At 40.7% G+C, this 576,716-nt stretch overlaps 4 protein-coding genes across 16 annotated transcripts in view; 3 read left to right on the plus strand and 1 right to left on the minus strand.

The window, feature by feature from the left end:
- Positions 1-11,013, plus strand: part of acvr2aa (activin A receptor type 2Aa) — a 179,927-nt gene extending 168,914 nt beyond the window's left edge. For both annotated transcript variants that reach the window (XM_072579748.1, XM_072579749.1), the window contains 4 exons: positions 1-45; positions 2,077-2,215; positions 5,931-6,061; positions 7,747-11,013. The exon at positions 1-45 is cut by the window's left edge and continues 70 nt beyond it. In XM_072579748.1, the coding sequence (XP_072435849.1) occupies positions 1-45; positions 2,077-2,215; positions 5,931-6,061; positions 7,747-7,941 (510 nt within the window). In that variant the 3' untranslated portion in view covers positions 7,942-11,013. The remainder of the gene's footprint in view (positions 46-2,076; positions 2,216-5,930; positions 6,062-7,746) is intronic.
- An 11,341-nt stretch (positions 11,014-22,354) lies between these two features.
- Positions 22,355-92,785, minus strand: orc4 (origin recognition complex, subunit 4). 3 transcript variants are annotated; one of them, XM_072579751.1, is made up of 15 exons: positions 92,703-92,785; positions 91,807-91,951; positions 85,483-85,555; positions 68,881-68,954; positions 62,682-62,772; positions 51,719-51,794; positions 49,096-49,181; positions 47,272-47,320; positions 40,293-40,444; positions 34,990-35,163; positions 33,710-33,790; positions 31,375-31,483; positions 29,456-29,551; positions 28,032-28,099; positions 22,355-24,865 (listed from the first exon to the last, which is right to left on the minus strand). In XM_072579751.1, exons 3-15 carry the CDS (start codon positions 85,537-85,539, stop codon positions 24,683-24,685), a joined length of 1,296 nt encoding a protein of 431 aa, XP_072435852.1. In that variant the 5' UTR covers positions 85,540-85,555; positions 91,807-91,951; positions 92,703-92,785; the 3' UTR covers positions 22,355-24,682. The 3 variants fall into 3 exon arrangements, with proteins under 3 accessions (XP_072435852.1, XP_072435851.1, XP_072435853.1); XM_072579750.1 differs by having other exon boundaries at positions 22,357-24,865; positions 33,704-33,790; XM_072579752.1 differs by lacking the exons at positions 91,807-91,951; positions 92,703-92,785 and adding an exon at positions 64,306-64,382 and having other exon boundaries at positions 22,357-24,865; positions 33,704-33,790; positions 62,682-62,771; positions 85,483-85,514.
- A 102-nt stretch (positions 92,786-92,887) lies between these two features.
- mbd5 (methyl-CpG binding domain protein 5) lies at positions 92,888-326,545 on the plus strand. Of its 7 annotated transcripts, none has more exons than XR_011961715.1 (11): positions 92,888-93,241; positions 221,303-221,996; positions 243,058-243,160; positions 244,283-244,463; positions 245,658-247,757; positions 249,051-249,122; positions 265,992-266,978; positions 282,500-282,711; positions 289,546-290,769; positions 322,399-322,687; positions 325,357-326,545. XR_011961715.1 is itself a non-coding variant. In XM_072579754.1 (11 exons), exons 3-11 carry the CDS (start codon positions 221,887-221,889, stop codon positions 325,426-325,428), a joined length of 5,061 nt encoding a protein of 1,686 aa, XP_072435855.1. In that variant the 5' UTR covers positions 92,888-93,241; positions 93,410-93,671; positions 221,303-221,886; the 3' UTR covers positions 325,429-326,545. The 7 variants fall into 7 exon arrangements, 6 of the variants coding, with proteins under 6 accessions (XP_072435855.1, XP_072435854.1, XP_072435856.1 ...); XM_072579754.1 differs by lacking the exon at positions 322,399-322,687 and adding an exon at positions 93,410-93,671; XM_072579753.1 differs by lacking the exon at positions 322,399-322,687.
- Positions 326,546-385,172: 58,627 nt separating this feature from the next.
- epc2 (enhancer of polycomb homolog 2 (Drosophila)) lies at positions 385,173-457,649 on the plus strand. 4 transcript variants are annotated; one of them, XM_072579761.1, is made up of 15 exons: positions 385,261-385,404; positions 415,833-415,955; positions 417,615-417,774; positions 418,445-418,590; positions 419,574-419,780; positions 420,719-420,867; positions 424,257-424,392; positions 427,357-427,557; positions 435,995-436,084; positions 438,933-439,081; positions 445,465-445,805; positions 446,394-446,527; positions 449,233-449,392; positions 455,161-455,494; positions 456,722-457,649. In XM_072579761.1, exons 3-15 carry the CDS (start codon positions 417,675-417,677, stop codon positions 456,789-456,791), a joined length of 2,217 nt encoding a protein of 738 aa, XP_072435862.1. In that variant the 5' UTR covers positions 385,261-385,404; positions 415,833-415,955; positions 417,615-417,674; the 3' UTR covers positions 456,792-457,649. The 4 variants fall into 4 exon arrangements, with proteins under 4 accessions (XP_072435860.1, XP_072435863.1, XP_072435862.1 ...); XM_072579759.1 differs by lacking the exon at positions 415,833-415,955 and having other exon boundaries at positions 385,173-385,404; positions 427,360-427,557; XM_072579762.1 differs by lacking the exon at positions 415,833-415,955 and having other exon boundaries at positions 385,176-385,404.
- The last annotated feature ends 119,067 nt before the right edge of the window (positions 457,650-576,716 follow it).

Raw genomic sequence — 576,716 nt, forward strand, 5'->3', positions numbered from 1 at the left:
TTGCGATTTGAAGCTGGGAAGTCAGCAGGTGATACCCATGGCCAGGTATGAATTATCAAAATACATTTTAATTGAGAATTTTTAAATGAAATTTGTTAAAACACGTGACTGTTTGACCTTCCATATGTTTCAAAGCGTTTTATTTAAGAATATAGTCACAAATGCCATGTTGTGCCTCAAGTGTGAAATGATTAAAAGCCACAGCACATTTGAGTTGCTTTTCTAAACAGACTGAGGAAGATTAGTGATGCAGTAGAGAAATTTTATTCTCTAGATATCTCAGCAGGTTACTTGGTAGGATTCCATTCCTAAAACCTTCATAAACAAAAGTTTATTTTGCAAGGACACTCTCAAGTATCAAAGTATATTACTTTGTATAGAAGTATAGAAATCTGTTAATTTTGGGTCTCCATTCCCCCTCAACCACCCTAACAACATCAGAAAAATGAAGACTCTGTGATTCTTAATTTCAGTGGGGACTGCAACCTTAATGTAGAAGCGTAATATTGGGAGCAGCTTCTGAGTTCAACCAAGAAATTGCAGCCGTTAATATATTTTCCAACACCTTTTGGGATTCTAGCATTCATATATTTGATCGGAGCTAGACTAATTTCGCTGTCTCTTTGATATGATATGGTTGTATTTTCTCAGATTGCGTATAACTGTGCCAGTATATTTTGGAATCAGCAGTGATGTAATGGTGCTCGCCAGTGACCTTGAAAGTTTTGATTAGATTAGATTACTCACAGTGTGGAAACAGGCCCTTCGGCCCAACAAGTCCACATCGACCCTCAGAAGAGCAACCCCCCAGACCCATTCCCCTACATTTACCCCTTCACCTAACACTAGGGGCAATTTAGCATGGCCAGTTCACCTGACCTGCACATTTTTGGGCTGTGGGAGGAAACCGGAGCACCAGAGGAAACCCACGCAGACACGGGGGGGGAATGTGAAAACTCCACACAGTCACCCGAGGCTGGAATCGAACCTGGGACCCTGGTGCTGTGAGGCTGCAGTGCTAACCACTGAGCCACCTTGCCGCCGCTGTTGCCCACAATAATCTAGCCATTTCTCTGAAATGGGCTTCTTTTCCTGATGGCAGCTTAAATTGGGTGCCAACTCAAATTTCAAAGCATCCAGCAACAGTGATGTTAGCAAGAGAGATAAAACAGCTAGGCACTTTGAAATAATTTCATAGGCAGAAAACTAAGTGGCAAAATCATGCTATCTTTCACTTATTGAAATTGTCCAATTGCAAAGTAAATGAGTGGATTTAGAAACTGAACTGTTGATGCACACTAACATTTTAAAAAAAAGGAAATTTTTTATCATTATGAAAACTTGACATTCCACAAGATTAGCTTTCTAGAGCCAGTGGTGTTATCAGTAAGTATGCCGTTTAAAAACCTCATTCAATTTGTGGTTTTTTTTTTCAATGATATTTACAAAATATTATTTGTGTGCAAAAATGGAAGCTCTCATCAATTTAATGATTTTAACAGTTGACCCCAGAGAAGATTTAAAAGCATTACTTATTCCTGCACTTTATCTGCATTTGTGCAAGATGTGCAGATATACAAAATCTCTGCTTGTGCAAATTCCCAAAGTTGCTGTTGACTTTAGTGGATGATAACAGGGATCACTGACAGTTTCACCATCATGACTCCCACAAGAACAGAGCCATGTTCTTTTTCATTCCTTTCCAGTCAGTTTTTCATGTTACCAAAAGTACCCAAAACCTAAATGTAGTTTGATGCGACTTAGCATTACACATTATTGAGAATCTTCACTATTCAGTTGTCTGCATTGAAGTACTGTTAGATTCAGGAAAGTTGTGTCAATGTTTTTATTTGATGGCAGTATATTCTCCAACCAGCGCTGCTTAAAAATAGATGTATATGTGATTGCTGTGTGAGGGAACATGATGTGAGCACAATGACTGCACAATTTGCATACATAATAATGACTGCCATTCTGATGTGATTGTATAGCTGTATACACTGGGTCTAATAGAGACTTTTCTTTTAATATGGGCTTTTTAGAAATTTTTAAAGTATATTTTCCTCTTCATCCAAGGTTGGCACCAGAAGGTACATGGCTCCAGAAGTGTTGGAAGGTGCCATAAATTTCCAGCGTGATGCATTCCTCAGGATAGATATGTACTCAATGGGTCTTGTGCTGTGGGAATTGGCATCACGGTGTACAGCTGCAGATGGTTAGTCTTTTTTTATTATAACCTTAATTATAAAAGTTAACCTAGTTGCTTCTGAGTTCAAATGTGCAGAAGAAGCTTAACATAAAGCTTTATATTTTGCCGCCTCCTATGGAATTTTTCCTCATACTTCATACATACCCATTCAAAAAGGTTTAAATACATTGAAATCACTACAGAAGTGGTTTGTTTAGCCCAAATGGGCCCATATCAGTGTATATGCTTTTTTTTTCTTAAGTCCGAGCAGCAGACATCTATGTAAACTCCAGCAAAGTTTTCAACAAGGTTCTGCATATTAGACTGGTTAGTAAAGTTAGATCACATTGGATCCAGGGGGAACTGGCCAATTGAATACAAAATTAGTTTGAAGGTAGGAGACAGAGTGGTGATGGAGATTTGCTTTTCAGATTGGAAGCTTGTGACCCTTGGTCTGATACACGGATTGATGGTGAGTCCACTGTTTCTCGTCACTCATATAAATGATTTGGATGCAAATATAAGAGGTATGATTAGTAAGTTTAGGTGTGTAGTGGATAGTAAAAAAGATTATCTTACATACAACGGGACCTTGATCAAATGGGTTGAGAAGTGGCATATGGAGTTTAATTTAGATAAGTGCGAGATGTCATATTTTGGAAGGGCAAACTAGAGCAGGACTTGCACATTTAATGGACGGCCCTGAGACGCTTTGCTGAACAGAGAGACTTAAGGGTGCAGGTGCATAGTTCCTTGAAAGTGGAGTGACAGGTAAACAGTGTAGTGAAGAAGCTTTTGGCACACTTGCCTTTGGTCAGAAAATTGAGTGCAGGAGTTGGGATGTCCTCGTGCAGTTGGTACAGGACATTTGTGGTGCCACTCTTAGAATATTGTGTGCAATTCTGGTTGACATTCTATAAGAAGGACGTTGTTAAACTTGAGAGGGTGCTGAAAAGATTTGCAAGGATGTCACTGATTTTTATTTTTCCCCTGTGGAGCATCAGAGGCTAAGGGCTGACCTTATAAAGGTTTATAAAATCATGAGGGGCATGGATCGGGTGAACACTGGCAGAAGCATCCAGTAAATGTATTTGTTTATGAATTGTTTGAATCTCTCAAGACCAGTTTTGGTCTTTGGTCTGCTCATCCCAACACCCCACACTTTCCTTTTTTTAAAAACTGGCAAAAACAGCTGACATTTTATCTTGTTTTCTAACTTGGAATCTGAATGCTAATTACCCTCTGATCTAATCCTCCATGGTTCTGTCACCAAACAATTAAATTTTTATTTACTTGAAAACATATTTCTGTTTTTAAAGTTACACAAGTTCACAAATTGCACAACTTTTCATAAGTTGGGGTAGTCCAAAACTAGAGGGTCTAGGTTTAAGGTGGGAGGCGAAAGATCTAAAAAGGACCTGAGGAATAACTTTTCACGGTGGTGCATGTATGGAATGGCCTACCAAAGGAACTGGTTGAGGCAGGTACAATAGCAACATTTTAAAAGGCATCTGGATGGATATCTGAATAGGAATGGTTTAGAGGGATATGGGCCAAATGCTGGCAAATGAGACGAGGTCACATTGGGATGTCTGGTCGGCATGGATGAGGTAGACTGAAGGGTCTGTTTCTGTAATGGTAACTCTGACTCTTTAGTCACAGGAGAGGTCCCAGAAGAGTGGAGAATAGGCAGCGTCCTTCCTTTGTTTAAGAAGGGCGACGGGAATAAACTGGGAAATTACAGGCTGGCGAGTCTTGCATCAGCAATAGGGAACTTATTGTGGGCGATTCTTGGGTACAGGATTTATTCATATTTGGGAAAAATATGGACTTTATTAATAGGCAGCATGACTTTGTGCAGGGGAGGTTCCTCAAATTTGAGATTTTTGAGGAAGTGACAAAGGTGATTGATGTCTACATGGACTTGGGCAAGGCCTTTCTCTTGACAGGCTGATACGCAAGAAATCACATGGGATCTCGGGGAACTTGTAAGATGGATACAGAACTGGTTTGGTCATAGAAACCAGAGTAGCTGTGGAAGGGTATTTTTCTGACTGGACATCTGTGACCAGTGGTATTCTGCAGGCATTAGTCCTGGTACCCTTGTTGTTTGTAACACATATAAATGATTGGACAAGAATATAGTTAGTCCAATTCGTAACTTTGTGGATGACACAAAGACTTAGGGAGCTGCGGATCGTGTGGAGGATTACAAGAGGATACAGCAGAATATAAATAGGCTGGAGATTTGGGCGAAGAAATGGCAGATGGAATTTAATCCAGACAAATGGGAGCTGATGCATTTTGGAAGGTCTAATGCAAAGAGGAAGAATTAACATAGAGAGATCTTGACATGTGGCAGGTGGTTCGTGGTGAGGAAGAATGTCTTAGGTTACAGGAAGATGTGAACGCGTTCGTCAATTGGGCAGATCAGTGGCAGATAGAATTTAATCCTGATCGTGTGAGCTGATGCAGTTTGGAGAAGAAACAAGACAAGAAAGTACTCAATGAATGGCAGGACACTTCAAACTTCAGAGGAACCGAGGTATATTGGGATTATTGTCCACAGATTGCTGAAGGCAGTAGGATAGTTTAATAGAGTAGTTAAGTAGGCATGCAGGACACTTGCCTTTATTAGTTAAAGAACAAAGAAAGTACAGCCCAGGAACAGGCCTTTCGGCCCATCACATCTATGCCAACATATAACTATTCTAAAAATGCCAGCTTCATTTGCTAAAATCATAAACCCATTTACTTGTACTTTTGCATCCAACTTACAGAATAATATTATAAAACTTCAAACCATGTTGGCTTAAGACATCAGACTTAGCAATTCTAAACTGAGAATTGTAAAATTGTAAAACTGTAGTAATAAAAAAAATTGATTACATAAACAAGAGTTATATTGAAGGTAAAACATTTAATTTGTATTTCTGTTTAAATCATCCCAAATGGTGGAGCTTTTCATAGAAAATTCCTTTTGTTTAGTTTATTTGCTGACAAAACCAGGCAGTATATTTTGGAACAGGTGGAGAGCAATGCAGCTTTGCTTTGGTGAAGACTGCTTCTCACTGGATTGGGAGAGGCAGCAGGAGATGATATTTAGTTGGGCCTCCATTTCAACCAAAAGAATATTAACTTCATTGGTCATTTTGTAGAAAGTGAGTTAATGACTCTAATTCAGTTAGTGGAATTCAATGGTCCCAATGTAACCTTGAGGCAGAAAGCAGTCAGCAAAGTTAGCTTAAGGAGTTGTGTAAGGCAGGTAGGTGGCTGCGTCCCAGTCACTGAATCATGAGTTCAGTAAAGAAAACATTGAGAGTCGTGTATTTAAAAGCTAAATCCATAGAATCTTGTGTTTGAAGAATAATTGTGATATTAAGATTTATATTTGTGAGTGTAGTCTTTTGGCTGGTATTGAGGAAAATGAATTTACCTTTAAAATTTCATGAAATAAGGAAACTTCAGGGATGGGAGGTGTGATATAGGTGAGATAAAAGAGAACTAATAGTGTTTATTTAATATATGTAATGAAGTGACTTTAAGAAATGAAATCTTGAGGCATAGTTTGTTAATTCTAGCTGTTGGATTTGTTTAAATGTTAATGATCCTGAACACTAAATTATTTCAAGTTTTTGTTTTACTATTTATCAGCATTAAACCAAAGTAAATTTCAAGGACAATCTCTGCTGCTACTTTGTCTTAACAATTAATAACTTTTTGCATCTGTTTAACATTGTAGGTCCAGTGGATGAATACATGTTACCATTTGAAGAGGAAGTAGGACAGCATCCATCCCTTGAAGATATGCAAGAAGTGGTTGTGCATAAGAAGATGAGACCTATTTTTAGAGAACACTGGCAGAAGCATCCAGTAAGTGTATTTGTTTATGAATTGTTTGAACCTCAAGACCAGTTTTGATCTTTGGTTTGCTCATCACAACACCCCACACTTTTTTAAAAAAACTTGACAAAACTAGCTGACATTTTATCTTATTTTCTAACCAGGAATCTGAATGCTAATTATCCTCTGATCTAATCTTGCACAGTTCTGTCACCAAACAATTAATTCTTTATCTATTTGAAAAAAGGTTTTTGTTTTTAAAGTTACACAAGTTCATTTATGCATAAAGTATTCTGTTATATGGGAGAACGTGCCAGTACTTTGCTATCTGTATGTCTAGATAGGTGGTTGTGGTATTAAGATTACTTCCAAATCACAGTCTTTGAGTCTTACTTTAATGTTGGTACTTTATAACAACAGAATTGTATATCAGCATTTATTTTATCATACTGGAGCTGTGGTCTTCTGGTTAGTGAGTCATGCAAATCTGCCTCTCAATTCTTTTTGACCAGTCTGTTACTGAAAATATAGACACTATTTGGCGTATTGAAAATCTTCAGCTGGGACTTACACTAACATTTAAAACTCAGAGATCTGCACCTGACTCTTGGATCTACTCCATTTCCTGCCAGGGCCCCATTCCTGCTGAAATTTGAGTTTCTTTTAGGTTCAGTCCCACATTTAATAAATATTTTGGCCATGATTAATCTCTGTTTCTAGCTGAAACCGTTTGTTTAAAACTTTGGTTCAGTTACACTCTGGGTTGTGCACCACTCTTTTCTAGCTATGTTCTCAACTATGTCCCACTCACATCCTGTTCACTCTAGTTGCTTTAGCTCCACTCCCATCTCCGTCAACGTACTGGTTATACCTGGCTTTATTTCCACTTATTTCAAAATCTTAGTTCCCTAATGAACCAAATGTGCAGGTATGACTTTGTGATCACTGGGTTGATCTAATCAAGATCATCTAATAACCCTTTAATCTGATCCCTGGACTTTGATATTTCTTTATTATATGTCTGCCAGTCCACTTAGGGTTGATTTTGTAACTCTTTTCCTTTCCCCTCAGTAATTGTGTTATGCTGTGTGCTGCCCTTACCTAACCCAATTGATAGCTGATCAATGCATGTTGCATTAATAGCATAAGCCCTATAAATTGATATTGAACCTTTCTGGTAAGGATGCAAGTTTTTTAAAATATGTAGAACACAGCTCTTAGTTCAGAAATGTTATGACACCACTCTGGAGTGGGTGGGATTTGAACCCAGTCCTTCTAGCCCAAAGAAAGGGACACCATCACTGCACCGCTGGAGCCCTAAAGCCTACTTGCACCTGGCATGGCTAGGATGTCTTCCATCTGACAATTATTAACTAAGTCTGCTTTGAGATCTAACAGGATCGGGTGTTTTGAGACGAGTATGGCCATAGGCTAAATAATTGGGGGAGTTTATAATATTTTAATCAATTGGTCTAAACACACCTCCGGAGCAGGTGTGACTTCAACCTAGACCTTCTGGGCCAGAGGTAGGGATGCTACCGCTGTACACAAGACCCCTTCCTAGCAATATGTTGGTATCTGTATTTTATTAATCTGAATTGTCTTTTCAGGCTGAAATATTATTTCCCCAGTATTTCTAGCACATATTTTTTGTTTGATCTTTCAGTTTTTCTGTTTGTGCTACTGAATTTAAAATTCTTTTTGCCCTCTCTTAGGGAATGGCTGTGTTGTGTGAAACTATAGAAGAATGTTGGGATCATGATGCAGAGGCAAGGCTATCTGCTGGTTGTGTTGCAGAACGCATCACTCAAATGCAAAGACTAATGAGCACGATTACTACAGACAACATTGTAACAGTAGTCACCATGGTAACAAATGTTGACTTTCCTCCCAAAGAATCTAGCCTATGATGGCTATAATGGTCACAAATCAGACCAAGGGACTCTACACCAGAGCTGCTATCTGCTGAATTTATTTGACTGGTTACGACAAACAATTCAGTGTCTTGTCCTTACACACTTAACAGAACTGGTAGCTAATGGAATGGCAAGCGGGCAATGGAAGCAACGGGTACCACAGTCAGTCAGAAATCGTGTAGAAGATAACATGGTTGTAGCATGGATCATTTGATACTTCAGTAACCTTATTTGAGATACTGGAAGGTAACTGTTTTCTTCCAGCAAAGGAAGCTAAGTCAGTATCAGATGAATCTTTGAGAATATGTCATCGAAGAGTGCGACTCTCAAATTTGACAACATGAGCGTGGCTAAAAATCAGAGTGCACCAGATAATTGGTTTCTTGTGAGGATGTCACTGTTCCTCAGATGAACTACTGTTAATTTTTAATAACAGTACCTTTCATTTCAGAAAGAAGGGCAGTTCATTTTTATTGCATTTGCTATTTGCGTTCACAGAAGAACTGTTGTAATGCCGATATGACATAGCTTGTGAATGTTCATTGTGCTGCTGTTATATGTATAAACAAATCAAGGTTTTTTGGGACATAGCAAAGAAGCTTCAAGCATTACATTATAACCATAAACCTCCCTCAACAAGGTATACCTCAGTTTCCATATTTGATAAACTATATTGGTACTTTTAAGTTTGATAACACTAACAGATTTGAATTGACAGTTGACCTTAATGTAATTTTATGTATTTTATCACTGCATTTTAAAACAAATGTAAACTATACCTTTCTATGCCAATGGGAGAAGGCCATTCAAAAAGTGTTTCTGCCTTTTTTTTACTTGTGCAAGCTCCATGTAATAATTTTTAATCATGCAGATGTCTGCTTTTAATAGCTCCTTTGCTACGTGAAGTTTTGGAAATATCTTTTTGCCCCAAAATTGGCTTTCAAAGCACTTCCTTATTTTAGATTTGCTGGGTCTGTAGAGAATTCAGATGTAAGCATGCTTTTCTGTTTTTAAACTTGCAAGATATAATTAACACTGGAGGTGTTTTAAAATTGAATGCTTTTATTTTGTAAAGTAATATATCCTTTGTCTTCCTTTCATTACACATGTAAAGTAATTTTGCAGACCTGTTAAAAGTGCAGTCATTAGTCTACTGTGTCACTGTACCAACATAACCTCAGGAATTTGTTACCCTAAACCCTCTCTGTTTTGAGTTGTGGTGACAGTTCTACACTAATTTCGGTGCCATTTCAGTAAGTTTAAAAAGAACTTGCAGGGCAACAGAGGAACTTTTTAAAAAATATATATTAATATATGCAATAGATACACACACAAGTCATACTTGGTACTGACTTCTGTTCCTAAACAATTACTATAGTTTTATACAATATAGCAAAACAGACAAAAGTCAAAACTAACCACTGCAACTGCTGCTCAATTTACTTTTCAGGGCCTGGGATCGGTTGTCTTTAACTAAGTGTTAACCATGCATTGCTTTGTTGCAGTATAGCTAAATGCTTCAGTACAAAAGCGCTCAATGTGGCGTATCACAAATAACATAAAACTACATTGATTGTGTGAGTAGTGATTAGGTGCCAAATGTTTTAGATATATGACACTAAAGTGTTTACTGCATTTCTGCAGTTTTATACTTTGCAATAGGATTACTGATAAGACTGATCTGACAATATGATAAACTGTATAGTTACAGTTGGTTTTGATTTCAGCAATCATCTATTGTATACAGCTGACAAAGTATTAGTTAAAGCTGCATTATATCACCAAAACAACTTAAAGTCTCTATAATTTCTTAAAATCCTCAAAACCCATTAAAAGCTATTGTTAAGCACAAACTTGTATCTTGGGCTAAACATTCCTGACATTTTAAATTTTAGGGGAGATTCTTTAACCTCATCAGTTCCTGAATTTTCAGTGCCAGTGTCCTCTCCTGAAAGTTTGTTTCAGTTGTTGGACCATGAGCAGTTAACACTGTGTAAACAATAATGAACTTCGCGTACCTCAGATGATAAAACATATGCTAAGGCTATGCAAATTTAGAAAATCATCATTTTAATATTATTGTTCACAGGTTTTCAATCTAATCAATTCTGTCAACAAAATATTGATGAGAAATCAGTTGGAAAATGTTATTTCTGTCAGGTAACTGCAATATTATTTATACGACATTTCCTTCCCCTTATAAAGTTATACTGAATTTTGTTTCCAAGAATATATTGCAGCTTTAAAAAAAAAGTTTTCAAATCAGGAACTCACTGTGAATTAATGATTTATGCCTATATGAAGTGCTTACTATTAAAAACGTGGATTGCAGAGGCTCAGAACAAGAAAATTCTGATGTCAAAATAGAAAAAGTCTGTCCCCATACTCCAAGCAGAGAGGGAAAAAAGGGCAAATGCAATGGTGTATATATTCTACATGCCCACTTGTACAAGTTTGGATTAGATTGTCAGCTGGTGTCTGTCTCAAAAACACTAGTTGTTTTTTGCTAGGAGGAATCTTCTTAACTAGGTACTTGTGCTATAGAATGTGGTTTGTATCATTCATCCATAGAAAGACTTCTTAATCGTTTTACAAAACAATGATTTTCTTAACATCAACTCTACCTTGCAATCAGTACTTCACAGGGAGATGTAACAGCCTTGAAATAGGGTAAGGTTCTTAATTATGCAATATTAATATTTCTATTAAGTTTAAAGATCATCAAACAATTCAATTGTATTTTGGGCAGAATGATACACATGACATTCTATATTGTGTTGCTTACCTCAGAACTTGTCAACAGAGTTCTTAAAGCAGTTTGTGATACACATACCTCTAAACAATTATGTTTGCTTAAGTCTGTATCAATGTTCTGTGCATCTGTGGGCACAAATTACTGTAATATTTGATACGTACTTAGGATGCTTTTGCAAATACTTTGCAACTGGAAAGCCAGGAAAACACCTGGTTGAGAGATGGAAGAGATTGTTAAGTATTGTACAGAAACATTTGCTGTTCCCCTAAGAATAAACTGTATAGTGACTGCTGTATGACCTACATTCTAAATAGGAAATGTGCTGGTGTATTATTTGAGTTATTTCCTTCTACTGTGTTCTATACTAAGTATATGTGTTTATTGAAAAAAGGTGAGTATTTTGAGGTTGTGCAGTGTTGCATTTATGTTCACATGCATGGTGCCATCTACTTTGATTGATGTAAATAGTAATGCTGCAAGTCTGTGCAGAACAAGACGCAGAAGAAAATCTGAGGTTATTGTTAAGAATGCTATCATTTCAACTTCAGAAATTCAGTGTCAGGTGAATTGTTATGTCCCAGTTGTAAATAGGACTCATAAGACTGTTACCATTTAAGAAGAGGTTTCGCTATTTTAAACATTATGCTCATAGTAAGTTTTTCATAAACTGCTTTTTAACACATTTTTACCAATCAGAACCTGTTTGCTATTCTTCATTAGGAATTTTCTATTGATGATCCCTGGTAAGGACAGATTGTCTAATGAGCGAATGCTAAACAGGTTGGGCTTCATTGAAACAGAAAGGATTACTAAGGGGCTTGACAGTGTAAATACTGAGAGGACATTTCTCCTTATAGGAGTATGTCAGAGCAGAAGGCATAGCCTCAGAATAAAGTGCCAGTTTAAGACTGAGGTAGGAGGAATTTCTTCTCCAGAGAATTGACAGTCTTTGGAATTCCTATTAAGGCTGAGATAGATAGACTTCTGATTACAGGGTTACAAGGTAAAGTAAAGTGGACATGAGTGTGTCAGATCAGCCATGATCATATTCGATAGCAGAGCAGGCTCAAAGAGCCAGATGGCCTATTTCTATTTCTTACAGTATTATGATGTTGTTTATTTTATAACATGTAGTTACACGCATTTCTTAGCACAGATTGCCTGTAATGAGATGCAAGTTTTGATTAGTGAACGGTGTCCACTGTCTATCCACAAGATAATGGCAAGAATTTCATGAAACCCATGCATTTGCTGTAACTTTTTTTATGGTCATTTGTGGGATCTGGGCCGTCTGGGCTTGGGCAGCATTTATCATTCCTCACTGTCCAGGGAGCAATTGAGAGTCAACCACACTGCTGGGGTGTGGAATCACATATACATCAGTCCATGTATATGTGGGGGTTCCTTCCCCCATTAAAAGACATTAATGAACCGGGTTTTCCAACAATCAGCAAAGGTTGCATAGTCATCATTAAACTGTGAATTCCACATTATTTTGTTGAATTCAAATTGCATCATCTGTCATGCTTAAGTTTTTGAACTCCGGCCTCCAGAATATTATTTCGCTCTCAAGATTAATAAACTGCTGATAATTCCACTTGAACTGATATTCTTATACCAATGATTGCGAACAAATGTTAGAAAGTTTAAAAAGAAGTCATATGAAAAGATTTGAGTCCATAAACTCCTAGCAACAGGTAAAATGAATTCTAACGTGGGTAGATATAGTTTGATAGACACTAGTAGGGAAATTTTTTAAATGGGTTAGAAAAGGTAGCTGTGGAGTGAGTGTTTCATGCATAAACACAGCTCAAATCCTCCAATCCTGGCAACATCTGTTCAGAAAAAATTTGCAAGGATGTTGCCAGGGTTGGAGGATTTGAGCTATAGGGAGAGGCTGAGTGAGCTGGGGCTGTTTTCCTTGGAGCGTTGGAGGCTGAGGGTTGACCTTCCAGAGGGTTTTAAAGTCATGAAGGGCAAGAATAGGGTAAATAGACAAGGTCTTTTCCTTGGGATGGGCGAGTCCAGAGCTAGAGGGCATAAGTTTTAAGTTGAGAGTGGAAAAATTTAAAAGGGGCCTAAGGGGCAATGTTTTCATGCAGAGGGTGTGTGTTGGAATGAGCTGCCAGCGGGAGTGGTGGAGGTTGGTGCAATTACAGCATTTAAAAGGCATCTGAATCAGTATATGGATAGGAAGAGTTTAGAGGGATATGGGCCGGGTACTGGAAAATGGGACTAGATGAGGTTAGGATATCTTGTCAGCATGGATGAGTTGGATCGAAGGGTTTGTTTCCGTGCTGTATGTCTGTGACTCTGACTAAGAAGTCACATATCTTTGGAACATTATTCTACAGAGAACAGTGGAGGTAGGGTGATTCAATATTTTAAGACATAAGGAAATTGACTCCCTTGTGAAACAAGAATTTAAAGTGTCATGGGTAGGTAGGAATGTGGAGTTGAGACCTTTAATCAGATCAACCATGGATATTATGGATCCTCATCTCCAGCTTAAATTGGAGACTACTTATTTTTAACTACCACAAGGAGAAGCATCCTTTCAGCAGCTACCCTGTCAAGTCCCCTCAGGATTTTGTGTTTCAATATGGTGCTACCTCATTCTTGCAAACTTTATGGATACAGGCCCAACATCTCCTTGTATGAATCCCCTCCATCCAAAAACAAGACTCAGTCACGTGAAGAAGCTCTGAGCTGCTTCCAACTTTCCTTAAAATGGAAAGCAAATTGTACACCATACTCCAGATATGGCCTCATCAACACCCTACAACTGTAGGAAAACATCCTTATCTTAGTTCCGTTCCCCTTGCAATAAACAACAGAATTCCATTTTCCTTGCTAATCATTTGCTATATTCTGCCTGCCAGGTTGAAAATGCCTGATTTATGTTTCCAATATGTATTTGTGGTATGTTGAATGTGGTACCCGAAATGCCTTTGGAAATTAAATTCAATATATTCATCTGTGCCCATTTATCAACTGTATTACTTCTAATGGCCGATCTGATTACTCCATGTACTCACTTATTTCCAATAATATTTTGCCCCTTGCTTATCCAAAGTCTATCTACCTCCTGCATCCACTGCCTTTGAGGAAGAGAGTTCCAAAGGAATAATTTCTCAGGAATAGTTTCTCTTTACTTAATTAGGTCACCCCTTATTTTTAAACCATCATCCTGTGTACTAGAATCTTCTGCAAGAGGAAATATTCTTTCCAGCCAGTGATGCCCTGTTAGGATCAATCACTTGCTCTTCTAAACACACAAATGGATACAAGCCTAGTTGGTCAAATCTTTCCTCATAAGCCAATCTGTCCATTTCAGTTATTAGTACTGCTTCTGATCCATTTACATCCTCCTTAAACAAGGAGATCAATATTCTACATAGTATTGCAACACTGCCCTGTCTAGCTGCATTCAATTCCCTTTCAGGTCCTCATCTATTCACTATATTTTTCTTATTCTATTGGCGAATCCAAAACTCAGTGATTAATAGTGAAATAAAAACCTGAATTCCCATGAGCAGAAACTGTGATCTTTGGTCCTGTCATATGTTCTCCTGATGACACTGCTGTCTATTTTTACCACTTTCCTGAGTGACTGTTCCACAAAGGATCCTGAGGTGTAGAAGATTTGACCATTGGATATTTAAACTTCTTTAAATTCCCATGTAGGTCCAGGTGTCAGGATTTCTGTAGGTTTGTGCTGTTCACCTTTGCATTCTTTAACCTAAGGTAGTATTTCTTTATTGTTAGAAAACAGTGTGATATCAAAATAATTTTAAGGCATTTAATTGGATACCTTCAGAAGAAAACTAGAGTACATGAGAGAGAAACTGTGTACAGAAAGCTATGCTAAAGGCTTAAGTGGTGGATGAGATAGGGGGAGATGCATGTGGTGAATTCCAAAATGCATTTTCAACCAGCGGTGGCTTCAGATTTTAAATATTCATTATAAATAACGTCTGAGGATTTGAAAAGAAGAACTTAAAATACATCCTGTATCAAGCTGATTGAACTACAAACTCTAGTGCTGATTTCGATATTTTATTCTCTCCTTCATGAAAATGTGTGATGAGCAGAGTCCAGGTCTTGTTCGCTGAGAAACAATAAAGGTTGCCATCATTGAGCACAAAATTTCGTGGCTTGTTTTCTTCTTCCTCTGACTAATCCACTTACACTTGTTACTCCCTCAATTCTTTCATTGTAGTATATCACCTGTGCCAGATAAAACGTATTAGAGTATTCTACAACATCAGCCAGTGGTGGTTCAGCTTGTCTGTGAACATAGTTTTGCCTCCGGTTTGAATTTTCTGTTTCTTTTTGTTATTCGGTCTGTCATTGTTGATTAAATGAAAAGGAAAGTAGAATTTGCAAGATGGAAAGGAGCTGTTAGGATCAGAAAATTGTTTTAAGTCTGGTTCTGAGAATATTGGAAAAGCCTAATCTTTGTTTTGATCTGTCTTCATAGGCCAAGCTATTTTAGCCTTGGTTCTGCCATGCATTTTAAGACAACTGGCAAATTAGGTTCACAGGCCTTGTAATTATCCCATTTGCTGTTTTAAATCTAGTTTTAGCAATCTGTTTAACAATGTTTTTACACACCCCTGGAGCATTTATAACCATTTTTAGGTTATAAATTGGATGAAGAATGTACAATTCTTCACATTATTTGGTTGGGTTGTCCATCACTTTGATAATTCCATAACATTCTATAATGATCCAAAGTGCCTGGGTGCTTTTATGCCACCAGGTTGTGGCATTCACACTATTACAGCATTACCAAACTGAGCTTTTACAACTGATAAAGGAAAGTGGAGGCCAGAACCATAGAGTCATAGAGATGTACAGCATGGAAACAGACCCTTCAGTCCAACCCGAGCATGTCAACCAGATATCCCAACCCAATCTAGTCCCACATGCCAGCACCCTTCCCACTAATATACCCATACAATTGCACCATTTAAGAGGCATTTGGATCAGCCTCCTCCACATCCTCTGGCAGCTTATTCCATACATGTACAACCCTCTGCATGAAAAAGTTGCCCCTTAGGTCTCTTTTAAATCTTTCTCCTCTCACCCTAAACCTATGCCTTCTAGTTCTGGACTCCCTGACCCCAGGGAAAAGACCTTGTCTATTTATCCTATCCATGCCCCTCATAATTTTGTCAACCTCAGCCTCCGATACTCCAGGGAAAACAGCCCCAGCCTGTTCAGCCTCTCCCTGTAGCTCAAATCCTCCAACCCTGGCAACATCCTTGCAAGTCTTTTCTGAACCCTTTCAAATTTCGCAACATCTTTCCAATAGGAAGGAAACCAGAATTGCACACAATATTCCAACAATGCCCTGTACAGCCGCAACATGACCTCCCAACTCCTGTACTATGACTAATACAGGAAAGCATACCAAACACCTCCTTCACTATCCTATCTACCTACGACTCCACTTTCAAGGAACTATGAACCTGCACTCCAAGGTCTCTTTGATCAGCAACACTCCCTAGGACCTTACCATTAAGTGTAGAAGTCCTAAGATTTGCTTTCCCAAAATGCAGCACCTCGCATTTATCTGAATTAAACTCCATCTGCCACCTCTCAGCCCATTGGTCCATCTGGTCCAGATCCTGTTGTAATCTGAGATAACCCTCTTCGCTGTCCACTGCGTCTCCAATTTTGGTGTAATCTGCAAACTTACTAATTGTACCTCTTATGCTCGCATCCAAATCATTTATTGTGGCACTGCACTGGTCACAGGCCTCCAGCCTGAAAAACAACCCTCCACCACTACCTTCTACCTTTGAGCCAGTTCTGTATCCAAATGGCTAGTTCTCTCTTATTCCATTAGATCTAACATGTACACCCTGTCCCTCAGGATTCCCTCCAACTTGCCCACCACCAAGGTCAGTCTCACCAGTCTATAGTTCCCTGGCTTGTCTTTAACACCTTTCCTAAACAGTGTCACCACATTTGCCAACCTCCAGTCTTCCGGCACCTCACCTATGACTATCGATGATACAAATATCTCTTCTCTAGCTTCCCACAGAGTTCTCGGGTACACCTGATCAGGAACTGGGGATTTATCCACTTTTAACCGTTTCAAGACATCCAGCACTTCCTCCTCTGTAATCTGGACATTTTGCAAGATGTCACCATCTATTTCCCTCCAGTCTATATCTTCCATATACTTTTCCACAGTAAATACTGATGCAAAATATTCACTTAGTATCTCCCCCATTTTCTGTGGCACCACACAAAGGCCACCTTGCTGATTTTTGAGGGGCCCTATTCTCTCCCTAGTTACCCTTTTGTCCTTAATATATTTGTAAAACCCCTTTGGATTCTCCTTAATTCTATTTGCCAAAGCTATCTCATGTCCCCATTTTGCCCTCCTGATTTCCCTCTTAAGTATACTCATACTTTCTTTATACTCTAAGGATTCACTCGATCTATCTTGTCTATACCGGACATATGCTTCCTTCTTTTTCTTAACCAAACTTTCAATTTCTTTAATCATCCAGCATTCCCTATACCTACCAGCCTTCCCTTTCACCCTGACAGGAATATACTTTCTCTGGATTCTTGTTATCTCATTTCTGAAGGCTTCCCATTTTCCAGCCATCCCTTTACCTGCGAACATCTGCCTCCAATCAGCTTTTGAAAGTTCTTGCCTAATACCATCAAAATTGGCCTTTCTCCAATTTAGAACTTCAACTTTTAGAAGTTTCCATCACTATTCTAAAATGAATAGAATTATGGTCACTGGCCCCAAAGTGCTCCCCCACTGACTACTCAGTTACCTACCCTGCCTTATTTCCCAAGAGTAGGTCAAGTTTTGCACCTTCTCTGGTAGGTACATCCACATACTGAATCAGAAAATTGTCTTGTACACACTGAGCAAATTCCTCTCCATCTAAACCTTTAACACTATGGCAGTCCCAGTCGATGTTTGGAAAGTTAAAAGCCCCTACCATAACTATCCTATTATTCTTACAGATAGCTGAGATCTCCTTACAAGTTTGTTTCTCAAAATCCCCTCTGACTATTGGGGGGGGTCTACAACACAATCCCAACAAGATGATCATCCCTTTCTTATTTCACTGTTCCACCAAATAACTTCCCTGGATGTATTTCCGGGAATATCCTCCCTCAGCACAGCTGTAATGCTATCCCTTATCAAAAATGCCACTCTCCCCCTCCTCTCTTGCCTCCCTTTCTATCCTTCCTGTAGCATTTGTATCCTGGAACATTAAGCTGCCAGTCCTGCCCATCCCTGAGCCATGTTTCTGTAATTGCTATGATATCCCAGTTCCATGTTCCTAACCATGCCCTGAGTTCATCTGCCTTCCCTGTTAGGCCCCTTGCATTGAAATAAATGCAGTTTAATTTATTAGTTCTACCTTATCCCTGTCTGCCCTGTTTTACTCACTTCTGTTCTCAGCTGTACCCATCTCAGATCAACCTCTTTCCTCACTATCTCCCTAGGTTCCACCCCCCACCCCCCCACTAGTTTAATTCCTCCCAAGCAGTTCGAGCAAGTTTCCCTGCCAGTATTAGTCCCCTTCCAATTTAGGTGCAATCCGTCACTCTTGTACAGGTCACTTCTACCCCAAAAGAGATTCCAATGATCCAAAAATGAGAATCCTTCTCCCATACACCAGCTCCTCAGCCATTCATTCATCTGCCCTATTCTCCTATTCCTGTCCTCACTAGTTCATAGCACTGGGAGTCATCCAGATATTACTACCCTTGAGGACCTTTTTAAATTTCTGCCTAACTCTCTATAATCTCCCTTCGGAGTCTCAATCTTTTCCCTTCCAATGTCGTTGGTTCCAATGTGAACAGTGACCTCCTGCTGGCCCCTCTCCCCCTTGAGAACATTCTGCACCCTCTCCTTGATCCTGGCACCAGGGAAACAACACACCATTCTGCTTTTTCTCTGCTAGCCACAGAAACTTCTGTCTGTACCTCTGACTACAGAATCCCCTAACACAATTGATCTCTTGGAAGCGGACTTACTCCTCGTTGCATTAGAGCCAGTCTCAATACCAGAAACTTGGCTGTTCGGGCTACATTCCCCTGAGAATCCATCACCCCCGACATTTTCCAAAACAGCATATCTGTTTGCAATGGGTATATCCACAAAAGACTCCTGCCCTAGATGCCGATCTCTCACCCTTCCTAGAGTTAACCCATCTATGGGACTGTATGAGACTCTCCCCCTTCCTATAACTGCCATCTATCACATACTGTTGTTGTTACAAATTCCTCATCACTTCTATCTGTCTCTCCAACCGATCCACTTGGATTCGCATCTAATCTGCAGTAACCCTTTAACTCTTTAAACTCCCACATCTAACAAGAAGTACATATCACTGCAAAGGCCATTTTTTGCTCCTTCACAATCTTCAGACCCAGAAAATATCACCATCTTATTCCTCTATAAACACTGCCCCAGGTTAAGTTAATAGCTATGGCTTATATTTTAAGTTTAAGCAAGAGACTTATCTCCAAAAACATATAATACAGATATAGCTCTGTATAAAAGATTTGTACCAACAAAAGGACAGTTTAGTCAAGATGCCTCAAGGCTACTTGGACTAGAAAGTAGTCTAAAGATGGTTCCAAAACTCCGAGTGACTAAGCAGGTTTGTTTAAAAAAAATCAAGGCTTTCTTGGGAGTGTAATGAGGTTAATTAGGTAGCCAATGTCTCTGGTGTGGAGGCTGCCTAGGTATTTCCTGTGCGCGCACACATCAGGAGAAAGCCAATCATCAGTAAAGTGTGGAAGGTGTTAGCTTTCAAGCAGTACCTGCTCAGTGACACTTGGTGTAGTCAAAACAAAGGCCACTCAGCTTCTGATCTCATTGTAGCCTTGGTTGAAACATGGACAAAACAGCTGAATTCCAGAAGTGAGTGATAGCTTGAGATCAAAGTCACATGTGAGAGTGTATGGAATTGACTGGAATCAATCGGGATCATGGGCAAACACTTGCTAATTGAACTCATCTGGCACATAGGAAGATGGTTGTGATTGATGAAGGTCAGTCTGCAGAGGACATTTCTGCAGAGTTCCTCAGGGTAGTCTTATTGACATGCTTATTTACAGGATTTTGAACCAGTGATAGAAAGAACAGGAATATTTTCAAGTTAGGTTGGAGTATGGCTATAGGGCAACTTGCAGGTGGTATTTCCACATATTTACTGCCCTTGTCCTTCTAGAAGGTTGTGGTTGTGGGTTTGAAGGGATAGCTCTTTAGATCTTCTGTAAATTTCTGCCAAATAATGTTGTAGGTAGTACATACTGCTTGTGTGGATTAACTGCATGTTTGTGAATGTGACGCCAATCAAGCAGGGATTTGTCTGACAGTGTCAAGATCAAATGGGGGGCATTCCCTCCCAATCCTGATTTGGGCCTTGTTTATAGGGAGCCATTAAGTGAGTTAAGAGGTATTCCTCATCTTGGATTTGCTTTCATAGGCACAAGTCCAGTTCTGTTTCTAGTCAATGGATGTTGATAGTGATGGCAAGGCTGTTGCATAAGCAAGGGACATAGTCCCTCTTACTAGAGATGGTCATTTGCTGGCACTGGTGTGGCATGAATGTTACTTGCTACTTTTCAACCCAGTTTGGATATTGTTCATGTCGTGCTGCATTTGGATATGGATTGCTTCAAATTTGAGTCACTGCAAACAGTGAAGAAAATTCACAAACATCCATAATTCTGACCTTTCAATGAAGGAGGGATTATTGATGCTGCTTAAAATGACTGCTGATAGTAATTCCTTAGCTATAGGAATTTTGTAGTCTAGAAGCTGAGATGATTGTGGTTGTTAATCATCATTGTGTGCATCAGCAGCCATTCTAACATTACCATTAAGCCAAGAGATCAACCTTGTTTCAGTGATGACTATAGGTTGGCACACCAGGAGCACCAGGCATCCTGATAAGAGGTGTCAAATTGGTGAAATGCAATCAAAGACAACTAACATGCCACTCTCTGCATAGAAGTTAAATGATCCCACAATGAACAGATCAGATTAAATATTGTACTCATCCAATCACAGAGTGGGACTTTTTTTTAAAAAGCACAATTACGAAAGAAGATGGTTTCAAAAAATATCCCTATTGTACTAGGTCCCCATTATTAGTATCAGTGTAATAGGCAAGGCTGAAGCATATAAAAACATCTCCAATTTGATTCATTCCATGCAATATCAAGAAATGATTGAGGGTTCTGGATACTACAGGATATGGGTCCTAACAACATTCTGGCAATAGTACTGTGCTTCAATTACTTAACTGCTCATTGGTACTTAATTTGGGTTCTGCCTGAGCCACTCAGCTCACTTCATTATAGCCTTGTCCAAACATGGAGGTGAATTCCAGGAAAGTGAGGATGGTTCATCTTTACATTTTACCAGGATAGTATCACAGATCCCTGACAAAAGTGCTGGCAATGGAAATCAGATGAAAACCCTTAACAACAAAAAAAACCCTGCAATGTTAACTTTGCATTGTCTCCATAATTGCTACCAGACCTGAGTTTTTCCAGCCATTTTTATTATTGGAGGAGAAGGACTCTGCTGGTTGGAGTCAGGTACATCACAAAGGAAAATGGTTATGGTTGTTGGAGGTTAGTCATCTCATGCACATCACATGACTGCAGGAGTACCTCAGGGTAGTGTACTCAGCTTAACATTTTCTAGCTGTTTCAATGATCTTCTGATTAGCAGATGGGGATATTTGAGGATTGTGAATGGTGTGGAATAATATTCACTTTCCCAGATTGTGAAGAAATTCATGTCCAAATGCAGCAAGATGGCTGATAAATGCCAAGTAACAATCACATGACAAATACCAAGCATTGATCAGCTCAAACAAACCAGCCATTCCCCCTTGGTATTCAATGGCAATACCATCACTGTATTCTGAACACTAATATCATGAGGTTACTGCTGATCAAAAACAAAACTGTACCATCCATATAAAGAATGGTCACTACAAAATCAAGTTAGAGGCTAGAAATTCTGCACCAATAAACTCACCTGACTCCTCAAAACCTGACCGTCAACAGTGAGCGAATACTGCCAATTTGTCTCAATAAGTGCAACACCAATACTCAAGGAATTCAGTACAACCCAAGACACAGCAGCCTGCATGACTGGTATAACATCTAACATGTTCAACATGCACTCCCTCCACTGATGCAGTAGAAGCAGTGTAAACCGTTCATAATATTCACAGGAACAACTCAATGTTCTCAGACATCACCTTCCTTACCTGTGATGTCATCCAGAAGGAAAAGTCCAGCAAGTTACACTATCCTGACTTAGAATTATTACTGTTCCTTCAGTGTCACTGGGTCAAAATTCTGAAACTCCTTCTGTAACTGCCGTGTAGGTGGCCCTACACCTATTGACTGGAGCAACTCAAGAGGGCAGTTCATCACAGTCTTCATGCTTGGACAAGGCTGTAATGAGATTGGGAGCGGAGTGGCTTAGCCAGACTGCAAATTAAGGGATTGGCAATAAATGTTCGCAAAGCTAATGACACCAACATCCTGTGAATTATTTTTAAATAACTATTTCAGAATATTAAAGAATAGTACATACAATAATATATCCCTATTGAGTAGGTAAGAACATAAGTAGAAGTAGGCCATTCATCCTATCGAGTCTCCTCTGCCTTCAGTGAGATAATCGTTTTTCTGATAATCCTTGACTCCACTTTCCACGTGATATACAATACTGCTGCACTTAACTCAGATGAACTAATGCTTTCTATCCTGCATAATTCAGTTGTGAAATTCTGTGCCCCAGTATGGCAGCTTTTAATAATCAAAGTCTGGGAAAATTCCTACTTTGCCACATTTACAGCAGTGTACTAGGATTCCAATAACTGAGGCTCTTGCATCATTACATATTCTATATATTTCATAATAAGTCAATGACTCAGCCACTGAAAACCATGCAATCAACAAATTACATCAGTTTGTACTCATAACCTTGAATACTAACACTAATGTATCCAACTTAATAAAGTTTGCTGCAATGAATGTTTAAAGTGGAATGTTTCAGACCATGTCACTCATGCCCCTTGATCATGAAATTTCTTCTAATTCATTTACAAGGAATTAAATATTTAGCATTTATTGTTTCAATTTAAAACCTACTGCTCTAATTCTGGCTGTGTCCAACAGTTTAATATATTACAGGAAAGAAAAGCATACTCTATTTTTATTTGCATCAAACATCTATTATCAGAAAAGATATGGTGGGTAGAAACTGAGCTGCCTATGAAAACCATCCAGCCTTTCTTTCTGAGAACAGCATATTACTTGAAAACTTAAACATTTTGTTACAAGTAATGTCCCTCTTCACAGATTCAATGTGTATTTCCAGCTTTTAAAAAATTTAGAATAGGAGTTGGAAGCAGAAAGCCAGTGGTGCAATGGAAATGCAATGTTAGGCTATGCAGAAGCTATTCATCTACACCAATGTGTGGATAGAGAGCATTTGTCTTTATACAGGGAATCCGTATTTGGCTTTTCCAACCCTTTAACCAAATACCTTTGTTCACAATGTACCATCTGTTCTTCAGACAGTTGGTAAATAGCTTTAATGAGGCATTGGATATATAGACAGCATTATGTGCAATAAGTCTTTTTTTAAAAATAAAACTTATAAACTTAGCCTAATATTGCTGAAATCTACAGGTCACTGAATCTGCAATTCAATACAGGACTACCAAAAGTAGATATGAAATGGACTACAGAATCCCACCTTCTATCAAGACAAACTCATCCAGAACTTTTGCCCATTCCTTACTTCGTATCACCCTAATTCACCTGACCTCAAATTATATATCTACATTTCAGCATGTCCATTTAAAAACTCTCTAATACTCCACTTTTCAGTTGACTTCAAACCTCCCCATTCATTCCATGGCACTCACACGATGGCATATGCCTCTTTCTTAACTTTCAAAATCTTACGTGGCAAACCTAGTGTAACTGAGCAACAGAAGAATTAAACAAAATCAAATCTGTGTAAAAGACTATACTTGATTTTCTGATACAACCCTTACCATAAATGAATCTGGAACCAAAGCTTCCTGGAACCTCTTCAACTGTTCAGCACAAAAATGTAATCAAACAGCAGCATTAACTTAAACAAAATGGCAGTTACTATCAGAAACTTTGTCGACTGAAGATAATTTTCCAAAAAGGTACTGCCCCTTACAAAAACGAACAAACAAACTTGCCATCTTAAAAAGTTCATAATATCTTTAAATACAACTGGCAAATTGTTCTCTCGATAGTGAACATAGTAAAGCCAACAATCTAATTTTGCTATTACTATAAATTTTAAGTTTTTTTTAATGAAAAAGTGAAAGACAAACTCATTTCTAATTATTTAAAACTAACAATGTTAACAATCCATTCTTGTGATACTTGCATGTCATGTTAGTGGCAAAAGATGAACTATTCTTCCTCCTGAAAAACTTCAAAATAGATTTCATTCACTGAATGATGTTGATGGCTATTCCAGCAATTAATGCCCTTCCTTAATTACAGTTAAGAGTCAACCACATTGCTGTGGGTCAGGAGTCATAAGTAAGCCAGACCAGATCAGAATGGCAGATTGATTCACTAATATCCTTTAGAGACAATTGATTTTTTTAAAATAGTTACGTAGTTACAGATTTTACAGAACTATTTTTAAACAAACAAAAAAAAATCCTGACATGGTAGTATTGAAATCCACATCCCCAGAACTTTGGAAAGGTGAGTTTTGAAACAAGGAAATGTTGCCTCTCAGAGCTCAAACTCTGGGTTTCATTTGAATTTCCTGCTTTCCAGCAACAGAAATTTTCCATGCAATTTTCAACTAGTTGATGTAGAAAAATGACACTTTCTCCAAAATAGCAAATTCTCTCAGTGCATTAATGAGTTCTGGCTTCAAGTGGTTTACTCTAGAGATGATGCTGCCCAAAGATGGACATCTGTAGGGCACTGTGGATATTTTTGAAGTGCATCCATTATCTGACTTTTGTCCAACAGTAGTTTCACCAGTTGATATTCTTTCTGTGTTCGGACAGATGCTCCATCCATTGGCTTAACTAATTCCAGTTGTTGCAGATGCTCAAATGCCTGGAGGGAGAAAGGGAAACATCTGGATTATCAGCAAGCAAGTTACTAATAGAATTAACAGTGAGGTAAATACTGCTGAAAATAAATAAATTGTTGAAGCTTTTCATGGTACACTTATCAGGTCAGTTTACTAATTCCAGGAGAAAAATCAACATTTCTACTGCACAAGAGGGGTGCTTATGGGTTGGCAAGTGAACTGCGGTTGAATCATGCTATCGAAGATTGTGATGCAAACTACTGGATTTACATTAACATTTAAAAGTAGTATTTATGGCAGGTTTAGGTTTCTGATTACTTTAAAACTTTTGAATGAAGTAGTCCTATGAAGTCCTTGGAACAGCGTGGGATATAGAATCATGCTACTTAGAAGGGAAGGATATCAAATGTTATCTTACAGTGAAGAGAGTTAGTGAGAAGCTTATTAGCAAAAGAAGTGAAGATAAAAATTGAAACACCAAACCATCTATTTATAAGACAAAATCAAAGGCTTAGCATACAGTAAATGTATAAATTCCATTAATTCCAAAACACTCTTTCATAAATTGAAGACGCATAGAACTTCTGTATAGTACCTAAAATACCACTTGAACTTCCTCACACCAGAATCTAACACCTTGGCAGATTTAAGTCACTTAGGTTTTCAAATTTTAGTCTGGAGCCATCATACATGTGATCCTCATCAATTCTTCACTGTAAGATAATCTAATTCAAGACATAGACTCTTGCTACTTAGAAGGAAAGGATATGTCCCATTCTGTTTCTAAGGACTACATAAGACTGCTCCACTCAAAAGTTTAAGAAAAAGACAAACCCAAATACCTCCCTCTAAAAGGTGTTTCACTTGGCTTAAACAAAAAAAAATTCCAGAAGTCTCTAACATCTTCATGACCCATTATTTACTGTGCTGTGTCAGCAAAATAACAAGTCTATTGGTGAATTAGAGGATAAAGATTTCATACCAGGCTCCAGCATTAGCCTGCATTTTGCCCACATCCCTTTAAACCTTTTCTATTCAGATACGCATCCAGTTCATTCATCATACTAGCAACCTTGTACTAAGAAGTTGCCCCCCCGGCCCCTTTTAAATCTTTCTCCTTTTACCTTAAAAACATGCCCTCTAGTTTTGAACTCCCCTACCTAGGGAAAAGACCTTTGCTATTCACCCAATTTATGATCTCTAAGGTCACCCCTCAAACTACTACACTCTACTGACAAAAGTCCTAGCCTATCCAGCCTCTCCATGTTACTTAAGCCCGTGAAGTTTTTTTGAGTAAATGTCAAAGATGATTGAACATAGAGCAGTAGTTGTGATCTGTGGACTTTGGCAAGGCCTTTGACAAGATCCCTCATACAGAAACTGAAGTCACATGGGATCCAGGGTGAACTGGTAAGATAGATACAGAACTGGCTTGGTCAGAGCAGATAAAGGAGCAGTGCAAGAGTGTGTTTTTCTGACTGGGGATCTGTGACCAGTGACGTTCTGCAGGGATCAATGCTGGCACTCTTGTTGTATAACAAGCATTTTGGAAGATCAATGCAAGAGGGAAGTATACTGTAAATGGCAGAACCCTTAGTAACAACATACAGCAGGATCTAGGTGTTCAGGGCTACAGTTCCCTGTAAGTGGCAACACAAGTGGATAAGGTGGTCAAGAAGTGGCACAATACCCTTCATCAGTTGGGCATTGAGTTGGCAAGACATGCTGCATTAAGCTGTATAGAACTTTAGTTGGCCACATTTTGAATATTACATACAGTTCTGGTCTCCATTCCCCCAGAAGAACGTTCAGTCTTCGGAGTGGGTACACGATAGATTTACCAAGATATCTGGTTTGGGAAGGGTATTAATTATGAGAAGCAGTTGGGCAAATGTGATTTGTTTTCACATGAATTTCAAAAAAGATAAAGGGTGACTTGACAAATTTACAAAATTATAAAAGGCATGGATAGTTGGAACCTTTTCCCCCCGGGTAGAAATGTCGAGGGCACATAGGTTTCAGGTAAAAGAGGTAATTTAAAAGGCGATGTGAGAAGCAAGTTAACCCCCCTCCCCACACGGAGGGTGATAAGTGCTTGGAATACACTGTCAGTGGAGTATGATACAATCAGAGCATTTAAGAGGTATCTTAACAGATATATGAATAAGCAGGAACACAAACCACATAAAAGGCAAAAGATTTGTAGTTTGGAAAGGCATAATGTGGCGATGGGCCAAAGGGCCAGTAAACGTAAACCTCTTACAGAATTAGGCTGTGGAAATAAACAAATTGAAGGGAAGTTGAATCAATATTGTGCATCAATCTCCATGGTCAAAGAAACTAATAGCTTCCCAAAATGCTAAATAATCAAAAGGCAAATAGAGGAGAGGAAATAAACACAATAACTATCAATTTTCTGATGGGGATTGAAGACTGATAAGTTCCCAGGATGTGATGGATTGCAACCTTGGATAGTAAAAGCAATAATGATAGAGACATTGGATGCCTGATCATAATCTTCCAAGTATCCTTAAAGATTCTGCAAAGGTCTTAAGGGATTGGAAAACTGTTCATATATAGTGCTCTTATTCAAAGAGGAAGATGAAAAAGAAGAGATAACTACGTATCAATTAGCTTAAACCAGGTCATTGGGAAACACTAGAGTCTATTAGTAAGGATGTAATAGCAGACCATTTAGGAATATATGGTATAATTAAGCAGAATCAACATGGCTTCAGGAAGAGGAAACCATGTGTGAGAATTTTGTTAGGTTTCTAAAGCATTGCATACTCTGCTCGTTAAAGGGGAATCAGTAGATGCATTATATTTGGATTTCCAAAAGACATTCAGTAAGACAACACATTGATATTACCAATAAAGCATGGAAGATTATCAACTACAAAAATCCTAAAGGAAATAAAGGATCAGAAGTCACCATTTACCCCCTAAAGCCTGCTTTACCATTCTCGGTCAGAGCTGATTATCCAGCTCAATACAATTTGCTCACATTATCCTCATATCATCAGTACCAAGAAATCTATTCAACTGTCATGAATTTTACTCAACTCCCATCTTTAGGAAAGATCTGAAAGAGTAAAAAGGGAGGAAATCAGAGCAGAAAAAAGTAGAGAGATTACTAAATTTTATGTCCATATAAATGAAATGTTTACTGGTTGAAACAGTCCTTACCTTCAAAACTACCGATTTTTTGAATTTATGCATTGAATGACTCGTCCTTTGAATGAAATTCTGGAATTCTGCAATGCAACAACACATTCTAAATTACTGGGGGATTTACCTACACTAGCCTTCCTCATTATTTATTTTTAATAGGAGCCAGACAATGATTGAAAAATTGTAATGCTTCATTCTGACTTCCTCTCACACACATCATTCTATCCTCTTCCTCATTATGAAAACATAAATCATGAATTTATACCTTTCAGCAAGGGCATAAAAAAAATTAACTGGCATGATGTTCTGGAGAACGGACAGTTGGAATGGGGAATACAGCTGCTAGAAAATTCAGCCCCATATTTGTTGTTTATTTTAATACTCAAACTGCAATATAATACCATCTTCATACTGTTACGAAGTCAAAAGCATGTATGTTCGCTTTAAAATAGAGGGTGTTTTCTGAATATTTAAGTAAACTTCAAGTACAGGCTCAGCTGCCCAAATGGAAAGGCTGGGAGATGGGCTGTTCCAAAATAGATACATTTAACAATTAGCTATTAAATAGATACCAGAGTTTTGGTTGCTGTTTTGACAACAATTCAAATTTAACCAATTAGTTTAAATTATGCCCAGGATACTGAAACACAATAGAGATTGAATTTATTGTTTTGACAACAATTGGACCAATGACATGGAACAATGTTGGGGGTTATAAAATGAGGGCATTTTGAAACTTTGGTCAGAAAGCAACTGTCACCGAACAGCAGAGCAACGGCCATTGAGCTAACTGCTCATCTAATATCTCGCTCTCAAACATAATTAGAAAACATTCATCAAAAAAGGTATCTTTTCCTAAAAAACATACCCGCAGTAAATAAAAAAGGAAAATGTCCTAGTGAGATCATCAGATGGAAGACTGAGACAGCGGAGAAGACAGACTGCGTGGACTTGAGACTAACTTACTGTGATGTCTAATAATTGTGTTACTGGAACAGCACGTTAAAAGGATTGTGTTCTGTTAGGGGAGTGTTCAGTTTGTTAAAAGTTTTGTTTGGTATTTTATTAGGAAAATAATTTGTTATTTTTTTTAAATAGTAGAAATTAAGAGTTCTCGGGCACTCACTCACTTTAACAGACTACAAAGCATGGCAAGCTTTTCTGGGTGTTTGGTTTTAATTAAGAGTGGTTTAACCTCCCTGTTGTAACAACACTAAACTCCACAAATTTAACCTCATTTATATTAAAAATTCAAAGCTAGATTGCAAGAATAGATCTCAACAGCACACTAATCTTGCACTTGTAGTAAAACCCGCTTATTTGAATTTTTGTAAGGAAATAGAAAAGCCTTTGGCTACCAAATGTGCTCCTATCCATTTTACAAATTAGATTTAGGAACCAAGATAACTTATTAAGCTTAAAAATTAAGAAACGCTTACCATTGTAAACCATTTCAAAGTTAAAAGGCTCTCCTTCATATATTGAATTTAAGTGTTTCATGGCAATAATCAGGCAGAATTCCAGCACAGACAGACCTGCATGAGAAAACAGGATTGGGTATGAAAGTTGAAATAGTCTTAGCGGTTCATTTTAAGAGAAAACATTGAAACAAAATCCAAAAGTGATGAGCAATTTCACTGAGACAAGTCTTGCATGTTGTGTATGACGACTTTCCAACATACTACACAATGCAATCTGCTTTACATTGGCGAGACAAAACAGAAACTGAGTCAACACTTTGCAGAATACCTCCACCTTCCAGTTGCTTGCTATTTCAATAAACTACTTTGCTCCTATACAAATATTTGGGCCTGCTAGTTTTCCAATGAGAAACAATACTAGCTGGAGGAACAGCACCTCATTTTCCACTTGTTCTGTCATAGCCTCAAGGACTCAAGAAAAATGGAGGACAGAAGTGTTAGTATTATATTCTCCCCACCCGGGCTTGTAGCCGTACCTTATTTTAAAATATCTTGTTGACTTTGCTCTCAACACCCAGACTCATCTTCTCCTTTTCACACCTTCATTTATAAGCAACTTAAAATTGGTCTCTCTCACCATTAAGCAATCTTTTGCTCTGGGCTCCCTCAATCTATACCAGTTGTCTTCCTGCAACTCATAGTGCAAATACATCTTCCAATCCCTTTCAGAACTGAAGGCTAGCCTTTAATCCGAATATGTTGACTGTTTCTGTCTCCACTGCCCCAGACCTACTTAGTATATTTGATACACAGTCTGCTGGAGACACTATTTAAAAACAAAAAAGCCTCAGAATATTCCATAGTTTCAATCTACTCTTAGATAATACGAGTCCTAGATCTTGGTGATTAAAGAGATGAAAACAGGAGGAATCTAGAAGTGCAGTCACAGCTCATTTGCATACAGCAAGGTTCCATAAATAGATATGTGGGATGTTTTTCAAAAAGAAACATCCATCTGCAGGGTAATATCTCAACAGTACAGCAGTCCCTCAGTACCACACAATTATTCATCCAGACAATGCTTGCAACTTTCTCAAGGGAGGCTTCAACATATATCCCCCTCTTTTAAAAGCAAAGAGTGCAACAACTGAGCCAAATCTAACATCCAAATGTATGGAAGCTAAACTCAAAATGATTGCAAGTTGGTTATATAGTGCCCTTAAAACAAAAAAAGATACAGGCATAGGACTTCAAAGACTTCTTGGAACTAGAGTGAATGATGGAATCTACTAATTGATTGTTTTTATAATAATGTGAGAATTATAGGATAGCCATCCTCCACTGCATTTATTCAGAATTTGTAGAATGATCCAAGAGTTAACACAGCAGAAAGATAACTTCTAGGGATTTCCTAATTCTCTAAAAAGACAGGACATGTAGATTTTCATGGTCATATATATTAGCTACTTTTTTATGTCTTGCTAAAGCTTATGTTATTAAATTTAAAGCACCAGAATGATGCAAAGCAAAACAAAACACAACACAGGCAGTAGTGTCAGTTTTAAAATTCTGAGCTTCACAATCAAAGAATATTGACTAGAAGTTAGCTCACAAATAAGCATAATATTAATGTTTCCAAATATGGATGGCTCAGTTAAAGAGTTTCGTTTTGAAGCTTTCCTGAAGGCAGCTGATAGTATAACAAGCGTTAATGAGACCCCTTCTGGAAAGCTGGAAACTCTTCCTTAATAAGTTAGAAGAGGCAGCCAGCCATAATATTTTCTATGTTGAACTCAAAATGGTTCCATCATTTTTTTTCTGCTTGCACAGAAAATAGGCTTATGCAAAGTTTATGTTGCATTTGCAAAGGCTGCAATGGATAATATTATCCCTTCATATCTCTAGTACCTAGATTAAATAAATTTAGCTTTCCTTACCATGCAGTAAATTTGCTTTCGAATCCATCATGTACTGTTTGCTGGCTGCTAGAAGGTCTGTTGGCTGAATATTTGGGTTGGAGACAGTCACATGACTAAGTGTGAGCATCTGAAAAGAAAATGTAGAAGTAACATAATCAGCTTGAACTAAATAACTTATTTAGTTATGAATTGAATTTTACCAGGGAATGGAACAATATTTATATTCTTTATGGCAAATGGTTTTTCACATTGTTAATAGAATTTCACATTTGTGTGGAACTTAATTAATCGTTACCTCATTGGACAAAAGCTCCAATGGAATGACAAAATCAGAAGGATTACCGGAATGCGACAAAATACAAATGGTGTATAATTTAAATGATTAATTTGCTTTGAAAGTTAGTCAGATCAAATGTGCACAACAAGGTCAGGGACATAGGACAACAAGGAACCAATTTGCCAGAGGGGATGCTTGCATTCAGATCTGCTATTGAGAGAACAAATATTGTCCAAGAGGAGGAGTGATGGCCAACTTCTGGCTGCTCTGATTGCCAGACAGCTTATGCACTTTGCCAAGCATGAATTAAGTTCAGTCCAACTTGGATGGATCTTTCTTTTTTTTAAAAAAATGTTAACTTTACAATCAGAATGTCTGGTTAAAACATTATAAATGTTGCAGAAGGGACTCTGGTGACAATTATGTTTTCTTCAAATGAAACTTTCACTGCATCCAACTTCACTCTAACCTCTAGCACCTGGTGTCTTTACAGGCATGGAAGAGAATAATGGGGTTTAAAACGTATTTTCACTCCTACTTGGTCCTTGAAGAATTTCACAGGTACAATGCCAAGGGCATATTCAGTCATCTCTCAGTCCATCAAAATGTCCATTCTCCTACCAGCCACTCAAGTTGTGCCTATTTTGGTAAAGTTGACTCCGGCACCAGTGTGTTCTAGTCAGCAACAAGATCCTGTAGGCAGGTGCTGTGTAGCCAGAAGTCATTTTAAGAGCTTTCAGTGGATGTTCAGTAGCATTTCATTGCCAAAGCGTAACAAGGCAAGCACTGCATAGCAGCACCAGAATAGACAAAATGAGAATAAAAGAATCATAATGTATTTCCAGAAGGAGAATTGAGAGTTTAAGTTGTTCATTTAACAAATGAAAAGAGATGAACCACTTCCTCCTGTGCATAGATTCTTCACATTGGCAATGACCTCAACATCTTAGAGGAGAAAGTGAGGACTGCAGATGCTGGAGATCAGAGCTGAAAATGTGTTGCTGGAAAAGTGCAGCAGGTCAGGCAGCATCCAAGGAGCAGGCGAATCGACGTTTCGGGCATGAGCCCTTCTTCAGGAATGAGGAAAGTGTGTCCAGCAGGCTAAGATAAAAGGTAGGGAGGAGGGACTTGGGGGAGGGGTGTTGGAAATGCGATAGGTGGAAGGAGGTTAAGGTGAGGGTGATAGGCCGAAGTGGAGGTGGGGGCGGAGAGGTCAGGAAGAAGATTGCAGGTTAGGAAGGCGGTGCTGAGTTCGAGGGATTTGACTGAGACAAGGTGTGGGGAGGGGAAATGAGGAAACTGGAGAAATCGGAGTTCATCACTTGTGGTTGGAGGGTTCCTAGGCGGAAGATGAGACGATTGGAGGAAGAGCGATAGCAACACGACAGTTAGAGGAAGAGCGCCTCATCTTCTGCCTAGGAACCCTCCAACCACAAGGGATGAACTCAGATTTCTCCAGTTTCTCCTCATTTCCCCTCCCCCCACCTTGTCTCGGTCAAATCCCTCGAACTCAGCACCGTCTTCCTAACCTGCAATCTTCTTCCTGACCTCTCCGCCCCCACCCCACTCCGGCCTATCACCCTCACCTTAACCTCCTTCCACCTATCGCATTTCCAACGCCATTCCCCCAAGTCCCTCCTCCCTACCTTTTATCTTAGCCTGCTGGGCACACTTTCCTCATTCCTGAAGAAGGGCTTATGCCCGAAACGTCGATTCTCCTGTTCCTTGGATGCTGCCTGACCTGCTGCGCTTTTCCAGCAACACGTTTTCTGCAATGACCTCAACATGTCGACTGTGGTCAGTCTCATTGTAAACAGAATATACAGTGAAGGTCTGTGTGGGAGTGAAAAACATAACCAACTTAAACCACTGGTTAACTCAAAAGTGCTGGGTTGCACAATCAGACCAAGTAGAACATTTTTCACATTCCACCCATGCTTGCTATACATGTTAACCATAAAATACCCTACTGAAAACAAGTTCAATTGTGCAATGCTAGTAATTACAGAAAAGTGGTCAATTGCTAGGTTATACAGTTATAAAATTACTTGAGCATTAATAAGCTCTTACCAGTACCATATGCAGAGAGCGGAAATCTTTACTGGAATTGAAGTGCTTCTGTAAAATATCTTCCACCATCTTTTCTTTGCACAGAGACTAGTAGGGAACAACATTTCAGATGGGTATTAAACAGCAGCTAGTACAGGGAACTACCAAAGCAGACAAATTAAGCAACAGGATAGGATTTAATTCGGTAGACCTCCGATTACCACTCAAGTCTCTCCTGATAATGCTGAATGTAATGCCAACACTCATCCAAATACTAAAAATAATCGGAGTGGCGACCTGGTGACAAATGGAATTTTTCAAGCTAATATTTGCTGATTCTATAGAATTATAAAAGACAATAACTTGTGCATATGTACACAAGGAGATTGTTAAGAGCCAAGGTTGGAACTATTTAAAGATTTTTTAAAAAATTAAAGTCATGAATCCAATTGTCACAAGATTAATCCTCCCAAATAATCATTGCTCTCAAGATGGTGATGGAGACTCACCACCTGGAATCACTGTTCTCTACAAAGTAAGCTACTCTCACAGCCATTTAAGGAGCAAGATATTTGATCATCCAATGATGGAGGAGCAGCAATATATTTTGCAGTCACTTGGAAGGGGTACTGGAAGTTGGCAGTATTCTTATTTCTGTGCCATGTTATTCTGCATGACAGAGGTCAAGGGTTGGAAGATCAATTACATTTACTGATCTGACAACTATGTGTGGACCACTGAACTGTTTTTAGCAGTTCACTTTGTATAAGAGGGAAAAGCTTTGCAGTTACTCACTACAGGATTCCTACCTACTGACCTTCTCTAGTCGCTACAGTATTTATATGGCTAGTCCAGTTGGTTTCTATACAGGCATGGAGACTGGAGGATTCGACAATGGTAATGCCATAAAATGTCAAAGTGTAATGGTTAGATTCTTTGGTCATTGCCTGGTAAGAAATTTAGCACATCTGCATTTTGATTAAATAAAAAGGACCTTAAGGACTAATCATAATGCGACAAAAACAACATGGATGGGTTGGACCGAAGGGTCTGTTTCCATGCTGTACATCTCTATGACTCTATGACCTGACAGGAAACAATTTTCATTACAATCACCAAAGACACATAAAAGTTAATCTTTCCAGCATGAGAATTGCTATTATTGAAGTCTATATCTTCTATAGCATTTCACATATAGATGATGTGCTTCTAATGTTCATAAGGAATCTAGTCACAGTACTTTCATCAACTGCCTAGAAAGATTCATATCTAGAGTACTGGCTATAAGTGATCTCAAGAAAAGGTACCTGGATATTTCGATTCCATTCCTGTGCAAATCTCTCATCAGGAAATTCTTTTGGTAAGGCAAGTTGCTGCTGGAACATCTCCACATATTGTTGGAAGCCGAATGTGTTTAGCAAATGAATCTGCCTGTGCGAAAACCTGGACTTCACACGCTTTTCTAGAAGTTCCAAAACATCCTGAAGTTTCAGCAGAAATGTTATGAAGTGAAAAACATGATGAATTTTGTGGTATTTATCAACTGGAGAATTATATTTCATCAAAAGTACCTGAAGACTGAATTTTTGTGTAACCACAATTGCTGACAACCGGTGTCCTATGCATAATCAGGCTGAGAGATCTGCTGATTGTGAAATCGGAGTTTGGATCAATATTTGTAACATCTCATACTTAACAGTTAACGTATGACCACTAACTCTTTTGCTTCTGAAACAGATTATAAACTGTAACTGAAGCTCACTGGTCACTAATGCACTAAGTAATATCTTGTTCTGGCAAATTAAAAGAAACGTGCTTAACAAAAGCAGAAATCCTTCAAAGTTGTGCTTGAAATGGGTCAAGACCATGTGCTGCATCAGAGTCTCATAAGACTAAAAATGTTATTATAGAGGTAATGGATGATCAGAAAAGACAACAGTGCTCACAAGAGCATTTGGGTACTTATTAATAACCATTTCCAAGCAAGGACACAGATTCATAGGACAAAAGAAGAGACAAAGGAAGGGCAACAATTTACATTAATATGTAAATCTCAAAACCTTTTAAAATTACCTCAAGAATGTGCATTAAAGGTTTTATTAAAAAAAGTAACATCTCACCTCAGACAATGCATTAAATGTGTGCGGTTAGAGTTTATCTGTATCTTAATCTCGAGTCAGACTGCTTCTATTTCCAAAGTGGAATTTATAAAATATTACATGGCTTGACAGCCTGCAGAATGTATCTGCAAATATTGTTCTGCAAATGCAAATTCACCCCATAGACGGGGTGTGTGTGTGTGTGTGTGTGTGTGTGTGTGTGTGTGTGTGTGTATAGTATAAGCATGAGAGAGTGTGGAGGGTGTGTGTATGTATGTATGAGAAAAGGACAGCATGTCAGCATGCATGTGCACAGTGTAGTGGGGTCACCTGTCATGTGACATGAACCCAAGGTCCCAGTTGAGGCCATCCTCATGGGTACCAAACTTGGTTAATCAGCCTCTGCTTGGTCACTTTGTGTTGAAGTCTGCCTTTGAGGATGGTCATCTGAAGGTCTGAGGCAGAATGTCCCTGACTGCTGAAGTGTTCTCCGCTTGGGAGAGAACACTCCTGTCTGGTGATTGCTGCACGGTGTCCATTCATCCATTGTCAAAGTGTCTACTTGCCTTCCGAAGATACACAAAGCCAACACACCTGGATATTACATCATATCAGACAGACAATGGGACAGTGAGAGAGAACCTCTCTGGCTATGTCAAAGTCATCTTAAAAAGCATTGTATAGGGGACCCCCCCCCCACTTCTGCCACAACACTAGATTTCTTACAGAAACTCAGCACCCATGGACAAGTTGAACTGGGAACATTCCTTTTTACAATGGACATTTTAGCTCTCTACACCAGCATTTCCTCCCCAAGATGACAGCATCACTGCAACAGCCTCAGTACTCAATACCAACAACTACCAATCTCAGAGCACTATCCTCCAACTCATCCACTTTATCCTCAATCACAACATCTTCACCTTTGACAACCAGTTCTTCATCCAGCCACAAAGAACATCCAAAGGGGCCAAATTTGCACCCCAATATGCCAACATCTTCATGCACAAGTTCGAACAAGACTTTTTTGTTGCACAGGACCTCTACACTGTTCACCAGACATATGGACGACATTTTATTTCTCTGGACCCATGGTGAGCAGTTACTTAAACAACTACACACAGTGATATCAACAAGCTTCATCCCACCATCAAACTCACCATGGACTACTCTTCAGCATCGGTCTCATTCTTCGACACATGCATCTCCATCAAGGAAGGGCTCCTCAGTATCTCACTGTACTGCACACTCATGGATAACCTCACAATGCTACACTTCTCCAGCTTCCACCCAACACATTAAAACAGCCATCCCCTACAGACAAGCCCTACACATACACAGGATCTGTTCAGATGAGGAGGAACGTGATGGGCACCTGAAGGTGTTCAAAAGGATGCCCTCATAAGAACAGGATATGATGCTCAACTCATCGATCACTAGTTCCCATGTGCCACAGCTAGAAATCGTAATGACCTCCTCAGGAGACAGACATGGGATACAACCGACAGGGTACCCTTCGTTGTCCAGTTCTTCCCAGGAGTGGAAAAACTTCTTCACAGCCAGCAACACATTATCAATGAGGATGAGCACCTTGCCAAGATCTTTGCTGTACATCCACTTCTCACCTTTAAAACAACAAAATCTTAAACAGATCATTGCTTGCAGCAAACTGCGCAGCCTTCAGGACAACATTGACCACACTGTACAACCCTGTCATGGCAACCACTGCAAGACATGTCACAGTGTCGCCACAGGTACCACCATTACACGTGGGGATATGACCTACCACATACGTGGCAGGTATTGTGACTCGGCCAAAATAGTCTTATCTCATTCGCTGCAGACAAGGATGCTCCGAGGTATGGTATATTGATGAGACTGAGCTACGACAGTGGATGAACGGACACTGTGCAACAATAGTCAGACAGGGGTGGTTCCTCCCAGTCTGGGGAACATTTCAGCGGTCAGGAACATTCAGCATTGGATCTTCGGGTGACCATCCTCCGAGGGAGACTTCGGGATACACAACAACAAAGTGGCTGTGCTACCGGTGACCCCACCACACTTTACACACTCCTACACATGCACACTTACATACTCACACACTCACGCAGAGCCCCTCTCATACACATACACCCCCCCCCAACATACTCACCCTCTCTCACAGGCTGATATGCCATCTCTCACACACTTTAACAAGCATGCACACACACATATGGGATTAATTTGAATTTGCAGTATTATATTTGCTAATACATTCTATTTTGGTCAAAAAGCGCTTAATCTGCAGCGCTCAATCCATGTAATATTTCAAATTCCACTTTGGAAATAGAACCAGTCTGACTCAAGACTGGGATATAGACAAGACTTTGACCTCACACCTTTAATACATTGTCTGAGCTGAGACATCACTTTCTTGATAAAACCTTAAGTGATCTTGAGAAGGTGATGGAAAAGTAGTTCTGGGATCTACATATTAATGAATCAAAACCTGCAATCCTTTCTAAAACATGAAAGACTTAACAGCAATCTAGTTTTTTTACCGAGAAAGGTTCTTTGGAAAGAAAGGTACTTTGCTCAATATATCATTTCAGTTGCATGACACCGTAAACCTTTGCTATAAAAGTCTGTCTTGGGATCTTATTCTCCACAACCACCTGATGAAGGAGCAGCACTCCGAAAGCTAGTGCTTTTAATGAAACCTGTTGGACTATAACGTGGTGTTGTGATTTTTAAACGTTGTCCATCTCAGTCCAACACTGACTCTCCTCCACACTTTAAACAGTGAAATAGGCATGAGGGACTAGGAAGGTCTATTCAAAAGAAACTGAACTGACATCTCTCAAAGAGTTTCATAACAGGGAACAAATAGAAGGGCTATAATTTCCGGGTGATCCAAGTCTGAAATCATAGGCACATAATTTGTCTTTACATTGCGTATTGAAGGGAAACTGGGGAACATAAGGGGAATGAACAAGCCCCTAAAATATAGAAAGGAAAAATGAACAAATTGCATTGAAGTTCTCCCATTTAGCACTCAGTAGGGATAGCTTTATCATCCACACACACATGGTGAATCTAAGAATTCACAAGCTCTGTCAGGCAATAGAAAGATGCGAGAAAATCTTTAAAAATAGAAATTTATCGTTGACAAAGTTGTTTGCAAAAATAAATGAACACAGTTGAAATTTATGCTTGTTATCAACAAAGTATTTGGATTAATAGACATAACAAAGGCTCAGATCACATATAGAAGGATAAAAGAAGGGGATTAAAGCAAACATCAAAAAGACACACTTAAGAAAATGAGAACACTGCTAAAAAAACCTTTCAATTTAAGCCCTCACTACAAGGAGACATACTTTTCCATCCATTATTCACATGGTCAACACAATTATGCAAAAAATAAAAGTAATAATTCTTTTTATATTTGATCCAACTTTTCTTTTTTCAAACAGATTCTTCTGTATACTTTTATTGGAACCAATGCTTTGTGAGCAAAAATCATACAGATTATTGAACATTAATAATTATGTGAGTTGCAATGCCAATAGCGTGGATAAATACCCACACTGGCTGAGGTCACCATGAATGACACATTCTTAACCTCTTCTCGAAACCAAGGCACAGTGATCCTCATGTCAAACTACCATCAGGTGTCTCTCTCTCTCTCTCTCTCTCTGAGGGCAGTCCTATGGCCCAGTAGGACGATGGCTACTTTGCTTTTGTAGTAACTGACCTCAGGTGAGGCAAGAAAATATGCATGTCTTAAAATGCATGTAAATTAAATCAAGTGTTAAATCAATAGGAATTAGAAGATCCTGTGACATGGTTGTCAATTGATCTTACTTAGTTTGAAAACACCAATTCAGCAGATAGTATGCATAAAGTTCAATCTGTTAGAGTTAAGCAAGACTGGGATATTCAAAATACCACCATGTCCCAATTATACAGTCCAGTATACTCTAGTTCCCAATGTCACATTTGTCTTGTTACCTTTAGATGCTAAGAAGTACATTCTCTTCAGATAGCAACTAACATTGAATGTTTGCCAAGAGTAGCCCAAGGTTTGTTACACTTTACTCAGCTTTGTTTAATTAGATATTCTAAAATTTAATTTGGATTTGAAGTTCAATGGCACAGGTTCATTTTCTGTTGAGAATCATCTCAGTCAACTGAATGTTGCCACAGTTGGCCAAAGGAATGGCTAGCAACATTCATTTAGTGCTGAGCTTGAAATGCAGATTACAAGTTAATTTATCTACAATTTTAAAAGCTGCATCCCAGCACTCTCCCCTTACTTCCAGTCATGAAAAGTCCAAATGATATTGGTTCTTGTTTGGGTCTTCAGCAGAATGAGAAAGACAAAAATGACGAGGGTGAAGAAAGCAAGCAAGAATAATTTTGGAAAACAGTATTTTCAACCTTAGATGAAGAACTGAAAATGCTTTTAAAAAAAAATATATATATATATGTATGTTAAAGACATTTTTGTCTTTAAAGGCACTTACCAATCGACAAGTCAGGCCCACTACAGCTACAGGTGTCTGGGCAGACTGAGCAACATCAAGGAGGTTATAAAGTAAGGTTTGATTCTTGTGATGTGCAAAGAGGTCAAATTCATCCAAGATAAAAAGCACTGGCCTGCTGTTGCTTCGGTTTCCTAGAAATAAAATATCAGTTCCACTAAAACAAAGTTGAAGATTTCTATTCTCCAAGCATATATATATATAAAACAAATCAGTTTTCCTTTTCTTGTCCCATCCCCATTTATTTTCAGGCTTTGTAGCGTTCAGATGCAGACTGAGTAATTGTAAGATGTGTTGAACATTATGCAATCAGAAAACACCTTGAATTCTGACCTTATGATGGAGGAACTAGAGATCGTTAGGTAAAGGACCACACTAACTCTTGCAGAGATGTTCTTGAGACTAGGTGACTCATGAACTACCACAACTACTTCTTTGTGCCTGGTAATGACTCCAACCAATGGAGATTTCTCCCTACCCTCGCAATTCCCGTTGATTTCAGTTTTGTGTGACTCAATATCCCAGAACATCGAAGAACACTTGGAGAATCAGGAAGGCCACATTCTATTGACCAACTTTCACTAGATTTATTCCTAAAGGCACAAAAGACACATGCAAGTTTCACTATATCAAGTAGGCAGGTTTGATTTAAATTATTTATGAATGAACAAGTGGATGAGGTTCTAAGTGCTGCTGGGCAAGCTTCTCAGGCGACTGACTGTGTGGAGTTTGCACGTTCTCCCCGTGTCTGCGTGGGTTTCCTCCGGGTGCTCCGGTTTCCTCCCACAGTCCAAAGATGTGCAGGTCAGGTGAATTGGCCATGCTAAATTGCCCATAGTGTTAGGTAAGGGGTAAATGTAGGGGTATGGGTGGGTTGCGCTTCGGCAGGGCAGTGTGGACTTGTTGGGCCGAAGGGCCTGTTTCCACACTGTAAGTAATCTAATCTTATCACATTCTCATTATGGTCTTACGCATGTCCATTTTTGCCACCACCAGAACTCTGATGCCCTAACCTACTACACCTGCTCCAGTTAGCACCACAAAATCTAGCTCCTAGAGCACTTGTTTGAAATGGAATTGCTTCATTATTTTAAAAAGATACAAGAGAGATGTTCCCTTTTCCTTCACATAATAGAAACCCTTAGGATTGTAAAATCAACTAACATTAGAAGAACAAGCAGATATAAGCAGCTAGATAGTTGTGCAAATCCTTTCTGGCAAGAAACTAATGACAACTGTTATTACTTCCAAAAAAAAACACAATGGGATGAGAGACCCTGCCATTTTCAATTGCTTCACCCATGACTCTCAAAGTTCCATTTGCAACACAAATAGTGAAACAGTCCGTACTTTTATGTAGAAAGGCTTCAACATCATTCAAGCTTAGGCTGATATACAGCATTCATGGCTTGGAGATGCCGGTGTTGGACCAGGGTGTACAAAGTTAAAAAACCACAACACCAGGTTATAGTCCAACAGGGTTAATTGGAAGCACTAGCTTTCGGAGCGCTGCTCCTTCATCAGGTGTTTGTGGAATACACAATTGGAAGACAATTGTACTCCACAACCACCTGAAGAAGCAGCGCTCCAAAAGCTAGTGCTTCCAATTAAACCTGTTGGACTATAACCTGGTGTTGAGTGATTTTCAACATTCATGCCATACAAGTGGAAGATAATAAACATCTCCACAACAAGGAAGAATGTTATGAGGAAACAAGGAGGAATGCTAGAATGACTAGATGAATTAACTATTGCTCTAAAAATAATGGAGTACAACCCAAACAAGCAGACTGGGCTGCAGCTTGAAGTCTCATTCGAAGAAGGGAGCCTCCAACTGATCATAAATTCCCACAATAAATAGGGGTACATCAATCCTATATTTTGTGCTCGTGTCCATAACTAGGAAAGGTAAAGTCCTCTAACTTGCAAGGCAAGACTGTTACCAACTAAGCTACATAGTAAAGTAATTAGAAAGAGTTGCTTTCTTGAACTGTTGGAATCTATTTAATGCAGTACATGCATAGCATTATTAGTTTAAAAGAAAAGTACCAGTTTTTTGTACACAACTGTAATAAAAAGAATTATATTTTTCCAAGTGAACAAAGATTGTGAATAGGAGTCTAACTTGCGGATGGATACAGAAGTGCAAGGAAACTAACTTGCAATAAACACAAATGATTGTCAGCCAATATGGAAGTTTAATCAAAAATAATTATCCCATGCTTCCCTTCAAGCAAGCATATACAATCTAATAAGAGATTGAGAATCCGAAATAGGTCAAAACTGTAGCTAAGCACCAGCCTTATTTTTAATCAACTAATTTGGCCTGCCAATGCCTGAAAAGAATAAATCACTTTGGTTGCACTAAGTCACCGTAGAAATTATGGCCAAGAGTTGGTATTTGAACAGCGAAGCAGTCAGCATTTTGATCACTATCTACTACTCTCTGGTATTCTTTCCTCAAAAGACATTGGCAGAAAGCAGCTTTACATTTTTGCTGTAAGAGGAGTCACCTACATGCAACAGAAACAAGATACGTAAAACAGTTTTATTGGTTATATAAAGTCTGTGATTTTACAAAGACAACATCATTTCAATATACAAGCCAAATTAATAAAAGGTGACAGGAAATAGTTAATTTTGAAGAGGATTTAAATTTGAGACCTCTCTTTTGTACTTTCCAAGTATTGTTTTTACTACTTGCCTCTTCCATTTAGAGTAATTTCAATTCCTTTTTAAAGTTTGTTTTCTCTGCCTACAATATCTAAAGGTTAGAATTCTTTGAAAAGTGTTCTTATTTTTAACGTTCTCTCTTACTCAATCTTTCATCAATTACTGAAATACATCACAAACCGCAATCATCTCCAATTTACATAAGGATCCCTGTATATTCCAATATTAACATGGCAGGAACTTCCATTTGGATTTCCCAGAAGTTAAACCAGTCTTCACAAACATTTCATTGCAGGATCCAGGAAAGACTTCATTCAGGGCTCAATCATATAGACCTGCTTCGTCAAAAAAGACTTCTAATACAAAAAGGCACTGGAGGTCCTAAAATAGACAATCCCAATAATATTAACAGTGCCTGCACCTTCACACAGGACATGCGACAACCGTAATTGTGAATATGTTAACAGATTGCTTGCTTTTGTAAAGACAGATTTAAAGCATCTGACTGTATTTGCAACAATTGCAAGCAAAAAGGGAGAGTTGTTCTTCCAACCATTAGATTATAAATTTTACCAAGTATTTTGTTCACTTTGGTTTATCCAACACATCTGGAACATTTGTTAGCATGGTGCTCACAATTCTGGTTTCCATAATACAAAAGGAATATAACAGGGCACGTGAGAGGGTGACCAGGTGTGCCACAAGGATCGCTGCTTGTCACAAGGATCTCCACTTTTCGTCATTTATCGAATTGATTTGGATGCAAACACAACAAGTATGGTTAGTAAGTTTGCAGATGACACCAAAATTGGAAAATGTAGTGGACAGTGAAGAAGATTACCTCAGAGTACAACAGGATCTTGATCTGACAGGCCAATAGGCCAAGGAGTGACAGACAGAATTTAATTTAGATAAGTGGGAAGTGCTGTATTTTGGAAAGGCAAATCAGGGCAGGACTTATATACTTAATGGTAAGGTCCTGGGGAGCGTTGCTGAACAAAGATCTTGGAGTGCTGGTTCATAGTTCCTTGAAAGTAGAGTCGCAGTTGTTAAGATAGTGAAGGCAACATTTGGTATGCTTGCCTTTATTGGTTAGAGCATGGAGTATAGGAGTTGGGAGGTCATGTTGCAGCTGTCCAGGACATTGTCAAGATAGGTTAGGCTACTTTTGGAATATTACGTGCAATTCTGGTCTCCCTCCTATTGGAAGGATGTTGCGAAACTTGAACGGGTTCAGAAAATATTTACAAGGATGTTGCCAGGGTTGGAGGATTTGAGCTTTTGGGAGAGGCTGAATAAACTGGGTCTATTTTCTCAGGAGCATCAGAGGCTGCCTTTATAAACCCTTAGAGGTTTATAAAATTGGAGGAGCACAGGTAGGGTAAATTGACAGGGTGTTTTCCCAGTGGAGTGCAAACCTAGAAGGCATAAGGTTTAAGGTGAGAGGGGAAGATTTAAAAGGGATCTAAGGGGCAACATTTTCACACAGAGGGTGGTGCGTGTATGGAATGAGCTGCCAGAGGAAGTGGTGGAAGCTGGTACAATTACAAGATTTAAAAAGGCATCTGGATGGGTATATGAATAGGAGTGGGTTGGAGGGATATAGGCCGAATGCTGGCAAATGGGACTAGATTTATTAGGATAGCTGGTCGGCATGGATGAGTTGGACCGAAGCATCTATTTCCATGCTGTATATCTTAAGGATGAATGCACTGTCTTTCTCCCAGGATTGGGGAGAGGGCATCAGTTTAAGGTTAAAGTGGAAAGAATAAAAGGGGACCAGAGAGGCAACTTTTTGTTTTACACACAGAGGATGGTACACATATGTAATGAGCTGCCAGAGGTTGTTGAGGCGAGTACATTAACAACATTTAAAAATGCATTTGGACAAATACGGCAGGGAAAGGTTTAGAAAGATATAGGCCAAGTGCAGGGAAATGGTGTTAGCGAAGGTGGACATGTTGGTCAGCATGGACCAGTTTAGACCTGTAGGACAATGACTCCAAAAGATCTAAAAAGAATGATATCACAACAGCAAGAGTACGAGTGCATATTAATAACTGTGAGGAAAGATTCCACACTTCGCAGCATTTTCCTCCCCACTAGAAAGGAAAAGTTGAGTGTTGAACTGAAAATCTTTAAAACCATGAATGGGTTTGAGAAGGATAACGGTCAAGAAAAAATGGTTCCACTTTCAAAACTAGGGGCCACAGTCAAGACACTAATTAAATGAATCTCATGAAGAATTCAGGGTAAACTTTTTCCTTCACTGGGGTACAGTGTCAGGGATGACTGAAAAGGAAAGCTAGATGATAAAAAAAAGGAATAGAAGAATAAGTGAAGAATTTAGAGTGGGAGGAAGTTCACACAGAGGATAAATATCAGCACAGTTCAGCTTGGGTTAATGATCTGTTAGTGTCCTGTAAATTCCATGTGACGAAACCACAAATCCATAAGAGTCTGAATCATGGAAAAAAAAAGATTTGCACAATACTGAAAGGCTTTGATGCAGGTCAAAAGAGTATGAAACAGATGGTGAGTTAAATAAAAATAACCAAATGGTGGATAGAAAGGGGTATTGCGACCTGTTGGAGCAGGAAATTGGGAATACATCCCACATCAGCAGTTATACCCCTTACCCCTTGAAAGGTGAGATGGGAGGGAGAGACAGAGACAGACAGAGAGACACAGACAGAGAGAGAGACACAGACAGAGAGAGAGACACAGACAGAGAGAGAGACACAGACAGAGAGAGAGACACAGACAGAGAGAGAGACACAGACAGAGAGAGAGACACAGACAGAATAATTTTTACAGAGGCTATTCACTCCTCATGCTGTTTTTAAGAGTGCTGTGCACCAAACATTCAGAAAAGGGATGATTCATTGGTTTGTTTGCGTGGATTATTAGAGTTAACATGAGATTTTGGATGTAACTCATGAAATTCAAATACTTTTGCTCTCAGACGTTCCAAACCTGAACTGTGCAGAGCTGAATCAGCTGAGAAAAAGCAGAAACCAGACTTAGATTCCTATCTAATGGAGACCATCTCAACACTGTCCAAAGTTGAACACAATGCTTATTCTGAAGGTTTCTTTAAGCCTTATCTGAGTTATTCTTAAGTTTCCTTTCTTATATAGAGAACCGTGGAATCTTGAAAGGGAACAATGCAGCACTCTGTAACAGCCACTTCAAACTGGGAATTTCGAATTGGTCTGTGTGCTTGTGAATAACTGGCAAATACAAGTCTGATGTCAAAGACAGCAGTTCAGGAGGAGGGATGGAAAGGACGAATATTCTTGTTCCAATGGCAAAGTACAGACAGCAAGTAAAACGGAAGAATGACATGGATGCTGGGTGTAAAGTGGAATTGTGGAGACCAAGTAATTAGGGGGGAGTCATTTTCTGCTGAAAGATCACTCTCACATTTTACCTGTGTTAACCATGCAAACTCAAAATGTAAAGAATGGTCATTAAGAGTTACCTAGAAATAGATCAGCTGCAGAACCACAATACAAGCAGTCACTCTTAAGAGTTGAAAGCAGAAAGCTAAGGTAAAGGACAAGCAGAGTGTAAGCAAACAACATAAAGAAAAAGATTGATCAGCATCATTATGTGATTCAGTTATTATTTTAACCAAGCATTTCACTCCTCAGACCCTTTGGCATCCTGGTAGCCCACAAACCTACCAACACCCTAAAACAGCAGCTAATGAACTTGAAAGACCCCATACAGACAACGAGCAAACTAGTGTCATTTACAAAATACCTTGCAAGAACTGTAGCAAACACTACATTGAAAAAACAGGCAGAAAACTAGCCAACAGGAGACATGAACACAAACTAGCCACAAAAAGATATGACCCACTCTCACTTGTATCCTTAAATACAGTTGAGGAAGGACACCACGTAGACTGGGAAAACACATCCATCCTAGGACGAGCCAAATACAGATATGCATGAGAATTTCTAGAAGCAGTGCATTCCAACCAGAACTCTCAAACATACACACACCGACTTGGACCCCATTTACCACCCTCTGAGAAAAAGAACAGGAAGAGACATCACCAACACAAGGAAACCTAAACACAGAGAGTAGGTCACTAACACCAGTGCTTCCCCGGGAGGTGCACTGATGTTACCAGGGATGGTGACGAAACATCTGAAAACAAACCTTTCAGCTCAGCTTGCAAACTTAAATCCAGAACCTCAACCTGAGCTACGAATCTTCAAAATTCACTAAACATTTTCAAACTAAAAAGTCTTAAGTAAAATTATATAAAAAGTACCTTTTTTCAAAGCTTCAAGAAGAAAAGCAAGATTTTCGGCAAAACTCCCCTGTAATTATAACATTTCACTTGGTGAGTGGACATACATGTGCATATAGACAAATAGTCAAAAATCAAAATAATCTGCTTAAGCCTCACCCTATAGTACAAAATAAAGATTATCTTTTGGGAATTTGGATTTTTAGTATTAGAGGTAGATAGATTTTGATTTCTCTTTGAAAAGTCTTTTTTCTTAAAAAGACATTTGGAAACATGACCTTAACACATCATTTCCAAGAAAGCATCTAAGTGTCTAGCCAGATATCTGTAATGTTAATTGATGAGATGTTTGCACTGCAGAGTTTGAGAGATACAGAAAAACAAATGATTGGGGCCATGGAAGGCTTCGCTTGAGCTCAGTTCAGAAGAATCAGCTTTCAGTTTCACTCCAGTAGAAGCATAACATTGTCAGCTGAGAAGAGCAGTGAGGACCCTGAGATAGGTAGTTAGTATCATCTACAGAAGTGGACAATGCAGGACCCTGGCAGTCAGCACCACTTAGAGAATCATGCAAGGCTAGGGCCCAGAGACTTGCCATCAGCATCAAATAGAAAGGGGAGCAGTTTGAGGGACTAAAAATAGCATAAAAGTGGAATCTGCACTGGGAGCTGCTTCTTGTAGTTGGCTTTTCTTTCGATACAGCAACTTCAAAAACAGCAGGATAAGCTGTTTGATAATTTATGGTAAGTTTTGCTGCTTTTCTCTAATTTTTAAAAAGTTACGACATGGTAAATCTACATGGACAAGCAGCATGTATATCCTGCAATGTGGATGAAGTCACAGATGCACCATGTGTGCCGCACAAAGGCAGGCAGGATGTGTGACAGGCTGCACAAAGGAGTATTCTTGATTTAGAAACTGGATGGTGGCTCGAGTGGGAAACAGCATAACTTGAGATCATCAAAACAAAATAATCACCTAAATCCAATAGGACGTTAAGGTTAAAACAAAAAAGGTCTTGATGTGAACAGCGGTAAGAATGGAACTCGCAAAGCACAGAGAGTGGTTGAAGCAACTATGTATTTAAGGTGGAGCTAAGACAAACATGGGTGGGAGAAGATTATCATCTTAGACTTAGAACAGAAGAGTTCAAGTGGATCATAAAGTACAAACATGGACCTTTAGGGCAGAATGTGTTATGCCTTTTATGATCCCATGACTGTTAACAGCTCTGGCAAGATTTGTACTGAGAAGTAGCTTGAACAATTACAACTACAGAGGAACCTCGATTACCAAAGGACATGGACAGGGAGTATTTTGTTCCATTAATTGAATGCCAGATAGTTAGCCAAACATCGTGACCTCGCAATCATGTTTAGATAATCTGAAATTCGGTTAATTGACTTCCAGATAATCGAGGTTCCTATTTGTGGTTCCAGGATACAGAGTGCTACATGCAACATAGTTGGCATAAATATAAAATGGAGTATTCTCATTATTACATATATCCAGATTCTGTGCAGTGTCATTTAATTTTCAGTGGAATGGGAGAAAGAATCTGGTGCACATTGGTATGCTTGCTTTTATTATAAAGTTAGATGACTATAAGATTGATCACAGTAGCTACATGGTTGTGAATTAGACCTTTGCTTTTCTTGATACATCAAGTCATTAAATTTAAAATATGAATTACTCATTGTAAAAGATAAAGCGGGCCTGTAGATGTTTAAACTGTGAACTTACTGATTGTTAAAACAAGCTCATGTTTACTGAACAAAAAAAATTGAATGGATTATTACAACATGTCACAACTGAAAAATATTCATGTGGTATACAATTACTCACAAAAACTTTATCTCCAACAACATTCTCAAGCTGGAGCTGTCGTGTGATTTCTTTCAGTGCAATCTTGTCATCTGTTTGCAATAAACCTAAAACATAAGCAAATAAAATGTTCAGTGTGGTCTTATTTATTCACCATTTGTAAAACAAAAATTCTTTCCTGTTTGTAATATTCTTGATTGATAAGTAACAAAGGGGTAAAGTAGAAAGGTCCTCCCCAACTCAAGAAAACATTCATCATACAAATTCGAAATTTTAAGTGTGCCAAAACTGAAAAGGGAGGGAAGGAACAGCACACAATGCAGAATGCCAAAAGAAAATTCGAACATTTGACAATCAAGAGACCACAAACAACCTAAACCTCCCCACCCCCCGTATGGTTTTAAACAAGACGAGAAACAGAAAATGGTAAAACAAAAATTGCTCACTTCTTGGAGAAATATACAAATATACAGGGCAACACTTAACAATACTATTTAAGAATAAAAGCTATGCTGTCTACATACTTTGGACAGTGACTTTATTGGAACAGCTGAGCTATGGAAGTTGAAGCCAACAGAAGTTAAAAACTAATAAAGCAACAAAAAGATGGAATCAATAAGCAGAGAAAAAAAAAATATGAAAGACAACTTTTTTTCAGAAATGGTAAATTGCACGGGACCAACCACAGATTTTCATTTTAAGAGACAGTAACACTCAAATTGTGTTTTGTGATTGATTGATTAAAAACATATACTAGAGAGGTCTTGCTTCTGGTGTGCATGATTACCTTGGAATTAAGTTAGTGCTATCCCTAATCAAAACCATCATCTCTCCCTCCTCTCTTGCCCCCACCTACCCCCCTTTTCTGTAATATTTATGTCCCAGGGTATAGATGTTATTAGAAGGATACAAAGCGGGGGGGCAAGAGAGGAGGAAGAGTCATGATTTTTAATTAGGGACAACATTACGGTTGTCCTGAGGGAGGATATTCCTGGGAGTATGTCCAGGGAAATTTGGGTGGAGGAGAAAGTTGTTTCTTAATAAAAAGACACAGCCGTATTATATTTGTATTTATTATTATTATAGTCATGATTTGTTAGTTTGTTATTTATTTTGGGAATTAGTGGGTTTCTTTATACTGTTTTGAGTGGTTTTTTGTTTATTGTAATAAAACTCATTTATGTATATATTTTAATTGAAAAAAAAAGACATATGGGGCAACTTTTCTTCCTCCACAGACTGGTTTGTGTGTGGCATGAACTTCCAGAGGAAGTTTTAGATGGAGGTGCAGTTACATTTGAAAAACATTTGGAAGTGTACATGAATAAAAAATGTTTGGAGGGACATGGGCCAAGCACAGGCAGGTGAGGCTTGGTTGAGGATTATGGCCAGTATGGACCAGTTGGACAAAGAGGCTGTTTCTATGCTGTAGAACTATGACTCTATGACACCAAAATTGGTGGTATAGCAAATAAAAGTACAACAGGATTTTGATCAGATGTGCCGATGGGCTGAGGAGTGGCAGATGGAGTTAAATTTAGATAAACGTGGAGGTGCTGCATTTTGGCAAGGCAAATCAAGGCAGGGCCATGGGGAGTACTGCCCAAAGACATCTTGGGGGTGTGGTTCATAGTTCCTTGAAGGTGAAATTTCAGGTAAACAGGGTAGTGAAGACGATGTTTGGTATATTTGCCTTTAATGGTCAGTGCAAAGACTACAGGAGTTGTGAGATATTGAAATTGTACAGGACATTGTTTAGGCCATTTTTGGAATACTGCATTCAATTCTGTTCTCCCTGCTACAGGAAAGAGGTTGTTAAACTCAAAAGGGTTCAGAAAAGATTTACAAGGATGTTGCTGGATTTGAACTACAGGGAGAGGCTTAATAGACTTGGGTTATTTTCCCTAGAGAGAAGGTTGAGGGGTAACCTTATAGAGGTTTATAAAATCATGAGGGGGACCAGCCAACGACATTTCCCCAGGGTAGGGGAGTCCAAAACTAGGAGGGCATAGGTGTAAGGTGAGAGGGGAAAGGGACCCAAGGAGACAATTTCTCAAAGTGGCACGTGTCTGGGATGAGCTCTCAGCGGTGGTGATGGAGGTTGGTACAACATTTCAAAGACATCCGGATGGGTACATGAATAGAAACGGCTTAGAAAGATATAGACCAAATGCTGACAAATAGGACTAATTATTTTACGATATCTGGTTGGCATGGATGAGTTTTCTACCTCCATAATGTACATCGGTAAAGTTTGCATATCTCAGTATAAGTTTATTCTATATGACGTGATTTGGAAGCATATGGTAAGGCACAGCCTGAACATCAATCAATTCTTTTTCAATAGATCCAGGATAATCTTTAGTATTCAAAGGGAGTGTATAGCTGGTAGTGTTGATTGGGTACCCATTCTAGAAACCATTCAGTCAATTCGTTTTTCATCAGATACCAAAAGGGAAGAAAGTGGTTTCGTATCTAGCATAGGCATCTAGCCAATAACATCATTTTCTGTGCGATACGAACATGCTGAAAATTACACCCCATCATCTCATCAAATCTGCAGTCACTGCAATGCAAATCATGACAGTTTCAGTATTTACACAAATTTATCTTATAAAGATAGCACATTGAAAAAGTGACTCACCATTTAAGTGTACTTGTAGAAGATTCTCCTTAATGTATTTCATTTCCATAAGTTCACTCAACACACTCTTCAACAGCTGAAACAAAAACATCAAAATTTAAGCATCAACTTTTACCACCAGCAGTTTGTTTTGTGTTTTTAAACCTCTGAAAAATGAAGCAAAAGCAAGGATCTTCAAACATAACATTCACAAATTCCTGCCAGGTCCCAACTAATATTATTTTAGCACCGATATAAATAACACTTTACTTCTGCACCACAAGAGATCTAGTGTCCCTTCCCCTGAACTAGGAGGCATGGGTTCAAGACCCACCTGTTCCAGAAGTGTGCAGTAATATCTCTGAATAGATTGATTTCAAAATATCCACAATTACTATTTTGGGTGGCTATTTTTAATCTAATTGAGGTAGGTTTTTGTCTTTTTCTGGCAGAAGCAGACAATAAATGATATCTGTAAATTGGAAGAAGTGAGAAACAGACAGACAGCGAGACAGACTGAGGAAGTATTTGTAAGAGCAAGAAAGAGATGTCACTTAAATCTCTTCACATAAACCTCTGCAGTTCTTCCACACAGGGATTCGAGAGAATACTACACAATTGTCATTTCTGGGTACAATACAATGTGTGTTTTTCTTGCTGTACAAAAGCTGTTGATTTTTGCTTCAGTTTATCAACAGGTGTTTTGGGATTAATGTGATACTTATGCATGCTTAAAAATCTTCAAATTCAAATATTTGAACTAGAGATGGTTTGGTTTATTCTATTTCATCTTAACTTCTTTGATTGTTAAACATCTGCAATGTTGCATTCTTGTTTGTGATAGACCATATACTAATGATCAAAACAAAATATGATGCATCATGCAACCATGTCCATGTCAACACACAAAGAAAACCAGATGCCCTTTCTAATCCCAGCTTCCTGCACCTTACAACACTTAAGGTGCAGATCCAGGTACTTTTTAAAAAGGTTTAGGGTTTCTGCCTTCACTACCAACTAAGGCAGTGAATTCCAGTCATCCACCACACTCTGTGTTAAAAGGGTATTTTCTCCAGTTTAATCCTTCTGCCACTGAGCTTGAATCTATGACCTCTGGTTTTTGAACTCTGCCAAGGGATCAGGCTCCTTCTGTCTAATCTCACTCTCTCTCCCCCCCTCAATTTTGTATACCTCAATCATGTCAGCCCTCAGCTTTCTGTGCTCCAAGGGAAACAACCCCAAAACGCTTCAATCTTTCCTCAAAGCTGCAATTTCCCAGCCTTGGCAACATTCTTGTAAATCTTTTCTGCACTCTCTCCAGAACAATTACATCTAGCTTACAATGTGGTGATCAGAACTGCAAACAATACTCCAGCTGTCGTCTTACTGGACTTACAGTTAGAGTCAAAAGAGATGTATAGCACGAAAACAAGACCCTTCAGTCCAACTCGAGCATGCCAATACCCTAACCTAATTAGTCCCTTTTGCCAGCATTTGGCCCATCCTATTCCTAAACCCTTCCTATTCATATACCCACCCAGATGCCTTTTAAATGTTGTAATTGTACCAGCCTCCACCACTTCCTCTGGCAGCTCATTCCATACATGTAGCACCGTCTGCATGAAAAAGATGCTCCTTAGGTCCCTTTTATATCTTTCCTCGCTCACATATCTATGCCCTCGAGTTTGGGCACCCTCATCCCAAGAGGGCCTTGTCTATCTGTGCACCTCATGATTTTATAAACCTCTAAGGTCAACCCTCAGCCTCCAACGGTCCAGGGAAAATAGCCCCAGCCTATTCAGCCTCTCCTTAGAGTTCAATCTTCCAACCCCAGCAACGTTATGTTAAATCTTTTCTGAACCCTTTCAAGTGTCAACATCCTTCCTATAGCAGGGATATCAGAATTGAATGCAGTATTCTGAAAGTGGCCTATCTAATGTCCTGTACAGCTGCAACGTGACCTCCTAACTCCTATATTCAATACACTGACCAATGGAGGCAAGCATACTAAACTATCCTATCAACCTCCACTTTCAAGGAACTACAAACCTGCACTCCACAGTCTCTCTGTTCAGCCACACTCCCCAGGACCCTATCATTAAGTGTATAAGTCCTCCCTTGATCTGCCTTTCCAAAATGCAGCACCTCATTTATCTAAATTAAACTCCATCTGCCACTCCTCAGCCCATTGGTCCTTCTGATTAAGATCCTGTTGTACTCTGAGGTAGTCTTCTTAGCTGTTCACGACACCTATTTTGATGTCATCTGCAAACTTATAACTATACCGATGTTCACATCCAAATCATTTGTATAAATGATGCAAAGCAGTGGACCCAGAATCAATTCTGTGTGTCACACTTCTGGCTACAGGCCTCCAGTCTGAAAACAAACCCTCCAGCACCACCCTCTGTCTTCTACCTTTGAGCCAATTCTGTACCCAAATAGCTGGTTCTTCCTGTATTCCATGTGATCTAACTTTGCTAACCAGTGCCATGAGGAACCGGTCAAATGCTTTACTGAAGTCCATATAGACTTGTCCAGTAATATCAGTTGGGATAACAACAATGGGTTAATATCAACAGCAACATCTCTGCTCCTGACTTTAGTGTAAATGGTAGCCTTTAAACTCCAGCCAATTAAAACAGTTTGAAAAACACAAAAGACTGGAGTTAAATTTTGTCAAGTATATTCTATTAGGAAAATAGAGGTTAAACACCCCTGCAGCAATTAAAATAAAGTAAAACACTATTTACTGACATATGACTAATCAATTCCGATGAACCTTCCACCAATCCTGGGACAGAATACTCTCCCTTCAAGAGGTTATTTTTCTAAGATGATTACATAACTTCAGATGTTAATCTGAATAGTATATTAATTCAAATTAATCCATACAGCAATAGATGTTTAATTATTTTTTTAAAAATCACCTCAAAAATGATCAAAAGGAACAAAACAGCCCTTCGACGATAAAAAGGATGTAACAAAAACTTAAGGAAAGTCACATCCTTTAACTAGTGGTCTAACTGTACACCATTATGGATTAGTGGTGCTGGAAGAGCACAGCAGTTCAGGCAGCATCCAAGCTACTAATCCAGAATCTGGTTTCCAGCATCTGCAGTCATTGTTTTTACCTCGTGAAACACCATTATGGTCTTCCCACACAAATGGAGAACAAAAAAAAAAGGATCATTCCACACACTGAATTTGAAAACTACTTCAAATTACAGTAACCACATTTTGAATGTCCTGCATGTTTCTGTCACTGCCAGACTGAGATTCTTTCCAAATCACTACAGTAAGGCTATCCATTCAAAGACAGCAGACAAAAAGCTCTTGCTTCTACATTTAATATCCAGCAGAAATGTTTTTTTAAAATGTAATTGATTTCAGTGTTGTCAGTAGGCAGGTGGACTAGTATTGTCAGGTTGACTGAAAATCAAGGAAAGGAGATTATGGAATGTCTATGAATTGGATTTTTGGAGCAGCTTGTGGCAGACCCCACAAGGGAACAGGCAATTCTGGATTTAGTGATGGGTAATGATACAGACTTGATTAGGGAGCTTAAGGAGAAGGAACTCCTTGAGGGAAATGACCATTGTATGATAGCATTCACCCTGTAATTGGAACAGAAGAAGAAGCTGGAATTGAATGTTAGTATCACAATTAAGTATAAGGTATCTACAAAGGCATGAGGGAGAAGCTGACCAGAGCTGATTGGAAGGGGAGCCCAGCAGGGAAGATGGTGGAACAGTAATAGCAGGAGTTTGTGGATAATCTAGGAGGTACAGCAGAAATTCATCCCAAGGAAGAAGCAGCCTAAGGGGAGGATGAGGCAACCATGGCTGATAAGGGAAGTCAGGGACAGCATAAAAGGCAAAAAAAAATTAGTAGGAAACCGTAGATTTGGGAATCCTTTAAAATTCAGAAGAACGGAAAAGAAAAGTGGAGGGGAAGCAGGAAGGAAGGAAGGAAGGAAGGAAGGAATGATCCAATATTAGGTTAAGCCAGAAGATTGCAATACATTTTTTAGATATCTAAAAAAGCTCAAGGACAAGCAAGAGTGGACACTGGAAAAATAAAAAGTTTGGAGAACTAGTAATGGGGAACAAAAATGGCAGAGGAAACAAAATAGGTTCCTCTGCCAATTTTCACAGTGGAAGACACCAGCAGCATACCACAACTTCAAGAGAGCCTGGGGTCAAAGATGAGTATAGTGGCCAACACTAAAGGATAAGGTACTGGGGAAATCGGAGAGGTCTGCAGGTAATAAAATCATTTGGACCAGATGGATTACACCCCAGATTTCTGAAGGAAATAGCAGAACTGTTTGTAGAGACATTGTTGAAAGGATAGCAGGAAAGACAGTGAAACAGCAATGGCATTTCTTGGAGCAATTCATCCAAGGAAAAAAAAGCATTGTACAGGGAGGATGATGCAACCGTGACTGACTCGGGAAATCAGGGACTGCATCAAAGTAAAAGAGAAAGCATATACAGGGGAACCTCGATTATCCGAATACCAATTATCCGAAAATTGGATTATCCAAAGGAGATCTCAAGGTCCCGATAGAAACATTATATCAAAGACGTGTTTCCAACAGTGAATCGAGTTTTTTGTTTACAGTGATTAAACAGACACCATGTCTCCAAATGACTGACCTCCCGCCCTCTCTCCCTCCCCACATTTTCCCTGCAGTTCTACAGAGGGGTGTCTCATAACCCCTCCTCCCCCCCCATTCCCCACTTCCCAGGAATAATTTCTCCAACATTGTCTTGTGCAAGGCAAACGTGGAACCGGCCCAAAAAGTTGCAGTAAAAAGTTGTGTGGCTGAGTGTGACTGCAGCTGCGTGCACGCGCTGTTTTGAGACTTACCCCACAAAGGCGGCAGCAGCAGCCTTGTTGTTGGTGTGCAGTCCAGGTGCCCCGGAGGGTGTGGCATGACAGGGGACTGTGTTGAGGGCAGGGGCCTGTATGCTTTGTGCCCGGGGGGGGGGCAGGATTGGACCAGTTTGGAGGTGGGGGGGGGCTGAACTGGTTTGAGGGTGGGGCTCGCGCATTTTGTGCTTGGGGGGGGGGACCGGTTTTGGGGTGGGGGCGCTGTTGGACAGGGTTAAGGGGGTAGGGTTGGGGACAGCGTCTTGCTCACTGGGCGCTGCTGCAGTCTCCTGAACGGACAGCAGACTTTAAAACTCCGAGCACCAGAAGAAAGGCATTTAAAATTGATTTTCCGAATTTAAAAAAAAATCGATTATCCAAACAAGATTGTGCCCGCCCATTGGGAAGTTTACAAAGATGAACAGATGGCAACACAAAAAAAGAGGGAGAAGATTAAATAAAAAAAAGTGTAAACTTGCCAGTAATATACAGGGAGACTGTCAGAGTTCCTTTAGACAGAAGGGCAAAAGTGGTCTGCGGGGAACAAGGAAATGACTCCGGATTTGAATAATTACTTCATATCAGTCTTCACAGTGGAAGACGCGAGTAATATCCCAAAAATTTGAGTGGGGGTGGGGTGGGGAGAAAGGTGCAGAGCTGTGTATAGTAGCCATCACCAAGGAGAAGGTGCTAGAAAAACTGAATTACCTGAAGGTGGAGAAGTCACCTGGACCAGATGGACTACACCCCAGAAGAGAGATAGCTGAAGAGCTAGCAAAGACATTAGTGATGATCTTTCAGGAATCACTAGAATCAGGAGGGTCCCAGAGGACTGGAAAATCACTAACATTACGCCCCTGTTTATAAAGAGAGTACGACAAAAGACAAATTTACATACCAATTAGCCTAACTTTGGTCATGGGTAAGATCTTGGAATCCATTGAGAAAGATGAGATTTCTGAACATTTGGAAATGTATGGTAACATATGGCAAAGTCAGCACGGTTTCATCAAGGGGAGGTCATGCTTGACAAATCTGCGAGAATTCTTTGAGAAAGTAATGAGAAGCTGAAACCAAGGAAAGCCAATGGATGTTATCTGAAATTTGACTGGATTAGATTCCATACACAGTATGGAAACAGGCCCTTCGGCCCAACAAGTCTACACCGACCCTCTGAAGAGTAACCCACCCACATTCCGCTACCCTGTATTTACCCTTGACTAATGCACTTAACACGATGGACAATTTAGTATGGCCAATTCACCTAACCTGCACATCTTTTGGACTGTGGGAGGAAATCCACGCAGACACGGGGATGACGGGCAAACTCCACAGACAGTTACCAGAGGCAGGAATTGAACCCGGGTTCCTGGTGCTGTGAGCCACCGTGCTGCCCCAGTGCCTGGACTTCAAGAAGGTCTTTGACAAGGTGCAGCACAGAAGGCTGCTGAGCAAGATAAGGGCCCGTGGTGTCAGAAAACAAGGTGCTAGCATGGATAGAAGCTTGGCTGTCTCGCAGAAAGCAGAGAGTGGGGATAAAAGGATCCTTCTCAGGATGGCAGCTGGTGACAAATGGTGTTCTGCAAGGCTCAGTGTTGGGACCACAACTTTTCACTTTATACATTAACAATCTAAATGGAACTCAGGTCATTCTGGCTAAGTTTGCAGACGACAAAGATAGGGAGAGAGACAGGTATCGTTGAGGAGGCAGGGAAGCTGCAAAAGGATTTGGACAGGTTAGGAGAGTGGGCAACGAAGTGGCAGTTGGAGTACAATGTGAGGACGTGTGAGGTCAAGTACTCTGGTCGAAATAATAGACATGGACTATTTTTAAAATGGGTGGAAAATTCAGAAGTCTGAAATGCAAAGAGACTTGGGAGTTCTAGTCCAGGATTCTCTCAATGTTAACTTGCAGGTCGAGTCGGTAGTTAGGAAGACATGTGCAATGATAGGATTTATTTTGAGCGGACTTGAATATTAAAAAAAGGTTGCACTTCTGAGGCTCTGTAAGGGTCTGGCAAGACCACATTTGGAATATTGTGCACAGTTCTGCACCCCACATCTCAGGAAGGATGTAGTGGCCCTGAAGCATGCTCAGACAAGGTTCACAAGAATGATCCCAAGAATGAAAAACTTAAAATATGAGCAATGTTGGATGACTCTGGGTCTATACTCAATGGAGTTCAGAAGGATGCTGGGGAACGAAGGGGGGAATAAATCTAACTGAAACCCACAGAATACTGAATGTCTTGGACAGAGAAGATGCCTCCATTGGTAGGAGAGACTAGGACCCGATAGCATAGCCTTAGTGTAAAGGAAAGACCTTTTTTTAAGAATGGAGAGAAGGAGAAACTCTCTTTAGCCAGAGAGTGGTGAATCTACAGAATTCATTGCCACAGACAGCTGTGGAAGCCAGATCATTGAGTATATTTAAGACTGAGATAGATAGGTTCTTGACAATCAACGGGAATCGAGCGTTACAGGGAGAAAGCAGGAGAATGGGGTGGAGAAACTTTTCAGCTATGATTGAAACGCAGAGCAGACTCGATGGGCTGAACAGCCTAATTTCTACTCCTATATCTTATGGTCTTACGATAGAAAAAGAAATGAAGTAGCTTTGTTCATAAAAGGAAGAGATCATTTCTACAGTAAGAAGTGATTTTTGCTTGGGAGATTAAGATGTAAATCAGTCTAGGTAGAAATAGCATGGGAAAGAAGTCTCTGGAGGGAGTAATCTTCAGATTGCCCAATGGTAGTTCCACAGCAACACATAGTTCAAATCAAGAAATACCAGGGGCATGCAAGATAGGACAATATCATGGATGATTTTAATATGCATATAGATTGGATTAATGAAATTGGCAAGGGTAGCCTCTGGGGAAGAGTTCATGAAATGCATTAGAGATTGTTTTTTGAAACGATATGTTGGTGAACCAGCCAGGGAGGAGGCTGTTTTGGTTTCAGTGTCGTGTAATGAGATGGGATTAATGAATGATCTCTTGGCAAAGGATTCTCTTGGGAAAAGTGAACACAGCATACCGGACAGGAAGACTAAAAAGGTAGCACAGTTGATGAACAGTGACAGACATTTGAGATATGCAGTTCTTCCCAACTGAAATATATTTCAGAAAGATAGATTACGAAGCAGATTAAAAAAAAAATCCATGGCTGTAAGTTGAAGACAACAAAAGATGAAAATTAAGACAAACCATATTGCAAAGGTCAGTGGCAGACTGGAAGATAAGGATTACTAAAACTTACTTTAGTTGATTTTTAAAAAGTGGGAAAAAAAAAGCAAAAAGATCCAGAAAAAAAACGAGTGCAAAATATAAAGCAAAGGACAGGAGAAGCTTCCTAGAGAATATAAATAACAATAGTTGCATGTTAGTCCTTTAAAAAGAGCAAGACTAGGAAGTGAAGGATGGGAAACACAGAAATAAATGGCAGAGACATTAAATCAATGCTGAACCCATTTTTACAGATGAGAACTGAAACCACCTCAAATCACAACAGGTCATGCAGAGATTGTAGAAAATGAGGAACTTAAAGCAACTCCCATTAGGGAAAATGTACTCATGAAGACATTGTGATTAAAGTCAGTTAAGTGCCTAGGCCTACATCTTAGGATCTTAAAGGAAGTGGGAGCAGAGGTAGTGGACACACTGGTTGTAAAATTCCAAACTTGCTGGATTCTGGAAAGATTCCAGTAGATTGAAGAAAGGCTAATGTAACGTCTTTATTCAAAAAGGGAGGGTAGCTGAGTAGGAAACTATAGACCACTAGTTTCAGTCTGTCACTGGAAAATTGTTGGAATCTATTATTAAAGAAGTAGTAACAGGACATTTAGAAAGTCAAAAAACTAATCCAGAGTCAGTATGGTTTAAGAAGAGTAAACTGTTTTTGACTAAGTTGCTCTATTTTCTTCAAAGTTGTAACAATGTACATATTGGGGTCCTGTGGTTTTAGTATATTTGGACTTCAAGAGGTATTTGATAAGATGCTGCACAAAAGCTTAATACACAAGAACATCTGGGGTTAGTCTGGATGGAGGGTTGGCTAAACAACAGAAACCACAGTCAGCAAGAGTGTTTTCAGCAGGGTGCCACCTGATTCAGTCATCAGGCCCCAACTATTTGCAATCTGTATTAATGACTCAGATGCATGGCTAGAAAGTACTATAGCCAAATTTGCAAATGACACTAAATTAGCAGCAAGCTAAGGTGAAATGAAGAAATAAGGAACTTAAAAATGACATGGATGAGTTAGGTGAATTAGCCAAAATTTGAGAGATGGAACTTACCATGGATAAGAGTGGGGTTATCCATTTTGGTCACAAGAATAAAAAGGCAAATTATCATTTAAGTGCAGAGAAACCTCAGACAGCTTTGGTGCAGAGGGATTGGAGTGTCCTCTTCCATGAAACATAGACAGCTAATATACAGGTAATTTGGGGGGGGCGGCGGGCAAATGGAATTTTAATTGATAAAGGAATGGAGTAGAAAAGTAGGCAAGCTTTGTTTTAGCTGTACAAGGCACTGCTGAGACCACATCTGAAGTACTGTGTACAGTTTTGCTTTTCTTTTCTTACAGAGCCAGCTCTCAGAATTAACAGAACCTCTGACACTGCTGATTATTTTCTTTTTTAACTCCCTTTTTATTATTACCCCCACACTACCGCCTAATTGCAGTCGTGCTTATTTTTTATTCCCCCAGCACCCATGGTGTGTGCGCGCGCAGGTGTGAGACACAGCGAAAGACACAAGGTGCACGAATCTTTATTCAGTTTCCACCACCAGGAAGAAAGGAAACACCCGAGTGGCCAGTGACAAGCAGTGCCCTTCACATCAAAGAGCAATGTTGCGTGATCAAACAGTGAAGGGGAGGGCAGGGGTTAAATCAAAATAGAATTGGACGGGGAAATAATACACTCCACTCCCCGCGGCACCCACTTCTCCCTGAACAACCAGGGTGTTGATAGACACCGCGTGCTCCTTTTACACAGTTTTGCTTTCCTTATTCAAGGATGTAATTACATTGGATGCATTTCAGAGAAGGCTCATTAGCTTAATTCCAGAAATGAAAGGCTTGCTTATCAGGTCACACTGAATAGTTTAGGCTGATACTTGCTAGAGTTTAGAAGAATGAGAGATCTGAGATATACAAATTGAGATATACTGGAATTGACAAAGTAGATGGAGAACCGATGTTTCCCCTTGTGGGACAATCTAGAAAGAAAAGTCATAGTTTTAGGTGAGAGGGAGGAGGAATCTTTTCTCTTAATGGGTTGTGAATCTGCAATTCACTACCCTAGAGTTCACATGGGCAGATTTTTAATTAGTAATGCGTTAAAGGGTTATGGAAAGGAGTTAAAATAAAACAGGAATAAGGCAGAGAAGAGATTCAGTCAAGATTGCATTACATAGTAGAGCAGGCTCAAGCAGCTGAATTGTTGACTCTTGCTCCTAGCTCTTTGGTAATAACAACCTTAAATTCCCCCAAGCGAAGCCCACTACCTTGGGTCCTCACCATTTAAATTTCTATGAAATCAATGTCAATTCCATCCTAACCCCTGTCCATCTTCTGCTAAAATACTGATCCTAAAAATGATCTGCAGACTGCTACTACAAATCTTTCCTTGCAGAATCACATCTTACACTCCATGTGAATTTAAGCTCATTTGAGATTCTACCTCCCATACCCTATTATGTAGGAATTCCAACTATTCCATCTTCCCTGTTGTCAGCACGATCTATTTCTGCTATTTTCCCCAGCCCGATCTATTAGTTTTATTCAAGTTTCTAAACTTAATACTGCTCAAATATTTCTTCTTCACGCAGAGAAGAGAATATATTGTTTTCCACCCATGGCTTTGCATTGGTCCATCTTGCAGTTACAATTACATTTGAACATCACTGAAGGCTGTACGGTTTTCTTACTTCAACCAGCCATCACATATCATTGTGAACGCAAACCTTCTGGGAACTTGACATTCCCTCGAGAATTAGGCAGAGAGCGCGGGAGCGAAAGAGAAAGAGAAAGAGAGAAAGAGAGGAGTAAAAAGAGAAAAAGAGCGAGAGAGAGAAAAAGTTACAGAAACCATACATACCATTGTCTTTCCTACTCCTCGGGGACCAACAATGAGGACAGAGTTGCTCTCTCCCTGAACAGCTGTTTGTTTTAGAAGATCCATCAAATTCCTGGAAAACAACAAAGCAACACAAGCTTACAACTATATTCTGAGAAAGGCGATTGCACCTTCAACATTAATTGTACAGTGAACTCATTTTCATGGACAATTCTATCTTCATATATTCTACTAAAAAGATAGAAGCAATTATTTGTCTACTTCAAGAAAACATGAAATTAATTATTAAAGGTAGAAATTTTCAAGGACTGTTGCTATTTATGATTGCAAATGAATTGGGGACATTTACTAAAATCTGTTATATCCAAATGAACTGCTGAATTTATTGATGCGGTCACTTGTGAGATACTTATGCATACACATAGATTGAAAATAAAAATAAGTTAAAAAATACACAGGTCAGGTAGTATCTCTTGACTGAGAAACAGGTAATACAAGCTTGGTGAACATTTTCTAAAGATGTTGGCCACCTGATCTTCCAGGAGGCAATTGGTAAGACTACACAAAGCGGATTACTAGGTAACTGGGTAATATGGGTGAATAATTGGTTAGAGTAGGGACAAAAATGACAGACAAAATGACATGTTGCAAGTACATGTACTAGGAATACTACAAAAACTTAGTGGACCATTCAACCTCTCAAACCTGCTTGGTCATTTAAGACGACCATGGCAGGCTTCATAGTTTCATAATAATAGAAGCAAGGTAGGCCATTTGGCCCATCGAACCTGCTCCGCCATTCATTAAGATCATAGCTAATCCATTCATCATCTCAGCTCCTTCTACCACCATTTTTTGCGCTTAGACTTGTCCATGTCCAATAACTCCAGATTCCATAACCTAAAAAGAATTCTTTCACCACGGTCTTAAAAATATTCAAATCACCTTATCACAACCAACGTGAGACAGAGGGATACAAAGCCACAACCTCAGAAAAAGAAATTAACTTTAAATTTTAAACCATGTCTTCATGTTCTGGCCTGAAGCACAAGAGTCCTTTCCATATTCATTTTGTCAAATCTATTTAGGATTTTGTATACTTAATCAAGTTACCCTCACTCTTCTAAACTCCACTGAAAGACAATCTTTTCTCATAAAGACAACCTGCTCATTCCAGGAGTCAAATCGAGTAAATCATTTCTAAAACTACATTCAATACATTTGCTTTTTCAAAGAAAGGAGATCAAAACTGCATCTAGTATTTTGAAATGTGGTCTTACCAATGCCCCAAGTTTAGCAGAACATCATTAAATTTTCTGTTCAGTTTGTTTGATATTGAAGGTTAGCGTCTGAGCCTTCTTGATTGTGTACTGTACCTGCATTACTAACATGGAGACTCATGCAGCAGAATATCTGAATCCCTCTACACCTTGAAATTCTGTAGTTGCCCTCAGTTTAAAAAATAAACCCGTTTCATGTTCTTCCTGCCAAAGTGAACAACTTGACATTTCCCAGATTGTACTCCATCTGCCAGACATATGCTCACTCTTTCAACCGATTTATACCCATCTGCAATGTACTGCACATTGTACTTCCATATCTATTTTGGTGTCGCCTGTGAATTTAATTAACATGCCTTTACTCCCCTTATTCAAGTCTTCGATGAAAACTGCAAAATGTTGAGTCCAGCACAGACATCTGCAGGACTCCTATCAAATCTCTCTGTAAAGCCAAGCATAGAACAGATAAAGGAGAGCCTGTAGACATAGTACATGTTAATCATTCAAAATTTAAATGATAAATTGATTAAACAATTTCTAAACATGACAAAACAATGATGACTCTTCTCAATTTGCCAAAATTTTTGTAAATAGTCAGCTATAATCTTTTTAATGATCAATTCTAACACCTTCCCACAATAGACCATAACCAAGTCGGCTGTTTCCTGTTTTGTGCCTCCCTCTTTCCTTGAATATATTAGGGATTATTTGCTACTTTCTCGTCGAGTGGAATCTTACCCAAATCCAGAAAATTTTGAAAAATGAATGCCAACACATTACAACACGTTTAGGAATCCAAAACCAGAGGATGAAATTCATCCAGACCTGGACTGCATATCCATCTCCAATTTACTGTGTACACTTGCCTCAAGATCGTTAATTTTGCCAAGCTCATCTTCCTTCCACTCCAGATTTACAGCTAACACTAAAATGTTTTTGTATCTGCTTTGTGAAGACAGAAGCAAAATTTGTTCACTTCACCTGTAATTTCTTTATTATCGCCTATTCAATCCCCACTCCCTTTAATTTTTTTCCCCTTTTTCAGTATCTGTAGAAACTCTGGTTTCAGTTTGTATATTAAGCTTGTTTCTTCTCATACTCTTACCTTCTTTCTCTTAAGGTTTTAGTCATTTTCTGTGATTGGTCAGAATATAAACAAACACAGACATTCCACTTACTTTTAAAAAGTCTAATATAATGTGGTCCCTGCAACCCCACCCAAATCTATTCTACATCCTGATCTCCTGAAAAGTTCATCTCTAAACATTGTGTGACGACATGAGATAAACCCTTCTGCTAATTCAGACCAGGCACAGAAAAGCTCACGAGGTGGCGGGGGGGGGGTTGGATTCCTGATAAATGGCTTTTGCCCAAAATGTCGATTTTCCTGCTCCGCTGATGCTGCCTGACCTGTTGTACTTTTCCAGCACCACTCTAATCTAGACTCCAATTTCTAGCATCTGCAAGTCCTTGTTTTTACCCACAGAAAAGCTCACCTCAATCTGTAAAAGGATGAGTGACAAAGAACTGCCCAAGTCTCACTAATTAAAAACAAACAACTTATTCTTTAAATCCAAGAAAAGAAAATTAAAAATTATCAGCATTGTAAGTCTCTTTTGTCTGATCAATCTACCTATCTCGACTCTGCAACACTATACTGATCTGATAAACCATCCCAGATTATGTTTTATAAATATTTAAATTTCAAAACCAGCCAACTATTTATCTTCCTCTGTAGATTTTTCTGGATCTTTTCTTCAGTCTTCTGCTGCACAGATTTCATATGAACAGGTATCTTTCAGAGTGATTCTGTGGGCAGTCTGTGTTTGCTGGTGTTCTTTGCTGCTCTGGCTAACCGTTCAAAATGCCCAAATTATACTTCAAAACATTGGATAGTTGTCATCGTCAAAACAGTAAAATTGAAATTAGATTGGATTTTGGTATCTTAGGGCATAATTTAAACCGCTTGGCCAAATTAAACTTTGTTGCGTATCATAGCAACAACTCAGCTATTTGTTTCACAACCAAATGTTACATTTTTAATTTTCTCAGCACACTGTGTTTGTTAAGTCCTTGCCAGCTGTCACACTCTTATTAGGTACAGTACACCTACAATTTCATAGCATCGTACAAATTCCATTCTTGATTAACAAGACTAACATACACATTTAGATAGCTTCCCATTATACTTGAATGGCATATTCCCTAAATATTCAGGATGCACTCAATACCCTGAAATCATAATCTCTATAATGGGCATCAAAAATAATATTGGCGATCAGTTTGTTTGTTTCATAATGGGTTCTATATACATTCAAATAAAGACTCCAGTTTTGTCTTTTGTTATCTTTATGACATCTAAATCTTGATTGGTGCTGCCTTTAAAAATCTCAGCCCATATATGTGTCATTCTCTGGTCACATCATTCCCCATATTACTATTTTCCTTTCTTACTTTGTCCATACATTCCAATGTACTGTATTTTGCACATTTAATCCCCTGCTCCTAACTATTTAATGTAAAACTCTCTACTTTCCTTCCTACACGGTTCACATGGACTCTGCCCCCAGCACAGGTGGGGACTGCTGCAGCTCGAGATATACATTAAAAAAGTCACTTGTTAGCAGAGAAATTGAATAGTTCTGAAGAAGAGATATTTGCTAAAGCTTCACCCCTTCCACTCATCAGGTAAAAGACAAGAGTAACCAAACTTCAAAACATCACAACAGTTTATATTACAGGAGATAGGACGCTAATGGCTGACAAAATAATTCTGCATAACTGAGGCATTATCACTGACAAAACAAAGGGGAATTATATGCTCCAAGTTTAAAGCTACCTCAAAGTTGGAAGTTTGTTCATATTTCCTTTGTTTGCAGGGAATTGATCTTGGAGTTAAGAAGGTGTTGCCTCTCAAGAGTGAGTGAACAGTTAACATTGCAGGTCAATGGCATCATGAAGAAATGCTAACATTTTCTGTGCACACACTCTCTCTAAACAATGGAGGCATTTCTTTGCATTTTGCGAACCTGAGCCGTGCAACACGGTGGCGGGTGGCACAGTGGTTAGCACTGCTCACTCACAGCACCAGGGTCCCAGGTTCGATTCCAACCTCGGTCAACTGTATGTGTGGAGTTTGCACATTCTCGCAGTGTCTGTGTGGGTTTCCTCCCACAATCCAAAGACGTACAAGTCAGGTGAATTGGCCATCTTAAATTGCCCATAGCATTAGGCGCATTAGTGAGAGGGAAATGGGTCTGGGTGGGTTACTCTGAGGGTCAGTGTGGACTGGTTGGGCTGAAGGGCCTGTTTCCACACTCCACGGAATCTAATCTAATCATATACAATCTGTACTTGGGCTATTATCTACAATCAAATGAGCATACTGCCAGATTAGATCAGCCATTTTTTAAATGACATATGGCCTATGTAATGGGCATCACACTGGCACTGAGATTCATGTAAAACTTTGCTCAATTGTGCAGTTGTCAGAACATATTTCTAGGCTAATGGCAACATGGTTCTTCAGTTGTTCATAATAGGCAAGGGAAGTATATGTCCACAGATCCCTGAACGCAGCAGAGCAGATAGAGAAGTTGGTGGTTAAAAAGGTAAAGTTAGATACTTTCCTTTATTAGCTGAGGAATACAAATCTAACCAGGACGCTTTCACTGGAACTGTAAAAGTACTACTTTGGCCACAGATTGTTAAGCATACATAATATTCTGTTACCATTATACAAGAAAGGATAAATTGCACTAAACAGGTTACACTGGAAATTTACAAGGATGCTGTCAGCTTTTTTTTGTTCCTATGAGCAAAGGGAGGCAGAAGCCAAATCTAATTGAAATGTACAAATTTGTCAATGGCAGGGATAGAACAGATGGGATGATATATTTCAGATCGCAGAGAAGCCAATTTCTTAAATTTATGTCTGTGGGGTAGAAATGATCGGTCTTGGGTTTTGTGAAGAAGGGCAGAGAAATGTTTCCTTCATCCTCCACATTAATTTCTCCATTGCCAATACACCATTGTGTTAGATGCACTAAAGCATCTAACAAAACAAAAGGAAGAGTCAGAAAGCATGGAACCCTTCAGTCTAATCAGTTCACATCAAAAAATAATCCCTAACTAAACTACCCCTCCTGCCTGGTCCATACCCATCCAAACCTTTCCTATTCCTGTAATTATCCAAATGTCTTTTGAACATTGTAATTGTACCACATCCACTTTCTCATTCAATAAATGATCCACTGTAAAAAAAATTGCCTCTCATATCTTTAAATCTCTTTCCCCTCACCTTAAAAAATGTGCCCCCTAGTCTTGAAATCCCCACCCTAGGAAAAGACAACTACAATTAACATTAGTTATCCATACCTATCATTGTTTTATAAACTACAAGATTGCCGCTCAACCTCCAGTGAAAAAATATCCCAGCTTTTTCTTTATAACTCAAGTCTTTCTTTGCCAGCAACATCCTGGTAAATCTCCTCTGAATGCTCTTCAGCATAATAATATCCTACCTACAATTGGGTGACCAGAACTGAACACAATACTCCTGAAGAGGCCTTACCAATGTCCTGTACAACCTCAACGTCCCAAATTCTATACTCAAAGGATTCTGCAAATGACAGCAAATGTGCTAAACGTTTTTTTTAAAAAAAAACATACCACCCTATCTATAGGTGACACAAACGTATATATTGCAATTCCTTTAAGATCATAACAGGAAACTGGAACTACCTAACAGCATTACAGATATACCTATGCCACATGTTACAAATGTGGTTTAAGGTCATGACTCAACTACCTTCATAAGGGCAAGGAGGATGGGTAGTAAATATGACCAGTGATGCCCACATGCATGAACATATTTTTTGGTTTAAAAAAATGTAGCAAGACACCATGCAATGCTGATAATTCAAAGGAGTATCACTTACTTATACTGAGCTTCTAGTCCAAATGGTTTCCCAGGAAAGTGGTGGCAGAACCGTGCTCTCAATATCATGTGAGCCTGTTAACCCAATGAGAAATAAGATTATACTGTTGATACCAAAACCTTATATGAATTTCATCTTTCCTGAAAAGCAAAAATCTTTTCTTTTAGTTAAATAATTCCATTGCAAAAAAATGACACTGACATTCATTGGAAAATATAAAGTTTTAAACTCACATCCCCTCTTTGTTACACTGACTGACATAGAGTTACTTCCTCTGGTCCCACATACAGTCTTGCTGCCCACTAACCTTAAACTTCATCACAATTTATTTTGTTGTCACTGAGATGGCGACCTGTGCTTGCAGGTCCTTAAATCAATCTTCTGCAGTACTTCCTTACCTGCGAGGCTGTCTTTCAAAGGTGATATCCAGGATCTTACATAAGCAACAGCAATAAAAGATGTCAAACTTACATGTCACCATCGCTTTTCTCTTTCACATTGTCATGTGATGGTTGGTAAGATTATAAATATGTAGAGACCAGCTTCAGGAATGTGATCATTGTATTGGATGCCCAGACTGTGCAGAGCTGACTGATGCTACTTTGCGGATTCCTGTGTGAATGTTAAATTCTACATTTCTCTTCCCAGAATGTAGTTTCCTCAAGAGGAGAAATGGTCAACATCCTTGATGTGCTAAATGGTAATGAGAGGACTTTGTTACTATCTAGATCTGCTTTCTTAGGTTTTGGCACAGTTACTCTTAAGGCTCTTTAAAAATTTATTGATGGGATGTGGGCATTACTGGTTGGGCAAACTTTTATTGCCCATCACTAGTGAGCTACCTTTTTCAACCACTGCACTCCATTTCATGTCGGTAGACACACAATAACTTTCTGGAGGGTGTTCCAGAATTTGACCCAGCAAAACCTAAGGAACAGCAATACACTACCAAGTTGGGATGCTGCATGGCTTAAACAGGACTTTACAGATAGTGGTATTTGCATTTATTGCCCTTGAACTTCTAGATGCTACCTTTGAAACCCATGACCATCTAATCGATCATTTCTGCTGTGGCAGAAATCTTGTACATGGCACATACTTCTCCCTACTTCCTCATTCCCACTGACTCCAGTTTTGCTAGAAATGCTTGATGGCATAGTCTGTCAAATGCAACCTTGAAGTCAGTCTTATCTCCTGTCTGGAATACAGCTCTTTTGTCCATATTTGAATTAAGACTTTAAAAAAAAAGAAGTGGAGGAGCAGAGCAGCTTTGGCAAAATACAAAGCAAGTTTCAGTGAGTAGTCAATGCTAAGCAAAAGCTACTTCATAGCACTTCTGATGATACCTTCCATCATCCACAATCAATTTCCACATAACGAAATCCGTAAACAACAGGAAAATACATACTTGTTAACATCAAGTAATGGGGGAGCAAGAATTCTGGGAGTTTAAAGATTCTGGCTAAAAGGCACTGTTGACTGAAAAAGAACTGGGAGAAAATTGGAGGCCAGGATACAAGAATAGAAACAAAATTCCAAAAACAAAAAAAAAGTGCTGGGAATTTCTCAATTTAAAAGAAATTTTGCCATACATTTTCCTTCAGGTTCAGTTACCATTTAATAATGTTCAACTTCAATGCAACTAATCCTGTAATTCATAAATGATTTATTGCAAATATCTCAGCATTTATTTACAAGGTTAGCTATACCAAATTAAAAAAGGTAGAGAAAACAGCATGAAGAAAAATCAGAACAGGCCTAAAACTAAGCTAAGACAAGCAGAAAAGCACAGAATTGAATGGCAACTGATGCAAGAGTTGAGCATTAACAGGTCAGAGTTTCAACATGTAAACAAGACAACACCTAGCCCCAAACCTTTGTTCCTGAGCTGGGTAATTTCCTAGCTCACCCCAATGTGCTGGAAGAAACTTCCCCAAATGGCAGGATAGTCATTCCTGGGAGTCAGATGCAGATCAAAAAGGAAGTGCAAAAGTCCTGTGTCAGCCTTCTGGGACATTGTACCAATTGTTTTCTCATAATTTAGCCTCATTCCTTAGAACATTTCCCATCCATGCTAACCTTGTACCCTATGCAACCTAATGCCAATTCATTTAGACATTTCATCCTCTATGCCAATTCAACCAGTGTTCACAATAGATAGACAACAGTAGCCATGTTGAAATAGAATGCAACGTTATGTACATAAAAATCTGCTTAGTCGTGAAAAAAAGTCAAAACATTTACACATTACGTATCTAATGCCTAATGAAAAGACCAGTTGCATTCATAAGCCCACACAACCCTGGCTAATTCTTTTTTCAGCTTTCCACCAAACTGTGAACATAGAATTCACTTGTATAATTCGAGATTGTGGAAGGCAGCCATGTATTACTAAGAATATAACTGTTATTGTCGTTTTAACTATTGCAAATATTGAATCTGATGTTTAAAGACTCAATAAAAGAGCTGGGAATTTATGTAACTTGAGTTTCTTTTTAAACCTCACGAACACATGCAGCTACATTCACTTTTCTTTGAAAAAAAAGGGTTGGGGTTTAAGTTCAGAGGTCAGTACAACTATCCAGATACATTTCCAAAGTATTTCTAGCTATTATAAAAATATTTGTAACTTCTATACTCCAGGAAAAGGACTTGTTGCAGTGAAAATGGGGTCTAACTGAACTCAGAGTTCAAATGATCATTCTAAACTTAGGCTTCCCTCCCAGGAGTCAAGCCTCACCACTCACCTCCCCTCCCCACTCACCTCCCCTCCCCCCCTCCCCTCCACCCTGACCCCTTATACTCTCCTGGGAGAGAAATAATTTTGGAAATGGGGGCTGGACTTCTAGTGCCTGCCTGCCACTTTAGAGACTTTACAGATTTGCCACAACTGCAAGAAAATCCAGGCCTCTCTCACTTATTACAGATATCAATAGCAAGCCCACATGCATAATTATGAGTCCTATTTTCAAAATTAGTTCAAAATTAATTTTGATTTTAAAAATAAGTCAGAAACATTAGTGTACTTTGTAGAATTCAATGGTAAAAGAAAATGTTTTGCTAGGTATTTTAACATAATCAGTAATTGTACAAGGTCTGGAAGAATGGCCTTTCAGTTTTTATTAGGAGAAAATGAGGACAGCAGATGCTGGAAAAGCACAGCCAGTCAGGCAGCATCTGAGGAGCATGAGACTCGATGTTTCAAGCATATGCTCTTCATCAGGCCCAAGGGGATTGAGAGATAAATGGGAGGGAGTGGGGCAGCAAGGAATGAGATAGGTGGATGAAAGTGTGTGGCAATGTAGACAGGTAAGAAAGTTCAAGAGTTGGATGGCTGGATCTGGGATAAGCTGGGGGAGGGGTAACAAAGAAACTGGGTGAAATTGACATTGGGGCTCTCCAACCACATGGAAGCAATGTGGCAGATGGGGTGTTCCTCCTCCAGTCATCGGGTGGCTGTGATTTGACAGTGGAGGCGGCCCAGGACTTGCATGTTCTTGGCGGAGTGGGAGGGGGGAGGTTGAAGTGATCAGTTACAGGGCAGTGGGGTTGTTTAGTGCATGTGCCTGAGATGTTCACTGAAACGTTCTGCAAGTTGACAGTCTCCCCAATGTCAAGGACACCACAGGTGAGGTGTTTGGAGGTGCAGGAAAACCTCTGCTGGATATAAAAAGGATCCTTTGGGGCCTCTGATGGAGGGGATGAGATGTGGGCACAGGTTTTACACCTTGGTGGTTAGGAAGGTGCTGGAAGTGGAGGGTGGGTTGGTGGGGGGCATGGACCTAATGCGGGAGTCAGAGGGAATGGTCTTTGTGGAAAGCAGAAAAAAAAAGGGGTGTGGAAGGAAACATATCCCTGGTGATGGGGTCTGACTATAGGTGGCTGAAATGGCGAGGTTGATCCGTTGTATCCAGAGATTGGTGGGGTGGAAGGGGAGGACCAGGGGTTTCTAATCTCATTGTGGTTGGAGGGGTGGGGTTCAAGGGCAGAGATGCAGGAAGGGGAGGAGATGCACTGGAGGGCACTGTTGACCACGTTGGAGGGGAAATTACATCCCAGGGGGCTATCTAGGATGTTCTGGAGTGGAATTGGTCCTGGGAGCAGATGCGGCAGAGGCAGAGGAATTGGGAGTAAGGGATAGTGTTTTTACAGGAGGGGGAGTGGGAGCTGGTGTAGTCCAGGTAGTGAGAGATTCGGTGGTTTTGAAGTAGATATCAGTGTTGAGTTGGTAGCAGGAAATGGAGATGGAGGGGTTCAGGAAGGGGAGGGAGGTGTTCGAGATGTTCCAGGTGAACTTAAGGTCAGGGTGGAACATGTTCATGAAGTTGATGAACTGTTCAACCTCATGGGAGCACGAGGTGGCACCGATACTATCGTCCATGTAGCCGATGAAAAAGTGCAGACTGGTGCCGGTGTAGCTGCAGAAGATGGACTACTCCATGTACCCAAAGAAGCAGACATAGCTGAGGCCCATGCGGTACCCATGACTACCCCTTTGGTAGGAAGTGGGAGGATTTGAAGGAGAAATTGAGGGTGAGGACCAACTCAGCTAATCAAATGAAAGTCAGTGGAAGTGTACTGATTGGGTCGGCAGGAGAGGAAGAAACGGAAGACTTGGAGGCCTTTATCATGGTGGATGGATGTGTATAGGGACTGGATGTCAAGGTAAAGATGAGTTTTTATTTCTCAATATTTAATGTTTCTTTTTAAAGGTTGGAGACCTGGAATACAAGTGTATAGGTATAACATAAAAAGCCCGATTAGACCTCATCTGAAATGTTGAGACTAGTTGTGGTCATCATATCTTAGAGGAGATTTACTAGCTTTGTAAAGAGAGCGTGGCAAAGATTTGCCAGCAGATTACAAAGGCTCCAACAATTAAAAATTAAGAGGAGACATTACGTAAACTTAGAGGCAGCCGATTCTGTGGTCCCGGATGGTATGTTGCCTCCTGGGTGCAAGAGGGAGGGTGAGCAGCCAGAAGTCCTGGTACACATCGGTACCAATGACAGCTAGGAAAACGGATGAGGATTTGAAAAGGAAATATGGGAGTTAGCTTAGAACTAAAAAAGCAGAGTAATAATCTTAGGATTGCAACAAGTGCCATGGGCTAGTGAAGCTAGGAACAGAGAGCGAGTGCAGATGAACACATGGCTGCAGGGCTGGTGCAGGAGGTAGGGTTTCAGATAAGTGGATCATCGGGATACCTTCTGGGGAAGGTGGGACCTGTACAAGGACAGGTTGTGCCTGAACTTGAGTGGTATCAATATCCTGGACGGGAGGTTTTAAACTAGTTTGGCAGAGGGGTGGGAACTGGAGCTGCACATCAGAGGATGGAGTAGTTAGTGTACAGCCAGATACAGCACACAGACAGTTTGAGATCAGGGATAGGCAGCTGATCGGACAAATTTGCAGTCAGTCTGACAGGTTGAACGGTGTCTATTTTAATGCAAGTAGTATCAGGAATAAGGGTGATGAACTAAAGAGCATGGATCAGTACTTGGAATTATGATGTTATGGCCATTACAGAGACAGATAGCACAGGGGCAGGAATGTTTGTTGGATGTTCCAGGGTTTAGATGGTTCCAGAGGAATGGTGGATGGGGTAAGACGTGGGGGAGTAGCATTGCTAATCAGGGATAGTATCACAGCTACAAAAAGGGAGGACGTCAAGGAGGGCTTGTTTACTGAGTCAGTATCGGTAGAAGTCAGAAACAAGAAAGGAGCAGTCACTTTAAATCGGGAGTTTTCCACAGCTCCCTCCCCAGTAGCAACAGAGACACCAAGAGCAAATTGGGGAGCAGATTTTGAAAAGGTGCAAATGTATCAGGATTGTCATCATGGGTGACTTCAGCTTCCCTAAAACTGACTGGATCCTCCTAGGTGTAAAGAGTTTGGATGAAGCAGTTTTGTCAAGTATATCCATAAAGGATTCTTGACTCAATATGTAGCTAGGCCAACTGGAGGGGAGGCCATACCTAATTTGGTGCTTGGCAATGAACCAGGCCAGTTGTCAGATCTCTCTGTGGGAGAACATTTCCACGATAGTGATCACAACTCACTGACTTTTACTATACTTGTGGAGAGGGATAGCAGCACACAGTCTGGCAAAGTATTTAATTTGGGGAGTGAATTATAATAGTATTAAGCAGGAACTGGGCACCTAATTTGGGAACAGATGTTCTCAGGAAAATGCATGGCAGAAGTGTGGAGGTTATTTCAGGAAAACTTTCTAATAAGGGACATGTTTGGCCCAGAGGCAAGGAACGGATAGAAGGGTGAAGGATCCTTGGGTGACAAAGGATCTAGAACTTATAGTCAAAAGGAAGAAAGATTAGTCAAGGCTGAGGAGGCAAGAATCAGACGGGGTTATAAAGGTGACCAGGAAGGAATTGAAGAATGGACTTGGGAGAGCTGGAAGGGGCATGAAAAAGCTTTAGCAGGTAGTATTAAGAAAAACCCCAAGACATTCTACACTTAGGTGATGAACAAGAGGATGGCTAAAGTGAGGGTAGGGCCGATCAGAGATGGTGCAGGGAATTTGTGCCTGACTGGAGTAGGAGGTGGTAGGGGAGGTCCTTAATGAATACTTTGCTTCAGTATTCACTACTGAGAGGGACCTTCTCACTTGTAAGGATAGCGTGAAAAAGGAAAGTATGCTTGAACAGGTTGACATTTAGGAAGAGGGTGTGCTGAGAATTTTGAAAAACATAATGATAGATAAGTTCCCTGGGCCAAATAGGATATACCCAAGGTTAGTATGGGAAGCAAGGGAAGCGATTGCTGTGTCTTTGGCAATAATTTTTGCTTCATCTCTGTCCACTGGATAGTGCCAGATGATTGGAGGCAAATGTTATTCCACTTTTCAGAAAGTGAATAGGGATAATTCCGGGAATTACAGGTCAGTCTTATGTCAGTGGTGGGCAAATTATTGGAGAGGATGCTGAGACGCAGGATTTATGATTACTTGGAAAAGCATAGTTTGATTAGAGACAGTCAGCAGGGCTTTGTGTGGGGCAGGTCATGCCTTGCAAACCTTATTGAATTCTTTCATGAAAGCTGAGCAGTGGATGTGGTGTACATGGATTTCAGCAAGGCTTTTGAAAAGGGTCCCCGTGGTAGGCTCATTCAGAAAGTTAGGAGGAAGGAGCTACAGGCAAATCTGGCTGTCTGGATACAGATTTGGCTGGCCCATAGAAAACAGAAGTTGATAGCAGATAGACTAGAGCTTGTTGACCAGTGGTGTTCCGCAGGGATCTGTTGTGGGACCTCTGTTGTTTGTGATTTTTTTTAATTAATGACTTGGATGAGCAAGTGGAGGATGGGTCAATATGTTTGCTGATTTTGTTGGAGTAGTGGATAGTGTGGAGGGCTTTTGTGGGTTGCAACAGGACATTGACAGGATGCAGAACTGTGCTGATAAGTGGCAGATGGAGCTCAACCTGGAAAAGTGGGAAGTGATTCACTTTGAAAGGTCAAATTTGAATATAGAACACAGGGTTAAAGGCAGGATTCTTGGCAGTGTGGATGAACACAGGATTTTAGGTTTCATGTCTTTCGACTCCTCAACATTGCCACCCAAGTTGATCGGGTTGTCAAGAAGGCATATGGTGTGTTGGCTTTCATTAGCAGGGAGACTAAGTTTTAGAGCTGAGAGGTTAGGCTGCAGTTCTATAGAGCCCTGGTTAGATCACGCTTGGAATAATGTGTCAGTTCTGCTCACCTCATTATAGGAAAGATGTGGAAGCTTTCGAGAGGACACAGAGGAGATTTACCAGGATGCCTCCCGGACTGGAGGGCATGTCTTATGAAAAAAGGTTGAGGGAGTTACGGCTTTTCTCATTGGAGTGAGGAAGGATGACAGGTGATTTGATAGAGGTGTACAAGATGATGAGAGCACAGATAAAGTGAAGAGTCAGAGACATTTTCCCAGAGCAGAAACAACTATCAGGAGGGGGCATAATTTTAAAAGGTGATTGGAGAAAGGTTCAGGGGAGAGGTCAGTTATTTACACAGAGTGGCGGGTTCGTGGAATGCACTGTCAGTGTTAGCAGAGTCAGATACATTAGATACATTTAAGCTGCTCTTGGATCAGCACATGGATGATAGTACATCAAAAGGGTAAATAAGTTAGTTTGGTGTGAGAGTAAGATAAAAGGTCAGCACAACATTAAGGGCCAAAGGGCCTGTACTGTTTTATATTTTGTAAACTTGCATTCAATAAGTTAAGAGGTTATTTGATTAAAGGTTTACTGGATTTTGAAAGGAATTGTTAGGGTAGATGGAGAGAAACTTTCCCTCTGTCGAGACCAATAGGATATAAACTTGAAAATCAAAAGACAGGCTACTCAGGACTGTCAGGAAACAGAAACCAAAATTGCTGTCAAAACTCAGCAGGACTGGCAGCATCGCGGGTTAACATTTTGGTTCAAGTGACCCTTCCTCAGAACTCCTGCTGTCAGGAAACCCTTCTGTGCACAAAATATGGTAGGTATTTGGCATTCTCTCCCACACAAAAGGAATCGACAAAGTGCCGAGACCAACATATTTTTGCTAGCTACAGTTATTGATTAATATGGAACCAAAACAGATAGTGTGGCTAGGGGTCAGCCATATTCCTACTGAGTACAAGAACAGACTCAAGGAGTCGAATGGCCTACACCAGTCCCCACATTTCCACTAGCTTGAAGGTTGATCCAGGAATTATTTCAGGCAGTCTAACTCATTTCACAATGTGCTTTCAGTTCCTGACACTTCAACACGCCATCTTGTTCCCTGGCCAATATCTATCCCAGGATTGCTGCAGTGCTCCAAAGCTCAGCATGAACTGGGAGAACAGCAGCCAGTTTTCTGCTTGGGAAATCTACAGACTTCTGGAATAAATATAAAAAGTTCAACAATTTTCAGGCTTGAGGGACTTTCTCCCATGCCCATACCCCAGACCTTATTATCGCATGGTCTGCTATTACACACAACCTGTTGTTAGCCACTAACAGTTCCCATTAATAACTACTCACCCTTCTAGCCAGATCGCTATCTGCTCTTGTCTGTCAGGCTGTTCTTTTCTCTTTGGATTCTACTACCACTTAACACTTACTCCTTACTGCAGATCCCTCCTTCCCCCCCACCCCAACCCTATCTTCTGTATAAAAACTGACATTTTCCTAGTTACCGTCGGTTCTGAAGGGTCACAGGTCCCGAAAATGTTAATGGATTTCTCTCCACAGATGCTGCCAGATCTGCTGACCATTTTCAGCAATTTCTGGTTTAGTTTGATGTTGACTATCCACAGTTTCTTTGCTTCTTTCCTCTCTTCTCTATCCTCCTCTCCCAGAAAGGATCTGGATTCACAACTCAGAAAACAGTAAATCTGACTGTCTGGCACTGACACGTTAAAAGAAAAACAGACATAAGACATTGTTAGGGCAGGACACTGTTTCATTAGAATTATAATATCTAACTTAAGAGTGCTTGGTAAAGATTTTTCTGGAACAATGGTATTGTTGCATTTTTAAGCAATGCCATACCTTTCCTCAATGGGAGAAAGTGAGGACTGCAGATGCTGGAGACCAGAGTTGAAAAGTGTGGTGCTGGAAAAGCACAGCAGGCCAGGCAGCATCAGAGGAGCAGGAGAATCGATGTTTCGGGCATGAGCCCTTCTTCAGGAATGAAAATTCCTGAAGGGCTCATGCCAGAAACGTTGATTCTCCTGCTCTTTGAATACTGCCTGACCTGCTGCGCTTTTCCAGCACCACACTTTTCAACTTTCCTCAATGGGTCAACATTCACCAAAACAAAATCAGGGACATTCCAGTGATAAATGCCAGTAACTAACGTAATAAATGGCTCACCACAAAACTCTTCAAGAAAGGAAAACACCAGGTTTCCGAACATCTTCGGAACAATGTTGCAATTGCAGGTCTTGGCAGCGTATTAAGGCATTTTAACTGGCAGTTTCCCAAAAGCGGATTAAAAATTCTAATTAGACAATAGGATAGATTGAGAGGAAGATTCTTAGTCATACAGCATGGAAACAGATCCTTCGGTCCAGCTGATCCACACTGACCAAACATCCCAATCGGCCCTAGTACCATTTGCCAGCATTTAGCACTTACTCTACTAAACCCTTTCTATTCATATATCCGAGCAGATGCCTTTTTAAATATATTTGTACCCACCTCCAGCACTTCTATTGACAACTCGTTCCAAAAAGAAAGCACTACCTGGTGTAGGAAAAAGTTACGCCCCCAGAATACTTTTAAAAATCTCCCCCCACCTGAAATCCATGCTCTAGTTTTGGACTCCGCCACCTGAGGAAGACAACCTTGATAAGTTACCCTATCACTACCCCATATATTTTGAAAGCCTCTATAAAAAAAGTCACCCCTCAGCCTCCGATACTCCAGGGGGGGAAAAAAAACTCTAAGTAATAGACAATTGCCACACATGTTGATAGGATTGTTAAGGTGGCGTATGGTATGTTCGTTTTCATTAGCAGGATACGGAGTTTAAGAGCCATGAGGTTACACTGCAGCACTATCGAGCCCTGATTAGACCACATTTGGAATAGTGTTCAGTTCTGGTCGCCTCATTATAGGAAGGATGTGGAAGCTTTAGAGAAGGTGCAGAGGAGATTTACCAGGATGCTGCCTGGACTGGAGTGAATGTCTTGTGAAGAAAGTTGGAGTTGAGAATGCGTATAGGGTATAAGCAGGTAGGGAAAGAGTTAAGGTCTGAGGTTTGTGAAACAAGAGGCTCAGCTGAGCATGACTCTTATCTGATCAGATAAGAACTTACAGTTAACAATGTGATGCTGAAGACAAGGGTAAAGGGTTAACATGGTTGAAAAGCAGTCATTATGTCAAGCCATTTAACAAGATGAAGTAGCATTCAGCATGTAACATCAGTTAACAAGATGAAAAGTATTCATTATGAGAAGCCAGTTATTCATTGTAAAACAGCAGATTGCTGAAAAACCTTACTACTGACACTTGCTGATTGTAACTGTCACCCAATCAACATATGTGTTGCCTTATCTGGATGCTCCTCCTTCCCTGTAAAATGACTATATAATTCATTGAGAAACTGCTGTTCCAGAGAAGTCAGATAACTCATCTCTGTGCACATGGGCGATTGTTCTCTCTCCTTCCAGGGCCCAGAATAAAGATAAAAACTATAGGGTCTGAGCGTTTTGCTTCAACTGAGGAGGAGAAAAAATGGACAATAGAGTGAGCTAAGGCTTTTCTCATTGGAGTGAAGGATAGGAGCTGACTTGATAGAACTGTACAAGATGATGAGAGGCATAGAGAGGGCAGGTAGCCACAGACATTCTCAGGGTGGAAACGGCTGTCAGGAGGGGGCATAACTTTAAAAGGTGACTGGAGAAAGGTTTAGGTGGGATACCAGAGGTCAGTTCTTTATACAGTATTGGGTGTGTGGAATGCACTGCTAGCAGTGATAGTAGAGTCAGAAACAGTAGAGACATAGTTGTACTTTCTTCCAAGGGTGTGTAAGTTAGTCTGATCTTCGTAGGATAAAAGGTCGGCACAACACCGTGGGCAAAAAAAGGGTGTGTACTGTGCTGTATTGTTCTATGTTCTAATTGAGCAGAGTAGCAGGTAGATGGCAGATGCAATTCACTGCCAAGTATTATGAACTGATGTAGACTTTGTACAAGCAATAGCATAAATATAAACATTTCAATGGTAAAGCAAAGAGATCTTTAAGAATGCAAATTCACAATCATGATGTCTTCCAACAAAATGGAGGGATGTTGAAAAGTAAACACTAAGATTCTGACAGACAAATATTGCTCCAAATGAAGCACTGAATCAGGGTAATGACGATAAAAATGAGAGAGAGGAAGGAATATTCATACAGGATGATTAAAATATGGAATGCCAATATCACAGATGAGGAAGATAAGCAGCTAAGAGGGAGTTGCAAAAAAGCTAACAGCTTCAGTTGAAGAACAGATATCAATTTGCAAGGGGGAGGCATAGACCATTGCTATTAACCAAACAAATTTCACTTGACCAATTATATCCCAACTGCACCAACCATTTGGTATAGAAATCTAACATTTTGTGCTGCTATGTCTGCAAAGTTTTGATAATTCATTGCTTGTGGTCCCAACCTATGATATTACTGGTAGATTTTTCTTTAAAATATTAGCTAGTACCTCCCATGGTCATTCATTGAAATGAAGGTTCTGTAACAGAACAAAAAAAAATTGTCAAATAAAAATAAAAGTGAAAATCAAAAAATGTTATTAGATATAGAAAACCGTTGCCAAAAGTGGTGTCTGATCTGATCAGCTCTCCTCCAAATTAATCAAAAACTTGAAATCTCTGGCTTTAAGTTAAAAATCAACCCTGGGTTATCCTGAACCAAATACAAGCTTATGGCCTTCAATGTAAACCAGCACCACATGAACCTACCGACCAAACACACAACCCACACAACCAACTAACCTTCCACTGGCTCTCCAGGTATTCCCTGCACTCTGGCACAGAGTGTTCTGGAAATAATGTCTGACCCAGTTACTTCAAAAAAAAACCCTCAGGATAAGTAAATACTCTCATATGCCAATATTACAAAAATCATAACTTTCCCGGACGGCAACCTGTAACTGGTGCAGAGCCACAGGGATCAGTACAGGAGTCACAATTTGTAATACATATTAATTGCTCAGAAGCAAGTATACTATTGCCAAGTTCGTGGACAACAAAAATAGATCCCAAGTCAAGTAGCGAGGATGAGGCAAAGAGTCTACAAATGGTTATAGATAAGAGAAACATGGCAATTATTTGGTACACAGAAAATAATATGTGAAAATGTGAGGTTATGCATTTTGGCAAGCAAAGGAGCTGAATATTTTTGAAATACAGACAGCTACCACACAGAGGGATTTGGAGATCCTATTCAATTATGAGTACTCAGAGCAAATGGTGTAAGGGGACACCCAGTTAGGACAGAAGTGAGGTGGAATTTCCTGAGGGTAATTTACTAGAGACGTTTAAGACTGGATTAAGTGTATTCAAGACAGGTATAGACATATTTCCAATCAGTAGAAGGGATCAAGGTTATGGGGATAATGCAGAAAAGTGGAATGTCACATCAGCAGTGATCTCATTAAAATGGTGATGCATTTGATGGGCCAAATGGCTTCCTTCTGCTCCTGCGTCTTCTGGTTTATCGTCTAAGCATTCTGCCACTCATTTTAAAAAAATGAAGCCTTTTATTCTATATTGTAATGGCTTACGTAGTCAGTAAACTAAAGGTATAACAGGCAGTGGTGCAACTTTTATATTTTGTAGCTATTTACAAATGTAGCTTACATTTGCCACAAACTCAAATAATGGTGTCCTGGTCACAGCGAATGCCATATTTAAAAGTGGTACTATATATACCTCATGCAGCTATCAAAGTTGCAGAGTGATCAGCAGTCTGTCAATGAACTGATAGTCTGGAACATGTTTTTCCCATGTCTAATGTATCTGCTGGTGACTTGACAAATGTGATGCAGGAACTGTTCCTTCCATGCACTGATTACAGCACAGCCAGAGCAGGGTAAACCCTGTTCCTGTTGGTATTGAAGTTAATTAGAATCAGAGAACTTGGAGTCTATGCTGGCTGTTCAAGAAACTGTCCAAATTCACCGCATTCTTCAGCTTTTCGGCAAGCTTGTTGTCTTCAAGTTCACGTCCAATCACCTTTAGAAACATTCCAAGCAAAATCAATTTCTACTCCCCTTTGGGTCTTCCATACCAGATCTCAGCTATACACTGAAGAAAATTCACTCCTGATTTCTTTAACTGAAGTTCTTTTGTCAATTTTAAAATCTATTATCTCTGATTGCTGTCGCTTAGACAATTTAGCATCCACATTACAATTGTCTCTTTTATTCCATAGACTAAACCTGTTCTCACATGTATGTTATAGTGGCACTGTGGAAGTCCATAGACACCGTGTCAACAGCATTACTATCATCAACTATTTGTCAGTTCTTCAGAAAACTCCAAACACAATTTGCCCTTCAGAAATACAATTTAATGGGAGCCACTAACAAAAGGTCAGAGCAGACCCAAGTCACCTAGCCTGTGCGAGTTATTGGAACGGCACGAGGTTAGGTCAGATTTGAGGTAGTTGGATGGGGAAGGAAGGCTGTTTAGCTGAATTGTGGCAGTAGGGGAAAGGGCAACAAAAAGGTTTTTCGAGTAGTGGGAGAGAGGGGAATTGCTGAGTGCAGTGCTTGACACGAAATAGCATGATTAAAACTTAATTCTATGCTGACAATCATGCTTGTTCCAAAAAAATATTCACAATGCTGCTTTGACCGTTGCTTCCAGATCGTACCTTAATCTGGAATCATTTTGTTTCAGTAATTTGGAGGCAGGATGAGAAGAGGGGAGCTCTTTGAACTAAAAGTCAGCCACTCTGACATAATTGCGCCTAATGTGATTTTGGTTTTGATGGATACCCCTTAAACTTTAATTAATACACTATTTGGTTTTAACAATCCAATTTAAGAGCAAACTATACATTAAATGGAAAAGTCCTGGGAAAATTGACGTACAGAGAAATCTGGGTGTTCAGATCCATTGTTCCCTGAAAGTGGCAATGCAGGTCAGTAAAGTGGTCAAGGAGGCAAATGGCATGCTTTCCTTCATTGGATGGGGTGTTGAGGACAAGAGTTTGCAAGTCATGTTTCAGCTGTATAGGAATTTGGTTTGGCAGCGTTTGGAATACTACTTACAGTTCTGGTCACCTCATTACCAAAAGGATGTGGATGCTTTAGAGAGGGGACAGAGGATGTTCACCAGGATGTTGCCTGGTATGGAGGGCGCTAGCCAAGAAGAGAGGTTGAATAGATTAGGATTATTTTCATCAGAAAGATGGAGGACCTGATTGAGGTCTACAAAGTCATGAGGTACAGACAGGGTGGATAGCAAGAAGCTCTCCCCCCACAAAGAGTGCGGAACTCAATTACAAGGGGTCACGAGTTCAAAGTGAGAGGGGAAAGGTTTAGAGGAGATATGCGTGTAAAGTTCTTTACGCAGAGGGTGGTAGGGGCCTGGCACGCGTTGCCAGCAGAGATGGTAATGATAACATCATTTACAATATATCTAGACAGATACATAAATGGGCAGGGAGCAAAAGTGATACAGGTCTTTAGAAATAGGTGGTAGGTTTAGGTAGAGGATCTAGATCAGTGCAGGTTTGGGAGGACTGAAGGGTCTGTTCCTGTGCAGTAAATTTTCTTTGTTCATTGTAACCATTTGCAAGCTTAAAAGTTCATGCATTGAACATATACGACTCGTCTCTAATCACATTGTATGTAAAGATGATAAATGCAAACTTGAAGTCAGAAAAATCTTTCATATTCCTTTTGGAATGGAACTTCAAATCTGCTCTGTTATAATTGCAGTCAATGTTATTACAAACAAGTCAGATCGCAGACTGAGATCTGGTTTGATACTTTATTCTGTTTCTCACTGAAACACAAGGAATGCTGTGTTGCAGACTTGGTGTAAAAAATTTCTCTTGCTTGATAAACTTTAAGATAAAATAGAACAGACCAAACTATTTACACACAATACAAAAATATTGAAACACATATTAGAAGTATAATCCCATTGATCTAAAACATTCCTTTACAGATTCCAAAAACACCCTTAATACAATAATCTGCTTTTGTTGGAGTACTTCCAAGCTTCCAGGTTCAAAATATTCTCACAGTTTCAAGTAACTTCTTCAGCCTTTTATCCGAAATGCATTCTGCCTATTACATATACAACAACTATTCTCTACATTCACGGTAGAAAATTATCTTGCACATCCCTCTCTATAGCACCACCAACCCATGATGCCAAATCATACCAACACAAATGACACTCATTCTGATGAACGGTTACTGCCCTTTATCATTGACTGGCTCTCTCCACAGATACGGTATGACCTGAATTTTTTTTCTTACTTCTGTCCTTGTGATTTTATCTTGCCATTTCCTGTTTAGCATCGGTTGTTGAAAGCTGTTTGGCTACAGGAAGAAAGTGCCAATCATCCATTGCTCAAGATGAAGAAAATACATCCCGCATAAACATTTTGGACTTCAAACTGGGAAACAACCATCGTTGGATTTTAACCTTTTTTCCTAGGCACTGCAGTAATGAGATGGTTACCTGGATTAGTTTCCTTCAAAACAATCAAAGAAAACAATGCAAAAAACAAATTCTGGAAGTGCTGCATAAATACCATCTATGTGACTAAAAGCCACATGAATCTCCAAGAGTCTTGGTCAATATTTATCCACCAACCAAAACAACCCATATTCTGAGAACTGGCTGCCACATTTGCCTCGAAACAATTACCACAAAGCACATGAAAGATGGAATCTAAATGAAAATTCTTTTTTCCAACGTTCTCTTGCAGTGCAATTTATCATTACATAATATAATAGGTTTCCAATGAACTTGTTACAAGGATTTCTGAGGAATAATGTTTAAATGACTTAATAAAACAAGGGCATAAAAAACCCTGCAATTTTGAAGACAGACATAAATACAAAATTAGCGATCATTTAAAAACGTAAATACAAACCTTGGCAATACATTCACCCAGAGAGAGGCTATTGCTTTTACATTTTCTTTTATTCATGTTGATTATTCATAAACTGTAATGAAAAGAACTTAGAATATTAAGCATGTTCTTTTTCCAAATGTCACTACATAGTGAAGACATTTATCTGATTATAATTAATTTTTAAATCAACAAGTTTACTTTATGAAAATGAATTTTTGTTGACATTGGAGTTAAACACTTCAAACCAAAAAATTAAAATTTATACATATTTTCAAACCATTTTTATAACTGAAATGTATTTTTCTGGCTGAAAGCTACAAAGATATAATGAGTGTTTGGTTAGTTAAGAAAGTTTGCTTCCTGACATCTTTTTTTAAAAAACATGGTGTGATATGGCAAGCTGGTTGCCAGACAGCATTCACATTGTCAAGACAATGAAACTCAATATTGAAGAAGATATGACATTCAATGTTCACCTGCTTTCACACTGCTCAGTCAACTTTACGAAAGTATAAAATCATCCAGAGAGAAAATGGATTGTTCTTATAATTTCCATGGAGACTGATACCTTTTCAACAGAATTGAATTTCAAGTGACCAATTGCACCACAAGATTTCATACCTTATGTAAATGTCCTGTACAGGGATGAAGATATTATAAAAATTTGAAAACTATACTTAAAACAAAATGGACAGAAGCTTTGAGAGATGGCTGGGAGCCTATCACGTGACTTGGTCAACATTAGGTCCACACAACCAAAAACCACAAGTCAATATCTAATTCAATACAGATGATCAAAGTAGTGAAATTCACATATCCTTTTGTATTGCCAAAACACTAGTCTAGAACGCTCCAGCAACTGGTCTGTTTAACCATCGGCAGAGACATTCAAATTCTATGGATATTCGGACAATATGAAATGGATCTCGAAGACCTATCATTGGGGTCAGGAGCCAACATAATCCAAACACCTTGACTGCAACAAACACTTAGTATGAGAAGCCAAAATATAAAATGCATATTCGCCTAAAAATAAGACCTTTTTTGAAAACAACAGTGGATTTACAACAAATCACATGGGTAAGGCAGCCATGTATGTTGCCAGTTTAAATAAAAACAGAAGCTTTCTGGAGATTTAAAAAAAAGATAAGATCTGAAACATCATCTGAAAAGCTGCCCAACCAACCTCAAGACAACTAAGTAGGCAAGATAAGATACAGCTATCCTTTAAAAGGTGAAGAATGTTTTCCCCCTCCACTTGTTTCAACGGCAGGTTCACTGGAGAGCTGACCTCCTGGTAATTCAATTATATGAAACCTCAAAGATCACTGAAAATTCTTTGCTGTTTCAAGACTCTATTCAGCCCAGCAATTTCAAGTCTCACTCTGAAATAATGTTAGATTGGATAAAGATAATAAAAATGCTACAGTGTGTGTTGGTAAGAGATGTTGCACTTCAGACTTGAGGCAATTGGGGTCCCACCTGACCATGGAGACTAGATATCGTGGCTCGACCAGACTCAAGAACAAGACCCTCTGGAGCACCTGTGGCTGCAACCAGTGTCCAGGAACCCACCATACACCAGTCTATCCAAACCAACTCCCAGGCCTGGCCATGAGCAGCCACTTATCCTGGAAACATGGGAAACACGCTGGCCTATGTGTAAGACTAAAACAACGTACTTTCAAGCTCCTCCATGCCTAACATACCCCTTTAAAATGTCCAAGCCATTGAAATCAAGCTGGATGAACTTAAAGCTAGATTCATATAACAAAGAATTGAGAGATTCCTGGATGCTCTGTTTCATAGAGACATGGTTTAGTTCTGCATCACATGACTGTGCTTTACAACCAGAGGGTTTCTGAATTTATCAGATGGACCATTCGATGCCCTTGGGCAAGGCAAGGGATGGAGAGATCAGATTGGTGATCAACACCTGTGCCCCGACATGATGACCTTCGTGAGTTACTGCTCCCCAGACCTAGAACGTCTAGCAGTAAAGGGCCATCCATCTTACCTGCGTTCAAGTTCACTTTGGCATGGGGTGCAATGTAACCTGCTGTCAGGATAGCAGAAGTAATGAAATACACACCGTTACAAATAGCCTTGAGGCAGAATACTCACAGACCTTGTTCATCGCAACGTGACATCTACCATGCCAACTTAAAAAAAAGAGCATGCTACGACGATACCAACACGTCTCCTGTTCCAGAGGCCCAAATAATTTCGACCATTGCTACACAACCAAAGTTGCCGACAGCTCTACCCCCTGCCCACATTTTGGGAAATTAGAACTAAGGTCTCCTTCTCCTGGCTGAATAGCAGTAACTGAAACAGGAGGAGCTAGTATAGAAAGTTGTACGTTGCTGGTCTTGCAATGTTACAAGATTAAATGGGAATCTCTCTCTGGACATTAATGTAATACTGAAGGGTGAAACTGCACGAACTGAACATCCTGGAAGTAGGTGGGAACAACATTCATGCAGGAATGCGGATAACTCCCACTTCATTTAGATAGGCATTTGTTACTGCTCCCCTACCATTATCAAATTAAACCATCATTCAGTCCCTACAATTCAGAAATGCTTTCATAACCATCCCCCGAAGGTAGGTATGTCACATCTGATTGTGTTAGGGACTCAGAGTCAGGAAATAGTCTGCATAATGATTCCCCAGGATTAGGCATTTACATTCCCTCCAGGGATGACTTCATCGTACCACTGTATCTAGGGTAACATGCAACTGTGAAGGAGTGGTTGGGGATTGTCTTGAGTGGCATGTGGCTGTGAGGGAGTGGCAAGAGTATCTGTGAGCATTACCAACTGACCTGTATAAAGGGGATGTGTTTTCTTTGTTTGGGTCTTCTTTGACTCTACTTCGTACACCTGCAAAGAGGGCCAAAGGGGTCACCTAGCTTGTACAAGCTTTAATAAACTTTAACTGTTGCAGAAGAAGTTGGTGTGTGCGAATTGCATCTCACATATAAAACCTTGGGAAAAGAGCCTAATAGTCTGAGGTAATGGACAAGCTCCTCTGAACACTTGAAGTTGGTGGACTGGTCCACATTCAAGAACTCAGCAGGAAACCTAAATGAGCATCCCATACCATCACAGACTTCAGCAAATTCGAAAAAGGACTCTGTGCCATTGAGGTGACCCTGACGGATACAGGAAATCTAGCTACGACCTTTGCATAGGCAAAGGCTCCAAGAGACAACACCAGACTAACCACACAACACACACTGTTTGTGGCAAGGCTTACATGATATAAGCAGGCTACAAAGTGAAGAAGAGTACAGTTGCTGATAATGCATCCTGCACCGTTGAATTTGATGCATTCTACTTTTGAACAGAGGGTCAGTGAAACAATTTCACCTTCCCCAAAGCCTCGGGTGCACCTTTACCCACAGTCATTACTGTAGACGGCAGTTCGGCCTTCTGAGAGGGAACCCACAGAAAGAGACTGGCCCAAATGAAATCCCCAGCCATACACTCCGATCCTGTGTGGTCCAGCAGGTGGGAGTATTTGCAGACATATTTAATCTCTCCTTCTTCTGACCAGAGGTTCCCAACTGCTTCATGAAGACCACAATCATCCCACTGCCGAAAGAGAAAAAAAAATTAAGCAACGTGCCTTCATAACTACCACCCAGTGGCTCTGACATCCATTGTGAAGTGCCTCAAGAGACTATGGATGGTGCATATCAACTCCAATCTCCCAAATTGCCTTGATCCACTACAATTCACCTAACGTTGTAACATCTCCTGGATCTTACACACATCCCTGGAACATCTGGACAATAAAGGATACCTATTCCAGACTCCTATTTGTTAATTTTAGCTCTCCCTTCAACATCATTCCAGCCAAACACATCTCCATACAGTGACCGAGAACTCTGCTTACCATCTCTGCAACCAGTTTCTCGACTTCCTGACCCACAGATTGCAAACTGTAAAGGATAGATAACACTTTCTCCACAATAAACCATGACACCAGTGTCCTGTAAGGCTGTGCACCCAGCCCCTTACTGTACTCTTTGTACACTCATAACTATGTGGCCAATTCAGCTCTAACTGCATTTGAAAATTTTCTGATGACACTACTGTAGTGGGTCGAATTTGAAAACAATGGTGAGATAGAGGATCAGAAGATGATAGAGCGCTCAGTAGCATTGTATAAAGACAACAATGCTGTTTTCAGTGTCAGCAAAAATGAAGGAGCTAGTCCTCAAACATCAGGAAGTGGAATGGAAGAAACACCCATGTCTGCATCAATGGTGCGGAGTAGGAGATTGCTTTCAGAGCTTCAAGTTCTCAGGAGTAAATATCACCAACAATCTATCCTGGCCCATCCATGTTGATGCTCCAGTCAACAAAGCACACCGACACTTCTACTTTCTCAAAAGGCGAAGGAAAATTCCACATGTCCACAACGACTCTTACTTTTTTTTTTAAATGGATGCACTATGGGAAGCCTCCTATCCAAATGCATCACAGCTTGGCATGGCAACTACTCTACCCAAGACTGCAGATGTGTATATGTAACCCTTTCCACCACAAACCAGCCTTCCTTCCATTGCCTCAGGAAAGCGACCATCATAATCAAAGACCCTTTCCACCCCTTATACTCTCTTCCATTGAGCAGAAGATACAAGTGTTTGAAAAAACATACCAGATTCAAGAACAGCTTCCAAACTGCTGTTAGACTTTTGAATGGACCCCATTAAAAGTTATCCCTTCTTTGCAGCTATAACATTACGTTGTGCTATTACCCTGACGTACTTATGCTAGGTATGATTTGTCTGGATAGTACACAAAACAATACTTTTCACTGAATCGCAGCACGTGACAAAATCAATTATGCAATAATAAATAACTTTCAAGTTAAAAATTCACAAATATAGCCGAATATATTCAAATGAGAGAGAAAAATCACTTAAGGCACCAATTTAATAAAAATACTGATCACAGACAACAATGAAATCAATTCCATGACAACAGTAACATAAAATAAAAGCAATTAAATAATAAACAACAGTCTAAACTGCAGGAAAAAACAACCTAACATGACAAGGGTTGGCATGATGGCTCAGTGGTTAGCATTGCTGCCTTACAGCACCAGGGACCTGGGTTCAATTCCCACCTCGGGCAACTGTCTGTGTAGAGTTTGCACATTCTCCCCATGTCTGCGTGGGTTTCCTCCGGGTGCTTCAGTCCAAAGATGTGCAGGTTAGGTGAATTGGCCATGTTAAATTGCCCATTAGTCAGGGGTAAATGTAGGGGAATGCGTCTGGGTGGGTTGCTCTTCAGAGGTCGGTGTGGACTTGCTGGGCAGAGGGCCTGTTTCCATATTGTAGGGAAGCTAATCTAATCTAAAATGCCAAGCCATTGTTATATTTCATTACCTCCATTCTGCAGTTTTTACAGGAACCAGTTCAACATAACACATTTTCCATTCAGTCCACTTCTCTCCATTTCACCAATGTGTACATGGAATAACTATCAGATGATGCTTCTCAGTTTCCAAAGAAACCCAGAACAGAAAACCAGCAGCATGACTCAGGCCAGCAGTTTTTGGTCTGTGCCAGGATGAATCCTCTAGATTCCTAATATTGCGACAGGATGTGCCTCATTGATCAGAGGCTACCTTCTGTCTGGTAGTCAATAGAAACACCGACTCCTCTCCTAACCACACTGGCTGCAATCCTTCTAGCGTGCATGAAACCCTTCTATCTGAAATCTGACAGACAAAGCCTGCCCAGAGCTGAAAGTGTTGCTGGAAAAGCACAGCAGGTCAGGCAGCATCCAAGGAGCAGGAGAATCAACGTTTCAGGCATGAGCCCTTCTTCAGGAATGATCAGCTCTGATCTCCAGTCCTCACTTTCTCCTAAAGTCTGCTCAGAATCAACCCCAGCTTATCTGGGTTTCAGGTATGAAAATTTTCTACCGTAGTCTTAAATCTCGACTTGGATGACTCCCATCTCACTCCTGACAAAGGGAGTACGCCCGACAGGTCGACTCTCCTTCTCGGTTGCTGCCTGGCCTGCTGTACTTTTCCAGCACCACACTCTCGACTCCAATCTATATGCGGCGCGTTACTGAACTGAACAGATTACAATACCTCCACGAATAGATTATACCTTGAGACGATTTGGAAATTAAACCGTTTTATACCACATCATTCATCACGTAGCTTGCTTTGTGTAGACTTCACTCGGGGGTCGGATTGGAACTCGACGACCGAATTACAAGAGAACACTTCAATTCTGTTGCACACTTCAAAACGGCATTTGATTTAAAGTCGAGAAAATAAAAAGGGCCTTATTTACAATGATGGATTTACCTTGCAGATTCGGCAAGCAGAATCGTCCCTGCCACGAGCTACCCTCAGTAATATCAGTCTTCGGAATTCAGCAAAAATCGGCGATACCTTCGCCGAAAAGAGCCCAAATGAGGCAAGCTCGCTGACGAAAATCCGCCCAGGAAACCTGCAACGTCGAATACAAGGCACTTGATCCACCGCCACAAATCGCGAGCCCGACAGTAACAAACCGTGCGATCAGAAAACGAAACCTTAAAGCGCGAATACTTCGCATCAGACATAACCTCTACCTGGTGGAACAAATGCCAGCGTTAATTCTGACACACGCACGCCCACAACACAAAGTGATGGAGTCGTTCAGCGAGCCCCCGTAAAGAAAGGGGCAGAATTACATTGTCTAAGCTTCAAGCCCGGCTCCTTGATCAGCCTTCTCCCACCACCACTGCTTCTTCCCAGCCCTGCTGCCTAAACTGCTGCGCTCTTCCAGCGCCACTAATCCAAAACCTCCACCATCACCCCCGACTAAAATAAAACCAAAACCAAACCCAAACCCGAACCCGGAACGTGAACAGAAAATTGAACATGTCTCGGTCGAGGAGGGGGGGGGGGGGGGGGGATGTTGTAATAATTGTAGAAAGCCTTGCGATGGAACAAATTGCTATCTCCCGGCTTCTTAAACAAAAAAAAACTGAATAAGATCACAGACGTTTTGAGAGAAAAATGTATTTCTTTTCGGAAAAAAAAAGGTTAAGAACACACAGCAGGCGACTGATGATGGAGGCTCGAAAACAGCAGGTGACTCAAAGATATGGACTAAGAGCTCGGAACTGAGCGGGATATATAAAAAATATAAATAACTTTGCATATGAAATAGTAAACGGTCCACGTTTAAAGGCCAGCACGGTGACAACACTTACCTGAGCAGGACCCACTCGCTCCAACAATTACTCAGGTAACCGCGACGCGCCTTTTATATAGTCCCACCCACCACCCTCTGCTCTCTGACCTTTCATGACCTCCCACCTCATACGTCACTCGACCGGCTCCGCCCCATTCCCCCGCCCGGAGCATCCTGGGTAATCTCAGTCTTGGGACATGCGCAGTGTGCCGGGTATTTTCAGCTGCAGGTTTTTTTTTCCTCTCGTTCTCTCTTGCCCCTCTCCCTCTCTGTCTCTCTCTCCGTGGCTTTCTCTCTCTCCTACCTTCTGTGTTTCCGAGTAAAGCCTCCGCAAAGTCTCCAGAAATAAACCGGCCGTTTCTCTTTTTTGTTATTATGAGTCTACATTCCCAACCGGATACATCCCGAGCGTCTGAAAAACTTCCTGGATACCTCCCTTAACAACCAGCCGACCTCCCGGGCCTGGCCAGCAGCCTTTTAAGTGCCATTTCAGCCCTTTATTACCCTTTGTTTTTGAGTTTTTCTGAAGCGAAAGCTTTGGAGTGGAGAGTGTTGAAGGTAAGTGATTGCAAAGCAATTGTGGCCTCCTTTTTTATTTTAAAAATCTTATTTTATTAAAATGAAGTGCAAATTTTGGACTATTATATAAATATGTCGTTGTGTTGATAATGAAATCTTATTGAAGTTGGGAGTTTAGCATGTAATTTTTTGGTGTGTATATTGCAGAAGAGGGACGTTGCTGGCTCTTGAAAATGGGGTTTAATCTGGTTTAAAGGCTTCTATTTATCCGCCCCCTCTTTGCTGCTGCTGCTGATGATGATGCTACGTTGCAGGCCACGGCCATGCGTGACTGCTGTTTACAACAGTCCAACTTCAGCTCTTGTGGGTATCAACCCCGCAGTCATAAGAAAGGTTGTTCCATCTTGTTGCAATAATGTGTTCGTATTTGGAATCTCTGGAAAGTGTTTGAAGTAGTATCTTCAATATGGTACAAAATTTTCCTCACTATTGAAAATGAGAATCGCCTGTTAGTTAAGATACCGTCATGTTTGTGATTTTTCATATTTTGAATATTTATAGGCCCAGTAGGATGTGCATTACAATACGTAGCGTTTTAGCACTGAAGACACGTTTGGAGTTGAAGGATTGCAGTAGTTTGGTCATCCTGCACTCCACTATTACATTTTTATAACATAATTGTGTTTAATTAATGTTTTAACAACAATACACTGATGGCTAAAGCTAAAGGGCACAGTAACTCAATGTGTGGATAAGTTTTTTTTAATGTAATTGTTCAAATGATGCCTTAATGTGGATATGCTTTACCTTGAAAAAGTGATATTGTATTTTTTAAACAAATAAACTTTTAAAGCATTTTTAGATGCATGTGAGGAGAGATGTATATTGAATTTATATGTTAAGTATATAGCATCAAGTAATTTAACAGTTTAAAGTTTCATGTGTTGTTTGCTTTGAAATAAGAACTTCACAATACATTTTTTGCAAGTTGCGAAAATGTTATTTTTAGTGTTTTGTTAGTTCTATTAATACAAAGTTCTCAGATTCCTTTGTACATCTAAATTAAATTATAATATTATTAAACCTTTTATATATTTAATTTTTACATTTCTTATTCTCCTGGAGTTTGCTTTACGTGACTCGAGTAGATTAGATTTTTCTTCTTCTGGCGGGATATAATGGATGTATTTGGCAGGTATGATCTCTCTGGGCTTCAACATGGTGTAGTAAGGGAAATTTGAAATCAAATGGACCTTGTGTTTTCAGTTTGGTGATCTGTTACTTGAATCCGTTGGATATGCATTACCCCAGGATACTGTTAATTTGACCAGCCAACTTAGTTTATTTATGGCTTCCAAAAGATTGAACTTGTTATTGGCCCCTATGTTTCTTGCTGTTTGGCTGCAAATAACTGTGTCATTAGCTCAAGAAGTTGGTCCTTGTTCAATGAGCATTTGTCATGAGTCACAACTTTTTAGCCTCTGCATGTACTTTGGAGTCCCTCAGCCTTAGTTTTGTCCATCTGGACTGAACCTCATTGGTGTTGAGTAAATGGGATGTGCATCTGAAGTGACCACTGGTTACCCAGAAGCCTTGCAGGTTTGTCTATATTTCTCAACAGCTTGATTTGAAGACTGTTCTAATTGCTGCTTAATGTTAGGAGTATTGATTGAAAAATTGATAATTTTATTATTTGTTAAAATTTCCAACTGTACGTCTGGAAAATAGGCTTACCTGGTTTTAATTGAGAATTCTTCCAAGTACTTTAATTTGGTTTCTTACTTGCTTTTGGTTGTACTTTCGCTCAAACCTTTACATCATTTCTACGTATTTCAAATGGCTGTTATTTTTAATCCATGCTAGTCACGGTAAATAAATTAAACAATTATTGATACATCTTGTAAAACAGTTTGTTACTTTTTCCAAGTTTCTTAAGCACATGTTGTGTTTTCATTTTTCAGAATTAGGAAATATTTAAGTAGAAGTTTGGAAATTTGTGAAGCTTTCAAAACTGTTTTGAAATTAAATAACTTGCCTTGGAAGAATAGATATATTCTTCAAAGTATGTTATTCCCGTTTTCATTCTTCCGAATGCCCTGATCATCTTTTAACACACCACCTCCTGTATGTGTTCTGATTAATATATGCTATCCTTTGTTAAAATGAATATACTTGATAAGCGATGCTGCAATCCTTAATGGAGTACATGCTAAGAAATGATTCCCTTAACTGGGAAATTTAATAAATGGGATCACAGCTGTAGAATAAGGAGTTGGTCACGTTGGACTAAGGTAAACAACCGTTTCTTAAGACACTCGGCCTTTAGAAATCTCCTACTCGAGAGCTGCAGATCTGTCATTAGGTATATTGTCAAAGGTCAATCAATTCTTGAGGTACTAAGGAAATGAGTGGATAGTGTGGGATGACCGTGTTGAAGTAGATCTTGATGGATGACAGGTCAAGTTTAAAGAGCTACATTGCCTTTTCCTATTTTCATACATTCTTACATAGATATCAACCTGACTTGGATTACGTTGTATACTTGCGAATGTAACATTTGCTCACTTGAGTAAGACAGTGTTAATTGCACAATTTGGTTTTGTTGTTGTTGCATTGCCACAGCAATATCGTATCTAGAGAATTTCATAAACTCTCCCCAACACTTTATGGTTTATGCTAGGCAATTTTTTTTTTAGGTAAAGACAGAAAAGACAGACAGCATCTTAAGAGAAGTAGTTAAGGTTTCAGATTGACCCTTTTGTCAAAACTGAAAAAGTTAAATGCATAAAAATTTAAGGAAACTCAGTGACAGAGAAATAGGAAATGATAACAAAAGGGGTGATGGTGCAAGGGTAAGGATAAAACATTAAAATGTAGTCTAGAGGTGGTGAAAATGGGAGTAGCAGAGTCATCAATTATTTTTGTGGAACCAAAACTTATGATTTGACATTGTTGAATGTTTGGGTCTGGTTGGCTATGATATAATTAATCAGGAGATAAGGGATTGTACATTGAGCATGGGGGATCAAGTGGAGAAATAAAATGAAAAGAGCCACAAACGTTGGCTCATTCATATGGCAGAACTGTGGTGTTCAACAAGGGAGTCACCCAGTCTGCAATTAGTCTCTCCAACATATTGTACCAGCAGATACAATGTAGTGAATTGAAAAGTTTTGAAAGAAATTGTGCTTGGACAAAGCATTTTGGCCCCTGGAAGATGGCAATGGTAGAGATAAAACAGCATAATTTACATCTTGTGTTTGATGGGAAGGTTTTGTAATGAGAAAAAAGTTGCTCCATCTCTGTTTCACCCCTTTTGGTTTTCTTGCCAGAACTGAGACGCTTTTGTTCTTACCACATATTCAATGGGCTTTCATATGTTGCAGTGTTACTGCCAACTCCTCCATGATGTCACTTCCAAACATATCTTTCCCTTCTCTTTTAGCATTTCAAAGAGACAGTTCTACCTGGGTCCATTGTTCATTTGTATCTGACATCCCTTCCCCTCACATGAAAAATCTGTTTCTGGTTTACATAGGTACAAATCCCACTAAGCAACTCACTCAACAGAGAGATGTTTTCTACAGTCACAGTGAGAGAGTCAAAAGGTTCATAAAACCTTTGCTGGACATCATATTTTGGTGATGACACTCAACCAACTGAAAATTAATTCTAATAAATCAGAATTCTTTCCACCTGTGGAAGCACAGAATGTTGGTAATCTTTCACATGAAGAAAATTATTAAACTGTAAAGTACTAAAACTGGTGCCTTGAATTTGTGAACCATTATGAATTACATGCTTCTGTAGTGGACATGAAGCATACCAGTTCCTGTGCAACATATCGATTTTGTCAAGGAACTGAAGGAATTTTTTAAAATAGAGGCTTTGTATTTGAAGTAAGAATATTTTCATTTAATAAGTGACAGTACGTAAATGATTAATAGTTTTTTTAGGAATGCTCATTAAAAGGTGGAAATGAAGTTACTTTTTATACTTAATGGTCTAGAATTAATTTAAATCCATTCCTATTTTGTATGCAGTGAAATACTACAGTACCCTGAAACCACTGGATAAAATCTTGGGTGTTTAACAATATTTCAGTTTATCGATATGGATTAGGCTGCAATTTTAAATTTATTTTTGTTTATTCTTGGAATATTCTGGGAAGCTAGTCGTAGATTGGAAAGTGTGTGTATATTAACCTTTGAAAGGGACTAATAAGGAAGTTAATTTTCGACCCTTGCCTCACTGTGTTTAGACGTCAGTGTGATAGAAAGGTAAGAAATCTGAAGCAGCATTTCACTTGACATTCCTATTTAAGTATGTTTTCAGATATAGCCAGAATAAAGGAATTCTAAGTCATTATCATTAGATTCTAAAATTAATTTCAAATACAGAATGTTTAATAGTCAACTTTTTCATTATTATAGTTTGGTTATTACTGTACTTCCTGTTGTACAAACAATATTATCCGGTAGAAGCTGCTGACTTCATCACAGGTGTGGCCTACAGTTTTAGCTACATGCAGTAATATTAGTAGGAAACACTTTGCATATTCTCCTAATATAGATCAATATAATTTAAAAGTGACGTATGCAGCAACTGTCTAGCACAAGGCTCAAGTTAGAAGGCAAACAGTCACAATGATCAAAACACACATTAATACTGTTGTTTTACCACTGTACTAACAAAAACACATGCATATGTAGAGGTAATGCATATTAAGATCTCATGCTCAACAACTATTGTGCATTTTTCAGTTTATTTACCTGAAATGCCATAAAGGTATTTGAATTCACAGTTAGCCAGGTGTATCTAATGGTTAACATATTAAACAGTGGTATGATCACCTATTCCCATAAATTCAGAGCCAATCTGCAAGTTTTGAATGATTCTGAATTAGATCAGAATTTGCACTTAGTATGAGTGTAATTGACTGGTACTATTTTGTACAATTGTTTACTTGTCTGAGCCAACCTCCTCCTACCTAATTTATTTCCCAGAACTTTTGATGGAAAGGACAACATTGTTACTCATCTTGAGATCCAACCAGTCAATATTTGTGTCCATTGTCCATATCTTCACCTTGAGTATATACCCTATTGTTATTTGCCTCTTACCCTGTTCTCATACATCTTGTATCTACTCTTCTCATTCTTGACTTCTAAAATTTCTTCATTTCTATGCTAATCCATCTTTCATAATTTTAATCCATCTGTCAAATTGCATCATAATCTACTCTGTTCCAACATTAGTGACCACTTTATTTCCAAGTCTGTCGTCATATGTCTTTTTTATAAACCTCATGGAGATTCTGGACCATTTTCTATTGCGTCATCTGTTCTATAGCACAGAGTCCAAATTTGAGACTGTACTCCAGTTATTGTCTTACTGAGGTTTTGTGCTGATTGATTTGAATTGTTGCTGTTATGTCTTGTGAATCTGGAACTCTTAAATCTTTCTGTTCTTGTATTTCATCTAAATTTGTCCCTTTCAGTTGCTCTTTTCAACTAAAATGTGGCAACATTAAATTTCATCTCTTTTTGCTCATTACAACATCTTATCAGTACTCCCTTGCAGGTTACTTTGTTCTTTAGAATTATTTACAGTATCTCATGCTTTAATATTTTCTGTAAAGTTGATCTATGCTGCGGGCAAACTATAAAAGTCCTTGAAAATATCCCAGCAGCATCTTCAAACATTGAGAATCTGTCTTTAACTTCAGCTTTCCATTTTCTTCATTTTAGGCAATCTTTAATCAAAGTTGCTATCATTCACAAAATTACACACTTGATAATCTGATAGGTCTTGTGTGTGATATCTTGTAAAAGACTTCATGAAAGTACATGGACAGCAGACTAACTGTGGGTCTCTATCCTTCTTTTCCAGATGTATCTTTTAAGAATGTCAAGAAGCATAAAATTTTCTTTCCAAAATTTATGTTGACTGCTCTTTTTTTTTTCCCATCCTCTGGATGCTTAGTAACTTTATCATTTAATTAAAGACTATTAAAATCTTCCCAACCACAGATGTTAGTAACTACAGACAAGTTGGTTTTGTGATTTTGTTGCACTTTTTAAAAATGGCTTGTAGAATGCCAAAAATTGTAGAATTTATCTGTTCTCAAACTTACTAGAACTTGAAAGTATAATTTCTGCCATTTCTTCCCCAGAATTATACAGAGGGTCTCTTCAGATCCAAGTTTTTTTTTAACTTATACAATCTAACTGATTTTTCCACATGCTTTCTCTTAATCAAAAAAAATTCTCAGCAATTTTCAGCTTTTGAAGATCTATTGGTTAACTCCCCTCCAATATTCTTGACACTGGAGATGCTTCAACAAAATACCATTTGCTAATTTACAATTAATCTTAAACTCATTATTTGAACTTTCAGGATTTTAACTATAAATTGAGTTCTTTTCGACATATTTATGTAATACAGTTTTATATGATTTTCTGGAAAATCTCTGTCTCATTTATTTATGTGTAATCTAATTTTCTTGATATTTGTCAGTGCCTTAAATTCCCCTATTCAACTTTAGCCTGTTTCTGCCCTCTTTCTCCCTGAGAAACATGAAATAGCCTCCTTTTCCACTGATCCAAAAAATTGGAGGTAACCTTTTCAGAAATGAAATCAGACAACGCTTTCACAAACTCTTCCTCAGAATGCTTTGGTTTCTGGAATAAGTGATATTTTCAGAACTGAGTTGTTTGATTGTTGATGCATCAAAGTAAACTGAAAAACTGAATCAAAATGTGGGTGAGCCTTTTTGCTTGAGCAAGAATGATTATGTTTTCAATTGAGCATTAGCTGAGCAAGTAGCTTGGGTACAATCTAGAACATTTTTAACAAGGATTATTTATGAATCTGTATCCGCACACTGTAGTCCCATACAGAGTTTTGTATATTTCAATCAGCCATATTGAATAGTATGGCAAGGCAGGCCGAATGGCCTGCTCTTGTTTCGATTTGTTCTCCTTCCTGGTTGTCCCTGTCAGTTAGCTACTGGTCTCTTAATTGTTGGATCCTGTTCAAATTCCATTCAGACTGTTGGAATTAAAATTTTTGATGCAGTACCGCACAACAGGCTTGCAAGCAAAATTACAGTTCATGAAACAAAAAGGGCAGCAGCAACATGGACACCGGAAATAGAATAATGGGTGTTATTTGGGCTGAGGGAAGGTTTGCAGTGGAGGTCCCCAAGAGTCATTGCTCAAATGCTTGTTTTTTTTTTACAGATTTAAACGATAATCTACATATTAATGAACAGGACATTGACATGTTTACAAATGATAAAAACTGAAGTAATCTGTGAAGGATAGTGTAGAACTTCTGCAACAGATCAACTACAGGAGATAAACATGGAGTGAGTGGATACGTGGATGAAGTTTGTTGTGAAGTGCTACTATAAGAGGATGTAACTCTAAAATGGGAACAAGAGCATAGTTCTTTGACAGTTACATCGCAGGTAGACAGGGTGGTCAGCAAGGTGTTTGGCAAGCTTGCCTTAATTGCTCAGACCATTGAGTTATAGGAGTTGGAATGTCATGTTGTGGTTGTGAGGCCACTTTTGAGTGAGTGGTTCAATTTGGCAGACATTGTTGGGGGTGCCTTCAGGGTATTCCTTTGTCCTTAAATCCGCTTTCACTGAGCCCAGAAGCTGTTAACTGAACTGTGAATTTTGTCTCAATTTTACTTTTTTAATATTACTAATATAGGTGCCGTGGTAGGGCAACTTACAAAACGTTTCCTTGTACTTCTGTGTAAAAGTACAATTGACAACAAATTTCTATTCTATTCCAGATGGAATAGAAGGACATGCTAGCCAGTAACATAAAAGGAGATTCGAGAGTTTATTTTTCGATACTTTGGACCACTAGAAAATGAATCTGGCGCAATAGTAATTGGGAATAAAGAAATTGCAGAGCTACTGAATAGGTACTTTGCATCAGTGTTCACAGTGGAAGACACCAGCAGCATACCAAACTTTTTTGGGGCTGAGGTGAGTGTGGTGGCTATCAGTAAGGAGAAAGTGCTGAGGAAGCTGAAAGATCAGAAAGTGGATAAATCGCCTGGACCAATTGGACTACATCCTGGTTACTGTTGGAGACAATTGAGGAGATTTTGGAGACATTGCTGATCTTTCAGGAATCACTGGAGTCACAGAGGGGACTGGAAAATTCCTAACATAACATCCTTGTTTAAAAAGGAAGGAAGGCTAGCTCACCTGACCTCAGTTGTCAGTAAGTAGGAGAAAGTGAGGACTGCAGATGCTGGAAAAGTCAGAGTCAATAAAGTGTGGTGCTGGAAAAAGTACAGCAGGTCAGACTGCATCCAAGGAGCATGAGAGTTGACATTTCAGGCATAAGCCTTTCATCAGGAATGTAGAGGGGGAAAGCGGGACTGAGAAATGTGGGGGTGGGGCTGGGGGGAAGGTAGGTGGTATGGTGATAGACCAATGCAGGTGGAAGGTGATTGTGCAGAGGAAATAACTTTGGGAGGTGCAATGGAGAAGAGACTGACTGAGATCCTTGTGGAGGGAGGAGGTGAACTTCTTCAAGGTGGGCATCCTTGGAAGGTGCTTTGCAGTATGGTTTTCAGCAACTAGGAGAAAGTGAGGACTGCAGATGCTGGAGTGTCAGTCGAAAAGTGTTACATAATTTAGAGTCTATTATAAAGGATGAGACTGTGGAATACTTGGAAATGCAGGATAAAATAGGGCTAGTCAGCACAGCTTTGTCAAGGGGAGGTCAAGCCTGACAAATCTGTTAGAATTAATGGGCGGCACGGTGAAACAGTGGTTAGCACTGCTGCCTCACAGCGCCAGAGACCCGGGTTCAATTCCTGCCTCAGGCGACTGACTGCACATTCTCCCCATGTCTGCGTGGGTTTCCTCCGGGTGCTCTGGTTTCCTCCCACAGTCCAAAGATGTGCGGGTCAGGTGAATTGGCCATGCTAAATTGCCCGTAGTATTAGGTGAAGGGGTATGGGTGGGTTGTGCTTCGGCGGGTCGGTGTGGACTTGTTGGGCCGAAGGGCCTGTTTCCACACTAAGTAATCTAATCTAATTCTTTGAAGGGGTAATGAGCAAGTTCGAAAAAGGAGAACTAGTGGGCATGACCTATTTGGATTTCAAAAAGCCTTGGACAAGGGCCACAAAAGAGGCTGCTAAATAAGGTAAGGACCATGGTGTTAGGGACAAAGTACTGGCATGAACAGAAGATTGGTAGACTGGCAGAAAGCAGAGAGTAGGGATAAAAGGTCTTTTTCATGCTGGCAACTGGTGACCAGTGGAATTCCACACGTCATTTGCAACTACTTCAAATAGCCGCAACTATTCTTGCTGTATATTAAGTCTGGATGGAGGAACTAGGGACATTGTTTCTAAGTTTGCAGATAACACAGATATTTGGAGGGTGGAGCAGTGTTGAGGAAATGGGGAGGCTGCAGAAGAACTTAGACAGTCTAGGAGAGTCGACGAAGAAATGGTATTTGGAATACAATATGGGAAAGTGTGTGGTCATGCACTTTGGGAGGATGAATACTGGTGTAGCCCATTTTCAAAATGGGGAAAGGCTTCGGAAATCTGAAGCAGAAAGGGACTTGGGAGTCCTAGTTCAGGGTTCTCTTCAGATTAATTTGCAAGTTTAGTCAGTAGTTAGAAAGGCAAATACAATCTTAGCAATTGTTTTGAGGGGTCTAAAAGAGTAGGGATGTATTGCTGAGGCTGTAATTAGGCTTTGGTCAGACCTCATTGGGAATATTGTGAGCCAATATTTAGTTTGGACCCAGAATCTAAGGATGCATATGCTGGCGTTGGAGGGAGTCCAGAGGACGTTTACATGAACAACCTGGGGATAAAGGGCTTGTTATATGAGGAGCGGTTGAGGGGGATCTCATTGAAACTTACAGAACACTGAGGGGTCGAGATGGAGTGGACATGGAAAAAATGTTTCCACTAATACGAGAGACTAGGACCCAAGGGCACAACCATAGAATGAATGGACGACAGTTCAGGACTGTGAGAAATTTCATTAGCCAGAAGGTAGTGAATTTGTGGAGCTCTTAGCCTCAGAAGGCTGTGGAAGCCAAGTCATTGACTGTACTTAAGACTGAGATTGGTAAATTCTTGTTTACTAAGGAGATCAAGGTTTATGGGGTTTAGAAGAGAATAGAAATATATCCGCTATGATCAAACAGCAGAGCAGATATGATCTGTGGAATGGCCTAATTCTGCTTCTATATTTTATGGTCTTATGGTACTTCACTAAAAAGCAAAACAGACATGTAACAGATGGCTATGATCTGGGATACAATGCCAGAGTATGTGATGAACCCAGGTTGGATCAAAGCATTTTAAAGTGAATAAGATGGTTATTTGAAAAGGAAAAATGTGCATGGTATGGGTAGGATAAAGGTAATCAATTACTGCACATAACGATATGTACATTTGGTGAACTGACATAGATAAGATGCACTGAATGGCATACTCATATGCGGAATTCTGGTGATTTTATGATCCAGGTGAATAAGGACTGTTTGTTTCAATTTAAATGAGTTCAGTTTGAGTATAGGCCAATCTCAGGCATAAAAATTACTGTTGAAGGACATGGAAATATCATATTGTGCACAGCATTGCATATCAGGGTTTTGGGCATGAAACATATTATGAATGAAGAATGGATGAGATCTTATTCTGAATCTGACTGTAATATACCTATGACTTATGATGGATCTGTGAAATTGATGGGTTTTTAGATTTGGGACATTGAGTGGTACCCGGATTGAATAGTTGAGGTTGAAGGTCAACCTTGATTATGTTGAGAGCAGATCAGGTTGTATAATTGACACCCACTTCCAACATTTCCTACAATCTGTACAGCCATGCCAGCAAACTGCAAGTCCCATGCATGCTGGCTGTGTAGAAGTCATCCCCTTTGCAGTTGCACAAAAAAATTAAAAGGGAGTTTCACACTTTTACACACAAAAGGAAGGTATTAGCCCCATTTCAAGAATTATGTTCAAACCTGCTCAATGCTGGCAATAACATTTCTGATGTTAATCAGCTCAAATTTTTTTTAACAAACTATTAACAAGGAGCATACTATTGTAATTGTATTGGTTGCTAAAAATCAAATGTGGAAAGTTTTCAAAATACCTTGTATAGATGTTTCTGAACGCTGTAAATTTGTGTTTCAAACTCACATTTTGTTGTAGGATTTTTCTTTGCTCAATGCTGTTTTTCTGACAAATTTACAAAGATAATTTGTTACATGACTGAAGTATTTTGAAATTTTCATTGAGTCACACATCGGGTCTGTTGTTAGTCAAGCTTGGACTATAGTTTTAATGCAGTATTAATGTTTGTTTCTGAAATTAATTTTCTTGTCAGCTGGTGGCAGTTTAATGCAAAATATATCCTAACCAGTAAACTACATTGTGCAGTTTTGTGGGTATATTATGCTGGGCTTGTAAACTAAACTAGATTTGTTGTGCAGCTCCAAATATGAACCAAACCACAACCGAAGTGCTGCAGATTTTTACTACTGCCACTTGATGATAGTGAGTAAAATCTATTTCTAATCCTGTAAGTGTATCGAGGTGCAGTAGAAGAAATAAGGCTCTTTCCTTTATGTAAAGTAAAACAAAGAACTGTGGTTATGGAAAATGTGAAACAAAAACAGAAATCGCAGGAGTCTAGTCTGGTAGCAGCAGTGGAGAGAAAACAGTTAACGTTTTGGGTCCAGTAACCCTTCTGCAGAACTGAGGGTAGCTCAGAAAAGTTGGCATTTTGTACTGAGGGGTTGGGGGTGGGGATGGGTGGTGAAGATTTGAGCAGATGGGTCGAGACTGAGCCCAGAAAGAAAGAGAAAGTTAGGCAGACAAAGGGGTAGTAGGCCAGAAGTAAAGCTGATAATGGACACAGTGAGCAGGTGAAAATGGGTAGGCGGTGCTGAAAGCGGCCCATGTTGTGACAGTGCCTGGGATGTGGATAAAGGATGTGGAAGAAGATGTTCGAGTTCTAATATTATTGAATTTGATGTTGAGTCCTAAAGATTGCAGAGTCCTGAAGCAGAAGAGATACAGTTCTTCCAGCTTGTACTGAGCCTGGCTGGTGGTTGTTTTGGGCCTGCTACAGTGCCCCAGCAACGCATCTCTTCAAGGAAAAGCATCTTAACTGTTCACTGCCTGCACTGCCTTTATCACTGAAATCCCTCAAATCATTATAATGAATCTTTTCTGCTATTCTTCAATGCCTTCGCATCCTTCCTGAAGTGCACCTTCCAGAACTGAATGCATTTCTGCAACTGAGGCCAAGCTAGTGACTCTTGCGTGTTTGGCATCACCTCCCTGCTGTTACACCTTAATTCAAAAACAAAACCTAGTTTACTGTATGCATTACTAACTGCTCTCTGTACCTGTCCTGCTATCATTAATGACATGCAACATTAATTTATACACCTAGGCCGCTCTGTTCTTGCACCCCTTTTAGTTTTAATTTTTAACTTTTTTTTTCATGTTCTTCTGACCAATGTGAATACATTGATACAAGGGCCCCTCCTTTTCTTTTTTTTTATTCCTGTTCCTTTATTGAAGTCATTTAAAGGGTGTTGCTCAAACCCTGATTTCCAGATACCAATTTTTAAATTACACTAACAAAAATCCTTTAAGGTTAAATCAAAAGTTAGGGGCTTATTAATAAAACACTCAAGAGTATGGTGAAATTGTTTTGGTACTCCATGTGCACACAAGCTCTCAGGAAAATAAGGAATACAGGACAAGAGGGGAGATGTAGATAAATTCCAAATGTTGGTAATTGTTGTGAATTCCCAGGTCAGTGTCCAATAATAGTTGCTTTGATGAGGTGGACCCAGACATTTTCCTCCTTGCAGGCAAAGTGTAGATGACTTTCTGGCTAGCAACTTGAAAGCACGAGGGAGAGCATCTAATACACACTGCCAACTAAGTCAGGAGTTCTGCTTTCTTTCTGTAGGTCAAACAGCAACTGATTTAGAATCCCAGAATTGGATTCTTAAGCAATTCAATCAGTTCCAACTTTGGCCATATTTCAAGGCCAGAGGTGCCGAAGGTCATGTTGAGGGGCGAATTAGAAAATCATTAAATAAATAGCTTGGCTTTACTTCCCTGTCAGAGTTTCCATCACTAAAATCATTTGCATTTATTTTGGCATAATAGGTCTTGATATTTTCCTTTGTCCAGTGCTGTCTGGAAGCCGACCTCTTCTCGACAGTTCCTTAGTACCAGCTTTAGCCATGTCCACACAATGCAGGAGGATCAGAAGCTTCTAAAATACAATAAGCTGATCAGTCTTGGCCATTTTGAGAGTCCAGCAAAGTGGTCCATTTCTTTTTTTCAAAAAATTTAAACTCAACTATAGAATTACAATTAGGTTTTGTTGTCAAGTGCAGGGATGTAGGAGTGCAATGAAAAGTTTACATTCATGGCACTATCTTAGGTGCAAGATAACTTTGGATAAGATCTTAGGTAAAAAAAAATTAGAAAAATATGTTCCAAGCTCAACGTTAGTTCTTCTCAGCATAAAGTAGTAAATAAGAAATAAAGTTGAAGTTCCAAATTGCAGTCCTTTTTTTAGCCATGGGCTTGCAGTCACTGCGCTCTGAGCTTTCCCCACGAGGCCTCGATCTGTTGAACCTGTGCTGCCATCTTGCTGCTGACTGCCATCCAGGCTCACCAGCTGCCTCACCAGGCTTTCAGGGTGCCACTGTGGGCTCCCAGCTGCTTCCACTATGCCACCAACCTCGTTGCTGACCGCTAAAGTCCCTGTTTTGTGCCCCCAGCCACTGCCATCATTGTAGCTACCTCCATGACCCAGCTCCCTCTAGAAGGTGGAAAGAAAAGAAAGAAAAGCTGTCAGTGTGATGAACTCTGGCTCAGGAGCCCACCTCTGCCACCATCTTGGATCAGAAAAGTATTGAGAAGAGTACGGATTTCTTCAGGTATTCTCTTTATACCAATGCCCACAACATAAACTCAGATAGGTTAAGTGTAATTCATAACACTTCAGCACTTGCTGATTAATCCAATTGTAATCACATTGAGCATTGGACATTCATTCTGAGTTTTTGCATGCATTAGCTGGTGAAGTGAGATCAGTACTGTCTCCACAGTGAACAGTAAAAGTGAAGTGTTATTTGATATGATTGAGGATTTATACAGGATATATAGCTCAGGTACCTGATGTGGCACCAGCACTAATTAATGTGCCGCAATATTAATCTGTTTTAGGCAGAGCATCCCTTTGACTTAACGACAACATTATGTTGTTAGAAAACGTCAAGCATTGCTGCAACAAAAGCACTCAAAATGCCACTCTGCCATATCAAACATTTAATAATATGGATGTGAATGCCAGTTCTCCTCACAAATATTTGTGATAGCAGCTGGTTTCTGACAAAATCATAGCCTCAGAATCTCTCAATTTAGCCATCTTTACAGACTCTTCCATCACTGTCTTGTGCATGTCCTAACTCACCAGGAACAACAGGTTGACACCTCAGTGGAACGCAGTGGGACATTCTTAATGTCAACTCCGGGTCCTGAGAAGTCTTCCATCGTTAAGTCAGATAACTGCCTTGCCTTATTGGAATCAGTGCCCCTCCATCACTTAAAAAATGCATTTTGGGCAGCAGGCACACCTAATTTGAGTCTTCATGTTCCATCACCAGTAGGACCATTATTGACTGCACTAGTTCAGTTCTGAAAAACACAGTATTTGCGACAAGACCAATATGACAGCTAAGAGAACATGAACTAAACAGATTCAGACTATTCCTAGATGATCACAAATCTGTTGTTAGTTACTAGTGGAATACAGATTCTGAAATAGACTGACAATAGACATGAAGTTGTATCCCTAGGCTTGTAAATCTAGAAACGCAAAGACACAGTCTTTGTCCTAAAGTTTTGGCCCTTTATCCAGAGATGAGAAGCACATTCTTTTGAGAGTTGTGACTCTTGAGAATTCTGTTCCTCAGAGGGTTGTGGATGCTGCATCACTGGATGTCTTTTCAAAGAGCAATGTCTTGGAATTGCAATGTGTGGGGCATGTATAGGAAAGTAGGCTTACCGCAATTTTATTGAATGATCATGAGTAGTATGGTTAACTTGTCCTATTTCTTATGTTCTACTATTTTAATATGTGATAAAATTGTGGTACTTGTCAGTTTACCTCACTGCAATATCACACCAAATGTGGGAATGATGCCACAGTGCTATTCTTGATTGATCAGTCACCCAGAGAATTCTGGTAATGCTCTGCACTGTAGCAGATTATAGAATATTAATTCATACAAATCTGGAATTCCAAGTCAATTTGTGACCATGAATTCCCCTTCAGTTGTATTAAGAAGAAAATGTCCAGTTTTTAGATTGGAACTCTCTTCTCACATACATGTGTGACTTCAGACCCACAACAATATGTTTGATTCTTAACTGATATGACCTCACAAGCTGTTGATGTCCCACAATATTCATGTGTGTTTTAGGTAGAACATCTCTTTGGCTTGATGGCAACTATATCAAATTCCTAAAAACCCTCAAAGAATTGAAATCAGACAGGTCACTTGGGACCAAAGTTGGCATTAGAAATGGCAGTGGTAAATTCGGCCAGTGTCCCCTGCAAAGTTCTCCATCTTAAACATCTGGGGGCTCGTGCCAGAATTGGAAAAGCTGTCTTACAGACGAGTCAAGCTACAGCCTGCTATAGTGATAGTTGCTGATTTTATATCTTACAGACCATGGCCCTGATAACATCATTCCTGGATATGACATGTCCCACGTCAGATAGCAATCCTGAAAATTGTCCAGACCTGTCCTGGCCTCTCAGCAAGATGAATTGACCTGACCAGTTATCACTCCATCAGTCTGCTTTTAAAGCTTAGCGAAGTGGATCATCAACAGTGCTATTAAGCAGCACTTAATTAGCAACCACCTCCTCAGTAATGCTTAATTTCAGTTCCAGCAGGACCATTCGGCTCCTGGCCTCGTTACAGCCTTAGTTCAAGCGTGGACAGAAGTGACTAACTTCAGAGGGTAGATGAGAATTAACAGCTTTTGACAGCAAGGCAGTATTCGATTGAGCATGGTCTCATTCCTGATGAAGGGCCTGGGCCCGAAAAATCAATTCTCCTGCTCCTCAAATGCTGCCTGACCTGTACTTTTCCAGCACAACACTCTCGACCATGGTGTCAGAGAGCCCATGTGAAACATCTGTCATTGGCAATTGACAGGAAATCTCTGGCTTGAGCTCTACTTCTCAAAGGGACATGGTTGTAGTTGTTAAAGGTCAGTTGTCTTAGCCCAAGAACAGGAGTTTGTTTTAGGGCAGTATCCTTGACTCCGTCATCTTCAATTCCTTCATCAGTAACCTTCTATTCATCGCAAAGTCAGAAGTCTGGATGTTTGTGCAATATTCAGCACCGTTTGCAGCTCCTCAAACTGAAACAGCCCATGTTCAAATGCAGCAAGAACTGGACGATATCCAGACGTGGGCCGACAAGTGTAAAGTAGCAATATTTGTCACTGAAGTGAAAAGCAATGCCATCTCTAACAAGTAAAACAATCTAATCATCAATGGCATTATATTGCTGAATTGCACACCTCATATGGGTTACCATTGACAAGAAAATCAACTGGATTTAGCATAGAAATACTAAATCATGTTAGAGTCTGTCCTGTCCACCATCCATAACGCACAAGGCAGGAGTGTAATGGAAGATTTCCCACTTTGCTGGATGAGTGCATCTCCAACAAAATTCAAGAAGCTTGACACCATCCAGGACAAAGCAGTTCATTTGATTGGCACCACATCAGCAAACATTCACTTTCTTCGCAACTTAGGTGCAGTAACAGCAATGTGTACCATTGGCAAGATGCACTGTTGAAATTCACCAAGGCTGCTTCATCAGCATCTTCCAACCTCATAACCTCGACATCTAGAAAGCAAAAGAGAATATGTAGATGGGATCACCAAGTGCAAGTTCATGTCCCACCCACTCATCATTCTGACATGGAATTATTTTGTGGTTGCTTCAATGTTGTTTGGTTAAGATCCTGGATTTCCCTCCCTAATAGCATTGAGTGTACATACACAAAATGGACTGCAGCAGTTTGTGTAGCTCACCACTGCTTTTTTTTTAACAGCAGCTGCAGATGATCAATGAATGCTGACCCAAACATTGAAACCTGCAATTAATGGCTGATTTTTTTTTAATAGAACAATTCCCCTCGAGAAAGCTGCCCACAAGCATGTGTAAGCTATTTGACCTACGTCGTCATCAATTTAAAACCAAAATCATTCCAACCTCCTGTATTGAGTTGCAGTATTCAGGTGGCACTTTATGGACTGATTCTGAAATTGAGCTCCAGGTCATCATTGACTCCTTGTCAAAGCATAGGAAAAAAATGGGTATTTCATTAAAAAACCTGGAAAACCCAAAACTGAGCAAATTTTGGAGAAACACAAGTCTGGGGATTTGAGTGTATTCATTTTGTGTTTATTTTGAATTTGCAGCTTCAGTTATCTTTTATTTTCAACCTGGAAAACTCAGGTTAACTACCATCCAGCTCCCATAATACAACACTAAATCAGCATGAGATCCTGGAAAATGCAGACTATTTTCCATATAGTCATAGAGATGTACAGCCCCTTCAGTCCAACTTTTCCATGCTGACCAGATATTCCAACCAGTCAGAGTATTGAGTGCAGGAGTTGGGAGGTCATGTTGCAGCTGTAAGGACATTGGTTAGACCATTGTTGGAATATTGCGTGCAATTCTGGTCTCCTTCCTATTGGAAAGATGTGAAACTTGAAAGGGATCAGAAAAGATAGGGTTGGAGGATTTGAGCTATAGGAAGAGGTTGAATAGGCGAGGGATGTTTTCCCTGGAGCATTGGAGGCTGAGGGGTGACCTTATAGAGGTTTTATAAAACATGGGGGGCATGGATAGGATAAATAGACATGGTCTTTTCCCTTGTGTTGGGGAGTCCAGAACTAGAGGACATAGGTTTAGGGTGAGAGGGGAAAGATATAAAAGAGACCGAAGGGGCAACATTTTCGCACAGTACATGTATGGAATGAACTGCCAGAGGAAGTGGTGGAGGCTAGTACAAATGCAACATTTAAAAGGCATCTGGATTGGTATATAGAGTCATAGAGATGTACTTCATGGAAACAGACCCTTCGTCCAACCCGTCCATGTCAACCAGATATCCCAACCCAATCTAGTCCCACCTGCCAGCACCTGGCCCATATCCTTCCAAACCCTTCCTATTCATATACCCATCCAAATGCCTCTTAAATGTTGCAATTGTACCAGCCTCCACCACATCCTCTGGCAACTCAATCCATACACCTACCACCCTCTGCGTGAAAACGTTGCCCCTTAGGTCTCTTTTATATCTTTCCCCTCTCACCCACAACCTATGCCCTCTAGTTCTGGACTCCCCAACCCCAGGGAAAAGACTTTTGTCTATTTATCCTATCCATGCCCCTCATAATTTTGTAAACCTCTAAGGTCATCCCTCAGCCTCTGACGCCCCAGGGAAAACAGCCCCAGCCTGTTCAGCCTCTGTCTGTAGCTCAGATCCTCCAACCCTGGCAACGTCCTTGTAAACCTTTTCCGAACCCTTTCAAATTTCACAACATCTTTCCGATAGGAAGGAGACCAGAATTGCACACAATATTCCAACAGTGGCCTAACCAATGTCCTGAACAGCCACAACATGACCTCCCAACTCCTGTACTCAACACTCTGACCAATAAAGGAAAGCATACCAAACGCCGCCTTCACTATCCTATCTACCTGTGACTCCACTTTCAAGGAGCTGTGAACCTGCACTCCAAGGTCTCTTTGTTCAGCAACACTCCCTAGGACTTTACCATGAAGTGTATAAGTCCTGCTAAGATTTGCTTTCCCAAAATGCAGCACCTCACATTTATCCAATGATTAGGTATCTTGGGAGACTTTATTTGTCTAAGGCTGACATAGACAATCGAATTGATTATAGCCTCCAATGAGTTAGCTTAGTCTTCGGCTAACTGAGGAAAAGCATACTTTGCCATGGTTTACTGTGTCATGATCCCTGCGCTCCCTTGTGCATTGGATGCTTGGACAAGCAATGGTAAGCAGAGCACTAAAGAAATACAAGAAGCAGTGTCTTTGCAGGTCCATCAATCTAATGATAGCAATGATGGTCCAACAGGAGCTTTGACTCCCAAGCCACATGCCCAGCATCAAGGCATTAATCACTTAAAACTGGGTCGACTGGTTGCGATGTATTTTTCTGATGTCTGATACCAGATTCCAAACCAGTGGTTCTCCTATGTACCTGGGTCATGGTAGAGTACTGAAAATGTGTTGCTGGAAAAGCGCAGCAAGTCAGGCAGCATCCAAGGAACAGGAGAATCGATGTTTCGGGCATCAGCCCTTCTTCCTGAAGAAGTAAGGCGATGGAATAGTATTGTAATTAGTTTAATCTCTCAAAGCCCAGTTTAACGCCACTGGTACTTACTTTGCTTAGATATTTCATAGTATGCCAAAATCCCATCTCGCATACGTAGATGCTCATTGTTTTATTTGAATTCAAATGTTTGTGAATCTCATTCAAATCAAGTGTTTGGCTCAATGACACACAGATGAAGGTCAATTTTAAATGGATGAAAAATACAAAGGAAAGCTGCACAGTTTGCAACTTTTATCTTTCCTCGTTTCCCAAACCTTAGGTTTTTTTTCTGTTTTATCTTGGTGGCGTGTGATACAGGGACTAATGTTGGTTTTGTGTTTGAGTACCTGCCCTTATGGGAGAAATGTAATTTTAACATGGAAAGTAATTTTGCATGCTAAATTTGGAGTACCTATGAATGGATTATCCGCATTGTCGCATGAGTACAATGAGAAGTATGCACGTTGCCACTTATAGCGTCATCTTAGGTGAAAGGTACCTAGGTACAGATTCTAGGGTACAGTTTCTTAGGGGAAATAGAAAAGTAAAGAAATAAAAAGTCCAGCATTACAAAGCTTCAAAAATATAAAATTACAGCAATAAATTAGCAAATAAAGAAATAAGCTATTAAGTCCTTCCACAATAGTATAATTAAAAAACAAATTTAAAGAAGAGAGAAATTTGTGCATTTCATGGTTCTGTACTCAAAGGCCACGCCCCCCCCCCATGATGCCAAAGAAAAGTCACATGGAGTTACTGCCGCCAAAACAGCCTAATTGAAGGGCACAGCCACAAGAAACAGCGAAATCCACACCACATTCTGTACTGCAGCAGCCTCCCAGAGCATTCCTCTTTTCCCAAAGCCTCCAAAGGAAGTTAAGATAAGCTTCATGTTTTAAAAAAAAATTTCATTTTTAGAAAAGAAAGGATGTGGTCGGCCTGCCGATGGATGCGAATGGGCCAGAAGCCCAAATGTTTCCTACAGTGCCACCTTGAGCTTGTTTGATAGAATTTCAGCGTAGTATATCCTTGGTATCTCAAGCATGAAAGGTATATGGACTAAATTCTGCGTCAGATGATCTGAACAAAGCTAGCCTGCACCAAGTTGACAATACACTTATAGCCAGCAATAAAAGAAATTATGAGCAACTCTTTTATGGAGCTCAAGTTTTAATGGTAAAAGTATCTGCACTCAACAAAATAAAAGTTGGTACATCAGTCATGTCTGCATATATCCTTATAGAAGATCACTATTACAATATAACCATTCCATTACTACCACTACATTATTAATATACGTCACGACAAGGAGCAAAATGAATTATGCCATAGAGTTTTAAGATCTTGGATAAGCAGCATTTGAACTGTCTATGCTATTGCTCCAAGAAAATTCAGAATTTCAAAAAAGCAAAAAGTGTTATATTTTTGATTTGGACATGCCATTGGAAAACTGAACAGAATTGATTTTTCTTGGTACTTCCCAAAGGTCTGGAGAGAATTAAAAATAGGCAGTGCTCTTTAGCGTTTGAATAAGGTCTTTGCAGTAGAAGAAGGTAATTTGACCCATTATGTCCATGTCTATGAAAGAGCAATTTTCTGCTTTCTCCCCTGTGCATTATTTTCACAAAATAGTCCAATTCTAAGTTTGAACCTGCTTCAACCAGACTCTCAGACAATGCCTTCAATATAATAACCACTCACTACATGACTAAGTTATTCTTGTCAGCCTCCTCGGGTCCTTAATCTTTCCACTTACTGAAATAGTTTCTCAGCATTGGCTCTGTCCAAACCCTAGTAATTTTGAGTACCTATATCTAATCTTCCCTCATTTTTTTTCTCTTCAAGGCAAACAGTCCAACTGTCTTCAGTCTATGTATGGTTTGGATATGTGAAAAATCAATTATATTTTCATGAATCTTCTTGCACTCTCATCTTCCCTAAAGTGTGGCATGCAGAATTAGACATGACACTTCAGTTGGGTCTGAAGCATTTATTGCAAGTGTAACAATTTCCTTCTGCCTCTGCCTCCGTTAATGAAGCTTAGTATGCTCTGTGCTTTATTGACCACTCCCCCTGTCCTGTCACCTTCAAAGTCCCTATGCACCTGCACCTGCACCTTTAGAATTGTATGGTTTGGCCATAGCGTTCTACAGCACTTTTGATGTCATTCAACTGGTTTCATCCATGTTGCTACTGTCCTTTTTTTTTATTTCAATAAGTTTGACCTTCCTTGCATGTCTGCTTTGTGACACTTCAGGAAATTAGTTTTGGAGCTCCATGTATAGCACGTAAACAACTTTGCCCTAATCAACTTTATGGTATCTCAGTTAAAAATTAGAGCATGGCCATTTGAATATAATTTGTTCATAACAAAGACTGTTTTGTTGTCTAAAAGATATTTGCCCAATTGACAATTAATTTTGTCCTGAATTATTGTTTCTAGTTGAAGTGCATATTACTTAAAAATGGTGCGAACATGTTTTGTTTTGTCATAGGACAGATGCTTTTGCTTTTCTGTCTTTACATGTTGACATCCTTCCTTAGTTAAGGTGCCTAGAACTGAGCACAATATTCAAAATGTGGTCTGACCACTGATTTTTAGAGCTGTAGCTTTTATTCTCTATCTCTGTATTTATAAATTCAAGGATAGTATAAGCTGCCTTAACAACTGTTTCAAGTTATTTGACCACCTTCAGAGATTAATGCATATAAACCCCTTCTGCTCCTGTACACCCTCAAAGTTGTACCATTGAGCCTGTATTGTGTCTCTGTATTTCTTTACCTCACAGCAACAATGTACAGGAATAGTGAATGACAATTGGATACCATAACTGTTACTTGATTTTGTTTTGCTCTACTTCAAGCACTAATGTTTAACTACATTTCAGTGAGGATAAAATTAATAGTTTTCCTGAGGAGGGGGAATTTCAAGAATGGGTGAACATTTTTAAGGTGACAGAAGGGAGATTTTAAAGACATGAGGGGCAAAGTTTTTATAGAGGGTAGTTTGCATTTTGATCGAACTTCCTGAGGAAGTGATGGATGTGAGTTCAATTACAACATTTTAAAAGATGTTTAGATAAGTACATGAATAGGAAAGGTTTGGAGGAATATGGATGTGGACTTGGGCGGTTGGGGAAGTTTAGTTTTAGATTATGTTCGGCGTGAACTGGTCGGGCCAAAGGTTCGGTTTCCGTGCTGTATGACTGACTGTATGAAATATTTTAGGATTCGGTTTGCCAGATTTAAAATAAACAACTCAGAAGATATTTCCAAACCCGTAATCTCTACCTCATAGACAGCAGGCACATGGGAAAGTCCAAAACCTGTAAGCTTGCCTCCAAGTATCACACCATCCTGATTTGGAACTATGTTGCCACTTCTTCATTGTGTCAGAATTCTGGAACACTATCATTCCACAATGGAAAAGTCTTTTTATCATTTAAATTGCCATGGTTTAAGAAGATGGCTTGCCAGCACCTTCTCAATGACCATTAAGATTAGGAATAAGAATCCTTACTATTTTTGCCACCGACACTCATCCCAAATCACACTCCATATTGTGTTTAATTGGGCAAGTGGGAAGACTTGCATTGAATCTCGAGTCCAAATGTATTCAAAGATTAATTTTGCTGAATTGTATAAAAGCAACTTACTTGCCTACGGATCCCTTTAAAGCTTGCACTATCTGCTGGATCATCTGATGCATGGATAAGATTAACTTTTGAGGAATATTGATTATTTATGGCTTGTTTCAAATAAGTTATATACTTAAAGTTATTCCAAGTTATTTATTGTCATATATGTCTAGAAAGATATAGTGCAAAGTGTTTTGTCACCACAATCCGGTGCCATTTTGAGTCAGAAAATGAATAAAAAGCAATTATGTAAATTGAGTTTATCTTCTGTGCAAGGAGTCTTCAAACACAGCTCTAGAGCTTCTGTGGAGTGTCCCATGCCTGCACTTCAGGCCTACTGAATTAGATTAGATTCCCTACAGTGTGGAAACAGGCCCTTCGGCCCAACAAGTCCACACCGACCCTCCGAAGAGCAACCCACCCAGACTTATTCCCCTATATTTACCCCTTCACCTAACACTGCGGGCAATTTAGCGTGGCCAATTCACCTGACCTGCACATCTTTGGACTGTGGGAGGAAACCGGAGCACCCAGAGGAAACCCACGTAGACACAGGGAGAATGTGCAAACTCCACACAGACAGTTGCCTGAGGCAGGAATTGAACCCAGGTCTCTGGTGCTGTGAGGCAGCAGTGCTAACCACTGTGCCACCAATCTGGGCACCACAACTGCTGCAGAAGAAAACCCACAGAGTCCATGAGTTCAGCCTATCGCAGCCAAGAGTCCTTGTACCAGGCAGTGCTACTGCTGCAGCCAGAGATGTTGAGTCCATGGTCTGGGTCTCCCACTGCCAGGACTCCTTGCACTGGGCATTGCTACCACCACAGCCAGTGATCCATTGAACACTGCTCTGGCTTCCCCATGATGTCAGAAGACGAAAAGAATAAAAGAGAGAAAACTATGAGAAAGGAGAGAAAGAGAAGGGTGCAGCTATCGCCCATGCCATCATCTTGGAGTAATGGGAATGAGACGTGAGCGAAAATTTCAAAAATTTAAAGGTAGGTAATCTGATGTAACTGCCGAGCAGAAGAGAAAATATCAGGGCATCATTTTATTTAGCTGCACAATGTCATGAAATTGAAGATTGATAATGTAATTCAAATATGCTTAATTCAAATATGGTTAACACACTCTTGCTCCATCTGACTGGCAACTTAGCCCACCCAACCCACCCCAATTTAACCATTCTTTGTCAGCATCACATAGTGTTCTCTGGATACATTGGTTGTGAGACTGAGCAATAATGCTGCTGCAAAGTAATGTATTGTAATTTTAGTTAAATATACCAGACAATATTACTTAATTCAGGGAGCAAACACCAGGGTGAAAAATATTGATGGTTGTAGGTTTGCTGCTGATATGGTATATATGGTATATTTTGGAAGAGGCATATTGCTCAACGTGAAAGCCTGCCTACTTGTGGTATATTGACTATATTTGGTGAAATTGCTAATGAAATTTTTATCTACTTTTGTGCAACTGTCCATGCAAATTGGATTTCTCATGTGGTAAATCATATATTTTCACAACTAAGGCTTTGTTGTACGATGTTCTTTGGTGTGATCCATATGGAAAAATAGAGGGAAATAATCTGAAATTTGGGTAGGTGAAGTGAACATGTGAAAACTTCTCTGTAGCAATGTGGCTGTTGACTATTAAGACCATAAGACCATAAGACATAGGAGTGGAAGTAAGGCCATTCGGCCCATCGAGTCCACTCCGCCATTCAATCATGGCTGATGCGCATTTCAGCTCCACTTACCAGCATTCTCCCCGTAGCCCTTAATTCCTCTAGACAACAAGAACCTATCAATCTCGGCCTTGAAGACATTTAGCGTCCCGGCTTCCACTGCACTCCGTGGCAATGAATTCCACAGGCCCACCACTCTCTGGCTGAAGAAATGTCTCCGCATTTCTGTTCTGAAATGACCCCCTCTAATTCTAAGGCTGTGTCCACGGGTCCTAGTCTCCTCGCCTAACAGAAACAATTTCCTAGCATCCACCTTTTCCAAGCCATGTATTATTTTGTACGTCTCTATTAGATCTCCCCTTAATCTTCTAAACTCCAACGAATACAATCCCAGTATCCTCAGCCGTTCCTCATATGCTAGACCTGTCATTCCAGGGATCATCCGTGTGAATCTCCGCTGGACACGTTCCAGTGCCAGTATGTCCTTCCTGAGGTGTGGGGACCAAAACTGGACACAGTACTCCAAATGGGGCCTAACCAGAGCTTTATAAAGTTTTAGTAGTGCATCTCTGCTTTTATATTCCAACCCTCTTGAGATAAGAGACAACATTGCATTCGCTTTCTTAATCATGGACTCAACCTGCATGTTTACCTTTAGAGAATCCTCGACTAGCACTCCCAGATCCCTTTGTGCTTTGGCTTTATTAATTTTCTCACCATTTAGAAAGTAGTCCATGCTTTTATTCTTTTTGCCAAAGTGCAAGACCTCGCACTTGCACACGTTAAATTCCATCAGCCATTTCCTGGACCACTCTCCCAACCTGTCTAGATCCTTCTGTAGCCTCCCCACTTCCTCAGTACTACCTGCCTGTCCACCTAACTTCGTATCATCGGCAGACTTCGCTAGAATGCCCCCGGTTCCCTCATCCAAATCATTAATATATAATGCGAACAGCTGTGGCCCCAGCACCGAACCCTGCGGGACACCGCTCGTCACCGGCTGCCATTCTGAAAAAGAACCTTTTATCCCAACTCTCTGCCTTCTGTTAGACAGCCAATCCTCAATCCATCCCAGCAGCTCACCGCGAACACCATGGGCCCTCACCTTGCTCAGCAGCCTGCCGTGTGGCACCTTATCAAAGGCCTTTTGAAAGTCTAGATAGACCACATCCACTGGGTTTCCCTGGTCTAACCTACTTGTTACCTCTTCAAAAAATTCCAACAGGTTTGTCAGGCATGACCTCCCTTTACTAAATCCATGTTGACTTGTTCTAATCAGACTCTGCTCTTCCAAGAATTTAGAAACCTCATCCTTAATGATGGATTCTAGAACTTTACCAACAACCGAGGTTAAGCTGATTGGCCTATAATTTTCCATCTTTTGCCTTGATCCTTTCTTGAACAAGGGGGTTACTACAGCCATCTTCCAATCGTCCGGGACCTTTCCTGACTCCAGTGACTCTTGAAAGATCTCAACCAATGCCTCTGCTATTTCCTCAGCAACCTCTCTCAGAACTCTAGGGTGTATCCCATCGGGGCCAGGAGATTTATCAATTTTAAGACTTTTTAACTTTTCTAGCACTATCTCTTTCGTAATGGCAGCCATACTCAACTCAGCCCCGTGACACCCTTTAATTTTTGGGATATTACTCATGTCTTCCACTGTGAAAACTGACGCAAAGTACTTGTTAAGTTCTCCTGCTATTTCCTTATCTCCCATCACTAGGCTCCCTGCAACAACATGCTATCAGATATCAGTTTTCTAGTTTTCTGTTTCCATTGTGCAGAAGCAGAGATTTTTGACCATTACCACGTGCTGGAATAAATTAACTGTGTTGTATTAAAGAGTAGCAGTCTGCCATGTCCTAGGCTGCACCAAGGTTTGATTTCAAAACATTTTCGAATAGCTAAATTAACAAGGACATTTATTAGTAGCACAGACAAAAATCTTTAATCTGCCTTCAAAATACAGCCACTATGCTTTTTTGAATGTACTTGGTAGCACGTAAACTTACCTTTTTACAGTTAATTATTCATATTGGGATTGATTTGTTGGAAATTTAGACATTGCCTTTTGTTTTGATGGTTCGATTTGTAGCTATTAGGAACTGTGCAGTCTTGGAAAGGGCCTGAATTTATATGGTACTTTTCATTACTTCTGGTCATTGGAACTACAAGCCAACAAGAGATGAGTGAGAGGCAAGAATATCATGTGTATACTTCTCACTAAAATAAAATGAGAACAAGGAAAAACAGCAGCCCATGTTGGGCTTTTAATGCAACATAAATTTGAGCTAAGGCTGATTTCTAAGATAAGTGCATATCAAAACATAGTTCAGTGAACTTCATAGTTGTGCAATGATATTGTAAGTTGGTTGTTATGAAGTTAATGATTATCATAATACAATTGACGCTCAACAGGATTCATTCACATGCATCTTAATTTTGCTTCTTGTTGCCCATGGTAAAACAGAGGGGCCAGTTGGAATATGATAATACTGTTGATTATTTATCCTTGAATTAAGAGACATATGAATTCTTTGGCTGTGAATGTTCATAGTTAATTAGGTATTCACTTGAAACTCAGATGGTTTACAGCAGCCGTTTTAATAGCCTATTTTGTCTACATTTCTAAATCCGTGAAAGTTCAAAATATCTGAGAACGTGAGACTTCCTTTGGCTAATGTTACTCGTCAAATCCATGTAAAGAATACGATACTAGCTGGGCAAAGTAAACCATGTACACTAGGCACCAGACATCTCTGAAACTTGCCATATGGTGTTGGTGTTGTAATAAATTAGTGCTTAACTGCAAGTTTTTAATTTTGCCTATGACTACAAGAAGCAAGTGTTAATGCAAGTTGTTGGTTCCCTTCATCCAAATTAGGCTGGATGAACCTCCAACTGATAAACAACAGTATTGACAATTGAACAAACACGTTATCCTTCGATTGTGAAAATGACTTGTACCTGTGGAAGTCACAATGATTAAATCATTTTGGTTATTTGTTCTTTAAAATCAACCAAAACACACACCCACTGAAATTCATCGAGGCAGCCAAGGGAATAAATGGTAAAATTTTGAACATTTGGACTGGAGTCCCAAACCTGAGGCGTGGTTTTCCGATGCACAGCAGGAAGTTTTAGGGGAATTTGAGGAAAAGATTTTTTCACCTAGTAGGTGTTAGATATCTGGAACTCTGCCTAAAAGAGTAGTGAAAGCAGGAGAAACTCTCGAGGCATATTTTGTTGAGCATTTCAAGCATGACATTATACAAGGTTTTGGGCCAAGTGCTGGAAAATAGGATTAGATTAGGTAAGTGCTTGGTGACTCACATGGATATGATGAACTGAAGGGCCTTTTTCCATTTTGTGAAATCTTGATGACACTGATTCTCAGATGAACTCAATTGGAACAATATCTGGAAATTTCTAAGAAATTTCACAGCATATTGAGATTGCTTCAATTTACCAGAGTTTTAATTTACCATTTTAAAGTGTCACTTTTTATGTGAGAGAATGTGAGATAATAAAAGAAGTCCTATTTATATTAGAACTGTCATAAAGCCTGCTGCCTAATCTTTGAATTTGGATACTCAATCCAAGGGTAAGAAACCATGTCCCATTCGCATCTTGAGTAGAAGAAAGAGCACACCTGTCCTTGACAGGAAGTTTGGGTTGTGGTTTTCCCACTGGTAATGTGCTTCATTTACAGTTAAGGTTTCAGCAAAGTGTGGTAATGTGTCAGAAATATTCCTGTTCTGCTTATTGAAACACTCAACTGCAGTAAAGACAGCTATATCCTTGAACCTGCAAGCTTGAGTTAGGCTTGAATATTCCATTTCTTGAGCACATGCAGGACTCTACAGCATATACCGTAATTTGAAACAGTTCCTGTTTATATATTACCCCTGTTTTCCCAGCATTGGCTTTTAAATTCTCATGGGATAAAAACAATGACTGCAGATGCTGGAAACCAGATTCTGAATTAGTGGTGCTGGAAGAGCACAGCAGTTCAGGCAGCATCAAAGAAGCTTCGAAATCGACGTTTCGGGCAAAAGCCCTTCATCAGGAAAGAAGGGCTTATGCCCGAAACGTCAATTCTCCTGCTGATTGGATGCTGCCTGACCTGCTGCGCTTTTCCAGCAACACATTTTTCAGCTCTGATCTCCAGCATCTGCAGTCTTCACTTTCTCCTGGTTAAAATAGTAAGAAGGTTTGATATTCTTAGCTGACATGACCACACATTTTAAATTCTCATGGTTGTTTTCAAATTCTTCCATGTCTCACCTATCTCAAACTTCTTCTATCTGTATAATCTGCCTCAAATATCTGTGCTTTTGTCCTGAGTTTTCATTGCTACACCATTGGTGACAGTACTTTGAGCTGTTTGGTTTATCTCTCCTTTTAAGACATTCCCCAAGCCTACCTTTTTTTGGCTAAGCTTTTGGTCATGTGATCAAATATCATTATGCCTTGCTGTCACATTTTGCTCAAGTGTTTCTGTTAAACATGCTGGGATGTTTTCTAAATCTGTGGACACCATGGTCAGAAGTCACATGACACCAGGTTATGGTCCAGTTTATTTTAAATCACCAAGCTTTGAGTGTTGCTCCTTTGCCAGGTGAAGTGTACATATACACAATTTAGATGCAGATTTTATTGATGATGCGTTTGTATTACAATTTATAATGAAGTTCATTTTTTTCAAGCAGATTTGTGACTTAATTGGCAGAAGGAGCAGTTTGAGGTGACAATTTGAGAGGATTATACATAGTGTTCAGTATAATTTGAAATTTGTAGGTTTCGATGACAAATGATCATTTGTATGTGCAATTCCCAGCTCAAAAGTCTAGGACTGAAGCAAGATGTTGAAAATGTGTGGTAGTGTCAGCTAAGAATATCAAACCTTCTTACTGTTTTAACCAGGAGAAAGTGAGGACTGCACAAGCTGGAGATCAGAGCTAAAAAATGTGTTGCTGGAAAAGCGCAGCAGGTCAGGCAGCATCCAAGGAGCAGGAGAATCGACGCTTTGGGCATAAGCCCTTCTTTCCTGAAGAAGGGCTTATGCCCGAAACGTCGATTCTCCTGCTCCTTGGATGCTGCCTGACCTGTTGTGCTTTTCCAGCAACACGTTTTTCAGCTACTATTTTAACCAACCTGCTTGCATATCAGTGCCACCAAAGGCAGTGATTTAATAATCTATCTGCCTGTCGGTTTTTGCCAGTGCAGCATAGTTGACATACAACACCTTTATTTTTTGGAGTACAGTGTTATGAAGCACTTCATAATTATTTAGTAATATGATAAAGATGCTATGTAAATCACCCCTTAAGCTTTAAAATTCTACAGAAAACAGGCCTAATTTATATTATCTCTCCTTAGAACTTAAGCCCTGAAGTCCAGGTATCATTCTTGTAAACCTATCTTATATTTCCTCTCGTGCTCTCATTCTCTCTCTTTGCTACATATATGTTTAATCAGTTTGTTCATGTGTTACAGTACACATCTGAAGCAGATGGAATTGGTTACCTTCTGGCTTAGAGGTAGGGACACTGCTACTGTGCTACAGGAGCTGCTTTCCTTTCCTGGCATCTTTGATACCAATGTATGTCGTGTGACAAACATGCATTTGGATTTCCTGCAAAACCTCAATTTGCAGTGATACCATTGCAAGGCTTTTGTAATTGTCATGGCCAAGAAAAACGAATGTAAAATTATTCCTGTGACCTGTTGATTCGTTCATGGGCTGTGACAAGATATGTATATTTTTGTAGATCACTCACTATTTTTGACGCAATGGTGATCTGCCTTCTTGGACTGCGACAGTACGTGTGTATTCCCAACAGCACTGTTGAAGGTGTTCCAGTATTTTGGCCCAATGATTATGATGGTTCCAAGTCAGGGTGATCAATGACTTTGGGGGCATTTTGGAGGTAATGGTGTCTGTTCTCCTTTGTATGCTGGAAGAGGTTGCACTTTTGGAAGATGATGTCAAAGGCGTTCTGTTGATGTGATTGTTGCCCTTGTGCAAAAGTTGTTTTGATTGAAATTCGTTCCACCATTGATGCAAAGTTGCAGCAGTATGTTCTATCAACACTATATGCTCTGCAGCAATTGTCCAAGGCAGTATCAATACAACCTTCCAAACTCGAGACCCCTTCATGGGAACGCAGGTGTATTGGAAAGGTGGGGGGCCATTCAGCCCCACGGGCCTGTTCCATAATTCAATAAAATCATGGCTGGTCTGTGGCCCATGTCATTTTAATACCTTTGGTCAACAAAAATATGTATCTCTCAGATTTAAAATTAATAATAACTGATCCAGATTCCACTGCTCTTTGTAGAAGAGAGTTCCAAGCACCTGCCATCCTCTGTATAGAAGTGCTTCCTAACATATCTCCCGAATAGACTAGCCCTCATTTTTGGTGTGCCCCTAGTTCTAGGATCTCCAAATAGTGTTAATAGATTCATTATCTGCCATGTCTTCAAGATTAACTGTGAAAAGATTTACACCAGATCACCCCTTAAGCTTTAAAATTCTACAGAAAACAGGCCTAATTTATATTATCTCTCCTTAGAACTTAAGCCCTGAAGTCCAGGTATCATTCTTGTAAACCTATGTTATACTCCCTCCAAGGCCAATACACTTGCCCCATTTGAAAATGTATCAGATCCAAGTGGGATGTAACTAGTCTTTCATGTAGATGCAGCATGATTTCTACATCTTAGTACTTCAGTCTTCTCGATCTAAAGACCATTAGCCGCCTTGATCATTTTCTGCACATATTCATGGCATTTTAAAGTCCTGAATCCGCACAACTCTTTGGGCATCCACTGTGTTTAATTTATGCCATTTGGAAAGTACCGTCATCAATCCTTTTCCAGTCCAAAATAACCCCTCACTTTCTTACATTGAAGTGCATCCACCACAGTTTTGCCCTTTCACCTAATCTGTCAATATCCCTTTATACTTTTATTCAATTATCTGCAGTGCTGCCCTACTTGTGTCATCAGCAAATTTGGATATCTGACTTTCTGTACCATTATACATGTCATTAATAAATAACGTAAATAATTGAGGCTTCAGCGCAAAAGTTTTGTGGGGCACCACTGGTCACATTCAATTAGAGTACCTACCCATTATCCCTATTTTGTCACCTGTCACTCAGCTAATTTCCCTCCTTTCAGTAATTTGCCCTCAATTGCAGGGGCTTCTACCTTAGTTAACAGTCTGTTCTGTGGTATTTTATCAGATGGCTTCTGGAAGTCCATACAAACAGCATCCATAGACAATCCCCTGTCTGCTACCTGAATCACCTCTTCAAAAAAAAATCATTGAGGTTTGTCAGACATGACATACCTGTCATGAATCCTTCTTGGTTGTCCCTGAATAGCTGAATACTTTCAAAGTGTTCAATTAGCCTTTTTTTATTATCAATTTCAAGAATTGACCCACTACTGATGTTCGGCTAACTGGGCTGTAATTCCAGTATTTTCCTCTTTCGTCCTCCTCAAATAGCAGAGTGCTATCCAATTCATTAATCAAGAGGGACAACTCCTGAATCTAGGGAACTCCTGAAAGACTACAGTTCGGGCATCTACCTTCTCGAAGAATAATGCCAACAAATGATAGAAACACCATTTTGAAGTTCCTGTCTAAGTCCCACACCATGCTGTCCTGGAGCCAGAATGCTGTTCGTTCCTTGTCATTGATTTAAAACCTAAAATGAGACTGAGAGTGAGCCTGCTCACAACAACCACCCCCCGCTCCCCCAAAAATGGACTAAAATAGCCCATGACCATCTCTATCAAGGATGGATAATAAATCAATGCCTAGATCCTTTGACTCATTTAAAGGAGTTTAACTATTCCCTCGACTATGATTGCTGAACCTGTCTTTGACTATGCACAAATAATTTATACCAGTGCAATTATGTAGTTATTCTGTCCAATCTGAAGATGCAGGCTGGTTGAAATCTACCTCATTTAACTTAGTGGAGCAAGTGATTGAATGAATCTTGGATCTACTAAGATTCAGTCTTGAATGATGAGCTGTTAGACCTCAGACCTCAGCTAGAATATTGTGTGTCGTCGTGAGTGTCAAGTTTTGGGAAGAATGTGAATACATTGGAGAGATTGCAGAAGCAATTTACAAGAACGATTCCAGGAAGGAGTAACTTCAGTTTGGAGGATCGATTGAAGAAATTTGGGTTGTTCTCCTTAGTGAGAAGTAGGCTAAGAGGACATAATGGTAGAGGTTTTCAAAATCATTAAGTGGGCAGGATGGACTCGACTGGAAGGAACCGTTCCTGCTCATAAAAGAAACAAGAAACAAGGGCATAGGATTAAAGTCATGAGCAAAAGAAGTAATAGTGAAATGAGGAAAAACATTTTCGCTGTGCAGTGATTCCCCAAAGCCTGCTCATCATCTTCAAGGCACAAGTCGGGATTGCGATGGAATGTTCTCCACTTGCCTGGATGAGTGTAGCTGTGCCAATACTGAAGAACCTTCTTGGCAACATTTAGGACAAAGCAGCCAGCTTCAATAGCAGCACATTCAGTCCCTCCACCACAGACACACTGTAACAGCAGTGTGTAACCATCAAGTGTGCTGCAAAGATTCACCATGCCAACTTACAAGGCAACTTCAAAGTCCATGATGACTACCATGTCGAAAGACAAAGGCATTAGATTCATGGGATCCAACCACCTGCAACTTCTCCTTCAAGCTACTCATGATCCTGAATTGGTAATGCATTGCTGTTCCTTCAATGTCACTAGGCCCGGTCTTAAACAGTTAATGGTAGGACCCTGGGGAGTGTTGTCAAGCAGAGAGATCGAGGAGTGCAGATACATATATCCTTGAAAGTGACATCACAAGTGGACAGAATGGTGAAGAAGGTGTTTGGCATGCTTTCCTTGTCGGTCAGAGCATTGAGTACAGGAGTTGGGCCTCATATATTATGGCCATTCAAGAAATTTAGTAAGATTACATTTGGAGCACTGCAGACAATTCTGGTTGCCCTGCTATAGGAAGGATGTTATTAACCTGGAAAGGGTGCAGAAAAGATTTACAAGAATATTATTGAGATTGGAGGGCTTGAGTTGTAAGGAGAGTTTGGAGAGATTGGGGCTACTTTTTGTTTCTGGAATTTAGGAGTTTGAGAGGTCATTTTATAGAGATTTATAAAGTTGAGGGGCACAGATCAAGTGAATAGCCAAGGTTTTTTTTCCCCCCCCAGTGTAGGGGAGTCCAAAACTAGAGGGTATAGGTTTAAGGTGTGAGGGGAAAGATTTAAAAAAGACCTGAGGGGTAGCCTTTTTACGCAGAGTAGGGCATGTATGGGATGAGCTGCCAGAGGAAATGGTAGAGGAAGGTACAATTACAATGTTTAAAAGACATTTTGACAAGTACATAGCAAAGATTTAGAGGGATATGGGCTAAATGCAGGCAAATGGGACTAGTTCAGTTTAGGAAACCTGGTTGGCATCAATGAGTTGAGCTGAAGGGGCTATTTCTATACTGTGTGACTCTGTGACTCTATGACTCTAACAGTTAGGAAAGGAATGCACTGCCTGGAGGTCTAGTGGAAACTAGTTCAATGAGATGTTCAAGAGGGCGTCAGATTATGATTTAGATAAAATTAATGTGCAAGGGAATGAGGATGAAGAAGGAGACTGCCACTAGGTAATGCTGTTCAGTAAATTGACCAGTTCAGGCATGGTAAGCCAAATGGCCTTTTGCATCATAGAACTTTCATGATTCTGAAGTGAAGGGCTTGTGCCCGAAACATCTATTCTCCTGCACCTCAGATGCTGCCTGACCTGCTGTATTTTTCTGGGACTGCCATAGTGTTAAGGGTTCAGATGGAGAGGAGTTTAAATGTATATAAGAAAACTTCCTGATTCAGTATGTGGATGTATCAACTAGAGGAGGTGCAAACCTCCATCTAGTATTGGGAAATAAGGCACAGCAGGTGACTTAGGTGTCAGTGGGGGAGCACTTTGGGGCTAGCAACCATAATTCTATTAGTTTTAAAATCATGATGGAAAAGGATAGACCGGATCGAAAAGTTGAAGTTCAAAATTGGAGGAAGGCTAATTTTGCTAGTATGAGGCAAGAACTTTCAAAAGCTGATTGGGAATAAATGTTCCCATGTAAAAGGATGGCTGGAAAATGGAAATCCTTCAAAAATGAAATCGTGAGAGTCCAGAGATAGTATATTCCTGTTAGGGTGAAAGGAAAGGCTGGTAGGTGTAGGGAAAGATGGATGACTACAGAAATTGAGGTTTTGGTTAAGAAAAAGAAGGAAGCATATGTCAGGTACAGACAGCAGAGATCGAATGAATCCTTAAGTATGCTCCTCCTGCCTTTATGCTCTAAGAGGGAAATCAGGAAGGCAGAAAGGGACATGAGTTGGCTTTGGCAAACAGGGTTAAGGAAAATTCAAAGGGTTTTTACAAATACAATAAGGACAAAAGGGTAACCAGGGAGAGAATAGGGCCCCTCAAAAATCAGCAAGGCAGCCTATGTGTGGAGCCACAGGAGATGGGAGAGATACGAAACAAGTATTTTGCATCAGTTTTTACCGTGGAGAAGGACATGGAATATACAGAATGTGGAGAAAGAGATGGTGACATCTTGAACAATGTCCATATTGCAGCGGAGGTCGTGTTGGATATCTTGAAATGCATAACAATAGACAAATCCCCAGGACTTGACCGTGTGTAGACTAGAACTCTGTGGGATACTAGGAAAGTGATTGTTGGGCCCCTTGCTAACGTGGTGCTACTATTTGAGAAAGGTTGTAAAGAAAAAACCAGAGAACTGTGGACAGGTGGATGAGTCTGACATCAGTGATAGGCAAGTTGTTGGAGGGACAGGATTTTCATATGTTTGGAAAGGCAAGCACTGATTCGGGGCATTTCGTACGTGGGAAATCATATCTCAGGAACTTGATTGAGTTTTTGGAAGAAGTAACAAAGAGGATTGAAGTCAAAGCGGTGGACATGATCTATATGGACTTCACTAAGGCGTTCGACAAGGCTTCTGTTGAGAGACAGGTTAGATCTCATGGAATAGAGAGACAATTAACCATTTGGATACAGAACTGCCTCGAAGGTAGAGACAGAGGATGGAGGTGGAGGGTTGCTTTTCAGACTGGAGGCCTGTAACCAGTGGTGTGCCACAAGAATCTTTACTGGGTCCACTACTTTTCGTCATTTATATAAAAGTTTTGGATGTGAACGAAGGAGGTATAGTTAGTAGGTTTGCAGATGACACCAAAATTGGTAGTGAAGTGGACAGCAAAGAAGGTTACCTCCAATTACAACGTGGTCTTGATCAGATCGGCCAAAGGGCTGCAGAGTAGCAGATGTAGTTTAATTTAAATAAATGTGAGGTCCTGCATTTTGGAAAAGCAAATCAGAGCAGGACTTGTACATGTAATGGTAAGGTCCTGGGGAGTGATGGTGAGCCAAGAGACCTTGAAGTGCAGGTTCATAGCTCTTTGAAAGTAGAGTCGTAGATAGGATAATGAAGAGGGCGTTTGGTACGCTTTCCTTTATTGGTCAGAGTATTAAGTACAGGAGTTGGGAAGTCCTGTTGTGGCAATACAGGATGTTGGTTAGGCCACTGTTGGAATATTGCATGCACTTCTGGTCTCCTTCCTATTGGAAGGATGTTGTGACATTTGAAAGGGTTCAGAAAAGATTTATAAGGATGTTGCCAGGGTTGGAGGATTTGAGCTATAAGGAGAGGCTGAATAGGCTGGGGCTGTTTTTTTTTCCCTGGAATGTCGGAGGCTGAGGGGTGACCAGAGTTAGTCATAGAGATGTACGGCACAGAAATAGAACCTTCAGTTCAACTCGTCCATGCCAACCAGATATCCCAACCTAATCTAGTGCCATGCCAGCACCTGGCCCACATCCGTCCAAACTCCCTCTATTCGTGTACCTTCCCGATGCCTTTTAAATGTTGCATCCATACTCACCTTTACCACTTTCTCTGGCAGCTCATTCTATACACCTATCACCTTCTGTGTTACAATGTTACCCCTTAGATCTCTTTTATATCTTTCCCCTCTCACCCTAAACCTATGCCCTCTAGTTCTGGACTCCCCCACCCCAGGGAAAATACTTTGTCTATTTATCCTATCCATGTTTCTCATGATTTTATAAACCTCTATAAGGTCATCCCTCAGCTTCCGATGCTCCAGGGAAAACAGCCCTAGCCTATTCAATCTCTCCTAGGTCTAATCCTCCAACCCTGGCAACAGCCTAATAAACCTTTTCTGAGCCCTGTCTAATTTCACAATATCCTTCCGATCGGAAGGAGACCAGAAGTGCATGCAAACTCCCAACAGTGGCCTAACCAATGTCCTGTACAGCCACAACATGACCTCCCAACTCCTGTACTCAATACTCTGACCAAGAAAGAAAAGCGTACCAAACGCCGCCTTCACTATCTTATCTACCTGCGACTCCACTTTCAAGGAACTATGAACCTGCACTCCAAGGTCTCTTTGTTCAGCAACACTCCCTCGGACCTGATAGAGATTTATAAAATCATGAGGGGCATTGATAGAATAAATAGACAAGGTCTTTTCCCTGGCATTCGGGAGTGCAGAACTAGAGGGCATAGGTTTAGGGTGAGAGGGTAATGATATAAAAGGGACCTAAGGGGCAACTTTTTCACACAGGTTGGTGCCTGTATAGAATGAGCTGCCAGAGGAAGTGGTGAAGGCTGGTACACTTAGAGCATTTAAAAGGCATTTGGGTGGGTATATGAATAGGAAAAGTTGAGAGGGATGTGGGCCAAGTGCTAGCAAATGGAACTAGATTAGGATAGGATATCTGGTCGGCATGGACAAGTTGGACCGAAGGATCTGTTTCCGTGCTGTACATCTCTCTGCGTTTTTGACTCTGATCTCCAGCATCTGCAGTCCTCACTTTGGCCTGATTGAAATCTGTAAGCTCACAAGTCTGTAAGTAGTACATAGGACCATTTGAACCAGGAAAGAACTTCTATTAAATTAAAATTTCTTTGCGTTTGAAAATAATAAGGAAACAGATGTAACTTGAAAATTGTTACACAGTGTATCCATACTTTATGCCACAATGGGCCTTTGAGATCAATGAACATGAATGAAAAGTTGTCATTAATTTACTATGAAATTTCTTATCCTCAAAGCGTGGGTTCATATAGACTTCCTCTAAATTATGCTTTAAAACCTCTGTGTGTTAATCCACACCCATGACCACCACCACCACCACAAAGGGCTAAAGCAGATGTATGGGATCGCAATCACCTACAAGTTTTCTCCAAGCCAAACATATCCAGTTTCAGAACCAGATTACCATTCCTTTACTGTCACTTGGTTAACAATCCTAGAACTGCATCCCCAACAACTGTGTGGATTTACTAACATCCGAAGGATTCAAGAGACAGCTCCACACCAATTAGGTAGAGGCAATAAATACTTAATTTAGCCAGGAACACCAACATTCCATTTATCAACAGTAATTTAAAGAAAACCTTGACGTTAATGAACTTTGTTAGTTAAATATTTTCACATGTTTGTGTTTCTTGGTTATTCCATACACTGGAAATGTAGCTTCTGTATTGTGTATGATTTAGAAATACCAGTTCGATTACAGTTTTTATTTTACTTCCTCAATCTCAGTGGATTACAGTCTAAACATTTCAATTCGCTTTAAGGTTTTGAGACCATTAACTACTTGAGAAGGAAATTCAAGCTCCCAGTTTTTAACTGGAAGAATAGTGCCACAAGGTTTCATGCTTTCAACAAAGAGTTGTACTGCACAGAGTTAAGCAAAGGATTTATTTCTTAAAATTTCATTACTTTGCAGGATCTTGAGACTTCCTTTCCTGCTTGTCCTGAGTTAACACTGTTATGCCAAAGGACTTAACAAATCACTTTAAATCTTCTCCATTTCCTAACCTGACAGTTAGAATTCTAGACTTCTCTTTCTCTGCAACAGTTTAATTGCTGAACTCTTCCACTAATTGTGCCAGGTAAATCTGCAATTTCCAGTCCTCCAGTCTGCAAGTTAGCATTCTGAATATGGACTCCATTGGCAATTCCTCCTCAGTGACTTGCACGCTGACTCCTAATGTCTTTTATCCTGTTTCAGATGCGAAAGAGAATTTTTTTGTAGTATTCAAAATTAAACCGTTTTTAGGGTTATACAACACAATCTTTGGCTCAATTTTTCCATGCCAACCAGGTTTCCTAAACTGAACTAGTCCCATTTGGCCCATATCCCCCTCAACCTTTCCTTTCCATGTGCCTTTTCAAACATTTATAAATGGTGTAATTTCTGTGGAGGAAAAAAAACAGCTCTCAGATTGTGGGGATCCTGTCTTTTTGAAACTTGTCTCCCTAGCAGTGTGATATACTTCGGATGTCATGTGAGTTCCAAACTAATAATCACTCATTCCCAGATCTGAAAAGTATATGAATACATTAAGATCTCTTGTGTACTATTCGCTTTCAAAACCTCATTTAATCTGCCCTCATAAGGAGACATGTAGTTTCACAATCAGTACCAAATCTCCAAAACAGTTGTTCAAATGCTTTTTGTCTATCAACTACTTAGTCTGGCTTAAGTGAATAAATACAGGTCCCACCATTGGATTTCAAGTGATTGAAATTCAATTTGTCATTTTTCTAAACCCAGTGTCTCCTCTTCCCTTACTTTTAAGAATTCAATTTGCAATATTGAGTTTTCTTAATAATGAATTTAGACATTTTTGTGACACCAATTTATAGAGTCACAGAGATGTACAGCATGGAAACAGACCCTTCGGTCCAACTCATCCATGCCAACCAGGTATTCCAACCTAATCTAGTCCCATTTGCCAGCACTTGGCCCATAACCCTCCCAACCCTTCATATACCCATCCAGATGCCTTTTAAATATTGCAATTGTACCAGTCTCCACCACTTCCTCTGGCAGCTCATTCGGTGCATGTACCACTGTGTGGAAAAAGTCCATACATCAGAATAAAATTGGTCCTTTTCTTACAAATAGTTATCTTTAGTGACTTCAGTTTGTTCCTGCTTTGTGTTGTACTGGAAAGTTCACTACTTTCATTGTCTATGTTGAAAGTTTAAATTAACATGCTGGTAGTAATGGAGTAAATATGATTGGTTGTGTAGTTAAGCTAATGAGTGCTAGAGAATTGTCCTCCACTGTCCTCCTTGTTGTTCACAACCTGCAATTCAAATTGAAGCTGTATGTTAAGATTTTACTAGCTGATGTTTGTAGTGACTCTGTTTAAGTGTGGTGTTTTCAAGAATTCAAGGGCTGATGGTGCTTGTGGAACTTACCCTACATGACTGACTGTATTTCTTTTTGGTAGGGAGCCGGGGAAAAAAGGAAGCTACATTGTTTGTCTCTTTCTTTTTCTGCAGAACAAATACTAAATTACCACCTTTCCAAAACCTCATCTGGGCAAGAGAATATTTCTATTAGCAGAACACGTTGTGAAAAATGCTTAATGTATTATGGAAAAATGCAATTTGCTAAATTACAGCCCACACCTGTTTTTGTTGGCCTTCAATAGCTGCCTGATAGACCAGTGTAGAAGATGGCTTAAGAACAGTAACAGTTGAATATAATCAAATACATGTATCAAACTTTTACTTGAGAACATGAGAAATAAGAGCAGGTGTGTACCAATAAGCCCCTCAAGCATGCATTGTCATTCGGTAAAGATAATGGCTGACCTCATTGTGACCTTAACTCCATTTTCCACCTGTTCTCTTAGTCTCTAGGCAAGGAAAAACAATCTGTCATTTAGCCTTGAGTATGGTAATTGACCTTGCTCCTCCACTGCTAACTGAAGAAGTGAATGTTAAGCACAAGCGACTCTGAAGACCGATCAGGAATTTCTTCTCAATGGTAGACCTCTAATTTTTAATGTACCCCATGTTCAAGATTTCCAGTGGGAGAAAATATTCTCTCAGCATGAACTCCATTAGATCCCCTCAGAATCTTATTCGTTTTAATAAAGGTTATCCTTCTAAAGTCTTATGAATATGAGCCCACCCTGCTACATTTTACCAAAAAGATTGCCCCTTCATCCCAGTAGTCAGCCAAGTGGACCTTTGCTGAACTGCTCCTAATGTGCGTGCTCATTCTTAAGTAAAGTGATCAAGTAGCACATAGTATTTGGCGTTATTTCACCAAAATTCCTCTGTTTGTCGCAAGACTTTCCGACTTGAATTTTCCATCGTCCTTTACATAAAGACAAACATTGTCTTTTCCTTCCTCATTATTGCAGCATCTAGCTGATGACATGCGATTCATCGAGGACACCTGAGTACCTCTTGTGCAGCATTTTACGTTCTTCCAAAATTTAAATCATTTCCTTTTCTAAGCCTGCTGGCAAAGTGCACTATTTCACATAATATCTTGCATTATATTCTAGCTGCCAAAGTTTTAACGTACAGTTAACCTTAGAATAAGTGACATATAAAAGACAAACCTTAAGGCTTTTTGCCTTAATGCTTGGAGCATTTACAATAATGTAGAAGAATTAATGTCACATATAGATGAAAACAAGTATAATATAGTCAGGATTATGGAGACATGAAGACAGGGTGACCAGAGATGGGAACTAAATGTCTAGGTGTCTTTAAAATTTAGGAATGACAGACAAAAAGGAAAAGGTGGTGATGTTGCATTGCTGGTTAAAGAGTAAGGAATATTGAGGAAGGATATTGGCTCCAATTGTGTGTGAAATCTGTAGAGATGAGCTGAGAAACATCAAGGAGCAACAAACATTGGTAGGACTTGCATATAGACCCACAAAGTGTTGTAGTGATGTGGGAGTGGCATTGAAACAGGAAATGACATCCATGATTACAGATATTCCTTTATTGAATGAGTCTGTCTTTAATCTGCAAATAGAGTGGGAAAATCGACTTAGTAATAAAACCATAATGGAAAAAATTCCAGGAATATATACAGGATGGTTTTCTGGAACAATATGTTGAAGAACCCACAAGAGAACAGGCTATCCTAGATTGGGTATTATGTGATGAGAATGGCATAATTGGCAATCCAGTCGCGTGAAATCCCTTGGGGATGAGTGACCATAACATAGTTTCCATCCTAAAATAGAATTCTAACATAGTTGATTCTGAGACTGGGGTCCAAAATCCAAATAGAGGAGGAGAAACCTGTGGATGTGGTTTATTTGTACTTTCAGAAGGTTTTTGGCACAGTCCCACATAGGAGATTAATGTGTAACCTTGTGGGTAGTATATAAACTATATAGAAGATTGGTTGGCAGAAAGGAAACAGTTGAAATGAATGGCCTTTTTTGCAAAAGGCAGATAGTGACTTGTGGGGTAGAGCAGCATCCTTGCTAGAGCTGCAGCTATTCACAATATATATTGATGATTTAGGTCAGGGATCGAAATGTAACATCTCCAAATGAGCAAGTAACATGAAGGTGGGCTTGACAAGTTGCTGCCCCCTCCCCAAAAAAATTTAATATACATCTGAGAGGCAGCTTTTTCACGCAGAGGGTAATGCCTGTACGGAATGTTGCCAGTGGAAGTGGTGGAGACTGGTACAATTGCAACATTTAAAAGGTATCTGGATGTGTACGTGAATGGGAAGGGTTTAGAAGGAGATGGGGCAAATGGGGCAAAATTAATTTGGGACATCTGGTTGGTACGGATGAGTTGGACCAAAGGGTCTGCTTCTGTGCTGTATATCTATGACTCTAGAAGTACTTCACCCAAGTAGATGTAATGTTTAGTGAGGAGATTAGCAAGATTCCAATGAATAACAATAACCTATTAACTAGTTAGTGTTCAGGCACTGATTATTTTTCTTATCTTTCCACTAAGGCCAGGGAAATTGAGGGCAATTCTATAAAATCCAATGAAGAAACTAACAAAGACTTGGATTCTGCCACCCCACAACCCGAATCTGGAAGTTGCCTCCATGGCAGTATTTCTCAACGGCTGAACAGCAACTGGATATTCTGATAGGGTTTTGGACTCTGTCTTTTATGGTTGTTTATGTAAGTTCTAAGTCAGGTCTTGTTCTTTTTTTTCTTTATCTGCATCTGTCTAACTCTGGTTGCAGCTAAATTTTCCCACTATCTTGATCCTAACAAAACATGACAGCCTTTTGTAAAGGAGATAGTGGGCATTCGTGTTCCTTTCAAATGCTGCATTAAACTGCGGTATGCTGTCTCAGTCACAGCATGTCTAAGTTTGCAAGATTTAGTTCACGGGAGTTTCTGTTTATGAAAAGTGCTGTCCTACAGTGATTGTCTATTATATGTTGGTAAAAAGCCCAGATTGTAACATATGATAAATGAACACTTAGAATGCATTTTGGAATTGTTAAGTTTAAGAATAAAACTGAGTGGATATTGTATTCTGAAATAAAAACCATGTTTGCACAGTGTCCTATGAAGAAGTTTTCTGGCTATTAACAAATGAAAAATTACTTGTTCTCAGAAGTTTAAATTGTCTTGAAATTATTTCTCAACAAAACACAGAAAATAGTTCTTTTTACCTGTGAAGTTGATGACATTGTAATCAAAGTAATGAGGGTATGCTGAAGCCATTTATAGTTAATTCAGTTGTGAAAACGCAGTATGCTGAAACTGGAATAATTGTATGTAGATATGTTTAACTTTTTTTGTTAACAAGGTTTTAGTGGATTCGTTAGTTTTGAAATTAAGCAGACTTCATCGCCAGTTAGTGAATGTTCCTGAAAACTGAACTAACAACAAAATAGTCACTTGCACTTAACTCCAAAGAAAGGAGAATGTCATAATGTACATGGGTATTGTTATCAGTCCAGTCTTTGATCATCCACTCACTGTAACATTGTTGTCGGTAAAGATCTGTTTGATCAATCACCTCTGCACAATCTCCATTAAAATCATGACTATCTCTCAGCTTTGCCATTTTCTAGTTTAGCCTCTTCTCCATTTCCTTGAGTGTCTCAGATGCATGGATATAACATCAGTGATGGAGCAAATAAAATTGAGGATACTGAAGTGGCCAGAATTTAAGGTCTGCAAATTGAGTTACAGGACCAGAGAGTATGGAGATGGAATGGGAAGTGGCCATGGAAAGACTTGAAAGTCAGATTGAGAATTTTGAAACATTAATGTGGTTGCTTAATTGGGAGCCAATGTAGGTCAGCAAGAATGGATAATGGGTTAATGTGTTAATGTAACTCAGTGACAAGGCAGGGTTAGTGGAGTTTTAGATGATGTCATGTTTATGGAGTGTGGGAAGCTGGCCAGGTTTGGAAGAGTCAAGTCTAAGGCAAACAAAGACATGGATGGGGATTTCAGCTTTTGGGCCAAAGCAAGGATGCAGTTGGAACCCGTGACAAAGACAGAAATCTACTACTTGACCAAGGCTTTAGTCTTCTGATCTAACCTCATCATATGTGGCTTTGCGCCAAAGTTACTTTAACTATGGTCCTGTACAGCATCTTGCACATTTATAAGGCACGCTTTGCAGAATATATCTTGTTGGAATCAAAGATGATTGAAATCTACAAAAGTTGGTGCCACCAAAAAGAGGAGGAAAGGTGATGTTTTGTTGGGTTGCAGCCATGTGATTCAGACAAACCTGTTTTTGGAAGAAACAATAATTTGCACGTTTAATCATTGATGGATTAGGGTTTTGATGTCTCTTGGGAGACTGTAGCATGGTAGTTATGTTGTTGGACTAAACATTCAAAGGCACAGGCTCATTTGGAGACTTGCGTTCAATTCCCACAAGGCAGTTGATGAAAGGTGAATTGAATAAAACCTGGAATCAAAAATGAGTCTGGTGATCGGATATCTTTTGTGGATTATTGTTAAACCCAAAGGTCTGTTTCTATGCTGTACATCTCTATGACTTTATGTTCTTTTGCGCAGGAAATTCACTCTGACCTGGTCTTACCTACTTGCAACTCCAGACCCACAGTGACTATTTACTGCCCTCTGAAATGATCTGGAGAGCTGATCTGTTCAAAGTAATTAGATCTAGATAACACATCCTGTACAAGAATCTAAAACTATACTTTGAGAACATTCTTTAAGAAGTCTTTCTAGTTTACATTGATACTTTTATATCTGTACTTGCAATTAAATAGCTTATTAACATTATTTGGCATTGCTATTTTTGTGAGCTTGGTCTACATTTTTAATTTTCAGTCAGGCTTCTAACATTTCGCATATAGAACTGAATTAATAAATGTACTGTTCTGGCAATATAAGTAATCTTCATGCCAGGGTAACCTGTCAAAAGTGTTGAAACATATTAATCTCACATATTTAAGACATTTGAGCCTCCTGATTTGTAAATGACATATGCAAAATTATTTTTAAATTGAGAAGTGAGAGACATTTGAGTAGATTCAGCTGGCATTCAAGGCTGTTCAAAGGTTGACAATAATCTGAAGCTAGTTTCATGCTTGGAACTTCATTAAATATGTTTTAGAATTCTTCATAGAATATTATCATCGAATCCCTACAGTGTTGAAGCAGGCCACTCATCTCATCAAATCCACATCGACTCTCTGAAAGCCATCCCACCCAGACCCACCCCACTCTGCTGTATCCCTATAAACCTGCATTTCCCATGACTCTTCTACCCAGTCTACACATTCCTGGACATTATGAGCAACTTAGCATGGCCAATCCACTTAACCTGTACATCTTTAGACTGGGAGAAAACTGGAGCACATGGAGGAAACATGCACAGACCAGGGCAAACCTAGGTTGCTGGTGTTATGAGGTAGCAGTGCTAACCACTAGACCACTTTACTACCCAATTATCTTTGAGCTGAATGTTTGTGGCAAATCAAAATCTGGCCTGTGATACTTTTCTCATGTTTTGATTACTTCTCAGAAAACATTTAAGTCACAACAATTTATATTAGCACTATCCAGCTCATTGTTTTGTAGTAATCCAGTTAGGTCAATTTTCAGATCCCCTTTCAAGGATGAGAAGTCCAGAACTTGGTAACCTTTCCTCTCTACTTGACTTTTTTATTTTGCTGCATCAGTGTTCCCATGTTTCCTTGCGTTCAGTCAGAACTCAGTACAGAGTTCAAGGTATCCTGACCGGATGGCAATACCATTTCAACATGAATATATCAAATAGACATCAAACTGATTTTGCTTTGTCCAAGATAGCGTTGACTGTCTTTCTGAGCTGTTTCCATACAATTTTATTAAGAATGTTCTCCATCTATTCTTCCAACGTGCAAGTCTTATTGAGACTGAATTTGATTCATAATGATTCTTAGCATATGCCAATGTTACATAACGCTTTCTGTAATTTTGCTTAATCACACTGCTGTAAACGTGATCAACTTGTACTGTTTGTGTATTCAGCTCTTAAAAATCTTGGCTTATTTCCAGCGGAGTGTGATGTATGCAGTTTTTTGTCAGCACTTTATAGGTTTTAAGTTAGCCAGACTATTCTTTGCTGTATGGGAGCTGCCCCAGATAATTATTTTTTAACCATTTTACCCCAATCTAGAACTTGTATGTAAGGACTATGCACCACGTTCAGAAATACCGTCCGTTTTAACTTCTGGGCTGCACTGAGTATATTAGGTCAGTAATGAGATGTTGCAATTATTCACTTGAGACTACCTCCCATTCTGTGGGATCCTGCAGAAAAGAAGGGAAATAAACAAAACAAAAGCACGTTTTAAATATTGTAACCCCCTTGTTAGCATCAGTTTTGTTAGCCCAGTGAATTTTATGCCTTTATCTAATTGATTTTTTGATCATAAATATTTCTCCCATTTAAACTTTGCAGATATTTCATATGGTGCATGATCAGATCTTTGGTCCATTATGTCTTGATTACATCTTTTGTATTATTGTTTTTTTTATTTTTCCAGCTATATCAAAAAAACTGGATCCACGTAAGGTTGGGTAGCTGGGTGGCATTCATATCATTCAAGCTCCAAGATTCAACATTTATCTGACCAGAATAAATGCGAAATAATGTTGATGCTGGAAATCTAAAACACACACTGAGTGATGGCGAAACTCAAGTTTTACAGAATCTGAGGAGAGAGAGTTTAATGCTGTCAAACCTGAGTTTCTCCAGTATGTTAGTTTCATGTGACCAGATTTTAAGGATCTGAATTAGTATATGAATGCATTGTATTAATGGTGTTTCTGGACTTCCTTGTTGTTTTAATGGAATGTGGACGTTACTGGTTAGGCCAGCATTTATTATCCATCCCTAACTGGCCAGAGGGTGGTTAAGAGGTAAAAACAATGACTGCAGATGCTGGAAACCAGATTCTGGATCAGTGATGCTAGAAGAGCACAGCAGTTCAGGCAGCATCCGAGGAGCAGTAAAATCGACGTTTCGGGCAAAAGCCCTTCATCAGGAATAAAGGCAGAGAGCCTGAAGCGTGGAGAGATAAGCTTAGAGGAGGGTGGGGGTGGGGAGAGAGTAGCATAGAGTACAATAGGTGAGTGGGGGAGGGGATGAAGGTGATAGGTCGGGGGAGGGGGGAGTGGATAGGTGGAAAAGAAAATAGGCAGGTAGGACAAGTCATGGGGACAGTGCTGAGCTCGAAGTTTGGAACTAGGGTGAGGTGGGGGAAGGGGAAATGAGGAAACTGTTGAAGTCCATATTGATGCCCTGGGGTTGAAGTGTTCCAAGGTGGAAGATGAGGCGTTCTTCCTCCAGGCATCTGGTGGTGAGGAAGCGGCGGTGAAGGTGGCCCAGGACCCCCGGTAGAGTGGGAGGGGGAGTTGAAATGTTGTGGTATGCTACTTTCTCCCCACCCCCACCCTCCTCGAGCTTATCTCTCCACTCTTCAGGCTCTCTGCCTTTATTCCTGATGAAGGGCTTTTGCCCGAAACGTCAATTTTACTGCTCCTCGGATGCTGCCTGAACTGCTGTGCTCTTCCAGCACCACTAATCCAGAGGGTAGTTAAGAGTCAGTCATATTTAGGGTCTAGAGTCACATGTAAACCAGACCAGGTAAGGGTGATAGATTTACTTCCCTAGGGAACATTAGTGAACCAAATGTCAACAAACAGCTATGATTTCATCGTAAATATTAGACTCTGAATTCCGGAATTTTTATTGAATTCCAGTTCTGCCATCTGCCCTGGCAGGATTTGAAACTTGTCTCTATCAACCTCTGGGTTGATAGTCTAGTGATAATCAGACTGAAACATGACCTCCCTTATGCAATATCTGTTGAATATCTGTGTCTCCCAAATCTACAACAGATGAGAGCAGTTCTGCATTTTATAAACTTTAGTTTGGTCTTCAATTATTATCAGATGATCAAGCTCATATTATTGACACTTGCACTTTGTAATGGATGAGCTCATTGCTCAAGAATATATTGCCCAAACCCAAATTGCAGACGATGGAAATTACAGGTGACGTATGAAACATTCCACATCAAAAACAAGCCTAACTTATATGGTAGCATTGGTTTTACATTTGAATGTTGGTTGACAGATGTTCTCTGACATGAATTATGGGGGCAACTACGTGAGTGAGTGAGTGACTGACATGTTGAAAACACTACCAAGGTTCCAAAATTCTCCGATAATTGGAAACATAGCCCACAATATATTGAAGGATGTAATCTTAAAAAAAATCTTATAAAAATGCACCATAGATAATGAGAATAATATCATAGAATGGCCTAGTTGAGTAGTCAAAATGCATGTCTGCATTGATTATTACAAAGGCCTGTACTTCAGATTTACTATAGTTCCTCATAGCTAGATCCTAAATACTAAGGAATATGTTCAGTAATTTGCAGATGTGAGACTTTTGTCAGATGCTGATTTTTGAAGACCTTTTCAAATCACAGGGTAATTAAAATCTCTACCAATTTTCAGAATCAATCACTAAAAAATGCTAGATGTTTTGCATGATGGTTTTAATTGTGGAATTGTACATTCTTGACTATTGATGTAAGGAAATTACATCCGGACATGAGGCCACATCGATCCATGCTAATGCCTGTTGCCATTTTACTTAGCTGAAAAGTGGCAATGCTGTCATCTTTGTCTGGATGTAGATTTGCTCACTGAGCTGGCAGGTTCATTTTCAGATGGTTCATCACCATACTAGGTAACATCTTCAGTGAGCCTCCAGATGAGGCACTGCTTGTATTTCCTGCTTTCTGTTTGTGTTTGAGTTTCCTTGAGGTGGTGGTGTCAGTTCCCGTGGTGGTGTCAGTTCCTGTTCTTAGGGGGTCATAAATGGGGTCTAAGTCAGTGTTTGTTGATAAAGTTCCAGTTGGAATGCCATGCTTCTAGGAATTCTGGTGCACGTGTCTGTTTGGCTTGTCCTAGGATGGATTTGTTGTCCCAGTCAAAGTGGTGTCCTTCCTGATCTGTATGGAAGGATACTAGTGAGAGAGGATCATGTCATTTTGTGGCTAGTTGATGTTCATGTATCCTGGTAGCTATTTTTCTGCCTGTTTGTCCAATGTAGTGTTTGTTACAATTCTTGCACAGTATTTTGTTAGTGATGTTAGTTTTGCTTGTTGTCCATATGTGGTCTTTCAAGTTAATTAGCTGCTGTTTTAGTGTGTTGGGTTTGTGGGCTACCATGATGCCAAGAGGTCTGAGTAGTTTGGCAGTCATTTCAGAGATGTCTTTGATGTTTACCATCCCCTGAGAAAAAGAACTGGAAATGACATCACCATAGGAAATTATGTCACCACAGGAAATGGCATGACCAACCCAAGGAAACCCAAACACTTAAATCGAAAGCAGGGAACACCAGCAGTGCTTCGTCTGGAGGCTCACTGAAGATGTTACCTAGTACGGTGACAAAATGTCTGAAAATGAACCTTGCAGCTCAACAAGCAAACCTACGTCCAACCTCAACCTGAGCTACAAATCTTCTCCAAGCTTGTTATTTTTATGTCTGTACCACATAAAAGAAATACAGCTAATTGTCTATGGTTTGCAGACTTCAACAAGATGAACTCTATCAAGTACTTTGGCTCAGCATATTTTGAATCAATATATACCATTGACAAATTTTGAACCTCAATGCAAAATCTGTACAATTCCCTATGTTGATCTGCATTTGAAAATGTAACAATTCTGTTTATTTCTGTTCTGGATTTGACTGCCATTTTAAAACTCTTGAGGATCAACTTGTTGTTTTCATACTTTTCCTGAAATGAAAGCATGCGTTCAAAAATTATTTCTGCCTCTTGAGAATTTGCGTACTTTCTTTGTAGCTTGTATGGGGGAAAAGACATGCTGGCTGCTGTGTCCACTGAAATGTTTTTTTTAAAAAATCTTCATTCATACATATTCACTGATTTTTGAAGCAGTGATGCATATCACTAGGAGAGAGGCCATTTTGGATTTGGTGCTTGGCAACGAGCCAGGACAGGTGTCAGATCTCGCGGTGGGAGAGCACTTTGATGAAAGTGATCACAACTGCCTCACATTTAGCATAGCCTTGGACAGTGAAAGGAGCAGTTACGGAGGGAAGATATTTAATTGGAGAAAAGGAAATTATGACGCTATCAGACAGGAGTTGGGAAGTACAGACTGGGAGCAATTGTTCCACAGGGCACAGCAGACATGTGGAGACTATTTAAGGAGCAGTTGTTGCGAGTGATGCACAAATTTGTTCCTCTGAAACCGGTAAGAAGGTAAGATTAAGGAACTTTTGACAAGAACAGAGGAGCTTCTCGTCAAAAGGAAGAAGGCAGCTTACGTAGGATGGAGGAAGCAAGGATCTAGCACAGCTTTTGAGGGTTACAGGCTTGCTAGAAAGGAACTCAGAAATGGACTAAGGAGACCCAGGATGGGGCACGAAAAAGGCTTGGCAAGATGGATTAGGGAGAACCCAAAGGTGTTTTGCTCATACGTGAGGAATAAGAGAATGATCAGGGAGAAGGAAGGGCGGAGGGAACTTATGCGTGGAGTTTGAGTAGATAGAGGAATCCTTCAATGAGTTTTTTGCTTCAGTTTTCACCAAGGAAAGGGAACTTGTTGTAAATTAAGACTTTGAGGAGCTGGGATACAGTCTTGACCAGATCAAGATTGATGAAGTTGATGTGCTGGAAATTTTGGAAAACATTTAAGATTGATAAGTCCCCAGGGCCGCACCAGATTTACCCTAGGCTGCTCCAGGGCGCAAGGAGGAGGTTGCTAAGCCGCTGGCGAGGATATTTGCCTCTTCACACTCCATTGGAGTCGTACCGGAGGATTGGAAGGAGGTGACTGTTGTTCCACTTTTCAAGAAGGGTAATAGGGAAATCCCTGGCAATGAGAGATCAGCCAGTCTTACGTCTGTGGTCAGCAAAGTTGTGGAAAGAATTCTGAAGGATAGGATTTATGACTATTTGGCAAAGCATAGCGTGATTAAAGGCAGTCAGTGTGGAGGAACAGAGGGATCTGGGTGTGCAAGTATATAGATCCCTCAAAGTTGCCACCCAAGTGGATAGGGTTGTTAAGAAAACATATGGTGTTTTGGCTTTCGTTAACAGGGGGATCAAGTATAAGAGCTGTGAGGTTTTGCTGCAGCTCTACAAGTCCCTGGTGAGACCACACTTGGAATATTGTGTCCAGTTCTGGTCGCCCTACTGTAGGAAAGATAGAGGCTTTGGAGAGGGTGCAAAGAAGTTTTACCAGGATGCTGCCTGGACTGGGGGCTTGCCGTATGAAGAAAGGTTGAAAAAGCTCGGACTTTTCTCTCTGGAGAGAAGGAGGAAGAGAGGAGATCTGATCAAGGTGTACAAAATAATGAGACGAATAAATAGAGTCAATAGCCAGAGACTTTCCCCAGGGCAGGATTGACTGGTACGAGAAGTCATAGTTTGAAGATATTAGGAGGAAGGTATAAAGGAAACGTCAGAGGTAGGTTCCTTCTGCAGAGAGTTGTAAATGCAGTTGAGGTGGTGGAAGCGAAGTCACTGGGGGCATTTCAGTGACTGCTGGACATGCACATGGATAACAGTGAGTTGAGGGGTGCGTAGGCCAAGTTACTATATTTTACATTAGGATTAAGTCTCTGCACAACATCGTGAGCCTAAGGGCCTGTTCTGTGCTGTACTTTTCTATGTTCTATAACACTTGACTGTGGAGAGGGTTTGTAATCCAAATGCAGCTGTTTTTCAAGTGACTTTCCCCTCTCCCTTTTAAGGGTCAATTGACTTGTACTGTACATTGTCATCTTTTGACTTATGTATTTAGAAAGCTGACCTTTAGTTGTGTTTTCAACCATGGTATTTCACTCTTAGTACAGAAATGAAACACTATGGAAAAATATTACACTTCCAGTATCAGGATGTTTCATTTTCCTCATTGATAAGATGCTTTGGTTTGTACATAATATTTAAATATAACTTAATTGCATTCTGTGATAATTCTCTTTCAGAAAAAAGTTCATTTCAACCATTACGACCATTGAAGTGCTGTCTTTAGAGCTAACTTTATTATTGAACAAAGTGTTACATTAATTTAAAAAGTACTTATATTATTGAACATTAAGCATGGCAATAGGCAGTTTTGTTGCCAAGCTCTCTTTGGAGATGATGTTGCAAGTAATTAAGTGTGCTTATGTATACAAGTAATGTATTTTTTTGTGAGAAAATTAGCAATTTGACTTCAGTGATGTCCAGACCATTAATTATGTCCATGTTTTAAGCTGTATTTTTGACATTAAGATGAGGAATCTTATACTTGCATTTTCTTTCGAATAAATTGCAACAACATTATGTTCAAATCAAAAAATGTAGCATCAAGAAAACTTTTTAGACCTGTTTTTCAAAATTAAGTCTAGTCCAATGAGCCAGTTTACATTTTTAGTGTTAAACTTAATCATCATGTTCTTCATTTTTAGAAGGTTAATCATTTGAGTCAACTCATAAATATATTGCCAGATCTCTGATTGTTCCATAACTCCTCCGTGTACTCTAGTTGTGCATACCTTTATTCATGGATCTCCCACATCTAAAACGGCAGATGGATAGAAATGCTGTATGAGGCAAAATTTTGCTTGTATTACAATTCAAAACTTTGTAACGCTGCACTAAATACTTCCTTTGTTAGTTTCCTTAGCATCTCAAAGTGAAAAACTTTAGTTAAGAATGATTAATTGGGGTGAGAAGTTAACTGCTGTTTTTTAAAGAATATTGTCAGATGCCACTGATTTTCTTTAAACCATGAACTATAATCGCAAGTGGTTTATTTAGTTTCTGTTCATTATGAAATAATTTAAATATTTGTATATTTCAAACCCTTCTTGCTAATCTGTCCTTTAAAATGAAGTAAGGTCATTTTGCTCATTCATTGGAATTATTGTTGTAGATATTATTTGACACTTTGACTTGGCCACAATATGATGTGAATCAGTTTGGTTGATATAAGCAGATCATTTGCCAAGATGTAGTTTAGGAGCCATTGAATCATTGAACTAAGCTGAGTGAGCACTGAATCTGACCTTAATGAACTTTTGAAAGGTGATTGAGGGACAGTAGATAAAGAAAAATTGCATTTCTAGACTTGAAGCATGCAGGAATGGACATGAAGCTGGAATATAGTGTGGATGGTGCAAGATCATGAAAATTTTGAAACTAAAAATTTGAGAACAGTATATTATTGAGGGTAAGAATGATGGGCAAATGCTATGTACGTGTTTTATGAATAATTGTAAACTGACCACAGCAAAGAAAGAATAACCTTGAATTTCATGTCAGGCTGGATTTTTGGTCAATATTCAAAAACGTGTTACAGTTGAAAGGTATATAATTTGCATGGAGTCGAGAGTGTCGTGCTGGAAAAGCGCAGCGGGTCATGCAGCATCCGAGGGGCAGGGGAATTGACATTTTGGGCATGAGCCCTTCATCCGGAATGAGGCTCATGGGTCAGGGCTGAGAGATAAATGGGAGGGGAGTGGGATTGGGGGGAAGGTAGCTGAGAAAGTGTTAGGTGGATGAAGGCGAGGGAGAAGGTGATAGGTCAGAGGGGGGAGTGATGGATGGGTCAGGAGGACAGTGCCAAATTGGAGGCTTGGGACTGGGATGATGTGGGAAGAGCGAAAATGAGGAAGCTGTTGAAATCCACATTTATCCCCTGTGGTTGCAGGGTCCCACGGCAGAATATGAGGTGTTCTTCCTCCAGGCACCTGGTGGTAACGGTTTGGCGGTGGAAGAGGCCCAGGACGTGCAAGTCCTTGATGAAGTGGGAGGGGGAGTTAGTGTTCAGCCACGGGGCGGTGGGATTGGTGGGTGCAGGTGTCCTCTGAAACAATCCGCAAGAAGGCATCCTGTCACTCCGATGTAGAGGAGACCACGCTGGGTGCAACTGATGCAGTAGATGACATTGGTAGAGGTACAGGTAAATTTTTGACGGATGTGAAAGGTTCCCTTGGGGCCTTGGGTGGCAATTCATGCCCTTGATCTTTGTGGTTAATAAAAGCAAAGTGCTTGAGAACTCAGCAAGTCTAGCATCTGTGGAGAACAAAACAGAATTAACATTTCAACTTTCAATGACCTTTCTCTTGGAGGAGTTGGAACATTTCTGAAGGAGAATCATTAGGATGCGAAATGTTAACTGTTTCTCTTATTGCCCAGAGGGCAGTTAAGAGACAATCATATTGCTATGGCTTTGGAGGCACATGTAGGCCTGACCAGGTAAGGATGTCTGCTTCCTTCCCTGAACAGCATTAGTGAATCTCAGATGGGTTTTTCTGGCAATCAACAATGGATTCATGGTCACCATTAAATTCTTGGAGTTTTTTTTAACTGAATTCAAATTCCACCATCTGCTGTGATCGGCGTCAACCCCAGATCCCTGGAACATTACCTGTGTGTCTGGATTAACAGTCCAGCCACAATACCACTATGCTGTCATCTCCCTGAAGTACGAAGTAAATGCTGAGAGGATGTTTCCCCTTGTGGGCAAGTCTGTGACTAGAGGGGATAGCTTTGCAATAAAGGGGTGCCAATTTTAGATTGAGATGAGGAATTTCTTCTCAGTGTTTGGAACTCGTTGTCACCGAGAACTGTGGGGAGTCCAGTCCTTGTGTTTATTTATAGCTGAGATAAATTCTCGATCAGTAGGGAAATCGAGGGTTATAGAAAAGATGTTGGAAAGTGGATCCAAGGAATGTTGGATCAGCCACAATCTTATCAAATGGCAGAGCAGGTTTGAAGGGCCAAATGGTCAACTCATGATCCTATTTCTTGTAGTCTAACCTTTGACCATTTGGGCAGTGAGTTTTGCTAAATGTATTTCTTTAGTGTTTTGTTTTTGTTTCTTTTTGTAGAAACAAAACATTTACCAAGGTGGTTCACACATAATGACAAATTATTGTAAAGTCACGTCTAATGAGTTGAATTTAATTGTAACCCTGATTAGTTTCCCCTTTAAAACAAATTTTACTTTGGTAGTTTTGAAAATGGTGTATGTAGCAAAAGGCAGGAACATGAAATGTTCAAGTTTTAATGTGAAACATGTTGGAGTTGTACTGTGCCTAGCTGCATTGTCACTGAATATCCCCCATAGCAGTTTGTGAAATTTTAATTCCAGTGTTATTAACTGAATTGTTCGCTTGTGTCAATAATAGTAACTATCATCAATAGTCATTTTTTCAAAAAAAAGTCTGGTTCATTAACAGAGAAGAAAAGTTTCCATCCTTTCTTAGTCTTGCCTATATCTGACCGCAGATCCACACCAATGTGATTGAATCTCAGTTGCTTTCTGAGTTCAAGCAACAATGAAAGATGAGCAAGAAATTATGCCTTTGCCATATTCCATGAAAGAATAAATCAAAACAATCAGAAACAAACAAGTATTTAGTGAATCACCTGTGTTTTTTTTATTTCAAAAATATACTTTATTCGTAAAATATTTTGATCTGTACAATTGGTGATGCCATTTATAGGCGTACCTTTCATTTTTTTACATAGATCGGAATTGATCATTCGTATATACAGGTCTGTGTATATTTAGCTGAGGCTTCAGTGGAGCCCACTTCCTGAGTGGGCCCCCTGTTCTTCTTTGGCAGGCAGACGTTCCACAGTGGTTTTTCCCCACCGTGCCTTGGCGGCAGCTTCCCCAAGCTTCAGCGCGTCCCTCAACACTTAGTCCTGGACCTTGGAATGTGCCAGTCAGCAACATTCAGTCAAGGTCAGCTCCTTCAGCTGGAAGATCAACAGGTTTCGGACAGACTGAAGAGTGTCTTTGACAGAGTTGATGATCCTCCAGGCACAGTTGATGTTCGTCTCTGTGTGTGTCCCGGGGAACAGACTGTAGAGCACGGAGCCCTGCGTCACAGAGCTGCTCGGGTCGAACCTCAGCAAACACCACTGCATTCTTCTCCAGACTTCCTTTCTGTGGGCACATTCCAGAAGGAGGTGCGTGACAGTCTCGTCTCCTCCACAGCTGCTTCGGGGTCAGCGTGCGGTGCGGCAGCGAATCCAGGTGTGCATAAAGGATCTCACAGGCAGAGGCCTTCTCACCACCAGCCAAGCCATATCTTGGTGCTTTTTAGAAAGTTCTGGCAATGAGGCATTCTGCCAAATGACTTTGACAGTCTGCCCAGGGAGCCGCTCGACAGGATCTGCCCTCCTTTTCCCGAAGGGTCTCGAGGGCACTGTGCTGACCACTTCCTGATGAACTTGTAATCGAAGGTGTTTTTCTTCATAAATTTCTCCACGAAGGACAGGCGATACGGAATGGTCCAACGACTTGGAGCGTTCCGTGGCAGCGAGGGCAGGCCCATCGTTCGTAACATCGGAGACAGGTAGAACCTCAGTACGTAGTGACACTTGGTGTTTGCATACCGGGGATCCACGCACAGCTTGATGCAGCCACACACAAAGGTGGCCATCAGGGTGAGGGTGGCATTGAGTGTTTTTTTTTTCCCCTGTCGTCCAGATCTTTATACATCGAGTCCCTTCGGAACCGGTCCATCTTCCATCTCCATGTAAAATGGAAGATGGTCCAGGTGACTGCAGCGGCACAGGTTCTGGGAATAGGCCAGACCTGTGCCACATATAACAACACTGACAGTGCCTCACACCTGATGACCAGGTTTTTTCCCCACGATGGAGAGCGACTGTAGCTTCTATCTGCCCAGTTTCTGCCTCACTTTCCTGATCCACTCCTCCCAAGACTTCGTGCATGTCCCAGCCCCTCCGAACCAAATACCCAGCACCTTCAGGTGGTCAGTCCTGACGGGTGAAGGGGATAGAGGATTGGTCGGCCCAGTTCCAAAAGAGCATAGCCTCGCTCTTGCCCCGATTTAACTTGGTCCCCGAGGCCTGTTCGAACTGGTCACATATGCACATGTCTGTGCATGGACAGAGGATCTGAGCAGAAAACGACTGTCATCCATGTACAGGGAGGCCTTTAACCTGTCGGCCTCCACTGCCAGGAATCGTCACCCCTCTCAGGCTCGCATCCTTCCTGGTGGACTCGGCAAATAGCTCTATGCAGCATACAAGCAAGGTAGGAGAGAGGGGGCAGCCCTGCCTGACTCCAGATCTGACTGGGAAGCTATCTGATTCCCACCCATTGATTGAGACTGCACTGACAATATTGGTGTCCAGCAGTCTGATCCAATTGCAGATTCCCTCTCCAAAGCCCATTTTGGAGAGAACATCTCTCCTATACGTATGTGATATCCTGTCAAAGGCTTTCTCCTGGTCCAGGCTGATGAGACAGGTGTCAACCCCCTGTCCTGCACGCAGGCGATCATATCCCTGAGGGGTGAGAGACTCTCAGCGATCTTCCTGCCCGGTACAGCATAGGTTTGGTCAGGGTGAATCACCGATCCCAGGACAGACCTGACCCGGTTGGTGATGACCTTTGACAACTGACTGTTGTTCATTACTGACCCATTATCAAATATCTGTTGGGTTTTTTTTCAACCCTTGTCTTTCCCTCTTAGTTCATTTTTTTTATGCATTGTCAAGTTTATATTTTTCAATTATTTGTTGGTAGCTTTATTGCTGTTACATGTCAAGGCTGCTTTCTGAGGGTGAACTAGGTCAAACTGGTATGCATATAAGGTATGGAACTTTGCTCGATAGTAGATCAAAAGTTGCAAGTCATTAAAAATTGGTACAGTTTGCTGTCAATATTTTAAAATAAACTCAAGTTTTGTATATCACTGGTGAAATTCATCAAATTTGTCCATTAAGTTTCGTATTACTCAGCAAGAAATTCTGTTTGTTAACTTAGACTTTTACTGCATGGAAACAGACCGTTCGGTCTAACTCATCAGTGCTGACCAGATATCCTAAATTAATAAGAGTTCCATTTGCAAGCTTTTGGTTCACATCCTTCTAAACGCTTCCAATTCAGATACCCATCCATGTTGGAATTGTACCAGCCTCCAACTCTTCCTCTGGCAGCTTATTCTATACACACACCACCCTCTGCGTTGAAAAAGTTGCCCCTTAGGTCCACTTTAAATCTTTTCCATCTGACCTCAAACCTCTGTCCTCTAGTTTTAGGCTCCCCCACCCTGATGAAAAGACCTTGTCTATTTACCCTATCCATGCCCTCAAGACTTTATAAACCTCTAAGGTCACCTCTCAGCCTCCGATGCTCCAGGGAAAATAAGCCCAACCTATTCAGCCCCTAGTTATAACTCAAAACCCTCCAACCCTGGAAACATCCTTTAAATCTTTTCTAAACCCGTTCAAGTTTCACAATGTCTTTGTTATAGCAGGGAGACCAGAGTTGCATGCTGTATTGCAAAAGTGGCCTTACCAATGTCCTGTACAGTCGCAACATGACCTCCCAACTCGCATATTCAGTGCACTGACTAATAAAAGCAAACATACCAAACACTGCCTTCACTATGCTATCTACTTGCAACTCCACTTTCAAGGAACTATGAACTTGCACTCCAAGATCTTTTTCGACAGCAACACTCTCCAAGACCTTACTGTGAAGTGTATAAAGCCTGCCCTGGTATGCCTTTCAAAAATGCAGCACCTCTCATTTATCTAAATTAAACTCCATCTGCCACCTCTCAGCCTATTGGCCCGTCTAATCAAGATCCCATTGTACTCTGAGGTAACCTCTTTTGCTGTCCACTGCCCCTCCAATTTTGGTGTTATCTGCGAACTTATCATACCTGCTATTCAGATCATTTATATAAATGATGAAAGGCAGTGAACCCAGCACCAGTCCTTGTGGCGTACTATTGGTCACAGGTCTCCAGTCTGAAAAGCAACCCTTCACTACCACCCTCTGTCTTCTACCTCCAAGCCAATTCCAAATCCAAATGGCTAGTTCTCTTTATATTTCATGTGATCTAACCTTCTTAAACAGTCTATAGGTGCACAGTCCTTTATCTGAAATGCTCTGGACCAGCTGGTTTTCGGAATTCAGAATTTTTCGAATTTCAGAATAAGTGGCAGCTTGATGGTGAACTTTTAAAAATTCTTACTGGAGGAGCAAACTGAGTGTAGCCCGGGGCCCTGAAACAAAATTGAGACCTGCCAGTGCTGGGCAACACGCCCACACATCACATCTGAGTGACATGCATCGAGCAGGTGTGGAGTTGGGTTAACTGTTTGCATGCCAAACAACCTTGTTAATGAGGGGAAAAACTTCACAAAACAAATCTTCAGACTTCGGAGCTTTTCGGATTTCGGATAAAGGATTGTATACCTGTACCGTGATATGTTTGGGATGTATTTATTATATCCAGGAGATTTGATGCTGGAGGGGAGTGGAGAAATTTTATTACGGTTGTCGAATCTCTTTTAGGCAAAGAGAGACCCTTTTTGGCCCATGGTGTCTACACCAGTCATAAAACACCTATCCTCATCCCATTTTCCAGTATGTGGTTCATAACCTTGTATACAATGGTATTTCAAGTGCTCATACAAGTGTCAATGGAGGAGGAAAATTAAGTGTTTGTTGCAGCTGAATAAATATAGTCTGTGTGGATAAGTATTTCTAATGTTTGCAGACCTTGTACATGTGTTTTGATACATTTTATCTGAGGCAATATTTCTGCTTTAGCAGCCTAGAACTATGTTTTATATTTTCTACTTGTGGAATAGGTTTTTCAGTTTTGACAACTGACAATTTGGATAATATGTCTTCCAGTATCAAGGTATGGAGATCTTGTTTAACAGCTTCAGCATATAGAACATCTGTCAATTTCAGTCTTTGCATAATGAACTAAGAGGTGCAAGTTATACGTTCTCTTTTTTTTTGCCCACAAAGTTATTAAAGTAGGAACAAAACAAAAGTAAAATATACAGTCACCATTATAAGGTGAATTTGGTTTGACTTTGAGAATTTCCATATCTCAAATTTTTCACAATTTTCTAGTTTTATGTTTTGTCACTAATCCCAGACCTCCCCTCCCCTCCCCATCTTATTGTTGGCATAACAAGGAAATATTTGTTTAGTTAGCTATGTTCCCATGATGCATTGGAGCTAAATTGTAGAAATAAATTTCAAACCAAGTCCAACTGATTTTTTTTTTCCTTTTTTTAACTTGCTTGTGCATGAATTGAAGTTACATTTGTTTCAAGGAAAACACAGCTGAAGCTGTACACAGACTCTGCACTACTTGTTTCAGATCTTTGTCCTATTCTATTGAAACACTTTCTTTGTGGGTATTCTAAATTGCAATTGTAATCTGCTTTTATTTACTTGAGAGGTGGGCATTGCAGTCTGGCCAGCATTGATTACCCATCCCTAGTTGCCCTTGAGAAGGCAGTAGTGAATAGCTGCCTTGAACTGCTGTCCACTTACTGTAGGTTGACCTACATGCCCTTGAGGGGTTTTGACCCATAGACTGTAATTGAGTGGTGATATATTTCCAAGTCAGAATGGTGAGTATCTTGTAGGGGAACTTGAAGATGGTGGTTTCCTATGTACTTGCTGCCCCTCCTCCGAGATGGCGATGGTTGTAGGTTTGGAAGTCATTTCTAAGGATCTTTGAATTTTTGCAGTGCATCTTGCTGATTGTTTGTACATGCTGCTCCTGAGCATTAGTGGTGGAAGGGGTGGGTGCTTGTGGATATGGTGCCAATTAAGCAGGCTGCTTTGTCCTGGTTGGTGACCAGCTTCATAAGTGTTGTTCTGTCACACTTCTGACTTGCACCTTGTGGATATTGGGCAGACTTTGGGGAGTGAGCAGGTGAATTACTCACCACCATACAAAACAACCTTGTTTATCCGAACCAGACAGGTGGGGCGTATTTCATTCAGATAACTGATAACATTTTATGGGACCTTGAGATCTTGTTCGATAATCTGGAATTTGGATAGTTGACGTTGTTCTCTATATTTCTAGCCTCTGCCCTGCAAATATGGTGTGTCCAGTGAGTTTTGGGTCAATGGTATCACCAGGTATGTTGATAGTGGGGCATTCAATAATGGTAACACCATTATATGTCATGGGCTGGTGGTTAGATGGTCTGTAATTGGAGATGGTCATTGACTGGTATTTGTGCAGTGCAAACGTTGTTGACTACCTGTCAGCCCAAATTTGAATATTGCCCAGAAACTTGGTGCAATTGAATGTCACTGCTTCAGTGTCTGAGTTGTGAATGGGACTGAACATTCTGCAGTCATCAGTGGAACATCCCACTTCTTCTGACCTTATGGGAGAGGGAAGTTTATTCATGAAGCAGCTGAAGGCCTGGAATTGAGATGACTGACTTTCAGCAACCACAACCATCTTCCTATGTGCAAGATATGACTTCAACCGTTAAGAGTTCTCCCTGGATAGCCGTTGATTCCAGATTTGCTAGGGCTCCTTGATGCCACAGAGTCAAATGCAGTGTTCATGTCAAACATTTTTGCTCTCATCTCATCTGAATTTGCAGCAATGGTGCGCATGTGCAATTTCTTAACTTGTGTTCATATGTGAACATCAAATCACTGCTGTATTTAGCTGGCAGGCTTGTGATTAGGTAAGTATTGGTTATAACTAATGTCCCAAAAGGAGTAAATAATATAACTATATGGTATTGAAGGCTGTCAAAGGAAGGAGAGCAGTGGACAGAACTTGTTTTGTCAACCAGATCCTGTTGGAAACATATGGATTTGAAGCTCCAGATGCTACTATTTGCAGTACTTCCCCAGTGCTGGATACTTCACTGTAGCTTTCAAGAATATCCAGCCATTATGAAATTCTTAAAGGCCCTCATGAAAAAAAACACCTGCCACAGCTGAAAATCCACAACACCAGCCATTCTTTGTCCTGCTGTACTGGTGTGACTGGATGATGACAATCTCTCTGACCCCTATGTTCTTGTCTAGGATGTGCTTGCTTTCCCAACCAGATACATTAACAAGGTTGGGAACTAAATTGAAGTTAAGGATGCCTTTGGGATCTGGACCAGCAAAACATGTCATGGTAATTCTGAAGGTGGATGATAAGAGAAGGATCCACCACTTTAAATATCTGGGTGTATTCACTATAGCAAGACCTATACCAATCAGTCCATTTGCCAACTAATCAGCACATTTTCTTCTCATATGTTATAAATGTTGCTTTCCCTTTTACATGGATATTTCTTTTGAATGACCTGATGAGTGCAAGAGGAAGCGCTTTCTTGTCCTGTCTTTTGCAAAATTCCAGTTCTATATTACCAAAAAGCTGGTAGGATTTTAACACTATGCTCAGAGAACTAGAGAAATCCACCAACTTGAACAGTTGCCATTAGAATTGCATGGAATTTGAAGTAACAATGCATCAAAGTTTTGTGAGCTGCAATCAAAACAGATTGAGAACAATTCTGCAACTAAGACCAAGGTCTCCCCCTCCGGTAGGGGAGTCAGAACTAGAGGGCATAGGTTTAAAGTGAGAGGGGAAAAGTATAAAAAGGACCTAAAGGGGCAACCTTTTCACACAGGGTGTTGTGCGTGTGGATGACCTACTGGAGGAAGTGGTGGAGGCTGGTACAATTGCAACATTTAGAAGGCATCTGGATAGGTATATGAATAGGAAGGCATCAAAGCGGTATGGGCCAAATGCTGGCAAATAGAACAAGATTACTTCAGGATATCTCGTCGGCATAGACGAGTTGGACCAAAGGGTCTATTTCTATGCTGTGCAGCTCTGATGCTTTGACGTTATAACTATTTGAACTGAAGATTATCTTTGGTTCACAGGATGCCTAATCAGAGATAAAAGATGAAACTGAGTCAAGAAGCAAAGACAAGTTACTGGTCAAAGGCAACTTTTGGAGAAGTGTTTTAGGAAAAAAAGCAAACAACTCACCCCTTCCTCCAACCTCTCTCTGCTGGATCCACACATCTAACACAGGTGGGATGCTTAAAATAGTTGGTACCATGCTTCTCCCGTTTGGGCAGTCAAGATCAAGAGATTCTCCAGTTGTGAGGATTTTACCTTTCTCTTTCCTCGGAAAGTTTGAGGATATCCTTAATGTTTTCTGCCTTGGTAACGTGACGAACCTTACAATAGAGAAGTTACTATAGAAGCATTGTTTTATCTCTCCTGGCAAAAATTTGCAGTATTTTGAATTGAAAGATTTATTGTCACCTGCATTTTACCACGAATAATATATAGTAAAGTACAGTGAAAATCTTCAACTATCGCCACAATCCAGTGCCATTTTGAATAGTTTAAGAATAAAAAGATATAACTGAAAGAGTCTATATTCATTCAACTGCTTTTGCCGTGTGTCCTGTGCAGGCTCGCCAATGACACCTGTGTCTCCACCCCTTCTCCACTGCCTCACCTCCACCAGCATAGGAGTTGCCACCCTTTCAGCACCATCTCTTCGCTGCTGGGCCCACCTTGTCAACGTCAGGTCCTGTGCTGACCCCACCCTCACCCTGCAACCAGGAGTCCCTGCTCCAAGCCTGCTGCAATAGCAACAAGGAGTCCCTGGCCTGCTGCGCTTTGATGCCAGGGGTCTCCACTCCTGGCATACCCTGTCATCACCTTACCAATGCCAGGGGTCCCCATTTTGGGCTTACTGCAGCCAGTAGTCCCTGGCTGCGCTGCCAGGCTGCCACCGCCGCACCAAGAGTCCAGCTCCAACTGCCCTCTGATATGTCACTTCTCCAGCACCATTTCCTATTTGCTGGAGGAGCTTTGCCACCACCACCAAACCTGAATGCTAGGAGTAACCTCCTTGCTGCCACCTCCAGTTGCCGGAAGGAACCACATCTACCGTTGTTACTTCTGTCCGCCAGTAGGCTGCTGCCCTTCTCTTCTGTACTGATGCTGCCAATTAACCTGCCACAAAAGGCTTGAAAGAAACTGGATAAGAAAAATATGAGAAATTAAAAGAAAACTAAAGTAGACTGGAGCAGATGAGCCCTGGGCTACTCTGCTGCCATCTCAAACATGTTGAGCATTGCTTGTGATTCTGCTCTTGGGATTTGAGATCCCTGCTATGCTTTGTCCACAGATCTGGTGCAATATTGAAGGGCAGAAAGCACCACTGTGAGCCATAAGCTTGGTGCCAGCCATAAGGTCTTCGTCATCAAAAAACTCCTATTTCTAAAATGGCCAAGTGCAGTGCAAACCCACTGGAGGCGATGTTAACTTTCACTTATCTGGCCTTGCTGAAATGAGGGTCTCAATGTACAAAGTTAGATTCGTGATTCATGTTGCCTCACTGTGAATCTTAATAATTGGGTGAGGCAGCAGCAATGTTGTGGACAGGAGGTGGCTTGTAGAGAACTTGAGCCTTCCCAATGCCTTGCTGAAGGTCCACTCTCTGCTACACATCTGTTGAATACATTGATTGTTTGAAAGGGGAGCATGAGCATTGTCTGCGCAATCACTAACAGATTTGGGGTGATCTGGGATATGGACTGAAGGCTCTGCAGGTTGTAAAGTTTCCTGTTTAATCTGTAGGGACGTTCAATTCCAATGGGAAGTTCCATGAATCTGTAACTTATGTTGTGCTGAGGAAAATAGAAAAGAATGATCGCAGCTTTTCTTGACCACAGTTTAACATGTGGTTTGAGGTTGTGGTGGTTCCACTGATGAGGATCATACCTTGCATCTTGTCATTCAGCTGGCAGAAACTGGAATCAAATTTCTCCGGGCAACCACTACATTTGAGTACAATCCAAAATCTCATCCAGTTGACACTTTAAAGGCCTTCAACTTATCAACTGTGTGAAGTTATGGACCATAGCAGTCCAGTATCTAAAATATGTACTCAAATAGATAAAGCTTGCTGCAGTTATCTGCACTTCGCTTGGACTATGACAGTCATGTCCACTATGCCTCTTGACTGCCACTAGAAAATTCTTAATTAAGGAGACATCCTGCAATGAACTTCCCTGTGATGGACAGCAAGGTGTTAGCATAATTAGAGCTTGGGGTCTAGCTAACTGAAGGCATGACACTGAATCGTGTGAAGAAAGTGGGGGCGACAAGTGAGGGGTAAGAGATGGGGAATGTAGAGTTACAGGAGGTTATGTTGAATTTTAGTAATAAAAAGAAACCAAGGTAGTAGTCAAGGATTGGTAGCTATTTTTAAATTCCATTTTAATTCAGTCCATTTGAATTGTGCAGCTGGTGATTTTTGTTTTTACTTGGCTGATTATATTCTCAGCCTGTTGAGCTGATTTATTGCTGTTTCACCACATTGTTACTCTGGTCTCCCCCTCGACCTTTAATTGGCATCAGTGTATGATGATGTCATATTAATAAAACAGGGCAGCAGTGAGGACTGCAGATGCTGGAAACCAGAGTCTAGATTAGAGTGGTGCTGGAAAAGCACAGCAGGTCAGGCAGCATCTGAAGAGCAGGAAAATCGACGTTTCAGGCAAAAGCCCTTCATCAGGAATACAAATGAGGAGCCAGGTTCAATGTCGCAAGCTCAGAGTGAAGTGAAGTAGAGGCAATGAGAAGATCCTGGCAACCAATATAAAAGGGACTCCAAAGATCATAATCATGAGTAGCTGTTGGCAAGCCTGCTCCAACATTGACACAATCATGGCTGATCTCATCTTTGCGTAAAATCCACTTTCCTGTCTACTCTCCATAACTCTTCAACTCTTTGCTAATTTAAAATCTGTCATAGTCCAAAAGGTCTCAGGATCTCAGAATGGTTATAGCACAGATAGTAATGACTTATCATGGCTCACTGGCTCCCAAAGCCACTCTGTCACCGTTCAGAGCTGTGCAGGTTAGATGGCTTAACCATGCTAAAATCTGTCCTATAGTGTTCAGGGATGTACAGGTTAGGTGGGTGAGTCATGGTTAAAAACCCTCTGCGGGGATCCAGGGATGGGTGGGGGCGTGGCTCTGGGTGACTTGCTGTTCAGAGGCTCTGTGCAGACTCGTTGGGCTGATTGGCCTCTTTCCCCACTATCTTTCTGCATCAGCTCCCTGAAAGAACATTTCATTTTGTGCTGTTTTCCTATTTTCTTCCTGTAATTCTGCATTGTCATATTGTTCCTCTTCAGGTTACAGTCTAATTCCCTTTTGACTAGCTTGATTGAATTTGCCTCCACTACATACACAGGAAGTATATTCCAAAACTTAAACATTTCCTTTGTGTAACAGTTTGTCATCTATCATTTTTGCGTATTTAATTGAAGTGCATTGTCTCTGGAACTGTAATTGTGAATTGTTTTGCATGCTGTCCAATGCCTTCACAACCTTGCGAAATTGTGGTGCTGGAACTGGATACAATGCATCAATTGAAGCCATACTAGCATCATAAATAACCTTTATTTTTCTTGTACTTTGTCCCTGTTAATAAAGCACTGGATACTGTAATTTTGATTAACCACTTTGCCACCAATAATGTGTGTGTACACATCATCCAGGTCTCCCTGCATCGCCTTGAGAGTTGTACCCTTTATATTATGTATTGAAGTTATTCCCACCAAAATGAATCCCTTCACATTTCTGAGCATTGAACTTATCCACCACCTCGCCCTCTCTTCAACCAAACTTTTTATGCTTTTGGAGTCCTACATAATCTTCCTTACAGTTTGCAACAACCCCAAGTTTTGTATTATCTGCACACTTATACCAATGTCTAGGTTATAAGCAGATCTGGAAAACCAAGAGCCCAATATGACCCCTGGAGAATTTCATGGCCATCCTTCCTCCAGTCTTTAAAAAATAAAGTTTATAAATTGTAAAAGGAGGTGTGCATCTTTTAGGAACCAACAAAGAGATTTGCACATAGAGGCAGAAAGTCTGGCAATGATATTTAAATTAGTATTTTGGTAGTATCCTTCTCCTTCGTAAAAGTTTCAGTTTATCAAGATGTTGATAAAGAAGTGGTTTCATGATGGCTGGCTGTAGTCCAAGTTAATTCGTCACCAGACATAAGTTGGGGGAGTCCAGCACTAGAGGGCATAGGTTTAGGGTGAGAAGGGAAGGATATAAAAGAGACCTAAGGGGCAATTTTTTTCACACACAGTGGTGCATATATGGAATGAACTGCCAGAGGAAGTGGTGGCAGTTGGTGCAAATACAACATTTTTAAAGGCATCTGGATGAGTATACGAAGACGAAGGGTTTCGAGGGATATGGGCCAAGTGCGAGCAAATGGGGCTCAATTAATTTAGGATAGCTGGTCGACATGAACGAGTCAGACCAAAGGGTCTGTTTCCATGCTGTACATCTCTTTGACTCTATCTGGAAATACGAAGGGAATTAAGGGTGGAAATTGCAGAGGCAATGGCCATTATTTTCTCATTCCCCTGCAGGGATGGTGTCAAATGACCAGAGAATGGAAAATGTTACACTGTTTTTAACAAAAAGCTGAAAGGATGCACTTAGCAATTACATAAAAAACTTTGTCTGAAACTTTCTCAAAACTATAATTTGAAATGGGCAGGCACCAGGTAAGATACAATAGGGATCAAAGAGATGGTTGACCAATTAAATTCTGCCTTCACAAAGGAGGACCCCAATTACATGTCAAAAATGTTAAGGGAACACAGAGCCTTATGAAAGGGAAGAACTGAAGGAAATCAGAAATGGAACAAGAAAGGTGTTAGGAAGGCATCTACATCCCAACTGTCTGATAATCTGCATCCCAGATTATTTCTAGGGCCACTTCAAGAATGGATGCATTGGTCATCTTTCAAGATTCTATGAACTGTCAAACAGTTCCCATGGATTGGACGATAATGACTGTCACCCCTCTGTTTAAAACAGAAGGCAGAGAAAATATAGTGAATTACAGACCCATTTGCTAGACATTGGTAGTAGGGAAAATACTCGATAGATACTATGATAAAAAAAATTTAATAGCAGATCACTTGAACATAAATGACAGAATTGGACCGAATCCACATGGATTTATCAAAGGGAAATTACCCTTGACAATTCTTTTTGACTTTTTTTCAGAATAGATGAGGAGGAGCCAATAGATGTGGTTTAGTTGGAATTTCAAAAGGTTTTTGATGAGGGATTAAGCAAAATAAGCACACTTGGGATTGGAAGTAGTACACTAACATGGATAGAGAACTGGTTGGCAGACAGGAATTTTTTTTTTTAGTTTGCACATCCCTAGTTGCCCTTGAAGGTGGTGAGCTTGCGCCTTGACCTTGCTGTGGGTTGACCCAAAATGCCATTAGGGAGGAAATTCCAGAAATTTGACCCAATGACAGTGAAGCAACAGCGATATATTTCCAGATCAGGATGGTGAGTGGTTTAGAGGGGAACTACAAGGTGGCGGTGTTCCCATGTATCTGCTCCCCTTCTGGATGAAGTGGTTGCGGATTTGGAAGGTACTGTCTGAGGATCTTTTAAATTTCTGCAGTGCATCTTGTAGATCGTGTACTCTATTGCTCCTGAGGAAGTGGACGCAGTGTCAGTCAAGTGGGCTGCTTTATCCTGGATGGTGTCAAGCTTCTGAAGTGTTGTTGGGGCTGCACTGATCCAGGCAAGTGGAGAGTACTCCATCACACTCCTGCCTTGGAGCTTGTAGATAGTGGGCAGGCTTTTGGGAGTCTTGCTGCAGTATTCCTAGTCTCTATCTGCTCTTGTAGCCATGGTGTTTATGTGGTGAGTCGAGCTGAATTTCTGATCAGTGATAACTTCGAGGATAATACTGAGAGATTCAGTGATGGTAACACCATTGAATGTCAAAGGACAGTGGTTGGATTGTCTCTTGTTGGTGATGTCCATAGCCTGGCATTTGTGTGGCACGAATGTTACTTGCCACTTGTCAGCCCAAGCCTGGATTTTGTCGAGATCTTGTTGTTTTTGGACACAGATTGGTTTAGCGTCTGAAGAGTCACAAATGGTGCTAGACAGTGGGAATAAACATGTTTTTTTTGAGTGAAATCAGTGACTGGTAGGGTATGGCAGGGATCAGTGCTTGGTACCCCGATTTCACATGATATATTGATGATTTAGCTGAGGGAGCTAAATGTAATATCTCCACATTTGCAGATAGCACAAAGCTGAGTGGGAGGGTCAACTGAAGGAAGGTGCAGAGACGCTTCTGCTTGATGTAGACAAGCAGAGTGAGTGCCCAGTGCATGGCAGATGCACTGTAATGAGAGTAAATGTGGGAATTTTTTAATTTGGTAGCAAATACAGGAAAGCAGAGTATTATCTGAATGGTGATGGACTTTGCCCATTAGTCGCTAAAAATAAGCATGTGAATGCAGCAGGCAAAGATGGCAAATAATATGTTGGTTTTCATAGTAAGTGGATTTGAGCAGAAGGATGTCTCACTACAACTGTACAGAGCCTTGATTGAGACCATGCCTCAAGTATTCTCTGTGCCTTGGGTCTCCCTTCATGAGCAAGGATGATCTGGCTATGGAGGGAATGCCACAAATCTTTACATGATCTTTTCCTGGGATGGCAGGACTGATATATGAAGCGCGACTGAATTAATTAGGAGGATATTAACTGGAGTGGATCAAAACGAAGATTATAAAATTATAATAGGATCAGACGGTGAGTTTTGCAAAGATTTATAGCTCCAGTTGAGGTTCTGGATGTAGGTTTGCTTGCTGAGCTGGAAGGTTCATTTCCAGACATTTTGTCACCCAAATAGGTAACATTTTCAGTGGGCCTCCAGGCAAAGCAGTGTTGATAATTCCTGCTTTCAATTTATATGTTTGGGTTTCTTTGGGTTGGTGATATCATTTCCTGTTCTTTTTCTCAGGTGGTAGATGGGGTCTAACTCTGTTGATAGAGTTCCAGTTGGAATGCCATACCTCCAGGAATTCTCATGCATGTCTCTGTTTGACTTGTCCTGGGATGGATGTGTTGTCCCAGTTGAAGTGGTGTCCTTCCTCATCTGTAAGTAAGGATACTCATGAGAGAGGGTCATGTTGTTTTGCAACCAGGATACATCAACTAGCCACAAAACGGCATAACCCTCTCTCACTATTATCCTTACATAGAGATGAGGAAGGACATGCTTTGACTGGGACAACACATCTATTCTAGGACAAGCCAAACAGAGACAAGCACAAGAATTCCTAGAAGCATGGCATTCCAACCGGAATTCTATTAACAATCACATTGACTTGGATCCCATTTACCAACCCTTGAGAAAAAGAACAGGAAATTACATCACCAACACAAAGAAACCCAAACATATAAATAGAAAGCAGGACTTATCAGTAGTGCTTCATCCGGAGGCCCACTGAAGATGTTACCTAGTAAGGTGACGAAACATCTGGAAACAAACTTTCCAGCTCAGCGAGCAAACTGACATCCAGAACCAGACAGGTTAAATGGTAGAAAGATTTTCTCAATGACCAGGAGTCCAGAGCCAGGATCACAGTTTAACGAATCGTGGAAGGTCATTTAGGACCTAGGTGAGGAACAGCATCTTGACCCAGTGAGTGGTAAGCCTGTGGAATTCTGTCACAAAGTGTTTGAGGCCAAAACATTTCATGTTTTCAAGCAGGAGTTAGATATAGTTCATGGCACTGAAGTGATCAAAGGATAAGGGTAGAAAGCAAGCACAGGATACTGAATTGGATGATCAAACATGATCATGTTAAATGGTGTGGCATATGTTTGAAGGACTGAATGTGCTCCTGTATTCTGTAATTAGAATATAGCCACTTGTGGATCAATTAAGAAAAGCCAGCTGGATTTGTTAAGGACAAATAATTTGACTTAAGTTAATCAGTGTGATAATGGAAGATTAATAAGGATGATGTGCTGTGTACATTGTGTCCAAAAGGCAGTTGACAATGTTGCACATGACAGGATTGTCAGGGGAGTTGATGTCTGGAGAACAAAGGGGCAGTACTAGCAGGAATGGAAAATTGGCTGAGCAACCGGGAACAGACCAGTGATGAAGACCTGGTTTTTTTAAATTGGAGAGGGCATATAGTGTGGTGCCCCAGTGGTCACTCTTCAGACATTGCTTTCCTTGATTAATATTAATGTCATAGATTTTTTAATTGTGCCAAAGTTTTGTACCATAAGAAGGATAGTGGTAGATTTGAATAGGGCATAGCCTAGTGGAATGGGAGGATGTGGGGCAGGTGAAATTTCTTTGAGAAAATTGTGGTGTTGCAATTTGGTTTAAAAAAAACAAAGAAGGGAAATATAAAATAAAGCACAGTCTTTGCAACAGGGTTTCAGAAGCAAAGAAACCTCAGTACATGAGAGTAAATTGTTGAAGGTGGCAGAGCAGGTTGAGAAAGTGTTTAATAAGGTATAAAGGAACTGGGTCTGGGTAAATAAGAATTGTAAAGTACACACAAGGGAATTATGCTTCATCTTTATGAACACTGGTATGGTCTCAACACTTTCTTTAATCATTTATTCATTTGCAGGATGTCGACATTTTGGTTGAACCAATGTTTATTGACCTTTTCCCAGTTGCCCTTGAGAAGGTAGTCGTGCGTTGCCGTATTGAACTCTTGCAGTCCATTTGGTGTAGGTAGGCCCACAATACTATTAAGGAGGGAGTTCCAGAATTCTGACCCAGCAACACTGGAGGAATGACACAACATTTCTAAATCAAGGTGGTGAGTGGCTTGGAGGAGAACTTGCAATTGCTGATGTTGCAATGTACTTGGTGCCTTTGACCTCCGAGATGGTCATAGATTTGAAAAGTGTATCAAGGGAGCTTTGAACTTCTGCAGTGCAGCTTGTAGGTGCTGTTGCTGCTACTGTGCATGAAAGGAGTGCATGTTTGTAGATATTATACCAATCCCACAGGCTGCTTTGTGTGGGATGGAGCTTGAGTATTGTTAGAGCTATATTCATCCAGGCATAGAGGAATATTCCATTGTTGTCTGACTTTAAACCTGCAGATAGTGAACACATTTTGGGGAGATGAGGGATAAGCTATCTGGTGTTGAATTCCCAGTATCTGACCTGCTCTTGTCATGACCATGTTGATATGACTAGTCCAATTCAGTTTTTGATCAATGATAAACCCCCATAGCCCACAGGATGCTGATGGATTCAGCAATGTGGCACCATACCATTGAAAGTTAAGGGATGATTGTCTCTTTTTGGAGATGGACATTGCCTTGCACTCTTATGGCACATTTCATATTGCTACCTTTCATATTGTCCATGTGTTGAGGTATTTGGACATGCACTGCCTCAGTATCATGATTGATACTGAACATAGTGCAATCATAAGCAAGTACCCCCCCTTCTGACCTTATGATAGAGGTAAGTTCATGAATTGGGCAGCTGAGGATGGTTGGACCAAAGATGCTGTTCTGTGGAGTTCCTGCACAGATTAAGGTGACTGACCTCCAACAACTGGAACCATATTTGTTTCTGCCATGTATTCCTCCTTATTTTCTTAAGCTCTGGTTTTGCAAGGGCCTTCTTTATGCCATTCCAGCATAAGTCTGTGAATATTACCTTTTAATCTGGAAACCACACATTCAAATGATGTGGCAAGATAGAAAGGTGTACAAAGAATGGAGTTCTAGGGATGAAATGAAACAGTCATTGGACAGATTGAAGACACTCTGGCTTTAGACAAGGGAGTTTTGAGAAGGGAGTTGATAAAGGTGTTCACAAATTTTAAAATCTGGACAAGTCAATTGGAAAAACCACTTTCGCCGAGAGGTCAGGAAGTAGGAGACGGTGATTTAAGGTTGTTGCCTTTTGTTATCAGAGAAATAAATTTTCCAAAATACGGCATATTTCAGGTTGGGAATACGTTGGCTGATAGTTTGGTAAGTTGTTTCCAAAATGGACTTCGACAATTATGAAGAGAAAAAATAGGGGTGATTGTGGAAGAGTGGAGCATGGGACTCTAGGCTGGCATGAATTGATGAGGCTAATGGTTTCCTTCTGTCCTGGAACAAATTGTGGTTTGAACGATGTGAAGTGTGGAGCAAAATTTGTATTTATCCTTTAGTCCTCCCATTTTAACATGAGATCGACACTAGAAACCAATTAAAAACGGATGTTACTGAAAAGAAAAACACCAATGAACTTATTTTGTTTATATTCTTTGAGCTCTCATCAATCAATAATTAGAAATCTGGTTTTCATATATTGTAGTAATACTTCCTTGAATTTTGAAAGATTATCCATTGAAGTTCACAGAATTAAAATAAGCTCCTGTCGATGGTTCGATGAAGGTCAAAACTTTCTGATTTCCAAGATCGCCAATTATGAAAATCAACAGTCTTAATGTTTTAAATGCAGTCTTTATCTTCCCTTATCCTGTAATGGATTTGTCTATGTTTTCCCTGAGATATTTTATGAAAGATAATCCCATTTGTTAAAACTGAGATGGGAAGGCTTCACAGTCTCCCTCTAGTTTCACCATTGCACCGGTCACAACATCACTGGGTAAAGCATTTTTATTTTACCAAAATAGTCAATTATACTTCATTACTTTATCCATATGATGTTTAATATCCATCAACCAGTTGTCTTTAAGAAACAGGATTCTTAACTTATTGTGAAAATGAGTTTTATTTAGCAAAAAGATAAAGCTAATGCACACACAATTTGAACTATCAAAGTATAAATATCTACCCTTTCTAAGTACCCTCATGCACGTGCATGTGCGCACACAGCAAAGGAAATGAGAAAACTGATTTTTTTTGCAGCAGTTCACGTTGGAAAAAAAAGGCCAATGATTGGTAGTCCTTTTAAGGATAAATGGTCAAGGTGTGGAGTGTTCTGACAGCTGGCACTCTGGTACATGTGGGCAAGTCATTAGACACAAGCAGTTTTCTTTGGGTTCCTTGCAGATGCAGCAATTCAAGAAGTACTGAGACAAACTACTTCAAAGACTTTTCTTGAGAGCAGCATCATTAGTGTTCTAAGTACCACATTGGATACATGACAGTTTTTTGGAAACTGAGGAGCTAAGTTGGAAAGCTCATTTGACTGGGCACCAACTTCCACTGCATCCGAGGTACCTATCAACCTTGTGTAAAAAAGGCTTCCACGTTCAAATTGACCATTTTAAAAATAGCTAGGCCTCCACCAGTTTTGGAATAAGCCAATTTTTCCATAAAATATATTAAATATGAAGCAAATATTGCACTTGTTGGAAGTCTGAAAGAAGTCCCAAAAATGCTGGAAATAGTTGGGTGAAGCAGAATCTGTGGAGACACCAAGACCATGACTGGCTGTCAAAAAATATCATGCTTCAGTTTTGAAACAAATAGAAATTGCCAGAGAGCCTTAACATTGTCTGGCAGCACCTGTGAAGAGTGGAACTAAGTTAACAAGTCCAATGACTCTTCTTCAAACTGAACCTTTCTGACTGAAAATGTTAACTCCATTTAACTTTGCACAACTGCTGCCAGAACAGAGTTTCTCGAGCAATTTCTGTTTATGTTTTAGATCTCCAGCACTACCTGTTCTTTATTTCAGTTATGCCCTTTAATTTTGATCTGGTTATTTGGACTAGACTGATTTAAAATATCTGGTCAGCATAATTGAGTTGGATCGAAGGGTCTATTTCTGTGCTGTACATCGGTAACTATGACTAATTGAAAAAGAACCATTTCCAAATTTCCTTGCCTGAGCAATGCTGAGAAGTTGTTACCTGTATTAAAATAAAACGGCACTAAATGTAAACATGGTAATGCTATTTATATGTGTACGTGACATCCGTAAGGCATTTGGTACAATGCCACATGAATAGGGGCGGCACAGTGGCTCAGAGGATAGCACTGCTGCCTCACAGCGCCAGGGACCCGGGTTCGATTCCTGCCTCGAGCAGACTGTGCAAACTCTACGCAGACATTCTCCCCACGTCTGCGTGGGTTTCCTCTGGGTGCTCCGGTTTCATCCCACAATCCAAAGATGTGCGGGTCAGGTGAATTGGCCGTGCTAAATTGCCATGCTAAATTGTTAGATACATTAGTCAAGGGTAAATATAGGATAGGGGTGGGTTACTCTTCGGAGGGTTGGTGTTGACTTGTTGAGCTGAAGGGCCTGTTTCCATACTGTAGGGAATCGAAACCAATCTAATAACCTTGTTAGGAATGTTGTAATGAACCAAATAACTAGCATTGCAGAGAACTCTTTAAAACCTGATGGAGAAGGAAACTTTGTAAGCAAAGTATATAGAATTCTCAAGCATGGAAACCGACCATTGGTCCAACTAGTACACACTGACCATGTTCTCAAACTAAACTAGTCCCACCTGCCTGCATTTGGCTCATATCCCTCCAAACCATTCCTATTCATGTACTTCTCCAAATGTCTTTCAAATGTTGTAACTGTACCTGCATCCACCACTTTCTCTGGCAGTTGATGCCACGTACCAGCCTCTCTGTTTAAAAAAAAATTACCCCTCATGTCCTTTTTTCAATCTTTCTCTTCTCAGCTTAAAAATATGCCCCTTTAGTTTTAAACTCCCCCATCTTAAAAAAAAATCTTATTTATTGACCTTATCTTTGCCCCTCGTGATTTTATAAACCTCAACAAGGTGATTTCTCAACTTCCTATGTTCCAGTGAAAAAAGTCCCTGCCTGGGTTTATAATTCAAACCTCCCATTCCAGAGAGCTTGATTGTAAATCTCTGCAGCATCCTCTCTAGCTTAATAATATCCTTCCTATAACAGGGCAATCAAGACTGCACACAGTACTCCAGAACATGCCTCTCAAATATCCTGTACAATCTCAGCATGACTTCCCAATCCCTAAACTCTCACTTGCCTTCAGTGCTCAGACCTTTGAGTTTATTAAATGATTAGATTAGATTAGATTAGGTTGGATATCATTATCTAAATAGATAAGCTACAGAGTGGGACAGAAAGTGTACAGATATTTTTAAAAAGCAGATCAAGTCGAACTGTTTAAAAGGCAAAAATAATAGTTATTTACTTAAATGCATGTTATATTCAGAAAAAAAAGTAGTGGCACAAATAAGGTTAATGGGTATTATGATTACATAGTTGCAAGGAGATGAAAGCTGGTATGAAATATTCAGGGGTATGTGACTTTTGAAAAGACAGGTGAGAAGGAAGGGTGGTTGGATGGTTTTGCTAGTATGAGGTGGAACAAGTAAAGCAAGAAATTATCTTGGATCGGAATTTGTGAGTGGAAGTTTAAAATAATAAGCAGAAGGGGGTCTAGAGGGCCCCCTACATTTGCTAAACTGTCAGACAGATAAACTCTGGAGATACTGAGGGCATGTAAGAAAGATGACAGTTTTGTCACAGGTGATGTACATCTTCAGTAGATTCAGAAAGTTGAATTTGACAAATGGTAGCCAAGAGTTATGAATTCATAGTCTGTTTGGGACGGTTACCTAGAAAATTTGGTCTGAATCCAAATAAGGATCAAGTTACTGTGGATCTGATGTGTAATGAGGCAGCTTTAGTAAAGACTTACACAGCAAAAGATTCACTAGGAAACAATGATCATAGCAAAATTAGCATTCAGCTTGATGGTGAGAAACTGGAGTTGGAAACAACTATGCTAAACCTAAATGAGAGTAATTGCAGAGGACAGAGTTGTTTGGGGTGGACTGGGACTGGGGTTTAGCAGAAGAGGAGATTGATGGACAAGAGCTGGTGTTTGAGAATGGTTTATGACACAACAAAGATATACCCCAGTGAGGAAGACAGATTATGGTAAGGGGGCGGTGGCACAGTGGTTAGCACTGCTGCCTCACAACACCAGGGACCCAGGTTCAATTCCCGCCTCGGGCGACTGACTGTGGAGTTTGCACATTCTCCCCGTGTCTGTGTGGGTTTCCTCCGGGTGCTCCGGTTTCCTCCCACAGTCCAAAGATGTGCAGGTCAGGTGAATTGGCCATAGTGTTAGGTAAGGGGTAAATGTAGGGTTATGGGTGGGTTGTGCTACGGCGGGTCGGTGTGGACTTGTTGGGCCGAAGGGCCTGTTTCCCACTGTAAGTAATCTAATCTAATCTAAGAATCATCTGAAATTGAAAGAAAATCATGCAATATTTTTCAAAATTAGCACGAAGATTAGTGGTAAGCCAGAAGATTGGGCAAGTTTTAACATTGAAGAAGTATTTAGGTGTGCACTTTGCAATCATGTGCTAGAAAATGTACTTAGAGTTAGATGGCTGCTTTTGACTAGCACTGACGTGGTGGGCTGAAGGGCATTTTCCTGTGCTGTAGATCTCTATGACTGTCTGACTTTAAAACAATAGATGATGACCAAAGCAGTAATTAAGTGGGAGAAAATAATTGAACTTGCAAGTAATATATCAACAAACATGAGCTTCTTTTAAATAGAAAGTGAGAAATCGAAGTGAATATAGGTCCTTTAATGAAAATATAGCGAACCAGGGAATGGCAGGGACATTCAATAAACACTCAGTTCTCAGTAGTAAATACAAATTACATTGCAAAACCACTAAATTATCAACAGGCAAAAAGTGGGAGAGGGAATAAACACCATTATTACTAAGAAGAAATGTACTAGGGAAATTAATGGAACTAATTGGCTCAGTGGTTAGCACTACTGCCTCACAGCACCAGGGTCCCAGGTTCAATTCCCGCCTCAGGCAACTGTGTGAAGAAACTTCTGTGTGAAGTTTGCACATTCTCCCTGTATCTGTGTGGGTTTCCTCCGGGTGCTCAGGTTTCCTCCCACAATCCAAAGATGTGCAGGTCAGGTGAATTGGCCATAGTGTTAGGTGCATTAGCCAGAGGGAAATGGCACTGGGTGGGTTTCTCTTTGGAGGGTCAGTGTGGACTTGTTGGACTGAAGGGCCTGTTTCCACACTGTAGGAAGTATAATATAATCTAATCAAAAATGTTGTTTTACATGCTATGCAGACAGTCGTACCATACAAAGTGCATCAGGATAGCAGAATAGAATGCAGAATACACTGTTACAGCCACATAGAGGTGCGCGCACACACACACACCGCGCGAGAGAGAGGGAGGAGCATTAACTTTTGAGGGGACTGATAAAAGCAGGGAAGTTGTTCTTGAATCAGTTCAAACTTGTTTCTCTTCTGCCTGACAGAAGAGAGTAGAAGGGAATGTAATTAGGGTGGAAGGGGTCTTTACTCATGTTGGTTGCTTTTGGTAGTAGTCTTCCAACACATACTTTTTCTGCAAAAGTTCTGGACAATTGGAAAACTGACTTAAATAATAATGTAAGAGAAATACTTCATATCAGTCACTATGGCTTCATGAAGGGAAAAACTTGACAAATGTTTTACAGTTCTTAGAGCATGTAGCAAGCAAGGTAGTTAAAATGAAACCTGTAAATATTATTTATTTGGATCTCCAAAAGGTGTCCAATGAGGTACTGACATAAGGCTACTTAACAGCCCATGTGTTGGGGATGGTTTATTGGTATGGATAGAGGATTGGCTAACTAACAGAACACAGGCTGCTATGATCATGCTGGCATTTTCAGGATGATACTGAATTGAATGAGGAAGGTCAATGTTCAGTCGCCAAGTTTATGGATGAGACAAAGCAGATGGGAAGGCAGGTGATGAGGATGAAATAGTCAGAGAGAATTACATTTTCTTATTAAAATGTGACCGGACAAGTAGTGTGGGAAACTATGAAGCTACACATTTTGGCAGGAAGAATAGAAGACCTGAATGGGGGGAAAAAATTGTAGAAAACTGGCAGAATAGAGAAATGTAGGGTCCTCATGTATATGTCACAAAAAATACCCCTCATTCAAGTTCGGGTGAAAGGAAAGGCAAATGTAACATTGACCTTCATTTCAAAGGGAATGAAATATGATAAATTGGGAGTTTTTTAAAACTAGATCCATAAGAGTAAGGACATCACATTTAGAGGTATACAAGACTTGTGGTTGGTATTGCTGCCTCACAATGCGAGGGACCTGGGTTTGAATCCAGCCTGGGGTGACTGTCTGTGTGGGGTTTATACATTCTCCCGTGTCTACATGACTTTCATCTAGATACTCCAGTTTCCTCCCAGAAGTCTAAAGATGCGCAGGCTAGGTGGATTAGCCATGCTAAATTGCCCATAGCATCCCGGGATGTGCAGAATAGGTGGATTAGTCGTGGTAATTGCAGGGTTATAGGGATGGGCTGGGTCTGGATAGGATGCTGTTCAGCGGGTCATTATAGACTTGATGGGTTGAATGGCCTGCTTCTACACGATAAGGATTCTATGAGCAGCTGGAGTATTGGATGAAACTCTGGTCACTGCACTATTGGAAGAATATGATTTCAAGAGAAGGCATGCAGAGGAGGTTCGCTAATATGCAGTAATATAAGCTAGGTTGTTTCTTTACAGCACCTTGAACTTGTGACCCCTAGTAACTGAGTCTCCCATTCTGGGGGGAAAAGCTTCTTGTTATCCACCCTGTCTATACCCCTCATGATTTTGTAGACCTCAATCAGATACCCCTCAAACTCCGTCTTTCTAATGAAAATAATCCTTATCTACTCAACTTGTCTTAATTGCTAGCACCCTCAATACCAGGCAACATCCTGGTGAACCTCCTCTGCACCCTCTTCCAAAACAACCACATCCTTTTGGTAATGTAGCAACCAGAATTGTATGCAGTATTCCAAATGTGGCTGAACCAAACTCCTGTACAACTGTAACATGACTTGCTAACCTGTCCAATGAAGGAAAGTACGCTGTATGCTGCCTTGACCACTCTATTGTTGCCAACTTCAGGGTACAATGGACCTGAACACCCAGATCTCTCTGTACATCAATTTTCCCCAGGGCTTTTCCATTTACTGTATAGTTTGTTCTAGAAAGTGGATCTTCCAAGATGCATTACCTCGCAGTTTCCCGGATTGAGCTCCATCAGCCATTTCTCTGCCCAGCTCTTCAATCTATCCTTATTCTGCAGCATTTTCTGACAGTCCCCTTCACTATCTGGATTGTGGGAGGAAACTCGAGCACCCGGAAGAAACCCATGTAGACATGGAGAATGTTCCAATTCCACACAGTCACCTGAAGCTGGAATGAAATCCAGGTCCGTGGTGCTGTGAGGCAGCAGTGCTAATCGTTGAGCCACCGTGCCGCCCTTTCTCCATCGTCATACCAAAACTTGCAATATGCTCATCACTATTTCCTACATGTTGCCCAATGACAAATGGTTGACTTGCCCCGTCTCATTTCAAAGAAATTGGTCCAACAGTGCATTCTTTCTCATTAGTCTGGATATATACTGCTGTTGGAAGTTCTCCTGAGCAAAGTATAAAAAAAATGCCTGCTTTTCGCTGCCCTTAAACTGTTTGTGTGCCAATCAATATTTGGGTAATTTTAATATAACTGTAATATACTGGTATCACTTTGTAATTTTGTTGCAAATTTGTTCTTCTACATTCTTCACACGAGTTGGTGGTTTATAGACTACACTTGGTAACGTAATGAACACATTTTGTTCCTTGGCTTTAGTCAATTTGGTACTATCCTTGTCTGACAGAGTTCCAGTGTTTAGATTAGAGTGGTGCTGGAAAAGCACAGCAGTTCAGGCAGCATCCGAGGAGCAGTAAAATTGACGTTTCAGGCAAAAGCCCTTCATCAGGAATACAGGCAGAGTTCCTAAAGGGTGGAAAGATAAAATGAGGAGGGTGGGGGTGGGGAGAAAGTAGCATAGAGTACAATAGGTGAGTGGTGGAGGGGAATGAAGGTGATAGGTCAGGGAGGAGGGTGGAGTGGATAGGAAGATAGGCAGGTAGGCAAGTCATGGGGACAATGCTGAGCTGGAAGTTTGGAGCTGGGGTGAGGTGGGGGAAGGGGAAATGAGGAAGCTGTTGAAGTCCACATTGATGTCCTGGGGTTGAAGTGTTCAGAGGCTGAAGATGAGGCGCTCTTCCTCCAGGCGTCGGGTGGTGAGGGAGCGGTGGTGAAGGAGGCCCAGGCCCAGAGTGGGAGGGGGAGTTGAAATGTTGGGCCACAGGGCGGTGTGGTTGATTGGTGCGGGTGTCCCAGAGATGTTCCCTAAAGCGCTCTGCTAGGAGGCGCCCAGTCTCCCCAATGTAGAGGAGACCACATCGGGAGCAACGGATACAATAAATGATATTAGTGGATGTGCAGGTGAAACTTTGGATGTGGAAGGCTCCTTTAAGGGCCTTGGATAGAGGTGAGGGAGGTGGTGTGGGCGCAGGTTTTGCAATTCCTGCGGTGGCAGGGGAAGGTGCCAGGATGGGAGGGTGGGTTGTTGGGGGGGCGTGTACCGGACCAGGTAGTCACGGAGGGAACGGTCTTTGCGGAAGGTGGAAAGGGGTGGGGAGGGAAATATATCCCTGGTGGTGGGGTCCATTTGGAGTTGGCGGAAATGTCGGTGGATAATTTGGTTTATGCGAAGGTTGGTAGGGTGGAATGTGAGCACCAGGGGGTTTCTGTCCTTGTTACGGTTGGAGGGGTGGGGTCTGAGGGCGGAGGTGCGGGATGTGGACATTGGAGGGCATCTTTAACCACGTGGGAAGGGAAATTGCGGTCTCTAAAGAAGGAGGCCATCTGGTGTGTTCTGCGGTGGAACTCAGTTCTCAGCAAAGGACTCACCTTCATCCCCCTCCACCCACTTATCAATGAATTTAATACACGCCGTGACGTCGAACACTTCTTCCGCCGCCTCCGAGCTTACTTTTACAATCAGGACTCCACCCACATTCCGAGGACCCCCTTCGCGCACCTCCAACACACTGCATCCACCTGGACACCCCATGCTGGCCTATTACCCACCCTTGAACTCTTCATTTCCAACTGCTGCCGGGACATTAACCGCCTCACCCCCCCCCCCCCCCCCCCCAACTCCAAACTCTCACCCTCTCAACGCGCAGCCCTCCAATCCCAACCTCACCATCAAGCCTGCAGATAAAGGGAGCACAGTGGTAGTCTGGCACACTGACCTCTACACCGCTGAAGCCAGATGCCAACTCAAGGACACCTCTTCCTACCGCCCCCTCAACCATGACCCCACCCCCCCATCACCAACCCATCATCTCCCAGACCATACAGAACCTCAGGAGATCTCCCACCCACAGCTTCCAACCTCATAGTCTGGGAACCCCGCACAGCCTGCTTCTACCTCTTCCCAAGATCCACAAGCCTGATCACCCTGGCCGACCCTTTGTCTCAGCATGCTCCTGCCCCACTGGACTCATTTCTGCCTGCCTCAACACTGTCCTATCCCCCCTAGTCCAGGAACTCCCCACATAGGTTCAAGACACCACCCATGCCCTCCACCTCCTCCAAGACATCCATTTCCCTGGCCCCCAACGCCTCATCTTCACCATGGATATCTAGTCCCTCTCCACCTCCATCCGCCATGACCAGGGCCTCCAAGCCCTCCGTTTCTTCCTCTCCCGACGTCCCAACAGTACCCTTCCAACGACACACATTCATTTGGCCGAACTGGTCCTCGCCCTTAACAATTTCTCCTTCGAATCCTCGCACTTCCTCCAGACCAAAGGGGTAGCTATGGGTCCCAGCTTTGCCTATCTCTTTGTTGGCTATGTAAAACAGTCCATCTTCCGTAATTACACCGGCACCACTCCCCACCTCTTCCTCTGCTACATTGATGACTGCATTGGCGCCACCTCGTGCTCCCGTGAGGAGGTTGAGCAATTCATCAACTTCACCAATACATTCCACCCTGACCTTAAATTTACCTGGACCATCTCTGACACCTCCCTCCCCTTCCTGGACCTCTCAATCTACATTAACGACGACTGACTTGACACCGACATTTTTTACAAACCCACCGACTCCCACAGCAACCTGCATTACACCTCTTCCCACCCTACCTCCTGCAAATATGCCATCCCCTATTCCCAGTGCCTCCGCCGTATCTGCTCCCAGGAGGACCAGTTCGACCACAGAACACACCAGATGGCCTCCTCCTTTCGAGACCGCAATTTCCCTTCCTGCGTGGTTAAAGATGCCATCCACAGTCTGCACCTCCGCCCTCAGACCCCACCCCTCCAACCGTAACAAGGACAGAAACTCCCTGGTGCTCACCTTCCACCCGACCAACCTTCGCATCAACCAAATTATCTGCCGACATTTTCGCCACCTCCAAATGGACCTCACCACCAGGGATATATTTCCCTCTCCACCCCTTTCTGCCTTCCGCAAAGACCGTTCCCTTCGTGCCTACCTGGTCAGGTTCACACCCCCCACCAACCCACCCTCCTGTCCTGGCACCTTCCCCTGCCACTGCAGGAATTGCAAAACCTGCGCCCACACCACCTCCCTCACCTCCATCCAAGGCCCCAAAGGAGCCTTGCACATCCATCAAAGTTTTACCTGCACATCCACCAATATCATTTATTGTATCTGTTGCTCCCGATGCAGTCCCCTCTACATTGGGGAGACTGGACGCCTCCTAGCAGAGCGCTTTAGGGACCATCTCTGGGACACCCACACCAATCAATCACACCGCCCTGTGGCCCAACATTTCAACTCCCCCTCCCAATCTGCAGAGGATATGGAGGTCCTGGGCCTCCTTCACCGCCACTCCCTCACCAGCTGACGCCTGGAGGAAGAACGCCTCATCTTCCGCCTCTGAACACTTCAACCCCAGGGCATCTATGTGGACTTCAACCGTTTCCTCGTTTCCCCTTGCCCACCTCACCCCAGCACCAAACTTCCAGCTCAGCACTGTCCCCATGACTTGTCTTACCTGCCTATCTTCCTTTCCACCTATCCACTCCACCCTCCTCTCTGACCTATCATCTTCATCCCCTCCCCCACTCACCTGTTGTACTCTATGCTACTTTCTCCCCAACCCCACCTTCCTCTCATTTATCTTTCCACCCTTCTGCCTGTATTCCTGATGAAGGGCTTTTGCCCAAAATGTCGATTTACTGCTCGGATGCTGCCTGAATTGATATGCTTTTCCAGCACCACTCTAATCTAAACTCTGGATTCCAGCATCTCCAGTCATTGTTTTTACCTAGTGTTCCAGTTATTTGATTCAGTGCTGAAACCTTGATTTAACATTGTCTGAAGCATCTGAGTAATGTTTAATTCTGCAAAACAGCGACGTTTCTTTCAGAATGTTGTCTTGTGACACGATATTTAATAAATGCTTCAGTTTATACAGGACCTTATTTTTCTGCCCAGGTAACTCAGTTTAACATGCAATTGTTTTTGCTTAGACATTGCCATTATCTAGCAGTTCACTTTATGTGCAAGATCTCAAACAAATGAGATGAACAGCCAGTTGATTTGTATTTGGGTTCTTTGTTGATTGGTGACCAGAAGTACTCCTTCTGTTTCAATAATATGTGGTATTTAAGAGCCAACCAAACAAGGTCATGGGAGGTAATATGGTTTTTTTGACTTTTGAAATGAAGTTAGACTATGTATTTGTCCCAAGAATTTATTCTGAACCCATGACTTCATGAGCTGAGCTGTGGTGAGAGTGCCATCATCTGAGTGGAACTGCATAATGCAGCATCAGTTATAAAAAACATTGGATTGAATCTTCCACTTCCCGTTAAACCATATCACTTGCATTCCTTCCAAGGATAAGTTGAATGTAGTTTTCTCCATTTTCACCATGTACATTGTCACCATTTTCATAGTGTTTTTCTCCTCTTAATTGAGAGAGTCACAGTTTTGACAATGAACTGGTGATTATTTTGTATAAATACTGAGTTTGATATTTATGGCTGTTTGAAGGATTTTGATCCATGCTATTTGTTCATGCAGGAAAGCAGTAAGTTTTGTTTTAAATGCTGAATTGTTTACAAACTCAGTGGAACAGTCTTTCTCCATCTGTTATGCACAGAGGATGAAGCACACATTGATGCTTCATATTCAATACAGCCAGTGTTGTTTGTTTCCATTACACCTGTTTCTTCAATAGGTAGTTCTCACATAGGCTTAATTGTGGAATTTTCTTTTGAGTTTGCAGTGTTGTTCACCAATTTACTGATTCCAGATATCTTTAGATCCTGTTCAGTTTCCTCAATAGTATGTTTTAGCTGTGTGCCATCATAGTGACTTGCTGCTTTTATGATATTATTAATCATAGAAAATGCTTCAACATAAATTACTGCTGAATGCTCCAATCTGACAACCATAACTTTTATTGCTGACTCCATACACTTTTCTTAGCAAACAAGGCAGAACATTAGACATGAATTCACTTGCGAGATACATTTTTAACATTACCAAAGTGCTTCATAAGACGGTTGACTCTTAACTGGCAGAGTTTTGTAAAAAAAAAAGAAGTGAAGCTCAAGTTAATTATAATTTGCTTCCACCAGTGACACACAATCATTTGAACAATGTGTCTATCTTATTTTTCCCCCCTCCCATCCTAGCTCCTGTTCCCCGCCAAATTAATTTAAACACACTCACTAGCAACTACCCACAAGAATTCTGGCCCTGGAGAAATGCAAACCATCTGGCCTGTGCAGGTTCCACCTTCCCTGTGAATATGTCTCATTGTACAAATAATTTATGCCCTTTCTCCAGCTCCCCCTCTCCATCTGTTCTATCCTCTTAGTTACTCGCAGTAGGTACAGAACTAACTGTTGAGGTTCTGCTTGATAGTCGTCATTTTAACTTCCTGAAATGTGCCTGAAAGACCTCACCTTTGTTTCCTTTTAAAGCCATTTGTACTGATATTAATCATGACCACTGACTCTTCACTTTTCCCATTCTTGTACCACATCCCCACTGTTCTTCAGCAGCTGAATGAAATTGCTCAGCATCTGGCTGAGGTTAAAATTCTGAAGTAATATCAGTTCATTGTAGTTATTTCTGAGTCATACTCTAATTTTTAAGCTGCCACACCATCAACTTTTATTTATCAAATAAAGCAGTCTATCACAACATAGTTGTTTCCAAACTTCTTGCAACCTGTTTGGTAAAATCCTAAAAATCCTAGGATATCTTAAGTAGTATAATATTTAATGTAATATAATGCTGCCTTTGTCAATATCTATTGTCTTCATATTTGTTTAGTTTTATCACCATTCTATTCTTATATTAATTTTTAATATAACTACACGAATACACCATTTTGCCAAGTGCCAAACTCAGTAGTTGAGTTAGTTTTTGTCGAAAGGGCTTTCTTATATCTGATCCAATTCTTAGACCATTGGTTGCATTGCGGTTTAATTTCCTTCTCCCCACCCCCCACCCCCCCAAAAAACAAAACTAAAGTTTGTTTTCACAATTACTGTTTACAATTTCAATGTACTTCACATTCTGGGAACCTGATATAAGTATGGTAAGTGCTGGTGTCATCCCGTTCTCCAACCCCACCGCCAGTTGAAGCAAAACGCTTAGAGACAGAGTATAGTTTTACTTCCTTCACATTTACTCCAGGCCCTGGAGGGAGAGAGAGCAATCGCCCATGTGCACAGAGACATGAGTTCATGGTCTTCTCTCGAATAGCGGTTTCTTGCTGAATTAGCAACTAGATAAGGCACCATACATATTGATTGGGTGACCATCACAATCAGTGAGAGTAATCGTCAAGATTAAGCCATCTGCTGTTTCCTAATGAATAATTGGCTTCATATAATGAATACTTTTCACCTTGTTGAACTGACTTCACATACTGCATGCTTCCAATATTGTTAAATGCCTCCACATAATGACTGCTTTTCCACCTTGTTAACTCATTAGCCTTGCTTTCAGCACCCCAATGTTAACTGTAAGTTCTGATCTGATCTGAGTCATGCTCAGCTGAACCCCTTGTTTCACAAAACTCCGGCCTTAACTCTTTCCCTGTCTGCTTACACCCTGTATACATTCTTACTGGAACAGTAACTGGCTTTATACTGTACAAATATTCTGTGACCTTTTTTTGCATTCTTTCATGAGACATAATTACTGGCAAGGCCAGCACTTGTTGCTAGTCCCAAATTGCTTTTGAACTGTGCAGCTTGCTTAGCCGTTTCAGAGGTCAGCTCAGAACCAACCACATTGCTCTGACTGTGGAGTTACATGTAGGCCAGACCAAGTAAGGATGGCCAATTTCCTTCTCTGAAGGACATGAATCAGCCATATTTCTTATTATTGCAGCAATCAATGGTAGCTTCATGGCACCAGTGGAACCTCAGAGCATTAGTCTTAGCCTCTGAGTTACTAGGCCAGTGGCACCTGTGATCTCTAATCTTGTTCACCTTATAACGTTCCCTTCTGTTCCACTTGCTCTTCCCATCTTACTTTACACTGTATAAAGCCAATCACTTTCAATCTCCCGTCACTTCCAAAGAGTCATATTGGACTTGAAATTTTAACTCTGTTTCTCTCTGTACGGATGCTGCAAGACCTCTTTGGTTTCTCCAGTACTTTCAGTTTATATTTCAAATTCCATTTGTTGTTTTCAGATATTGGTATCTGCCCAACAGCTGGCTTAGGCAAGGTATTCTGTTTTGATGGTAGTCATCAACACAGACGGTTGGAAAGGATTATTGATAGCAGGCACATCCAGCTCTAAGCCAACTCAGTAAGTCCCAAGATAAAGATGGCTGATATAAAAGTTGACAAACCAACATTGTGCTGATGAAAAATGTCCCTATTACAGAGGTCAAGGTGCTGGATGTTTTGAAAAGAAGAAAAGTGGATAAATCCCCAGGACATGATCAGGTGTTCCTTAGAACTCTGGGAAGCTAGGGAAGTGATTGCTGGGTCCCTTGTTAAGCTGTTTGTATCATCAACAGTCACAGGTCAGGTGCTGGAAGACCGGAGCTTAGCTAACATGGTGCCACTATTTCAGAAACGTGGTAAGGAAAAACCAGGGAACTACAGACCAGTGAGCCTTATGTCAGTGGTAGGCAAGTTGTTGGAGGGAATCCCAGTGGACAGGATTTACATGTGGTTGGAAAGGCAAGGACTGATTAGGGATAGGCAGCATGGCTCTGTGCATGGGAAACCATGTCTCACTAACTTGATTGAGTTTTTTGAAGAAGTAACAAAGAGGATTGATGAGGGCAGAGCGGTGAACGTGATACATATTGACTTCAGTAAGGTGTTTGACAAGGTTCCTCATGGGAAACTGATTAGCAGGGTTAGATGTCATGGAATACAGCCATTTGGGTACAGAATAGGCTTAAAGGTAGAAGACACAGGATGGTGTTAGAGGATTGTTTTTCAGACTGGAGGCCTGTAACCAGTGGTGTGCCACATGATCGGTGCTGGGTCCACTACTTTTCGTCACTTATATAAATGATTTGGATGTGAACATAGGTACAGTTTGTAGGTTAGCAGAATGACACCAAAATTGGAAGTGTAGTGGACAGCAAAGAAGGTTACCTCAGAGTACAACAGGATCTTGATCAGATGGGTCCATGGGCTGAGAAGTGGCAGATGGAGTTTAATTTAGACAAATGCGAGGTGCTGCATTTTGGGAAAGCAGATCTTAACAGGACTTATACACTTAATGGTAAGGTCCTAGGGATTAAAGACCTTGGAGTGCAGGTTCATAGCTCTTTGAAAGTAGAGTCGCAGGTAGGTATGATAGTGAAGAAGGAGTTTAGTATGCTTTCCTTTTCTTGGTCAGAGTATTGAGTACGGGAGTTGGGAGGTCATGCTGCGGCTGTACAGGACTCTAGTTAGGCCACTTTTGCAATGTTTCATGCAGTTATTGTCTCCTTTCTCTTGGAAGGATGTTGTGAAACTTGAAAGGGTTTCGAAAAGATTTACAAGGATGTTGCCAGGGTAGGAGGATTTGAGTTATTGGGAGAGGCTAAGTAGGCTGGGGCTCTTTTGAAATCTAGTCCAATAACACAATTATTAAACATTAAATTAACTTAATCCAAGTCCATACAGTAGCTTATGCTGTCTTTCTTTCGTCCTTCTGAATCTGCTGTTTCCTCTGTCCTTTCGATTCTGCTGTCTTCTCCCTGGACTGTCTTCTACGATTTTTGTTACTGTGAGTATCTTTTGTATAAAATTTCTTGGTGCCTTGTGAGAGATTTCTTTGGGAGTGTTACAACATGGACGTGAACCCTTCTGTTAATTAAACTAAGCACTTAGAAAAGCTCACCTTGCCTTGTAATCTGTTAAAATATGAGTTATAGAGAACTCTCAAATTCCACTTTTAAAGAAAATACCATCAATTTACTACTAAAACTCTAAAAGTCAAGATTAAACAACTGTTTACAATTCTAAGACCCCCCCCCCTTTCTTTTAAATGCTTATTATCTGCCTCCAACTCTATAACAATATGCTGTTCCAGCAGACACTTTTTAAAATTACACCAACTTAATTTCAAAACCACACAGCTGCTGTTGACTTCTGTCTTCCCTCTTCCAGCTGAGGGTCTCTCTGGGTCATTTTCTTTCTCTTTATTGTGAGTATGTTTCATATGAAAAGATACCTTTTTTGATAATGTGTTTCTTAATTTCTTGGAAAGCAAGATGTTAGGTCTCCATGTATTTCTGTCTAGATGGCAGTTGCTCTCTTTCCAATTTTCAAAATGTCTTCATTTTTATACTCCCAACGTCAGATTGACTCATTGGTTCGATGTTGACAAAACAATAAATTCAGACTCAATTGGTTTTCAGTATCCTGGGGCATAATTTAAACTGGTTAAATTTGAAGTTTTGTCAAATCAGTAATTAAAACTCAGATATCCCTTTCACAGCTAAATGTTACTACTTTTCAGATTTTCCAGTACACACTGGGACTGTCATCTTGTCATATACACAGGTGCTTGTAATCTCTCAGTTCAGAGCAGCATTCTCTCTTTCTCAAAGGTGTAGTACACGCTTTCAACTTTGTAACATGTGCATTGAGAGCCCTTTCAGATATCATGTGCTCTTATGTTCGATGGGCAGTTAGCTCTGACTAATTTTAAAAATGCCATTGCTTTTTTCACCCCAAGACTCATACCCTCTCATTGTATTGACTACACTGGACCAATCAAATTCAATTTCAATTGGTTTTTGGTATCCTGGGCAAAATTTAAATTAATTGGTTAAATTTAAATCTGGTTGTCTTAACATCAAAACATAACCCTAAACCGATGGTTACATATTATCAATTCTCAGCACTCTCATCACAGACACAGAAGCTGTCAAAATCTCTCAGCTCAGAAATGCACCCTCTCTTTCAAGTGACCATACACGTTTTCGACTTTGTAACACAAGACTTACTTTTGTAAGGGATGGCTGTATAAGAAGTTTGCGGCAAGCATACTTAGGTTGGTGAGGTGAAAAATGTTCCAATTTGTTTTGTTTTTTGCTCAAAAAACCAGGATTCGATGGACATTTGTTATGTAGCAACTTTCCAAAGTGCAGGGTTTTGTTTATGCTAAAAAATAAAGTGAATCATATGCAGTGTACTTTCAAAGATAAATTTGAAGAAGTTATGTGATAAAGCTCTGAAGTCAATTTGAAATTGACTTTCATTAGTTAAAAATCTTACTGGGACCTGAATTGCTAATTTATGATATGATTTCTGTTGTAGAGTTCTGTAAAAATGAAAATAAAGTGGATTAGAGAGTCAGAGAGTCATAGAGTCATACAACACAGAAGCAGACCCTTTGGTCCAATTCGTCTATATACCAACCTGGCATCACAATCTAGCATAGTCCCATTTGCCTGCATTTGGCTCTTATCCCTCTCAACCTCTCCTGTTAACATATCCGTCCAGATCCTTTTCAATGGTGTAATTGCACCTGCCCCACCACCTCTGGCAGCTAGTCCATAAGTGCACAACTCTTTTGCATGAAAAAGTTACCTTTCAGGTCCTTAAATCTTGCCCCTCTCACTGTAAAAGCCTCTCGTGTGTCCCCCCCACCGTGGAAGCAAAGACCTTGGATATTCATCCTATCCATGCCCCTCATGATTTTATAGACTTCTTTAAGGTCACCCATTTGCCTCGCACACTCTTGGCAAAAATGCCCCAGCTTGTTCAGCCTTTCCTCATAACCCTCACCTTCCACTCCCTGAAACATCCTTGTTAATTGTTTTTTGCATCCTCTCAAGTTTAACAAAATCCTTCCTTGAGAAAGGTGACCAGAATTCTATGCAGAATCCTAACAGTGGTCTCGCCAATATCCTGAACAGCTGCAACTCCTATAGTCAATATTCTGACCAAAGAAAGCAAGTGTGCCAAGTACCACCATTCACCACCCTGTCGATCTGTGACTCCGCTTCCAATATGCACCTGCACCCTTAGTTCTCTCTTTTTGGTAATACACTCCATTAAGTACAGAGATTGTGTCCTGGTTTGCCTTTCCAAAAAGGCCTGGTTTGCCTTACCTTTATCTAAATTAAACTCCATCTGCCCCTTCTTGGCCCATTGGCCCATCTGATCAAGATTCTATTGTACTCTTCGATAATCTTCTTTGTCCACTGTGCTACCTATTTTGGTGTCATCTGCAAACTTCCAATACTTCCTCTATTCACATTTGGTAGATTCAAGCTTCTGTTAGTCTTCAGTTCTGGTTTTTTAGTCCAGTGACTTTACCACTGTGATACAACCTCTCCCTAATTAATGAGTTATAGAAATTGGGTGTAACGACCTATTAAAATGAATATTATACATTACCAACGCAATTGAGATGTGATTGTGTGTGCTTTAAAACATAAACATCCTGTTCCCAGACTGGCAAAAATTAAGTTCTTGCCCTCCATAATATTAATTTATGTATCTCTTGCACTGTTGTAGGAATATTTGAGGCCAGATATTTCCCTTACTGCGGAAAGAAAAAATTTTTTGATTTTTTGTGTAGTGAAGAGCAGAATCTTTGCTCCTTTTCAACTGTTGGCAGGCCACAAGCAGCGTATGAGGAGACGCTAGGATTTCACAACAATTTAAAAATTAAAAGCTTGCTTCCTCGATGCAACTATCATTTGCAAAAGAAAAAAGAAAACCATGGAACCTGTCACATATGGAATAAATCTTTTCAACATCAGTTTCTGAAGCAAGGTATCAATTTAGCTGCTTCTCTTGACATCTTCTCAACTGCAGAGAAGGAGTTTATGCAAATTCTACAAGTACTGAGGGACTAAGGGTAAAGAACAGAGTTCAGAATTGCAAGCTTTTATATTGACTCTATTTCTAACTGTAAATTATTAAACATTCCCCAATTAATATCTTTCCGCATAGATTTCTGTTCTGCGGTCTATTCAATGTTTAATGTTTTTTATGCTTTTCTTCAAAGCCCTAAATAGGAGAATGTGGTGGTATTGCATCTTCTTGGTCAGCTTGAAGAGCATGAACAGCAGACGATATCTTTGTATTCACCCATATAATTCAGAACTGGTTCTTGTTTTAAATTCAGTATCTTAATATTTTTGAGACACCATTTATTTTTATGCAAATGAAATTAGAGTTTTCCTTCACCTTATGATTATCTGTCTCCTTTTCTGAAGGTGGTAACTGGAGTTGAGGTATGGCTTGCCGAATGCAATAAGTACCTTCCCCTTATCTATTCCACAAGTCGAAATCTGGTCAATAAGCTTTGAGAGGCTGTTAGTGTCTCAGATGATTGTAATCAAGCTTGATTTTACTCCTCTTGCACTGCTAAAATGAGGAATATTCATTACATAAAGTGGAAAAATTCCCCTCCCACCTTCACATGGTCCATTTTCCTACAGTGGGTGTTGGCATTTAACTTCCGTTTTCTGGTATGTTCAACTTAATACCACAACATGTCTCACGTTTACTTGTGAGGACTGAGTATAATTTCTAAAGTTAACAGGAAATAACTAAGTTGCAGCAGCAAATTAAGTTCAGCGAATCTGGGAAATATTTTCTAAATGAATCAGAAATTGAGCATTTTTTTCCATTTTTAGCATCAAGTGACAGCATCAAGAGTTACCAGTTTATCTGTGACATTGTCACAATGCATTTTCTTGTAGCCCATATTCTTTTAGTAATTCCAAACCACGAAAGCTTTACATTTTCCATATCACTACTCCCTGGCATTAAGTTTATATCAACTGCTTCCAAAATCAGACTGTTTGTGCCATGAATCATTTGCCTCTTGAAAGTCAGATTGGTGTTGCCAAGGCTTCTGTCATGAAGTGCGATGAATTTGGTCTTTTTCTGAATCCTGCTTCCAATGATATAAGGCTTGTGATATATATCCTGCTGTTATCCAGTCTCTGTCTCCTCCTTTGGAAGTCACTTTAAGATGCTGTGGAAACCTCAAATATTGCCCATATTAGGACCAAGAGAAGATATATATTGAAATTCATGTCATGTACACCCAGATTGAAGTAAGGCATTGCATTTTGTTTTAAAGTTGCTGATGTCATGTGCCATTTTGTAGTTATTCTGTCTCTTGAAACTTGGTGATGACTAGCATAGGCCATGCTGAGGTGCAGTTCAGGTATGGATTGTGGGAAAATGCATTTAGAAAGATGAACAAAGCAGGACTCAGGTGGAGTGTAGAATTTAATATTGAATCAAGAGACATGGGGATTGTGATTTTCCTTCCAAAAATTATCAAATTTTTTTGTAACTGTTGAAGATGCCATGCTCTGAGCTCAATTTTGGTAATTTGCACTCTAGTTGCTTTCCAGTATTTTTCAAAACTGCCCTGAGGAGGAAACTGCTGATTAACCATGACTTTTCAATTGTCTGGATGCTATCTGCTAGCTAATTTTACTTCAATAGCTGACTTTATCTTTTTAATAGCACCATCAAGAAAAGTAGTCCACCCTTTACACAAACCTCATTTTGGATTTATCTATTTATACTTAATCAAAAAAGCTTGGACGTGTTATGTCAGGAGAGCATTCAACCAAAGATATCACAACTCCCTCTTCTTAATAATCCCTTTCCATTTTGAGCAGTTGCTACTAACTCAGCACTAGTCATACATGTGTATTTTGGAGTTTTCGTCAGCTCCTTGATTGCTTCGGCATGCAAAGAAGTAAGAAGAAGCAGTTCCACGTATGCACAGAATTCAAAGGAGAAGACAGGCTGATCAAAAAGGCATTGTGGACAATTCAAAAATGAAAATCCTATGAATAAATGTGATAACGTAGTGAAAGTTAATTGCTTCTGTAATCTTAGGTGTGTTATTTTCAGATCTTGGTCTTCTATAATAGTTGAATTAGTATTCCTTAGTTAACAGTTTTTTTCAAATTGCATGTTGCAAATTAAGCAAATTGCTCTAACGCAGACAAATAAGTGTTTCTAGCACTTTCTGTGCATGTTTGTGCACAGGTGAATTGTTCCAATGTTATCTATGTTGCATGTATTTTCAGAAGTAGGATGGGCAATCAGCTTATGCATTGAAGGCTATCCATTTAAAATTCTCAGCTAATTTTAGAGTGACAATCACCTGCTGAACTGTAGGAAGCAAGCAATAAATGTCAAGTGCAGATATTTCAGTACATAGGAGACTTCTCGGTAATTTTCTTTGGCTGATAATAGGAATAGTCTCAATGCTTAATGGTTTATAAATATTTTAATACAGCACAGAGGTGGAATGACTGGAGAGTATCAAGCTCCTGGGAGTGGTCATCCACAACAAGTTTCTTGGACTCTTCATGTGGGTGCACTGTTTACAAAGGCCCAACAACGTCTCCTCTTCCTCAGACAGCTGAGGAAATTTGGTATGACGGCGAATACCCTTGCCAACTTTTTATACGTGTGCAATTGAGAGCATTCTGTCTGGAGGTATCACGACCTGGTATGGCAACGGTACATTTCAAGATCGGAGACAGTTACAAAGAGTGGTGAACTCTGCCCGGGCAGTTACAAAGGCCAACGTCCCATCTATGGAATCAATCTACCAGGCCTGCTGTCAAGGAAAGACTACCAGCATTTTCAAAGATCCATCCCACCCTGGCAATGTTTTTCTACAATCTCTAACATCGGGGAGAAGGTACAGAAGCCTACACCCGCACACCCACACACCACACACCACGTTTCGAAACAGTTTCTACCCTCCTGTTGTTAGAATACTGAATGGGCTCTCAAACTCTGAACATGCGCCTGCACCTGTGTTTTTGCTGCTGTTTACCTATTATTTGCTTTGCTGTGGTACTTAAGTATTTGATCTGCCTGTATTGCTCGCAAGACAAAGCTTTTCATTGTGCCTCGGTACACGTGACAATAAATTCAATTGAATTCAATTGAATTCAATTACCAATTTGAGAAAGCCGACAAGCTACTTTATTTTCCATGTTAAATTGCTGTTTTTGAGTCCATGGTAAAGAATAAAAGGATGAGTCCAATTGAGATGTTGATGGCAGAATGAATTATTGTGGTTTCCCCATTTCCTCTGTTATTACTGTGGAGATAATTTAGGTTATTTCTTCTCAGACCATTGTATTTACAAATGAAAATATTTCATTTTATAAAATCCATAAAATGAAATTTATTCCAGATTAATATCAGGGCCTTGATACATTGCGTTTTAGGGAATTTGTAATATTTCATTTCACATTTGAAGTATGATCATTTAAATGCATCAAACATTCTGAAGGACCCAACACTGAAGTAGCTGGAAAAACTCAACAGGACTGTGACACCATTTGTGGAGAAGAAGCAGAGTTAATCAATTGGTTCCAGAGACAACTCTTCCCTCCCCCACCAAAAAAAACAAACTGGAAGTGAACTTCAAACATCCTGGAGATCCTTGTGCTTAAAGTATATAAAACACATGTACATTCTCATCTTGCCATAAATATCTAATGTGTTACTTGATTCCTTGTCTACCTTTGTCATTTACTATTCTGGATTCGAACAGTACAATGCATACCTACACCTTTAGTGCTGTGTAGCCTAAAGTCAATAATTCTAATGTTTAAGCATACATAGAAGCAGTCACCAATTTTATATATGTAGTTATTGTGATGTAATTGATATTTATTTGGCTAGATTGGCTTGATAAATTACTCACTCTTGGTTACCATGCAAATATTTTTTATTGTTGGAAGTTTGAATTTGAACAAAGGCTCAAAGGATGTCAGAATGAGGTTCAATGGAAAGTAAAAGTGGCTTCCTAAAATGGCTAAATTTGAGGCATTTTAATCACTTGCAGTATATTTCATTGTGTGCAAAAATCAGGCAATATCAATCTGACTTAATAGTACCACAGACTACTGGAGATCTAGACATTATTTGTGCATATATAAAGATAGAGCATATATATTCATTGTTTAGTCTAATTTGGTTCCTTGACCCTTCTCAGCTATTTGACAAGATAATGGCTATTATGTGATCTGAACTGCATTTCCCTGTCTACTCGCATACGCTTTGACTTTCTTGTTAGACAACGATCTGTTAACTTTGCCTTAAAAATACTGAATGACCCTGCTCTCTCGGGCTGAGAATTCCACAAATTAATGACGCTCAGAAAGAAGAAAACTTCAGTATCTTTACCTTAAATCAGTGATTTTGTTCAAATTGTAGCACCGATTCTATTTTCTTACACAAGGTAAAACATCAGTTTGGCACCTACCCACTGAAGTCCCATCCTGATCTTAGATATTTGAAAAATATTTGATATTTGACCTTTCATCTAAATTCCAAAGCATGCTGCCCCAACCTGTTCAGCAAACTCATAAACCCAGGAATAGTGAAGTAAATTTTCTCCGAAAAGCTTAAAATACAAGTATATTCTTTATTAAATGTTGTGACCAAATCTATGAAGTTTACTAGATATTGCACTCCAATGCAGTGTCCCACTGGAACAATTTCTCCTACATTCGTTTTTCCATACCCTTGCAATTTAAAACAGTCTATTTGCTTTGCTAACCGGTTGCTGTACCTATATGCTAACTTCTTTTGGAATAACTGTACCAGGAAGCCATATGCTTCTGCAGAGTTCTGCATTGTCTTTCTATTTCTATTTTTCTATTCTCCCTGTCAGAGTGGGCACATTTACATGTTCCTCACACCAGAGTGCACCAAATGTTTGCCCACTCAACCTGTCTCTGCCCCTTTTGCAGACTCCTTATGCCTAAATCACAACTGATTTTCCAGCCAAGCTTCATGCGATCAACAATTTTAGCAACTGTACATTCGGTCCCTTTATCCACGCCATTGATCTAGATGGTAAATAGTTGAGACCCCCAGCACTGATCATTCTACTCCATACGTATTTAACCAACCTGAAAATATTGTTTCCTTTTATCTAACCAAAACTTGATCCATGTTAATAGGTTACCCCTGACAGTTTATTTTATGCAGTAATCTTTAATGTGGCACATGGTCAGATGTCTTCTGGGAGAATGAATACTCCACACCTGCAGATTCTCCTTTATTCCTTTTAGTGGATGTGATATGACACTGGTAATATTACTGAATCAGTAATCAAGAGACCCATACTACTGTTCTGAGAAATAAATTTCACTTCCACCACGGCAGATTATGAAATTTGCTTTTAACAAAGTCCTTGTGGAGGTGAAGTCACCTTCACGCTGAGATTGCCTTCCCTGGTGTTTGGTGGCTCTATTACTGCACTAAATGGACTTTGAACAAATCTGACAAGAAGACTGGGCATCCATGAGGTGCTGTGGGCCATCAGGTGCAGAATCATATTCAAACACAATCTGCAACTTCATGGTCTGGCATATCCTCCACTTGACCATTGCCATCAAGCCAGGGAATCAATCCTGGTTTGATGGAGAGTGCAGGAGGTAATGCCAGGAGCAGCAACAGATGTATCTAAAGATGAGTCAACACAGTGAAACTACAAAACGGGACCTTTGTGTACCAAACAGCATAAGCAATAAGTGATGGACCATGCTCAGCGATCCTGCATCCCACAGATCAAATGTCTGCAATCTTGCTGCATCCTGTGGACAGTTTTATATAACTTGCAAAAATCCCCATTTTCAATGATAGAAAAGTTCAGCAAATCACTGCAAAAGATAAGGCTGAAGCAGTCACAACATTGACTTAGCCAGAAGTGCTAAGTGGATGATCCATCTCGGCCGCCTCCAGTTGTCCTCAGCGGCACAGATGTTAGTTTTCTGCTGATTTGATTGATGACATATGATATCAATAAATGATTGGAAGCACTGATTACTGCCAACGCTATGGGCCCTGACACAATTCTGGCAAAAGTACGGAAGACTTGTGCTCCAGAGCTTACTGTACCCTCACCAAACTGTTCCAATATACCTACAACACTGGCATCGACCCGATCATTGATATCAAAGCCCCTTTCAATCAAGTGTGACATCAAGGAATCTGAGCAAAACTGGAATTAAGGGGACAACAGAAGTTGCTGGAAAAGTTCAACAGGTCTGGCAGCACCTGTGAAGAGAAATCCAAGTTAACATTTCGGGTCTGGTGACCCTTGGGACTGATGGTAGCTAGGAAAGCGTTCAGTTGGAATCGAGGAGAGTCAGGTAACTTCTCTGCTGGTTGGAGTCTTACCTGACACGTGGGAATGTGATGATTGTTGAAGGTCAGCCATCTCCACTTGAAGACATTTCTTAAGGGTAGTGTCTCAAGCCCAGTCATCTTCGAGCGACCTTCCCTCCATCATAAGGTCAGAGTGCGGGTGTTTGCAATGTTCAGCACCATTCACAACTCCTCAGATGCTGAAGCAGTCCATGTTCAAATGCACGAAGACCTGGACAATATCCAGGCTTGGGCAAGTGATATTCATGCCACGTAAATGCCAGGCAATGACCATTTCCAATAAGAGATAATCTAAACACTGCCCCCTAATATTCCGTTACCATCACTGAATCCCTCACTTTCAGCAGCCTGGGGATTATCATTGACCAGAATCTCAATTGGAGTAGCTATTTCAATACAGCGGCTACAGGGGTTAGGAATATAACAAAGAGTAACTGACTTTATGACTCCCCAAAGCCTGTCCATCATCTATAAAACACATCCAGAATGTAATGGAATCATTCCAACTTCCCTGGGTGAGTTCAGTTCCAACAGACTCTGCAATCTTGACACGATCCAGGGCACCACATCCACAAACATCCTTCCTGTCACTGATACTCATTCATAGTAATGTGTACTACCCACAGGGTCACTGTAGAAATTCATCTAAGACCCTTAGCACCTTTCAAATCATGATCACTTCCATCTAGAAGGACCAGGACAAAAAAGAGATAGGAACACAATGCAAGCTCCCCTCTAAGCCACTTGTGTCGCTGTTCCTTCTCTGTCACTCCATCAAACACTTGGAATTCCCTTCCTCACAGCATTGTCGGTCTACCTGCAGCATGTGGACTGCAGCAGTTCAAGAAGACAGCTAATTGCCACCTTTGCAATGGCAACCAGGTGCATGCAAGACATGCTGGCCAGACTGCAATGTCCACATCCCATCAGCGAATGAAAAAAAATTTAGTGGAAGAATGATTCCAAGGACGTGATACTTCAGTTCTGCAAAAAGATTAGAGACGTTGGGACAAAGAGGTTGGAGAGAAAACGGCTAAGAGATTGAAAAGAAGTTTTCAAAGTCACAGTGAAGTCAAAAGTGTGATAGACACAGTTTATTTGAGACATTCAAGAAGATATTGGACGACTATTTCTATTTAAATAATGTGTAATGTTACAGGAGGTGGGGGTAGATAGGAAATTTGAAATACATTTTAATGCACAAAGAGCCTGGATGGGCCAATTGAACTCCTTCAGTTCAGTGGCATGTCTGAATCAGCACACTTCCATGTTGAATGCCACTTGAAAGAAGCATCAAGGTTGGAAAGGGCTAAATGTCGTCAAGAGAGGGGACTCTAATGTTGATAACCAAATATGGCTCAATAGCTGGGTGAGTTAGCAGAATCCTAAAGGTCATAACTGCTGGGTCGTGACAGAACCACAAAGTTGATTGGTTTTGTTCTCAACAAGTTACCTGTGGCATACATATGTCCATGTCAGAGTCGGTAGGCATGATCTCTGCACAGTTGTGGTGGCACCCCTTCTGCACATTAAGGATTCGGCCCATTTTGTGTCTCAACCTCCTGATAAATAGGACAGGCTGAGAGCAAAACTAGCAACTGGGCATCCATGAGGTGTTGTGGCCACCAATAACAGAACTGTATTCAGCTACAATCTTTAACTTCTTGGTCTGTCATTATCATGAAGTCAGGAGAACAACCATGGTTCAGTCAAAAGTAGTGGAGACGATGACGCCAGGAGCAGCATGAATAGTACTGAAAAATGAAAGGTTTGCGTAATAAAGCTACAGTTCAGGATTAACTGCAAATCAAATAGCATACAAGAGATGGAGCCAAACAATTCTGCAACCAACAAACAGGCTGAAGCCCTGCGGTCCAGGCACGTCAATTTTGAATGGTGGTCCCCCAAGTCAAATTGTTTCTGTGCAGATGCAACATTTTACTGTTTGCCACTTTGTCAGGTAGATGGCAATGAGACATCTACCAGTGGGTGGAAGGTACAGAAATATTCCATCCCCTCGGATAGGGGAATTCAGCACAACAGTTAAGAAAACTAAGCTGAAATATTTGAATCCTTTTTTCAACCAGAAGTGTCAAGTAGCTCATCTGCCCTCCGCTTTCTCTTGAAGTCCTTGAATCTCAGGTGCTTGTCTTCGACTAATTCATTTCACGCCTATGGTATAAAGGAACTGTTGAAGGCTGTGAATACTGCAAATGCTATGGGCCCTGACAACATTTATGGTAATAATACCTAAGATTGATGCTTAACTAGCCTGATTGTAGCCAAGCTGTTCCAGTGCAGCTATAACGTTAACATCTCCCCAACAATGTGAAAAGCTGCCCAGGTATGCTCTGTACTAAAAGCAAGACAAATCTAACCTAGCCAGTTGACACCCCTTCAGTTGACACTCAGTCATCAGCGGATTGATGGTTGTGCTGTCAGGCAGCACCTGTGCAGCCGTATCCTGCTTGTTGACGTTGAGTTCTGCTAGCATCACTTCACTCTTGATTTCATTATAATGGTGATCAAAACATTAACAAAAAAGATCATTTTCTGAGTTGCAGATGGCAGTGTCTACCATCAACATGGTCAGCATTTGACCAAGTCTAACATTTAAGTCTTGTTTCTGGTAATTGGGGAAAACTTTATATTTGGGATCACACCTGGCACGAAGTAAGGTGGTGTTGGTGAAAGTCAACTCTGACATTGTGACACTGTTCACTGCACCATGCTCAATCCAAATTGTGATTCCTCCAGAATAAAAAAAAGGTGGATGCTGGAATACTGAAACAAAAGCAGAAGTTGCTGGAGAACGCCAGCAGTCTGGCAGCATCTGTGGAGTGAAAGCAGAGTTAACATTTTGAGTTTAATGACCCTTCAGAACTAATCGTAGCTGGGAAAGGTGGTCCTTTGTTTGCTTTGTTTGATCCTTGTAGAGTAAAATTTGAAATTTGTTTCAACCATAGAATCTTGTAGTTTCATACTTCCAGTTGTTAGGTTATTTTGCCAAGGTTTCACCATAAACAGTTAAAGTTTATTTAAGCCTGTACAAGCTAGGTCACCCCCCCCCCCCACCGCCTTTGACAATCTTTGTCGGCATGAAAAGTAGAGGCAAAAGAGGCCCCAAACAAAGAAAACACATTCCCTTTATACAGGTCAGTTGGTAATGATTACAGGTACTCTGGCCACTTCAACCTTTCCCCCCCGCCCCAAACTCTCCGAACCACATGTTACCCCAGATACAATGGTAGGATGAGGTCATCCTCGCCATTAATGTAAATGCCCTCATCCTGGGGAATCATAACGCAAACAATTTCCTGACTCAGTGATTCCCCAAGACAGTGTATGTGTTGAGATATGTCCTAGCTTCAGGGGCAGAACTGCAAACGAGTTCTACTTTCACTACTACCCCAGACAATGTGGGAGTGATAGGCTTCAATATCGGGGGATGATCAATCAAGCCAATTTGATTGGTTGGGGGATGGCTATGAAAGCACTTCTGAATTTAACAGACTGAATGAGAGTTTAACTAGGAGAAAGTGAGGACTGCAGATTGCTGGAGTACCAGAGTTGAAAGGCTTATGCCCGAAACATCAATTCTCCTGCTCCTCTGATGCTGCCTGGCCTGCTATGTTTTACCAGCACCACATTTTTCAACTGAGAGTTTGATTTGATAATAGCAGTAGAATAGTAATAAATGGCTGCCCAAATGAAGTGTGAGCCATCCACATTACTACATGAATGTCGTGCTCACCCAGTTCCAGAATGTTTAGCTTCTGGAGAAAGGCAGTCCAGTTTAACCCTTTAACATGGCATTAATGTCCAGAGAGAGTGCAGTTTAATCTTTTAACATTACACAATAAATAACTCAGATTTTGGATCTTTGCTCTTTTAAAAGTTTATCATAAAACCAAAACATAAATAGCTGTCTACAGCTGGAGTAGAAATTAAGTACTGCACATGCTGGAGATCTGAAATAAAAACAAAAAGTACTGGAGAATCTCAGCAGATCTGGCAGCCTCTGTGGTTGATGTTTAATGATCAAAATATTAATGTTTGGAACTAAAGGGGGCTGGAAAGATAATGGCTTTTATCCCTTAACAGAAGTGAGAGAGGAAGGCCAAGGGAGTGCGAGTGGTTGTGGAGAAAGCATAAGTGTAAATAGTCAAAAATAGGTCAGTGCACTCTTCACTGATATTTGTTTTAAGTTACCATTAACGCTCTCATTGCCTCTTGCTCTGGGGCACCCTTACTGTCTGTTCCATTTCTCTTCCCCACGTTTTTAAGCATAAAACCATTGTTTTTTTCCCAGCCTCCTTATATTGAAAGCTGGAAGTCAAGTATGTTCAGATTGTGTCATTCCTTGGGGCAGGTCACCAGATAACCCTCCTAAGACTACCTCTATGAACTTTAGTAACAAATATCCATTGCTGTTATCCCTCATCTATTCTTGAAACCCTCAGTATGCCTTTATCTCTTCTCAGCTTAAGTATCGAGTGTTTGCTTGTAATATCTGACATAAACTTCAGTGTGTTTGGAATTTTGCAATCCATTTCCTTTCTTGCAAAATCATCACCCCCCCCCCCGGCACGCCTGAAGAATGCCTGTTCTTGTTGTGCTATATTGGCTTCCAGTCCAGTAATTTCAAATCAAATTCCTTGTATTTAACTCCCAGTCTCTACATCCTCCACCAGTACTATATCCCCTCTTCCCGTCTTAACAGTTCAAAAGAATAAAGAACAAAAGACAAATACAGCACAGGACAGGCCCTTGAACCTCCAAATCTGTACCAATCATCATGGCCTAACTAGACTAAAAAAAAATCTTCTGACTTTGTTCAGTCCATACCCCTCTATGCCTCTCTATTCATGTAATCATCCAGATGCCTCTTAAATGTCACTAACATGTCTGCTTCCACCATCTCTTCTGGCAGTGCGCTCCAGGCTCCCACCCGACTGTGTAAAAAAAACTTCCCTCGCACATCTCCCTTAAACTTTCCCCCTCTGATCTTGAACCTGTACCCCCTTATAATTCAGACTTTATCCCTGGAAAATAAAACCTCTGAATGTCCACCCTATCTCTGCCCCTCAATTTTGTCGAACTCTATTCGGTCTCCTCTCAGCCGTTTTCTTTCCAGAGAAAACAGTCCTAGTCTTTTTAAATTTTCCTCATAGCTAATGTCCTCGAGACCAGGCAACATTCTAGTTTCTCTGCAATTCCATGTCTGCAATTGGCAACCAAAACTGCACACAATACTCCCAAGTGCAGCCTAACAAGGTTTAATTAGCTGCAACATGGTTTGCTGACTCCTGTACTCTATGCCCTGGCCGATGAAAGCAAGTATGCCACATGCCTTCTAAATCATCTTGGCCACCTGTGTTGCCACTTTTAGGAAACTGTGGACTTGCATGCCCAGATCCGTCATTATGTTAATGTTCCTCAGGGTGCTGCTATTTCCAGTATAATTCGCACCTAAATTTGATTCTGCAAAATGCATCACCTTGCCTTTGTCTGGAATAAACTCTTTTCTGCCATTTCTGTGGCCAAGTTGCCAATCTGTCTATATTCTGTTGTCTCCATTCACAATTGTTGGCACTATTAGCAACTCCATCAATCATCTTGTTACCTGCCAAATTAGTAATCAGACCAGATCATTTATCGAAACTACAAACAACAGAGGACCTAAGACTAATCCCTATGGACCACCAGTCTCCATTCTCAAAAAACACCCTTCCACTGCTACCCTTTGTCTTCTCTGACCATGTGACTCTAACCTTTTGTGCAACCCTTCGTTTTAGCTCCAGTTCAAAATTCACAAGCCTTTTGGTTATCCCTTGCTAATCTCTCCTTTGACTCAAAATTGTCTTTTGTACCAAATGTCTCCAAAGTTCCTTGTGGCATTTCGTGCTTCAAAGTTGTCACATAATTTTGGAATAGTTCTTCAAGTTCAAACTTGCTTTGTTATTTATTGACCACTGTATTTGGCAAAAGGTTTTTAGGGAATTTGGTTGTTAGCAAATCTCTTGGATAAAACTGTTGCTTCTGAGAAATCACAGAAAAACCTTAACCCAGTTGAAATCCTTGTGGTATTTTATGTACTTGAATGTGGATGCCTAAATGCACATCTTGTTGTGATCAAACTGGTTGTTTCTCTGAAGTCTGTAGTATCTATACTAAACCAAGTGATCAGAATAATACTCTTCTAGTAATTAAGCACGGATGGTGTCATTCAGAAAACTAACAGGACAGATCATTCTTTTTTGGAATGTTGAATGAAGTTGCGTAATATTGTGGTCTGAGATGTTCTTTATGTTAGGTTTACCTTAGATTTTAATTTCTCAAACTATCCTCTTCTCTCCTCCATGATACAATTCATCTCAGAATAGCTCAGAAAAGGAAAGATGAAGTTGTATGGGTGAAACTAATGGTTGCTTATTTGTATTAAGCCTCCCATTTTATTTCCTACAACCTTGGGAGTTTTTCTTCCGGAAAAAGTTCTAAATTGTAGCTCAGTTGTAAGGTGTCATGTGGTGTCTTTAACATCATAAAACGGTCCAAGGTGCTTTACAGCACAGTCAATCAATATTGGGATATAAGCAATTGCTATGAAACACTTGGGCTAAGAGTGAGGTTGTAAGAAACACCTTCAAAGGCTGAAAGACTGAGAGAATTAGAGGTTAGGGCCTTGACACTGAGGATAGGCCACAAAAGCTGGAAAGTTGAAATTCGCGATATCACAAATTGAGAATGTTTTTAAGTTGAGAGGTGAAATTTTTTTTTTAAACGAGGCATTTGTTTTTACACAAGCAGTGATAGCTGTGGGTACAGTTATCATGTTTTAAAAGACATTTGGATAAGTACATGAATAAGAAATGTTTGGAGGGATATGGGCCAAGCACAGGCAGGCTGTTGTAGTTTGGGATTATGGTTGGACTGATGGGTCTATTCCCATGCTGTATGACTCTGACTCTACAACTTTGCAAAATTACAAAAAAAAGTAATAAATCTGAGAAATCGAAACAACATTTGAGAAACCAGCAAATTCAGCCAGAAAGCTAGTCTGAGGATTTTACGTTAAAGCAAAAGAAAGAGTGAGAGTAAATCAGCCAGAGTTCTAAAAACAGGTTCTGAGCGCTTTTGTAAGTGTTACAAAAGGAAGAGAATAACTTAAGTTTTCATTCGTGCCTTAAGAGCAGGAGAGATTATCATGGGGAATGTGCAAATAAGAAGCATGGAAAAAATATTTTCAGAGTAGAAGGCACAAGTATCATATCAGAAATGGACAGTAACTGAGGGGCTAAAGACCGTGGGAAGTAAAGGAAATTAATAGTGTTCGAGACTGGAAAATATAGGAGCAGAAGTAAGCCATATGGCCCTTGGAATTTACTCTGCCAGTCAATGAAATAATGGCTGTTTTGATAATCCTGAATTCCAATTTTATGCCTTCGCCCTGTAATCCTTGTTCCCTAACTGATTATTAACCTGTGTCTCAGACTTGAATGCAACCCAGCTTCATCAGTAACAAAAAAAGTGGATCGGTTCTTAAACAATGACGAGGCCGAGTATTGGATGGAGATAAACAGCTTACTGGCATGGTTTCTCCCTCCATGTCAGTAAAATGAATGAACTGGTCATTGACTTCAGGAAGTGGAGTAGAGGACATGCCCTTGCCTGTATCAATGGTGTTGAGGTGGAGATGGTGGAGAGCATGAAGTTCCTCGGAATAAATATCACCAAAAATCTGTCCTAGTCCATCCACATCGATGCTACAATCAAGAAAGCACACCAATGCCTCGACCTCCTCCAAAAAAGGCTAATGAAATTTGGCGTGTCCACAATGATCCTTGCGAATTTTTATAGATCCACCATAGGAAGCATCCTATCTGAATGCAGCACAGCTTTGTATAGCAGCTTCTGGGACTGAAATAAATTAGCGTTGCAAATACAGTGCAGTCCATCATGCAAACCAGCTTTCCATCCATTGACTAAACTTTCCGCTGCCTTGGGAAAGATCCCTCTAACCCCAATTATGCACTCTTTGACCCTCTTGCAGGCAAAAGATGCAAATGTTTGAAACTGTACACATTCAGAGTGAAATTGTACACTGACCCTCCGAAAAGCATCTCACCTAGACCCACCCCCATCACCCTGCATTTCCCATGACTAACCCACCGAGCCTGCACGTCCCTGGACGCAATGGGCAATTCAATATGGCCAGTCGAACTAACCTGCACATCTTTAGACTGTTGGAGGAAACTGGAACACCTAGAGGAAAGCCACGCAGACTATGCAGAATGTGCAAACTCCACACAGTCACACAGGTCCCTGGCGCTGTGAGGCAGCAGTGCTAACCACTGAGCCACTAAGCTCCTTACCTGCTGTTATCAGACTTTAGAACAGACCTCTATTATATTAAATTTGATCTTGCTCTGCACCTTTTCTGTGGCTGTTGCACTATATTCTACGTTCTGTTCTGTCAGGTTTGATTAGCCTGGATAACCTGCACAACAATACTTATCGCTGTATCTTGGTACATGTGACAATAATAAAGGAGAAAGTGAGGACTGCAGATGCTGGAGATCAGAGCTGAAAATGTGTTGCTGGAAAAGCACAGCAGGTCAGGCAGCATCCAAGGAGCAGGAGAATCGATGTTTCGGGCATGAGCCCTTCTTCAGACAATAATAAACCAAATCAAATTAAAAGGTAAGTAAGTTAAATTGGCCAATGACTGGAATCTGTGATGCTGGGGACCTCGGGTGGAGACTGAGATGGATGATCCGCTGAACAGTTCTCACTGGAAATTGCTGCCAATACTTCAGCCTTACCTATTGCTCAAATTTGGGCTCCCTCAATAAGGGTGGGAATATTTGTGGAGCAGACACCTTGAGGCAGTTGTTTAATTACCCAACACCATTCATGACTGGATGGTGACAGGACCTGTGAATGAAATTCAAGTAATTCTGTTTTGTAGTTTCAACATGACATCTTATTTTTATATACTAATGCTGCTCCTGGCAAACCATCCTGCACTTTTCATCTCCATGGTAAAGGTAGGTTTTTTTTGAGGGGGCGGCAGGGGAGGGACATTATGCCAGATCACAGCATTGCAAATTGTGTTTGAAACCAAATCTGCAATGCTGATGGCCCACAGCATGTCATGGATGGCCAGTTTTGAATTACTAGATCTGTTCAAAATGGTTATTTAACACTATGCTGCATAATGTGATATATGTATCCTCACTGTGAAAAACAGGACTTCTGCTCCACAAGAACATGCAGTGGTCACTCTCACCAGCATTGGCGTGGGCAGATTGGTGAGGATGAGAACAAGTGCAATTTTCAATTTTATTGGCTCACTCATCACCTGCTACAGATTAGTTGTGTCATTTTACATTGGATCAACTTGATCAGTTGTGGCACTGCCAAGCCACATTCAGTGATGAAAATTGGAGTCCATTTAGTGAACCTGCAGTATATACTACGCACTTTCAAACCTCTGTGCTTCTTCCAAATGGCGTTCAACATGGAAGACTGATTCATCAGCTGAGAGTGTTTGTGTACATGTGTGTAGGGAAGGTTGACTTTCAGTCAGTGAATATTATATCAATTACTGCATTTCCCATAACCTTTCATGCCAACTTTTGGCCTTCCTGTACTTTGACCTGAGCAGTACAATCACCTTGCCGCATTTGATAAATTACTTCATATATCTCCTCTTATCATCAATGTATCATGATGGATAGCTATTTCAGCTTCCTGATGCTTTCAGATTTAGCGATTCGCAAACTTACTTGATAAATTATATTTCTAATAATTAGCCCTGGCTAAATTGTTTCAGCTGTATTATCCTACGTCTTAATGTGATAGTTTGATCTTGCCCCAACTTTAAAACTTGTCTCCTTTTGATCAGTTAACCCACTTCCATCTTTGGCATTTTTCATTTGTTAAACCCCTCTTCAGGTCAATATTGATATCTGTAATTCCTGTAATTCTGGAGTTCAGTCTAAAACTAATTCTCATCCTCCCCCATTAGCTTAAAATAAAATACATTCTATTCCCTCGCTCTCCCGCTCTCTCTCCATGTGATCTCTGCCACCCACCACCTTAACGTTGCTATCTGTAGCTGTAATCTTTGATTGCTTCATTGGCTGCTTTTCCACAGACAACCTTTAATTCTCATCGTGTAGCATTATGGATACAATGGTGTGCATTGGAAGGTTTGTATCACAGTCAGGTACACGGCCAGAAATCATGGGCCCCCATACTGCTGCTTGCCTGGAATCTCAGCTCCCTGCCCCAAAAACAGTAGGACACAGATATCGGGTCATCTCTGGTTCCTGATTACAGTGCCTTCATTTCTCTGGAACCGAATCTCTTCAAATATACGCTGAACATGTCTTTATTTTTTGTTCAATAATTGGTTATATTTAAAGCACATCTGTAGCAGTATACATACAATAAATTTTCTACTGGTGTTATGTAGAGTCATAGAGATGTACAACACAAAAACAGACAACTACATGTCAACCAGGCATCCCAACCTAACTTAGTCCCATTTGCCAGCACTTGGCCCATATCCCTTTTTAAACCTTTCCTATTCATATACCCATCCAAATGCTTTTTTACTGTTGCAATCGTACCAACCGCCACCACTTACTCTGACAGCTCATTCCATACATGCACCACCCTTTGTGTGAAAAGGTTGCCCCTGAGGTTCCTTTTGTATCTTTTCCCCCCTCACCTTAAACCTATGTCTTCTAGTTCTGGAGTCTCCCAGCCCAAGGAAAAGGCCTTTGTATATTTACTCTATCCATGCCCCTCATGATTTGTAAACCTCCTATAAGGTCACCCCTTAGCCTTCAATGCTCCAGGAAAAACAGCCCCAGCCTATTCAGCCACTCTGTGCAGTTCAAATCCTCCAGCCCTGGCAACATCCTTATAAACCTTTTCTGAACCCTTTCACGTTTCATAACATCCTTTTGAAAGGAAGGAGACCCGAATTGCATGCAGTATTTCAAAAGTGGCCTAACCAATATTCTGTACGGCCACAACATAACCTCCCAACTCCTGTATTTAATACTCAGACAAATAAAGGAAAGCATAGCAAACGCCGCCTTCACTATCCTATTTACCTACGACTCGACTTTTAAGGAGCTATGAACCTGCACTCTAAGGTCTCTTTGTTCAGCAACCCTCCCTAGGACCTTAAACATTAAGTGTATAAGTCCTGCTAAGATTTGTTTTCCCAAAATGCAGCACCTTGCATGAATCGAAGCTAAACTCCATCTGCCATTTCTGAGTCCATTGGCCCATCTGATCAAGATGTAATCTGAGGTAACCTCCTTCTCTGTCCCCTACATCTCAGATTTTGGTGTCATCTGCAAACTTACTTACTGTACCTCCTATGTTCACATCCAAATCATTTTTATAAATAACGGAAAGTAGAGGGCCCAACACCGATTCTTATGGCACGCCACTGGTCACGGGCCTCCAGTCTGAAAAGCAACCTTCCACCACCACCCTCTGTCTTCTACCTTTGAGCCAGTTCTGTATCCAAATGGCTAATTCTCCCTGTATTTCATGAGATGTAACCTTGCTAGCCAGTCTCCCATGGGGGAACCTTGTCGAAAACCTTACTGAAGTCCACATAGATCACGTCTACTGCTCTGCCTTCATCAATCTTCTTTGTTACTTCTTCAAAAAACTCAATCAAGTTTGTGAGACATGATTTCCCATGCACAAAGCCATGTTGACGATCCCTAATCAGTCCTTGCCTTTCCAAATACATGTGCATCCTATCCCTCAGGATTCCCTCCAATAATTTGCCCACCACTGACGCCAGGCTCACTGGTCTATAGTTCCCTGGTTTTTGCTTCCCACCTTTCCTAAATAGTGGCATAGATTAGGCAACCTCCAGTCTTGCGGCACCTCACCTGTGACTATCGATGATACAGATATCTCAGCAAGGGCCCCAGTAATCACTTCCCTAGCTTGGCCTTTGTTCCAATTTTATTATAAATCAAATGAACAACAATATCTTTCATAAAATAATTCCTAAAAGGGTGTATTGGGAACTTCATAACATCAAAGGGATCATTTTTCAAATTGTCAATGTTTATCACCAAGAATGGCATTATAACTCTTCAGTTTGTGATATAATGAAATACTTGGTCCATTTCCTTAGTTCTCATTGGATTACTACCATTGTGTCAGCCTGTTGTGATCCTGTTGATAGCGACAGCATAAAGGTCATACATATCTTCCTGCAGTGTAGTTTAATATCTCTCACTATTGTGTCATTTTCACAGACTGTAGCGTTAAAATGAAGATAAAATTTTGAAAAACCTATGCTCAAATATTGCAGGAACTCATGATTTGGAGGCACTTATATAATGTTGGCACGATAATGTAAAGAGTATTTGTATACCAAAGTGATTTCTTTTTTCAAATTACTATTGCTACACAACTAATTTTCATTTTCTTATCTTAGCCACTTCTGCGTTGTTGCGTTAACTGGATGGATAACGAGAGTTGTGAATCTGTGGAATTCTTTATCACAGAGGATTTTTATGGCTGATTAGTTTAGTATATTCAAGATTTGAGAGAGAGATTTTTAATCTGTAAGGGAATTAAACCGGAAAGTGGGATTGACAAATATCAGGTCAGCCATGGTCTTATCAAATGGCAAAGCAGGCTCAATGGGCTGAATCGCCGACTTCTTCTGCCTTGTGGCTGAAGACAACTAGAATGTAGTGTTGAATTGTCAAAACCACTGCAAGTGTCAAGTTTTTGTGTGTAAAGATGTCTGTCAATGAAGTGCTTCAAATTTCTCAACAATTCCAATTTTTTTAAAAAGTCTTTTGCTTTTGTGTCATCGCAATTTGGCTTTATTGTTGGCTGCATTTCAAGACTCAATGCCAACATATAAAATGAAACTGCTGAAAATGCTCAGCCAGTCTGGCAGGGTTGGTGGAAAGAAAATCTGAGTTGATGTTGCAGGTAGATGACCTGTTGTCATAGAACTGTTGACAATGCCAACGCTCATTCTGATGTTCTGTTGCGTGCAATCAAATTGTCCCAATTGGTGAAACTAAAACTGAAGTCAGGTTTTCTGAAATTTGAAGCTTGCGATAATCCCCAAAATGTTAATGTAATTGTTATGGTCCCAGCTGATATTACTACTGAACAAGTTAGATCCCAGAATTAAATCTAGCTTGACAAATTGCCTAAGACAAACTAACATTGTGATCTTTATCCTGAAGTATAAGCACACCAGGATACAAGATACAATGAAACAGAGACTGAGGTTTCAAACACCTGCCAAAATAATATTATTTTACTGAGTAACACTATATCAGTTTTTGTCAAAATCCAAATAAATGATCTTCCCCTGGTAAATCTGCAGATTGACTGAACTGCTTTCTAGCTCCAGACCTGTGAGCCGTGAAGCCGCCTCCTTCCTTTCATGAACCTAAGGTCTTAGATTTTGTGAACTTCAAATTTCCAGACCAAATTATGAGCCATATTATAACATTTCTGATCAAACTGGGAACCTGAATTGCTGAAATTAGTTCTTCTGATAGCTACACTGAACAAGCTCCTTTTTAGAGAAGGAACATGTGACTCTAGTTGGTCTCTTTCGAACTGGGGTCAAAGGCCTTTTAGTAAACTTTTTTTAAAAAATGATCATCTTAATGTGACTGCTTTTTTTTCACTGTAGTAAATCCCACAAAATAAAAAGATTTCATTATCCCTTTAGGAGGCCTTCAGTCATCTGCCCTCTGACACACACTGGTTTAAAATCTTTATTGCAAAAAGACTGATTTAGTTAATTATTAAACACCATCACGCAAGTCGACCATGATGTGGAGGTGCTGATGTTGGAGTGAGGTGGCAAAATACCTGGTGTTGTGTAACAAATAGACCAAACCTGTGCGCCACTCTTTTGAAATTCAAACTGCTTAAAATTGAATATAATTTAACTCAGTTCATCATAACAATGAAATATAGTCCATAATTTGTTTTTGATGTTTATAATTAAATTGTAAAACCTATTGCTGTTAGGGAAGTTGCAAAATAAAGTTGCTTGCCGATTGGAAGTTGCTCAGCAGTGTGGGTTGAGTAGTTTAGAGATCCAAAAGTGATGTTGATTAAGGGAGAAGTAATGGATCAGTATATGAGGAAAAATCCCTCTATTTGTTCAAAACATCAAATCTTGAGCATCCACATGAAAGGGTATGTAAGCAGGTAACAACATTTCATCCAAAAGGTAGAAACTCTTGATCAATCTGTGGAGCAGGACTGTGAATTCACTACCTTCTGACTTAGGCTTGAGTGCTACCACTGAGCAACAGCTATCAATAATTTTGAATGAGTTCCTATGCAAATCGTGAAAGACTTGTTTGACTTGTTCCTTGACTTCTACAGGGATCCCCACTCGTTTACTGAAAATAAAATATAATCTGACTTGGTATTTTAATATTTCCAATAATATCCTGAGGACAAAATAGCAATGAATTGGCCATGCTAAATTGCCCGTAGTGTAAGGTGAAGGGGTAAATGTAGGGGAATGGGTCTGGGTGGGTGGCGCTTTGGCGGTTTGGTGTGGACTTGTTGGGACAAAGGGCCTGTTTCCACACTAAGTAATCTAATCTAATCTTTAAAAAAATGAGATAACATGAATCCAGAGAAAGTATATTCTTGTCAGGGTCAAAGGGAAGGCTGGTAGGTATAGGGAATGCTGGATGACTAAAGAAATTGAGGGTTTGGTTAAGAAAAAGAAGGAAGCATATGTCAGGTACAGACAGGATAGATAGAGTGAATCTTTAGAAAAGTATTAAGGCAGTAGGAGTATACTTAAGAGGGAAATCAGGAGGGCAAAACGGGGGCACGCAATAGCTTTGGCAAATAGAATTAAGGAGAATCCAAAGGGTTTTTACAAATCTATTAAGGACAACAGGGTAATTAGGGAGAGAATAGGGCCCCTCAAAGATCAGCAAGGCAGCCTTTATGTGGAGCCACAGAAAATGGGGGAGATACTAAATGAATATTTTGCATCAGTATTTACTGTGGAAAAGGATATGGAAAATATAGGCTGTAGGAAAATAGATGGTGACATCTTGCAAAATGTCCAGATTTTCGAGGGGGAAGTGCTGGATGTCTTGAAACGGTTAAAGGTGGATAAATCCCCAGTACCTGATCAGGTGTACCCGAAAACTCTGTGGGAAGGTGGAGAAATGATTGCTGGGCCTCTTGCTGAGATATTTGTATCATAGTCACAGGTGAGGTGCTGGAAGACTGGAGGTTGGCAAACGTGGTGCCACTGTTGAAGAAGGGTGGTAAGGACAAGCCAGGGAACTACAGACCGGTGAGCCTGACCTCGGTGGTGGGCAAGTTGTTGGAGGGAATCCTGCGGGACAGGATGTACATGTATTTGGAAAGACAGGGATTGATTCGGGATAGTCAGCATGGCTTTGTGCGTGGGAAATAATGTCTCACAAACTTGATTGAGTTTTTTGAAGAAGTAACAAAGAGGATTGATGAGGGCAGAGCAGCAGATGTGATCTATATGGACTTCAGTAAGGCGGTCGACAAGGTTCCCCATGGGACACTGATTAACACGGTTAGACCTCATGGAATACAGGGAGAACTAGCCATTTGGATACAGAACTGGCTCGAAGGTATAAGACAGAGGGTGGTGGTGGAGGGTTGTTTTTCATACTGGAGGCCTGTGACCAGTGGAGTGCCACAAGGATTGGTGCTGGGTCCTCTACTTTTTGTCATTTACATCATTGATTTGGATGCGAGCATAAGAGGTACAGTTAGTAAGTTTGCAGATGACACCAAAATTGGAGGTGTAGTGGACAGCAAAGAGGGTTACCTCAGATTACGACAGGATCTGGACCAGCCAATGGGCTGAGAAGTGGCAGATGGAGTTTAATTCAGATAAATACGAGGTGCTGCGTTTTGGGAAAGCAAATCTTAGCAGGACTTCTACACTTAATGGTAACGTTCTAGGGAGTGTTGCTGAACAAAGAGACCTTGGAGTGCAGGTTCATAGCTCGCTGAAAATGGAGTCGCAGGTAGATAGGATAATGAAGAAGGCATTTGGTATGCTTTCCTTTATTGGTCAGAGTATTGAGTATATGAGTCGGGAGGTCATGTTACGGCTGTACAGGACATTGGTTAGGCTACTGTTGGAATATTGTGTGCAAGTCTGGTCTCCTTCCTTTCGGAAAGATGTTGTGAAACTTGAAAGGGTTCAGAAAAGATTTACAAGGATGTTGCCAGGGTTGGAGGATCTGAGCTACAGGGAGAGGCTGAACAGGCTGGTGCTGTTTTCCCTGGAGCGTCGGAGGCTGAGGAGTGACCTTCTAGAGGTTTACAAAATTGAGGGGCATGGATAGGATAAATAGACAAAGCCTTTTCCCTGAGGTGGGGGAGTCCAGAACTAGAGGGCATAGGTTTAGGGTGAGAGGGGAAAGATATAAAAGAGACCTGAGGGGCAACATTTTCACGCAGAGGGTGGTACTTGTATGGAATGAGCTGCCAGAGCAAGTGGTGGAGGCTGGTACAATTGCAACATTTAAGAGGCATTTGGATGGGTAAATGAATAGGAAGGATTTGGAGGCATATATGCCAGGTGCTGGCAGGTGGGACTAGATTGGGTTGGGATATCTGGTCAGCATGAACGGGTTGGGCCGAAGGGTCTGTTTCCATACTGTATATCTTTGTGACTGTGTACACTGAATTTGGTCTCTTGGTCTCTTGTACCTGTGCTTCAGTCAATCAATCCATTTCAACCCTTCCTCAGCTCCTTGCTTTTCCCTTGTTTTTCTTCAGTTCCTTTTTAAAAGTTATTGGATCTGCTTTCACCATCATTTCAGGCAGTGGACTCCAGATGACATAACTTGTTTCATTTTTTAAAAAATGTTTCATCAAGTGACTTTGGTTCTTTTGCCAGTCTTCTTTAACTGACTGTCATCTCATTACGGACCCTTTTGTCACTGGCAAGAGTTTCTTTTTATCTTAAGAAAATACATGGTTTTGAACATATATAAGGTTTCTTCAATTATCTCTGCTCTAACGAGGACAATAGCAGCTTCTCCACTCTATATCACTCAAGTCCCTGCTCTCTGGAGTTCTTTTGAAAGTTTGGTGCCCAGAATTAAATGTAATACTCCATCTGAGGCCTAATCATTATTTTTTGAAGTTTTAGCCTAACTTCCTTTAATAATTTATGCCTGTATTAATAAATTACAGGATTCCATGTATTTTTTGTAAACTGCCTTCTCAACTTGTCTTTCAGTAGTTTATTTATACATGCCAGTCTTCCTGTTCCAGTGCTGCTTTTAAAATTGCATATTTTTACTTTTATCTTTGCTAACTTTTCCGACCAAAATATTTTACTTTACACTTTGCTGTATTTAATTTTACCTGCTATTTGTCTCCACATTTCCTCAATCTTTTTTTTTCCCTGAATACTACATTGCTGAGCTTTGCTGATGACTCAAAGTATAAACTTAATAGCCAAGTACAGGCCATTAGTATATATCAAAAGCGCAGCAATTTAAATGAAGCAAAGAAATCAGCAAAAACTACATTTGTCTCCACCCCTCGGGTTTTGTCTGTCAGACAAATGAACCTGGTTTATTCTGAAAATTTTAAGCATCTATTTTAAAACAGTCTTGACGAAACCTTGAAACAGCAATTTGTCTGTATTTTCTGCGCATCCTGTGTGAGTAATCTGCCCAAAGTACACCTAAATTGCTACCTCTGTCTAAGTAGCTTTTGTTTCTGGTCCTGATGGACCACTGAAATCCTTGATTAATAACCAGATGATGTTTTAGCGTTTCACTAAACTGACTTGTGCTGAAGGCTGTTTGCCTGATCCAATATTATCTCAACTGTTCATGTGTTTAACTTCAGTTTTACTGTTTTATTTCATTGTCGAGTCTTTTTGTTTACACCTTTGCTTCCTATCCTGAAGAACACAGGCATTTACGTGCATGTGTACACACATTACACCCAATAACCATGAGTAAATGTGTGAGGGGACTATGCTGTGACCAAACCAATTCAACGATTGTGAATTTGCCCTCTACTAATCTGCCACTCTTCAGATTGCCATTGCACCGTGAAATTAATTATTTTCATCATAGACTCATAGAATTCCAGCAGTGTGGCAACAGGCCCTTTGGCCCAACAAGTCCACCCAAACCCACTCCCATACCCTATTTCTCCACATTTACCCTTGACTAAGACATCTAGCTTAAACATCCCTGAACACTATGGGTAATTTAGCATGGCCACTTCGCCTAATCTGCACATCTTTGGCTTGTGGGAGAAAAACTGAGCACCCGGAGGAAACCCACACAGACACAGGAGAATGTGCAAACTCCACACAGGCAATCACCCGAAGCTGGAATCAAAGTGGGTCCCTGGCGCTATGAGGTAGCAGTACTAAACACTGAGCCACCATGCCACCCCATGGTGCTTCAGTGGTTATAGACTAGTGGTTTAATATAGACTGATATCCTTTCTGAGTTGCAATTTCATCCTTTCAAAATGTCTCCTTTTGCAACTCTTTTTTTTAATCTTTAACTTGTATCTTTTAAGCTGAAGCAAGAAACAGATTTTTATCTTGAGCATGTTGGTACCTTTATTTACAGAAGTTATTGGCATACATGTGGATTAGTTTCAGAATTGCATCTTCAGAACCAGCAATTCAAGGAATGATACAAATCAATGTTCAAGTTGTTTGTACTGAATTGGTACCTTTTTTCGCAATACAATAAAATGTTTCAAAATAGTGCCAAAAGTCTGTCTTTTGATTAGATTAGATTAGATTCCCTACAGGATAGAGACAGGCCCTTCGGCCCAACAAGTCAACACCGACCCTTCAAAGAGTAACCCACCCAGACCCATTCCCCTATCCAATATTTTCCCCTGAGCTAATGCATCTAACCTATGAACAATTTAGCATGGCCAATTCACCTGACCAGCACATCTTTGGATTGTGGGAGGAAACCAGAGCTCCCGGAGGAAACCCACGCAGACCCAGGGGGAATATGTAAACCCCCCACAGACAGTCACCCAATGTGGGAATTGAACCCGGGTCGCTGCTGCTGTGAGGCAGCTGTGCTAACCACTGAGCCACCATGCAGCCCCTTGAGCAAAGTGTTCTGTGCTCCTTGAAATCTTTGTACATGATTGAATCTGAATATCCTTTTGTAATTATAGCAATACACTGCTGCATTACCTTGGATAGGCCAGTGTAATTTCAATTTTATAATGAACAGTGAAGAAGTTTATCTAACATTACAGAGAGACCTTGATAAATTTAGTCAATTGGCTGAAGAGTGGCAGATGGACTTTAATTTGGCTAAAAGTGAGAAATTGCATGTTCGAAGGGTCAGTGTGGACGAGTTGGGTCGAAGGGCCCGTTTCCAAACTGTAGGGAATCTAATCTAATTTCCTGATTTATATGCTGCCCTACTGTGTAACTACTCTTTAGGGACCTATAGATTACTCCTACCAAGTACTTCTCTTTGCTATTTCTTATTTTTCCCCAGACTAATTTCAAATCTTGATCTTCTGTGCTTATGTCATTTGTCATTACAGCACTGATCCCATACTTTACCAGCAAAGCTACTCCACCTCCGTTTCCTTGCAGTCTATCTTTCCGATATGCTGAGCACCCTTGGATATTCAATTTCCAGCCCTGATCTCTTTGCAACTTTTCACTACCAAATCGTATTCTTTTGTTTCAATTTGCACCATTAACTCATTAATTTTGTTTTGAGTGCTTCGTGTGTTTAGATACAAAGCTTTTAAATTTACTTTACTGGTAAATTTCCCAACACTTTTATAATTCCTTGGTGCATAAAGTGACACATCTGTTCTGTCCCTCCCCTTTATTGTCTAGTAACCATCCGCCGCATTGCTTATCTGCACTCTCGATTTGGGTTTTCTAATTTCCCCCTACAAATGAACTCCCACTGTCCACCTATTTAGGTTAAAGCTCTGTCTACAACAGTAGTTATAAGATTGGCTAGGACTTTGGTCCATTGATACGAGTCCCTTCTTTCCCAGTATTGGTGCCAATCTCATGAATTCTCCCACACCAATCTTTAAGCCACGCACTTACCTGTTTAATCCAATTGACCCTGTGCCAATTAGCTCGTGGCTCAGATAGTAATCCAGAGATTATTACCTTTTTGGTTCTGCTTTTTAACTTGGCTCCTAGTTGTTCATACTGTTTGTATGAATTTGTATCATCGATAGTCACAGGTGAGCTACCAGAAGACTGGAGGTTGGCTAATGTGGTGCCACTGTTGAAGAAGGGCAGTAAGGACAAACGAGGGAACTATAGACCAGTGAGCCTGACCTCCGTGGTGGGCAAGTTGTTGGAAGGAATCCTGAGGGACAGGATGTACATGTATTTGGAAAGGCAAGGACTGATCAAGGATAGTCAACATGGTTTTATGCATAGGAAATCATGTCTCTCAAACTTGATTGTATTTTTTTTGAAGAAGTTACAGAGGATTGATGAGGGCAGAGTGGTAGATGTGATCTATATTGACTTCAATAAGGCATTCGACAAGGTTCCCCATAGGAGACTGATTAACAAAGTTAGATCTCATGGAATACAGGGAAAACAAGCCATTTGGATACAGACCTGGCTCAAAGGTAGAAGACAGAGGGTGGTCGTGGTGGAGGGTTGTTTTTCAGACTGGAGGCCTGTGACCAGTGGAGTGCCACAAGGATCGGTGCTGGGTCCTCTACTTCGTCATTTACATAAAATGATTTGGATATGAGTATAAGAGGTACAGTTAGTAAGTTTGCAAATGACACCAAAATTGGAGGTGTAGTGGACAGCGAAGAGGGTTACCTCCGATTACAACAGGATCTTGGTCAGATGGGCCAATGGGCTGAGAAGTGGCAGATGGAGTTTAATTCAGATAAATGCGAGGTGCTGCATTTTGGGAAAGCAAATCTTAGCAGGACGTACACACTTAATGGTAAGGTCCTAGAGAGTGTTGCTGAACAAAGAGACCTTGGAGTGCAGGTTCATAGCTCCTTGAAAGTGTAGTTGCAGGTAGATAAGATAGTGAAGAAGGCGTATTGTGTGCTTTCCTTTCTTGGTTAGAGTATTGAGTGTAGGAGTTGGGAGGTCATGTTGCAGCTGTACAGGACATTGGTTAGGCCACTGTTGGAATATTGCGTGCAATTCTGGTCCCCTTCCTCTTGGAAAGATGTTGTGAAACTTGAAAGGGTTCAGAAAAGGTTTACTAGGATGTTGCCAGGGTTGGAGGATTTGAGCTATAGGGAGAGGCTGAACAGGCTGGGCTGTTTTCCCTGGAGCGTCGGGAGGCTGAGAGGTGACCTTATAGAGGTTTACAAAATTATGAGGGGCATGGATAGGGTAAATAGGCAAAATCTTTTTCGTGGGGTCGGGGAGTCCAGAAGGAGAGACCATAGGTTTAGGGTGAGAGGGGAACGATCTAAAAGACCTAAGGGGCAATTGTTTTACACAGTGGGTAGTATGGGTATGGAATGAGCTGCCAGAGCAAGTGGTGGAGGCCAGTACAGTTGCACCATTTAAGAGGCATTTGGATGGGTATATGAATAGGAAGGGTTTGGAAGGATCTGGGCTGGGTGTTGGCAGTTGGGACTAGATTGGGTTGGGATAACTGGTTGGCATGGACAGGTTGGACCAAGGGGTCTGTTTCCATGCTGTACCTCTGTGACTCTGACTGTAAATATTTTAGAAACTGAAGAACCTTATTATTAAACACGAACTGGCTGTTTTCTTTTCATTTGTAAGATATTAATAGGTCAATCCCTTTATGATTTTTTTCGTCAGACAATATCAGTTCTAGTCAATGTGAGAATGGACAAGACAGGAGGAAAATATTGGGGTTTGATAGCAATTGCTGGTTACTCCACTGCCATACTAGCTTTTTATTCCTGCTTTGTTTTTATTAACAGAATTTAAACTCCATAGCTGATATAATAGAGTTTGAACTTGTGTCTCGGTTAACAGAATTCTGAAATACAGTGTAGATACTGTCTTTTGAAATAGACTGAGGACGATGTTGGATACATCATGTAAATTGACGTCCTATTGTAAGGTAACTACTGGCCAAAAGTTGGCTTCAGTGAATATAGCATACCTAAAAGGGATTGATTCTTCAAAAAGCATGGTCTTTCCTTTTCCTGAAATATTGTTTCATGTCACCTTTCTGAATTCTTTAAAATTGAACTGTTTGTACTGAGCTTTTACTTTTATTTTTCTGTTTCAAGCTGATTTCTATCATCAGTCTGACATTCCTCACCCTTATAATCTCAAGTTAATGATGAGAATACAGTGATTTCATATCCTTCTTCCAGAGCGTGCTAACTCTTAGAAATGGAAAAGTTGATAGAATAGCTGTATTCTCCACTTTGTTTTCATGGACCAGATAATTTTTTTTCTGATTTTAGTTAGTTTTGGATATTTCTGTGCCTCTTTTATATTAAGCATGAATGCACCATATTATTCTTCTGATTTGTGGAATACACCCCTAATCTCTTTGGCTTTCCCTGAAATTAAAAGACATATAATAATTAATTAAATTGCCTTTAGTCTGTCATCTTCCCCATTCTCTCAACTCTGTTAGTTTTACCTTCTGTTCAGCTTTTTTTTCCCCCTCAATGCTATACATCCTCTTCCTGTGAAGAGCACAACTTTTTATCTTTTCTGGAGCATTTGTGTAACTTGTTCCCAATATTTAGAGGTTCAGAGAACTAAATGTAGCTTTTTATGGCTGATCTGATTGTGATCCAAAATTCATTTACATGCCTATCATTGATATCTTTTTGGCTTCATTGTTTATCAAATATCTTACCAATGCAAAATCAAAGCTGTGTCTATCAGTGCAAAAAAATAGATGAAAGCATTTGCGAGCATCTTCCATGAGAAGTCTGAATGGGCGATCTATGTTTGCCTCCTCTTGAGGTCCCCAACATCAGAGATGCCACTCCTCAATTCATTTGATTAAGCAAAAACTGAAAGCACTGGACAAAGCAAAAGTTATGAGCATTGGTAACATCACAGCAGTAGTATTGAAGACTTGTATTTCCAGTCAGGCTGTTGCAATGTAGTTACAACCCTGGCATTAACTCAGTCATGTGGAACATTGCCCCAAGTAAGTTGCAGCCTCAAAAAACGAGACATAAATCCAGACAATTAGTACTTAATCAGGGTATTCTCAATTATCAAAATGATTGATGGGAAAATCAAAATACTGCCGGTGCTAGAAATTTGAATTAAGTATTAAAACGTGTTGGAGAAATCCTGGAGCAACTTTGGAACAGACTCCAAATGTTAACTTTGTTTTTTTTCTCCAGGATGCAGCCAGACCTGTTGAGTGCTCCAACACTTTCTACTTTTAGTAAAGCAATTGAAGTTGTTAGCAACAATGCGATCAAGAGCAGTTAGTCAGCAGGAACCTGCTAATGGTACTCAGTTTGTGTTCTGTCAGGGGTACGCTGCTCCTGACCTCATTAAACCCTGGTCCTGTTATAGATAACACAGTTGAACCCAAGATGGAGTGAGTGTGATAGTCCATGACTTCAAGGTAGTATTTGACTGAGTTGCATTCAAGAACCTCAGCAAAATTGTAAATGAATGGGAATTGAGGAAGAACTCTCCATTCACTTTAATTATAGCCACCACACTGATTTCCAATAACAACATCATTCCAATTGTCTCAATCATTTCTCCAGAAGTTCTTCAGACAAGGTTCCTTGGTCCAGCCATCATCACCTGCTTCGTGGCTTATCATAAGACATAGGAGCAGAAATTAGGCCATTTGGCCCATTGAGGCTGCTCTGCCATTCAATCATAGATGATAAGTTTCTCAATCTCATTCTCCTGCGTTCTCCCTGTAATCCTTGATCCCCTTGGCAGTCAAGAACTATCTATCTCTGCCTTAAAAATACGTAATGATCAGGCCTTCACAGCCTTCTGTGGCAATGAATTCAATAAATTCACCACACTCTGGCTGAAGAAATTTTTCCTTATCTCCATTCTAAAGGTCCCCTCTCTACTCTTGGACTATGCCCTCCGGTCCTAGTCTCTCCTGCCAATGGTAACATCTTTCCAGCATACAGGCCATTCAGTATTCTGTAAATTTCAATTAGATCACCCCTCATCCTTCTGACATCCAATGAGTATAGGCCCAGAGACCTTGAGTGTTCCTTATATGTTAAGCTTTTCATTCCTGGGAATATTCTTGTGAATCTCCTCCTGTACACCCTTCCTGAGATATGGGCCCCAAAATTGCTCACAATACTCCAAATATGGTCTGACCAAGTTTTACAAAGCCTCAGAAGTACATCCCTGCGTTTATATTCCAGTCCTCTTAAATTAAATGCTAACATTGTATTTTATTCCTAACCATCGACTCAACCTGCAAGTTTACCTTAAGAGAATCCTGGGCAAGAACTCCCAAGTTCCATTGTACTTCAGATTTCTGATTTTTTTATCCCCCATTAAGAAAATAGTCCATGCCTCCATTCTTCTTACCAAATTGTAAGACCTTGCACTTTCCCACATTGTATTCCATCTGCCAATTCTTGCCCACTCTGCTAACCTGTCTGACCCATCCAAAGGTTAGAACTGGGATATTCATTGATGATGAATGTTTGAGTAACATTCCAGACTCAAGAAAAAGCAGTCCATATCAATGTGTAGTGTGATATGAACAATGTTTGGTTGTGGGCTGATAAGCAGCAAACAAAATCAGACTGCAGGTACTGCAGTGATCATCTCCAAGAGAGAATTTAATCATTTTCCAGACTCGGCAGCATTTCTGTTGTTTCATCATCCAATATCAACAACCTTTGGATTATCGTTGATGAGGAACTGAACTGGATCAGCCACATAAGTGAAAAGCTACAGGAGTAGATCAGAGGCTGCAAGTAATTCTCACCACCTGATTCTCCAGAGCCTGTGCACCAGGCACGAGTCAGGATTGCGGTGGTATCCATTCCACGCAAGAAGAGGAGTGCAGCTCCCAACAGCACTTGAAGCTCAATACCGTCCAAGATTATCAGCAAGTACATGGGAATAGCACTACCTTCAAGTTCCTTTCCATGCCACTTACCATCCTGACCCAGAACTATCTTGCTGTTCCTTCACTGTAACTGGATCCAAATCCTGTAACTTTCTTTCAAATATTACTGTGGATACACCATATCTACACAAGATGAACTGCAATGGTTCCCTACAGCTCCCTACAACCTTTTTGGATCATTAGGGATTGGCAATAGGTATTGCCCTTCTTAGCAGCATTAAGAGAATATGGAGTCCATAGCAATTCCAGTCCAATTTTGCAATAGATGTACATTCTAGCTTGCAGCAGTCATCCTGTAACAAGATAAGATTGTGATACTGCATATTTGTGAAGTGCTAAGAGTTCAATAATTATATTTACAATTACAGGGTTTCAGATTTGGCAACTGTTGCTTTGCTATCCTAAAGAAATTGCTTTGGAAGATCCTATGAATTTTTAAAAAACTTTTGCTTCATTTTTCTATCACCTTCATTGGTATCACCAGCCTTTAAAATCATAGGGAGGAAAAGACCTTGTGCTTTGACAAGGTGATTAGTGTTTAGTTTTTAACTGAACAAATTCTACTAATTTACAACTATGCCTGTTAGAATGGTTTGTTTACTTTTTATTTGTTGTAAATAAGTTTTCTTTTTGTTTGGCTTGCATGGACTCTTGCTCCCATGTGTTTGCTCTGCTCCTCGGGAATATTTTCTTTGATGTGCAGTCTCTAGTCATGTATGTAGGCCAACATAACAGCTAATTTGTGTGCAATAAAATCTGAGCAATTTTCTTGAGGAAGGTGCATTGGCCAGTCTCTGGCAACGAGCAGTGCTTTGCAGTTTTTTTTTAATCTACCTGAATGGCTACACACAAGATTTAACATATACATACACACCATCCTGTATTGTAATTGTATCCCCTTGTGTTGCATTGAAATATCAATTCAGATTATGTCCTCATATTCAGAACTAAGGCTTGAACGAACAACTTCCTGCAACAAGTGCTTCCACTGTGCTTGAAAGGGAATATGCTATGGATACTACATTTTGTTTAAGTAGATCAGTAAGTAACATAGAAACATGGAAAATAAGAGCAGGATTAGGCCACTATTCCCTTTTGAGCCTGCTCAGCCATTCATTATGATAACACCTGATCATCCAACTCAGTTCTGCTATCCATATCCTTGGATCACTTCAACCTATATTACTCCATCCATTACCACCTTGAATTTGTACATTGCTTTTGGCCTTGGGTGAATTCTGTAGTCGTCATCCCATCCGCTAAACACTGAGTGAAGACATTTCTGCTATCTCAGCCCAGGTGGTCTACCCAATATTCTTAATCTCTGACCCCTTGTTCTCGACTTAACCATCATCACGAAAATGCTTCCTGATCTGCCCTGTCTCATGCGATAAAACTTTATAGGGTTCTAAAAGTTTTTTTCTCACTCTCCATCTCCCTCTCCCTGTCTAATTCTCTCACCACCACATCCCCCCCCCCCCCCCAACGGAATTCCAGCAAATATCTTCCTAACCAATTGAACATTTGCTCATACAGCAGTCCTGCCACCTCAGGAATCTGTCTGGTAAAGCTTGGTTGCACTTCATAGCTGGAACATCTTTCCTCAGCTAAGGAGACAAAAAGTGCACATACTAATCCAGCTATGGTTTCACCAAGGCCCTGCATAATTGCAGTGAGATATCTTTACCACTGTACTCAAATTCTATTGCCAAAATGACCAAAATACGGTTAGCTACCTTGATAGCGCGCGTATGCAGCAGGCATACCTTTAATGACTGGTATATAAGAATGCACGCTCTCAATTTATAACCATTAAGATAATCCGTCTTCCTGTTTTTGCTGCCAAAGTGGGTAATCTCACATTTACCCAGATTAAACTGCATCTCCCATGCATTTGCCACTGACTCAATTTGCAAATTTGGAATTTTTACTTTTTAATTACAGTAATATAATCATAGACATGTACAGCGCGGTAACAGACCCTTCAGTCCAACTCGTCTATGCCAACCAAATATCCTAAACTAATCTAGTTCCAGATGCCTTTTAAATTGTAAATGTACCAGCCTCCATCACTTCCTCTGACAGCTCATTTCCATACATGCATCCGAATCATTAATATGTATTGGGAATAGCTGGGGCCGTAACACTGATTCTTGAGGTACAGCCCTTGTCACTGCCTACTATCCAGGAAAATACCTATTTATCACTACTCTTTGTTTCTTGTCTCCCAACCAATTTTCCATCCATCTCAATGCACTGCCCACAAATCCCTTGCACTGTAATTTTTCATGCTAATCTCTCAGGTGGAATGTTGTTGAAAGCCTGCTGAATATCCAAATAAACCCCATCCACTGGCTCCTGCTCACCAATTCCATAAGTTGCATCCTCAAATGATTTGTCAAGCGTGATTTCCATTTCATAAATCCCTGCTAACTGTGCCTGATCATCCTCGTGTTTTCCAGATGCTCAGCTTTTACAATGGACTCTAGCATTTTCCAAATTGCCGACATCAGGCTGACTGGTTTTTAATGCCTTGTTTTCTCTCTGCCTTCCTTTAACAATCAAGAGGTAACATTAGCTACATTACAATCTCTAGGCAATGGTATGGAATCTATAGAATCCTGGACACTGACCACTAGCTCATCCACTATTTCCAGGACCACTTCCTTCAGTACTCTGGTATGTAGATTATCAGACCCTGGAGATTTATCTGCCTTTAATGCATAAATTTCCCTGACACTGTTTCCCTTTTCATACTGATTTTCTTCAGTTCCTCCATATCATTCCACCCTGTATTTGCTGACATTTCTCATATGCCTTTTTACAAATACAGCCATTTATACGTGATGACCTTTTTCATGAGAACCTCTGTCTCAACTGCACAGTTTTATAAGATGTTCTGAGGTTTGGAAATAAAACGTTGAGATTGCTTTGATCAATCAGTGAAATTGTCATAGAGTCAGAGATGTACAGCATGGAAACAGACCCTTCGGTTCAACCCGTCCATGTCGACCAGATATCCCAACCCAATCTAGTCCCACTTACCAGCACCCGGCCCATATCCCTCCAAACCCTTCCTATTCATATACCCATCCAAATGCCTGTTTAAATGTTGCAATTGTACCAGCCTCCTCTACTTCCTCTGACAGCTCATTCCATACACGTACCAGCCTCTGTGTGAAAAAGTTGCCCCTTAGGTCTCTTTTATATCTTTCCCCTCTCAACCTAAACCTATGCCCTCTAGCTCTGCACTCCCCCACCCCAGGGAAAATAATTTTTATATTTATTCTATCCATGTCCCTCATGATTTTGTAAACCTCTATGAGGTCACCCCTCAGCCTCTGACGCTCCAAGGAAAACAGCCCCAGCCTGTTCAGCCTCTCCCTATAGCTCAAATTCACCAACCCTGGCAACATCCTTGTAAATCTTTTCTGAACCCTTTCAAGTTTCACATCTTTCCAATCGGATGGAGACCAGAATTGTATGCAATATTCCACCAGTGGCCTAACCAATGTCCTGTACGGTGGCACAGTGGTTAGCACTGCTGCCTCTCGGCGCCAGAGACCCGGGTTCAATTCCTGCCGCAGGCAACTGTCTGTATGGAGTTTGCACATTCTCCCCGTGTCTGTGTGGGTTTCCTCCGGGTGCTCCGGTTTCCTCCCACAGTCCAAAAATGTGCAGGTTAGGTGAATTGGCCATGCTACATTGCCTGTAGTGTTAAGTGAAGGGGTAACTGTAGGGGAATGGGTCTGGGTGGGTTGCTTTTCGGAGGGTCAGTGTGGACTTGTTGGGCCGAAGGGCCTGTTTCCACACTGTAAGTAATCTAATCGAAGTAATCTAATCTAGTCTAAACATGACCTCCCAACTCATTACTCTGATCAATAAAGGAAAGCATACCAAATGCTGCCTTCACTATCCTATCTACCTGTGACTCCACTTTCAAGGAGCTTTGAACCTGCACTCCAAGGTCTCTTTGTTCAGCAACACTCCCTAGGACCTTACCATTAAGTGTATAAGTCCTGCTAAGATTTACTTTGCCTTAGCTGATGATATAATGTCTTATCGAAATATAAAGGATTAAGTAAGAAACACAGCTCTGAATGACTTGAAGTTCTTGCAATTAAAACAATCAAAACATGCCAAGCCAAGTCTATACTGGCTTCTGGTGCTATTGTATATGGAGTAATGGGGCTTAGAATATGAAAATGGAATTTAAAGATTAAACACTGATTCAAGTTATTTATACATATGTATTTGTTAAATGAAGAAATCTCTCTCCTTTTCATGTTTACTTAAAACATAAGCAAACCTGCTCAGGATGGCTCAGATGATTTTCACATGGCTAAAGTTTGTATTTTAGATAATATATTCAGACAGTGCAGTGTTCCTCAGAATTCATGACCAGGTATCAGTGCACTGTGCAGTATATGCAAATATCTTACAGCACACCTCTATAATCATTTTCTTGATGATAAACTAATTATTAATTTTGCATAAAGTATTGATAGTCGGTTAACTAAACTAAATTCTTGTCTATTTACAGGGCGTTATATAAAGGCTGGTATAAAAGCTATGGAAGCAGTGAGAAGCAACGTCAGGAGGCTGCTTTGCCAAATGTGAGAACCATCTGTATTTCGACGTGCTGGGAAATAAACGTTAAAGAGAAGGATGTGTTCTACTGTGGCTTCAGTTGTAGAGAGATTACCCTGACCCTAAAAAGTCAAGACTAGTCTGCGGGAATCAGTAAAGTTGAATTAAACTGCTGTATGTCAGAACATATATTATCCTCTTAAAGCTCAGAACCTAATAAAGGCATTTGTAAATCATGTGCATTCTGATTAGAAGGCAGCCGGCTCTCTCCATGTAGCTTTACTCTCCAGTTGAAAACGCTCTGATTCATCCCACAACACTAAATGAATGTGGATTATTATGAAGCAGTGACTTTATATAAAATGGTGGCTTTTGAAGAGATGATTCCTCATTGACCTGGAACATCTCCCTGAATACTTTGTACAGTGGACAAACACTGTACCATATGGTCATGTTTCAGAGGCCATGATGACATGAAATCCAGAGATATCATCTGACTATTGATATCTTTGAGGTGTCACAAGCAGAAACATAAAAATGAATGGAGGAAATGAGAATGATGGTGAAAAGGATGGCGGGGGGCCAGCAGTCCAAGTTCCGATAGGATGGCAGCGGCAAGTTGACCAGAATGGAGTGCTGTACATGAGGTATGTGTTCCATTTCTTTTAAGGTTGTCAATGTGGCGAATGGGAAGAAGGTTTGAGTAAAGAGAAAGCAAATTTAAGAAATGCCTCTGGAGCCAAATACAGGGTACATAGAAATTGTGATCAAAAAACTGTTTCCTATTAATATTTTTGTGCTGGTAATTATTTTTACTTGACCTTTTTTATGGTGTTTTGCATAGTTGGAAATGCCCTCCAGCTCCATGACGTAATTACTCGCCTTGCAGTTTACTCACTGTAATCTGTTTACTCAGCAAAGTTATGGGTTATTTAATTTAAACTTTTCCAATAGGACTGACTATTTCAAGTGTTGACTTCTTTTAAAGTGAACATTTTGAAAGTTCAGTGGCAGATGAGTGCTGTAATTTAATAGTTACACCATTTTAAGGACTTACTTGCTTTCATCAGTAGTTTTTTGTGTCATGGAGCAAGTTAGTAAGCACTAATGACTATTACAATGACCTTGTACTTGAATTAGAAAGAGAAAAGCAGTAACCTTCTAGATTGTTCTTGAATAACTGTTAAAATTGTGGATGTGGATGCTAGTTAGACTGGGGATTTGCTCTTATTTTGCATTAGCATATGGCCTTTGCATCTGTACCGATTCATAAGCAGTAAGATAGTGGTTAAATTACACAATTTGCAACTTTCTGAACTGTACCACAGCTCTTGCCAGGAATAGTTTTAAAGAGTGATAAATGTTAAAGTAAGAGTAAGTAAATTTCAATATTTTCCTGATGCTTAACTCAAAGGTATATGGTATTGACCTTTTTTTAAATATTAGATAAGAATGGTATCTCAAAACGCTTCTACGTCTTTCAAATCATGACCAGAAACTTCTGAAGCCTGTCCTCTGGCCTTCACTGCTCTGTGTAAATGTTCAGTTTCCATGTTGTGGTGTAATTTGAGGAAACGGAATTATGGTGAAAAATATTCCAAATGGTTTTTGTTGAATAGCTTTATTTTCTCTGTCATTAAGTTGACTAGCTTTTGTTTCTCATTTCATGTTTTCCTCACATTATCTGTATGAAAATCCTGCAACATGTTTACTTATAAACTCTGTGTTATCAATCCAATCTTTTCCAGTTTATTACAGAGATGGGATGGGGCTTCTTGAAGATTTTAATTTGAGTTTTTAACTCACTGATGGTAGCTGATTACATGCACTGACTTGGCCTCCTTCAACAGAATTTTATAATGTATATTACTACTTTTATGTAATACCTTTTCATACAGAAAACTCCCCATAGTGATCTGCGAGGACAGGATGAAATGTATGGTTTGGAGGTCGGTAGGCATGCCAAGCTGGAGAACATGGCAAAGTAAAAGCTGGGTCGGTAGTGGAAGGATTTGTGAACTATAATTAAGATTTTAAATTTGACCATTGATGGGCATGAAGTCTGCCCCACAATACCAGGGACCCGGGTTTGATTCCAACCTTAGGCGACTGTGGAGTTTGCACATTCTCCTTGCGTCTGCGTTTGTTTCCACCAGGTCCTGCCCCCAGTCCAAAGATATAATTTGGCGATGCTAAATTGCCCATTGTGTCCTCAGATGTGCACGCTAGGTGGATTAGCCATGGGAAACGCAGGGCGACAGGACAGGGTAGATGGTAAAAGTCCTCACAGGGTTGGTGTGCACTTGATAGACTGAATTGTGTAGCAAGTAACTTGATTGACTTGATTTATTTGTTGTCACATACATTTGGATACAAAATACAGTGTATATGATTCCCACTCTATGGTGTCATCTTAAAACACAAAAATAAACCAGAGCATAGAAAATCGGGAAGAAAAATAAAGACATCAAGTCCATCTTGACAGTCCCCCTTGTTAAGTGCTGAACTGTGGGCTTGGAGCAGCCAGCCATGACTCCCTTCTCCGGCATCATCTCACCTCCACTGACTCTCACGACCATCTACAAGGAAAAAGTCAGGTGTGTTGGGATACCCTCTAAGTGCCTGGCTGGGTACAGCTCCTCCAGTACTCAAGAAGCTTAAAACTATCCAGGAAAAAACATTCTGCATTATTGGTACCTGATCTGCTGCCTCCACCACTCACAGCAGCATGTATGCCATCCACCGTATGGACTCTTAACAGCTAACCTCTGACATCACTTTCCAAAGGAATGACCACTACCACCTAGGAGGACAAGACAGCAGACGTATGGAACCACTGACATGCAGGTTCCCCTCCAAGCCATGCATCTTCAGAATGGAATTATATCACCATTCTTTTATTATTGGAGGATCAAAATTTTGGGAATTTAAGCAGTATCATGAGTGTACTATTGCATGAGCTGCAGTGTTTCATGAAAGCATTCACCATCGTTTCAATGACATCTAAGATTGGGTAATAAATGCTGGGTATAGCCAGCAACGATCACTCTTGGGGAAGAATAAAAAGCAGAGAATTTCTTCTCAATATTTATTAACTTAATGCCCCTAAAACTTTACTCTTAAGACATAATCAAACTTGAAAGAAAGATTAAGAAAACCTACTCTCCCTGTTCCTATGGAAACAAAAACTGAAACTGAGATCAGAAACCAAAGCTGCTGTGTAGAGTAAAATTGGTTGAGGCTATTTAAAGAAACAGAGCCATTCATGTTCAGTAATAGAACTTGATGCTAAAAATGCAAGCTATAGATTACAAAGGCTAGCTCCAACAGCTGAGATTAAGCAAAGACAGAGTTTCTGCTTTTGGGTTTGATGGCTTGTGCAGTTGAGATCGTGAATAGATTTTGCAGGTATCTTCCGTTTTTGAAGACCTTGCCCATGAAACTAGGCTTAGTTGTGCACTGCTGTTGTCTCAGGATTGAACCAATTTCTAGAAGAGGAGTGGCTTTTCAAGTGAAGCAGAGTTTTGAAGGATTTTGTTACTGAGTTTGCCTTAGATATTTTCTCAATATCATCAATGCTCTAACCAATAAAGGAAAGCATACCAAATGTCGTCTTCACTATCCTATCTACCTGCGACTCCACTTTCAATGAACCTGCACTCCAAGGTCTTTGTTCAGCACCTTACCATTAAGTGTATAAGTCCTGCTAAGATTTGCTTTCCCAAAATGCAGCACCTCACATTTATCTAAATTAAACTCCCATCTGCCACTTCTCAGGCCATTGGCCCATCTGATCAAGATCCCGTTATAATCTGAAGTAACCACCTCCTTTGGACACTACACCTCCAATTTTGGTGTAATCTGCAAGCTTACCAACTAAACCTCATATGCTCACATCCAAATCATTTATATAAATGATGAAAAATAGTGGACCCAGCACCGATTCTTGTGACACACCACTGGTCTCAGGCCTCCAATCTGAAAACAACCCTCCATCACCAGTCTCTGTCTTCTACTTTCAAGCCAATTCTGTATCTGAATGGCAAGTTCTCTCTGTATTCCATGAGATATAACCTTGCTAACCAGTCTCCCAAAGGTTACCTCAGATTACAACGGGATCTCGATCAGATGAGCCAATGGGCTGAGAAGTGGCAGATGGAGTTTAATTCAGGTAAATACGAGGTGCAGCATTTTGGGAAAGCAAATCTTAGCAGGACTTATACACTTAACAGTAAGGTCCGAGGGAGTGTTGTTGAACAAAGAAATCAGGGGTGCAGGTTCATAGCTCCTTGAAAGTGAAGTTGCAGGTAGATAGGATAGTGAAGAAGGCGTTTGGTATGCTTTCCTTTACTGGTCAGAGTATTGAGTGCAGGAGTTGGGAAGTCATGTTGCGACTGTACAAGACGTTGGCTAGGCCACTATTGAAATATTGCATGCAATTCTCCTTCCTATGGGAAAGATGTTGTGAATCTTGCAAGGGTTCAGAAAAGATTTTACAAGGATGTTGCCAGGGTTGGAGCACTTGAGCTGTGGGAGATTTTGAATAGGCTGTAGCTGTTTTCCCTGCAGCATTGGAGGCTGAGAGGTGACCTTGTAGAGGTTTATAAAATCGTGAGGGGCATGGATAGGATAAATAGACAAAGTCTTTTCCCTGGGATGGGGCAGTCCAGAACTAGAGGGCATAAATTTAGGGTGAGAGGGGAAAGCTATAAAAGAGACCTAAGGGGCAACTTTCTCACACAGAGGTTGTTAAGTGTATGGAATGAGCTGCCAGAGGAAGTGGTGGAGGCCAGTACAATTGCAACATTTAAAAGGCATTTGGATGGGTATATGAATAGGAAGGTTTGGAGGGGTATGGGCTAGGTACTCGCAAATTCAACTAGATTGAGTTGGGATTTCTGGTTGGCATGAGCAAGTTGGGCCGAAGGGTCTTTTTCCATGCTGTACATCTATATGACTCTGTAACATGTTACAAAATATTGTTGCACACCTCTGGAGCAGGTGAGACTTGAACCCATACTCAGCGACAGCGGTACTGCCTTTGTACCGCAAGTGCCTACTAGAGTTTGCTTATTTGCTGAATACACTGCTCAACCAATTTAGGAGCATCCGCTTTACTCATTAAATGGCAAATACAAGTAATTTATAGCTTATAATGGACTGCAACTTGCTTGTTAGTTCATACTTAACTAGTATTAACGAGTATTAACTTGGCAGACAGATGATTAAGTATTAAAAGTTAGTTTTGTTTGATTTCGAGTCAGTCTCATTTTACATTAAAATTTCTTTTAAATCATGGAAGTTTATTTCATTTTTTTGTGAATAATTTTGATTCAGATTTCTTCTACTGTTAACAAAAGTTACTGGTTTTGCCTGAGATAGTGAAACAGAAGCCTCAAAATTCATTAACCGATGTTCAGCTCCGATCACATTGACCCTTTCCTGATCAATTCCTGTTCTGTAAAAGACCAGAACAGCACCACTTCCCACCTTTTACCTGTTTCCTCACTCAACACATCCTGATTACTCTCCCAATTTTTCTTTTATCATTTGATTAAGACTGAGAGTAATTGTAATTTAATGCTCAGGCAAAGTTCAATGCTAAATGCAAACTTGAAAAGATTCTGTAAAGACGTTAGTACTTAAAATTCTCTCTCTCACCAAATTTCCCGAGTTAAGCAAGTACTCTGCCTTGGAGTACTGAGTTAGCCTTCCATTTACAAAGCTCTTAATGACTGGGTTAGATACACGATTTTTAAAAAAAGAACAAATTCACTGTTCTAGAAATAATTCTTCAGAATACTTGGTGAGTTTGCAAATTATTGCTAAAATTGCCAAATGTTGTTCTTAAATGTGTTAGGTTGCAGTTATTTCCAAATTGTAAGTTTGTTTCTTACTTGATGCATTTCTACGCTGAAGCATGGAATCCTTAGGTGATGGATGATTTTACTTCTGTATATATGTATGGATGTTCACGGTGAAACTTGGAAATAAAGAACTTATCTTGATCTAGGATTGTTAGCTTGATTACAATCAATGCAGCCCCTTGTTGTTGGAGCCATGGATGGAAGTCCCATCAGGAGTGAAGTTGACTTCGCAATCATCTTTGCAATGGAACTATTTGGCAAAACTCTTTCTAGGCTCATATATGAAAAATAACTTGAACATCATTATAAAATCTTGCCAGAGCCCAATTCTAATACATACTTGGGAGCGGCAGAATTAATGCATCCAATTTGGAACCTATGTTTTATAGTTTTAGAAATCTAGAGAGAACCATTCTTGGTTCTGTTTCACTGCTTATATGAAGTTTTTAGAACATGCTATAAGTTTGACAAGTCTGGCTATTTCCATACGTAATGCAACGAATATGTTGCTGTCCCTGTTATCAGCGATAGCTGCAACTGAACTAGCTGGCGTCTAATGAACCCTGATGCAATGAAGAATGTTGCTATAAAAGCGTAGCAGGAGAGGATCCCAGCCTGAAGTTTAAAACCAGTTGGAAACTCAGCATCAGAATATTGTGGTTTCAAGTTTAACCCGAGCACGAAGTCCAAGCTAATAGATCGGTCTCATCATGAGAGTGCTCCTCTGTCAGAGTTGCTGTTTTTCAAAAACTCTTTCCGCTGGTTGTAAAGGATTCCCTGGAACTACTCTATCAACTCTTAACAAATGCCAGAATCTTCTGTTCAAATTTCATCCCTCAACCAGCACCTTGAAAAAGCATACTATGTATTATAACAACGTTGATTGTGAGATTAAGCTGTCCACAAATTGACATTTCAATGGAGACTACAGTTCAAGAATACCTAATTGGTTCTAAAGCATTCAGATATCCTGAAATCATAAAAGATGGGATAAAAATCCATGTCTGTCTGTTTCTCTTTTACTGTTTCAAAGAATTCTTAGCAATAATTTGGATTGCTGACCATGTGTCAAATGAGATGTTTGGTTCCAGTTCGCAATGACAGTGTTGTTTATGGTAGCAACAGGCAAACCATCATCTAAAATTCTTGTGTATCAAATAGAAATGGTTAATGGAAGAATTCTTTCAGAGTAGCATGGTATCAACTTTAAAAATATTGAACCAAAGCAGCAAAATAAACAATGAATTAAGATTAGTTCATAAATATAATATGAGAGAAAGTGAGGACTGCAGATGCTGGAGAGTCGGAGTCGAAACATCTGCCGCTGGAAAAGCACAACAGGTCAGGCAGCATCCGAGGAGCAGGAGTGTCTGTTTCGTGCGTAACCTCTTTATCAGGAATATAGGACAAGGAAGGGGGCTGAGAGATAAGAAGGTGGAGGTGGACTGTGGGGAAGGTAGCTGGGGAGGCAATGGGTGGATGCAGGTGAGGGTTGGTATGATCGGTCGATGGGGAGGGTGGACAGGATAGGTGAGAAGAAAGATGGACAGGGCAAGAGGGCGGTGCCAAGTTTGACAGTTTGATCTGGGATGAAGTGGGGTTGTTTGGAGGGGAGTGGAGGCTTGGAAATCGATGTCGATGCTGTGTGGTTGAGAAGTCCCATGGCAGAAGTCATTGGGTGACTTGGATTTGGCAATGGAGGAGGCCAAGGCCTTGCGTGTCCTTGGTGGAGTGGAAAGGGAAGTTCAAGTGTTCAGCCACAAGGCAATGGGGTTGTTTGGTGTGTCTGTTTCAGATATGTTCCCTGAAATACTCCGCTAGTTGTCGTTCCGTCTCCTCAGTGTACAAGCAAATACGTTGAGAGCAACGGACACAGTAGATGAAGGTGGGTGGATATGTAGGAATATCTTTCCCAAATGTGAAAAGATCATTTGGAGCCTTGGAGGGAATTGAGGGGAGAGATGTGGGCGCAGGTTTTACACTTCTTGCAGCGGCAAGGAAAGATGCCAAATGTAGAGGGTAGATTAGTGGGGCGTGGACCTAACGAGGGAGTCACTGGGGAATAGTCTCTGTGCAGCTAGGGATCAGGAAGGAAATCTCTCGGGTGGTGGGGTCTGATTGTAGGTGGTGGAAACAGTGGAAGATAATGCACTGTATCTGGATATTAGTGGGGTGGAAGCTGTGGAACAATGGGGGTGTGGGGTTGAATTGTAGTTAAAGTTTATATTTATGTTAAGTCTTATTTATAGAACTACAGAATGATTACAAATCACAAGGAGGCCTTTCAACTAGCATTTTGCAAAAGTTATCCAACTTGTGTGACTCCCCCTGCTGTTTCTTCATAGCCCGATGTATGTTTTTCAAGTACTTTGTTCATTCTTGTTTGGATGTCACAATTGTATTTCCCTTTGCCACTATTTGACTGTTTGCATTCCAGTTCAGACTACGAGCTGGGTAAAATGTTTTGCTACATGTAATTTTGGTGCTTTAGCCCATCATTTTAACTCTGTCCTCTGGCTTTGGGCCCACCTGCCAATGGGAAAAGTTTGTCTATTCTATTCTATTGACGCCCTTGATTTTGAACAAGGTTTTGCCATCTTCTACACTTTGTAAACATGTACCCACAGGTCTCACCTGTTTTTGCATCTTGGTTCCACCAGCTTGCCGATACTATCTTAGAACGAGAGTGTGGGGCTGGAAAAGCTCACAGGTCAGGCAACATCCAAGGAGCAGGAGAATCGCTGTTTCGGGCCTTCATCGGAGAGTACCACACTCTTGACTCTGATCTCCAGCATCTGCAGTCCTCACTTTCTTGTAGTTGATATTATCTTGGAGCTTGTCACTGACTTAGTGTTCACTACACATGACAAAGGAGGTTAATTTGCTGATGGAGATTAGATTTTAACACATTATAGAACATGTTTTAATCAAAATGGTGAAGTGCTACTGTTTAATAAATTCACAGTTTCCTTTAGAGGATTTCAAGGTTATCGAGAGGCAGGTTTGGGGCAGCATATTAGTTAACTCTGCTGCCTCACAATGCCTCAGTTCAGTTCCAGCCTTGGGTCTCACTGCGTCTGCATGGTTTTCTGCTGGGTGCTCCAGTTTCCTCCGCCAGTCAAAAGGTGTGCAGGTTAGGTGGATTGGCTATGCTAAATTGCCAGGTAATGTCCAGGGATGAGCAGGCTGGGATTAGTCATGATTAATGTGTTGCAGAATTATACAGGGTAGGGTGGCATACTTTTCATAGGGCTGGTGCAGATTTAATGGGCCAAATGGCCTCTATCTGCACTGTAGGAATTCTATTATAATTACAACGAGCAGTTTTTCAGAACCATAGATCAATAGCTTTAGATATTTGTCGATAAAAAGTGTTTATAAAGTTTGCACATATTAATGCATGCAGAATACATTTCAGCAGAATTCCTCAAATTGTAGAACCAACCAGTTTCAGACCTAAGCGATGTCTTATGATCCAAGATTGGTTCATAACCTCCTCGTAAAGGATATCTTGGGAAGAGTGGCCATGACTTGAGCATTGAGGCAATAGAATTTTGTGTACAGCTTGTCTAACAAACTTGGGTTGGAACTATTGCCTTAAACTAAAAAAGCAACTTTTTTACTGAGGAGAGTGTTGATTGGGATGCGAGCAAGCTGATTGATCAGAGGTTTTGCCCTGGAGAATGTACCAGATATTGAGGATAGGCAGCTGACATTAGAAGTGGTGATGGTGCAGTGGTATTACCACTAGACTGTTAATTCAGAGATGCAGATAATAATCTGGGGGCCTGAATTCAAAACCCATCTGGTTCATTAATGCCTGTCAGGGAAGGAAACCCAGCATGTACTAACTCAATGGAAAAAGGTCTGTAACTTGAGTACTTTAAAGACACTTTTTATTCTCATTCTGGACTAATTAAACTCTGTATTCCCATGCTAGTCCTTTTTCAAACAATTTCAATTTTGCAACACCACTTCAACTATCTGTACCTTTGTCCCCGGTACTGAAGGTGGCGCTGGGAGGCGACATTACAAACTTTTCATTGCACTCATTCGCTGCCATCTGAGCAATTTGGGATGGGAATAAATACTTCCTTTGCCAGCAATATCACGTCCTATGAATGGAAAAATAAACTACCTAGTTTTGTTTAAAATTTCAGCAAGGCATGTTAACTCTGGTCAAGCCATTGTCCTGAAAAATGAGTCAAAGCATAAGACATAGCAGAGGCCAACTATTCGGGCCCATTAAGTCTGCACCATCATTCAATGTAATCATGCTTAATCTGGCAATCTTCAATTCCCTTTTTTGTATAACTGTTGATTCCCTTAGTAATTAAAAATCTACCTCAGCCTTGAATATACTTAAGGACCGAGCCTTGCAGCCAGAATGGTTGATACCAATTTTGTTGCTTTTAAGCATGTGCAGTGTGTGTACACATTCTTTACCTGTAAAGAATAGGAATTGTGCTTCAATACACATGGAATCTACTCCTATTGTTACTACATGACTGCAGCTGAGGAACCGGAGTCCATGCTTGAGAGTCAGGAGTTAGTGTTCATTTTTTTTTGCTTTAATGTTCTTTCAATCTAATATCATCTATGATTAACAGTAACTAGAACACATTGTGCAAGTAAACTAGATTTAAGCTAGCTCTGAATAAGAATCAATTCAGCTCGAAATGTTGGTTTGCTCTCTCCTCATGGATGCTGCCTGACCTGCTGTGATTTCCAGCATTTTTTGTTTTCAGTAAGTTTATTTCTTCCTTGCAATTTAAAAGGGGTGTAAACACTCTGCTGTGAAATCTGAGTATTTAGTTAGGTAATTGGTTAAATCTGGTTTCGCCAGCCCTGGTTTACTTCAGTATAAAGAGTTTTTTTCCTAGTGCAGCCAAGGCAAACAAATGCAGCTAAGAAAATTGAGTGAATTAATGAAGTGGGAGGGGGAAATGTTTCTTCATTTGCTTTCACTTTTTCATTCTTCTTGCCCTGATGGAATTGGTTCTAGCTGTTCTATGATAAAATTTGTTGAGTTCTGATAAGCAGTCAAGGTTTATTCTATTCATAATGTTTAATGGAATTTCCAACGTGGTAGTGAAATTAATGAAATATAGAGAAAACAATGAACAATATTGTTAAGTAAGCGATTAATCAAAACTCATTCAGATGGTAGGACAGAAACTGTCTCAAAACTGCAGCACGTGGGATCTCTTGGTTAGCAGCGTAATCCAGGGCAACCATGCCTGCAATAAATGTTTGAGGCTGGAGCAACTTTGCCTTCGTTTTTAACCCCTTCCCTGGTGACTTTTTTTTGGAGAAAACATTTCATTTTCAGACTTTTTTTATTGCTTTTTTTTAAAATAGTATTTTTGATGCTGATTATGGAAATAACGTTTTTGTTTTTATCTATTTCCAATATTTTACTTGAAATTTTATTTTGAATATACCATTTTCGGCAAAAAAAATTGGTCTTTCAAGTAGTTCATCTTTCGACCACTTCATTTCTTGATCTGGCATTTTCACAATACCCCCAAGCATTTTCAAGGCGAAAAACACACAAATTTCTGTCTTTGTTACAGAGCGCCACATACAATCTCTTTCTCCAGTTTATTCAGCAAAGCAATTAGTTTCATCCACAACTTGATCAATAATTCTGTTGTCACATAAAAGACTCAAAAAATCTAAAGGAGTCATGTCAGCTGTGTCTTGATCAATTGATATTCCAGGATTTCCAGTGAATGGGAAGCGTGGTGGTGGAGGAAGCATGCATTCTTCCAACACCACATGTGGACACCAAATTCGTCCATCCTCCTCCTCACTTGAGAGAGAATAGCCATTATCAGATGAGCTTGCACTCTCATCTGATGTATCCAAGCTTCTAATAGAAGGTTCATACTCATTGTCATCTTCTGAGCTTGACATCTGGGCGTAATTTGTTTTAAAAAAAACAGAAAAAAACGAATGACAGTGTGTGCCCAAAAGTGGTGCGTCGATGCTTCTTGCAATGCCTGAGGCGGAAGAGACAGAGCTACCAAACGTATGAGTCACCGAGTATACCCGTTTCTAGCTGAGAAGAGCCCAGAAATGTCGCGAATTGGCGTATAAACTTGTCTGTGGTTGTTTTTGAAATTACATGTTTTGGACGAGTTTACTCGTCGCACTCTGAAAAAGACAAATTGGGTGAAGACAAGTTAACTCATCTTTGCCGGGTAAGGGGTTAAGCTTGATACTGAGCACAAGCATCGTGACATATCACAAAGGGGTCAAGTCAGCTGGCTGTTTCATACCAGGTGGGTAGTCACACCATTTAGAATGTGTTTTCTGACTTAGTCAGGGATTGGGAAGTGTGACTGCAAGCAAGACAGGTAAGCAGAGCCAGACAATAGGAGTATCTTTGAAACTGTCCAAGGAGTCAAACGTCTGTGGCATTATTTGGATGAAATTGGGAGCTAGAGGGTGGATGAGCAAACTAATGAATGCACTGTAGTTAAGGAAGCCATTCAAGTGGATGGATAAAAAGCAAAAGTAATTGAAGTCGTGGATAGTACATTGAGGGATTTTACATCGCTCTCTGCAATGAAAAATGAGAGTCAAGATGCTGTGTTGCCTACTGGTACAAAGTTTCAAAACATCTTCTCAGGGTTGGAGAGGAACTTGCAATGAAAAAGGGAAGATCCACTCATTTGTCCATATTGGTACCAGCAACGTGCCGAACCTCAAAAGTTACCCTATGGATTGTTACCTAAACTGCAGGCAAATTGCCATAAGGGTACATACAATTGGAGTAATAAATTGTGATAAAGGTTGGCATAGGAGAAGTGGATTCTGGTTCGACAGAAGTCGAGAAAGTGGAGACTATTCTATTGGGTCAGTCTACACCTTGATTGTGCCAGTACCAGTGTTCTGGTAAACAATACGAGAGAGGTAGAGAGGGCTTTAAATGAAATAGTAGAGGCAAGCGATCAAATATGGAAGATAGATATCTAAGAGTGAGAGCAAGAGTGAGAAAAGAAAAGTGAAATGGACAATGGAGGTCACAGTGGTTGGAAGAGACAAAGAGAAAAAAATACATCAATAATCCAGACTAGATGTTACAAAGATAATAAAAGGACAAAACTAAATGTTCTATAACTAAATACATACGTAATTCTTTACAAAGCAAATTAAATGAAGCACAGGCAAATAAATTTAGGCAAGTCTAGTTCTAGAGTGAATTATACAATGAATGGAAGAGCCTTGGGAAAGGTTGATGGGTAGAGAGATCTGGGAGTGCAGGTCCATTGTACCCTGAAGGTTGCTGTACAGGTGGATACATTAGTCAAGAAGGCATTTAGTATGCTTGCCTTCATTGGACAGGGTATTGAATATAAGAGCTGGCATGTCATGTTAAAATTGTACAAGATATTTGTTTGGCCACATTTCGGATATTGTGTACGGTTTGGTCACCACATTACCAAAAGGATGTGGACACTTTGGAGCGGGTGCAGAGAAGGTTTACATGGATCTTGCCTGGTATGGAAGGTGCTAGCTATGAAGAGACGTTGAGTAGGTTAGGTTTATTTTCACTAGAAAAAAGGAGATTGAGGGGGGACCTGATTGAGGTTTACAAAATCATGATGGGTACAGACAGGGTGGATAGAAACAAGCTTTTTCCCATGGTGAAGGATTCAATAATGAGAGGTCATGCTTTCAAGGTGAGAGGTGGAAAGTTTAAGGGGGATAGATGCGGCAAGTACTTCACACAGAGGGTGGTGGGCGTTTGGAACACATTGCCGGTAGAGGCAGGCACAGTAGATTCATTTAAGATATGTCTGGACAGATGCAGGAGTAGGTGGGGAACAGAGGTTTACAAATGCTTAGGAATTGATTGACAGGTTTAGACAGTACATTTGGATCAGCTCAGGCTTGGAGGGTCGAAGGGCCTGTTCCTGGGCTGTAAATTTTCTTTGCTCTTTGTTCTAAATATGATCTGATAATTACTTCAGAGACATGGCTGCACATTGGCAAGAATTGGGTCCTGAATTTTGAGGTGTCTATGACATTCGAGAAAAATGGGAACCCTGAAGCACTGCTCAGCAAGGATGCCATTTGTGCAGTAATTAGTGATGAGCATCATTCAGAAGATTAAGGTGGAGAATTGGTTTGAGATTAGACGAGAAATAATAGGGGATAGAAGAAATTAATGTGTCAACTACAAGCCCCCTAACAGTAACTACAATGTAGCACAAAGCAAAAATATTGGGTGCTGGTGGTAATGGCACAGCTATAATCATATGTGAATTTAATCCATACAGAAACCAGAAAAATCAGATTGACAGCAGTAGTCTGGGTAAAGAGCTCACAGAATGAGCTGCTTTGTGTCGCATATTCTGCAAGTGACCACTCAGGTCATATTAGGCTTGTTTTTGCATAGTATGACAGGATGAATTAATGACCTTGGAATAAAGGCACCCAAGATGATGACAACTGCAGTATATTGAATTTTGCACTCAGTTTTTAAAAGGCAAGAGTTTCGGCTGTAACTAGTGTTCCTAATTTAGGAAAAGGGCAACTATGTAGGCATGAAAGTAAAGCTAGCTGGAGTGAACTGGCATATATTAAGCTATAGGATTGATTGTTGCAACATTTAAGGATTGCAGAATATTCAGAATAATAATTTTCCTGCTAAAAAGATAAGTTCTAAAGAATAATCTATCAGCTGTGGTTAACTGAGAAAACAGGAAAAAACATATAACTGTACAAGAATGAGTGGCAGATGAGACTGGTCAGAATGTAAGGAATTGAGAAGGGTGAAAAGAATGGTCAGGAAAAACAAATTAGAGTATGAGGAAGTTAGTTAGAATGTAATAGAGTCTCTAAAGGTATTGGGAAAAGGAGAAAAATGAGTGAACGTTGGTCCTCTGGAGAGTGCGAATGGAGAGCCAATACAAAATGATGGATAATACAAGGCAATGATAGATAAAATATCCAAATATTTTGGTTCAGATTTCACTATAGAAAATACAAAAGCATACTCATAATAGTTCAAAATCAGTAGGTGGAACGGCGATAGAACCTACAGTAAAATTAGTGACAATTCTTCAGATTCAGATCTTCAACCTAAGATCTTAAGAAGTGGCAAATGAGGTTGTAGATGCATGAGTGTTAACTTTACAAAATTCACTAGGCCTGGAAAAGTTCCATCAGACTGGAAAGTAGCAAATATAACCCCTTTATTTAAAAAAGAGAGTCCATAAGTAGGAAACTATATGCCAATTAGCTCATTATCAGTCATTGAGAAGGTGTTGGAATTGATCACTAAAGAGATTATCTTTGGGCATTTTGTGAAACTTGATGGAATCAAGAATGAGCGCAGTTTTGTGAAAGAAAAATCATGTTTAACCAATTTGTTTACTAGTTTGAAGACATAAAGTGATGTGGATGAAGGGGAGCCTGATAATGTATTGTATTTGGATTTCCAGAAGACATTTGATGAGCTGCCATATCAGTGTGGATAGAACATTTGCTGACACAAAAAAAGAGTATGCATCAACAGGGGTTTTTTATCTCATCGGCAGGATATGCCAAATGGAGTCCCACAGGAGCCTGTGCTGTGGCTTCAACTTGATTGAAATTTACATGAATGATTTAGATGAGGGTAAAAAAGAAAGTCATGGTAGCTGAATTTAAAATGACACCAAAATATGGAGGAGCATATGTTGTGAAGGAGTCATGAGCTCGCAGTTAGGTTGAGTGAGTCGTCAAAATCCAGCAAATGGTGTGTAAAATGACAAAATATGAATTTGGCAGTAAAAGTGAAAAAGAGATGTATGCTTTTAATGGAGATGTCTGTGTAAAGGTGTCCTGGCGCTTGAGTCACACAAAAATTGTATACAGGTACAGTGCAAAATCAAGACAACCCATGGAATGCTGTGCTTTGGTTATGCAGGGTATTCGTGAGATCACATCTCAACTACTATGTGCAGTTTTAATCATCTTTAAGTAAAGATGCAAATACATTGGAGGCATTTCAGCAGTGGTTTATGAAATTAAATGTGTAATGAGTGGGTTGTCTTAAAGATAGTTTGAACAGGGTGGATTTGTTTCCATTGGCATGAAGAGTGAGTATATATCTTTCAGAATTCTAAATTCATTTGCTGGAAGTTAGTTCCATAGGTTTTCTGTTCCAGCTTCCAGAAACTCTTCTGTTCACTTAAACCCCTGCTATCCCTTACTACAAGAGGAATTGAACATAAAGGTAAGCGTGTTATACTTCAATTATACAGGGGCATTTTTTTTACCTTAAGAAAGATTGGGCTTGATTTGGAAGACTGGACTCTCCAGAGTTTAGAAGAATCAACAATGATTTGATTGAAATTTCTTTGAAGACATGACTCGTCTTGGCAAGGTAGATGTTAAAATGATGTTTACTTTTGTAAAAGGACCGAGAGCTAGAGGACAATGTTATGAAAACAGGAGGCACCCTTTTAGAATAGACAAAGAATCAACTACTTTCGGAAGGTTGTATGAGTTTGGAACGCTCTGCCTCAAGTGACAGTTGAGGCAGTGTTATTAAATATTTTGAAAGCAGAAATATATTTTTGTAAGGAAAAGAAATCAAAGTTTACTGGGGTTGATGGAAATGTGCAACTCAGAATGCAAACTTATCAGCAACTATTTCTTCAAATAGCTGAGCAAGCTTGAAGAAGTGAAATATTTTCTATTGCTCCAAATATATATTTTTGTATGGCCTAAGTTCTCAATTGTTCTAAAGTTGCAGTTCGGCCACTTTTGGAATATTGTGTGCAATTCTGGTCTCCGTCCTATAGGAAGAATGTTGTGAAACTTGAAAGGGTTCAGAAAAGATTTACAAGCATGTTGCCGGGTTGGAGGGTTTGAGTGAGAGGGAGAGGCTGAATAGCATGGGGTTCTTTTCCCTGGAGTGTCGGAGGCAGAGGGGTGACCTTGTAGAGGCTTACACAATCATGAGGGGCATGGATAGGATAAATGGACAAAGTCTTTTCCCTGGGGTGGGGGGAGTCAGAATCAGAGGGCATGCATTTAGGGTGAGAGCGAAAAGATTTAAAAGGGATCTAAGGAGCAGCCTTTGCATGAAAAGGGTGGTACGTGTATGGAATGAGCTGCCAGAGGAAATGCTGGAGGCTGGTACAATTACAACATTTAAAAAGCATCTGCATAAGTATCTGAATAGGAACGGTTTAGAGGGATATGGGCCAAATGCTGGCAAATGGGACTGCATTAATTTAAGATACCTGGTCAGCAGGGACGAGTTGGATCAAAGGGTCTGTTTCCATGCTAAACATCTCTGACTCTTAAGTCAGCTCAGGATATGACTCCAACACCTAGAGAAATGTTCAGCCTCTGTGTTATGAATGTTCATGCCTCTGCACATCAAGGTTCAATCCCACACCCAGATTTCCTTATGGGATAGCTGGCCAGCATGTATTGCCGTGGTTGCCCTTGAGAAGGTGGTGATGAGCTGCCTTCTTGAAGTCTATGAGTTGTAGGTAGATCACAGTGACTTTCGGGGGGGGGGGAATTCTCGTGACAGTGAAAGATCAGTGATATATTTCCAAATCAAGACGGCAAATGGCTTGGAAAAGAACTTGCAGGAGGTGGTGCACCTCTGTATCTGCTGTCCTTGTCCTGCTAATGGTAGTTGGGTTGGATAGTGTTTGCTGAGGGTCTGGCAAATTTCTGCAGTGCATTTTGTACGTAGTACATTTTGCTGCTACTGAACGTCGTTGATGGAAGGAGTAGTTGCTTTTGGATATGGTGCCAATCAAGCAGACTGTTTTGTCCTGTACCATAGTTGGTGATCACCCCCTTTTCCAACCCCTGACAGTGCTAATCCCTTCTTTCATCTGGCGCCTCAGTTCACTTTGTTTGGCCTCATTCCAGTGGATGTCAGAAAAGTTGGCATTTTTGTGCCTGGTAGATGTGTTTGAGCATTCTTATTGTTGAACATTATTGAACCTTCTCAAAATCTTATGTTTCATGTTTTTGTATTATTTTAAACCTGTATGTCTTTCACTTTTTCAAAATCCTTGAATTCCCTCCCTAATGGTATTCTGGGTCAACCCACAACAGGTGGACTGCAGCGGTCAAGGCAGCTCACCACCACATTCTCAAGGGCAACTAGGGACGGGCAATAAATGATGTCAAATGAGTTTTTAAAAATGCTAGAGAGCTCTAGTTGTTCTTTTGTTATGCCATGCAACTGTATCAGCAGTCTGAATTGAAACATAGGAAAACTTTGAATCCTTACCTTGAATCTACCAATTGTGATTGGTTGTGTGGTGGCATGTTCTGTAAGTGTGTTCTTGCAGGAAATGAACTTCCAAAGCATAAGATTAGAAACAGAACTCAACATTGTTTTCGCAATGAAATATGTGTAAAAACAGGAAACAGAAACATGGAATTTCAAGAAAATAAAAATTATGCACACTGAGAACTTGCATGATGTCAGGTTGTTTTTGTTCATGAGAGAGAATTTTATAACTCTTAGTTCTGGGTTATAAAATCTATTTTGGAAATTTTTAAGTTTGTTCCTAACTGCATACTTTTTTTTAAGAGACTAACGTACTGCTTATGTAATTCTTGACTGAAGACTGCCCGAAATCACAGGAGACTGGAGTGTTAATTTTAGCAAGGGTTTGAGTGAGAAAAGTTTAAATAAACCATCAATATGACCTCTGAACTATTAACGTCAGAAAAAGGTTGAGCAAGCTGCAGTGCAAGAGTATATTTTTTTCTTGAAAGGCTAAAACATTGACTCTTTCTCCTCACAGATGTTGGATGATCTTCTGAGTTTTACCAGAATTTTAATTCTTATTATTTTAAAATTGATCACTGCTAACCCGATCTCGTTAGCAACCTGAGAATGTATCTTAATGCTCTCTCATTTCTTGCAAGATTATGAATTGTTGTGCAGTGGATGCCTTAAGATGTGTTTTTAAAAGGATGCTGACATTGGTGGAATTCTTGAACCTGTATGCAGGACTGATTTCGGATGCAAGATACTGAGGTAGACTCCATTGAAGTTATTGGATCAGTACTGATTTTATATACTCAACTAACATTTTATACTATCAAAATGTCCAAGCAACTGCAGTTGAAAATGAAACAAATGGGTTAGAAAGTAACAATCATGATGAAATGTGATTCCTTTTGACTCTAAATTGAGTTATTCTGTTTGCCTGAAGGTTTTTTTAAAAAACAAATTCTCCTCTTGCACCAAATTCTTCCACTGTTATAAAGGACTTCAGTAAACTTTAAAATGTCTTTGTTCAAAATGCTTAAAAATTAATAAACTACTTTTAGAAGTGCATATAATATTCTGAATGCAATAACAGCAGTTATTTTTTGTACAGCAGAGGCGGCCACATACTGAGGGAATGAATAGTTTTTTTTAGATGGGCAGGAGAAAAGAAATTTCTTACTTTTGGTACAACAGAACTTGAGCATTGCTGCGAAGAACACATTTTGCCCAAATATTCTTTTGTACTCATCAGTGTGCAAGAACACCAATTTAAGGGGAAAGCAAACTGTACGAAAGATAATTGCTGATTAATTGGCAAGTGGACGATGATTGTGGATTCATTTGCAATAGAGAATGCACCAGTTAATAAAGAATTACAGTTAGCTGCTAGACTTTGTTTAAATGATAAACCAGGCATGTTAACTCTGAATCTGACAAGTGAACAAATAAAATGCTGTTAGCTATTTGGTTGAGTCAAAACTGGCGCAATGCAAGTAAATACTTACAGCCCAGGAACAGGCCCTTCGGCCCTCCAAGCCTGAGCCGATCCAAATGTACTGTCTAAACTGTCAGTCAATTCCTAAGCATCTGTACCCCTCTGCTCCCCACCTACTCATGCATCTGTCCAGACGCATCTTAACTGAATCTACCATGCCTGCCTTTACCACCTCTGCTGGCAGCGCGTTCCAAACGCCCACAACCCTCTGTGTGAAGTACTTGCCGCGTGTATCCCCCTAAACTTCCCACCTCTCACCTTGAAAGCATGACCTCTCGTTATTGAATCCTTCACCCTGGGAAAAAGCTTGTTTCTATTCACCCTGTCTATACCCTTGATTTTGTAAACCTCTATCAGGTCCCCCTCAATCTCCTTTTTTCTAGTGAAAATAAACCTCACCTACTCAACGTCTCTTCATATCTAGCACCTTCCATACCAGGCAACATCCTCGTAAACCTTCTCTGCACCCTCTCCAAAGCATCCACATCCTTTTAGTAATGTGGCGCCCAGAACTGTACATAGTATTCTAAATGCAGCGGAACCAATATCTTGTACAATTTTAACATGACATGCCAGCTCTTATACTCAATACCCTGTCCGATGAAGACAAGCATACTATATGCCGCCTTGACCACTCTATCCACCTGTGCAGCAACCTTTAGGGTACAATGGGCCTGCACTCCCAGATCTATCTGCTTATCAATTTTTCCCAAGGCTCTTCCATTCATTGTATAATTGTATATTCTTCCTGTCTCCAAAGAACAGGCCCAGTATATTCAAGTACATAGCTTCTAATACCCACCACATTGCGAGTTTGACTGACAATCCTAAATTGATTATCAGTGTAATTATTGGAAAACATCCATATTATCCCACAGATGCTGTCAAATTCCTGAAGTTGATCAAATATTGGACACTGTTGAAAGATTTGCAAATGTGGGCTGACTGAATATGGTCAGTACTTTGCTTGTTGTGAACAGCCAAAGAGATACACTGTTCAATATGGTCCACCAGTCTGTGATGTATGCCCTACATTTATGGCATCACACCAACACTGAAATTCATGCTCCACAATACTCATTTGTGTGAGAGGGATCCTGCATCATCTTGTTTCTGTTAATGTAGTAAAAGTACATTTGTGTGTGTGTGTGTAGAAAACTACATGTATTAACACACAAGGTTCTGTTCTTTGTAGTCTGAAAGAACATGTAATTACAATATTTAAAAGGCATATGGATTGGTATATGAATTGGCTGGATTTAGAATCCCTTTGGCCCAGCAGGTCCACATTGACCCTTTTGAAGTGTGACCTACCCAGACCCATTCCCCTACTACTCAGTATTTACCCCTGACTAATGCACCTTACCAGCACATCCCTGAACACTGGGCAATTTCACCTGGCCAGTTCACCTAATCTGCACATCTTTGGACTGCGGGAGGAAACTGGAGTATCCACAGGGAACCCACCCAGACATGGAGAGAATGTGCAAATTCCACACAGATAGTCACCCAGGGCTGGAATCGAACCCATGTCCCTTGCGCTGTGAGGCAGCAGTGCTATCCACTGAGCCACTGTGCCACCCCTTTAGGGAGAACCAAATGCTGACAAATGGGACTGGATTAATTTAGGGTATCTGGTCAGCATGGATGAATTGGTGTGAAGGGTGTGTTTCTGTGCTGTACATCTCTATATACATGCATTGCTTTTCTTTCAGTGCAATAAAGTAGCTGGCAACCATTTGTTGATTCATTTTTCAGGGCAATAACTTGATAAGTCAGTGTCACCTTGATGGTTAAATATTTATATAAACCCTGGCTGTTAACTGACCATCATCATGACTGGTGCATTCTTTATGACAATGCCTTTACCAATCCGAGTCCATTTGTCAACCAACTAGCACTCCCTTATTATCCACTTTCAATGTTATTTCCCCTTAAATTGACTTGCTTATGAATTCTCTTGATGTGCAAAACAGAAGGCTTTGTCAAAATATGCCTTTTTTAAAGCAACATCCAAGTCCCCTATTTTTCTTCAGATAGCTCTGTGGTATCTTTTACAATTTTTTTGTTTTTCTTTTTATCTTTAGCCCTAGTGGCTCAGTGTTGGCCTGCATTGAGCAAGTCAAAACATATCTTCTCACCGATGGAACATGCAAGTGTGGCTTGGAGTGTCCTCTCATTCTTTCAAAGGTAATAAAAATATTAGAAATATTTTGCACCTTTGACAGCTAATTAGGTATATTTATGATGTAATAACTCTACCAGAAAAGCAAGAACATTGAGATATCCCTTAAAATTGGAAATACTATATGTGTTGTATGCCAAAACTTTATCCAGTAGGTGGATTGAACAGCATATTTTCATTGTTACGTAATGTGGTAAATTCAGTTATTTTATGGTAAACCTGCGTGGTTCTTGCTACACTTTATTACAAATGCATTATTCATATTGTCTCAATAATAATTTGTAAGACTACTTAGCTGAATTTCAGTTACAGCCCAAACTCAAGATTTGGTAGGAAGGAATAATTGAGAAGGTAGGTCCTCTCTCTCATTATCACATCATTTGGATGATAAACATGATCCAACCTTGATTTTTGCCTATGAAGGTCAGTTAGATAATCGACTCTTGCAGTCAGCAAGAAATGTAAAAATTTCATTCTTTTAATCATGTTTATATTTATTGCAGAAAATGCAGAGCTCACAGCAATATGAGCATTGCATGTTTACAACTATTCATCCAATATACTCAAGGATTGCAGCAGTTCAAGGGAACAGCTCACCACTACCTTCTCAAGGGCATTTAGGGATGGGAAATAAATGTTGAGTTAATGACAGATATCCACATTCCCCAAATGAATAAACAAACACATGTGAAAAGGACCCGCTGTCAGCTAATTAATGTAGAAAAGATGAGAGAGGCATGATCAATTTAAGAACTAGATATTTTTTCATTATTTGGTTAAAACCCTTGTTAATTCCAGACTACCTTTACTATTATTGATGGCGGTTGATCTTGCACACAGTGTAAACAAACAAATTATATGTATAATTGTTTTTCATGTTTTAGTATTTTCTATTCCCTCAACCAATAATCACTATATATCCTCTCCATTAGTATGAGCCTTCAGGTATTTTTAAAAAAGGCATGTTTTACACAAAAGTGCATCGGCGTTGGAGAGAAGGAATATTGCTCAAATGCTTGTACAGGATTATATAAAGTGATAGTGCTCTGACGTTACTTTTGCCCTCAGCAAGCCACAAATTTAACACCAAATTTGGAACTTTTAATGAGATGCTGTACTGTCTTTAGGTGTTTACTTTTGATCCTGGAGCAACTGTAAAGCAAAGAACAGCAGAAGATGTCAAAGCTGATGAAGATTTGACAAAACTTTGTATTCATAAACGGAAGATAATTGCAGTAGCTACACTACATAAAAGTATTGAGACACCACATCCTTCCCTGCTTCTAACCAGCCCAGGGGGTGGAACAAGTAAGTTTTTGAAAGCTATTCTCTAGCTTCTTTTATTAGAGTGTGAAGATTATGAATAGAATATATGAAGATAGTGCCGATAGACTACTTGTTGATTTTAAAACTGAGGTAGCTAGGTTTTCTTTTCTAATTGAAATGTAATTGGGATAATGGGCTATATTCCGTTTGGACCTCATTGAATGAAGGGATATGCTTGGGATTAATTGACTACCTTATTATTCAACAAGAAGCAGCAGAAGTGGCTATCCAGTTCCTCAATCAAGTGACCTTGTTTAATTGTTTCCTGTGTAATAAATTTCAATGGACTATCCAAGTACTAGTGAGAATTCTGAGCTGGTAATACATCTTCCTCTTTCCTAACAGCAAGCTCGCCATCTGTAAGATGCAAGCCAGGGGCATAATGGAGTATTCTTGATGGGCTGAGAGATTAACCCTCCCAACCGCCACCTCACACTGCCATTCTCTCCATTGTAGGCAGTGACATCAGTTTATGCAATCTACAAATTGCACTGCAACAACTAACCAAGCCACTTTCAACAGCACTGCCCAAATCTCTACCCCACAAATACAAAGGCATGGAAGTGCTGCCAGTTGTTGAGTCCAAGGACCAAATGGCTATTCCTGTTTCTGTCTGATGAAAAACCTTGAACTCCCTCCTAATTTTCCTACCCTTCCACCACCACCTCACCGCCACCTTCTCAAAACTAGTGGAAACGAACAACAAAAGCTGGTCTAAGCAGCAGTGCTCGTGTCCTCTGAATGAACATTAAAAAAAATGTTATCACCGCCAGATCCAATCCTGTCCTGAGCTGGTATCTGTGCACCAAACTTCAAATCAGAATTGTTGTCCAACAATCCTGAGTGAAAATCCTAGCTGGTTTTCTTTATTCCTAAAACCCCCTGAAGTAAACCTCATTCACTGCAGTTAATTGTATCACTTCTCCTGCATCCACTTTGCTGTAGTATATTCCTAGAATGGGTAATTTATTCAAGAGCCAAATAATTTTTCTTGAAAGGGAGTTGGCTCATTAGGATTATAAAAATACAATTGCTTTTCAGGACAATAAGCATTATGTTATCCTAAGTAAGGATTACAATGTGGTGAAGGTGGACTGCAATTCTTGGTTGAATTTTCTTCCTGTGAAAATTATGTTCTTCTATGCAATTCACCAACCTTTCTTATTTTTTAAAAAGGTGGAACTCTGATGGTACAGTCACGGGCGACAACACCAAGAGCAATGAGGAATAAATCACAAGAAGCAATGGTAAATTCTACAGTGCCAGACTACAAGAATACGTTTCTGCCTAAATTGATGACAGGAGGTCCAAATGCTGTGACACGACTCTATCAACAGGAATTATGTGGAAGTCCCCAGCAGGAGCTTCATGGTTATTCCAGGCAGAGACTGGGTAGCAATGATCAAGGGCAGAAGTCTCCATACCGTGGAAGCCATGGTGGTCTATCCAGCCCAGCATCTTCAGGATCACAAATCTACGGTGATGGTTCTATATCTCCTAGGACTGATACAGTGGGAAGTCCTGATGTGTTTACGAGAAATAATCCAGGATTTCATGCTGGGCCAAACTCCAGTCCTGTTCACATCAATAGAATACCCCATTCCCCACCAACGGTTCTGATGCAAAATTCTTCATCCCACTCATCCTGTGCTATGGCCGGTAGGACTTCTATACCTCTTTCACCAACAATGACTACAAAAAGTCCTGTCATGAAAACGCCCTCTTGCAATTATTCATCAAATGTTGATATGCCAAGAATTATGTTTCACAAACCTCCCCAAGGAGCCTCAACATCATGTGCTCTCCAGAAAAAGCCATTACCCTCTGAAAAGGATCCATTAGGCATCCTTGACCCCATACCAAGTAAACCTAACCCAGTACTTATGAGCACATCTAACTTCCCAACAACCATGCACTCTCAGGTACCTATGATGAATGTAAACATGCCTCCTGCTGTTGTCCCTTTGCCAAGCAACCTACCATTGCCAACAGTCAAACCTGGCCCTGTAAACCATGGAACCCATGTCCCACGGGTCCAACATTCAACATCCACATCTGTATCTCCTGCACCTGTCGCCTCACCTGTACACATGATGGGACCTGTAATGGGAAGAATTGAAGCATCACCACAGAGGTCGAGGTCTTCTTCTACATCATCTGACCATGGAAGTTTAATGATGCCACCTGCAGGTCCTCAGTCAAGCTGCAGTGGAATAAAGGTTCCTCCAAGGTCTCCAAGGTCATCTATGGGTTCTCCACGACCATCCATGCCATCCAGTCCATCCACCAAGCCTGAAGGGCTTTTTCATCAATATAAAGATATTCCTAATCCATTATTGGTTGGAATGAACAATGTTCTGAATCCTCAAAGTAATCCTTTGTTTCCATCTGTATCTGTTGGAAATGTACCACAGCAGAAGGGTCAGCCAGGTTTGCTTGGAATGCCCTTAAATCAAATTTTGAACCAGCATAATGCTGCCTCATTTCCAGCAAGTAGTTTACTTTCAGCAGCAGCCAAAGCACAGCTAGCGAATCAAAACAAACTGTCTGGTAATAACAGTGGTGGTGGAGTTGGCAGTGGTGGCAATAGTGAAGGACATAGCACTTTAAATACCATGTTTCCTCCAACTGCCAACATGCTTCTTCCCATTAATGAAGGTCAGAGTGGACGTGCGGCTCTGAGAGACAAGCTCATGGCACAGCAAAAGGATCCTTTAAGGAAGCGGAAACAAGGAACTCCTACAGTATTGAGTATGTTAAAACAGTCTCAGATGGGCAGCTCTGGAGTCCCAAAGTCTGTGATTGACTCTGTAAGGAAACAAGGGCAAAATTCATCCTTAACCATGAATAATACCATGTCTCAATTACTTCAATCGATGAGTTCGCAAAGTTCTCAAATAAGTGGCAATAGCAGCACTAGTTGTGGTAGTTCCACTACAGGTATTTCTGGTTCCTCCAACCAACATAGCTTCTCAAATACCAGTCTGAACTCAGGTTCCATTCATAACCTATCAGCTCAAAATTTAACAAGAGGGGAAGGTATTTCTTGCCAAAATACAAGTACTAATTTAATCCACAATTGTCAGGGCCCAAACAATCAATTTGTTGGGTTAGTTGGACAGCTCCATGGTAATGGAAATTGTGGGCTGCTTCATCAGTCTGCAATGACTTTGGGAAATAATTTGCATTCTAACCACCATTCAAGAATTGCAGCCTCTTCAGCAGCAATGGTACCAAACAGCAGTGGCATTTGTAGCCAAACCAGTGCTGACACAGGTATGGTTTTACAGTGATGAACTTTTCGCTAATACATTGTCTTGCGATTTACTTTCAAACTTCAATTTTAGGTACTTGTAAAATTTTTAATAAGTATTTTGCAATTTTATCACGAGGATTATGGTGCATATTATAAGATTCCATTGAGTACAGTTCTATAAATTACAAAATGTAGCAGGTATATTCATAAAGCAGGTTTTATTCTTGTATGTTATCAGTTCAAAGATTTCTCTTTCAATGAAAAATGCAAGTAACCAAATACTTAGGTTAGTTCCAGCATAATTTATGTATAATTTAAGTGGTTATTTCAAGATTAACATTAATATTCCGTCCTCTTGGTGCTTAAGTGACTGTGGCATTTCTCCTCATTTTGTTACGATATATCTTGGCCACCTCCTGACAGAAATGAGTTCGAAGCTTTTTTTTTGTAATCCTATCTAAAATGGTATGTGAAACATTAGGCAGATTACCTTCCTCCCCTTAGTATGATTTTTGAGGAGGAAAATAAATCAGAAATGTGGACATACTTCAGTTTGTTGATCAGAAATATTCTCGTTTTCATTGAAGAATTGAGTTCACCTTTTCTAGACTTGAAAATCATTTGGAGTTGGAAACCTGTTTGACAAAGTGTCTTCCACAAATGCATAGTACAAAAATTGTTCTCATACTGGCCTTGATCTTCACATAATAATTTGTGCATTGAAAAGAAATGTAAAATTTAAATGTCAATTCTATCCTTTTTTTTTAAAAATGAAAATGCAAATGACTTGTGCACAAACTGAATATTCTGCCAAGCATTGTGAAGCATATGTTGTTTTGTTGGCAGATTCAGCTTACTGTATTCTGGGAAGCATGACTACATTCTGACGAGTTTGCTCGGTAGCTGCATGATTTCTTTATTTGCAGCATTCTTGCTCAAATAGGCCAGATTGTTATGGGAATTTGTTTCGGATAGTTTGCAAGTTGACTGGATTACATTAAAGAAAGATTATGTACAATGTGGTGAAATAACAGGCATCTGCATGTCCCAGGTTTCTAGCTTCAGGCAGCTGTAGAAGAAAAGCTGCGCTAAAACTGGCAAAGTTGAGAAACAGAACGTCTACTTCATTTACCAACAGTGATTACTTGCTTAAATTACAACTGCATGACAGGAGATGTAATAATTCCACTAAATAAAAGGAAATGTTTTTCCTTTGTTATGGAATTAATCACTATTTCATGTTTAAGTATAGTTTGTTTTGTAACACCTTTTTCCTCCATTTTCTTGCCCTCGTCAACGCTATCCTTTGTCAGGAGGGCAGGATGGTCCATCCCATGGACATCTCCACAGACGGCAACGTTGTTCTTTGGTCAACCTGTCAGGAGGTATGGTTGAGTATTGTAGGCACAGGATCCACTTTCCTTGCCTCTCATTCCAGTTAAATAAATAATTTTAACCAAAGCAAAAATCTGAAAAAAACCATATAATCTTTATGCAATACACAAGAAGGGAGACTGTGTTCAACGTGAAATGTTGCTGAAACAAACTTGTATCATTGTTAGATGGTTCAATACCTCTCAAGAATCTTGTTTTTTTACGTTCGTTTCATCGTTTTCTACTTTTGTTAGATCTTATACATAGTCCATAAACATTGTGGTGTATTATCCTTTCACCTCCAAAGCAGGGACTAAATCTAAATTATGGATTTGTAAATGGATGATGTTAAAATTCTCTGTTCATCTATGGAAGCTAGAAGGAAAATTTCTTTCTGTCTAGTAATGTCTTCTGTAGCATGCCCGTTTAACAAAAAAGAATGTGTCAGTGCTGACCAGAGGTAATCAAAGAATCTAAACTGAAGGAGTTATTGTAACCTTAGTACTAGGCTTTAGACGGAAATAATAATTCCTGAAATATCCTGGATTATTTATCTATGGATACATATTTGGTTTAAGTAAGATCAAAATAATGCAGTTTGTTCATTATGTCAACTATTCATTCCTCCTATATGCATTCTGTTTCTGTAGTATATAACACAAATCCTGTTTCATAAGTGTGAAGATTTAAAACACACAAACACTATTTACTTCATCAGATTTAGGATTCAGTTGAAAGACATGATATTAATTAAAATGTCATGGTGCTGTCTATATCTATAGATGGTGTATTGTAACAGAAATTGTAAAGCTTAACGAATGAGTTTATTCAGTAAGTTTTATAAGTCTGCCATAATGGGTTTTTCACTTGAGGTTAACATAAGTGATGTTTACTTGAATCTAACAAAATAAAGATTGTTGAAGATTGTGAAAAATCAGTTTTTTTTTGTTCTGCATGTGTTAATGTTATTAATGACATCAGAAGTTTCTGGTGGAGCTGATTGTGATCTCAACCAATTCTAAAATTAAATTATTCTCAACATTTTAATAATCAGTGCAGATGATTTGTTTGCACTCACTGTTAACTCAAGCTGGTATTTTCACTGCCTTGTGGACTTCATGTGCAGATTCGCAGAACATGGCAGAAAGGTTGAGAACAATGGACACCAACTTATGATTGGCAAAGGAAGTCAAGATAGCAGAAAAGTTTTTTTTCATTATTGCAGCAAATGTTTCCTGTCAGGAATGCACAGCCTAGAAGTTTAAATATTTGTATGTTCATTTGTGACTTTCAAAAGAAAATTGAATAATTAAAGGGAAAGAACTACAGGCTTATGGGTGAAAATGTTAGGAGGCATGGAACATTCAATGTTAGCTTTTCTTGGAAGTTGCTGGCAGGGACACCGGGCCAAATGGCTTGAATGTGTGCATGTTTGTATATGTTTTTGTAGTCATGGAGTCAAACAGCCTGAAAACAGATCCTTTGGTCCAACCTGTCCATGCCAATCGTGTTCCCAAGCTAAACTAGTCCCACCTCCCTGCTCTGCCCACCTTCCTCCACACCTTTCCTATTCATGAACTTAGCTAAACGTCTTTTCAACTTTGTAACTGTAACTGTACCTGCACCCACCACTTTCTCTGTTTAAAAAAAAATGCTCCTCTTGTCCTATTAAATCTTTCTCTTCTCATCTTAAAATTATGACCCCTTCTTTTGGGGTCCCCACCCCCCTCACTAGCAGAAAGGATCCTTGCCATTCACCTTGTCTATGGCCCTCGTGATTTTATAAAGTTCAGTAAGGTCACCCCCTCAATCTCTTCCGCTCCCAGCCATTCCAGTCTATTTTTGTTTCTCAAACCTTCCATTTTTGGCAATGCCTTGGTAAGATTTTTCTGAACCCTCTCCAATTTAATAATACCCTTCCTAAAACATGGTATGGAGAAAAAATGATTTCCTAAGTTAAGCTACCCTGCAACCCTTTATTTCAGGCATATCTTCTACCTTCGTTGTAAACATTTGTCTTTTTGATTTTGATGCATAATCTACTAGTGATGATAGCTGATGTGTACATATCATTGTCACAGCAATGCTTAACAAAGTAACCCTTTCAAAGGTGTTACGTGCTGGGTAGCTCTTGACTCTTTTTTTTAGCTTAATACGTATCCCACCACACAACTGGCAAATGCATTCAAACACTCTCTCAAATTCTTGGATAATACAAGTTGTTGACCAAAAAATAATACAACCCCAGTGACGTATGTTTGGAAAAATTTGAGGCAGACTGCTTATTCGATTTTTGCATAAGTAACGAATGGAACTTATGGAAGGAAACATTAATTGTTGCCAATGAGGCAAGTATTGTCAGAGGCTCAGTTAGAGCACTGTGCCGATAGGCTTTTGGAAATGTCACATTGAAATTAGTACACTGTAATGGTGTTTGGTATGCCAGTGCTGCGATATTCATTTGGAATCGGTGTGACATTCAATGTTAGAGCCTAAAAAACTATGCCACATCAAAATGTTGTTTTAGGCTTAATAAAATCCAAGGACAAAACATATTCGAGAGCAAACAATTATTTCTTTGTGAGGAAAATCTTTGTTATATGAGCACCATTTAACTTGATTTTAAAACATTGACATGCTGACTGCAAAAGTCATATAGAATGAATCCAGTTTCACCAAGATCAGAGATATGGGAAAGGTTTAGGAGCAGAATTTCAAAAGACCTAATTTGATAAAAACACAGCTGCTGGTGGTGGAGCAATTAAAATTGAGGATACAAGTTTGGAGATCCACAGATATCTTGACAACTTTTAATGCTGATAATAGTCATAGAAAATGGAGGATGAGATAAAAAAGCAATTTGAAAACAAGGATGAAAATTTTAATATTAAAATATTATAGGACCACGAACCAGTCAGTCAACGATTAAGAATGATAGGTGAATGTGATTTGGTGTAAGTTAAGATATGAGTGACAGTTTTAGGTGAGTGCAAATTTATTTAAGGTTGAAGGCCAACCAAGACAACATTGGTATAGTCCACCATTTTCTGCTTGCTTGCTTTTATTTGAGATCAACATCTGGAGTGCTTATTTTTATTTATTATAATTGAATAGTTAAGTTTCGAGTTGAGATTTTTCATGAGTGTTTTTAAAAAGCAGATTAGCTAAGGCTGGAGTCAGATCATGTGAAAGGGATAGTCTTTAATTTTGTGATTTCTAAATTTAGTCCAAGTTTCATTGATTTTGTTAAGGGATCACCATGTTCATTCATGTAACTTGAGCAATTTTTTAATCTCCATGCTATTTGTAGAGAATAACTAAATTATAAGTAAATAGCTTCCTCCCCAATTTCTTCAGAAATACATCAAAATGAACAAGAGTGTGTACAGAAATTATTTTTTTCTGGATCATTGCAAATATAATTGAAAGTACTTTTAATGTGTAGGATATTTTAGTAATTTACATCAAATGCCCTGGTTTAGAAATATTAGAATATACTGCAGAATGCAATTTTCAAGACATGTGATAGAAGCTGAAGGTACATTTTTGCAAATGGCCATTCTCGGAACATGTTTATCTTTCATATTGTTTAGTTATTTTGTTTCTGAAATGACATAAGATCATTTAAAAGAATATTTACTATTTGTGGACTTTTTCAGTCAAATTCCCCAAACATTTCACCAAGAGATATGCATTCAGTTGGAATTGGTCACAATCTGTGAGGTCTGTGTGCTGAGACTAATTATCCCAATTCCCATTCAAATAAGTGTAATCTTGACCTGACTCCTCATAAGCATTCAAACTGTCCTGAATACTAATCTGCTCTTGTGAAAGTGATTTGAATTATATAGAGGGCTTGTATATAGTCATGGAGATGTACAGCATGGAAACTGACCCTTCGGTCCAACTCATCCATGCCAACCAGCGATCCCTACCCAATCTAGACCCACCTGCCAACACCCAGCTCATATCCCTCCAAACCCTTCCTATTCATATACCCATCCAGATACCAGACTCTGCCACCTCCTCTGGCAGCTCATTTGCGTGAAAAAGTTGCCCCTTAGGTCTCTTTTATATCTTTCCCCTCTCACCCTAAACCTATGCCCTCTAATTCTGGACTCCCCACTTCAAAAATCAATTTTGTGAAACATATGACCTTGTTACAGCTGTCTTTAGCTGTATTGTCATGTGATCATGTAATTGAAAGCAATTCAAGGGGAAGCTTTCAGATCAGATTCAGATAAGTTGAAACCCAAACTCTGATAAGGCTGATGTTGTTCCTATTGCAAGTCCCAAATGATTTTATACTGCATCTAATTTACATAAAAACTGCATTGGTATAAAAATAAAATGCATTTGTTTAACTAGATTTTAGAAACAAATCATCATTGTCGCAACAATTATTGAAATGCTCATTTATGCATTTTTCATAATTCACCATTAAAGACTTAAATAACAGATTGAACACTAATTTTAAATTGTGCAATAGCCAAGAACAGCACGTGAATCATGTAAGCACTCAGACAAATGGGCTCAACCTGTGTGTATATAAATAGGAGAGTTTTAGAGTGATATGGGTCTGGTGCTGGCAGGTGGGATATCTGGTCGGCATGGGCGTGTTGGACCAAAGGGTCTGTTTCCGTGATGTACACCTTTATAACTCCATGACTATCACTGGTAAATGGTTGTTTTCAGGACAATTACAGTAATTTGCAGTGATATGAAATTCACTAGCTTCACAAGGAAAGATTGAATATTTTATTTTTTACGGATCAATATTTTTAAAAAATAGTAAAACTGAAAATGTGATTATTACATTCTAGTTTACATCGTCTTTCACAATGGTAATGACATAAGTATCAATGTCATTCAGCGTAAAACTAAAGACTAAAGGCAAATAGTTAATTATTCGGGCTGTTCGGGTGTTTTCAAAGCCCTTTAGTTTCACGTATAATTTTAAAGTAAAAGCTGTCACAGGCATACAATTTAGTTGGTAAGTTCTGTTGTGGCTGCACATACCCAAAGCAATGGAGGTCTGTGCCATGCAAATATACTATAGAAAAGGCTTTTCATTGATTCAGAGTAATCTTCATTAAGGAACTTTAAGTTACGCTTATTTATTAGTTACTTTGATATCATTTTAAACCCAATTTATTAATTCAAGGTCGTTATAAATATTAATGAAATCTATTTTCAGCTTAAAGGTATTGTATAAATATTAATGCTAAAAAGTCAAAACCAAATGCTGTGGGACTGATCTGTTACATTTTGATTAATCAGTTTAATTGTATTCTAGTTACATAAATAACATTAAGATATTATTTGCTAAGTGAATCAAATTGTTTTAAGCAATAGCTGTGTATATTACGCTTGTAGCCTTTAAAAGCTTGCTGCAGTTGAATTGATTAATCAGTTTGATGCTGTATCTTGGCACTGATCTGGTAGCACGGCCAAAATATGTAGTGTTGCAAGTAGTTATATAGTCGCATTTAATATTTTTAAACCACCATAATCATTTTCTCTTTGTAAGAAAAGTTTTTGTGATTTTTCACAAAGCTATCAAACAGCAGCACTTAATAAATAATTCTTAACAAATGCATTCCACAACCTGCTCGAACAGTTTTGCTGTGAAATGAGACATATTGCTAAAGTTGTTTGTCTTGCACTGATCAGGGTGAATGCAAGATGCAAATTTCAAACAGTTTATAACATGAAAGGGGTGGTGATGAGTTGACTCTTAATTGGATGAAGCATTGCTGTGATATAAGGTATTGCAAACTTCAAACTTCCCATGTTGGGCAAGGCTTGGATATATGCAGGACCCATTGTTTGCAAAATCAAGGAATGTGAATGAATGTTCTTTTGAGCAAGCATAAATGAGCAAAATGATCAGCTTTACTGATAAATTTATTTTTAACATAGCTGTTAGATCACTTAGGACTGTTCAGGAGGTGCTAGCAAATCTCAAATGTTTCCATGCTGTACATCTCTATGACTCTCCAACATTTTTGCTCTACATTCTGTGCTATAGACAACCAGAGAAACGCATTTTTTCTTTATTAGCCCGTCACTGGGGCTTGTATCTTTGTATCTGTCATCACATTGGCAGAGAAATGAAATTGCTAGACATCGAGGCCAAATCAACCATTTAGTATTTGTATCTGGTAAAGGCATTAGCGGAGTCATGCTAACCAAATGCAATTATGTTGGCATAAGTCACTGTGTTCTTATGAATGATCCCAAATTCACATCTGTTTGATCTGCCATCAAGAGTGATTGCACAGCTTAGTTTGAAGCAGGCTTCAGAAATATTTGATTTGTGCATCAGTACCAAACTATTTTGCAACATTTATGATTGGATTCATCCCAATGGAAAGGGATCCCTTTGCCTATGCTCAAACTATATGCAACCTACAGCAACAACAGTGCCTTGTCTGTGTGCTCATTGAATGTGCTCATTGAATATGCTCATTGAATACAGCAGGACTGTTGGCAACCACACCACTCAAGAAAGTGAACAAGAGTTGCATTTCTCCCTTTCACAGAAACCTAACGGGGCCACCATTTTCTGAATCTGTGGTTGTTGAAATTATGAACTTAACTACTAATACAGATAATTTCAATGATGTTACATTATGTCCAGTAAATGGAGTAGCCATAGGATATTCTCTAAGTCCGACATTGTCTCACTTTTGTTCGTTTCCTGTGAAACATCTTTTTGATTGAATTAGGCACGTGGCAGGAGGATGGGACTATTTCCAATGTACAATGCAGGTTATTGTTTGGATATTTCCTTGCTGCTGCTTAAAGTGCTCCAACCCATGCTCAAATTAGCAAATTCCACAGGCCTGCCACTCTGCGTTAAGAAATTTCTCCTCTTAGTCCGAAATGGTTTACCTTGTATCCTTCGACTGTGACATCCAATTCTGGACTCTGCTGTCATTGGGAGATTCTTCCTTTGTGTGCTCCTGCTAGAATTAAGCATAAAACAAGCACAGGCACTTCAGCCCTCAATGTTGTGCCAATCTTTTATCCTACTCTCAGATTAAACTAACCTACATACCCTTCATTTTACTATCATCCATGTGCCTATTCAAGAGTTGCTTAAATGTTCCTAATGTATTTGACTCTACTACCACTACTGGTAGTGCATTCCATGCACCTGCCACTCTGTGTAAGGAACCTACCTCTGACATCTCCCATAAACCTACCTTCAATCACCTTAAAATTATGCCCCTTTGTGATAGCTATTTCCACCCTGAAAAATAGTCTCTGGTTTTTCACTCTATCTCTGCCTCTCATCATTTTGAACCCTCTATCAAGTCACCTCTCATCCTCCTTCAGTCCAATGAGAAAAGCCCTGCCTCCCTCAACCTTTCTTCATAAGACATGCCCTCCAATCCAGACAGCACCTAGTAAATCTCCTCTGCATCCTCTCTCTCTCATGCTTCCATGTCATTCCTATCATGAGGCAATCAGAACTGAACGCAATATTCCAAGTGTGTTCGAAGGGCTATATAGAGCTGCAACATAACCTCGTAGCACTTAAACTAAATCCCCCTAATGAAAGCCAACACTCCATATCCTTCTTTAACAAACCTGTCAACTTGGGTGGCAACTTTCAGTGATCTATGATGTGGATCACAAGATCCCTCTGTTCCTCCACACTACCAAGAACCTTGCCTTTAAGCCTGTATTCTGCATTCAAATTCGACCTTCCAAAATGAATCGCTTCACGCTTTTCCAGGTTGAACTCCATCTGCCACTTATTAGCCCAATTCTACATCCTATCAATGTCCCGTTGCAACCTACAACAGCCATCCACACTATATGCACCACTCCACCAACCTTCATGTCATCGGCAAACTTACTAACCCACCCTTTCACTTTCTCATCCAAGTAATTTATAAAAATCACAAAAACTGGAGGTCCTAGAACAGATCCTTGCAGAGCACCGCTGGTCACTGAGTTCCAGGCTGGATACTGTCCATCCACTACCACCCTCTGTCTTCTATGGGCCAGCCAATTCTGTATCCAGGCAGCCAAATTTCCCTGTAACCCATGCCTCCTTACTTTCTGAATGAACCTACCATGGGGAACCTTCGCAAACACCTCGCTAAAATCCATAAACATCAGATAAAATTCATATGCTCTACCTTCAATGTGTTTTGTCACTTCCTCAAAGAATTCAGTAAGGCTTGTGAGGCATGACATGCCCCTCACAAAGCCATGCTGACGATCTCTAATCAAGCTATGCTTTTCCAAATAATCATAAACCCCGTCTCTTTGAATCCTGTCCAATAATTTGCACACCACTGACATAAAACTGACTGGTCTATAATTCCCAGGATTATCCCTATTCCTTTTCTTGAACAAGGGAAGAAAGTTTGCCACCCTCCAATCATCTGGTGCTACTCCAGTGGGCATTGAGGACGCAAAGATTGTGGGCAAAGATGCAGCAGTCTCTTCCCTCGCTGCCTGTAGTAACCTTGAGCATATCCCGTCTGACCCAGGCGACTTGCCTATCTTCAAGTTTTTCAAAATCTCCACATCCTTCTCCTCAACATCAATCTGTTCAAGCCTATCAGCCTGTTTCATGCTATCATCTCAAACGACAAGGTCACACTCAGGATACTGAAGCAAAGTATTCTTTAAAGTCTTCCACTACCTCCTCTGAATCCAGGCACAAGTTCCCTTCACAATCCCTGAACGGCCCTACCCACACTCTGGCCATCATCTTGTTCCCCGCATAAGTGTAGAGTGCCTTGGGATTTTTTCTGAATCCTACCTGTTAAGGCCTTTTCATGCTCCCTTCTATAGGTTTTGACAGTCCTTCTTCATTCTTCTGAAAACGAAAATAATCCTAACTAATTCAACCTCTCCTCATATATCAGTCCTACCATCATTCTGGGGAAGCTTTGTTGCACTTTTGTATAAAAGTGTAGCAAGGATAACCTTCTGATAAGGAGGTCAAAACTGCAATTTTCTGGAGAGACCTGTTTGCTGCAGTCAGTCAGACTATATCCAAGACTTGCACATTTTTTCAATTACCTTAATGCATGGGGAGCCTATCTTTTTTTTTTCCTCCATGTCTTCTAGTCGCTTATAAGGCCAACTAGAATTGACTTACAAGCCAATTATTAGCCCTTACTTTTGTATTGTAAAATCTTTTTGTTGTGTCTCTGGACATCAGATTGTGTCTAAGAAAAGTTAACAAACAGCGTAATTCACTGCTGACCTTAGAGGAACCTGTGTGGGAGCGCTCTCAGCAGGGGAGCAGCTAAGTGAATAGTTTATAAATGTAACCTTACTGTTCGTTCTTTGTAAATCTACAATAGTGAGTTGAGTGGATTCTTTTTTAATTCAATGTTGTATTGAGATCTGTGTCTCAATTAAAATTTTAAAATATAAAACCGAAGTAGTAAGTTAGCCTGGAGCACTTTTTACAGCAGTAAGACTGCTATTTTCTGTGTGCGCAGATTAAGTTGCAAAGGTGGCATTTTGTAGTGTGATATGCTCTCCCTGTCACTTGTGGGCGATTAGGGAGAGTTCCCGTGTTACTGATGATTATGTTTTCAGGAAGTGTATTTGGAGACGAATCCTATCAGATCACATGGTTCAGTTGGAGTGGCAGTGAGGAATTTACAGAAGCAAGGAGGTGTGATGGATGGCAGGATGATTAGATCACATGGAATCCAGGACAAGCTGGCAAACTGGATGCAAAATTGGATTGATGGTAGGAAGCAGAGGGTGCTAGTTGATTGCTTTTAGGAGCCACGAGGACATGTTGCAGCTGAATAAAACTCTGGTACAGCCACACTTGGAATATTGCACACAGTTCTGGTCACCACATTATCGGAAGGATGTGGAGATGTTGGAAAGGGTTCAGAGGTGGTTTTTATTAGGATGTTGCCTGGTATGGAGGGAAGGTCTTATGTGGAAAGGCTGAGGAACTTGAGGCTGTTTTCATTAGAGAAAAGAAAGTTGAGAGGTGACTTAATTGAGACATGTGCGATAATAGGGTTAGACAAGGTGAACATAGAGCCTTTTTCCTCGTATACTAATGGCTCGCACAAGGGGACACAGCTTTAAATTGAGGGGTGATAGATAAAGGGCAGATGTCAGAGGTGGTTTCTTTACTCAGAGTAGGAAGGACGTGGAACGCCCTGCCTGCAACAGTTGTAGACTCACCAACTTTAAGGGATTTAAATGATCATTGGATAATCATATGGATGAAAACGGAATAGTGTAGGATAGATAGGCTTCAGACTGGTTCCACAAGTCGGTGCAACATCGAGGGCTCAAGGGCTGCTATGTTCTATGTTCCCCGGGACCTGATCAGATGTACCCTAGAACTTTGTGGGAGGCTGAGCAAGTGATTGCTAGGCCCTTACTGAGATATTTGTATCATCGATGGCCACAGGTGAGGTGCTAGAAGACTGGAGGTTGGCTAACATGGTGCCAATGTTTAAGAAAGGTGATAAGGTCAAGTCAGGAAACTATCGACTGGTGGGTCTGACATCAGTGATGGGCATTTTGTTGTAGGGAATTCTGAGGGACAGGATTGACATGTATTTGGAACGACAAAAACTGATCGGCAGAGTCAGCATAGCTTTCTGCTTGGGAAATCATGTCTCACTAACTTGATTGAGTTTTTTGAAGAATTAACAAAGAATTGATGAGGGCAGAGTGGCGGACGTGATCCATGTGAATAAGGTTTGTGTAAAGATTTGGGTGCCAGTTGTCATGGTTTTGGGTATGATTGCTGAGCTGGGAAGTTGATTTGCAGACGTTTCATCCCCTGTCCAGGTAACATCTTCAGTGCTTTGGATCCTCTTGTGAAGCGCTGCTGTATTGTCTTCTGGAATTTATTTGGTTCAGTTTCTGCTGCTTCCATTTGCCAGTTCCGGTTGTTCATTGTACTGGCCAGTATATTGTTTCCAGATCAAAGTGCTTGTTGATGGAGTCTGTGGGTGAGTGGCATGCTTCTCTGAATTCTCTGGCTGCCCTCTGTTTAGCTTGTCCCATGATCGTTGTATTGTCCCAGTTGAATTTGGAGTCCCTTTCATCTGTGTGCATTGCTACTAGGAACAGCTGGTCGTGCCGTGTAGCGACTAGTTGGTGTTCATGGATGCGGATTGTTAGTTGTCTGCCTGTTTGCCCTATATGGTGTTGCATGGAATCTTGTAAATTACGTTCGTCTTGCACATGGTGGGTATCGGGACTTTTGTCCTGGTGAGTAGTTGTCTGACGTGGCTGTCTGTTTATGGGCAATCATGGATCCTAGTGGCTGGAGAAGTCTGGCTGTCAGTTCCAAGATGTTTTTTATGTAAGTTAGCGTGGCTCGTGAGTTAGGTTATGGCATGTCCTTGTTACATTGTTTGTTAGGCATCTGCGGATGAAGTTGCGGGGATATCAGTTTTTGGTGAAGTTCCTTTAGAGGTATTCTTCCCTTCATAGGTCAGGAGTGCTGCAGTGTGTTGTAACCCTCTTGAACAGGGCTCTAATGTAACTTGTGCACGTTTGGGTGATTGCTGTTATAATTCAGGTGTGAGCGATCATGGTGTGTGGCTTTCCTGTACACTTTTTGTGGTGAATTCACCATTCTGTGTTCTTTGTACCATCACATCCAGGAATGGGAGTTGGTAGTTGGTTTCCTCCTCTCTTGTAAATATGATCCCTTTAAGTGTGATGTTAATGATCCAGTGTGTTTTCTCGATTTCTATTCGCTTAATGATTACAAAAGTGTCATCTACATATCTGATCCAGAGTTTGGGTTGGACTTGTGGTTGGACTGTTTGTTCTAATCAATGCATCACTGCTTCTGCTATGAGCCCAGAGATGGGTGAGCCCATAGGTGTTCCATTGATGTGTTCATATATTTGGTTGTTGAATGTGTAGTGTGTCATCAAGGTTGAGTAGTTTGAGTGTGCAGTCTTTGTTGATAGGTTCCCTGTTGTGTTGTCTGTTCTGCCTGTCCAGGAGGTTGGCTATTATTTCTCGGGCGAGAGTTTTGTCAGTTGAAGTGAACAGTGCTATTACATCAAATGGGACCATTGCTTCATCCTTGTCTATGTTTATGTTCTTGATGTTGTCCAGGAATTTCTGTAATGATTGTATGCAGTGGTTGGATCCGCTGATAAAATGTTTTAGTTTTTCTTGGAGTTCTTTTGCCAGTTTTTGCAATGGCATTCACGGTTGTGCCACAATGGGTCTGAGTGGTGTGTCTGGTTTGTGTTCTTTGGGTAATCCGTAAAATCTTGGAATGTTGCTTTCTGATTTCATCATTGTAGATCAAGGCTGGTTATTAGTCCGTTTTTTAAGGTTCCGTAATGTGTTGTTTATTCTATTGGTTAGCCGTGGTGTGGAGTTGAACACTCTCTGTACCAAGATGTCAGTATCTGAAGTAGTTGCTCTGCTTTCTGAATATATTCGGTCTTGTCCATGATGACCATCACTCTGCCCTTGTCTGCTGGTACTATGATTGTTCTTGTCATTTTTGAGTGTTTTTAGGGCTTCTTTCTCTTTGGTGTTGAGGTTGTTTGTTTGCCTTTCCTTAATAAAGGTACACTTCTGTGTCTGACTGCTTGCTGTGTCTCTTCAGTTAGTCCGTTAGTTTTGAGCTTACGTTCTAGTGCAGCTGGGAAGTCTGTTCTTTTTGTATCCTTGTGTTGTACTTGAGTCCCTTGGCTAGTATGGCTTTTTCTGTGTTTATAAACTGCCTATTGGAGAGGTTTCTAACCATAGGTGTCTGTCATGTTGCCTACTCTGCTGCTGGTTAGCCTAGTCATTTTGTCTTGTTGTGCCGTTCGCTTCATGTGTATGGTTCTGTTCAGTATTATGATGATGGCCTGTTCAATTGGCGCGATCCACTTCTGATTGGTTGTTTTGAAATTAACAATTTTTGGCATGCAATTTCTTGTCTGTACCTATGTAGTCTGCTGTGTGCATCTGTAATCATAACCTGGATCATCCTGAGACTGTTTCGTCTGACTGTTTCCCTGGGTTGTTGATTGGTGGTCTGTATCTGGCACTGTGATAGTATTTGATTTCTTCAGCATTCATGCAGGAGTCAGAGTTGTTCATAGGTAGCATTGAGGCAATTGACACCAGTATTCCCATTTCCTTGCTTGTCTTAGCGTCTCTCACCCATAGGTGTTAAAGGTTTGTGTAAAGATTTGTAGCTCGGGTGCCAGCTGTCGTGGTTTTGGGTACATTTGCTGAACTAGGAAGTTGATTTGCAGATGTTTCCTCCCCTGTCTATGTGACATCTTCAGTGCTTTGGTGCCTCCTGTGAAGTGCTGCTGCACTGTTCTTCTGGAATTTATTTGGTTCCATTTTGGCTGCTTCCGATTGTTGGAATCTATGTGAACTTCAGTAAGGCATTCAAGAAGGTTCCTCCTGATAGACTAGTCAGCAAGGTTAGATCACATGGAATCCAGGGAGAACTAGCCATTTGGATACAGAGCCTACTCAAAGATAGAAGACAGAGGGTGGTGGTGGTGGAGAGTTGCTTTTCAGACTGGAGACCTGTGACCAGTGGTGTGCCACAAGGATTGGTACTGAGTCTGTTGCTTTTTGTCATTTGTTGTAAATAATTTGGGTGTGAGGTATGGTTAATAAGTTTGCAGATGACACCAAAATTGGAGGTATAATGGACAGCGAAGAAGGTTACCTAAGATTACAACAGGATCTTGATCAGATGAGCCAATGTGTCGAGGAGTGGTGGGTGGAGTTTAATTGGATAAATGTGAGGTGTTGCATTTTGGAAAGGCAAACCAGCGAAGGACTTGTAGATTTAATGATAAGGTCCTGGGGAGTGTTGCTGAATATGAATTATAGGAATTGGGAGGTCATGTTGTAACTGTAGGTCATTCGTGGAATACTGTGTGCAATTCTGGTTTCCCTGATATAGGAAAGATGTTGTGAAACTTGGAAGGGTTCAGAAAAGATTTTTATAAGGATGTTGCCAGAGTTGGCGGATTTGAGCTCTGGGGAGTGTCTGAATAGGCTGGGTCTATTTTACCTGGAGCATCAGAGGCTAAGGGGTGACATTATGGAAGTTTATAAAATCATGACAGGCATAAATAGGGCAAATAGACATAGTCTTTTCCCTGGGGTCGGGGGGCAGGTCCAAATCTCAAGGGCATAGGTTTAAGTGGGCGGGGAGAGATTTAAAAGACCTATGGGGCAATATTTTCACACAGAGGGTAGTGCTGTCAGCGGAAGTGATGGAGGCTGATACTATAACAACATTTGAAAGGCACATGGATGGATATATGAATAGGGAAAGATCAGAGAGATAAGGGCTAAATGCTGGCAAATGGGATTAATTTAGAATATCTGGTCGGGCATGAGCGAATTGTACCTAAGGGTCTGACTCAGTGCTGTGCATCTATCACTCTGTGACCCTATGTTTAACGCTTGGCATTTGACAGTTACTTGGATGAATAGACCCAAAGTACAGTTGCTAAATTTGCTGATGACAGATAGTTAAGTCTGAAACTAGTGTGTGAAGAGGGAGTAAGTAGGCCATGAAAGGATATGGTAGGTTAACTAAATGAATAAGGATCTAGCAACTCGAAGTATATTATAAGAAAATGTGAAATTGTCCCTTTTGGCAAGAGGAATAAAAAGGAAGCATGTCTGGGGATGCGGGATTGTAGAGCTTTAAGGTGCAGAGAGATCTAGGTGTTCGAATGCATGAAATGTAAAACATGAGTTTGCAGCAAGTAATTAGTAAAACGAATAGAATGTTATCATTTGGCAGCACCTGTAGAGAGAACACTCTTTAGAAGAAGGGTCACTGGACCCAAAATGTTGGTTCTGATGTCTCTCCACAGATGTTGCTAGACCTGCTGAGCTTTTTCAACAATTTGTTTTTTTTTTGGTTTTTGCTTCTGATTCCAGCATCCACAGTTGTTTTGGGGTTGTTATTTTGTAGAATGTTATAATTTATTTTGAACGGATTTGAATTCAAAAGTAAGAAGATTAAGCTTCAGTTATTCAGTGCATTGGTGCAAGAATATTTGGAGTGCTGTCCGTAGTATTGAAAAATGTAAATCCTTTGGACGCGGATCAGAAAAGATTTATAAACGGACACCAGAATTGGCCAGGTTTTCACATGAAGAAAGGTTGGACAGACTTGGTACGTGTCCACTGGAGTTTAAAAGTGTACAAGTCACTGTAATTCAAACATACAGGATCCTGAAGCATCTTTGTGGGAAAAATGTGCCCACTTCTCGAAGAATCTAGGATTCTGTGTCATTGTTTGTAAGTAATGTGTCACCCATTTAACACAGAGATAAGAAGTCCTGTGATGATCAAGAGTCTTTGGAACTCTACTTCCACCTTTTGAGGAAGAAAGTCCTTGAATATTTTTAAGGCAAGTTAAATTAAATAGATTCTTGAGAAACGAGAATGAAGGGTGATAGTTGAGAATCTGGAGTAATCAGATCAACCATGCTCCTCTTGTTGGTGTTAGTATCGGTGTTTTCAGCAACATTCAAGTTTTGCTCTGCCAAACTACTGTTTATTTGAAAAAGATTAATCGTGCCATAAACTAAGTGAAGCATATGCATGAATATTGGACACAGTTTATTATCATATACTGCTTTGATACTATGCCTAAAAGTTAGTGAAATATTTATTTTAAATTAATCCAAAACCTTTAAAGATGAGCTTTTAGTCTGGCAGATGCATATTTATTTGAAATTCCCAAGTTCTGTGCCAACTAAACAAAGATTGCCATAGTATGTCAATAGTACGTTCTTTGTTCCAGATTTCAAATAATTATGACCAGTTACATTGAATTCTTTGTCTTTAAACTTTTATAAAAATTTTATGCCTGGCATTTTTGAGTCTCTCCTTGGTCATCAATCTGAGATTATAAATTAGTTATTGCTTTCTATTGAATAATCCGTTTTTGTCCAGGATCTAAAACTACTTATTCATGGCTGTATGCCCAGTTGTAAGTGGGGCAGATAAAGAGTAGAAGGAAGTGCTCTTCTATTTCTCATCCGACCTTCATGATAAATGACAAATGGTAACACTGATGTGCAGAAATATTCTACCTAAAAAGGCCTACTTCTCATTGCAATGAAAAAGCAGTAAATGTAAGGACATGAAAGGAGAGACAAAGGTAGATTGGGAGCTATAACTAAAATTAAAAAAAAAAGATAATTGCCTGGGATTAAACAAAGGAAATGGACAAGTTGAAGCCAGTAAACAGCCTACAAAATAAAATTTTCAAATTACTATGATCTTAGTATAGTATAAAGCTTTTACAGAAAAGTTCTAATTTGTTGAGAAATTTGCTTTTAACTTCTGTAATTACAAATGGAATGCTAAGTTTTCAGTTTTTAACTAAAATTTTGATTTGAATGAAATGTCTATTCCTGTGACTTTTTTTTCCTTTAAGATTTGGCGAAAAACCTTTTCACTCAGAATAAACTGTCCATTACTACAAGGGGAAACAAGGAGAATAATGTGCCTTTCTGCCCCATGCAATTGTTAGAACAACCTTCAATGTAAATTCTTGTTTTCTAATATAATATTGCTAGCAATTTAATTAAATTTGGAGATTTTCTTTTTTATTTGAAATATTTTGATTTTGATTCATGTACCCAACTGATGATTGAATTGAAGACCTAACCATTTTCAAACCTTTTTTTGTTGTATTTTGGGCATCTGGATTATATCTCAAATGGTTAATTAAATTGGCTTTTGAAGCCTTCTAGTAGTTAGTCTCCTTTGTGTTATTAGTTTTTGTGCTGGATTGTTAATATAAAGATAGATATATGACCTACATTCACTGTGAATGCTAACATCGAGAGTTGAGAATATTTTACTTATCTTTAACCTGTCTGTGTGGGTTTCAGGTAGTTCTGGCCAGCCAGCATCCATGGCCATTGCTGGTACCAACCAACTTGCCATTACCAAGACAACATCCGTTCTGCAAGATGGAGTTATAGTTACAACAGCAACTGGAAATGCAATGCATAGTCAGATTCCTGTGGGGAGCACTCTTCCATTCATTGGTCAGGACCAAGCCTTTCAATTTGGACAGGCTGTTCCTACAAGTAGTAATCTAACCCACCCTTTGAACCCAAATCTGCTTGGCTCTCTGTCCATCCCCTTAGCAATGAGCCAACAACAGCTCCTGAACCAAAATATGCTGAACATGTTACCTACATCTGGAGATGGCAAGGGAGAAGTCTCTGTTAACCCTTTGGGAATTCTGAACCCAACCTTAAATTCAGCTTTGACTTTGCTCCCTGGGGATATGGCTGGACAGACACTGCAACCTGTTCAACTTTTGGCTACCTTATTTCAAAATCAGGCACAAGCTACCATGCTCCCACTGACATCTTTTAATTTAACTCTGCCAGATTTATTACAGCAGCAAAACCACCCTTCACCTTCAGTGACACAGATCCAGCCCCTGCCAGATCATTTGCATAGCAATCAATTAGTGAGTAACAGGACAGAAACTCTTTTGACAAACCCTCTAACAAGCCCTCCAAACAATGACACTACTTCAAACCCCCTCCTCCTTCCAGCTGTCACAGCAGCCCCAGGACTGATGGCCCTGAATCCCCATCTGTTGAGAAGTGTTTTGCACTCTCCTTCAGACCGTGCTGCCAACCATTCTGAGGTTTCCATAGCAACCTCAACCCAGGCAACTACTACCACTACCACATCATCATCCGTAGCAGCACTTGCCGTCTCAACTCTTGGTGGGACAGCAGTTATGTCAATGGCAGAATCGCTGCTGCCCATCTCAGCTGCTGGGCATTCAACAGGACCTACAAAATTGAACAACTCTTTGCTACCACACCTCCCTTTGCTGGGAGCTAGCCTTCTTGGTAAGTTTTGAATTTTGCAAATGATTGGTACTTGTAATAATATACTACTTTAAAAAATGCAGCAAACATTTGTGTACTGTAAGTTTTATCCCATTCATAAGTTAAGTAATTGTAGAAATGCACATATCAATGTGCAAGTATATAAGAAATGTTTTGGTTAGGAAAATTGCTCTTCTAACATGGTGCGTTTTTAAATGCATGTAAAGTATTTACATTAAGTGACTCCATTTATTAAGATTTTGACTGCTGTACTTTCCACAAATATATCTCAATTTATATTCCGATATCTGGGTAATTCTATTTGGGGGGGGGGGGGGGGGAAGGTAACAGAACTATGTGAATATCAAGTATTTTTGTTTTCAAGAAAAGCATGTCTGCATTTTATAGACTGCCTTAGTTGATATGAGGTCTTGTGCAACATAATCCATGTCATGTTTGCTGTTTAGTCTTTATTTTGAACCTTAAAAAATTCTAATTTGAAAGTATAAATGTCTTTAGTGTTCTGTAGGAGTCATTCCAATGACATTTGTCATGATTAGATGTTGAATTGTCCATTTAATCTTAAGGTACTTTTTGCTGTAAATTGCTGAAATTGTGAGCTAATACCGTTTCTGCAGAGGAAATGGAATATATGGGACCTAAATGAACTGGATGAATAACTGTGTACCCGCTTAACTATTCAGACTGAAGGATTATGAAATAAAGAGAAGAATGTCTAACAAAGGAAGTGCAAGTAGAATGATTGAAATCAATGTCAAATAGAGCACAAAAATAATAGTGGAGAGAACAAAGTGAAAAGCAATGAGACAGAAAGGGAAAGTTTTAAAAAAGAAAATCAAAATACCCAACTGCAGTTCACGTGAAGGAATGAAACTTCAAGTTTAAAATAAGAAATATTCTGTGCCAGACAGGCTCATTGATGGTAATTATTAATTAAGACGTGATTAAAAGAATCTAACAGCTAATCCAGGGAGATTTTGTGGTGCAGTGGCAGTGTCTTTACCTTTGGGCCTAAGACCTGGGTTTGAATTGTACCCATCTTGGAGGTGTTATAATATGGCCTAAAGGTTTTTAGTTTGGAAACAAACGCTTTTTAGATTAGCAGCAAACTTGACTATAATAAAACACACAAACGCACATCAAATGGATTCCAAATGGATACTTGGCATTAGTTGAGACTAACTGTAACTCTCTCTATGGTAGATTTAATCCATAACTGCCATGAAAGTGTTGCACTTCATACCACTCGTGCATTTCAGTTATGAACTAAATAGCGCGAATATGCTTTCAGGAGGAATGAAGGAATAGCAACTTCTGGACTTCTATGTTTTATCGTACATCTGTTCTTCATGAGTTTATTTACACACCAATGCTGCAGCAACATCAAGCTCCATAAGCTTCTGTTATTTTGACAGAAATGTATGACTAATATAGAAGATAATGCTTTCAAGATTTTCCACTTATTTCTAGTCTGAATGCGAAAAAGCACTTTTTAAAATAAATAACCATTTATCATAAATTGAGTCTTCAACTATTTAGTCCTTTTGTTGTTTCTTTAAGTAAATTTTTTGTTCAAAGTTTGAGCGAAAGTAGTTGTTACAAGCAGGTTTCTTTGAACTTTTCTGTTCAAACCAAAGCGAAATAAGATTGTATTATGAAAATAACTCTGAAATGTTATTGAAGTCTAAAGAATTACTGAAAACTGCCAATTTATGTTTGTTTTTTTTTTGTAAGCAGTATTGAAATAGTTACATATTTTAAGGTCCAAAAATATTTTTGGTATATCGGTGTACTTCCCGAATAGTTTAAAATTAAATTAATCAGACCAGTAGAAGGAGACAAAACAGAATTTTGTGAAGAAATTCAGCAGGTCTGGCAGCATCGATAGGAAGAAAGCAGTTAACATTTCGAGCAGTGACTCATCAGGACAGTAGAGGTTGGGGGCATTTCTGTTACTGTCTTTAATGGCACTAAATACGTTTAACAATGCTTGAAATATACCAGTGTGTACAGTTGGATATTCATTTGCTGTCTAACTTACATTATGGTTGTTAATTTTGTCTGTTGTATACAACTACTTCCTTGTATGTCCCATGCTGCGTTTGGAAGTCGTGGGTCCTTGGCTAAGGAAGTTGTTTGCAATGTTTCACCCAGAATAAAATACCTTAAGTTGTGAACCTGGTGAATGCACAGGACTTTTCCGGTGCCAGAGCCATGTTTTGCAAACTGCATAAAATTATGTTGTCTTATACTCCAGCCAACCTAATCAGTTTTAATTCCACCAAATAAGGTTTCTTCTATCACAAATATGACTTGCAGGAGCCTGCACCTGCAGGTTGAGTGCCTTTTAATCGTATGTCTGTAAACCAAAAAGATCTAAAAACCAAAGGTCTTTTCAAAAGTGGATTCAGACTGACCTATAGATATGCACTGACTTTGGGCCCTTTTATTAAAAAGAAAAGAAATTTCATTTGGCCCAAATGGACCAAAAAGTATCTGCAAGTTCATTCACTTCAAGCAAAGTACTTTTCCTCCCTCCAAAGGGCCTGAATGAACCGACATGGTAAGTGTATCTGAAAACCGAAAATGCTAGTAATCTGAGAAACAGTTGGTTTCAAGATTTTCAGATAAAGGATTCCTTACCTGTATAAAATATTGTCAGACCAAATGATTTGCATCTAATTCAAGCAACAAAGCTTCCACACCATTCTTCTCCTTCCTCTCAAACATGCTGCCATAAGGCTGCAACTTTGCTCTTTATAGATGACAGGTCCTGTGAAGAGCAAATAATCACTTCTGAACTGAAATTGTTGCAGTTTGAATTAAGTTATGGAGAGTCATGCCTGCCTTATTTGTATCCAGATTGATTTTTATCCCATACTTACTGTTCCATCATAGAGTGTACAGCATGAAAACCGACCCTTTGGTCTAAGCAAGTCCATGCCGACCATAATCCGAAACTAAAGTAGTCCCACTTGCCTCCACTTGGCCCATATCCCTCCAAACATTTCTTATTCGTGTACTTATCCAAACATCTTTTAAATGTTGTAACTGCACCCACATCCATCACTCCCTCTGGAAGTTCATTCCACGCACAAACCACTCCATGTATGAAACAAAATTGCCCACTATGTCTTTTCAAAATCTTTCTCCTTTCGTCCTAAAAATATGCTCCTAATCTTGAAATCCCCCACCCTAGGGAAAAGACACCTGCCATTCACCTTATCTCTGCCCCTCATGATTTGATAAATCTCTATCAGATGCTTTTCAGCCTCCTACGCACAGTGACAAAAATCCCAGTCTATCTAGCCTCTCCTGCTAACTCAAACTTTCCATTCCTAGTATGGCTAAACCTTACACAGTATGTTTTGAATCCCATCATTTTAGTCATTTAAAGCCATTTAATGGCCTAATTCTGACCGCTGTCTTATGGTCTTAATGATGGAGGTGCCAGTGTTGGACTGAGGTAGACAAAGTTAGAAGCCACATGACACCAGGTTATAGTCGCTGCTCTGAAAGCTTGTGATTTCACATTAAACCTGTTGGACTATAACCTGGTGTTGTGTGACTTCTGACTTATTGTCATAAATTATTTGCATTTCGCAGAAAAAAATTAACTGACAAAGCATTTAAGTATTTTTCATATCCAACACTTTATCTTCAGATCTTTAATACAACTTTGTAACTTGGTTGTGCATCAAAGGAACAAGCAACTTTGTGCATTACAATATTATCAGACTAGCTAAGTAATTTCATTTTCCTTAGTCATGTTAGAGACTGTTTTTCATGTTCTGTAATTCCATTTTTCTTATGAGGTGAACAGATTGAAGATAGTGCAGAAGAGATTTATGAAAAATGTTTTCAGGGATGAGAAACTTCAATTCTGAAAATTGATTGAGATTGTTCTCCTTGGGGAGAAGGTTAAGGGGAGGTCTGATAAAAGTTTATAAAATCGTAAGGGGGCTTAATGGAGTTTTCAAAAGATTTTACTGTTATGTATACTCCAGTATAGAAGTATAAGAAATCAGTGAAAAATGTATAATGTTACCACACATGGTGCCATCTTAGCTTCCTAGATACAAAAGAAAGCTTAAGTACAAAGTAGTAACAGGATATGAAAAAATAGGGAATAGGTAATGGTTTCCATTAAAGTCTTTCATAGTTTAAACTAGGAAAATAAAGGAATAAGTTAAAAGTTCAGCAGGATTTCGTAAGTCCTCTGCTTATCTTGCTCTTCTGTCAGTTCTCAATGGCGCTGCTGCAGATACTGTCGCTGCTGCTAAAACTGTCGATCTCTTCGATCTCTCCCGGTGGCTCGGGACCATGCTTGGGCACGATCCACTTGCACACCGAGCCGAGACACCGCCATGAGCTCCAAAGAGACGTGCCAACGTAATGCTAGGAGACTAGCCTGGGACCTGCCACAAGCCACCAGGAGAATAGGCCGGAACCTATCACACTTCTGAGAGACCAGGCCGGGAACAACCACAAGCCACCAAGAGACCAGAGGGGGAGAAAGAAGAATGAAAAAGGAAGGAAGCAGAGGAACTCCAGTTGGAGCATCCTAGTCTGCCGCCATCTTGACTGGATACCACAGTAAATAGGGAGAAATTGTATCCAGCCCTAAAAGGATCAAGAACCAGAGGATACAGATTTAAAGTGATTTGCAAACTGAGCAAATGTGATTTGAGAAAAACCTTTTCACATAATAAGTGATTGAAGTCTGGAATGCATTGCCTGGAAGTGTGATGAAGGTGGAACCAAGAGAATGTTGGATGATTATTTAAATTAAACATGGTCAAATCTGCAGGTGAATATATCAAATTCATATTGCTCGTCTAGGCACAGACTAGATGGGGACTGAATAGACTTCTTCTGTACTGTAACAATTCTGTGATACTGTGATCAAATTTTTCATCATCCCTTCAAATATCCTTCTGATCTGGCTTGGTATCCATGTCCTAATTTTTTTTAACACAATTCAGCAAAGGCACTGTGCACTTAGTCTGTATGAGAGTTTCCAGATTGATTTGATTTGATTTTTCTTATTTGATTTATCTATTGTAGTCACATTTACCTAAGTCCAGGGAAAAGCTTTGTTTGCAAGCCGTTCGGGTAGATCTTAGCAACCAAGGGTATAGAGGTCAAAGGGTGCTGAGGCAGAGCAAGGCATACAGCTTACGGTACACAGGAGGTGCAAAGCAAGATCAACATTATTTGAAGTTATCCAATCATCAGTCTAATAGTAATTTTTACAGACTTAGAATTTAGGTTTAAAAGTGTGGAACGGTTGTAAGAAATGTTAGAATAAGATCTGCTGTTGGGAGCTCGCAAAGAGTTGCCTGGTGTCAGCACCATCTTGCAACCTAGAGGAAATGTTAAAAAACCAAATGACTGTAGATTCTGTAAATCAGAAACAAAAACAGAAATTGCTGGAAAAGCTCTGCAGGTCTGGCAGCATCTGTGGAGAGAAATCGCAATTTATGTTTTCGGTTGAGTGTTCTGAGTAAGGGTCACTTGACTGAAATGTTAACTCTGATTTCTCTCCATAGATGCTGCCAGATCTGCAGAGCTTTTCCAGCAATTTCTGGTCCTTGTTTATAGAGGAAACATTGCTTGGCATCCATTCTTTTACACCTTGTAAAGCACCATGAGGCATTTCTTCAGCATTAAAGGCAGAATGTGAATGCAAGTTATTGTATTGTTTTTCCGCTGGTGTTCTACAAATTTTCTGCTGAATCCTTTGCAAAGATTGGGTCGTTCACCCAAGATTTACAGTTTAACGCAGCTGAATCCATTTTGTCAAAAGTGCAGATTACTTCAGCCAAACCAATACTTTCATGTCAGACCATTGTGTATCAGCTGAGATAATGGAGATCAAAATAATGTTTTGCCTTTCTGCTTTAATCTACTTCAGTCTCAAATTTGAAGACCTGTTTTTATGTCTGAGAAGCCTGGGTGAAGGGTGGGTTGTGAAGAGAAATAAGAAAAGGACACTGGAACAAGAGGGCATAGAAGCTGCAGGTTCATAGTTCCTTGAAGATGGAATCACAGGTAGACAGAGTGTGAAGAAAGCGTTTGGTACACTTTATGAATCAGTGCATCGTGTACAGGAGTTGGGACATCATGTTACAGCTGTATACGATGTTGGTGAGGCCACTTTCAAAATACCTCATTCACTTCTGAAATTCCTGTTGTAGGAAAGATGTTGTTAAACATCAAAGGATGCAGAAAACATTTACAAGAATGTTGCCAGGATTGGAGGATTTGAGTTATAGGGTGAGGCTGTTTTCTCTAGTGAACTTTATAGAGGTTTATAAAGTCATGATGGGCATGGATAGTGTGATGATACTGCTCCTTTAACAAGGTTATGTTGTCCTTGGCTTTTTTATTTCCCCAGACAAGTTGTAAAAGCAACGATTCTGAATGTAAAGGGCATAGGTTTAAGGTGAGAGGGGAAAGATCTAAACGGGACCTAAGGGACCTTTTCACACAGAGGGCGGTGACCATCTGTAATGTGCTGCCAGAGGGAGTGGCAAAGACTATAGAGTTACAATATTTAAAAGGCATCTAGATGGGTATATGAGTCGGAAAGGTTTAGAAGGATATGCACCAAATGCTGGCAGATGAGACTAGATTAGTTTGAGATGTCTGGTCAGCATTTATGGGTTGGACCAAAGGCTGTGTTTCTGTGCTGTACCACTCTATGGCTCTGTAAGTTCTATGTTCATTTAGTTTAACTTAGACACAAATGAAATGCTAATGTTTTGTACAGCAGTTGCAGTTTCATTGGAATTATTAGCATATCTACCTTTCAGCAATGAAACCTTTGTTGAGGGCAGGATATTGGTCTCTCTCTGAACATAATGGCATACCTAAATGGAGTTTGGTTTGCTTCAACCTCATGTATCAATTTGCAAAAATTAGCAAGATTTGCAGCTTGAATTTGGGCAATAAGAATGACTGGTATAGGAAGTGTTTTTTAAAAATCTCACACATTGAATGTTCTGTGATTAAGGCTAAGGATAAAAGGCAAAGCAAGTCATAGAAGAAATTTATAGACAAATTGTTGATGGTGGGTTTTAATAGCAAAATATAGGTCAGCTCTGCTGAGAGCAAACACATGCAAAAAGACATAATCAAAAAAAGGCGGTATTCATTGATTTTGTTGGCGCTCAGTGTTGAGTCCTGAAGGCTGCAGACAACTGTGCCTGAATGGAAAATTGGTTGCTGTCCCTTCATCTTGTGTTGTGCTTCACTGGAACACTGCAACAAACTCAGGACAGAAATGTTAGTATGAAAGTAAACTACCAGACCTGCTGAGTTTCTGAAGAACTTTGTTTCTTTTTCAGATCTCCAGCATGCTTAATACTTGGCCTTTATTTTTCTTTAAAAGTGTGGATTATTTTCTTCAGTAACCAGCATAGTTATAAAATAAAACAGCAGAAATGAAGTAATAAATCAAGACTTAAATTTGTCAGATAAAAATTTTGTATTTTAAGTAGCTGGTGTATTCGCCTTTTGTTTTAATTTGTCTTCAGGTCAGCCTTACTTTCGTCCTGAGCTTTCAAGATGGCTGTCTTCTACTACCATTTTTAGACATGCGACTGTTCAGAAGTTTCATTAATTTTGGTAATTGAATGATGAAATTTTGCCACCTTTAAATTCTTGCTGGTTTCATAGATAGGACAGTGCAAATTTATTCCTGCCATGTATAGTGTATTCAAAGGGAACAAGATCAGATTAACTTTATCTGCAAGTAGATAATGACGTGGGGAGGAGTAAATCATCCCTGATTTCCAGTAACTCAATGTGATTTGTAATATTTCCTGAGGATGAGAGTAGGACACATTGGGTAATATTAAAAAGTGGAGAATTCTGACCTTCAAGATTATACTCTGATGCATTTAATTTCAGTTGCAGAGCAAGTATTAGAAAATAGTGCACAATTTATGTAGATAGCGAACTGATTCCGTAACCAACAGACCAGACCTGGTCTTCCGGTCACGTCCAATCAGCAGTGGTATTGGACATTTAAACAAGGAATGGGAAAAATAGGCTCACTGAGCAATTAATTGAATAATTAAGGAACTCAGCATGACAATGCCACAGGTGAAGCTAGGGTGTTTGCGCCATCTTCAACCAGAAGGTCTATGTAGACAACCTAACTTGGCCTCCTTCTGAGATCGCCATTGTCATAGTTGCCAATCTTCAATCATCCTGTTCACACAGGATATCAAAAAGATGGAGTGTGCTGGATACAATAAAGCAAAGGGAATTGACACCATCCCACACTGAAGATGTGCTTCAGAATTAGCTGTGCAACGAACCATGTTTTTTCTTAATTTGTTCATGGGACATGGACCTCATAAACTAGGCCAGCAATTATTGCCCATCCCTAATTGCCCAGAAGGTAATTACTGTGCGTTTAGAATTGCATGTAGGCCAGACCAGGTAAAGCTGGAAAATTTCATTCCCTAAAGGGTGCTAATAAACCAGATAGGTTTCTACAACAATTGACAATGGCTGTGTGGTTTCCATTAGATTAGCTTTATATTTCAGATTTTTATTGAATTCAGATCGACCATCTGCCATTGTGTGATTTAATCCCTTACCCAGCCTGGAGTTTTGAATGACTCGTCCATTGACGTTATTGCTATGCCACCACATCCCCCTAGTTCTAGCAATTACAACTCTGGCATTTACCAAACAAGTTGAACATTTTCCCAGCTGCATGCTGCTGTCAAAAAGCGAGAGATATGCAAGCTGACTGCATACAATCCACGAGTCTCCTCTCCATCAGCTAAGTAATAAAATATGTTCTTTGCAGTGCAGTCAGACTGAGTAGCCAATAAACCTCACTGATCTTCAGTTTGCATTTTGCCAGAATCAAGCTGCTTCCACCCTCATTCCAGCCTTGGTCTAAGCATGAACCATAGAACTGAATTCCAAAGGTGACATGAGTGACTGCCCTTGGAGTCAAGGCAACATTATGCCAAGCAAAAGTAGGAAACGAGAATAAGATGAAAAATGATCTGCTTGTTGGAGTCTTGCCTATCACAAAGCAATTTGTTTGTTATTGGAGGCCACTTGTCTCCAAGGCTGTGTCCCAAACCCAACAGTCTTCAATAGATTCATCTGTGGCCTTCCTTCCTCCGCTATGTCAGAAGTGGGATACTCGTTGATCATTGCACAGGGTTCAGTTCCATTTCTAGCTCTTCAGATACTGAAGCAGTATAGTGAATGATTTAATAAGTAGCAAAACTTGAACAATAATTCAGGAGTGGACATTTCAGTGACAGGTGAAATGAAAGCCCCTGGCAAAGACTATATCCAGCAGGATAGAGCCTAATTATTCAATGGTTTTACAATTGCTTTACTGAATCTCCCAAAGCTCAACCTGCTGAAGATGACCATAGATCAAACTCTTTACTGGATAAAGCAGTCCTGATGAAAGGTTCTAACTTGAAATGTCAACTCCCCTTCTCCTCTCATGCTGCTGGACCTGCTGTGCTTTTTCCAGCTCCACTCAATCCATAAATGCCAGTATTGTAGAATAGCCTGCCTCTGAGCACAGCCAAGCCAAGCTGTTCCAGTTATGTTAAAGGTGTGATAAAAAGGCAACCTGATGAGGTACCTTGAGAAGTTATTTCTATGTTAAAGATACTACATCAGTGTAAGTTTTTGATTTAAATTGGATCCTCAAAGAGAGGTTATGACAAAGAATTTACATGGAGTTTGGGAACCAATACATATTACTAATTTAGTTCAATGGTTTTTATTCTTCCAAAAGTCTACTAAGTTAAGGAAATGATAAGAAACCATGAAGGGAGTTCAGGGAAGATTCAGTAGGTTGATTCTTGGTGTGATTAAATATGGTGAAGACTTGAGGATAATACGAGCAGATAGGCACAACCATTAGAATTTAGCCAGGACTTCCCAAAGTGTGGGTCAGGGCAGCAATGGCTACTAAGGAGCTCTAACCAAGTTCTAATATGTTCCCCAACTCAAACAGGCAACTCAGATTCTGTCCCCGGACACCTACCACCCCACCCCCAACCCTGACTGTCACTGTCATGAGGGGTCATGACACTTCTCACATACTGAAATGGGATCACTGTGAGGAAAAAGTGTTTGAAGCAGTGGTTTAGAAGAATATGACATGACCTTATTAAAACAAACAAGATTCTGAGGGCATTGATGCTATGGTGAACTTTAGATGATAGAATGTTTCCAGAAATAGCAATAATGAGATGAGCGAGATGCCACCTGATTTAAAATAACAACTGAGTTGGCTTATAAGTTGCTATCCAATGTGACCAGCTTCAGAAGTACATACAGAAGATAATTCAAGGAGTTTTAGGAGCTGTTCCTTTATACATGTTATACCCATTGATTATCGAACATGGAGAACCTGTTGACGTTTTAAGGTCATTTGATGTTTGTATGTGAATGACTACTGAATGTAATGCAAGAGGAAAGGGTAGTACTTTGCAGAGAAGGCCAAGTAGATTTTTGTAAGATTCTTGTAAACCTTGCTAGATCAATTAAATAGGAAGATATGAACTTATGTAAGGCTTTGGTGCAATCTCACTGAATATTGTGTTAAGTTTTGTACCTTAAACTTGGTGATGGGTGTCACATCTGAAAATGTGTTGCTGGAAAAGCGCAGCAGGTCAGGCAACATCCAAGGAGCAGGAGAATCGACGTTTCGGGCATGTTCCCTTCTTCAGGAAATGCCAGGTTATAGCCCAACAGGTTTATTTGGAATCGCTAGCTTTCGGTGGTTGTGGAGTATAAGATTGTAAGACACAGAATTTACAGCAAAAGTTTACAGTGTGGTTTCCTGAAGAAGGGCTCATGCCTGAAATGTTGATTCTCCTGCTTCTTGGATACTGCCTGACCTGCTGCGCTTTTCCAGCAACACATTTTCAGCTCTGATCTCCAGCATTTGCAGTCCTCACTTTCTCCTAGATGGGTGTCAAATCACCAAGCATGCAAATGATTGTGATATTTAGATACTTTCATTATTGACGATATTATTAGAGTTTGTTATTCATTATGAATAAACACAGACCTCTGAGGGGAAATATTATTTTTGGGTATTTATCGTTTAAGGATGTGATGTTGAAGGCGCAAGATTTGTACGTAACAGCAAGAGTTTAATGATGAGCAAGTGACTTGCTGAGGATTAATGTTCTCTAAAAGTTAAGTGTATGTGATGTGTCTTAATGTTCTATAATTTTTCAAGATAAACTAAATGTTAATTTATAAAAATGTTAGACTTAAGGATGTATTGGAACGGTGTGGTGTTTGATTTTAACTGACTTATTAAGTTAACCTGGACTCTTGAAGCTTTTTTGATTTGAGTGAAAAACATTTTAACCACATGTTTGTGCTCTCTGCTTTATTTTCCTCCAACTTCTTGCTGTAATTTGATTGTTAATTGCAAACATATTAAATGTGCGAATTCAGGAGGTATATACTTGCAATGGAAGCAACTCAAATAATTTTTGTTGAGCTGTTTCCAAGGATGCAGGGAGTACCTTACGAGGAAGTATTAAGCATTCATTGCAGTTTAGAAAAATGAGAGGTGACGTTACTGAAATATACAAGATTCCAAGGGAACGAATACTGTGTGTGCCAACGATCAGAAAAAAGACTCATCTGGTCTCTTGGCATCTGTGGAGACGGAGCGTGTATTGATATTTTCAGTTCAAGATTAAGATTCTGAGGGGCTTGACAGGGTCCTTGTTTGGAAGATATCCCCTTTCAGAGAAATCTAGAATTAGGGTTCACAATTTCAGAGCAAAGCGTTTCCCATTTACAATGAGGATGAGGATTTTTATTTTCTGACTGTTTTTTCATCTTTTGGTTTCTCTCCTTCAGAGAACACTGTAGACTGGCCATGAAATATGTTTGAGGCTGTCAGACAGAGTTGAGGGTTATGAAGAGTTAGGAAAGTGGAGGTGAAGCTACAGTGGTCAACCATAATTTTAATTGAAATATAGAGCAGGCTAAAAGACACTGAATAGCCTCATCCTGTTCCTATATCTTATATTCCTATTTGTTATATTCTGTACATTTATATGCAGTAATTCATGTGAGGATTCATGATTTGATTTGAAGGCTGATTGATTTGACTGGAAGTAAAATATTGATGAAAACCTCTGAAATATCTTAAAGTACTTTACTATTAAATGATTTGGAGATGCCAGTGTTGGACTGGGGTGTACAAAGTTAAAAATCACGACGCCAGGTTATAGCCCAACAGGTTTATTTGGAATCGCTAGCTTTCGGAGCGCTGCTCTATCATTCAGTGGTTGTGGAGTATAAGATTGTAAGACACAGAACTTACAGCAAAAGTTTACAGTGTGATTGTAACTGAAATTATATATTGAAAAAGACCTGAATTGTTTAAGTCTCCCACCTGTTAGAATGAATATGTTGGTTTCAGTTCTTTGATATGTAAATTGCAAAACGTTTTTTTTAAAAGTTACATTCTCAACGGAACTTCAACAGTTGGTGTCATGTCAGCTCAGATAATGTATTGAAGGTGTGAGCTTCCCTCTGTGAGGCTGTCTTTGCCTCAATGGTCAGACTGATTCTAATCTAAAATCCATCCTAAAAAATGGATTTACAGAATCTTACATGGATTCATGCGGTTTTTGAGCAAAGTAAAATGTAATTCTGCAAGTACAAATTCACCCCACAAACTTGTATGTTAGTGTGTGTGGGGTTATGAGTGTCTGTGAGGATGTGTGGGAGTGTATGTTAGTGTGTGTGGGGTTATGAGTGTCTGTGAGGATGTGTGGGAGTGTATGTGTGACCATTTGAGAGGGGGTCTGTAGGAGAGCGTATGGTCTGTCGGAGAGTCTCTGTCTGTCTGTGTATGTAGTGCAATGGGAGTCATCTGTAGTGTGACATGAATCCAAGGTCCCGGTTGAGGCCATCCCAATGGGTACCGAACTTGGCTATCAGCCTCTGCTTGGCCATTTTTCGTTGTTGCCTGTCTGAGGTCAAATGTCCTGGACTGCTGAAGTGTTCTCTGACTGGGAGGGAACACTCTTGTCTGTTGATTGTTGTGTGGTGTCCATGGCCTCTGCTTGGTCTCGCCAATGATCTGTCATCTGACCAACCCTTCTAAAGCTTGGTCTAACCTATGACACTCTTAGTCTCTATTAACCAAGCGTACTTATCATTACTTCGTACTTCCCCTCCCCACATTCTCAGCAACAATGTTTATGTATATATGTTTTTAATTGGCAAAATAACACAAGATCAGACTCAGCGAATCTTCATGCGGCATGTTATGTTGATGCAAAGTACCCTGCTTGAAAGGATGGTAGAAGCAGATTCAACACTTTGTGTGTTTTGCATCATAAATGGAAAGAAATGCTGATTCATACGAAATGTGCAGGAGAATAGAAATAAATGAATAGCCCTTCGAAAGAGCCAACATTTGTATTATAGGCTGAATTGCCCCCTCCCGATATTATTATATCACTTGGAGCGTAAGATGAAGGAACAGTTGCAGGCTATTGAGCCCATCAAGTTGGCTCCACCATTCTGAGTTGATGGCTGATCTCCTGTTCCTCAACTCCACTTTTCTGTTTTTTCCTCATAACTGATTTCTTTACTGATTTTAAAAAAATCTCTCGACCTTGAATTTTCTTAACAACCCAGCCTCTGTAGCCTTCCATGGTTTAAAAAGCATCTCCACAAATTCACTCCCTTCTGAGGGAAGAAATTCCTCCTCATCTCTGTTTTAAAAGGGTAACCCCTCAGTCGAAGATTATAGCTTCTGGTCCCAGACTTTTCCAAAGGGGAAACCAACTTGCTGCATCTAACCTCTCAAGTCCCCTAAAAACCTTGTATATTTCAGTATGATAACCTGATCTGAGCAGTGTTGCAATATTGTATTGTTAGAGATAGCGTCCTTTAGTTGAAGATGGTAAATTTCTGAGGATTCCTCGCTCCCATTTTTTTTGTGCAACAAAATGTCTCTCTTTCTGACAGGAGACACTAAGCAGAGCTCATTCAGAAATGCAGATTTGTACTTCCAGTCTGATAGGTCCATCAATGCATAGAACAGAAGTGAAAAGCAAATACTGCTCCCAGTTTCACAGGAGGCAGTTGCCATATTCTGGCATTTTAAGTTCATGCATCTCAGTCACTTTTACAGCTGCTGTGTGACATGTTCAGTACACAAGATAAGTGTGAGGTTTAGGTGCCAGATGGGTAAGGGACAGGGTGCCAAGTGGATCAGGTGGATGAGAGTGCTTAGGATCGATTAGCGGGTGAGGGAGAAATCAGACCCGGAGAGGGCAGTATCTTATCTATCTACTTCAGTGGTACAAGTAAATGTTAATGATCTTGGGAAGAAACTGTGAAAAAAGACACGTGTTTATATCATGTCTTTCTTGCCCAACAGATATCTCAAACGTTTATAGAATCAGAGAATTCCTTCAGTGTGGAAGCAGGCCATTCAGCCTATCAAATCCATACCAACCCTCCAAAGAGCATCCCACCTAGACCCATCCCCCTACCCGAAAAGATAGTGGTCTTCCTACTGACCCCTGGAGGACATCACTGTGGTCTCTGGAATCCTCATCCTTATGCCTGAGAAATATTAGTTCTGCCAACTGTTTTGGCATGCAATAAATTAATTTCGGAGTTCACTTCTCTCCCACAGGACCGTTTCCATGTTTGACAGTTATCATGTATAATCAACAAAGTTTGGTATTTCACACTCTGGTTGCACGTCTGTGCCAACCACTCTGATTTTTAAATGAATTATGATTTTAAAACTGTAAGTATGTTAAATGAAGCCTTATTCTCAATTTCTGTAATCTATTTAGCCAATATAGTGAATAATCTTCCTTTATTAAAATCAAGAATATTATGATCTGTCTTTGACTTCCACAGGATGAGCATAGTTGAAGAAATAATGTTCAATGTCTTTATGATGATGCTTCCAATGGCACAAAATCATTAGTGTCCAATATTGAAATACTTGTTTCGGGTCCAAAGACAATATTACCAACAAATAAGCCAAATGACAGAAAATGAAACTGGAAGGATTTAATAAATCACTTGAAAAGCTAAAATCGATCCTGTTAAATTCCTTGTGTCAATGTTTACGAATATGAAACAAGAAAAAATAAGTTAGACATAGCCTCTTGATTGCCACATAATACCATATTTCATGATTACTGCCAAATGTATTATTATAGTTAGGTTTCTTTACGTTGCCAATAGCATATAACCAGACTGTGTGCAATTTCATTATCAGTGTAAGATGCAAAAGATCACTTAGTTGATCTCTAGTGATGATTTAGTATGTTTGCTATCTTTTAGAGTTGCAACATACTGTTCAGGGTTAGTGATTTTAATGTATAAATCTACTATTAAAGTCTTCATTCCTTTTTTCCCTCAAAACAGTCACTGAAATATGCAGCAGGTACATCATGAGTATGTATATTCCATCACTGATCAACTTTCTATCACACTTTGTTCAGGTGATGTACCTTCATTCAACAACAATTTGAACAATCCGCAATTAAGTCGGCTCCAGACCTTAATGAATAGCAATCAGATGTTTCCTCAGAATCATCAACTTTTACAAGGTCTGCAAGGGACTCGGGGCCTTCAGGGGTTTCAAGGTCCTCCTTCATTTTCTGGACCCAGCAACCCACAGAACCCCATGGCATGCGTTTTTCAAAACTTTCAGGTAAGCACATACATATCCTGTTTTAAGTTTGCATCTGCCAATGACTGAGTTGCTGCATTTTTGAACTACCACATAAGATATGTTCTTCAACAGAAGTGAATAGGGAGCATTTTATTATTGCATTAAATTATTTTATCTCCCTGCTGACATTTACCTTTTAAGAGAGTTGGGAAGCAAGTTAAAAAATAGGACCTTTAAAGGTAGTGATCCCAGGATTGCTACCAGTGCTGTGTTCTATTTAATAAGAATAGCAGGATACATTAGATGACTATGTGGCTATAGGGATGTTGTAAAGAGGGAAAGTTTCAGATTTCTGGGACATTGGGATTAGTTCTGGAGGAAGTATGACCAGTGCAAGCTGAATTGGTTCCACCTATGCAGGACCAGAACTGGTGTCTTGGCGGAGGAAAATGTATTTGCTGGTGCGGTTCAGGAGGGTTTAAACTAAAATGGCAGGGGATTGGAAACCTGCACAAGTAGACAGAAGGAAAAAAGACAAGGACAAGGACCAAGCAAAAACAATGGGGAATGAGAAAAATGATGGACAGAGAATTGAAGTGCAAGAAATCAAACTGGGCACAGTTCCAAATAGTACAAATGGGACCAAGAATGTTAAAAAAAAACGAGCATGGATGGAGCACTCGCAATAAAGTGTATGAGTTAGTTGCTCAAATAGATATAAACAGGTATGAAATAGTTTGGATGAAGAATACGTTGCAGCATGAACAAGGAGGGGAACTGAACATTCGGGGGAATTCAGTTTTTAGGAAGGCCAGTCTAAAAGGAAAAAGTAATAAAGTTGTGTTGCTGGCTTGCTATCAACAGAACAGTGAGGAAGGATATTAGCTCGAACAAAGTGGCATCTTTATGGGTAGAATTTACACAAGACCATAGTTGTGATTGGATATAGATCCTAAACTGTAGTGGTAATGCTGGGGAAGGAATTAAACTGGAAACTAGAGATGCAAGAAATGGAGGTGCGTGTGTTATTATGAGTGACTTTAATTGCAGACAGACTGGGCAAATCAAATCAGTAACAGTACTGTAGGGGAGGAGTTGCTGAGAGAATTTTCTAGTTATCCTCAATACGTTGAACCTTTTTGGAACTGGTATTGAGCAAGGAATAATTAGCAGGCTAGCTGTGTGAGGTGTCCTGGGAAGAATGATTGTAATATGATAGAATTCTTCATTAAGATAGAGAGTGACGTAGTTGATTCTGAGATTAGGGTCTTGAATCTAAATAAAATAAACTGTTGGGGTGAGGCATGATAAATTTAGGGAGCATTACTTAAGGGGCTGATGGGGTAAAGGCAACGGCAAACATTTAAAGAGTGCTTGGAGGAACTGTAATAATTGTTCATTCCTGTCTGGAACAAAAATAGATTTGGGAAAGGTGGCCTGACTGTGGCTATTGAGGGAAATTATGCATGTCAGTAGATCCAATGAAGGGCTATGTGAATTGGCAGAGAGTAGCTGAAATAACTCCACAATTTTAAAAAAAAGGAGGTAAAGAGTAAACAGGGAATTATACAACAGTTGTAGGCAAGTTGCTAGAATCCATTATAAAAGATTTAATAAAAGTGACGACTACAGAGTCAGTGCAGATTCGCAAAAGAAAAGTCATGTTTGACAAATCTGGAATCTTTTGAGCACGTTAACTCAGAGAGCTGCTGCAGGATCCAGTGAATGTGCTTTACTCCGCTTTTGAGGAGGACCCACATGAGAAATTCACATGTCAAGTTCAAGCACATGGGATTGTGGGGAGCGTGCTAACATGAACACAGAACTGGTTGGCAGACAGGAAATGAGAATTAGGAATAAGCAGGTCTTTTTCAGATTGACAGCCAGTGACTTGTGGGGTACTGCAAGGATTGGTGCTTGAACCTGAGCTATTCATGATACATTAATGATTTAAATGAGGAAACTAAATGTGGTATCTTCAAGTTTGCAGGTGACTCTTGAGTGGCTGGGTGAATCTCTGAGGAGGAGACAGAGTTCCTTCAGTCTAATTTTGACAGGTTGAGTGAGTTAGCAAATGCATGGTAGATTCAGTCCAATTTGGATAAATGTGATTTTCGACTTTGGCAGCAAAAACAGGAAGGCCAATTGTTATTTAAGTGCCAATAAATTGGGAAATAGGGAGGTGCCTTGAGATTAAGGTGTCCTTGTATATGAAAGTAATCTGTTGAAGAAGGCAAGCAGTTGACCTTCATAGCGAAAGGATTAATGTACAGGAGTGGGGATGTGTTGGTGCAGGTGAGACTATACTTCGACTGTTGTGTGTGGTTCTGGTCTCCTTAATTGAGGAAGAATGTTTGGCTGTGGAGAGAATAGAGCAAAGGTTTGACCAACTGATTCCTGGGATAGTAGGATTGCCATATGAAGAGAAGCTGGATCAATTCGGACTATATTCACAAGTGTTTGGAAGAATGAGGAGTATCTCATAGAAACCTATAAACTCCTAACAGTACAAATGCAGGAAGGATGTTCTCGATGATCAGGAAGTGCAGAACAAGGGGTTGCAATTCAAGTAGATAGGATAGCCATTTCGGACTGAGTTGAGAAATTTCTTCACCTAGAGTGGTGAGCATTTAGAATTCTGCCAGAGTAGTTGAGGCCAAAATATTGAATGTTTTTAGGAAGGAGTTAGATATTTTTGTTGGGACTAAAAGGATCATAGGTATTTGGAGAAATTAGGAACAGTGTACTGACTTGAATGATCAGACATGATCATATTGAATGACCGAACATGCTTGAAGGGCAGGTTGGCACACTAGTTTTTGTCTCACATCTTCCATCATTGATAGTGGGGCATCAGGCATTCTGTCTAACAGAAGCATGCAAAAACACATGTAAGTCATTTGTATCTCCTTAGTTGAAAACAAGTTCATCACATTTGTTCCTGTACTGCTGTCTTGAATACTATAATGTGAACTAAATGCGTTTAGATACGAAATGAAATCGAAACAACCAAAAATAGAGATAAAGCAAATTACTTAGGTCTTGTTGATATCTTTTAATCAAATTGTTTCAACACAATCTCCACTGGTGAATATTTGAAGAAACACAAATTCCTGATTCTATTTGCAAAGGGTTCTTTTGTTAAAAGTTTTATACTTTAATGGGGCAATCAAGCTGCTTCTGATTGAATGTCTGTTAATGATTGAATTGATATATGTACATCACTGTATCCAAGTGTTAGTTTGTATTGATTAATTTAATTTAATTTATTGATTTCAGTATTTTTACTCCAGGGCAGTGCCTTTTCTGTGGTGCCCCTCTGTATGGCTTATTCTACATCCAGTGGTCACTTGGAGCGTTATGAAATCTCCTTCTCCCCTCTAAGAACTGGGTTCAAAAGTTTTTCAAAGCTATAGAATTTTTTTAAAAATTCCTCTGAGATAAATTTTAGCGAACTAAATGAGTCTGGTTTACATTTTTATTTGTTCATTGTATCTGGGGCATCGCAGGCTAGGCCAACATTTGTTGCCCATCACTAAGTGCCTAGATCTTGAGGACATTTTAGAAATCAATTTGTCCAAGTTCTGTAAATGCTATGTTTTAAACCTGCAGAGGGATATGAAGGTGAGTAATTTCTTTGGTTCAAAAGTAAAAGAGAGAGGCAGACAACGTAAATAAAAAATACTTCATTTAAATAAAAAACAGGAGCAGGAGTAGTCCATTTGGATCACTCAAGTCTGCAACTCCATTCTATATGATCGTAATTGGTGGTTATAAATTCTTCATAATGTAAATATTTTAAGCTGTGAATTTGATATATTGACTTTAGGTACTTGGGATAATTATTCTCTTGTACACAAATTAGTTACTAAAATTAAGCAGGCACCAATATCTTGGTTTGAATGCTTATAGAATCATGGAATTTAACAATCAAAAGAAGGGTTCTCAACACAGTGTGCTGAATTACACCAAGACTCCACTAAGTGTCAATTTCAGGGCATTTCATGAAGGGTTTCTGTCCATACTCTAGTGAGTTAGCATGCAGTTTTCTGCAGCTTGCTTTATTATGCACAATGCTTTTATATTGTGCGCTCACCCATGGTAGAAGCACCCGCCACTTCTGGGAGCTCCTAGGATTCCTGGTGCCAGCACCATGTGTAAAGTCCAACCAAACACCAGGTCAAGAGCTGCCAGCCAGGAATAGCCTTTCAAAGATAAATTGAGCCTTCTGAGGGCACATAAGTGGCACGAGTGATACTTGTTGCAAACACAAACGAACATAAATGTATTACTATTTAAGGAACAAGCAATGCTGTTTACTCATCTTTCGTATCATACGATCCTTGAACCCTGACTAAGGGATGACTATTGTTTCCCCAATGTCCACTGCAGCTTAACAACCTCTCATTCAATGTAGACCATCATGGACAGGAAAGGCATCAGTTGAAAGCCTTCAATTTTATTCAGTGAGCAAGTGCATAACCTGATAAAAACGGCATTTGCTGCTGGGAACAGATGGGGACTACTTGCCTTAAGAGAAGCAACAAATTTACAGTTCGTGTATGATCACTGCACCCGGCTCATATCTATTGAACTCCATGTCAATTAAGTTGTGTGTGGTTTATTGCACGTAATGCTGCAGCATGCTGTCTTATAGAAGCTGCTATTTCTCCTGCTCTATGTCCTCACATTCCTTCTCCGATGTGTTGCCATTCTCTGAGCTCTTCAGAGTCCATTGCATATCCTCATTGCCTGCTCCACTTGTACACAGCACAGCATGTTTTCATTAGTATCTTCATTTGCCAACATTACCCCCTCAACCACAAGCTGACAAAGAAGCTGTACCAATCATCATGCTGCATTGTCCTTCCCTGCTCCATCTAAATAAGAATATTTATGATCATCAACAGCCTCCTCCCTTCCACAGTAACCTATCTTCTCCAATGCACGATGGTCTCCCACCATTGCATATTAATTTCTCCCACTACACAATTATGTGTACTCTCTGTAACCCAGCACCCTGCCTGCAAACAAACAAAATTGATTTCCCCAGCTTCCTTACCACAGTAATGGTTCCTGATAAAGCACATTGAGCAGACCCCAGGACTGACCATGGCATGTCCCCACTGACCTATTTGGGTGGACTGATGAAAGATCAGGTTCCTAAGTAACCTTTCTACAGCTCTGGACTGGCTGACTACAAATTCCTGTAACTGATTGAACAGGACCTGTCAAGCTGACTGTGGGCCGATCCCCAGACTGTCATGATACGGAATCCCTGAGCCCAACCATACAGGGGAGCGAACTGACTGTGTCCTTGTCTGAGATAGAGCTCTGACCTTAACTACAGCAGCAGTCCCTTGTGACCTGAGCAAAGACTACTCCCCTTGAACATAGAGATGCAATCCATTTATTTGAAGTGTATTTTCTGTGTTTGCTGTTAGCAGATGCTCCAGGCATGGTACCATACAGCACCTTCTTGTCCACTTTCTTGACTGATCACTGATGCCAACCATGACAAGCTGCTCAGCTTGTGCTAAACAGTAAGGCAATGCTAGGTACTCTGAGCCTTTCAAGCACTGAAAATGGTGGCAAAGTACAAAAAAGGCTAGATAGGCTGTGAGCATCCAAGCAGGTATGGTGAACAAACTAAGAGCCCTGACATTCACCAGGTCCAATCGCTCAGGTCGCTGTTTGTCCCTGTGTGCAAAGTATATTGGCAGCTGCAGTACATTAAAGGAGATGGTGCGCTACAAAGTGCAGCATATAAGTGGAGAGTTGTATTATAACTGAGTCAGAGATGTGCCATGATGTGGTGAGGCTAGTACTTGCCCACGGCTAACGTCTGTAGGTGAGGGTTTCATTAAGTCACAGCCTGTGGAGTGTGCCCTGACATGTCAGGGACTGCTGTTCAGGATGGAGACCCAGAGGAGCAAATGACGAGCAGGAGGCACCAGGTTCTCTTTCTGACTTTCATGTCAGGAATTGTTGCTGTCTATTTTTTCTCTGATGCATGGGAGACAGCATATAAATGAGGCAAGATTATGTACTAATGACATAAATGCTAGCAATTAGATGTCTTGTCATTCCAAGCTTTTGTGCAGAATCAGGCTTCTTTCCCTCAACGTTGAGGACCTTATTTCTCTCAACATTTTCCCAATTGATTTCCCATTGCCCACGTCATTCAGGTGCTGAAAAAGTTCAACCCATTGTGTCCAGGCTGGGTGTCTGCAAGAGCAGCTCAGCTGGTGCCAGTCCGCGCATTTTCCCTGTAACCCAGTCCTTTGTTTCATTTCTTGTGTCAATCCAATTCCTTTCAAAAGCAATGATTGAATCTGTCTTCCCTGCATTCACAATTAGTACGTTCCAGGATAATCATATGCATTACATAAGAGTTCATTCTTGTGTTATGGTTAGTTTTATTGCCAATTATCTTGAATCAGTGTACTCTGATTCTTGAATATTTTAATTCTGATAGTGGTATTTACAGAAGAAACTTAAGGGAGGAAAATTAATATCTGTGGCATAGGTGAACTCTGGAAATGTCTTATTTCAAAAACTTCAGTGATGAAAATGTGTTTTAGTTCTTAATGGTGTCAGAAATTGAATTGTCTCTCCCTGTTGGCAAAAAAAGTAAATCTTCAGAGTTTTGTAGCTTCTAAGACCAATGCAATCATAGTAAAACATTGAGAAAAAAGACAATGATTAAATAGTATTTTATCCAGATTTTTTTTTACATTAATTTTTTTGCTAAAATGACTGTTCAGAAGATTTTTTTTTGCTTTCTTTTTGCATTAGTTGGTTTAATGTAAATTGTACTGACAAATCACAGAAGAGAAAAATAATGTGTCTGTTGATTCAAATTTCTTCCAGCAGGTGAGTCCAGCCCAAGATGTCTCTCTTTCAAATGCTCCAGTAAACTCCCATCCAGGAACAATATTGCTGTCTGAGGGATCTCAAACTGCCCTTCCCCCTTTCCATGATCTGTCTGGTGACCAACATCAAATGGGACAGGTTCAAGGTCAGCAAGGCAGAGAAGAAGCCCGCACTGTGGGTCCCCATGACCCTTCTGTTGATGCTATATATAAAGCTGTGGTGGATGCTGCGAGCAAAGGAATGCAAGTTGTGATCACTACAGCAATGAGTAGTACTTCTCAAATGAGCCCAATCCCAGCCCTGAGTGCCATGAGTGCCTTTACTGCCTCCATTGCAAATCCTGTGAATCTTTCCAATGCAGTCAATGCAGTGATTCACGGGAAAAGACTTTCCAGCATGGAGATTGACAACCGGCTCCACAGTCAAAACATTCTCGCAAGTAGACATGCCAGAGGTGTAAAGTTGAGAAAAAGTACTGAACAAGCAAAAATTACTCCTGAGGGGGAAGGATTTGAGTACTTCAAATCACCAGGTCACAACACGCCTAAAAAACAGTGGGAAACTGAGCAACTTGCAGCTGGCGATACAACAGTGTGGAAATGTGAGAAGTTTCTCGAACACTCTGGGCAGGTAAATCATAGTCCCTCTGTGGACAGGATACCTTCTTTTCATGGAGAGCAGACTGATGGAGTGTTACAGCAGAAAAACTGTCACTTGGACAAAAGATTTGTTGAGGATGGTTTTAAATTTAATAGTCAAAAAAGACACATTGTTAACATTAAAGAAAGACTAGAGAATACTTTGGAAAGATGCACACACATCAATGGAAACCGGTCTCAACAGAACAGGAACTTTAGTGAGTTGCTAACAGCACCTAAGCAAGAACTTGCCATAGAGGAGCAATCTCCAAGCTCCTCGGCTAGTTTGGAGGGAATGCCAGGTTCTTTGGCACATGACTATATTCAGTACAACGGAGATTACAGTTCGGAAAACATTAATGGTTGTGCTCCAAGTCCTTCAGACACTAAAAGTATCAGCAGCGATGAGGATTTGAAGATTCCAGATTCTCCATCTAACGAATTAATACACTATAGACCAAGGACGTTTAATGTTGGTGACTTGGTCTGGAGTCAAATAAAAGGATTTCCTTCATGGCCAGGAAAGTTGGTGAGAGAAGATGAAGTCCACAATTCCTGTCAGCAAAACTCTGAAGAGGGAAAGGTAAATAATACAGTAAGAAAAAAATTGCACATGTCAGTTTTCACTGTGGTATATAATTGACAGTTTTCTGCAGTAGCCATTTTTTATTACTTTTCTATAATTAAATTAACAATTGACTTTTAAGTAGGAATAGATTTACCAACTTCAATTGATTTTTTAAAAATTTTGGAGCCAAGTTAACTGATGTTTCTGTTGCTGAATTTCTTTCCAAAGGAAATGATAGACTCACTTTAGGGCATTAAAGGTTTTTCAACTATCACTTATCAATATAAGCAAACATTACCACTTACTGACTGCAAATAAGTCCAATTTAAATTTAATACTAGCATCTGTTCTTTAACAAATATCAACTACTATTATTAAATATATCTATTTACTCTTATGTTCCAAAAAATGGGAGAAGAATAACATTGATATTCTATGTGAACACTTGAATTATATGTGAACCTTTCAACATATTAAATGTCTTAAGAAGTTGACAGAAGAGAAATGGAATGTACAGAGCAAAATATTCAAAAGTGATTGAAAGCTTATAGCAAAAATGTTTTGATGAGGGGAGAGTGTATCTTTAAGGCCATCCTGAAAAGGACCAAGTCTGATGAAGACTGTGCCAGCAGTGGGACAGTGGAGGAGAGTACATTGATCAAGGGGTATTTGACTGAGTAGCACAGATTATAATTTAGGCCTAGGTGGTGAATGGATGCATAAACGAGAATTTTGAATTCATTGCGTCAAAAATGAGTTATGAAGACAAAAGTGAAAGAATAGTAAAAATGAACGTTGAGTACGGCAGTGGCATTGAAGTTTTGGTCAGGCTACAAAGGGGAGCGCATATGAACAGCTTCGTCTGGAAATAACTAAAGTGCAATTAAGACTTTTAGTAGTAATGAAAGTAGTGGGTGATGCTGTAGAAGTGGGTGAAAGAAGTTTTGTTTGTCCAAAAATTATGCACTATCGATTTTAATCTGAGCAAGGGAGGGAATTAAAATGAACTAAGTGTGGAGATTGTGGATGAATGGCCATCACAATTTGTGGAAGTTCCAACTGATTCATGGTTTAATGGTGGATAATCTAAAAATCAAAGAGTGGCACTGACACTGGTAGTTGGAAGATTTTGTTGGTTGCATCTAACCTATGTGACCCTTCCCTTTGAATAGTTTCATTGACAGAGAACTCAGAATACAAGTTCACAATATACCAGAAGTAACTATGCAGGAATGCTTGGAGAAGCTGCTGCTGAGTGACCTGCATTTCATCCTATAACGTAGTAATGATCTGCCTTCTTAGATCACTACAATCTGTAATTATGATTAGGAGGGAGTTCAGGATTGCAATAAAACAATAGTGTGAAACATTCTATGGAGGACACCATGAAACAAAGGCCACAGAAGAGAATAGGTGAGAAACCTTATCAAATGTCATAGAAAGTGCAAGTCAGCAAAACTACACTATGGGTAATTTCACCCAACATAGTCTAATGGACATGAATGGGCCTGAGAGTAATGAAAAGAATTCAAATGGGTAATTATGGGACAGACAACTGTGTGTTTAAGACTTGGAAAGAGAAACAAAGAACAGGTATGGACCATCGGGTCGAAAAGCTGAGAGTTCAAACTTAGCATTTTGAAAATAATTAATCTTGACAATTTTCGAGAAAGAAAGAGTATTTCCAAAGGCAATTTCAGTAAGCCTTCAGAAAAGAGGCAGGAGTGTGCAGCTTAGAGTTGGTCATGGAAGGGATTGGAGGAATAGGAAGTATATAATTAGACTTTTTCATTGTCGAATTGGTTACACTGATAATGGGATTTCAATAAATGTGGTGCATATTGCAAGCGGGCATCAGAGCCGCCCCGCATTTGCCACGGGACTATGCCTACATTGGTAAAACTATAGGAATTCATTTTGTGTTTTAAACGGCAGCCGCAGCTTAAACCCACAGAACTCAGCAGCTGCCGGTCCACCCATGTGACCGGGAGATGGGAGCCAGAGGACAGATCAAATCCACACTAGGCCAGACACTAACCATGACTCATAGACCGAAACTCCGGAGCTAATTAATATGGAGACCCATCTCCTAATCAAATCAAGAGACTGACTGAAACACACCCATATTCATCAATACAGAACCATCCTGACACAAAGGACAGGCTTCCACCTGACAGGAACAAACAGACTCATACACACCAGCACCCCAAGGGAACAAAGGGGGGGTGCTAGCCTCCAGCCCTCAGAGAGAGAGAGAGACAAGCAATTAGTACCTGGACCCGTTTACATAATACAATTAGCACCCTATTGTGTGTACACTGTAACTCTCCTGGGACGGCAGGAAACCTACCATTTGCACCTACTCCAGCGATGATGGGGAACTATCATCCCATTCATACTCAAAATCCTCACATCCTGACAAAGAAAGGTATATAATGTGCAGCAGCGCGCAGGAACAGCAGAACAGCCGAGATTCGGACCTCGGTTGGTCTCCTCCGGTGTTACTGTATCAATAAACGTTACCGATTGTTGAACTGCACTCTGGGCTCAGAGTGATATCACTTCATCCGCGCTAACAATTGGGGGCTTCGTCCTGGTTAATGACGGCTGCTGGATCCCTGCGACAGCACTGGGTGAGTATCTTTACTCTTTTACTTCTCGCGTAAAAGTCTCCCAGTGCCCCGCGACGGACTTCACTGCCGACCGTTATCTGAACCTGTGAACAGAGTGAGTCCAGCAGTCGTGTAACGGTAGAGTACTCTTTAAAAGTGTGTGTGAGTGATCCTTCACGGGTGGGCGATTGGGGTCACGGAACACTAGTAAATGTGTGCGTGATTATTATTATTGTCGTTTATTGCTAATGTGCTACTGTGACTGACTGTCTATCCTTGGTCCGACGACTTTAGGTGCAAGACCCTGAAAGATTGACCCCCCCCCCACCGTTTAAAAACCGACCAAACAAGCCTTCCTGGTTGACCTCTGCAGTGGGAGATAGGGGACCCCATTGTACGTTGAGCTCGGTTTTAGCACCTTCCTTGCGTAAGCGGTAGAGGTTGGGAGGTCTGTGCGCGCGCTACAAGAAGGGAAGTCCTCCAAACCAGCCTGAGACGCGGAGCCTCTGGGCCAAGCGACGGTTACGCACTCTGCCCATTAACTTCGCGGTCCCAAGGTGTTGGCCTCTGCAGGATCAGGTGCGGTTAGGTCTGCGTTCACGCCCAGTGTTCGCGGGGTATACACGGCCGCTGAACGTCAGGCGGTGACAGAAAGACTCACGGAAACCCGGGGTCGCGCGCTCAGGAATCGACACGCGCCCCGTCTGTAACTATTCCCACACCTGCCCAGGTTGACCCGCGGGGCTAAGGTTCGACTAACAGGGAGTGGGCTCCCCGACTGGGAGATTAATAAGCTAGTGCCAGCGACATCCCGTAGCACGCCTGCTAGCTTTACTGTAGTTTAGCTTCTGTCAAGTTACACCCGCTGCGCCCCTACCATGGGTGCAAGCGTGGCTGAAGACCTAGATTGGGGGCCGGAGGGTTCCCTTACCCGTTTTATAGCCGACGAGAATAAAAAAGTTATTAAGGCTATGCTTCGCTCAGGCTGGCGACCCGCTGGATGTACAGCGCGAGTGGTGGGCCCGCCAGAAGAAAGATAGGTACGAGAAAGCTTGCGTCCTGCTGCTACAGGCACACGTTAGGCTTGCTGGCAAGGTTCAGCTTTATGTCCAAGACATGAAAAAGCAGGCCACAGAGCACCCAGAAGCCCAGCCACTTGCTGCCCATACGGTTTTACTGACCTTATCCAATGCGCCCAGCGCCCCGCCGTCCCCCACCTGGGACTGGGAGGGGCTCACGGACAATCCGGACACCCGGGAATCGCGCACGGGCTATGCCCGTGCAGCCCGGTGAAAGTTAAATATATCCCCGGGGGAGGGGAGAGGGGACGAACCGCGACCCTTGCCTATTACCCCCCCCCCCCCCCCCCCCCTGCTTAAGGTGACCTACATCTCCCTGGCCCGGGCGACACCATGAAACTTCTGGACAGGCTCCCCGCCCTTAAGCCTCGGCACAATAACGCTGAATTTTGGACGAGCCCCCAATTGTTAGCGTGGATGAAATGATATCAGTCCGAGCCCAGAGTGCAGTTCAACAATCGGTAACGTTTATTGATACAGTAACACCAGCGGAGACCAACCGAGGTCCGAATCTCGGCTGTTCTGCTGTTCCCGCGCACTGCTACACATTATATACCTTTCTTTGTCAGGATGTGAGGATTTTGAGTATGAATGGGATGATAGTTCCCCATCATCGCTGGAGTAGGTGCAAATGGTAGGTTTCCTGCCGTCCCAGGAGGGTTGCAGTGTGTACACAATAGGGTGCTAATTGTATTATGTAAACGGATCCAGGTACTAATTGCTTGTCTCTCTCTCTCTCTCTGAGGGCTGGAGGCTAGCACCCCCCCTTTGTTCCCTTGGGGTGCTGGTGTGTATGAGTCTGTTCGTTCCTGTCTGGTGGAAGCCTGTCCTTTGTGTCAGGATGGTTCTGTATTGATGAATATGGGTGTGTTTCAGTCAGTCTCTTGATTTGATTAGGAGATGGGTCTCCATATTAATTAGCTCCGGAGTTTCGGTCTATGAGTCATGGTTAGTGTCTGGCCTAGTGTGGATTTGATCTGTCCTCTGGCTGCCATCTCCCGGTCACATGGGTGGACCGGCAGCTGCTGAGTTCTGTGGGTTTAAGCTGCGGCTGCAGTTTAAAACACAAAATGAATTCCTATAGTTTTACCAATGTAGGCATAGTCCCGTGGCAAATGCGGGGCGGCTCTGATGCCCGCTTGCAATATGCATTCTCAGAAGGCATTCAATAATGTGCCTTACACAAAGTTTGTAAGAAAAATTCAGTTGTAGAAATGTAGAAAATGTAGACGGGCTAAATGACTGCTGATAAAATTGAGTGAGAGTTCTAATTAGTTTAACATCCAATTTTAGTCTCCATATATATACACGTGTGTGTGTCGATTATATCTCAATGACTTATATATCTAGATTTGGATGCCAACAGAGTGGGCAAGCTCAAAGGATGAATTAGTTGTTACAAAACTTTTATGGGACTGTGTATTTATTGTAATTTGTGCAGTTCTGGCTACTAATAAATCTCAACTCCAAAGACTCCAAATTTGAGGATGCAGCAGTGAGAATTATACCAGTGACATGATGAAAGTGAGAGATGGTGATTAGATTTTTGAAGATGAAAGCACGAAAAGCAGAGCAAAGAATCACAGTATGTTGGTAAAGGTAACAAAGTTGTGACTGGTGGCTGGCCAGAGTGGAGGAAAATGACTGTTGGTGAGAGAAGTATAGAATTCATTTTTAGGTGAAATTGTAATGGAAGATGTAGACGGAGATTTGAGTGAGTTGAGATTTCGATAGCCTTGTTAATTAATGATCAATACCTTGAAGAATGATAGATATCATATGACAGTTAAGCCAAGGGAATGACTAGGCATGTTAGGAGAATTATGCATAGAATGAAGGCAGTAGAGCAATTAGTTAAAGTAGCAGTAGGTGGCAAAGCAAGAGTTAAGTGTATTTGAATTTTTTTTCGAGCGTATGAAGGAAAAATAATCAAGCCATTTATTATATTTTAGAACAGAAAAGACTTTCTGCAGTTATAAACCCGCCTGTTCTTTTCTGCAGTGTTCTATTAATTTTCAATCCAATAGCCCTGCAGTTAATTTCCTTCAAATACCTGTCCAGTTTTATTTTGAGGTCTTTGATTGTCCATGAAAGTGGTGAAATGGAAGCAGTGTGTTGATGTTATTATCATGTATTACATTAAGTCATTCTTCCTTTCAGTCCCCCTGCATTTCCTGTCCAAAATCGTAAATCTGTGTCTGTTGGTCCTTGTACCATCAGCTCAGGGAAAATTCTTGTCTACCGTATTTAAGCCTGTCATAATAATGTACAGCTAACTTTTAAAATATTTCTGTATTCCACCAAAATATATTTTTTGTGGACTTGAGCAGATGCAATCATCTCATTTGGCTTTTCATGTACTTTTAAAATAATTTATGTAGTATTTTTAATAAGACTTTTAATATGCTGTTAAGTTGCAGAATGTGAAATTCAAATTGTCTTTTGAATGTGTAGCTTTCAGATTACATTTAACTTGTGCAATTGAAATTTGATGTGCTGCATTTCAACTCATACAGTTAATTTTACATTAAACATATAAACTTCATTTTACAGCTTTATAGCAAAAATGTTAACAGTTCAAACATTAAACTAGAAATTGTCAACATTGCTCATTGGTAGTATATACGGTATTTACCTTTTGTTCTTCACATGTTTAAGAATGTAATTAAGATCACAATGGCCAAGAATTATGAATAAAATTGCACTAATTTTATAACTTTGTTTACGCAGGTATCTATGCAATATATTTTGCATATTGTAAATGTAAAATCTTCCATGAACCAATGGATTTAGGCACCTTTATAGAACGTACTTTTGTTCAAAAAAAAAGTTTTGCTTCAGAAAAATATTTCCTCGTACAGAACAGTCTCGGTTATCCGAATCTCAGTTATCCGTATGTCAGGTTATTCAAACAAGATCTCAAGGTCCTGTAAAAACGCTATCCATTATCCAAACAATCCGTTATCCGAATGAAGTACTCCCCACTTGTCTCGTTCAGATAATCAAGCTTGTTCTGCATTTCACATTATCTATTTCAGCCGATGCTACATAACTGTCTCCATGCCTGGTTTGCTGCTCAAATCTTTTCTTGTGCCTTTAGTACCTACACACTTGACATTTTAAACTCTCACCTGGCTGGTTTTCCATGCTATATCTAAACTTGAGCTCATCCTGCCTAATTTTCACCAAATCTGATTCACCCCTAAACCCTATGCTTACTGATCTACATTGGATCTCTCTTAAGTAATTCCCCAATTTCAAAACTGGCATCATTTTTTTCAAAATCTATAACCTCATGCCCTCCTAATCTCTGGAATCTTCTCAGCCCAACATACTTCTGAAGTATCTTCTTTCCATTACTTTGAACCTCTGAGGATCACTGATATAAATTGCTCCATCATTTAGAAATATAGAAGTATAGAAAATCAGTGCAGGAGTAGGTCATTTGATATGATTATGGCTGATCATGTAATCTCAGTATCCCAGTCCTGCCTTCTCCCCGTACCCCTTGATCCTTTTAGCCATAAGGGCCATGTCCAACGCCTCCTTGAACATACCTAATGAACTGGCCCCAACAGCTTCCGGTGGTAGAGAATTCCACAGGTTCACAACTCTGAGTAAAGAAATTCTTCCTCAGTCCTGAATGGTTTACCTCTTATTCTTGTTTGGATTTCCCCAACATCAGGAACATTCTTCCCAAATTGAGCCCGTTCAGACCCATCAGGATTTTATATGTTTTCTATGACATCATCATGCCCTCCATATGTCAGTCCTGCCATTCTAGGAATTATTTTAGTAAACCATCACTGGACTTGCTCAATAGCAACAATGTCCTTCTTCAGACGTGGAAACCAAAACTGCACGCCGTACTCAAGGTGTGGTTCATCAAGGCCCTATATAACTGCAGTGAGACATTCTTACTCATATTCAAATCTTCTTGCTATGAAGGAGAGCATGCCCATTAGCATTCCTCACTGCCAACTGCACCTGCATGTCACCCTTCAGTGATTGTTCCACTATGATGCCCAGGTCTTGTTGCACCTCCCCTCTTCCTAAACTGCCACCATTCAGATAATCTGCTTTCCTGTTTTTGTGACCAAAGTGGTTAACCTCACATTTAAGCACATTAAATTGCATTTGTCCAAGTCACCCTGCAGTCTTTTAGCATCCTTCACACAGTGCAGAACGCTACCCAGCTTAGTGTCATCTGTAAATTTGGAGATACAGCATTCATTTCCTTCATCCAAATCATTTACTTTATATTGTGAACAGCTGAGATCCCAGCACTGAGCCTTGCTACACCCCACTTATCACTGCCTGCCATATTGAAAATTGGAAACAATAGCTTCAGTTAATAAGGCCCAAAGTTCTGGAATTCCCTCCTTAAACGGACTTCTTTGACCAAGTTGTTTTTGTTATGTTTCCTGATACTTCCTTATGTGGCTTCATGTCAAACTGTGATAACTTTCCCATAATGTTTTGGGGCATTTAGTGAAGCTAAAGGGGCTTTATATTATGAGTTGATATTGTGCTTGAGTGGGAACACAGTGCAATTACTCTATCCCACAACTGGTGAGTAACACTTAAATAACTGAAAATGACTTGAAAAATTTTTTTTTTGTTCCATTGCTGTGCAGTAATTGGTTTCATAGTGTTGATTTTAAAACATGCCCTTGTGTATCCTTTCACTTTGTTTTCCAATCAAAAACTTGATATTGAAAGCCTCCTCACAAAAGTAACAAACATATGCAACTAACAGAAACTACAGTGATGATATATTTAATTTGTGGATTGGACTGGCAATGACTGGCGAGAATGATGATTTTAAACTAGCTAAAATAATGGAAACTATGTTTGCACTGCATTAAGAATAATAATGCACAAATGTGAAATGAAATACAGAAAAAATTGGAAAGAAATAACATATCACCCAGCATTTGTAAAGAAAAGCAACAGGTTTGAAGGGCCACACAAATGAAAAGCTAATCTGCATCATCTGGAATCAGGACTACTTCCTGTATTTTTTTCAAAATGTAATGCATCATGCTTGGATTTTATTGAACCAGTCATCAATCTTCAAGAGTTAAAATTGTGGCTTTATTAAAAGAAAAAGCACTTTGTTCAGAATTTCAACATTTAAGCACAACAACAAACCTAGTCGGTAAATGCTGGAACGCCTTTAAACTTAATCAGAACGGACTCGGTAACAGTACATTTCTAAACAAAAAAAAATCTGCTTTCTGGATGATTTATTTCACCTGATTCAATATAAAAATTCCAAAACTCTGGTTTCAATTTTTGAAAGGTCTTGATCCAAGCATAGAACTTCTTGCCAGACTGGTTCATGTATTTATCAGGATTCAACTATATTGGTCTTCAAATATTGTTGTACAAACCTTCTGTTTCCTCAAATGATAGTTGGCAATGATTAACTATTGATTTTTGACAGGTTAAGTGCAATTATGCAGACATTAACCTGGCTTTTCGTAATTATTATAAACTGTATGATTGTGTGCTCTTTGGAGAGAATATTTTGGCCATAAACACAGAATTTTCCTCTTTAAGGCATGCCTTTTGAGCAAAATATTAAGCTGTGTCCTAATTACAGTGAATATTGACAGAGTATATTTCTGCTGCAGGACGGAGTCAATATGCTGTCCTGACTCGCAAATACCCCTCAATAGCAGATTGGTTTAGTGGGTTGCAATTATTTTGTGTCTTCTCACACTGACCTTGAAACCAGTTCATGTTGTGGAAGGAATTGTAAATTGGCTAACAGACTGATAGACTAAGGCATGAACTTTTATCTGTGGCAATTAACCATCTTTATGCTGACTGATTTTGGACCTTGGCTACATCAGAGATTTTGGGTTGTCAACTTCTCCCCTGCCTGAAGCACAATGACCTTCCAGTTAAACCACCACCAGTCATCTCTCTTGAATGAGAGAGCAGTACTATAGTCTGGTAGGACTACAGTGACTTTACCTTTTACCATGTAATAAGGAAGATACTAAGCATAGTCTGAACCATTTTTGAAATTGAACAGTTTTCTGTTAAATTCAGAAACTGATCTTTGTCAAAACAGATTTTAAATATCATTTTCAAAATCATTTCCATGGATACATTATGCATCTGCCTTTGTAGTCAGGTCTGGTTGCGGTATTTCCATAAAGGTGTTGCTTCCAAAAACTGAGTCAGCGCAAACTTGCCCCAGTGGCCTTTCTCTTGATCTCTTGCATTGCCTAATTCACCTTCACTTCAGATATAAAATTTCTTTACCGAGATTATGGGCCATTCACATGGCAGTTAGCTTTGTTCCACGAAAACAGCTTGCACTATCCTACCTCTTTAGTTTCTTCTGTGTTTTCCGCATGCTCCTCTCCATAAAACCAGCACCATTTTCCTTGATCACTTCTGGCTCATCTCCAGATCATCCAACTACTACTTGATTCCACATGCACTAACATTAGACAAACGTTCAATGTTTTATAAATTTCTTTCAAAAGAACTGTCATGACTTTGTTTTCAAAAGAAAACTTCAATAGTTTTATTGTAGCCTGGTTTCCAATCTCATTAATATTTCAAATACTTGAATGCATTGTTACATCTAAATATACATTCACCCTTAATATGGTTCCAGTCTGTGGCACTGAAATATTCCTCGATTCAAATTGTTCCAGTACAACTACAACACTGGCATCTGCCAAAATACCAAATGTCTCCTATTCAGCTCATAAAGGGTAGAACTACTTCAATCCAGCCAAATATAGTTAAGGTGGGAGCGATTGCCCCTGACATTAGGGTAAGATTTACAGTTTTATTAGGCCCGAGCAAAATTGAAGTTGATGGGAGTCAGGGTGGATTCTCCATTGGCTAAAGTAATACCTAGCGCAAAGAAGCACAGTATGACGATGGAAGCCAGTTTTTTCATCTTTGAGATATTACTGTCAGAAGTTCCTTTGCACCTCACAATGACCGTTGTTTGCAGTGTTCAGTTACATTCCCAATTCTTGAGATAACAAAGCAATCCGTGACTGCTTGGACTATTAAGTGGCAAGTAGCATTTGTACCACACAATTGCCTTGCAATTAGTATCTATAGCAAGCATCTAGCCCTCCTCCCTATGAAACTGAATGATGTTTTCATTATTGAATCCTTCACTGTCAATGTTCTAGGAGGGTTATCGTTGACCAAAAAACTAATTGAACTACCACATGAATACTCTTGAATTCATTTATGTGATGAGAGCATCAGTGTCTGGGCCAGAATTTACTACCCCTCCCTGATGCCCACCAGAGAACAGTTCAGAGTCAACCACACTGCTGTGATCTAGATTCACTTTTAGACAAGACTGGGTAAAGATGGCACTTTCTTTCAAGGACTTCATTGAATCAGATGGGTGTTTACAACAATCAACACTGGATTCATGGTTGTCGTTACACTTTTTAAATTCCAGGTTCTTAATTCAAATTCCACTATCTACCATGACAGGATTCAAACTCAGGTCCCCAGAAAATCACCTGGGTCTCTGCATTAATAGTCCAGCAATAATAGCACTAGGCCATAGCCTCTCCCTTGTTATTGTAATCAGGAGAAGCAGTGTATAACTCAATTGACCCTAAACATTTCCACCAACTGCAAGGGCACAAGTCTGAAATATGATTAATTGCTTGTGGCCTGCTTAGATGAGTGCAGCTTCACAAACAGAGTTCTGCACCATCCAGCCTAAAGTAGCCTGCTTGATAAAGACTCAAAAGATGCCACCTTAATCATTCTGTGGAACATAACTGCAGTATAAAAGTTGAACTATAACAATACGCCAAAACTTCATTGCCAATGCATCCCAATTCCATGTAACCTACCATGGTAATAGAGTAAGATTACTGAAAACGAACCTTCTAGCTCAGTGAGCAAACCTACATTCAGAATGTGAACCTGAGCTACACATCTTCTCAAAACTTGCTAAGGTTGAATAGGTTGATTAAAAATCGGATGAGTTTTGAAGGGGTAAATACCAGAAGTTATGATTAAATCTATGGTTTATGCAGAAGATTGATAGGATCGATAGTTAATGCAAGGTTTACTGGTAAAGAATCAAATACTTAGGAGTCAGTTTTAAAAAACTGAGTCGAAATATATTTCAGCAGTGTCAAAACTTTACAAGTTTCTTAAACATAATGGTTGATTCCTTTTATGTCTGCTTCTGCCATATGTTTGGCAGTGAATTTCAGAACTTTTGACCCAGCAACAATATAGAAATCATAATATATTGGCAACAAACACATTGACTTGATCCCATTTACCATCCCCTGAGAAAAAGAACAGGAAATGACATCACCACAGAAAATGACATCACCAGCCCAAGGAAAGTCAAACACTTAAATAGAAAGTGGGCTGCACCACGAGTGCTTCATCCGGAGGCTCAGTGAAGATGTTACCTAGTGTGGTGACGAAATGTCTGAAAATGAATCTTCCAGCTCAGTGAGCAAACCTACATCCCCTATTCAGATATGTTATAACAAATCTAGGTTATCTGGTCCAGTTGTCAGGAGACTACCACTGTGCCATAAGAGCCCTTATTCCCCCTTCAAAACTGTGCTGCACAGTGCATCTTCTCAATTAATTTACATGTGACTTTTAGGAACATTCCCCCAGCATTACTTTGCTTTCATTTGTAATACCTTTGATTTTGTAAATTTCCAAAAAGCAAAAAATGATATTTCTGTGGAAAACTAATTTATAAAATGAGGTTATTTTTTCATTTTAATATTGAACCTGATGCCAACTTGCAAGACTTGCAACAAATTGTCAGAACCCTCCCCATTGCATTTGTAGTGTCTGTTGACAATTTGATTAAGAAAAGGTGGGAATGCTTGCGTGACTACTTACCGTTGTGCATTTATGTTTGCCAGTTTTGTCCATTTGTGGAGTTAGAAATTTAGCTGCACGTCCGTGTTAGTGTCAGAGGCCTGCTGGAGGTGCACCATCGTCAAAACAATTGAAGTTTGTTTTAAGAAAAAAAAAGACCAAATTTTATTTTGTTTTAAGAGGTGAGAAAAAGTGACACACATGATTAAGGGAAGTGCTTGAGGATGCCGGCATTGAGGTAAAAGGAGATAAATGCAGCATGCTACTCTGTTTTTTTTTCCAGACTAAACTCTTAATCCTGTCCTACTTTATAATCTCCCTGGAAGCAAGTTACTCCTTGAGAAATGAATAATGCTAAAGATCACTTGAAAGAAAATAACAAGTAATATTTTCAAGTTTCTTTTTTTCTGTATGTTCTGTTTTTAAGATTTTGTGCTTAACTATCTTTCTATGTGACTTTCTATTTCTGGTATATTTTTCTGGCAGTGAGCACAACAGGTCTTGTAACATCATTCACAATTACTATTATTTATGGTAGTCATTGTCCAAAGATGGACCAGCTGACTGTTTTACATGCTCTAAATCTTTTTCATCCCATCTGAATTCCATACCAACAGTTACCAAGTACCTGAATACAAAATTTTGCACATGTTCCAGTCACACTTCGAATCTAATCTCTTTCTCTATATATTGTAGTAAACTAATCAGTTTCTTTAAGGGAAGAAATCAAAGCCTATTCCTGATTATTTTCTACAGGTAGTGTTTATTTTGGTCCTTCTGTCCTGCATGGGCTAGAATTCATGTTAAAATCAAAGGCTGCAGAAGGAGATGCAAAATATGACCAGTAGTTGGTAATACTGGTTTTGCAGCAAGCTAAATACAATATAAATCAAAATGAATGGTGCAGTTGACTTTGTCTCTGGAGTATTTATTTTTGGGATTGTGATGGCTTTATGCTGTGTGTAGCTCGTAAATTTGCTGCTGAAGCCACAAAATGGTACTTGACATTATGAAATGCTTTATTGAAAATGACTATGATCACTTCACAGAGGAGGTGAGCATGAAGGGAAATGTGTAGATGTAGGCAACAATATTTATTGTTCTTCCTGCCTCAGTTCGATCATCAATATAACCAAATCAGGAAATTCCTGATCAGATTGTACAACAATGCAGATCATTTAACAATGAGAATTTTTGTTTGTCGAATGTCAAAATAGGCTATGCTGGAACAAATACTTCAAACTCTAGTCTTAGTTAAAGCTGATACGCCACACTCAGACATGGCAACATCCATCCTTGAATAGCTGACACCAAAGGCAGTGTGTTTTCTCCATATCCATTGATGAAAGTAAAGGCCATGTAAGTCCGCTATTGTGCAAGGTATTGAGCAGCTCAGTATAACTGAGGATTCACTGCTGGGATGTTCATTGTTTTGCAAGAGAATTGAATATTATAGTTAAACTAAGTGGAAAAAGCTAACCAGCATAGTCAGTTTGTGTACAAAGTATGAGGAAAAAAGATCAGGAGCAGGAAGATTAATGAATACCATCACTCCAGGATGAGAGACAAAAAAAAACTGCAGATGGTTTCCATTGTGACCATTCTTGGCTGCCTCCATTGTCAAAATGAATCACAGCGCAAACTGGAAGATCAATACCTCATCTTCCACCTGGGCAGCCTACAGCCCAGAGGACTCAACATTGAATTCTCCAATTTCAAATAACTTCCCTCCCCATCCCCAGACCCCATTCACAGCCCAACCCTTCTGTCCACTGCTCCCTGCCACCAGCTAGATCCATTCCGCCCCCTGACCAACCAAGTCATACTGTTACAACAATGGGTAAACTCACCTGCTTAATTTAAAAACCAGCAACACAGAAAAGGTTTATCCCATGCAGTAATCTGTGAAAATTCGATAAGCAAAGAACTATTTAAAGTAAAAATTAACAACTTCATTTCTTAAAGTATAACAGGAAATAATGAACTTAACAATACTTACAATTTCTTTCTCTAACCTATCTTTTACCTTCCCCTTTATAATACTAGCTTGATAAAATTCCCAATTAAGGTTTACAAAACAACACTTCTGATCTCAGAACCAGGCAGCTTTCAGTTTTCATTGAATTCCTGTTTCCTTTTCTTCTTGGGGAGTCTGCTTCCCAGGTTACTGATCGACTAAAGGTACCTTTTTAAGAGAGTTATTGTCTGGGTAGTGTGCAGATGTCATTGGCTTGGCACTTCTCCTCTCAACTGTTCAATTTTCCATGGTTCTATACCCTTAGGGATCGGATTGTGTCATTGGCTTTTAAGATTGTCAAACTGGATTGGAATTTGGTATTTTTTCGAGGTATAATTTAAACTGATTGGCCTAATTCGAATCTGTTTTGTCATTTCCAGGCAACGAGCTAATCTAGTTGTTTGACGAAATGATGCTTTTTTTTCCAGAATACTTGGTTCTGTCAAGTAGTTTTTTACTAGCTTTTAACACTCTTAAATGTACAGTGCACCCACATCTTCAATACAGTACCCTCTACCTGACTTCATCTATTCTCAATTCACCACCCTTTCCCATGACTCCCTTTATCTGCAGCTCACCCCACACCCATCCCCAGCCCTGAAGAAGGGTTACACTCAAAAACATAGACTTCTCCACCGCCTGGCTTGCTGTGTTCTTCCAGTCTCCTGTCTATCTGTCGCTCCAGGATTAGCAGGCAACAATAAAATGGTCATTACATTATATCTTGCAACAAGAAAGAAAGTGCAGTTTTGTACAGGCTGTAATGTCTTGTTTGTTTCAAATTTACATATGAACTAAATCAGCTTAACTTATTTTCTTTGAACAACTGAAAAAAGGTAAATTTTGAAATTACATTTTGAACAATGTGTGCAGGTACTTGGATTTCTGTAAATATATAGTGTGAATAGAATCCACAGTTCTATCTTTATTCTTGACTTCCTTGTTTCATTTCAGAAATATCCTTACACTGAATTTCAACTTTCAGAAAATGTTCCGGTTTATAAAACAAAATTATAACTGATGTGGGTGGTGGTATTTGGAGGTGGAGCAGGTTCATGCTTTTCCATAGTTTGCAAATGACTTAATTGTTTGTCCAAACTGGTATACAACAAGTGTTAATGAAACTGAGTTATTGGCAAATTTCAGGTAAAAGATTGGTTAATAGGTAGCAAACAACAGGCATAAATGGGACATTTTTAAATTGGCAGTCGATAAATAGTGAAGTGCTACCATAATCAGTGCTTCCTCAGTTTTTTGCACTCTACTCTGCTTCTTCATCTAAGTATGTATATTTGTTATTATACAAAACCAATTGTAAGTGTTTGCTTTGAGGAATATATAGGCTGTAAAAAGAGAGCAAGGTAAAAACAATGACTGCAGATGCTGAAAACCAAATACTGGATTAGTGGTGCTGGAAGAGCACAGCAGTTCAGGCAGCATCCAACGAGCAGCGAAATCGACGTTTCGGGCAAAAGCCCTTCATCAGGAATAAAGGCAGAGAGCCTGAAGCGTGGAGAGATAAGCTAGAGGAGGGTGGTGGTGGGGAGAGAGTAGCATAGAGTACAATGGGTGAGTGGGGGAGGAGATGAAGGTGATAGGTCAGGGAGGAGAGGGTGGAGTGGATAGGTGGAAAAGAAGATAGGCAGGTCGGACAAGTCCGGACAAGTTAAGGAGACAGTTACTGAGCTGGAAGTTTGAAACTAGGATGAGGTGGGGGAAGGTGAAATGAGGAAACTGTTGAAGTCCACATTAATGCCCTGGGGTTGAAGTGTTCCGAGGCAGAAGATGAGGCGTTCTTCCTCCAGGCGTCTGGTGGTGAGGGAGCGGCGGTGAAGGAGGCCCAGGACCTCCATGTCCTCGGCAGAGTGGGAGGGGGAGTTGAAATGTTGGGCCACGGGGCGGTTTGATTGATTGGTGCGGGTGTCTCGGAGATGTTCCCTAAAGCGCTCTGCTAGGAGGCGCCCAGTCTCCCCAATGTAGAGGAGACCACAACGGGAGCAACGGATACAATAAATGATATTAGTGGATGTGCAGGTGAAACTTTGATGGATGTGGAAGGCTCCTTTAGGGCCTTGGATAGAGGTGAGGGAGGAGGTGTGGGCACAGGTTTTACAGTTCCTGCGGTGGCAGGGGAAAGTGCCAGAATGGGAGGGTGGGTCGTAGGGGGGTGTGGACCTGACCAGGTAGTCACGGAGGGAACGGTCTTTGCGGAAGGCAGAAAGGGGTGGGGAGGGAAATATATCCCTAGTGGTGGGGTCTTTTTGGAGGTGGCGGAAATGTCGGTGGATGATTTGGTTGATGTGAAGGTTTGTAGGGTGGAAGGTGAGCACCAGGGGCGTTCTGTCCTTGTTACGGTTGGAGGGGTGGGGTCTGAGGGCGGAGGTGCGGGATGTGGACGAGATGCGTTGGAGGGCATCTTTAACCACGTGGGAAGGGAAATTGCGGTCTCTAAAGAAGGAGGCCATCTGGTGTGTTCTGTGGTGGAACTGGTCCTCCTGGGAGCAGATACGGCGGAGGCGGAGAAATTGGGAATACAGGATGGCATTTTTGCAAGAGATAGGGTGGGAAGAGGTGTAATCCAGGTAGCTATGGGAGTCGGTGGGTTTGTAAAAAAAAAAAGTCAGTGTCAAGTTGGTCGTCAGTAATGGAGATGGAGAGGTCCAGGAAGGGGAGTGAGGTGTCAGAGATAGTCCAGGTAAATTTAAGGTCAGGGTGGAATGTGTTGGTGAAGTTGATGAAAAGAGCGACAGGCTAAATTACTCCATATATATTCACGACTGTAGGCCAAGTTCAGCTCTAACTCAGTTTATGAATTTGCTGATGATAACCTCGGTCGTGGGACGGATCTCAAATAGTGATGAGACAGAATACAGAAAAGGAATAGACAGCTTCGTGGCACTGTAAAGACAACAATCTCTCCCTCAATGTCAGAAAAACAAAGGAACTGGTCATCGACTTCAGGAAGTGGAGTGGAGGACGCACTCCTGTCTGTATCAATAGTGGTGAGATGGAGGTGGTCGAGAGCTTCAGGTTCCCAGGAGTAAATATCACCACCAACCTACCCTGGCCCATCCATATTGAAGCCACAGTCAAGAAAACGCACCATTGCATCTACTTCCTGGAAAGGCTAAGGAAATTCACCATCTCCACAATGATTCTTAGAAACTTTTATAGATGCACCATAGAAACCTTTCTATTCAGATGAATCACAGTGTGGTATGGCAACTGCTCTGTCCAAGACTCTCTGAATTTAGAGTTGTAAACGCAGCCCAGTCCAACACAAAAGCCAGCCTTCCTTCCATCGTCTACATTTACACTTCCCGCTGCCACAGGAAAGCAGCCAACACAAACAAACACCCCTTTCATCCCAGTTATACTCTCTTCCACCTAACACAAGATGCGAAAGTTTGAAAACATACCAACAGAGTTAAGAACAGCTTCTTATGAGACTTATGAAGGGACTTTTCATGTATTAAGAACACAAGAACTAGGAGCAGAAGTAGGCCATCTGGCCCTTCAAGCCTGCTCTGCCATTCAATAAGATCATGCTGATCTCTTTGTGGCTTTAGCTCCTCTTACTGGCGCTCTCACCTTAATTCCTTTTCTGTTCAAAGTATATTAGAGTTGATCTTTCTCTACACCTTCCCTGTGGTTGTAACACTCTTCTGCTACCCTGGTGTACTTATGTAGGATATGATTTGTCTGGTTAGCATGCAAAACAATTTTTTTCATTGTATCTTGGTACATGTAGCAATAATAAATCAAATCAAAAGTGAGTGGGCAACCAGAGGACAAATTAAGTGTAATATAAAAAAGTATGAGTTTATTCACTTTGGTCTTAAAAGAAAAACAGAATGGTTTTGAAAAATTATAAAACCTGTAAATGTTGATATACATAAGGACTTGTTAGAATTATATGAGATGCACAAAATAAGCAAGACAAGGAGCTCAGAAGGCAATTGTATGTTGGTGGTTTTTTTTGCAAGAGGAATGGAGTACGTGGATAAGGAAACAGATGTACAAGTTTTTGATGTGACCACAACTGGAATACTTTGTGCAGCTTTGGCCTCCACATTTAAGGAATCTCTATTGGAAGTAGAGGAGATTCGCTAAGTTGAACTAGATCGCAATGCAGTGAGAATTGTCATGTGCTGAGAGGCTGAGTAAATTCGCCTATACTGTCTGGAGTTGATAACAGATGAGGTGACCTTTATTGAAGCATCCAAGATTCTTTAAGGACTTCACACAGTGCACGCTGAAAGGTTGTTTCCCCAATCGAAACACTTGGGCACAGCTTCAGAACAACAAGCCAATCATTTGGGACTTTAAGGTCAGGAAAAAATATCTTCACTCAAAAGGTTGTGAATTTTCTCATTTTCTACACTAGTGCATTATGGATGTTCCATTATTGAGTCTAAGGGATGAGGTTATCAGATCTTTGCCTTGGGGAGCAGGAATGTAAGGAAAGCCCTAGATCAGTCACGAATTGTGAAACAAACTCAATAGGCTGTATGCTATGTCGTCTTCCATTACATTTTCATGTATTATTGGGTTGCCATTCCCACCATGATTCTGAACACTGAAAAGTTGACGGAAGATAGCACCCATTTTGTATTAGTCAATAAAGCACTGTTTAATCTAATTAATCTGCATTAATGATAACTCATGAAAGTAGCAGACTACTTTAGTAAGTGCCAAAAGTAGTCTTGTCTTAAATAAAATCTTTCTTGAATGTTTTATTCTGTACGTTAGGTTTTCTTAAATATATAAAAAGTCACTGTTTAGCACAGTTTAGATTTATGTAGCTCCTCTACGTAGAATGCTTCTGAGAAGTTTCATAATTGGAAAACTTTTCAAAGTACAGTCCAAATTTGAGGTAATGTTATTTTCAGGATGCTTGGAGATGCTGTCATAAATAATGATTCAGTTCAGTACAAAAAAAATCATATCTGTTGCTGTGGTTTGAGGATTGATCATTAAGTTGAACCCGTTGCAAGTGTGAAGTTGACTAGAATGCACACTGATGTATGTCACTCGGTCAGCCCAACTTTTGTAGTAGAGGCAGCACTGATAATATTGTCAAGATGTAGGCTTCTAAAGATCCATGAAGAACAGCGTGCAGTACTAAAAATCACCTATTTCCAGAGGTTGATCTTTAAAAGGTGCCAAATCATTTGGATGCAAATCATAGTAAGATGCAACCTTCTCCCTACTTCTGCATGTAACTTCCTGAAGATGTAATAATTGTCAGTTACTTTGAGATTGAATATGAAGATGAAAATATTTTGTAAGTCTTTTGTAATTTTGTTCAAGTTGTATGCATAGAAATTTTATTTTGAATGTAACTTTTAACAGTAAATTAAATTTATAATTTGCCATTTACGTATATTTTGTTCAACCCTGTATACATCAAATGGTATATACATGTGGAGTTATTTCTCACCCCCATTATTTCTCTAAATTGTTTCAAAACTATACATTGTGTCAGTGAAGCTTTCATCAATCTTGGAAAAGTAAACTACCAATTTTGATAATTAATGATGTTTTATTACTGTGAAAGATGCATTTCAAATCTAGTTCTCTCCATACAAAATGTTATGATACATGTTTTTTTGAGAGAGATTCCTTTAGCTGACAATTTTTGTTTAACAACCAGATTTCAAGTTCTGAACTTACACTGTCCTGAAACCATTATGGACAGCCCAAGACCAAAGAATACCTCTCTGAAAGTCACTTAAATTCCTAGAAGTTGAATGAATCTTATTGAGTTTAGCCTGTTAAATAATTGTAGCTGAAGTAAAATGTTCTTCAGTCTGTCAAATGTATAATTAAATATGAGCAGTTTACAGTCCCAAAATAAGTTGATTCTGCAAAACCTTTGAAATGTGGGACTAACTAAAATTGCTGACAGGATATGGGGACAAATGGAATTTATGTCACAGTAAGATTGTGCTCATATGATATTTGGATGTTCACTCCTGGGAAGTTGCTAACGAGATCGGATGTGCCATTGGCACCTGCTTTCCCGGGCCATGAACACGTTACTAAGCAATCAAAACTTTCAGTGATTTGCAGAAAAATATTATGATTAACCTGATCACTTACATCATTTAAGAGCAATGCATGTGAGTTTCAGTTGTCATTATACTGAGTTTATGTTGGAAGCTATGCCATTCTCGGTTTTAGGAGTGCTTGACTGTGTATGTGATCAGTGTTTTTTCTGACTTGGGAGAGTACTCATTACAAGCACTAAAATAGGACGCCTCTTCTTTAATTAGCTTTCAGCACAGATTTGTTGAATGAATTAAAAAACAGATCTCTGAGCAGCAGGTAGCTAAGCAAAAGGGTATGTTTTGGCGTATCAATCCAGAAATTAATCTATTACAGAAACTAAGTAAAATTATTCCAAGAGTTTTGATTCCAGTATTCTGCCTAAAAATCCATTGTGTGAATTGTTTCAAGGAAATATTCCTGACAGTACTTTAATGTGTTTCTTCCAAGTATACAGCTCCTTAATTTGTCCTATTAATGCCAATTTGAAGAAGTCAGGTAACCTATCCTGAACCACTTAGACTCCCAGTGGTTGTTTTACTTCAAGTGAAAAGTCACTTCTCCAGTTATTTACCATACAACATTTAGTACCCTGATGCTAGAGATTTTTTTGACTTGTTATATGCTTACCTTTTCAAATTTAATTGTATTTTGTTGGTTAGAAGTGGGCAATCCGTGCTCTGGCAGCGCTATATAGTTGAACTTGACTTCTTTCAACTTGGTCTATATTTCAAATGTAACTCAACATTCTCTTTGCTTTGATTGCTACTTAACCCAATATACTTAGCATCAAATCCGTTAATACTCTGTTCCTAAATGTGTTTTGCTGTTTGTTTAACACTGTGTAGCTAGAGGACAAATGATACCCAGTTTTTTTTTGTCCAATAATATTTGCACTTATCTGTATGGTTTCAAGTATTACTTCTGCACACCATTTCATCAGCTCCTTGCATTCTTCAAGAATATTGTCAGTATTGACACACATTCAGTATTTTAAATGCAGAATATGTAATCACAAGTAATCGTGATTTCAAACTCAGTGCTTAAGGGATTATAATAACACTGCCATAAACTTTCTAAAATGAAGCTAGAGACATTTTCTAGCCCATTTTTTAAAAGAATAACAATAAAATCGATAAATCAAAACTGCCCTCAATGGCCAGTTAGATGTTTTGGAAAATCAAGGCTGTGATATTCCTTTTTTAAAAATCTGTTCTGAAGACTTCATTTGGAAGTGAAAGGTTGGTCAGAAGCCTGTTTGTATCATCTATCATTGTAAGCAGATCACCCGATGGTTCAGTGGGCAAGATGACAGTGTTGAAACTCTACCAAGCTGTGTGGATTACAATGGCATAAGCTTGATTTACAATGAGGTTTACTCTGTATAGGAGTTCATGGCTACTCTGCATGGGACAGGAATCAGCTCGGGTCATTGGATCCCTGCTGGAGTTCAGTGGGTATCTTTTGAGCAACATGGACTATGGTGCGATTTGTAGTTGAATCAGACAGAACATCTGACAAGCCCATTTTTAACATTGAGAGTATCTAGCTCCCTTTTTTATAGAAACTTTCTAATCAATATGTTCAGATGTTATCGTGTGCCTCTGGTGGACCTGATCCCAGGTCTCCTAGCTCAGAAGTAGGGACATTACCCATGCACCTTAACAGCCCAAGAATTCACTGTCTGAGATTATTGGAATTAGGTTGAGCTGTTATAGACTTCTCATCAGATAACTTGTCACTTGCAATTTAGGCTCACTTTATAGGCGGTAGGCTTTGAATGAAACAGATCTGAAACGAACACAGGAGGGAGGAAGCCAATTAAAATGAATTCCAAATAGTTTATTTCCATAGCTCTTCTCATTATTTTCTTGAAAAATCTGCAATTCTGGATTTCATCAGATCACTAGCCTGTATACTAAATATCCATCTTTCACTTTTTTGGGGGTGAGTCCATGAGACGGTTTTCTCATTAAGATTAGATTGGATTCTCTACAGTGTGGAAACAGGCCCTTCAGCCCAACAAGTCCACACCGCCCCTCTGAAGAGAAACCCACCCGAACCCATTTCCCTACCCTATGTTTACCTCTGACTAATGTATCTAACACTGGGCAATTTAGTATGCCAATTCACCTAACCTGCACATCTTTGAATTGTGGGAGGAAACCCACGCAGAGGCAGGGAGAATGTGCAAACTCCACACAGGCGGGAATCGAACCCAGGACCCTGATGCTGTGAGGCAGCAGTGCTAACCACTGAGCCAGCCGTCGCCCACATTAAGCACAGGCTTTTAAAGGAACATGTTAATTTAACATGTTAATTTCTTGAGTAAAATGTGCAAATAAATGTATCATTTTTTCTAATTTTATTTCTTGTCCTACCCAGTTATCAATTTTCACAGTTGACAAATCTAATAAAGGGAAGTTTACATAACTGCACTTTTTTATCTTTAATTGTCTGACCTTATGCAAACAACAAGATCATTTTTTTTAAAAAAGGGCCTCATTGTAACAAATCTAATACTAAGTTCTATAAATAAGGTAAATAATAATATTGCTTTGAGACCCAAGTCAGTAGAGGAAGAGGATGCAAGTTTGAATTAGTAAATTGGGAGTTGTAGTCTTTACTCAAATAGTTAGAAGAATAGATTAAGTATGATAAATTAAGGTCATGGAATCTGGCAGAAGTTCAAAGTGTGGTCAGTGTTGAGCTGGGTGAGTTTCAGTTAAGTTCAATATATGGAATTGATGACCTTGACTTATACACTAGACATTCTGGTCGTTAATGTCAATTCAAGCTTTTCTTACTATAGAATTTAATATTCTAAAACGTTTCACAAATACATGGGCTTATCCTTTTGATGTCTTCTCAAGACTCCTTGCACTCACCTCACAGATTGTGTTTTCAACTAGCGTTGTCTCAGCATCAAATTTGATGTTGGTCTGGGTCATGTGATATCTCAGTATGTAGTGTACCTCCAGAGACAATCTAATGATATCATCACTGCATGTGAGCAGGGGAGTCAAGGTCTTGGACTCTGTCTTAACTGATATCTTTGAAGCGTTGAGACACTGATGAAAGTATGGTACCGTTTATAACCAGATGCTTAATGTCAGCCCCAGTCACAAAAGTATCTTCAATAATGTGTCACTAGGAGCTGTCATAAACATCTGCAGAATCTTTTAGGAGCACATTATCCACGTCTTGTTCTTAAGTTTACAGGAGCTAAGATAAGCATTTTCACATCAGCTACAAATATCCTGCTTCGAGGCAAAGCCCACACCTTGGTGGGAGTTCATCATCATCAGCACTGATCATTTATAAAAGCTTATTCTTACTGGTAGACTTGGCAACTTCATCAACTGGCAATCTTGGATATTAAATCATTTGGAGAACTGGCACTCTTTACATGTAAGGATCTATAAATTGATCAACCAGAATGCTTAAAATCGAAGTCCTGTCTAGCTACAAAACCTTTTTCTGAAAAAAAACTTACAGACTGCTTTCCAATGTAACATTTTAAAGAGATCAATCAGAGCATTCTTACAGCATGGATATGTAGCTCTCCTCAATGAAATACAGCTTTTAAAATATGGCAAAACAGTTTTTTGAAGTAACCAGGCTTACCTGTGAACAGACACCATTCTGTGCCTTCAGATAGGGAGACAATGCAAAAGGAAGTCCCCGTGATGCTATTATTTCTACTTTGTGGTCTCATTATCTAGTGATACAAACCTGTAGTAGCAGGTTTCTATTCTTAAAGGCATTATTCCTAAAGCCCAGTATGAGCAGCAAAAATAAAAATAATGGAACAGCAGAAACAAAGCAAAGAAAAGCTAATCAAGTAAAAGAAAGAAATAAATGCTACTTAAAATGAAAATCAAAGATCTTCAAAAGAAAACGGAAGATGAGCACTTAATTATGGGTTGGGCAGTATATTATACCTTTGCTGAATCACCGACATTCAAGCAACAACTGCACCTTTATTTTACAGATCAAGTGTTCAATGAACCTAAATAAAAAACTTTTAAAGTCTTGCCATTGGCAAGGAAGTGCTTCGCATAATTAATACATTTGGTCTTTCTGATGATCCAAAAATAGTTTTGGAGGGAACTTAAAGACCAACTCAAAATAAGAATTAGCTTCAGGATTTTAAGAGTCCAACTCTTGTCCTGCAGATAGAAGCCTTAAGAGTCAGGCAAAGTGCGTGAGTGTGTTTTCTCAGGAGAAGAGCTCTCTGGGAAGTTCATCAAATTTGTAATTGCCTCTACATTGATTAAAGTCTTCACAAAAGATCATCTGGGAAAGGGTCTTACCATTGACACATTACTTGAAGATAGATGCAAGCACGAAACTGTTGTGGCAGACTAACAACAGTTGCTCTGACCAACAACATGCACCGATCTAAACTAACAAGATATATAATAGATGCGGCTTGTACTACTGAACCAAAAACTTTGCAGCTTCTCATGCATAAGCATGTGATTCCAAGTGACATTAGGCATGCATGTGCAAGAAATTTGTTTCCAAAGCCCAAGCCAGACTCCAGAACAAAATACTGGCTGACCAACAAAATTGGACAACGCAACAACACAACGAACATCACAAGAATGATGTTTTACATTGTAAACAATTAATTATGTAGTGCACCAAGCAAAAATCAATTTTGAAGATGACCAAGCCTTACATGCTGTTGACACCTCACACTATATGTTGTAAATTCTTGATCAACTATTGACATCCTATGTTCTGAAAAGGCACATTTAATGTATCACACGATCCATGCATTGGCAGAATCATGCTGCAGTCCTATCCAAACTTAGCATGGCTTCTCAAAATCATCTACCTGGTAGGTACCATCAATCTGGCAGTGACGGACGTTCAATTAGACACAGATCTCAGTGTAATCTTAATTGATATGATTCAAACACACCTACTATGTAGAACAGAGTCCATGTGATGCAGTCAACCCAGTTGGACGTTGAAGATATTGCCAACGTTGTTATGTTACAGTTTGACCTGAGCTGGTCTGTACAGTCCCAATCAGCAATTACAGGAGTTGCAAAAGTCTATTATCCACAAATAGCCCAACAGCATTTCAAAAATAGCTGAGAACATTTATTTGTTTGGGCATGACATATCCTAAAACCAAAAGTATTCTGTGAGCATATTGTCACAATTTTAAGTTGGGGAGATGTGTATGGAGCACAAAAGAAGACTATTACATGAATCCATGTACTGGCCAGGGATGAAACAAGTTTTCAATGACTCAAAAATGCATGTCAAATATTCCAACCCCAGCAGAAGAAGGAGCCTGTACATCCGCATGATGTCCACACCTTGTACAAAAACAGCAACAGATGTGTTCAAACAGCATGGGCAAGTTGACTTCCTTGATGTAATGACCTATTATTTCTCCAAATTTCTCATTGATTTATAGCATCGCAATGATGTGGAGGTGCCAGTGTTGGACTGGGGTGGACAATGTCAGAAGTCACACGGCACCAGGTTACAGTCCAACAGGTTTATTTGAAATCACAAGCTTTGGGAGTGTAGCCCCTTCATCAGGTGAAGTGCTTCTCTCTCTCTCTCCACCTGATGAAGCAGCTACACCCTCAAAGCTTGTGATTTCAAATAAACCTGTTGGACTATAACCTGGTATTCTGTGACTTCTGACTTTATATCATAGCAACACAATGAGCACAACCATCCCTGATGTGATAATCATAATCTTCAGTTAATTTGGGGTCCTGGAATGGATCTTGTCTTACAATAGACTGCAGTTTAGTGATGAACCATTTTAAGGCATGCTAAGCGGCAGTGACCCACATCACACCATCATTCCATGATTCTCTAGTAGAATGCATGGTATGGACTAGCAAATCAATGATTATCAAATGTCAAGCAACACAGCCCGATTTTCTTTCATTTCCATGCAACACCGATAGAGACCATCCTTGGTAAAACTTTGCTCAGAATAGAAGTGTGAATGGTTTTGCCCAGTAATCAATTATCTAATTATCTGAGACCTGGACATTGTTCTTCAAAGACAGAGAAGAATGAAAAGAGGTACGTGAATGATTAGCAACTGTAGAACCACCACAACTACACACAGGGCAGAAAGTCAGATATACAAATACTTGAATACCAGTAAGGTTTTCTAGAATATGCAACTAGCCCAGACTATATTATTACATTTCATGGCACTATATTGGGAAGGAATAAAAACCAGCTCAGATAAATATTCATCCTGCCAATCATGCATGAACAGAAGGAGGACAAAATGTCTGTCTGATGATGATGAGTGATAACAACCAGGAGTAACCAAGCAAAACACAGACCTCTCTGGCTGGGTATGTGATCATTAGATCAAGATGCATAGTCAAACCTACAAAGCATTATACTGACATTTGGAATGTTAAACTCTTCTATCAAATTGTGTACAGGCATGTGCTATCTGTTTGAGATTTTTTAAATATTTGAGAAATAAATGGTTTTTATGTCACATTTAGTAGTTGTATACCTTTGAGATGCTCATGATACTGTTATTGTATCATAGCATGTAACACCTAGGGTATAAGGATCTACAACTCCATTTAACTGAGGCCAGTGAAGTATGATATGCTCTTGAAGCATAAGTTTGAGACTGATTGGCTTAATATTAACCCAGACACTGAGTACCTCTAACTGCATATATCAGGAGCTCTAAGAAACATCTGTTAAGTCTTTCAATGCTACATTATAAGCAGAAATGTTTATCCTTTACAGGATAACTTCCTGTGAATAAGAAAAGTATATAAATTATAATAAAAAGGTTTTTTTTAACGGCACAGAAAGAGACCTTTTAGTCCATCTTGTCCGTAGTGGTCATGAAACACATCTTTCTAATCCCATTTTCCAACATTTGGGCCTTATATACTGTGCATTTCAAATATTAATCTAAATAGTTCTCATGCCTTGTGGATTCCTGCCACTTATCACCCTTTCAAGTACTGAGTTCCAGATACTCTAATCCATCTGGATGGAAAAGTTTTTCCTCAACTCGCCTCTACATCACTTGCTCCTTGCCTTAAACTGTGTCCCATGGTTATTGCCCCCTTTAATTTTGATTTTTCTATTTGCTCTATGTCCCACAAAACTTTGTACACCTCAATCAGCAACCTCTAAGGAAAACAACCCAACGTATCTAGCAAGTCTTGCAGCATCTGTGGAGAGAAAGTAGAGTTAACATTGAGTTTTTGAAGAGCCACCAGACTTGAAATGTTAACTCTGCTTTTTCCCAATAGATGCTGACAGATCTGCTGAGCTGTGTCAGCAATTTGTTTTTGTTCCAGATTTCCAGCACTGCAGAATTAACAGTGAAATAGCAATTTAGTATTGTGAAAATTAATCTCCATTTGATTTGAGGGTAATCTCATTAAGTGGATCGTACAATGATGTTTAAAGGTAATAGTTGAATAGCATTTTATCAGTTTATATCCCTCAACTTATCTCTCAATTTTGATCAATGCATTTTTTTTTTGCTGATTTTAAATCAAATTAAATTTTTAAATTAAATTGTTTTTTTCAAAAAAAACTTAAACCAAATGGTATAAAAAGCTCCATGTTATAACAACAAAGTGCTGGAAAAACTCTTCCTCCACAGATGCTGTGGGGCTGAAACAGAATTAACACATTTTACTCTGATTTTCCTTCTTCAAGAATCAAGTGGGCTGGAAACTGATATTCTTTATGCTGTTGACAAGGAAGCAAATTGACCAAAAGGTTAAGATTGCCCAGAGCAAATGACAAAAGTGATAATGATAGTTCAGGAATGATCTCAATGCAAAATGGATGACACTGATAGGTGTGAACAGTCAAAAAGGCACCAAGCCCATGCACATAAGGAGGGTGGTGTAATCAAAATGGAACACTATGTTCATGCTCTGAAATTGTTGAACCTGATGCTGAACCCTAAAAACTGATGTGCCAAAGTGGAAAATGTGTTGCCATTGGTTGAGCTTACGTTAGCTACACACAAGTGCTGCATCAGATCGAGGGCAAAAATTTTAGCATGAGCAAGATTGAAAAGTATAAACGCTGGGAGTCATTCTCACAGACACACTGGTGGTGTTCCACTAAGCAGTCACCTTGTCTGTATTTGGTCCCACCAGTGTAGAGGACACCATGCTGTGGAATGTTCCCTGTAGAGTGTTGAAAAGGGAAGGAAAAGCTTTGTTTTCCAGTGACATTCTTCAGGAGGTGGCAGAAATCATCCTCCGCCATTAATGCAACCCTGGCAGAATGCTACCACCAACCACATCATCTGTCCCTTCTCACTGTTCCATCTGTGATACTCTAGTTCATTCTTCTGACATTTTCTCATCCTCTCTCCCAACATAATCTTCCCTAGCCATCATACAAGTTATAAAACTTTCCCTTTCACTACTTCTCACTCTCCAAGATCCCATACACACTTTCCAACTGAAACGATGATTTATTTTTCTACTACTTTCAGTCCAGTCTATTAGATTTTGCACACACATTGCCTTTATTTGGCAAAATGAAATGGAGACTGGGTGACTGCATCACAGAACACCTCTACCCCAACTGTAAACAGGGCCAGCACAGTGGTTAGCACTATTGCTTCACAGTGCCAGGGCCTCAGGTTCAATTCCATCCTCGGGTGGCTGTCTGTGTGGTGTTTGCACGTTTCCCCTTTGTCTGCGTGGGTTTACTTCCAAAGTCCACAGACATGCAGGTTAGGTGAACTGGCCAAACTAAATTGTCTCATAGACTTGAGGGATGTGCAGGCAATGTGGGTTAACCCTGGTAAGTGTGAGGTTATAGGGATGCTCTTCGGAGGGTCGATGCAGACCAAATGGCTGAATGGCCTATTTCTGCACTGTAGAGATTATATGATAAATGAATTATCCTTCCTTCCTATTGCATGCCATGTCAATGCACCATCTTGCTCTTGCACTAATCTTCCCTGGACTTGCTGCAGTGCTCCAGTGAAGGCCAATGCAAGCTGGAGGGACAGCACATCATTTTATGCTCAGGTACTTTACAACCTTCAGCACTCATCATGGAGTTCAACAACATCAGAGCTTGAACACTTCCTCATTTTGATGACTCCACCCCTTCCCGTGTCTTGTGTGTAGGTTTGCTGTCAGCAAAGCCAAACTACTTTAACTATTCACTCCTATCATGAACACTTATTTTGCATCAAGATCACTCCTTTAGTACCATTAGCAATGTTTTGGGCAGGCTCACCATCTATACCACTCGCTCCTCCTCCTCCTTCCACTTTGTAAAAACCTTCATTTTCCAGTCCTCTTTGGTGCAGAAGAGGAGTAATTAGTCTCGAAACATTTACTCTGATTCTCTGTCCATGTATGCTGCCAGACCTATTGAGTTTCTCCAGTACATTGTTTTTATTTCAGATCTCCAGTATCTGCACTATTTTACCTATGTTTGAACTTTATGGTGGATTTCACAGTTACTTCTGTGAAAACTAAATCCTGCTCAGATAGTCTCTTCACTATGATTTTCTCTAACTTACAAATATTAAAAAGGCAAAATTCAACTGTAGTACATTTTGGCAGGTCTTTGGCATGTCCCATCCATGTATCCTTTTAATGAGGTACATGTCGAACTCAACATCACATTTAAATATCAGAAGTTAAATTCTTTGAGTCTTCAACACAGATTTCTGCTGAATTCAATCATATGTGTTTGATTCTAATAAGTCTTTAGATTATAATAGCCAGTTTATTTAGTTAATAAACAACTCTCCCCCCAAAAAAAGAGATTTTCTGAGTTCAGTTTTATTCTCTGAAGATTTTGTCACATACTTCCATCCAATGTGATTCTTGCACAAACTTTGAAAAGGGTTCAAAATGAGCAATGGGGTTTATGAAAAGTAAACTGTTTTCTTCAAAAGTTGAATAAACTGATCTGAAAAAAGCTTAAAAATGTAATACAAACATACATAAGAGGAGCAGAAAAGGTCTGTTCTTCTGACTTCTCTTTGTTCCACATATGCCACTTAGAGACAGATGTAGAATGGGCATTCAACAATGGTTGTTGCAGCCATTCAGCTGATTGTGCTGTGTTGTGCTAGCTCTCTGCAAGAGTAACTGTCCATTCTCTCTTCCTTTAATGAACAGGATAAGATGTCTGTAAATGTAAGTCATTAATATTCTGTGACTTGAGAAAGCAGTGAAATATTAACAGGAACATTGCCCAATTTATTTGGAGCATTGCCTAGCAACAATGTGAGTTTCTCAGTAATTTTTACCTTTGAATATCTACTTGGTATAGTCACGGTGCGGTTAATCTATTCTAGGCATGTTTAAGGAAGGCAACACTAGAAATTTGGGTGTAAATGAAGATCAAAAATTAATATGCCAGGGAGCATAAAAAAAACTAATAGTTTGAAATCAACTGAGCTATTGTAACTATTCAGTTCAATTTTGTCATTAATCCTCTTTCCCAGGATTATTACATCTTAGATCATCAATCTTCAACTGGTTTATACTTTTTTTTTAAAAAGTGTGAGCCATGTTTCAATAATATTGCCAAAAAGTAAATGTAATTTATTAAATTACTTTATCCTATTTTTAATACAGTTCATGTTTCTACGTTGAAATCTGAAAGTAGTTGACCAACTTTCCACTTAGTTCAGACGATGTTCCGAACAATTGTTCTCTGGTTCTAAACCAACCTCCTCTTTAGCCTTGTATATTTGATATTTATAGGAGGATAGGTTCATAAGTCATGCATAGGTATTCCGAAATTTTCTCCATAAATAGCAACCTTGCCATACGTCAGTTTCAGACATTTCTTTATATCAGGAACTGGCTATGTTGTACTGACTGACAAATTGTTGAAACTGAGAAAGCAGCAAGTTGTGATCCTAGAACTGGCTGTGTACTAACAGTGTACACACACACACACAAATAGTTTGCGATCCTGAAACGGGTTTCCTGAATTGTAGTTGAATTTCAACTTACTGCGTTCTCTGCTTCTTCAGGTTGTGAGCCTGACCTGAATCGAACTGCCTACCTTGAGAAAAAAAGACCCTGCTCCCGAGACGCTTTCCTGTAGCTGAACTGAAATGAACGCTTTTAAGAAGTATATTTAAGAGATTCAGTGTGCAGACAGAGATTAAGTGCATTATGACTCTGACAACGATTACCATTGATTTGTGAAGCACAATCCGCTGTTCCTTCTGGGCTAAACGATCAAAGATTAGCACTTGGATTTTCACTATATGAAAGCAGTATTGTCATAATGGGAGTGTTATTCCATTCAGTTACATGGTAAGTGAATTGGAACATTGGAAATGTTTCAGTATAAATGGAGAATACCACAGCTACTGGTGTGAAACATACTGTGAGTGCATTTAAGAAAAACAAAGCCAAAAATGTACTCTGTTTAGTCCATAAACTGGAAGCATTGCATCACACTGGCAGCTGTGGAATATGCTATTTATACAGTGAAAACTTTTGAAAAATGTTTTGAGTTGAAATTTTAAAGCACATACTTAGCTTCCATTGTTGGAATCTAGCATGTGTTATTAATGGTATATTGCTGATGTTCTTCTTTCATTTTGACCCATAACATCTCAATGTCGTGAGCTTTACTCAATGATAATCATGTTCAAGATTGAGAAGTGAGATCCACAGTACTAAACAAAACAAAATACTTTAGAATAATAAGGCAATTGCACATATTTTGCACTATATTGACAGTTGGGTCTTAACCTATACATAAAGGACAGCTTTCCTTGTTTTTGGTTGGTACTTGCTTTCTGTATTGTTCAGGTGTTGGAATATGATCAAGAGATTTGAGTGATTCCAGCAATCTTCAAACAATTGGTTTATGACATTATTGAAATTTCAGATTTCAATTTGAAGATTGAAAAGGTGAACTAAGGATCTAGAGTAGGCCATTTGGTCCTTTGAGTCTCCTCCGCAATTCAATATGATCATGACTGATCTGGTTGTGGTCTCAACTCCACATTCCTGTCTATTCCATAACCCTTTACTCCCATATCTATCAAAAATCTAATTCTACCTTCTAATAAACTTAATGGTCAAGTCTCCACTACTTTCAACGGGAAGCAAATTCCACGTACTAGCAGGTATGAGAGGGGAAAAAAACACTCCTCTCTGTTTTATTCTTACAATGCATTCATCTCTAGTTCTTCTAATTCCCTCAGGTATATATCTGATATTTTGTTGATATCGCTACCATAGCAAAACCAAGAAACTCAAGAAAGCATGTTAAAATTACATAAAGCCCTGCATATGAAACATTAAAAAACAGGAACCGTGCCTTAATCAAAAACAAGCCATTTTTCTCTGGGCCCCATTCATGTCGCAATTGCAGTATTTTCAGTTCACATGTCTTACAGTTGTTGTTTGTGCATTGGACTTGATCTGTATTAGTAGTTACAAACATCTTTGTCATTGTAGGATCTACGGTTGGCTAATCTAGCAGAATTTTCAACCTGGGTCAGAAATGTATCAGCTTGATCACCAACCCAATTTAGGTCACAATGGCAGTCTAGATTGTGTATTTATTACTGAGGGAGTATTGCATTATTCATGGTGCATTTCTTCAGATGACATGCTGAAGCAAAGACTCTTCTGCCTCTTCCAGTGGCTTATTTGCATACTAAAGGTCAGTGGAAGTCTATCACGTGGGATAGTCAATATTCCATCCTTAATCAATGCCACCAAAAACAAGATAGCATGACATACTTCTTGTTATTGTTTGCAAGATCTCTGTTTGCAAAATGATTGCTGCCTTTACCAACATAACTAGCAATGCCTCAAAATTAATTCATTATTTTGAAATGTTTGAGACATTACTGTGGTAATAACTAAATGTGACTTTTCATTCTTTACCTCCATCCTTTGTTCACTTACATCTCAACATACGTTTTTGAAAAAGAATGTGCATTTATATAGCATCTTTCACAAAACCAAAGCACCCATTTCCTTCGTGCCAGTAGGTCTGTTTGCTTTAGACTAACAATGATGTTGCTTCCAGAAACTGAAGTTCCCTGTGGACTGAGTGAATACATTGTTTTAACTCTTTGAAATGAATCATATGAACTTAAATTGGAAGAACTCTACACCCATTTCTTTGCTAATTGAAACTAGAACAGTAGTATATATAGAATACCTAGCTAGCTACTAGTGAGAATCTTCCATACACTGTTTATTCTTTACTGCCAATTTGTGACTTGATATCTTTGAGTTAAATGAAGTAATTTGTTTAAAGGTAAGCAAACCTTTCAAATATTTAAAGGATACTTGTATCCTGGTAAGTATCAGATATCCAAGATTTGTTATGCTTGGATCAAGATTTCTATCTACTGAATTAAAGAAGCCAATGTACAGACTTTTTATTCCACATTCCAGGCAGCAATTCAAATATAATCTTGAAAAAATATAGATTGCACTTAATTAAAGATAAAGTTAAAAATATAAATCTAACATGTAATTTCAATTTTCCGATAATTGAGAAACCTGTTTTATGCTTGGATCGGGAACTTGTACTCTGGTGTTATACTATGATTGAGAAATATATTCACTGGGGAATTATTTGTTGCAGAATTTTGGAATTTTATGCTTCAATCAGGTACGTGTTGTCAAATCTATTCTCTTCTACTTGAAATGTAGGAAAAGGATAGAATTTGAGACTAATTTTGACAGTTCAACCATCTTAGACCTACATTATACCTGCGTTGGGATTGATTGAAAGTAAATTATTGATTCAATGTTTTCTGTTTTTGAGAACAACTTTGGATGCACAAAGACTGATTACAGTGCTAAGATGATTTCAATAATCTCGGCATGCAAGTAATTCTTTTTCAACAGTCATACAGTATATATTTGTATCTTAGCTTGTTAAATTTTATTCAAGAAATTGGCAGCGTTTCAATGGCCTAATCTGTACTACAATTTACATTTTGTAGGTTCACCAGACACCTCAGAAGGACAGACAAGTCAAGTCACCAAAAGCCAAGAGACGAAAAATCTCTAGATAACGTTCAATGTCTTCATCACTGATGTAGTTATAGGGTTGAACTGTGTGTATATAGAGTCTTATGCTACAAGGTGCTATGGAACTGTGGTACAGTGTTTCTTCAATAATGAGCAAAATTGTATGCTGGATAGCTCATCAGAAACCTTGTGAGATCATGGTTACAGTCTATCTACTGCTTGCCTACGAAGTGACATTTTCTACAGTACTAAAAGATCAAGAATATCAAAAACTGAACAGTCCAAATGTTTCTGAATTTTCATTGTGTATATAGATATGCAAAATTTCATGGTAATATCAAATTGTAAATACTGTATAAAGTTGTCATGTACAAGCATACTTAATGCACAGTTTATCTTGTACAAAATAGTGTACAAAATTCTTTGGTTTCTATTTACACATACAAGAGACTACCAGTGTAAAGAGGATAAATAAAAATGCCGCTTAAAGCTTTTATATGCAAGATGCTGTTTTTGTACTTAACAGCAGATGAGGCATGGTTATGTGATAACTTAATTATGGCAGACACTTCACACCGCCAATGTTCATTTCTTTCTGTTTGAAACTGTCTTTTGTGCAATGGCATGGAGGTCTCTACAGTCCCACATGCAAACTCCATGTAAAATGAATATTTTCTTTTCCCCTCTACTTTTTTCCCATTCTAAATTGATGTGTTCTGTTTTGATGGTATTGGTGTCTGTGTTTTCTTATCAATCAGCTTTTCTGCTATTTTATGTCAAAAAATGTTTTATTCATCAAAGGTGCGTGCTTTTATATTTAATTTTGCCTTTCTTTGCTTTACTCCTAAACTGTCTTGTAATGATCAACTTTGCTCTTTGTTTTGACATTTATCTAATTGTTTTGTATTTTCTCACATGTATACTTTACATGAGTAGTATATGTAAAGTATTTTGTGCACTTGATTTTAATTGGTTGATGGCATTTATGTGGGTGATAGGAGTAGTTTGTTCCAGTCCATGCAAATTCTCTTTAGGGTTTTATGGTTTCATGTAAAGAACACTAATTGTAAATATTGTGAGCATTACAGGTCGTGCAGTGTTGTAACATTTTTAATAATGTTGCACCTACTTTACAATTAAAAACTGGTCACTCATACTTGATTTTCTGCTTGTGGAGCCATTCTTTACAAACCTTTTGTGGCAAAATAGGAAACCCTAATGCAGTAGTCCAAACCTATTTTTAAACAGAATTTTAAAATGTACATTTGCGACTTCTGTTTAGTATTGTATTTTCTAATTAGAGGTGGTCATCACATTTTGTCCGGTACATAATATGGAGAGAACAAAATGTTGAAGAACAGTAGTCATGTACATTAATCTGCTTGTATGAATCTTGTAGCAAGGAGCAGTGACAAACAATGTTGGATTTTTTAACATGGTTTTCCTTCATGGTATTGAGTTGACAAAGGGCATTGACTGAGTTGTCAAAGCTTCTGTGAAACTGTCATGGACCTGAAGTACAGATTGCTGCAACACTGTGATGATTGGGACTAAATGGTGCATCAGCAGCACAGTTGAGTCGTTCACAATTGTGATTTTCATTAATGTTTATTTTATTTAGTTGACTAGAAAATGCATAAACAGATCTCAAAATGCAATGTACATTCAATTTTCTGGTACAACCTAGTTCACAGACATTTGAATTAAAAGCTCGCCTGTATAATATAATTTTAATGTATTGCTTAATTTTAGGTCAGCATGGCGGCATTTATGCATTGCAGTTTAGTACTTTTGACCATGGGGAATTTAGCCCCATATGACTGGAATTTTATTGGCACTGTAAGCCATAGGAATTGACATTTAAAAAGACAGTCAAAAGTATAGCTATTTTGGCAGAAATGCTTCGCTGACATTAATCACGTTGGCATATTAAGTATAAGTACCTCAGAAATTATTAAGTCACTGAATCACTGAAACTATCAAACTATTATAGAATCATACAGCACAGAAACAGACCTTTGGGTCCAACCAGTCTAAGTTGAGCATGATCCCAAACTGTCTGTTCCTGGCTCATATCAGTCTAAACCTTTCCTATTCATGTACTTAACTAAGTGTCTTTTAAACATAACTGTGCCTGCATCTACTACTTCCTCAGGAAGTTCATTCCACATGCAAACCACTTTCTATATAAAAGAAGTTGTCTCTCGCGTCTTTTATAAATCTCTCTCCTCTCAACTTAAAAATATGCTGCCTAGTCTTGAAAGCCCCAATCCTAGGAAAAAGACACCTACTATTAACCCTATCTATGCTTCTCATGATTTTATAAACCTCAATAAGGTCATCTCTCAACCTTTTACACTCCAGAGAAAGCCCCAGCCTTCCTTTATAAATCAGACCTTTTATACCTGGCAACATCCTAATAAATCTCTTCTGAACTCTCGGTAGCTTAATAATATCCATTGTATAACAGGGTGGCCAGAACATGACTTCCCAACTCCTGTACTCAAAGGATTGAGCAATAAAGACAAGCATGCTAATTGCCTTTTTAACCACCCTGTCTACATATGATGAAAACTTCGAAGAAATACATCCCTGAGCCCTGAGTCCCTCTGTTTTACAACACTACCTAAGGCCCTACCATTAATTGTGTAGCCGTGTCCTTAATTTATTTCAAGTTCCTCTATAACCATAAATGTGGAAGATCTATAGATTTCTTACAGCTTTCTTGTGATTTACTTCTTGTAAATAAGCTATTGTAGCAGTTGATTATCCTTAACCAATCACCAATGTGCAGTTCCTTCCTGTCATCTAAGATTTTGTATTACACTGGGATATATTTGGTAACTTCAGTTTAACAACAACTTGCAGTAAATTTTATTGTTCTCATTTGCCCTCTTTTTCCATTCCAATCTCTTCAACTTGAAAAATGTTCCCTAACAGTATTCTGAGGTAGGCAGAAGGAGCTGCATGACTGCAAATCATTTACTTTGTTCCTTCAATCTAATGATAAATAATTGGGCTTCACATTTCACAGCAGCAGCCTTTTATTTGTGGTTTAAAAATTCTTTAAAACGTTCGTTGACACTAGATTCATTCTTTAATATTTAACTCAATTTGTGTGACCAAACAAGCATAGAATAACCTACTGGATTGAATTTATATAATGATTGCTGTTGTACTTGACAATCAGTGACATTTTTCAGTGTGGATTCCATGATAGAACATTCTATGTCCTTGATACATGGCTGAAATGCATGCTAGCTAAACTCTCAATTAAAATGTGGTGGGGGACGTATTAGACAAATATCCGAGGCCTGCATCTCCGCTTTCAATTAATAATAGAGGAATTCTAACCGCTTAACTATATTTCAGGTAAGAATACGTGTGTGCACTGTAGGATCAAACTGGATAAGGGGAAATTTGAAAGAAACCAGGGTGTTAATTTGCAAGGCCTTCACCAATCTGAGATGGAAGTAAGGCAAATACAATGCTGAGTTATATTTTCAAACTCCGGTTTAATTTCAAGAGTCCATAGTGAAGTTACATAGTGTCCTGATTTGGCTCTTATGTCAGAAAATAGATGCAAACAGTGCAGAGACATTTTAAAGTTTGAAAAATAATTTCATGGGCTTCTAATCTTTAAAATGAGTTATTTAGAAAAGTATCCTCAAGAAGTAAAGTGGTTAGAACCAACAATTCTGACCCTTCCAAGTTCATTGAATGGGAAATGGGTTCAAGCTTGTTGAGTGAACACTGAGGACATTGGAAGGAAAATGCAAGAACATGTGAGAGAAGGAGTAAAATACAATGGGCAAAACACTGGAAAATGGATTGAGACAATTTGGGTAGCTGTTTAAAGGGGGGTAATTGTTATGCATACACTGGAGAAATAAAAGCTTAGGTTTTGAAACTCAACAACAAGTAGTATAGATGACATATGAGATCTAGAGAGGCTGGTTACAGTATAACAGGGAAGATGAGGCACAAAATAAGACTTGTTGAGAGACAACCAAAGTGAGATCTTGAGATTAAGACCAGCAGGTTTGGTCGAAAATCAGAGCCACACTTCAGGAGTGAGATTAAGAATCATATCAAAGCATAAGTTTGGAACTCTCTTCTTAAAAAAACAAGACTACAATTGACATTAGATCAGTAAATCTGAATTTGCAAGATTTTGTTGTTCAGTAGAAATGTAAGTGCAAGGGATTATATGGAGTTACGTCACACATCAGCCTTGAGGAGTGAACTCACTTCTTTCCATTTGTATGAAAATGATGAAGGAAATAGGAAAGCGACCTAGCTTGCATATGGGGTGAAGATCATGAATTGCTTTAATATGCACCCCCTATGTTTCTCTAACGTTCAAAAGAACTTTATATGGAGTTTCTCGAAATTCAGCAAAAGCTTGGTCTGTAGGCAAATGTATCAGCCATTGTTCAGATTCCTAGGATTCCATGCACAAGCATAAAATAAATGACCAGGTTTTTGGTGACAGTCATGAAAGGAGGAATGCTGCTTACAGCTCCTTTTTGACATCAACTTGAATGATAGCATTGGAAAAGGACAGCATCTCCATTAATGTTGCACTCTATTAGTCCTGCACTGGTATTCATCTTCAGTCAAGTGAACCCAGCTGCAGCCAAAAGCAATTCAACTTAAATGGGTATATATTCGAGCCATTTTGTTTCATTTTTGCTACAAATATATGCAGTCCCGTTCAGGATCAACAGATCGAACTGTAATAAATTAACAGGTACCTCGAATCAAATGCATTTGAAATGCTCCATTGAGCATATGTGCTCGGAGAAACACCAAAAATAGGTGAAAGTGGGCAAAACAGACGGAGTTCTATAAAGCAAACAGTTCAAATGGATTTCCCTTAGTCCGACAATGTATTTAAGTGTCTGTATAAAGCAACAACTTATCCTACACATTCTTTGTGAACAATCAGAAAATTTGGAAACAAACATATGGATGAAATTTGTATTCAACATTTTAAACTATCTTGTTCGTTTGTGATTACTTCACATGCCTCCACAGTATCATTTACGTGCTGTGATAGCCAGAGAGCCAACCTAAGAGTCACTAATGTTTGTAGGATTCTGGTACATTTTGCAAGAATGCTCAGATTCCCCTTCTTGTAGCTAGAACAACTATGCTCCAGAGCACAAGGTATGCATACCATCAAAAAGAACCTGTATTCCATAGCCTCAAGAATAACTCCAAAGTAAATCTGTGTCATCCAAAAGGGTTAAAGTATCTCTTTTAAAATAGGACTTTGATATGGATGCTCTGTACATCTGGTGCCCTAGCATTAGCACGGCAGCAAAGTAGAGCCCACTCCTTTCTATCAAACGTAATACATCACAGGGCTATTATTAAGACGGCTTTTTATCTGCAGATTAAAATGTTATCAACACATGGTGATGTTTTTTCAAGCCTCCTTAGACATAGATATTCTCTCAGTCCTTTTGGGTCAAATGGTAACTTAGTATAAATCACATTGCAAACATTGAGAATACCCTCAGAAGTCTGTTGAAGAGCACTGAGCTTATCTGTCAATGACAATAGACCAGAAGAATTCCTGACTACAATTGACAATGAACTCCATTTATCAACAGGGTCAGTAAGCATAGAGTAATGTTTCTGTATTTCAGATCTTAAAAGCAGAAGCAAATCCTAAAGGCAATTTCAGGTGTGGCATCAGGACAATATGTGCTACTTTGCGAGGTTTGACACATTAGTTCTGTCGTAAATAATTGGTTCCTTTGCGCTAGGAAGCCCTTGAGGGCTTAGAAGCTTTAAGGCCATTACTTTTCTACCCGTCAGAAAATACAATGCTGTCCTCAATTTCTTTTGTTTTTAATTCCTTCTTTCTCCAGAGACTAATCAGCTCTCTCTTGAATTTACTAGCACATTGAGCAATGCAAAGCAGTTAAAAGATCTAAGCAGGATAATGAAATCCGAAAAGAAAGCATTCCTAATTCTAAACTTCTGTGAACCAGCAGTACAATATTATCAGATCTATTACCAATTCTAATCGCAGATCATCTCAGCCTAAAACGTTTCTGTCTCCACAGATATTGCCTGAGCTGCTGAACATTTCCAGCTTTTTATTGTTTGTATACATTTTTCCAGCACACTCAATATTTTGCTTTGGCATCCAGAAATAAAGGGTTTTGAAAACCACAGAAAAATGCATCTTTGTGTGTGGTTCAAAGCAAGCTGTTATTGGGTATAATATAAATTGGTTAAATCACCTGACTAAAATTACTTTACCAAACTCTTAAAGTGGATGTTATGACCAGTCGACCTTATGTGAGAAAACAAATGGGCCTCTTGCTGAGATATTTGTATCATCAATAGCTATAGGTGAGGTGCCGGAAGACTAAGGTTGGCTAACGTGGCTCCATTGTTTAAAAAGGGTGGTAAGGATGAGCCAGGGGACTACAGACCAGTGAGCCTGATGTCAGTAGTGGGCAAGTTGTTGGAGGGGATCCTGAGAGATAGGATGTACATGTATTTGGAAAGGCAAGGACTGATTAGGGATAGTCAACATGGCTTTGTGCGTGGGAAATCATGTCTCACAAACTTGATTGAGTTTTTTGAAGGAGCAAAGAGGATTTATGAGGGCAGAGTGGTTGATGTGATCTATATGGACTTCAGTAAGGCGTTCGACAAGGTTCCCCATGGGAGACTGGTTAGCAAGGTTAGATCTCATGGAATACAGGGAGAACTAGCCATTTGAATACAGAACTGGCTCAAAGGTAGAAGACAGAGGGTGGTGGTGGAGGGTTGTTTTTCAGAATGGAGGTCTGTGACCTGTGGAGTGCCACAAGGATCGGTGCGGGGTCTACTACTTGTCATTTATAATTTGGATGTAAGCATAAGAGTAAGCTTGCAGATGACACCAAAATTGGAGGTTTAGTGGACAGCGAAGAAGGTTACCTCAGATTACAGCAGGATCTTGATCAGATGGGCCAATGGGCTGAGACGTGGCAGATGGAATTTAATTTAGATAAATGTGAGGTGATGCATTTTGGGAAAGCAAATCTTAGCAGGACTTATACACTTAATAGTATTGCCCTAGGGAGTGATCCTGAACAAAGAGACCTTGGAGTGCTGGTTCATAGCTCCTTGAAAGTAGAGTCACATGTAGATATGATAATTAAGAAGATGTTTGGTGTGCTTTCCTTTACTGGTCAGAGTATTGAGTACAGGAGTTGGGAGGTCATGTTGCGGCTGTACGGGACATTTGTTACCACTTTTGGAATGTTGCGTGCAATTCTGGTCTCCTTCCTATCGGAAGGATGTTGTGAAACTTGAAAGGATTCAGAAAAGATTTACAAGGATGTTGCCAGGGTCGGAGGATTTGAGCTATAGAGAGAGGTTGAATAAGCTGGGGCTGTTTTCCCTGGAGCGTCGGAGGCTGAGGGGTGACCTGATAGAGATTTATACAATCATGAGGGGCATGGATAGGATAAATAGACAAAGTCTTTTCCCTGGGGTGGGGGAGTCCAGAACTAGAGGGCATAGGTTTAGGTTGAGAGGGAAAAGATATAAAAGAGACCTAAGAGGCAACTTTGTGAAGGCGAGTACAATTGCAACATTTAAGAGGCATTTGGATGGGTATATGAATTGGAAGGTTTGGAGGGATATGGGCCAGGTGCTGGCAGGTGGGATTGATTGGGTTGGGATATCTGGTCAGCACGGACAAGTTGGACCGAAGAGTCTGTTTCCGTGCTGTACATCTCCATGACTATGACCTATGTTTAAAAAAATGTGCAATGTAATATAGTATACCTGCAATGAGCATTTGCATTTAAACTTTATTGATCAACATGTCTTCAGTGTTTCTAGATTTTTTTCCATTTAATGTTCAGGTGTTTATCATAAGTGAAGCCTGGCCTACATTCAAAATGCTAAGTAGCGTAACATATTTATGTTTACTCTGAAATGGAGAAATGACTGTTACAAAAAGAAGTCTTTAGTAACTACCAATATGACTTAAGACTAATTGCATAGTATTATTTATAAATATCTGTTTTGTATTGGCTGTAAATATACTTAAAAACAACATGCTTTTACACATGAAAAATATAGGCTTATAGTGAAATTTGAAACTGATGGCCAAAGGTGGAAAAAAATACCAAATCTACCTTTCTGACTTAAAACTTACTTTCAATATTTATCTGTACAAACTTGACACAGTGATATTACTGGAACGGAAATTACAATGGTTCATACTTGAAACTGAGGTTTCAGAAAAATATAAGGAAGTTTGTACTTTTGCAGAGGAATCACTGACTATGTTTTCTAAAACCAGAAAGATCTAAACAAAAAAAAGTCAAAATCATGATAACAGTATTATAAATTACTAAATACGGAAATGAGTTATTTTGGCATGGGCCTGTCTTAGAAAGGAATGACGTACTATGGAACTTTGCCCGGAGGAAGGAAATGGGTCATCTGCACAGTGAGTTGAACCAAGAATTTGGGCTCTGGTAATCACATGACTGATAATACATTACTGGTCAAGAAGTCTGCCCAGGTGAAACACACACACAATTTGCTGATTAGCCCCGAGCAATCATACCATTTGGAAGCAAACAGATGGATGAAACTTGTGTTTAACATTTTACAAATTTTAAAAATACTTAGGTTCCCCGTTTCTTGCTAAACGTGTTTTTCTCTGTGAATTTAGATATATTCCAGTTATTGAAAGCTATTAAAACAATAAGTATAATAAAAACAATTGTGCTGATAGCTTTGTCATAGACTTTTGCTAGTTTACCTGTAATAGCAGCCTTGCCTTCTTCACAAGGGACCCCTTATTAAATATGATGCCTACTAAGAACACTTCTACCTACTACTATGTTATACCTGTCTGGTTTTACAAGTTTCTTTTTTTAGTCATTAACCATTTTTCCTTATTTGCTATCTTTTAAAACAATTTTGCTTATTTTTACTGTCTTTTTTAATTGTTAGTCTATAGTAATTTTGCTGGGTTTTTGATATTTCTCTGCCTTTTTGTGGTATATGTCTGGTTTGTGCAATCTCTAAGGTATGTTACTTTGCATTCCAAACGCCCTGCCCCCCACATGCCAATTTTGTTCAATTTTTTAAAATGGCAATCCTTCCCCTACTGTCTTAAAATGAACTGTCCTGAAATATTCTCATGAGTCTTTCCTATATCTCATTTTATTCCCATCAAGGTAGGTATTATCAATAAATTTAGACACTCCTCCTTCGTTGGTGTTGATAAATATGAAGAGCAGAAGACCCAGGGTTAATTCCCAAAGGATGCCTCCAGTCACTGTTACCCAGCTGGAGCTGCTCACAGTCATTATTACTTTCTGCTTTCCATTAGCAAACCATTTTCTGCCAAATTGACACTTCATTATTGATTCTATAATTGTTTGTCTGAGAAACTTTCTGAACAGTTTTCAGACATTTGCAGTGTGTAATTTCAACTGAATTGCCTTTATTCACCTACTTGCTTGCATCATGAAAACAAAATCTACATTTTGGTTTGCTTCACTTATTTAATCAACCTGTTTAGATGTATGATATGCCTCTGTGACCATCACATACTGAGGTGACACTTGAACCTTCAGGCCCAGAGGGAGGGACATTACCACCAAAGCCCAAGACCTTATGCAAAGACTTGATTCTCATTTCAGCAACTGATTTGTCTCGATCCCACTGAGTCATCAGCTGCATCTAATTTATAACATGGCCATAATTGCCATATCAGTATCTCCCTCTTTGAGGATAGGGATAACATTTATTATCTAAATTCCAGTGTTCAAATATTTTGTTGCTCTTAATCCATTTCCAAGGAGCTAAGGCGCAAATGTGTACTAACTCATAAGGAATAAAAATTTGCATTTTTATCGTGCCTTCCATGATCGGGATATTAGAAAGTTTGAACAGATAATGAACTACTTTTGAAGTGTAGGCACTACAGTGATGTGGGGCATTATTGTGGCCCTTTTCCAATTGGTAAGATTTCAAAAATGATAGTGAGGCAAATGACCAAACAATCTTTTTCGTTAATGTTAATTGAAGAATAAGCATTAGCCAGAACACTGGGAGAAGTCCCCTGCTGTTCTTCAAAAGAATGTCATGGAATTTTTATATATCTCTCTGAGGGGGCATTTAGTAACTCCAGTGAACATCTTATCAAATAAGGGTTTTCTCCCTCAGTCCTGCTTGAAGTGTCCACTAAAATTGTGCTTCAGATACTCATAAGCGAGGTTTGAGCACTTAGCCTTCTGATCTAAACTCAAGACATACTATTGACATAATCATCCTCGAAGATCATAAGACTATAAGATATAGGAGCAGAATTAAATTCTTTGAAGAGGTGACAAGTAGGTTAGACCAGGGAAACCCAGTAGATGTGGTCTATCTAGACTTCCAAAAGGTCTTTGATAAGGTGCCACACGGGAGGCTGCTGAGTAAGGTGAGGGCCCATGGTGTTCGAGGTGAGCTACTGGCATGAATTGAGGATTGGCTGTCTGACAGAAGGCAGAGTTGGGATAAGAGGTTCTTTTTCGGAATGGCAGCTGGTGACAAGTGGTGTCCCGCAGGGTTCAGTGTTGGGGCCGCAGCTATTCACGTTATATATTAATGATCTGGATGAAGGAGCTGGGGGCATTCTAGCGAAGTTTGCCGATGATACGAAGATAGGTGGACAGGCAGGTAATACTGAGGAGGTGGGGAGGCTGCAGAAGGACCTAGACAGTTTGGGAGAGTGGTCCAGGAAATGGGTGATGAATTTCAATGTGAGTAAATGCGAGGTCTTGCACTTTGGAAAAAAGAATACAAGCATGGACTACTTTGTAAACAGTGAGAAAATTCATAAAGCCAAAGTACAAAGGGATCTGGGAGTGCTAGTCGAGGATTCTCTAAAGGTAAACATGCAGGTTGAATCCGTGATTAAGAAAGCGAATGCAATGTTGTTATTTATCTCAAGAGGGTTGGAATATAAAAGCAGCGATGTGCTACTGAGACTTTATAAAGCTCTGGTTAGGCCCCATTTGAAGTACTGTGTCCAGTTTTGGGCCCCACACCTCAGGAGGGGCATATTGGCACTGGAGCGTGTCCAGCAGAGATTCACACGGATGATCCCTGGAATGGTAGATCTAACATACGAGGAATGGCTGAGGATCCTGGGATTGTACTCTTTGGAGTTTAGAAGGTTAAGGGGAGATCTAATAGAAACTTACAAGATAATACATGGCTTGGAAAGGGTGGATGCTAAGAAATTGTTTCCATTAGGCCAGGAGACTAGGACCCGTGGGCACAGCCTTAGAATTAGAGGGGGTAAATTCAGAACAGCAATGTGGAGACATTTCTTCAGCCAGAGAGTGGTGGGCCTGTGGAATTCATTGCCATAGAGTGCAGTGGAGGCCGGGATGCTAAATGTCTTCAAGGCAGAGATTGATAAATTCTTAATGTCACAAGGAATTAAGGGCTACGGGGAGAATGCGGGTAAGTGGAGTTGAAATGCGCATCAGCCATGATTAAATGGCAGAGTGGACTCGATGGGCCAAATGGCCTTACTTCCACTCCTATATCTTATGGTCTTATAATTAGGCCAGTTGGCCCATTTGAGTCTCCTCCTCCATTCGATCATGGCTGATATGTTTCTCAACCCCCTTCCCCTGCCTTCTCCCCATAACCTTACCAGCCAAGAACCTATATATCTCTGTTTGAAAGGCACTCAATGACTTTGCCTGGCACTGAGTTCTCTGGATTCACAATCTTTGGCACCCTGTGGTACTTTAATGCATTCCACTAAGAATCTTTGATTCATTAATTTCCAATATGTTTATCTGTGACCCTAGGATTTCTTGGAATATTTGCAAAGGTTTGAATATTATTACTTCAATTCTTATTGGCTGATTGTCTTGAAGGTTGGAATCTTCTGGGTGGTTTTGTGATCTGGTAAAACTCTAATGTACTCTTGGCAGCTTGACATTGAGAAGGAAGAGCTTTAAGCAATGGTCAACTGCAACCTGTTATTAATGTTGAATTCAAAACCAGGGTAGTAGCAGTGGTAGTGGAGTCAGATACATTGGGGCATTTAAGTGACTCTTGAATAGGTACATGAAAGATAGTACAATGAAGGGTATGCAGGTTAGTTTGATCTTAGAGTAGGATAAAAGGTCAGAACAACATTGAGGGCCGAAGGAAGTATACTGTTCTATGTTCTGTGGGAAGATATATTATTTCTTTGACACTCTTGTCTCAGTAATTATCTTTAATGTTATTCAGGAAAGTTCCAAAATACCATGTGTACTAATGGCTTTATATTTCCCACACTGTCTTTTCACTGCTTTTATTTTAAAAGCAGGTAAGGCTTTTTTTTAGAATTACAATCCTCATAGTGTAGAAACAGGCCCTTCAGCCCAACAAAGAGTAACCTACCAAGACCTATTCCCCTACCCTATATTTACCCCTGACTAATACACCTTACCTACAACAGTATGGGCAATTTAGCATGGCCAATTCATCTAACCTGCACTTTTTTGGATTTTAAATGAATAAGTCGAATTTTCATACCTCAGGATGCTGGTGTTGATATTCCCATTGACTATCCCATACAATTTTCAATGCAGCAAAGATTTTGTGTAGAACATGAAGATTTGTTAATTTTTTTCTGCCTTATGTTAAAATTCTGAAGTATTAACGTGGGCTTACAGTAAAATCTAGGTTCTTGTTGGAGAAAAGCAGTTTTTATTTCCCTAAATCAACACTAACTACACAAACACTGCAACACTGGGAAAAAGCTAGGACCTGACCTCATTTCCATTCAATAGGTGGATTTTGAATCTGATAAAGCAGACTTCAGTCAGCGTGAAAGCATTTATATCAGCCTGCAGTTGACCCTTCAGAATATTCCAGAGGAAATAGCCAAAAATCTCCAAGTAGATACTGATTAGTTGCCTTGTTCTTAAGATGTATTGTTTCTTCAAAGGGGCCCATTTAGGAACTTGTTACAAAAATGGTTACTTTTTTTATTAATCTTTTTTTCTAATCAACATGTTCAGAGATGTCATAACACACATCTGGAGCAGGTGGGACTTGAATCTGGGTCTCTCGGTCTGAGTATAGGGCAACTATCACTGTACCACAAGACCTTCCTGAAATTCATCTGTTCATTTTTGCTGATATAGAATAGCTTCAAGGTTGGGTCCATAAAGACCAAGTCTAAATATTACCATGTGTCTGCCTTTGTAAGCACCACATTTGCTTGCTAGGCTGAGACTTAGTAAGGACATGTTTCTGTGAGAGGGACCATAGCAATCTTGAAGCAATGATGCTGGTGCCTCCTAGATATCATCCTGTAATACAGTAACATGGTGTCTGAGAATCAGGAAGTCTTACTGCAACTGTACCAGGCATTGGTGAGACCAAATCTGGAGTACTGTGAACAGTTTTGGTCTCCTTATTTAAGGAAGATAACATTTAATTAGAGACAGTTCAGGGAAGGTTGACTAGGATGATCCCAGGTATGAAGAGATTATCTTCTGAGCAAAGGCTAGACAGATTGCAACTCTACTCACTGGAGTTTAGAAGAGTGAGAGGTGATCTTATTGAAACATATAGGATTCTTAAGGGGCTTGACAGGTTAACTGCAGAGAGGATGTTTCCCCTCATAGGAGACGCCAGAGGGCATAGTCTCAGAATAAAGAATTTCTTCTCAGAGGATGGAGTGTCTTTGGAACTCCTTGCTACAAAGAACTGTGGGGGTAAAGTGCTTGTGTATATTTAAGGCTGAGATAGATATTTGATCAGGAGTGGAATCAAGGGTTACAGGGAAGAGATAGGAAAGTGGACATGAGGAATGTCAGATTAATCATAATCCCATTAAATGGCAGTCATAATTTGGAGGTGCCAGTGTTGAACTGGGGTGGACAAAGTTAAAAATCACACAACAACAGGTTATAGTCCAACAGGTTTATTTGGAAGCACTAGCTTTTGAGCCGCTGCATCTTCATCAGGTGGTTGTACAACGTGACCATACAATGCAGAATTTATAGCAAAAGGGTAACAGTGTCATGGAGTTGTAATGATATATTCAACAACTTTAGTTAAAAATCGCACAACACCAGGTTATAGTTTTTAAACAAATTTAGATTAAGTCTTCCATTTTTTAGAATGGGATTTTTTGGTTTAGGTTCTTTAATATGTAAATCCCAGAATTACATTCTCAAGGTGGCATCAGCTTATCTAATAATAAATGTCATCTCAGCTCAGACAATTTATTAAATGTGTGAAGGTAAAGCCTGTACCAATGTTGAGTCAATTCTATTCCTAAATGGAGTTTACAGAATCCTGCATGAATTCATGCAGGTTTTGAGCAAAATAAAATGTAATTCTGCAAATGCAAATTCACCCCATAAACGTATGTGTGCGCATGTAGGGGAGACAGAGTGGGTGTGTGTTTGTGAGTGAGTGTGTGTGTGTGTGTGTGAGTGCATATGAAAGAGAGTGTGTATGTGTGTGTAAGCTTGGTCAAGTATGTGTATGGGTGTGATGGGGTATAAGCCTGTGAGAGGGTGCGTGCATGGGGTTCATGTGTATGCATATGAGAGAGCTTGTGTATACTCGTGATTCGGCCAACGTTGTCTGTCTCATATGCTGCAGGCAAGGATGCCCTGAGGCTTGGTACATTGGCGAGACCGAACAGATGCTACCGACAGCAGATGGATGGACACCGTGCAACAATCACCAGACAGGACTGTTCCCACCCAATCAGGGAATATTTCAGTGGTCCAGGACATTCTGCCTTGGACCTCCAGCTGACCATCCTCCAAGGTGAATTTTGGGACAAGCAACAACGCAACGTGGCCGAGCAGAGGCTGCTAGCCAAGTTGGATACCCATAGGGAAGGCCTCAACCAGGACCTTGGGTTCATGTCACACTACAGGTGACCCCATTCACTATACACACTCACTCGCACACATGTACACTCCTACATACTCTCACACTCACACAGATCCACTCATACACAAGCAGCCTCTCATATGCAAAAACATACACCCCATGCACTCACTCACTCTCAGGCTTATACCCCATTACACTCATACATGTACTTGACCAAGCTTTTTTATATATACACTCACTCACTCACTCTGTCTCTCCTGCATGTGTACATAAATGTATGGGGTGAATTTGTATTTGCAGAATTACTATTTATTTTGCTCAAGAACTGCATGAATCCATGTAAGATTCTGTAAGCTCCACTTTAGGAATAGAATTGACTCAACATTGGTACAGACTTTACCTTCACACATTTAATGAGCTGAAATCTATTATTAGGTAAGCTGATGCCACCTTGAGAATGTAATTCTGGGATTTACATTTAAAGAACCTAAACCACCATATCTCATTCTAAAGGATGAAAGACTTCTTCTAAATTTAAGAACTATAACCTGGTGTTGTGACTTTTAACTGAAGTGGTTTAATACATCATTAGAACTCCATGACATTGTAACACTTTTGCTATAAATTCTGTGTTGTATGGTCATGTTCCACAACCACCTGATGAAGAGGCAATGCCTCGAAAGCTAGTATTTCCAAATAAACCTGTTGGACTATAACCTGGTGTTATGCGATTTTTAAATAAATGGTAGAGCAGATCTAGGTTGAATTGCCTACACCTTTACCTACTACTTACGGTTTTCCATAAGACATCTAACTGTCGTGTGGAATAAATGTGAAACTGCCAGGACAGAAAGGCCTTCTCATCAGTGAGAATGAAAGCAAAGAGACAGTAAGATTACCATGAATTAACAATTAGTAGTTGCAAAAGCCACGCACCAAACATTTGTCAAGTCCTTCGTATTATGATTCCCTACTATCGAATAAAAAGCATAGGGAAACCAACTGATGTAAACTAAGTTTAATGTAAAGGATTGTCTCCATTAATTTATGGAGAGACTGCCATCTAGTGCAATGAATACTGACTTAGTTCAAAAAGGAAAACTAATGAAATCCAGATGAAGAAAATGAAGGAAAATGGATTTGGATAGATTAAAAAATGTGAAAAATTATCAGGTTAGATTATAGAAAAAGGCATAAATCATACAATGAACTGAGCAGTTTTGTGTTGGATTACATGATGAAATGTGATTGTGCTTTCAGCATGTGACATAAAGGTAACTTTTACTGGGAAAGAGGGTGAAATCATAGGGTTATTTGCTATGGTGACACAGTAGTGTCAGATAGGATGAGAAATCTATGTCTGTGCTCTGATCCCAACCAATTTTCTGCAGCCGAACTACTTTTATTACCTTGAGCAGTTTGGAGTCACATTATACCCCAAGCTCTTAACTATTCTTCGTTCTTTAATTTTGATTCTACTACCCTGCTCCATGATCTTTTGGACCAAACTAGGCTGCCCTTTAAAATTTAACACGAAACCCTGAAGCCCTTAGCAACACAGTGCACCAGGCACACATGGCATTCCTTAATCCTGGCGTTGCTAAGATTCAAATGATTACAAGTGTATTGCATGGCATGCTTCATATTATTGCATCTAATTGTAATAATAGCTGCCTAATTTTGAACAGTCTTCTGGTACATTTCATATCTATCAGAATCATAAGACAATGTAGTACAGTAGGAGGTCATTCTGTGTGGGTCCTTACTCCCCATAGACCACCTTTAAAATGTCTTTAATATTTATCCTGTTTCCCCTTTGAATGTTAGTAATGAATTTGCTCTCATCATCATTTTGGGCATGCATTTTAAACCACCCGAACTTTAAAAAAATCTTTTAAAAATATCTTCTCTGATTTGTTTACCAATCACATTAAATCAGTGTCCTGTGGTTAGCAACCAAGTCTTTGGCTAGTGGAAATAATCTTTCCTTAATTACAGTATCAAAGCTATTCCTAACTTTAAACTCAACTGTTATACATCCTCTAATATCTATCACTGCTTTGAGAAGGACACCTCAGCTTCGTCAGTTTCTCCACATAACTGAAGTTCCTCAGGTGTTCTTCTTCATCATCTCCAAGGTCTTGTGATCTTTCATAAGGTTTAGGGTCCAGAATTGAATAATAGTCAAGCTGGATCTAACTCATGTTTTCTAAGTGTTGAATTGCACTTGTATCACTATAATAAGGCTAGGGGAGTCCAAAACTAGAGGGCATTGGTTTGAAGTGAAAGACTTAAAAGGGACCTGAGGGTCACCTTTTCACACACACAGTCATATGGAATGAGCTGCCAGAGGATGTGGCAATGGCAGGTACAATTACAGCATTTAAGACATTTGGACAGTTACATGAATAGGAAAGATTTAAGAGGGATATGAGCCTAACTCAAGCAAATAGGACAAGTTCAGTTCAGGAAATCTGGTTGGCACAGATGCGTTTGGCTGAAGGGCCCATTTCCGTGCTCTATTACTCAATAATAAAGCCAAGAATCCTGTGTTCTCTTACAGGTCTTTTTGACTTGTCCTGATATCTCCAAAGGTCAGTGCATATAGAGTACCTCACCCCACCCATTTTGTACATGGGTCATCTAGCTCAATTAGCATTTTGAATCTTTGAGTGCACAAAGTGCTTGGAGTGAGCTTTGTTCCAGTTATGATTTTCATGAGAACACCTGCAGCATTTAATGCCATGAAAGCAAGTTTTTATTCCTGCGGGCTGTAATGTAGGCTGTGAAAGGGTCTGCAAACCAATATGACCAATTCCAGTTTACTCACCTGTAGGCTGGAAACTTGCGTGATTTGTTGCAGAAAGTTCCCATACCTGAATCATTTATGTAATCACTGTTTATGGATGCCGTTACATTTTCCCTATTGAGATTGATATTTTAGCAAGGTAAATCAACTGCATAAACTGTAATAGTTTATGGTTATTAATCAACAAATATTGAATCTAGCTGTTCTAGTTCACCTAGTTCAGTTCCAATAATTACTCATGTTAATTTGTAGGGGTCTTGTGGTGCAGAAGGTCCAGATTTAACTCCTGCTGCCGTCAAGGTGTATTGTAATACATCTAAACAGTTTGATTAAAAATAAAGTTAATTTGTTTCAGCATTTAACTTCTTGAAAATCTATCCTCTTGAGTGAGCAATCAAAATATAGACAGTGAGAGCTATTATGGTTAATCAGTATATGTTTCAGAATGAAACATACCAAGTAAACATTGTCAAAGGATTCATTTAGAGCAAATTCTAGTTGCAAACTGGCCACAAGGGCAGTTAATTTAGAACACATCTTTTGAGGAGTTTTTTAAAAATTGTATGCATTTAGAATGTTGAACTGAAATGAAACTTTTAAAATTAATTTCAATTGCTCATGCAAAGTAATTAGATGAAGGGAAACGCAACATTTGAAAGACTCCAATAGAGTTAGTGTTCTGAGCAGTAAGTTGTAATAGCAATCAGAATTTTGCTATTTGGTATTCCTCAGATAGCAAACTAGCATCTTGGCTGCGCACACACAATCTATGCAAATATGGTCACTGTCCTTGGATTGGTGGTAGTATTATGCCCATGAATGAGAAATTTATGGTTTCAGAGACATGAGAGCGTAATATAGGCTGACAGTGCAATTGTGAGGGAATTGTCATTTTTGGAATGAGGTGTTAAACAGAGGCCTTCAACTGCTCTCTCAGCAGAACATAAAAATATCACTCTAAAGAAATACTGTTCTCCCATTACCCATTTCAATAGGACAGAAAAACTTAAATGTCTCCAATGCATTCCTGGGCTCAGACTCCACTGTGAGTATAAAGTGCTAAATTCACTCTTTGTCCCAATTAACTTTATTGTTAATACCCTCAAATTTCTTATAGTATGTAAAATGTTTATATTTATCTGATTCACTACATTCTAACATGTGACAAAACCACAACCAACATCTACTTACCATGTGACTTTTCCGATGCTATACAATGAAACATTACTCATTTGCAATTAATTAATGTTGAATGCATCTCTTAGACATGGAGACCAGTTGAGAAAGTGTTTCAGGTTTGTTCCCCAATAGCTGGTTTGCTGACTCAGGAAAACCATCCAGGAATGTCCCACATGTCTTGGCCCTTCCTGGCAGGGCAGATGTACAGTCTGCCAAGTTCCAGTACTGTTTTGTTCCATGGACTAGATTCTCCCCAGAATATGAATTGTATGTATTGGAATGAATCAGGAATTGCTGGCCATAGGACAGAGTACAGTCCAAGAGTTAAGCAGCAAGGCCAAGGCATGAGATACTGTGGGATTGGTTTTAAGCCAAAGAGCAAAAGACAGAATGTCGTTATATATTTAGGTTTTGGGTTGGGTGTAGGAGGTAGGTGGTTGAAGGAAAAGGTGCATCAAATAAAATGGAGTGAGTTGGAAAGGTCACCTTCATTAGTGAGGCAGGTGAAGCCAACGTGTAAAATTCATTTTACTGCTTAAAACTCTGACCATTTATAAGGTTAAACAACACACATCTCATTAGAAAGTATGTTTTTAAGTTGGCAATCATGATTTTAGTCCATGTGCTAATTTGTCAATATTTTAACAGGAACAAGAAGAAACTTTTTTTCACAGGATTGGGGTTGGTGATCAAATAATCAGATTTATTGGACCAGGGTCAGACAGAAACTAAAAATAAGCAATTAAACCATTGATCAATCAAACAGTCAAATAAAAGCAAACTACTGCATATACTGGAAGTCTGAAATAAACTGCCATAAAGAGGAGTTGTTATAGACCCAAAGCTTTCATTATTTTCTCTCTTCACAGATGCTGCCAGGCCTTCTCAGTTAATCAGACCATACTTTCATAAAGTTACAGCACATTTGGGCGGCACGGTGGCACAGTGGTTAGCACTGCTGCCTCACAGCGCCAGAGACCTGGGTTCAGTACCCGCCTCAGGTGACTGACTGTGTGGAGTTTGCATGTTCTCCCCCTGTCTGCGTGGGTTTCCTCCGGGTGCTCCGGTTTCCACCCACAGTCCAAAGATATGCAGGTCAGGTGAATTGGCCATGCTAAATTGCCCATAGTGTTAGGTAAGGAGTAAATGTAGGGGTATGGGTGGGTTGTGCTTCGGCGGGGCAGTGTGGACTTGTTGGGCCGAAGGGCCTGTTTCCACATTGTAAGTAATCTAATCTAATCTAAAAATATGTTTTCAGGTGAATTGATCTTACGAGCTCTGAGAAAAGTGTTTTGAAGCATCAAAGATAATAATGCCCATTTGTTATGGACTAGGCCAGACCACTCAAAACATTCTTGAGCAGACAACCCAGACCATAACCTTGCAATTTGGTAAGTGCACAGTGAGAATTACCCAGAGTAAGCTAGCTTGATTTACTACTAGGTTTTTTGAAACAGACAGAAATTTATTCACAAGATTACACAATGAAACACAAAGAACAGGATAAAGAACCCCTATAGAGTTCAGTCTATCCAAACTAGACTTAATTATGCTGTTCTGAATATACACAACAGTCCCAATAAGCAAACCCCTTTAAAGAATAGTAAAAATGGAACAGGTTGAAGTTAGAAGGGCAGAAGAAGACAGCAAGCCTGTTCACACAGTCCACTACTGAACTTCTAACTAGATTTAGACTGAATTGCTCAGCTAGAGAGCTGATCACTCCCTTTTCATTATACAGATCACTTCTAAGCATGACCACTTTGGCCTGAAGTCTCATCTGTTTACATATAAATAAAAAGGCCTCTGAATACCCTTTAATCTTTGAACCAAACCAGTCTAATCAGAGCTGGGAGTGTTTTGTTACCCTTCTGAAAAAAAAGGATACAGTATCCTTGAGAAAAGGAAGACCTTTTAGAAAAAAGGGACCAGCTTTGTGACACATTATACTAACCTCACGAAGCAGCATGTTCATCATCTTGCTAACCATCACATCAAGAGGGCTGAATATGGAACGCATCATTGTTTGTTGACAGATTTCATACTTGTTCTTTTCACATGCCCCTCCTGTTTGAAATTATGCACCACTCCTGCAACTCCCCCTATTCTCTCTACCCATCTACTACCACCATCTCCATTACAAGGACTGACAAATAACTGTATTTAATTTTTTAAAATATAAATGCTGAAACAATATTCTCGTATATGCAGTCATTTACTTTTAAGTGAGTTTAGGTTCCTGTATGTACAAGTGTTGAACATTAACTGCCAGCATGAGGCCAAAGCTGTGCTTTGTTTATGTTAATTATTTCCACAAAATTGCATCAAATCATCTCAGAGTATGCTGAACTAGGTTCATGCTGGCAGCTAGCTTTTTCTGCTTATTTTTTTCCATTAAATTGGGGTTTAAGGACTACTTGCTTAGTAAACTTTCTGGTCATGCTTTTCAGTCACTGTTAATACAAGTCATACTTAACCAGAATATTCCCTCAATGCATCATAATTAATGGAAATTTCTTCTACTTATCTCTGATATCTAACATGTGACCTTGATCCTCCCAGCTGTGTTTTTTTCATTCATTCATATGATGTGTGAGTCACTACAAGGACCGGTATTTATTACCCAGGCTTAACTGCCTTAATGAAGTTGGTGACTTTGAATTCAACTGAGTAACTTTTGAGGCCAATTCAGATGGTCAGTTAGCCAAACAAGTTCAGGACAATATTTTTACTTCCTTAAAGGATGTTCAAAGAGATTTGGGTAAATTCCTAAAAGGACATAGAAGGTTAGCATGAAGTTTCAGCCAGCAATCAGGAAAACTAACAACATATTATTATTAAATGTTGTTATTTATCATGTTGTTGCATTTATTATATGATGACAGAGAAAGAAAATCATGCTGTGATTGCATAGGTCTTTAGTGGGACCACATCTGATGCACTGTATACTGTTTTGGTCATGGTACGGTATCTAATGAAGGATACAGTCACTTTCCAAGCAGTACAGCTCAGGTGCACAAGATTGGACTGAGAAAAAGATCCTATGATCAGAAGCTTAGTAAATTGGTCTATGCTGTCTAGAGTTTAGAAGAGTGAAAAATAATCAAAGATTCATAAAGACCATGGTCAGTGTGAGGGAGATTTTGCCTGAGTGAGACAAGTTGTATAAGTGTATCTGGGAATTTGTTTCAGGAGGGGAAAGAATTGATTTAAGTAAGGTTTACTGCAAGAAGTAAAATCTGTCGAACAAGAGATGAGTGCGAGAGGGTAAAAAGCATGATGTGAGAAGCCTACCTTTAGTGAAACTAGCACTAGATGACAACATGAGCCACAACTTGATGCGAGTGCAAGAAACCAGTTGTATGGTGAATAAGATTTATGAGTAAGGCCCAGCCATCTCTAGAATTCCATGAAGGGTCTGTATGTGGATTCTCCTCTGGCTGAGTGCCTTCTGGCACTACCTTTGTATTTGTGAGGAAGGGACATCTGATGTGGAGGGGCCAAGTTCTGTGTCCACTTGTTGGTATAAACTTTGATGCTGAGGACCATCACTATTACAATTGAGGGTACATGTCTGTGCTTGTCCAGCAGACCCTGAGTTTCTGAACCTAGCTCTCCATGGCAGCCATTGACCTGTCACTAGACACTCACATGAATTGCTGCACTGCTGCAACTTCTGGGAAATGACGATCATTGCATCTGTCTACTGCTCCTGTTAATCCCTATGCATGTGGATAAAGTGCCCGATTGCTGACACCATAAGGTCCTCTTCTGCCTGAACTGAGTAAGTTCCTGGTGTCTAGCAGATTTCTGAATTCCCTGGGTAATTTCTTCAAGGGCAATGGAGTACAAAAATAGATAAGTCTCGCTAAAACTATACAAGGCACTAGTTAGATTACACCTGGAATACTTATCCAAGGTAAGATAGACTGGCATTGGCAGCAATTTAGAAAAGCTTGACTCAATTGATCTCAGTCATGGAGAGAATTACTCGTGAGGGGAATTTGAATAGGGAGGACAGTCAATATGGTATTCAAGAAGGGAGCAGAGATAAATCAGGAAAGCACAATCCAGTCAATATAACCTTGGTGGTGGGGCAACTATTGGAAGCAATTGAGGGACACAAGGAATCTGTCCTTGGAGAAGCAGGGATTAATCAAGAACAATCAGCATGGTTTTGTTGAGGGGAGGTCATATCTGACCAACTTGATTGAATTTTTTGAAGAGGTGACCAGGTGTGTAGATGGGCAATTCCTTCAATATAATGTAGGGAATTGCCTGGTGCATTATTGTAGGACTATTAATCTAGAGACCTAGGAGTGTTCTAAGGAGCTAGGTTCGAATCCAATCATTGCAAATGGTGGACTTTGAATTCAGTAAAAACCTGGAATTAAGGGTATAATGATGATCATGAAGTCATTTCCAATTGTCAGAATGCAAAAACAGCTGGTTCACTACTGTCCTTATGGGAAGGAAATCTGCCATCTTTATCTGGTCTGGCCTCCAGATCCACAGCAATATGATTAATTCCGAACCATCTTCTGGGCAATTATGGATGGGCAATAAACGCTGGTCTAGCCAGGGGTGTCCACACCTCATGAATGAATTTTTAAAAAGTCTATTTGGACTTCAAGGCTTTTGATGAAATCCCACACAGAAGACTGATAGTGTTGCAAAGTTGAGTAGAGTATTTGTGGATTGGAAGACAAGATGTTAGATTTGATGTTTGTAAAATGATTGAGGGGGAAAGAGTTCATTATCCCTTTAAAAGATGATGCTCCACCTCCCCCGCCCCCTCCCACACCCCCCCCCCCACCCCCACCAAGCCTAGCGATCTGAAAAAATGACTGTCTGTTGGCACTAGCTTGCCAGTTACAGATGCTTGAATTGAAACATTTGTATCAAAAGGCAATGCTGTCAGCAGGCAAAGCAGCATTTTTGCCAAGACAACAGATTTTTAAATTTAGCCAATTAATTTAAACCAGGCACTTGGAGACTAAGGACCAATTACATTTAAGTCTGATGGTTTTGACTATGTAAAACCAATCCTATTGAAAGAAATTAATGGGTCATCAAAGATATTAAAGGAATTTGAAAATCAACAGACAGCAAACTGTCATCTGAAGAGATTAGCTCTCTCAGCTCAGAGTAACCATCATCTGACTAAAGGTATAGCGGCACTCTCAACTAATATTCCTGACACAAGAAATTGACAGAGAGAGGCATTCCTGATGCAAGAATTTGAAGGAGGAGGCATTCTTGAAAGATCTGCGGAGAGTGTGCAGAGCAATCCGGAAGACTTATCCTATCTGTAATGTTGAGAGTCTAAATTCTATTATTTTATTATATGTGTAACTTGTATTTATTAAAAAAGCATTCCATTAGAACTTTGTTTTATTTAAGAATAGTTAGTAGTTAGAGAAGGATTGTTCATTGTTAGTGATTCTGTTAATTTGTTCACTATTGGAGTGAGATAACTAAATTGTTATTTGTTGATTATAGAGTGAGTGAAAGGATTTCATTTCATTTAACCACTCCTTGTTAACAGATTGGGGGGGCGGGGGGGGGGGCGGTGACAAATAGGTTATACCACTTGTCACACTTTTTTTTAAACAGATTTTGAGGCGAGGTCTCCCTCTAAGGGTTTTTCAGTTTTAGTTTTCAGGGAGGTGGGTGGCCTTTGACTCATAAGAACAACAGTAAGAGTCCATGGAATCCCAGGAAATTTGGCGAATCAGGTCCAGACTTGGCTGAGTGGCAAGAAGCAGAGAATGATGGCTGAGGGGTGTTTTTGTGACCAGATGCCTTTGATCCCTGCAGAACCCTCATTGGACAATGTTGGGGCCCTTGTTGTTTCCGTTGTATATAAATGATTTACACATGATGTAAAAGATTTGATCAGTAAGTTCACTGATGGTAGGAAAATTGGTGGGATAGTAAATAGTGAGGAGGATAGCAATACATCACAAGTAAATATAGACAGGCTAATCAATGGCAAATGGACTTCAATCCACATAAGTGTACTTCTCGCAGGACAAGCAAGGCAAGGGAATATGGAGTGAAGAGTAGGACCCTGGGAAGCACTGAGGATCAGAGGGATCTTGGTGTGCATGTCCACTGGTCCCTTAACATATTATGATAGCTAAATAAAATAGTTAAGACGGCTTATGGGATACTTGCCTGTATTTCTGAGGCTAGATTAGAGTGGTGCTGGAAAAACAGTAGGCAGTGCTGATGAAGGGCTTTTGCCCAAAACGTTGATTTTACTGCTCCTCGGATGCTGCCTGAACTGCTGTGTTTTCAGTGCTGTTTTTCCAGCACCACTCTAATCTAGACTCTGGTTTCCAGCATCTGCAGTCATTGTTTTTACCCTGTATTTCTGAGGCATAGAGTTTAGAAGCAGGGAGATTATGCTGGACCTGTATAAAAAGTTGATTAGGCCACAACTAGAGTTTTTTTTTGCATTTCTAGATTCTACATAATAAGAGGCATGTTATTGTGGAAGAGAGGGTGCACAGGAGATTGACCAGGATGTTGTCCAGGCTGAAGAGTTCTAATTAAGAAGAGAGATCAGATATAAACTGGTGTTCTTTTCCTTGGAACAGAAGAGCCAGGATGATGTAATTAAGATGTATAAAATTTGAGGGGCATTGATAGAATAGACAAGAAGGAACTATTCCCCTTGGTGAAGTGATCAATGACCAGGGGTCATAGATTTAAAATAAGGGGCAGGAGATTTGGAGGGGACATAAGGAAAAAAAAATCACTGAGGGTGATGGGAATGTGAAACTCACTGCCTGTAAGGGTGGGTGAACTAGAAATCTTCATAACGTTAAGAAGTATTTAAATGTGCACTTATGATGCCAAGGCATAAAGGCAATGGGTTAATTGCTGAGAAATGGGATTAGAATAGTTAGGTGACTATTTTTGACCAGCACAGAATCGAAGGGCCTTTTTCAGGGCTGTAGGCCTCTATGACTCCAGTTTTGGCTGGTGCTCATTGGATTTTAGTTGAATGTGAGGCAACTTTATCATAATATATAAGATTCATAGGAGGTTTGATTGGGAGAAGCTGTGAGTCTAGGATCAGGGGGCATAATCTCAGACTAAGGGGTTGCCTAGTTAGCTCAGTGATGATGAAAAAAACTTTTGTCAGAGGTTGTGAATTTGTGAAAGTTGTTACCTCTGAGGGCTTACTTTTGCTGCTACATTTTATGATCTTTGCACGTTCAACATTCTAATGGAGATTGACTGACAGTGACAGTTTGTTTGTCTTGTTTGGGGAGTTTTGACCATGCACGTCCAACCTCAGGATATTGCGTCCAGCATTTAAAACAGATGAGATGAGACTTCTTCATTGAAGATTGAGCCTTTGGAATTCTCTACCCCAAAGGGTTGTGGCAATTCCATTTTTGAGCAAATTCGATAACACGATGTAAAATTTTAATCTATCTATAGATCAAGTAATATGTCGAGCAAGTGGGAAAGTTGACTTCACACAGATCAGAGATGATGGTAATGAATGTCAGAGCTGGCTTGAGAGATCCGATGCACTGCTCCTACTCTTATTTCTCATGCTCTTATCTTCAGAGCATTAGTAAACCTAATGTATTTTTATTATGCTCCGATAGTTTCATGGTCACCATGTCTGAGTCAGGCTTTTAATTCTAGATTGTTTTAATTGAATTAAAATTCCCCAGCCACTCTGATGGGATTTAAACGCATGTCTCCAGATCATTAGTTGAGTTATGAGAAATAAAAATTTGGAGCAAAATTAATATTCACTTGGGAAACATGGGTTAATTAAGACAAGCCAGCTTGATTTGTTCAGGACAATTTGTGTTTAACTAACTTGCTGGAAAATTTGAAGAGGTAACAAAGGGAACTGATTAGGATAATGCTGTTTTTGTGGTTGACATGAACTTTCAAATGAACTTGCTGGAAGTGCCACACAACAGTTTGTGAACAAAGTTAGACTTGCATGGAATCTAAGAATTTGGATACAAAATTGTTTGAGAGACAGGAAGCCAAATGAACTGTTGTTTTCAGCCTGGAGGAGGATTTATGATGAGGTTTCTCAAAAATCCATGATAAGACCCTTGCTTTTCCATACACATATGACTTACATCTTGGTGTAAAGGGTACAACTTCAAAATTTGTGGATGACCATGAAGCTGGAAAATGTTGTCAACCCTGAGGAAGGTAATGTAAAATTTGAAAAAGATTTGAGCAGATTAGTGGAATAGCTGGATAAAAAATTAAATACAGAGAAATGTGAAGTAATACATTTGGCTAGGAAGAATGCAGGGACAGAACACAAGATAAAGGATACAATTTAAATGCAATGCAGGAGTAGAGGGACATGTGTGTCCATATGGCCAAATCACTGAAACTGGTGAGATAGGTTGAGAAAGTGGTTAATCAAGCATTAATCTTGGGCTTTATCAAAAGTGGCATAGTATACAAAATTGCTGTTGTGTTGAAATTGCATTTGACCTCAACTGGTGTCCTTTGCAACACAATTTTAGAAGGATGTGAAGGCACGAGAAAGAGTGTGGAAATGATTCACACGAATGATTGAATTGAATTTATTGTCATGTGCACCGAGGCACACTGAAAAGCTTTGTCTTGCCAGCAATCCAGGCAGATCACATAGTTAAGTAGCATAGATAAGTAAATAATAGGTAAACAGCATCAAAAACAAAAACACAAGTACAGGCGAATGTTCAGGGTTTGTGAGTCCATTCAGTATTCTTACAACAGTAGGGTAGAAACTGTTTCGAAACTAGCTGGTGCGTATGTTCAGGCTTCTGTGTCTTCTCACTCATGGTTGAGGTTGTAGAAAACGGGATTTTCCCGTTTCCCATTGCCAAAACGGGATGGATCTTGAAAATGCTGGTGGCCTTTCCTTGACAGCGGGCCTGGTAGATGGATTCTATAGATGGGAGATTGGCCTTTGTGATGTCCAGGCCAAGTTCACCATTCTCTGTAACCGTCTCCGATCTTGAATGGTATAGTTGCCATACCAGGTAGTGATACATTCAAACAAAATGTTCTCGATGGCGCACCTATAAAAGTTGGCAAGGGTATTTGCCGTCATACCAAATTTCCTCAGCTGCCTGAGGAAAAAGAGACATGGTTGGGCCTTTCCTGAGGTAACGAACTTCTCTTACACAGGAAGATTGGAGAAGTTGTGCCTACTCCTTGAGGAATAGAAGTTTGAGAGAAGATGGAGCTGTTCAAAATATAGACCTGGACAAAATAGATTTGTAGAAACTTTTCCCGTTGATGAAAGGATTGAAAAAGAGAGGACACAGATTTAAGCTAACTGACAAAAGTAGAGTTGCTGGAACAATCTGATTAACTGTGGCCTTATAAAATAATGGAGCAGGATTGAAGGGGCAAATGATCTAATCCTGCTGATAACTCTTGTGTTTGTATTAAATTAGAAATTGGAAGGGAGCGGTTAACTCAGACATGGACTCCAAACAGTGCGGTACGTGAAAAAAAGCAACATAATGCCCAATTATCCTGCCAAATAGACTCAGCTCAAATCCCAAAGATGACAGCAAATATGGTGCAGTGTTTTGGTAAGGATGCATCTGCAGCAATAATTATGGCCATTTCTGAAAAAGAGGGGCATCCAAAGACTTAAAAACAATGAAGAGATAACCAATGCATATAATCTTTGGGTTAAAAGGCTTGAGCTTTGAGAGGTGCTTGATAAGCTGGAAGTTTTAGCTGTGATATTTCAAGGAGATATTTCAAGCAGAATTGCAACTCTGCTTCAGCAGGCAGCAGACCCTGGGCATAATTTTGTTAATGGCAGCAAACAGTGGTCGCCAGCATGGCTACCAACCCTCATAAGAATAGTTGGCTACCCAGAAGCAGCTGGCCAACTCAGAATTAAAAAGTATGCTGCCTCAGCAGCGTCATCATTAGAGTGGACTCAGCTGGGGATGCTCCTGCTAACTGAAGGCTCTTTGATAGTTATGCACATTTCCAGTCAAGTGAATGAGTCAATTGGTTATTTTGAGCAAAGGCAATGCCGAAAAGGAAGTCATCCTGTCACTTAAGTGGACCACCAGCATTTATATGGCTGTCTTCCCGTAGGGTGAGTACCCCCAAGCACTGGTAATGTGCCAGCAAAGGTGGGAAGAGGCGAATAGCTCAATTTGGCTGTGGATGGGCCATTTTGATCTCTCTTGTTGGTGAAATGTAGTAGGGGGAAGATGAGAGGCATGCCACCTACTGCCTCCTGCACCATTTTACCAGTTTACATATCACCCTGCTCATCAATTCAGACCAATATTTTCTGATACCAGGAAGGTGGGTCAAATGAACAGAGGTACAGTGTTAAGAGCAACAATAAATTTGTGTTTATCTGGCTCCTATAACATAGTAAAATGTTCTACAAAATGTTTCAAACAAGTTTTGATGCTGAACCACATGAAATGTTTGTGCAGATAACCAAATGCATTATTGGAAAGTTCACATGTGCAGCTTTAGAAATCACTGCCACATTCACACCTTGGAGGTCCTCACAGCAGTAGGAAAAATTAGAGGTAACATAATCAAAGAGATATTTTTCAGGAAACTTTTAAAGGAGGAAAACGAGGTTGAAAGGCTTGGGAGGGAATTCCAGTTCATACAAGTTTGAATTGATAGCCTGAATAAAATCTAAGATGTTGAAAGAGGATACACTGAAATGACAGTGTAGGGCTCCGGAGTTCGAAAGATGTTGGTGGAGATGTGGGATGTGAAGTAAAGACAGGAACCGTTATAGGCTCATGAGCATAGATGTGATTGGTCCGTGGGTCTTGGCATATCTTAGGACATGAGCGGCAGAATGTTGAATGAAAAATAAGCATAAAATGCTGGAAAACTCAAGAGGTCTGGCAGCATTATATCTGTGGAGAGAAAGCAAAGTTAACATTTCAGATCTATTGAAATTTCATGTCTTCAAAATAACATGAAATATGAATTCTGCTTTCCCTCCAGAGACACTGCCAGACCTGCTGAGCTTTTCCAGCAATTTTGGGGGTTTTTTCTGGGTTTTTTTGTTGAATGTTTGATGATCTCAGATCCCACCTCAAATGGGATGATGGCCAGAGGTTCATAGCAGTGGTCCAGTTTGAAGTTAACAGAGGCCTCAATGTGGGTTTCAGTAGTAGAGGATTTAAGGTAGGTACTAAGTGATGTTACAGAGGTGCGAATACAGTATGTGGTTTTAACATGACATGAGATTTGAACATTCAGACTCCCTAAAGATCTTGAAGCAGGACTTGCTTATTTCACTGTAATTAGGTCATTACAAACATGAAAGGTTAGCAAGGTTAGATCTCATGGAATACAGGGAGAACTAGCCATTTGGATACAGAACTGGTTCAAAGGCAGAAGACAGAAGGTGGTGGTGGAGGGTTGTTTTTCAGACTGGAGGCCTGTGACCAGTGGAGTGCCACAAGGTGCTGGGTCCACTACTTTTCGACATTTATATAAATGATTTGGATGTATGAGGTATCATTAGTAAGTTTGCAGATAACACCAAAATTGGAAGTAAAGAAAGCTACCTCAGATTAAACGGGATTTTGATCAGATGGGCCAATGGGCTGAGAAGTGGCAGATGGAGTTTAATTTAGATAATTGCGAGGTGCTACATTTTGGGAAAGCAAGTCTTAGCAGGACTCAAACATTTAATGGTAAGGTCCTAGGGAATGTTGCTGAACAAAGAGACCTTAGAGTGCAGGTTCATAACTCCTTGAAAGTGGAGTTGCAGGTAAATAGGATAGTGAAGAAGGCGTTTGGTATGCTTTCCTTTATTGGTCTGAGTATTGAGTATAGGAATTGGGAGGTAATGTTGCGGCTGTACAGGACGTTGGTTAGGCCACTTTTGGAATATTGCATGCAATTCTGTCTCCTTCCTACCGGAAGGATGTTATGAAACTTGAAAGGGTTCAGAAAAGATTTACAAGGATGTTGCCGGGGTTGGAGGATTTGAGCTACAGGGAGAGGTTGAATAAGCTAGGGCTGTTTTCTCTGCAGCATTGGAGGCTTATAAACCTTATAGAGGTTTATAAAACCATGAACGGCATGGATAGGATAAATAGACAAAGTCTCTTCCCTGGGATGGGGAGTCCACAATTAGAGGGCATAGGTTTAGGGTGAGAGTGGAAATATATAAAAGACACTACACAGAGGGTGCTGTGTTTATGGAATGAGCTGCCAGAGGAAGTGGTTGAGGCTAGTACAATTGCAACATTTAAAAGGTGTCAGGGTGTGTATATGAATAGGAAGAGTTTGGAGGGGATGGGCCAGATGCAGACAGATGGGACTAGATTGAGTTGGGATATCTGGTCAGTGTGGACGGTTGGAACAAAGGGTCTGTTTCCATTCTATGACCCTATGAAGGGAAATTAAGGTTAAACAAGAAAATAACACGAAATCCGCAGTTTACTATGGTTTGAGGAATCTTTTGCCTGCCTGCTATTTCCCATGAGGGCTCCTTTCCTGAGTGGCATCCCTTTTTGCCAAAGACAGTTCATTTGACTTCACCAGTCGCCCTCTTTCAGCCTCGCCACCTGCTTTTGGAGGTCCCAACAAAATTGTTCAAACTCCTAAACATCACCAATCTGGGTAAGTGGGAATGACAAGCCATTATGCACCGACATTTCATGTTGCATAATACCACTGAGTGAGCTGTTTGATCATCCACCAGTCATTTTGTCTTGAGTAACTCCCTGCTGCAAACCACATGTCTATAAACAGTTCAAATCAGAAGGTATCTGAAATTGTGAGAAATAGCTCATCTCAAAGCTTGCAGTTGGAACTGCTGGAATAGTTCTCCATATTGCTTTCATTTGACTTGAGATGTTGATTGGCATAAGTGATAACTACTTGTTTTTGTCTTTGAGCCTATACAGCATTACTTTTCTAAGGAAACTGGCATTGATTTCCAGTATGAAGTTGGAAATCTGGATAGCCAAGAACTGGGTAATGAAAAAAGCTTCTGCTTGAGGATGCCAAAGGAATCTTCACATGCTGAGGTCCAACTCGCTGCAATACTCAGTGAAATATCATGTCTCTTATGTCCTTTTCCAAACACTTCTTCAGGATTCTTTGATTTTGCTCACTAAGTTGTGGAGTGGGATATACTTTCACAAAAGTGTCGTGACCAGCTAGATCAAGGAACCCATGCAGTTCTTCACCCATCTTAGGCCGGACTCACTTCTCTACTGTTTGGATTTTCTCATCGTTGGGATTAATGCCTTCTTGGTAACAAAGTAACTAATGTACCATACTTTTGTCTGGAAAAATTGATACTTCTCTCCCGTTGATTTTCAAGTTACACTGCAATGAGTGGACTTAGATGGATCTGATATGCAAGGGTCTCTTCAGAAGTTTGTCAAAGATGAATATATTAACCAGATAGTCAAGGAGGCACTGGAAATTCAAGTTGCTAAGAGCTTTATCCATTACATGCACTAAGGAAACAAGAGCATTACAGAATCTAAATGGTTTTCTGTGCAAGGGAAGTCCCCAGTGCCTGTTTGGATTACCATCTTTTCAAGGTCGTGTTCAGTGACAGGTGGCTGGTTATAGGGACATATCCAATTAAGACTATTTAAAAACTTTGAGATCTTGTATTGGTCTCTCAATCCTAGGTAAAGGGTAAGCATGTTTATGAATCTTTGCATTGCATTCCTGGTAATCGACTCATTCCTGGTAATCTTCAGTTTTCCATACAGTTTCTTCACTAAGACTATGAGGCAGGCAGCAGACTTGATGACTCTTGGATGACATCTTGGTCCAAAGACTTCTGCAGGTGGTTCCTGAATTCCTCACAGTGATAAGGTGGAATCAGCAGTCAGGAATCTTTACTTGATGGTCATGTGTAGTCTTGTGGCTTACTCGGCTACATATCCAATGTCATTATCATCTATATTGAAAGTTGTCCCACATTTGGTGAAAGTCAAAATAAGCTGCTTGTCCCTTGTTGATCTGAAGCAGGGATCCAGGTGGATAGATTTGCTGGCTCTAGAATACAAAAATGAGGTCCTCCACTTTGGCTTGCTAGTACTCATAAAACCTCTTCTGTAGTAGTGACAGGCTACTACAGTCCCTCGAAAATCTTTGGCAGCACCTCAAAGATCTGCTACAAACTTATTTGAACATCTGTCCCTCTTTCCAGTATTGCCCGATGGTAGTAATTTGTTCCATCACAAGCATCACCTGCTCACTCATCCCTGGACATGATCACCAGTGTATCCAGTCTTCAACCACTAGATCGGGAGTTTCCAGTCTTCCCTCATATCTGTCCAGCTTCCACCTCATCAACAAGTAAAATAACTGACCAGGGGTAATGCATCCGTCCTCTGTAGTGTCAAGTCCTCTGCCTGGGTGTGTTTCCTTCTATCACACCGAATCCTCCAAAGATCCCTAAAAGGCTTCAGCCCCTCTCACGGACAAGGCTAGTTTAAACTATTTCACCATCCACTCCACATTGTCTACTTCACCTCTATTGTTTGATGCCTGTGTTGTGGTATCCCACCTACTATGCCAAAAATGTAACATGACATTTGAAGATATGAACAGCCCAAACAAAGAGTGTAAAGCAGGGATTCTTTATTCTGCTGGCATCATGCTATTACGAAAATAAATGAAGATTAAACAAGGAAATATTGATAGTATTTACACTGGAAACCTGTGGTTTACATTGGGCTGAAGAATCCTTTTTCTGTCTTCTCCACCTTGCCAAAGACATCCTTTTGACTGATCAATTTGACTCTCTAGCTGCCTTCCTTAAAGTTGTCACCTGCTACTGGAGATGTTAATACAGCGATATGTCAAGCTTCTCTTTAGTGCCATTCTTCACTGTCATCACCTGCTGCTGGAAGTTTTGTTACATTAGTACTGAAGTAAATATGTTCATTATCTCCATGCTGCACTATGGAGAGACCTATGGATAATGGGCGTAAAGATTGACTAGGAGAGTATTAAAGAAGTCAAATTGAGATGATGAAAAATTGATCAAGGAATTTGACATCATGAGGAGGAGGGGGATAAAGGTGCACAGTAATAATATACTGAAGAGAAAGATGATTATCTTAGTAAATGAGTACTGTAGATGTGGGCTAACATGGAAGAAATTCCCCACTCCCTAACAGTTTAATCATGTAACCAGGAATACTGATCAAGATAGTATCTGAGACATATTGGAACTTAAAGGAGCCACCCAAAAAAGGGAATGGCTTCAATTTTACAGCAATGTTCTGGCTGGATGCTGGAATTGGAGAGTGGTTGCAGAGTGTGCAACATTTTGATTGATGGAGGAGTAGTGCAGAAACAACTAACTAGATCTGCATGTCATCCACATGCAATTGGAAGCAGACTACACTTCTGGATGTGTCACCAAGGATGTGCCACCTACATCAGTGCTGCCCAAAATTATTTGCATTGTGACCTTATTTTGGTATCTCGCAACAGTTATGACACCTGTATTATTGGGGAGCAGGGTGGAAATGGAGAAAGATCTGTGAGAACACAATGGGTGAGTTTTTCATTTGCAGATTTTTAACTTCAAAGAGCACTTACTTCTCCACAAGGTTTCTCAAAATGGCATTCAGACCTCAAGTTCTGGCCAAGTAGGCCATATCCATTTAAAAAAAGGACTCAGATGATTCAAAGGAGTCATACAGCTGTCAGCATTCTGTCAGAGCTTCATAGAAAACTTGCTGCCTCTGAGCTCATGTCCCCAAAATTTCAGCTTGTGAGCTCATTGGGGGTCACAACTCACAGTTTATGAAGGTGCGATCTACATAGTAAAGAGATCTAAGGATAGTGGGTGATTTTACTTCTTCCTTAGAATAAGATTGAGAATTACAATTGACATAACCTTATAATAAACACAGCATCTTTATTGAAAATTTTAAGTGAAGGAGTTTCAGTTAGATCAAATGTTAGCCTTCAGGTAGTCAATCTAAAATCAGAATAGGTTGCTTTTGTGTGATCTTTGACAGAGGTCTTCCTCTTGATACAATACATATTTTCTGTCTTCCTCCTTGAGTGCTCCACATGTGGGGACTGTCTCAGGCTTTATTACAGAATATTATTACAGAATACAATTTTTGAAAGAGCTCATGCGCAATGTTCTGAATGCAAACTATTTGTAAGAGTGCATGATTAGCTGTTGGTTTGTATAGTTAATGTATCCTCAAGTTTTCTGTTAGGTTAGCCATTTAAAGACTACCTCCTGTCCCACTGTGATTATCTGTCTCACTTTGCTATTCAGCTTCAATGTAAATGATCCTATTCAATTTAGCAGTCTTAAATAAGATGTATTGAGCTCAGTGGAAGAATGATTTTAAGATAGCAACATATTCCAAGGCTTTGGACAGTTGGAAAAATTGAGAGTCATGGTGGTGCTTCGAGACAATGGTGATTTTGAGTTAATTTTTTGAGGAGGTGCTGATAGTTATGATCTGGAAGGAAGTGTGTACTTGGAAAGACAATGTATGGGATGGAAACAGATACAGAAAATTACATAATGTTTTGCACTACGTTGCCAATATTAAATTCAGCTCATGTATGATTAACGTACAAGTGAGTATAATATTTCAGTCAAAAAGTAGAAAACTGAGTGATTTCATATGCCCATAATAATTAGTTGAATTAGAGTCTTAGAGTTGTGCAGCATGGAAACAAACCCTTAGATATCCTAAATTAACCTAGCCCCATTTGCCAGCATTTAATCCATATCTGTTAAACCCTTCCTATTCATGTACCCATCAAGATGCTTTTAAATGTTGCAATTGTATCAGACTCCACCACCACCTCTGGAGTTCATTCCATACATGCACCACCCTCTGCATGAAAAAGTTGCCCCTTAGGTCCTTTTAAATCTTTCTCCTCTTACCTTAAATGCATGCCCTCTGGTTTTGGACTCACCTTTCCTGGGAAAAAAGGCTATTCACCCTTTCCATGCCCCTCATGATTTTATAAACCTCTGTAAGGTCACCCCTCAACATCTGACGTTCCAAGGAAAAGAGCCCCAGCCTATTCAGCCTCTCCCTATAGCTCAAACCCTCCAACCTCAGCAACATCTGTGTAAATCTTTTTTTAACCCTTTCCAGTTTAACAACATCTTTCCTCTCGCAAGGAAACCAGAATTGAATGCAGTAATTCTAGCACAGACAAAAAAAAATCAGATTCTCTCTGTAAAAATTTGCTACTGGTCTAATCATAGAATCTCTACAGTGTGGAAGCAGGCTACTAGTTTAATTGAGAAACTGAAGCCTTGTAAAACATTTGCTCCCAAATCAAAATATATGAGTTGGTGATTGCAATATGCGGACACTTTTGAGCCTTATTCACAATTTGTCAAGTGGTAGTTATTTACATAATTACCAACACTCAGAAAATAGCTTGCACATTAACTATACTTTGTCTATACTTAAGTAAACAAGGATGAAGTAATTTTTAAAAAAATGCTCTAAAATCTCAGTCAGGCTGCATTTGTAGAAAAACAGTGTGAGCATGCTGTAATTTGCTGAAAATATAGAATGTAAAGATATGTACAATGATTAATATGAAACAATTTATTATGAGGAAGAGTTCCTTATGAAATGCTGGATGATTTGTCATCCTTTTATTAGTTTTCTGCATCTCACCCATAACTTGCTGAGTTTCATCAAGCATTAGCACATTAATTGTCCAATAAAAACCACAGAAAATTGAGTCTTAATAATTCATGAGTGCACATTTAATATAATTGTTGATGTTTGCCAGCTCATTCCAGGTTGTCAATATCCAGCATTTCCTCCAGAAGTCAACTCAAATTTGCCTTTGACTCCAAGCACCACCATAATTCAAATTTTCTCCATTCCTCCGAAATCCTGGAATACGCTGCTGCTTTGTAGTCATGCTTTCATTCATCTCAAATTCTATGAGCTAATACATTTTATTTAACATGCTTCAATCTGGCTTGAAACCCATCCAAAATTCGAAGAAAACATTAGTCAGATTCACAAATGACCTCCTGATATCATGGTCTTTCATGTTTCCTCATCTGGAAGACCAACCTCTGCCCAGTAAATGAACAACTCGAAATATAAGCTCTATTTCAGTAAGTTGTTGATGTTTCTGACTTTTCCTTTCACTTGTTTCTTTTCAGTAGGTCAAAAATCACGTGACATCAGGTTATACTCCAACAGGTTTATTTGAAAACACAAGCTCGCAGAGCCTCGCTCCTTCTTCAAGTGCTAGCAATCTAGTCCAACACCGGCACCTCCACATCATGGCATTCTTTTCAGTAATTCAATTTTTCTCTCCCTCTATTTATCTTTTCTGTACCTGATTTGAAATGAATTAGCCCTCTTTCTAATACCTACCTTTGTTTATTTCTCAATTCTTGAATGTGATTTGTTAACAACTTACAATGTTGGTCTTATCATTCAATCAGGCTCCACTGTCCTGGCAGCACAGTTTTCAGTTCACACTTTTAGCAAATGACTCGTGAAATAATTTTGTGAGCTGAGGGGTGCTGGCAAAGATCTAATTGGGGATGTTCCAAATGTCCCAGCCCAGCAAATTCCGGTCAAATGTTTCTGACTTAATCGTTGATTTAAACATTAAATCTCTTTCTCTCTCCACAGATGCTGCATGATGTGCTGAGTGCTTTTAACAGTTTCTGATTTTCTTTAAAGTTTCCAGTGAGCACAATATTTTGTTTTTATTGGAAAAGCAAAGTCTTGGTCTTATATCTACACTGATGTTTCATTCAAGTCTTTATCTACAATGTTTGAATAATTGTAATTGCTGCAAAGAGGGAAGTACCCAGACTGAGAATTTAGTGTGGCTAAGAAAAAAAAAACCCATAGAAACTGAACACATCCAACAAATTCATTATTGCCCTGTTCAAGATAAAATTTAAAAAACAGATAAGTTGGCTCAATTAGCCTATGATGATGTTAATGCTTAAGACATCACCCTCTCCTCTTTAGCTAGCCCCATTGGCATTCCCTTTATTCTGCTTATATTATTTGCCTCATTTAAGCTGTGAGGTAGAGTTCATTTTTTAAACTATTATTAAATAAGTTTTCCCCACATTTGATTTATTAGTGATTTATTAGTGACCATCTTCTATTTATGAGCCCTAGTTTTGGACCTATGTCTATAGGTCCAAACGACAGGCAAAAGTAGACATTGGGCCACTTCAAACTGATGCAGGGAGCCTAGTGATGGGAGATAAGGAAATAGCAGGAGAACTTAACAAGTACTTTGCGTCAGTTTTCACAGTGGAAGACAGGAGTAATATCCCAAAAATTAAAGGGTGTCACGGGGCTGAGTTGAGTATGGTTGCCATTACGAAAGAGATAGTGCTAGAAAAGTTAAAAAGTCTTAAAATTGATAAATCTCCTGGCCCCGATGGGATACACCCTAGAGTTCTGAGAGAGGTTGCTGAGGAAATAGCAGAGGCATTGGTTGAGATCTTTCAAGAGTCACTGGAGTCAGGAAAGGTCCCGGACGATTGGAAGATGGCTGTAGTAACCCCCTTGTTCAAGAAAGGATCAAGGCAAAAGATGGAAAATTATAGGCCAATCAGCTTAACCTCGGTTGTTGGTAAAATTCTAGAATCCATCATTAAGGATGAGGTTTCTAAATTCTTGGAAGAGCAGAGTCTGATTAGAACAAGTCAACATGGATTTAGTAAAGGGAGGTCATGCCTGACAAACCTGTTGGAATTTTTTGAAGAGGTAACAAGTAGGTTAGACCAGGGGAACCCAGTGGATGTGGTCTATCTGGACTTTCAAAAGGCCTTTGATAAGGTGCCACACGGGAGACTGCTGAGCAAGGTGAGGGCCCATGGTGTTCGAGGTGAGCTGCTGGGATGGATTGAGGATTGGCTATCTAACAGAAGGCAGAGAGTTGGGATAAAAGGTTCTTTTTCAGAATGGCAGCCGGTGACGAGCGGTGTCCCGCAGGGTTCGGTGCTGGGGCCACAGCTGTTCGCATTATATATTAATGATTTGGATGAGGGAACCGGGGGCATTCTAGCGAAGTTTGCCGATGATACAAAGTTAGGTAGACAGGCAGGTAGTACTGAGGAAGTGGGGAGGCTACAGAAGGATCTAGACAGGTTGGGAGAGTGGTCCAGGAAATGGCTGATGGAATTTAACGTGAGCAAGTGCGAGGTCTTGCACTTTGGCAAAAAGAATATAGGAATGGACTACTTTCTAAATGGTGAGAAACTTAATAAAGCCAAAGCACAAAGGGATCTGGGAGTGCTAGTCGAGGATTCTCTAAAGGTAAACATGCAGGTTGAGTCTGTGATTAAGAAAGCGAATGCAATGTTGTCTCTTATCTCAAGAGGGTTGGAATATAAAAGCAGAGATGTACTACTAAGACTTTATAAAGCTCTGGTTAGGCCCCATTTGGAGTACTGTGTCCAGTTTTGGTCCCCACACCTCAGGAAGGACATACTGGCACTGGAACGTGTCCAGCGGAGATTCACACGGATGATCCCTGGAATGACAGGTCTAGCATATGAGGAACGGCTGAGGATACTGGGATTGTATTCGTTGGAGTTTAGAAGATTAAGGGGAGATCTAATAGAGACGTACAAAATAATACATGGCTTTGAAAAGGTGGATGCTAGAAAATTGTTTCTGTTAGGCGAGGAGACTAGGACCCGTGGACACAGCCTTAGAATTAGAGGGGGTCATTTCAGAACGGAAATGCGGAGACATTTCTTCAGCCAGAGAGTGGTGGGCCTGTGGAATTCATTGCCACGGAGTGCAGTGGAAGCCGGGACGCTAAATGTCTTCAAGGCCGAGATTGATAGGTTCTTGTTGTCTAGAGGAATTAAGGGCTACGGGGAGAATGCTGGCAAGTGGAGCTGAAATGCGCATCAGCCATGATTGAATGGCGGAGTGGACTCGATGGGCCGAATGGCCTTACTTCCACTCCTATGTCTTATGGTCTTATGGTCTTATGGTCTATCATTTCCTTCTTATATTTCCACCTATAACAGGCCAATTCAGCCTCAGTTGAGATGTTATTTGAAGTCTCTGTATGTCCTCCAGGCTCATTAACATTTTCAATTCACATAAAGCATGATTTACTTCTCAGCCTGTTTTACAATGTCAGCTTCCCTTGTTCAACACCAGTCCTAATTAAGACAGATTTATTAATAACAAACGTCAACACCAACATTGCTATTTGTGAAGGTGATGAATTAATATAACTTCATTCAATATATCACTGGCCAGCTTGTTACCATGTCTAAGCAAAGGAACTTTTACAATATGGCAATGAACAGTATATGTCCACATTTTGAACCAAATGTCATACTAGACAATTCCACTCAGATGATGAAATCTCACTTACACCATTGTGTAACAATTTGGAAATAAGCATTACACTAATTTTACCAAAAATGGCATTGCCAATAATTTTACTGTAAGATCTTGTATATACAGTACAAGCTCGATTACCAGAATATCAATTATCCAAATTTCAGGTTATCCAAACAAGATCTCAAGGTCCCGCAAAAATGGTACTTGGCAACTCAGCATTCAGTTATCAGTAAAATGGCAATATGGCATTCATTACCAGATAACCGAGATTTGTTCAGAAAAGGAGAAAGTGAGGACTGCAGATGCTGGAGATCAGAGCTGAAAAATATGTTGCTGGAAAAGCGCAGCAGGTCAGGCAGCATCCAAAGAGCAGGAAATTCGACGTTTCGGGCATAAGCCCTTCTTCAGGAATGAGGAGGGTGTGCCAAGCAGGCTAAGATAAAAGGTAGGGACTTGGGGGAGGTGCATTGAGAATGCGATAGGTGGAAGGAGGTTAAGGTGAGGGTGATAGGCTGGAGAGGGGGTGGGGGCAGAGAGATCGGGAAGAAAATTGCAGATCAAGAAGGTGGTGCTGAGTCCGACGGTTGGGACTGAGATAAGGTGGGGTGAGGGGAAATGGGGAAGCTGGAGAAATCTGCATTCATCCCTTGTGGTTCCCTCCCCTCCCCTATCAGCGTTCCGGAAAGACCACTCCCTCCGCGACTCCCACGTCAGGTCCACACCCCCCACCAACCCAACCTCCTCTCCCAGCACCTTCCCCTGCAACCGCAAGAAATGCAAATCTTGTGCCCACACCTCCCCTCTCACTTCCCTCCAAGGCCCCAAGGGATCCTTCCATATCCGTCACAAATTCACCTGCACCTCCACACACATCATTTACTGCATCCGCTGCACGCGATGTGGCCTCCTCTGCATTGGGGAGACAGGCCGCCTATTTGCGGAACATTTCAGAGAACACCTCTGGGACACCCGCACCAACCAACTCAACCGCCCTGTGGCTGAACACTTTAACTCTCCCTCCCACTCCGCCAAGGACATGCAGGACCTTGGCCTCCTCCATTGCCAAACCATGGCAACACGAAGCCTGGAGGAAGAGCGACTCATCTTCCGCCTAGGAACCCTCCAACCACAAGGGATGAATGCAGATTTCTCCAGCTTCCTCATTTCCCCTCCCCCCACCTTATCTCAGTCCCAACCCTCAGACTGAGCACTGCCTTCTTGACCTGCAATCTTCTTCCCAACCTCTCCGCCCCCAACCCCTCTCCTGCCTATCACCCTCACCTTAACCTCCTTCCACCTATCGCATTCCCAACGCCTCTCCCCCAAGTCACTCCTCCCTACCTTTTATCTTAACCTGCTTGGCACACCCTTCTCATTCCTGAAAGGCTTATGCCCGAAACGTCAATTCCCCTGCTCCTTGGATGCTGCCTGACCTGCTGCGCTTTTCCAGCAACACACTTTTCAGATTTGTTCGGAAAACCTGTGCTCATAAATTACTGCTTGTTTACAATCAGATCGATTATCCGAACGATCAATTATCCAAACAAAATACTCACCACCAGTCTCGTTTGGATAATCGAGGTTCTACAGTATTCATTTAGGAAAAGTAGAAGAGACATTACCATACACACAGCTCCATAAATTGTGTCAGCAACTGGTCAGTTAATGATGACCCAGTGGTACTGTCACTGGACTGGTAAGTCAGAGATGCAGGTAATATTCTGGGTACCTAGGTTTGTATGTCACCACACCAGACAGTGCAATTTGCATTTAATAAAAGAATCTGTAAAATCTAATGATGACTGAAACAGTTTTAAATATTGTCAACACCCACCTAGTTCACTAATGTCCTTTACAAAAGACAACCGATGTCCTTACCTGCCCTGGTATATGTGTGACTTCAGACCCACAGCATTGTGGCCTAGCAAGTTACATTATTGTATCAACTGCCACAAAGTCTAAAGAATGAAAGAAGATGGACTGCCTAACGTTAACTAACACACCAAGAACAAACATAGGCCTATTGACTCTGCAACATCCTCCTTGCTGAGGTTGGGGATATACTGCCAAAATTGAGGAAGCTGTCTCTCAGACAAAGTGTCATTGTTCAAAAGGTGTGATTCTGTTCCTATGACCCAACCAACATTACTCTTCTTTGGTCCCAACGGCAATACAGATCCAGAAGAAGTGGGAATACAGTGGCATATAGTGAGGAGGGACTTTCCTTGGGAGACATCAGCATTGACTCTGGACCCCACAATGTCTCATGATGCTAGGTCAAACATGAGCAAAGAAACCTCCTGCTGATTACCATATACTGTTGCTCTTCTCTTCTACCCGCACCACGTTTGCTGCAAAAGCTCTGAGACTGTACAAGGTAGCCATAAGACAATAAGAAAGGAGGAGAATTAGGCCATTCAATCTATTGAGTCTATTCTGCCATTTGATTATGGCTGATACGTTCCTCAACTCCATTCTACTGCCTTCCCTCCACAATCCTTTGTTTCTTGATTAGGCAAATGGTATGTTGATTTTCATAGCGAAAGGATTTGAGTACAAGAGCGAGGATGTCTTGCTGCAATTGTACAGGGCATTGCAGAAACTATGCCTAGAGTATTATGTGCAATTTTTCTGTTTATCTGAGGATGGATGTTCTGGCTATGGAGGGAGTCCAGTGAAGGTTTACCAAACTGATTCGTTGGATGGCTTTATGGTGACCTGTTTGTCCTATTTATGAAGGAGACTTAGGCACAATGAAAAAGACTAGATTCACTGAAATTTGGTAGACTGAGGGAAAATCTCATGGAAACTGATAAAATTTGTACAGAGCTAGGGGAAATGCATGGAGAATATTCCCGCTGACCAGGAAATCCAAAACCAGGTGTCACTGGATACCTATTTTGGATTGAGGTGAGGAGATAGTTCTTTCCCCAGAGAGTGAAAACACCAAAAAATGTGATGTTTTCAAGTAGGAGTGAGGTATACTTCTTAGGGCTAAAAGAACCAAAGTATATGGGTCAGAACAGGCTACTGAATTGGATAGATAAAAACAATGACTGCAGATGCTGGAAACCAGATTCTGGATTAGTGGTGCTGGAAGAGCACAGCAGTTCAGGCAGCATCCAAGGAGCAGTAAAATCGACATTTCAGGCAAAAGCCCTTCATCAGGAAGGGCTTTTGCCCAAAACGTCGATTTTACTGCTCCTCGGATGCTGCCTGAACTGCTGTGCTCTTCCAGCACCACTAATCCAGATACTGAATTGGATGATCATGCACGAAGTGAGTATGTCACAACTGTCACAGACTTCATCAGTAAGCACGTAGAGGGCTGCGTGCCAAACAACTTAATCCGAGTGTTCCCCAACTGGGAACCATGGATGAGCCAGAAGAGCCACTCTCCATTAAATTCCAGGTCTGAGGTGTTCAAGTCAGATAATCTTAACCTATACAAGAAATCTAGGTATGATCAATGTAAAGCCATCAGGAATGCCAAGGGACAATACCAGACTAAACAAGAGTCCCAGATTAGTCACATGAACACATGTCAACTGTGGCAAGGCTTACATGCTGTAACGGGTTACAAAGCAAAGTTGATTGGAATCACTGACAACAATGCAACCCTGCCCGTTGAGCTCAATGCATTCTGTGTTCGTTTTCAACAGAGATTCAGTGAAATTATGTTACCTGCCCCGACAGCTACTCACAGTCACTGCCACAGACATCAGATTGGCCTTCTCGTGGGTGAACCTACGGAAAGCGACTGGCCCAGATGGAGTCCCCAGCTGTGCACTCAAATCCTCTGCAGACCATATGGTGGGAGTATTTGCAGACGTCTTTAATCTCTCCTTTCTAGGATGTCAGGTTCCCCCACTTCAAGAAGAACCTTATCATCTTGATGCCAAAGAAAAATCTGGATGTTGTTAAACTTGAGAGGGTGCAAAAATGATTTACAAGACTGTTGCCAGGACTGGAAGCTTTGAATTATAAGGAAAGGCTGAATAGGCTGGGTTTTGTTTTCTCTGGAGCATTGGTGGCTAAGGGGTGACCTTATAAAGGTTTATAAAATCATGAGGGCATGAATAGGGTGAAGAGACCAGGACTGGGTGGGCATTCCAAAACGAGACGGTGTAGATTTAAGTGAGAGGAGAAAGATTTTAAAAGGGCCTGAGGGGGTAATTTTTTTCCCACCCAGAGGGTGATACGTGTATGGAATGAACTGCCAGAGGAAGTGGTGGACAATTACAGCATTTAAAAGGCATCTGGATAAATATGGGCTAAAGGCTGGCAAGTGGAACCAGGTCAGATTGGGATATCTGGTTGGCATGCACAAGTTGATCCAAAGGGTCTCCATTTCTGAGCTATATGACTCTAAATTTTTATAGATGCACAATCAAAAGCATCCTATACAGATGTATCAGAGCTTAGTTTGGCAACTGTTCTGCCAAAGACCATAAGAAATTAAAGAATTCTGAATACAGCCCAGTCATCACGAAAACCAGCTTTCCTTCCATCGACTCTGTCTACACTTCCCGCTGCCTTGGGAAAGCAGCCAACATAGTTCAAGACCACGCCCACCCTGCTTGTAGTGTCTTCTCCCTTGCTTTTCGTCTCTTCCACCCTCTTCCATTGGGCAGAAAATACAAAAATTTGAAGAACAAATATCAACTCATTTAAGAATAGCTTCTTCCCCACTGTTTTCAGACTTATGAACAGACTTCTCATACATTAGAGTTCATCTTTCTCTACACTTTCTCTGTAGCTGTAACACTATATTCTGCATTCTGTTCTATTACCCTGTGGTACTTATGGAAGGTATAATATACCTGGTTAGCATGCAAGACAATATTTTCACTGTATCTTGGTACATGTACCATAATAAATCAAATCATATTGAATGGCTGAGCAGGCTCAAAGAGGCGAATGGCCTACTCCTGTTTCTATGTGTACCTATAAATATTGTGGCTACAAGAGCAAGACAGAGACGAGGAATTATGCAGTGATTGACTCACCTTCTGACTCCTCAAAGCCCCTCCTGTGATGAAATAGTCCTCACGTCTGGATGAGTGCAGCTCCAACAATACTTACGAAACATATCACCATTCAAGACAAAGCAGCCTGCTTGTTTAGCACCACTTCTCAAAACATGCACCCCCTTCAAATGTATATGATCTGTAAGATGCATTTGTTATGGACCCACCCTCCAAAGTATTGTAAGGAGATAGCCTACATCGTAACTTTTTATACTTATTTAAAGGCAAGTGTATTATGCTGCGTTCCACATAAAAATGGATTGGTCCATCATTCGGGTTTAATCAAAACGCACTTTATTCTTACAACACAGATAAAACATTTTAAAAATTGGCAAAACTTTATAGAAATATTAAACAAGGTAATGTATTATTTAACCCCTAATCATTAGTTGTTCCAATATAGACAGCATCCCATAAAGACACCTTTGGCGAAAATGCAATTCAGCAATACAGTTATGGTTCTCACATGCCATCTTTCTCCAGTCCAGAAGAAAGAAACAATCTGCCTCTTTTGATTTTTAAGATGAAGCCTCATTATCTAAGACTTCACTCTAGCAGCTGGGAACTCAAGCTTTCAGCTCAACAGCCAGCAGCAACCTGGTCATTAAAAGCCTTCCTGGGTGTAGCCCAGACCCCACCCACTCAAGAATTTTTAGTCTCATTTTAAAAGAACCCAGGGAAAACTTCAAGCTGTTTACCAACTGCCTGACTGGAGAACACATTTCAGCACCACTGTGACAATATCCCTCTGCAAGAGGAATAGCACAGAACACATCTCTTAAAGGCACGGTATCATCATACATTGCAGAAGGCACCTTAGACTGCATATTCTAAACCCATGACCACCACCATTTAGAAGGACAAAGGCAGCAGATTCATGGGGACACCACCACTTGCAAAGTCCCCTCTAAGCTACTGTTTCTTCAGTGTTATTGTGTCAAAATCCTGGAACGCCGATCCTATGGTCCCTGTGGGCCTACCTGCGCCAAATAGATTGCAGCAGTTCAAGAAGACAGCTCATCACTCCTTCCCAAAGTTTGCTAGAGATGGGCAATAGTGCTAGCCCAGTCAGTAAGACCACAGTTCTTCTGGTGAGCAGGAGTAGGTCCAGGGCTGACTCCCCCACGTCAGCAGCTAGCATGGGCACCGAAGGGAGTGGAGGCATCGGCAAAAGGGACGGACAACAGAGCAGCGGCAGTGTCTAAACGAGCATTAGATAGAGAACAGGAGGTACAGAACCCATGTATTCCCAGGCGTTTGGCTCAGCTCAGATGCAGGAGTAGTGATGACAGAGACCTGCAACTGAGACGCCAGAGTCCGTTTCAGAGACTCTGGCTGAAATCAAGCAATGACTGGAGGAGCAGTGGAGGAAGAACAAGAGAGAAAGATTAACTCTACTGCAGAAAAGTCTTGCATAATATTCAATGCTTCAAGATAGCACCAGAGCGTGGTCTCATTTTGCACATAACATACAATAAAACACATGTCACGTGTATATGAAAATAGTGAAAATAAATTTAAATCTGATTTAAAAAATCTGAATATAAGGTCCACTCCAAGGTGTGAGCATATTAATCAAGGCTGAAGAGATTACTGATAGAGGTACTCTGTCGCAGTTGGCATCTTTTTCAATGAGGACTTATAAAAGCAAACATAACACTAGGTTCTTTTCTGGAGGGATAGAACTGAAAAGCAGCAAAGTTAAGATAAACTTCAATAGCGTGTTCTACCACACTTGGAGACTTTTGCAAGCCCTGGCAGATGTGCAAGTATGATTTATCTGAACTGAGAGTCTAAACCTATCAGAAAAGATTGAACAGGCTGGAGCTTCTTCTGTAGAATAGAGAAAACATAGAGATGTCCCAGTAGTGGGGTTTAAGATGATTTAAGGGTATGATAGAGTTCAGGTGGTAATGATGGGCTGAATTTTACCAGAAATCAGCTAAATATCAATTCTGGTGAATTTCATAAACAAAAACAGATGTTACTGGAAACACTTAGCAGGGCTGGCAGCATCTGTGAAGTGAAATCAAGATTAACATTTCAGGTCTGGTGACCCTTCCTCAGAACCGGACCCAAAACATTGACTTTGATTTCTGTTCATAGATGCTGCCGTACCTGCTGAGCTTTTCCAGCAACTTCTGTTTTTGTTTCTGATTTAGAGCATCCACAGTTCTTTTGGTTTTTATTTTGTTTCTCTCCATGAATCCCAGCTAACTTTTTCCACAACAAACTCGTTAGCAATGCACAATGCATTTATGATGTCCCAATTGTCTTACTTTTGCTCTTGTCTGGGCAACCACTGCGAGGACCTCCCAGAAACCCAATGCCAGTGCTATTTTTAAACCAGGTAAAGTTCTACCATCCAGGAGTTGTCCTTTGCATGCATATTGGAAGGGAAGTCAAAAACAAATGCTTCTCAGGGCATACAGTTGGCAGGGCTGACACTGCATTGCAAATACAAGTGCACATCTAGCTTTGCAGGTTACCCATCCTTCGTGCCATCCCACCTTAAAAACCTGTCTAAGGGAGTGCAAGGCCCAGTGGAGTCTAACATCCACTCATTTTTCAATGTGGGACCATTACAGACTGGAAAGCGTTCAAACTGATTAAGGATGGCACAAATTAACAAAAAAAAAATGAAAACAGCTTCATTTGCTTATGGGAACAGATAGAGACCATTGCCTTTCAAGCAGCATAGCATTTAGTTTATGAGTGATTATTGCAATGACCTCTCATCTCTTAGAGTTGGCTGTCAATTAAATTCAGCCTAGCTTGTTGCATCAATGCTGCAGAGCTGTATCATGCTGAAGCTGATGCTGTTGCTGCTCAATGTGCTCATCTTCCTCTACAGAACAAGGTTGAAGTTTTTCCAGCTCTTAAGCATCCATTACATATCCTCTTTGTCTGCACCAGTTAAGCAGAATGCAGCATGCTGGTACATTCTGTCTGAACGGTACTGAAAGCATCACCAACTTATGAAAGCATTGGAATCACATTTTCAGTAGCCCTGGTTAGTGAATGGGTAGCAACATGTCTACACCTGGCTTCAGTTAGAAAGTTGCAGAAGAGTCATTGACTATGGTTGCAGAGGGTAGTTCTTTAGTAGCCATGGGTTAAACTTTAGTAGCCTTTTTATGACATGGGTTAAACTCTCCTGCTGAATTTAAAACCAACACAGAAAAGGTTTATCCCATGCAGTAATCTGTAAAACTTTGAGTAGCTAAGAACTATGTAAAGTAAAAATTAACAGCTTTATTTCTTAAAGTATACCAGAGAATAATTAACTAACCACTATTTACAATTTCTTTCTCTGACCTATCTTTTACCTTCCTTTCTATACCAGTTCGATAAAACCCCCAATTAAGATTTACAAAACAACACTTCTTATCTCAAAACCAGGCAGCTGTAGATTCTTGCCGAAAATGTATTGCTGGAAAAGCGCAGCAGGTCAGGTAGCATCCAAGGTTGGAGATCAGAGCTGAAAATGCTCTGCAGCTTATCTGCAGTCCTCACTTTCTCCTAGCTGTAGATTCTTGTCTTCCAATCTTCCTGTGTCTTCTTTTCTCCTTGTTAGGAAATTCTGCATCACAGGATCAAAAAGGTACTTTTAAGAGAGACTTTTTTCAAGTAGTCTGTTACATACTAGGACTTTGCAGTTCTCTTCTCCACTGTTCAATTTTCCCCTAGTCTTATACCCCAGAGCATCGGATTGTGTGATTGGCTTTTAAGATTGTCAATATACTCAATTCAAACTTGATTGGAAATTGGTAATTTTTCAGGGTATAATTTACATGGATTGGCTGAATTTGAATTTGTTTTTTTTTGTCTCCAAGCAACGAAATAATTGAATTGTTCAACTCAGTGTTACATTTTTTGCCTGACTGAGAACACTTGGTGCTGTGTCAGGTAGTTCTGCTGTTTTTAACTCTCTTAAAGGTCTTCATAACATCTCCCCCTTAAGAGAAAATGAACCATTATAATGAAAAGTTGGTTTCATTTATTTTTTTCTACCTTTTAAACATATTACCCTCACAAAATGATAACTTTCATATAAGTTCTCCTTAACTTCTTCCCATATACCTATATATATATAAATATGACAAATCTCATCTAAACCCTATCAGTTAAATCCGCGATAACGCGTCTGCGATTACATTCTTCTGACCTGCAAGATGTAAGATTTTTAAATTAAAAGTCTGTAACATAAGACTCCAATGAAATAGTCTCATATTCTTACCTTTAAAACATTCTCAGAATGTAAGCAGCTTCAGGTCAAGCAGCTTTCAAGCTTGCTGCTTGAAAGGCAATGGTCCCTATCTGTTCCCATAAGCAAATGAAGTTGTTTTCATTTTTTTTTGTTAATTTGTGCCATCCTTAATCAGTTTGAAGGCTTTCCAGTCTGTGATGGTCCCACGTTGAACAATGAATGGATGTTAGACTCCACTGGCCATTGCACTCCCTTAGACAGGTTTTTAAGGTGGGATGGCACGAAGGATGAGTGCAAACAATTGTCTCTGACATATTGTTCGTGACATATGCATTAAAATGCTGTAAGGCCAGTACCAAACTCAATAGTCCCCTTTCAATTGTGCAGTATTTCCTCTGGTGGATGTTGATCTTCTTTGAAAAGTAACCAACTGGCAGTTCAACCCCATACTCATTTTCCTGTAGGAGTACAACTCCAACTCCAATGTCACTAGTATCGATGGCAATTTTAAAATGTTTTGAAACGTTTGTAGCTAAAGCTGGTTTGGTGGTTAATATCGATTTCAAATGGTAGAATGCCTTCTGACACTTTGAGTTCTTCTTCAGCAAATTGGGAAATGGTGCCACTACATTGCTGAAGTTTGGAACAAACTTCCGATAGAATCCGCTGAGTCCTAAGAATTAAAGCACCTCTTTCTTCGAGGTTGGTTGTGGATATTTCTCGATAGCCTTTATCTTTGCGTTCCGTGGGGTCAACCTTCCATGACCAATGGTATGTCCTAAGAACATAGAGTCTTGATATGAGCAGCATGGAAACAGACCCTTCGGTCCAACCCGTCCATGCCGACCAGATATTCCAACCCAATCTAGTCCCACCTGCCAGCACCTGGCCCATATCCCTCCAAATGCCTCTTAAATGTTGCAATTGTACCAGCCTCCACCTCTTGCTCTGGCAGCTCATTCCATACACGTACCACCCTTTGTGGTGAAAAAGTTGCCCCATAGGTCTCTTTTATAGCTTTCCCCTCTCACCCAAAAGACTATGCCCTCTAGTTCTGGACTCCCTGACCCCAGGGAAAAGACTTGGCCTATTTACCCTATCCATGCCCCTCATAATTTTGTAAACCTCTATAAGGTCACCCCTCAGCCTCCGACACTACAGGGAAAACAGCCCCAGCCTGTTCAGTCTCTCTCAATAGCTCAAATCCTTTAACCCTGGCAACATCCTTGTAAATCTTTTCGAACCCTTTCAAGTTTCACATCTTTCCAATAGGAAGGATACCAGAATTGCACACAATATTCCAACAGTGGCCTAACCAATGTCCTGTACAGCCGAATTCCATATTATTTAAGATTATCACCAGTTTTGCTTCTCGTAGTCATTCAAAGAGTTCTGCCAACTGTACCATGTGATCTTTCCAGGCCTTATTAAAGGTCACTACATTGTCCAAATACATTGCACAGTTTGTTAACTCAGCCACAACTTTATTCATGAGTCTTTGGAATATGGTGGGCACATTCTTCATTCTAAAGGGCATCACTTTAAACTGATATAGCCCATTTGGAGTTACAAATGCAGAAATTTCTTTCGGCATCTCTGATAAAGGTACCTGCCAGTAATCACGCATTAAGTTCAACTTGGTGATGTAACTGGCTTGTCTGGCTTTCTCAATACAGTCCTCCCAATTGGATATGATTCCGAATTTGTAATGGCGTTGACCTTCCGATAATCCATGTAGAATCGTTGAGTCCTGTCTGGTTTGGGAACTAAGACGATCGGCGAACTCCGTTTGCTCTGGTTTGGTTCGATGATGTTCTTGTCAAGCATGGCCTCCACCTCCATCTGGACCTGTCTGTCTTTGAAAGGATTAAGCTGATAGGGGTGTTGTTTTATCGGAGCAGTATTCCCTATGTCTACTTCATGTACATTAGCATTAGCCCTCCCCATCTGATTCTTACATATGTCCTTTTACTGTCGTAACAAATCTTTCAACTCCGTTCTATGCTCCTGAGACAGATAGTTTACTAACCTTTCCCAATCCTCAAGGACTTCTTCATTTTTTAATCTATTTTGAGGCACCTCAAAACCCATATCATCTGGATTTGATTCCTCACTCTGTGGGGCAGTACTAACACCTGTTTCTCCAGTTCTTTCTCTCTAGTGTAAGAGTTTCAATATGTTCACATGACAAATCCGATACCTTTTTTCTCTATCTAGCATCTTTACTTAAATGGTTCACCTGACTCAACTTTTTCTCAATTTGATAGGGACTACTATACCTGGCTTTGAAGAGATCTCCTATTTTGGTAACAGTACTAACACGTTATCACCTTGGGAAAATGTCCGAGCCTTAGAGTTGTAATCTGCTACCTTGCTTCAATCTACACTGTGCCCTCTTTAGGTGCTGTTTAACTAACTCATCCACTCAATTTCATCTCTCCCTCACCTCCAATGCATAGTCTAAGTGTGACATCTCTGACTTTGGTCCTGTCAATTTTTCTTTAATTAATTTCAAAGGGTCTCTCACTTCATGGCCGAATATTAACTCAAAGGGAGTGAACTGAGTAATTAGTTTGGGGCTTCTCTAATGGCAAACAATACGAATGGGATACCTTTATCCCAAGCATTCGGGTAATCCTGACAGTATGCTCTCAACATGGTCTTCAAGATCTGATGCCACCTGTCTAATGCTCCCTGGGATTCAGGATGATATGTACTGAATTTAAAGTGCTGTATACCTAAGCTATCCATAACCTCCTTAAACAGCCTAGCAGTAAAATTTGACCCTTAGTCCGACACAGTCCATCCTGATTGAAGAAAGCTACTAACTCCTCTGCCACCTTTTTTGCCTTGATACTCCATAACGGAATTGCCTCCAGAAATCTGGTATGCACATCCACTATGGTTAACAAGTACTGGTTCTCACTTTTAGTTCTCAGGAGGGGACCTACACAATTATAACCTGCACGAAAGGCTCTTCAAATGCAGTAATTTGTAACAAAGGTGCTGATTTTATATCACCTGTGGCTTACCTACCATTTGGCATGTGTGACATGTACGGGAAATGTTAACCACATCCTTGTGCATTCCAGGCCAATAAAAATGTTTTTGTACCTTAGTCTGAGTCTTTTGTACCCGTAGGTGACCTCTGACAGATAGTTCATGTGCTACCCATGACACTTCCTGTCCGTATGCTACTGGCAACACAATCTAGTGCACATCTGCCCATTTCTCCTCTGCACTAATCTCCCGCGGTCTCCATTCCTGTCTGAGGATTCTATCTTTCAGATAATAACCCTCCAAATATTCTCTGCCTCCTTTTCAGTGTACGCATCCACATTTATACCTTTTATCTTTTTGTCTTGTTGTTGCAAGTCTTTTAGCCTTTCAGGACTAAACACTTCTGTCTGACCCTCTGCCTGTTCAGGTTTTTCCTGCACCATTACATCAAACAGGGTATCCGCAAGCTGAATCTCAACTCCTTCATCTTTCTCTTTACTTTTCACTTCGTGCTGTGACTTATGATAGTGGGATCTGGTTACCACACAGTCTGGGAAAAAAAACAGGATATTTCTGTTTTAACTTCTCAGTTTCTCGGTCTTCCCTGGGCTTCTCTGATCCTGCCAAATCATCCCAAAGAACAAACTGAATTTCTGGAACTGACACGCTGTCAATCACTCCCACTGTAACTCTCCCAGTCTTAAGTTGGCACTCCAACCTGATCTTACATACGGGAACGCTAAATTTCTGTCTATCTATCCCACAAATTACCACACTCTCAGGTAACAGATCAGAAAAAGTACATATTTGCCCATCTCTTATTATCAGCGACTTGTTAGATCCTGTATCTATCAAAACTATAACTTCTTGTCCTTCTCCCCCTATTCTTTCTCAACTTTACCCACAGAGGCAAATTCTTTGTAGAGATCGGGTACTAACTCCATACCCTGCCCCTGCCTAGGCTGTGCACTCTCCTGCAGCTCCTCCTTGGGGTCTCCATTACTACCTTCACTCGTGCCACTGGCTTAGCTTCTTTTACCATATCTTTAATGACCAGCACTGTGTCTTTACATGTCCCACTTTACCACAGTGGAAACATACCTCCTTGGGCTTCTTTTTTTATCCTGTGGTAAAATCTTACCATTGCTCTCTACTCTTGGTTTAGTCGTGTAGGATCTCCCTTTCTCCCGCCTTCTATCCCTCACAGGACAAAGTTCTGGCTGGAAGCTTGTCTTAAGCACCAGCATGTACTCATCTGCTATTTCTGCTGTCCTCACTTTCTGAACTTTTTGTTCCTCCACGTGAGTTCTTACCATCTCTGGAAGTGAGTTTTTATACTCCTCCAGCAGAATAATCTCTCTGGAAGTCTCAAATGTCCTATCTATTTTCAAAACATGCATCCATCAATCAAAATAACAATGTTTAATTCTTTCAAACTCAAACGTAAGTCTGACCTGGTTCCTTTTTTGTGTTTCTGAACCGCTGTCTCTCGGCTTCTGGTACCAATTCATAAGCATTTAAAATAGCCTGATTAACCGCTTCATAATCTCTTGACACCTCATCTGACAATGGAGCAAATACCGCAATAGCTCTGCCTAGCAGTTTAATCTGAATTACTATTACCCATAAATCCTTGGACCACTCCATCTGCCTAGCCAATTTTTCGAATGCAATAAAGATGGCTTCAACATCTTTCTCATCAAAATGTGGCAGTGTTTTGACATATTTATATAAATCATTACCTTCTCTTTTAATCTCCATCCTATGCTAACTAAGTCGCAACTTCTCAAGTTCAAATTCTCTTTCTCTCTTCCTTTGCTCAGCCAAGAACGTTCTCTCTCTCTTTAGAGTCATAGAAATGTACAGCATGGAAACAGACCCTTTGGTTCTACCCGTCCATGCCAACTAGATATCCCAACCCAATCTAGTCCCACCTGCCAGCACCCGGCCCATATCCCTCTAAACCCTTCCTATTCATATACCCATCCAAACGCCTCTTAAATGTTGCAATTGTACCAGCCTCCACCACATTCTCTGACAGCTCATTCCATACACGTATCACCCTCTGCTTGATAAAGTTGCCCCTTAGGTCTCTTTTATATCTTTCCCCTCTCACCCTGAACCTATACCCTCTAGTTCTGGACTCCCTGACCCCAGGGAAAAGACTTTGCCTATTTATCCTATCCATGCCCCTCAATTTTGTAAACCTCTATAAGGTCACCCCTCAGCCTCTGACGTTCCAGGGAAAACAGTCCCAGCCTGTTCAGCCTCTCCCTATAACTCAAATCCTCCAACCCTGGCAACATCCTTGTAAATCATTTCTGAACCCTTTCAAGTTTCACAACATCTTTCCGATAGGATGGAGACCAGAATTGCACGCAATATTCCAACAGTGGCTTAACCAATGTCCTGTACAGTCACAACATGACCTCCCAACTCCTGTACTCAATACTCTGACCAATAAAGGAAAGCATACCAAACGCCTTCTTCACTATCCTATCTACCTGCGACTCCACTTTCAAGGAGCTGTGAAACTGACCATCAAGGTCTCTTTGTTCAGCAACACTCCCTCAGACCGTACCATTAAGTGTATAAGTCCTGCTAAGATTTGCTTTCCCAAAACGCAGCACCTCGCATTTATCTGAATTAAACTCCATCTGCCACTTCTCAGCCCATTGGCCCATCTGATCAAGATCCTGTTGTAATCTGAGGTAACCCTCTTCGCTGTCCACTACACCTCCAATTTTAGTGTCATCTGCAAACTTACTCACTGTACCTCTTATGCTCGCATCCAAATCATTTATGTAAATGACAAAAAGTAGAGGACCCAGCACCGATCCTTGTGGCATTCCACTGGTCACGGGCCTCCAGTCTGAAAAACAACCCTCCAGCACCACCCTCTGTCTTATACCTTCGAGCCAGTTCTGTATCCAAATGGCTAGTTCTCCCTGTATTCCATGAGATCTAATCTTGCTAATCAGTCTTCCATGGGGAACCTTATTGAACGCCTTACTGAAGTCCACATAGATCACATCTACTGCTCTGCCCTCATCAATCTTCTTTGTTACTTCATCAAAAACTCAATCAAGTTTGTGAGACATGATTTCCCACGCACAAAGCCATGTTGACTATCCCGAATCAGTCCTTGCCTTTCCAAATACATGTACATCCTGTCCCTCAGGATTCCCTCCAACAACTTGTCCACCACCGAGGTCAGGCTCACCGGTCTATAGTTCCCTGGCTTGTCCTTACCACCTTTCTTAAACAGTGGCACCACGTTTGCCAACTTCCATTCATCCGGCACCTCACCTGTGACTATCGGTGATACAAGTATCTCAGCAAGAGGCCCAGCAATCACTTCTCTAGCTTCCCACAGAGTTCTCGGGTAAACTTGATCAGGTACTTGATTTATCCACCTTTAACCGTTTCAAGATATCCAGCACTTCCTCCTCTGTAATCTGGACATTTTGCAAGATGTCACCATCTATTTCCCTACAGTCTATATCTTCCATATCGTTTTCCACAGTAAATAGTGTTGCAAAATATTCATTTCGTATCGCCCCTATTTTCTGTGGCTCCACACAAAGGCCACCTTGCTGATCTTTGAGGGGCCCTATTCTCTCCCCAGTTATCCTTTTGTCCTTAATATATTTGTAAAACCCCTTTGGATTCTCCTTAATTCTATTTGCCAAAGCTATCTCATGTCCCCATTTTGCCCTCCTGATTTCCATCTTAAATATACTCCTACTTTCTTTATACTCTTCTAAGGATCCACTCGATCTATCCTGTCTGTACCTGACATATGCTTCCGTCTTTTTCTTAAGCAAACCCTCAATTTTAGTCATCTAGCATTCCATATTGCTACCAGCCTTCCCTTTCACCCTGACAGGAATATACTTTCTCTGGATTCTTGTTATCTAATTTCTGAAGGCTTTCCATTTTCTAGCCGTCCCTTTACCTGCGAACATCTGCCTCCAATCAGCTTTTGAAAGCTCTTGCCTAATACCGTCAAAATTGGTCTTTCTCCAATTTAGAATTTAAACTTTTAGATCTAGTCTATCCTTTTCCATCACTATTTTAAATCGTATAGAATTATGGTCGCTGGCCCCAAAGTGCTCCCGCACTGACACCTCAGTCACCTGCCCTGCCTTATTTCCCAAGAGTAGGTCAAGGTTCTCTCATAGGTACATCCGCATACTGAATCAGAAAATTGTCTTGTACACACTTAGCAAATTCCTCTCCATCTAAACCTTTAACAATAAGGCAGTCCCAGTCGATGCTTGGAAAGTTAAAATCCCCTACCATATCCAGCCTATTATTCTTACAGATAGCTGAGATCTCCTTACAAGTTTGTTTCTCAATTTCCCTCTGACTATTGGGGGGGGGTCTATAATACAATCCCCATAAGGTGATCATCCCTTTCTTATCATTTTTTTTTCTCTCTCTCTTTCACTCTCCCTTTGTTTATCTTCTAACTCCATTTTTATCTATTGTACTTTTAGTTTTCCTACCTCCACCGCACTTGTCTGTTTCTCTAACACATCTAAGAGTAACCCCCTTACAGCTTACTTTTGTCCTTGGTTAAACCCAAATCTCAGTTATTTGCTAATTCTAAAAGTATGACCTTTCTCTTTCCTCCTAAACTTTCCTGGCAAATTTGTGAATCATCATCAAATCCCAGAACCTCTTTTGCAATTTTAGATTAGATTAGATTACTTACAGTGTGGAAACAGGCCCTTCGGCCCAGCAAGTCCACACCGCCCCGCCGAAGCGCAACCCACCCATACCCCTACCTAACACTACGGGCAATTTAGCATGGCCAATTCACCTAACCTGCACATTTTTGGACTGTGGGAGGAAACCGGAGCACCCGGAGGAAACCCACGCAGACACGGAGAGAATGTGCAAACTCCACACAGTCAGTCGCCTGAGGCGGGAATCGAACCCAGGTCTCTGGCGCTGTGAGGCAGCAGTGCTAACCACTGTGCCACTCTCTCACTTTTAATCAACCACGTCACCAAAATTAACACCCTTGTAAGAAATCTTGCTTTCAATAGTTTACCATACACCACCATAGAATAAACTTTGAGGATTCCAGGAAGGCAGGCCATGGAATTCTTCCACAAAAAGACCTTATTCTGGTCAAAGCATCACTGGGCATGTCACCTAAATACAGTTGGGAATTGTAAGTGCTGCATGATTAATGACCCCCACTGCCCAGCAACCTAAAAAAGACACCATTGCATACAAGTGGATGGTGGCAAATATTTACACTTCAAGATGAAAGGAAATCAACTCAGAGTCAACGCAGCTTATGACATCTTGGATAAAAATTGTGATTTGTCAGGATAGATTAGTGGATGCTGTTCAGAGACTTGGTGTAGACTTGCCAGCATAAATGGCCTGTATCCACACTGGGGCAATTCTGGGATAAGAATGGCTTGTTTTGGCAGTTAAGAGACATCCACATTTCCGTAAACAAGACCAGGTAGGAACTTCAAAAAGAAACTGGGGCATTTGAATATAATACTAAGCTCTTCTGGTTCACTAATGTTCCCCAGGGAGCTTAGTATTATATTAAAATGCTCCAGTTTTCAGAATGGGATTTTAATGTCTTTGGAGCATTAATCCAGTCTCTTAAATATTAGTCCAGTAGCATTACACTCGGCTACAACCTTTAACTAAAAGTGAAATTGGTGATTTGTACTCAGGAGACATCATCAATATTGAATCACCACAAATCTATTTCATCATAAATATTTGCCTAAACTGACAACTACAAATTAAAAGTAATAAATTTTAAAGGATAATTAATTTTGATATTCTGATGCAATTGAAGAGAACTTTTTACTTGTTTATTCCTTTGTAGTTGGATAGTGGAAGGTGGTGGTGTAATAACATCAACATTGACTTGATGTTTGTAAACAGGATAGTAGTGAGAAATAATCAAACTAGACACATTGTCGTAATCACCATAGGTTTACAAATGAAACACTTTATTACCCTTAAAAACAGACATTGCATCATTTGCCTAAAAGTTTTTTTTAAAGAGGAAGGCTAGCAACATTGAGAAAATCTTTAGACAGTTACAGCAATGCAGTGTTACATGAACATTTAATGGAATAAACAATATGCATTTTCTCCAAAGGGGATGTACATGTTGAAAAGGCTTTTAAAAAAAGCACACACACACACACACACACACACGTCTCACATTGTATTATCATCTAAAGTGTTTCAAATCATGGAATTTAGGTTTCACCAGCTGGGCAAACATTTATTGAAATTTCTATTTCAAGGTGATGGTGAGCTGCCTTCTTGAACCACTGCAGTCATTTGACATCGGTACATATACAACGTTAAAATCAACAGGTTAAAAAGGGAGGGAGCTCCAGGACTTGTCCCAGTGGCATTGAAGGAACAGTGATACATTTACCATTTGCCAGTATCTTTGAAGGGAATTTGCAGGATGTGCTAGCCTCATACATCTACTATTCTTGCCCCTTTAGATAGTGGTGGTCGCCTGCTTGGAAGGCGTCATTTGAGTAACCAAGTGAATTTCTGTAATGTATGGTACATTTCACCGCCATTGGGCTTTGGTGGTGGAAGGAGAGAATGTTTTTTGGATGCGAGTGCCAAACAGTCAGCTGTCCACTTCACCACCCCACAGCAGGGAAGACGGCTCCCGTAAGGGAGCACTTGACAAGGGGGTGCCCTAAAGAAAGACGGTTATGGACAAAAAGTCCTGGCTGCTCGTCCTTGGGTTGTAAGCGTCACGGGCACTCAACGGCTCAGTTGAATCGGAGAGAGGGACAAACAAAGCGTGGTGGAGAAGGAGGTCATACACAAAACAAGGTGGACTAATCCAGGTAGGCAAACTCCTCCGCAAAGCAGATCCGAGTGCAACAGAGTGAGCAGAGCATCTCCTGCACTGGACCGGCCTTATGATGGTGCGCGCGCAACCCCTCCCCCCACGTTGCTGGAGGCGCGCGCGGTTCCCTGGGATTGCTGCTTTAATGTCCGCCATGTTTGCCGTGGCGCATGTCGCGGACCGACGGCCAAATTTCGGTTTCTCGGGCTCGGCTCGGTCGGCATGAGGGCCATTTCGAGGAGCGCCCTATCCACCCAGGGGACGGACTCCTTAACTCGCATCCATGAGCGGCTCCGGGCGTCCGGCCGCCCAATTAAGACTGGTCTAAAACGCCATCTTTGTGCCAGTGAGGTCCGCTCCTTTTCGCTGCGCGGTGTCTGCTGTAGTAACCCCACGGCGATAACTGGGGGTGGGGGGGGAGGGGGGTGTGCGGGGAGGGGAGGGATTTGTTTTTCTTTTTCGGAAAATTTTCTTTTATACAAAAACAAGACAGGAATCCTCTCCCGCGCACACCATGAGTAAACTCTCGTTCCGAGCGCGGGCGCTAGACGCCGCCAAGCCGCTCCCCATTTACCGGGCGAAGGATCTACCGGATCTTCAGGATTGCGTCTCCATCAATAGGGCCGTGCCACAGATGCCGACCGGGATGGAGAAAGAAGAGGAGTCGGTGAGTGAGAGGGAGGGAGGATGGTTGGTGGGGGGGCCGGGGGGCGGGGAGAAAGGGTGAAGCGGCGGCCGCTGGCGTTCTACTCACTGCGCAAGCCACGGCTCCCGCCGCCATTGTTGTCCTTTCCAGCCAAGGGGCGTTATGGCGCGGAAATTTGAAATCCCGGAATCGATTTTTTTTTAAAATAGCAGTTGGCAAGCACGTTACTTCCAAGCGAAATTTCTTTTTTAAAAATGGAAAGGAAATATCCAATAATGTTTTTTTTTCTATCCAATATATCGCACGATAACTACCCTCCTACGGTGTGATGCCTTTGACGGTTTTAGTCCGTTTATTTTAAACGAGCCCCTCCCCTTGTCGCACCTGATTGGCTAGAGCCCTTGGCAATCTCAATTGCCGGGTAGAGCTCGGCCGCAGATTGGATCGTGGCGATGACGCACGACTCATAAGGTAAACACCGAAGCCCATGACGCCGGCTGCTTGTTGACGGTTGACATCGTTGGGCTCTCTCCGTCGCCTTCTCTGTGGGAGCGAGTTGGTAGAGGGGCGGCAGTGGGATGGGGGCTTGCATTTAAAATTGTCTTAAACTTTTGGGGCAACTCAGATCTTTCGTCCCTGTTGCAGACCATTCGGCAGCAGCTTACACCATATGTGATATCTTGTAATATTTACATTTCATGCGAGTGTTACTTAGATGCGAATGAACCACGACGGGAACTTAATGATACTTCCGTGGAAGTTCAGTTTCAGTGTTGTAACCTGGGGTAATGTTCCTGCATTAAAGGTGAATCATGTCCAAGAAAGAATTTTTGAAACGTATGCGATTGCATATTGCGGTTAAATACTCCCCTGCACTAATACCTTATGTAATGGAATCAGTCAGATGAAACGTGACAATAAATACAAGGTACGAAATACAGGTTGGCTAATAGTAGTACAAATGGTAATAAACAGATGTTCACGTAAGTCTGACTAATCTGGTTTCATTTGTGTGCCAACTTGACAATGTGCAAGGAAGGACCAGTTCAGAGAGAGAAATGCGATGTGTGCAGTCTATTAATTTGAGACCTAGAAAGTCACAAGCCTGGCCCATAATTTTTTTTCAGTAGATTTGGGTCTGGTCAAGTGGAGAACTGTTTTTCAGTACTTCCTCTGTTGCATCTCCATGGATGTCCAGGTGATGCAAAATATGCCACCTCAAACTGTGCCATTGAAATAAGGAAAATGCATTCTCCAGTATATTTTCTGAATTCATGTCACTTGAATACAGGAGCCAAGGGACTGCCATTAGGCCAGTACTAAATGTTTCCAGATGATCTGATTTGTTGTGTCTGCATTGGGATTACTGCATTCACTTCTGGTCTCCCTCCTAGAGGGAGGATTTTGTTGAACTTGAAAAGGTTCAGAAAAGATTTGTACGGATGTTGCTGGGGCTGGAGGTTTTGAGCTATTGAGAGAGGCTGAATAGGCCAAGGCTATTTTCCGTGGAGTGTTGGAGCTTAAGGAGTGACCTTTATAGGGGTTTTTTAAATCTTGAGGGGCATGGGTGGGGTAAATAGACAGGGTCATTTCCCTGGAGTGGGGGAGTCCGAAATGAGCGGACATAGGTTTAAGATGAGAGTAGAAAGATATAAAAGGGACCGAAGGGCAAATGGGGCTAGGTTAATTTAGATAGCTGATCAGCATGGAAACAGACCTTATAACCCTGAAGTCTGGAATACACCATTTTAAAAAGGGAAGTGTATCAATGAGACTTGTAACTGATGACTGAAGAGCTCATTTGTACAGTGTGTAAATAATCTAGAAGCTGGGCTGATGAGTTTTGTCTTGTTGTGATAGTCTGAAATTCTGCTTTCTAATATGTGCCCCAATGGAAAATCTCGGCCATTGTAAGTAATTTCTAAATGTTGTGGCCATTTTGGAGACATGGGTAGAGCAGGGTCGGGATGAGTTGTTGCAGTTTCAGGGATAAGATGTTTCAGTAAGAACAGAGAAGATGGTTAATAAAAAAGGGTGGAGTTGGCATTGTTAGTTAAGGAAGGTATTACAGTGGCAGAAAGAGTTTGAGAACTTGTCTACTGAGGTAGTGTATGCTGAGGTTAGAAACAGGAAAGGAGAGGGCACCCTGTTGGGAATTTTCTATAGGCCTCCAATAGTTCCAGAGATGTAGAGGAAAGGAAGCAATGATTGAGTCATAAATTGGAGCGAGAGTAATAGGGTAGTTGTTATGGGGGCCTTTAACTTTCCAAATATTGACTGGAAATACTATAGTTTGAGTACTTTAGATGGGTCAGTTTTTGTTCAATGCAGGTTGGTTTACTGACACACTATGCAGACAGACCAACAAGGGGCGAGACCACATTGTGTTTGGGACTGGCTAATGAATCTGGCAAGGTGTTAGATTTGGAGGGAGGTGTGCATTTTAGTTATGTTTACTTTAGTGATGAAAAGGGATAGGTATATACCGCAGGGCAAGAGTTGTTGCTGGGGGAAGGGCAATTATGATGCGATTAGGCAAAATTTAGGGTGCATAGGATGGGGAAGGGAACTGTACTGGATGGGCATATTTGAAATATGGAGCTTATTCAAGAAACAGCTACTGCGTGTCGTTAATAAATATGTATCTCCCAGGCAGGGAAGGAGTGGTCGAGCGAGGGAACAGTGGTTTACAAAAGAAGTTGAGTCACCTGTCAAGAAGAAGAAGGCTTATGTTAGGATGAGATGTGATGGCTCAGTTAGGATACCTGAGAGTTACAAGTTAGCTAGGAAAGACCGAAAGAGAGCTAAGAAGAGCTAAGCCAGGAGGGGACATGAAAATTCATTGGCAGATAGGATCATGGAAAACCCTAAAGCTTTCTATAGGTCTATCAGGAATAAAAGAATGACTTGAGAAAGATTAAGGCCAATCAAGGATAGTAGTGGGAAGCTGTGCGTGCAGCCCAGAGAAGTAGGGGAAGTGCTAAATATTCACACTGGAAAAAGACAATGTTGTTGAGGAGAATACTGAGATACAGGCTATGAGACTGGACAGGATTGAGGTTCACAAGGAGGAGGTGTTAGCAATTCTGGGAAGTGTGAAAATAGATAAGACCCCTTGGCTGGATGGGATTTATCCTTGGATTCCCTGGGAAGCCAGAGAGGAGATTGCAGAACCTTTGACTTTGATTTTTATGTCCTCATTGTCTATAGGAATAGTACCAGAAGACTGGATGATATCAAATATTGTCCCCTTGTTCAAGAAGGGGAGCAGTGACAACCCTGGTAGTTTTAGACCAATAAGCCTTACTTTGGTTGTGAGTAAAGTGTTGGAAAAGGTTATAAGAGATTAGGGATAGTCAACATGGTTTTGTGAAGGATGCATCGTGCCTCACAAACCTTAGTGAGTTCTTTGAGATGGTGACCAAACAGGTGGATGAGGGTAAATTGGTTGATGTGGGGTATATGGATTTCAATAAGGCATTTGATAAGGTTCCCCGTGGTAGGCTATTGCACAAAATATGGAGACATGGGATTGAGGGTGATTTAGGGGTGTGGATCAGAAATTGGCTCGCTGAAAGAAGACAGAAGGTGGTGGTTGATGGGAAATGTTCATCCTGGAGTTCAGTTACTGGTGATGTACAACAAGGATCTGTTTTGGGGCCACTGCTGTTTTGTCATTTTTATAAATGAGTGAGATGAGGGTGTAGAAGGATGGGTTAGTAAATTTGTGGATGACACTAAGATTGGTGGAGTTGTGGATAGTGCTGAAAGATGTTGTAGGTTACAGAGGGACATAGATAAGCTACAGAGCTAGGCTCAGAGATGGCAAATAGAGTTTAATGCGGAAAAGTGTGAGGTGATTCATTTTGGAAGGAGCAACAGGAGCAAAGAGTACTGGGCTAATGGTAAGATTCTCCAGAGTGTGGCTGAGCAGAGAAATCTCTGTGTTCATGTGTACAGATCCCTGAAAGTTGCCATCCAGGTTGATAGGATTGTTAAGAAGGTGTACGGTGTGTTACCTTTTATTGGTACAAGGGTTGAGTTTCAAAGCCACGAGATCATGCTGCAGCTGTACAAAATTCTGGTGTTTGATCACATTTGGAATATTGCGTACAGTTCTGGTCACCGCATTATAGGAAGAATGTGCAAGCTTTGGAAAGGGTTCAGAGGAGATTTACTAGGGTGTTGCCTGGTATGGAGGGAGGGTCTTATGAGGAAAGGCTGAGGGATTTGAGGCTGTTTTTGTTAGAGTGAAAAAGGTTGAGAGATTACTTAATTGAGATATAAGATAATCAGACAGATAGAGTGGACAGTTTAGAGCCTTTTTCCTTGGATGCAGGTAGCTAGCTCGCGGGGATACAGCTTTAAATTGAGAGGGTGATAGATATAGGACAGATGTCTGAGGTAGTTTCTTTACTTAGAGTAGTAGGTATGTGGAACGCACTGCCTGCAACAGTAGTAGACTGGCCAACTTCAAGGGGATTTAAATGGTCATTGGATAAACAAATGGATGAAAATGGAATAGTGTAGGTTAGATATGCATCAGATTGGTTCCACAGGTCGGCGCAACATCAACGCTGAAAAGCCTGTACTGCGCTGTAATGTTCTAAATGTGTATTAATTGCAGTTACTAGAATTCCTTTCTCTTTTTGCAAAAATATGGAAGATAAAAGATTTGATTTCCTGATTTTGCTGCATTCAACATTGGTGCTTGCCATCTATTTTTGAGTAAAAATATATCAAGTTGTCACTAGTATGAAATATTCTTAGTGTTATTAGCTAATTAGAAAATTACTATTTTTATGTGTGCTATGACTTTCATATAGCTACATCATGACATTACTTATTTCCTCATTATATGATCAGTTGATAGGTATAGACAAATTTTCCCCCCACTTTTTGGATTATTATAAGATGCTGTTTTGCGCATTATAGTGTATAAACTAGGAGTCCAGAGGATATCTACATCTGTCAACTAATCAGACTGTTCCACTATTTGGTTCACTATTTCAATTAATGATTCTATAATTTATATATGGTCAAATATTCAATTATTTAAACTGTAAATATTACCAACAACATAATATCTTTTCTCAAATTACACCCCCTCCCTGTCTTTCTTGAGGCAACCCTATTTCTGTCCCAGTCAATCTGTAAATCAGAGTTTGTCCCTGCATTACAGGAGTAGAATATAGACACTACTAGGCCTACCCTGCCATTCATTATGAGAATGGTTGATTTTGGTCTTTTCTTCTACTTCCCTGTCCACTCTGCATATTGACTTAATGGAAGGACAAAACTTTTTTGCAGCCTTAAATATATTCACTGACCGAAAATCCATAATACCCCTCGGTTCAGGAATTCCAGAGATTCAGAATTCTCTGGGGTAAAGAATGCTCATCTCAGCGGTGAATCATCAGCTTTTATCCAAAAACTGTGCTCACTTTGTTCCACGTTTATTCTACATTTATTGGTCAACAGTACCTTACTATCGACCCTGTCATACCTCTTCATAATCTTGATTGTTTGAATGAGATCACCACTAATTCTTCTCAACTGTAGATAATGTAGACCCAATTTAGACAACCTCATTGTAGATGACTCTCTCATTCCTGAACCCTTATACTATCCACAATGCACTTATATCCTCCTTTAAAGAACAGCAACATTGCACCTTGTGTTTTCGGAGTGGTATCTTCAAACTCGAGAATTGTCGCAAAACTTTATTGCTAGGGATTGCAATACAAGAACAAAGGCCATTGTTCCATTTGATTTCCTAATGACTTGTTTTACCTGCATGCTATTTTATTTTCCATGTATGAGCAGGCTCAGATATATCTGAACATGAACGTTGACAAATTTCACCACTTTTAAAATAAAAACTCTGATCTATTCTTATGTCCGTATTGAATAATCTGTCACTTTGTCATGTTATATTCTAACTGCCATCTGTTTCTCATAAACCTACCTGCCTGTGTATCTCTTTTCAACCGCTTGATGCCTTTCTCATGGCTTTCATCCCCACTTGGCTGTGCCATCAGCAACTTAGATGTGTTACTCTTTTTGTCTAAGGTATAATATAGTTTATAAATAGCTCTGATCCGTGCTGTTGTCACAATCTGCCACCTTAAAAATGCTTTGTTTATTTCTACTTTTGGCTTTCAATTCATTAACTAATTCTCTACTCATGCTATGTATCACCTACAATACTGTGAGCCCTTGTATTGTTTATTAAAATTTTGTGTAGTAACTTTTCAAATTCCTTTTGGGAATTTAGGTACTGGTTCCCCTTTCTCTACCCTACTGGTCGCATCTTTGAAATAAGTAAATTTGTCAAATATTGTTTCCTTTTTGTGAAAGCTTCTTGATGTTTTAATCGTGCTATGTTTTTCAATACAGTAGATGTCCAAGTGTCTGATATCAGGTTAACTGGCGTGTTTATTTCTGTCCTTACTTGAAAAGCAGTGTTACTGACTACCAGTCTCCTGGGAATTTTAGAAAATAATTGGCAGTGTGTCCACTTTCTCTGAATCTTTTAGAATCTTGGATATCGGCAGTCAGGTTCTGGAGATTTGATGAGCCTTAGTCCATTAAGACACTCCATACTTTTTAATCTGTTATCCTTCATTTCCTCACTCTTTTTAGCCCTTGGCTCTCCTTATTTCTGGTATAACCTCTGTGCAGAAGGCATAGAACTGTTTCATCGTTTTAACTGTAGCCATGGAAACAGTGTTTATCTCCTTTTTATGTGCTTGGTAAAAGTTTTGAAAATTCTTTTGTTTGTGCATTGTTTAGGTATTCTGTTTTATGTCATAACATTATACAGTATGGACACAGACCCTTCGGTCCAACTTGTCCATGCCAACCATTAGGTATCCTAAACTGATCTAGTCCCATTTTCTAGGCGTTTGGTCTATATCCCTCTCAGCTCTTCCTATTCATATACCAATTCAGATGCCTTTTAACTAATGTAATTGTACCAACTGACACCACTTCCTCTGGTAGATAGTTCCATACACACACCATCCTTTGCATGCAAATGTTGCCCTTCAGGTCCCTTTTCAATCTTTCCCCTCTCACTTTAAGCCTATGTTCTCCAGTTTTGGACTGCCCTACCCTGGGAAAAAAGACCTTGGCTATTCACTGTCATGATTTTATGAACCTCTAAAAGGTCACCAGCCAGCCTCCAATCTTCCAGGAAAAAATACCCCAGCCTATTTGGCCTGTCCCTATAGATCAAGCCCTCCAGTCCTGGCAACGTCCTTGTAAGTCATTTCTGCACTCCAAGTTTTCCAACATCTTTCCTATAGCAGGGAGACCAGAATTGAATGCAGTACTCTAATATGGCCCAACCAGTGTCCTGTACAGCCACAATGTGACATTCCAGCTTCTATAGGCAAAAGTGAGGACTGCAGATTAGAGTCGAGAGTGTGGTGCTCGAAAAGCACAGCAGGTCAGGCAGCATCCGAGGAGCAAGAAAATTGAAGTTTCGGGCAAAAGCCCATCAGGAATGAGGCTGGGGGTGCAGATAAATGGGAAGGGGTGAGGCTGGGGGGGAGGTAGCTGAGGTGGATGGAGGTGAGGGTAAAGGTGATAGGTCGGAAGGGAGGGTGGAGCGTATTGGTGGGAAGGAAGATGGACAGGTAGGACAGATCATGAGGGTGGTGCTGAGCTGGAAGGTTGGAACTGGGATACGGTGGGGGGAGGGGAAATGAGGAAACTGGTGAAATCCACATTGATGCCATGTATTTGGAGTAACAGGAGGCAGAAGCTGAGGAGTTCTTCTTCCAGGCATGGGATGGTAAGGGAGTAAGAGAGGCCCAGGACCTGCATGTCCTCGGTGGAGTGGGAGAGGGAAGTTGAAGTGTTGGACCATGGGGTGTGGGGTTGGTTGATCTGGGTGTCCTGGAGATGTTCTCTAAAGCACTCTGCGAGCAGGTGTCCTGTATCCCCAATGTAGAGGAGACCGCATCGGGAGCAACGGATAAAGTAAATGACGTGTGGAAGTGCAGGTGGATGTGGAAGGCTCCTTTGGGGCCTTGGACAGAGGTGTGGGTGCAGGTTTTGCAATTCCTGCAGTGGCATAGGAAGGTAACGGGAGGGGAGAGTGGCTTGTTGGGGGGGTGTGAACCTGGCGAGGTAGTTGAGGAGGGAACAGCCTTTACGGAAAGCGGATAGAGGTGGGGAAGGAAATATATATCTCTGGTGGGGTCTGTTTTTAGATGGTGAACATGAAGGAGGATAGTGTGATGTGTACTATGTTTTCCTGCCTGACCTGCTGTGCTTTTCCAGCACCACACTCTCAATCCTAACTTCTATAGTCAATGCACTGACCAATGAAGGCAAGTGTGCCAAACGCTGCCTTCACCACCCTGTCTACCTGTGACTCCACTTTCAAGGAACTATACACCTGTAATTCTAGGTCCCTTTGTTTGGCAACACTCCCCAGGACCTTACCATTAAGCGTATAAATTCTGCCCTGATTTTCCTTCTCAAAATCAAACATATTGCATTTATCGAAATTATACTCCATCTGCCACTCCTTGGCAAATCTTTCTTTTTAAATGAATTTTTTTGGCAACCCTTCAGTTTCAAAAACACCCGGAACCCTCAGAATTATTAGTGTTTTTTGCAATATTAATGATATGGAGGTGCCGGTGTTGGACTGGGGAGGACAAAGTTAAAAATCATATCGCTAGGTTACAGTCCAACAGGGTTATTTGGAAGTACAAGCTTTTGGAGTGTAATTTTAATGACTTCCTTTTTAATACCACCTTAATTTGCCTGGCAAGCCACAGATGATTTTTCCTATTAAGTTTTTTTTTCAATATAATGTGATTTTTGTTGAATGAGATTAATTTTCTGTTAAATGATTACCACCAATTCATTTGGATTATAAACATTATTTCTCAGTGGATCTTTTGTTAATAAATGTAACCTCATTGCACAAGATTATCTAAAATAGCTTTATCCCTAGCTGATTGCATTCCAATAAAATGCCATAAAAGCATTCTGTACAAACTCCTGTTCTCGATCATGATTGCCAATTTGACTGATCCAGACTGTGATGATTATGTTCCTGCATCAATAATGTTATAAGCTCCAATAATTTCTTGTTTACTATTGAGGGACTCATAAATTACTTTCAACAGTGCTTTCTCACCCTTACTAGTCCTAGTCTCCAGCCACACTGATTCTATTTTGGACTTTGGGCCAAAATTCTTTCTTGTTCATGATCTTATGTTATTCTTCATTCTGAGGGCTACAGGTCATTCTTAACTATTCTGCCTGTTTTTGGAAAATGTTTTCACCTTGCATGTTTATTTCCCAGCCTTTGTAATCTTAATGTTAGGATCTGAACTAATTATATCTATTTGTACTACCCTGTTATCTATCTCATCACAGGTACCCTTGTTCAAGAAGGGGAGTAGGGATAACCCTAGTAACTATAGGCCGGTGAGTCTCACTTCTGTTGTGGGCAAAGTCTTAGAGAGAATTGTAAGGGATAGGATTTATGAACATCTGGATAGGAATAATGTGATCAAGGATAGTCAGCATGGTTTTGTGAGGGGCAGGTCGTGCCTCACAAACCTTATTGAATTCTTTGAGAAGGTGACTAAGGAGGTGGACGAGGGTAAAGAGGTAGATGTGGTGTATATGGATTTTAGTAAGGCGTTTGATAAGGTTCCCCATAGTAGGCTACTGCAAAAAATATGGAGGTATGGCATTGAGGGTGAGTTGGAGGTTTGGATTAGGAATTGGCTGGCTGGAAGAAGACAGAGGGTAGTAGTTGATGGTAAAGGTTCATCTTGGAGTGCAGTTACTAGCGGTGTTCCACAAGGATCTGTTTTGGGACCATTGCTGTTTGTCATTTTTATAAATGACCTGGAGGAGGGGTTAGAAGGTTGGGTGAGCAAGTTTGCGGATGATACAAAAGTCGGAGGAGTTGTTGACAGTGAGGAAGGATGTGGCAGGTTACAGTGGGATATAGATAAGCTGCAGAGCTGGGCAGAAAGGTGGCAAATGGAGTTTATTGTAGCTAAGTGTGAAGTGATTCACTTTGGTACGAGTAACAAAAAGATGGGGTACTGGGCTAATGGTCAGATACTTGGTAGTGTGAATGAGCAGAGGGATCTTGGTGTCCATGTACACAGATCTTTGAAAGTTGCCACCCAGGTAAATAGTGCGGTGAAGAAGGCATATGGCATACTGGCTTTTATTGGTTGAGGAATTGAGTTCCGGATCCTGAGGTCATGTTGCCATTGTATAAGACTCTGGTGCGGCCGCATCTGGAGTATTGTGTGCAGTTTTGGTTGCCATACTATAGGAAGCATGTGGAGGCACTGGAACGGGTGCAGAGGAGGTTTACCAGGATGTTGCCTGGTATGGTAGGAAGATCGTATGAGGAAAGGCTGAAGTACTTGGGGTTGCTTTCATTGGAGAAAAGAAGGTTTAGGGGTGACTTGATAGAGGTATACAAGATGATTAGGGGTTTAGATAGGGTTGACTGTGAGAACCTTTTTCCATGTATGGAGTCAGCTATTACGAGGGGGCATTGCTTTAAATTAAGGGGTGGTAGGTATAGGACAGATGTTAGGGGTAGGTTCTTTACTCAGCGAGTCGTGAGTTCATGGAATGCCCTGCCAGTAGCAGTGGTGGACTCTCCCTCTTTATGGGCATTTAAACGGGCATTGGATAGGCATATGGAGGATAGTGGGCTAGCGTAGATTAGGTGGGCTTGGATCGGCGCAACATCGAGGGCCAAAGGGCCTGTACTGCGCTGTATTCTTCTATGTTCTATGTTCATCCCTTCCTGTCCTATTCAGCTTGTATATACCCATTTGTATATACCTTACTATTGCATCAACATTTGTGTTTAGATTTCTTAATGTTTCTTCACTGGAACCCTTCTATCCCTCTTTTGCTTTAAACTCATTCTGCAGTATTCTGACCATATTGACTGATGCTTTATATATTTTGAAGCTGTTTCCAGTCTTTGTGACATCCTGGCTACCCTTACCCATATGGTTAACCTGCATTCTTGTTTTGTCCTTCCCAAATCATTCCTGAAGTGACATTCCCTCCATAAAAGCTCCCTCTTTGACTGCCCCAACAATTATGTTTAAAGTACTCTCTACAGTTTTAGTTACCCAAGTTGTCAGAACACTGGTCCTAGTATGGGTTATGTGAAGGCTACTCCTCCTTTTCCCATTATTAGCACCAGTTTCCTAATTTGTCCTTCATTATTCTTGAAGCAATGCATTCAACTCTGTTCTTATTAACCCTGTGCCAGTTTGTTTGTGGCTGAGATAGTAATCCAGAAGTTATTATCTCTGCAGTTCTGTTTTTGAATTTAGCTCCAACTGTCCGTGTCCCCTCAGTAGAACTTCTTTCTTAATCTTTCCTATGCCATTGATACTCATGTCCATCAAGCAATATGTATTATGCCACATTTATAGTTCTTCAACACTAGTAAAATATCACCCCATTTAGAGGAATAAAAATCTTATTATTACCTACCTGCTCACCAAATTGATGTCTTTGAACTACTATTGGAGCTTGAAAAAAGTATATAAAGCAGCAATTCCCTAATCCCACAAGTTTGCTCTTATTCCACATCACACTCCGGCCTTGTTAACTCCATTTTGGGCTCCTCCTGTGAACAGTCACAAAACCTTTTTACTTTTCGGGAACTAGGGCCGCACCCAAGTTCCAACTGCTAAGTCAACTTCTGCACTAAGTAGAAATCTTCAGACATTCATTTATATTGACAGAAAACTGCTGCTCCTGCTAGGTTGTCTTGGTTGAGCTGGGCTTTCTAAGTTAACATGCTGTTGCAAAGTTATTTTTCAGTCTGGCTGTGGACTTAAACTTAGCTCAAAGGTTACGGGTAGAAAGCCGGAAATTGGGTCGAAATACCTATCAGCCATGATTGAATGGTGAAGCAGACTCGATGGGCCAAATGGCCTAATTTCTGCTCCCCTGCCTTATGGTCTTAAGCCACATTTACCAGAGGGAGCTCACCCACATCAGTCTCCCAAATTTATTGTTCATCCCTTGTTGCATACAGGCCTTGGGTCTCCACTTTGTGCTCCTATTCCTAATATTGTATCAGTTCCACCACATATTTGCAACTGTGTATTTCATGTTTCTTGATGTTGTTTGTTTTCATGTTGATCAGATAAGAAATATTACCTTTTAGACATTGTGAGTTTGTAGAAATCGCTTGCTCAGTGGAGACTCGGCCATAGAATTAATTCATGGTTCAGTTGGAAAGAAACCTCATAGACAAGAAACTCGAGAGTTATGGAGGGTTGGAGATGTCAAGAAAGTGGAGTTGAAACTACACTCAAATTGAACATGATCTTATTGAATGCTGAAGTAGGATCAAGGCCAAATAGCTCACTCTTGCTCCCAATAAGAAATTAAGCTGCTTGTGACAGTAGGCTTGCAGAAACAGACAAACCAATAGTAAAAGCTTCTACAGATATGTGAAGAGAAACAATTAGTAAAGATGAATGTAGGTCCTCTACAGTCAGAAACAGGGGAATTTAAAAGAGGGAATAGAGATGGCACATTAATTAAGTATATACTTTTGTTCTGCCTTCACAAAGGGAAGACACAAATAACAATCAAAAATATGCCGGAACGACGGGTCTAATACGAAAGAGGAATTGAAATAATTAGTATAAGAATAGAAGTATTATTGGGAAACTTTTGGGATTGAAAGCAGATAAATCTCTAGGGCCTGGTAAGCTTTATCCCAGAATACTTAAGGAATTAGCCTTACAAAAAGCAGATGTGCTTGTAGTCACCTTCCAAAATTTTATAGACTATGGCACATGAATTTGAGCGTAGCTAAGGTAGCTGAAATAACTGCACAGAGGCCGATATCCTGTCACCAAGCTACTCTTGGTTTACATGTGCAGAGTACATGGTCTCTGACCAGCCAGCTCAGAGCCAGTGCCGAAAATGAGGAGATTATCTGAACCTCTTGTTTATATCTGTCAGGCAGGGCTCTCTAGCCCAGCTTAGCAATCCAATCAGAGCACTCATAATAAACGTGATCCACCTGGCCCTCATTCCACTCAATACGGTAACCCTACTATTTTAAGATGGGAGGCAGAGAGGAAACAATGAAAGGTTAGCTTGATTGTGATAGCAGGAAAAATGTTAAAAATCCATTACAGAAGATGTAATAGCAGCGTCAGCACGAATTTACCAAGAGGCAGTCCTGCTCGACAAATCTACTGGACGTTTTGAGGATGTAGCGTGTAGAGTGAATAAGGGGTAGCTACTGAATGTAGTTTACTTTGATTTTCAGAAAGGTTTTCATAGGTCCCTCATAAGAGATTAGCATGTACAATTAAAGAACAGTGAAGGTCATTTACTGGAATGGGTTGGCAGACAAGAAACATAGTAGGAAATTAGGCCTTCCAAGTGGTGGACAATGACGTTTGGGATAGTGCAGGGATCAGTGTTTGGACCTTAGCTATTCACAATATATGTTGGTGGTTTAGTTGAGGACACTGTCATATCCATGTTTGCAGATAACACAAAGCTGGATGGGAGAGTTTGCTGTGAGATGTGAAGGTATTAAGTGGGCAATTACATTGCAGATGCAATATCATGTGGTCAGATGTGAGGTTTTCCACTTTGGTAGCATAAACAGGCAGGCAGATTATTATCTGAATGGGAATAGTTTGGGAAAGGAGGAATATGCAACCAGACCTGGGTATCTTAGTACGCCAGTCACTAAAAGTAAATATGCAGGTGCTGCAGGCAATGAAGTAGGCTAATGATATGTTGGCCTTCACAGCGAGAGGATTCAAGGACAGGAGCAAGGATGTCTTGCTGCAACTGTACGGGGCATTGGTAAGGCCACACCAGGAGTATCGTGTGCAGTTTCAGTATCCTTGTCTAAGAAAAGATGTTCTGGTTATTTAGGGAGTACAAAGAAGGTTCACCAGACTGATGCCTGGGATGACAGGACTTGGGTAAGGGGAAAGTCCAGATTGCTTAGGAATAAATTCATTGGAGTTTTGAAGAATGAAGGCAGATCTCGTAGCATGCTATGAAATGCTAACAGGATTAGATAGGGTAGTTGCAGGAACGCTGCTCCCAATGACTGGGAATACAGAACTGGGGTCACAATCTAAGGATAGGAGGTAGACCTTTTAGGACTGAGATGAGAACCTTCTTCACCAAGAGTGATGAGCATTCTCTATCACAGGAAATTGTTGAGGCCAAAACATTACAGACTGCCTCATAGCGCCAGGGACCCGAGTTCAATTCCCACCTCGGGTGACTGTCTGTGTGGAGCTTGCACATTCACCCTGTGTCTGCGTGGGTTTCCTCTGGGTGCTCCAGTTTCCTCCCACAGTCCAAAGATGTGCAGGTCAGGTGAATTGGCCATGCTAAATTGCCCATAGTGTTAGCTGCATTAGTCAGGGGGAATGGGTCTGGGTGGGTTACTCTTCGCAGGGTCGGTGTGGACTTGTTAGGCCGAAGGGCCTGTTTCCACACTGTAAATAATCTAATCTAATCTAAAACTTAACAGTCATAGAGTCACAGCATGGAAACAGAACCTTTGGTCCAACTTGTCCAACATGTTGACCAAGTTTCTCAGACTAAACTAGTCCAATTTATCTGTGTTTGGCCTATATCCCTCAGCCTTTTCTATTTATGTACCCGTGTAAGTGTCTTTTAAACGTTGTAACTCTATGCCTGCATCTACTACTGTCTCTGGCAGTTCATTACGCAAACATTTCTGTGTGAAAACATTGCTCTTAATGTTCCTTTTAAACCTTTCTCCTCTCTGTTTAACAATATGCCCCCTAGTTTTGAACTCCCCCACCTTAGGGAAAAGGCCTTTGCTATTCACCTTTTCTATGCCTCTATGATTTTATAAACCTCTATAAGGTCACCCCTCAGTCTCCGATGATCCAGGAAAGAAATCCCAACCTCCTCTTATAACTCAAACCCTCCAGAGCTGGCAATGTTCTAGTAAATCGTTTCTGAACCCTCTCCAATTTAATAATATCCTTCCTATAACAGGGTGGCCAGAACTGAACACAGTACTCCAAAAGTGATCTCACTGTCATCCTGTACAACCTCAACATGACATCCTAACTCCTATACTCCATGGTTTGAACAATGAAGGCAAGTATGCTAAATGCCTTCTTAATTACCCTGTCTACTTTCTAAGAAACTATGTACCTGAACCCCTAGGTCTTTTTATTTGACAATACCACCCAGGACTCTACCATTAACTGTATAAGTCCCACTTCTGTTTATTTTACTGAAATGCTATTACCTTGTACTTATCCAAAATAAACTCAGTCTGCCACTCCTCGCCCTATAAGCCCAATTGATCAAGATCCTTTTGTAATTGTAGATGATCTTCCTCACTGTTGGGGTCACCAATTTTGGTGTCATCCTCAAACTTACTAACCATTCCTCCTAAATTTTTATCCAAATCATTTATATCAGTGACCAGCAACAGTGGACCCTGCATCGATCCTTGCAGAAGACTGTTGGTCATAGACCTCCAGTCTGAAATCAACCCTCCAACCTTACCCTCTGTCTTTTACTTTTAAGCCAATTTTGGATACAATTGGCACTTCCAAGACAGGTGCACATATAGTTCTTTGTACTGAAGGGATCAAAGGATATAGAGAGAAAGTGGGAACAGGATACTGAGTTGCATAATTAGCCAAGATCATATTGAATAGTGGAGCAGGCTTGAAGGGCAGAATGACAGACTCCTGCCCCTACATTCTGTCTTTCTAACTCCTTTCTTCCTACGTTTGGACGATATGATTAATGGAACATGTGAGCAGTTGTATTTATAATGTTAAATTCCTGTGTTATGAAGCATTTGTGTCCTGCATTGTCCATTATGATATCATCCATCATGTCTTTAATCTTAAAATCGTTATTGAAATGGCTGACATCAGTAACTCTTCGAAGATTTTGAACTTCAGCTTTGCTTAGTTATACTTTAGTTCAAATATCCCAATCCAGCAGCATCTGTGGAGTGAGAAACAGTTTACAGTTTAGGTCTTTTCATCTGAACTTTCATGTTGATACTTGATTAACAATGGGGCAGATTTTCTGCTGGTCAGACAATTGTTACATAAGCATAGATCGGAGTTGCTCATGGGACCCTGTGGAATCCCCATTGTAGTATGTTCCAAGAGCATGCCCAGGAAATTGAATTTTCTGCTCTGCATTTCCACTGCACCTGACACCTTCCCCCATCCTGGGAGCTGACTCCCCACCTCAGTCCACACCTGAATTGACCCGACCCAACTCTCCAGGATCCCTTCTGATGTGGACTGGTTGCTTTGCTGATTGGAGATGCATCTGATAGAAGGAAGATTTTTGGATGTTAATCATCAGCCATGGGACATCACTCATGGGTTTGTAGGCCTAACTATCTTTGTCAGTTTCTGCAAAGACCTTCCCTCCACCATAAGATTGGGGTGGAATGTTTGCTGATGATAGCACATTGTTAAGCAGAATTTGAAATTGAATACATGCAGAGCAGCTCCCATTCAAATGTAGCAGGACCCAAGCAGCATTCAGGTTTAGACTGCTAAGTGACAAATAACATTAGTGCCACACCAGTACATATCTTTAAAGTCTAGCAGACTGAGTGTTGTATTCAAAATGCAAATAGAATTTTCTTTAGTATCCATTTTTACAGATATATTCCATTTTATTTGCTGCAAGTCATATCTTATGGAGGGGTGGTGAGCTTTACCTTGGGAATGGAGAAAATTACAAAAATTGGTGTTAGGTGGGAGTGCTAATGTGTTTCTATCTTGACCTCCTTTTACCAAAGCTCCTTTGGTAGCTTTGGTGCACATTTGGTAACTTTTCCTTTTGCTGCTTGATGGGGTTGGGATATCATTGGCAAGGCCAACAGTTGTTATCCATTCCTAATTGCCTTTGAACTGAAGGGCTTGTTAAGCCATTATACAGGGCAGTTAAACGTAAACTGTTGTGCTTACTCTGCAATTTCAGTTGATGTCTGTGAAACTCATGAAGGGGTGTTCTGATGTTGCCACTTCTGCAAGGGGGTATTCTTTTTTCCTCAATTGTGGATATCCCTCTATCATGGTTAACAGGGCCCTCACCCACATCCAAACCATTCTCCAAACTTTTGCTCTCACCCCTTCCCTTCCTTCCAAGGAGAACAACAATAGAGTCCCCTCATCCTTATTTTGCACCTCAGCAGTCTCTACACCTGAAGGATCATAAGCTGCTATTTTTGTGACCTCCAGCAGGATGCGACCACCAGACATATATTTCCCATCCCTCCCTAGTCAGTATTCCTCAGGGACTGTTTCCTCTGGAACACCCTGATCCATGCCTCCTCCAGCCTCATCACACTCCCACTGGACCTTGCTGTGTAGTCACAGAAGGTGCTATCCTTGTCCATTTACCTCTTCCTTTCTTGGTATCCAAGGCCTCAGACATGCCTTCCTGGTGAAGTGGTAATTTGCCTGCATGTCATTCAATCTAGTGTACTATCTTTGTTGATACCACGTGGTTGCCTCAACATTGGAGGGGCAAAGTGCAGACTGGGTCACCTCTTTGCCAGACACCTTCACAAAAATTACCCCAAGCTTCCAATTGTCTACCACTTCAACACACTACGCCAATAGTTCTGTTTCAGGCCTGCTACAGTGCTCTGGTGAAGCTCAGTGCAAACTGGAAGAACAACACCTTATCCTCTGCCAAGGTACCTTACAGCCCTCAGGACTCAACATTTGAGTTTAGCAATTTTAGAGACTGAACATCCTCCTCCATATTCATGACTCCATATTCATGACCTAGGGTTATCGGGGTGGATTATGTTCTGTATGGATTTCTCCCAGCACAGCCAACCCATTTGCACTATTCAAAATTTGCATTATCACCTATTTAGTGTTTGCTTATTCCCAGGTTTACTGTCAGTGAAACAGTAGATTTAAGAAACAGGACCTTGAAGGTTATAATCTCAGGATTACTCTTGGTGCCATGTGCTGGCAAGCACAGAAATCAAATAGAGCAGATGAATGTGTGGCTCAAGTTTTGGTGCAGGAGGGAGATTTCAGATTCCTAGATCATTGGGAAAGTTTCTGGGAAGGGCGTCTGCAAGCGGAACAGTCTACACCTGGACCAGAATGGGAGTAACATCCTCGTGGAAAGATTTGCTAGGATGGTTCAATGGCGTTTAAATTAGTTCTGCAGAGGCAGTGGGCATAGTGCATTAACAATAGCGACACAGCATACGTTAGGAAAGGAACCAAGCCAGAGTAAGTTCAACCATATTGTGTCTCAACACAGTTAGACGATGCTGGGTAGGCCTCTACTTTAATTCCAAAAGTATTAGAGATGAGATGAGGTTATGGAATTACGATGTTGTGGCAACCACAGAGATGTTGTTGAGGGGTGAAAGTGGCTGGCACACATGTCCTTGGATATAGGGTCTTCAGGGAGGGTATAAAAGTGGAGGTGGTATTGTATCATTAGTTGAGGAGTCAGTTACTGCAAGAAGGAGGGGTGATATCTTGGCAGGGTCATCAAATCAGGCTTTGTGGGTATAATTTAGGACTAAAAAGAGAGCAGTCACATTGATAGGTGTGTATTGTACACCCCCAAGCAGTCAGTGGACAATTGAAGAGCAATTTTGTAGTCAGTTCACTAAGGTATATTACAATAATAATAATAATGGAGTAATGTATTAGGGAATTTTAACAATCCTATGTGATTTGGAATAATCATGGTACAAAGGAGTCGGGGGAAGCAGATTTCTTGAAATGCATACAGGAAACCTTATTAGATCAACATGCAGATGGTCCTACAAAGGATGGTGCAGTACTAGACCTAATTCAGGAGAATGAAGCTGGACAGGTGTTCGAGTGGGGAAGCATTTTAGTGATAGTGATTGCAACACTGTACGTTTTAAGATAGCTCTTAAAAAGGAGAAGGATGACCTATAGAAAAGGGTTTTGGACTGAGTTAAGGCCATTTTATTGAGATAAGGTAAGATCTAGCCAAAATAAATTGGAAACGACTACTTGAGGGGAAAAATGCAAAGCAGAATAGTGGCAGGTGTTCAAAAAGATACTTGGGGGTGTACAGGCCTATTGTCGCCCTGTTCCCCCCTCAGTCGAAGCAAAATGCCTTGAGACACAGTATAGTTTTACCTCCTTCATTTTTATTCCTTCCCTGGAGGGAGAGAGAACAATCAATCACACGTGCACAGAGACATGAGATTAGATTAGATTAGATTACTTAGTGTGGAAACAGGCCCTTCGGCCCAACAAATCCACACCGCCCCGCCGAAGCGTAACCCACCCATACCCCTACATATACATTTACCCCTTACCTAACACTATGGGCAATTTAGCATGGCCAATTCACCTGGCCTGCACATCTTTGGACTGTGGGAGGAAACCGGAGCACCCGGAGGAAACCCACGCAGACACAGGGAGAACGTGCAAACTCCACACAGTCAGTCGCCTGAGGTGGGAATTGAACCCGGGTCACAGGCGCTGTGAGGCAGCAGTGCTAACCACTGTGCCACCGTGCCGCCCAGTTCACAGTCTTCTGTGGAACAGCAGTTTCTCAGTGAACTATGTTGTCATTTTACAGGAAGGAGCATCTAGACAAGGCAACATACATATACACATTAATTGGGTGACCCAGACCCATTCCCCCTAACTAATGAGCAATTTAGCATGAACAGTTCACCTAACCTGCACATCTGGCTGTGGGAGGAAACCCACGCAGACACAGGGAGAATGTGCAAACTCCACACACAGTCACCCGAGGCTGGAATCGAGCCAGGGTCCCTGGCGCTGTGAGGCAGCAATGCTAACCACTGAGTCACCGTGCCGCCCTGACAATAATGGAGTCCCAGTCAATACTGGGGAAGTTAAAATCACCCATTATAACAACATTGTTGTTTTTGCATCTTCCCATGATCCGCTGACATATCTATTCCTCTCTCTCCCAGTGGCTATTGGGAGACCGAAGTATAGCCCTTATCATAGTGATTGCACCCACTTTCTTATCCTTGGGTTGTCCCCATTTGGTTTTGTTGGATGAGCCCTCTAAAGTTGTGCGGAAATTAAAGCAGAGAAGGTGACATCTGCGTTTGGAATCGAGAGATGTTGGGTTTCAGCTGCAGCGGTGCAGTAGGCCCAAATTGGTTCTCCTGGTGACGACAGGAGTGGTGGTTATATTGGCGACAGCATGGTAGGACCAGTGTGATACTCCTGGTGCTGAATGCCTGAAGCAGGTCGTCTGGCGGTGGTGGCTGCAGTGGTGAGGGTGGCCCTGGAGTGGGGCTTCTGGAATTGACTGTGATCTGAGGTCTTTGTGACCCTGGAGCCCATTATATTGAGAACCCAGAGTCTGTTGTGGGACTACGATGTTGTGGCCATCACGGAAACATGGATAGATGAAGGACAGGAATGGCTGTTGGAGGTTCCTGGTTACAGATGTTTCAGTAAGATTAGGGAGGGTGGTAAAAAAGGAGAGGGGGTGGCATTGTTAATTAGAAATGGTATAACGGCTGCAGAAAGGAAGTTTGAGGGGGATCTGCCTTTGGAGGTAGTATGGGCTGAAGTCAGAAATAGGAAAGGTGCAGTCACCTTGTTGGGTGTTTACTATAGGCCCCCCAATAGCAGCAGAGATGTGGAGAAACAGATTGGGAAACAGATTTTGGAAAGGTGCAGAAGCCACAGGGTCGTAGTCATTGGCGACTTCACCTTCCCAAATATTGATTGGAAGCTCTTTAGATCAAGTAGATTGGATGGGGCGGTGTTTGTGCAGTGTGTCCAGGAAGCTTTTCTAACTCAGTATGTAGATTGTCCAACCAGAGGGGAGGCCATATTGGATTTGGTACTCGGTAATGAACCGGGACAAGTGATGGGCTTGTTAGTGGGTGAACATTTTGGTGATGGTGACCACAATTCTGTGACTTTCACCTTGGTTATGGAGGGAGATAGGTGCGCACAACAAGGTAGATTTTACAATTGGGGGAAGGGAAATTACGATGCTGTAAGACAGGATTTGAGGAGCATAAGTTGGGAGCATAGGCTGTCAGGGAAGGATGTGGTGGAAATGTGGGACTTTTTCAAGGAGCAGATACGACGTGTCCTTGATATGTATGTACCTATCAGGCAGGAAAGAAATGGTCGTGTGAGAGAGCCTTGGTTGACGAGGGAGGTTGAAAGTCTAGTAAAGAGGAAGAAGAAGGCTTACATAAGGTTGAGGAAATAGGGTTCAGACAGAGCAGTGGAGGGATACAGGATAGCCAGAAGGGACCTGAAGAAAGGGATTAGGAGAGCGAAGAGAGGGCATGAAAAATCCTTGGCGGATAGGATCAAGGATAACCCCAAGGCATTTTATGCGTATGTGAGAAACCTGAGAATGACAAGAACGAGGGTAGGTCCGATCAAGGACAGTAGTGGGAGATTGTGTATTGAGTCGGAAGAGATAGGAGAGGTCTTGAACAAGTACTTCTCTTCAGTATTTACGAATGAGAGGGACCGTATTGTTGAAGAGGAGAGTGTGAAACGGACTGGTAAGCTAGAAGAGATACTTGTTAGGAAGGAAGATGTGTTGGACATTTTGAACAACTTGAGGATAGACAAGTCCCCCGGGCCTGACGGGATATATCCTAGGATTATGTGGGAAGCAAGAGAGGAAATTGCAGTACCGTTGGCAATGATCTTCTCGTCTTCACTGTCAACGGGGGTGGTACCAGGGGACTGGAGAGTAGCGAATGTTGTGCCCCTGTTCAAAAAAGGGAATAGGGATAACCCCGGGAATTACAGGCCAGTTAGTCTTACTTCTGTGGTAGGCAAAGTAATGGAAAGGGTACTGAGGGATAGGATTTATGAGTATCTGGAAAGACACTGCTTGATTAGGGACAGCCAGCACAGATTTGTGAAGGGTAGGTCTTGCCTTACAAGTCTTATTGAATTCTTCGAGGAGGTGACCAAGCATGTGGATGAGGGTAGAGCAGTGGATGTAGTGTACATGGATTTTAGTAAGGCATTTGATAAGGTTCCCCATGGTAGGCTTATGCAGAAAGTCAGGAGGCATGGGATAAAGGGAAATTTGGCCACTTGGATAGAAAACTGGCTAACCGGTCGAAGTCAGAGTGGTGGTAGATGGTAAATATTCAGCCTGGAGCCCAGTTACAAGTGGAGTTCCGCAGGGATCAGTTCTGGGTCCTCTGCTGTTTGTAATTTTTATTAATGACTTGGATGAGGGAGTCGAAGGGTGGGTCAGTAAATTCGCAGATGATACGAAGATAGGTGGAGTTGTGGAGAGTGAGGAGGGCATTTGTCGTTTGCAAAGGGACTTAGATATGATGCAGAGCTGGGCTGAGGAGTGGCAGATGGAGTTCAACCCTGTCAAGTGTGAGGTTGTCCATTTTGGAAGATCAAATAAGAATGCAGAATACAGGCTTAATGGTAGGGTTCTTAGTCAGGTGGAGGAACAGAGGGATCTTGGGGTCTATGAACATAGATCTTTGAAAGTTGCCACTCAGGTGGATAGAGTTTGTAAGAAGGCCTATGGTGTATTATCGTTCATTAGCAGAGGGATTGAATTCAAGAGTCGTGAAGTGATGTTGCAGCTGTACAGGACTTTGGTTAGGCCACATTTGGAGTACTGTGTGCAGTTCTGGTCGTCTCACTTTAGGAAAGATGTGGAAGCTTTGGAGAGGGTGCAGAGAAGATTTACCAGGATGTTGCCTGGAATGGAGAATAGGTCGTACGAGGATAGGTTGAGAGTTCTCGGCCTTTTCTCGTTGGAACGGCGAAGGATGAGGGGTGACTTGATAGAGGTTTATAAGATGATCAGAGGAATAGATAGAGTAGACAGTCAGAAACTTTTCCCCCGGGTACAACAGAGTGTTACAAGGGGACATAAATTTAAGGTGAAGGGTGGAAGGTATAGGGGAGATGTCAGGGGTGGGTTCTTTACCCAGAGAGTGGTGGGGGCATGGAATGCGCTGCCCGTGGGAGTGGTAGAGTCAGAATCATTGGCGACCTTTAAGCGGCATTTGGATAGGTACATGGATGGGTGCTTAATCTAGGATAGAAGTTCGGCACAACATCGTGGGCCGAAGGGCCTGTTCTGTGCTGTATTGTTCTATGTTCTCTATGTTCTATGACACGAGTGGTGCACAAGAAGGGATGAAGATAACTTTGTTTTTAGTTGTATCTTCTGTAAGTCAAAATGGTCCTGGAGCGTGATGACATATTACACTCCCCACTATTTCTTTGTTAAATACAAGTAACAACAAATCATTCCATTCAATTCAGTTCACCTCTTTTACATCTGTCTATCACGCCTGAAATACCTAAACCTTGGGAACATTGAGCTCCTAGTCCTGCCCTTCTGTCAGCCACCATCGTAGTTCCATGTACTAATCTGCACTCTACACTCATCTGCCTTATTTATTATAATCCTTGTATTAAAATAACAACACTTCAGTCCACCAATCCAGCCATATTCATTAATCTAGCCCTGCCTGTTCTTATATTTGCTTGACTTAACCTCTATCTTCTCTTTGAGCACTCCTCATGTTGACTTATGCTCTGATTCCCACTATCCAGAATTCTTCTACTTCTATTAATATATAATACAAACCTCCAATAGTAATTACCATTCTGCCATTAGTCATGATGCTGAAGAATAGTGTAATTAGAGCAAGACAGATTTCTGTTATGAGTATGGAAAAGGAATTTATCGTGGGGAATAATTTGCTGACACAAATATGCACAGATTTGAGATGTTTGATTCAAAACAAGTCATTCCAAAAATGACCCCAGAGCACACCATTACTTGTGTTACAATATGAAGAGCATCCATTAACGACTATTCTTTGTTAAGCATGCTATCCACATTGCCATGCCACTGCTTCAGTGCTAATGCCCCGATTGTATGCACAATTGCTTATGCAGCATCATCTTCAGTGATTTTTGAGAATCTGTATACATAATGTCCGCTGCATTCTTTTTAATTAGTGTTCTGTTATTTTCTCTAAAACTCTATCAGATTTTTTGAAGTTTAATAATTAAAAATATCTATTGACTGCTCTTAATTGACATGCAGGTTTTTAGGTAAATAGTATTTTTATGTCCTTGCAAGTATAGGGTGCATAAAATTAGAAATACGTGGCTCAAAGTCTGGTGTGGGAGAAGTGGGTTCCAGTGCTTGGGAAAGTGAGGCTGTATCATTGGAATGATTAACAACTGAACCATGGTTCGAGTAGTGTTCCAGTTAACCAAGTAACTAAAGAGTGGGAGCAAGGGTTAAAATGTCAAAAGATGTGGTTCCTCAAAGAACAGATAAGGTAAGGAAGGAAATGAGGGTCAGAAAATAAAAGGAAGGAATATTGAAAAAAAACTTAGGAATTCACTACAATAAGGGCTAGATGTTACAAAGATAACAAGAGGACAAAACTAAAGGCTGTTCATCTGAATGTGCATAACAATGTTTCCGAGTTGACAGTGTACACTGAAGTTATTAAATATGATCTAATAGCTGATTTAGAGATGTGGCTACGGGACCCAGGGAGATAGTGAGGAAAGAGATCAATCTGAGGTGGGTACAGTTAAAAACAGAAGCGAGTCAAACAGTCAGGGCAGGCAGGGACAAGGGAGGACGAATAAATTAAACTGCATTTATTTCAATGCAAGGGGCCTAACAGGAAAAGCAGATGAACTCGGGGCATGGTTAGGAACGTGGGACTCGGATATCATAGTAATTACAGAAACATGGCTCAGGGATGGGCAGGACTGGCAGCTTAATATGCCAGGATACAAATGCTACAGGAAGGATAGAAAGGGAGGCAAGAAAGGAAGGGGGAGTGGCATTTTTGATACGGGATAGCATTACAGCTGTGCTGAGGGAGGATATTCCTGGAAATACATCCAGAGAAGTTATTTGGGTGGAACTGAAAAATAAGAAAGGGATGATCACCTTATTGGGATTGTATTATAGACCCCCTACTAGTCAGAAATTGAAAAACAAACTTGTAAGGAGATCTCAGCTTTTCTGTAAGGATAATAGGGTGGTTAAGGTAGGGAATTTTAACTTTCCAAACATAGACTGGGACTGCCATAGTTTAAGGGTTTAGATGGCGAGGAATTTAAGTGTGTACAAGAAAATTTTCTGATTCAGTATGTGGATGTGCCTACTAGAGAAGATGCAAAACTTGACCTACTCTTGGGGAATAAGGCGGCAGGTGACTGAGGTGTCAGTGGGGGAGCACTTTGGGGCCAGTGATCATAATTCTATTGGATTTAAAATACTGATGGAAAAGGATAGACCAGATCTAAAAGTTGAAGTTCTAAATTGGAGAAAGGCCAATTTTGACGGTATTAGATAAGAACTTTCAAAAGCTGATTGGGGGCAGGTGTTCGCTGGTAAAGGAACGGCAGGAAAATGGGAAGCCTTCAGACATGAAATAACAAGAATCCAGAGAAAGTATATTCCTGTTAGGGTGAAAGGAAAGGCTGGTAGATATAGGGAATGCTGGATGACTAAAGGAATTGAGGTTTTGGTTCAGAAAAGGAAGGAAGCATATGTAAGGTATGTCCAGGATAGATTGAGTGAATCCTTAGAAGCATATAAAGGCAGTCGGAGTATACTTAAGAGGGAAATCAGGAGGGCAAAACGGGGACATGAAATAGCTTTGGCAAATAGAAATCAGGAGAATCCAAAGGGGTTTTTTTTTTCAAATACATTAAGGTCATACGGATATCTAGGGAGAGAATAGGGCCCCTCAAAACATCAGCAAAGCGGCCTTTGTGTGGAGCCGCAGAAAATGGGAGAGATACTAAACAAATATTTTGCATCAGTATTTACTGTGGAAAAGTATATGGAAGATATAGAAAGTAGTGAAATAGATGGTGACACCTTGCAAAATGTCCATATTACAGAGGAGGAAATGCTGGATGTCTTGAAACGTATAAAGGTGGATAAGTCCCCAGGACCTGATCAGGTGTACCCTAAAACACTATGGGAAGCTAGAGAAGTGATTGCTGGGCCTCTTGCTGAGATATTTGTATTATTGATAAGTCACAGGTGAGGTGCCGGAAGACTGGAGATTGGCTAACGTGGTGCCACTCTTTAATAAAGGTAGTAAGGACAAGCCAGGGAACTTATAGACTAGTGAGCCTGACGTCAGTGGTGGGCAAGTTGTTGGAGGGGATCTTGAGGGACAGGATGTACATGTATTTGGAAAGGCAAGGACTGATTCGGGATAGTCAACATGGCTTTGTGCGTGGGAAGTCATGTCTCACAAACTTGATTGTGTTTTTTGAAGAAGTAACACAGACGATAGATGAGGGCAGAGCGGTAGATGTGATCTATGTGGACTTCAGTAAGGTGTTCGACAAGGTTCCCCATGGGAGACTGATTAGCAAGGTTAGAGCTCACGGAATAAAGGAAGAACTAGCCATTTGGATACAGAACTGGCTCAAAAGTTGAAGACAGAGGGTGGTGGTGGAGGGTTGTTTTTCAAATTGGAGACCTGTGACCAGTGGAGTGCCACAAGGATCGGTGCTGGGTCCTCTACTTTTTGTCATTTACATAAATGATTTGGATGCGAGCATAAGAGGTACAGTTAGTAAGTTTGCAGATGACACCAAAATTGGAGGTGTAGTGGACAGCAAAGAAGGTTACCTCAGATTACAACAGGATCTTGATCTAATGGGCCAAGAAGTGGCAGATGGAGATTAATTCAGATAAATGCGAGGTGCTGCATTTTGGGAAAGCAAATCTTAGCAGGACTTAATGGTAAGGTCCGAGGGAGTGTTGCTGAACCAAGAGACCTTGGAGTGCAGATTCATAGCTCCTTGAAAGTGGAGTACAGGTAGATAGGATAGTGAAGAAGGCGTTTGGTGTGCTTTCTCTTATTGGTAAGAGTATTGAGTACAAGAGTTGGGAGGTCATGTTGCGGCTGTACAGGACATTGGCTAGGCCACTGTTGAAATATTGCGTGCGATTCTGGTTTCCTTCCTATCATGAAAGATGTTGTGAAACTTGAAAGGGTTCATAAAAGATTTACAAGGATGTTGCCAGGGTTGGAGGATTTGAGCTATGGGGAGAGGCTGAACATGCTGGGGCTGTTTTCCCTGGAGCATCAGAGGCTGAGGGGTGACCTTCTAGAGGTTTACAAAATTATGAGTGTCATGGATAGGATAAATAGACAAAAGTCTTTTCCCTGGGGTTGGGGAGTCCAGACTAGAGGGCATAGGTTTAGGGTGAGAGGGGAAAGATATAAAAGGGACCCAAGGGGCAACCTTTTTATGCAGAGGGTGGTACGTGTACGGAATGAGCTGCCAGAGGAAGTGGTGGAGACTAGTACAATTGCAACATTTAAGAGGCATCTGGATGGATATATGAACAGGAAAGGTTTGGAGGGATATGGGCCGAGTGCTGGCAGGTGGGACTAGATTGGGTTGGGATGTCTGGTTGGCATGGACGGGTTGGACCGAAGGGTCTGTTTCCATGCTGTACATCTCTATGACTTTGTCCTATGTTGTAAGTGAGATAACTAATGCGGTAATAGATATGTTGATGTTTATTTTGCAAACTTCGCCAGATTTAGGAAAGATTCCATCAGACTTGAAAGTGTTATTGTGGTTCTGTTCGCCGAGCTGGGAATTTGTGTTGCCGACGTTTCGTCTCCTGTCTTGGTGACATCCTCAGTGCTTGGGAGCCTCCTGTGAAGCGCTTCTGTGATGTTTCCTCTAGCATTTTAGTTCACCTTGGCAGGGGGCGAAATGTCTGCGACGGAAATTCCCAGCTCGGCGAACAGAACCACAACAACGAGCACCCGAGCTACAAATTTTCTCACAAACTTTGAAGACTTGAAAGTAGCAAACATAACCCCTCTTCAAGAAAGTAGAGAGGCAGTAAACAGGAAACTATAGGCCAATTAGTTTGACATTTGTGGGGAAAGTATTAAAATCAATCTTTTAAGAGATTAAAGCTGCATACGTAGGAAAATTCATGGTAATCGGGAAAGGTCAGCATAATTTTGAGAAACTAAAATTGTTTAACTTTTTTTGGATTCCTTCGAAGGCAACATATGGCTAAAGAGGAACATGTAGAGATTCTGTACTTGGTTTTCCAGAAGCCATTTGATAAGGTGTCACATCACAGCTTATTGCAGAAAATAGAGCTCATTGTGTGGAGGTAATATTGGCATACATAGAAGGTTGGTTGGATGACAGAAAACACAACAAGCATAAAAGGGTTTTTGTCTGATTAGTAAAATATGACATGTGGAGTCCCACACAGGTCTTTGCTGGGGCCTCAACCTTTTACAATTTCCATCATTGTGTTAGCTAGGGGGAACAAAGGCATGGCAGATAAATTCAAGATGACACAAGAATAGTTATTGCTTCAGTAGACATTGACTGTGGACTGCCAAGGTGCACAGGGATTTGAGTGCTCTAGCGTATGAGTTACACAGTTGGTATTCCAGTACAGCGTGTAATGAAGTAATGGAATGCTACTTGTTATTACAAGTGGGATTAAACATAAAAGTAAGGATATTATAGCTTCTATTGTACAGAGCATTGATGAGATTATATTTCAAATACTGCGCACAGTTTTGGGCTCCTTTAAGAAATTACATAGCTGTTGGAGGCAGTTCAGAGGAGGTTAAGGTAAATTTGGGCTGTCATGGGGATGGGTTGGACAGACTGGGCATGGTCTCACTGGAGTTCAGAAGTGAGGAGTTACTTAATTGAAGTGTATAAGATCCTGAATTATCTTGGCAAGGTGAACTTGGAAAGGATATTTGCTCTTGTGGCTGAATGCAGAACCGGGGACTCTAAAAGTTAGAGGTTTGTCCTTTTAGGTTCAAACATAGACAAGAAAATTTACTGCTTGCTATCTCTCAGTCCTCTCGCCTCTTCCTCCTTTCTTCCTCTCTCCCTCCTTTCTTCCTCTCTCCCTCTCTATATATCTCTCTATCTGTCTCTCTCTTATTCTTTCTCTGTTGAAACCCATGTGGACCCATGAGGGGCTGTGGACCGTTAACTGTACAAATTTTATTCAACCACAATCTTTTGGACCTCATATTCCGACTCCACTATTAGAGTCAATCCAAGGGATCATTGAAAAGTGCAGAAAGGCATGCAGGAGCTTCATGTAATGTTAACCGATGTTTGCATGATGTTGAGCACCATTTGTGCTCCTCTTCTCAACATTCCATCTAAGCTGCGCGCAGCCACTCCAATGCTCCACATACAGCAACCACCATTAGCACCCTACTGTGCACAGGTCTCCGACGTCTGTGCAGTTGGTAAGAAAGTTAAACGGAATGATGCCTCCAATTCTAAGTGCAGCAGAATCTAGGCAATTTCCAAGTTTGTGCAAATAAGTAACAATAAAGTGTCAGACACTGGCCATCTCCAGCACAGGAGAGAATCCAACCATCACCCTTGACATGCAGTAGAATTGTTATTATTGAATACCAGTCTCAACATTGAGATTTCTATTGACCAGAAACTGAAAAGGAATCAACATATAAATATTACGGTCAAAAGAGCAGCTCAGACTGGCAGTCCCTACAATGACTAAGCCACTTCCTGATTCCAAATCAAGTGCTATGGAATAGTCCCACTTGCACTGATGAGTGCAATTTAAATAGCACTCAAGAAACTTAACACCATCCACAACAAAGTACTTTGCTTGGTTGACATCACATCCACAAACATTCATTGCCAGAACCACCAACACACAATAGCAGCATTGTGTACAATTTATATGATACACTGCAGAAAGTCACCAGGGCTGTTTAGAGAACACCTTACAAACCCATGACCACTACTGTCTCAGAAGTCAAATGTGGGAGATTTATTGGAACATCACTACCTGTAAGCTTTCCTTTAAGCTACACACCACCTAGACTTGGAACTACTTTGCCGTACCAGAATCAAAATCCTGGATCTCCCATCCTAACAGCACTCTGGATGTACCTATATCAAATGACTGCAGGGTTCAGAAAGGCAGTTCCTCCTACCTTCTCGAGGGCACGTGGGAATGGGGAACCCATGCTGGCACAGCCAGTGAAGCTCACTGCCTGAATTTATTAAAAACACTTGAAACTTCATAACAACTAAGAGTGACGTGAATTTCCAACTAATGACCTACATCCCAGTTACATCTCTTGAAGTATTTTAGCAATAACTAGATGAACTGAGTGACAGAGAGAATATTTGTCAAATCATATCTTGAGAGAACTTATTTTTGTTTTTGGGTGGAGATATGTGATGCTTCTGAGGCCACCTCTTTGGAAGATGTAACACTATGGATGTGGATTTGATGCAAAACTTTTACAACCTCACATACTGGTGCTGCCACCTTTTAATGATTCACTCTGCCTGTTTACTTCCCATTTACAGGGCTGCTCAGTTTATATTATAAAAGGCAGTTATGTGGGACCTTTTGCTGCTCTGGTGCTTTGAGCTACTTTCGAACAAATCCCTTCACAGCACACAAGCTAGGAAACACCTTTGAAATTGCAGGTACAGTTGAAACCCACTAATTTAGAGTCCCTGTTAAAATTGTCCTGTTTGTCAAGTTACTGCCATTAAGGAAAGCTACTGAGTAAATTAGATGCAGTGCAGTTTACTTTATGCTGTTGGGATGATATTTGGCTGCTAAACTGATATTATTGGAAGCAGTTTATTTCCATAGCAGTCACAATTTAAACCTGCAATCAGAATCATTTTCACAATTCTAAAGAGAATCCACTCTAAATCTCAGATGATCTAGTTCCACAGTAAATCTATTATATTTTTGATCATATATTGTATGTCGACAATTCCTGTACCTTGGATAATTACATTTATCTATAGTTAGGAGCGTATGATTGAAACTTTATTTGAACAAAAATGAATAAGAATTTGCGTTTATATGAGCACCTTTCTCAATTATGTCTCCAAGCACTTCACAGTCCATTAAGCATTTCTGAAGTGTTCTCAGTGTTGTGATGGTGTGAATAAATCAGTCATTTCCATCCAGCCACATTCCACTAACAACATCCAAATAACACTCTATTTGTGTGACATTCGTTAGCAAGGAAAGTTTAGCTTGGGAAAACCTCTTCTTGGATTCATTTTGTGGGAATTTTATGTTCACCAGAAAAACAGACTTTGTTTGGTGTTTTTCTCTCCAGATGCTTTTTTGTTCTCTCCAGTAGGCTGCAGTCCACTTTAATTGCAGGAAGTATCCTTCTACTTTGGCTTTATCCTTAAAATCGATTTAGAGGGAAATCTCACTTTCTTCTTTCTCCTCTCACCAGACTGGTCTGACCCACTCCCACTCATCAGCAACTTGAACTGGCCCACTCAATTTTTCTCTTCATCTCTCAACATACCTTGAAGCCTGTAAATTTTGTATGTTTGGATTCATTGCTGACCAGCCTTACAGAAATGCCTGTTCCCTGACCAAATTATTGATTAGTGCGTGCTTGTCCTTTGCAGTTTTCTGAGCTATTAGTTTTCTAAAACAATTCCCAATAATACTAACAAATCAAAAAGATGCCCAATACGGAAATAGATTTTAAAAATAAGCTGATGGATTGTTCACCCTATTACCTTTTACAATACTGCTGGGTTGATGGTCAATTGATGAATTGTACATTTTGGATTCCCCTTCATTATTTGGAACTCCAACTCTACTGCTGAACAATCTGGAAATGCAAACTTTAGTTACTCTTTTTCAATTTTCAGAAAGCTTTTATTGCAGGGATATAATGCGAAAGTTGCTGTTTTCTAATAAAATTGCCCCCTTTCTCGTAAGGTGATTTGTGATTAGATGTTTAATGCAGATTTTGCATCATTTCTGTACCTTGCAGGTAGCCATTCTTTATTTTTTATGCTAGATATTGAACATGGCTTTGCTGTTTGATAGCAGAGTAACACTGTAAAGCTAAATTCTGGCCAAACTAAATGTCCTCTTTCTAAAAGAAGGTGAACTTGACTTCTTTGTGTTCTGCTTTCATAGCAAGAAAATTCATGCCATGTAATGTTCGAGTTGAGATCAGGTAAACTGCTGCAGAGCAGGGATTAAATTTATTGCTTCCTGAATTTATATAATTTTTTTATCACTTGGCCATTGGGAAAATTCTAAACTTAGCTTTTAATGTTTCAGTAATGTAGTTTCCCTCCCTTTTTTTTCAGGAACATCATTTACAGAGAGCTATTTCAGCACAGCAGGTCTTCAGAGAAAAAAGGGAGAATATGGTTATTCCAGTGCCCGAGGCAGAGAGTAATGTCTCCTACTATGATCGTCTATACAGGGGTGAATTCAAGGTTCCAAAACAGCTCATTCACATTCAACGTAAGGCATTTACCATCTGATTATTTCTTTGACTTGGGGATTCCTCGCTAAAACTTTTGTTGCCTGAGCATGATTTCAGTTTGTGAGGAAGATTCATTTTCAGTTGATCACTAATGGAGTATCTGATTGTTTTAAAATTTCATTCTTTCATATTCTGTTGAAACCTTTAAAATTGTTTACATCTTCCCAAATAATAGATGAATTAAGGCAAACTTTATTATAAGGACTGTGATTATTTCTTTTTGTGAGATTTTATTTCACTTTAACCCTTGGATACGATATAGATTCAAAGATATGGTCCTGAAAATTATAAAAGGACTTTTGATATGGTTTCCCTCATTTTTCTCCAAGCACTTCAATTCTGCACATTTAGTGACTGAAAATGGCTGTAATTGAAGTTTCATTTTGGAAAATTTGATTACTTCTGATTTACTTTGACATAGATGAGATATGAGTAAATGTTATGTTAATGTTATTTTCATTTGTAATTTGACTCGTAAGAGAAGAAGATTGGTTTAACTTTGGTGTTCTTACGGCATTAGCAGCTTTTCTTAAGCATCGAATTGTTAACACATTACTTGTAATATCCTCTTTGCTAATTATATTCTAACCCATTTAAGCTTTGCAATAACTTGTCTGCATCTAAAAACAAAATTCTGGTATTTTACAGCTTTTATTCTGGATAGTGAACAGCCAGATTATGACATGGATTCTGAAGATGAAGTCTTATTCAATCGTCTGAATAGAAAGATGGAGATCAAACCATTGCAATTTGAAGAGATGTTTGATCGGCTGGAAAAAGCTAGTGGAAATCAGGTACTGATGTATTAGCTGCCAAAAACAACAAATCTTTAGTTTGCAAGCTTAAGTTGTTTAGGGCCACATCACGACGATAGGTGACTTAAGAGGAGGAGGCGCAGGAGGGTAACTTTGCTCACCTTCTTTTAATAATAATGGTCACACTTGGTTTTGGCTGATTTTTTTTTTAGGTAATGTAGAATTTGTTGATATACTTACCTGAATAATTAATTTACTGTCCTTACTATGCTTTCACACTGTTTGTAGAATTTGTAGCATTGTGGAAAAATAGTTGCTCAGTGCGTTGAGAGATTCTCTGTTTATTCAATTGTCCACTATATCAGATTCTCAATTGGCATATGTAGTCAAAACTAGATGTGAGATACAAAATGCAGGGACTCTGAAGGTAATGCTGACGTTTGGTAAGACCACACTTAGATTACTATGTGTAGTTCTTTCTTCCATATCTAAGGAACTAAATGCCTTTGTGACAAAACAGTAAAAGTTCACTAGATTAATTCCTGGGATGAGAAGGATGTCCTATTGATTAGTTAAGTAAAGTAATCACTGCTGTGTAGCGTTTAGAAGGTTGATTTGTACTGTCGTTCCAGTCCACAGGTTTCCCCAGGCTCATTAATATGAAACAGGAGGACAGAGCCTCATAAAGGGTTGATTATTTAGATATGAGAAATGTTTTTCTTTGGATCTTTTGTGATGCGGCGTCATTGAGCATATTCAAGGCTGACATGGACAGATATTTGGCATCTTGGAATGAAATGATATAGAGAGAGGGTGGGAACAAGCAGTCCAGGCAGAAGTCAGCCATGATCATCCTGAATGATGGTGCAGACTTGGGAGCGATATGGTTTTTTAAAAAAATCTTTCTACGTGTGGGTGAACATTGAAATGTGAAAACCTAGACTTAGTTCTCTTATCACAAATTCAATATTACATGTAATAATTTACAAATTAGTTTTATTGTAATTTATCTTGTTCTTCAGCTTGTATCTATTCAAGAGGCCAGATTGCTTTTGAAAGAAGATGACTACCTGATAAAAGCAGTATATGATTACTGGGCAAGGAAACGCAAAAACTGCAGGGCACCCTCCCTCATCCCCTGGGTGAAGCAGGAGAAAAGAGATGGCTCCACTAACAATGATCCATATGTTGCTTTTCGAAGGAGAACAGAGAAGATGCAGACCAGAAAGGTGAGTATGATTTAGTATTTGCAGTTTTCGTTGCTGGTCACATTCCTCCTTTCAAAATGTGAAGTGAAGATTTGAGAGTGCTATGTGCTCTTCCCTGTCAGTCACATACTTAATTGTCAATGTGTTAGTATTGATGGAAATTTAGAACCATACTTCCTGTGCTCTAGATTTTGTGCAGCTCACACAGTCTGTTTCCAGAATAAATAAGAATGAACATTACCCTTGTGAGGAAAAATGCTAAATTTGTATTGAAGTGTCCAGGGTGCAAAATTGGTGACAAAAACAGGAATTGCTGGAGAAACTCAGCAAGTCTGGCAGTATCTGTGGGATGAAAGCAGAGTTAACATTTCAAGTCAGCAAAGCTTGTCAACAAGAGAGCTGGAGTGAAATGAGGAGAAAAATCTTTACTCAGAGACTTAATAAGATTCGGAATGCTCTGCCTGGAAGAGTGGTAGAGGTGGATTCCATCTGCGATTTCAAAAGAGAGAGGAATGTATATTTGCAAGTGATGAAGTTAGTGGACTGTGGAAATAGAGATGGAGATGATGCTAGCTTGGTAGGTCTTTCGGGAGCCAGTACTGACACAGTAAATTGAATGGCCTCTTTCTGTACTATAAAAATTCTATGATTCTAAGTCCAGTGTTTCTTAATCAAATTGTTCAGTTGGGATCAAGACAGAGCACAAATCCTTTGTGCTGTGGCTAATTTGATATTTCGCGTGACAATGAAAAGTTGAGGAAACTGCTTTTCTTTTTCTTTGTTTATCCATTTTTATTCACCGTTTAAAACCAAAATGCATTTTCACAAATTATGCACCATGTTAATTTAATGGGGAAAATTATCCAGCTGCCTGTGGGCTTTTTTTTCTGCCGATGTGAGTGCATTTTCTGATGATTCTTGTTTTATAAAACATCGATTGTAATTATTTTTAAAAACAGAATCGCAAAAACGATGAAGCTTCATATGAGAAAATGTTGAAACTGCGTCGAGAGTTCAGCCGAGCAGTTACCATCTTAGAAATGATTAAGAGACGAGAAAAGACTAAAAAGGATTTGCTTCATCTAACACTGGATGTGGTTGAGAAGAGGTATGATGACTGTTTTTTTTTCCTAAGCTCATAAAATATCACCTAATTATCAAGCTAAAATATCTCCAAAAGGGAATAAAACTATATGGATCATCTGTCAACTTTTCAAAGCCTTTATTAGCCTCTGGGTGTATTGCCAAAATTAGGAGTGCAAGCAACAGCCTATCAAACCTGTATCTCAGAATTGTTTCTTACATATCCTGTCCCAGTCGACACCATCAACATCCTGGGTATGTCCTGTCCCACCAGTCAGACACAGCAGGGGTGGTGGTATACGGTGGGCAATAGTTGTCGTGAGAGTCCTCAATATTGAGTTCAGTCGTCATAAAGTCTAACAGCATCAAATCAAACATGGGCAAGCTAACTACCTGCTGATGACCATGCCTGTGTGTATCTCTCTTTATCTCTCTCTCTTTAAACTTCTCAGTTACTACTCTCTCCCTCTGTCATGCGTTCTCTTCCTTTCTATTTTGTTATCACCCCCCGTTGTCCCTCTTTTTCTCTGTCTTTTGTTGCCTTTCTTTCTTGATGCCCCCCCCACATTGCCCCTCCCCTTGTCCTTCTCGCTCGTTGTCTCGCTTTCTCTATCTCATTGAATCTCCTTCCTCTCTCTTTCTCTGTCTACATCTCTTTGTCTATCAACTAGCTCTTTCTCTGTTTATTATCTTCAACTACCTCCCACTAATTTACTGATGAATCAATGTTCAAGCATATTGAGCACCACTTGAAGGAAGCACTCTCCCGGCTTTCTCGTGCCTTCTCGCTCTTGCTGTCCGGTTTGGCCCTTTGCCCTCGCCCGCCCTCGTCCCTTTTGCCCTCGCACGCTCCCCTCTCCCTCCCTCGTCCCTTCTCGCTCTTCCCTCTCGATCACTCGTTCTCTTTCTCTCGATGTCTGTCTCTTTATCTCTTCCTCTACCCCCCAGTAATTTCTGATGAATTAGTGTTCCACCATGTTGAGCACCACTTGAAGGAAGCACTCAAGGTGGCAAGAATACAGAAAGCACTCTGGGCGAGGGAACTTCAGTGTCCATCAACAAGAATGACTGGCCAGCGCCATGACTGATTGTGGTGGTAAAGTTCTAAAGGACATTACTGCTAGATCAGGCCTGCGACTTGTGGTGAGGCAGTGAGCAAGAGGGAAAGCCATACTTAACCTCACCATCTGCCTATCATAGATCCATATTCCCACAACAATATAGTTCAGGGTGATTAATGCATGGTCATTGTCCTGTCTTCACATTGAGCTTGCCTTCATTGTGGCACAGTTACTGGGGAAAATTGAATAGAATTCGAACAGATCCAGCAACTTGAGGTAAAACGTCTGTGAAGTACTGTGGGCCATTAGGAACAGCAGAGTGACACATCAGTACAAAATCTGCACACTCGTGGTCTTCTGTATCCCCACTGTACCAATACTGTCAAGCAAGAAAACAAAAAAATTGCTGGAGAAGCTCAACACGTCTGCCAGCATGTGTGTAGAGAAATCAGAGTTAACGTTTTGAGTCGAGTAATCCTTCCTGGTTCTAAGGAATGTCATTTGACTTGAAACATTAACTATGATTTCTGTGTACAGATGCTGCCAAACTTCCTGAGCTTTTCCAGCAATTTATGTTTTTGCTTTTGAATTACAGTATCCCCAGTGTTTAAGGTTTTTATTAAGCCAGGAGATCAACTCTAGTTCAATAAAGAATTCATGAAGTCACACCAGGAGTAGCCCCATGCAAAGGCAAAAACAATGTATCAACCTGGTGAAGCTATAACACAGGACCACTTGTATACTGAACAATAGAGGTAGGGCTAAGCAGTTCCTGGATTAGATCTAAGCTCTGCAGTTCTGCCAAACTCCGTTGTGAATGATAATGGACAATAAAACAAACAAAAGGAGTAAAGGAATACACAAATATCCTGATCCTCAATGAAGGGGAATCCAGCACATCAGTGCAAAAGTTAAGGCTGAAGCATTTAAAACAAGCTTCAGCCATATACTGAGTGTATCTCTGTGAGGAGTTCCTTCTGTTTCGTGTCCTAGGCCCATTCTTCTTCAATAACATGCCTTCTGTTATAAGGTATGAAGTGGGATGTTGTTTGATGTTTGCACAAAGTTCAGCCGTCAGGCTGAGAAGAGGCTAGTAACTCTCACACCATACAAGTGCCAGGTAAATGCCATTTCCAACAAAAGAGAACCTAATCATTGTCCCTTGACGTTTAATTCACCCACTGTCAACATTCTGGTAGTTATTGGAGAGGTAATGGCCTATTATCACTGTTAATCCAAAGACCCAGGTAATGTTTTGGAAATACAGTTCTAAATCCCATCATTGCTGATGGTGGAATTTGAATACAATACATGTCTAGAATTAAGAGCCTAACGATGACTACGAAACCATTGTCGATTGATGGAAAAACCCATCTGCTTCACTAATGCTCTTTCGGGGAGGAAATCTGCTGTTCTTACCTGGTCTGCCCTACATATGACCCCAGACTCTCGGCAATCTGCCCTTATGCCCTCTGGAGTGTTTAAAGGTGAGCAATTAATGCTGGTCTGGCCAATGACACCCACATCCCAGGAATGAATAAAAAAAATTGACCAGAAACTGAACTGGACTACCTATACAAATAGTGGCTACAAGGACAGGGCAGACTCATCCTGACTCCCCAAGCCTGTTCACCATCTACAAGGTGCAAGCCCAACAACACTGCAGAAGCTTGACATGATCAAGGACAAAGCAGTCTGCTATTTATGAACATTCACTTTCTCTACCGCCAGCACACAGTAGTGGCAGTGTATACCATGGCTAAGATATACTGCAGATGTGAGTAGGCTCCTTTTAAATAGCATCTTCCAAGCACACAACCATTACCATCAAAAAAGACAAGGGCAGTAGATGCATGGAATGCCAACCTGTGAGTTCTCCAAGCCACTCACTGCCTTAACTTGGAAATATATCACCATTCCTTCATTGTTGCTGGGTCAAATTCCTGGAATTTCTTCCTTAACAGCATTGTGAATCAACAATGGACTGCAGTGATTCAAGGAGGCAGCTCACCACCACCACCACCACCACCTCAGTGGCAACTAGCCAGCCATGCCCACATCCCACAAAAGAGTTTTTAAAAATTTCCTTCGCTGTGGCTGGGTAAAAATCCTGGAGCTCTCTCCCTAACAGCACTGTGGGTGTACTTACACTTAATGGAGTGTAGTGGTTCAAGAGGCAGTTCAGTACTACATTTTTGAGGGCAATTGGAGCTGAGCAATAAATGCTGGCGCATTCTGTGAAGTGCATGTCCCCAGACAAACTTTTTTTTAAAAAAAATCAACTGATTTCAGTCCTGACGTGCACCGTAGTTCACTCTGTAGGAAGTGCTGACTTTTTGTTCTGATTGAGTAGGTACCGTATGGGTGACTTTGGTGGAGAAATTTTGAGTGAGCTAAGGACTGTGAAACAGGAAAAGACCATTTCCAACACGACAGTGTCTCTTCACAATGGTAATCATTACAAAGCACCAGAAATCCAAACTGTTAAGGTAAAACTTCCTTGTCAAATTTTTCCTTATGCACTCATTGATCAAAATTATATATTTTAACATTGGAGTATTCTGTATTTTGAGATTTTATGGTCTTATTCTTTTAAGTTCCCAATAGTGAAAGATGATTTGAACATTGACAGAAGAAACTTTTTATCAATAGTTTTTAGCTTGGACTTCTCAGGAAAATTTACAAGCAAGTAATATCAATATTAACAACATTCTTCGTCTAAGAGAAGAGTGCTGATTGGTTGATAGAGATGTTGCTTGGCATATGCACAAATTGATGACTGACAGTCAACTTGTCAGTTCTGTAGTGTCAAACAAAAGCCAGTTTGGTTAAGTTAGCATGTTTAATTTGAAAAGGCTGTCTTTGATTTGTATAGCTACAGACATGGATCAGGCAATTCATCTTACGTTAGCAGTCTTGGACAGGTTCATCGTGCTCACTTTGATTTTATATATTAATAACTGGTTAAGTACCGCTCTTTATTTGTAAGTTGCAAATCTGACAAGTTTTTGCCAGTGTTGCACCCAACTTTAGAATTAACTTGGGATGTTCAAATTGCCACTCCGCTTCGTCCGGAGGCTCACTGAAGATGTCACCTAGTATGGTGACGAAACGTCTGAAAGTGAGCCTTCCAGCTCAGCAAGCAAACCTATGTCCAGAACCTCAACCTGAGCCACAAATCTTCTCAAAACTTGCTGCCACTAAAATACTTAGAAATGTTTAAAGAAACAGTAGTTTATTGGAAAGGAAATAAAGTCAAAATAAAGAAAACAAAATGAATAATAAAATTATCTTGAAGTTATGTGTTAATATTGTAGTGTAAGTTCCTTTGTGTTCATTTGGTGCTAGCATTTAAGCATTAATGTTGAGCAGTATTCAGTGCAGCCTTGATCAAAGTAGCTAAAATAATAGAAATTAATTCATAGAAAGTTGAGATCAAGATGACACATTTGTTCTGTTTGGATCAAAAAATTTGTACAAGCAAGAAAATCAATCTATTCAGCTCATTTTTGTTCTTTCATTTAGAAAGACCCTAAAATCCTCCTCTTGTCATTATTCAGCTTATTTTTGTCTCTGTTCTAAACAGGAGTTTTTGCCCCCTGCACTGATCACTTTCTGTCTTGATATAACTTCTGACACTACCTTTTAATAGTTTGATTTTACCATTAAAACATCTATCAAATTGCTTTCCCTCTGAATAGTGTCTCTTCAGGATACCTTTTCAAAATTGATGCATTCAAGTTTCTTTTGTCTCCTCTCAAAATTAGACCCTCGACTAATAAAATCAGTTCTGTGTGTCTCATGCACTGTACAGGGGAACCTCGATTATCCGAACGTGATGGGTGGGCACTATTTCGTTCAGATAATAGATTATTTGGTTAATCGATTAAATGCCTTTCCTCTGGAGCTTGGAGTTTTTAAAAGTCTGCTTTTAAAAGTTCAGGAGACTGCAGTAGGACAGAGTGCATGCGAGGCCCCGTAGCCAACACTGTGCAACACTGCCCCGCCCCCTCCAACACTGTCCCTGACCCTGTGCAGCACCGCCCCTGCCCCGACCCAGTCCAACACTGCCCCCCCCCCCCCCAACCCCGTGCAACACCGCCCCCTGCCCCCCGACCCCATCCAACACCGCCCCCCCTACCCCCAACCCGCACACTCCCACCCCTTCTCCGGGGCAGCCGGTCTGGATACCACCAACAAGATTGCTGCTGCAGCTGCCTTTGTGGAGTAAATCTCCAAATAGCACGCGCGCACGCACACAAAACATTTTACTTTAGCTTTTTGACAGGCTCCACCGTTGCTCTGTACAGCACAATGTTGGAGAGATTATGTGGGGAAGGGGGGTTCAGGGTACACTCTTCTGTAGAACTCCAGGGAAAGTGTGGGGGGGAAGAGAGGTGGGGTAGACAGTCATTTGGAGACTGTACCTGTTTAATCATGTAAACAAAAGACACGATCACTGTTGGAAATATGTTTTTGATGTAATGTTTCCATCGGGACCTGGAGATCTCCTTTGGATAATCCGATTTTTGAATAATTGGTATTCGGATAATCGACGTTCCTCGTCTTGCCATTTAAATGACTCCCGTATGTTCAGGAGAACATACGGCTACAGTTATGATATAAACAAATACTAAAATGTGATAACGATTTCTACTGATTTGTACAGTTTTGACTGTTGATTCCATGTATGTTGCAGTGATACATGTATGCTAAGATATTGCCTATTTTAACTGATGGAATATATTTCCAATTCACAAAACCATTTTGATGTGCTAAAGGAAAAAGCTGTACAAAACACAATGAAATGTAAAACAAGCAATAGATTAAATAAGAATCAAAAGTAGCTTTTTTTAAAAAAAACCCAACATTCCTTGATCGGAATTATGTTTTAATTCCGATTAAAATTTTGCAACAATGTTTTTATTTAAATTTATTATTTTGAATTGATTTATTTGTGGGTTAAAATAATCATTCAAATAAACTATGGTACACTGTATTCAACAACTTAATTATTTTTGGAAAAGAATTACTGCAGCAGTATTGCCTCTGCATCGGAAAGTGTTTAGAATCTTTGAGAGTAGAAGAGTATTGATGGAATTAATAGAACAAGATTACTGAATTAATTTTTTGATCAGAGGAAATGATGAGGAAGAAGAATTAGGTGAAGGTTTGAGCTTTTGGAGCATATGTTTTGTCACATGGCATAGTTGTGGCAACAAGCAAGATGTATAGTTTAGGGAGAAATATATAATTATGTTTTTAGCAGGAAGATTCAGAAGTAATGCAGAGAAATTAGTTCTGGGTTGCTATAGTAGATTTTTTTTATGGTTCTGTGGTTCAAATAAAAGCCAATCTGCAGCAGGAATGTAATATTTAAATTAAAACTACCATAATTTGTGTATACTAAACGAAGTAGATTACTTAATTTGTTTTTGATTTGCTTTTTAAAGCAGCAACAGCCGCATCTGATGTCATGTAAAGAGGAGGCTATTGATACGGTTCGTGCGAAAAAGAAGTATGTGAAGAAGAAACATAAAACGTCAGAGTGTGTTGTTTTACACCATCAGGCTAGCACAGAATCCCAACCAGCCCTGAAGAGGGATATTAAGCAGTATGACTTTCTCAGCTCAGATGAAGATTCTTACACCCAGGTATGCTAGGTTTTTTTCTTCCTAAAGCACTGTTATGCACTATGCTGAGCAAATGACATAATTAAATGAAAAGTAGGATAAGATTATATCTATCTGTTTCTGTACTTTTTGCGCATTTATGCAATGGAGATTGAGAATGACCATTGTCCCCATTTCAAATATGGTAAACAGTAATTTGTCTATCTATTTAAATTTTGTGTTCATCAAGGTTAGACTTTGACAAACCCAGTGCCCTTGTCAACGGTGTTAACATCAAGCAGACGAGGAATAAAGTTTATTTTGCCCTGCTTCTCCAATTTTAATCTGAAACTCAAGTGCCAACCTATTTTGTTTATCAGTCCATAGTACATTTGCCTTAAATGTTCTGACATAAGTACATTTGCATACATAATTTCATAAAGTACATTTTAGAGTTATGGAATTTTGAAGTACTAAAGGAGGCCATGCAATCTATCATGTCTGTACTGGCTCCCTAAAAAGCTACCCAGCTAGTCCTCTTCTCCAGCCCTATCCCTGTAGCCCTCTAAATTCATCACTTTCAAATGTATATCCAGCTTGCCTTTGAAACCTCCTGTGGAATTCACTTTCACCACTCTGCAAGGCACTGCATTCCAAATCCTAACAAATGAGGAAGGAAGTTTTTCCTCATCTCACTTGAATGTCTCTTGCTGACAATCTGGAAATTGTGAAACCGCACCCAACCACCCAGTTACTTATTTGCCAATTAATGGAAACAAAATATCCTTTTTTGACCCTGTCAAAATTGTCCATGATTTTGAACACGTCAATAAGGTCACATCTTAACCTTCTCTGCTCCAAGGAGAATGAGCCAATTTTCTCTAGTCTTTTCTTGTGTCAAAGGTCCCTTATTCCTGGTATCATTCTAGAAAATCTCCTTTGCTCTAATACTTTAGCATCCTTTCTTAAATAAGCTGCCCAGAATGGAATTTTGGTTGCATGAGAGTTAAAGTATATTTGGGTTTCTAGAAATCACTGCTTGAATTTTGATCAGCCTTGTTAGGGCTGAGTTAGAAATAGGGATGGGAGAGGAAGGCCTGCATGTTAGTAAATGTTCTGGTTAAGGTCAGTGCCCCTTAGATCTAGAACTGTTAATGCCAAACTATTATTCCAGAGACCCAGTTAATGATCTGGGTTTTGAATTTCACTATGGCAGATGGTGAAATTTGAATCAAATTGAAGGAGATTTGGAATGAAGTGTTGAATGATGACCATGAAACCATTTTCAATTGTTGGAATAACAATCTGTTTCACGAACACCCTTACCTGTTCTGGCTTGTATTTAACTTCAGACTCCTTGGGGCAGTTTAGAATGGGTAGTATATGCTGAAGTAGCTAACAAAAGCTATATCCTCGAATGAATTGTGAATGTCTTCTTTTCTAATTTGATTTTGTTTAAAAACCAGTACTGTGGTAGAATGTTGTTTTCATGATCAAATTCTGAAATTTGAAATAGCTAAAGTTTTTAAATTGCCTTATTGGAGGGAGATTCATTTTAAAATGCTTGTCAATAAAAATTTTAAAGTATTCTGAGTATTGGCTGCAAATCTGTTCAAATGGATATTCATTTAAAACTTGTATTGCAAGGAATAATATATAAGAACATAGGTGTTATATATATATTTTTTAAATCTTTTCATGGACTCCGCTTGCTCATCATAACCCCTCTCTTACTGTTCAAACATCTGTCTATTTTTGCCTTCGAAACATTCAATAAGGTAGCCTCAACTGCTTCACTGCGCAGGGAATTCCAAAGATTCACAACCCTTTGGATGAAGAAGATCCTACTCCACTCAGTCCTAAATCTGCTCACCCTTATTTTGAGACTATACACCCGAGTTTCATCCACCAGTGGAAACAATTTCCCTGCTTCTATCCTATCTATTCCCCGAATAATTTTTTTATGTTTCTATTAAACTCTTTCCCCCACTACCCCCCCCCCCCCCTCCCCCCACCCCCATTCTTCTAAATTCCAATGAGTACAGTCCATTTCAGCTTAGTGAACCTCCTCTGCGCCCACTCCAGTGCCAGTATTTTCTTTCTCGTGTCAGGAGACCAAAACTGTACACAGTTCTCTAGATGTGGTCTCGCCACCTTATACAGCTGCAGCATAATCTGGTTAAACTCCTTCCCTCTAGCAATGAAGGACAATATTCCATTTTTCTCCTTGATTACCTGCTTCACCTGCAAATCAACATCTTGTGATTCATGCACAAGGGCACACAAGTCCTGCTGCAAATTCTCACCATTTATATAATAGTCCATTTTGCTGTTATTCCTATCAAAATGGATGACCTCACATTTATCAACATTGTACTCCATCTGCCTGACCCTTGCTCACTCACTTAACTTATCTATATCCCTCTGCAGACTTTCAGTGTCACCTGCACGCTTTGCTGTAACACGCATTTTAGTGTCACCTGCGAATTTCGATACGCTACACTTGGTCCCTAATTCTAAATCATCTATGTAAATTCTAAACAATTACGCTCCGAACACTGATTCCTGAGGCACACTACTGGCTACTGATTGAAACCAGTGTTCACTATAGAAAATGAAAATGTTGGCGAGGAAGACACAGAGATATTTGCATCTAGACTAGAAGAGATTGAGGCTCACAAGGAAGAGGTATTAGAAATACTGCAGAGTGTGAAAATAGACAAGTCCCCTGGGCCGGATGGGATCTATCCTAGGATCCACTGGGAAGCAAGGGAAGAGATTGCTGAGCCTTTGGTATTGATCTTCAGATCATCATTGTCTACAGGAATAGTGCCTGAGGACGAGAGGATAGCAAATGTGGTTCCCTTGTTCAAAAAGGGTAGTAGAGATAACCCTGGTAATTACAGACCAGTGAGTCTTACTTCAGTTGTTGGTAAAGTTTTGGAAAAGGTTATAAGAGATAGGATTTATAACCATCTAGAAAAGAATAATCTGATCAAGGACAGTCAGCACGGTTTTGTGAAGGGTAGGTCATGCCTAACGAATCTTATTGACTTTTTTGGCAAAGTGACCAAACAGGTAGATGAGAGTAAACCAGTTGATGTGGTATATATGGATTTCAGCAAACAGTTCGATAAGGTTCCCCACAGTCGGCTATTATACAAAATGCAGAGGAATGGGATTGTGGGAGACATAGCAGTTTGGATCAGTAATAGGCTTGCTGAAAGAAAACAGAGTTGTAGTTGATGGAACATGTTCATCTTGGTGTCCAGTTACTAGCGACGTACCGCAAGGATCAGTGTTGGGTCCACTGCTGTTCGTCATTTTTATAAATGACCTGGATGAGGACTTAGGGTGGGTTAGTAAATTTGCTGACGACACGAGGTCGGTGGAGTTGTGGATAGTGACGAAGGATGTAGTAGGTTGCAAGAGACATAGATAGGATGTAGAGCTGGGCTGAGAGGTGGCAGATGGAGTTTAATGTGGACAAGTGTGAGGTGATACACTTTGGACGGAGTAAGCGGACCGCAAAGTACTGGGCTAATAGTAAGATTCTTGGGACTGCAGATGAGCAGAGAGATCTCGGTGTCCATGTACACAGATCCCTGAAAGTTGCCACCCAGATTGACAGGGTTGTTAAGAAGGCATACAGTGTTTTGGCCTTTATTAATAGAGGAATTGAGTTCCGAAACCAGGAGGTTATGCTGCAGCTGTACAAAGCTCTACTTGGAGTATTGTGTACATTTCTGGTCACCGCAATATAAGAAGAATGTGGAAGCTTTGGAAAGGGTGCAGAGGAGATTTACTAGGATGTTGCCTGGTATAGAAGGAATGTCTTACGAGGAAAGGCTGAGGGCCTTGAGGCTGTTCTTGTAAGAGAGAAGAAGGTTGAGAGGTGACTTAATAGAGACATACAAGATAATCAGAGGGTTAGATAGGGTGGACAGGGAGAGCCTTTTTCCAAGTATTGGGACGGCAAACACGAGGGGACACAACTTTAAAGTGAGGGGAGATAAGTATAAGACAGATGTCAGAGGTGGTTTCTTTACTCAGTAGTAAAGGTATGGAATGCTTTGCCTGCAACGGTAGTAGATTCGCCAAGTTTAAGTGCACTTAAGTCTTCATTGGACAGGCATGTGGACGTACATGGAATAGTGTAGGTGGGATGGGCTTCAGATTAGTATGACAGGGCGGTGCAACATCGAGGGCCGAAGGGCCTGTACTGCGCTGTAATGTTCTATGTTCTATAAACCTTAAAATCACACATTTATCTCCACTCTTTGTTTTCTGTTTGGTTAACCAATCTTTTATTCGTGCTAATACATTACCCGTTAACGCCATGTACTTATATCTTGTGCAGCAGCCTTTTGTGCAGCACCTTGTTGAACTTCTTCTGGAAATCCAGATACACCACATCTACCAGTATTTTGTTGTCCAACACATTCGTAATGTCCTCAAAAAATTCCAGTAAATAGGTTAAACATGACTTGCCTTTCATGAACCCATGCTGTGTCTGCCAGATGGGACAACTTCTATCCAGATGTCTCGCTGTTTCTTCCTTGATAGATTCATGCATTTTCCCCACTACAGAAGTTAAGCGAATGGGCCTGTAGTTATCTACCTTATGTCTACCTCCTTTCATAAACAGCACTGTCACATTTGCTGTTTTTCAATCTGCCAGAACTGCCCCAGAGTCCACCGAATTTTAATAAATTATCATGAGTGCATCTGCTACTTTCCCATCTCTTTTAGTACCCTGGAATGCATTCCATCAGGACCAGGACACTTGTCTACCTTTAGCCCTATTAGCTTCCCCAACACTACCTCCTTAGTGATAACGATAGTTTCTTGGTCCTCACCTGCCATAGCCTCCTTGTCATCAATTATTGTTCAAAATACTTGTTCAATGCCTTGGCCATTCCCTCATTTTCGATTACTAGATCTCCCTTCTAATGCTCTAAAGGACTAAAGTTTACCTTAGCCACTCTTTTTTTTTTGTTTTATATGTTTGTAGAAACTTTTGCGATCTGTTTTTGATTTTGGAGCTAGTTTACTGTCATAGTCTGCCTTTCTTCTCTTTATAGAGGAGTAACTGTTGCAATCTGGACTATCTCCCAGTGTTATTAACTCATCTTTATAATAAATTAGCAGTGTCCTCCATGGTGGTGAAATCTGGATCCTTTGGGAGTGGCACCATGGTTCAGTGTTTAGCACTGCTTCCTCACAGCACCAGGGATCTGGGTACAATTCCCGCCTTGGGTGACTGTCTGTGTGGAGTTTGCACATTCTTTCCGTGTCTGTGTGGGTTTCCTCCATGTGCTCCGGATTCCTCCCACAATCCAAAGATGTGCAGGTCAGGTGAATTGGCCGTGCTAAATTGCCCATTGCATTCAGGGATGTGTAGGTTAGGTGCATTAATCAGATATAAACGTAGGGTAATAGGGTAGGGGAATGGATCTGGGTGGGTTACTCCACGGAGGGTTGGTGTGGACTTGTTAGACCAAATGATCTGCTTCCACACTATTGGGATTCTGTGATTTTTATGCATCATGTATTTTGCAGTGTACCATTGTCTTTGCTAAGCTACTACAAAGTGGTACACCATCTGATTACAGTGGAATCTCGATTATCTGAACATGTTGGGCGGCCACTATTTCGTTCAAACAACCGATTATTCGGTTAATAGATTAAATGTCTTTCTTGTGGGGCTCAGCGTTTTTAAAGTCTGCTCCTCGTTCAGGAGACTGCAGCAGCACACAGCTCGCGAGGTCCCAACACGTCTCCTTCCACTCCCAAACCCATGCAACACCTCTCCCACACCCAACACCTCCCCTGCACCCAACACTTCTCCCCCCTACCCAACACCTCCCCCAGCCTACAACCCCGTGCAACACCTCCCCCGTACCCAACACCTCCCGCCCCCACCCCCACCCCGAACCCCGTGCAACACCTCCCCATGCATCCAGCATCACCTCCCTGCCCCCAACCCTGTGCAACACCCCACTCACCCATCCCCATGCAACATCTCCTCCCACCCCCAAGCCTGTGCAACACCTCCCCTCACCCCTAATCCTGCCCCCAAAACCCATGCAACACCCCCCCCTCACCCCCAAACCTGTGCAAACACCTCCCAACGCTCCAACCTCATGCAGCACACGCCTCGCCCTCAACCACGCCCATACCCCTGTCTGACACTGCCCCCAACACCAACCCCCCCTCCCCGGACCCCAAACCCCATCCAACACACCCCTTGCCCACCCCAACCTCGTCCACACTCGCCCCGTCTCTGGGGCAGCTGGACTGGATGATAACAGTGCTGCTGATGCAGTTGCCTTTGTGGGGTAAGTCTCCAAATAGCACACACACACAGCCACTGCCACACATATAACTTTTTGACAGGTTCCACGTTTGCCCTGTTGCCCCAGGACAATGTTGGAGAGATTATGTGGGGAACCGGGGTTTACAGTACACCCCTGTGTAGAACTCCAGGGAAAGTGTGAGAAGAGAGAGAGGGTGGGGCAGTCAGTCATTTGGAGGTGATGCCTGTTTAATCACTATAAACAAAAGACGCGATCACTGTTGGAAACACGTCTTTGATGCCATGCTTCCATTGGGACCTCGAGACCTCCTTCGGATAATCCGATTTTCGGATAATTGGTATTAGGAAAATCGAGGTTCCTCTGTATTGCTTTCTGCTTTTACTCTGAAAGGCAGTAAATGTCACACTAGAAATGGTTGATACAATAACAGCATTTGTATGTTAGTTAAATTGTTCCAGAAAGTAGCATGTAATTTAATTATTTTCTGTTGAAATATTGGACTGCAATCGCTGATACAAGCGAATGCTTACTATGCGCACTTTAAATCACCCACGCGCATTCAAATGGTTTCAGTGACGTGGCTGAGCAGGGGGGAATATGGGAGGAGAGAGAGAGAGGACCTCATGGCTCCTGGGCCCTCCTTGTTGCCCATGCATAGTTGCCTGCAATTACAAATGTCACTAAACACTGCCTAAATATCATGCAAGCCTTGTAGAGAGTGTGGATCAAGGAACTGAAGAACCTGGTAAAACCCCATTGCTCTTTTACAATTTGGGATGTTTTGTCATGTTAAAAGAGCTATATAAATAAAATAAATATTTGAGACTCGAAGGCCAAAATCCTTTTGAGATCAAGGCATGATCGATAATTCCTTGCGTATTTATTCTGCAGGTTGAGTTTCAGCACCATTTAAATTCCAATTACTTTTAATCTAGAAAAATATTCTGTGGATTTCCTTTTCAGTCATGGTGTTACAAATAATGGGCAGGCAAATGTGAATCTTCTGGTGGTGAAGACAAAATGTAATTAGCAAGGGCATGGAGATGTAATTCAAACCATATTTTAAAATTATACATTTTTAAAGAAAAATCTGAATTCTGTCCATGTTTGTAGTACTAACTGTTTTCTAAATTTATTCTATAATTTCAGTATGTCACTACAGGTTGTTCTGCTAGAACGTACGTTTTGTTAACATGATTTCACTGTAATGCGTTTGACGAATTGGGGGAACTGTTTCTAAAGCACAAATTTTTCAAACGTGTGTTGACTGTAGTGCAATTACATTGTTAACACTAAGCGCTGTTTCTAAAGAGCGATTTTTCTATAACGCGGGGTTGCACAAGAACGCAGCCACCGGTTATGGAAGAACTTCTTGTGTTACATTTGGTACAGCACCATCAATGACAGGAGGGTGTACTTCCAGCATAAGTTTACTTTTATTTTAAATGTTATATGAATTTAGAAAGCAAACCGTTGATTGGAAGCATTGTGGTCTATAAGTGGCCATACAGTGAATAGAAAATATATATATTTTAAACAAACTGAGGCATAACTAGACTTCACTTCTATCCTCGTCACAGTACAAAGATGTATTGGTGCACATTCATTTTTTGTTCCACTTGACTGTTTTCCTGTCCAGTGAGCCTAGCCAGCAATGCCCATATCTGTTGATGATTTAAAAAGAGAAATAATTAGAGTGTGAATGATTTTTTTAGGTGCGTGGAAAGAGATTTAATAGACATGAGGCAAATATTTTACACAGAGGGTGGGTCACGTGTGGAATGATCTTTGAGAAACTGGTGGATGGGATGCAATTACAATGTTTAAAAGACTTTTGTATAGATGCGTGAATAAGAAAGGTTTGGAGGATATGGGCCAAGAACAGGCAGGTGGGACTGTTTAGTTTGGAATTATGTTCAGGATGAACTGGTTGGATCGAAGAGTCTGTTTCCGCATTGTATGACTATGACACTACGACCTGATTAGTTTCATAAAATGAAGGGGAAATTTCACAAATCTTGCAGTATTGAGATGTACCATTGTCCTAATTAATCTTCCTAAGAAGAAAATTTGTACACATTATTTGGGCGATTAACTTGTGTTCCGTCTTAACTGTCTAAAAATGGAAATAGCACTGATGGGTTTTTTTTCCCCATTAGGTTCCTTCTCCAGTATCAGAACCTGAAGAAGACAGTGATCCTGATGGGCCTTTTGCTTTCAGGAGGAAAGCAGGTTGCCAGTACTATGCTGTAAGAAACCATATAAAATCTTACTTCGTGTGTAGTGTTTAAGCATATAACAGTGATTTGAAATATATCTTCCAAATTATTTACCTGTTGTATTTGCTGCAAATTGCAAATGTTTAAAAGGCAGGATTTTGGAGAAGGGGAGATCACAATTTCAATAAATTAATTTTGTGGATTTTTTTAATGCATAGAACTTAAAACACTAAAATAGGCTGTTTGGACCAGTTGGCATTTATTCTTAAAAAGCAACAGCCTTGTTGTATGTAGGCATTCATATTTTTGCAGTTGGGACATCTCTATGCTTGAAATAACAGTAGAAAACCAAATTTGATGATTTCACCAGGAGAACTTTTATTCTGAAAACCAAAAGTAGTAGATTTTGTTCCAATGTTATGAATTGGCTAGAAGAGATGAATCACATCCGTTTTTGTGCTCTCTAAGAGGAATACAGGACAATAGGTATTTGATGGACTTTTCCTGGAGAAACACAACATTAATTTCCGCTAATGCCTCCCCATTGTTCTGTTCTTCTCTATGTATCCACTTTCCCTTTAGGATCAATAATTTACATGACAATGACTCCCCATAGTAGAACATTCCATGCTTCAGTAATAATTTGTACAAAGAAATTCTCCCTCACATCATTCTGTTGGTGACCATTTTAAACAACAACCACTTGTTACTGGCTCACGAGCCAGTAACAAGTGTCTTCTTATTCATTCCAGTAAAACTCTTCATAAATTTAAATGAAATAATTAAATCTGCTCCAAGCCTTTATGTTCTCGCGGAAATAATCTTAGTTAATCCCTTATTGTTAAAATATTTAGTTCCTGACATCATAGTGAATCTAAATCTCTGGAAGTCTTTTAAGTATTGCCTTGCCCAAAGAAATAAAGACTTGCATTTAAATAGTTCCTCAAAATGCCTCACTTGAAGGCCACTGCAATAGTTTTAACATGTGGTCATTTGTAATGTTAAAAATGGGGCAGCTGTGTTTGACTAAGTATATTTGCATCAAGAATCTGGCAGAAAAATAGGGCCTATGAGATTCAAGATTAAAACCAGCATTTATGAGCCATATTTAGCTCAAAGGTAGATGGTTATGGTTGTGGTTGTTAGAGGTCAATCCCCTCCATCTTCTTGAATTGTTGCCGTCCATATGCTGCAGGTAGGCCAGCAATGCTGTTAGGAAGGAAATTCTGGGATTTTAACCCAATTTTACTGAAGGAACGATGATATACTTCTAAGTCAGCATTATGAGTGGCTTTGAGGGGAACATGCAAGTGTTCCCATGTATCTGCTGCACTTGTCCCTCTAGATGGAAGTGGTTGCGGGTTTGGAAGATACTATCCAAGGATCCTTAGTGAATTTCTTGAGTACATCTTGAAAATTGTACACATTGCCACTACTTAGCATTGGTGTTGAAGGGAGTGAATATTTGTGGATGTGGTGCCAACCAAGCGGACTGTTTTGTCCTGGATGGTATCAAGCTTCTTGAGTGTTGTTGGAACTGCAGTCATCCAGACAAATGAAGAGTATTGTGTCACATGCCTGACTCGTGTCTGATAGGTGGTAGATACCCATCGAGTCAGGAAGTGAGTGACTGCAAGATTCCTATCCCCGACCTACTCTGGTAGCCACTATTTATGTGGCTAGTTCAGTTCAGTTTCTGATCAATGGTAATCCCAGGTTGTTGATAATTGGGAATTCAGTGACAGTAGCACGATTGAATGTCAAAGGATAATAGTTAGATTCTCTCTTGTTGATAATTGTTGTCTGGCATTTGTGTGGCGCAAATGTTACTTGCCACTTCTCAGTTCAAACCTGAATATTGTCCAGGTCTGCTACATTTGGACATGCACTGTTTGAGTGTCTATGTAGACATTATGCACTCAACAGTGAATCTTACAATAGAAGAAAAATTCATTGAAGCAGCTGAAAATGACTGGGCTCCATACACTACATTGAGGAACTGTGGAACAATGGTAATATCCCTGCCTCTAAGCTAGGAAGCCTGGGTTCAAGCCCATCTATTCCAGAGATATGTAATAACATCTCTGAACAGGTTGATTTTTAAAAAAACTACCCTGTGAAACTGGTACACTGGTAGTCTACCAAATTCTAACATAGAAAGCCTGAATTTAAGTTCCACCTGTTCCAGAGGCATATCATAACACGTGTGAAAAGATTGCTCAATAATATCTCCCCTGAGGAACCTATGTCCTAGTGCTGAGGTGACTGGCTTTTAACAATCACAACCATCTTCCTATGTGCTAGGTACCTCTCCAATTGGAGGAGAATATTCCGCTGACTCCCATTAACTCCATTCTTGCCAGGAGTCCTTGATACTATTGTAGTCAACCCTCCGACTTCTCCATCGTCTTGACCTGATCTACCTGTCCATCTTCCTTCCTTCCTATTTGCTCCACACTTCACATCAACCTACTACAATTGCCTTCTACCTTTGCCCAACTATTGTCATCCCATCCCCTCCCCCATTTGTATCTCAGCCCCCTTCCCTCTCCCCAGTCCTGATGAAGGGTTAAGCCCGTAATGTTGACTGTCTTGCTCCTCAGATGCTGCCTGACCTGCTGTGCTTTTTCCAGCACCACACTTTATTGACTCTACCGTAGTCAAATGCAGCCTTGATGTCAAGGGCTGTCACTCTTTCTTATGTTAAATCTTCATTAATCTCATCAAATGTTGAAAGTTTCATTTCATTGTTTTCGATTAATTTAGTTTTAACGGTCATCCTTAAAGCTTTTCATAGATCCAAGAAAGTAAAACAGTGAAAAATAAATCATTCATAATTTAATCAATACTCATTTTATAACCTTCTGATCTGTTACAGCCTCACTTGGATCAAATGAGTACTTGTCCATTGGAAACATCTGAATCAGCTCGGCTAAGTGAGTCACGGTACCGATATTGTTTAACTACGCTCACAGTTCCAAGAAGGTGCATAGGTTTAGCACGGAGGCGCATAGGTCGCGGAGGAAGGTATGCAAGATTTTGACTACCTAAAAGAAACTTGAGAATTTGGGAGTTCCTGAGGGTGTTGAATCTTAACAATTTCATTTGTTGAGTTGTTGAAAATTTGCTCCTTTTGATTATCCTGTGAGCACTTTTATTTAATAAAAAGTTAAAATTGACTTAATATCTTTGTGCCAGAGACTTGTGCACTTTGTAGTTGTGCATTTGCAAGATAGTTTCAACTAATGGAATGGCATTTATGTAATATTGATTATTTAACATAACAAAGAATCATTGTTGAGTGGGTATATACTGTTGTTATTTGACTAGCACTCAAAATAATGTGCAGGTTTATTCAAAATTATTTTTTGTAAATATTAAATATTTCTAATTTTTAAAATATTTCTGCTGTTTTACTGAAGCTAATATGACAGCTGTGTAGCATTTTTGTCCTATACTCTGTTTTTTGATTCATGTATAAGGATTCAAATCACTCGTTTGTAGCTTTCTACAGTCTTTCTCTATTTAAATATTATTCGTTTGCTCTATACCTCTTGCTAAAGTGCAAAATCTCACATTTTCCACATTACATTCCATCTGCCAAGTTCTTGCCCTTAAGCGCCAGCTTCTGTTCATCCATTTATCCTGTGTTCTGACCTAACTAGGCTTCTGTTGATCAGCACCTTCCATTATCTTGTTTACAATCTCCTTCAGCCCTACAAACCTATAAATTCTGGATTTTTTTCAATTTTGCTCTTTTGCATCTCCCCTGTCTTTGGCTTTCTTGACCACAAACTTTTGAAATCCGTTCTGGAATCTCTGCTTCTTGCCTCTCTCCTTAAAATGCTCAAAGTGTAAGTTAAGGTCTTAATGCTGTCATCAGCAATTGCTAATTCTGACTGAGCATCGATGCAGGTTTTATGTTTTATTCAGCACATGACTAGTCAGAAAGCCAAGCAACAGTTTTGTTATTTGCTAGATAAAGTTTTGTAAGACCTCTTTCAAGGTTAGTCAGCAAACACTCCTTGACAGTGTGACCCACTGCTTGGTTTTGACCACAGCTATAGACGATAATCTAAGGGACCCCGCTGATACTGAGACCGTAGCCAGTCCAGAAACTCTCTTTGAAAGGACCCACTGTCACCATGGGAGATCAAAGCTGGATGAATGGGCAGTGAGGTCTACAATGAGAAAGTGATTTCTGGTGGATGTTTTCTCCTGCGAGTCCTTCCTGTTGGTCATCAGCGTGGTGCTCATAACCATTTGGGGTAGCATCAGGGAGGACTTGCTGCTAGGTGAGGACATCCTTGAATAAGGGCAGGGTTAGGTTGGAGTAGACCCTGTAGCTTGCCGTTTGCAATTTCATTCCTGATGTACATGGGGATGCCAAAGCCACTTTGGGGTGGAAGTGTTACAGGAAATCAGAGCTGAAAAATGTGTTGCTGGAAAAGCTCAGCAGGTCAGGCAGCATCAATGGAGCAGGAGAATCGACGTTTTGGGCATCTGCCCAAAATGTCGATTCTCCTGCTCCCTGGATGCTGCCTGACCTGCTGCGCTTTTCCAGCAACACATTTTTCAGCTCTGATCTCCAGCATCTGCAGTCCTCACTTTTTCCACAGGAAATTAGACTGTCAGGATTTTGATGTAATGCTGCTTTTTTCTGACCTTCTCAGTGGTTGGTTAGGAGTGCGCTGTGTCACTGAAAACAACACACCAGTTGAAAATTTTGAGAAGGGCAATTAGCGATTTGCGATTCCCTCTTTTTCCATAAGTGCACGAGGTTTGCACTGCGTTCCAAAGCAGGTCGTTAGAGAACTTGAGCTTTAAGAACTGCTTTCTAAAACCAACAAGCTATGATGAGTTTGAAATGCACCCAAGTCCGAGGCTGCTGTACAAAGTATTTCTTTTGTCAGAAACTAATATTGATGTTTTTCAAATGATTGTGAACTGCTTGGAAGGCGCTTTGCTCACCATCAACTGCACATTGCTGCTCCGACCCTTTGTAGTAACTTGGGAGCAGTTCCACTATCCACGTTTTAGTGAGTTTTGAGATTTGTAGCTCCGATTAAGGTTCTGGATGTAGGTTTGCTCGCTGAGCTGGAAGGTTCATTTCCAGATGTTTTGTCACCCTACTAGGTAATACCTTCAGTGAGCCTCCAGGCGAAGCACTGCTGATAATTTTTGCTTTCTATTTAAAGAAACCCAAATATATAAATAGAAAGCAGGATTCCTGATGAAGGGCTTTTGCCCGAAATGTTGATTTTCCTGCTCCTCGGATGCTGCATGACCTGCTGTGCTTTTCCAGCACCACTCTCACCTAACACTATGGACGATTTTGGCATGGCCAATTCACCTGACCTGCACATCTTTGGACTGTGGGAGGAAACTGGAGCCCCTGGAGGAGGAAACCCACCACGGGGAGAATGTGCAAACTCCATACAGTTAGTCACCTGAGGCTGGAATTGAACCTGGGATCCTGGTGCTGTGAGGCAGCAATGCTAACCACTGAGCCACGTGCCTCCCACTGTGCTTAGCTGCTTTGGCAGTCTTTGAAGTGGACAACATTGCATGATCCCTAATGAGAGTTGCAATGTGCAATTTTGCAACATTAGATTAGATTACTTAGTGTGGAAACAAGCCCTTCGGCCCAACAAGTCCACACCGACCGTCTGAAGCGCAACCCACCAAGACCCATTCCCCTACATTTACCCCTTCACCTAACACTACGGGCAATTTAGCATGGCCAATTCACCTAACCTGTATATTTTTGGACTATGAGAGGAAACCGGAGCACCCGGAGGAAACCTGCACAGACACTGTGAGAATGTGCAAACTCCATACAGTCATTCGCCTGGCGCTGTGAGGCAGCAGTGCTAAGCACTATGCCACTGTGCCACCCACGGCAACATGAGTTGGGGCTGCAACATTCATAAGTGTTCATTGAAAGGAATAGGATACTATACTTATTCAAAAAAATTACAAGAATTTGTCAATGAATTAATAATCTAGTAAATGTCTGGGTGCTGACATTTGAGAAATAGGAAGGCAGGAGCGATAGAGTACTTATAGCATGAAAACAAACCATTCAAAGAACAAAGAAAATTTACAGGCCAGGAATAAGCCTTTAGTCCCTCCAAGCCTGTGTCGATCCAAATCAACTGTCGAAACCTATCACCCAATCCTAAGGATCTGTATCCTTCTGCTTCCTACCTACTCATGCATCTGTCCAGGCGGAGCTTGTATGAATCTACCTTGCCTGCCTTTACTACCTCTGCGGGCAATACATTCCAGGCACCTATTATCCTCTGTGTAAAGTACTTTCCACGTGTATCTCCCCTTAAACTTTCGTCCTCTCATCTTGAACGCATGACCTCTTGTTATTGAATCCCTCGTCCTGGGAAAAAGTTTATCTCTATCGACACTGTCTCAACCCTTCATGAATTTGTAGACCTCAATCAGGTCCCCCCACAATCTGCTATTTTCAGTCCAACTCATCCGCATCAACCAGATATCCTAAATTAATCTAATCTCATTTGCCAGTATTTGGCCCATATCCTTTTAAACCTTCCTATTTATATAGCCATCCCGATGCCTTTTAAGTTTTGTAATCGTACCACCCTCCACCACCACCTCTGGCAGCCCATTCCATACACACACTGCACTCTGCATGAAAAAGTTGCCCTGTACAGTGGAACTTCAATTATCCAAATACCAGTTATCCAAAAATCAGATTATCCGAAAGGGAGCTTGAGGTCACGATTGAAACATTACATCAAAGGCGTGTTTCTAACAGTGATTGCGTCTTTTATTTGCAGTGATTAAACGGGCACCATCTTCAAATGACTGACTTCCCGGCCTCTCTCTCCCCACACTTTCCCTGAACCCTAAACCCACACATACGCACACAATCCCGCCTCCCCCACCCCCAAGATAATCTGACCAACATTGGTGGAACCCATCAAAATGTTGCGGTTAAAAGAGTGTGATCGCTATTTGGAGACTTACCCCACAAAGGCGGCAGCAGCAGCAGTCTCATTGTTAGTGTCCAGTTCGGCTGCCCAGGAGAGGGGCGGGGTCAGTGTTGGAAGGGGATGGGGATGGGGATGGGGATGGTGGCAGCAGTGCTGGAAAGGGATGGGGGGCGGGGGGGGGGGGGGCGGCGAGGACAGTGCTGGACGGGAATGGGCAGCGGGTTGGTTTTGGAGGTGGGGCCGTTGTCGGGGCAGGTTTTGGGGGCCAGGGATGTTTTGGGGGTGGGGACAGTGTTGGACAGGATTGGGGGTGGGGGGCCTCATGAGCTGTGTGCTGCTGCAGTCTCCTGAACAAGGAGCAGACTTTAAGAACTCTCAGCCCCAGTGGAAAGGCATTTAATCGACTAACCGAATAATTGATTATCCTAACGAATTAGTGCCCGCCCATCTCATTCGGATAATAGAGGTTCCCCTGTATATCCCTTTTAAATCTTTCTCCACTCACCTTAAACCTATACTGTCTAGTTTTGGATTCCCCTACCTTCAGGAAAAAGACCTTGTCTATTCGTCCTATCCATACCTCTCATGATTTTATAAACCTCTATAAGATCACTCCTCAGCTCTGACTCTCCAGGGATAATAGCCCCAGCCTATTCAGCCTTTCCCTGTAGCTCAAATCCTCCAACCCTGGCAACATCTTTGTAAATCTTGTCCAAACTCTTTCAAGTTTGACAATGTTTTCCTATAGCGGGGAGACCAGAAATGAATGCAGTATTCCAAAAGTGCCCTAACCAATGTCTTGTACAGCTGCAATGTTACCTCCTAACTCCTATATTCAAAGCACTGACCAAGGCAAGCTTACTAAAAGTCGGCTTCACTACTCTGTCTACCTGTGTCTCCAGTTACCTCTCTCCCAATCTCCTAATCATTTGATAAAATAGAGATGGTTCATTCTATGTACATAAATATTTACGTTTAGGTACAAATGAAAATTGTTACCAAAAAAGAAAGAAAATTGAAAAGATGTTTAGCATCATAAACCATGATTCTATTAGGTCAAATTCAAGGTATTCTAGAAGTTTGTAAGCTCATAATTATGGGGAGGTTTTAAAAACTAGCTTCATTTCTTGTTGATGTTCTTGGCAACTTGAAAGTATTATTGAAAATAATCTATTAAATACTACTAAAAATTACATGGAGTCAGTTTTTGATCTTTCAGAATTGCTAAATTCGGGTGCTTTGTATAGGATTGTATTTCCTAGAAATCTGAAATAAATACAAAAACAGGAAATATGCAGCAGATCAGTCCCATCATGGAGAGAAAGTTATTATTTCAGGTTAATTATCTTTGATCAAAATTAGATCCAGTGAAAGTTCAGTAATCAGAAACACTAACTCTGTTTCTGGTTCCGCAGATACTGCCAGATCATTGAGTCTTTCAAGTGTTTTGTATTTTTATTTCTGTTAATTATGTTTAACTTTATTCAGAACAAACTCATCATAATATTAATTAGTTCATACAAGCACAGATTACAGAGATATTAATGGGTTAAGTAAGCGGGCAACAAGTTGGCAAACAGTCTGATTTGAAAAAATGTAAAATTGTTCATTTTGGAAGCGAGATGAAAAGAACAAAACAGTATTTAAATGATAATAATTGCAATACAATGGGACTTCCTGAAAGACAAAGCTCGCACACAAGTGCATCAGGTAATCAGGAAGGCTAATGGAATGTTAGCCCTTATTTCAGGGGGTTGGAATATAAGAGTAGGGAAGTCTATGCAACTATACTAGGTTCTAGTGTGACTATGTGGAGTGCTGTGAGCGATTTTGGACCCCTTATTTAAGGGAAGCTATTATTTCATTTGGAGGCAGTTCTGAGAAGGTTTTTGGATGATCCCGGTATGTGAGGTTGTCTATGGGTAAAGGTGAAACATGGGCAAATGCGAAACAGGTTGTGAATCTACTCATTGGAGTTTAGAAGAATGAGAGGTAATCTCATTGAAACATAAACAACTCTTCAGGAGCTTGGCAAGGTTAATTCTGAGAGGATGTTTCCCCTTGTGGAAGTGTCAAGGACTAGAGGGCATAGTTTCAGAATAAAGGGGTACAAATGTAAGACTGAAATGAGGAGGAAATTGTTCTTGAGTGTTGTGAGTCTTTGCAACTCCTTACCACCTAAAGTTGTGCTAAGAACTCCTTGTGTATATTTAGGCTGAGAGAGATTCTTGATCGATAGGGGAATCAAAAGATTATGGGGAAAAGATAGGAGAATGGCTTTGTAGAACATCCGATCTATTGAATCCTATTTGACTTGAGAGGCTGAATGGCCTACACCAATCCCTATGTTTTATGGTTTTTGCAGCAACCACCTGATCTTATTTCTTTGTGTTCAGAGCAACTGCGGAGATTTAAAACAGACTTTTTCTCCCCTTCTAGGTTTTTGTTAGATCGTGCATCCACAGATCATGATCATATTCTACGCCAAATTGATCCTGAAATGCTGTCATCTCCTAGTTCCCCAGCTGCTTTTCCGTCTGATGACTCATGGACCATTTCTTCCAATAAAGACTTTTCAAATAGACTATCACTTAGTGAAATACTAAGCAATATCAAAGCATGCCGATTGCGGCACTTCCAGCCTCGGTTATCCCCGCTTCAGGACATTGATAACCACAGTACTTCCAAAAAGTTAGGACAGAATGTGAATAAAAAAAGAATTCCAGTGTCTTCTATTTTATCATCAAGTACCATGATCACCAGTAGGAATAGGATATCTGGTGAGTAATGCAGTTATGTGAGTCTTTCTGTTTCAATAACCATAGAATTTGCAGATTCTGAACAATTGGTTAGAAGTGATTACAACAGTAATGTTCAGATTTAAAATAACTTTTTTTTTCTCTTTTCCCCCTTGTTCTCTTTACATTACCTTGTACAAATATTTTCTGTGCTTACACATTATAGTTTCCTTTGTTTCATAATATACTTTGCCCTGGGGATCGGTTATCTTGGTTGGCTGGTTTGCAATGCAGAGTAACAGCAACCGTGTAGATTCAATTCCTGCACCAGCTGAGGTTACCATGGAGGACTGTCTTTCTCAACCTCAGATTAAATCAATCGTTTCTCTGTCTAATGATAGCCCTATGGTCTGCTAGGACTATGACAACTTTACCTTTACATTTTGCTCTGCATGTACATTGGAATCATCTTGGAAAATCATTTTGATGTGTACATTGATGTCCATTGCACAAACTATGAATGTTTTTAAACGTCTGAAATATTTGTCACTTTGTCCTTTATTAACTTAAAAATATTAAATATTTAAACTACGGCTGCTGTTAAAATGTAAACTTTTTTTCCTTTTGCAGTGACAGGCGGTATAACGGAAGAGCAATACCACACCCATCAACAACAGCTTGTTCAAATGCAGAGACAACAGTTAGCACAGATGCAGCGTCAACAGTCCCAACATTCCTCAAACATCAACCATGGAAGCATACAGGTAACTCATTTGACGTTTTAAATGTATTTTATGCTCCTCCAAGGAGACAGGAGGAAACAAAAACATTGTTGACTTTGGGTTCAAGTATTCCATTCATCAGTGTTTCATTTGACCATTGCCACAGCAGGAAATGTGTAGCTGTGTCAGTTATCTGCCTTAATAAAGTTAATCTTTCTTCTAAGAACACATTAAGAAGCTCTGATCTCTCTTCTCCTCACCCATCGATTACCATAGAAACATTGTTGATTACATGGTAATAATGTAGTGTAGGGATGGCGATAAAGTTAACATTACTTATCAAGCTTGTAGTTCACAAAAAGATGCTATGTTTTTGGTAGTTAGGTTGTTATGGATTTGGTTGCCTGTTATATGATTCCATCAGTTCAGCGTCACATTTCCATTCTTAATGAGCTAATATGCATCCTTCTATCTAGGTAAATGTAGTGAGGCCCAGGGAACTAATAAGTGCTGTTATATTTCTGAATTTATTTCATTTTATTGTGGGCCGCCATGTGATCTCCTGCTTGGAAAGTGAAGGAATACATTATCAGGTCATTGTTCAGGTTATAAATTAATAAAATTACCAACAAGGTGATTAAGATTTGCAGCAAATATGGATTTTATGAGGTCTTCTTAGAACAAAGCAAGAATTTAGGAGAAAGTGAGGACTGCAGATGCTGGAGATCAGAGCTGAAAAATATGTTGCTGGAAAAGCGCAGCAGGTCAGGCAGCATCTAAGGAGCAGGAGAATCGACGTTTTGGGCATGAGCCCTTCTTCAGGAATGAGGAAAGTGTGCCAAGCAGGCTAAGATAAAAGGTAGGGAGGAGGGACTTGGGGTAGGGGCGTTGGAAATGTGATGGGTGGAAGGAGGTTAAGATGAGGGTGATAGGCTGGAGTGGGGGTGGGGGCGGAGAGGTCAGGAAGAAGATTGCGGGTTAGGAAGGTGGTGCTGAGTTCGAGGGTTGGGACTGAGACAAGGTGGGGGGAGGAGAAATCTGAGTTCATCCTTTGTGGTTGGAGGGTTCCTAGGTGGAAGATGAGGTGCTCTTCCTCTAACCGTCATGTTGCTATGGTCTGGCAATGGAGGAGTCCAAGGACCTGCATGTCCTTGGTGGAGTGGGAGGGGGAGTTGAAGTGTTTAGCCACGGGGTGGTTGGGTTGGTTGGTCTGAGTGTCCCAGAGGTGTTCTCTGAAAAGTTCCGCAAGTAGGTGGCCTGTCTCCCCAATATTGAGGAGGCACATCGGGTGCAGCGGATACAGTAAATGATGTGTGTGGAGGTGCAGGTGAATTTGTGGTGGATATGGAAGGGTCCCTTGGGGCCTTGGAGGGAAGTAAGGGGGGAGGTGTGGCCGCAAGCTTTGCATTTCTTACGGTTGCAGGAGAAGGTGCCGGGAGTGGAGGTTGGGTTGGTGGGAGGTGTGGACCTGATGAGGGAGTCGCGGAGAGAGTGATCTTTTTGCAACGCTGATAACTCCCCCTTCCACTCCACCAAGGACATGTAGGTCCTTGGACTCCTCCATCGCCAGACCATAGCAACACGACGGCTGGAGGAAGAGCGCCTCATCTTCTGCCTAGGAACCCTCCAACCACAAGGGATGAACTCTAATTTCTCCAATTTCCTAATTTCCTCTCCCCCCACCTTGTCTCAGTCCCAACCCTTGAACTCAGCACCACCTTCCTAACCTGCAATCTTCTTCCTGACCTCTCCGCCCCCACGCCCACTTCGGCCTATCACCCTCACCTTAACCTCCTTCCACTTATCGCATTTCCAACGCCCCTCCCCCAAGTCCCTCCTCTCTACCTTTTATCTTAGCCTGCTTGGCACACTTTCCTCATTGCTGAAGAAGGGCTCATGCTCGAAACGTCAATTTTCCTGCTCCTTGGATGCTGCCTGACCTGCTGCGCTTTTCCAGCAAGAATGAAATTTACCTTATTCTAACCCTAATTGAACAAGCCTGGTAGAATCCTTTGTGACTGTGTCCCATTGCAGAGTTTCTCATTAGTCTAGCAATACTAATGTATAGACTTACCTGGCTTCTTACCGTGCCAATCTAACAGGCGCTCCAAATTAAATTAGATTAGATTACATTAGTTTGGAAACAGGCCCTTCGGCCCAACAAGTCCACACCGACCCGCCGAAGCGCAACCCACCCATACTCCTACATTTACCCACTACGGGCAATTTAGCATGGCCAATTCACCTGACCTGCACATCTTTGGACTGTGGGAGGAAACCGGAGCACCCGGAGGAAACCCATGCAGACATGGGGAGAACGTGCAAATTCTTTTGGGGATATTCTAAAACAAAGGATACTAAATTATTTTTCATTATTCTTTCTTATTGATTAAAGATCACAGGAATCCAAATGGAATTTGGCAATAGTTTTTGAATGAACAAAATCCCAGTTAATTACTGAAGAATAAAGCCTCAAGATTCCACGGTTTAACATCTAGAATTAACATAAGTTAATTATGAATTAATAGATAATTTGTAGTTGAATATTACTTATGAATTGGACATTAACTGACACATATAACTAAAATAAATGTATGAATTGGGGAGGCAAGGGAGTGATGTTCAGTAGACTTTGGGATTTGTATCGCTAACCTTCATTTCACCCTATTAGTGTATTCTGCTCATTTCGCCCTTGTGTGCCTATCTTAACTGTCCTCCTTTTAAAATTTGCTTTGAATTTTTTTAAGGGATCCAGGATATCTGAGGGCTCTTCAAAAACGCTGGATTCAGCTAGTGCCCACTTTGCTGCATCAGCAGTAGTTAGTGCTCCTGGACCTGGTCAAGCAGATGTTTCTAAGGATACTGCAAATCATGCTACAAACATGAATGGTGTTGTTCAGACTCCAGGTACGATACTGTTATCCGTGTATTAGCTTTTCTAAATATTCACAAACGTTACAACAAAATGATTTTTAGCAAGTTTTTCTTGTGTAATTCGGATATTTAATGAAAACTTTAAATCACTAAATAAGTAATCAGCATTAGTAGCTTCTCTCCCACTTTTGTGTTAAGAATAGGTTCTGCATTGTGTCTTTACCAAACCAGCCTGCCAGTTGAAGGGATAACTGCACCTTAGTTTTATAGGATTTCAAGCTTAATTAAGCATTATTCCTTTCCGACTCCAGCAACAGAACGTCGGCTGAGTTAGAAGTTGAAAGCAGGCTATCTTGATTTCTGAGGAACAGCATATATCTTTGATATTTTCTTCTTAAAAAGAATACATTCACTCCTTAATGACCATCTTATCTGGTGTAAGTGACCTGCTCATCCTTGTAATCATTTCCACCAAGAAGTGGTTAGAACAGATAGTTTAGAGCAATACTTATCATATGAAGTAGAAACATTCAGCAGCAAGTTCCTGACACTTTTGTTCCATTAGGTTCTCTAAGAAAGCATAACTTTAATGACAGACATTTCAATATCAGAACAATGACAAAATTTTCACCTCTTACCTTCAAATTCAGCCGATTGTAAACAATCCTATTATTACTTCGCACATAGGTATGAGTGAAGTTTAATTTACTTGTCTGTAGAAAGTAGAAATCTTTCATTAACTTGTTATAATTTATTCATTCATGAAACATGGGCAACATTAGCTAGCACAGAATTTAAAGTAATGGTATGCTGCCATTTTCAACCATTGCAGTCCATGTGGAGTAGGTACACCTACAGTGCTGTTAGGAAGAGAATAAAAACTATAACATTATATTACCAGTATTAATCAGTGCAGCTTTTGCAGTTTGGTATGAATTAAATTTTGTGCCACGGTACGAGAACTTTTCTTCTAATCTGAAGCTGTGGTTCTGTCTTCCTGGACAAACATTTAGCACTTACAAAAGTAAGACCAGGTATTTATTGTTGTTTCCTACTCTTGCTTTTTAAGAAGGTCTATACTATAATTTCAGTATACCACAGATGCACAAGACAAAAGTTTAATTTTTGGTGGATGATTTAATAAAAGATTGTGGTAATTAAATACTTTGCACATTTTTTCAAAATCTCTTCGAGAGACTTATTTTTCATTTTTAATTTTGTTATTGGATTTCTGAGATAGAGTCATAAAGCACAGAAACAGACCCTTCGGTCCAACCAGTTCATACTGGACATAATCCCAAGCTAAACTTTTCCCATCTGCTTGGCCCATATCCCTCCAAACCTTTCCTATTCATGAACTTTTCCAAATATCTTTTAAACGTTGTAATTGTACCCACATCCACCATTTTCTTAGGATGTTCATTCCATACACAAATCACCCTCTGCAAAAAAAATTGCTTCTTGTATCTTTTTTAAATCTCTCTCCTTTCACCTTAAAAATCTGCCCCCTTGTCTTGAAATCCCCCATTCTTGGTAAAAGACAACTACCATTAACTCTGTGCTAACTGAAATGTAGTTAAACATTAGTGGTTGAAATCGAGCAAAGCGAAACCAAAATAACAGTTAATGGTATCCAGTTGACAGTTTCTACTGCTGGACATTATTACTGTGAGGGAGTGATTTTTTTTAGAAGAAACATAGAGATATAATACAGCCTTAGTGGTATAACTTTGAGAGTGTACAAGAGTAGAGGGACCTCAGGGTTCATATGCATGAACCTGAAGTTGGGCAGGCAAGTTGAAACAGTTGTTAAGGCGATTTATAGGATCCTTGGATTTATAAGTAGAGGCATAAAATATAAAAGCAAGGAAGTGATGCTACACCTCTACAAATCATTGGTCAGACTACATTTTGAGTATTGTGCTTAATTCTGGGCACCTTACTTAAGGAAGTATGTTAAAACCCTGGAGAGGAAATTTATTAGAATGATACCATACATTAGGGGTTTTAAAAACAAGGGAAGTTTAGAAAAATTAAGCTTATCCTCCTGAGAGCAGAGAAGATTAAGAGATGACATTATTGAGGTGTTCAGAATTATGAACAATTTTGACAGTGTAAAGAAGGTTATTCTGTTTCCACTAGTTAGGGGTCGTAGTTTCAGGATTGTCAGCAGGAGAGCTCGGAGTGTGACCTGGAGTAACTTCTTTACTCCATTGTTAGGATTTCAAATGCAGTGCCTGTGAGAGTAGTAGAGCGAACTCTTATTGGAGGTTTCAAAAGAAGGCTGGATATATATTGGAAAGTGATGAATTTAGAGGGCTAAGGAGATGGGGCTAGAGAGTGGGATAAGCTGGGTGGCTCTTTCAGGAGCTGGTGCTGATCTGATGGGTCGAATGGCCACCTTCTGTTCTGTAAACTTCTCTGATTCTATTAATTGTGAACATTTTACTGATCACAACCAGAGAGAGAATAATGACATGTTTTGGTTGAATTCCTACATTTCTTAAATACAACTAAAAGTCAAAAATGATGGATATAGTTACCAGATTTCATTATAACTATGAGGAAAGAAACAAAGTTAATGTTTTAGGTGGTGAAGCACGGATTCTGTGTTAATCCTGACAGATGTTGACAAACCTGCCAGTTATTTTCATGTACATCACCAAATGGTATTTCAGTAATCACCAGTAAGGCTGGGTTATATCTGTGGTTGTACTTTCAGGGTTGTCTTCATTTGAAATTGGTAAAATTGGTAATCTTAGCCAAAATTTAAATAACTTGAGTAAATCTGTTCTCAGGAGAACAACCAAATTCTGCAGTCTCTCCACAACTGAAGATTCTCATCCCTGATATCATTCTGTTATCTTTTTTGCATCCTTTCCAAGGCCTTGACGTCCTGCCTGAAACATGGTGTCTAGAATTGAGTGTGGTAGTCAGGCTGGGACCTAATCAGCTTCTGCATCACTTCCTTGTTCTTAGTTTTTATGTCTCCAAAACAATGCTCTTATTATATGAGCAGGAGGAGGCCAGCCATCGTACCTGCTCACAACTGATCATTACTCAAAGGCATTTGTCTGCACTGTCATAGAATTCCTACAGTGCAGAAAGAGGCCAGAAAGAGTATCCCACCCCGACCTTCTCCATAGCTTGGCTTGGTGTTTTGAATCACGACTAACTCACCTAGTTGCACTTCCCTAGACACTACGGTGCAATTTTTTGTATAGCCATTGCAACTATCCTGCATATATTTTGGACAGTCATCCAAGGCTGGAATTAAACCCAGGTCCCTGGCACAGTGAGGCAGCAGTGCTAACCACAGCGTCACCGTGCTGTCTTGTTCCCATAACCTTTTTGATGTCATGAGTATATAGATGTCTACTGATCTCTGCTTGAATGCACTCAATTGTTGAACTCCCACAGCCCTCTGGGTACAGAATTCAAAAGTTTCATTATCCTCTGACTGAAGAAATTTCTCCTCTTAATTATAATTGACTTACCCCTCTTTCTTCATAATAGATTCAAGTGTTTTTCTGACTGCTGAAAGCGAGCTAACAGATTTGAAGTTCTCCATTTTCTCTCCCCTTTCGAAATATCCACTATTTTAGGAAGAATCTCCCAATTTGCAGACATGGTTCCAGAATCTCTACATTTTGAAAGATGATTACCATCTCTATCAGCACCTACATTAATTTTCTAGAATGCAGATTGTCATTTCCACAGGATTTGTCAACTTCTAAGTCCCATTAAATTTTCCAAAACAACTTTTCTTTTAGTATTGATTTCTTTCAATTCAGCTTTCTCACTAGTCCCTTGAATCTCTCTTTCTGGGTTTTTCTTGAATCTTCCGAAAAGTAATGATTTGATTTCTCTGCCATTTCCTGTTAATTCTTCTGCTCTAGCCTGCAGAGGAGTTGTGTCATTTATATTTTTTGCTAGTTTAATTCATGTCAATGGTAGGGAAAATATTTGGAGAAACATCTTGGGAGCAGGATTTATTTACATTTGGAAAAATATGGACTTATTAATGGTAGGCCGCATAGCTTTGTGTGGGGAAGGTTGTGTCTTGTGAACTTGAGAATGTGACAAAGATGATTGAGGGCAGGGCAGTGGATGTTGTGGACATGGACTTTGACAAGGTCCTTCATGGCAGGCTGATACAGAAGGTAAACCTTTTCTGCGCTCTCTAAAAAGCCTACGCATACTTCTGGTAGTGTGGTGACCAGACTGCATGCAATATTCCAAATGTTGCCTAACTAAAGTTCACATGGGATTTGCTGTGAGCTGGTTAGACAGGTACAGAACTGGCTTGGTCCTCGAAGACAGAGAGTAGCATTTGAAAGGTTGTTTTTCTGACGGGAAATACATGACCAGTAGTATTTTGGGGGATCAGTACTGGGACCCCTGCTATTTGTAATCTGTATGAATGATTTGGAGGAGAATGTTGGTGTCTAATTCGTAAGTTTGCAGACAACACAAAAAGTTTGGGGGAGCTGCAGATAATGAGGAGGATTGCCAGAAGATACAGCAGGATATTAATAGGCTGGAGATTTGGGCAGGGAAATGGCAGATGGAAATTAGTCTGGACAGATGCAAGAGATGCATTTTGCAAGGTCTAATGCAGGTGGGAGGTAATCAGTAAATGGCATAACCCTACAAAGTAACATAGAAAGGGATCTAGGCCCACTGGTGCACAGGTCCCTGAAAGTGGTAACACAAGTGGATAAAGTAGTCGGGAAGGTGTATGGCATGCTTGCCTTCATCTGTTGGGGTATGGAGTATAAAAATTGAAAATTCATGTTGCAGCTGTAAGAGCATTAGTTAGGCAACATTTGGAATATTGTGTGCGGTTTGGTCCCACACTACTAGATGTATGTGGAGACTTTGTAGAGGGTGCAGAAAAGGTTTACCTGGTATGGAGTGTATTCGCAACGAAAAGTGATTGAACAAACTAAGCTTGTTTTCTCTTGAATGTTGGAGGCTGAGGGGCAACTTGATAGATGTTCCCAAAATTATGAGAGGCATGAATAGAATGGATAATTGGCATCTTTTTCCCAGGGTAGAAATGTCAATTACTTAGGGACATAGGCTTATGGTAAAAGGAGTAAGTTTTACAGAGATGGGAGAGACAAGTTTTTTTTTACACAGAGGTTAAGTGTTTGGAATTTGCTGCCTGAGGAGATGGTAGAAGAGGATACAATGGCAAAAGGCATCTTGATCGATACATAATAGACAGGGAATAGAGGGATATGCACCATGTAGAGGTACAAGGATTTTGTTTTGGAAAGGTGTCATGTCGGTACAGGCTTGGTGGGCCATAGGGCATGTTCCTGTACTGTACTGTTTCTTTTGTTCTAGGTCTGCATTCCTTTTAAACTATTTGTTCATCTACCTTCAACCAGAATTTTGAATCCAAGAGTTTAGTATGCATTGATCCTAAACCAACTGGTAATGTTATGTTCTGGCATTGCAATATTACAAAACCAAGTTTCTGCAGCCAGAAGAAGTTGTGGGAGAATTGTAAATTGTACATCTGTCTCAGTAGCAAAAACAAAAACCTGTGTTCCAAATTCTAGTTTTCTCATCTAGAACTTGGAAGCATGTATAAAGAGTTAGAGGTTCTAAAAGTTTGTGTTTGAACTGTTTGCATAAAAACATTGTTTCTGTTGCTGTTCAATTTCAAAATTCTAATGTTGGGCAATTTTGAATTCGTGCAGATGCAAGTAAAAATTTAAAACTACTTTACTATTCATATGCAAAGAGATTAACCATTTTTATATTGACATTCTTACTTCTCTTAACAGGCACTTATCGGAATCTTCAAACATCCAGTGCTACTTCCTCCACCAGTCCAGGATTGTCTACTGTACAAATTATACGGACTGTCAGTCGCACCTCAGCAAATCACGTGTTCCCTGCATTGCGCACAAGCAGTCCCCAGTCATTTCCAGTGAACAATTCCTGTATAGGAACTGCTGTGCGGCTAAATAGTATGAATGTGGTTACTCCTGTCAATGTGCATCTCAGTACAAGGACTTCAGCACCTTCTCCTTCTGCCTTAAAGCTGGCCACAGCTGCTACCAATCTTGACAGGGTGCCAAAAGTGACCCCCAGTAGTACCATCAGTAGCTTGTCTAGGTAGGTAAAGAAGCTCTATGTAATTGTGTTCTCAAGGGGCATAAGTAGTTTCTGAGAACTAACTTTTAGTCTGTTATCTTAGACATGTTGATAAGAGATCCTTCTGCAACATGTGTATGTGTGCTTTATTTGGAAAAAGAAATCCTTATGGGGAGCACTGATGTAAGTTTAATGAGGCCAGTCAGATTTTTTTCCTCATTGAAGGGTTTGCAATGACCTCTTTCATTTGCCTTGTAAAATAAGTGATATGCAACAGGTGTATATTAGCAAGGCAGGAGGAATGGAAGCGATAGCTGAAGGGTGAAATTGCATGATGCAGCTTTTGGATCATTTAATGCATTCTTCTGAGCAAGAATGTTTTAGATATTAAAACTGCATTCATTTAAAATGTTGGATCAGTGTTGACAATTAAAATTTTGTATCTAGTTAATGCATTTTTTGAATTTGGATAGCTTGTGTGAAATTTATAATTGATTCATATTTTCCACAATATTCTGAGAAGTATTGAAGTCTTATCTATATTTATAGTTCCCTAACTAGCTTTTACTTCAGTTGTATTAATGGGACAAATGTGCGATTTCAGTTCTATTTGTAGACTTTAATTTACTTTTGTAGTGTGCCATTGGTACGTTGTTTTTCTTATAGCTCTCAAGGATTAAGTATGCTTTCCCTTCAGGATTATTCTAAAATCATGACTAACAGAATGATTAAACTTCAGGAAAGTTTTACAAGGCAGCAGTTTTATTCTAGGATTCATACATCTGGATAAGATTGCAACCATTGAGTTAAATTGTTATGTTAAATTGTGCATTGAACTTCATTGGGTTGAGGCGATTGGGTAGTGAACGGTGATATTTGCCTCTTATAAATGCCACAAATGTATAAAATGAACGATTGAGGTGTAATTTGCTGATTGATGATCAGTTTGGAAATAAATTAGCTCATCTTGAATAACAAAATTGGATTTATACAGCATAAATTAAAAATGTGACAGAAAGAATGATTACAGATCTGTTTTCATTACTGGTTGAACTACCAGTATTTGAAAGTAAACTACTTCAAGTTAATTTTGTTCTTATGTTAATATTGCAGTCTTTGCATTGAAAGTGTTCCTTAGATTTTCTTTTAGATGGATTTAAAAATTTATCTACTTGCTTTGCTTTTTCAAGAATCATGTTGTACATGTGTAATGTTTATACAAATTAAGCACCATTTATTTTCTTGCAGGGAGAGCAGTGAACCAGAAAGATTATTGAATGGTATTGTGGATAAAACAGTAGCAATGGAGGTGACATAACCTCTACCGACGCACCTCTTCTAAGACATAGAGATGGAAATATTGCATTCCAGAAAGAATGCAGAATAAGGCACCCAATCAATTGCAAGTGCTAAATGTGGTCCTGAATGGTGTCATATCATTAATGTAAAATTCTGTCTATATATATAAATGTAAATTTTGTAAAGTTCAGGTGATCACTACCTTGTACAATAGTTTATTTGTATCATCATATGTATTTCTGTTACTTGAATACTAGATATTCATCATGCTTTGCACTTGAAATTACAACAGAATGAAAATGACACAAATCTATGGGATCATGAGCATGAAATTGGGATCCTTTTGTCACTTGTTTTAACTATTTATTTTGCCATGTTTACATTTTGTAACTTGTACAAATCAACTTTGTGCTTAAAAAAAATTTAAAGATATTTAGGTAGGCCATGTAAATCCTTGTCATTTTTTGTACATTGTAAAGTTTTCACTTTTTTTTTCTCACAAATTGAATAGATGGATGTTTGGTAAATACTAAGTGACATTTCTTTATCAGACATTTAAGTCAAGACAAAAAAAATAGTATTTTCTATTGTTTTGGAGGGTGAGGGTTGTGAAACAGAATTGAAGATTATTGACTTCCATCTTGCTCCTTTTCCTGTGGCTACAAGGCAAGTAACAGGTTAGAAAGACTGTCTGACTTTTATGTTTGGACTCCTTTAGTATAGTGTTTTTATGAGTTTATACAATTACTATTACATAGGCCTTTTCAACAGTATTAGTATTGGAATGTTAGTGTCAGCACTACATCAGACAACTTCCTTGTTACTTGATCTTGTTAAGTGAAAAAAAATGCAGGGAAATTAAACATACATATCAGAATATCTGTTTGGTCTAATATTATTTCACAAAGCTGGGGATAAATTGCTAACCAGAAAAGGACAAATTTTGATCTTTACTGCAATCAAATCCAAACATATTCTTTGTAAATGTATTATTGATATTATTTAGAGAAAAGATTTTGTTGTAGTCTGGTGCATTTTCTACAGCATTGCCTTGTCTGAGGTGTGTGTATGATTTCTGGAAGAAGATGTAATGGAAAGAATTTGCCAATACAACTTGGATAAGCAGACTTGGCAATAGTTGAGATAAGGATCTGAGTTTTCTGTTATGGGCATAATCTGAATGTGAATTCTACCATGAATCAGCCCAGCCAACAATTATAATCAATTTCTGACTGGAACAGAATATTCTCTAGCATCACAGAGGAGGGAAATTGCCTCTTCAACTGACTGATCTATTGTTCTTAATGATCTGAAATTGACTTAATCTGAATTTGGTACATGAGCCTCATGACCAGCAGTCATTTGAATTTACACGTTTACTCTGCTGTAGTTGACTGACTGTAGACTAATTTAAACATACAGTATTTGCAGTAGCAACCAGCAAAACAAAACTAGGTCTGGATTCATATAACCAAGAATGTCTATACACTGAACAATCTGAATACACACTCCATAGTCAGGTGCAATCAGCATAAACTTGCCAAACCACTTCAGGACTATGGTCAGTTTTGTAGCAGGGAACTGCTTTAGACAATGGATTTTTGAACTAGTATGAATTATTACAAATAGTCCCTTACAAAGTAGTTGTGGGGAAACAGACATTCTGTAATCGCACAACACTGTTTCCTTCAATTCATCTCCTAGCTGACTGGAAAATCCACATCACAAACTTCAATGAACTTGTTGTTGATTGGGTTCTCTTCTGATTCAAGAAAACCTAATACTCTTTTCAACCATGTATTGAATTTTTGATTCATATCGTCTGTCAAAAAGCTATCCTATTTCCAGGTTATTGTAACAATACCTGCCTCAGGCTTTTCACTCAACTGTTGTTGAACCCATTATGCCCTTGTCACCTCCTGTTTTGACTACACTAATGCTTTCTTGGCTAGCCTCCCATTCTTCAATTCCAAACATGAGCTCATGCAAGATGTTGCTGCTTTTGTTCCTATACTGTATCTAGATTCCTTTTTTAATTTGGCATAACGTTCATTTAGTTGAATGCAGTGAAATATTTTGATGTTGGTTTAATGTTTTTACTCATACATTTGATGTACAAAGCAAGGTCTAGTTTGTAACAAATCAGTTTAAAATTCAATATTTTATTCAGTCTTGTAACTGGCCAATATACTTTCAAAAAAAAATTCTTGGGAAGCAATTTGGGGCTTCAAGTGCTGATGGTAAACGAAAACATTCCAAACCTAATGTTTGTGTGCTGTATCATAATGCAAATGCTATAAGCACAACAGACCTGAGAGCAAAAGTAGAGCTTGTGGAATTAAGGGACAAAGGTAACTGAGTAAAAGGAAACCGTATGGTTATTGGGTGTTTTCTGGGTCAAGGGAATGTTAGTAGCTGACCTCCCCAGGTATCAATGCTGGGACCCTTGCTTTTCCTTTTTTTGAATTCCTTCGTGAGCTGTCGGTGTCACTGGCTAGCATTCATTGCTCATCTCTAGATGCCCCTGAGAAGGTGGTGGTTAGCTGTCGTCTTGAACTGTCTGCTGCAGTAGGTAGAGCCACAATGCCCTTCAGGAGGGAATTCCAAGATTTTGACCCAGTGACTGTGAAGGAATGACTATTATATTTTCAAGTCAGAATGGTGAGTGACTGGGGGTGGAATCATGCAAGTGGTTTTTAACCATTTATTAGCTGCCCGACCTTTTAGCTGGATGTGGTAGTGGGTTTGTAAGGTGCTGTCTGAAGATATTTGGTGAATTTCTGCAGCACATCTTGAGGATAGTGCATACTGCTGCTACTGAGCGTTGGTGGTGGAGAAAGTGTATGCTTGTTGATGTGCCAATCAATCAGGCTGCCTTGTCCTGGATGGTGTTGAGCTTTTGGAATGTTGTTAGAACTGCACCCGTTAAGGCAAGTGAGAAGTATTCCATCATATTCATGACTTTTGCCTTCTAGATGGTGGACAGGCTTTGGGGATTCTGGAAGTTAGTAACTCATTGAAAAATTCGTAGTCTCTGAGCTGCTCTTGTACCCTCTGTATTTATATGATGAGTCTATGATACTCCTGTTACGATGTTGGTAGTAGGGAATTCAATGATGGTAATATCATTGAATATTAAGGGCCAGTGATTAGATTGTTTCTTATTGAAGATGGTCATTGCCTGATATTTGTGTAGTGCGAATGTTACTTGCCACTTGTCAACCCAAGGCTGGATATTGTCCAGATTTGAACATGAACTGCTTCAGTATCTGTTCAGCACCATTTGGGACTCAGTGTGCAGTCATCAGCAAACATCCCCATTTATGACCTTTTAGGAACATAAGAAATAGGAGCAGGAATGGAGGTGATAGTTTGGAGGGGAGGGTGGAGCGGATAGGTGGGAAGAGAGATTGGCAGGTAGGACAGATCATGAGGACAGTACTGAGCTGGAAGGTTGGAACTGGGGTAAGGTGGGAGGAGGGGAAATGTGTGTGGGAAATCATGTCTCACAAACTTGATTTTTTTTTGAAGAATTAAAGGATTGATGAGGGCAGAGTGGTAGATGTGATCTATATGGACTTCAGTAAGGCGTCCGACCAGGTTCCCCATGGGAGACTGATTAGCAAGGTTAGATCTCACGGAATACAGGGCGAACTAGCCATTTGGATACGGAACTGGCTCCAAGGTAGAAGACAAAGGGTGGTGGTGGAGGGTTGTTTTTCAGACTGGAGGCTTGTGACCAGTGGAGTGCCACAAGGATCTGTGCTGGGTCCTCTATTAGTAAAAAAAAGGCAAAAGTGATGAAGCAAGTTGTTAAAGTCCAGGATATTCTGCCTGAGACTGTGGTGGAACATAAGAATAGGAGTAGGCTATTCAGCCTAACAAGCTGCCTCTGCCGTTGTGGATCATGTCTGATCATCTAATTGCTATTTCCCAACTATCTTTGTATTCCTGAATGTCTTTGACCGCCTCAGTGATTGGGTTTCCACAGCTCTCTGAAGTAGCATTCCAAAGATACAGGATTCTTGAGTGATGAATTTCATCTTCATCTCAGTCTTAAATAGACTGCCCATACTCTGAGATTATGTACAGTGGTGCTAGAATCACCAGCCAGGGAAAACATCCTATTCATATCCACGCTTGGCCAACCATATTATGCCCTTAAGAATTTTGAGTTTCAATGAGATTATTTCTCGATCTTTGAAACTGGAAAAATATAGACCCAGTTTGCTCAATTTAGCATAAGACAACCCTGCTATCCCAGGGATTAACCTGGTGTACCTCAATGACAATGTCCTTGTGTACATAAGGAAACAAGAACTCTGCGCAACACTTGAAGTGAGGTCTCCAAGCTGCCGTACACTCACTTACATTCCATCTAATATGTTCTAGCCTGTTCCCTTATTATCTTGAAGTCACACTGTAACCTCTTCCACTGGAGGCACGGTCACACAATATTCCAAGGTGAAGTAGATAGTTATTTGCAAAGGAAGAATGCTGGGTTTTGGGGAGATGGCAAGTGAATAACGCAATGTGAGATGCTCATTTTAGAGAGCTGGCATTGACATATGGGCTGTGATGGCCTGTTGTGCTGTAATGATTCTGTAAATGTAGATCTGCACTTGTTACGAAAAGAACTGATACGTTACCTGATGCAAACCAGGCCTAGAGCACTAAAGTTGGTAATGACCATGAATATGTGGATATGTACAATACACCCACACATTTCCATAAAACTTATTCGCCAAACTGTAACACATTTCTACCCTTGGGTGACCGTGTGGAGTTTGAGAGTTTCCTCTGCGTGCACCTGTTTCCTCCCACTGTCCACAAAGATATGCAGGGTAGGTGAATTAGTTGTGGTAAATGCAGGGTAAAGGGGTGGGTCCAGGTGGATTCTCTTGAGAGGGTCAGTGTGAACTGGATGGGCTGAATGGCTTCCTGCACAGTAGGGATTCTATGAAATTCATCGGTATTAGTATGAAGTAAACTCCAAAATGCATTGGCAGTAGTTAAACGAAGCCTGTCACAAATTTACTGCTGTACAGTAGTGATTGCTAACACAAAACGCATTCTTGCAGGTACAAAAGTGCTGTTTTGCTGTATTATAAAGACTATTAGTTTCTGATATTCCGAGCATTGATGCTATTTTTGTTAATGTGAACATATTGCTTTGGTTTGGTCTGATAGTTTATCACAATTATGTCACTCAGTTGGCTTTGTTTGTTTTTCATTGGATGCTATAAATTTTGGCATCAGATTTTGTCAAGTTTAGCAATACTTAGTTAAACTATAAAGACGATTATTGTTCCAGGATTTTGATTTGGTAACACTGAGATTGGCCTACTGCTAGGGTGGCATACTAACAAAAAGCGACAATACTATTCCTTAAATGCAGAGTTGAACATTGTAACTCCTTTCTGGAGAAGTGAGCACATTCTAGGCTGCATTATGAAAGAAGTACTGCAACTTAAGATGAAGTGTCAAATGGAGATCCTTTATCCTCTCTTATATGGGCATAAGATAACTATGTTACAATTCAATTGCAGGAGAGTTCTACCAGTATCCTATCCTTAAACCAAAATTGTTGAAACATCTGATACAATTTTTGGTTTGTTCAAGTATATTACTATGACTAAACCTACCACATTTCAGTCATGTTTGTTAAAGAGGTGATCGGGGCGCCTCATGGTCTATCATAAGCCCTAACACTCAAATCCAAAGTTGTCAGAAGCTGCTAGCCAAACTGAAGAAATTATGATTCTGAAAGATCACCCGTTAAACTTACTTAAGGGATCCAGCTTTTTCTTCCTGTTGCAAGAAAAGGGATATCAGAGGCAAGGGTAAGGGAGTAGCTTTCAGAGTTCACCCCCTTAAACCCATTGTGCCTCAAAAAGAAGGCAATCAAATCCAATTGGATCAGCGCTCTGCAAACACTAACCAATTCGAATTTCCATTTGCCATCCACTTTAATTTCCCGTCCCACTCAGAGTAATATGTCCATTCTTGGCCTCCTCCACTGTCAGAGTGAGGCCAAACAGAAACTGCAGGAACAGCACCTTTATATTTCACCTGGGAAGCTTACAGTCCAATGATCTAGCCCCACCCCTCCTCCTTGCCTCCCTGACCTGTTCTAACCTGTCCATCATCTTACACACCCGCTCTACCCTTCCCACTGACCAATTACAATACCCCCTACCAGGAGTCACCTATTGCCATCCACCTACCCTTACTCCCTTCTGTCTGTTTATTTCTGGGCTCCCCTCCCCAGATCTGATTAAGGGTTTTTGCCTGAAACCTTGACTTTCCTGCTCCTCAGATGCTGTCTTACCTGCTATGCTGTTCCAGCATCACATTTATCAATACTAAATAAGCATAGTAGGTTGGATGTTGCAGCTGAGTTCCCGATAAACTACTCCAGAAATCTTCAATGAAAATTTATTAATGTTACTAGACTATGGAAATATAATAACTGCTGCTGTTTTTGTATTAGAATATGTGTAATTTTTGTCGCCACTTATTCCTACTTCTGAAAGAAAATAACCAGAAGATGGCACTCCAAACTACATCTGACCTCAGTAGGTTTATGAACATATTGGAAATACAACATATTAAAATGACATGGCCTACAGCAAATTATGAGCCTGAGAACATGACATCTTGACTATAACTTTCAGTAACACAAAGAGCTGAGAGTCCTGGTGTAGGTTAAAGTATGTGCTGATACATTTACTTAAAGTCAAAAGTAAGTGTAGATATCATTTAGAAATGGTTTTATTTCAGAGAAATTACAATAAGGATCAAAATATGTCATAAAACAAATGTGAAACTTGATTAGATTTAAATCCATGTGCCTGTTTTTGAGGCAAACTTTTAAGGAAATGCCTCTATTTGTCTTAATGACCATGGGGTTTATTATGGATGTTTATTAAACAATAACCAATTTGGTACATAAAGCGGAATTAATGGATTTAGGATATTTAGATTTCCAAAAGGCATTCAACAATATACCGTTTAAAAGAAAAGGGCTCCTGGGATTATTAGTAATATGTTAACGTGAACAGAAGATTAGTTATTAAACAGAAGTGGATTTGCAGTAAGTGGAGGATTTTCGGGTTGACCTACTGTAACAAATGACCAAAGGACACAATCTTAGAATAAAGATCAAACCATTCAGAATGGAGATGAGGAGCTTCTTCACTCAGAAATTAGTGAATCTTTGAAATTACATACCCCAGAGGGTGGTGGAAGCTCCGTAACTAAGTTAGTTTAAGTCAGAGACTGATAGATGTCTAGTTAATAAATAATTCAATGAACTTGGGGATAGTGTAGCAATCTGGTAAGGAGGTGAGTGATCTGTTATAAATTAGAATGGCAGAGCAGGCACAAGGAGGAATGGCCTACTCTTACTCCTATGTTCCTATCAGTAGAAAGGTATTTGCTAATTTCAATTTAGCTTAAAGACTGAGATGAAGGTACCAAGATTAATGTATCCAAGTTTGCATGTGATTCAAAACCAAATGGGTCAGTAAGTTCTGAGAAGGACACAAAGCAACTACAAAGAGATACAGACAAGTTAATTGAGTTGGCAATACATTGGGATATAAGTTATGTTGGGAAATACATAATAGATCTGAAGATTTGTATATAATGTGAACTTCAATATTGATGATCAGAGATATGGATATGTTCATACAAAGAACACAAAGGTTTGCAAGCAAAATAGAAAGCAATTAGGAAGTCTCACAAAATGTGTGCCACATTACAAAGGCTAAATGAATAAGGAAATCTTACCAAACTATATAAGGTTTTGGTTAGACTTTGCCTGCCATTTTGGCCTCCATAACCAAGTAAAAATTTATTTTCCTTAGAGATGGTACTTTGAACTGATTGGGTTCTGATAGAGTGTTTTCCTTTGAGATGTTGAGAAAATTGAACTAATAGTATCTGAAATTTAGAAACAAGACACAATCTCATTGAATGCTACGAGATTGAGTATACTTGACAGTTTGACTTATGGATGTAAGTTTGCTCACTTAGTTGGAAGGTTTGTTTTCAGACTTTTTGTCACCATACTAAGTAACATCACCAATGAGCCTCCGGTGAAGCACTGATGATAAGGCCCACTCAGCAAGCAAATGTACATCCGGAACCTCAACCTGAGCTACAAATCTTCTCAAAACTCACTAGTTTGACTTATGACTGGTGAATCTGAAACTATGGGCTTTGAACACAATCATTGAGTTTATAAGATTGAGGGCTAGAATTTTGGGCATTAAGGGATATGGCAATCAACCAGGAAAATGGATTTGACAAAGGTCAGTCATGATCTTCTTGTATAGCAAAACAGGCTTTAGATCCCCATGGTCTACTCCTTTCGTTCTGAATGCTATCAAAGATGAAATGAAGAATTTTTGATCTTTCCAAATCATTTTTTATTACTAAATTATCTCAGAGAATATTTGTGGAAAGTGAAATCTGTTTTACTTTAGTGTTAACAATGGCTAGCATTGATGAGCGCTTATTTATTGATCTTAAACCATTTTGCTTTAAAGGGAAATAATATGACAAGAAAAGACCATTCAGCTTCCAAAGCTGCTTAACTTTGGGGGCAACCTTGGATACCCAATTGTTTAAGAATAGTGCATTACCATATTTGTAGAAGATAAACCTTTGATATTTCTCCCTAACCTCTAAAAGGTAATTAGTCATAGAATCTTAGAGTCATACAGCACGGAAACAAACCCTTTGTTCCAACCAGTCCATGTTGAACATAAATCCAAACTAACTAGTCCTACCTGCCTGCACCTGGCCCATCTCATTTCAATTCATTGTAAGCAACACCAGCTTAGTCCTGCCAGGCACTTTATTAGAAACTGCAAATAGCAAAGCATTGATCATTACACAAGGATGATCATAACTAGGTAAAACAGAGAATTAAAGATTAAATGTTGTGGATATAAGTTTACTTGCATCCTTAGAACTTACATCCAGAACCTTGACCTGAGCTACAAATCTTCACCAAACTTGCTAAGATTAAATGCTATTTAACACAAGAATTAGAAATTAATTGGATAGCAGTATATAGGTCAAAGATGTTTAAATTTTCATTTGAAAGTGAACATAATTTTTAAAAATTTTATGTTTCATAAAATAGTTTTCTCATGAAAGGCATGGTCGAAGTCTTTTTTAACAGTATAGGAATAAATTTAACATAGGTATATGGTGTGGAGAAAATGAAATAGTTTGAAGATGAAACAAACAGTGGATTCACAAACAGTCCATTTTTAAAAGTATAAAGTCATCCATAAAAATAAAAATTTCAACACTGTTAGCTAAGTTGAAGAGACCCCCTGTAGTGATTGTAATGAGGTAAGCCAGGTGGACCTCATAGAATGAGTTCCCTGATTGGGGCTGTTAATCTCATCCAGTCAGGGAGCCCTGGCTGACAGATATGAACAGGAGTGGCAGAGGTTCTGTTTGCTCTTAAGAGTTGCCTCCAAGGGAGCTGGACCAGTGTCTGTGTCAGGGTGAGTTTATGACAGGATACCAGTCTCTGAAGTTATTCCAATCCCATTTGGTAGATCCTTATTGACCCAGTGAGGAAGATGTTGTATTTCAATGAATCTATATGAAGGAGTAATATCAAATAGCTCACCTCTGCATCTTAACCATCCACATTCTAATTTTCACTCAATTCCTGTATTCAAAGTGGTGGTGAATCACCTTCACCAATCATCATCTTTTCTGTTGAAGTGCTCTGCTGATTCATTTTTCCCTTGCTTACTGTTGCATATTCTGGACTAGCACCTACAAGTTTGGAATTTTGGCACTGTACCACAATATGGAGAAAGTGAGGACTGCAGATGCTGGAGACCAGAGTTGAAAAATGTGATGCTGGAAAAACGCAGCAGGCCAGGCAGCATCCAAGGAGCAGGAGAATCGACGTTTCAGGCATAAGCCCTTCTTCCTGAAGAAGGGCTTGTGCCCAAAATGTCGATTCTCCTGCTCCTCGGATGCTGCCTGGCCTGCTGTGTTTTTCCAGCATCACATTTTTCAACACTGTACCACAATATTCAAATCTACATTTTAAAATTAAGAATAAATTTCATTTGCTACGCTGCCAGATGCGTGTTTTAGCTCCTTCACTGTTTCATCGAGAGAGTCTTAAACAATTGTATATTGCGAAGAACTGTCCTTTAGCACCTCAACAGGCTCATACGCTCCATGAGATGTCGAGATTTCAGTCACTGTTGTAAAGTGGCTGTTTGGTATGGAATCATTCCCAGGGACTTGTGACAGTTTTCTACGCTGAGGATATTTTGAATACTTACAGGAGTTATTAGACTTACAGGCTCAGTTAGGGTGATTGAGAGTTACAAGGTAGCCAAGAAAGATCTAAAGAGAGAGCTAAGATGGGCGAGAGGGGACATGAGAAGTGGGTTGGCTGGTCGGATCAGGGAAAACTTAAAGCTTTCTATAGGTATATCAGGAATAAAAGAATGACTGGGGTAAGATTAGGCACAAGTGGGGACTGCAAATGCTGGAGTTTAGAGTCAAGATTAGAATGGTGCTGGAAAAGCACACAGGTCAGGCAGCATTTGAGCATCTGACTGCATGACCTGCTGTGATTTCCCAGCACCACTCTAATCTTGAGGGTATGATTAGGGCCAATCAAGGACAGTAGTGGGAAGTTGTGCGTGGAGTCAGAGGAGATCGGGGAAGTGTTAAATGAATATGTTTCGTCAGTATTCTCACTGGAAAAAGACAATGTTGACGAGGAGAATACTACTAGACTAGACAGGATTGAGGTTCCCAAGGACGAGGTGTTAGAAATCCTGGAAAGTGTGAAAATAGATACGTCCCGTCAACCAGATGCAATTTATCCTAGGATTCTCTGGAAAGCTAGGGAGGAGATTACCGAGCCTTTGGCTTGATCCTATGTCATCATTGTCTACAGGAATAGTGCCAGAAGACTGGAGATAGCAAATGTTGTTCCCTTGATTCTGGGTAATTCAAGATGGAGGATGGGAAAAATTTCTGGCTGTTACAGGTTGCTCCTTTTTTGAGGTATTTTAGGTGTTGGAGGTGATTTCCTCGAATTCCAGGAACAGCAATTACTGTTTTATATGCTGTTGCAATTGTTTTTGAACTTTGAATATGAAAGTCAAAACAACAGCACTTTTAAAAGGGAGAAAGACAGACAAAGGCAGCAGGCACATGGTCTGTAAGGGAGAGAGAGAAAGAAGCTCACACTGCTAACTGACACAGCAGTGAATCTGCACAGTTACTGCCTTTGCTGTTTGAATTCATGTATCGCTGGACATTGAAGTATGTCTAGGAAAACTTAACAAACAGCAAAATTCACAACTGATCTTGGAGGAACCTGTTTGGGAGAAGTCACAGCACAGAAACAGATAAGTAAATAGTTTTAAGTATTGTCCTGCTGTGAATCTACAAAAATGAGTAGAGTGGGTTCTTTCTTGATTGTGTTTTTATTGGAATCGGTCTCTAGTTTAAATTTTAAAAATATAAGCCATAAGTATTAAGTTAGCCTGGAGCAGTGTTTTGTGCTATTTTCTGGGTCTGTAGATTGGAAGGAGCAAAATGGCCTTTAGTAGAGTGATATGCTCTTCTTGTCGGATATGGAAATTTCAGGAGAGTTTAAGGGTTACTGAGGATTATATCTGCATTAAATGTCATTGGTTGTGAATCCTGTCAGATCAAATGGATCAGTTGGAGGGATAGTTAGAGGCAATGAGGAAGTTACAAGAGCTAGGGCATGTGATGGATGGCTGTTATAGGAAGGGAGAAAAGCTACAGATGCAGTCCATTAGACAGGTTAATTCAAAGAAAGTAGGAGAGGTAGGCAGGTAGTACAGGAGTCTTCAGTGGCTATTCCCAATTCAAACAAGTGTACTGTTTTGGAAAATGTAGGGGGTGATGGACTTTCAGGGGAATGTACATGAACAGCCAAGTTTCTGGTATCAAGACTGGCTCTAATACAATGAGGGGTATGTTGGGTCCCAAGAGATCAATTGTGTTAGGGGACTCTCTAGTCTGAGGTACAGACAGATGTTTCTGCAGCCAGCAGAGAAAAATCAGAATGGTGTGTTGCCTCCCTGGTGCCAGGATCAAGGATGTCTCAGAGAGGGTGCAGAATGTTCTCAAAGGGGAGAGGGACCAGCAGGAGGTTATTATATACATTGGAACCAACAACATAGGGAGGGAAAAGGATGAGATTCTGAAGGAGGAATATAGAAAGTTAGGCAGAAATTTAAAAAGGAGGTCCTCAAGGCAATCTTTGTGTAGAGCCACAGGAGATGGGGGAAATACCAAACGTGTATCTTACATCAGTTTTTACTGACGAGAAGAACATAGAAGAAATAGAATATGGGGAAATAGATGGTGATATCTTGAAAAATGTCAATATTACAGAGGAGGAAGTGCTAGATGTCTAGAAATGCATAACAGTGGATAAATCCCCAGGACCTGATCAGGTGTACCCTAAAACTCTGGGAAGTTAGGGAAGTGATTGCTGGGCCCCTTGCTGAGATATTTCTATCATCAATATTTACAGATGAGGTGGCAGAAGACTGGAGGTTGGCTAACATATTACCATTATTTAAGAAAGGTGATAAGGACAAGTCCCTGAAATATAGACTGGCAAACCTAATATCGGTGGTGGGCAAGTTGTTGGAGGAAATCCTGAGGGACAGGATTTACACGTATTTGGAAAGGCCAGGAATGATTAGGGATAGTCAACATGGCTTTGTGCATGGGAAATCATGTCTCACAAACTTGACTGAGTTTTTTTGAAAAAGTAACAAAGAGGATTGATAACCAAGAGTGGTGGATGTAATCTATACGGATTTCAGTAAACTGTTCGACAATGTTCCCCATGGGAGACTGTTTAGCAAGATTAGATCTCATGGAATACAGGGAGAACTATCCATTTGGATACAGAACTGGCTTGAGAGAGGGTGGTGGTGGAGGGTTGTTTTTCATACTGGAGGTCTGTGACCAGTGGAGTGCCACAAGGCTCGGTGCTGGTCCACTACTTTTCATCATTTACATAAATGAGCTGGGTCTGAACATCGGAGGTATAGTTAGTCAGTTTGCAGATGACGCGAGAATTGGAGGTGTAGTGGATAGTGAAGAAGGTTACCTCAGATTACAATGGGATCTTGATCAGATGGGCAAATGGGCTGAGAAGTGGCAGATGGAGTTTAATTTAGATAAATGCGATGTGGGAAAGCAAATCTTAGCAGGACTTATACAGTTAATGGTAAGGTCCTAGGGAGTTTTGCTGAACAAAGAGACCTTGGAGTGCAGGTTCATAGCTCCTCGAAAGTGGAGTCAGAAGTAGATAGGATAGTGAAGAAGGCTTTTGGTATGCTTTCCTTTATTGGTCAGAGCATTGAGTATAGGAGTTGGGAGATCATGCTCCGGCTGTACAGGACATTGGTTAGGCCACTGTTGGAATATTCTGTGCAATTCTGGTCTCCTTCCTATCAGAAGGATGTTGTGAAAGTTGAAAGGGTTAAGACAAGATGTACAAGGATGTTGCCAGGGTTGGAGGATTTGAGCTATAAGGAGAGGCTGAATAGGCTGGGGCTGTTTTCCCTGGAGCGTCGACGGCTGAGGGGTGACCTCATAGAGGTATATAAAATCATGAGGGGCATGGATAAGATAAATAGACAAAGTCTCTTACCTGGGTTGGGGGAATCCAGAACTAGAGGCATAGATTTTGGGTGAGAAGTGAAAGATATAAAAGAGACCTAAGGGGCAACATTTTCACACAGAGAGTGGTACGTGTATAGAATGAGCTGCCAGAGGAAGAGGTGGAGTCTGGTACACTTGCAACATTTAATAGGCATCTGGATAGGTATATGAATAAAAAGGGTTAAGAGGGATACGCGCCAAGTGTTGGCAAATGGAACTAGATTAGTTTGGGATATTTTGTCGGCATGGACGAGTTGCACCAAAGGATCTGTTTCCATGCTGTGCATCTCTGACTCTAAGGGGAGTAGAGAAAACCCTGGTAATTATTGATCAATAAGCCTGATTTCGGTTGTGGGTGAAGTATTGGAAAACGTTATAAGAGAGAGGATTTATAATCATCTTGATAAGATTAAGTTGATTAGGGATAGTCAACACGGATTTGTGAAGGGTAGTTCATGCCTCACAAACCTTATTGAGTTACTTGAGAAGGTGATCAAACAGGTGGATGAGGGTGAAACTGTTGATGTGGTGTGTATGGATTTCAGTAAGGCATTTGATAAGATTCCCCGTGGTAGGCTACTGCACAAAATACGGAGGCAAGGGATTGAGGGTGATTTAGTGGTTTGGATCAGAACTTGGCTAGCTGAAAGATGACAGAGGGTGGTGATTGATGGGAAATGTTCATCCTGGAGTTCGGTTACTAGTGGTGTACCGCAAGGATCTGTTTTTGAGTCCACTGCTGTTTGTCATTTTTATAAACAATCTGGATGAGGGTGTGGAAGGATGGGTTAGTAAACTTATGGATGACACGAAGGTCAGTACAATTGTGGTGAGTATCGAAGGATGTTGTAGATTACAGATGGACAGAGATAAACTGCAGAACTGGGCTGAGAGGTAGCAAATGGAGTTTAATGCAGAAAAGTGTGAGGTGATTCACTTTGGAAGGAGTAACAGGAATGCAGAATACTGGGCTACTGGTAACATTCTTGGCAGTGTAGATGAACAGACAGATCTCGGTGTCCTGGTGCATAAATTCCTGAAAGTTGCCACCCAGGTTGATAGGGTTGTTAAGAAGTCATATGGTGTGTTGGCATTTATTGTTAGGGGGATTGAGTTTCGGAGCTATGAGTTCATGCTTCAACTGTACAAGAAGGCCGCACCTGGAATATTGCATACAGTGCTGGTCACTGCATTATAGGAAGGATGTGGAAGCTTTGGAAAGGGTTCAGAGGAGATTTACTAGGATGTTGCCTGGTATGGAAAGAAGATCCTATGAGGAAAGGCTGAGAGAACTGAGGCTGTTTTCATTAGTTCGATGCAACTGTAGATAGTGCTGAAGGATGTTGTAAATTACAGATGGACAGAGATATGCTGCAGAGTTGGGCTGAGAGGTGGCAAATGGAGATTAATGTGGAACAGTGTGAGGTGATTCACTTTAGAAGTAGTAACAGGAATGCAGAGTACTGGGCAAATGGTAAGATTCTTGATAGTATAGATGAGCAAAGAGATCTTGGTGTCCATGTACATGGATCCTTCAAAGTTGCCAAACAGACTGTACGCACGGTCTCCGCTATATTGGGGAGACAGGATGCCTACTCGCAGAGTGCTTCAGAGAACATCTCTGGGACACCCACACCAACCAACCCCACTTCCCTGTAGCCCAACACTTCAACTCCCCCTCCCACTCTGCCGAGGACATGCAGATTCTAGGCCTCTTCCATCACCACTCCCTTACCACCCAATGCCTGGAGGAAGAACGTCCCATCTTCCACCTTGGGACCTCTAAGCCTATGGTATCAATGTGGATTTCACCAGTTTTCTCATTTCCCCTCACCCCCACCTTACCCCGGTTCCAACCTTCCAGCTCAACACCATCCTCATGATCTGTCCCGTCTGTCCATCTTTCTGCCCAGCTTTCTGCACCCCCTGACCTATCACCTTTATTCCCACCTCCATCCATCTATTGCGCTCTCAGCTACCTTCCCCCCCGATTTATCTCTCCACCCCTGAGGCTTCCAGCCTCATTCCTGATGAAAAGCTTTTGCTCGAAACGTCAATTTTCCTGCTACTTGGATGCTGCCTGACCTGCTATGCTTTTCCAGCACCACACTCTTGACTCTAATCTCCAGCATCTGCAGTCCTCACTTACACCCAGATTGATAGGGCTGTTAAGAAGGCATACAGTATGTGAGCTTTTATTAGTAGAGGGATTGAGTTTCGGAGCAATAAGGTTGAGCTGCAGATGTACAAAACTCTGGTGTGGCTGCACTTGGAGTATTGCGTGCAGTTCTGGTCGCCACATTATAGGAAGGATGTGGAAGCTTTGGAAAGGGTTCAGAGGAGATTTACTAGGATGTTGCCTGGGTTGGAGGGAAGGTCTTACAAGGAAAGGTTGAGAGAGTTGAGGCTGTTTTTGTTCAAGACAAGGTCGAGTGGTGACTTAAAAGAGACATATAAGATAATCAGAGGGTTAGATCAGGTGGACAATCACAGTCTTTTTCCTTGGATGGTGATGGATAGCATGAGGAGGCATAGCATCAAATTGAAGGGTGATAGATATAGGACAGATATCAGAGGTAGTTTCTTTACTCAGGGAGTCGTAGGGGCATGGAATGCACTGCCTGCAACAGTTGCAGACTTGCCAACTTTATGGACATTTAAATGGTCATTGGATAGGCATATGGATGAGAATAGAATAATGTAAGTTAAATGGGCTTCAGATTGGTTTCACAGGGTGACACAACATCGAGGGCTGAAGGGCCTGTACTGTGCTGTAATGTTTTAAGTTCTATGTTCTAGAATCCATTTCCACCTCTAATGGTCCACATTATTAGCAGCTTTTCTTTCTCCCTCACTTACCTTTATCTATTCCTTTGCCTTCCCAACTTTTGTTCTTTCTCTGGCTTTATCTCCACCTATCATTTACCCCTCCCCTACCCCCTGTCTTCAGTCTATATACCAACCTTCCTTTAAATACAACCCCCGAAGAAGGATCGCTGGACCCAAAATGTTGACTCTGCTTTCTCTCCACAGATGCTGACAGATCTGCTGGGTTTCTTCCACTATTTCTGTTTTCGTTTCAATTTTGGACAGTTGCACTGAACAAACAAGTTTATTTGTGGGCTGTTTGTCTTGCTATATAGATAAGCGTTCATTACCTATCCATAATTGCCCTTGAGAAAGTGATAACGAGCTGCTTGCTGAATGGTTGCAGTCAATTTGATGTAGGTACACCCACAATGCTGTCAGAAAGAAATCTTCAGGATTTTGACCCAGCAGTAATGAAGAAACAGTGATATTGTTCCATGTCAGGATGGTGGGTTATTCGGAAGGAAATTTGCAGGTAATAATGTTCCCATGCAATGCTGCTCTCGTCCTCCTAGATGGTGGAGGTTATGGATTTGGAGAGTTACTGCAGTGCTTGGAGGTGGTACAAAACATTCTCCGTCAGTGGTGGAGGAGGGGAATGTTGAAAGTGGTGAATCATCTACATAATTTGCATCGCCTTTTATCACTACATAAATGGGTGGAAAGACAGATTGCGAAATGAATACAAATGGTTTACAGGGAGTTATTGATAGGTTAAGAAAGTAAACAAAATGTCAGCAAATAAAGTAATGTGGGAAACAATGAAGCTGTTTATTTTGAAAGGTGGAACAAAAGAATAGTGTGTTATTTAAATGGAGAGAAACTACAACACAAAGGGACTTGGGGTTACTTGTGCATGAAACACAGAAAGCTATCGCACAGGTACAGCAGTTAATTAGGAAAGCTCAAAGAACGTTAGCCCTTATTCCAAGGGTGCTGGAGTTTCAAAGTAGTGAAGTCCTACTGCAACTGTACAAGGTGCTGGTGAGACCTCGGCTGGGGTACTCTGAACAGTTTTGGTCTCCTTATTTAAGAAAAGCTATCATTTGATTGAAGGCAGTTCAGAGACGGTTCATAAGGCTGATTCCCTAAAGGGAGGGATTGTCTAATCAGCAAAAACTAAAATGATTGGGACTCTACTTACTGGGAGTGGGAGGAACGAAAGGTATTTTCATTGAAACATATCAGATTCTTAAGGGGCTTGACAGTGTCAATACAGAGAGTATATTTCCCCTCAAAGGGGAGTCTAGGACCAGAGAAGTTTATCTCAGGAGAAAAGAGCCCCGATTAACAACTGAGATGAGGAGGAATTCCTTCTCTCAGAGGATTGAGAGTCTTTGGAACTCCTTGCCACAGAAAGTTGTGGGGGGCAGAGCCCCTCTGTATATTTAAGGCTGTGATTGATAGATTCCTGATCAATAGGGGAATCAACGATTATGGGGTTAATATGGTAAAGTGGGCATGAAGAGTGTCAGATTAGCCACGACCCTGTTGAATGCCAGAGCAGGTTTGAGGGGTCAAGCTGCTTATGCCTGTTCCTATTTCTTACAGTCTTCTGGTCTAAGCTGCTTTTAAGGCTGTTTTATTAAGCAAATATTAACCACTTAACGATTGTGGCTATCTACGTATTCTTGTTAAAAACAAAAACTGGCAGGAGAAAGCTATTCCGCACGTTGAACCTGCACTGCCATTCAACATGGCTGATTCTCTGTCTCAATGCCATATTCATAGTTTCTGCCCAATCCCTTGATGCCTTTAGACTCTAGGAGACTATTTCTTTCTTAAATATATTAATCGACATAATCTCCACCGTTTTCTCTGATAAAAAATTTCACAGAATTCTGAAGCAATTTCTTGTCATCTCAGTCTGAGATTGAAACTCTTTGTTCTGGATCCCCAGCCAGAGAAACTATCATCTTGCATCTAGTCTGACCTGCCCTGTCAGAAATGTAGACATTTCAATGAGATTCCTTCCCTGTTGTATAAAAATAATAAACTAGTTTTGACGCAACTTCTAAAAAAAACTTATATGTAGATATGTTGAAATGTATTCTGTTTCCACTATGTCAGTATGTCGGTATTTAGGAATCACATTGTCAAGTAAAATCTGAAAGAACTGGAAGTGCTGTAAATCAGAGACAAAAATAGAAATTGATGGAAAAGCTCAGCAGCTCTGGCAGCATTTTGGGAGAGAAATTAGACCTTTCCTGAAGGCTCACTTGATCTGAAGTGTTAACTCTGATTTCTCTGCACAGATGCTACCAGACTTGCTGAACATTTCAAGCAATTGCTATTTTTGTCACAATATCAAGATTGTCAGCAAAAGAACTAGGAGTGAGACAAGGAGAAACCTCTTTACTCAAAGAGTTGTTAGGGTTTGGAATGTGCTGCCTGGGAAAGTGATGGAGGTGAATTCCATTAGTGATTTCAAATATATTTAAAAATGATTAATTTAGAAGGTTGCAGAGATAGGGCTGGAGAATGGAACTAGCTGGGTAGATCTTTCAGGAGTCATAGAACATAGAACGTTACAGTGCAGTTATCGGCCCTTCGGCCCTAGATGTTGCACCGATCTGTGAAAATAATCTGATGCCCATTTAACCTAAACTGTTCCATTATTTTCCATATGTATGTCCAATGCCCATGTAAATGCCCTTAACGTTGGCAAGTCTACTTTTGTTGCAGGCAGCTGTTCCACGCCCCTACTACTCTCTGAGTGAAGAAACTACCCCTGATATCTGTCCTAAATCTATCACCCCTCAATTTAAAGCTCTGTCCCGTCGTCTTAGTCTTCACCATCCGAGGAAAAAGGGTCTCACTGTCCACCCTATCTAACCTTCTGATTATCTTATACGTCTCGATTAAGTCATCTCTCAACCTTCTTCTCTCCAATGAAAATAGCCTCAGTTTCCTCAGCCTTTCCTCGTAAGCCCTTCCTTCCATATCATCCTAATAAATCTCCTCTGAACCCTTTCCAAAGCTTCCACATCCTTCCTATAATGCAGTGACTATAATGCACTTTATGCCAGGTGTGGCCTTACCAGTGTATTATAAAGTTGAAGCATGGCTTTATGGCTCTGAAACTCAATCCCCCTACCATTAAATGCCAACACACCATATGCCTTCTTAACAACCCTATCAACCTGGGTGGCAACTTTCAGAGATTTATGCACCTGAACACTGAGATCTCTCTGTTCTTCTACACTGCCAAGAATTTTACTCTTAGCCTTGTACTCTGCATTCCTGTTACATCTTCCGAAGTTAACTACCTCACACCTTTCCGCATTAAACTCCATTTGCCACTTCTCAGCCCAGGTCTGCATCTGATCTATGTCCCTCTGTAACCCAAGCATCTTTCCGCACTATCCACAACTCTGCCTACCTTAGGGTCATTTGCAAATTTACTAACCCATCCTTCTACGCCCACATCCAGATCATTTATAAAAATGACAAACAGCAGTGGCCCCAAAACAAATCCTTGTGGTATACCACTGGTAACTGAGCTCCAGGATGAACATTTCCCATCAATCACCACCCTCTGTCTTCTTTCAGCTAGCCAATTTCTAATCCAAACTGCTAAATCACCTTCAATCCCGAAACTCCATATTTTATGCAATAGCCTACCTTATCAAACGCCTTACTGAAGTCCATATACACCACATCAATTGCTTTACGTTCATCCACCTGTTTTATCACCTTCTCAAAGAACTCAATAAGATTAGTGAGGCATGACCTACCCTTCACAAAACCATGTTGACTATCCCTAATCAAATTATTCCTTTCCAGATGATTGTAAATCCTATCTCTTATAACTTTTATAGACAATAGACAATAGGCGCAGGAGTAGGCCATTCTGCCCTTCGAGCCTGCACCACCATTCAATATGATCATGGCTGATCATCCTTAATCAGTATCCTGTTCCTGCCTTATCTCCATAACCCTTGATTCCACAATCCTTGAGAGCTCTATTCAACTCTTTCTTAAATGAATCCAGAGACTAGGCCTCCACTGCCCTCTGGGGCAGAGCATTCCACACAGCCACCACTCTCTGGGTGAAGAAGTTTCTCCTCATCTCTCTCCTAAATGGTCTACCCCGTATTTTTAAGCTGTGTCCTCTGGTTCGGCACTCACCCGTCAGCGGAAACATGTTTCCTGCCTCCAGAGTGTCCAATCCTTTAATAATCTTATATGTCTCAATCATATCCCCTCCCAGTCTTCTAAACTCAAGGGTATACAAGCCCAGTCGTTTCAGTCTTTCAGTGTAAGGTAATCCCACCATTCCAGGAATAGACCTTGTGAACCTACACTGCACTCCCTCAATAGCCAGAATATCTTTCCTCAAATTTGGAGACCAGAACTGCACACAGTACTCCAGGTGTGGTCTCTCACCAGGGCCCTGTACAGCTGCAGAAGAACCTCTTTGCTTCTATACTCAATCCCTCGTATTATGAAGGCCAGCATGCTATTAGCCTTCTTCACTACCTGCTGTACCTGCATACTTACCTTCATTGACTGGTGTACAAGAACACCCAGATCTCTCTGTACTGCCCCTTTACCTAAATTGATTCCATTTAGGTAGTAATCTGCCTTCCTGTTCTTGCCACCAAAATGGATAACCATACATTTATCGACATTAAACTGCATCTGCCATGCAGCTGACCACTCACCTAACCTGTCCAGGTCACCCTGTAATCTCCTAACATCCTCATCACATTTCACCCTGCCACCCAGCTTAGTATCATCAGCAAATTTGCTAATGTTATTACTAATACCGTCTTCTATATCATTAACAGAAATTGTAAAAAGCTGCGGTCCCAGTACTGATCCCTGCGGTACCCCACTGGTCACTGCCTGCCATTCTTTCCAAAACCTTACCCACTACTGAATAAGGCTCACTGGTCTATAATTACCAGGGTTGTCCTGACTTCCCTTCTTAAACAAGGGAACAGTATTTGCTATCCTCCAGTCTTCTGGCACTACACCTGTCAACAATGATGACATAAAGATCAAAGCCACAGGATCTGCAATCTCCTCCCTGGCTTCCCAGAGAATCCAAGAATAAATCCCACCCAACCCAGGGGTCGTATCTATTTTCAGATCTTACAAAATTGCTAAAGCTTCCTCTTTGTCAACGTCAATCCCATCTAATCTTGTAGCCTGTATCTCTGTATTCTCACTAACATTGCCTTTTTCCAATGTGAATACTGATGAAAAGTATTCATTAAGCACTTGCCCTAGGTCCTCAGATTCCACACACAATTTTCCACTACCATCTTTGATTGGCCCTAATCTTACTCTAGTCAGTCTTTTATTCCTGATATATCTATAGAAGGCCTGAGAGTTTTCCTTGATCCTATCTGCCAATAAGTTCTCATATCCCCTCCTGGCTCTTCTTAGTCCTCTCTTTAGATCTTTTCTGGCTAACTTATAACTCTCAAGCCCCCTAATTGAGCCTTCATGCCTCATCCTCACATAAATCTTCTTCTTCCTCTTGACAAGAACTTCAACTTCTTTAGTAAACCATCTCTCCACAATTACCTCCTTGCCTGATATGTACATACTTATCAAAGGCCCACAATAGCTGTTCATTGAATAAGCTCCACATTTACAGAGTGTCCATCCCCTGCAGTTTCCGTCCCCATTCTATGTGTCCTAAATCTTGCTTAATCGCATTATAATTGCCTTTCCCCCAGTTATACTCTTTCCCTGCGGTATATACCTATCCTTGCCCATTGCTATTGTAAACATAACTGAATTATGGTCACTATCGCCAAAGTGCTCACCTACCTCCAAATCTAACACCTGGCCAATTCATTCCCCAGTGCCAAATCCAATATGGCATCATTCCTTGTTGGCCTGTCTACATACTGTGTCAGAAAACCCTCCTGCACACCTTGAACAAAAACTGACCCATCTAAACTACTTGAACTATTGTATTCCCAGTCAATATTGGGAAGGTAAAGTCCCCTATAACAACTACCCTGATACTGTCACTGCTATCGGGAGTCATCATTGCTCTCCTTTCCTCTACAACCCTGGATGTCGGTACAGACATAATGGATTGAAAGGCCTCCTTCTGTTACTGTAAACTTCTATGATTTTATATTGCTCAAAAGATTACCTAAATTCTACATTACTTGTGATTCAGCTTATTCTTTTTAGAGCATTAATAATTGATGAAATTGGGCATTCTCTGTGTAAAGATTAGGAATGCAATATGAAAATGGGCTGGATTTTCCGAAGAGTTGCGATCACAGTCAGATTTCCATTTCACTCTTACATTTTTGTCTAAAGACAAAGCTCCACATTTCTGCAGGACAATCATACCATGGTTCCTTCAGAAATACAGAGTACACCATACATGTAATATGTCCATCATAGTGCAGGGTAATTAAATGAACTCAAACCATAGCCCCTTTTTCATGTCAGTTTTTGCCATATTCTGTGATCTATGACAGCTTCTTGGAAAAGGTAAGTATGTGAGGGAAGTGTGGAGTTCAGATGTGTAGGGCAACAGGACACAAGACAGGAAGGATGCCAAGCATTTAAAATATGTGGCATAGGTAGGGGATGTCAGACCCTGTGCAGAGGGTGTGGTGTCATGTCTCAAAAGGATGTTAGATCCTACGAGGAGTGTGACATGTCAGGTCAGACAGTGGGTGAAGTTGGTTGTTGGGTCCTATGGGGAAGGATTTTTGTCAGGTGCGGGGGAGAGAAGAAGGATGCCAGACCCAGCAGAGGACAGGGATGTCCTATAAGGAAGGGTGGACTTTGGGTCAGGGTATGTAAAGAGTCTTGGGGAGGTTTAGTTGGGGATATATGTGTGTGTGGTATGTTGGGGAGGTGGGGGGGTGGGGGAGTGGAGGTGAGGGTGGGGCATCATCAATTTAATAGTTACCCAGAAGTTGGAATAGATTTTCAATAGTCCAACATTTCCGAGGTAACTATGAACAGACACGGCTGGATTTCATTTTTTTCAACAATATATTCTGTTATAACTTTAAAAGTGGACCTATATGGGATGTTTGGATCAACCATGTTCTTCTTTTGCCAAGAAAGTGATAGGAGTACCTGTCTTTTCATATTATTAGACTTAGTTACCTTACACTCTTACAGGAAAGATTGGTCACAACCCAGAATGAAGTTTTATGTAGCAGTTGACCCAATGTCATTGAGTCCCTTTTTTTACATTAGAACATAAGAAATAGGAGCAAGAATAGACCATCTGGCCCCTTGAGCCTGCTCTGCTATTCAATTAGATAATGGCTGATCATTCTCATGGACTCAGTTCCATTTACCCACCTGCTCACCATAATCCTTAATTCCCTTACTGTCCAAAAAGTTAGCTTTAAAAACACTCAACGAGGTAGCCTCACCTGCTTCACTGGGCAGGGAATTCCACAGATTCACATTTGGATGAAGATGTTCCTCCTCAGCTCAGTCCTAAATCCGCTCCCTCTTATTTTAAGCCTGTACCCCCTAGTACTAGTTTCACCTGCTAGTGGAAACAACCTCCCTGCCTCTATCCTATCGATTCCCTTCATAATTTTCTGTGTTTCTATACAACCCCCTTAATTCTTGAGGTGGTTGGTCTCTGATACTTTGGTCCATTATTTAGAAAATGTAGATTGTGTTACAATAAATAAAGGAAAATGTCCTTCTTGAACACTCTCGAATTTCCAGTAGCCATTGGCACCATTCTGTTTACAAACTTGTACATGTATGAATTAGTAAAAGGAGAAGGATGCTTGCCCCCTCGGGCCGACTTCACAATTCCATAAGACTGTGCTAATCTGATTACTCCACATTCCCTTCAAAAATCTTTCCCCTTTTTGCTTATCAGGAATCAACTAAATCTGCCTTTAAAATATTCCAGGACTTTTTTTTTTCACTGCTTTTTGAGAAAGAGGGTTCCAAAGACTAACAGACCTTCTCTCAGAAAAGCAAAGTCTCTCTACCTTCGTCTTATTTGGGCAAACCATTATTTTTAAACAATCACCTTTGGTTCTCCCACAAGAGGAAAATTCCTTTTCATAGTCACTCTGTCAAGTCTCCACAGAGTAAGTTACCTCTTACTTTTCTAAAAGCCTGTCCAACCTTTCCCCATAAGACAACACCCATATTCCATGTATTAGTCTGTTAAATCTTTATTTATTTATTTATTGAACTGCTTCTAATGCATTTATACCCTCCCTTTTAAAAGTATACACTACTCCATATCTGTTCTCACCAATATTCCACATGACTGAAGCATAACATCTCTACTTTGGTATTCAACACCCCTCACAATAACACTCTAATAATTTTCCAAATTTCTCTCTGTGCCTACAAACAAACAATTTGTATTTCATGCATTAGGACACCCATATCCCTTTGCATCTATAAGCTTTGCAATCTTTCACCATTTAGATGTTATGCTTTTTTGATTTCCTTCCTGTCAAAGTGGATTTTTTCACATTTTCCCCACATTTTCCTTTATTCGCCAGAACCTTGCCCAATCATCCTGTCTGTATCCTTTGTAAAAACAATGACTGCAGATGCTGGAAACCAGATTCTGGATTAGTGGTGCTGGAAGAGCACAGTAGTTCAGGCAGCATCCAAGAAGCAGCGAAATCAATGTATCCTTTGTAGCTTAATTGCAAAAAGTTGAAGGCTTTCTGTACTATACCACTCATCAGCATCTTGCCAACCAAAAAGAGACTCATTTATTCCAATTTTTTGTTTCCTTTTAGCCATCCAATCTTTTATCCATGTCAATACATTACTCCCTACATCATGAGCTTTTATTTTCTACTATAACCTTTAATGTGATTTTAACCTTATTAAATACTTTCTGGGAATTCAAGTACATTACAGCCACTACTTCCCCTTTCTCTATAGCATAGTACTTCCTAAAACAAAATCCTGCAATAAATTGATTAAATATAAATTTCCTTTTCACTGAAAAAAAATTGAACTTTTCTAAGTTCCCTACCAAAATGTCATTAATAATACCTTCCAATGTTTTATCTGTGGCAGATCTAGGCGAAGTGTCCTGTGGTTTTCTGCTTTCCATCTTTCTTTTGATTAAATAGTTTGCATTTGGTATTACCCAACTTAATAGAACCTTCTCTGAATCTAGAGAAGTTTGGAAAATTAAAACCAATGTATCAACCATCCCATTAGCCATATCTTTTAAGACCATTGGAAATAGTCAACCAGGACCTGGGGATTTGTCAGCCCGCAGCTCAATAACTAGTTCAATGCCATTTCCTGGTGATTGTAATTTTCTTGAGTTTCTCCCTCCTATTTCCTGGTTTGCTGTTATTTCTGGGATTTTGCTTGTATTCTCCACAGTGAAGACCAATACCAGATAACGCATTCAATTCATCTGCCATATCCTTATTTTGCCTTTAATAATTCCCCAGATTCATTTTAAATTCTCTCTATGTTCACTCATTTCTTTTTTAGCTATCTGTAGCAATCTTCACTCTCTGATTTTATATTTTTCTTCCAAACTCTAATTTTCCTCTGAAGAATCTTTTAATATTTTTGCTACTTTTTATATTTTGTCCAGTCTTCTGACCAATCACACATCTTTGTGCAATTATAGACTTTCTTTTCAAATTTTATGCTAGCATTCACTTTTTTTTAGTTAACCATGGATTGGAGGGGTCTTCCCTTTAAATTTTTTCTCTCCATATTAACTCATATCCATTCTGTGTCTTCCCAAATATCCACTTAAATGTCTGCAACCGAATCTCCATTGAAATATCCATTAACCTAATTTTCTAATTCTCTTTAGCTAGGTCTGCTTTCATGCAAGCCAAAATGATCTTAAAGTTTAAACTACTAGCCTTTCACCCAGTCTTCTTTTCCTCAAACTGCATGTAAAATTAAATTATATTGTGGTCACTACTAACAAGGTGTACCTTTTCTATGAGTTTATTAATAAATCCTATCTCATTCTCACAGCTCCATAATGTGCTGTTCAAAGAAACTATTCTGACAACATTCCATGAACTCATCTAATTCACTTTTGCCTATTTGTCCCTTCCAGTGTCTGCAAAGATTAAAATCTCCCACAATTCTCGCCATACCTTTGTGATTAGTTTTCATTATTTCTTCTTTCATACACAACCTACCATGAGGTTACTTTTCTGTGGCCTGTACACCACTTCCACAAGAGACTACTTTCTTTTATCCTTTATCATTTTGACCAAACTGTTCTACTCCCTATTTCCCTGAATTCAGGCAATCCCTTTTGATATGCTAATACCATCGTTAATTAACAGAGTCCACCTCTTCACCTTCTCCTAGCTTCACCTTCTTCCTAAACACTGTGTCCCATTCAATATTCAAGGTGTAATCCATATCAACCTGCAGTCATGTCTCTGTGGTGGCAATCAGATCATATTATTTCTTCTGTTTGTGATATCATCTGTTTTTCTGTTTTGTTTTGAATGCCTTGTGCGTTCAGATACAGAGTCTTTAATTTTCTTCTTAATATTTTTGTAATGTCTAGCCTTATTTGTTGATTTGTACTCTCTATCCCATCCCATCATGGTCTGTTTATCATTTCCCATATTAATACCTTTTCTTTTGCCTTTTCACTACCATTTGATTTACTACGTCATCACAAAAATTGTTCCTCTGAATCAACTCAAACTGGACAAACAGCACTTCATGTTCCACTTAGGCACGTTATAGCCATTAGGAGCCAACATCGAGTTAAACAACTTCAGAGCATGAACACTGTACAGCATTTTGATTAAGTCTCATCCACAACCAAGCCTTTAGTATATTGCTTGCATAGGTTTTCTCTCAGCACAGCTGACCTATTTTCTGCTATGAACATTACCATTAATAGCTACCTTTCACCTTTATCGCTTCTCTATTACCATCAGTATTCCTTTTGACTTTTACTCCAGGCACCTTTATCATCCATTTGCTCCTCTTTCCCATACGTCTTCACAGTATAAAAACCATCACATTCAGGCTTTTTCAGTTCCAAAGAAGAATCATATTGGATTTGAAATGTTAACTTGGTTTTTCTCTCCAGAGCTGCTACAGGGTCTAAGTTTCTCCAGCATTTTCTGTTTTTACTTTGGATCTCCATCACCTTTGCTTTTACAGCATTGTTGCACCTACTATTTAAACCCCTCTCTACTTCTCTAGTTGCACAGCTTGCCAGAGCATTTGTTGCAGCACAGTTCAAGTGTGGACCATCCCAATAGTGTAGATCATACTTGCCTCAATACTGCTGGCAGAGTATCATGTATCAGACCCCACTTCTACTACTCCAGGTTTTGATTCACGCATTAATTTTTCTCATTTTATTAACCCTAGGCCAATTTGCATGTGACTCATAATAATCCAGCGATTTTTCACCTCTGAGGTCTCTTTCTTAATTTGATGCCTAGCTCCTCACATTGACAATGCATGACTTCTTCCTCTCTCTTGCCTATACTTTATTGATGAGACCTACAGACATTTCAAAGACCAGTTCTCACCATTCGTTCCTCTTCAGCCCTGAGCACATGTCCCTAACCGTATCCGCGGGCAGGTAACACAGCCTTCTTTGCTGCAGGTAACAGTGTCACTTGCCCTCATTATCCTGTCCTCTAATACCTCCATATTGCATTTTTGTTCGCTCCTCCCACACTGCCACACTCCCACACTCCCACACTGCCACACTCCCATACTGCCACACTCCCATACTGCCACACTCCCACACTGCCACACTCCCATACTGCCACACTGCCACACTCCCACACTGCCACACTCCCACACTTCCACACTCCAACACTCCCATACTGCCACACTCCCACACTGCCACTGTTAGACATAACAAGGCTGAAGCAAGTATTTCCTTTTCACATCTTTTGTATTTTGAGAACTGGGGACATATCTATTTTTACCTCGCACTTCAATTGGACATATACAAAAGTCTATTAAATTAAGTTAGGAATCACAAAAAAAACTACCCAGCAAAGATTAATTGACAACATTAGCTTTACTCTTTCAGGAATAAATACACTTCCAGAATTCTATTAAGTCAAACAACTCAGACTAATCTTTTATTCATTTTCCACTGCCGAGTCAGATCAATTTTTTTGCAAATCAATTTATTGATTTCATTTCACTGATTGAGATTGTTTTTCAATTTGATATTTAGCTTGTTCCACATATCCATTTTTAATGGAATCAGAAATTGTGGAACGTATGTACCTTGGGAACGCTGTTACTCTATTTTACTATTCATAGAGGTCACAGGTTAGCATAAGCTCAAATTAATAGCATGAGACTCCGTGAAATTACTGTTTGCTGATTGACCGCCTCTCTACAGTGTCAAATTATTTTACAACCAATCAAAAGAAAGGAATTTGATAGCAACACCAGGGAGAAGCATAAACTGGGAATCGTAAGTCTTTTTTGTTAGTTATGTATTTGCAAAATGATATCTTTTGCTCCAACTCTAATGCTGGCTTTCAAATGAATAATCAAAAAGCAGCAGTTGTGGCATTGACATGTTGGGCCAAATGGTCTCCTTCGGTGTTGTAGCAAACTGCTGATTGTTACACAGGAATAATTGGAATCAATTGTGGAAATTCCTAGAGTGAGCAATAACATGAAACTTCTCCCTTACGATTTTAATGAAAAATAACAGAGGAATTTCTAGTACTTTCTCATGTGTATTACCTGTTTCCTCTAATTCTATAATCCATGATTCAATAATGAATGGCTGTGGCCTCATCTCCTTAGGCCCACCAATCTTTGTTAGCCAATGATTCACACCACTGCCTTGAAAATGTTCAGTGACCCTGCCTCTAATGTTCCTGGGGAAGGGTCTCAAAGATTCATGAACATCTGAGAGAGAGAAAAAAATCTCCTTATCTGTCTTAAATAGAAGCCTCATTGCTATTTTTAAAAAAAGTTTAATCTTTATTCTAATCAACCTGTTCAGAGATGTTATTACACACCTCTGGATCAGGTGGGACTTGAACCTGGGCCCCTCAATCCAGAGATAGGGATACTACCACTATGCCACAAGAAGGCCTGTCTTCTGTCGTCATAGTCTGTTCCACAAGGGAAATCTTCCTCTCATCATCTACCTTGCCAAATCTCCTCAGGATCTCCATAAAAACCATGTTTATTTTTCTACACACCAAAATATAGAGGCCCAGCCTTTCTAAGCACTCTTCACAGGATAAATACTTCATTCCAGGTATCAGCTGAGTCAACTTTCTCTACACTGCCACGGTTAGTTCCATTCCCCTTTGAATGAATGACAATATTCCATTGGCCTTTCTAATTGCTTTCTGTACCTACATAATAACTTTGTGATACATGCACCAGGGCATTCAGATACCTCACACCACAGAGATCTGCAATCTCTCTCCATTTGAAAAAAAAACTGCCTTTCTATTCTTCCTACAGAAGTGGAGAACATTGAATTTCCCACTATCGACTGAGATAGCTCACCTGATTCTTCAAAACCTTCAATATCACCTACAAGGCACAAGTCTGGTATAGTGATGAAATATAATCTATGTGCCTGGATGAGTGAGCTGTGAACATCATTGATAATTATCAGCACCTCATCTCCCATCTTTGACACTCATTCTTTCCACCACTGATGCAGTGCGGCTCCAGTGAGGATTTCCTGCTACAGCTTGCCAATGCATCTTTGATAACATCTTCCAAATCTGTGAGCTCAATTATCCAGAAGGATAATTGTGTCCAGTTCTAGTTGCCACACTACCAAAAGGATATGGAGTTTTGGAGAAGGTACAGAAACCATTTTTAAAAAGTGGATGGTGCCTGTTTTAGAGGATGCTAGCTATGAGGAGAATTTGGACTAACTTGGAGGACTTGCTTTCAAAGGCTAAGGAGGGCAATGTGATCCAAGTTTTCAAAAGAGGCAGGGATAGAATGGATAGTTGGAATTTTTTCCCCAGCGTAGAAATGTCAATTACTGGGAAACAGGTTTAAATTAAAATAGGGTAAGTTTAAAGGAGATGTTGGAGGCAGGTTATTTTACACACAGGGTCATAAAGTGCCTGGAATGTGCTGCCAGAAGAGGTAGTAGAGGCAGATACATTGGCAATGGTTAAGAGGCATCTGAATATGAATAGGGAGGGAATAAAGGGGTACATACTGTGCAAAGGCTTAGATAGGCATCACATATCTTGGTGGGCTGAAGGACCATGTTCTTTGTTCTTTATAAGGATAGTAGATGCATTGGATTACCCTTACTTCCAAGTTTCTCTTGAAATCAAAGACCATCCTGACTTGGAAATATATTGCCATTCCTTCACCACTACTGGACCGAAATCCTGGAACTCCAAACCTAAAAGCACAGTTGGAGTATGTTCACCACGTGGACTACAATAATCAAGAATACAACTGAGACCTCCTCAACTAGAGATTGCCAATAATTGCTAGTCTTGCCAGTAACACTCAAATCTTGTAAGAAGTATTAATAAAGCATTCCAGAATTTTCTTTGCACTGCTTTGTGTGTTTCTTTTGTCAATATTGCTACTTCTCTCTTTATAAATTTTCTGTCCTTTCAAAAGATTCTTCAAGCCTTGATCTCTGATTCTTGCACTTACTAACATCATTTGCTTTGTGCATTGCTACACAACTTCATACCTTTTTAAAAATCACCCTGTTTTAGTTTAAAGAAGATGTTTTACTACTACGTTCCTATTTATGTCCATCAAATTGATGATTTTGGGTTACAGGAGAAAACGTAGGAGAGCGACATTGAAACTGTGTAGTGGCAGCAAGAAAGATTTTCAGGATTGTAGGACATGCAGCCAGGTGGATGCACAACATTTGTAACAGTTTTAATGAATCAGTCTAACACATGTATGGTTACACTTGGACTGCTGTACGTGATTCTGTTTCACCTTCTAGATTTGGAAACAGTGCAGAAGATGGCAACCACATTGTAAAAATAATTTTTGGCAAATGATCTTTGGAGTGATTGAAGATCCTGAGATTGTTTATTCTGAAGAGAAGACTCAGGGGAGGCATCATTTAAATATTCAGACCCCTTAAGGGAAGAGGTAAATCGAACTCCAATAATAAAAATTAACTGCCCAGGACAACAGATGGTATGGAAAGATTAACTTGGATAGATACTTGAGGGGCTTGGTAATTGAGAACTATTAATTTTTGGATCTGTGAGATGGATCACAGAATAATTTCTGGTCTTGAACATAGTATATCGATGTGGAAACAAAACATCTGTTAGTCGCATCCTTTCTTAGTGATTCACTTAGTTAATCCAAATGCGTTGACTTGCTCTGCTGAATTACAAACTGTTTTGTGTGTGTGTGTGTGTCTGTGTGTGTGAGTATCTGTGTGTGTGTGTGTGTGTCATTGAAAGGAGACAGCCTTTTGTTGATAAAGTAGACATTACAAAAGTTCTGAAAAATTTTTAAAAATCACACAACACCCAGGTTATAGTCCAACAGGTTTATTTGGAAATACTAGTTTTCAGAACATTGCTTCTTCATCAGGTAACTAGAGGGCAGAATTATAAGATACAGAATTTAGAGCAAAAGATCACAGTATCATGCAATTAATATGATGTATTGAACAATCCTAAATTGCTGTTAAGTCTTTTAGAATGGGTTGCACGTTTCAATTCATTAATATGTAAATCCCAGAACTTCTTTGCAGTCACATTCTCGAGATAACTTTAGGTTTTGTAACTTAAATACAAAGTGACATCTCAGCTCAGACAATGTATTAAAGGTGTGAGGTTAGAGTCTGTCCGTATCCCAATCTTGAGTAAGATTGGTTCTACTTCCAAAGAAGGGATTTATAAAATGTTGCATGGATTGACTGCCTGCAGGTTGTGTGCTTTTTGAGCAAAAATGGAATGTATCTGCAAATACAATTCTGCAAAGTCCTCTAACTGTTTGGGTGGCCCGGTGGCCCAGTGGCTCAGTGGTTAGCATTGCTGCCTCACAGCACCAGGGTCCCAGGTTCAAGCCCAGCCTTGGGTGACTGTCTGTGTGGAGCTTGCACATTCTCCCTGTGTCTGCGTGGGTTTCCTCCGGTTTCCTCCCACCATCCAAAAATGTGCAGATCAGGTGAATTTGCTATACTAAATTGCCCACAGTGTTAGGTGCATTAGTCAGAGGGAAATGAGACTGGTGGGTTACTCTTTGGAGGGTTGGTGTGGACTTGTTGGGCCAAAGGGCCTGTTTCCACACTGTAGGGAATCTTAAAAAAAATGTTCCACAAGCTCCTGCCCTGCTCTTAGTCATGCCTAAGTGTCCTTGGTGAATCCTTTAACGAATATCATTCCACAATGAATGCAGAGTTATCTGTAGCTTATCAAACACCAGTAAAGCCTTGATGATAGAGATGTGCTTCCAGTGTTCCAAGAAACTCTTCATGTCATGATCTGTAAACTGAGCTCCCGCTCATGCTTGGGTGCAACTCTTTCAAGAAATGATGAACTCAGGGGACTAAATGTGTTCCTCTCTGATAAACTTCAGTTTGTTTAGCAAGGCTGGCGAAGATATTGGACATTGAAGTATACACTTCAGTTCAAAAACCACCTGTGCAGATGTGCGTACATTAGCTCTGCTTCTGGAAAGAGCTGCTGCGTGGTGGGGGGAGAACGGGTCCTGCAGCGTGGAGGGGAGAAGGGACCCTGCAGCATGGAGGGGCGAATGGGCCCTGAAGTGTGGAGGGAAGAAGGGACCCTGCAATATGGAGGGGAGAGCGGGCCCTGCAGTGTGGAGGGGGGAACGGGTCCTGCAGCGTGGAGGGGAGAGCGGGCCCTGCAGTATGGAGGGGAGAGCGGGCCCTGCAGTATGGAGGGGAGAACGGGCCATGCAGTGTGGAGGGGAGAATGGGCCCTGCAGTGTGGAGGGGAGAATGGGCCCTGCAGTGTGGAGGGGAGAATGGGCCCTGCAGTGTGGAGGGGAGAGCGGGCCCTGCAGTGTGGAGGGGAGAGCGGGCCCTGCAGTGTGGAGGGGAGAATAGGCCCTGCAGTATGGAGGGGAGAGCGGGCCCTGCAGTGTGGAGGGGAGAGCAGGCCCTGTAATGTGGAGGGGAGAGCGGGCCCTGCAGTATGGAGGGGAGAGCGGGCCCTGCAGTATGGAGGGGAGAGCGGGCCCTGCAGTGTGGAGGGGAGAGCGGGCCCTGCAGTGTGGAGGGGAGAACGGGTCCTGCAGCATGGAGAGGAGAATGGGCCCTGCAGTGTGGAGGGGAGAGCGGGCCCTGAAGTGTGGAGGGGAGAACGGGTCCTGCAGCGTAGAGGGGAGAACGGGCCCTGCAGCGTAGAGGGGAGAACGGGCCCTGCAGTGTAGAGGGGAGAATGGGCCCTGCAGTGTAGAGGGGAGAGCGGGCCATGCAGTGTGGAGGGGAGAATGGGCCCTGCAGTGTGGAGGGGAGAGCGGGCCCTGCAGTGTGGAGGGGAGAGCGGGCCCTGCAGTGTGGAGGGGAGAATGGGCCCTGCAGTGTGGAGGGGAGAATGGGCCCTGCAGTGTGGAGGGGAGAGCGGGCCCTGCAGTGTGGAGGGGAGAATGGGCCCTGCAGTGTGGAGGGGAGAATGGGCCCTGCAGTGTGGAGGGGAGAATGGGCCCTGCAGTATGGAGGGGAGAACGGGTCCTGTAATGTGGAGGGGAGAATGGGCCCTGTAATGTGGAGGGGAGAATGGGCCCTGCAGTGTAGAGGGGAGAGCGGGCCATGCAGTGTGGAGGGGAGAATGGGCCCTGCAGTGTGGAGGGGAGAATGGGCCCTGCAGTGTGGAGGGGAGAATGGGCCCTGCAGTGTGGAGGGGAGAATGGGCCCTGCAGTGTGGAGGGGAGAGCGGGCCCTGCAGTGTGGAGGGGAGAATAGGCCCTGCAGTGTGGAGGGGAGAATGGGCCCTGCAGTGTGGAGGGGAGAATGGGCCCTGCAGTGTGGAGGGGAGAATGGGCCCTGCAGTGTAGAGGGGAGAATGGGCCCTGCAGTGTGGAGGGGAGAGCGGGCCCTGCAGTGTAGAGGGGAGAATGGGCCCTGCAGTGTGGAGGGGAGAGCGGGCCATGCAGTGTGGAGGGGAGAACGGGCCCTGCAGTGTGGAGGGGAGAACGGGTCCTGTAATGTGGAGGGGAGAATGGGCCCTGCAGTGTGGAGGGGAGAATGGGCCCTGTAATGTGGAGGGGAGAATGGGCCCTGCAGTGTGGAGGAGAGAGCGGGCCCTGCAGTGTGGAGGGGAGAGCGGGTCCTGCAGCGTAGAGGGGAGAATGGGCCCTGTAATGTGGAGGGGAGAATGGGCCCTGCAGCGTAGAGGGGAGAATGGGCCCTGTAATGTGGAGGGGAGAATGGGCCCTGCAGTATGGAGGGGAGAATGGGCCCTGCAGTGTGGAGGGGAGAGCGGGCCCTGTAATGTGGAGGGGAGAATGGGCCCTGCAGTGTGGAGGGGAGAATGGGCCCTGTAATGTGGAGGGGAGAATGGGCCCTGCAGTATGGAGGGGAGAATAGGCCCTGCAGTGTGGAGGAGAGAGCGGGCCCTGCAGTGTGGAGGGGAGAACGGGTCCTGCAGCGTAGAGGGGAGAATGGGCCCTGTAATGTGGAGGGGAGAATGGGCCCTCCAGTGTGGAGGGGAGAGCGGGCCCTGCAGTATGGAGGGGAGAATAGGCCCTGCAGTGTGGAGGGGAGAGCAGGCCCTGTAATGTGGAGGGGAGAGCAGGCCCTGCAGCGTGGAGAGGAGAATGGACCCTGCAGTGTGGAGGGGTGAGTGGGTCCTGCAGTGTGGAGGGGTGAGTGGGTCCTGCAATGTGGAGGGGAGAACTGACCCTACAGTGTGGAGGGGAGAGTGGGCCCACCTTTCAAGATGGCTGCACTGGCACAGTAGGTCCATCTGCTCCAAGCTGGCTGCATTCTTTTTCTCTCTCTCTCTATCACCTTTTTTCCTTTTTCTTCTTTTCTTCATCTTGCTGATGTCATGGGAAGGCCAAAGAAGAGCAGTGGTAATCAGAAAAGAGACTTCTGGCTTCATAGGCCCGATGTATGAACTCCTGGAATTGGCGGTGAGATGTCAGCTGCAGCAATGGTGTGAGTGAGTTTTCCTGGCTGCGGTCGGCCTGGAGTGAGGACATTGCATAAGTCCTGGAACAATGTTCGGCTCCCTAGACAATGTATTCTTCTGTACCTCAAAATGATGCCAAATCGTGACAATGAAACACTTTTCAACATATCTCTCTAGATGTTTGTAACAATAAATCAATCATTCATTTATTCAAGCTGGCATACTTTCCCTTAACACGGAGCAGGTTGTGGGGAGGTTACAATAGAGGAAACTTAATAGAAATTTTACCTTACTTTCTCACAGGGAATCAGGGATGGGCAATAAATGATGTGTAGCCAGCAAAAGCTTCATTCTATAATCAAATAAATTTCAAAAATACAAAAGCTTTTGAAAGAGCAAGCTGGGAGAAATTACCTCCTCTGGGCTTAGCTTGTAACCACAGAGTCATAGACTCATAGAGATGTACAGCATGGAAACAGACCCTTTGGTCCAACCCGTCCATGCCAACCAGGTATCCCAACCCAATCTAGTCCCACCTGCCAGCACCCGGCCTATATGCCTCCAAACCCTTCCTATTCATATACCAATTCAAATGCCTCTTAAATGTTGCAATTTTACCAGCCTCCACCATTTCCTCTGGCAGCTCATTTCATACCCGTACCACCCTCTGTGTGAAAAAGTTGCCCCTTAGGTCTCTTTAATATTTTTCCGCTCTCATTCTAAACCTACGCCCTCTAGTTCTGGACTCCCCGACCCCAGGGAAAAGATTTTGCCTATTTACCCCATCCATGACCCTCATAATTTTGTAAACCTCCGTAAGGTCACCCTTGTCTCCGATGCTCCAGGGAAAACAGCCCCAGCCTGTTCAGCCTCTCCCTATAACTCAAATCTTCAACCCTGGCAACATCCTTGTAAATCTTTTCTGAACCCTTTCAAGTTTCACAACATATTTGCGATAGGAAACAGACCAGAATTGCACGCAATATTCCAACAGTGGCCTAACCAATGTCCTGTACAGCCACTACATGACCTCCTAACTCCTGTACTCAATACTCTGACCAATAAAGGAAAGCATACCAAATGCCTTCTTCACTATCCTATCTACCTGCGACTCCACTTTCAAGGAGCTATGAACCTGCACTCCAAGGTCTCTTTGTTCGGCAACACTCTCTAGGACCTTACCATTATGTGTGTACGTCCTGCTAAGATTTGCTTTCCCAAAATGCAGCACCTCACATTTATCTGAATTAAACTCCATCTGCCACCTCTCAGCCCATTGGCCCATCTGGTCAAGATCCTGTTGTAATCTGAGGTAACCCTCTTCGCTGTCCACTACACCTCCAATTTTGGTGTCATCTGCAAACTTACTAACTTTACCTCTTATGCTCACATCCAAATCATTTATGTAAATGACAAAAAGTAGAGGACCCAGAGCGAAAAAAAATGAAGGATTTAATTCATGGAGAATTAAGATTGGAACTGTATATCCTAGTGGAAAGCAATGTAACGGTAACTTTCAAAGAGCAATTGCACATACACTTGGAGAAGGTAGCTCTCTCAAAAACTGGATTAGTGGTGCTGGACGAGCATAGCAGTTCAGGCAGCATCCAACGAGCAGCGAAATTGACGTTTCGGGCAAAAGCCCTTCATCAGGAATAAAGGCAGTGAGACTGAAGCTAGAGGAGGGTGGGGGTGGGGAGAGAGTAGCATAGAGTACAATGGGTGAGTGGGGGAGGACATGAAGGTGATACGTCAAGGAGGAGAGGGTGGAGTGGATAGGTGGAAAAGAAGATAGGCAGGTCGGACAAGTCCGGACAAGTCAAGGAGACAGTTACTGAGCTGGAAGTTTGAAACTAGGATGAGGTGGGGGAAGGGAAAATGAGGAAGCTGTTGAAGTCCACATTGATGCCCTGGGGTTGAAGTGTTCCGAGGCGGAAGATGAGGCGTTCTTCCTCCAGGCGTCTGGTGGTGAGGGAGCAGCGGTGACCTCCATGTCCTTGGCAGAGTGGGAGGGGGAGTTGAAATGTTGGGCCACGGGGCGGTTTGGTTGATTGATGCGGGCGTCTCGGAGATGTTCCCTAAAGCGCTCTGCTTGGAGGCGCCCAGTCTCCCCAATGTAGAGGAGACCACATCGGGAGCAACGGATACAATAAATGATATTAGTGGATGTGCAGGTGAAACTTTGATGGATGTGGAAGGCTCCTTTAGGGCCTTGGATAGAGGTGAGGGAGGAGGTGTGGGCACAGGTTTTACAGTTCCTGCGGTGGCAGGGGAAAGTGCCAGAATGGGAGGGTGGGTCGTAGGGGGGTGTGGACCTGACCAGGTAGTCACGGAGAGAACGGTCTTTGCGGAAGGCGGAAAGGGGTGAGGAGGGAAATATATCCCTAGTGGTGGGGTCTTTTTGGAGGTGGCGGAAATGTCGGCGGATGATTTGGTTGATGCGAAGGTTTGTAGGGTGGAAGGTGAGCACCAGGGGCGTTCTGTCCTTGTTACGGTTGGTCTCTAAAGAAGGAGGCCATCTGGTGTGTTCTATGGTGGAACTGGTCCTCCTGGGAGAAGATACGGCGGAGGCGGAGAAATTGGGAATACAGGATGGCATTTTTGCAAGAGATAGGGTGGGAAGAGGTGTAATCCAGGTAGCTATGGGAGTCGGTGGGTTTGTAAAAAATGGAGAGGTCCAGGAAGGGGAGCGAGGTCTCCATCTCCATTAGTGACGACCGACTTGACACTGACATTTTTTACAAACAAGACAGTGTTTACTGTGATGGCATCAAGCTGAAAAGAAATAATTCACTGAGTCATTCTTCTAAGATGTGTGGCTTCACTGGCCTGCAGTTTAAATTTGCAAAAAACTCCTTTCTTCAGCAGGTCTTGGTTGAATTAGGAACCTTCAAAAATGGTTGGAATTGCTATTGAAGCAACCTGCAGCAGTACTTTAACACTCATCCTATAAAGACCACCTGATATGCTATCCTGGTACTTTACAAGTGGGCCATGTCTCTTAGAATACACTGTAATAGAATAAAAACAAAGTATTGCAGATGCTGAGGATCTGAAATAACAACAGAAAGTGCTGGGGAAGCTCAGCAGGTCTGGCAGCGTCTGTGGAGAACAAAGCAATGCTTCAACTCCAGGATCACTCTTCTTCACTTTATGCTGCCAGACTTGTTTAGCATCTCCAGTATTTTCTGTTTTTGTTACTACAATAGATATCAGATGACAATACAGCTTGTATTTATGCAGCAGCTTTAATATTCTGAAACCTTCCAAGGCCTTTAACAGGAACATCACCACATTTTTAAAAATTCATTTAACCCTCGTGAGCTTCACTGGCTAGGCCAGCATTTACTCACCATCTCGAATTGCTCTGGAGAAGGTGTAACCACTGCAGTCCTTGGGGTGTTGGGACACTTGCAGTGCTGTTAGGAAGGAAGTTTCAATATTTTGATCCAGCAACAGGGAAAGAACAGAGATGTGTATGACTTGAAGCAGAACTTGCAGGTGATTGCATTCCCATGAATCTGCTGCACTCGCTGATGGAGGGAGCAGGTTTGGAAGGTGTTGTTGAAGAAGCCTTGGTGAGTTATATAGTGCATGTTGTAGATGTTTCGCACAGATGCTACTAAGCATCGGTGTTGAAAGGAGTGAATGTTGAAGGAGGTGCATGGTGTGCCAATCGTGCTGGCTTGCCTCAGATAGTGTCAAGCATCTGGAGTGTTTTTGAAGCAACAGCAGAGGTTTCAGGAGGAATTAATTCTAGAGTCATGGCTTTTTAAATAGTGGAAAATTGGGGATGCGCATAAGTAGCCAAAATTGGAGGAACACAGAGTGTTGTAGGCTGGAGGGGATTACAGTTATAGGGACGTGTGACACTCCTTGGAAACATGGACAGACATTTCTTTAAAACTGAGGACTGGAAACTGTTTGTAAACTGCTTTGAGCTATGCTAAAACTGAGCAAGGTGCTATCTATAGACTGTACATCCTGTTTTTCATTGGCCAACAAACAGTAATGTGGGCTACATATCCACAAAAGTATTCCTGTTCTGATGAATTCTTTGTGGCTTTCTTTAGCAATTGTTAGTCACTGTTGAAAATCTAAGCCACTGATCTTCTGCCGATCTGCTGGTCAGAAAGCCATTGTAGACCATGAATAAACATAGATTATCACTCATAGTTGAATGTCATCCTTCAAAAGGACAGAATTAGAGATAAAATGTTCTTTTAAAAATTATTTACTCAGCATTCCCTTATTTTTGATCACTCAAACCTAAAACTCTGGAGAGAGCAAGTGCATTATGTGGAGTGATTTTCTGTTTTTAACCTTCAGCCTCATGTCCGTGCCTTAGTGAACATGTGCGAACAAAACAGGCCTTTGAAGAGCAGCAATAGAAGGCAATCACAATGTTAAAATATTGACATTCTGCAAAGAGGAGTTTATTTTGTTAGCTTAGTTGACTTACTTAATTTGATATTCTTCATCTACTCCTCTGATTTAAAACATTTGAGCTTCAGCCCTTAGTTAAAGGCAAGTGGAAGTTGGTTAATGGGAATAGAGTCAAGGGTCATACAGCATGGAAACAGACCCTTTGGTCCAACCCATCTATGCCGATCAGATATCCTTAACTGATCTAGTCCTATTTGACAGCATTTGGCCCATATTCTTCTAAACCCTTCCTATTAATGTACCCATCCAGATGCCTTTTAAATATTGTAATTGTACCCTGCGTCATCACTTCCTCTGGCAGCTCATTCCATACATACACCACCCTCTGCATGAAAATGTTACCCTTTAGGTCCCCTTTAAATCTTTCCTCTTTCACCTTAAACTTATGCTCTCTAGTTCTGGACTCTCCTACCCTTGGAAAAAGAATGTTGCTATTAACCCTATCCAGGCCCCTGATGACTTTATAAAACTCTATAAGGTCACCCCTCAGCCTCTGATGCTCCAGAGAAAAAAGACCCAGCCAATTCAACCTCTCCCTATAGCTCAAATCCTCCTATCCCAGTAAAATCTTTGTAAACCTTTTCTGAACCCTTTCAATTTTAACAATATCCTTCCTATAGCAGAGAGACCAGGATTGGATGCAGTATTCTAAAAGTGACCTCACCAACATCCTGTACAGCCACAAAATGCCGTATCTACTTTTATGTGTTTTAAGACCTCCAGCACCTCCTCTTCTGTAATATGGACACTTTGCAAGATATCACTATTCATTTCTCCAAGTTCCCTTGCTCCCTGTCTTTCTCCACTACAAATACTGAAGCAAAATATTCATTTAGCACCTCAGCCTGCTGCTATGGTTCCACACGTGGATGGCGTTGGTGAAATTAAAGGGGCCTTATTCTCTCCCGAGTTACTTTGCTGTCCTTAATGTATTTGTAGAAACTCTTTGGATTCTCCTTAACCCTAATTACCCAAGCTATCTCAAGTCCCCTTTTTGCCCTGCTGATTTCCCTTAAGTATACTTTTACTGCCCTTCTCCTCTTCTAAGGATTCACTGTCTATACCTGACGTATGTCTCCTTCTTTTTCTTGGCCAGAGCCTCAATCTTTCTAGCCATCCAGCATTTCCTGTACTTAACAGCCATGTCCTTTGCATTAATTATAACATACTTCCCTTTACCTTTGAACAGCCACTCCCAGTCAAGTTTTGAACATTTCTGCCTAATGCCATCATAATTGGCCTTTCTCAAATTTAGAACTTTAACTTTTGGATCAGGTCTATTTTTTCCAAAATTGTTTTAAAGCTAATATGATCACTTACCCCAAAGTGCTCCCCACTGACACCTCAGTCACTTGCCTTGCCTTATTTCACAAGAGAAGGTCAAGTTTTCCTCCTTCTCGAGTAGGTACATCCAAATATTGTGGTTCTGTTCACCGGGCTGGGAATTTGTGTTGCAGACGTTTCGTCCCCTGTCTAGGTGACATCCTCAGTGTTTGGGAGCCTCCTGTGAAATGCTTCTGTGATGTTTCCTCTGGCATTTATAGTGGTTTGTCTCTGCCGCTTCCAGTTGTCAGTTCCAGCTGTCCACTGCAGTGGCCGGTATATTGGGTCCAGATCGATGTGTTTGTTGATAGAATATGTGGATGAGTGCCATGCCTCTAGGAAGTTCCTGGCTGTTCTCTGTTTGGCTTGTTCTATAATAGTAGTGTTGTCCCAGTCGAACTCATGTTGCTTGTCATTTGCGTGTGTGGCTACTAAGGATAGCTGGTCATGTCGTTTCGTGGCTAGTTGGTGTTCATGGATGCGGATCGTTAGCAGTCTTCCTGTTTGTCCTATGTAGTGTTTTGTGCAGTCCTTGCGACGAAATGTCTGCAACACAAATTCCCAGCTCGGCGAACAGAACCACAACGAGCACCCGAGCTACAAATCTTGTCACAAACTTTGAGCATCCAAATATTGATTAGGAGCAATTTCTCGTACATGCTAAACAAATTCCTCTCATCCAAGCCCAAAGGCAGAACCAGTCTATATTTGAAAGGTTAAAATCAGGTTCACCAGTCTGTAGTTCCCTACCTTTTCCTTGAAGCCTTTCTTAAACAATGGCACAATATTAGCCATGTTCCACTCTTCCAACACTTCGTCCTTAACTGTCATTGATACAAATGTCTATTCACTGGCCCCGCAATTTCTTCCCTAGCTTCCCGCAATGTTCTGAGATACACCTGATCGGATCCTGGGAATTTATCCACCTTTATGCATTTTAAGACTTGCAGCTTGCTCTGAGTGGTGGCCTTCATGTTGCTCAGCACCAACTGAAACTCAGGGCATGATCCATTGGCACCTGTTACATACATCCCTCATTCATGGACATTGGCATCTGCCACGTGTTCTCCCACTCAGGACCATAACCACATCTCTCGCTTACAACTACAGTGCACTCTGGAAGCACAGACATGCATTGTAGGGTATCAGCAACTAGCTTTGAAAGACTGCTACTCACTCATGTGGATGTTTTCCCAATCTGCAGATTTAATCATTTACTGTTTGATGTTAGTGTGGATTTTAAGCTTCATTGGTGAATTATGCTTGGTGAAAATCAAATGATCTCAGGCTCTGAATTTAATTGAACTTGAAGGACTTGAATTGAGGCAAAGCTCAATTTTAAACATTGATAGCGAAACTCCAACAAAACGCACCCCAAAAGTGAAATAAAATTAATATATAGATATTAATGAATTGCACATTGCAATTATAGCACATTGCAACCATTATTGCCAACTTGAACACAAAAGTGCAACAATTTACAAATGAAGTAGATGTACATGGTTTCTTGATCAAATCTTGGATTTTGTCTATTATACAGATGTTCATTTTAAGCAGTTCCTTTGTGGCTTCCAGCCTTCAGCCTGGACCCTGGGTATAGATGTGACATTGAGGTTTGCTCTAGCTGTTGAATGCAAAGCATTAGCCATATGTGTTGAGGCCTAAGCCCACAGTCACAGTGCAAAAAGCACATGACTGAGAGAAGTTAAAGAAAGCTTTCAGACAACAGCATGGATAATTTACAAAGCATTCAGCCAAACTAATGAAAGCACCAGCTTTACAATTGGTCATAAACTGGGGGACAAGGTCTGCCACAGATTGCCCTCTACCAGCCTGCCGTCCCTCCATTTCTGATGTGCAAAGAAGATAGAACAAAATTGGAGGTGTAGTGGACAGTGAAGAGGGTTACCTCAGATTACAACAGGATCTTGACCAGATGGGCCAATAGGCTGAGAAGTGGCAGATGGAGTTTAATTTAGATAAATGTGAGGTGCTGCATTTTGGGAAAGCAAATCTTAGCAGGACTTATACACTTAATAGTAAGGTCCGAGGGAGTGTTGCTGAACAAAGAGACCTTGGAGTGCAGGTTCATAGCTTCTTGAAAATGGAGTCACAGGTAGATAAGATAGTGAAGAAGGCATTTGGTATGCTTTCCTTTATTAGTCAGAATATTGAGTACAGGAGTTGGAGGTCATGTAGTGGCTGTACAGGACATTGGTTAGGCCACTGTTGGAATATTGCGTGCAATTCTGGTCTCCTTCCTATCAGAAAGGTGTTGTGAAACTTGAAGGGGTTCAGAAAAGATTTACAAGGATGTTGCCAGGGTTGGAAGATTTGAGCTACAGGAAGAGGCTGAACAGGCTGGGGCTGTTTTCCCTGGAGCATCGGAGGCTGAGGGGTGACCTTATAGAGGTTTACAAAATTATGAGGGGCATGGATAGGATAAATAGACAAAGTCTTTTCCCTGGGGTAAGGGAGTCCAGAACTAGAGGGCATAGGTTTAGGGTAGAGGGGAAAGATATTAAAGAGACCTAAGGGGCAACTTTTTCACACAAAGGGTGGTACGTGTATGAATGAGTTGCCAGAGGATGTGGTGGAGGCTGGTACAATTGCAACATTTAAGAGGCATTTGAATTGGTATATGAATAGGAAGGGTTTAGAGGGATATGGGCTGGGTGAAGGCAGGTGGGACTAGATTGGGTTGGGATATCTGGTCGGCATGGATGGGTTGGACTGAAGGGTCTGTTTCCATGCTGTACATCTCTATGACTCTATAACTACACATATCTTGAATGTTGATTGTACACTGATGTTTCTTTCCACGCGGTCTTACTTGATTCAAATGCACTGCCCCTTCTGAGTGCCATTCATCAGACCAATCAGCTTTCAGCTTCACTGAGTGCTGGCCAATCAGCAACAGCAGTCATGGTCCAACCCATTTCAAGCTTTTAGGGTTAAAGGCCAATCAAGCAGCCTGTTAATGGTGTTCCCAGATTGGAACTGAGGTGTGGAAATTTCTCTGAAGTTGGTGCTATCTTTGTTATACCAGTAGCAGCCAGTATCTGAAATGAAGCTAAAATATAAAACTCCTAAAGGTACCTGTGCCTGAGGTCTTTGCCCTGCTTGTCCATGCTTTCCCTACTTTCAGCGTGAGCACACCCAGTCAGGCCCTCACCCCCAGCCACTGCATCTCCTGTACCTCAACCCTGACACAACCCCTACCTCAACCCAACACTGCCCTGAAACCTACACCTTTCACCCTGTTCCCTAAACCAACCTGACACAAGAAGGCATAGGTTTAGGGTGAGAGGGGAAAGATATAAAAGAGACCTAAGGGGCAACTTTTTCACGCAGAGGATGGTACATGTATGGAATGAGCTGCCAGAGGAAGTGATAGAGGCTAGTAAAATTGCAACATTTAAAAGGCCTCCGGATGGGTATACGAATAGGGAGGGTTTGGAAGGATATGGGCCGGGTGCTGGCAGGTGGGATTAGATTGGGTTAGGATATCTGGTCGGCATGGACGAGTTGGACCGAAGGGTCTGTTTCAGTGTTGTACATCTCTATGGCTCTGTGACTGTATGACTCAATCCCGCTTGTCTGACCCCCAACCTGGAACCAACATCCCCTGACCTACTAGGAATAGTCATGAACCTGACTGTCTCCCAAACTACCAGGCACCCTATCCCCTTACCAATCTGCTGCACTACCCTCTTACCTACACACACCATCTACCACCTCTCTTGCCTTTGTGATGAAGGTTCACAATTTGTTACCGTTATTTAGAAAGCTGTGAAAAATGGGTTTTATTTTCAGTTCTATGAAGCTCTTACTTTTTTTTGTAAAGACCAGAAAGTCAATCTGAATAGTGGGTTCAAAATAACATTTAGAAGAAGTTATGTGATTTTAGTTAAATCGCCAGCAAGAGAGCTGGGAAGGTAATTAATAAGGTGTTTATTGTCTAGAACTATACAATCTCCAGAGTGAGTGTGAGAGAGAAAGAGGAGAGCGGGAAGTGGTCATAAACATGTTTACAGGAAAATAGTCAGGGCTGGAGGGACATCCTGAGAAAATTTGTGGTCAGTAAGAAGAAATAGCAGTATATCAGAGAGGAAGACATCCAACAAAACTCTTTGAAGACAGGACTTAAGAGATCCCATGTTAAAATAATGTGCAGCTTAGGTAGATTGGCCAAGCTAGGTGGATTAACCATGGTAAATGCAGAGCTACAGGGATAGGGTAGGTTGGTTTGGGTCTGGATGGGATGGGATGGTCAGTGTGGACGTGATGGGCTGAATAACCTACTTCCACACTGTAGGGATTCTATGATTTTATGTTAAATAACAATGGGCTGAGTTATAGTTTGCATCAATGGTCTTGGGGAAGAGACATTACTTAAGAAAGTAGCATTTAGTGAATGCTTAGCAATTTGTGAAAGGAAAATGATCACAGCTATGTCAACCAAGCTCAAGCTTTAACATGGAGATGGGGTGATGCTTTACAAAGATTTTAGTGTCTGTAAGGGCATAGCTAAGGTAAAAGGGATTGATCTTTCTTTCTGATGTAATGAGGTCATTCCAATGCTTCTTGTACAGTGTGATGTAATTTGTGTTGTACTATTATGTGTCAACTTTGATATTCCTTTCACACTCAACTCCACTTTCCTGATTTTCCTGACAACACTTGATTCCCAGCAATGAAAACCAACATTACTGGGGATACTCAGCGGATCTAGCAGCATCTGAGGAAAGAAAATAAAATTATTATTTTGTGCCCAGTGCCCCTTCTTCAGAACCTCTTACTGATTAAAAATCTGTGTACTCAACAACCTAGCAATGACAAGCCCCTGGCATAAAGAATTCTACAGATTCGCTCTTCTGAGAGAAGAAATTCCCCCTCATCTCTGTTTTAAATGAACAACATTTTATTCTGAGCTTATGCTGTCTAGTCCTAGACTCTCCCACAAGGGGAAACAACCTCTCCGCATGACTCTGTCAGGTCCCCTTGGAACTTTGCATGTTTCAATAAAGTTGCATTTCATTCTTTGAGATTTCAATTTATAATTGGAAATCCAAAGTCCAACCTACTTAGCCCCCAGACACCCCTCTGTATCTGATATCACGTAGCAAAACATCCTTATTTTTGTATTTCATTCCCTTTGAAATAAAGGCCAACATTCTGTTTGCCTTCCCTATTACCCAATGAACTTGGATCTAGATTTTTGTGATTCGTGCATGAGCACTCCCAAATCTATCTGGCCTGTAGCTTTCTGCTGACTTCTTCTATTAAAATAATATTCAAATCCTTTATTCTTCCTCTCAAAGTGCTTAATCTCACACTTTCTCACATTATAATCTAAGCAGCAAGTACTTGCTCACCTCACGGAACCTGTTCATATCTCTCTGCAGAATCTTTGCGTCATCCTCACCAGTGGCCTCCCCACATATTCTTTGTGACATCCACAAATATGGCTATAGTACATTAACATTCCTCATCCAAATCATTCATATATATATTGTGAATAGTTATGATTCCACATAGACCCCAATTTGCGTTTGGACCAGGGTTAAAGCAGGTTTGTGTCATTGCAGTGGTGTTCGTCTCGAACTCCCTTATAACGCTCCAAATCACCCTCAACAAGCTGCTCACTTGAGTGGAACTAACCTACAGAACAAACAGGAACCTATTCAACCTCCACTACCTGTAGCCCAGATCAAAGGTCATCTCATACTCTGCCATTGAACTACAGTACTCAGAAGATGTTTGCATTTGTATACATTCAGAGGCTGAGTTCCAAGTAACTGTCAACACCTTCATTAAGGTAATGGAGAACATTTGCAAAACAAAGGTCCAATAATGTGACCTTGCCACATAGTATTGGCTTCCCCCATCCTTATCCCAGTCCACAATAAGCTTTGCACAATGTGGACAACGTTCCATTAATTGGGAGCCTACTGTCAAAAAGGCCATTAATGATTAAAAGGTTCAACACATCCTTTGATCAGTTGAGAAGACAGCATTTGAAGACCGTGTTCTCAAATCTCAAACCAGATTTATGGTCTACAGAACGGTAGTGATACCTTCCCTCCTCTTACACCTCAGAGACATGAACCACGGTAGCATGAGCTCTGCCGCTGTAAGATCCTGTAAATCAATTAGCATTGGTTTTTTACTTTGGGCAATACGCCCAACATTGAAGTATTGGCCATGTTCAATTAGTTCCACTAGGTGTCCACCCTCTGTCCAATACCTTACATGAGATTCCTGAAACAAGCTCTCTACTTGAAGCTCCAACAAGGCAAGTGTATCCCAGGTGGGTAGAGGAAATAGTTCAAGGATATCCTTGAAGCCTCCTTGTAAAAGTACAATCTCCCAGGAAACCCTGGCCCAAGATCATGAAGGTCAGAAGTCACCTTCTCCACTCCAGTCCAAACTTAGACACTTCCACATCAAGATCATGAAACTACAGCACCTGGGAAGCATCTGTAAAGCTCGAGTCTCATTGCCAACACCAGGCTAAAATTAGGAGTCAACAGGGAAAGCAGTGTGTGGCATTTGGGCATGCCACCCTCCAATTCACTCAACTACCATCTGTCTAATCTGTGACAGACACAGTAAGTCATGCCATAGACTCTTCAGTCACCTGAGAACACATTCTTAATGCAGAATCAAGTCATCCTCAACCTCAAGGGAATGCCTAAGAAGAAAAACACTTGACACAATAATGTTATCCTCAGTCACTGTCAAAGCAGCATTTCCTTTCAGTAATTTAACTCTTTTAACATGACAACAAATGCCATAAAAAAGGAGCGGTCTCCAAAACTCCTGTTCTGAGTGGATGTCTCCCCACGTCCCTCCAAAAGAATTCAACGTTCTTGCAATGTATTATCTCTGGTAGTAACAAGGATACCTGGACCAGTAAAATTTATAAAATTTGACACCTAAGTGAGAGTTGGGCAGGTGGTTAAAAAGCTTTGTAAAGGAGAAAGGTTTATAGAGTGTTTTAAAGGAGGCACATGAAGTAGGGTGACAGAGATGTTAAACTAGGCAATCTCAGATATGAGGATCTTGGCAGCTTAAGGCACAACTGTATAGTTAAACAGCGGCCAACAGTATTTCAATTAATGTTGCTACTAGGTGCTGTATCAACAGAAGAGTAGCATCAATATTTCAGCTGGGCCCTTCATCAGTGGACATCACAAACACCAGATTGTGTCTGTTTTGTTTTCACAGGTGAACTGCACGAAGACCAAGAAAGACTATTCAATGGCTTTTTTACTGACTTCTCTTCAGTAAGAAATAATTTATGTAGTCGACTGCAAGAGGACATGTTCTAATTCAACCCATGTAAAATAATAGCAACATATGTTTCATTTTAAAGTTATGAAGAATCCATAGTTGTCTTGAGAGATAGGAAACTTCCAGTAGATTGTTAAAGAAAAATTGGTAAGGATAAGTAAGGGTAAAAAAAAAGTTTCAAGAGAAAAATAATTTCCACAGTAAACAATTTTGAATCTTAGTGTGATATAGATTTGCAAATTGAAGTCCTTGGTTTACTTCCTGGAACAAAGTCGTCCACCTCTCAAGCTGTGTGGTTTGTTGAAGTGTAAATTGGAGTATACTTGCCATTAATTATTTCCTTTGACAAATGGATTTCCTGTGTTATCCTGTGAGGATGATGTTTTATTGAAAAAGTATGAGATATATAATTAACTCCTGAAGCAAATGCTCCTTTCATCATTAAACAGTGCTATGTGTTTTTTGATATGACATTCTTTATTAAAGAAGTGAATGCTGAGATTTAATAAACAGTCTGCATTGCCTTTGTTGTTCACAGACCAAAAACCTTCCTGCAGCATGTAGATGTGATGCACTGTGCATTTTCTAACATAACACTTCTATTTACAATAATCAATGTCAATTAATCCATTTACTTCTAACTTTGTATTTCTCTTTTCCAAAATATTGAAAAATGTATAATAAAATGGTACTTGTGGCTAGTTGAAGAGGAAATACATTCTGTTAAATATTATTGTTTTTGCAACACTACTTATTAGCAGAATACGTAACTCAAAGGATGAATAAATTAATTTCTTCCAAGGAAGGCAAAGTTGGAATTCATGACATATAATTGTAGGCCTAAAATCCATCATTCCTTTCATCGTTATAAGCAGCATAACGTACTAAGACATATAAAAAAACTGCCATGAGCCAAACCTTTGCATTTACTACAGAAATTTAATATATCATCTCAAAAACATTATTTACATGTGTACTTACTATATTTCATCAATCTTCTTAGTGTAATTCATCTAATTTTCTTTCACATCGTACTCTGTCCATTTGCATAAATATTTGAGAGTAGTTGATTATCCCAGATACTCACCACAGGATTCATGAACCATCAGCTTAGGTAGTCAAGAAAGTCAAAACCATTTTAATTTTAGTGCTGATATCTGTGCTAAATGTACCTGTAGTATCCTTAAGGTATTATAAACTAAGATACACAGTGATTTTTGCAGGTGCATCTTTCTATAACCTTTCTATATCCTGAAATGTCAGCATAGTATTTTCCTGTTCTGCCAATTCTTTTCCCTGTGTGTTCCTGAGTAACTCCACTCTGCTCACTCAATACTTGCTCATGTCATACCTCCTCTGCAATGTATCTCAAAGGCCTCCTCCCCCATTACTTGCATTGGTAAATATTAAGCCTCTTGCTTTTGCATTTTCTACAGCACAAGTCATCTCCAGGGATCATTAGTGCTGCTCTTCCGTAACTATTAGATTCTTTCTACTTTTTATTGAGTGATGAATTACTCTGATTAAATAGGAAGTTAGTTAAATAGGATGGTAACAATTGAGATTATGTTCTAGCCAATCTATATTTAATCACTACTGGAAATTTGGCCTGCCACTTCGACCCCAAGAAACAAAGTTTCATAGCTGATTAGATTAGATGATGAGTAGGCCATGAAAATATCACTTATGAGTAAATAAATTATTTGAGAAATATTTCAAAGCTGCAATTCCAAATGTTGTAATGTGAAAGTGTGGATAAATGTACAATGACTATTGACCATTTACCCTTTTCAATTCTGGCAAATTACACAATGAGATAGACAAAAAGGACAAGGGTCAGGAAAAGGTCCAATACAACTTATCAAACAGTTTATCATGGAACAACAATATTTATCAAACTCTACTACTCTATTTTAAAACACTAATGCAAAATACTCATTTAGTATCTCCCTGTCTCCTGCAGTTCCGCACATAGGAGGCCTTGCTGATCGTTAAGGGATACTATTCTCTCCCTAGTTACCTTCTTGTCTTTAATGTATTTGTAGAGTCCCTTTGGATTCTCCCTAACACTATTTGCCAAAGTTATTTCATGTCCCCTTTTTGTCCTTCTGACCTCCCTCTTATGTATACACCGGCATCACTCAATCTCTGCTCTCTATACCTGACAAATGCTTCCTTCTTATTCTTGACAAAAACCTCAATTTTTCCAGTCATCCAGCATTCCCTACACCTGCCAGCCTTACCCTTAGGAACACACTGTCTCTGGATACATTATCTCATTTTAGAAGGCTTCCCGTTTTCCAGCCGTCCCCTTTACCTGTGAACATCCGTCCCCAATTAGCTTTTGCAAGTTCTTGCCTAATACCATCAAAATTCGCCTTTCTCCAATTTATGACTTTAACTTTAGATCTAGTCTATCCTTTTCCATCACCATGTTAAAACCAATAGAATTATGGTCACTAGCCTCCCCCATTGACTTCTCCGTCACCTGCCCAGCCTTATTGCCCAAGATTAGGTCAAGTTTTGCATTTTCTCTCGTAGATACATCTATATACTGAATCAGAAAATTTTCTTGTACACATTTAGCAAATTCCTCTCCATCAAAGCCTTTAACACTTGGCAGTCCCAGTTGTTGCTTGGAAAGTTAAAATGTCTCATCATAACCACCCTATTATTCTTACAGATAACTGAGATCTCCTTACAAAATTGTTTCTCAATTTCCCAATGATTGCTGGGGCCCTTGCTGAGATACTTGTATCATTGATAGCCACAGGTAAGGTGCCAGAAGACCAGAAGTTGGCTGACGTGGTGCCACTAGTTAAGAAAGGTAGTAAGGAAAAGCCAGGGACCTATAGAACCTGACATAGATGGTGGAAAAGTTGTTGGAGGGAATCCTGAAGGACAGGATTTACATGTATTTGGAAAGGCCAGGAATGATTAGGGATAGTCAACATGGCTTTGTGATTTGGAAATTGTGCGTCACAAATTTGATTGAGTTTTTTTGAAGAAGTAACAAAGAGGATTGAGGTGGGCAAAACAGTGGTTGTGATCTATATGGACTTCAGAAAGATGTTCAACAAGGTCCTTCATGGTAGACCAGTTAGCTAGGTTAGATACCATAGATTAAAGGGAGAACTAGCTATTTGGATACAGAACTGGCTCAAAGGTAGAAGACAGAGGGTGGTTGTGGAGGGTTGCTTTTGAGACTGGAGGCCTGTGCCTAGCGGTGTGCCACATGGATCGGTGCTGGGTCCACTGCTATTCATCATTTATCTATATAATTTGGATGTGAACATAGAAGATATGATTAGTAAGTTTGCAGATGACACTGAAATTGGGGTTGTAGTGAACAGCGAAGAGTACAATGGAATCTTGATTGGATGGGCCAATGGGCTGAAGAGTGGCAGATGGAGTTTAATTTAGATAAATGTGAGGTGCTACATTTTGGAAAGGCAGATCAAGCAGGACTTATTCACTTAATGGTAAGGTCCTGGGGAGCGTTGCTGTACCAAGAGACCTTGGAGTGCAGGTTCATAGCTCCTTAAAAGTGGAGTCGAATGTAGACAGGATAGCGAAGAAGAGGTTTGGTATGCTTGCCTTTATTGGCCAGTTGTATAGGAGTTGGGAGGTTATGTTGCAGCTGTACAGGAAATTGGATCGGCCACTATTGGAATACTGCATGCAGTTCTGGTCTCCCTGCTACAGGATGGATGTCGTGAAACTTGGAAGGGTTCAGAAAAGATTTATAAGGATGCTGCCAGGGTTGGAGGGTTTCAGCTATCAGGAGAGGCTGAATAGACTGGGGCTATTTTCTCTGGAGGCTGAAGGGTGACCTTATAGAATTTCATGCAATCATGAGGGGCATGGAAGGGTAAATAGACAATGTCTTTTCCCCGAGCTGAGGGAATCCAAAACAAGAGGGCATACGGTGATAGAGGAAAGATTTAAAAGGGATCTAAGAGGCAACTTTTTCACACAGAGTTGGTGCATGTATGAAATGAGCTGCCACAGGAAGTGGTGGAAGCTGGTACAATTACAACATTTCAAAAGCATCTGGATGGGTATATGAATAGAACATAGAACATAGAACAATACAGCGCAGAACAGGCCCTTTGGCCCTTGATGTTGCACTGACCTGTGAACTATTTTCAGCTTGTCTCCCTACATTATCCCAAAATCATCCATGTGCTTATCTAAGAATTGTTTAAATCTCCCTAATATGGCTGAGTTGACGATATTAGCATGTAGGGCATTCCACGCCCTTACCACCCTCTGCATAAAGAATAGGAAAGGTTTAGAGAGATATGGGCCAAATGCTGGCAAATGGGACTAGATTTATTTAGGATATCTGTTCGGCATGGATGAGTTGTACCAAAGGGTCTGTTTCAGTGCTGTATATCTCGATAACACTATGACTCTATTTTAATTGAATGCTGTTAATCTTTTCAGGACTCTTCAGAAGCCATTCTTAAATCTACACTAGCTATCTACATCTGACACGTGCTTCTGAGGATTCACTACACCCCCCCTACCACAGGTCACTACCACTGTATTTGAACTATTTGTCTGAAAGAACTAGCAATATTTGTCAATAAGGCTGGGTCAGGCTGTTCTTTGGTCTTTGAGGGTCGGCTGATGTTTCAGAATCCGCGGTCATCAATTTGGGCTTTGCTTCTCATCTATTGCCAGTTCCGGCCTTTGTCTCATCTCACTGAGGTTGTCCTCTGGTTGTGGTGAGTTTCAAAGCTGGAGATGCTGTGTAACTTGGCTGCCAGTCGAAGGTGCTCTCTGAAGATGCTGTTGAAGAAGATGTGAAAAGCAGAGCCAGCTGGGCTCCAGGTTCTATCACCCTCTTTGTGCTCTTCTCAAAGATTCTGAGGCCTCAAATACCAGCAGCAAGCAAGGGAAAAAAGATCCAATTAGGTGACTACTTTGAACATTTGAAGATCACAAAACATAGTTTTGAACCTTCAACACCTCATATGCTGTCCTTGTCCATGTGATGCCTCTGGCCTTCTACTGAACTGCATAGCACTCTTTTAACAAAGCAGGTTCGCTGGTGGCATAAACAGCGGTTCATTCCAAAACAATGTGGATTGTTCAAAGCCTGGCTCCATGAATACTGCCTATTCCACCCCTGTAGTTTGCAAATTGCAGAGTCCAGCTGTGTTTAAATTGGCTTCCATATGGATGTAGGTTTGCTCGCTGAGCTAGAAGGTTCATGTTCAGACGTTTTGTCACCATACTATGCAACATCTTCAGTCAGCCTCCGGACAAAGCATTGCTCATGATTTCTACTTTCTATTTATATATTTGGGTTTCTTTGGGTTGGTAATGTCATGTCCTGTAGTAATGTAATTTCCTATGGTGATGTCATTTCCTGTTCTTTTTCTCAGGACGTGGTAAATCGGGTCCAAGTCAATGTGTTTGTTGATAGTGTTTCGGTTGGAATGCCATGTTTCTAGGAATTCTCATGAATGTCTCTGTTTGCCTTGTCCTAGGATGGAAGTATTGTCCCAGTCGAAGTGGTATCCTTCCTCATCAGTAGGTAAAGATACTAGTGAGAGAAGGTCATGTCATTTTGTGGCTAGTTGATGTTCATGTATTCTGGTGGCTAGTTTTCTGCCTATTTGTCCAATATAGTGTTTGTTATACTCCTTGCACGGTATTTTGTAAATGCCATTAGTTTTGCTTGTTGTCTGTGTGGGTTCTTTCAAGTTCATTAGCTGCCGTTTTGGTGTGTTTGTGGGCTACCATGATGTCAAGGCATCCGAATAGTTTGGCAGTCATTTCCGAGATGTCTTTGATGTAGGGAGAGTGGCTAGGGTTTCTGGATGTGGTTTGTCTGCTTGTTTGGTTTTGTTGCTGAGAAATCTGCAGACTGTGTTCATTGGGTACCAGTTCTTTTTGAATACACTGTATAGGTGATTTTCCTCTGGTCTGTGTAGATCCTCTGTGCTGCAGTGTGTGGTGGCTCATTGGAATAATGTTCTATTGTAGCTTTGTTTGTGGATGCTGGGATGATTGCTACTTAAGGTCTATTTAATAGACCTCTTAATATTTGTTCCGTATATGTTGTTTTCCTGTAGATGATGATTTGAAGTTCCCAATTGGCTGTTTGCTCTACTGTGACATCTAGGAATGGCAGTTTGTTATTGCTTTCCTCCTCTTTAGTGAATTTTATGCCAGTAAGGGTATTATTGATGGTCTTGAAGGTTTCCTCCAATTTGTTTCATTTAGTGATGACAAAGGTGTCATCCACGTAGTGGACCCAAAGTTTGGGTTGGATGGTTGGCAGAGCTATTTGTTCAAGTCTCTGCATTACTGTCTCTGCTAAGAACCATGATATCGGAGATCCCATGGGTGTTCTGTTGGTTTGTCTGTAGGTTTTGTTGTTGAAGGTGAAGTGGGTAGTAAGGCAGAGGTCCACTAGCTTGACGATACTGTCCTTGCTGATGAAGTTGGTGGTGTTTGGTGTCTGGGTCTTTGGGTCTTCTAATAGTGTAGTCAGTGTTTCCTTGGCTAGGTTAATGTTGGTTGATATGAACAGGGCTGTTACATCAAAGGAGACCATTATTTCATTCTCTTCTATCTTAGTGTCTTTGATGGTCTTCAGGAATTCTAGGGTGGAGTGGATAGAATGGCGTGAGTCTTCTCCTAAAAGTTTTAGTCTTTGATGTAGCTCCTTGGCCATTCTGTAAGTTGGTGTTCCAGGTAGAGAGACTATGGGTCTGAGGGGGACTCCTGGTTTGTGAATTTTGAGGAATCAAATATGTAAAATTTCTCAAATATATGTACTTTATTTAATAGACCTCTTAATATGAACATGGAAAGCACATCAGAATTCTTACAGTGGTAGACACTATATAGTAAAAACAATTATTGGCCAAAGATATTTTTTGTTCTCTCATAGAATGTGCGTGTTACTGGCAAAACCAGAACTTGTTGTTCATCTCTAAATGCCCTTGAGAAAGATGTTGCTGATTTGCTTTCTAAAACTGCTGTAGTCCTTTGGGTTTGCATGTAGGTACATCCACAATGTTGGTACGTAGAGGGAGTTGCAGAATTTTAAGTCAGCATTGGTGAAGGAATGGTGACATAGTTCCAAGTCAGGTTGGTGTGTGACTGGGAAGGGAAATTTCGGGTGGTGGTATTCCCATGCAAATATTACCTTTATCCTTTGAAGTGATGTAGGTTGCAGACTTGGAATGTGCTGTCAAAGGAGACTGGATGAATTGGTGTAGTGTGTTGTGTACAAAGCACTCATTACTGCCTTTGTACCTGAATGGTGGAGGCAATGAATGTTTAAATTTGTAAAAGAGTTTACTAAACATATGGACTGCTTTGCTTCAGATAGTGTTGTGTTTTGAGTCTCTTTTGAGTTGACCCATCAGGGCAAGGGGAGAAAACTCCATCAGATGTAGATTTGTGTCACTTTGTAAATGGTTATTAGATATTAGGGAGTTTGGAGATAAGTTACACAGTGCAGAATTTCTAGTGTCTTGTAAGCACTGTATTTATATGGCTAGTCCAGTTCAGATTCTGGTTAATATTAACCCCGGGATGTTGGCAGTGGTGGATTCAAGAGTGGCAATACCATTGAAAATCATGAGCTGTTGGTCAGATTCACCCGTGTCACAGGCAATCAGTGTATATGGCATTTGTATGATGCTATTTTCCAACTTGTCACCTTAAGGGTGAATGTTGTCACTCTAAGGGTCCTGCTGCATTTGGATGTGGACTGCTTCACTAGTTGAAGTGTCACAAATTGAACTGAACATTGTGCAATCGTCATTGGATATCTGTTTTCTGACTTAACGATGGAGGGATGGATTTTGGTGAAGCATCTGAAAATGTTTGGGCCGAGGACAGTACACTGAGCAACTCCAACAACACTGTTCTGGAACTGAGATGATTGACCTCAAACAACCTTTATTAGTCTTCATTAGACCAGAATGATCCTTTGGCTTAATGGCAAAGGTAGAGTGAACGATTTGCCAGAATTTGAGGTTGCAGGTTGTGGTTGAATACAATTGTTCTGCTGCCCCTTGGTCACCCAATTTTGAGCTGCTATGCATTCTAAATCAAACTGTCATCATTATACCATATAACACATCAAAGGGTACACTCAGTGTAAAGAAGGGATTTCATTTACACAAAGATTGTCTGTTGATGACTCCTACCTATCTCATCATGGGCAGATGCATCTGTAACATATGGATGGGTGAGGAAAAGATAGAGTAGATTTTCATCCTTGTTACTTCCCTCACTATCAGTGAAAGGTCAGGTCTGGCAGAGATGTTCATCAGGACTCTGGTAACTTAATCAGTAGTGATGCTAACAATCTACCTTTGGTGATGAACATTGAATCCCTCCATCAGGAGTACATTCTGTGCCCATGCCAACCTCAGTGCTTCTTCCAACTGATGTTCAACAAGGAATGCCAATTTCATAGTTGGGATGCAGTAGGTAGTAATCAGCTGGATATTTTCTTATCCGTGTTTGACCTGATACCATGAGAGATTAGCCAGTGTTAAGGGCTTCAGCATAACTCAGTCCTGACTATATGCTGCTGCATCTGTCCTGCTGGACAACAATGACACGCACAGTGGTGGGGTCTGTCATATTGTCTGTAATGTATGGGTCTGTGAGTATGGCTGTGTCACTTTTCTTGACTAATCTGTGAGATGGCTCTCCCAATTTTGGCACAGCTCCTAGAATGTTATTAAAGAGCACTTAGCAGTGTCAACAGAGTTGTGTGCTACTGTAATTTCCTAGACATAGATTTATGCTACATGGTTTGTCCCATTTTATCCCTTTAAAAAGATGTTCTGAAGAAGGGTCACTGGACCTGAAATGTTAAATCTGATTTTTCTCCATGGATGCTGCCAGACCTGCTGAGTTTTTCCAGAAATTTCCATTTTTCTTATTCCTTTCTAATTTTTATTTATCTGCTTTGTTATAACTGAGTGCTTTGTTAGGCCATTACAGATAGCAGTTATAAGTCAAACATGTTTTTGTGTGTCTGGGGTCACATGTAGGCTAGATGAGGTAAGGAAGGAAGATTACTTTTACGTTACCTGGAGAAATTCAAAACTATTGTTCTATTATCAAAAAGCAAGAAATTTCAAAGTGATTATTTCCAAGCCATGCAATTAGTCCAGCATATGGGCTCAGATCTTCAGGTCTCTGGATGTATAAACAAAAGAGCTGAATGTGAGAGGTGAAGCAAGAGTGATTGACCTTGAAATCAATGCCATTTTTGACCAAGTGTGGCATCTAGGAGCACGAGAAAAACTGGAGAGCGTGGGAATCATGGGAAAATTCTCCTCTACTAGGAGTTATATCTGACACATAGTAAGATGTTTGTGGTATTTCAAGGTCAGTCATCTCAGTTCTAGGAGATCTCTGCAGGAGTTCCTCAGGGTAGTGTCCTAGTCTGAAACACCTTCAACTGCTTCATCAATGTCCTTTCCTCCCCATCCTAAGGTAAGAGGTGGGCATGTTTATTGATGATTGGAAAATAACCAGCATCATTTACTACTCCTCAGATATTGATGCAATCCATGTCCAAAAACAGCAGGACATGGTAAATATCCAGACTTGGGCTGACAAGTGGCAAGCAATATTGCATTGCCCCATGAAATTCAATGGCATTACTATATCTGAATCTCCCACTGTCAGCACACTGGGAGTTACTAACTGAACTGGACTAGCCATATAAATACAATGGCTACAAAAGCATGTCAAGAGACTAGGAATTCTGCAATGAGTAACTCACCTCTTGACTCTCCAGTGTCAGTCCATCACCTACAAGGCATAAGTCATGAGTGTGATGGAATAATTAATGAAATAACTCCACAGAGGCCAGTATCCTGCCACCTACATCACCCTTTAATTACACCTTGAAAGTCCTTGACGCTGATTCAGCTCCCTCAGAGCCAACTCTCAGGATGTTAGAATGTCTGACACTCCTATTCTTATCTGTCAGCCAGGGCTCCCTGTTGGACCAGATTAACAGCCCAATCAGGGAACTCCTATTTTATGATGCCCTGCTGGCTGTCCTTATTACAAACATTATGCTTATCATTTTTCTTGAGTACAGCTCCATCAACATTCAAGAAGCCTAATACCATTTAGGACAAAGGAATCAAATGCACAAACATTCACTTTCTGCACCACTGATGCTCAGTAGTCTTCTTCACCAACAGCACAATGGGTTTACCAACACCAAATGGATTGCAGTGGTTCAAGAAGGCAAATCACCATTACCTTCTCAAGGTAATAAATGTTGGTTCAGCCAGTGACACACACAGTTCCTAAGTGAATAAAAAATAATTGAGTTCAAAATGTGACTATTCACTAAACATTGTTTTGAAGTGTCCTTCAGTTACCAAACAAAATGCTTTACCAATCTATTAGAAGTATATTGGATGAGATTCTAACTCAGTCAAAACCTATCCATTGACACAGAGTTAAAATTGAACTCAACAGATTATCCTTATTTCAGTACCAACGGGATTGTTCTCAAAAGATGGTGGCAAAATTGCTGTGACAGGCATGTAGAGATAATAAAAATTTTTGAATAAAGCATTTTCCTTTTCCTTGCTGAAATATTAAAGAAAGATTACTGTACTGGAAGTGAATATTGTAGCCATGGAGCTCTGGAATTATCTGTTCCAATCGACCAACTTTCACATTCACTGGCTTTGTTGTGAAGACCCTTTTAATGATGTAGGTAATGCAAAGGAAAGCTGATGTATTTTGAGACTCTGAAAAATCTGTCTTCAGTGTTCATGGAGTTGAGACAGCTGTACAGGACTTGATGTTGCAGCTGTACAGGACTTGATGTTGCAGCTGTACAGGACTTTGGTTAGGCCACATTTGGAGTACTGTGTGCAGTTCTGGTCGCCTCACTTTAGGAAAGATGTGGAAGCTTTGGAGAGGGTGCAGAGAAGATTTACCAGGATGTTGCCTGGAATGGAGAGTAGGTCGTACGAGGATAGGTTGAGAGTTCTCGGCCTTTTCTCGTTGGAACGGCGAAGGATGAGGGGTGACTTGATAGAGGTTTATAAGATGATCAGAGGAATAGATAGAGTAGACAGTCAGAAACTTTTTCCCCGGGTACAACAGAGTGTTACAAGGGGACATAAATTTAAGGTGAAGGGTGGAAGGTATAGGGGAGATGTCAGGGGTGGGTTCTTTACCCAGAGAGTGGTGGGGGCATGGAATGCGCTGCCCGAGGGAGTGGTAGAGTCAGATTCATTGGCGACCTTTAAGTGGCATTTGGATAGGTACATGGATGGGTGCTTAATCTAGGATAGAAGTTCGGCACAACATCGTGGGCCGAAGGGCCTGTTCTGTGCTGTATTGTTCTATGTTCTATGTTCTAACTATTAGAGAAATGCATGCCACGTCTTTGACTTGTTATGAATCAATATATTGCAGTATCTGACATCCGTAGCCTGAATTAAACATTTGGATGGACAGAGATGTTCCTAAGTCACGTGACAAGAAAATCTTTAGAGACATTTTCTGGCACAAATACATTTCAAAGAATGTTTGTGTGGATAGAGATAAGTAATTACCTCAAATGGACGGCAAAGTGACAGCACAGTGCAAAAGCTCATGGTAGCCATAGCAACAAATCAGCTGCATTGTAATCGAACCTCTGGTCTGGCCACAAAACAAATATATTGTCAGCAAGGGGAAACAAAATCTATAGATTCTAAAGACAACAAAAAGGGGTCTGTTGACTGTAGGGTAAAGTACAAAGATTATGTTGGCATCAGAGACAGTCAATTAAAATGTATTATTGTAGGGGATTTCTATAATTAACTCCAGGTATCCTAAGCCACAATGGAAGCACTAATTCCTCCACTGTGGTCATTAAGGGATTGATTAATGTACAGTCTCTTTGACATTGCATCCGGTGTTGCTTTTGAAATATTAATTTGAGTTCTGTGACTGCAGGGCTGCAACTGGAGATTAATGTCTGCCCAGTGGCTAATATGCATTACTGCAATAAACTATCTAATTAGCTATAAGTATATTACCAATGTTCTTTGGCATCAAGTTTATAATAATAGCAATTAGTAACTGTGATTAAAAATATTTAGATGCACTAAGTGGGAGTTCTATCTATTTTTGTGCCACAAGCAGTAGTGATAGTATTGTTTAGCACAGCACGAAGAACTTAATTCCTTTGTTCCTGGTGGTGTAACATGAGTCATGGTGATGTGGAAAGAATGAGGCAGGCACATTTTCCCCAAAGCAAAATACCTAATGATTCCATGAATTATGAAATGTAAGCATGATTCTTGCACTGACGCTCGTGGGTTTGAAGGCAGCAAAGTGGAAGAATTTCTCTTTGCCCTTTCAATTTCACAAAAGTGTTAGTGGTACAGTTATACAATTGTATTTAGGGCAGAGTTCAGCAGAGTCCTTTTGCGTGGTAACTTGTGTTGTAGCAGTTTTCATTTATCTGTACATTCAGAAATGGTTACTGGTCAGACAGTAACAACGTCACCCCTCATTTTACAGAAAAGGAGAGCAGCTGGAACATAAGGTAAGTCATACAAATTGGTTTCTGTAATGTGATTACTGTGATGTTTTTGGCCTGACTCAAAAGGCTGTATTTATTGTCCATCACTAATTACCTTGAAGACATGAAGGTTTAACCACATAGCATCACATTTGAGTCACATTTAAGACTGATTGGGTGGCAGTAGCTTGCCCACATGATATTAGTGCTACAAGTACAACTATGTTCTGCATTCTCTTTTCCAACGATAGTCCAGAAATGAAGAGATTCATTTCACAATTAAAAATGATTGAGCTTTGAACTGGTGACCTTGGGGTTGTTAGTTCAGTACCTTCATATGCAGTAGTATTGTACCTCAACCCTAATTATTGGTCCCATTGCTGTGAAAGGTGTGAGCAGAGGCAAACTATACTTATTTACTCAAGTTGCCTGCCTAACACATTAACACAGTTATACTCCCCGTCCTAGTGATATCACAGCAGCTAGAAAGTGGACCATGTGCTGGTGAAAAGGTTTCAGTTGTCATGAAATGCTTTGAAAGGCTGGTCATGGCATGAATCATCTCCAGTCTCCCCACTACTCTTGACCCACTCCAATTTGCCTATCAGGCCAACAGATCCACATCAGATGCCGTATCACTTGTCCTTCACTCATTCCTAGAACATCTTGACACCAAGAACAGCTACGTAAGAATCTTACTCATTGGCTACAATTCAGCCTTCAACACTATTATCCCCTTGAGATTGATTACTAATCTTAGTAATCTCAGACTAAGCTCCATTCTCTGCAACTGGATCCTCAGTTTCCTGACCAGGTTATAGTCCAACAGGATTAATTGGAAGCACACTAGCTTTTGGAGTGTCATCAAGCAGATGATCTCATGTAGCTCCAACTCTTCCTTTTCCCAAACATGGTTAATTACTTTTAATTCCTGTATAGGTTTGTCATTGTCCCTTTTTAGCTTACTTCAGACAGAGTTATTACTGATCTTTTTTGTGTGTGAAGATCATCTTTGTTGATTCTTTCAATCCAAGAAGAGTTGTTAAAGTTCTAAAGTTTACAGTATCACAAGATGCTTGATATTTAATATTGCTTGGGTAACTTAATTTTTGAAGGATTGCAGAAAAAGGAATTTAGTTCAAGTTTTGCGGACATACCTGGAATGGTTCCTTTAAAACAAATAATTGAAAATTCACAGCGGATAGTAAAGGTTTTTTTATAACAGGGCTTCCTAGAAACTACATGATCGTTGATAACTGCTTGCTTTGCTCTTGGTGGTGCTGGGGCTTTCTGAATGGTGACTAGCTTGGGGTGGTTCATTGTTTATCTGGTTGAATTGAATGGAGGCATGCTAAGAACAAGTTAAGCTCATGAAAACTTGCTGTATACAAGCTATCTAGCTGATCTGTCCCGTTTCTGGTAAGAAAATCCTCTGTATCAATTTAGGGCAAACTTATTTGTTCTTTTAAAAGGTGCTTGAAGGAACATCTCAAGATTGTATTCACTGATAAGTTATGTCTACAAGATTTCAGAGGCAACTGGGCATGATAAGTGACTTGAGCACATGTGCCAGAACATCAGAGCAACACACTCTGAAACATTCTACACCTTACTCTTTTAATTCATTAGCCAATATGTTCCATTTTCAGAGAGTCAATGTCTGCAAAAAAAAATCTGTTTACTTTACCCTGAAGAGAGCAAGTGTATGTGTATGTGTATGAGAGACTGAGTGAGTGAGAGAGAGATATCTACAGGGAAAGCATTTATATTTCCATATTACTGACTGTGTATGTTCACCAATTATTGTATCTTAACTGAATAAGTTTTGTTTCCATGATAAATCCCTAATTGTGTTCATTAAGAAACTTGATAGATCTTTTTTCCTGAAAACCTGATCAGGATAAGGTATCATATTGGTCACCCTAGTAACTGGAAAAGCTATTTTTTTTCTAAATTGTGACCAGTGTACTGGGACTACAGTAACAGAACACTCCTCCAGCCCCATTCATAACAGCAGTGAACAACCTGATCTAGGTGACCAATGTTGCAAACTGTGCTGTTCCTTGGAATCTCATTTTTGGGGGAGATGTAATGTTCTTGCATGGAGAATATGGATCCTTTTGAGTGTAGACCATTGGTTTTGATGGAGTTCAAGCCATGGAGTCTCTATTCTTGCTTCTCGAACCAGATCTTTGGGGAGGTATTGGTTTTAAGCCATAGATTGCACCATTTGTCTTTTTGTCAAAGCTTCCATCACTCAAAGTACTTGCAAAACCCCAGAAAGGCTTATGTATTTTAAGATACGCATCCGATAGGTTCTGGAGATCTTAATGGATTGGCAGTTCTGGATTGTGTCCAATGCGATAAAACTCTGTTTATATTTTGAACATCAGGAGTTGAGATTAGATAGGATTAAAAGGAATTGTATAGATGTTGATTTTATGTTTGAAGTAAATGAATTGATTCGAATTTGACTTGAATTTATAGTCAGGTATGCTGAGGCACAGTGAAAAGCTTTGTCTTGCAGGCAATACAGGCAGATCACATAGTTAAGTAGCATAGATTGGTAAACAATGTCAAAAACAAAAGCACAAGTACAGGCAAATGTTAAGAGTTTGTGAGTCCATTCAGAATTCTAACAACAGGAGGGTAGAAACTGTTTCGAAACCGGCTGGTGCGTGTGTTCAAGGTTCTGTATCTTCTCCCCAATGGTAGAGGTTGTAGAAAAACATTGCCAGGTGGGATGGATCTTTGAGAATGCTGGCAGCCTTTCCTTGACAGCGGGCCTGGTAGATGGATTCTATGGATAGGAGGTTGGCCTTGTGATTGTCCGGGCTGAGTTCACTACTCTCTGTAACCGTCTCCGATCTTGAATGGTACATTTCCCTTACCAGGTAGTGATACATCCAGACAAAATACTCTCGATGACGCACCTATAAAAGTTGGCAAGGGTATTCACTGTCATGCCAAATTTCCTCAGCTGCCTGAGGAAGAAGAGACATTGTTGGGCCTTTGTAACCAGTGCATCCACATGAAGAGTTCAAGAAAGCTTGTTGTGGATGACCACTCCCAGAAGTTTGACACTCTCTACTCATTCCACCTCTGTGTTGTTAATGTGTAGCGGGACATGAGTAACATCCTGCCAAAAGGCAATGATGAGTTCCTTGGTTTTGCTGGCATTGGGAGCTAGGTTGGTCTCAGTGCACCATTTTTCCAGGTCTTCCACTTCCCGTCTATAGTCTGTTTAATCACCATCTGAGATTCGACCAAATATGGTGGTGTTATCAGTGAACTTGTAAATGGCATTAGTCTGGGATTTGGCGATGCAGTCATGAGTATACAGTGAGTATAGAGGGGGGCTGAGTACGCACCCCTAGGGGCTCTACTGTTGAGTGTTGATGAGGATGAAATATTGTCCCCATTCTTCACTGATTCACTAGCCTGGCAAACTTCAGACTTGATTGTTTCAGAGGAATAGTCAATAACTTGGTTGAAAGAATCTAAGGGATCATCAATAATATCACATCATAGACCTGAAAGATGAAAATCTATATAAGAATCCAAAACCAGAGCTCTCCCTTTGCAGAACTTTGAAGAAGAACAACACTGCACCAGAAGCAAAACCTGGACACTTCCAGAGACAGATATTGTTGATTGGAATTGTAGTTAAATTCTACCATTAATCGAGTGATTCTGGGTAATCCAAGATGGAGGATGGAAAAATTTCTGGCTGTAACAGCTGCTCCTTTTTTGAGGTATTTTAGGTGCTGGAGGTGATTTCCTTGAATTCAGGATCAGCAATTACTGTTTTATATGCTGTTGCATTGTTTGAACTTTGGAAAAAAAAGTCAAAACAACAGCAGTTTTAAAAGGGAGAAGAACAGACAAAGGAAGCACATGGTGAAGTCATTGCAGGGGAGAGAGAGAGAGAACCTGCACAGTTATTGCCTTTGCTGTTTGAATTCAGGTATTGCTGGATATCGGAGTGCATCTGGGAAAACTAAAAAACTGTGAAATTCACAACTGATCTTGGAGGGACTGTTGGGCGCAGTTCACAGCACAGAAGCAGTCACATAGATGGGTTAACTCCAGGAAAGGTAAGAGAGGTAGGCAGCTAGTGCAGAGGTCTTTTGTGGATATACCCATTTCAAACAGGTATGCTGTTTTGGAAAATGTAGGGGGTGATGGATTCTCAGGGGAACGTAGCACGAACATTCTGACTGGCTCTAATGAAAGGAGGGGTACGTCGGGTTCACAGAGATCAATTGTGATAGGGGATTCTCTAGTCGGGGGTATGGATAGATGTTTCTGTGGCCAGCAGCGAAAAATCAGAATGGTATGTTGCTTCCCTGGTGCCAGGATCAAGGATGTCTCAGAGAGGGTGCAGAAGGTTCTCATGGGGGAGAGGAGCCAGCAAGAGGTCATTGTCCACATTGGAACCAACGACATAAGAAGTGAAAAGGTTGAGATGTTGAAGGGAGATTACAGAGAGCTAGGCAGAAATTTAAAAAGGATGCTAAAGGGAGATTACAGAGAGCTAGGCAGAAATTTAAAAAGGAGGTCCTTGAGAGTAGTAATATCTGGATTAGTCCCGGTGCTATGAGCTAGTGAGGGCAGAAATAGGAGTATAGAGCAGATGAATGCATGGCTGAGGAGCTGGTGTATGGGAGAAGGATTCACATTTTTGGATCATTGGAATCTCTTTTGGGGTAGAAGTGACCTGTACAAGAAGGACGGATTGCACCTAAATTGGAAGGGGACTAATATACTGGCAGGGAAATTTGTTAGAGCTGCTTGGGAGGATTTAAATTAGTAAGGTGGGGTGGGGGGGGATCCCAGGGAGATAGTGAGGAAAGAGATCAATCTGAGACCGGTACAATTGAGAACAGAAGTGAGTCAAACAGTCAGGGCAGGCCGGGACAAGGTAGGACTAATAAATTAAACTGCATTTATTTCAATGCAAGGGGCCTAACAGGGAAGGCAGATGAACTCAGGGCATGGTTAGGAACATGGGACAGGGATATCATCGCAATTACAGAAATATGGCTCAGGGATGGGCAGGACTGGCAGCTTAATGTTCCAAGATACAAACGCTCGAGGAAGGATAGAAAGGGAGGCAAGAGAGGAGAGGGAGTGGTGATTTTGATAAGGGATAACATTACAGCTGTACTGAGGGAGGATATTCCCGGAAATACATCCAGGGAAGTTATTTGGTGGAACAGTGAAATAAGAAAGGGATGATCACCTTATTGGGATTGTATTATAGACCCCCTAATAGTCAGAGGGAAGTTGAGAAACAAACTTGTAAGCTATCTGTAAGAATAATAGGATGATTATGGTGGGGGATTTTAACTTTACAAACATAAACTGGGACTGCCAGACTGTTAAGGATTTAGGTGGAGAGGAATTTGTTAAGTGTGTACAAGGCAATTTTCTGATTCAGTATGTGGATGTACCTACGAGAGAAGGTGCAAAACTTGACCTACTCTTGGGAAATAAGGCAGGGCAGGTGACTGAGGAGTCATTGGGGGAGCACTTTGGGGCCAGCGACCATAATTCTATTAGATTTTAAATACTGATGGAAAAGGATAGGCCAGATCTAAAAGTTGAAGTTCTAAATTGGAGAAAGGCCAATTTTGATGGTATTAGGCAAGAACTTTCAAAAGCTGATTGGGGGAAGATGTTCGCTGGTAAAGGGACAGCAGGAAAATAGGAAGCCTTCAGAAATGAAATAGCGAGAATCCAGAGAAAGTATATTCCTGTTGGGGTGAAAGGAAAGGCTGGTAGGTATAGGGAATGCTGGATGACTAAAGAAATTGAGGGTTTGGTTAAGAAAAAGAAGGGAGCATATGTAAGGTATCGACGGGATAGCTCGAGTGAATCCTTAGACGAGTATAAACGAAGTAGGAGTATACTTAAGAGGGAAATCAGGAGGCCAAAAAGGGGACATGAGAAAGCTTTGACAAATAGAATTAAGGAGAATCCAAAGAGTTTTTACAAATACATAAAGGACAAAAAGGTAACTAGGCAGAGAATAGGGTCCCTCAAAGATCAGCAAGGTGGCCTTTGTGTGGAGCCGCAGAAAATGGGGGAGATACTAAATGAGTATTTTGCATCAGTATTTACTGTGGAAAAGGATATGGAAGATATAGACTGCAAAATATACATATTACAGAGGAGGAAGTGCTGGATGTTTTGAATTGAGTAAAGGTGGATAAATCCCCAATACCTGATCAGGTGTACCCTAGAACTCTGTGGGAAGCTAGAGAAGTGATTGCTGGGCCTCTTGCTGAGATATTTGTATCATCGATAGTCACAGGTGAGGTGCCAGAAGACTGGAGGTTGGCTAACATGGTGCCACTGTTTAAGAAGGGCGGTAAGGACAAGCCAGGGAATCTGACGTTGATGGTGGGCAAGTTGTTGAGGGAATCCTGAGGGACAGGATGTACACGTATTTGGAAAGGCAAGGACTTACTAGGAATAGTCAACATGGCTTTGTGCATGGGAAATCATGTCTCACAAACTTGATTGAGTTTTTTGAAGAAGTAACAAAGAGGATTGATGAGGGCAGAGCTGTGATCTATATGGACTTCAGTAAGGTGTTCGACAAGGTTCCCCATGGGAGACTGATTAGCAAGGTTAGATCTCATGGAATACAGGGAGAACTAGCCATTTGGATACAAAACTGGCTCAAAGGTAGAAGACAGAGGGTGGTGGTGGAGGGTTGTTTTTCAGACCGGAGGCCTGTGACCAGTGGAGTGCCACAAGGATTGGTGCTGGGTCCTCTACTTTTTGTCCTTTACATAACTGATTTGGATCTGTGTATAAAAGGTACAGTTAGTAAGTTTGCAGATGACGCCAAAATTGGAGGTGTAGTGGACTGCAAAGAAGGTTACCTCAGATTACAACAGGATCTTGACCAGATGGCCCAATGGGCTGACAAGTGGCAGATGGGGTTTAGTTCAGATAAATGTGAGGTGCTGCATTTTGGGAAAGCAAATCTGAGCAGGACTTATACACTTAATGGTAAGGTCCTAGGGAGTATTGTTGAACAAAGACACCTTGGAGTGCAGGTTCCGAGCTCCTTGAAAGTGGATAGGATAGTGAAGAAGGCATTTGGTATGCTTTCCTTTATTGGTCAGAGTATTGAGTACAGGAGTTGGGAGGTCATAATACAGCTGTACATGAATTTGGTTAGGCCACTGTTGGAATACTGCGTGCAGTTCTGGTCTCCTTCCTATTGGAAAGATGTTGGGAAACTTGGAAGGGTTCAGAAAGGATTTACAAGGATGTTGCCATGGTGGGAGGATTTGAGCTAGAGGGAGAGGTTGAACAGGCTGGGGCTGTTTCCCTTGGAGCATCGGAGGCTGAGAGGTGACCTTATAGAGGTTTACAAAATTATGAGGGGCATGGATAGGGTAAATAGGCAAAGTCTTTTCCCTGGTGTTGAAGAGTCCAGAACTAGAGGGCATAGGTTTAGGGTGAGAGGGGAAAGATATAAAAGAGACCTAAGGGGCAATTTTTTCACACAGAGGTTGGTACGTGTATGGAGTGAGCTGCCAGAGGAAGTGGTGGAGGCTGGTACAATTGCAACATTTAAGAGGCATTTGGATGGGTATATGAATAGGAAGAGTTTGGAGGGATATGGGCCGGGTGCTGGCAGGTGGGACTCGATTGGGTTGGGATATCTGGTCGGCATGGACGGGTTGGACCGATGGGTCTGTTTCCATGCTGCACATCTCTATGACTATGAGTAAAAGCCAAGTTGAACTGTGAGACTTGAGGGGTCTTATTTTGATTGCTGCATGCAATGAAGTCTAAATCATTGTTTCAGTCTCTGATTGTCTGTGAGATTTCTTAATAAGTAGCCGAATCAAAGTTGGCACGTGGTAATTTACCTACACCATCTTCATAATAGAACAGAGAAAGGAATATGATGGTATGGCTGCAGGGAAGGTGCACAAAGAGTGAGGTCAACGTTAAATTTGAAATTTGAGAGATCCAATTTGAAGTTTAATAACAGTGGGGAAGAAGCTGTTCTTGAATCTGTGGGTACCTATTTTTAAGTTTTTGTACTTTCCCAACAGAATTAGTTGCAAGAGGTTATAATCTGGGTGGGAAGGGTTGTTCCGAGGCAGCAGGAAGTTGGCAATCCAACTTGACAGAGCCATGTAAAGCAGCAAGATGTCCTATGGAAGAAGATTTAGAGTGATGCTGACTGGCGACAAAAACTGCACCAATCTGAGGAACTTCTCAATGACATTCAATTGACAGCTGTATCACTAGCTTTTGTCAGGGGTAGAGCAAAAGAGGGTAAGAATAGGACTATTTTGGCAGGCGTAATGCAGGTTCAAGAGCAGCAAAGAAGAGACCAACCTTTGTGTGCTATTAATTACTCTGAGATGTTTGACGACCCCTCTCGACCTCTGTGGGAAAATAACAAGTGGTCTTGCTGATCCCTGTAAATCCACAGCCCCCACCATCAGCCCTGGATTCCTCCATGGTTTAAGAAAAAAGCTTCAAACTTTTGGTTACCTTTACTAAGACTAGCTCCAAAATAAGTTGCATAACTGTTGTGTTACTCTTATTGAACACTAGTCTTACTACTCCTCAAAAAGATTTATATATGATCTAGGAGTGAATCTAGATGTCAGATCTGCTTTCATTCCATCAAGTGCATTTTCCTGCATATATTTCAAACGCTAAGGATAGGGCTATATTCAAACCTTATAGGACAGGGATTCATAACCATACATCAAAGATGGCTATTCTCTTTATTATCAATTTGAACAGTCAATCAAACTGTGAATTTACACCCCCCAACTCTCCTACCACCACAGTAAAGCAGTACTAATTACAATAATCATAGCTCTCAGGCTAATGTCAACAAACATCTGTTGAAATTGCATGCACCTTTTGTTTACCTATTTATAGACACAGCAGACTTTTCTTCTCAAAGTAGAGCAGTGGTTTTGAATGAGTTGACAGAATGACAGTGGTATCGACCATATCCATGTTTTATGTATATTCAAGTTCAGTTTTAACAGTCCCAAAAGGGCACCTTATCTCTCCAAGTAACTCTGATGGGTTTACACTTTTCCCTCAAATGTTTAAATTCTATGAGTTACTTTTCAGAAAGCATGGTTCCAAAAATAGTTTTGGAGTGAAGGTAACTTTGATTTTTAAATGTGGTGCAGCCTCTATGAAGTATAGATGTCTGTAACATACCTTGCCCCCACGACCACACTATCCCCAGCAAAAAGATAGGTCCCAGAAATAGGGTGGAGCGAAATGTGTATGGGTTTGAGATTCTGGCAGCATTTGGACTAATACACAGAGCCCTCTGTCTTGTGAAAATTTGGATCTAAAAGAAGAAACTTGACACACAATGAAAGGGTAGTGAGGGAGAAACAGTTTCAGTGGTAACTTCATTTCTACCTCAGCACCAATTCTAAAATGTTTTCATGGGATGAGGGCTTTTCTGAGAAGGCCAACATTTGTTGCTCTTGCCTAAGTGCTGCAGCTAAATGGCTTGCTCGGGTATTTCAGAGAGCAGTGAAGAGGCAAATACATTGCTATTGGCCTGGATTCAAATGAAGGCCATTCAAGGTAAAGATATGGATTTTCTTTCCTCAAGAGCATTAAGTGAAACTAGATTTTTATGTCAACAGATGATAGTTTCCTAGTCCCCAATGTAGTTCTCAATTCCATTTTGTTTTACTAAATAATTGAATTTATTAATTAGTCATATTTGAATTCCATCAGCTGATATTTGAACCCAGCTTCCCAGAACTTAAGCATGAGTGACTGGATGACTCGTTCGTTACCACCAAGTCACCAGCTCCCCTTTTAAAATAACATGCAAGAGGGACGATAAAACGATACAACAAAAAGATATCTGCCTTTTACAGATACTGATCCAACACTGCTTTCCCAGTATTAGATAATGATGGCAAAATGTCTTTCCAATTGAGTACTGATTCAGAGATGCCTTTACTGCATTAGACAATAATCTGGACATATGTTTCCTACATTAGCTGCTTACTGGATCGCCCACCCACAGCTTCCAACCTCACAGTCCAGGAACCCTGCACTGCCTACCTCTTACCCAAGACTCATAAGCCTGACTGCTCCGGCCGGCCTGTCATCTCGGACTGCTCCTGCCCCATCAAACTCATCTCCACATTCCTTGATACTGTCCTATCTCCCCTGGTCCAGGAACTCCCTCTATACATTTAGGACACCATCCACACCCTCCACCTCCTCCAAGACTTTCGTTTCCCTGGCCCCCAATACCTCATCTTCACCATGAACATCCAGACCCTATACATCTCCATCCACCATGAAGAGGACCTGCAAGTCCTCCATTTCTCCCTTTCCTGTCTTCCCCACCAGTACTCCTCCACTGACACTCTCATTCATTTGGCTGATCTGGCCTTCACTCTCAATAATTTCTCCTTTGAATCCTCCCACTTCCTCCAGACCAAAGGGGTAGCCATGGGCACCCGCATGGGCTCCAGCTATGCCTGTCTCTTCATTGGGTACATGGAACAGTCCATCTTCTGCAGTTACACTGGCACCAATACCCACTTTTTCCTCCATTACAGAAGCAAAGAGGTTCTTCTGCAGCTGTACAGGGCCCTGGTGAGACCACACCTGGAATATTGGGTGCAGTTCTGGATCTCCAAATTTGAGGAAAGACATTCTGGCTACTGAGGGAGTGCAGCGTAGGTTCACGAGGTCAATTCCTGGAATGGCGGGACTATCTTATGTTGAAAGATTGGAGTGACTGGGCTTGTATACCCTTGGGTTTAGAAGACTGAGAGGGGATCTGATTGAGACGTATAAGATTATTAAAGGATTGGACACTCTGGAGGCAGGAAACATTTTTCCACAGACGGGTGAGTCCCGAACCAGAGGACACAGCTTAAAAATAAGGGGTAGGCTATTTAGGACATAGATGAGGAGAAACTTCTTCACCCAGAGAGTGGTGGGTGTGTGGAATGTTCTGCCCCAGAAGGCAGTGGAGGCCCAGTCTCTGGATTCGTTTAAGAAAGAGTTGGATAGAGCTCTCAAGGATAGTGGAATCAAGGGTTATGGAGATAAGGCAGGAACAGGATACTGATTGAGGATGATCAGCCATGATCATAATGAATGGTGGTGCAGACTCGAAGGGCAGAATGGCCTACTCCTGCACCTGTTGTCTATTGTCTATTGACTGCATCGGTGCCACCTCATGCTCTCTACAAGGAGACAAGATGCCTACTTGCAGAACGCTTCAGAGAACATCTCCAGGACAACCACACCAACCAACCCCACTGACCTGTGGCCAAACACGTCAACTTCACCAACACATGCCACCCTGACCTCATGTTCACCTGGACCATTTCGGTCACCTCCCTTCCCTTCCTAGACCTTTTACAAACTCACCGACTCCCACAGTTACCTGGACGACACCTCCTTCCATCCTGTAAAAACACTATCCCTTATTCCCAACTCCTCCACCTCCACCACATCTGCTCCCAGGAGGACCAGTTCCACTACCAGATGACCTCCTTCTTCAAAGACTGCAATTTTCCCTCCCACATGCCCTCTAGCACATCTCATCCAATTCCTGCACCTTTGCCCTTGAAACCCACCCCTCCAACCACAACAAGGACAGAACCCTCCCCACCTCCGGTCCTTACCTTCCACCCCACCAACCTCTGTATACATTGCATCATTCTTCGCCATTTCTGCCACCTACAAATGGACCTCATTCCAGAGTTGTATTTCCCTCCACACTCCTATCTGCATTCCGTAAAGACTATTCCTTCCACAACTCTCTTGTCAGGTCCACGCCCCCCACCAACCACCCTCCCCTCCTGGCACCTTCCTCTGCCACCACACGAATTGCAAAACCTGCACCCACACCTCTCCCCTCACCTCTGTCCAAGGCTCCAAAGGAGCCTTCCTCATCTGTCAGAGTTTTACCTACACTTCCACACATGGTATTTACTGCATCAGTCGCTCCCGACGCAGTCTCCTCTACATTGGGGAGACAAAATACCTACTTGCAGAACGCTTCAGAGAACATCTCCAGGACACCCACACCAACCAACCCCACTAACCTGTAGCTGAACACTTCAACTCTCCCTTCCACTCCGCCAAGGGCATGCAGCTCCTGGGCCTCCTCCATCACCAAACCCTAACCACCCAACGCCTGGAGGAAGAATGTCTCATCTTCCAACTTGGGACCCTCCAACCACACAGCATCAACATGGATTTCACCAGTTTCCTCATTTCCTCTCCCTCCACCTTATCCCAGATCCAACCTTCCAACTTGGCACCACCCTCATGGCCTGTCCTATCTGTCCATCTTCCTTCCCACCTATCCACTCCACCCTCCTCTCAAACCTATCACCATTATCCCCACCTTCATCTACCTATCGCACTCTCAGCTATCTTCCCCCCAGCACCCCTCCGCCACCCGCCTCCCCCCACCCATTTATCTCTCCACCCCTTTGGCTCACAGATTTATTCCTGAGGAAAGACTTTTCCCCGAAATGTTGATTCTCCTGCTCCTCGGATGCTTTTCCAGCACCACACTCTCAACCCTGCTTACTGGACAATGTATTGTTGAAGAGTGTGATGCTGAAAAAGTACAGCTAGTCAGGCAGCATCCAAGGCGCAGGAGAGTCAATGCCTCAAGCATAATCTCTTCATCAGGAATGAGGAACAGTGCATTTCCAATATTAAATAATGATCCAGAAATGCATTTCTTGCACTACGGTTTATATGCTAGATTTTTCAGCTTTATGCCTATTACGTTTGATATTAATTTTACTTTGATAGTTTGTTTTTGTATTTTTATTTATTTACTGACTCCAAAAATAATTTCTAAATGGTAAATAGCATCAAAGCTGTCAATTTACTTCCCTTATTCTAGATTTGCTGCTAGATATTTCTTTGAACAATCAATATAGAATGATCGCCTGTCCATTTGAAATTAATCCAAAAGCATCTGAAGGTACTTAAGAAGGAAAGAACACATCAGAATTAGTGCTTATTATAAATAGCTCTGTCTAATTCAGAACCATCTTCTTTCTGGTAGTTCTTAATACTTGCCTGAAACTGATTACTTGATTTTACTGTTGCTTGCCCCAAATTGAAAAGATGGGTGAAGTTTTACAGGATTCGAAGGATATTGGCTGTGGCAAGATTTGTGGCAGAATCAGATGAGAAGTCTGGTGAGGTCTATCTCAATGTTGGAAGCGTCTCACTCCACCTTTTTTGCTTTTTACAAGTGACATGGTTTATTTCTCATTGGTGAATTGCCAAAGAAGGGGTATTATTGATTTTCAAGCACCTCGTTAATGGTCTAACTCTTCTCAACAATGTTTAACTTCCTACATTACAAAACACACTAAACATGAAACACAGCATGGAAACCAGAGCAGGTACCTAATGAATTCAGCTCTTGGCTTGTTCTAAATGATCTCCATTTTGGACACCTGGTTCCAACATCTCTGGGCACACTCCATGGACACTTGCCCCATGCAAATTGTGTTCATGGACATTGGCACCTGATGTGCGCCATCCTCTAAGAACTCTCCTGCATATCTCTGATCCATTTGCAGTGCCCCTTTACACTTTAATGCTGTACCTTGGGCTGTATCAGCAACTTTCTTTGTCATTCTGCTGCAGTGATGCTGTGCACTCAGAGGCACACACACAGCTAACAGGTTAGGCCAGACTGCATCTCTGGGCTCTTCACTCAATGTCACAGTGCTCACCTTGAGCCTACCTAGGTGCTCATAGCATTCATTGCAAGCATCCTGGTGTTGCCATTCTATGCCTTGCCCTTTCAGCCAGAGATTCAAGGCTTGTTTGACTTATATCATGCCTTGCCTTTTAGCGCAGACACAAAGGAAGGAAACTTGCTGCGGTTGTCAATTGGCCTCAGTCACATCAAAGAGCATAGCCTTCATTCAGGAGGTCCAGTAAGTCAAGTGCAACATTCAATACAGACCAGGAAATTGGACACGGTCAGCTACTTGGGGTGGTCAGAGTCAGGATGCTGTCCATACAGGGATGAAGAGCCATTTGTTGGCCAGCCCACCACCTGTTTTGATTCTCTTTGCCAGATTATGAGCTGTTTTCCTCCTACACTGAGCAAGAGCTCAGTATTATGTGTGATATTACTTTTGATACTTTTGGGGGAACTTATCCCAAGTGAGTGAGTAGGCAACGCGGAGGGCATGCACGGTTAGTGGTCAAGGGGTTGGTGTGGCTGATAGCAAGTGAGAGCCATACAGCATGAATCTTAGTGGGAGGTATGTACAGCAGCAGAGATGGAGTGAGTGTGAGCTATTGGAGAGAAGATGCTGACACTTACACTGGAGAACATCATTGACCTTTTTCCTAAAATGCATTCCTCGGATGGCTGAAACTGGGTTAAAAACTTGGTTGAAAGCCTTGGGTGAGCCTGGCATGGTCTGGGGTTGTGGCGTCCTCTGCTGGTCCTAGGGGAAGAGGATGTTGTCCCTGTGCACTACCCTTCCAGGCAGGACCTCCAAGGGACGCTGCTTAGTACTGGGATATCTCAGCCGAGGTGAGTTTTTCCAGGAACAGTGTGTGATAATTGGGGCTGGAATTAGACATTGGGATGCCATGCAGGTGAAACATTTCTTAATGAGGCAAGTTTGATAAGATATGGTGAGAAAATACATTAGGGCTTGCAATGACAAGCCCTCCAAAATACTCAAATGCAACTCGCACAGCCAAAACAAAGAGTAAGATTTAGCCCAATGACTTGAGAAGTTTAAACATCTCTGATCAACTTTAATTTTGGAACTATAAAATCATGTGAAGTTAACATGAATTTGACAAACTATCTTGATGCCAATGTGTTGGATTTCATTAATTTTAGTAATTGATCATCCACTGACTGCTTGAAATTGCACATAAAACATGTAATTTGAAAAAGCACAAAGCTCATGATTACCAACATGGTACTCAAATACCAACAGATGTGCAAATTTTCTCCTAAGGACTTTTTGAACAAAAATTTTGCAAATATGCAGTTGAATCCTACAAGTCACAGTGGCTTCAGAATACAATTAATGACTGTATTACAAGTGAGAAGTAGCATAAACTAATCATTAATCTTGCCTTTACTTGCCAGACTAAACCATCAATTGTAAAGACTGTGCAGAGGTGTCCCATGAGATTATACTGATGTACCTAATTTCTCCAATCAAAAGCAGAATGCAGAACAGAGTTTGATAACTTTACAGATGACACTAATCCCCTTGTTTGGTAGCTAAAGCTGATAAAACAGCCATGGCATATGGAGGAGCCTAGACAAAATTTGTGATTGTAACTTGGAATAGATATGTGGAGAGTGTTACTAACTAGGAAAAACAATTGGATAACTCTCAAGGAATTATGTCAAACCTTTAGAATAAGGACCTAAATCTGATTGTGTGATATATCAATGACACACAATATACATCATCACAGGAAGTGATGCAAACTTGTAGAAAGATGAAACCATGATGAGATGTTCTTTAAATAAAGTTAATATTTTTCTTCTGTCAGCAGAATTTGTAAATATTCTTTAGGAGCATACCAAGAATACTATAAAACAAACTCACATAGATGGTCCAATAGATTGTTCACATGTCACAGAGTCACAGAGTCATACAGCACAAAACAGACCCTTCGGCCCATTGTGTCCGTGCCAACCTAATTACGCTAATTTCACTTTCTAGCAATTGACCCATATCCTCGAATGTTATAACATTTCAAGTGCTCATCCATGTACCTATTAAAAGTTGTGAGATTTTCTGTCTCTACTATCCTTCCAGGCCATGTATTCCAGATTCCCACTACTCTCTTGTTGAAAACAGTTTTATTCAAATCTACTCTAAACCTCTTGAACTTGACCTTAAAATTACGGGCCCTCATTATTGACCTTTCAACTAAGGGGAACAGCAGCTTCCTATCCAACCTGAACTAATGTTTAGTCATTGCAGAGCAGTAATCAATAAAGCAAGGAACTATATTCCCAAATTCATCTCAGGAACTTATGCTGAAACCTTATAATGCTTTAGCCTGGTTGCAATTTAAGTACTATATTGAGTTCTGCTTGCTCAGGCATCAGTGAAACATCCAAGTCCATTAAGTGATACACAGAAAGGACACGAGGGTAATGGTGTGTGCCAGGGAACTGAGTTGAGAGAATAGATGCTCTTGCTTTACTACTGTAAAGCGGTGAATGACAGGGAAGCTAATGGATGAATATGATACCATGAGGAACAATAAAGTTCAATTGGGAATCGTACTTCATGTTGACACCATTATTTTGTTAGCATTAGATTTGCATTTATATAGAGTCTTGTATGACCTCAAAAATTTCCAAAGCATTTTACAACCACTGAAGCACTTTTGCACTTAAAATGCTGGTCATGTGGCAGATAATTTGCACACATTAACATCCCACAAACTACATTTTGTTACAGACCAAATAAACATTTGTTTTAAGTAGAGAGAGGGATAAATATTGGCCACTAGAAGGAACTCCCCTTTTCGTCTTTGAATTGTATTGTGGATCTTTTATACCTGAGGAGGGACACAGTTCCTTGATCTAACATATTGTTGAAAAGACAGTTAAACCCAGTCATACAGCAAGGAGGTATAGACACAATTTTGGAAATAATCTAGCGCAGGCACAAAGGCAAAAGATACTTGTTCACATAAAGAGTTACAAAAACCTGGAATTGTCTTCCAGATCTAATAGTGGAAACAAGAAACTGAATTTAGCCAAAGAACGATTGGATAATTTGTGGGGTGACAACAGCTTTCTATGGAAGAAAGAGACTATACATAAAATTGTTTCCTTCAGCTGTACTATATATTCTTGACGGCACAGATTTCTATTAAAACCATAGCTCTCAAATCTCTTAAGTTGTAAAAAGAATGAAAAAGATAATACATGAGCTTTATTTTCAAAATGCCATAATCTATTTGGGAGCCACTGCTAGTGAATGACAATGTAAAACAGTGAAGTCAGAATCCACACAAGGAACATAAATCAAATATTTGTCACTCACTATCACTGCAAGTATTGTAATGATTGAAAATAGCCGGTAATGTTGACCTGGATTTTTCAAAGGCCAGAGAGTTGATATTTGAGCACAGATGGGAGTTTCACATTACGATTCTATGGAATCCCCATCATTGCAGATTTTGAAGGATTTGCTCAAGAAATGAAGATTCTAATGGGAATCCTTCCTCTGCGTGAGATTTCCACTCCTTGGAAAATGCAGCCCATTATTTTAAATCACAGTGGCATTATTAAGCTTGTTGGCGAGATTTTGTATAAGACTCTGGTGCGGCCTCATCTGGAGTATTGTGTGCAGTTTTGGTCGCCATATTATAGGAAGGATGTGGAGGCATTGGAAGGAGTGCAGAGGAGGTTTACCAGGATGTTGCCTGGCATGGTAGGAAGATCGTATGAGGAAAGGCTGAGGCACTTGGGGCTTTTCTCATTGGAGAAAAGAAGGTTTAGGGGAGATTTGATAGAGGTGTACAAGATGATTAGGGGTTTAGATAGGGTTGACAGTGAGAACCTTTTTCCGCTAATGAAGTCAGCTGTTACTAGGGGACACAGCTTTCAATTAAGGGGTGGTAGGTATAGGACAGATGTTAGGGGTAGATTTTTTACTCAGCGGGTTGTGAGTTCATGGAATGCCCTGCCAGTAGCAGTGGTGGACTCTCCCTCTTTATGGTCATTTAAGTGTGCATTGGACAAGCATATGGAGGTTATTGGGCTAGTGTAGGTTAGGTAGGCTTCGGTCGGTGCAACATCGAGGGCTGAAGGGCCTGTACTGCGCTGTATTTTTCTATGTTCTATGTTCTATTTTGCACACTGCCTTTTGCTACAGTGAATGTCTAACCTTTTAACTGAGCCACTCAGCTGGTCAAAGTATTTTCTTGTACAGCATTACAGAATTTGGTTTAGTCTGGGCAATTCTAGCAGAACTTCAATACCCTTATTGAGAAGTCACTTTTTGTGACTGACGTAACTTGCTCTTTTAACCACATTGACATTAATTTATATTAAGTGATATTTCAGATCTGCAGTCTGGATCATGGATTTGTCCAAATAATTGGCTCTACTTTTAAAATGTCAATGACTTGACTCCTAATGAATGTGGCCTTGGATACTTTAGTCTGCCATTTGTACTCTTGTTAGTTTAACAACAAACATCAAGGGTGTACTGAAAGTTCTGAAAGTCTCTCTGTAAATGAACACAATTCTTCAAACAATGATGTTGCAGTGTTGGGTATAAAGCTGACTCCAGGCAAAAAGTGAAGACTGCAGATGCTGGAGATCAGTCAAGATTAGAGTGGTGCTGGAAAAGCACAGCAGGTCAGGCAGCATCTGAGAAGCAGGAAAATCAACGTTTCGGGCAAAAGCCCTTCATCAGGAATAAGGCAGGGAGCCTCCAGGGTGGAGGAATAAATGGGCGGGGGGTGGGGCTGGGGAGAAGGTAGATAAGAGTGCAATAGGTGGATCGAGGTGATAGGTCAGAGGCTGGACTGTCCACCAGCCTTCTCAGACCGCTGGCTCACACATCAATCCCAGGGCATCAATGTGGACTTCACCAGTTTCCTCATTTCCCTTCCCCCCCACCTTACCCCAGTTCCAACCTTCCAGCTCAGCACCATCCTCATGACCTGTCCTACCTGCCAATCTTCCTTCCCACCTAACAGCTCCACCCTCCTCTCTGACCTATCACCTTCATCCCCATCTCCATCCATCTATTGCACTCTTAGCTACCTTCTCCCCAGCCCCACCTCCCTCCCATTCATCTCTCCCCCCTGGAAGCTCCCTGCCTCATTCCTGATGAAGGCTTTTTCCCGAAACATCGGTTTTCCTGCTCCTCGGATGCTGCCTGACCTGCTGTGTTTTTCCAGAACCATTCTAATCTTGACATAAAGCTGACTCTGCTAAAATTTACTGTAACATTTTCTAGAAAACCCAATGTGCTGAGTTGCTGTGATTCTTTCATCTTTTCTCTGCCAATAAAAAAAAACAAGTGGTTGAAATGTTTTCTTGGCATCGCTCTGCCAAGACAGTTCAGATTGGAAACAGGTCATAATGGGATTGATTCGATAGAGGTAAAAATCAACGAGGTTAAAAACTGAGTGATAGTGCTCTGAGTCACTGAATTGCCCAAACTGTGTTTTCTTGTGAAAAGCTTGGAGCTTGGACCATGGGCCTGTCGGGAGCAGTGGGTCACTAATTTGAGTCTCTTCATCTGAGATCAGAGAGCAGGGGTTTCTGGGAAAGGAGGGACTTTTTTATTTCCCTCCAGCGATATGAGTGAGTGTTTTCAAACACGAGACCCTACCTTTGTAGGGCTCCCCACCCAACCACCTCTTCTAACCTTAAACACCAGGGACATATCAGGTAAGCTTCTACTTTTTTACATCCTGATAAGGGACTAGCAGGGATGGCAGTGCAGGGATTGGAATGTTCCTCCTGCATGATGTTTGAGATGAGGGATGCCATTAGTGTCCAGTTCAAGTACATCTGCAGAAAGTGCACCTAAATCTTGCTCCTCCAAAACCGCGATCATTTGGGAGGCTGTGATAGATAAGCGATACAGGGAAGCAGTTACTCCTAGGCATGAAGAAAGCTGGGTAACTGTTCAAAGGGGGAAAAACAGTCAGTCCCCTGAAAAACAAGTATACCGTTTTGGATACTGTTGGGGGGATGACTTACCAGGGGTATACAGTGGGGTGCAGGTCTCTGGCACAGAGCCTGTCCCTGTTGCACAGAAGGGAAGGAGGGAAAGGAGGAGAGTGTTAGTCATTGGGGACTCAATAGTTAGAGGATCAGATAGAAGGCTTATTGGGAACAAACGAGACTCACGGTTGATGTGTAGCCTCCCAGGTGCCAGGGTCCATGATGTCTTGGATCACGTCTTTGGAGTCCTGAAGGGAGAGGATGACTATGTAGGTGGTCCACGTAGGTACCAACGACATAGATAGAAAGAGGGATAGGGATGTAAGGCAGGATCTCAGGGAGATAAGGTTGCACAATGGTTAGCACTATTGCCTCACAGCACCAGGGACCCGGGTTCAATTCCAGCCTTGGGCAACTGTCTGTGTGGAGTTTGCACATTCTCCCTGTGTCTGCGTGGGTTTCCACCGGGTACTCCGATTTCCTCCCACAATCCAAAGATGTGCAGGTTAGGTGAATTGGCCATGCTAAATTGCCTGTTGTGTTAGGTGAAGGGGTAAATGTAGGGGAATAGGTCTGGGTGGGTTGCTCTTCGGAGGGTCGGTGTGGACTTGTTGGGCCGAAGGGTCTGTTTCCACACTAAGTAATCTAATCTAATCTAATAAAGTGGAAGTTGAGAGCCAAACAAACAGAGTTGCTATCACTGCTTTGTTATCAGTGCCACGTGATAGCAAGGCAAGGATTAGGGAGAGATATCAGCTGAGAACGTGGCTGCAGGGATGGTGCAGGAGGGAGGGTTTCAGGTACATGGATAATTGGGGCTTATTCTGGGGAAGGTGGGAACTCTATAAACAGGACAGTCTTCACTTGAACCATAAGGATACTAATATCCTGGGTGAGAAATTTGCTGGTGCTATTCAGATGGGTTTAAACGAGCTCAGCAGGGGAATGGGAACCTGAAGTGTAGTTGCAGTGTACAGGAGGATGAGAGTATGGAGGACTGGGACAGGATTTCATGATCACAGGAGTGTGCTGGCAGACAGCAAGCTGGTTTGACATGAATTTTTGCCCGAAACGTCGATTTCGAAGCTACTTGGATGCTGCCTGAACTGCTGTGCTCTTCCAGCACCACTAATCCAGAATCTGGTTTCCAGCATCTGCAGTCATTGTTTTACCTGGTTTGACGTGTGTCTACTTCAACACCAGAAGTATCCAACATAAGGTAGATGAGCTTGCAGCATGGATAGGTACCTGGGACTTTGATGTTGTGGCCATTGTGGAAACATCGATAGAGCAGGGTCAGGAATGGATGTTGCAGGTTCCAGGGTTTGATCTTTCATAAAGAACAGGGAAGGTGGTAAAAGACGGGGAGGTGAGGCCTTGTTAGTCAAGGATAGTATAACGGTGGCTGAAAGAATTTTTGATAAGGACTCATCTACTGAGATAGTATGGGCTGAGATTAGAAGCAGGAGAGGAGAGGTAACACTGCTGGGAGTTTATTATAGGCCTCTGCAAAAATTCCAGGGATGTGGAGGACAGGATCGGTAAAACGATTCTGGGTAGGAATGAAAGGAACAGGTTGGTCATTATGGGGGGCTTTAACTTCCCCAGCATTGATTGGAAATGCGATAACTCTAGTACATCAGATGGATCAGTTTTTGTCCAATGTGTGCAGGAGGGTTTCCTGACAGTATGTCGAAGGACCGACAACAGAGGAGGCCACACTGTATCTGGTGCTTGCTAATGAATCAGGCCAGGTTTAATGGTAGGTGAGCACTTTGGAGAGAGTGACCATAATTCAGTTACATTTAGTTTAGTGATGGAAAGGGATAGGTACATGCCACATGGGGTAAGTGCAATTATAATGCGATTAAGCAAGATTTAGGATGCATAGTAATGGGTAGCAAAATGCCGGGGATGGGGACAACGGAAATGTGGAGCTGGTTTAAAGAACAGATATTGTGTGTCCTTGATAGGTATGTCCCTGTCAGGCAGGGAGGAAGTGATAAGGTAAGGAGACCATGGTTTACTACAGAAATTGCATTTCTTGTTAAGCGGAAGAAGGAGGCTTATGTGACGGTAAGATGAGATGGTTCAGATGAGGCGATGGAGAGTTATAGATTAACTAGGAAGGACTTAAAGAGAGAGTTAAGAAGAGCAAGAGAGCACATAAGCAGGTAGAATAAAGGTATGTGAGGATGACTAGGGTAGGAATAGGGTCAGTCAAAGACAGAAGTGGGAAGCTGTGTGTGCACCCTGTGGAGATCAGAGAGGTGCTAAAGAAATATTTCTCATTGGTTTTCACTCAGGAAAAGGAGAATGTTGTAGAGGAGAAGAATGTGATACGAGATATTATACTACAAAGGATTGATGTTAGTAAGGAAGAGGTGTTATCAATTCTAGAAGGAGTTAAAGTAGACAAGTCCCCAGGGCCGGATGGGATTTATCTGAGGATTCTCTGTGAAGCTAGGGAGGAGATAACAGAGCCTTTGGCTTTGATCTTTGAGTCGTCATTGTCTACAGGTTTCGTACCAGAGGACTGGAGGATTGCAAATGTTGTGCCCTTGTTGAAGAAGGGCAGTAGAGATGACCCAGGTAATTATAGATCAGTGGGCCTTACATCTGTTGTAGGAAAAGTTTTGGAACGGATTATAAGAGATAGGATTTATAAGCACCTATCAAATAACAATTTGATTAGAGATAATCAACATGGTTTCGTCAAGGGTAGGTCGTGCCTCACAAACCTCATTGAGTTTGTTGAGAAGGTGACCAAATGTGGATGAGGGTAGGGCAGTTGACTTGGTGTACATGGACTTCAGTAAAGCCTTTGATAAGGTTCCACATGGTAGGCTGTTGGAGAAAGTGCAGAGGAATGGGATTGAGGGTGATTTAGCAATTTGGATTAGAAACTGGCTTTCTGTAAGAAGAGAGTGTGTGGTGGTTGATGGAAAATATTCAGCCTGGAGTCCAGTTGCTAGTGGCATGCCACAAAGATCTGATTTGGGACCACTGCTAATTGTCATTTTTACAAATGACTTAGACACAGGCATAGGTGGATGGGTTAGTAAGTCTGCAGATGACACTAAAGTTGGTGGAGTAATGGACAGTGTGGAAGAATATTGCAGGTTGCAGGGGGACATGGATAAACTGCAGATTTGGGCTGAGAGGTGGCAAATGGAGTCCAATGCAAGTAAATGTGAGACGATTAACTTTGAGAAGAATAACAGGAAGGCAGAATACTGGGTCAATGGGAAGATTCCTGATAGTGTGGATGCGCAGAGAGATCTTGGAGTCAATGTGCATAGATCCCTGAGAGTTGCGACCCAGGTTAGTAGTGTTGTTAAGAAGGCAGATGGTGTGTTAGGTTTTATTGGTAGAGGGATTGCGTTCCAGAGCTGTTATGTCATGTTGCAACTATACAAAACGCTAGTGCGGCCGCACTTGGAATATTGTGTAAAGTTCTGGTCGCCCCATTACAAGAAGGATGTGGAAGCATTGGAAAAGATGCAGAGGATGTTGCCTGGTCTGGAGGGAAGGTCTTATGAGGAAAGGCTGAGTGACTTGGGTCTGTTCTTATTGGAAAGAAGAAGGCTCAGAGGATATTTGATAGAGACATACATACAAGATGTTCAGATGATTAGATAGGGTAGACAGTGAATGTTGTTTTCATAGGATGATGACGTCAGCTTGTACGAGGAGGCATAGCTATGAATTGAGGGGTGATAGGTTTAAGGCAGATGTCAGAGGCAAGTTCTTTACTCAGAGAGTGGTAAGGGTGTGGAATGCCCTGCCTGCCAATGTAATTAATTCAGCCACATTAGGGAGATTTAAACAATCCATAGATAAACACATGGGTGATGATGGGATAGTGTAGGGGGATGGGATTAGATTAGTTCACAGGTTGGCGCAACATCAAGGACCGAAGGAACTGTTCTGTGCTGCATTGTTTTATGTTCTATGTTCTAAGTAATTGTTTTAATGTTGGGATTTTGCTGTGTGCAGAGAATTCATGCATATGACTATTGTATTATTGCCAATCAGGAAGATGAATGAGGTTCTCTCTTCCATAATGTAACTTGCAGTGTATCATTACCGGTTGTAAACTATCCACTCATCACCTTCAAATTTCTAATATATGTTACCTTAAAGGTCATGTATTCATTTACCGTTAGTAGGTCTGCAAGGATTTCTTCTTATTTCCAGCTTAGCTACCTAATTCTTGCCAGTACATTTCTTGCTTTTTCAATGTGCAATATTAAAGAGAAAAGCCCTTGCTAACTGCTATTGAAAAAGTTGCTAAGTGATGCTAAATCATGCAGAATCAGAGTGATGCAGTAGAGAAGGAAGCCAATTGGGCCACTCTGCCTTCGTTAGCTTTAAAATTGGGTAAACAATTGGCTCCATTTCCCTGCCCTAATTAGCTCTAAATGTCTAACCTTCCATATACTGAAAAGGTAGAGGCTAAGCCTCTTTTTTATTTTTGGACTATGGACTGAAAATAAGGAAAACGGACAATGCTTTACAAGGGGGAGAATGTCTTAGGAGTTTTTACAGCTTTGGGAAACCATAGGAAGCCAATTGATGCATATGAGGCAATGTTATTTTTTGGGGCACTGAGTCCAGGTAATCCGGCATCATCTGTTGTGGGATCAGGAGAGCTTAGCATAGTAACAGCCTTCTGATTGATCAGGCTTCTGCTTAATACAGACTCTGTGAGGGAAATGAAACAGAGAGAAGTAAGGAGACCTCTAGAAGTTGGCCTTGAAGTTTATCTTCCCTATCCTGTAAAATGAGCCGAAAAACTAAATTTTGATGATGCTGAAAGAAATAATATGAAGACCCAAAGGCAATCAGAAACACCCTGTGTACAACAAAGTAACCAGCGAACTATAGGTTAAACATCCTCGTGCAGATGCCATTGCAACTTCATCAAGGAATCAAAAGGATTGTGAAACCAACCCATCCAGTTTTGGGACTTGGACTGATGACACATAGCTCCTGTATACTTTCTTCTCCTCTGATTCATAATAACTGTGTTTTTGATTATATTTTTCCTTTGTGTGTTTGTATCCAATTTTGCATCCAACTCTCCATGTAATTTGATCTTCTGGATCGAAACAATGGGTTATATGTGATTTGATCTTGGACTAATAAATGTCTGGAAATTTTTAACAGGAGTAAAGTTTAAGAACAGTAAATTTTCTTTTATTGTTCTTGTTAAAATTAATAGTGTTATTAGTCCAAGATCAAATCACATATAACCCATTGTTTCGATCCAGAAGATCAAATTACATGGAGAGTTGGATGCAAAATTGTCATAGAAGACAGAGATTAGTGTTAGAGGGATGTTCTTTTTCTCTTTGGAGGTCTGTTTCACATGGATCAGTGCTGGGACATCCATTATTTATAATCTATACAAACGATTGAGATTAAAATATAGGTGGTCTGATTAGAAAGCTTGGTGGAGACATGGATAATGAAGAAGGATATCACAGGATGCAGCAGGATGTAGATCAGCTGGAAAGTTGGGTGGAGAAATGGCAGATGGAGTTTAATCCAGACAAGTGTGAGATGGTGTATTTTGGAAGGTCAAATGCAAGGGGAAAGTATACTATAAATGGCTAGAATCTGAGGAACATTGATACACAGAGGGATATTGGGTTGCAAATCATAACTCCCCGAAAGTGGCAACATAAGTGGATAAGGTTGGGGCATTGAATATAAATGTTAGCAAGTCATGTTGCAACTATATAAGGCCATATTTGGAGAACATAGCACAGCTCTGGTCACACACTAAAGGAATGATCTGATGAAGGAGCATCGCTCTGAAAGCTAGTGTGCTTCCAATTAAACCTGTTGGACTATAACCTGGTGTTGTGTGACTTTTAACTTTGTACACCCCAGTCCAACACCGGCATCTCCGAGGAATGATGTGCAGGCTGTCTATTTAAATGCTTTCTCAATTTTTCTATTGTAACTGCTTCTAGCTTCTAGCATCTCTCCCAGCAGTGCATTCCAGGCACCTATTTCTTTTTGTGTAAAAGCCTTTCTATGCAGGTGTGTTAAACTTTCCTCTTCTCACCTTAAATCAAATCCCTAATATTTGACATTTCTACCCAGAAGAGATCCTGACTATCCATCGTGTCCCTCATAATTTTATATATTTTTATCAGGTCACCACTCAGCCTTTGACACAATAGTGAAAACAATCAAAGTTTCTCCAACATCTGAGTCAGGAGAGCCAGGTTCAAGTCTGACTGGCACCTGTGGTGTGTAATAACATCTCCGAACAAATTGATGAGAAAATATTGACAAGAGAGACCGAGTACTACAAGCAGTAAGGCATCAGAGTCAGGTCAGGCTGAGTTACAGTTAAAGCAATTTGAGCAGGAGAAACAAATTAAAGCAGCTTGAAAGCCAAAAAAATAAATTGAATATAAGGAAATAGAATTCCGAACAGCAATAGAATTGAAAATGACAGAGAAAAAGTTGAAAAGATTTCAAGCTTGAATAGAAAGTGAGAAAATGGGCACTTCAGGAGAGAGATAAGAATACCAGCATAAAAATAGCCCAGTTCCAGTGTAGACTCTAATAGGGAATATCCTACCCATAACCTAATGTCCAGTAATTAAATGGTTTTTGACAGGCATTATCAAAAATTGTCAAAAACGATGTTGAGGCTTTCTTTATGTTGTTTGAGAAAGTAATGGACAAAATTAGGTTTTGAGAGTCCTTGTTCATTGAATTAGGGGTAATAGGGGCTGGAGTATAAAAATAGGGAAGTCTTGCTAAAACTATACACGGCAGTAGTCAGATCACAACTGGAAAACCATGAACAGTTTTGGTCCCCTTATCTAAGTAAAGATGTACTAGCATTGGAGACGGTCCAGAAAAGATTAACTAAGCTATAACCAGATATGGAGGGACAATGTTATGGGGAGGTCCGTTCAAGATTAGTCAGCGGTGGATGAACCATGAGGTGAAGGACCTGTTGATATTTGTAATGGGGGAGCCCAGTGCAAGGGAAGTGCAGCATAACCTAGCAATCAAATTTTAAATGCCATAAGCAGATTTAAGCATTTGGCTATGAATGAGAGTAAGGTTAAATTAAGAATTTTTTGAGAACACTGCTTTCTTGTTTTCAGTCATGATACGCCTTGGCTTTGTGCCATTCTGTAAAATGAGAAAAAAAGATAAAAATCACACAACACCAGGTTATAGTCCAACAGGTTTAATTGGAAGCACACTAGCTTTCGGAGCGACGCTCCTTCATCAGGTGATTGTGGAGGACTCGATCATAACACAGAATTTATAGCAAAAATTTGCAGTGTGATGTAACTGAAATTATACACTGAAAAATTGATTGTCTGTTAAGCCTTTCATCTGTTAGAATACAGTGATCGTTTCACTTCTTTCATGTGTAAATCACAAAACCCTTTTTTTTAAAGTTGCATTCTCGGGTTAGCTGTTAACAATGGTGATAGCTAGACAATATGTTGAAGGTGTTAGCCCCATGTGTTCTGATGTTTAGATTGATTCTAATCTAAAAAGTGAGATAACAGAGTTTTACATAAATTCATGCAGTTTTTGAGCTCAGAGTTCGAAATGAATGCATGCAGTTTTTGAGCAAAGTGCAATGTAACTCTGCAAGTACAAATTCACCACACAAAATATATGTGTGCATGTGGGTCTTTGTCTGTGTGTGTGTGTGTCTGTCTGGGGTGGGGGTTGTGAGTGTGAGAAAGTGTGTGTGTGTGTGTGTAGTGAGTGCAGAGTGTGTGTGTGTGTGTAGTGAGTGCAGAGTGTCTTAAGTCTGTGAGGGGGTGCATGTGTGAGTGTGGGAGTGTGTGTATCTATAAGGGTGTGTGTGAGTGTCTGTGTGCACCTGTGTCCGTGTGTATGTGAGAGTGTGTGTGTGTGTAGGAATATCTGTGTGTGTGTGTGTGTAGTGCAATGGCGACAGACAAAGACCCACTTTGTACACCCCAGTCCAACACTGGCATCTCCAAATCATGAGAAAAAAAGAGTTTACCTCAGTCAATGTAATGGTAACAGTGAACTGTTTTCTATGTGTGAGTAAGTGAAATGAATCCATGTTTACAAGGCCAACTAAATCACATGGATATGAGCATAAATTAATATATTGTATTGTTCAGTTATTGGTTACACAAGGTCATGTAATGTTTGGAAAAACTGGATTTCATACTTTTGTGAGAAATGCTGATATAACAGCTTTAATAGTTAAGTTGCAGTTTGTCATGGCACTGAGAGAAAGGCAAATGCATTTAGACCCCCAAAAAAGTATTCAAACAAGACAGGTCTCTCTCTCTCTCTCGCTCGCTATCAGTGAACAAAAAACAGCACTCAAAATCTTTGAAAAGAAGAAAAAGAAGTTTGGAGGGCTAATCGGGACCATGAAATGTCCTTGGCAAGTAAAATTAGGGAGAATCCCAAGGCATTTTATATGTAGTTTATGAGCAAGAGGGTAGCCAGGGAAAGAATAAGTCTACTCACAATCAAAGAGGGGAATTTATGCATGGAACCAGATGAAGTGGGTGAGGTTGGGGCGGTATGGTGGCTCAGTGGTTAGCACTACTGCCTTACAGCTCCAGGGACCCGGGTTTGATTCCAGCCTCGAGTGACTGCCTGTGTGGAGTTTGCACATTCTCCCCATGTCTGCATGGGTTTTGTTTGGGTGCTCCAATTTCCTCCCATTGTCCAAAGATGTGCAGGTCAGGTGAATTGGCCTAGCTAAATTTTCCATGATGTTCAGTGATATGTAGGTTAGATGCCTTAGCCAGGGTAAATGTGGTATAATAGGGTAGAGGAATGGGTCTGGGTGGGATGCTCTATGGAGGGTCGGTGTGGACTTGTTGGCCAAAGGGCCTGTTTCCACACTGTAGGGATTCTATGATCTTCTATGATCAAGGTCCTTAATGAATGCTTCACATCAGTTTTCACCAGGGAAAAGGACATGGATGATGGTAAGGTTAGTGATGGGGTTGTTGATGTTGGAGGGCATGTTGATGTAAAGAAGAAGGAGGTGTTGGATATGTTTAGAAACATGAAGGTGGGTAAGTCAAGAGGCCTGATGGAATTGACCATGATGCAGAAGGAGCCAAGCAAGAGGATTATTGGGGCCTTGACAGATATTTCTGGATCTTCTTTAGCTACAGGCCAGGTTGCAGATAAGTGCAGAGTAGCCAGCTTTTTTCCTTTGTTTAAGAAGGGTAACAGAGGTAATCAGGGAAATTACAGACATCAGTAGCATGAAAGTTATTAGGGACGATTCTTAGGGGTAGGATTCACTCATGTCATGACAGGATTTGGAAAAGAATGGACTTGTAAGGAATAGTCAGCACAATTTTGTGCCAGGAGGTTTTGTCTCACATATTTGATTGAGTTTTTGGAGGAAGAGACTAAGTTGATTGATGTGTGCAGGGTGGTGGATGTTGTCTGTATGGACTTTACTAAAGCACTTAACATGATCTCTGGTGGTAAGTTGGTCCAGAAGATTTGGTCACATGAGACCCAGGGTGAATTGGTAAATTGAATACAAAATTAGCCATAGAAGACAAGGGTAGTTGTGGAGGGATGTTTTTCTGACTGGACATCTGTGATCTTGATGTTCTGCAAGGATCAGTCTCAGAAGCTCATGAAAATGTAAGTGGTCAGATTAAAAGGTTAGTCGAGTTAGAACATAGAACATAGAAGAATACAGCGCAGTACAGGCCCTTCGGCCCTCGATGTTGCGCCGATCAAAGCCCACCTAACCTACACTAACCCACTATCCTCCATATACCTATCCAATGCCCGCTTAAATACCCATAAAGAGGGAGAGTCCACTACTGCTACTGGCAGGGCATTCCATGAACTTACGACTCGCTGAGTGAAGAACCTACCCCTAACATCAGTCCTATATCTACCCCCCCTTAATTTAAAGCTATGCCCCCTTGTAATAGCTGACTCCATACGTGGAAAAAGGTTCTCACTGTCAACCCTATCTAACCCCCTAATCATCTTGTAGAGTTGTGGATAGTGAGGAAGGTTGTCACATGGATATAGCAGGATATAGAAAGTTGGAAAGTTGGGTGAAAAAATGGCAGATGGGGGTTAATTGGAAAGTGTCATGTAGTTTGGAAGGTCAAATGCAAGAGGAAAGTATACAGTAAATGGCAGGACCCTTTGGAACATTGACATATAGAGGGATCTTGGGTTCCAAATCCATAGGTCTTCGAAACTGGCATCACAAATGGATAAAGTGGTAAACAATGCATACGGCATGCTTGCCATCATTGATAAGAGCGTTGAGTACAAAAGTTGACAAGTCCTGTTGCAATTGTATAAGACTCAGGCCAAATTTGGAGTATCAATCACAGTTCTGGTCGTCACATTATAGGAAGGATGTGGAGGCTTTGGACAGTACAAACAAGAATTACCCGATGTTACCTGGATTGGAGTATTTTAGCTATAAAGAGATTTTTAGAGTCATATTATCCTTCATCGAAAACACCACTCCCTCTACTCTCTTACCATCCTTTCTATTTTTCCTACAGCATTTGTATCTTGGAACATTAAACTGCCAGTCCTGTCAATTGTTGAGCCACATCTCTGTAATTGCTATGATATCCTAGCCCCATTTTCCCAAACATGCCCTGAGTTCATCTGCTTTCCCTTTAGGCCCGTTGCATTGAAATAAATGCAAACTTATTTATCAATCCTACCTTGTTCTCTACTTTGTTTCTGCCTGCCCTGACTTTTTGACTTGCTCCTTTTCCCAACAGTACCAATCTCAGACTGTTCCCTTCCCTCATTATTTCCCTGGGTCCCATTCACCCACCTTACTAATTTAAATCCTCCTGAGCAGCTCTAGCAAATCTCCTTGCCAGTAAATTAGTCCCCTTCCAATTCATGTGCAATCTTTCATTCTTATACAGGTCACTTCCATCCCGAAGAGATTCTAATGATACAAAAATGCAAACCCTTCTCCCCTGTGCCAGCTCCTCAGCCATGCATTCCTCTGCTCTGAACTCGAGTGAAAGTGAGGACTGCAGATGCTGGAGATCAAAGCTGAAAATGTGTTGCTGGAAAAGCGCAGCAGGTCAGGCAGCATCCAAGGAGCAGGAGAATCGATGTTTCAGGCATGAGCCCTTCTTCAAGAATGAAGAAAGTGTGTCCAGCAAGCTAAGATAAAAGGTAGGGAGGAGGGACTTGGGGGAGGGGCATTGGAAATGCGATAGGTGGAAGGAGGTCAAGGTAAGGGTGATAGGCCGGAGGGGGGGGGTGGGGGCGGAGAGGTCAGGAAGAAGATTGCAAGTTAGGAAGGCGGTGCTAAGTTTGAGGGATTTGACTGAGACAAGGTGGGGGGAGGGGAAATGAGGAAACTGAAGAAATCTGAGTTCATCCTTTGTGGTTGGAGGGAGTCACGGAGGGGGGGAAATTGCGGTCTTTGAGGAAGGAGGCCATCTGGGTTGTGCGGTATTGGAACTGGTCCTCCTGGGAGCAGATGCGGCAGAGATGAGTTTGGTGGGGCAGGAGCAGGCTGAGACAATGGGTCGGCCGCACAACCCAGATGGCCTCCTTCTTCAAAGACCGCAATATCCCCCCAGACGTGATCGACAATGCCCTCCACCGCATCTCCTCCATTTCCCGCTCCTCCGCCCTTGAGCCTCGACCCTCCAACCGCCACCAGGACAGAACCCCACTGGTCCATTTGATTAGATTAGATTACTTACAGTGTGGAAACAGGCTCTTCGGCCCAACAAGTCCACACCGACCTGCCGAAGCGCAACTCACCCATACCCCTACATTTATCCCTTTTTACCTAACACTATGGACAATTTAGCATGGCCAATTCACCTGACCTGCACATCTTTGGACTGTGGGAGGAAACCAGAGCACCCGGAGGAAACCCACGCAGACACGGGGAGAATGTGCAAACTCCACACAGTCAGTCGCCTGAGTCGGGAATTGAACCCGGGTTTCTGGTGCTGTAAGGCAGCAGTGCTAACCACATTGCCACCGTGCCACCCACCACCCCACTAACCTCCATATACAGCATATCATCCGCCGTCATTTCCGCCACCTCCAAACGGACCCCATCACCAGGGATATATTTCCCTCCGCTCCCCAATCAGCATTCCGAAAAGACCACTCCCTCTGTGACTCCCTCGTCAGGTCCACACCCCCCACCAACCCAACCTCCACTCCCGGCACCTTCCCCTGCAACCGCAAGAAATGCAAAACTTGCACCCACACCTCCCCCCTTACTTCCCACCAAGGCCCCAAGGGACCCTTCCATATCCGCCACAAATTCACCTGCACCTCCACACACATCATTTATTGCATCCGCTGCACCCGATGTGGCCTCCTCTATATTGGGGAGACAGGCCGCCTACTTGCGGTACTTTTCAGAGAACACCTCTGGGACATCCGGATCAACCAACCCAACCACCCTGTGGCTCAACACTTCAACTCCCCCTCACACTCCACCAAGGACATGCAGGTCTTTGGACTCCTCCATCGCCAGACCATAGCAACACGATGGTTGGAGGAAGAACGCCTCATCTTCCGCCTAGGAACCCTCCAACCACAAGGGATGGACTCAGATTTCTCCAGTTTCCTCATTTCCCCTCCCGCCACCTTGTTTCAGTCAAATCCCTTGAACTCAGCACCGCCTTCCTAACCTGCAATCTTCTTCCTGACCTCTCCGCCCCCACCCCCACTCCGGCCTATCACCCTCACCTTGACCTCCTTCCACCTATTGCATTTCCAGCGCCCCTCCCCCAAGTCCCTCCTTCCTACCTTTTATCTTAGCCTGCTGGACACACTTTCCTCATTCCTGAAGAAGGGCTCATGCCTGAAACGTCAATTCTCCTGCTCCTTCGATGCTGCCTGTTCTGCTGTGCTTTTCCAGCAACACATTTTCAGCTCTGCTCTATCCTCCTCTTCCTACTTTCACTAGCTCATTGTAACGGGAGTAATCCAGATATCACTACCCTTGAGGACCTCCTTTTTAAATTCCTGCCTAACTTTCTATTTTCCCCCTCAGAACTTCATCCTTTTCTCTTTTCATGTTGTTACCTCCAATGTCTACAATGACCTCCTGCTGGTCCCTCTCCCCTTTGAGAATATTGAGAATATGCACTCTCTCCTGGATATCCTTGATCCTTATGCCAGGGAGGCACCACATTATTCTGATTTCTTGCTGTCAGCCGCAGGAATATCTATCTGTGTCTCTGACGAGAGAGTCCGCTATCACAATCAATCACTTGGAACCTGAAGTACCCCTCATTACATTAGAGCCAGTCTAGGCTGTTTGTGCTACATTCTCCTGAATGTCCATCACCCTCTATAGTTTCCAAAACACCATAATTGTTTGAGATGGGGATAGGCCACAGGAGATCCCTGCACTATCTACTTACACCTTTTACCTTTCCTGGAGGTAGCCCATCTACTTGATCTATGGTTTTTCTCCCTTCCTATCACAGCCCCAAGTCCCTGTAATTCCTCATTACCTCTAACTGCCCCTCCAACTGTTCCATGCGATCTGATAGGATTTGCAAACAAACACCTCGTGCAGACATAATCACCAATAACATGGATACCGTCCCTTATCTCCCACATCCACCAGGAAGAGAGCACATCACTCTGCTAAAGGCCATCTTTGCACCTTAACAATCTACAGACCCAGAAAATAGCACAGTCTGACTGCTCTAAAAAACACTGCTCCAGACTAACAAAGTACTGGTGTTTTATATTTTTAAAATTTAATCAAGAGATAGATCTCAATGAAACATATAATCAAAAAACAACCCATTCTACTCACTATTGTAGATTTACAAAGAACAGCATGGTTACACTTAAAAGCTATGCACTTATCTGCTCCAATGCTATGAGCTCCCCCACACAGGTTCTCCAAGCTCAGTTATGAATGTCGCTGTTTGTTAATCTTTCTTAGATGCACTTCAAAGTCCAGACATATTTGAACTGAAATAGGAAAGGTAGTAACTGTGCAGATTCACTGTTGTGTCAGACAGCAGTGTAGGTTTCTTTCTCGTTGGATTTGCTGACCACGTGGTCACTGTGGACTCTTTCTCCTTTTAAAGTGCCATTAGAGGTTGGACAAACTTGGATTGTTTTTATTACAGCATTGCAGGTTGAAGGAAGACCTGATGGAAGTATATAAAATTATGAGAGGCATGGAAAGGTGGATAGTCATTCTTTTTCCCAGGGTGGAAATGTCAAATAGTTGTGAGCATAGGTTTAAGGTGAGAGGGGTAAAGTTTAAAGGAGATGTGTGAGCCACAGTTTTACATAGAGCATGGTGGGTGGAATGTGCTGCCAAGAGAGGTGGTAGAAGCAGATAGAATAGTAATGTTTAAGAGGCAGTTAGACAGACACATGAATAGGCAGGGGTCATAGGGATAATTACTACATGCAGGAAGATGGAATTGGTGTAGAATGGCATCATAGTAGGTGCAGACATAATGGGCCAAAGGGCCCATTCATATGCTACACTGTTCTACATTCTGACTCAAGAAAATTCGTAGGTCCAACTGACCAGCTATAGATTCAAGAATCACCATTGTCAGCAACAATGCAACACCATCACCAGCTGAGTTGGACCGAAGCGTCTGTTTTCATGCTGCACATCTCTATGACTCTAAACCAAAAAAACTATGGAAAAGTCAGTTCATTATACTCCTGCTGTTTGGACTCTTGATCCACAGAATTTGTTTCTTTTTTCCCATGTTTCCCACCCATGATAGTTCTAATGAACTGTCAGCCTTACCTGACTATTTGTGAATAGTCCTCTTTGTGAATGAATATGTTCATGTTTGGATTTAGGGAGAGTTTACTTTACATTTGCATGTTGTTATGGACTAGGCCAGACCACACCAAAGCATTCTTAAGCAGGCAGCCCCAGACCATAACTTTGTAATTTGTTTCGGTAAGTGAAAATTACCTGGAGTAAGATAGCTAGGTTGACGATTAGATTTTAAAACACACAAAAATTTATTCACAAAATTACACAATTAAACACAAAGAACAGAATAAAGAACCCTTCAGAACTCAGCCTATCCAACGAGACTTAATCATGTTGTTCTGAATATACACAACATTCCCAAAAAGCAAATCCCCTTTAAAACCCAGTATAAATGGAACGCATGCTTACAGGTTGAAGTTGAAGGGCAGTAAGTAGAAAGAGTTTCCACACAGCTCCGTGTTGAACTTCCCAGTTCAAGAATGAACTACAACTGCTCAGGCCAGCTAAAGAGCTCTCAATCTGTTTACACATAAACAAAAGGTCTCTCAAGATCCTTTTCATCTCTGTACCAAACCAGACTGATCAGACCCCAGCCCGGTTTATTGTCCCTCTGAAAAAAATCAAGGACAGAGTCTCCTTGAGCTAAGGAACACTTTTTAGAAAAAAAATTGCTTTGTGACAATATTAATAATTAATAATCCAATTTTGCCATATGTATGTATTTTATGTTCTTGTTTATTGATGAGACCTGGTGTGAATTTCTTTTATCTTAAAAGTGGTCAAAAGTAGGCCCTTTAGCCTTCACATTGATTAAAATGGTCATTCGTAAGAACTTGTGGAAATGTGGAGCTTGATTAATAGCTCATTCTTCTTATTTTAGTCACAATATGCTAGAATTGTGAAAAAAAATAATAACAGAAACATTGGGAAGTCCCAACACATCATGAAGCATCATCACAGAAAGGATCGAAATTTTACTTTGTATGATCATTTGTAAATCTTGTTCATCAATAATCTCCTTGTAGGTACCCAGGTTAGGTTCCACCAGGTCAACTTGGCATTAGAGTTTGCTACAATCTTGGTTCAAGCATGAATTAAAAGTCTGAATTCCAGATTTGAGAATGACAATCCTTTACAATAAAGCTGTATTTGACGTGGTGTGGCGTCAAAGAGCCCTAACAAAATTTAAGTAAATGGAAATCAAGGGAAACTTTATGTTGGCTGGTGTCATACCTAACACAAAAGAAAATGTTCTTGATTGTTGGAGGCCAATCATTTCAGATCCATAATTTCACTGCAAGAGTTCTTCACCATGACATCTTAGGCCCAACTAGCTTCATCAATGATGGTCTTTTAACCATAATGCCAAATGTGTGAATGTTTACTAATGATGACAAGGTTTGGTTCCATTCAGAACTCCTCAGATTATGAAGTAACAAAACTTAGCCAAATTCCAACTTGGGCTGAAGAGTAGCTTGTAATACTTGTGTCAAACAATTGCCAGGTAATATTCATCTCCAACAAGAGAGGATCTAATGACAACCACAATTGGCTGAGAGGCAGGAAGCAGAGAATAATGGTTGAGGGGTGTTTTTGCAACTGAATGTCTGTATCCAGTGGGGTCCCCCAGGGGTCAGTGTTGGGGTTTTTGTTGTTTGTAGTTTATACAAATGACTCAGATGTGAATGTACGAGAGTTGATCATTAAGTTCACAGCTGTTACTGAAATAACTCCACACAGGCCGGTAACCTGTCACCTACTCAAACTTTACTTACATGTAAAGAGTCCTTGACACTGATCCAGGTGCCACAGAGCCAGCTCTCAGAGTGAACAGAACCTCTGACACTCCTGTTTTTATCTTTCAGTTAGGGGCCTCTGACTGGACCAGATCAACAGCGCCAATCAGGGAACTCGTTTCCTATGAGGTCCACCCGGCTGACCTCATTACAATCAATGCAATTACAAAAATTATTTGGGCAGTAAATAGTGAAGAGGACAGCCTTAGACTACACAAGGATCTAGATGGGCTGATAAGTTGCTAATATAATTTAATCTAAATAAATATGAGGTGAAGCACTTGGGCAGGACAAATAAGCCAAGGGAATAGATGATGAATGTTAGGACCTTGGGAAATACCGAGAGACCTTCGTGTGGCATATACACCAGCCCCTTAAGGTCTCAGGACAAGTCAATAAACTCGTTATGAAGGCATTTGGTATACTTGCTGTTGTTAATTGAGACAGAGAGATTAAGAACAGGGAGGTGATGCTGAAACTGCATAAAATGTTGGTTAGGCCACAGCTGGAGTATTTTGTGTAGTTGTGATACCTTCATTATAGGAGGGATATGATAGCACTGGAGAGGATACAGAGGAGATTGACTAGAATATTGCCTGGGCTGGAGAGTTTCAGTTATGAAGAGAGATTGGACAATCTGAAGTTGTTCCCTTAGAGCAGAACAGATTGAGAGGGAACATGATTGTATAAAATTATGAGGGCATACATAGGATAGACAGGAGGAAACATTTTCCATTGATGAAGGGATCAATATTAGAGGCATAGATTTAAGGAAAGGGGCAGAAGGTTTAGAGGAAAACCATGTTAGAACAAAGAACAAAGAAAATTACAGGACAGGAACAGACCCTTCGGCCCTCCAAGCCTGCGCTGATCCAGATCCTCTAACTAAACAAGCCGCCTATTTTCTAAGGGTCTGTATCTCTTTGCTCCCTGCCCATTCATGTGTCTGTCTAGATACATCTTAAATGAAGCCATCATGCTCACCTCTACCACCTCTGCTGGCAATGCGTTCCAGGCACCCACCATCCTCTGTGTAAAGAACTTTCCATGCATATCTGAGTGGGAGCAGCGGCCGAGGAAAAGCGAACCCGGGAGACTACAGCTAAGGTAAGACAGTTTGTTTCAAAATTACTTACCTGTAGCGGGCAGCGGTGTTTTTTTTTCCTCTCTTCACAAAGAGAGCGGGAGCAGCAGAGGAAGTGACGGCAAACAGAGGGGCAGCCGGGAAGGAGAACTGTGAGTATAAATACTCACCCTTTAATCACCAACGGTCATTTGAGTGGGAGCAGCGGCCGAGGAAAAGCGAACCCGGGAGACTACAGCTAAGGTAAGACAGTTTGTTTCAAAATTACTTACCTGTAGCGGGCAGCGGAAGTGAGGTTGGAGCGCAAAGCTGGGCGGGAAGGTAAGTGATTAGTATTTGAGTGGGTGTGTTCTAGACCCCAGGTCCTACTTTCGTAGGGCCTCCCTCCCACCCTCCTCCTCTAACCCTCCTCCTCTAACCTAACTTTAAAGTCCACAGGTAAGTGACTCAGTGTTATTGACTCAGTGTTCTTGTTTTTGGAGACAAAGTGTACAGTCATGGCAGCGCAGGCGGTGGAATGTTCCTCCTGCAGGATGTTTGAGGTAGGGGTGACCACCGATACTCCTGCCGACTTCGTCTGCAGGAAATGCAGTCAGATCCTGCTCCTCACTGAACGAGTTAGGGAACTGGAACTGGAGTTAGACGAACTGAGGATTATTCGAGAGGCTGAGAGGGTGATTGATAGAAGCTACAGGGACATAGTTACGCCGGAGGACAGAGGTAGCTGGGTAACAGTTAGAGGTGGGAAGGGGAAGAAACAGGCAGTGCAGGGTTCCCCTGTGGTCGTTCCCCTAAAAAATAAGTATACAGCTTTGGAAACTGTTGGGGGGGACAGCCTTGCAGGTGTAAGCTGCAGTGAAGGGGTCTGTGGCTCTGAGACTCAGAAGGAAAAGGGGGAGAGGAGGAGAGCGCTAGTTATAGGGGACTCTCTAGTTAGAGGGACGGACAGGCGGTTCTGTGGACATGGGCGAGACTCTCGGATGGTTTGTTGCCTCCCGGGTGCTAGGGTCCGAGACGTCTCGGACCGTGTCTTCAGAATCCTTAAGGGGGAGGGTGTGCAGCCAGAAGTCGTGGTGCACATTGGCACCAACGACATAGGTAGGAAGAGGGGTGGAGAGGTCATTCAAGAGCTCAAGGAGTTAGGCTGGAAGCTAAAAGCTAGGACAGACAGAGTCGTCATCTCTGGGTTGTTGCCGGTGCCACGTGACAGTGAGGCAAAGAATAGGGAGAGAGTGTAGTTGAACACGTGGCTGCAAGGATGGTGTAGGAGGGAGGGCTTCAGATATTTGGACAATTGGACTGCATTCTGGGGAAGGTGGGACCTGTATAAACAGGACGGGTTGCACCTGAACCAGAAGGGCACTAATATCCTGGGGGGTAGGTTTGCTAGCACTCTTCGGGGGGGTTTAAACTAATTTGGCAGGGGGATGGGATCCGGACTTGTAGTCCAGCAAGTAAGCTAGCTGTGTGTCAGGATGCCCAAGACTGTAGGGAGGCTGTGGAGAAGGTAGCACTGACAGGGACTACTTGCGGACACAGATATGGGCTCAAGTGCGTATACTTCAATGCAAGGAGTATCAGAAATAAGGTGGGTGAACTTAAGGCGTGGATCGGTACCTGGGACTACGATGTTGTGGCCATCACGGAAACATGGATAGATGAGGGACAGGAATGGCTGTTGGAGGTTCCTGGTTACAGATGTTTCAGTAAGATTAGGGAGGGTGGTAAAAAAGGAGGGGGGGGTGGCATTGCTAATTAGAAATGGTATAACGGCTGCAGAAAGGAAGTTTGAGGGGGATCTGCCTCTGGAGGTAGTATGGGCTGAAGTCAGAAATAGGAAAGGTGCAGTCACCTTGTTGGGTGTTTATTATAGGCCCCCCAATAGCAGCAGAGATGTGGAGAAACAGATTGGGAAACAGATTTTGGAAAGGTGCAGAAGCCACAGGGTCGGAGTCATGGGCGACTTCAACTTCCCAAATATTGATTGGAAGCTCTTTAGATCAAGTAGATTGGATGGGGCGGTGTTTGTGCAGTGTGTCCAGGAAGCTTTTCTAACGCAGTATGTAGAGTGTCCAACCAGAGGGGAGGCCATATTGGATTTGGTACTCGGTAATGAACCGGGACAAGTGGTGGGCTTGTTAGTGGGTGAACATTTTGGTGATAGTGACCACAATTCTGTGACTTTCACCTTGGTTATGGAGAGAGATAGGTGCGCACAACAAGGTAGATTTTACAATTGGGGGAAGGGAAATTACGATGCTGTAAGACAGGATTTGAGGAGCATACGTTGGGGCATAGGCTGTCAGGGAAGGATGTGGTGGAAATGTGGAACTTTTTCAAGGAGCAGATACGACGTGTCCTTGATATGTATGTACCTATCAGGCAGGAAAGAAATGGTCGTGTGAGGGAGCCTTGGTTGACGAGGGAGGTTGAATGTTGAGTAAAGAGGAAGAAGGAGGCTTACATAAGGTTGAGGAAACAGGGTTCAGACAGAGCAGTGGAGGGATACAGGATAGCCAGAAGGGACCTGAAGAAAGGGATTAGGAGAGCTAAGAGAGGGCATGACAAATCCTTGGCGGATAGGATCAAGGATAACCCCAAGGCATTTTATGCGTATGTGAGAAACCTGAGAATGACGAGAACGAGGGTAGGTCCGATCAAGGACAGTAGTGGGAGACTGTGTATTGAGTTGGAAGAGATAGGAGAGGTCTTGAACAAGTACTTCTCTTCAGTATTTACGAACGAGAGGGACCGTATTGTTGAAGAGGAGAGTGTGGAACGGATTGTTAAGCTAGAAGAGATACCTGTTAGGAAGGAAGATGTGTTGGACATTTTGAACAACTTGAGGATAGACAAGTCCCCCGGGCCTGACGGGATATATCCTAGGATTATGTGGGAAGCAAGAGAGGAAATTGCAGTACCGTTGGCATTGATCTTCTCGTCTTCACTGGCAACGGGGGTGGTACCAGGGGACTGGAGAGTAGCGAATGTTGTGCCCCTGTTCAAAAAAGGGAAAAGGGATAACCCCGGGAATTACAGGCCAGTTAGTCTTACTTCTGTGGTAGGCAAAGTAATGGAAAGGGTACTGAGGGATAGGATTTACGAGTATCTGGAAAGACACTGCTTGATTAGGGACAGCCAGCACGGATTTGTGAAGGGTAGGTCTTGCCTTACAAGTCTTATTGAATTCTTCGAGGAGGTGACCAAGCATGTGGATGAGGGTAGAGCAGTGGATGTAGTGTACATGGATTTTAGTAAGGCATTTGATAAGGTTCCCCATGGTAGGCTTATGCGGAAAGTCAGGAGGCATGGGATAGAGGGAAATTTGGCCAATTGGATAGAAAACTGGCTAACCGGTCGAAGGCAGAGAGTGGTGGTAGATGGTAAATATTCAGCCTGGAGCCCAGTTACAAGTGGAGTTCCGCAGGGTTCAGTTCTGGGTCCTCTGCTGTTTGTAATTTTTATTAATGACTTAGATGAGGGAGTCGAAGGGTGGGTCAGTAAATTTGCAGATGATACGAAGATAGGGGGAGTTGTGGACAGTGAGGAGGGCTGTTGTCGGATGCAGAGGGACTTAGATATGATGCAGAGCTGGGCTGAGGAGTGGCAGATGGAGTTCAACCCTGCCAAGTGTGAGGTTGTCCATTTCGGAAGAACAAATAAGAATGCGGAATACAGGGTTAATGGTAGGGTTCTTAGTCAGGTGGAGGAACAGAGGGATCTTGGGGTCTATGTACATAGATCTTTGAAGGTTGCCACTCAGGTGGATAGAGTTTGTAAGAAGGCCTATGGAGTATTATTGTTCATTAGCAGAGGGATTGAATTCAAGAGTCGTGAAGTGATGTTGCAGCTGTACAGGACTTTGGTTAGGCCACATTTGGAGTACTGTGTGCAGTTCTGGTCGCCTCACTTTAGGAAAGATGTGGAAGCTTTGGAGAGGGTGCAGAGAAGATTTACCAGGATGTTGCCTGGAATGGAGAGTAGGTCGTACGAGGATAGGTTGAGAGTTCTCGGCCTTTTCTCGTTGGAACGGCGAAGGATGAGGGGTGACTTGATAGAGGTTTATAAGATAATCAGGGGAATAGATAGAGTAGACAGTAAGAAACTTTTTCCCCAGGTACAACAGAGTGTTACAAGGGGACATAAATTTAAGGTGAAGGGTGGAAGGTATAGGGGAGATGTCAGGGGTGGGTTCTTTACCCAGAGAGTGGTGGGGGCATGGAATGCGCTGCCCGTGGGAGTGGCAGAGTCAGAATCATTAGCGACTTTTAAGCGGCATTTGGATAGGTACATGGATGGGTGCTTAATCTAGGTTAGAAGTTCGGCACAACATCGTGGGCCGAAGGGCCTGTTCTGTGCTGTATTGTTCTATGTTCTATGTTCTATGTTCTATCTCCCCTAAACTTTTCCCCTCTCACTTTGAGCTCGTGACCCCTAGTAATTCCCCTACTCTGGGAAAAGAAGCTTCTTGCTATCCAACCTGTATACCTCTCATGATTTTGTAGACCTCAATCAGGGCCCCACTCAACCTCTGTCTTTCTAATGAAAATAATCCTAATCTACTAAATCTCCCTTCATAACTAGAGCCCTCCATACCAGGCAATGTCCTGGTGAACCTCCTCTGCACCCTCTTCAAAACATCCACATCCTTTGGTAATTAGATTACTTACAGTGTGGAAACAGGCCCTTCGGCCCAACAAGTCCACACCGACCCTCTGAACAGCAACTCACCCAGACCCATTCTCCTACATTTACCTCGTCACCTAACACTACGGGCAATTTAGCATGACCAATTTACCTAACCTGCACATTTTTTGGACTGTGGGAGGAAACCGGAGCGCCCGGAGGAAACCCACGCAGACATGGGGAGAATGTGCAAACTCCACACAGACAGTTGCCTGTGGCGGGAATTGAACCCGGGTCTCTGGTGCTGTGAGGCAGCAGTGCTAACCACTGTGCCACCGTGCCACCCTCGTGCCACCGTGCTGCCCACGAAGTGTGGCGACCAGAACCATATGCAGTATTCCAAATGTGGTTGAACCAAAGTCTTACACAACTGTAACATACTGGATTAGTGGTGCTGGAAGAGCACAGCAGTTCAGGCAGCATCCAACGAGCAGCGAAATCAACGTTTCGGGCAAAAGCCCTTCATCAGGAATAAAGGCAGTGAGCCTGAAGCATGGAGAGATAAGCTAGAGGAGGGTGAGGGTGGGGAGAGAGTAGCATAGAGTACAATGGGTGAGTGGGGGAGGGGATGAAGGTGATAGGTCAAGGAGGAGAGGGTGGAGTGAATAGGTGGAAAAGAAGATAGGCAGGTCGGACAAGTCAAGGAGACAGTAACTGAGCTGGAAGTTTGAAACTAGGATGAGGTGGGGGAAGGGGAAATGAGGAAGCTGTTGAAGTCCACATTGATGCTCTGGGGTTGAAGTGTTCCGAGGCGGAAGATGAGGCGTTCTTCCTCCAGGCGTCGGGTGGTGAGGGAGCGGCGGTGAAGGAGGCCCAGGACCTCTATGTCCTCGGCAGAGTGGGAGGGGGAGTTGAAATGTTGGGCCACGGGGCGGTTTGGTTGATTGGTGCGGGTGTCTCGGAGATGTTCCCTAAAGCGCTCTGCTAGGAGGCGCCCAGTCTCCCCAATGTAGAGGAGACAACGGATACAATAAATGATATTGGTGGATGTGCAGGTGAAACTTTGATGGATGTGGAAGGCTCCTTTAGGGCCTTGGATAGAGGTGAGGGAGGAGGTGTGGGCACAGGTTTTACAGTTCCTGTGGTGGCAGGGGAAAGTGCCAGAATGGGAGGGTGGGTCGTAGGGGGGTGTGGACCTGGAGGAAGAATGCCTCATCCTCCGCCTCGGAACACATCAACCCCAGGGCATCAATGTGGACTTCAACAGCTTCCTCATTTCCCCTTCCCCCACCTCATCCTAGTTTCAAACTTGCAGCTCAGTTACTGTCTCCTTGACTTGTCCGACCTGCCTATCTTCTTTTCCACCTATTCACTCCACCCTCTCCTCCTTGACCTATCACCTTCATCTCCTCCCCCACTCACCCATTGTACTCTATGCTACTCTCTCCCCACCCCCACCCTCCTCTAGCTTATCTCTCCATGCTTCAGGCTCACTGCCTTTATTCCTGATGAAGGGCTTTTGCCCGAAACGTTGATTTCGCTGCTCGTTGGATGCTGCCTGAACTGCTGTGCTCTTCCAGCAACACTAATCCAGTATTTGATTTTCAGCATCTGCAGTCATTGTTTTTACAACTGTAACATGACCTGCCCACTCTTGTACTCAATACCCCGTCCATTGAAGGAAAGCATTGCCATATGCCTTCTTGACCACCCTATTGACTTGCGTTGCCATCTTCAGGGAACAATGGACCTGAACACCCAGATCTCTCTGTGCATTATGGAAGTTACTCTGGCAGTTATGTAGTTAACCTGGTGTTGCAATGTATGCCCGGGATCATGTTACAGGGCTCCAGTAACAGATAATGGTAGAGCATTGTGATAGGTTAGTTAAATCACTGGGAGATGAGCTAGTGCTTAAGATGATGGTGTTGTAATGTGATAGGTTAAGTGTGAAGGAAGGAACCCAGTGTGGCAGACGATGATTAGCTTAGAAAGATAAAGCAAGTCAGCATGGTTGGTTATGCTAATGTTATCCAATAAGCATGGGAAGAATAACTGTATAAGTTGCAGGAGAACAAAAGACCTGCGGGAGCCAGAAAGCCATTTTTGTTGGCACTCACAACTTTGATTTTGCAAGATTAAAGTTTAATTTTGTAAAGGATTTTCTGCATCTCCTGGTAATTTTTTATAGAATATGGAGTGATTCTTCCACAACATCAATTTTCCCCAGGACTTTTCCATTTATAGCTCGCTCTTGAATTGAATCTTCCAAAATGCATCACCTCGCATTTGCCTGGATTGAACTCCATCTGCCATTTCTCTGCCCAACTCTCCAATTCATCTATTTTCTGGCCTAGTCTGTGACCATCCTCTTCACTATCTGCTACTCCACCAATCTTTGTACCATCTGTAAACTTGCTAATCAGACCACCTATACCTTCCTCCAAATCATTTATGTATATCACAAACAATAGTTGCCCCGCATGAACCCCTGTGGTTTTACTGAGAGGTTGGTATGAATCTGGAACTCACTGCCTGTAAGGGTTGTAGATGCAGAAATTTCAGAAATATTTTAAGAGGTATTTAGATGTGCACTTATGATGTCAAGTTATATAAAGCTATGGTCCAAGTGTTGGAAAATGGAATTAAATTAGTTAGGTATTGTTTTTGACTAACATGGATGTGATGGGCTGAAGGGTGTCTTTCTGTGCTGTAGATCTCTATGATTCTATCCCCGTGATTTTCAATGGAATTATCATTGCTGAATCTTTCACATTTGACATTCTGGGGGTCAGGTCAGAAATTGAACTGGAACAATCCATAAACAATGTGGCTACAAGAGTAGGTTAGAAGATATGTTTTTGTCGGTAAAAACCAGATTCTGGATTAGTGGTGCTGGAAGAGCACAGCAGTTCAGGCAGCATCCAAGTAGCTTCGAAATCGACGTTTCGGGCAAAAGCCCTTCATCGGGAATCGCTTTTGCCCGAAATGTCGATATCGAAGCGACTTGGATGCTGCCTGAACTGCTGTGCTCTTCCAGCACCACTAATCCAGATATGTTTTTGTGTCAGGTAATCCACCCCCTAGCTCTCAAAAACATTTCTACCCTTGCAAAGACACAATCAGGAGTGTGATCATGTACTCTCCATCTCTCTAGATGAGTGCAGCTTCAACAACTTTCAAGAAGGTCGACACCATCCAGGACAAATGAGCCTGCTTGATTGCTGCATCCATCATATCAAGCTTTGACTGCTAGTGCTACAAGGGAGGTTTTAAACTAGATTGGCAGTTGGTTGAGATCCTCAATGGCAGGGAGGCAAGTGCACTGCTAGAAGGACATACAGTAATCAAAGATAGCAAGTTGAAGAGACAGCTCAAGGTGGGACACAACAGGAAGTAAGGAATGCCTGTTGGATTAAATTGCATTTACCTCAATGCGGGTGGGCTGACAGGTAAAGTCGATGAACTCAGGGCATGGATGGATACGTGGGACTGGGATATTATAGCCATTACAGAAACATAGCTAAGGGAGGAGCAGGACTGGCAGCTTATTGTCCCAGAGTACAGATGCTTCAGGCGGGACCGAGGTAGAGGAAAGAGGGAAGGGCGAGTTACAGTTTTGATTGGGGGAGTATCACAACTGAGGGATCATCCAGTGAGGCTTTGTGGGTGGAGCTGAGAAATAAGAAGGGGATGGTGACATTATGGTGGATTTACTGTAGCCCCCAAATAGTCAACGGGAATTAGAGGAACAAATATGCAAGAGCAATAGGGGATTTTAATTTTCGTAACATAGATTGGAACTGCCATAGCATTAAGGGCTTAGATGGGGTGGAATTTGGTAAGTGTGTTCATGAAAACTTCCTCAAACAATATCTAAAGACTCCTACTTGGGAAGGGACAAAACTCAAACTCCTCTTGGGAAATAGGGCAGGACAAGTGACTGAGGTTCTGGATTAGTGGTGCTGGAAGAGCACAGCAGTTCAGGCAGCATCCAAGGAGCAGTGAAATCGACGTTTCGGGCAAAAGCCCTTGAGGTGACAGTGGGGGATCACTTTGGGACCAGTGACGATAGTGTGAGAAAAGATTTGCCACCCTGCCAACCCATAATAGGGCCACAAAAGCAAACTTGGCCAAATTGTACCAAAAACACTCAGAATGCCTCAGCGGGGACCAAGCAGGCTGACAAGTGAAACTCGACAGCTCTCGCAGACAAGGGAATATACTTCAAGCACCCACTAACAATGACAGAGCACCACAGTTATCCCAAAGCCTCAAGGGCAGTTTCACAACCTAGCAATATCAAAGCCACACAAAGAGCGGGTCAGACAGAGAGGCACCAGCAAGAGCATTGCTCCCAGGACAGGACAATGGAAGCGCCTCACCCCTTCAGAGGAGACATTAGCACCTACCTGTGAAGAGGAATGGAAGTCCTGAACCGATTGACACTGTCAGAATGTTGCTTTGTGTACAGAATTAGGACATTCCTTCGATAACTGTTTTCTGATTAGCATCATTGTAACTAGATTACTCCATTTCCAGATACATTCCAGATACATTGTATTTTCCCCATTTCTAATTAGCGTCATCGTACAGGATTATTATAAAAATTGGCTTCTTCCTCAGCTCGAGGAAGAGAAATTCTGATCTACCTGTACAGATTGTCAGTTCTGTGTCACCCTAGTCACTTTCTCTTCCAGCGATATTGCTTGTAATAAACAGCATGTCAATTTCGCCCGATTTGGTTTGTGTGGTCTCTACTTTAGTGGGCAAATTTCTCCGACACATAGTCATATTAATTTCAAAATAATAATGGAGAGGATAAAACTGGTCCACAGGTTCAAATTCCAAATATGGCCAAGGTGAATTTTGATGGAATTACACAGGAGCTTGCAGGACTTGATTGGAGTAGATTGTTTATAGGCAAAGGGACCTCCAGCAAATAAGAGGCCCTTAAAAGTGTGATAGCTAGAGTTCAAGGTGAAGGGGGGTGATAAACCGCCCTGTGTTTACCATGGAGCAAGGCCCATATCGGGAGAGCCAGCAGTATCCATTTTAAAGCAAACAGTATTCATTCTAAACAGCAGCTGCCAGCCCGACCACATGATCGGGAGAAGGGGGGCCCAATGACAGATCCGAATACACACCAGACCAGACACTAGTCAGGACTCCAGACAATGGTCATGACTCACAGATCGAAACCCACCTTATAATCTCGTCAAGGTTCCAACTGACACACACCCATAACCTGATCATGCAAAACAGTCCGACACAAAAGGCAAACACCAAACGAACAGGATGAATCTAACAGACACTTTGGAAGTAACAAAGTGGGGTGCTAGCCTCCAGCCCTCACGGAGAGACAAGCAGATAGCACCCAGACCCATTTACGTAAAGATAAACAGCACACCTTTTGTGTATGCTGCCGACTCTCCGAGGACGGCAGGAAGCTTGACATTCACACATACTCCAGTCATGATTGCCACCATTCACACTCATTCATACCCAATCTCCTACATCCTGACTCATGAAGTATATAACTTGTAACATCGCGCGGGGGACGGGAGAGCGATCGAGATTCAGATCTCGATTGGTCTCCGCCGGCGTTAAACACTTTAATAAATTACCAATTGTCGAACCGCACTCTGGGCTCGGACTGAGATCATTTCATCCGCGCTAACAAAGGTCTATATATTCCTATGAGGATAAAAGGCAAGATTGGCAGGAATATGAAACCCTGGATGTCAAGAGATATTGAGGCTTTGATCAGAAAAAAGGAGGTATGGTTCAGGTACAGGCAGCTGGGATCAAGGGAATCCCTGGAGATATGGACAGAATACAGGAGTTTACTGAAGAAGGAAATCAGGAGAGAAAAAGGGAATGTGAGATTGCTTTGACTAAGAAGTTTAGGGTAAATCCAAAGAGATTCTTTAAATATATTAAAGGAAAAAGGATAACTATAGAGAGAATAGGGCTGCTCAAGGAACAAAGTGGACATGTATGAGTGGAACCACAGCAGGTGGGTGAGGTCTTCAGTGAATATTTCTTCTCTGTGTTTACCATGTAGAAAGACATGAAGACTTTGGAACTTGGGTAAGTTTATGGGGATATCCGAGGGACAGTCCATATCACAGTAGAGGAGGTGTTGGACATATTAGAATGTTTGAAGGTGGATAAATCTCCTGGTCCTGACCAGATATATTTAAGAATTCTGCAAGAGGCTAGAGAAGAAAATACACGGGCCCTGGCTGATTTACTTGCATCATCGTTGGCTACGGGTGAAGTCCCGGAAGACTGGAGGGCAATGAATGTTGTGCCCTTTTTCAAGAAGGCCCATAAAGAAAAACCTGTGAATTATAAACCAGTAAGCCTAACATCTTTGGTCGGTAAATTATGTGAGAAGATTCTGAGGGATAAGATATACATTCATTTGGAAAGACAGGGTTTGATTAGGAGCAGTCAGCATGGCTTTGTGCACGGGAGTTCATGCTCACAAATTTGTCAGAGTTCTTTGAAGAAGTGACCAGGAAGGTTGATGAGTACAGGGTGGCAGACATAGTTTATATGTATTTCAGTAAGGCCTTTGATAAAGTTCCATATGGTAGGCTGCTTTGGCAGGTTAGATCGCATGGAATCTAGGGTGAGCAGGCAAATTGGATACACAATAGTAAGCAGAGGGTAATAGTGGAAGGATGCTTGTCAAAGTGGAGGTCTGTGACAAATGGAGTGCCTCAGGGGTTGATGCTGGGCCCATTGCTGTTTGTTATCTTTATTAATTGGAATAGAACGTACAAGAATGATCAGAAAGTTTGCAGAAGACACTAAAAAAGGCGGTATCATGGACAGTGACATAAGTTATCAGAAATTGCAGCATGACCTTGATCAAGAATGTGGGCCAAGAAATGGCAAATGGAGTTTAATATAGATAAGTGTGAGGTATTGCATTTTGGAAAATAAAATCAAGGTAGGAGTTTCATGGTGAATGGTAGCTCCTTAAGGAGAATAGTGGAACAGAGGGACCTTGGAGTTCAGGTGCACGATCCTCTGAAAGTAGTCACAGGTAGACAGGGCAGTGAAGAAGGCTTTTGGCACACTGGCCTTCATCAGTCAGGGCACTGAGTATTGGAAAGATACATTGCAGTTGTACAGGACACTGGTGAAGTTGCAATTTGGAGTATTGTGTTCGGTTTTGGTCACCTTGCTATAGAAGGATGTTACTCAACAGGAAAAACCGCAGAAGACATTTACAAGGATGTTGCCAAGACTCTATGGTCTGAGTTGTAAGGAGAGGTTGGACAAGATAGGACTTTTTCTTTAGAAGGTAGGAGATTGGGGGGGGGGGGGGGGGGATCTTATAAAAGTAAGATCATGAGCGGCATGGATAGGGTGAATGCACTCAGTCTTTTTCTCAGAGTTGGGCAATCGAGTTCAAGTGGGCATCAGTTTAAGGTTAGAGGGGAAAGAATAAATGGGAACCTGAGGGGCAACTTTTTTTACACAGAGGGTGGTATGCATATGCAATAAGCTGTCAGTGGAAGTAGTTGAGGCGGGTACATTAATGACATTTAAAAGGCATTGGACAAATACATGGATGGTAAAAGTTGAGAAGGATATGGAGTAAGTGAGGACTGCAGATGCTGGAGATCAGAATCAGGAATGTGATGGTAGAAACGCTCAGCAGGTCAGGCAGCATCTGAGGATCAGGAAAATCAGTGTTTTGGGCATAAGCCCTTCATCAGGAATGAGGCGTGATGAAGGGCTTATGCAGAAACATTGATTCTCCTGCCCCTCGGATGCTGCCTGACCTGCAGTGCTTTTCCAGCACCACACTCTCAACTTAGAAGGATATGGGCCAAGTGAAGGGAAATGGGTTTAGCGCGGATGGACATTTTGGTCGGTTTGGGCCAAAGGCCTGTCTCCATGTTGTAGAACTCTATGATTTTATGATTCTATGATTGCCTCTACCACCAGTCCACCTACAAAACACACTGTCTCTTTGGTAGTACCTGCCAATCAAGTAAATAGACAAGTGCAGCAGGTGCATGAATTCCTCTCAAATCAGGCATCTTCTGACTTATAACTATATTGATATTGGGTAGTGACATGTGGGATACTGAAATTATGATGATATACTGAAGTGAGTTGCACTGAGTTTGCAAACAGTACAAGCTATCTAATTTAAGGGAAGTCTCAAGGATTTCTTTCAGTAAATGTGACATTTTATTTGCAAGCTTGAATATCCTGTTGAGCATTTCATTGTTGACATCTGACACCTTTCTTTTGCTATTACCCAGAACAACAACACTTTGACAGCACAGTGAATTCCCAATTCCTTATTTTGTTAATGGAATTTTATCAACTGACATTGCATTAAAATATCTGATGTCACATTGGCAACTACAGAGTAAAAAAACCATTATTTCAGAATGCCAAGATTTTTCACATTATAATTAAATCATCATCTTGGTTTATCCATGTATCCATCATCCATGTATTTCAGGGAGATGCATCCTATGAATTATTAAAAGTTTCATGGGAATTACCATGGGAGAGGGTCTGCAAACTAAAGGATTACTATGATGATCCATATTCCACAGAAACACAAGCTAATCACTTATCAAGTCAAATATGCAGGATTCTGGAATTATGAAAATGTATGTTGGAGAAATGAAAACTAACTATCATTATGTTATATGACTGAAGCAAACAGTTTCGGCTAAGTACACATTATATTAAGAACATTCATATAAAAATCATTAACAAATCATTTGTAAAGCTCACTTTATTTCATTGGTGTTTCCATTCCTTTAAATTTGAAAATATTTTCAGTACATTTTAATCTTTTTGGTAGCATGCTCTCCAGATTGAAATTGTTCTCTAGATTTCAGTTTTTAAAAACAGAAACTTAGCAAATCTGGCAGGATGCAATCAGAATTAAACTATCGAATTCCATGACTCTTCTTCAAAGCTGAACAGGGCTGGAAAGTGATGGGATTTATGTTGTTAACAAAAGGGGAGGAGTGAGTGGAAAATATAGCAAGAGTACACCAAGTAAAAGACAAGAGGATTGTTAATGGTCGTTAAGGAGTGATCTTAATGTAAAATAGACATTAGTGATGGCTGTGGATAATCAGACCAAACCCACACAAATAAGACAGGAGGTGGGGGTGGGGTGTAATTAACATCAACAGAACAGTATTCATTTTCTGAAGTTGTCTCGCAGAGCGCTTTAGGGAACATCTCCAGGATACCCACAACAATCAATCCCACCGCCCCATGACCCAACATTTCAACTCCCCCTCTCACTCTGCCGAGAACATGCAGGTCCCGGGCCTCCTCCACCACTACTCCCTCACCACCTGACGCTTGGAGGAAGAGTACCTCATTTTCTGCCTCAGAACATTTTAACCCCAAGGCATCAATGTGGACTTCACCAGTTTCCTCATTTCCCCTCCCTCCACCTTACCCCAGTTCCAACCTTCCAGCTCAGCACCATCCTCATGACCTGTCCTACCTGCCAATTTTCCTTCCCATCTATCCGCTCCACCCTCCTCTCTGACCTATCACCTTCATCACCACCTCCATCCATCTATTGTACTTTTGGCTACCTTCTCCCCAGCCCCACTCCCCTCCCATTTATCTCTCCACCATGGGTGCTCCCTGCTTTCATTCCTGATGAAGGACCTTAGCCCGAAACGTTGATTTTCCTGCTCCTCTGATGCTGCCTGACCTGCTGTGCTTTTCCAGCACCAATCCAATCTGGAGTATGATAGATGTAAAGTGTCTAGGTGGAAAATGAGGAATTGTTCCTCCAGCTTGCGTTGGGTTTTCCTGAAACATGGCATCAGATCTCTGATGGAAATCTTAGCTTGGGAGCAAGAAGGCAACAATCAACTGGAAAATTGGGATCATTCTTGTTAAAAGACTAGACGTGTTCAGTAAAGGGGTCACCCAGTCTGCATAGGGCCCCTAGGCTTTGGCAATTGATGTCTATGTTAGTTTTCTTTAAAACCATGAAGATAAAGTAGAACCAAAGGAACAGGAAGAGGCCATCCGGCCGACTCCTGTAGGCTCTGAACATTGTTCATAGAATCATAGAATCAGTACAGTAAATGACCATTTGGCCCATCATGCTTGTTCTGTGAATATCAACCCAGCTTGTCACATTACCTTATATCTCCTTCTGGAGATTTTCTTATCCTGACTTCTAAGCCATTCACAATTTCTATCAGGCCAAAGTCTGCTTCAAGACTATTAATCACAGCACCTCTGTTGCAAAGATGTCTTTTCTCTGAATAAGCCTGCACACTGCCGAACTTCTTGTGGGTTATTCTGACTTTCTGTACAACTGCTATCCTATCATTAGGCAACATGGGTAAAGGAGTGGGATGTTCATCAAACCCAACCTATCATTCAATGGCTGATCTTCTACCTCAATGTCACTTTCTCACACTATTTTCATATCCCTTAAAATCATTTGTCATCAGAAATCCTTTGATTTCAACAACTGAACTTTTTCAGCTCTTTGAGGTAGAGAATTCTAAACATTTCACCACACACTGAATGCAAAAATTCATGTAATAATAGACTTCTTACAATGAGAAGATAGGCCATTTGGCCCATTGATTCTGCACCGACCCGCTGAAGACCATTCCTTCCAGATCCACACCCTCAGCCTATTCCCATAACCCTGAATTTAATGTGGTGCACATCCCTGGTCACGACAGGACAATTTAGCATGGCTAATTGACCTAACCTGCACATCTTTGGACCATGTGGAGAAAATGATTTGGAGGAAAATGTGGCTGGTCTAATTAGTAAGTTCATGGACAATACAAAGACTGGTGGAGTTGTGGATAGTAAGGAGGATTGACAGAGGATACAGCAGGATACAGTTGGAGGAATGGGCAGGAAAATGGCAGATGGATTTAATCTGGACAAATGTGAGGTGATGCATTTTGGATGGTCAAGTACAGGTGGAAATTATACAGTGAATGGCAGAACCTTTACGAGTATTGATATGCAGTGAGATCTGGGTGTGCAGGTCCATAGATCACTGAAGGTGGCAGTGCAGGTAGATAAGGTAGTGAAAAAAAGGCCTATGGCATGTTTGCCTTCATTGGAAGGGGAATTGAGTACAAGGATAGGCAAGTTATGCCGCAGCTTTATAGAACTTTAGTTAGGGCACATTTGGAATATTGCATACAGTCTGGTCACCACACTACCAGAAGGATGTGGAGAGGGTACAGAAAATGTTTACCAAGATGTTGTCTGGTATGGGGGATTTTAGCTATGAAGAAAGATTGGATAGACTAAGTACATTTTCACTGGAACGTAGGAGATCGAGGGGTGACCTGACAGAAGTTTATATGATTGTGAATAGCATACCTAGAGTGGCAAGTATGAGGCTTTTTCCCCAGGGTGGAGGGGTAATTTACTAGGGGACACAGGTTCAAGGTACAAATGGGTTAGTTTAAAAAAGATGTGTGAGGCACATTTTTCACACGATAGGGTGGTGAGTGCCTGGAATGTGCTGCCAGAGGAGGTGGTAGAAGCAGACACAATACCAGCATTCAAGAAGCATCTGCATGAATACATCCAGAATAGATGGAAGGGAATAGAGGGATACAAATCCTGTAAGTGAACACAGTTTTAATATGGAAGGGCAACATGTGTAGACTTGGAGCCAAATGGTCTGTTCCTGTGTTGTATTTTTCGTTGCTCTTTTTAACATAATCAAAGACCCCCTCCCACCATGGTTATACTCTCTTCCAACCTCTCCACTGGGCATAAGATACAAAAGTTTGAACACACATGCAAACAGATTTAAGAATAGCTCCTTCCCTGCTGTTATCAGATTTACCAACAGACCTCTCATGTAATAGAGTTGATCTTTCACTGCATCTTCTCTGTAGCTGTAACACTGTATTCTGCATTCTGTTTTATTACCTGATGTACTCATGTAAGGTATGACTTGTCTGGTCAGCATGCAAAACAATACTTGTTACTGTATCTCAGCATACGTGACAATAATAAATCAAATCAAATCATCCTAGTAACCACTAGCTTCTCACATGCTGATCTACTGCTCCTGTTCTCACCTCCTGCCATACAGTTCTTTTATTAATTAATGGGATTGGGCATTGATGGTGTAGAGTATTTAGTGGTCATTCCTAATATCCCTTGGGAAGGTGATAGTAAACAGTATGTTAAATAAAACTAAGTTTCTTGTTCGGCCATATTGTTTGTGAATGGTCAGAGGCAATCATGTTACACTGGGTCTGAAGTTAGATAGAGTCTAGAACAAAAAAAGGATGACAGATTTGCTTCCTGAAATAGACATTAGTGAACCAAATGAGCAATTCAATAGTGTCACAGGTTGGAATCTTATCGGGGTTTGAGCAAAATTTATAGTTGAATATGCGGCTGAATCAGATGAGAAGTTGGGAAATCTTGCTCCATCTTTTATGCTTTAGACAATAGGCATGGTGACATTCTCATTGGGCAGCTATGAGTTGGCAATTAAGGGGGAGTATTGCTTGTTGATGGCCCAAAATCATGTGAGAAAATATTCAACTTTTTATCTTACTAAACTCAGTAAACAAGCTAAAACTTAACATGGAAACTAGAGCAGGTACCTGGCAAATTCAGCTCAACACGTGCTCCAATGGGCCTCCATGTTGGACACTGGACACTGGGCACAAAAATATCAGGGCACACTCTTTGGCACTGGCCATATGCAACCCACATCCATGGACAATGGCATCTGACATCTCCCAGCTTCAAAAGATCTTCAGGGTATATCTATTGTCCACAGTCATATAGTCAATATGTCTAGTTGATAGTCAGTAGAGCTGAGGTGAGATGTTCGACAGCGTCAAGTTCCTAGGATTGATAATCACCAATGATCTGTCTTGGACCACCCACATTGATGCGATAATCAAGGAGGCACAACAATACCTCTTCTTCCTCAGGAGGCTAAGAAAATTCAGCATGTCCATCAGGAACCTCACCAACCTTTACAGATGCACCACAGAAAGCATTCTAACTAGATGCATCATAGGTTGGTATGGCAACTGCCTAGGATTGCAAGAAACTACAGAGAGTTGTGAACACAGCCCAGACTATCACACAAGCCAAACTTCCATCCATTGACTCCTTCTACACTTCTTGATGCTGTGGAAAGGTAGCCAACATCATCAAAAACCCCTCCCACCCTGGTCTTAATCTCTTCCAACCTCTTCTGTCAGGCAGAAGGTACAAAAGCTTAAATAGGTTCAAGGAAAGCTTCTTCCCTGCTGATTTAGATTTCTGAATGAACTTCTCAAATTTCAAATCTAATGTTGAACTTGCTTTTTGTGCACCTTCTCTGCAGTCGTGACTTTGTATTCCTAACTCTTCAATCATAGAATCCCTACCGTGTGGAAATAGGCCATTTGGCCCAACAAGTCCACACTGACCCTCTGAAGAGTACCTCATCCAAACCCCCATTCCCCTACTGCTCAACATTTCCCCTGACTAATGCACCTAACCTACAGATCCCTGAACACTAGGGGCAATTTAGCTTAGGCAATTCACCTAACCTGCAAATCTTTGCATTGTGAGAGGAAACCAGTGCACCCAGGGGAAACCCACACCGACACAGGGAGAATGTGCAAACTCCGCACAGACAGTCGCCCGAGGCTGGAATTGAACTCGGGTCCCTGGCGCTGTGAGGCAGCAGTGCTTAAACACTGAGCCACCGTGCTGCCCACACCCTATGATTTGTGATCTTTTTATGGTATGATCTGCCTGTACTGCACGCAAAACTAAACTTTTCACTGTACTTAGGTATATGTAACAATATTAAATCAAATCAACTTAAATCATTTACAGTACACTTCTGCACTTCAATGCTGCATCTTGGTGTGCACCAGTCTCTATTGGTATAATGGTGTAGCAAGGACACTGTGCACGCAAGGACAAGCACCATTCTATGAACTGGAGCAGGCTGCATCTCTCAGTTCTTTGCTCGCTGTCACAGCAGTTTCTCACTTAAACCATACCTGGATGCTCACAGCACCATTGCCTCACATCACATTTCCTTGTCTTTTTATGCTTTGCCACTTCAACCAGAGAGACCAGGTTTTTGTTACTTCTATATTGCCTTGCAATTTAGCACAGACACAAAAGAAGGAAGCTCATCATGATTGTCAGCAATCCTCAGTTGAGTCAATGACATAGAAAGCCAGGTGGTGGAAAAAGGAATGATCACTGGCACAGCCACAGGGACTAAAGTTTTTACCATATTCCATGCAGTGAAAGCTCGATAACATTAGATTCATCCAGTAGCTATTATTACCAACACTAGTATTTTAATGCCAGATTTTTCTAATTAATTGAAATAAATTCTCCAGCTCCTGTGCTGGGACTTGAATATTTTAGTTTTGTTAGTGCAGGTACTGGATTACTAATATAGGAACATTATTTTCACTATTATTCCATTCAACAGCTATGCCATTGTGCCTAATGCCTGTTTTAAGAGCCAAACTGGGTGGCTTCGACAATGCCTAAACCAATATTGAACTATTGTCCTAAGTTATCCACCATTTTCTTCTTATGAGATGGAATCTGATTTCACCCTTGAAGAATTTAAGCTGAATTCTATAAGAGGATGTAATTTCAAGCCACAAATGAAAGAATCATTCCCTCAGTGAGCAGAATTGCAATTTGAATAATTCTTAATGATAACATGATCCTTGTTAGGTTTAATGAAGCAAAATTGGAGCCCAACCACCAATTCTAAAAGGATTCCTAGAAAACAGAAGTAAAGACTCTTTTAATTAAGCATGAAAGTATGGTAATGAAATGTAGAAGTACTAAATGCTTTGAGAATTTCCTAAAATTACAAGCATAAATATAATTTTAATTCATAAATTTATGATCAGAGGCCACCAGGGACATTTTAGTCTCAGTCACTCAGATTGATGGGTGTTGATGCTGCGTAATTAGTATGATGAATCTGGAAAAAAGTTCTACTGAGTGTTTCAGATAGCTAAAATGTTATTCATTTTATTTTAGCTTTTAAGTGAAATATAACTTTTCACCTGCTTGGTCAGGAAGGTAAAATAGTGTTTCAAATTCTTCTCCTGACATCCTGAGTTCTTAGGATCATCTAAGTCTTTGAAATAAATGTTCTGTAGCTAAACTTCACGTGGATATCTGAGTGAATGTTTTAACTGTGAAAAAAATAGGTTTTGCTAGTTTAGATTTGCCTGGAAAATGTATAAACATCGGTGGTCTTTCAGATTTGTATGGCTATTCTTGTGGAATAGAAATTGGGTCTGTGATAGAATTGCTACTAAATATTGGTTTGAAAGCATGTAAGTGGAAAGGTAAATAAGACTTTTCAACATAGAAAATCTTGAGGAGGGAATGAAAAGAACTTGGTTCTGTGAAGATAATGAAATTCAAAGGCAGGATAAATCCAGGTCTCCCGTTTGGCTTATCCACATCTTGTTGACTGAAGCATTATGACTAACGCTGACCTCTTCTACCACCAATCTTGTAAACTCCTTGGAAAGGCTATAAACCAACAGGCCAATAAAAAAGAAAATACTCTGATAAAAGTTTTATCAACAATCTCAGGCTACTGCAACCATCTTATGGTATCTCATCTCTAATTTATAAAAAATACATCTTCTACGTGATGTGATCTCATTTAACAACTGGTCCAACTCCCACTTGAAGGCATGCGACCAGGGAGAACAGTAGCATAGTGGCTAGTTTACTGGACTAATGAACCAAAGGGGTAGGCTAATAAAGTGGAGTTCAAATCTCAGAATGACAGCTTAGCAATATAATTTGTTAAATAAATATAGAATAAAAATAAAAATAAGCAAGAGTGATCTTTTAACTATTGAACTGTTGAGTGGTTGGTTAGCTCAGTCTGCTGGACAGCTGATTTGCAATACAGAGTTAAAGCTAACAAAATGAGTTCAATTCTTCCACCAGTTGAGGTAACCATGAAGGACTCTCCCTCTCAACCTCTCCTTTGACTGGGGTATGGTGACCCTCAGGTGAAACCTCTCCCAGTAGTCTTTCTCTAATGGGAGAATAGGACTATAATGACTTTAAATTAGAATTAGAATTCCTCAGTGTGGAAACATGGTCTTCAGCCCAACAAGTCCTCCACATTGACCATCCGAAGAGTAACCCACCCAGACTCATTCCCCCACCCTACATTTACCCCTGACTAATGCACCTAATATTATGGACAATTTAGCATGGCCAATTCACATGACCTGCACATCTTTGGATTGTGGGAGGAAACCAGAGCACACAGAGGAAACCCACACAGACACGGGAGAATGTGCAAACTCTACATAGACAGTCACTCGAGGCGGGAATTGAACCCAGGTCTCTGGCGCTATGACGCAGCAATGCTAACCACTGCCGCAAATTTATTTATTGTAAGAAACCCAAGTAATGCACTTGAGGGAGGAAATCTTTCTTCCTTGTCCATTCTGACCAATGAATAACTCCAGACCCATAGGAGTGTGGTTGATTCCTAGCTGCCCTCTGAAATACTCCAGCAAGCCACTCATTTAAGGCCAGTTATAGGGAGAGGCAATGAATGTTGACCTTACCATTACATTTCACATTATCTGAATGAATGAAAGAAAGTCAGCAGCAATGCACATTAGCTGGCAGTACATTACAGA

This window comes from Chiloscyllium punctatum, chromosome 10, assembly GCF_047496795.1.
Source record: "Chiloscyllium punctatum isolate Juve2018m chromosome 10, sChiPun1.3, whole genome shotgun sequence".
NCBI lineage: Eukaryota > Metazoa > Chordata > Chondrichthyes > Orectolobiformes > Hemiscylliidae > Chiloscyllium > Chiloscyllium punctatum.

Bases quoted from the DNA above. Each gene is read 5' to 3' on its own strand.
- epc2 (XM_072579762.1), top strand. From the start codon at position 385,252: ATGAGTAAACTCTCGTTCCGAGCGCGGGCGCTAGACGCCGCCAAGCCG. The intron at 424,393-427,356 runs GTAAAACTTCCT...TGCTTTTTAAAG, and splicing joins CAGAAATCCAAACTGTTAAG to CAGCAACAGCCGCATCTGAT. The intron at 439,082-445,464 runs GTATGCAAGATT...CTCCCCTTCTAG, and splicing joins CGCATAGGTCGCGGAGGAAG to GTTTTTGTTAGATCGTGCAT.
- orc4 (XM_072579750.1), bottom strand. From the start codon at position 85,539: ATGAATAAAAGAAAATGTAAAAGCAATAGCCTCTCTCTGGGTGAATGT. The intron at 68,955-85,482 runs GTTTGTATTTAC...TTGGGTTAACAG, and splicing joins TGGGTGAATGTATTGCCAAG to GCTCACATGATATTGAGAGC. The intron at 35,164-40,292 runs GTAAGTGCCTTT...CTGAAACTTCAG, and splicing joins TGGGCCTGACTTGTCGATTG to GATGTTTTGGAACTTCTAGA.
- mbd5 (XM_072579754.1), top strand. From the start codon at position 221,887: ATGAATGGAGGAAATGAGAATGATGGTGAAAAGGATGGCGGGGGGCCA. The intron at 249,123-265,991 runs GTATGGTTGAGT...TGTGGGTTTCAG, and splicing joins TTTGGTCAACCTGTCAGGAG to GTAGTTCTGGCCAGCCAGCA. The intron at 266,979-282,499 runs GTAAGTTTTGAA...CACTTTGTTCAG, and splicing joins GCTGGGAGCTAGCCTTCTTG to GTGATGTACCTTCATTCAAC.